General features: G+C 42.0%; 9 protein-coding genes, 4 long non-coding RNA genes and 1 other non-coding gene across 28 annotated transcripts; 7 read left to right on the plus strand and 7 right to left on the minus strand.

Moving 5' to 3' along the window:
• The first annotated feature begins 55,352 nt into the window (after window positions 1–55,352).
• Window positions 55,353–285,597, plus strand: roraa (RAR-related orphan receptor A, paralog a). Of its 4 annotated transcripts, XM_061822862.1 has the most exons (11): window positions 55,353–55,747; window positions 208,623–208,652; window positions 269,931–270,016; window positions 272,252–272,393; window positions 276,143–276,538; window positions 277,161–277,282; window positions 277,362–277,494; window positions 279,251–279,358; window positions 281,194–281,304; window positions 281,483–281,595; window positions 283,418–285,597. In XM_061822862.1, the coding sequence occupies exons 1-11, from the start codon at window positions 55,594–55,596 to the stop codon at window positions 283,580–283,582; spliced, it is 1,560 nt and encodes a 519-aa protein (XP_061678846.1). In that variant the 5' UTR covers window positions 55,353–55,593; the 3' UTR covers window positions 283,583–285,597. The 4 variants fall into 4 exon arrangements, with proteins under 4 accessions (XP_061678846.1, XP_061678848.1, XP_061678850.1 ...); XM_061822864.1 differs by lacking the exons at window positions 55,353–55,747; window positions 208,623–208,652 and adding an exon at window positions 230,959–231,061; XM_061822866.1 differs by lacking the exons at window positions 55,353–55,747; window positions 208,623–208,652 and adding an exon at window positions 233,132–233,193.
• On the minus strand, window positions 107,872–111,832 carry LOC133502326 (uncharacterized). Its single transcript, XR_009795440.1, has 3 exons — window positions 111,681–111,832; window positions 111,514–111,584; window positions 107,872–109,596 (listed from the first exon to the last, which is right to left on the minus strand). It is a non-coding gene; the product is annotated as an uncharacterized LOC133502326 (long non-coding RNA).
• On the plus strand, window positions 141,361–141,433 carry trnas-gga (transfer RNA serine (anticodon GGA)). The gene has a single exon. It is a non-coding gene; the product is annotated as a tRNA-Ser (tRNA).
• LOC133502261 (uncharacterized) lies at window positions 229,227–237,142 on the minus strand. The gene is made up of 3 exons (XR_009795417.1): window positions 236,736–237,142; window positions 231,715–231,834; window positions 229,227–230,410 (listed from the first exon to the last, which is right to left on the minus strand). It is a non-coding gene; the product is annotated as an uncharacterized LOC133502261 (long non-coding RNA).
• A 6,231-nt stretch (window positions 285,598–291,828) lies between the features above and the next one.
• Window positions 291,829–304,114, plus strand: ice2 (interactor of little elongator complex ELL subunit 2). 3 transcript variants are annotated; one of them, XM_061822879.1, is made up of 16 exons: window positions 291,829–291,974; window positions 293,135–293,236; window positions 294,083–294,398; window positions 294,484–294,603; window positions 294,671–294,805; window positions 294,968–295,084; window positions 295,274–295,433; window positions 296,786–296,967; window positions 297,054–297,789; window positions 299,174–299,343; window positions 299,416–299,545; window positions 301,767–301,851; window positions 302,081–302,131; window positions 303,073–303,316; window positions 303,698–303,840; window positions 303,923–304,114. In XM_061822879.1, the coding sequence occupies exons 1-15, from the start codon at window positions 291,961–291,963 to the stop codon at window positions 303,818–303,820; spliced, it is 2,685 nt and encodes an 894-aa protein (XP_061678863.1). In that variant the 5' UTR covers window positions 291,829–291,960; the 3' UTR covers window positions 303,821–303,840; window positions 303,923–304,114. The 3 variants fall into 3 exon arrangements, with proteins under 3 accessions (XP_061678863.1, XP_061678862.1, XP_061678865.1); XM_061822878.1 differs by having other exon boundaries at window positions 303,698–304,114; XM_061822881.1 differs by having other exon boundaries at window positions 303,701–304,114.
• A 27-nt stretch (window positions 304,115–304,141) lies between these two features.
• Window positions 304,142–311,449, plus strand: LOC133502269 (annexin A2-like). 2 transcript variants are annotated; one of them, XM_061822883.1, is made up of 13 exons: window positions 304,142–304,235; window positions 304,790–304,847; window positions 304,935–305,028; window positions 306,135–306,229; window positions 306,365–306,478; window positions 306,623–306,713; window positions 307,606–307,685; window positions 307,765–307,824; window positions 308,165–308,258; window positions 308,359–308,454; window positions 308,538–308,596; window positions 310,647–310,769; window positions 310,864–311,443. In XM_061822883.1, exons 2-13 carry the CDS (start codon window positions 304,800–304,802, stop codon window positions 310,921–310,923), a joined length of 1,014 nt encoding a protein of 337 aa, XP_061678867.1. In that variant the 5' UTR covers window positions 304,142–304,235; window positions 304,790–304,799; the 3' UTR covers window positions 310,924–311,443. The 2 variants fall into 2 exon arrangements, with proteins under 2 accessions (XP_061678867.1, XP_061678866.1); XM_061822882.1 differs by lacking the exon at window positions 304,142–304,235 and adding an exon at window positions 304,554–304,720 and having other exon boundaries at window positions 310,864–311,449.
• Window positions 311,450–362,002: 50,553 nt separating this feature from the next.
• On the minus strand, window positions 362,003–363,868 carry foxb1a (forkhead box B1a). Its single transcript, XM_061822230.1, has one exon. It carries the CDS (start codon window positions 363,729–363,731, stop codon window positions 362,787–362,789), a length of 945 nt encoding a protein of 314 aa, XP_061678214.1. The 5' UTR covers window positions 363,732–363,868; the 3' UTR covers window positions 362,003–362,786.
• Window positions 363,869–393,180: 29,312 nt separating this feature from the next.
• bnip2 (BCL2 interacting protein 2) lies at window positions 393,181–404,265 on the plus strand. 5 transcript variants are annotated; one of them, XR_009795329.1, is made up of 13 exons: window positions 393,181–393,886; window positions 396,218–396,313; window positions 396,431–396,501; window positions 396,899–397,078; window positions 398,476–398,658; window positions 399,450–399,552; window positions 399,621–399,752; window positions 399,825–399,911; window positions 400,002–400,100; window positions 400,931–400,966; window positions 401,296–401,324; window positions 401,613–401,735; window positions 403,986–404,265. XR_009795329.1 is itself a non-coding variant. In XM_061822229.1 (12 exons), the coding sequence occupies exons 1-11, from the start codon at window positions 393,543–393,545 to the stop codon at window positions 401,315–401,317; spliced, it is 1,353 nt and encodes a 450-aa protein (XP_061678213.1). In that variant the 5' UTR covers window positions 393,182–393,542; the 3' UTR covers window positions 401,318–401,324; window positions 403,986–404,265. The 5 variants fall into 5 exon arrangements, 3 of the variants coding, with proteins under 3 accessions (XP_061678211.1, XP_061678213.1, XP_061678212.1); XR_009795330.1 differs by lacking the exon at window positions 401,296–401,324; XM_061822229.1 differs by lacking the exon at window positions 401,613–401,735 and having other exon boundaries at window positions 393,182–393,886.
• A 941-nt stretch (window positions 404,266–405,206) lies between these two features.
• On the minus strand, window positions 405,207–407,446 carry gcnt3 (glucosaminyl (N-acetyl) transferase 3, mucin type). Its single transcript, XM_061822212.1, has 2 exons — window positions 407,443–407,446; window positions 405,207–407,322 (listed from the first exon to the last, which is right to left on the minus strand). Exons 1-2 carry the CDS (start codon window positions 407,444–407,446, stop codon window positions 406,037–406,039), a joined length of 1,290 nt encoding a protein of 429 aa, XP_061678196.1. The 3' UTR covers window positions 405,207–406,036.
• Window positions 407,447–408,861: 1,415 nt separating this feature from the next.
• Window positions 408,862–429,202, minus strand: LOC133501931 (proprotein convertase subtilisin/kexin type 5). Its single transcript, XM_061822134.1, has 16 exons — window positions 428,887–429,202; window positions 425,757–425,960; window positions 425,501–425,569; window positions 425,293–425,335; window positions 421,479–421,624; window positions 420,695–420,889; window positions 419,612–419,698; window positions 419,343–419,541; window positions 418,083–418,306; window positions 417,775–418,017; window positions 416,223–416,468; window positions 414,286–414,481; window positions 413,873–414,078; window positions 413,659–413,759; window positions 411,308–411,479; window positions 408,862–411,119 (listed from the first exon to the last, which is right to left on the minus strand). Exons 1-16 carry the CDS (start codon window positions 429,062–429,064, stop codon window positions 410,749–410,751), a joined length of 2,880 nt encoding a protein of 959 aa, XP_061678118.1. The 5' UTR covers window positions 429,065–429,202; the 3' UTR covers window positions 408,862–410,748.
• A 707-nt stretch (window positions 429,203–429,909) lies between these two features.
• Window positions 429,910–466,215, plus strand: otud7a (OTU deubiquitinase 7A). Of its 4 annotated transcripts, XR_009795318.1 has the most exons (14): window positions 429,910–430,066; window positions 438,284–438,412; window positions 442,151–442,304; window positions 445,343–445,528; window positions 446,912–447,130; window positions 448,231–448,332; window positions 449,685–449,812; window positions 450,125–450,237; window positions 451,771–451,898; window positions 451,974–452,123; window positions 460,486–460,600; window positions 461,823–461,907; window positions 463,001–464,701; window positions 465,820–466,210. XR_009795318.1 is itself a non-coding variant. In XM_061822135.1 (13 exons), the coding sequence occupies exons 3-13, from the start codon at window positions 442,220–442,222 to the stop codon at window positions 464,552–464,554; spliced, it is 2,865 nt and encodes a 954-aa protein (XP_061678119.1). In that variant the 5' UTR covers window positions 429,910–430,066; window positions 438,284–438,412; window positions 442,151–442,219; the 3' UTR covers window positions 464,555–466,214. The 4 variants fall into 4 exon arrangements, 3 of the variants coding, with proteins under 3 accessions (XP_061678119.1, XP_061678121.1, XP_061678120.1); XM_061822135.1 differs by having other exon boundaries at window positions 463,001–466,214; XM_061822137.1 differs by lacking the exons at window positions 429,910–430,066; window positions 438,284–438,412 and having other exon boundaries at window positions 442,165–442,304; window positions 463,001–466,215.
• Window positions 466,216–466,985: 770 nt separating this feature from the next.
• LOC133502138 (uncharacterized) lies at window positions 466,986–477,716 on the plus strand. The gene is made up of 2 exons (XR_009795370.1): window positions 466,986–468,444; window positions 475,801–477,716. It is a non-coding gene; the product is annotated as an uncharacterized LOC133502138 (long non-coding RNA).
• On the minus strand, window positions 471,907–473,280 carry LOC133502455 (uncharacterized). Its single transcript, XR_009795484.1, has 3 exons — window positions 472,919–473,280; window positions 472,411–472,523; window positions 471,907–472,287 (listed from the first exon to the last, which is right to left on the minus strand). It is a non-coding gene; the product is annotated as an uncharacterized LOC133502455 (long non-coding RNA).
• klf13 (Kruppel like factor 13) lies at window positions 477,350–499,971 on the minus strand. Of its 2 annotated transcripts, XM_061822571.1 has the most exons (3): window positions 499,737–499,971; window positions 499,105–499,582; window positions 477,350–482,700 (listed from the first exon to the last, which is right to left on the minus strand). In XM_061822571.1, exons 2-3 carry the CDS (start codon window positions 499,556–499,558, stop codon window positions 482,369–482,371), a joined length of 786 nt encoding a protein of 261 aa, XP_061678555.1. In that variant the 5' UTR covers window positions 499,559–499,582; window positions 499,737–499,971; the 3' UTR covers window positions 477,350–482,368. The 2 variants fall into 2 exon arrangements, with proteins under 2 accessions (XP_061678555.1, XP_061678554.1); XM_061822570.1 differs by having other exon boundaries at window positions 499,105–499,971.
• Between the last annotated feature and the right edge of the window lie 30,092 nt (window positions 499,972–530,063).

Consider the following 530,063-nt stretch of genomic DNA (forward strand, 5'->3'; position numbering starts at 1 on the left):
TAAGCCGGAAATGGGTCACCTAAAGCTACTTCTGTTTCCTGTTTAATTCACTTAATGACATTTATCTTCTGTTTGTTCAAGTTCAATTATTTGAAAATAATCCCCCCCAAAAAAATTCCTTGTTTTTCATGCTTACGTTGAGTGATTAGAAAGTTTCCTGTAAACAAACAATGGTCGTATACTCGATTTTTGTCCGTATTGGCTTACTTTTGAAATGATTTTAAATGGCAGACAGGAGGGGAATAAAACAAATGACACTTGGTGTGGTGCTGCCACCTGCTGGTGAATGTGTTTTTTCTAACTCCGTTTGAATTGATTGAATTAATCTGAGAAAACAAAGTGGAACAAATTTTTGAAGGATCATATTCTTGGTAACTCTAAAGACTTGAATTATTCAGAGCTAATGCACACAAAAGAGCCGTGTGATGACACACGCCTTCACCTTGGATCTATGAGCTATATTAAGGCGTGCGCCTCGCATACCTACTGTAGTTTGATAAGGGCCGGTGTAATTACACACGAGTGTTTCCTCATTGAAGATGAAGTACGTTCTCCTCATGGTGCACGCAACCATTCACGGAGACGAGGCTCACGCATGTTCGGAAACACACTGCGAGACCCTTTCTCTCGCTCTGCTATTTTTAGTCGACGCCAATGCCTTCAGGCAAATATCACATGAATATGGATAGCGTGCTTGGCTGTACGCGAAGCTTTGCGGCAAAACAGCAATGATTCAGACAGACAAGCAGCAAATATTCGATGTGTTCAATAACTACTCAACCGCCGCATGGATAGCTTAACAGCTTTCCTGTTGTTGTTTTAGCCTGCTGTAATGTTTCCATCCATCTCCCAAGCATTTTGGTTTTCTTATTGGAAGAGCTTGTAACAATATAGATCAGCAACGCACAATCATGCTGCAATAGGAATGTTGAGACCAGTTCCTAAATACTTGGATAAATGAGAAGCTATTTTCAATTCACAGTAAAAGCACATTGTATTCACATTATTTGCCATTATTTTTCTCCATTATTCTTCTTCTTCTTATTGTGTAGTGACTTAGTTCTAAATGATAAAGCGCACTCATGCATATATTTAATGTTACATCAATTTGCGCTGGCATTAGGCTAGTATGCGATTTAATAATCTGGTTGAGCCACATAGCAAGGTAGTTTGTCGTATTGAAGAATGTAACTACTGAAGACAGTTGTTTAAAGAACATGGGTTCACAATTGTGTCCAGGTTAGGTGCACGGCAGTGGCGATTTATAATCCTCTTAGTTTTATGTGCTTTGTCACCATTGGCATTTATACCTACTTACAAAACCCCTTTTTAAATTTTTTTTTTTTTTTTGCGTAATGGCATCAATTGTTCATTGATTGTCACTGTTTCTGACAAGGATCGGTTCCTGTTCCACACGGATAGCACCAGTTCACTGTAATGCCTCCATCCATCCATTTTCTTTGCCGCTTATCCTCACGAGGGTGCTGGAGCCCATCCCAGCTGTCAACAGGCAGGAGGCGGAATACACCCTGAACTGGTTGCTATCGAGACAAACAGCCGCACTCACAATCACACCTTGGGGCAATTTGGAGTGTCCAAATAACGTTGCATGTTTTTGGGATGTGGGGGGAAACCGGAGTGCCCGGAGAAAACCCACACAGGCACAGGGAGAACATGCAAACTCCACACAGGCGGGGCCGGGATCGAACCAGGGTCCTCAGAACTGTGAGGCCAACGTTTTACCAGCTCCTCCACTGTGCCGCCAATGTAATACTTAATATTACATAATTAATAATTCATAACTTAATCAAATAATAATTAATAATACAGTGATATCAGTCAAGTCCAGGAAAATTGTTCAATGATCCGTCTACATGTGTTACTGCGCCGTTTGTGTTCAAATATCTGATCTTTAAGGGTTTATCCTGGCTTTGTTAGGTTTAGAGCCACCACGTAGTGGTTCTAACTGAAATTATTGCTCACAACACAAGGCAAAAAAAAAAAAAAAGAGGCAAGAATAGTAAACTGCATATCTTAAAGGGGAAATCCAGCGGTCTGCATTAACAAAGTATCCAACAGATCATGTAATACTCTATCTTGACAACGTGATGTTAATTCCTCTCTTATTTAATAGTGTTTTGGGAAGATTTTTATCGACAATTACGAATTTTCAGGGGCGCTGCCATTTTCGCAAGTCACATGTCCTACGTGGGCGGATGTGACGTGTACCGTGCCACAACAAAGGCTCGATTACATGGGACACCATTTATGCCCAGTGCTGATTACTCCGATTTATCATCATCTGATGAAGAAATCGCAGTATCGGCTAATCGGGAAGACGGAGGAATACTTCCATACAGAGCAGCTCAACGGAGCTCAGCTCACGGCTCCGCTGCTTGGCGGCATTATTTACAGCCACAGGTTCAAATCTGTATGGAAGTATTCATCCGTCTTCCCGATCAACCGAGCGACCAAGCCGCTCACGGCTGTGTATGGAAGTATTCCTCCATTTTTCCGATCAATCGAGCGGTGGAGAGCGTTTGGAACGGCACGTAAACATGTCACATACGCCCACGTAGGTCATGTGACTCGGGAAAATGGCAGCCCCCCTGAAAATTTGTATTTGTCGATAAAAACCTTCTCAAAACACTATTAAACGAGAGAGGATTTAACATAGCATTGTCAAGATAGAGTACATATTACATGATCTAGTGGATACAGTCTTCATGGAAACCACTGGATTTCCACTTCAAAATATATATCGACAGTAATAATGTCAAATAATATAAAAACTGTACATAATCTGTATTTTATTTTTTGTAAATACTATTGTTAAACACAAATTGAGCATTTAAAGTTGGATACTGTTAGAGATGACCATATAATTAAGGAATAATGTTTTCTCCTTGACCCCCGTGACATTTTTCTTTTTCCAAACCCTGAATAAAATATTCTGAGACTTTACATGAACTTGCATTAGGCCAAAACGGTACCGTGGCTCCTCTCCATCACCCTCATGCCAGTTAGCTCTCTATGTAGCCCACTCTCCTTGACCTCAGCATACTTTTCAAGACAATACTTTTCAAAGGCTGTACATTGTTATTCCTTTAAATAGGCCAATTTAGGCTCGGCGCGCATGTATCTTGCGAGACAGGTTTATTTTGGTGATGCTCAATTTTTCTCAAGTCTCCTTGGCTGCCAGGAAACATCCTTGAGAAGGAGGCCACAAGACGCCTGTACTTTTCTATACAGGTGGGTGGGTGGGGGGTGGGGTGGAGAATTTCCTTGTTTTTTTTCGTCTTCTTCTTTTTATAGTCATTGCAAGTCTTGCAATGTCCAGCAGGGAGAGCCCCGACTCTATTCAACAAGCGTTACAATTAACACATCACATCCAATTGTTTGTGTAATTTACATTTCAAAAGAGAATGTAACAACGTGAAGTAACTAATCCTTGTGCAGTTCTGCTTTACCACGTACCCGACTGAAGTGTGTCTCAATCAGCCAAAACAATGCAATCGAAATAGCTACCGTGGTTCTGTAATACCAGCCTTTCAACTTCAGCCATCTGGGATAATCGTCTTCATCTTCCTCATTCTCACTCTGAAAAAGAGAAACAGGACAGAAAATGAATTAAAGATTCACACAGAATGTTAAAAAATCAACATCAAATACGAGAGAACATTCTGTACAAACAGAGAGAAGAGCTTCAGCCCTTAGGTACAGAAGCTCACAGAAGCTTCTTAAAATGAGTTTTAATGTTAAAATGTATACTTTGTGAATTTCTTGTTAGAGAAGGTGGGTGTGGAGGTTTGCACGTCTGCTCGCTAAATTTCTGAGGTTGTGACCTCGAATCTCAGGTCAGGCCTTTCTGTGTGGCATTTGCATGTTTTACCCATGATTGTGTGGGTTTTATCAGGAAAGGTTAACCAACATCCTCCCAAAAATCCCGTCACTATTTTTTAATACAGAAGCACAAATGAGTTTACAGTAGCTCTATTGTGACGTTGTGCACACCACAGGTAATATAGCCAAAAATGACGGCAGAATTAGGTCTACATTTTGCACAGTTTCTCAACATGAAATTAGCATGTACATTTGTAGCAGAAATCTGTTACACAAGCACAGGAATTCTAGTTTAGTTTTCACTTACTTTAAAACAGGTGACATTATTTTAATACCATCAAGTCCTACATTTATTAAATTTTTTTAATCTCCTTTGACTGATTTTTGTTTTCTTTGAACCAAGTTGCACTTTTGTTTTTTATTTCATGGATGATAGAGCGCACCGGTTAATAACCTGCGCCCACTCTGTGCAGCGGGTTTTCCATACGCTAGTTGCTCTGGACGACACACCGTGGATATACAGTATCCCGGACATACTTGTAAATTTTTAAATTAGATATTCTCAGAGAAAGACTTTGTACATGTTTATTTACATACCTTGTTTCCAAACAGTGACTGCAATATGGCAATAAAATGGCTCATACATAACAGGAAAGCCATTTATTTTTATTCCCTCACTCAAAACCACTAAAGTCATCGTCCTCAGCATCGGAGGTGAAGAGCCTATGAAAGTCTCTCACAGAACATTTCAGTCTCTTTATCACTCTCAATGTCATTTTCATCTTGAGTTAGCACTGAAGTAGTGCTTTTCTCCTCACGTACCAGTCCGCCTTTCGAAATCAGTTGTTTGTTTCTTTCACGCTTTTAAGATTCACTGGCAGATCTCAAAAAGGATAATCCACCAGTTTTTGTGAAAGATTTAAAATTGATTTAAAAAAAAAAAAAAAAAATATATATATATATATATATATATAATATATATATATATATATATGTGTGTTCTTACGCGTTGTGCTCTGCCTTGCTTTGAGTGCACCAAAAACTAGCGCCGTCTACTTCTATGCAAGCCCGAGGTGGCGTCATCTTCTGTGCTTTACAGTAGATTCTTCTTCTACATGCGCTAAAAGTAAAATCTTCTTCTTTTACACATTGTATGCATCTGTGCATGCCCAGACCCGAGTGCACTATAGAGCTTGTGCACGTGACGTCACCATTTTCACGCCGCCATTTTGCCGGTCAAACAGAGCTGCTCGACATTGTGGGAGCCATTGAACCGGAGGAGAATATTTACAAAACCTGAGATGTCCTCTTTTTTTTCCAATCATAGTTAATGAATGCGAGTTTGTGTAAAACCAGGGGTCATTTATTTAAATATTGCAATATGGCCAGTCACGTGACTTCGGTGACGTAGGTGCACAAGCTCTTTAGGGAACAGCCATGTTTAAACCACTTTGATTGAACAAGTTTTTGTTGTACATTTAAAGTCATAACTGCTACAAAAAAAACAAAAACAAAGAACTACATTTTACTTCCATCGTTAAAAATGCCGCAAGGTTCACAGGACCAAAAAAAATGTAGCGTCTTGTCGTTCGGAAAATACAGTAATCGGCAGCAGATAAGGTCCCTTTGAGCAAAGCACTAATCATCCACATTAGCATAGCTCAAGAGGTGCAGCAATACTGTATTTGTAAGCCACATGTCTCTGACATCTCTCCTTGCATTATTTGAGTGGTTCTCTGTGTAGTATGTGTAACAAAAAAATATAGAGAGCAGAGAGTAAATTGAATTTCACCTTGAGGGCTGAGCTGCTGGAATGTCTGCTAGTTTTGGTCCGCATTGTTCGAAAGCAGCGTGCAAGTCGTTGAAGAGTGGGTGGTGGGGGACCAACGACAACAGTGCTGACTGTCCGTTGCAGACAAAATTTTTCTTTTGTTTGTAACAGCACCAAACTAGACTGTGATGGATAAACATAGGACTGAGTCGATGACTTGTACGTAGAGCTGGCTCAACAGCTCCCGTGGCAGGCCATGCTTCCTGCCATTTCTTAAAAAAAATCACTTCTTTTAAGCTATTTGTTGCCATGCTTAGTTGACGTTTTCTATCAAATTAAACATGAAAATATTACAGTGTGTAAAAAAATAAAAAGATAGATGGAAATTTTCCTTATCAAAGACTGCTGGACACTAAAAGGCCATAGACAGGCTAATGTCTATATTATACTGCTCCTGGTCTCCAATGCACACAGACCAAAAGGAGCCTCACAGCTAATAAATCAAAATGTATATATAATCTTCTTCTTTTCCTTTCGGCTTGTCCGTTTTAGGGGTTGCCACAGCGTGTCATCTCAGATGAACGCATATTTGTTTGGCACAGTTGTACGCCGGATGCCCTTCCTGACGCAACCCCTCTGCATTCAGCCGCGGAGAGAAGCTTACAGCACCTATTCCCAAACGGTCTCCCATCTAAGTACTAACAAGGGCCAGACCCGGTTAGCTTCTGAAATGATATCTGAAATGATATTTATGTTACGTTTTTTTCTAAAGCACTGTAGTGTAGCGTGCTATTTTTTCATAAACACATGGTATTTTAGGGGTAGCTGCAAAGGGTGATTAGAATTTCCTTTCATTTCAATTCTAAACTGGCACGTCAAGGCACAAGTGGATCTGTAACCAAAAGAAAGCCAATAAAGTGCTTGTTAAAGGCCAAAGGTTAAAATTATTTTCTCTCCTCTCATCTCTGCAGAATTCCTCTCTCCTTCACGCTTTCCGTGTGGTTCTCTCCCCAAAGAGCGGTCTTGTTCTCCTCACTTGCAGCTGATGTGCTCGGGGCGTCCGGAGCTGATGCAAAGTGACAAGTCTCTCCATCATAAGAGAGGAGCTGAGGCCGGGCCCCTCTTCCCCCGCACTGGGCTGTTTTTGTTCGCCGCAGCTCATGCGGATAATTTGCCGGGATGCGGTGGAGGGCTGTCACAAGGACTTGGCTCAAGGGGTGTGGGAAAATAACAGAAGCGTCTTCCATGCTCCGGCCCTGCCTTAATGATGAGCATTAAATATGAACATCTTTGTGTAAGCGATGCATTAGGCTGCTCCGGCATGTCCTCCTTCCTGCATTGACTTTTTATCTCTTTTTTGGCCCATCTGCAGCCTCGTCTTGACTCGTGTTAGCAAATCAGTTGAATAATCTGACTGACAAGACGCCTTAAGGTCATTGCATCTTGGCTCAGAAAATATTCCCCATTCTTTATGAAAGTGCAGCGCAAACACTGTTGTGCGACTGTGCCTGTGCGCCCCCACGAATCCATGCGGTGGGCTTTGTTTAAGGCATTGCATCGCATCGGATTTCAATGTTAAAATGTGCTTCAAGGGACTTTCTGGCAAGTTGCACTATATAGTACTGTAAATGTGATCATTTTAAGCCAATCCATCTTCTTCGCACCTATCAAGGTAGCTGTTTCAATTAAAATGCTGAAATCTGCAGAGCCCTTTCCCTTCGTCAGGCATCCATTACATAGACACGTGCTGATACACACCAAGCCCCCTTCAAATAATCCTCCCTGGGTAACAGCCAATGACACAATGACTTTGTGAACGCTAACATCCGCGCAGAACCTTGAACTCCCTCCCTCCCCCGAAGTTAGGCGACATCCTCCGAGGAGTCGGATTTTTGGAAGGCACTCCCGGCACAGATGTTGCATATTTAAAATAAAATAAAATCAAGAGCGGAGGAAGTGCTTTGTCGAGGGGAGGGCTGCTCTTCGGCGGGGGTTACCTGTGCCTTCATCCGAAAACCAAATCCAGGAGAGGCCACTCTCTAACCGACCAAAAATAAAGTGATATTCATGATAAAGTCACCCTTCCGCCACTGTGACCCTGCGAGATGTTCAGGGTCGTGGACAAAACACATCATGAAAATGATCACTTGTACAGACGAGCTGCGTAAACGTGCACGAGTATGAATATGTGAGTACAGTATATGAGCTTACAAGTAAATGAGTATAAGGAAAAGTGGAAAGAAGTACATCTTGTGTCCCATTTTTTACTGCAACGTACCCTTTAATTTTGGCATGGCTCTTGCCTTTACTGATGCTTCCCATTTGCATAACAATTACGCACGAGTTACAGTGCCAGGCAAGCTGGGAATGTATTTGATTCCATAAATTCCGTAAAAATACTTTGCAATGTTTGACAAGATTAGTCTAAAAAAGATTTTTTTTAAATGAAAAAAGTACTCTTAAATAATTCTATTTATTTTTAGCCCACGAAATATGCCCAGTGTTACATTACCACAAAAAAAAAAAAAAAAAAGAATCTGAGCAATTGTTAATTCTTCTTTGCCAAACCAGCTAGTATTAGTGGATTAAAATGGATGACGATATTGGTAAGGTTTGAGAATGAATCACATTGATTGTTGACCAACATTGCTGTTGAAAAAAAAATAGGGAGTCCAAAGAACATGAGAAGAAAGAAGCTTGCAGTTTTTAGCCTCACTTCAGTCATCCTCCCTCGAGTCTGACCAAAACTGCAACCCTGCATTCAAATTCACAAGAACGATTTGCCAAAATGACCATTTAGAATTGCATGCAAGTTATGAAAGTGTGTAATCGTGATAGTCACAAAGAAAATGATCCTGCTCCGGTAAAATAGCATCGCTAACAATACTGTGCTACATTACATCAGCCCTGTTAGCAAGCCAAGGTTAGCCATGACTGCTCACACTGGGAGCATGACTTATTCGTAACGGAGTGTAAACAACAGAGTGGAAAATCTATTGGTTTTGTTTTATTTCTGGGAATGTCCAATCTATTTAAAACAAACTGAGATGCCCGCCTCATAGTTCTGAGGTCTGGGGTTCAAATCCCCGCCCCGCCTGTGTGGAGTTACCATGTTCTCCCTGTGCCTGTGTGTTAAAAGTTCTACCCTGACAGTCCAACGGACCAACATTATTCTGATATTCTAATGGGCTTCGTGGACCTCCCAATTTGTTGGTTTCTTCATAACACAGTGAAAATGTAAAGAAGATTTGACAAGAAGGCAACAAGTCAAGTTAGAAAGAAACTGGCTCAAAAACAACATTATAAAAATATTACTCACATGGATTTGGCACATATTCACCTGATGCAAAGTTTGTACAACATTGAAGTGCAGACGTGGGACCACGTCATTGTTTTCAAATCCCAAGTCTCAAGTCTTCACCCTCAAGTCCCGAGTCTAGTCCACATTGCATTTTACTGTTACCAAAGCCGTTTTCTACAGTAGACACACAATACTTGACTTGTCTTCTGATTTTAAAACTAGTTATCCCTCAATTTTTTGTGTAAGAGTAATAATATGAATTGGTGATAAACATTTACATGAGTACGCCCTGACCACGCCTTTATGAGGAAAATTACAAGGACAATGCAGCCTGAGACAAAAATGAGTTTGACACCCCTGCTCTAGATGACTGTGCCCAGCAAGACTGTTAAAAGAAATAAATTCTAATTAAACTAAAATATGGTGGGATACTTCGCCATGAGTGACCGCCAATTAAGATTTCAAGTTTATGGTTACATTATCCTCATCCCTGCAATGAAATAAATACTGCAATGTCGATCTATTGAGAGAGAGTGCTGCAGAGTATTTGTTACTCAACATTTTGGTGGGAGTGGCAAGACATTTGATGTCAATGGGCTTGGATCCTTTCGTGAAGTCTTGAGATACTTTGGTTTAAGTCGGCTTGCAAATCATTTTTGTGATTCTTGTGACTAAAGTAAAACAAAAGAAAAAATCATGACTCCGGTCGAAGCCATGTGAATGGACTTCACGGCTCCATTGTAACTAAATCTTTGTTGCTGACCCGTTGCTTAAAGAATCAAGGAATATACCTACCTCTTTACATCTCATTCAAAAAGATGTCCACAAGATGGAGATATGCACCAGTTTAAGGCACTTCCCACATGAGGAAGCCGAGATGAGAGTGAGAGATGCAGACAGAGTAATGCTCTACATGCCCGAGTGTGACAGATTGTGTTTGTATGAGACAGTATGTTATGCCCGGATAACGTCTGAGTGTGTCTTTTTGTTTATGTGTACAGTCCATGTGTCAGTGTGGAGGCGTGTTTGTGTGCTTCACTTGCCATCGGAGGCACTGAACGGGCAGACTGTGCTAACAGGGAAGTCCCACAGCTGATTGGAGCGAGTCCCAGGGGCCCAGAGGGGAGGAGAGGTCAAAAGATGTCAGCTTCCATGTTTGTGGTTGGGCCCTGAGGCTGGGCCTTTGTGCAGGCGAGGGTTCAGATGTGCGGCTCCCCTCTGCCCCACGGAAGTAAAGAGTTCAGGATCTGCTTCTATTGCTCAAGAGGGAAGATGACGCCGGTGCTCCGGCCGGGACCTCCGCCAATCAACTTGACTTCCCAGTATAGAGCCAAAGAATCACCAGGAAACAAACAATAGAGATAAATGTGACCATATTTCAGAAGGGGCTCCAAAAGGTCACCAGTGGGAGGTCATCCAATTTACAGTATTCACCTTGACATGTACAGTACCCGAATGAAACGCTCTACAATGTATGTATCACCTTGCTTTTAACAAAGACAATAAAAAGAGGATTTTATTTATTAAAATCTGGATGAAAAACACAAACATAGCAATGTATACATTTTGTGATGTGTATCTTAGTGAGAGCCATCATTCTGCTCCTCCCGTGTAACCGAGTAAGATGACCAAATGAGTAGATACACTTTGCCTTTCTACACCACTGAAAACTACAACAACAAACCATCCACCCATATTCTATACTGCTTTAATCCTTACGGCAACAACAAGCCATTCAGTCAAACTAAATTATCACCTTTGTAATGGCAGACTTTATTAGATTGCGCAAATGGACCTAATGAAGTGGTGAGTATATGGAAGACATTAAATGGAATAAAACATTAAATGGAATAAATAAAGGAATAAAAACAACATTAAAACATGGCTAGGATGCAACGGATATATTAGCAAACATCTGTTTACTTCACAACAATTCAAAACTTTGTCAAGATTTTCATTATTCACATTTATGCTCAGTTGACGGAATGAGTAACACATAACGGCCACATATTTATTTTTATTATTATTGTAAATGTATATATTTAAAAAAAAAAAGGGACAATGCACATTAATCGACACCAGTACAATACAAGGTACAATAAATGTGCTGAAGTTAGCATACAACCTATTTAGGGTTGGAGCCACTTGGTGAGTTATTTAAAACAGAAAGTACAACTCAACATGTACATAAACTCATTCGCTAAATCACACTTTTTACATTTATGCAGGGTCAAGAGTCTCGAACTTATGAAGTCCAAGTCGGAAAGTGCTTTCAGAATTTTACAGTTTCTAATAATTACTTATAAATAAGTAATATACAATTTAAATTTCCAGGAAAATGGTTGGATAGGATTAGAAATGAGCTCATTAGACGGACAGCCAAAGTTGGATGTTTTGGAGACAAGATTCGAGAGAGCAGACTTCGATGGTTTGGACATGTCCAGAGGTGAGAGAGTGAGTATATTGGTGGAAGGGTGCTGAGGATGGAGCTGCCAGGCAAAAGAGCGAGGGGAAGACCAAAGAAAAAGTGGATGGATGTTGTGATGGGGGACATGAGGACAGTGGGTGTTGGGATAGGCTTGGATGGAAAAAGATGACACGCTGTGGCGACCCCTAATAGGACAAGCCGAAAGGAAAAGAAGAAGAAGAAGTCATCCTACTTGAGTGATTCCTGTTGCGGATGAATAAAGTATGTATCTATTTGAGAAATTGTGCACCCTTTTGGAATGAAATAAAGATTTAATGTCAAATGCATCAAAGTAATTTTTTTTAGAAAAAGCTGAAAAACATCATTAGAGACGAAGAATAAAGCAGACATTTCGTGCATAGAGCATTGTAATGATTCTACAACTATCCATATTTTTGTCTTACTGGTCCTCACAAATTCATCTCTTTTCTATTGTGTTTTAATGTGACCCATTCAAGGATGCCACCTGGCTAATTCATGATAATAGATCATGGCTGAGCTAATCAACTTGCACGTTTAAAAACCCGAACAATTAAAGCGCTGCAACAACAACGGTACCACAATAGTGAATGTTGGCCAAATGGTATCATGCAATGGCACCTGGTGCTTAACGGATATGTTTGGCCACTGCGACTTATTGCCCTCAAGCCCGGACCATCTGACCAGAGTGGAGGGCTCTAAACACCAGACTAATAATAGGAGTGAGAGCCAGGCAAAGGATTTTAGTAATTATGCCCCACTGTGGGACATGATGGCTGAAGAGAGCCGAGGATGTGGCTGAGCGAAAGAAGACAAAAGGAAAACAGCACAATGGGGGCCATTAGATGAGTTTCCATACATGCCTCGACTAGAGATAGTTTATCTGATGCAAGTGGATGACATTCAGAAGAATTAAAGGCTCGACTTCGGATGACTCAAGTGTGAGCGAAAGTAGTGCGGCCGCGTGGTCAGCGAGGACTACCGTACGTCCATGTCGGGCCCAAAACCGGCTCGGCCGTTTTTGGGATCAAGAGTCTCTATCTGTAGACTAATGCAGACCTGCCCTTGAACTGAGTTCCCAGGGAATAGACTCATTCTCTCTCCAAAAGTGGAGAAAAGGAAGCTATTATCTGACACAGCCTGTGGAGGAGACGCCGGGGATGATAGAGGACTCAGCCAGGAAAATTAGGCCGAGGCGGACCACCACACCAAAGTTTGTTTGCGCAGTGACTTTCATATTGTTCGTGTATTTGTGTGTGCTTGCCACCGTGTGTGTGTGTGTGTGTGTGTGTTTAATTTGCTGCATCCCAGTCTACGTGAGCCCCTCACTCAGAGCAAAGGAAGGATGCAATTTACATTTTCCCTGCACATGCACATACAGGAGCGGCAACAAATAAAAACCTGTGCCTAAAAATAAAATGACTTGAGAATTAATTAAAGTCAGAGAGTGTGCAGCAACAAACAGTGTCGTCGTATTTAGGGCTAATATCAACTTCAGCTAACTAGCGTGGGGAACTTGTGATTGATGGCATCTGTCACTGCTCCTGCACCGGCAAACCTTAATCCTGCGCAGCAGTTGCACAGCAGCCAGAAACACAATGCCTGATCTTTTATTCCTTTATTCAAATTCCCATCGATTGAATGGAGTGATCAGAGGCGTTGCCCTCTTTGGAAGGGCTTAATCTCTCGCTGACACATGGAAGACTTGCTGGACTTTGATGATGCAGCTGCATATCCTTTCGGGCTTTCAAACAACTCGGCGTGCGCAGCTACCTCCGTCAGCTGTCTGGAGAACAATCATTCAGTACAAAGCATTGTCAAGGCTTCAGCAAGCACAAGCCTCGCCCTGCCAGCCTCTAAATCACCCCCCCACCCCAGCCCCCCGCCGCTCGCTCAACTGCAATGCACTCTGGGATTGGATAAGCAAATCCCATATGCAATTAGCGGTGCGTTCAGAGGCCATGGTTGAAGCGATGTGTAGGAATATGCTACCACAGTGCTCTTGCGCTTCGGCTTGCACGCAAGTGATCCTATCAGGAGTGCCTTGCTCAAGACATCTGCAACTACAGTAGAATGGCACGCATTAAGATGGATGCAAGAGAAAGCAAAGATGATTTTCTAAAATATCTTGCAAAGACACCACTTAAGACAATGTAAAGGAACGCTTCCCAAACTTTATGCAGTCAAGGCACCGTTTGACGTCCGAAAAATCTCACAGCACTCCAACAGAAACTTCACATTAAGTACGAGTATTGAAATAATCATCTCACCTCAATTTACTCACACATTTCCTTAGTGTGAAATCTGAAACCGTTTAACTGAACACACAGCAGATACACTCACGGGAAGCCATGTCTTATTCTGTTATCTGAATGGCAACACATATTTTGTACCTTTTGCCATCTAATGAAGTTGCATTTAAATTTCTGCCCGTCTGACATAGCATATTTTCCATGCTATAAGGCGCACCATAGAGCCTTTAATTTTCCCAAATGCTGACAGTGCGCCTTATAATCAGGTGTGCCTTGTATCTGGATCAATATTGAGCCTTTAGTGCAGCTCCATCTAATGGATGCACAACGTAAACTCAGCCTCTACTGTAGCGTCTATTCTATGAGTCTTATAATGCGGTGCGCCTTATGTATGAAAAAACCGTTTTGAAATAGGCCAGTGATTGAAGGTCCCCCTTATAATGCGGTGCGCCTTATAGTGCGGAAAATACGATGAATGGATTAGCAAAGATATATTTGTGATGAATAAATATGACAAACTAAGGCAAATTGGGTCATTTCCCGCAGCACCCTTTATGTTTTGTTATGACACACTCGGATGCTGTGGGCCTCATCATGTGATTTCACCATCCATCCTTTTTCTGTGGCGCTCATCCTCACTAGGGCGGTGGAGCCTCTCGCCACTATCTTTAGGGACAAGGGGAGGTACACCCTGAAATAGTCGCCAGCCAATTGCAGGGCACATAGAAACAGCATCATGCAAGTTCAGGCATATGGGCAATTTAGAGGGTTCAATCAGCATACCATGCAAGTTTTTGGAATGTGGGAAAACCATTCAGGCACTAGGAAAATAAGCAAAGCCCACAGAGGCGGGGCTGGGATTTGAACCCCGCTGCTCGGAAGGAAACAAAAGCTGTACATTTGACAGTACCAGCACATTTAAAATATATTGCGTCTGTAAAAGTAAACTGGAGTACTTGTTTTCTGGGAGCGCACACTTGTGGTCCTAAAGTGCAGTCCAGGGGGTTGTTTTATTGATGGCCCTTTTGCTTCTTTGCACTCGTTAAGGATAACATAATTAGCTTCTTCATTATCCCTGGGTGGTTATGTTAAAGAGGTTGAGCATATGCGTGCGGATGCTGCTAAACCACACCGCTGTTGTTTACTGAAAGCTTTTATGGCATACGGGGCCAATGCAGCCGTAGTTTGGCGGCATCTTAAGGCATTCTTCTTGAAAGAGTCAGCCCTTGAGACGCGGTCGAAACCCAACGAGTCAATGATATATTTATCCCTCAAATAATCCTCAGGTGTGACTACTTCTCCATTAGAATGATAGATTTGACTTGAATAACACCCACACGGCAACGGTTGTCACGGCGGGAAAAAAAAAAAATGAGGCTGCGTTGTCACAGCAGGGATAGAATGTCATCTGTGTATCAAATGTGATCATCTTCACGGGTGTGTGTACTGTGTGTTTGTGCACAGAGCCGTGCGCGGCGTCTCGTAATGTCTTGTGACAGCTGCGCGCAACTCATCCCTCGATGTGCGCCCCCCTCCACCTGGGAAATGACCATCCCCATCTCAGCAGGCCTGTCATCTACTTCTTGTCAGCGTAGGTGTCACTCCGTCCATCCGTCCGTCCATCCATCCATCCATCCATCCATCCATCCATCCATCCATCCACAGTGTCTAGCAATCTATCCATGTTTATTCTTGTGATTTAGATGAAGACCAGACGACATTTTATGATCAGTTTATGCAGACATTTATGAAATTCCAAAGAGCTCACGACCAACCGATCGACTGAATGTTGATTCTTGTTTGATGACTTATTTGCATGTCGATGAAAGGGCAACCACACGTGCTGCATGTTTGTTTTTTTTTGTTTTTTTTACATACGTCCATCCATCCATTTTCTTCGCCGTTTATCCTCACAGGGGTCCCGGGGAGTGCTGGAGCCTATCCCAGCTGTCAACGGGCAGGAGGCGCGGTACACCTTGTACTGGTTGCCAGCCAATCGCAGTGCACATAGAGACAAACAGCCCCACTCACAATCAAGGGGAAATTTAGAGTGTCCAATTAATGTTGCATGGTTTTGGAATGTGGGAGGAAACCGGAGTGCCCAGAGGAAATCCACTCAGGCACGGGGAGAACATGCAAACTCAACACAGGAGGGTCCGGGATTGAACCCGAGACCTCAGAACTGTGAGGCCAACACTTTACCAGCTGCTCCACTGTGCCATTTTACATACGTGTGTATGTAAAATAAAGCATTGGCAGACAGGAGCACCATCTGATAATCTGACAACATTTGGAAGAAAAAAGAAGACATATTGTGGGTTTGCAAATCACTCTCGGGTAAGACAGAGAGGATTAGAATAAATTATAATAAAACAACTACAAATCCAATTGTGTGTAATATGCCAGGACTCACACAACAGAGGGAAGACAATTATATTTTTCTGTGTACTTTCTATGCAGTTTTTTTATTTATATTTTTTTTTTGCAAGGGATGCATTTTCTCTTACTAAAAGTAGCACTTCACGTTTTCCCCACCTAACAGGTGACATAGTTGCATTCTGAAAGATATTCACATTCATCTTGTTGTTTGCATTTTGCAACGTTGATCATATTTAAACACCCCTTCAAACAACTGCACTTCTTCTGTCAAGAAACGTCGGCGCATTGTGTCAGATGCTGCAAAACTAATACCCCGTCCTTTGACTGTGTGCTCGGGTTTATAAAATAAACAAGTTTCCCTCGGCTGCATCGGTAGAAATTGTCTGTGCTGACTTTCACTCTTTTCAAGGGGATTGTGCTACAATTAAAATTGCCTCTTTTTTTGTGTTAAGCAGTTTGCCTCCTGGGCTCAAAGTGGGGACCTCAGCAAAGTTGTTGTTTTCCCAGTCTCCACCATTTACCTCAATTCTATCATCACTGACACACTGCTCGCAAAACTTCAAGGCCGAGCGTGCATAAAACAAATCATTCCACGCTGTCAGCAGATAATGTGGGCTTATGATGCAAATCTTTTTGCCACTTACTTTCCTAGTACATTAAAGTTGCTTTTGTGGCACATGCTTTGATGGCATGTCACCGAGCAAAGACGAAGTGTTTGTGTGCGTGTATATGTGTAATGATGAAAAATCGCGGAGAACGTGATTAAGTGGGTGTTTGTTTATGTGGGTTTGTTCTAAGTTTTGGTTTGGTACATTTTGAGTAAGCATCTGATTTTGTGAAGTTTCACAGCATATTCTCCCACTGCCGCACACAAAAAACAAGAAGTGATTTTTTTAAGAGGCCTGTGAATGTTTCCTTCGTTATAAGAACACACCGCTAAGCTTGGTTTCATCACATCTTATTGGCAGTGTTTATCGTTGAGCGACCTGATTGGCCCTCGTGTTCAGCCACCTGCTCTTTAATTCTGATTAGGCTTCTTTAGGCTGCTTCGCCCTCGTCATCGCTCAATTACTGCAGCGTATTGATTTGTTCCCGCAATAACCATCAAGGATGCACGACCAGGAAATCACTGATATCCGCTATAATATGATGAATGAGCTTTAATCCAGTGTTACATTAAAATGCCATCGTACACCGCTATTTGTCACTGAATTAATGTTCGGAATTAAGCATCTTGGCAGGGGGAACAAGAGTGGCTCTCCTTTTTGCTTTCAAACTTGGTATAACTATTGAGCTGCACATGAGGTGTTTTATTTCCTCTATGATGGAGAGGATGCAGCATATATAGTACTACATTTTAAAGCCCTCCCAAAGTACGTATGGTACTGTGCAAGCTCGGGATCATGTGGAACTGTCAGCAGCCGAGTGTGCATGGCCAGCTTTCCTGAGCTGAGGGCTTCGCTGTGCTCCATACGGAGGGCCTGTGCCGGGGAGCCCCGGGGCCACGCAGTCCCAGGTCAGCAGATGGGCTTGTGATTATTATTTCCAGGCTTGTCTTACCTGACCACTTCCTCACTCCATGAACAGCTGTTTCATTCGCTTCAGTGAGATGTTACACAAGCAGCCATTTTTCTTCTCTTCTTTCCCTTTGTACATGTGACCCCGCTGAGGGCTCTGTCCTCCCGTGTCCAAGAACTCGGGCTAAAAAACAAACCCAGGAGGGTTTCGTCCGGAGTTTTACGCCGTTCTTTCTTTTAATCATACAAAAAAGATATTCATATTTCCTAATTTCCTGGCAGTGGCAAATGAATAAACTGAAATTTCCAACTGCATACGTTCGTTGCTGCTCATTATATTGTTTCGAAAGCATTAAAAAAACAATCACGCACTGGACTGTTCAGATGGATGCCAAGTCCGAACAATAAAGCGACCCTGCGGTCCCTCACAAGCATGTGGCCAGCTTGATTCCAGAAGTCTGGACATTAGTAATTGTTATTACTGTCAGACTGCGGTTAGTGGTATTGTTGTGCATTTGTGTCTGTGAATGAATATTTAAGATGTGGCAAAACTAAATGTGATGTGGTTGAAGCATTTACATTTGAAATACTTTCCCAAATACTTGCCTATGATTAGACTTAACAGGTAACCGTACATTCATCAAAAACAAAAACTTTTGACACATTTTGTAATATTTGTTAAAAGAGTGATCATCGATACAGTGGGCAACTGGTTTGCACATCTGCCTCACAGTTCTAAGGTTCAAATCCCGCCTGTGTGGAGTTGGCATGTTCTCCCCATGCCTGCATGGGTTTTCTCCAGGTACTCCAGTTTCCTCACACATGCCAAAAACATGGATGATAAGTTAATTGAAGACTGTAAAATGCCTACAGGCGTGATAGTGAGTGTGAATAGTTGTTCGTTTACTGCAGGGGTGTCCAGACTTTTTTTTACCCCAAGATCTACTTTTCAAGCAGCCAGCCTCTTGTGAGCTACCGACGACGGCCGGGAGTGGGGGGATGATGATGATGATTCTCCCAAACAGTTTTAAGGTTACTGTTATGTTGCCTCCTATATCTAAAATACAGAATTAGGTTTTTGTGCACTGTATTATCTGTGCTTTCATCCTGGATCAGACTGTGCAAAGGTGGAATTTTAAAATTACACACCATCTGATCCTGCACTATCTACATTGGCTTCAGACCAGACCTTTCCCACTCGGAAAAGAGAAAATCTTGTACAGTTTAACCACATTTTCTTCAATTATTCACATACTCCGACAGTCATTGCATCTTAAAACAACAGCATTTCTTTTTTAACTTTCTCCATTAATATTGAAAGTAAACATAAGCAGCATGTCTTGCTCATCTTTGCTCTACGTTGCCCAGACTGTGTTGCAAATTAAAAAAGTGGTGGTGGACGCTGTCATTTGTAAGTACTGTGACATTTGTAATTATGAGTGTACGTCTTTAAGATAGGGGAGGTGTAAGGTATACTAGGAAAAAGAGAGTATGGCGAAGCAGCAGTCATTGTTTGAGAGAGTTCTGTGTGCTGGCTAAAAGAAACCGGTGGATTCTTTTCATTTTTTACAGTACGTATGTGAATTGTGCCATTGGATGTAACAACCAGCCATTGCTCACTCATTGAATCACATTGCAAAATGCCGCAAACTGAATAGCTGTATGTTATACTTTCAATTTGGATTGGATATTTTTTTGTGGGCAACGCAGAATATCTGCATCAGCGGTGCACAACTGCTCAAGTGCGCAGATTAGAGGGAACATTGTTTTTTTTGGGAGGGGGGCACGCTATCCCGCGATCAACCAGTCGACGTATTGAGAACCCTGGTTTACTGCCTATATGTCCTGCAATTGCGACCCTAAACTAGGGTTAGGTTACGAACCTTAACCCAGTTCAGGGTCTACAAGCCTCCACCATGTCCGTGACCCGAGTGAAGACAAGCGATAACTATGGGGGGGGGGGGGGATACTTTTTTCATAAAGATTGTAAACATAAACGTCCCTTTAAAATTCAATATCATGAAGTGTTGTGTAAATAAATCACATACAGACTCATCCAATGTCAAAAGTTACAAAAAATTGCACATACCTAGAAATATAACTTGGTGGATCCTTTGTCACAAAACAGATAAAAATGATCATTTTTACTTGACAAAATGCTCATCTTTCACTGTGATGTATCAGATGTAGGAAGAACATTATGTTTCCCACTCTTTGTTGGGTCGAGAAACGGTGGTGTGGGTGAAACCCGTCTTTAGCCAAGCAATTCATCACACCGCAGGGGATGTTGTTGTGGAGCACCTGGTGTTCACACTATTTCTGTGTTCTAAGCGTGCTTGGTACAAAGTATTTGTTCTCCATCCCAAAAAGCTGGCAGGGCCTCGTTTTTTGCCCCATTATTCTTTTCCGAAGCTTTGCTCCCATCTTGTACTGTATTACGTTTTCCGCTTTCCAATTCTAATTGTAAAGTAGTACATCGTTTAAATGCTTATGTGAAATTAAATTGTCCTTCTTGTATGGGAAAGTAGGCCACATACAAAAAGCATCAAACTGCCACTTGAAAACATCTAACCAGCGTGAGATTTTTTTTCATTACCTCATTTCTGAATCTTTTGTGAAGGCTGTATAATGGAACATATCAGGCAGGCTTTGGTTTAACCCACTGGCAGATACAAACACTCTTTGGTCTGAGGGAACTGCATCAAAAGTTATGTCTACAACAGCAGAGAAAATACAAAAACAAATGTTTCAAGTAAAACAATAAAATACATACATTTAGTAACATATTGACACGTGCATCCTACAATCCTTTCCCTACCACTCCTTTTCAGGGCGACAGATGCAGCATATCCCAAATTACTTTGGGCCAGGGGTGGGGTACACCGTAGATTGGTTGTCAGTCAATCACAGAGCTGTTATAACCTTTCACAACCACACTGACACCTGGCAGCAATTCGATAAACCTCACGAGCATTGCTAAGGAATTCGGGTTGAAGGAGTAGTCGTAGGAGAAAGCCCACTCAAGCACCGTTGAGAACATGCAAACTACAGAATGGTTCGAGATGTGGATCGAGACCAATTTGTTTTAACTGTAGTGAGGACACGCTAGTACCGCAAGTATCAAGGCACACAAAGAAAAACAGAAAATATCTGTTACACTTCAAATGTCGTATGAAAGTGTAACAATGTCTTATTTACTGATGTGAATCCAATTACGGAGAGGGGAAGATAATAAATGCTCCCAACTCTACAAATTCATTGAAGATGAGACACATTTTGACAATCCAAAGTCCCTGCGTCATGTATCGAAAAAAAAAAAGTCCTTGTAGAAAGGTAGAATACACCTATAAGGTCTCGTGGCTGCCTTTCAGCACGCAGCCCCAGCCACAGCGCTGTTGATCCAAGACTTCTTTTCAAGCAGCCGCTACATTTAGATTCCTGGTCCCTCCCTCAAATCCCACAGTGCGCTCTCAAGGAAATGTGTGGAAATGAATTATGGAAATTTTTGATGGGAAACTCGGTGCATTAGTGTTTCATTTAGCGTACTCGTATCCAGGAGCGCCGCTCTGACCTGCGAGGGACCGAGCTGGAAATATAACTCTCCGTGGCAGGGGAGCCCATAGGGGTGCATCTCCCAGTCAGGGCACGGGCTGCTCCATTTATCTGCCACTGGCCTGTGCCTGTCTGATACAAGCTCTCTCACAGGTGGATTTATCACCGCTGCCCGCAGCTGCAGGCCTACGAACTCAATTCAGGCCTCAATATTTTATACTGGCTAAGCACGGCAACCTCTGCTGACTCTCCTCAACCTCTCCACCTCTGGGTTTCCTCATCTGGACTTTCCCCCCCTCTCTGTTCTATTTTACTGCAAGCGTAGAAACTGTGAACAATGTTTTCTTTATCTTTTTCCCTTGTTTGATATTTTACCAGCTGGGCTCTGACTGAAATGGGACTCTTCACTGAGTACAATGTATTGTTAATACATCAATCTATTCATTTTCTTTGCCACTTATCCACACAAGGGTCGCGGTGAGTGACGGAGCCCATCCCAGCTGTCTGACTGAACTGGTTGCAGGCCAGTTGGAGGGCACAGAGACAAACAGCTGCACTCACAATTACACCGTGGGGCAATTTAGAGTATCCAATTAATGTTGCATATTTTTGGGATGTGGGAGAAAAACCAGAGTGCACGCAGGCACGCGGAGAACATGCAAACTCCACACAGGCGGGGCCGGGATCGTACCCGGGTCCTAAGAACTGTGAGGCCAACCAGCTGCTCCACCGTGCTGCCAATTTTCATTATGTATTTTTAAATGTGAAATCTGCCAAACGAATAAAGCTGGAAAGATGTAAATTTGACAATGTAGAAAAAAATGAATCGTGAATGTTTTGTTGACAATGAACTGATCTACTAGAAATGATCTAAAGTTGAAAAAATATATATTTGTGGAAAGGGGTTGTTGTCACATTTCAAGGAATTTAAACTTAGCCCTTCATCACAATCATTTTGGGGGAAATACAGGGCTGAACTCTTAATAGGCAAGAATGCCTTATGACTATTCTACTTATTAATGTCCTCATGTCAATAAGTGTAAGTGAAAAATGTATACAGGAAAGGGGGTTTCTCACATTCACGCAAACCTTTTCCCAATTCTAATCCCTCATGTGACTGCGGTGTCACCTTTATTGTGACAACACATTTTTCTTTTGAGGAATACACCGCTACAGCCAACTGGTCCTCGCATAGGAGGCAACGCCTTCGGCCAGTGGCAAGCTGGTCCGAGCCTGCTGGCGCAAGAATCAACGTGCCCTCTTCACGCTTGAGCCACACCCCCGCTTGCAGTCTTGCGGTGCCTACCTGGAAACGTAACAGCAGCGTGCCCAGGAAGATTTATATACGTGGTGTTTGACCTACTTGAGTTTGTGTCCGTATTAGCAAAGAAAAGTGCTTGATCGAGGGGAAAGCGAAAGGTCACAAATATCCCAGGTCTTCCTCTGATGCACGATGATGATGGAAGCAGCTAATTTAATGAGCAACAGTTGTCTCATTGGTTGCTACAGATGGCCCAGCATGGCTCAAATCAGCTCGAAACCTTCTGGAAACTTTGTTTCAGCATATACGCATCATTCCCAAACAGCCAGCTTCTAATAATCCACAGATGCAAAGTTAATTCACTCACTCTTAATCGTTCGGAGATGTCCAATAAAGAAAAAAAAAACATATTTTATAGATATTCGACATTTGCCATGCAGGGTGAGCGTCAGTTTACTCATGTGCTTAATTATTTAAAGGGCTGATCTAATCTTGTGAATATTGGCACTTTTTCCATAGTTCTGGACTTACAAATGGTATCTGCAAACAAAACAAATAAATACATAAATAATCATTTCCTGATTAAATATTTGGTTTTCAACCAGGTTTTGTCCTGCCCACAATTTGGACACCTGCCAATGCCCGACATATAACGAACAGGAGCCAATGGCGTTTCCTCATTGAACTTCTTTGGTGTAATATTTGCCTATAAGGTGTTCCCTCATTATCTGTGTGCGTGTGTGTGTGTGTGTGTGTGGGGGGGGGGTTGCATCTCTCACGCCAATACCAAAAAAATGCAAATAATTGAAGCAGTATTAAAACACCCATGTATGATATCTACCATATTTTTGCAACCACAACGGGCACTTAGGTCTTACATTTTCTCCAAAATGGACAGCGTCCCTTATGTGCACATCAACTTCTTTCTTTTTCTTCTATATTCTTTCTATATTCTATATTCTATTCTTCCAAAATCTGTAAATGTGGTCGTGTGACTAGTCCCATGAAGTACACCTGAACACACTGGTTACGTTGTTATCGTGCATACTTGCACGTGTTTTAGTATGTATGTAAGCTACCATATGATCGTGCTCATGAAGCAGTGAGCAACAATTGCAATTTACAATCAGAAGATGATACATATTTAAGTTGCTTTGCATTTTTGTTTAAATACAGGGTGTAGATGGTTTTACTTAAACGAGAATTTAGAAAGGAATTTACTTTCTGGAGGATGGGAACAGATTAAAATCATTTACATTATTTCTAATGGAAAACATGTTTTGGAGGTTGAACAAATCAGACTACGAACATTTCATAAGAATGAATTCCGTTCGACCCTTGAGGTTCCACTATATGTATATATGTTGCATGTATGCATACACACGTACATATATACATAGACATGTATACACCATATTGTTTTTAATGGCAGCATTAAATGACTACAGGTAAGTCACTTGGCACTGAAGCAAAAATAATTTGTCTGCACGCAGAATGAGACGCAGTGGAAATGTGTAACTGCACTGGGTAATTTGCATGATAGAATAACCTTCCTTGTGTTTGGAAGCAAAAGAAGCTAATGTATTCACTATATTTGTGGTCATGCTCCTCAGTTTTTATCACCCAGAGACTAGCGTTAAATCACCTCACTGGGGGAATGAGTTGCAGGAAAGGAGGAAGAAATGAAGCAGCTTCTGGATCTAATGAATTCCTGGGAGAATAAACATGCTTTTGAATAAAGCCCTAATCGCAAATTAAGTGGTTGTTGCTGTCATACCTTTGTAGAACATACACGCAGACACAGCCCTGCCAAAGTGTGTTTGCAAATTATTTCCTCAGCTCAAGCAACAATGAAGCCAAGATAAGAGGTAAGCTAGCCGGTCCGTGTTGAAAGATAGGTTGGGGCTCATTTCCAAACTAATCCTAGTTTCAAGCCCCAGTTCATTTGCTGTGTGCAGCCCCAAGCTTGAAGGGTCAAATCGAAAAAAGGGAAACTGCGGGAAGGTCACCCCGGAAAGGCCGTCATCCACTCTCATTTTCTAAATATGCATTAGAGTGTAGCATTATGATGAATCACAATGTTCAGCATGTATAGAGCGCTTTTTCACGTGAATGTTTTTTCTCTTCACCAATATTGGGCCCCAGACTTGTTACATTGAACAAGGTAGCGCAACCGTTGGAACAAAGACCAGGCTAAGTTACTCTTAGCGATCTAATCCCTCTGAGCCTTCTTTGAAGGAGTTCTTACACCAGGAAGGTGGAGAGGGCAGATTTTAATCAATACAGGAAAACAAGGAGCTCAGGGGACGTGAGGAGCCTACCAGTCAGGATGAAGATTAAACGCCTGTGTCAGAAAGCTGGGGTAACTTCAAATCCATCTATCAAAGGGGTATCAAACTGTGTTTTTCTAACAATGCAGTGTTATATGACATGTATTCTCCCTTACAGCTGTAGGTTACCGGGCAGATCATAAATCATAGGCAGACAAAGCTCAGTTTGACCTCTAAACGATTGTATATCGGGCTATTCTGATCCAGCGTGGATCTCTGTTGGCCTCAATAGATACACTTACTTTAGCTTGAACAATGGGGACCAAGTCTCATGGGGCGGATTCTACATAGTAAACAATCTCAGGTTCGCTCTTTTCTGTACTTTTCACGGCCTAACAAGCGAGGATGCGGTGCACCACTTTTCAACGTTCAGTTCATGTAACAAAGTTGAGGAAAAACTACAACTGCACATGGGAGTTTAGACCTTTATGCTTCAAGAGGGTCGTGGGAGTGCTGGAGCCAAGCCCAGCTGTCATCGGGCAGGGGGCGGGATACACCCTGAACTGGTTGCCAGCCAATCGCAGGGCAGGGTTTAGACTTTTAGCCATCTAACTGTATCGTATTGAAACCAACGAAATTAATCAAATCTAATCCAGCTACATAAATAGTGTGACATCATAGATGACTAATCTCTGAATTTAACAAAAAAAATAATAATAATTATTATTAATTAAAAAATTTCAAAATATTAATTTAATGATAATAATAATAATAGTAATTCACACATTTTTTCCCTTCACATGCCTGTAATTAAATTCCATTTCAACAAACACCCCTAAAATGTGAGCTATTAAAATGTCCTTTTTTCTTCATTACTGTAATATCCTTTTTAAACAAGGTAGAAAAATTCAAACCCATACAGTACGAGGTTGAAACAATATTTTAACAAAATTACAGTACTTCCCACCTTCCGTCAAGCCCACTTACTCACACATATTTCCCAACATATACAACTTGTTTTTTTCTGGTTATTCACTGACCGTTGTTTGACATTTTTTAATGATGAAACAAAAGCAAATATTAAGATGAACAATGGTCTAAATCAGGGGTGTCAAACTCATTTTTGACGCGGGCCACATTGTAGTTACGATTTCCCTCATCGTCCCTCATCCCTCATCAGCCATTATGACTGTGAATCCATGAAAATCTTTGGCCTCATGATATTTAGTTTTGAATCAGAAATCAAGTGTAATGCTTTTGCCAACTACTGTTCATGTTTGGTAACACAAAAATGCTAGCAATATCTCAACTTTATCATTTATGATATAACAATTGAAAATTTTTGCTTGTCACAAAAGTCATGGAGGTTGATCTATATGATTTGCCTTCATGGGCCACATAAAATCATGCGGCGGGCCAGATCTGGCCCCTGGGCCTCGGGTTTGACACCTGTGCTCTAAATGATTAACCGTTTGGAAAAATAGTTATTGATTCGTTTGATGATTGATTACGTTACGATTTCTCGATCGACACCAATATGTAATCATCTTCATAATCATCATTATCATCAGAGGTTCTATTGACCAATCTAGCAACCATGTATAAATCTATTAGACTAAACCATCTCTGAGAACATCGAGCTATTTAAAATGTAGTGATAGAGGCTGTTTAAGGACTTTGTGCAAGCACAGTGCCTTTCTTTTTGTGTGAATTAGAAGCTTGCAGCCACATTGGCTCCAAGGCTGGATTTGCCTTTGATTAAGCAGCACTCATGAGAAGAAGGCCTGTGTGATAAAGCTACACACGGGCTGTTGGGACCCCCCAGCTGCATAAGAGCAAATGTTCCCCCTTTACACTTCTCTCCACAGATTAGGGTTGAACCTAGACAGCCTCACCACCTTGATTCGCTTAACCACCTGACTGACAGGATGTGTAATACTTGAACCCGGGTGAACAGCACGAGATGATAGAACCGCACTGACAACAGAGCTCAACGCAATAGGTGAAGAAGATGTCACAGACCCGTCTTTGGATGAGAAGACCCGAGTCTTTGCAGAGAACCGAGGGTCACACTCACAGGGACTCTGCTGAATAATTGATCAATGAATGTGCAGTGAAAACAGAAACACAGCTTAGCACTATATTTCCCCTCTCCCCCTTGTAATGTGCATCGAATCCCACGGATCCATCAGCTACATGCAAAGCTCCGCTGAGCTGAGCTGAAAGGCCTTCAAGTTCACTTCAATTATTCAGCATCCCTCCAAGATTATGAATTATTGAGCTAAAAATATGTTCCATATACGAGCATGTGCTGGTGCTAGCTGTAGAGAGGGCCCCGCGTACACTGTAGATACGCGGGAAGTCTGTTTGTGTGAAACAGCAAGCAGACAGGAGCCATTAAAGCCAGGAAGAGCCTCGAATGCAGATGAAACCTGCATCCATCCTCGTGGCTTTTAATCTGAGCAATAATGAGGTAGCACACTGTAATCAAGAGGAATGTAACCTTTTCCCGAAACCTTGGCAAATTTGGCACACCTGCTTCAGTTTTCTTAAAGGGGCCAAGAAGTAAAACGGTGCTCAGTTTTAGCCACCATCTGTTGAGAGCTTGTATAGCCAGCTTCCATCCGATCAGCCTTTCCGGTGGTACAAAATTCACCCACGCTTCAACTTGCAAGTTTCTTTTTTTGTTCTTGTTGTTGGCTTGTGCGAAAGGGGAAACAGATGATATGATTAATTATCAATAGGTCCCTCAGCAAATCAAAGCCATTTTGGCAACCCAGGACACGCACACACACACACACACACAAAAAAAAAAAAAAGCGACCAAAAGCAGCGTCTGCAAATTGCCGCCATCTCTTCATTGCCCATTCTCAACAACTGCTCTCTGGCCATCCGCCTCCAGTACCATCCACAAGGTGTTTGAATAGATTGTTCAAATATTTTCTTTACTGATTCTTACTCACATTTTGAACTACAAAGGCAGTCAGTAGAGCTCAGACCTCCACTAGCATACATCCAATGTGGTCTGCATATCAACACAAAGAACTACCTAGACCACATTTTTATTCCTCCTATTACATGCATACATAAAACTCTAAGTGTATTCTTTAAGAATCTTGCAAGTTCTCAAGGACGGTGAGGTGGGAAGAAAGTAACAAAATAATCATAAAAATGTTGCACAATTAGCTGTTGTAAAGCCTCTACGGGACTACTATACCAGCTTTGGCGCAGGTACTAATCACAAAATGGTAAAAGAATAACATAATGATGTAATCACCTTATACTGATATGTAAATCCTGATCAACGCTCAATAAAAAAAAGAATACAATGTTATTCAAAGTCACAGTTGGTATCATGCGGTTGATCGTATCATGGAGGGAGAAGGGACTAACCAATTAACTGATTACTAATGTCACCACTGCCGTTCCATTAGTTTTGAGTTTGTAAGACTAGTGACTGATTGCATTCAGATTTCTGTCCATCGAACACTCTCACGATCTGGTTGAAGAACAGACACGCAGGCACGCAAATAGTCGCTCATTATCCTCCCCAGCGGCTTTGACCTCGCACTTGCACTGTTTGCAGTGAGACTCTTTTTCTTATTGTAGGGTAAACATTCACCGTGTGGAGACGAGCCCTTGACCATTAGGCACTGGAGAGCTGCGATACCGGAGAGACGGCCCCTGTTTGTCAACATACTTGCACGCTGTTGTGAACATTTATTCACACGCACAAAACAATGGTTACCGAAGCTTTAGAGGACGATATGACAAAACGCTGCCACGTTGACCTTCACCCGTTAGTGCTAGCATTAGCTTGCTAGGCTACGTAACGTTTTGTTGCTTGCTTCCGTATCGTATTAAAAGTATGTGAACACAAGCATGTCGCAGACATGTTATTGACGTTGTAAATGTAAATGCTGCAAACACTTGTTTTTGTTAAGCACTGTATATGTGTACAAATATCCACAATATAGAAAACGATTGCATTTTCATCATCTTCCCCACTGTTTGTTGGAAGAGCAACACATGAGATTGTTATTGGAGTAGTTGCGATCCCTCATCCGTCTATGACAGGCATGGGGGGCGGGGGGTGGGGTGGGGTGAGCTCTCTGGAGTGAAAGAGGCTCATTAGGCAGCCACTGCCTCCCAATAACCCAGCTGGGTCTGAGTGCCAGCAGACTGGGCAGCCATCCCTCTCTTCATCGAGCTCCTCGCCCACTATTTATCTCATTGCATTACACATATACAGAGCCGCCTCGTTTGTCTGATTGGCCAATCATGTCAGGCTGCAAAAGATTATTTACCGTGGTTCTACAAACAGATGGAGTACCCCTTACCATTTTCTGTATTTTTAACTATCATTTTTTTGTTTAATAATGTCGCATGAACGTATAGAATTCTCTCATGGGGGCTCTACTTTCACCTTAGGGGGGGTTCTCATTTCCGGGACGAATCATTCCTTAAAGAGGTTCTCAAGGAGCTACTGGTCACATGCTTGTTAGTGCTCTGATGACCCACTTTGCTTCCCCTCATGTTCTGGTAATTATGCACTCAATTAGCAGCCTCTTGGAGTCTGTTACCTCATAGCCGCTGTTTTATTATTGATATTCTTGCTATTACCACTTACAGTTACAATCTATTTGAATTAACGACAAAAATGTGATGGAGATTTTCTGATCCAAAAGATCTTTTTTTTTTATTTTTAAGAGTTCCTTCAGCGATCTCAACCCAAACACTGATCATGTACCTCTGTGGGTAGCAAACAGACAACACCACCAGCGTAACAAAATTGAATACGACAAGACAATTCAATGGAAGTAGTGCTTGTTGCGACAAATTCGATAAAGGAACCATGAAATAATACTTGATGCAGCAATCCCGAGGGAGTGTGGGGATGGGGTTCTACTCAAATTACTGCCTCCCTTTTTCCAAGGTTGGAGACTACCATGTCTTTAAATTAAGAATGCTAAGCGCTGGAATCAAATTGGAATTCACTTTCTATTAAGAAGTCATGCCCGGCAGCAAATAATGCCAAATGGGCCCTGTGCGAGAGGAAAGAAGACCATTATAGTGCAGAAATATGAACGTACTGATCTATTTGCTGAAGATAAACTTAGCATATGTCTCCCAGTGCTGTCTTTGCAGGATCTGTAACAATCAAAACGTCTTTTTGGGAACTTGATTAAAAAGACGTTTTGAGATCAAAGTGTGGCGTTCAGTGCAGATGTGATGAAATATTTTTACAGCAAGAAAAGAATAATACATTTCCTTGACAATGGAACATTAAACAATGCAGACAGTCTGTTTCAGCAGTTTTATAATTAGCAAGACGCTGTAGAAGAAGCATTTGGGTGCTTACTATTCCACATACTTTCATAAAGAGGAGTACATAGGAACCAATTCCTGCACAAATTTCAGTCTACCCTAGTAATTAATAGCACTGGACAACTTACTTACTCGACCAGATCTTTACAGAATACTCTGGGCATTTCTGTGTGTGTTGGGGTTATACTTAAAAGCTCCAGAGTCTACAATTGTGTTTTCATTTACTGATGTTATAAATTCCCCGTGACATGGCCACTTGTGGCGGTGTTCTGGTTGAATTTGTCAGTCGGTATTCAAAAACAAGAAACGGATTCACACATACTGGGCACATACTGCGTTTCATCTGAAACCATACTCATGCAGTGTTTCAGCTAGCACCACGTTGAGAGAGATACCTGAACACTGTCAAACTGTGAAACATGCTACCAGGACACAGACGGCTAATTTGGTTTAGACACAGAAGGCTGTCAACCGTCTTGTCATTGAGATATTCCACTCTACTGCTTACATTCGTTGCACCAGACCGGTTCCTTCATGTGAAGAACCAAAAAGATTTTCATTCAAGAGTGGTGACATGAGAAAAGTACAAAGAGTAGAAGTAAAGTTTACCATTGAAGTAGAACTACAATTTGGACTGGTCACCAATGACTCAATCGTGAATGGGGTATTAAGTGAGGAATACACACTGGTGGTGTGAAAGTCAGCTGCATGAATCACTACACTACAGCCAGGTCTGGAAATGTTTAAATTCCTTGCAATATGTAGATGAAAAAGTTAGCAGAGATAAAGAGCATCTCACTGTTATCTCAACAAAATACTCGATAACCTGGCAGGTAGCACGGTGAACGTGTGGTTGATATACACTGTTGTTCCTTCAGAGGTTCAGGCTTCAAACCACAATTCCAGTCTGGAGTCCATGTTCCCCCTTTACTTGCATACGGTTTAGCTGGATAATTCCCAAATACAAAAAACATCAACGTAAGGCTCATCAAAGACTCTTTATTGTCCGTTTGTGTGAATATGAGTAAGCCCACCTGCAATTCCTAAGAGGAGAAGCTGCACAGACAATGGATAGATGGGTAGAACCCTGGACAGACGTCAAGCTGATAAATTTAACGTCAACAAATGACCAGAAGAGGAAAGAACAAAATTGTGTACCATTAACATTTCACCCTTCCATGTTGAACATACTATACCTGAACGTTACTGGTGCTGGAGAACAGTCCAAAAATCAGCCCAATGACTTAGTGTAGTGATACCTTGAGTGAATATCTACTGTATGTTCGATCTTTTACAACCGGCTACTCTTCGTATTCACTGTACACGTGATGGCTTGTATTGAATGTGACAGATAGCCTGTTTGTCCAAATGTATGAATGTTTGATTTAGCTGTTTTTGAAAAGGTAAACCTAAGGGTTGGGGTTAATTCAAAACTGTTTATGTTCTGTTCGTTTACAGTTTACGTGTAAAACCAGTGAAGATAGCATTCCGCCTATATAAGGTTATCACTTACAGGAACTCAGATGCACTTTGCATGTGCTGAGGATTTTTTGCTATTACCAAAAGGATTATAATTTCTTTCCACTGTAATAGAATAAGTCTAGTTGAGCTGAGTCAAAGGGAAGCTGATGCTGGCGGCGGTGTCTTTTTTTTTTTTTCTGGCAGACCGCTCTATCTGGGGCACTGCAGGTGTAAAGGAATATTATTTTAACTGGCTTATTCATGGTAACAGGGCTGTACGTTCACAGGCTATCAAAGGTTTGCAGAAAAACAGAAATAGGCAAGTACGATTTTGAGCAGTGCATGGCCGATAGCCAGGTTACTCTGAGCGTGTAAACACAGTTTTGTATCTGTGAGCTGCGTGTGTGCACTGCTCAAGTGCGTATTCTCCAGACTGGTGTTGGAGAAAGTGATGATTTTATGAGAGTGAGGAGATGGGCAAAGATGAGGAAGATACATAAATTCTCTACTCATTATACGTGTGACCAAGTATTAAACTATGAAATAAACTCTCTCTGACATTTAGTTTTTACTTAATTGAGTCTTTTGCACAAATTTTCTTCATCTGGCACCAATTTTATATTGGATGTGATGTGCAAAATAATGGAGATTCTGTATTAGGGATTGGATGGGGGTCTACCAGATTCCATAGATGATAATGGTTGCATCAAACATATGTGATTACAGAAAAGTCATACAATTTAAAAAGTAACTAACCCTATAAGGGAGCTATTTATTTTTTTATTTTTACACTTTTCATGCTCGGGTGTTGGGTCAAGCAGGAAGGAATATATGTATCCATTTTATGCTGGAACAGTTTTATTTTTTTAAGATACCACTGTCCTTTCTTTGGAATCTGATGGATATTTATAGAGAATTACAGTTACAGTTACAGTCAGTCAAACGAAGTTTTTATTGGGGAGTGACAAGCTAACCAAATGATACGAAGACAACAAAATAAAGCATTTGCTGTAAACAGGATGAGTATAATAAAGCAATATAAACCTAGTACAATGACACACTGCATTCAGAGTGTTGTATGGGTCAGTAGCGATTCACTCTGTAAGGGAAGTACAGGACAATTTAGCACCTTGAATATCATTCACGTGTTCAGAAGGTGTCCCCCTTGATGATGCCCTTGCCCTCGGGAAAGAGGAAAAAATAAAACAACAACTAAATAAATCATACTGATGCCTGGAGGAGTAGGGAAGCTGCTCGGGCAAGGTGATCTTCTGCTGGGCAAGGAACTGTCGGATGCTCAGGGCATAACGACGAAAGTGAAGCAGCCTCAAATTGTTACGTTGCGTTCAAACCAGCGACATGAAATAGAAAAAGGGACTAGTCTTGAAAAACACTTCTTGTTCGGTTGCTTAGCAACCAGCACCAACTTTGGGCACACTTTGCCCTGTGAGTGCCGTTCAAACATACTGCAGGTTGAAGGTTCCTTTCTAAATAATGACATCTGTGTGAACCACTGCACTACCAAGGATGCTGCAAAATACCACAATCATGCTGATGCTGATTCTTTAACATTTTATATATTTAACCACAAATAACTAACTTTCTATGCAATTCATAACACTACCAATTGAAGAGAAATCAGAATCAAGGGGAAAAAAAACTCGCATAACCAAAATCAAACCGGTTGGTGTGTTGCACAAATATAATGTTGCATTTGATGAAGTTGACGTAATTGTCATCATTGTGCTTCAAAAGCCTTGTGTTGTGTTGCTCAGCCAAAAATAAAATACCGGACTTGGGTGTTTGAACCATCTTGATGCATGACGTGACCAAATTAATGAGACTACGGCTTAGTAAGCATCTAAAGGACCAACTCTGGTTTGTGTTCTGCTTTGGAAGTTTCACTGGACTACATTTTGAGTACAACGTGTGTGCAGTGTGTGAAGAAACGACATGATAATCTAATGGTGCTTCCCTTTCAAATCAGCTTTGCAGTCACACCCGCAACCTCATGAAAGCCACCTGGTGAAAAGTGAATTTGTGCAATAAACAGACACCCCTGAATAGAGTTTCAGTTTGAGAAGCCGTCCATTACTTGTAGACTGACTTTTTTTGTGTAGCTACCTGGGCTTCGGGTTTATTTTTACCCTCCCTATGTCCCTCCTCATTCTTTAGCTGCTTCAGGAGATGGCGTTAGTTTGGCTTCATCTCTGACAAAAGATAAATGAGCTCTGGGTCTTTGGTGATCCACTATGGCTGCCAGGGGGTTCCAAAATAGCAAACTATTTTTCATATGGAGGAGGGAAGGGACACAGAGTTGCGATGGTGCAGTCGCTTACGTTTACCACGTAACTGCATGCTGGAATATACGTTTCATTTGTCTGCTTTTTCTCACTTTCCCTCTAAACTTTCTATTTATTTTGGAAGGGTGCAGCAATTAAAATTGATGAAGCGACTGCCGAGTGCAAGTCTACAGTGCATGCTGCCGAATTTGCAGTAAAACGATGCAGCGCGGTTTCAAATGTACAATGTCATGTGATCTCTTGCTCCTCCTCTATGCAACAATCAGGATGTATTTGCTTTGATGTAATCACAAAATTGGTCATTAATCACCTCTCAGTGCGAGGCAGGAAAACAACCACAGTGATGTGTTTTTACAAGGGGGGGGGGGGAATGGCCCATGTCAACGGGAGATCCACCATTGCTTGCGAGCAGCCAAAAGAAACTTTCCTATTTAAATGAGGAGCTACAGAGCTTCTGAGACTCTTTGAAGAGAAGCGCTTGGCACAAACAAGAGCAGCAGCCTCTCCTGTGTTTTTAACAGGCGAAACATCGCTGACACCTGATGGGTGATCAAACAGCAGCCATCTCTCCCAGCATCCTCGTGGGAGCTCATCTTTGTACTGCGCAGATAAATCTGCAGACCACGCTGCTGGGACACCCCCTACACTCAATATTTACCAAAGGCGCCATCACCTAGCTGGCTGCACTATATTTGTAAAGGCAAACATAGTTGTTGGTTTTGTAGCTTTTGCACTTTTGACTACAAAGCTGTCAGCGCCTGGGATGCGAAGCCACCCACAAGAAGAAGAGCTGATGATTTTTGCTGGCTAAATCACCTCAGGGGGGTGGGAATGAGCCTCTATGGCACGTGTGCACCAAGGGATTTTTCAGGCTGAACTCTCTGCGATGCTCATACAAAGGTTAAAGTGTGGGCTTTGCTTGTGGGGCTGGAGTTTTCCTTCTTCTTCTGCTTCCCACTTCCTTAATAAAGCCTTGCTGGTGTGCGACATGCAAACTCATTAGACCTGCTTTACGGGACTCGGCGTTCAAAGAAGAGATGTACTCTGAGAGGACCTTTGCCTGTCAATGAACTGAGATGATTTATTTTCCAATAACTCCCAGCTCAGACGCTGCGCTGGGCCCACGTGTCAACTTCCCTCTTGAAGTTTTTCTGGGGCTACTTTTCTGGGAAAGGGTTCTAACACATCTTATATGTACATGTGCATGTCTGTAAATGCAAAAAGGGAAAAGGATGATTAAAAAGCAATGAATGACTGAGCTCCAGCGGTGCCGATTCCACGATGAGGCTGGCAGGCTCCGCACACCTGGGCGTCCAGGCAGATGGTGAGGGTTGAGGGTTACATAACACCAGACGAAGCCATATGTCTCCCGACCACATGGAACCTTTCGGAGGCCCACAGTTCGCTTCCAAATGCACTCCATGAGAGACCAGAGGGCAAACATGCACAGCTCCCTGAACTCAGACCAGGTGTTGGCCAACTTGCTTCTCTGCATTTGTTGGGAGAGAACCAGAAAATTGCTGGCTGCGAGTGTACTTTGTGGTTTATTGTCTTATGTTCTGCATTTAGAGGATGAATCCATGTTGCTTCTGATATATACTCACTGACACAAGAATGTGAATAGTAAAAAAAAGTTTGCAGTATTCTATTTATGTACAGTATGTATACACGGAGCATAATCTATATTTTAGATTTAGAACAACTGACATGACATGTATTAACGGCACATACTGTATGAGTGAATTTGGATATGAATGTTTTACCACCATTGATTTTTTTTTTTGTGTGTGTCAGTTTCAAGTTTCTACAGTAACGTTTTAAATTGTGCATATCCACAGCGATTATGCGGGAGTATTACTTGAACTTTTCCTCAGAATTTTCCGGCGGTTTTAAACCATAAAATAATCCGAAAGGCCAGTTGTTATGGCCAACTGTAAGGGAAACCTTCACTTGAATCGTCTTTTGTACATTCTGTGTGTTGTTTATAAAAGCCCCCCGAAAGGAAAAGCTTAAGAGGTCGGCTGGGGGGAAAAACTCAAAACACCTTGAGCAATCGACTTCCCCAATCCTCATTCTCAACTAATTATTCATGGTAGATTTTCTTATTGTGATACATTTCTTCCAACAATAAAAGGCTTAAAGATACAAATGCACAGCAAATGCTCTATCTTTTACACAAACACTTCCAGAGTGACATTTGAGACGCTTTCGGAACGTTATAATGAAGAGTTGGAACATCCAGCGGAGATTAGGGCGCTAAATGGGAAACAATAGACACTACAGAGCAGGACAGGAGGATATGATTCTTCATTGTGTTAATCACAGCGGAACAGCCCCGTCGTCTTGGCCAAACAATGCCACGGGAATGCTAATGGTTACTGCCAGACAAGACTAAGTGCGCTCGAAATGATTGATAGTCAGAATCGTATCAAGGTGACTTTCAGTCAGCTCCTTCAGATTGCTTGGTTTGATCGATAATAACTAGCACATCTTGAGGTTGACTTTTATGCAAAGAAAAACTCATTCATCACCTTTAATCCAATAGGCTAGCCACATTTTCATTTGTCACAATATATGTGTATATTCCTTAAAGGTCCACTGTCATGAAATGCAGGATTTTTAGTATGTTATTAATGAAAAAAACGCAGCCAGAATGGACCCAACCATTTTTTCACCACACAACATTATTTTGACGTATATGGCTTTTTGTCACTCCCGCCATGAAAATCCTCTCAAGGGATTTGTTTTCGAGAGAAAGCAGGAAGTGACTTTAGTAGCAGACGCCCACTCAGGCGGGCTCGTATGTTTCTACTAGTTTTTCCGTGCTGGAAGGTCGCTCTTTGTTCCTTCGTATTAGCCAAAATGCTGGCTCGTTGTCTTGCTGGATATTGTTCAAACACTCGGGAGGATGGATTCATTCTTCGTACTTTTCAAAAAGACCCGGTTCATCGTGAAAAATGGATTGCACGGGGACAAAGGAGGAGAGCTTCATGGGTTCCAAATGACAAGTAGGCGAAAAAAATAATAGTTTGGGGGAGGGACGTAATCCTCTCAGAATGTATTAAAAGGTCTGCATACATAAATCAGGGGTGCTAAATGTGTTGATGCACCTGCTGGTACAGAGCATGGCTTCGGCGGCACCTCGTCCGCCACGGATTAGGCACGGCTTCGGCAGGGCTGGCTCATACATACTGTCTGGGAGTCTGTTGTTAGTTAGAAGTTATCCGCATATCATCTAAATATGGCTCAAAACGATCGGTCACTTCACACGATTGTGAGATATTCTCTTTGAAAAGAGCATCTGTGTCCCATAGTAGGTGGCACGGGATGTTTTCAATGGTGAATGTCCCGGTGTGAAGTAATGGACAGATTTTGCAGGCAATATGGCTACCACTTGGATTTCGAATGAGACTTCCGCAACTTTGCTTATGGATGACGCACTCTCCGCTCATATTTATTTTTTCATATGGACATTGAAGTGAATAATGTTGTATGTATTTTTCATTCCAATATCTATTTTAGAATGTTTATAGGCATGACACTTGACCTTTAAAGTAATATTTAACATTGTAATTCAGTGTTCAAATTTGCACTTGTACCCCAATTAATTGTCTAGAAAACAACAGGGAGGTTTCATCACATCCACTCGTAAACGTACAAGTGGGCCAGGCCAGCTGCAGATACGAGCCCGACGCCTGCGTCCACTTGGCCTGCTGCCCCCGCTGGCGCACACGGCAAAGTGCGCCTTCGGGCGAAAACAACAACACACACGGAGTGCCCCATGTGCGACATCACAAATGAAAGATCAAACATTGATGCTCTCCATCGACTCTCAGAGCATACTGTTAGTCGTAGTCACTTGGAATATGTTCCATCACCCAGAGTTGCACAGATCTAATGTGCTCATGCTGATGACTTTGTGTTTGTTCTCTTGAATGTCTCATCATTACAGTGCACATGTGACTACACAGCTCAAGTAGATGAGATTGATGGGCATTGATGACCACGACAACAGGATAATCTGATACAATCCAGTACAGTAACTTTATGGTGCATAAAGGCTCTCTTTCCAAATATTAATAGGAAGCCATACTATGGACATAAGTGATTAAACGATTTAGTGCATGATATAATTAGCAAGGTTTGTTCATAGAGAGCGCAATTTGGATTCTAACTATTCCATTCATTCCATTTCCATGTTCCATTCCAAGCAATCACACTTTTACTCAATCCTTTATTTTAAGTGACACCTTGAGTTAGGAGTTTCATTTGTTCCTCGACCAAGCTTGTAACTCAGTTTAGTTATACATCGCCTCAATTTTTGCCCATTGAAATGCCATTAATCTGTTCCAGCCCCACACCCCGCACACCCCAAATGCTACATTTTATAGTGTCGTTAGATGATGTAAAAACAACACAAAAGAGAAAATAAAAACATTGTTTAACAAGGTTTCATAGGCCAAATTCTCTCTCTCTTTCTCTCTCTTATCCACACACACACACACACACCACACACACACACACACACACACGCATATTCATCTGAGATGTGTGTCGACAAGGGGTGTTTGTTCAATGTTAGCTTCTCCTGCTTCTTCCCGTCCTTGTGACTGTTTTCATTTTGAAGTTTTGTGTGTGACTGTCCCGTTCAATAAACAAATCTGAGTGCATCTGTGAGTGTTGCTCCCCGTTTTTGTCCACTTCACTCGAGTGTCGCTGCATGTAAAGCTCAAATATGACTAAGTTAACATTTTTGGCCTACACTGAGTTTAAGGAGTACTGTAACGAACATGAAAAAAAAATTAATGTGGTGTATATAAAAGTGTTCCTGTGTTCTGCAGTGATTAATGTGGTGGATGGGTGAAAATCAATCCAGCGTATGAGCGTTGTTACATTATTTTATAATGATATAGGACATTAGGTGACAGTAAATTGTCCTTATTTGTACGACAGAAAAAAAACTGGTAGAATGCAGCATTATGTAGGTTTTGAATGCTAATTTAAATGCCACTTGAATGTGAGCACTCACCGAGAGCACGCAACAGAGCGTTCGGATATCAAAATTGAACAGACGGCCCGAGTCCCCTGAACGTGGCAATAAATTGCACGGCGCAAGTGTGTCATCACGTTGAGAGGCTTATACAAACCAAGGGGGCAGGTGGTGGATTTTCTTTCACCTACAGTGAAAGGAGCAGATGCTCTAGAATGATTCTGGACTTCACCAGAAGTCAAATATGAGTGCATGTAAGGTGCTCTGCGTGTGTGTGTGTGTGAGAGAAAGAGCGATAGAAACAGTAGTTCACGCTAGGCAGAGTTAGAAACTCTTTTTGAAGGGGAAACAAAAGAAAATGTGAGCTCACTCTCAGACATCAAACTTACTGATTTTACTATGATGTTTTTTTCCATTATACCATAAGGATAATCCACTCTAATCTTCTACATGTAAGCATCCCTTTAAAATGTTTCTCCCCTAATCAAATAATGGTTCTACTAAAGCTTTGAATGCAAAAAGTTTAATTAGTTCCCGCTAATCACTTTTTTAAGGAGAGAGCGGCGAGAGCACGATCAATCCAAACATTAAAGGCATTATACGGAATGCTGACGAGCACGTGATTAACTCACTCTCTCTCGTGTGTGTTCTTCAACACGAAACATTTAACTTTTCTATTCATATCTAACCATTTTTCAGCAGCGGTAATGCCGACGTTGTTTATTTGGAAAAGGTCATTAGAGGCATGCGGTAGAAGTAGGCTGTGATTTGATGGAGGTGGAGGGGGGGAAACGCTGGCACTCTGACTTATGGACATCCAACTGAGAGGGACCCTCTTCATTAGTGCTGTGATTAAAATTGATGGGAAGCTATGCAGCCCCGGCTCCCTTGAACTCCCTGGAGCATAGCTCTCATTCTGCGCTCATTTATTTGGGATGCTGTGTTGATCAATAAAAAGGTGCCTGCTTCTCACTATGGGGTCTGGCTGGGGGAGAAAAACTCACCGAGGAAAACAAAGGAAAGACAAACACTACAGAGAACATTCGGGATTTCGGAAACCTCTGGGAGGAAAAACAAATCTTTGACTGTTGTCTGTGTAATTTTGTCACTACTGTACTTTTGTTCTATTTTACTTTTCAAACTTTCCAGAAGAATTATTTCATAAAGTTGGCTCACACTCATTGGGTTGAATTCACACTTGGTTCCTGGCGTCCACAGAGGGCCCATTTTAGGCTTCTGTGAACTATGGAGAATGTAAATATGGTGAATAGGACTTAACCTGGTTGTATCTAAACTTAGAGGCATTCTGTAGTGGTACAACAAGCATATTCATTCCCTCACACATTCTGCCGTGTTTGGTGCATGTTTTGTCCTGTTTTGCCATGTCTCTCAGTGAAAACTAGCGTGTGTGGTACCCGTTTTGTCCCAATGTGAGAGAGTTTGTGGGCCTCTTGCGAGACTACATATGATATTGCGATAGTCTGAAATAACACGAGTGACCTGGAAGGCTCAGGCGTAGATACAGGAAAGTGCACACACTCACTGCCTACAAGTCTTCTAAGGCTAAGCGGTAGGTTTGATTTACTTTACAATGCCTGCCATCGCGTACCTATTTATAATACTTCACATTGAACATGTGTGTGTGTGTGTGAGAGAGAGAGAGAGAGCGTGGACGTTCACATTTTTTTATTTTTTTTGCTATGTGAGGGAGGACAGTGCAGTCTGTATGTGAACAACTAATTCTTTTGGATAGTTTTGGAGCAAAATAGTTGTTGACAGAAAACTATTATTATCAAACATTTATTAAGCGGCGGCGTGTGTGCTGACGCTGACTCTGGCGCCGGGCCCAGCAGGTGAGTTTCATTTGAGTCTGGCAGGGCCACAAAATTGCTTCAACGCTGACAGGTATTCCATTTTCAATCCGTAGGAAGCCTTGATAAAACGTAAGAAAGGGCCGGTACCCAAAAAGGACGTGACGGCCTAGGAAGGTGTGCACCTGCCATCCAGCACCGACCCTGAGCAAATCCGTAGTCCACCTCTGACCCAGCTCTTGAATACAACTCGTTGTAACTCTAAAGTAAAAATGGGCCAAAATCGCATGCCGCACTAAAGGTCGGACGCTGCTAGTGGACGCATGGCTTTACTTGCAACTGCACTGGGTGCTCGGGTTTAGAACTAGCATTCACCCTGGTGATGTGTGCATTTCTCCTTCTCATCATTGTTTTTATGACAGTAGAATATCAAGGTTAAATCTGTTTGGGGATGCTGGTCAGTCAATTTGTTTGAATTTCAAAGTCATAGAAATGTTTTAGAGAAAACCTGTTCAGAGAAATATTTTCTAGAAACTTTATAATGTTGTTAACTGCCATAAATATATCATGAGTAAAATGTAACAACAATTAAAGTCCTATCGAATGGTATTGAATGTGCCTCTCACGTCTCACTTTTTTTATATATATTCTTAATGGTAATAAGAGGCTACATTTGTTAATTAACAACAAAACTCAACATGCGTATGGTCATCCTGGACAAAAGTGTTGGGTCACAGCTGGTGTATTACCAATTTGAATATCAGTGCGCTTAATTAGCTTTCACTATGAATATTCCTCTTCTATTATTATATTCTTCTTCTCCGAAAACCTTTGTTTTCCTTTTTAAAGAGCTGAAAAACATTCACAGGAAAAGAAGGCACTTTGCTAGCTTAGAGTTTGCGATGAGCCAAGTTTCTGATATGTTTTCAACACCAGATCCAAAAGGCTGGATATTAAAAAGAATGAAAAGACAAAAAAAAAACATCTTTTACTTGATGAAATTTCCTCTCTCTCTTTCCATATGACTCACAGCCACTATGGGGCATATTTTCATGGTATTTGGGGATTGCTATGATATGTCGGAATGTAATGACATGGAATATATTCATCAGTACTTTTATTCCTAGGGCATTTCTGCATCGTTTACTTCAAAATGTCCGTACAAATTATATTTTGTTGCTCATCTTGAGCATCATTGGGTTAAGGTTATACAGACGTTTCATTTTTAGCTGGAAAATACATGTGCTGATATTTGTGCTTTACTGGAAAGGGTTGTACTTCGCTAAGTCAATGTTCTGTCCAAAAGAAACAGGCCATGTTGGTTTAGGGCATGTTAATTAAAATTTGGTGCAGCCGTGGTGGATAGAGCAATGTACTAGCAAGAGCACGGAGCCATGGGAATTAATTTCTGTGCACTGGACCGGAGCCAGATAATGGGCAGACATGATGAACATAATTCGGACTGTCTTTGTCTGTCCACTTGCGCTCATTTGACGTGGCCCGTCGCTCCCTGCTGCTATGCCTAAACAAACACAGATGATCACGATCACAGGTCGGATGATCACAGGGAATAAGAGCGGCTGCATTTGCGGGAGCTTGCAATGCAACGTGCTGTATGTGCACAATGTGAATTGGGAAGTGCAGGTTGCTATTAAAATGCTAGAAAGGCTGTTCTAAAGTGGGTACTGTGTTGTTGGAAAACCAACAGATTAATATTTCTCTTGTTAGAAATTAATTCAGTACGCAATTCTTGTTAACGATGTAATTCCCGGATACACACTCATATCATCAATATTGATGTCATATACACCACAAATTGAATCTGCCTGAAAACGATCGAATTAGTGAGTTCATAGCCAAAAATCAGCAGCTCAGTGGATTTTGTGGTTGAAGCGTATGCATCGCCATTCTGAGATTGAGTTTGAATCTCAGATGCATCCTTCCTACATGAATTTGGATGTTCTCTCGGTGCTTGAGTGGATTTTCTCAGGGTAATCTGGGTAATCCTTCACTGCTTTATTCCACATTCCAAAAGGATGCCTGTTCGGTTATCTGAAAACTCAAGGCCCATGGGCCAGATGCTTGTCCTGATCTGCACACAACTAAAATTGATAATCCCAATGCAGGGACACTAATGGAATACAAAGGCTTGATTATTAGCGTTCCCACACAGGACATATTAGAAAAGAGACAAGATGTGTAATAAACACTCTGTAGCTCAGTTTCAGTCTTGTGTGTTTTTCCACTAATTATACATTTACAGTGGACAAAAACAAACAAAAAAAAGTCTACACACCCCTGTGCAAATGCCATTTTTTGTGACATATACAACACAAAGTATTTCAATATGACCTATAACCTATACAACAACAAGAAAATATTTTCAAGAGGTGAAGCAACACAACCGATATAATGTGGGAGCACAAGTGTGCACACCCAGTAAAAGCTGGGGATGTGGCACACCAAATCAAGTTGAAGTGGGCTTTTCGTGATTCTCTAAAACTACCGCAGACAGAATCCATGTGTGTGTTTGACATACTTGGCAAAATAAAGGTGATTCAGATTCACACTTTTATATAAATTATGTAGATGGGTTGCCTGGAGGCTACCATAACTATGATGTTGCTTATGGTGAAATCAAGTTTTACACCCCTGCTTTATGGTGTGAAGGTGAGTATGAAATGTTGTCTGTGATTGACCGATGACCAGTCCAGGGTGTACCCCAGTAGCTAGTTACACCCTTAACAGTACAAATGTTGTTACTTCCTTGACAGGGTCCCAGTTATAACTGATTTAATGTTACATTGTGCTGTTTGAGAGATGCCATCAAGAAGGCTTAACATTTTCAATGTTAGCTAAACGGCATTCATATCCCGATGAGGTATAAAATGATGAAAAAAAAAAAAAACATGGCGCTCCAAGGTTTATGACATCTAAGTTGTGAACAATGCTATTTAAGAGAATGAAAATGACTTCTTTTGACTCGGGCCTTGTGACTCGTGTGTGTGGACAATTCAAGCCTTGCAAAGCCAGCGGGTTCCAGAGAGGGAGACGGCGTGCGAGAGAGGGCTTTGAGGAAAGTCTTTTTGTGTTGGAGCCTTTGAATATCTATTCTTTATGATCTCTATTCCCTCTGCTGAAGTTCACTGTGTGTGTGAGCGGAGAAAGGGGAAGGGTGGAAATCATAACGCTGATGATGAGATGACACCCAACATACTTTGGAGAGCAATTTTGATTCTTAACACATTTTCCTAAAGTCAGACAAATATATCCAGAAGCCATGACTGTATTCTATAAGGCGGTCGGATGGTTGTTATGACAGGGAGCCGTGTCAATCAGACATGGTGGCTTGAAGAAGTAAAATAAACATGAAACGAGGCGAGTTATATAAAGCTCTCCTTGATGTTCAGCATCATACCTCTTTACCCCTGGTGTGTGTATTCTATAATGGCACAAAGTAAGGACGGCTTGGTGCTGCCTTTTTCATCTCTCTCTATGCCTTTTGTTAGTTGCATCGAGAGCGGCAACGAGCCAGGGAGAATGAGAAAGGAAGAAGACGAAGAGGAGGCTGCTTGGGATTGGACCCGGTCCCTGCACACCCAATTAAAAGAATCTTCAGCTCAAAAGACAGTCTGGCAACATGTGTTCTGACATTTGTCTTCCTGAGTGTTGTGATTTACTGTACCATAGAGCTAAAGGCTAAATTAGCAGTCGCCCAACATCAGAGACCGCACAGAGTCGTCGGATTGGCGAGTGTTATCAGAGAGGATCAGAGAGGCAGCCGGAGTGCCGCCGTCTTGTTTTCATCATCGTACGCAACAAGAGAGCGCTGACGACTCTTTTGTTGACTGATGAGTCCGAGTCGTGTTTGTTGCAATGATACAAATACAAATGATGCGCGATGAAATGATTACATTAGCAATCAAGAGCAGATCAGGGATGGATGAATGTTTCCTCTTTAAGATCAACTCCGATTGAGATGAAAAATACATTTAATTTTACAAACCCAATTTCAATGGAGTTGGGAAGTTCTGTTAAAAAAAAAAAAAAACAGAATACAGTGATTTGCAAATCATGTTCCACCTCTATTTAATTGTAGAAACTACAAAGAAGATATTTAATGATCAAAGTGATGAACTTTATTGTTTTTCACAAATAATCATTAATTTTGAATTTTATGGCTGCATTATGCTGGGAGAGCTAACAAAAAAAAAGAAAAAAAGACTGAGAAAGTTGAGGAATCCTTATCAAACACCTGTGTGGAATATCCCATAGTTGAATAGGCTGATTGGGAACAGGCGGGTTCCATGAGTGGGTATAAAAGCAGCTTCCATGAATTGCTCAGTCATTCACAAGTAAAGATGGGGCAAGGTTCACATCTTTGTGAACAACTGTGGTATAAAATAGTCCGACAGTTTAAAGACAATGTTTCTGAACCCATGATTGCAAGGAATTTAGGGATTTCATCATCTATAGTCAATAATATCACAAAAAGGTTAAGAGAATCTGGAGAAATCATAGTGTGTAAGAGGCAAGGCCGAAAAACAAAACATTGAATCCCTGCGACCTTCGATCCCTCACACGGCAATGCATAAAAAAATGACATCACCGTGAAAGGGATATCAGCACATGGATTCAGAAACAATTCAGAAAAACCAATGCCAGTGAATACTGTTTGGCGCTACATCCTCAAGTGCAAATTAAAACTCTACTACGCAAAACAAAAGCCATTTTCCAACAACACCCTGAAATGCCGCCGGCTTCTCTGGGCCTGAGCTCATCTAAGTTGGATTGATGCAAAGCGGAAAAGTATTCTTTGGTCCGGCAAGTCCACATGTCAAATTTGTTTTGGGAAATTGACAAAAAGACAAAAAGAACCATTAAAAAAAACACCATCTGTGATGGTATGGGGCTGTGTTAGCGCCAATTACATGGGTAAGTCACACATCTGTGAAGGCACCATTAATGCTGAAAGGTATATACAGGTTTTGCAGAAACATATGCTGCCATCCAAGCAACATCTTTTTCATGGATGCCCCTGCTTATTTCAGCAAGACAATGCCAAACCACATTCTGCCCATTCTTACAACAGCGTGGCTTCATAGTAAAAGAGTGCGGGTTCAAGACTGACCTGCCTGCAGCAAAAACAATGAGCGTTTAAATTAGGCATGAATGCATTGTGGCTAACGTGTTGCTTTAAGAATCAAGAATATCATGAAATGTTTCTCCCATGTGTATCCCAATTAAAAGTGTGACATACATGTATGGCCAAAGTAGCGTAATGAACAAAGGAGACAGAGTTGTGTTCCAGCTAAACTGATGTCTCTGTCTTGTAAAGTTTTGGCTGTGTCTGAAATATTGTCTTGTGAATGTGGGATTGTTTTCCCCCACTCCATACCTCTCAAGCGCTAATAGAGATCCTTCTTCCCCAGACACTGCTTTGATGTCTTCCTGTGGGACACGCTTGTGCCACACAGGATCCTCTGGTAAGTCTTAGAACCAGGCTGTAACAACACTACTAATTACACAACTACAAAAAACCTCGGCCTTGCACTCAATTTACCTGCCTCTTTGCTAACTCGTGTTAGAATTCAACTTTTGCCGCAGTTTTCACTCACATTTGTGAAAGTGGAATGCAAATACCAGAACAAGAGTTTTCGCATCAGAGAGAGAGAGAAGCCGGTGCCGAGCACTGTAAATGGGATGGCTGGCGGTAGCATGAGAGTGAGTTGGCAAGGTGAGAGGATGCTGCAGCAGCAAGAAGGCTGCCTTGCGGTCAGCGGGGGGAAGAAGACATCGGGCCTCAGGGAAAAGCTCTTAACTTCTGTCAGGCACCAATAACCACGCCATTTTTCACCTCCCCGTTTTTAACAGAGAAAATCATCCTGCTCTCAAGTCATATGAACTCTACTCGCACGCCATCAGGAGTCAATTCCAGCCCCGACATAAATGATTCCTCTCCTAGAAAGTCATTTCTACTTATTTAATATAATTTTATATGATACACACACACACACACACACACACACACACACACACACACACACACACAGGTCACCATTTATGAAAGTCAGAATTTTTAATGTTTGTTTTTATTTTCAGTACACTGTAATAGATGTATCAGTAATACCGTAGAATGTTTATTATTGTGGCACATAGTGGTTATTGTTGTGTTCTGATAAAAATATCTATTACTATATTAAAAACAACTCTGTATGATACCATCTAGGGATATATTGCTGCGAAATAGAACCACAATAATACACTTATACACACAAAGTAGACATAAATGAACTGTATTCAATGAATTGACAAAAAGAAAGATTTGTAGTCGTGCAGTTGTCCGCTCACTGAAACTAAAAATATTAGTAAACTAGAACGACGAGTTATAATCTTAAATGCCAAATTTGTGAGACAGATCTTGTATTGGATCTTGTGCAGATGTACCTAATTTTGTGACCAGCAAGTGCAGCTAGCAATTAACTTTGTTCAACATTACACTTTCATGATGAAAGCATGCATTTGGCCATGACAAAATATAGTTTTTTTACATTCTGTATATGCACATACAGTATTATATGTATATGTCATGGCAAGAAAAACATTACTGCGCTGTGATGACATACTTTATTTTCTAAATGTTAATTTCAAATGTGTTTTGCTTAAAAAGTGGTCATAGAGTTGGCCACTGCGGTGAGACTGCAGCTAGGTGGTGCTATTGAAAGCCATGCATCTGAGCTGTAACAGTAGTGAGTGCATTAGATCTCATAAAAATATTTTAAAAAACAACAAGCGCCCAAACTGTCATGAAAAAAATAGCCGCTGTACAGCATTCTTCGACATTGATGTGCGCAGTGTGTGAAGGTCTTCACTCGCCCCTCCTTAAGTATTCGCAATGACTATTCTGCTCTCCCACACTGCACGTCTTCACTCAAAAGGCTCTCACTATGTAACAAGTATGTTGCCATCCATCGCAATGGTTAACCCTTTCAACTGTCACCGACATTTCACCGGGCCTCCCCGGCAACACCATTTGTCAGACTGAAATCATAAATACAATCATTTCCCCAACATTGTCTCCTCACTCTGCCAACTTTTTCCAAATGTGACCGTGCCTCTTCATTTCCGAAGCATGAATAAGTAAGAGGACATTAATATGTCTCTTTCATTACATTGCGGCACTCGGTACTGCTTGCCAAGACATGCGTTTGCAGGGTTCGGGCCACTGATGTCCGATTTGCATGGCTATGTCACCACATCCATATTGAAATCATTTGCATACATCTAAAAAAAAAAATCCTTCACTTCTGATATAAATCTAGTAAGCATGACAGTCAATTTCATTTTACAGCGTGGCATCATTTTAATATGTTCTGAGGAAAAGCAATTAAAATTAACAGCCTGAATGTGATTTTGCATGATTGTCAGCGTAGATTTAAATAAAGATCACCTTATATAATCAGTGGGGGCTAAAGTTGACATTAGCTTGCTAGTTTTGCTAACAACAGCTTGATCAACATAATCATTAAAATTAGTTCAACATCAATATATTGACTTTTTATTGGAGTTCCCAATGACAAGGACCTTAGAAAATTAATAGATGGATGTTAACTTTGCTAACTTTGCAAAAAGAAGTTAAACTGTTAATATTAAGACAAAAACACAATAAAGCACTGAGTGTTACGCTAATAGATACTGTATGTGTGGTCCCAAGGAGGTTTTGTGTGTCTTGCATTGTAATGTCAGGTGCATGAAAGGGCTACTAAGTGAAAGGGCAGTAAAAGAGGTGTGTGTGTGTGTGTGTGTGTGTGTGTGTGTGTTGGGGGGGGGGCATTAGAAGGGCAACAGTGTTGTCCTACCTGCCCCTTTGTGCAAAGAAGAACAGGAGCCCAATAAATGGCAGCCATGCAAACGGTCAGAAACACTCAAATTTCACGACTCTAGCGGCAAGAGACTTTATTTGCTCCCCTGTGTGTTCTCTGCTTGTGCTCAAATTTGTCCAACTTATTTTGAGAGTCCTTTGACAAACACGTCGTTTGTTCCTTCTATTGAAGCTTGCCAGACAAGATTAAAAAGGAAGCTCATCAGTCTCCTTGGCTGTTGCCTGATAAAACTTTTTATTTGAAGGGTGTCCTATCTGCTGTGTCTCATGTGTCTTCCTCCAGTGCACACCCTGATTTGAAATATAGCCTTACATAATAAGAGAGAAATATAGAGTGGTGCTGCACCCGAGAGCCGGTGTCACCTTAATCAATCATTTTTAAATGCGGGCGGGCGAGCTTACTTCGCTCACTTCACATCCTTTCTCTTCTAAACAAAGTGACAGCAGCATAATTCATTTTTACTCCAAATTAAAACTCGTCCTTGCGTCATTTTGCTTCAGACACAAGGCAGTGTTGTGACTGTGTGTGCGTGTTCATTGGTTGGTTGCACTTTTGGACTGGTCGATTGATTTTAGTCTTCAAATGACAGAAAAAAGGAAAAGCTTAAAATTGAGCGAAAACTTCAACAAAGGTCAAGCTAACAACTCTACATCACAATGAATTGGGACAAAATTCACATAAACACTAACCCTGTGTCTCCTCAGTGGGTAGGGAAACGAATCCATACCAATCATTGTTTTTTTTCTTGACATCTCGGTTTAGTTTCATTTTCAAAATGCACCAGTGTTGGGTGAACGTCCTTTAATGGCAAAATGCTGAGTACGCTTCCAAATAAATGGTTACAAGCTTAAAACAGGAAGTCAAGTTAAACTTCCACATGTAAAACATTTGACATGATAAAACTGTCCAAGATAACTATTTTCACAAAATTATATTTAACTTTTCACTGAAACATTAATTAATGAATATTAAGTCAATTGGGTTATATCCGCATACATTGCCTATTATTTCACAGCTTTGATATTGATGCTGGTAATAAAGAACCTCTTTTTATTTTTTGTCCATGCTGGAGACTACTATGAAAATGGATGTTCATGATTCGGACACCCTTTATTTAAACCATTTAAACTTTTTCAGACCCAGCCCCATAAAAGAATGTGAATGTAGACTCATTAAGAAATTGAATCGGAATCAAATTTATGATCCGGAATCGGGACTGGAATTGTTCAAATTCAAAGGATGCGCAACCCTGTGTATGTGTGTGCCTAAAGTAGGGAACACACAGACAACTGGGTTGAATTTGAGCATTTTCCCTCCATTCCGATATCAGCAACGGTCCGATTTGTGTTAAAAGTGAATTTTCCGTTCCAAAGTGCTTGTGGCCGAAAATTGAAGATCTGAAATCTGATCTATATTTACGATCACAAATCCTTCGGCGTGAGTCAAAACTAAGTTGAGACGACCAACAGAGTCTGTGATTTTAAGATGGAATGGAAATATAGCCAATTAAAAAGCGAACCAAAATTCGCTACGTTGTTGGACACAAATTGAGGAGCAACTGCTTGTGTTGGTCAAAACTGTTATTATACCAATTAGAAACTTTTTTTCAAGTTGTTCCCTCACTAAATTAGAAGCACAATATTGCAGGTGCCCAAATATCTAGTAGGCTTTAGCATTGGTCAATCTTTTACACTCGTAATGTTTTTGTTATATTTAGATATTTTTATACTGGATTAATACGACAAAAGATTAATCTCATCCTTCAACGAACAACATGGAACTGGGATCCTTTGCCTAAATTCCTTTATACTCTTTGGTCAGCTCTCAACTCCTGTTGACGACGTCCAATTTTGCCACAAAGCCAGTGGGAACTAACACTGTCAAAATCTGGATTAAGATTTAAAAAAAAGCCTCGGTCTCAACATGGTCTCAGTCCTTGCTACTATTGTAAGAAAATCCTTTGTTTACCCTCATGCACTGATTTGACCTTCCAGATCTAGTTTTGAAAAAGACATAAGCAAACTTGGGACATCTTCGAGCAAGGATATTTTCTGTTTTTCTCTGAGCTCTCAAGGAAAATTGGATCTACCTAACTCTCTCACTCAAGATTTTTTTTTTCAGATGTGGCCCTTTATTCAGAGTCAAAATGCTAAATTCCCCAGTCATCTTCCGGAAACTTTGATTGACTCGTTACTAGGTCTGGATCCTGGAAATATGAACCCATGAATGAATAAATGAATGAATGAATGACCACTCATGAAAACTAATTGCCGAACCCCACACAGTGCGTGACAGTTCAGCGGTTCAGCCGCATCAATCGGTGGGCAGAGGGCCGAAGCTGTCTCACTGATGACTCACAAATGACTCACTGAAGTCGTTCACCATAATAAAAAAAAAGAAGAGGGTTTGTCACCACGGCGTAGTTACCCAACAAATTAGATAACGTTAACAGAGTTCCTCCTACAACAAATGTTTCTTCTTTTTTGCAATTTTCCTGCAGTCCAAATTCCCTGCGACACTGTGCTGCCTCTCACAGGTCAGTTGACGTATTACGACAAGCTGGTTTGAAGGAGGAGACTTGGGAGTGTCGGTTGAGATATTTTTATGTGGGTGGTTAGCTGTGATGGTCATTTTGGTACACCACACACAGACAGACAGACACACACACACAATCTCACAAATCTGGTAAAATGTTACAAACGGTATGTCGCTTAGTTCTAGAATACTGCTTTAGATATTCCCTCAAGTTCCACGTCTTCTCGCACGCAACAGGCAACGAGTGCAAGGGTCACACGGTCGAATAGCACCGGGGGAAAAGGTCAAGGCAATTTGGAGCCGCTTAAGTTAAGCAGAGGGAAAGCAACTTGGCGTGCTTGCTTGGCAGTCAGAGCTTCCCGCTGGCTCTCTGACAAAAAAAGTCAGCCCTCGCCGCAGCGCAGCTCCTAAAGTATACCATAAAATAGTCTTGTTGGTGTGCTATACAAGCTGCTGTGGAAACATAAAAAACAGCTGACAGGCCAATGATTTATAGACCCACTCTTTTGCTGGCCGTTTTCGTCCGCCGCACCCGTTCATCATGGGATATGCAATGAGTACAATAACAGTCGAAAGGAAACATGTACGGCTTTAAAAAAAAAATTGCAATTATAAAAAATGATAATGAAGATAGCTGAGATAGAATCCAGCACGCCTGCAACCCCAGTGGGGAGAAGCGATACAGAAAAAGGATGGACGGATAATGTTCATGTTTAATTGACACAGTCAGACAGGTATTTATAGAACTATGTTCCATATTGTGATTAATAACCTTGCATAGAACAGAGATCAAGGCTATCAAACATATGGCCCGTGGCCCAAAACAAGCCCAGGTGATCTGGCCCGCAGGATTAAACTGATCGTGAAAAAAATTCAAAAGGCATTGTGGGGATGTGGAAACAGCTAATTTTAAGAACTGATTGTGTTCCTATTTTGTTCCTCCGAAAAATGGAATGGTAATAATTCCTAAATGGATTTGATTTTAAAGTATAATATTGTATTTTTCAGTTCCACATACCTGTGAATTAAGACTTTTGTACTTACTGTGATTCATTTCTGCGCATATATGCAGTTATAGCTCGGAGCCCTCCACCTTCCGCTGACGGAGATAAAAATTACAGTATTTTACTGGCAGCATTGATCCTGTATAATACAGTAAATTAATATAAAGTAAAATTCTCTAAGATTACTGATTACAGCAACAAACTGGAGAAATTTAGCTCGCTCGCAAAATACATTTAATTTTTAATGATCCAGTAATCCATCCATTTTCTTCACCGCTTATCCTCACGAGGGTCGCGGGGAGTGCTGGAGCCTATCCCAGCTGTCAACGGGCAGGAGGCAGGGACACCCTGAACTGGTTGCCAGCCAATTGCATGGCACATCGAGACAAACAGCTGCACTCACAAAGACACTTTGGGGCAATTTCGAGTGTCCAATTAATGTTGCATGTTTTTGGAATGTGGGAGGAAACCGGAGTGCCCGGAGGAAACCCATGCAGGTACGGGGAGAACATGCAAACTCCACACAGGCGGGTCCGGGATTGAACCCGGCATCTCAGAACTGTGAGGCCAATGCTTTACCAGCTGACCCACCGTGCCGCCTGATCCAGTAATATAATGTAATGTTTTTCAGACTAGTAAATGAATATATATATAGTGTATGATGACTGTATTGTTAGCATTAATAATTATTTTACCACCATTGCTATTATTTATGATCATTATATTTTGTCTATTATTATTATTACCATGATCATTATCATGATCACCAATGATAATGGTAAGATGATAAGTTTTATTTAAAAATTTGTCTAAAAGCATTGGATGAACGTAACAATGGTAACTTAAATAACTGTGAACTGAAAAAAAAAAAAAACATGTTTGTGTGTGCATATGCGCATAAAATCAAGTTTCTCGAGTGTACGATGTGGATTAACCGATGCGACCTTCCTTTGCACTACCAAGAAACTGATTGAAAAGTTTGGCAATTCAATTACTTCTACAAGTACTTTGCGAAACTTTAAAATAGACATTTGCCAGCCAAAAGTGATTTCTAGGAAATTGAAATTTTGGACCTTCATGTTATAATTTTCCATGTAGACTTGAGTTTCCACAGTACTCACGGATACAGAACCTGAGTACTGATACAACTATTACTTTTGGTCGATAAAATTTCACTGAACAATGAGAGATGATTGCGTACTGAGGCCTCAGTGCCCCTCAGAGTAACAAACAACTACTGATGAGGAGGACTTAGTCAATGTCAGATTTTTTTTTGCCCTTAATATTAATGGCGGGTACCGGCAGCCTTTGCGAGTACCTAATACCTCAAAATAAGATCTGGTATCAACCACTTACACCGATAGCTGGTGTCGGGATTCATCTATGCCTAGTATCAACGCAGTGGGGAATCAGTGGAGATGCGCAACTAACTTTTGCTTTTGGCAAATTAGGTCAAAATCCTTCCATCTGGCACGGGTAAATGTAAGAACACTATTTAACAGAAAACCAATACAAAGGACCCGTCGGAACTTTAAATGCCTACAATGTATTTTGCTTTACACAAGCTTTCCCCACGGAGCATCAAAAGATGACAATAGTGGATGTTGAGGCATTATTTGCATTTACAGATATACCTGTTTTTAACTTTTGACAAGAGACACTGGACATATGGAAAACAAAGTTTCATTAAATTCATCATGTCAGCAACACGTATTTATGCTCATTATTGTAGCATACACAGGAGAGCCGCTAAGATGTTTTCCAGGTTTGGTCAAGTGATGTTCTTCATATAGCGAACTACAATCACGATGATGGTTTCATTGTGGGAGCTATGCTAAAACAAACAAACAGCATAATAAATATGGATACAAAAACTCTCCATCACCTCACAAAATGCTTACGATCTGCTGAATGGTTACTCATGTCCGTGAGTACTGGACTGGTCAACCCCACTGGAACACTTGCAAGTTATTAAGATTTGACTTTCTCTGTATTGCTTTTGTTGGCAACTGCCACCCCTAACTCTGTATTAATGTTGCTGCTCATATTTTACTCTCAATGAAAATTCCACAATATTCTTACCTTTTCAAACGTTGGGTATTGGGCAAGACGGTCAGTTGCACGTATGTACTGTTGCTGGTATGGGCCATGCGGCTGCAAGGGCAACCTTTACAAAAAGGACATAATTTCCAGGTTAATAACAGAAATGATTATAATGTGCTGCGACGCAGCTTCGCCACAGAAACGGAAAAGACATTTTCTCACTTGTTTGGTGACACATATATGTCACCCGACTTAAAATGTGGTTAATAATTGTAAAAGTGTTGCAACGCGGCGAGACGGTAGTTTGTTTATTAAAGGGCAACAATCACGATGCAAAAAAGTAACCAAAAATGACTTCAGTAGCACTTCGAGAGGGCCTCTCTTGCTCCGAGTTCATACAACAACATACGTCCATTATGCATCCATCCATTTTTTTAGCCACTTATCCTCACAAGAATCGTGGGAAGTGTTGGAGCCTATCCCAGCGAGTAATAAACGTCATAATATAAATACAGAAGATTAGTATTGGTGGGAGGGAGAAGGGGCATCCAAAATATGTAAGTGTCCTCCCTTTCCAGTTCTACAGTTTTTAAAGAATCTAATTAGATTTTTCATTTCTTTGATCACTATTTTCAAAATAATACAAGGACGCCAATAAAGGGTGTCCAAATTCTGAACATCCATTTGTTTAGCCAGTAAGTCACTGAAAACCACTGAAAACGTGGACATGAAAAGGTGAGTTCAGACGGAAATATCCAAAACTTGGAAGTGCAATATTAATCAAAGTAATTTATTTCTAGAAAAGCTGCACTATTCATGTTACTTTTTTTTTTTATATAAACATGCTGTGGAGGGTAAAGTCATAAAGACGGTGAAAGAGTTGTCAGAGGGCAGAAGCGTGTCACAGTCCACGTGTGCGTGTGGGCCTCGTGATCACATGAGGCAGGCAGCATTGCTGCTTGAAACTTAGCAACAAGCCGTGCAGGGCGTGCTGGTCGCCACGGCGACGCCTGACGGCAGCCCTTTTTTACGGCACCATATCTCAAAAAGCAGAAGTGTCACGTCAAACCTGCTGTCAAGCTCCACTTTTAATAGGAGCGCGTGCGCGTGCTTGGCACTTCACTTAAGTTACTATGATTTCACACGCATTTGAAATAATTCCTGCCCCCGTTGCGTGTTTTTTGAAGCATTTATATGCACTCTGTGGGCTTGTTAAAAGTGCAGCCGTACCCTGTAGGTGGCATAATCGCAACCACTTCACCCCCGAAATTTAAAGATGCATGAGCGACTAGAAGAGTTCAGTGACGTTTATTTACTAAGAAGGTGGCATTACCGTGTAAAAGTGCACTGGATCGAACGGCGTGGGTTACTTGTGAGGCCTTGAGTGTGTGTTCCTCGTCTCCCTTTTTTTTTTTTTTTTTTTTTTTCCTTAGTTTGCATGAGTGGAGCGCTCACTAGCGCTGCCAGCGGACAATCAAACCCGCACACCCACCTCCACACGCTCGCATTTCTCATATTGTTACTTCTACTCCAAATTACATCGCCGAGGCTTGGTGGAGCGGAGGGGGGGAAAGAAAACACAACGAAGAGAACATAGTTTGAAGTGCACGCCGCGTCTAGGCAGCGAAACCACCACATCCAACATGGAGTCCCCGCCTGATCCAGCGAGCGACCCGGGCAACAGCGCCTCGGAGCCGGCTACCCCGGTCAGGGAAACCCCGGTAAGCCTGGAGACGCTCCGGAAAGCAGACCATCCAGCCCCGGTTCGAAGGCAGACCTGCTCGAGCACCAATAGAGGTGAGTGTAGCTGTGGAGAAACGTGGCTAGCGAGAAACTTCCAAATGAATTAAATAGCTCCGGTTGAAATAACTGCACAGTGTATCAGCATGGGGCTGCGTTCATTTGGGTGGGCGCAGCGGTTTAATATTTCTTTGTAACGTCTCGTTGCGTCTTTTCTGGCGTTCACTCCACAATGACAGCTCAAATCGCATCACGTACGTCACGATCAGTAACATACGTTCAACTAATTCCATTTGTTTTTTTTTTTGTACTTATTATTTGCACGGGCAGCAAATGCGACCCAGGCAGGGTGTCAAAAGTTTGCAAACTGCGGACAGCTTTATCGATCGATCTTCGCGTGGACTTGGGTCGTGAAGCAGCACTCAAGCGTGTGATTGAAATGACAGCTCCAATATATGTTTTTATTCCATGGTGTTTTTTTTTTTTTTAAGGCGTCCGGCAGCTGGATTTGGTTGTCTTGAATGCACTGCGCCTTTCGCGTGGTAGGAAATCTCTTGTACTGGGCCTTCCATTGAATGTTTGCATCTCCTTTGGATTTATTCGCGTTGTACACTTCAGTCTACAGTTTAACCACACCCCCCTTCTGTATTCCTCGCCTTGTTCAAGTTAAAATGATTTTTTTTGTTTTTACCACCCCCCCCTTCCCCCCGATAAAGCTCAGTGGTTGTCAACATGACACAAAAAGGACAAAATAACGCGCTGCACACTGACAATGAATCCATTGCACTGTTTTGTGTCCATGTGCGCGCGCCCTGGTCTTCCTGCCGTGTATATTTAGAGTGTGATATGGGGAATGTGGAATGTGAGCTGGTTATGTAACAGGTTTAGCCATAAACACAGGCGCGCAAGATGAGGGTTAGAAATCATCGCAGAGTCGTCACTTGCAGATCTTTTCCTTTTCGCACCACTTTTACGGCCACTTTTGGAGCTGATGTTTGGTGAAATCAAATCGCCCCTCCAGTATTTACACAACACCGAAGCGGGGGAATAAGTGTGTGACTTGTGGCTTGGCAAAAGCTGACTGAGCTCTTACGTAATAGCGGGGCAAAGACAGGTAGTTAGGAAGCTTGGATTGATTTTTTTTTTTCCTCTTCTCCCCTCTCTTCACGAGTCTGGCTTTTTGAGAGTCTTCTAACCTGCTGACCCACATTCACCCCCTACAACCCTATTTTATGCACACGATTAAATTGTGTCTGGGAAAAAGAAGAAACGACAGGGAAAAAAGATCGCCTCTTGCCTCTTATGTAATGCTGAGTAGGGAGATAGAAAAAAAAAAAAAAGCAAACGCATGTTTAACCCCTCCTGCGTTGAATGAGTGGTCCAGCTGTTCAGTCTGAGGTAAGGTTGAACGACTACAAGAGAAAAGACAATTGTCCAGGAGAACTTTTTTTTTCCTATTTATTCTAAACTTGGCATCACAAGTCTAGTGTGAAATAGATTGCTTTATAGATCTCTTGAATTGATTGTTTTGCTCTCAGAGTAGTTCAATGAGCATTCCGGTCAATCACATAAATATATTTTTAATGCTACATAGCCTCAGGTTTGAAGAGTTAGTGGAAAGAGTAGACAATTGATTCCTAGCGCATCTGTCAGGATCTTTAAGTGGCTGTCTGCAAATTTGATCGCTGTAATGGCATTGTGTTGTTGTTGTGTCACTGCAACTTAATCAATAATCTCTTAAATGGTGGGTTGCAGACACAAAGCAGAACAGGCCTTGGTTTGATGAAGATCCCCAATTCAGATTGTGAGCCAGTCCAGCCGACGAAATGTTCATTGATAAGTCAAAGTTAGAACTATTGCGCAATCGAGATAATTCAAATTAGGGATGCACCAAATTCCACTTTTTTTTTTAAGACCAAGAAGGAGTGGAAATAAATTTGGGAAAAAAAGTGTCACCTCATTTTCGGTTGCACATAAAAGTAGTTAACGGAATACATTTCCGGTTTTTGTTTGGAAATAAACAAATAATACAGTATATGTTAGTTAAAAATATTCAACTAATAAAAGTGTTCAAATTTAGTAAAAAAACAAAAAAATCCCATGTACTTACAGTTGAGTATACATATTTGCTGTGTACTTTATAACGCAATTGTGATAAAAATGTCTATTTTAACAAAAACGTTTATTGCGCATGACATACATTTTGCTCAAATATAACTTCTTACACACCGAGTCAAACATTGTTAAAACATGAGATACATTTGACTCAGATATCACATTTATGTATTAAGAATATTTTTTTTACATTTGCACATTGCTATGTACAGCCCCCCCCCCCAAAAAAAAAAAAGTGCTGTAGAAATAAAGTTGAGTTGATGTGTTTTCCTTTGGACACAGAAACGTCTGCTTCCACTTGCCCTGGATTTGTAGCGTATGCGCTGCTTCAGTCGTGGGCACCTCGGGCTCCGGGGCCACAGTGTGGTGCAGCCATGCAGATAACGTACGTACTGTAGACCTCATGAAAATACACACAATCATGACAAACTGCAGGCAACACACTCAGGGAGGACAGAAGAGTAGATGACAGGCTGGTTAAGGGTACCCAGTGTTGTAGTACAAAAGCGGGGTGTTTTTACGAGTCATGTACAGCATTGGATACAAATATCGGTATTAATGCATCACTAATTCAAATGCTGATGGTTAATTTAGAATTAGACTAGCGATGAGGCGAGTGTGTAACTCGTAAGTTGGGCCTTTTTTCTAATTTGTTATTTTTAAAGGGATGGGAAAGTCTCTCCCTGAATGTTTGGAACTCCTCTTTTGATGCCGGTGTCATAATGAATGTAGTAATGCTGCCCAGAAAAGTTGTCGTACATGGATTCTCGGTTGTTGGAGCCGAACTTGTCATGTTCTTCTTCTTTCAACCCAGACTAATGGCTCAGCCTGAATCAATTGCACCTTTGCTGGGTGAAGCCGAGTAGCGTGCACCATTTTGCCTTAATTGCTTGAAGACATTCTTAATTAAGAGTCCAGCACAATTGATGCCCTTCTTAGAAGAATTCTGACCAATTGACACCCATTCATAATTTAAACAAAATAATGTTGTGGTAGTGGGGGGAGGGGGGGGGGGGTTGTATCTGCTGGAAAGCGTTGGCATCACAGTTCTGAGGTCCCAGATTCAATCCCGGACCCGCCTGTGTGGAGATTGCATGTCTCCCCGTGGCTCTGTGGGTTTCCTCCGGGCACTCCGGTTTCCTCCCACATCCCAAAAACATGCAACATTAATTCGACGCTTTAAATTGCCCTTAGGTGTGATTGCGAGTGCGTCTGTTTGACCATATGTGCTCTGCGATTGGCTGGCAATCAGTACAGGGTGTAACCCACCTCCTGCCCGTTGACGGCTGGGAAAGACTCCAGCACTCCCGCGACCCCTGTGAGGATAAGCGGCTAAGAAAATGGCTGGATGGATGGATAATATTCTAGGTCACTGGTCGACCCACTGGCTGGATTTCAGTCATTTTTCCCTTATATAGCAATGGAAAAGGAAATAGACTGATCCAGGGTCAAATGTTTGGTTGTAGTTTGCATTGGCATAACAATCAACCGATATGACAATAATATTGATGTAATCCCTCAGCATACTGTTAATTGAATCAAGTGTTTTGCGCTCAACACTACCTCGCAGTTCCAATTCACATTTCAGACGTGTGCGAGATTTTTAGAAGTAGTCTACAGTGAGTTGCTCGTAGAAATCAAATCAAACCTGACATTACAGCTTAGTGGCTGATTGAAAATAAAATCACCTCCTGTTAACGGACGCGTTGCCAGACTTTCATCCAGCGGTTTTATTTTTGGACTGTGAAATGAGAGATTTCAGCTCTTGTGGCAGCAGCATTTATTTTGTTGTGCACGCTTCTCAGTGGACGTGGTGCAGCGAAGCAAAAATAAAATTAAATACTTTTTTTCTTCTTTTCCGGAAAATCTGAAACAGCCCGGGGATGCCTTGGAGCTTTCACGCCACTTAACCGGACCACACTTCACTCATCGACTTCTCAAATTCAATGAGTTAGCGCTAAAAATGATACAGATGTAGGTGCTTGGCCTGGACTGAGCTCTGATGTGACTTTTTTTTTTTTTTTTTTTTTTTAAGTCTTTCTTCCTATAATGTCATATTGAATTTCATTCCTCCTGCGTTTTCATTCAAGAGGTGATAATATCACATTTTATTGGGACCTCTCGTGTCACTTAGATTTTTTGAAGCCAAAGCACAAGATTGATTTGTAATACATTCGCGGTATCTGTCCGCAGGCAAGCCAACGTCTGTTAGTTCACCTGACAAAATGTTTTGTTTTTTTCTCTGCTCGCTGTGTGGGCTATGACATCTGGTCCCAGTTTAGACTTTGGTAGTGCTCCTGTAGAGCAGTGTAAGGTATTCTCATTTTATGGATTTCAAAGTTCCATTTGCATTTGAGCAGCCGAGCGCTTGCTTAAGGAGGATGTGAGTTTCAATGTAACATCAAGATGAAATGTGCTCGATTCATCTTTTTTCCACTTGTGAGGCTTTCGCTGTCCTCATCCCGCGTCTGTTTGAAGACAAAATTTTAGAAGTCTTGTCTCTGTTTCTGCTGTTTTACATTCATGAAACCTTTCTGATAAACTGCAAGGATTTTTGTGTAAACTCTCAAAAGACATTATGTTCGATACAAATGCAGAATCCAAGGTAATAATTCTTTTTTTAAAGGTCAAAATTTAGTTCTTTTTGGTGTCGGTTACCCTCCCTCCCCTTTTTCTGCTGTCCTATAATCAAGTTATTGCATGTGAATGTTAACATGTTCAATCATTTCACAAAACAACACTAATCCCACGCATTTCCTGGTTGGATTATTTACCATCTCTACTATGAGTATCGTGATGGCATGTGGCATGTGGCCTGCATGTGGCACTCACGCAAAGGGATAGACTGATACCGATATTAACGTTAGCTATCGCAAAAAATCTCTGATAATCTGTACACCAGTACCAGATGAAGATTGACATATACCTTCCGGGTTTGTAGTGTGCAATTATATACTTTAAGAACATGGCTGACAACGCTGAAGTGCATGCAAATTAAGATCATCAAAATATTTGATGAACTCCTCGCATGATGAGGGAGGAGTAGCAATGGCTAGCATTCATATTCCATGTTTGTTTTGTATTTTACCGTGTAATGTGCTCTTAATATTTTCCAGGAACTGTTATGAGGCCGAACTCTTTTCTGTGCCGCCTTAAAAGTTACATTTTGCAGACGGAGATGCACTTTTTCCACATTCAACTAATTTGGAGTTGTACACGGATTATGCGTGTATAACTGTGTTCTAGGAAACTTCATGAATCGCTCTGTCAATTTAATTTTGTTTTTTTCTGCAATCATGTTTTTTGTTTCTTGTGTAATTGATTATTATTATTTGCGGTTTAGTGCAGCAGATTTTCATTTGTACGAGCAGTCATGTAATAGCTGCACGAGCTGCGTTCATGTATATTTTGTACATTTCTTTCTGTCAGTAGTATAAAACTGATTATAGGGGAAATTAAACTTTGCATGGGCATCATTTTCTTGGCATACTCTCTACAATGAGGAACACTGCGGTGTTGTAGGAGAGGACCCAAATTGGATTCTGAAGTTTTGTTGTTTTTATTATACCTGTAGAGCTGGCGGCCTGGTGGGCGACTGGTTACCACTTCCACCTCACAGTTCTGAGGACCTGGGGTGTAGAGTTTGTTCTCCCTGTACCTGCGTGGCTTTTGTCTGGGCATTCCGGTTTTCCTTCCACATCCCAAAAACATGCTAGGTTCGTTAATTGGAGACTCTAAATTAATTGCCTGTAGGTGTGAATGTGAGTTTGTTTTCTATGTGCCCCCTGATTGGCTGGCGACCAGGTATGGGGGTACCCTGTCTCTCTCTGCAAAATGTATGAGAGGGATTAAACCTGTTTTTTACTGTTTAGTACACAAGAGGATCCTGGACATGCTCGCTGTGCATTTGTCAATTTACTATCGATCCCTGCCAGCTACAAGAATGGAACACAGTCATCCTGTGTTTCAATCTTGTTTTATTCTTTTTTTGTGAATATCCATTGTGAGTTCACACGTAAATTCAAAATCCCAGCTCGTAGCCTCAAGGTTCATCCATCCGTCCATTTTCCATACTGCTTATCCTCACTGAGGGTCACAGATCAAAGTTCATTGCAATCGGAAATCCATAATATGACATTCTGGAGTCCATATGTTTTTAATCTGTATGGGTACTTGATTTAAGTGCTGCGGGTGTCACGGTTAATTCAAGCTGACTTGTTACTTGGCGTTTACACAGTGCAGGAAATGTGGAGCAGGAAATGACAAATTAATGACCCACACATACAACAGTGTTGTAGAGTGGCTACATTTATTGACTTATTTTGGGTGCACTGTAGGTAAAGCTCAGTGGTTAGAGCACTGGTTTGGTAAACCAGGGGTTGTGGGTTCGTATCCCACTGGGGCCTCCACTCCCTGAGAAGGGTTGCATCAGGAAGGGCAACCGGCGTGAAAATTGTGTCAAACATATATGTGCGTTCATCTGAGATGACACACTGTGGCGACGCCGAAAGAAACTTACTTTTACTGTAGGTAAAGCTCAGTAAAATGATACTGCATGTTCAATACGCTTTTCTTTCTTTTACGAATATGGGAACCTTTCTTCTTTTCCATTTATGTCATTGTAGAAAATCCAATTGGCTTCGAAACAAAATAGTTCAGCTACACATATCAAAACTGCTGTAGACCAGATGTAAATATTTTGCTCATCGGACTCAAATCTGAAATAATGTTAATGTTGCAAGTGTTGTTTGTTGAGACCTACAGATAAATGAATAGTTAGGGGTTAACTGGCCTTGTGGTAGCATTAAGTAGTTTAATAATCTGAATGAAAGAAACTAATAAATTTACTTAAAAAAGCAGGTCTCATAGTATAATCAATCCTTAAGTTTCTTTTTTAGTCAGAAAAAACAACATTGCAGTAAAATATTGGTGGCGGCACGGCAAATGGACAAACTGGTCTTATGTTGTGAGCTGAGATTTGATAGAATTAATTCAGCATACGTCGATTTATATCCTATTTCATTTAAATCAAGGTTCAGCAATCCTATATCATACTTACTTCATACCAAATGTGAAAGTTGTTGTAATGTGGGACAGTTTATTTTGGAGTTTGAATCACCAGTGGCTTCAAACTGGGGCTGGCGAGCAACTTTTGACTGCTGATAGACACCAGATTTGATGCAAAATCTCCAGTGGTGAATGACAGCTCAGATCTTTGGCCCATTTACAGACGTTGGTATGCAAGATGAAGCAGAAGAAGGGGAAAAAAAGCCTGAATAGTAATGACCAGAAATACTCCAGATGCATTATTGGAGGATGTTAAAGGCGTCTAAATTTAATGTGGTGCACTGTGACCTGGGCACTGACTGCGCTTGGCTCAAGAGCTGCTTTGAGTCCCTCTGACACTACGTGGGCCTCTCAGAAGGGGCCTGTGTGATGCTGAGAGGGATGTAAAGGCTTATTCAAAGCGAGACTATGTCACATCCAGGGCCGAGCCTTTCATATCCTCAACTCTGTGCAGAGGCTGCGACGCACCCTAGCAGGTAGGTACGCCTGTCAAGCTCCAAATCTCAGCGCTCACTTGGGACGCATGGCCAGCAATATCTTTCAAACCATCAATTCTTTGAAGCACATCACACTGTGCACACATGTTCTGCATCGTGTCATGTGTGTCAAGTCATATGGACTTCACAGTGTTGTTTGTCTACTCGGAGAGGAAGAAAAAAAAACACAGAAACTTGAGTATCTTCGTGGAAGGCTACAAACGACTTTCACACGGCATAAGGTTCACATGTGGACTGAATGGACATTGTGTGTGTTTGCTTTATTGTTTGGGTTTCAAAACAGGACACCCGATGTTGTAAAATCTAGAGTATGTTGTTTAAAGCCCTCACATCAAATCTCAGGAGCCTGTTTTGACACGCTTTGAGGATTGATCCTTGCCGAGTCCATCGAAGCTTATTTATTGATCGTGTGAAATCATCTCTTGGATATTGTCACACGTGCTAGTCCATCTGCTTTTTTTCATTAAGCCAAATACAGTGGCACCTTGAGATTTGAGTGACCCAACTTAAGTTTTTTGAGACACCAGCTGTCATCTGGCTGAGTTTTTATTTTATTTTTTTTGCCTTGACTTATGACCTGAAACGTGGAATGGTGTTGATGTATTCGATTTAGCTCACGTCACAATAGCCAGCACTTTGGAAAATAGTGAACAGTTCTTCAAAAAACAGACTTCAAGATATTATTCACCATATTTGAAGTTTACTGTCAGACTAAACATAAAATAGAATTGTACATTGTGTATTTAAAGGAGGAGTGAAGCTCAGGGAGAAGAGATAGTGAGGGTGGATGACTTCAAATACTTGGGGTCAATAATACAGCACAATGGAGAGTGTGGTAAAGAACTGAAGAAATGGGTCCAAGCACGGTGGAACTGTTGGCGGACGGTGTCTGGTGTTCTATGTGACAGAAGGGTCTAACGCTAGGATGGAGGGAAAAGTTTATAAAACATTGGTGAGGCTGGCCATGATGTACAGATTGGAGACGGTGGCACTGAAGAAACAACAGGAAGCAGAACTGGAGGTAGCAGAAATTAAGATGCTGAGGTTCTCGCTTGGAGTGAACAGGTTGTATAGGATTAGAAACGAGCTCATTAGAGGGACAGCCAAAGTTGGATGTTTTGGAGACAAGGTTAGAGAGAGCAGACTTCGATGGTTTGAACATGTTCAGAGGTGAAAGAGTGAGTATGTTGGTAGAAGGGTGCTGAAGATGGAGCTGCCAGGCAAAAAAGCAAGAGAAAGACTAAAGAAAAGGTTGCTGGATGTTGTGAGGGAGGACATGAAGACAGTGGGTGTTAGAGAGGAGGATGCACGAGATAGGCTTAGATGGAAAAAGATGGCACGCTGTTGCAACCCCTAAAGGGACAAGCCGAAAGGAAAAGAAGAAGAAGAGTATTTCAAACAACCTAAAACCATTGGCTTAAGATTGCACCCATTAGCTTAATGCTCGTAGTGCGTTCTATGTCTGAAACGCACAAAAATGAGCGGGGACACAAAAAGGAAGATCAATCTGCATCTGAGGACGCAATGCTGTGGATTAGTATTCCGGCGTTGTGCTGGAAATCCAGCGAAGCCTCATGAAATCATCATCGTTAGCCTTAAGCTAATGTTCACGTTTACAACATTAAGCAAGTAAGCTCACAGCCGTTGACGTTTAAGTGCCCAAATTGATTACTGAAACGACGGTGAAATTGAATCAGCCGCAACGTGCTTCCTTTATAGATGCTCGTGTGTCACTGTCTTGATGTCATGAAAGGGATGTTCTGTCTTGCAGGTTTTTGTTTGCATTCCACTTTAGTATTTGAAATGCTCAAATGGGCAGGCTTCGTTGCTAATGCCGACTTACTTTTTATGGGTATGTCACACGACTAACCCGAATGACAACTACTGCGGTGCGGGTATGTGTCACGGGCAGAACCCAGACGAGCTAGTGGGAGGATTCAGGCACTTTTGAGAGAAAAACAATCATTACACTTTAAACAACGACATCCATTAATGAATTAATTGTCGACAATTTTGATCGTCTGCGATTGAGGCTTCCTACTTTTTTTGTCTTCAGCAAAAAAAGAATGTTTGCTTTTCATTGGTCATCGTCAAATGGTTTGAACTTGCATGTTGCCTTAAAATGGAGATGATTTCCCATCATTTTTATATGTTATGGTAACATTATTTGTGATCCTGTTGTCATTGTCGTTTTTAACCAAAGTGATGCTATTAATGAACAAACTTTATTAATCACCTGCAATAAACAACAACAAAAAAACCTCGGAGATAAAGCAACTTGAAAATCAGTGTCATTTCTCTTGGCTTGATTACTTATATTGGAATAAGAGGCACGACTTAATCTCATAAATAAAAAAGGGAAGCGATACGGATCCGTCCCCTCCAGGTACTGGCGCCACTTAATCGAATTAGCTCCACTTGCAGGCTTGACGGGCTCTTCAAACACCCCTGGTGACTTTTGAGTGCCGATTACAATCAGCTACTATTTTCAGCTTTGATTAAAATCTGGTGAGGTTGGTCAATGTTTTTTTCCCGTGCCACAGTACTGACTAATATGGTTAGTTAAACAATGCCAATGTTTAAGCGTTAATCATGTGTGTATAAGTCCTATTCAAATAGAATTATGAAGCACACTTTAATTATTAACCTTGAGTTACTCTTTTGGCTTGAATATTTTGTGAAGAAGAGATTTTGTTTGTTTCATAATTTAATATTGAATTAATGAATAGTATAGCGCTTTCATCTAGTTTCCCTGTACTTTTCTTCATTTGGAATACGACAATAAAGCTCTAGCTGGTCGTTTTGCAATTGCCGTCGAAAACAATTCAGTCTCTTTGATTATGAATAAATCATATGGTTATTTGGATTGAGCGAATGTTTGCCCATTGATCGCTTTCGGAGGCCCACCCAGACGGCATGCGGCGGAGCCATTGTCGCCACGCTGCTTTCTGACAGTGATTGAAAGAAGGAGTCGCCATCCCCGCTCCCTCTCACTGCAAAAAAAAAAAAAAATCCTCATCTGATCAATCACTATTTGCAGCTTTATCTGACTAATGCAGTACTTAAGAGGCAATAATTAACCGCGCACGGGGGTTGTTAAAAGCCTCTTTTTACGTGACAGACAGAAATAGGCTGACTGAAAAGTGGCAGCGAAGGCCTTGGGGTGATGCCGATAGTGGCGTATCTTGCAGACGTCGCTCGTGTGGCGCACTGTGAACTTATCAAGAGTTTGACAATCGGTGTTGCAAATACGTGATTACTGCACTTGCTTTGAAGTTTTAATAAAATCTGACGCTCGCAATTTGCCTTGTGAAGAAAAGGTGATCCAAGAAGAAAAGCTTCACTTCATTCTGTGAGAAATTCTCGGGCCCGTAAAAATGGGAACGCATTGTCTGAAAGTGTTGCTTGGTTTTATGTTACAACATTTGCGGCTTGTGATGCTCGTTAATTTCTGCTTGCTCCACTTGCGGCGTTTGCGCACTCTTTGCTGGCACCGCGCCTCAGTGTCTTGTGAAGGAGGCACTACATCTCTGTCGGGGCCAGGTGGAATTTTGTTGCACACTTCTAATTGGACAAACTGCCTTTCACAGACTGAATTAGCCCCCCCACCCATCAGAAAAATCATACAAACCAGGTGTCAACAGAGGTTTCTCATCTCTCGCTTATTCTTTTCTCATTTTTTTTATTCAGTCTGATGTGACGTACTTCCTTATTGATTGTCTTGCCTCTTGTTGACAATTGTTACGAGGACTTGTTTTACCCATTATTTACCATCCATGAACCTTTTCATTTTTTTTTAACATGAGTTTTAATTGGTTGTGAGAATGTTGAGATTTCCCGAATTCTGGACGTACGCAGCTCAACTTCCCACTGCTGATGTCATATTGTTCTTTGGCAACCAAACCCCTTGAAAATACTGTAAATCAAGACCACATCTGGTCCGTGCATAAAAGTAGCGCACCATTTCATCTGCTTACTTAAAAAGCTATGAATCCACCGTCATTTCCACACAAGCATCAGAATTGAATTAAGTAAAGTGAAATGATGTCAAACAGTGTGGAAAATGCTTCATTTGACCTCAACAATCATGCTATATTGTAGCTTACCATTTCACACTGATTACTTTTAAAGGGCTAGAGATAAACATTGCTTAATTCATGAATTTTGAGCTAGACCACAAAGCCATAGATTTTATATGAACTTTATTCCCTTCATTGTTGGACTCATTAAGACTAAATACTGATAATTTTGCATTGTTTAAAAAATGTATGTATCTGGGAAGGACAGTTAGTGTAATTGAAAGTGCATATTTTAAATTCTGAACCCATACACTTTCACAAATGTATGTGACATCACTAAGTTGGCTGTTTGTTTTCTACGTCTTTCTCCAAGTGAGTCCAAGTTAAAAAGACGCGCGCGCACACACACATACACACAAGACAATACCTTATGTTGCTCTTCCAGTTATTATGTAACCACGAAAGTCAAGATTTTGACTCAGCTCAAACTAATGATCATCTTCAGTTTTGGTTTTGTATATTGTTTTATAAAGAGGATAAGCGAAGTTTATGGGACTGTACTGTTTTTGAGTCTGGGGTTGAGGCAATGGCTTAGAATAAAAACTGGATTGCGAACTCTGCATCCATGATTGGTTCCGCCATGATCAACAGTCTCTGACTTCCGGTAACGGGCAAAAAGCATGATAAACATACACACATTGTTATGGAATATGACGCGATAAATGTATAATAATTAATTATGAAGGTTAAGCTGAAACACACTGACCAGTGAAAAGTTACTTCTTTGCGACGACCTCCAATGTTTTCACAGCCTATAGTGCAACAAAAAAGCTAAACGTATTCCAATTAAATTCAATATTATTATGTTTCACAATGTACAATTGTAAGGATGTCAAAGGACGTCAACTTTCACGTGAAATAGTACCAAAGCAATGTTTTGCCCTGACCGGAAGTTGAAGCCCAATTACCATGTGAAAGTTGGCCTGTGCGCAGTCTAGTTTCTAGTTTTTATTGTACGTCATTGGGTTGAGGGCAACAGTTTCATCATGACTCAAAGAGTAAAAAAAAAACATATTTTTGACTAACATAGGTTTCAGAATCTTTCTTTGACTGAAGTTTGTATTTTAGGTGCTAGTAATGGTCGCATTACCACTCAAACAAGAGCAAAATGTTGCCCCTCAGAGTTTTTATGGCAGCCTCACCTTCAGACTTGAGATAAGAGCCAGATTCTGACGAAGCTTGATTGAGTTTCAAGCATTTAAGGGCAAACAATTTGGCCATCTTTTGTCTTCTGTGCGGCACTGAGAGGGAGAATGCGTGGTTGCAGGCGAGCTTGCAGGGGGCTTTAATGTTTGCAGTGTAGCTCCGAGCGAGACCTCCCTGCGATTTGTGAAAGTATCTTTGGATCAGTTCCTCGACTAACTGGTACTAAAAGCAGGGTAAATCAATTCAAAACCTACCTGCGGTATTTTGAATGACCCAATGAGACTAAAAGGATGGTCAAGATCAAGACTTTATCATCTCGTATTGTTTTTATTGGCAAGTGAAGATGATTTCATCCTTCCCAAGACAAATCTAAACGTAAGTATGAGAGAATTTTTTTTTTTTTTGTTCGCATCATTATCTCTGGCAAATGCAAAGTGCAATGCAATATGTTATTTGTAAAACCGCCTCATCAATTTCCAGAAAGTTTGAATAGCTATTTCAGAATTTTTTTTTAAGTTCATCAATTGTAGTCTTCTGCAAAGTATGACTCACATGACCAACATCTACACTATAGTATAGGACACAAGTGCCATGGTGGAGGTCTCCACTCTTTTGTTTTTAGTTATAGTCTCTGCCTAAATGTGAGGGTCTCTACGATACAATAAATACCGACATTTTCAATGAATGACTGACGAGAGTGTCCACAGAAAACTCAGCAGGTTAGTGAATTTGCAAATGCTGAGCTGGAAACATCCATTGTCATTTGTTCTATATTCAACTGTCAACACATCTGAACATTTTAACGGTTATTTTTAAAAGTTCTTGCCCGAAGACAGCTGAGATATGCTCCAGCATGCCCGCAACCCTGAACAGGATAAGCAGTATTGAGAATGGAAAGATGGATGGACAAAATGCAAATACAAAAAAAATAATCCATCCATCCATTTTCTTAGCTGCTTATCCTCACAAGAGTCGTGGGAGTGCTGGAGCCTATCCCAGCTGTCAATGGACAGGAGGTGGGGGACACCCTGAACTGGTTGCCAGCCAATCGCATGGCACATCGAGACAAAGAGCTGCACTCACAAAGACACCTTGGGGCAATTTCGAGTGTCCAATTAATGTTGCATGTTTTTGGGATGTGGGAGGACACCCGAGTGCCCGGAGAACAGCCACACATGCACGGGGAAAACATGCAAACTCCACACAGGCGGGTCTGGGATTGGACCGGGACCTCAGAACTGCGAGGCCAACGCTTTATCAGCTGACCCACCGTGCCGCCTATGTGTTACTTGTAAAGTGCATTTAAACACTTAATTTTTCAGTAAAAAAAACAATAAAACACTAAATTAGCTTTAATTTCACATGTGATGACATATATGCCTTCATCTCTTTATGTGCCAAGCCAAAGAAAAAGTGCGCTGAGGCCTGGACTGGTATCCAGTCATTTGCTGGCAACGTAAACTGCAAAGAGAAGCAACCAGTTCAACTCACATTACAGCTTTGGACCATGCATGTTTGCGGTATGAGGGAGGATGTTGGTGCACCTGGGGGACGGGGGGACTACAAAAGCACAGTGGAGAACATGTACACTAATTAAGGTAACGCTAATCTCGCCATCAATGTTTGGACCAACTTTCTGTGTCACTAAGCAGGAACTGAACCCTCACAGCTTGCAAATGAGTCGGAAGAGTGAACCATTCCAGCATTGGTGACAATTTGACAAAAAGCAGAGCACTCAGTCAGTCCTTTGATGCTCACTCAGGCAAAGTTTTTGCAATTTTGAACTGTACGGCCTCAGGGGCGTTTGACTTATTATTTGAATATGCATAATACTGCATGTGGTTGGGGGAAAAAAAAAAAAAAAACATTCAGCTTTGTAGAGCATCCATTGGTCATTGACAAGGAGCGTTTACAAAGATAAATATTTGACGCATCAGAAAACGCCAACATTTGGGCAGACGAGATTGTTTCTCTTGTCTGCATGTCATCAGCACAGACGTATTACCCTGAGCTGATTTGATTCTGGGCTAGAAGAAGGTGGACAGGAGAGATTGATGGTGTTGTCCACAGTCAGACTGATAACGCCCGATTCCTCCTGGAGGGGGTTGGAAGCTTGGCGCTCCCCTGCACCTCAGATGCGCGCACGGCTGTGCTGAGGAAGCGAACCGTTTCCTCACTCAATGCAAATTTTCTCGGGGCCACGTTCAGAGATGATCCCGATGATCCCCCCCCTGGCAGTCTGCATCACATGATCCCTGCATCAGCCTCACCTGGGAGAGAGCCCTGTAGGCACAGAGGGGGTGGGTTGGGGTTATTTGTTTAACACGGGTGCATCTTGTGCTGCGTGCACTCAAATGGAGACAAAATGAACACGCTTGAACTCATTCGTATGCCACACTGCGCACAGAATCACAAGTGTTGAAACATTGTCTCGCCAAGTATTGGAAAACTGTCTCAAAAGTCCTCTTGTTATTGTCGTGGCCGGATAAAATATTGCAGTATGTATGAGCAACTGTGTCCTCCATGTGTGTGCAAAATCATTTTACACACCTCTCGATTAAATAATTAACCAAACATGAGTAGGGTTTGTTCAATTAATTCACCTGGAAACTTGCCAAGACATTTGGGATGGTTTCAACTTTGCGGGGACAGTATAGTTTCAGCATGACGATGTGGCAAAATCCATTATTTCAGCCAAATCATGATATATATTACACTATGTTGAATATTCTGACTTTCGAAAGATTACACTTTCCGTGGTTACAGTGCAATGGTGTAGTACTGTAGAAATAATAGCTGTTGCTAATATTTTGAACTCTAATAACTCGGTCATCCATCAATTATCAATTCCACATGTCCTTTAAGTTTGTAGCTGAGTGGGGGCCAAACCCAGCAGACTGCGGGAGAGCGGTGGGGTACATACAGACTGAAATGATCACCAGTTAATCGCAAACAATCAATTAACTTCACCGTAGAAATCCCACACAATCATGGAGAGAACATGGAAATGAATTGAGGCAACTAAAATGTTTGACAATCCTATATATCGTTAAATGTGGCTGGCCGCAATGGTGGGGCAACACATTTTATTTCTTTCTTAAATTCTTAAAACAATGTTTATCTCCAGTGTAGTAATATATGAAGCCTTTATTTTGAAGTTGTCCCTCTCAGAGCGATGGTGGAGCGGTGGCATGTCACAGTATGACACTATTTACTATCGTTGTAGCGGTTGCCTTGAATTGAACCTTACGGCTGGCCTGACTGCAATGAAAACATGCTGGGAGTAAATCGAGAGAGAGAAATCAAAACTGTCACGTTCTTTGTGGTTTGTGACTGTGACCAATGGTGGAGGAGAACAACTTAGACGTACCAGTCCTTGACAATTCACTCTATTGACGGGAGTTTCCAATGAAAAGTTGATTAATACAGCCTAATGCGCTTTATGCATTAATTGTATTGCTTCCATTAAGTTGCAATTTGTGATTTCACCTTGTATTTAGCGTACTTAATCGGTTAGCCCTCGGTAAAGTATTTATTTTTGGATGCATTTATTTAGTATTATAATCTGTCATTTATTCTGATTTAAAGAGTGATTTTGCACTGAAAACTGTTGGTTGGACTGAACTTATATAGTGCTTTATCTATTCCCTGGAACGAAATTAGGGTTCAGCGTCTTGCCCACATTGCCGAAATTGTAATTAATCCACCCATTTTCTAAGCCTCTTATCCTCACAAGGGTTGCGGGTGTGCTGGAGCCTTTATTGTGATTAGACACAAACATTTTAGAGCACGAGTCAACACAAAATTAGCACATTTACATATAACAGCTCGTGCTAGAACTAGCTTGCGAGGCTACACAACATTCTGTTCCCTGCTTGCGAGCCATATTGTATTAAAAGTGCATGAACATACCACAAGCAGTCCTTGAATTAAGGTCTTCTTCTGATCTCCGGTGACCACCACCACACGTTTCTCCATTTTGTTCTGATAATACACTCTGCATGATCCATTGTTGTTGTCGTTGCCATGGTAACAAGTGGATCTGCTTCCATTTGAATTGATAAGTTAAAGAGCAGTTCTTGTAAAAGACTGAATGCAGTGGAAACGGAATACTGTAGTATTCTGCAGTCAGTAATCTGACAGTACAATTGTGAAAAAGCAAATTTGTCTTGTTGTCTGATCCAGGAATTCCGTGTTTTGTCTCAGATGTGTTGTCTGTCCCACACCACCGACATCATTTTTAAATAACTTTAATGGTAGTCATATATGTACCGTACCACGTCAAAAGACACACGAGAAGGCTAAAAATGAACTCAATTTTGGATTCAAATATACTGTACACGATGGAGACAGGGAGTAAATGCTGTTTTTCGTCATTGATTGGCTTGGTGAATTATGACATTAAAGTCGATCAGCATAAAATGCTAGTTATCAGCCAATGCCAATCAAATCGGTGTAAAGTTTACCATTAACCTGATGTACATGTTTTTGGGATGTGGGAGGAAACCCGGAGAAAACCCACACAGGGACGGGGAGAACTGTGGCCAGATGTGCTAACCAGTCCTCCGCTGTCCCTCAATGAAAAACAATCGTGACTTGTAATAGAGTTCCAGTAAATGTTTTCGTCTTCTTTTTACCCTGCAAGAAAGCCCAGGACATAATACGAAATCCTTAATCTTTAAGAGCTCGTTTGATGCAGTTACGTCATCTCTAACGTCGCTGTCTTATGATTTCACGATTCAAAAGGCACTGCTCGAGCCATAGATGGTTGTCTGGGGCAAGACAACAAATGGCATCTTTGTTTTTCAATAACAAGGTTCGCCATGCAGGTTCTCAGTGTGTGAGCAGATGGTGAAAGGCCGGTGCATAATAGATCTCCGTATTAACCGTAGCACATGCTGCGGGCGTCGCTGGATGTCGCGCAGCAGAGTAAAAGAGAAGCAGTGACCTTCTGTCCCATCATTTACCCCCTCACGCCCTCCATACTGCTCTCAAATTACTTTGTTTTAGCCAATTAAAGCGGCCAACTGAGCATCAAGCAGGCTGCTGTTTTTCGCTCACCTGGACTCTGGTGACATTATCGCTCTGTCATGGGAAGCGATGGCCGCAAGTGGGGGCCTTCAGCGTGGCACCATGCCACCTTGGACCCCACCGTTTGGCAAGATTAATGCAGTGACTGCTTGCAAGTCGCAACAATTTCATTTCCCCCATTGAGCTTGCATGCGCTCAGATTTACAAACTGGAAAGGAAATGTACTTTATATGGCGTGTACAATGTATACTCACATTTTGTACTTGTATTCATGAGAAGCAGTGGGTAGATAATGTGTGGCAGAGCTATAATGGATATAAGAGTTGATGAACTATCCGTGGATTGAATAATGTATTACCTTATTATTAACAAGCGTGCTAGTTTTGTGGACTGTGGTTATTAATTAGTCATGTTTTGACACAACTGTGACAAAAAGGAGTGCTTCTACTTTGCTGGAATGTGAAAATAAACTATCTCGTGGGTAACAATCAGTTGTCAGTCAGGTATTTAAATGTGTGCTTCATCCATGCACTATAACAGTACTGTTCAGTATTTGTCAATTCCTTTGGGCAGGATTGCTTTGGTTAACAAAACACTGGCATCAAAACATGAAGTCACAACATTCAAATAGATTTTGCAATCCCATTAACTAATATTTATACATTAATTAATTGATTTATTTTTCCCGTAGTTTTTTTTTTTTTTTAATATTAGATTAGTCATAGTGCATTTATACTGTGATACTGTGGACCATGATATCATGATTACTCGTTTGAAGCAGTGAGTGGGCATCAGAGGTCCGGCACTTGAATTGTTCGGTTCCTCCCTGTCTCAGCGTACCTTTTGTGTTAGCCTTGCTGACTCTGTGTCCTCCACTGCTCCCCTTTCATATGGAGTGCCAAAGGGTTCCGTGCTTGGCCCTCTCTTATTTTCCCTCTACTCACTCCCACTCAGCTGAAATCTCAGGAAGCATGGTATTTCTTTAATGCAGATGACTGATCTATGCCCCCTTAAAAAGTCAGATTCCTACTGTGCTAAGCAATTGCAAGAGCGGTTGTACATTTTAATGAAAAAAAAAAAAAGACAGGGGTGATGGTCTTGGACATTTCTTTGCCCCCTCCATCATTGCCAACCTGGGTTTAAACTGGACACTGATCTTAAGTGTAAGACCCATGTTAAACCCATGGTTAAATCCATCTTTTTGGGAATTTGAAATAGTAATCCGTGCCTTTTTGACCACTGGGCTGGATTACTGCAATGCAAAGACAAAAGATGGCCAATGTATTTGAGCGTTAGTGGATGCCTCCATTTCTCATGTGCAACTCGTTCAAAATGTTACAGGTTGTCTTTTAACTGGCACAAGAAAGTGTGAGCATGTGTCACCTATTTTAGCTTTACTCCACTGGCTTCCCATTCGTTTTAGGATTCATTTTAGAATTCTTTTATTTGCTTTTCAAGCCTTGAATGGCCTTGCCCCATTGTACCTCTCTGAGCTGCTGCACCCCGACATTCTCAGCCACTCTCTCGGGTCAGCTGACCATCTGCTTCTGAAAGAGCCCAGAGGCAGGCTTAAACTTAAAGGTGTACCAGTGTTTGCTGTTGCAGCCACAAAACTGTGGAATGTTTTGCCACTCCACAGCAGACAAGCCTCATCTTTGTATCATTTTAAATCTTTGCCGAAAGCCATCTTTTTACGCTGCCTTTAAACACCATTTAGCGACTCTAATGTGATGTACAGCCCCAATTCTAATGAAGTTTGGACGTGTTAAACATAGATAAAAACAGAATGCAATGATTCCAAATCATGTTCAACTTACATTTAATGACATATTTAGTGAATACACTACAAAGACAATAGTGTTCAGATAAACTTTATTATTGTTAGCAAATTATCATTAACTTGGAATTTTTCCCAAAAAAGCTGGGATAGGGTCATGTTTTTCTTTTAACAACACTCAATAAATGTTTGGGAGCTGAGGACACTAATTGTTGAAGCTTTGTAGGTGGAATTCTTTCCCATTCCTGGTTAATGTTCAGGGTCTACGCTATCATATTTTATACTTCGTACTGCGCCACGCATTTTCAGTGAGCGACAGGTCTGGACTGCAGACAGGTCAGTCTATTATCTAAACTCTTTTACTACTAAGCCACACTGTTGTAACATGTGCAAATTGTGGTTTGGTATTGTCTTGCTGAATAAGCAGGGGCATCCATGGAAAACACATTGCTTGGCTGGCCGCATATGTTTCTCCAAAACCTGTATGTAACTTTCAGCAGTATTGGTGCTTTCACAGATGTGTAAATTACTCATGGGATTAGCACTAACATACCCCCATACCCTCACAGATGCTGGTTTTTGAACTTTGCATCCATAACCGTCCGGGTGATTTTTTTTTTTCCTATTTGGTCCAGTGGACACTGACAGCCACAATTAATAAGTAGGACCTCAGAACACTTTTCCACTTTTCATCAGTCCATCTTAGATGAGCTCAGGCCTAGAGAGGCCATTAGCATTCCTGGGTTTTGTTGATAAATGAATTGCTTTGCATAGTAGAGTTTTAAATTGCCCTTACGGATGTAGCGCCAAACTGTATTTACTGACATTGGTTTTTTGAGATGTGCCTGAGCCCATGTGACTTCCAGTGTAACAAATACATTGTGTCTAAATGTGCAAAGAATTACTCATCTATCAAGAAACAGTGGTGTCACTGATCAAAATGCCATATGTTGACAAATTGTTCTCGTTGGAGATTCTTTTTTGGCTCTGTAATTGGAGAAACAATGGAAGACATAACAATAGCAGGCCAGAATGTGTGAGAGAACCAGAGAGTGTGTGGTACTCAACGGCCAATATGAGCACAGATTATGTGCTTCAAGGGTTTGAATTGAGTGCCAACATTGACAGTTGGGCTGGGAATTTCGAGTCGGGCCGTCTCCTTTCGGAAACACCTCTGGGTCCGGGGCTCATCTCGGTAGTCCTCCACCTCTCTTCTTCCGTGTGGCAGCATTGTAGCTCTGCTTCACCCAGGGAATGGGCGGGCCCCCAACAGCGCTTGATGAGCTCTCACTAATGGCTGCTTTTTTGAAAGCCGGCGGGCCTGTTTGAGGAAGAGGGTCTTTTACTTCCCTCCAGCTCAACTTGGCTGGGCATTCATCAGCAGGCTTTCCCGGCTTTGCTGTCCTGCCCACATGATGGTACGCCAAGGGGCTGAAACGTCTGTCATTTGTTTCACTTTCAAATAGATGTTGATGATTTACCAATAAAAACTACAAATAATTATGTCGGGAGGTATGTTAAAATGGTAGCAATACTAGTATATTCTGCAGTATTTTCATGCTAAAAATAATACCTCCGACCTTTATTCCCATTTGATTGTGTCCATCATTTAATGTTTGGACTCAAGGGTACATCACCCGTGCCGGAAAGTGCCATTACTCTAGCAACTACGCTGTCCCAATTCCCATAGACTTTTTTTTTTTTTTTTTAAAGTCTGTGGGGTCTTCTAGGCATTGTGAGTGCTCTGCTTCTTTGGTCTGTAGTGGCCAGTTCAGAGCCCCAAATCTTACTTGCCAAAGTCCTTAACATGCAGCGAAGTTTTAAATGACATTAAAAAAAAATGCAGAGGAAAAACTCATTTCTGATCATATGTCATTCCAAGTAACAGTACATCGCTTAAAATTTTGTTATTAGCCATTATCCTTTCTGAGCATATTTGAATACAAAACTAATAATGACTTGAAAATAATAAATAATAGGAATAATGATAGAAAACAAATCTGATCAGTCGTGTTACACCTGACGTAATGCTCATAAAAAACAGCATTCTGCTAATAACGCTGTAAAAAACTGACTCCACCCATTTGTACCTGGTTCACAACAGATAAGTAAGCAGAGCCCCCATTGTTGTTATGTTGTTAATATATAGATGCTAAACATGTAGTGATTGGATATTAAAGCCTCTGTTTCTAGATTGACCTTGGCGGTTTGGCTCGCTCATCTCAGAAGAATTTTTTTTTTCTTTAAATTCTTGCCGCATTCTTCATCCTCAGGTCTCCTCACAAGTTGGACCTGTCCTTGAAAATCTCCTTTGAAAAGTTTTCTCTTCCCCATCCACCCCCACCCCCACCCCCACGGCCCCCAACGTGAAACTAGGGCATAGGCCAAAATAGTGAATTTGATATGGAGCACCTTGTCAATTAAAAACAATGGCTTCGCAGGACCTGTTAGCAAAATGAAATGGGCGCTGAAATTTCCAGACAAATGTCCCCGCTAGACGTTCCCAAAAGAGAACACTTGTCTGCATACATTTCTACACTACTTGGCACCCAAATTAATTCACCACGTTTCTTTTTTTTTTATATTGAATCACTTTCTTCACTTGGGAGATCATCCATTTTAACATGTAACAGCACGGATGCTTGTGAGATTTGATTCCATCAAAACCATCGTATTCCGCTTAAGTGTTTTGTTAGGCTGCACATCATGTCGGTGGTGAAGTAACAGATGTTCATAGTTGCGTAATGGCGAGCGAGTTGGGGGGGGGGACCCAGCTGGCTGCGTTGTTGTGCAGCGGCGTGATCAAATAGTTTTAATTTGATCTGACCTCTTTGTCTAAGAGTTTCTAAGCTCCAGACTGTCATCAAACAGAGGATCAGTCTGGTCTAAATAAATTCGACACGCAAGTTGGTAAAACTCTGTACCAAATCTTCATAGTAATTGGAATTCGTACTTTTTGCAAACAAATCTTTGCTTGTAAAATAATACAATTAACGCAACAAAATGTACCGATGGAGCATGTTAAAATCTAAAGTGGCTGCGCTTATTGTATTTATCTGAATAAATTACTGGCCTGTTGTCACTGGCAAGTTTATCACTAATCAATTTTTTGGGGGAGTTGTGACATTTTAATTGGAACTCTATTCCCGTTAATTGGACACATTAGAGAAATGTCTGCTGGGGGAAAGTTAATCTCTCAAAGTGATGATTTGGAATTTGCCATTAGAAAAAAGGAATTAAAAACCAGCCATTCTTCTCTGTTTGTGTATGTAAGTTAGTAGCAGTGGTTATGCGGCGGCGTTTGCAGGCTCGCTGAATCGGCGACACTCAGGACTCACATTGTCTTCATTAAGTGATTAAAAGAATGGGTCAATTTAGTGTGCTTGCATGCTTGGACTATGTTATTTCCTGTCTTAAAATTTCTTCATCTGCCTGGCGCGTTGCAGGCTTGATGATATCCATTTTATTTTTATGCACATTGAGATTTCCGGTTGAACATTGTGTAATATTTTAATTTAGTGTGCTAACGCGTGTTTCACGAAATAGACTTTGGTTTCGGTGTACTGTACTGTATTTCTGCTGGAGCATGGTCGGTGTCTCTGAGCTTTTTAGTTTCTGTCTGATTAGCAGTGTAGAACGTACACTGGTACTGAATCAACAGCATATGTGCTTTTTCAGACAAGTAGCGTACTCAAGTTTGACTACATGAATCATTAAATGTCATTATTAATTAATGATTCATTCAATCATTATTTATCATTATTAAAACATAATCATATTCACACAATTGAAAGGGTTCTTATGTCCAGCCCTATAATGTACACTTCTTAATCATAACACAGCATGGCATTACATTGGCAAAAACAGAAAAATGGCTCAAGCTCTCACATTGAAAACGCTTTAGATTTTCCAGGTCTACCTAACATAGTGGCCAGCGAGTTGCCATTAAATCTCTGTTGGACTCCAACTCACCACTCATATGTTTTCTTTATTAACATTTAATTTTTAAATGCTAAAGCCATAATGTTGCACAGAAAGAGGCAGTTTGTGCCCACCAAAAGCAACATGGTCTGCTAGCATCTAATTTCAGGGTGGCCACCTGTCAGTTTAGGTCGACCGACTAGTCAGCCAAGTGGGGAAGCCCAAGGACTGGAGTGTAAATAAATGTTTCACAAACAGTATGTCAGCATCCTGACACAGGACATTTTCTAGGTTAGCTGTATGTTTAAGGGAAATAAAATGAAATTAAATCCAAATACTAATTAAATACCTGTGGAACAACTCCTATTCCTCTCATCACAACAGAATTAGAAACAATAAGAGAGATTCTCCCACCTCTTTAAAATCTAATTTTCATTGATCAAATGCAGTCAAATACACATCCATCCTTTTAAATCAGCTGTTTTTTTGGCTCCCGTTTGATGTCAACTGCCACAAGAGCACTTGAAACGCTGCAGCTGGAAGCCAAATGTTAATTGATTGTGACATTGGTTGTTACGTTCCATGTGGAAATCACAGAAAAAAAAATGATAAGAAAACATGGCTATCATGACTGAATTAGAAACACTAATATTACCGATACGAAGTAAGAATGGAAAGAAAGAAGTATAATTCTTGGCGTGTCCTGATCATGCACGGTAGAGGAAAAGTCTAATTGGAAGGAAAAGCAGCAGATAAAGTGCAAGGTGGAAAGAGAGCAAAGCAGACAGACGGGGCTCCTAGATTGTTGGGCCGGGGGGAAAAAGTTCCCCCTATGCTTGTCAGAGTTTGAGCAAGTTCAGAATTGATGGAGCCCACAGGCAGCACTGCTAATTTTAGTAGAAATCACCTAAGTGGTTTGGCTAATTTATCCAGTCTCCTCTGCCCCTGCTTTCTCTCTTTCCTCCCCACCCTTCTCTTCCCTGATATATGCACAAAGCGTGAAGGTTCCAGGAGGTGACAGAAGCAACAGAAGGATATTTTGTGCCCAGCTGATTTGGACAGGGCCAACTGGTTCCACCGTGTTGTACATTTGGATAGTGGGTGACCTTTAACAGCAGTCCAGGCAAATTGAGAATACAACGAATACAATCTGCACTTAATTGCAGAGGCACATTCTAAAGGAGGGGAAATAAATTAGATGACATTTGTAACTTGCTGACTTGTGCTGCTGCACTGTACAGTAAAGTATTGACAAAACACAAAAGGAGTCATTGTTTTAGATGACAACATGAGCTAAAATTAAGCCGGATCAGCACAAAAACCAATCCTTAGCATTTCTGCTTGACATTTGGAACGCCAATATTTTGAAGTGAAATCAAAACCATATTAATCCTTCAGCTACAAAAGTTGCAGAGCCATAAAAAGCTTTTGCTCTTCTTGGTGTTTTAATTTGCAATGAAATATTAATTGACGCTGCTTCTTGTGAGGAAGTTCAAACACATCCAGAGGCAACATTAAAAGTAAACACACGACACTTTCTTGGTATATATATATATATATATATATATATATATATATATATATATATATATATGTATGTGCATATGTGATGTTTTTTCTGTACATTTGTATGAACAAATAGTTTTATTTTTGCAAGTTTTACCAATGACAATGCATGCTACATATTTGACACACACACAATTTTGTATTTGATGAGGGACTGCAGCTTGTTGACAAGCACATTTTGCGAGCAGAGTGCACGAGGAGATGTATGCGGTATTTGTGTGCGAGCCAACACTTCTTGGCAGATGAATGCAGAGTTTGTATGTGCCAAGCACCTGGTCAAACTGCAAACAAGGAGAGACTTACTAATTCTCTTTAGCCAACAATGCCTGAGATGATAGTCCCTCGAATGTTAGGGCCCTCATGGGTACATCTGAACACCGTGGGATTGTTTCGGAGCCATTCTAACACAAAATAGAAGTGTTTTTGCTGTAGAGTATTTCATTTTTTCTTGTTGTTTTTGAGTAAGGTTGAAAAGCAAAATGAGGCAGTATAATCGTTCGAGGATATCTGGTGGTTCCTTTGTGCATGGTCTTGCGTGTGTCTTTAGCGGCGATCCAATAATGAGTTCCACAGATGGGCTTATTGGCGAAGTCCTCGGTGTATGTGGTGTAGAGTGTCAAAGTGTCTCTCGTGTAGGATCATCTCCAGGTTTGGGGGAATGGATGGCGTGTGCCAGACAAGCTGGCAGCCATTGCTCCTGCTCTCCTCCTCTACCTGGTCTGGAGTGCAGCCAGGGTTAATTATAGGGAAGCTGTAGAGTCTTGTGTCACTTAGGCTGGAAGACAGAATTTTGTCACCCTGCCATGTCTTATACTGACAAGACATGAGTAAAAAAGCCCACCTGCTCAGCTCCGGTTTCAGCAGTACTCCTCTCTATTAGTTATTCCACTGTGGAAGGGGAAACTTCTAAAATGCCAGATGTGTTCATGCTAGCAGCCGTTTTGATGACAAAAGCACTGCTTATCAGTTCTGCGTAGTATCGTTGAAAATACACATCTATCCATTTTTATTTCCTTTTGTCCAAATGTAAGCCTACAATTATTCATACACTGATGTGCCCTCTTTCATGTATTATTACCACCTAAAGTATAACCAGTGCCCCCCACCCCAAAAAAACCCTTCAACTCCAAATTTGGCAAGGCTGTACATATATACATTGTAGTTGTGTATGTTGTTTTCATTGAATATTTAGTTTTGTATTTTTTTATATACAGTATTAACTCTTCGGACAAACATTTCTGCATTAGTGCAAGAACGCTGTAACTTCTGGGAAGAACATTTCTCGACACTGCAACCATGTGACCTTTATTTTAGCTCCCCCTCAGGCCAACGTTTTTACTCGTTCAACACATTTCTCAAACATTAACAGGCATATAACTGTCGACATTATACCTTAGTTATATTTCCCAGAAGATTTTAGTCCATTTGGTCATTATCTGACCTTTCTTCTGGTCCCGCTCCTCCGGTAAATTAGGAAAACGTAGTACAGTAACTATAGTGTAGTAACTAACAGCTTGACTTCCTTCAGTTCTTGTACATTGATTTTTCAGAAGGTATACCCATTTTGGGATAATTCCATGCAACTGTGAAATATAACGATTACATGGTTTCAACTTCAGGCATACTAGCCTAGCATTGGAAAAAAATAATCTAAAGTAATTGAGTTCCCTTTTTATACACAGACAAGTGTCCAGTCATGACACGTTGGCTCAAGATGGCCTTGGGGAAAAAAAAAAATAATAACAGCATGCATCATTAAAGTTCGTTCTTCTCCCTAGTTATTTCCACAACGACCTACAGTATTTCTGTCGTTGGCGTGGCATTGTTTTGACCTTACACAGAGCAATTTTCCCAAAGTCAAATTAGGTTTCTCCATTCAAAGAAATGTGGTAATGTAATGGTTTTGCCTGCGAAATATAAAGAAATGGAAGTGCGTGCCACCGGGGTTAATAATATTCCTTCTCTTCAACAAGTACCTTGGGATGCCAAGTGTCCTTGAAAGCAAACTGCATCTCACTTACGCCGGGCGGCTAACAGCACTCATGGGCAAAAAGAAGTCTGCGCACTTTGTCAACAACCGCATTCTAAACTGTTCACCCTGCCTCTTTTTTTCCAGGCCAACAATAGTTGCAATCAATGGATATAATTGGTTGGGTTTGAGCTTGCCTATTACGTGCTCATCTTTGTGCATGAGAAAAATAATTTGCTACAATAGATCAATAGCAGTTCATCGGTGCTTCTTATGCACGGGCGTAAGAAACCAAAGGCAGCCCTCATGCAAGTCAATGAGCACCTGGAGTGTTTTTCCCAGCGGCCGTTTAGTGTGCACGGCGAGGGACTACCAAGGAACTGCGGTGAGGTCCCCCGACCTGCTTTGATAGGACAGAGTCGGTGAGGCTTCGCGTGGAGATGCGGGGCCCCGCCGGGGTTTGCGGCACCCGTTTGTCTCGCTTCTCCGCAGTGGCACTCTCTCTTACATGCCTTTCAGTGCCTGCCCTGCTGGGAATTGGGGCGTTAGGTACAACAAAAAAGGTGACTGAAGAAAGCGGAGTTTGGCTTATGATTTATTAATCTAGATTCTTTTCAATTCCGAGGTACCGGTGTGTAGCTGTGATGTACACCCGGGGGAGTAATCTTAAAACAATTCAAATTCACCAAAACCCATGGCTTTTTTTTTAACTTCTGGAGAACTGGCAATGTGCTGGGATTGGGCAGCCAAGGGACGTTCATAATCTCTAAAACCAAAAGAAAAATAAGAAACGGGAAGGATAAATCAAAAACTTTTCCTTTCTTGCTGGGCTATATTTTAAGTAGTACGTCAACACGCTGAGATGGACTGCTTAAAATGTGGAAGTTTTCTTGTAAAAGTGACATTTGGCTGCATAAAGTCAAGGCAATTAAACCATAGATTTATTTGGGTGCCAACCAGAAGCAGTTAGGGGGTTTAGTTTAATGTTCTCTTGGGATCCAGGGGTTAAACCACTAACCTCTGCTTGATGAGACGGCCTCTCTCCCTCCAGAGCTTCGCTGCCAAGAGCCAAAGTACAGTTCCACACTTTGCCAGGTGTACTTTTCTTCTATTGAGATACAACGGAGCTGGAGAGTAATACTTTTTACAGACATTTCCAGATTATTGCCTTGGGAATCATTCACTACTCTTGTGTGCTCTGGCTGAGCCAAGACGATGGTTAAGAAAAAGCCGCAATGATGAAATGTAAGAAAGTACTGTCTATACTGTATGTCTTTATCTTTGGAAGCCATATTCGACAAATGATATCTTGACCCTGAATGGAAGAAGTCAGTAGTAAGTTGCAGCGGTTTGAACATCTTTTGTACATTATCAAATGGTTCAATGTTTAAGTAATGAAAAGTCCGCCTTTCCTGCAATCCCAGCATCGATGAGCCGTGATGTACATTGATAGAAGAAAATAGACAATGGCAATTGCCTCGATAAAGTAGCTTGACTACTTATCATTCAAACAAACATTTATCAGGTAGGATGTGATGAGAAATATGTCCTGGTTGACCACAAATAGCCTGGCCACACAGTCTTGGTTCATATCCCAAATTACCCTTGGTTTATGACAGCCCTGACATTGAGGTTATGAACGTTGGATGATCGACCAGTCTGTGTGTACAGGAACAATAAGACATGCTCACTAACTGCATTCATTCTTTTTTTTTTTTTTTTTTTAATACGATTGTTGGCCTTGAATTGTATTTTCATAGACACACATTAACTGATTTTGCCCTTCAGAATCTAGTGATAGACTATGGTGTGGTCCAATGTAAGCAAAACCTCTTTTGTGGTGTTCCATGACATTTTTTGAAGGTAAAGTGGCCACCTCGGCTCAAAAAAAGGCTAGGAAATGGGAAACACTGTATTTTATACATTTAAGGGAAAATGTAACTAAGCAAGGCAAAAAAAAAAAAATGCCATCGTAATTCTGTGTTTGTTCATCTCACTTGACCTCGTTGTCACCTCTTTAGTCGATTGTGATGTTTACAAAGTGGTTTCATACTTTTGGGCGTTTTTGTTCGCTGTGAGATGTTTTTGAAAGTACTGCGTAAGTGAGGAGCAAACCTGCTCCTCTGGCCAGCAGAGCGTAACTTGACTATCCTTCTTCACCTGACAGTGAAGGATTGTCGAGTTTTGGAAAAGGACACGGATGTTTCCAGTTCACTTCATTGAGCTGGGCCTCACTTCGCCTCGGGATCCAAAGTTTGTGTTTTGAAGAGTGGACGTGAGGGCTAAATGGGACGTGGGCGGCGGGCCAGCGGGGGCCGGGGATTCGGATGAGAGGACACGAATCACAGCAATAGGAATCGACGGCCCAAAATAAGAAGTAGCCCCTTGGTCGGAGATGTGGCAGATGGAGGCTCATAGGAGGTATCGATGCCAGCATTCTTTGTGCAGTCGGGTGCCAGCGGAGCGCCGAGTGGGCCGCTTGAGACCAGCATCAACCCACTATGAAAAGACAGCTGCCTGAGCTTGAACCTCCACGAGGTCACTGAAGTAGATAGCACAATGATGGATGAGTTGAAAGTAAAGCCAGTCATGATTTTTTCAAAAACTGAAACTATTCGTTTCACAGACGGTTTATTAAGGTTTGCGCAATTTGTCGCGGTTGTAATGCCGGGGAAAGTTTGAAACATCAGCACTGTGAAGTCAGCTTTAAATGAGATACCAAGTATATCAAAGCAAAAATTAGCATGGAGGAAGTATGGAGGTGCTAATGACTTTGACTGTCCCTGTGGAAAGGCTTACTGTTCCCGAGAAGTTGTGTAGCGGCACACGCTGCATGTGTGTGTGTGTGTGTGTGTGCGGTGCAGGAGCAAAGAGTGATTCACTAGTTAATAAATCATGCCAGATGAGTTTATCATGGAGATACAGAAGCTCCTCTGGGTCCTGAGCTGAGTGTCTGTGAGCTGGTACAACACATGATGAAATGCCGTTGTCATGTATATCATTTTTATCGCCGCTAACTTTTTATTTTAAAGACATTTAGTATTACTTATTTATTTATTTTAAACCTGGGTTACTTTTAAAAGGGGCAGGATGAGAGCATCAAATATTCCAATGCATCGCTTTAAGCAGGATTTACCAAAGTTGGCGTACTCTCAGTGCCACAATACCTTTTTTATTTATTATTTTTTTGAGGAAGTCACTTTTATCAGCTTAATCCTATTGGATCATCTGCTGGCAACAAATTAACCCCTTTTTTTTGTTTACTGTAATTGAGTTCTTCGATGAGCACTTGGCATTTTTGATGAACTTTCTCATCATCTCTACTTTCAGCGGGGCATCGATAACATCTCCCCAGTGTGCTTGAAGATGCTTTTATCTTTCGTGCCGATGATGCAGCTTGTCATCCGATGGCTGTGTGCTCGGATAAGAATCGTTAAATTAACTTGATAAGCTTCGATCGTAACTTTTAACGACGTTCTTTCAGTGGTGAGGGGGGAAAAAAAGAAAAAGAGAGCCCTCGATTAGGTCATTAATATTTCCGCCACCTTATTTTGTGACTTTTTTTTTTTGTATGGCAAATCTTGTTTTAAGACGAAACACTTTGAAATGACTTTGGCGGCGATAGCGGGCAGCGCACCTCATTCCTCCTCTGTGGGCAGGAAAGTCCGTGTAACGGCGATCTCAGCTAATGACTTGGGAGGACAAACCTTGGTCTCTTAACATCTAAGACTTATTATTTTTAGCTCTGACCAGTGCTGAGCTTATCCCGCTTACAGGGAGCACGATTGGCGATATCAGATGTGGAAATTAAAGCTAAATGACTTAAGGGGAAGCCGGCCCACATTGCAAGTAGGCTGCGCTGACCTTCAATAAAAGCAAAAACTTGACATGACCATTCCCCCACACCCCTTTTGTCACTCTACAGACTTCTTAAATTGACGGCCTTGTACCGTGATTCACGGAAAATACATCTTTTTATTTTATTTTTTCCACATTTTTATATACAAACAAAGAAAGAAACAAAAGAGAAAAGAAAAAAAGAAAAAGTGAGAGAAAAAATACAATTAATTTACATTATTAACATTGGGATAATAACACCTTTGTAAATGTCAGAATAGGAGGGTTTCTCTCATCTCCAATTATCTGATCTAGTAGGTAATCCTCAACCAAGTTCATACTCGTAAGTGGAAAAAAAATACCTCATTTTTTGACATTGTTTTCTTAACATTGTAGAGTTGATATGTGGTCCACAAGTCATTATTCAGTTAGTTAAAATTTGACAACTTTTCTATTAACAGCTCTCAATTTTAACCACAATATATTTTATGAGAGAGTTCATGAGAATTTATAAATAGTGTTTATAAATACAGAAAAATAGATAAAATACATAATTGTATTTTATATATCAGAATATCCAGTATTTCCAACAACATTGGAGCCCCTTTCGATCTGCAGCGCAAATACGGCATGCATCATGACACGGAGCCTACATTTTCCCCATTAAAATATTAAGAGTATTATTACTATTTTATATCACAAATTGGTGTGTTGAGTTTCCTCCCTACAAATGCCTCAAAATTTTAATCCTTAGTCCCTGATGACCAGACTGTTTAAAAAAAAAAAAAAAAAAATATATATATATATATATATATATATATATATATAAAACCCAAACTATATGCAGGACAAATTCTGAATAATATGTTATACTAACCCGGGTACATTGCATTTTAAAAGTGCAAAATGGAACCATCACTCATTAAATTGAATGAACAGACAAAAATTTCTCCATTGAGTGGAAAAACTTGTTTCTGACACTTATTGAGGGCACCCATTTCAATAACGCATGCACTTCAAATGAACTCTCAGTAGCTGTAGTACCTCCACATAAAATGTTTTTAAGTTAGCAACAGTAACTTATTTCCCAGGTTTGTGTGTGGTATTATTGTCAATCAAATAAAAACAGACTCAATTCTGTGTGACCCTTACATACACTCAGTTATAATACTTTACTATCTAAAAGTTGCACTTGTGTATCTCATTTCGGCAATTTAAAAAAAATACCTTATTTGGGGTTTATTCTATACTTCTTTCAATACTCCCACTCTCGCCAGAGCTTTAAAGTCCCCGCTGATGCTTTGGACTCCTTCGAGTAATGAGATAAAGTTTAGTTCACGGAAACGAAGTGATAATTCTCAGGATGCCTTTCCATAGGGAGCTCGGAATACATTTGGCAAAATGTTTATGATGCCAAAGACCAGGGTCGGCTTCTCATTAGCCGGCCTTCCCAGTTCAAGTATTACAGCGGCATCAGTCTTTTGGGTTCGTCTTCAAACGATACCCATATTTATCCCCATCAAATGCCAGCGAGTGGCCCGCGACACCCCTGTGCGCGTTTGCAGGAACTTGCTTAGTTAAACGCCTCAGAATAAATGCAGGAATGTGAGCGAAACTTGACGAGATCAAACACACAGACGCTGGCCACTGTTCTAAGTGCGCTGCATTATTTATGTCCTCCAACATGGGCTTCCTAATGAGAGTCTGGTGACTTTTTTTTTTTTCTTCCAAAAGAGTTTTACTCATGGAAATCACTTTGACCCATACTTAGGTCTGTGGACAAATTGTTGCCTTTTATTGTGCAGCGAAAGCAACACTACATATTTTAGAGATTTCTTCAAGTTAGACTTCGAAAGTGTCTCTTTTTTTTTTTTTTTTCTTTCTTTCCGTCCTGTCTCTGTCATAGTTTGATGTTGTTTAAAGTGTGACTCTTGCAGATAGAATCTTGGGAACATTAATTTTCAACTGCATCCTTGGTTTCTCCAAGATGTCTTGTTTTCTTTTTTTTGGAATAATTTTTAGCCAATATCTGTTAGAGGCCACTGTGTGATATGCTGCCGAATCGACGCCGCCTCTGGAGGGTCTCTCTCTGCCACATCACAAGGCAAGGGCCCTGTGGTTAAAATGCAAAAAAATAAAATGACTGCTGGCATTGTAATAACCCAATGCAACAAAATAAGGATTATCACCCCGAGGCACGCCGGTTCAGTCGAAGGACGCTGAACCAAAAGGCTGAGCATCCATCCTATTAACACACATCACATATCCCTTGAAGAGTAAGCAGCAGGCTGCAGTCGAGCATGTTGTCTTCATCCTTGAATCAGAGCTGGCAATAACATATTCAGACTGAAGGGCCTCAATTAGACACTTTAAAACTCTGTGTAATTGGTGTCTTGCTGCAGATTGCCTGTGGATACGAGGCGCTCAAATTAATGCAGCCCAACTTTCTGTCTGTGGTGCTGTGATTGTTGTGCAGCGCATTTTTAGCAGGGTAACAGACTTGGATTCATGAATTGTGGGCTCAGCTTTGTGTACTGCGCTGATTGTGTGAGCTGTGTTTTAGTAGAATTTGTTCCAGTCTTTAGAAAATGCACAGCCTCTATGAGTTTTGCCTTTTTACACGCCGCCGTAATAGATTTGAGAGCAAACAATTTGAATGAGAAAGTTGGTGGCAAAAATGAACGTCACTGGCCTCACAAAGCCGATCCAGAAAGGAAACTCAGATTTATGCGGTGTCCGTGACCTGCAGAGTTCAAGAAGAAACATCATTTGGGTTTTTACAGCTGTCCAACTAAGTTTGTTGTAAGTCCTAAAAGGTCCAGGTTTTGGTGAAATTTCAAGAATCGTGATTTTTCAAGCCTACTTTTGAATGTTTTATTTGTGGTGATTTTGAAAGCTAAAAGTCACTGTCCACATATCTTTAGGCGTAGCTGTACACATCAATGCAACTTTTGTTTCTGCAATGTTTTAAAATGCTCGCACACTAGCTCATCAAATTTAATGGAATGTTTAAACAAGCATTGTTTCATTATGGACAAGAATTTTTACTTGAAAGTGAATGGGAGGTAAGCAATAAAATGTCCACTGATCAAAGCGATACAATTTTAAACATTTTTGTTTCATATTTGCGGTACATGCATCACATGGTTTTACTTACTGGTTTTAGCTTTGCTCTTTAAAAGGATGAATGTAATAATGGAGGGAAAAAAAGAGCACATCTATTATTCCATGACAGACACACATGACTCATGAATCCCAGAAAATGTTTTACAATCAATCACTAGGTCGGATCCTGACAGATGCATCTGGAGGGGGGAAAAAAAAAGAACAGTGACTGAATAAACTGGTGTTAGGAAAAAATGGTTTTGTTATAAATCCGGTAATGAACGGTGCTGCTTCCAAGTTACTGTCACTATTTCAACATTTGTGTTATTCTAACAGTATCCATGAGCTAGAGTAGGAAAACAACCTGGTCTTGGTTTCCGCTGTCAGACTCAGCCGAGGCCTCCGTTGCGACCGTGCAGACGCGAGTGACCGCTCTCCAATCCAAACACGTCAGCTTCACCGTGTCGAGCACAAGCGGCTTCGCCGTCCGACCCTCACAACCCTGACACATGTGCAGAAAAGTCTCAACTCTGACTCTGTAATACCACTTTCCTTTGTTGGATGTTCCAGAAGCTCCCGGGGATGGGGTGGGATAGGGTGGTTGGGGGGCATATGCTTAGTGGTCTGGACCTCGCTGTGTCACCTTAGTTAAGGAGCAGCTGGGATCCATCTCAGGAAGGGGTTGCCATGCATAGATCAGAGGATGACCCCTGTCTCTGGGCCTCCGTGCTGGCAACTTTATAAATGTTGCAGCGGAGTGCTGTGAGGCCTGCCTGAGCAGAGACGTTGCTTCACCTTGCCAATGAGCCGCTGCTTCTCATCAAAGCGGCCGAGATGTGGTCAAGCAGATGCTGATACCGAAACTCCCGGGGTCTACTTTCGTCTTATCCCTTGTGTACAGATACAGGAATGAAGATTAGAGCACTCGGGTATCCATGCACTCTCTATCTCTCTCTCTCTCTCTCTCTCTCTCTCTCTCTCTTTCGCTCTCTCTCTCTCTCTCTCTCTGTCTCTCTCTCTCTCTCTCTCTTTGTGTCTCTCCAACTCACACACACACACACTCACTGTTAACAATCCCTTTATCGAAATCCTGTCAGCACACTGCTTTGTGTTTTCCATTAGCATTTTGTTGTGGTGTGCATCTTGAATGGCTCTTAACGCTTCCAAAACCACAATCTGGCAGGCGTCTTTAGAAATAAGGTGATACGTCCAATACTAATGAGGGCTCTTTCTAAATAAACTTGCATTGGCACCTGTCACCGTCACAGCCTTGCTGCGTTTTCTCACCATTCCTTCTTTGCAGGACGACAAGTGGTTGGGCAAACGGGTGCAAACAAAACTTATGGACAAATTTACCAAGATTTCAAGTAGCGGTTGCTGAATTAGTGGTGACTCCCATTTACACGTTGTGCACGCTGTTGGCAACAGGTGTAAAAATGCTTGCACCCACTGTATTAAAAAGAGGCTTTTGCGCTGGTCATGTGCAAAATGAATTTACATGTGATGGTATTGGAAGTGTGAGTGGAAGAACCAAAGAAACATTACCAGTTACAGAAAATAAAGCTATTGCTCCACTAATTTTGAGGAAGCAAGCAATTGCAAACAAGCCTTGTTTAGTTTGATTTAATTTCTCTTGGGTAAACATGAACCGGGGGCCATCTGTCAATCCTGCATAACATTCCATTTAAAACTTGGAACAGGACTTATATTTGCACTTGCCTTGTCTACGCAGAATTTAAAGACGCAAAAACAGCCACTGCAATTCATCTCAGTTTGGCGGAATCACATTGCCTGTGGTGACTTCATCTATTTCCATAAACTCTTCCAAAAAAACATGTAAAAGGAACTTCAAGGAAATTTAGGGGGTTTGCCAGACAGAATCTTCTATGAGTAGACCATCTTTCATACACCATGTTTGTGTGAGCAATCAAGTTCAGTCCTGTTTGTGCATGATTAATACTTTAAAAAAAAAAAGCCCTGACGTATGGTTTTAATGTAGTAATGTCGTCTGTAATTGGAGTTTCAAATGTCAAATGTTGGCAAGATTCCTTGGCTAAAACTGCAAACTCGCACTTTTCCATTGATAGATTTGTTGTTCACAAATATTGCGATTTGGTTTTGTTCCATCTGGTCCACATTTTTTAATAAACTACCCAAGTCCTAACTTTTAAGCAATCCTTGGTAGGAGTACAAATAGTGCTGTACAGTTTGCTTGTGTAGGGTGGAATTTTACGGCATATTGTCCGTTGAGAATACTCACTTCTTTGTTAGAAATGGATATTAAAGTTCAATGGGAAGGAATAAAACTCAAAGTACTCCTGCTTTTTATGTTAGTTTGCGAATGACAATGTCCAAGGCTGCCCTTTTTTTCTTTGCTCATGTACAGGCCAATAGAACGTATACCATCATGTGCAGTATCATCATCACCATCCGACCCTGATTGGTATTTATTATTTCGAACAGTGTGGCAAACTGAAATAAAGCAAATAAAGACAAGCAATGTTCCATTTCCTTTATGGCACGGAAGTGTTGAACAATGATTGGCCTGCGGTGCTGCACTTTCTCAATCCTGCACACTTGCAGTTGGTGCCCAAATAGAGGGTGGCAACTTGGAGTACTTTCAGGATCCATGTTGTTTGTACCCCTCACAACATTTGATGGCGCAAACACATAAAAAGCTTCTCGCATTGTCAGCAAGGGATCTCCCTTTCTTTGTTGTTTTTAAGCATATCAATTTCTTGTTTCTGACAATAAAAGGTGACGCGTGTGTGTGTGTGTGTGTGTGTAACTGAAAACAAATGTAGTTGTAGACTACTTGACTCGAGTATCCCCCGCGAGTGCGGAGGTGGCCCTTGCCCCGTAGAAAGTGCTGGCTGTGTCTACTGCCCACTCGCTGACTAAGTAAAGGCTTCATTTACATAATTATCTGCTTAATTGCTGCGCCTCTGCCAGCATGCTACCCCCCCCATCCCTGAATTTTTCATTTTTTTAATTTTCTTTTTTTGGTCCGCATGAAATTTGTTACGTTGATATGGGGGCAGAGATTACACGCAAAGCAAGCAAACTGCCAACTCATGGCTTTCTTCCGCTTAACCTGATAATGCTTTGGGGCTGGAAATGCTTCTCTGCCCACGCGTGTTTTTAAAGATAATGTGTGAAAATTATTATTAAAACATCAACGTAGCGTAGAAAGATTACAGGGGCTTCAAATCGTTACTTTTGAGATGCAGTCGTTTGTCTACAGAAGTCTTAAAATTAGGGATTCAACCCAATATTTTGTGAAGAACTGTTACAATAATAAAAAAACAAATTAAAATGTTTTTTCTGAAATTACCTTTACAGTGAATAAAAGTTTTAGAAGGGAAGCAGTTTGACCCCAGAAAATAATGTTTCAATTGTCAATATTTCCTCTTGATTTCTTTTTTTTTTTTTAAATCCAAACAAAATCTGGCCCTTGTCCAAAATTAATTTTGTTCATCTTTCGTGATACCATCCATTCAGAAGAAAAGACAATGTTCAGAAACGTTTGCTTTTAAACAGGTAAATAATATTTCAATCCCATTGCTGGGGTGTGCAAAGCAAGGGATAATTGATGTAGGTTATTGTCATAAAAAGAAATAATTTGGACCACATGTGAGATGACTTGATCAAATCGTTTTGGATAAGGGGATTTTCTCTCGGCTCAGCGAGTGACACGACAGGGTCCCATCTGTGTTTTACAGTCCAGTGACAGTACTGAAGCATTAGTACCTCCTCCCCCGTATCCTGAACACCCCCAACACGCACACACACACGCGCACACCTCCATCCTGTTTTTATCTCCCAGGCTTCAGCTGCGGCCCTGTCCAAACTCTCTGCAGCAGAACAATTAACGAGATTCGTGTAATTAATATTTTGTAAAAAGAACCAGAAAAAAAAAAAAACAAATGGTCATTTTAATTGCCTCAATCCCTAGGAACCGTCTGGGAAGCAAGCTAAATGTACGCCTGCTATCCAGTTACTCTCAGCGTGTGCAGAAATAAAGGTGTTTGTGTAATTCGTTTTCATTAATAACACTGTACTACGATACTCCGCGTCGCAGTTCAAGTATGCACATATAATTTGTCCTCAAGACAACTGAGAATAGCAGCAAATGCGGGATTTAGGAGGAACAATGCAAGAGACTGGCGGATCACTGACTTTGTTCCACGCTGACACTGTCTCAGCGCTGAGTGTTTGGCGTTTGGGCTCCCTCGGCGGCGGCGCTCGCACCGGGTCTGTGTGTAGGCTATCAGTGTTGGGTAGAGGGCTGCTTTGAAAGAGACTATAGTGCAAGTGTTTGTGCCCACTGCTGCTGCCGCATTCGCCGTGCCGGGCAGCCTCTGATCAGCCTGAGCCTTGCCTGCAGAGAGCTGGCACAGTCTCCAATCCTATTCTATGTTCAAAGGTAAAGCGGACCTCTCACAGCCCCCCCGCCCCTTTCGTCTTTGATGTGCTTTTCAGCACCATAGTCGTATCTCTGCCACTGCACATCTCCTGGCAGACGACACGAGCCAGTCCGAAGCGAGCTGCGGGAAGTGGGGGGAGGGCGTTGGGCACCCTCTGTTTGCGAGTCACAATGCATTTCTACAGACATGCTTCACATTCAATTGCTGTTTTCTCGAGCCTATTTTATTTATGAGTGGAGCAAAAACAATGGGTGCCCAAAGTAGAGAATTAAACGGGTAGCTAGCTTCATTTAAGCCCGCGGCGCTGGTTGGTTGAGAAGGAGAGTTAGGATTAGCAGAAGAACAATGGCTCCATCACAATGAACATCCTCCTCCATCGTGCGAATCGCCGCTTCAGAGGCATGGCTCACCTAAAGCATCGAAATGAGCTCAGTACACCCTGTTTGCTTCGTAAATGACATTTAAGAGGCGTGCTATAAATCACCTGATCTCATTTATCACCCCCGGCTTCCGATCCCTCAACAACCATTTTGCAGATCGGGTGTGCAAATGAGCTGGGATACGAATGCAAATGATCTCAGCAAGGGGTTAAATTTGACATCAAGTGGCTTGTTATGCGCCGCAGAAATGACTGTGAGAAACATATGAAATCAAATGCATTTTGTCCCTAAAGGTGCACGACCGCCACAGCATCTCCAAGGAGTTTCTGTCTTAATGATTTATACTGCCCAAAAACCTCTGAGAATTCGCAGTTGAGGGTGATATTCACGCTGTTGCAAATGAGTGTCCCCCGGTCGCCTAATGAGGGGGCCCGCTTGTTCTGTAAAATAAATCCAGTTTTACTGTTACACACTCTCCTGGATCACGGAACACCTCTTCCAAACGCTCTCCTCGTCGTCATGAGGGTTGACGTATTCAAGCTTCAAGATGGAGAATGATGAATCAGAGTGCGAGGTTTGTTTATTATCGGTTGCCATGAACACAAAGCAGGGGCTATTGAAAAGGCATCATTTAAACGGCGGGACACACCCAGGCGAGGGTTCTGTGTAGAGTAAGGTCAGTGCGGTTACTCAGAGATGATGAATCCACTGACGATTGAAAGAGTCATTACATAAAGTTTGTTTCTCGTCTGACGCCATCAGGTAACCTTCGTCAGAGCCGCGCGCGCACAAAATAATCATGCCGGGTGTCAGTTTTCATCTGCCACGCTCTCAGCGTAAATGCTTACCTGGCTTGCCACTTGACAAGTTGTCATGTCAGACTGGAACCATCGCCAGTGGGATTTCGAAAGAGATTTGCCTCCTGCCACACCCATCCTCTTTGGTGGGCTGCCAAAAAAATAGAGTTGTGATGTGGAAAAACACCTTGAAAAGCAGTAGTTAATCCTCTGTGATAAGCTTTTTGTCAGCTGTTCCTGTGAGTGGAACAGTCGAGAGAATTCTTGCACACACATGCACAAGCGCGCACGCACACACACATCGGTATTGCAAAAGTGATGTCTGTGCGATGGACACATGAGAAAGTACAGTAGATCCTGAGAGAATTTGCCACATAGATGTCTTTACTGAGAATGTGCAGTTTAATCCAACGATCATGTGAACTGGTTTTTACTGCATGATGTGAACAGAAAGGATCTCTGACACGAGTTTCCATATTGTCAGAATTTCACGTTAGTCGTTAAGTCTTTAGTATGTTTTGTATGAATGGCATCGCCTATAATTGTAAATTTTAGAATGTCAATGAACGGTCTGGACAGAAGACAAGTGTCACTGGGTCTTCACTTCATGTCTTAGGTCGAACACAGAACTTTCCTGGAACAAGGTCAACCTCTGATTTGTGTGGATTTGGAAACTATTTCCTGCAGGAAGTCAGGGTCAAACCGGCATCACTGTGAAACCTTTTTTTTTTTTTTTTTTTACAGTTTTTTTATACAGTCATACGAGAGGGAAAAGAGCTTAACTACTTTGGTTAATGAAGCATATAAACAACAAACATTCAGTTTTAACGTGACGCAGGACAATGGCGAATGCATGGCATATGTCCTGCTTTAGTTCTCACTTTGTAACATTTATTTACTATTATTATTATTTATTTATTTACAGTTTTTTGGTTTTGTTTTGTTCGTACTTTAGAAAGTTTTTGTTTCCCCCTGAAGCTGGATTCTAGTTTGTTTAATTCTAGGTGTATTTGACCTCAGATGAATTGTTTCTCGACATGAATACATAGTTTCAATTGCCTCAAGTACTCCAAATAATGGTAATGGTAATAATGGTTGAAAAGTCCTCCGATCAAATTTGCACACATGCCTAGGTATGCATTTGCATACTATATGCTTCAAAAAAATGAAGTATCGCCCCTCGACTCTATCTCGCCCATCTATTTTATATTCCTATAATCTATCGGACAGTTGAGCTCCGCAGCGACCGGCCGCATTTGAAACCCTTCGGAGGCAATTGCGAGAGAGAGGCCGTCTTGGGATGGGCTCAGTGGAGAGAAAGCGAGGCTCATTAGTTAAATCCTCACCATGGGCTAATGCAGCCCTCCAGGAGGGAAGCAAAGAGTGGAGAGAAGAAGATGTTTCCTTGACTTCTTTCTTCTCAGGGCTTTCTTTCCCACATTTTCTTGCATGCATCAGCAGCGGAGCAGGGGACGTGCAGCCGCAGTTTTTTTTTTTTTTTCCAAGGTTGTCTTTAGCCTTCTCTTGAAGCGCTATAGTGGGGCTTTTCCAGTGATACCAATGGGTGCTGTGGAGGTGGTCACAAGTGCTGGACCGATTACAATCAGAGTGCAAATATTGCCACAATGCTTCCTGTATGGAAGCATGAAAACCCTCAATGAAATAGTTTCAACAAAAACAATTGTTCCTTGCCTGTTGAGCAGCCTACCTAAAACCCATTTTTTAAATAGTGTACAGTATCTGTTTTTGTAGCCAGATTTTAACTAAACTCTGGTTTTACTAGGTTATATCCTTTTTTTACATGTATTAATTGATTTTAACTTTTCTAGCATATTTATTGATTTCAACCTGGTAGTTTTATGTCCCCATTTAACTTTTTTTTTGTGCTTATTTTGTTAAACCATATTTTATCTTTAATTCTCTCAGTGTCTTAATTTTTGATTCTCTAATTTCCAATACTTTTTAACTGGTATTTACTCATTGCGAAATACATAAATGAAGTGATTTACTTTGTGTAAATGCACAATTGTGAATGTGTGTGTTTGCTCATAACATTTGTTGTGTTTTTCTTCCCATTTTACTATTTACAGCACTTTGTGCTACATTTCTCATGCATAAAAATTCCCATATGCTGGACATAAAGTTTTGATTGATGGATTGCGCTGCATCAGGGGTGATTTTATTTTCAGATCCATTTTCATTTAGGACCCTGTCAAGTAACTTATGTTGCTAAATAATTAATCTTTGAAGATAATAATTCAAAGCATGTGAAATGACTAAGAACTATGTAATACTGAATTGAGGTGCTTTGTTGTTTCACTATTTCTGTGTCCCTGATACATCGAATTTTTTGGGTGCCATTTTTGAGGTTGCAGTGGTAGGTTTTGATTGACAGTTTATTGTTGAGCAAGTCTGTTTCAGTACAGTCAGCGAACACTAGGATTGCAACCTATAATCCAACGCGACCGGATATCCATTCGTCAAGGCGAAAGATATGACTGTATGTGTAGCAGTCTAAGAGTGTTCGTACAAAATCTTCCAGGAATCCTTTGATGCATCGGATATCGCGAGGCTAGGAATCAGTTGCCTGAGGCTTTATGGTTTTCATCTCGTAAAACAAGCGTGAGAGGTCTCTCGCTGTACTCCGCATCTGATATAATGTTTACAGCCAAACACAGCAGCGGTGGATACTAACAACACTTCTAGTGAAACTGCATTTTTCTGTAGCGTCACTATTTCAACATTAAATAGCTGCTCTGCACCCCCACCTTGAAAACCCCTGCCCTAAACTGATGCTTCTTCTCATTTCGTTCGTGATTGTTATAACTCCGTGCTGGTACTTTGCGACCCTAAACAGAAACTTCCGAGAGGGCACAAATCTTGAAGCTGACACACCAATCACAAACGATGTATGACTGCACGTTTGCATTTAAGGTTCAACAAATGTCATTTTATAGAATTGGGTTAAGTAAAGTTTTTTGATTAGAACACATGGAAATGTTGACTATCACTTTTTTTGTTCCTGCATGAATCAAATCTAAAAACATAGCGCTCCCGTCCTGAATCAAATCTTTTTGAATCATTGCAACCGTAAAAATGTCGTTATTGAAAGAAAATCCCTACCTGTGTATCTTGACGTGTTGAATTAGCCTCATTCTCGAGATTCCCAACGCTAGGCACCACGCCCACTGTCGAGATAAGGGATTGCATTTTTCATCACTTGGAAGCCTCATTTTATACACTCAACAAGTTGTTTACTGATTTAAATTAGGCAGAATTTTCTGTGTGGTGTGTCAAATTTACCAGACAAGTATTTTTGCCTTACAGGGACTCTAACATGTACCCACATACATGAACTTTGTCTTCTGTATTTAATTTGTTGCACTGTATTAAACAAGCACACACTGTTGGTGACATACTAAATTATTTGGCAGCTTTTCAATTTGTTTCGGCCATCTGAATTTATTTAATGTTGAATATAATTTGATAAAAAAACTGTACATATTTTATTTAACAAAAATATGGACTGTTTTATTTAATATGAAAGAAATAATGCAATTTTATTTATTTTACTATTTTACCATGAGTCTGTAAAATGCTGGACAAGGTTAAATGTAAATAATTAAAAAACTGTACATATATTTTTAATATTAAAGAAATAATGTACTTTTATTTTATTATTTTACCATTAGACTATAAAATGCTGGACTACCTTAATTTAAATTAAAAATAAAAATGAATGACTTAATTTTTCACCTACTTAATTTTTCTGCAGGCGGCATGGGGACTCAGCTGGAAAGCTTTGGCCTCACAGTTCTGAGGTCCCGGGTTCCATCCCGGCCCCGCCTGTGTGGATTTTACATGTTCTCCCCGTCCCTGTGTGGGTTTTCTCCGGGCACTCCGGTTTCCTCCCACATTCCAAAAATATGCAACAGTCATTGGGCACTCTAAATTGCCCCTCGGTGTGATTGTGAGTGCGGCTGTTTGTCTGAATGTGCCCTGTGACTGGCTGGCAACCAGTTTAGGGTGTACCCCGTCTTCTGCCCGTTGACATCTGGGATAGGCTCCAGCACTCCCGTAACCCTTGTGAGGATAAGCGGCTAAGAAAATCGATGGATGGATACTTTTTCTGCTCCATAGAAAATTAACACATTGATACCTTAAAACTTGAACTGTTGTCATTAACCTTTTCGAGGTATCTTAAGATATTTCATTTTATGACGTAGACTGATACCAAGCAGTATCGTAAAGTTTCTTGCTACGAAAGACAAGCAGTCTGACCTTTTCCATTCGTGACAATGGCAATTATCAAACTTGTGTTTTGCTCCTAATAATTTGGGAGCTGGCGGCCAAAAGGCAGGCGGGTCCTCCACTTAAGCAGAATTTATCTTTTTGGCAGTAAGAGGAGGGGTTTGGAGTGCCGTTATCTATGGCCTCCCCCTTGAACGAATAAACATCCCATTTATTATTAACTCAGGTTTAAGGTAGTACATTAATCCTCTCTGACAGTTTCCCTACTTGTTAAGGCTTCGCCCTCCGCAGCAGATGGCTCTCAGCTGGTCGTTCTCTATTACGCAGACCCGCTAAGTAAGCGCTATGAACCCGTGTAAGCTTTGTACTGAAAAGTCTCAGGCTACCGCTTCTTTCACTGGAAAGCAATCGCACCGAGTTACGTAACAACGTTTACCTGATTTTATATTTGGCCGGAGTAACGACGCTCTTCTCCCACTGCCCTGGTAAAACTTGGGTCGAAGTCTAGAAAGTCCCAGTTCTCCAGCGGTTGATGATTCATAAGATGATAAACAAGGTGATTCAAAATGACGTGATGATGTGCTAGTTTGATGATTAAAAACGGCAAATTCAGCACTGGAAGCAAAACGCAAATCATGAAACCCAAAATGGTGCAAAATAGGAGTACACTCCAAGTTAAATGAATTTTTAGGTTCATAGAGAAGTTGGCTAGACTGTATATTGGCCACCTGAACGTAAGACTCTCTTGGTATGCTGAAACACTCAGAGTTCATTTCACGAGATCTCGGAGACTAATATTTTGGACATTTTCAAACTTGGTAGGAACAGTTTCCTCCTTCCTGTTCCAACATTCATTTATTCATTTCCCTGTCTGCCAACCTGAGCTGGGTCGCAGGCGTGCTGGAGCCTATCCCAGCTATCCTTGGGCGAGAAGTGGGGTACCCCCTGGACTCCTTCTCTGCAATTCGCAGGGTTTATAGTGACAACCATTTGCGCTCACATTCGCAACTGCATAACCCGGTTCCTAAGAACTGTGAGACAGATATGCTTTCCAGTCGTCCACTCTGTCGCCCTGTTCCAACATGACCGTGGAAATTGCTCTGAATTACTCTAAGACTCTGCATCATTTGCACAATTGGCATTCTATCTTTTTCTTTACTAAAATGTTCAACAGTTTTACACATGAATAATTATCTTCCTGCTTCAGATTCAGAGGCCCTTATTTCATTATTACGTAAAAGAACAACATATATAAAAGTAAGTTTCTTTCGGCTTGTCCCTTTCGGGGTCGCCACAGCGTGTCATCTCAGATGAACGCACATATGTTTGGCACAATTTTTACGCCGGATGCCCTTCCTGACGCAACCCTTCTCAGGGAGTGGAGGCCCCAGTGGGATACGAACCCACAACCCCTGGTTTATCAAACCAGTGCTCTAACCACTGAGCTACAGGGCCTCCCGTAAAAGAACAACATATATGTATAGTCTTAATTCTAACAGGCCACCCGAGGGCAACTTTAATGAGATGAAATGAGCTTGACGCTCTTGCGGTTGGTATAATAAATAATTTGAAGTGTTTTGGATTTATGGAGTTGGGCACAACTTTACATTTTTGATGGTAAAAAAATAGAAACAGACAACTGATCACTGCCTTTGTGCGGAAGTGGAGTGTGACGCAGTGGAGTGCTGACACTAGAGCAAATTCAGCACCTGCTACACTAGCAGACTTCCCATCCATGCTTGTATGTTTGTAATGAGCAGTTACAATTTTTTTTCACATAGATGATGGAAGTTTTCCCATCTTTGGAGCATTTATTTATTTTTGTTCAGCTATGCATCCATTTTCCGTACTGCTTGTCTTGACTAGGGTCAGGGGCATGCTGAAGTCTATCACATCTGACTCTGGGTGAGTCCGGGTGCACCCTGGAATGGTCGCCAGCCAATCGCAGTGAATTAGTCACATCGCTTTTTAGTGACTATGGTTATCTGTGCTGATCTCAGATGACATCAAGTTTGGGCTCAACCTCATTTTTCCAGCTGCTGCCATCTATAACCGTGCTAGCCAGCTGTTGCTGTAATGCGGCCAGACTCACTTAAAGATATTTCGTCCTTCTCCTTGGACCGGACGCGCACACTATCCTGTCCAGACAGTTGACGAGTGAGTCTCTCAACAATTGACTGTCTCAACAATTCAGTTCAGCAAAGTTTGCGCCAATGTTTACAGCACAAAAAGCAATGTTTTTTTTTTTTTTGTTATGTGACCCGATTCAGGGACGAGGTTGTTATAACAAAACAAGACTAAAAGGCAATTCAGAGACACAAGTTCACCGCAGAAATGTGTCGTCGTGGGGTGGGGGGCGGGTTATGCACCCCATCTCCAATGTATCACATGAATCAGTGGAAGCCTGTGAGAATCATGTGTGAAGCAAGGAGAAAAGAGGAGAGGGAGCAAGGGAGTTAGTGCTTTGTGGCGTCCCCTTTTAGAGATGTGGTAACACTCCCTGTGTGACAGTGCAAGTCCTCCGTGAGGAGGTAAAGACCCCCCACTCGCCTTTGTTCCCTTGCAATGATCACAGCACCGACAGCAGAACTAATACTGTAGTCTACGGCTCAAGTCTTCTTTTACACCAGGTTTTTTTTTCCCTTTTAGACGAGGTATGAAGCTAAATTATTGAAATTAAAAATGTGATGCCAGCTATCAAAATGGGTTATTATGAAATGAGGAATTGTGCAAAAATGATAATTTTTTTGGTGGGTTATTTTCACCTCCTATTTATGTGCACTTAGTTCTTCTATTCCCTGGGGAAAAAAAAAAGTTAGAATGGGGGTGTTACACAGGGCCATTGGGGGCTTCTCGCCTTGCTTGAGGCCACTTCAGCTGGGCCAGACCAACAAACTGTCCAGCAAGGAGTTCAATTCTTCATACTATTTGAAGCATTCTGTCTTCAATTCTAAAGTGTCAACAGATAGAGGACATGCCATATTTTTTTTTTGCCCACAGATAGAAATTGTAATTGAGAAATTGTAGGTCAATGAAAAAATACTCTTTTCCCCAAACTTTGCCAATGGTGATTTTCTAAAACCTGCTGCTACTGCTTGCTGGTAGAACACAAAAACTGCCTTTCTAAAAATGTTTTTTCCTATTTTATGCACTTGTTTTTGTCACGTACTAACTACTACTACTAATACTACTACTTTTGTTTTTGTTTTCATTATTACCACTGGCGAGGCCACAACCGAGAAGGTAGGGCTGGGCAATTAATCAATCTTATCAATTTGTTATTCTTTAATTCCTTTTTTATTTTAAACTTTTTTTATGGCTGCCCTAGTTCAAAGTGCACCCACACCCCACAAATTCAACATTAGACGTTCTAAATAGATTTACCTCTGTGAGTCTTGTAGGTAAGTCAAACACATGGCTTAGCTTTAAAAGAGTTGCAGCCAGCTGATGTGTTAAATGGGAAATAAATTTGCTTCCCCGCGCATGACAGGCTACCTCCGAGTTGCACTACTACGTACTGTCAAGTATTTTCGCGTGCACCATTTTACGACAGCCAACTCGGTTTCTTTCGTCCTGTCCAACCATGGCCTTCCACATTTCATGATTTCCGTTCCCCTGTCTTTTATCACAACCATACCATTTTGTCCATGGCAGCCTGAAACAGGACTGGGTGACCTTTTGTACTACTTGTGGAAAAAGTTTTAGATCTAAGAAGTCAAGCTCACCCAAAAAAAACAAAAAAAAACAAAAGTGTTGCAATTGTATGGTTTTTCATTGCATTTTTCCAAAAAGTGATGAATGAGTTTAATTTTTGCAAAGAAGAATAGTGTGATCATTTTCAGATTGTTTTGCATGCGGCAAGAAAGGAGCCTGGTGGAGGGCAATAAGAGTCAATCCCTTTGAACGTTGCCATTGACGTAAAGAAGTGCGTAATGTAATAACATCCCCTAGCGTAATAAATTTGCCCTTTTTAAAATGTACTAAGCTGGCCACTACTGTAATAAAATTCCTGGCTATATAACTTAATAACTTTTGCCCAATAACGTAACAACCTTTTATGTTATTGGCCGGTTATTACATTATTGGCCTACCTAAATATTGTGTGTGTGTGTGTGTGTGTGTGTGTGTGTGTCTATATATATATATAAGTAAGTTTCTTTCGGCTTGTCCCTTTCGGGGTCGCCACAGCGTGTCATCTGAGATGAACGCACATTTTGCCCTTCCTGACGCAACCCTTCTCATATATATATATATATATATATATATATATATAAAGAGAGAGAGAGAGAATTTTTTTTTTCAAATGTAATAACTGAGCCCAAAGTTCAATATTATACTAATATCATTTTATTTAGCTTATATTTAGCTTATTTTTGTATATCTGTGACAAATAATTAATAACTGCGAACAGTATTTCCACATAATGTTCTTTCTTCATATTTTGTGAAGCAACACAGCCCCACATCATGATCCTGCCTCACTTGTATTTCAAAGGTGGGATGGGGCTCTCAGGCTCGCAGACTTCCCGTTTTCCTCCAAACATAACGACGCTGATTGTGGTCAAATAGTTCGGGTTAAGTTTTGTCAGACCACAGGACATGTCTCCAAAAGTTAAGGTCTTCATTTGCTATCTGTTGTTTGTCTTTTTGAAGTTCATTTTGGAGTAAGAATCCTTCCTTCCTGGCAGAGTGGCCTATCCGCTCCTGTACAAGTGCGGTACTTGTTTCAATGTGGAGAATGACAACCACTAACCCGCTTCAACCAGAATATTAACATGGTCATTTGCTTTTGTTCCACCAATCATGTTGAAGCGAGGTCTTGCTGAGAAAAGATGTCAGATTTCTAAGAATGTCTGTGAAATGGGACATTCCTTTCCTTTTTGTCTTTTGTCATTTGTTTTGACTTTGGCCAAAGTCTTTCTGCTTTTGTTAATGTGTTTTCTGAAATGTAAAACTTGTGTTTATTGTTAATTTGTTTTGTGGAATGTAAGTGTTTTGCCTTTTAATTTCATTCATTTTTTGAGACGCTTATCCTCACAAGGGTTGTGGGATTACTTGACCCAATCCCATCTACCTATGGGCAGGAGGCGAGGTACAACCTGAACTGGTTGCCAGCCAATTTCAGGGCGCATAGAAACAAACAACCATCCAGACACAGAATCACAGTTTAGGAAATGTAGGTCTTCAATTCACATTTTTAGACAGCGGGAGTTTACCAGAGTGCCTGGAAAAAAAACATACAGGCACAGGAAGAACATGCAAACTCTACATTGACCAGGGTGAGATTTTGAAAGTTGAACCTTAATTTTTTTTTTCTGGAATGCAAAAATGTTTCACAATTTGTTGAATTTATTTGCACTTCCAGGTCACCGTACTTACCGTAATTCCCGGCCTACAGAGTGCACCTGGTCATAAGCCTCACCGAGTCCATTTGTAAAGTAAATACCATTTGGTACATACATATGCCACAACTGTGTAAAAGCTGCAAGTGCCCACATTGAAACACGAGATATTTACAAACAAAGTTAAAATAAAACTTACCGATAAATATCACTGACACACGCCAGTAACACAGCAGCAACACGCTAGCGCAGCACTAATGCTAGCGCAGCGCTAACAGGGCTGGTAAAAGTCACTTCCTCGGCACATATTCCACTGGTCTCATTCTTACCTTTTCCACTCGAGTACCCCCTTGCGGCCATTAGAAAAATGCACAAATTAGCTGCATCATCACATAAACCACAGGGTTGAAAGCGTATGAAAAATGTCGCGGCTTGTAAGCCGGAAATTACAGTATTGCTCAGTGCGGTGTCATTTTGATTGGCATGTTTGGTAGAAGAATTAAGCATTTGCTGAGCTAGTTTGACATTTTGGTAAAGATCCAAATAAAGGTGCGGATAAACAAATGACTTTTTGACCTCTCACTGTTCCAGCCCATTTACAGTCAGGTTGGTGTGTCAAAGCAAATAGAGGAAATTGAGCTCCCCCTGCAGGGCTGGTGTGGAACATCACGGTCTTGCACTTCATCATTTTCAATCTAGCAAATCCCTAATGGACACGTTTGATGATTATATTGGCACTGGATCAGACGTTTTCAAGTATGATGTTAAGTAGGGCCACCGCTCGTGCAGTGGTTCACATAGCCATCTGTTGTCGAGTTGCACAGTCAATGCTCCATTCACATTCACCAGGTGACTGATCGGCGTCCAGTCGAGGTTGTAGACTATAACCCACCCGCAACCCGAAACATTTGAATTTTTGTGGAGAATGGATGACTAGATTAACTGATACTTAAAAGGAAGTCTACAGATTCGACTCCCCATATCCTCAATCCACCATTTTTCTTAGTGTGCCCTTTTCTGCAAGGACTTTCTTCAGGGTTCTGATTGGCTAAAAGGGTTAGCGTTTATAACACCACTTGGTCCATTCTCATCAGCTTGTGACTACTAAAAGCAGTGTAGCCAAAGTGTAAGATCATGCCACTGGATTACCAAAATCATTTTTTGAAACTTGAAGGATTGCAGCAGTCAGACAAGAATAAATAAAATGTTTGATATTTAATGAACACAGCGCTCTAATTCCCTCCTCATCGCTGGTTAAAAGAGGAGTTGAATCCAGCCACCGCTGAGATAAATCAGCCGGCATAAAGAGCCGCATGAATTACAACACAGAGATGGTTCTGTCGGCCTTTCACACGTTCAATTCTGCTCCGTTGCTTTGAGAGAAAGGAATTTCACTGTTACACAATCGAGTATCTGGTTCCATTAAGCAACCTTTTCCATTTGAAATCTACTTTGTATAAGCCACTAAAACATTTCAATACTGCCATATCCAGTGTTTGCACCACGGCAAATATTGAGGATTCTCTCCTACAAACAATATCCACCCCCCCCCCCCCATTAAATTGGGTCTTTTACAAGGTTTGAAGTTACTCATTCACGAGCGCTTTGGGTTTGCGAGCACATTGTCGGAAACGCCGCCAATCCGGACGAAATGGAATTTTTCATTTTGTGGCCGTGCTTAATTTGGATTAACCATATGAGAGCAATTAAACAGAGGCTTTAATTTACAAGATGATGGGAAGAGAAAATGTCACTTTTTAAAAGTTACTACCGGAAAGTATGAAATGAGAGACTGGAAAATCAGAAAGCTCGCCTTTCCTTCCTTGCACACGCATGCATGGGTGTAACCTGCAAGGTTGCATAGAGGGCACCAAATTCTACCTTTTAGGTGCCAGACCGCCTTAGATTCTCTCTGGATTCACATTCTGTTTGTGTGTGTGTGTGTGGTGTGTGTGTGTGTGTGTGTGTGTGTGTGTGTGTGTGGGTGTGTGTGGGTGTGGGTGTGGGTGTGGGTGTGTATCTAATGCCGATAGTGCATGAGTGCGTGCACAACAACTGTGACAGTTGACAGCATAAGTGCAGGCGACACTGTTTACATGTCCACAAATGCGCACTCGTTATTTTCTTCACCTCAAACGGCATTGCATCATTGCCAGGGCATTCCTCATCGCTCTAAATATATATTTCAAATTAACTTTGATAATACCGTCCATTTCATAGACGACAGCGTGGGTGACACAGGGAGTTACCTCATCACGTCAAGTTTAAAGTCAGACCAGACAGGAAATAAAAAAACAATGGCCCCTTTTAACATTTCATTTGAGGCCTGGGAGGTGTTGCATAATTTTGCGTCAATAGAAGCACTTTGGAAGTAGGAACACGTGTGTGCCCGACGCCTGTTTGAATCTGGCCAACAGAATAAAACAGCAGCTATTGAATTGCCTCTGTTACGGAGAACACTGGAATTTGGGAGGACTTGGGAAAGCTAATATTTGTACACAAATCAAAACTTGACGATCATATTCAAGAAATAGTAGCATGTGAATCTACCACTTACCATGTTCCAAGACACTATTACTTTTGCGGTTTTGCTTGGGCTTTTTTTTTTTTTTCTTTTGTCGTGATTGACCTCCAGAGAAATATTTCATAGCACAGGAATAAACTTGTTAAATGAATGCCTTTCTGACACGGTAAAATATGTTGACATTTTATGTTTTTAACATTTGAGTTCATAGCATCAACCAAAAATGTTGGTTTCTTCACTTCATAAAAGACAGTAAATTGTTTCATTTGATCTGACCTTTGGAACCTGTTTTATGTATTTTATTATTTTTTTGACTTACTGGACTGTTTCCGCAACATTTATTGAGCCATTTCACATTAAGCAAAGCAAAGCAAAGCACATTTATTTGTATAGCACATTTAATAAACGAGGTAACTCAATGTGCTTTACGTGATTAAAGGCATTTGAAAACAATGAGATAAAACATTTAAACAGGATAAAAACATTAAAAATGACAAAATATAAAAAAAGACAATTAAAACCGCATACAATGCAAGTAATATGATCAAAAAGTGGACATATTCTAAAAAGCATGAGAAAAAAGAAAAGTTTTCAACCTGGACTTAAAAACATTCACATTTGGGGCTGAAATTGCTTCTTTTAGCAACTTCTTTCATTTGTGAAGCAGCATAATAGCTAAATGCTGCTTCACCATGTTTGCTTTGGACTCTGCGCTCCACTATTTGACCTGATTCAGTCCATCTCAGAGCTCTACTGGGTTTGTATTCCGTTAGCATTTCTTTCATGGATTCAGGACTTAAATCCTTATTTAGTGATTTATAGACCAGTAGCAGAACTTTAAAATCTATTCTAAAGATGACTGGAAGCCAGTGCAAGGACTTTAGGATTGGCGTTATATGCTCTGACGGCTTTGTTTTGGTCAGAACGCGAGCATTCAGAATGCTGGAATGAGCTCCAGTTGTTTAATACTCTTTTTGGGGAGTCCAGTCAGAAGACCATTACAGTAGTCAAGTCTACTTGAGATAAAACCATGGATGAGCTTTAGAGATTAGAAAATCCCATGGCACACCACCAGAAACCAAAATTCACAACAAAGTATGAATGGTGAAATAACAATAATCTTCTTTCAATGTACTTACAAATTGACTTGCGTGAAATACACAACATATATAATATAAATACATGGACCCTGCCTTAAGGGGTGTTCAATCCAGTGAAAACTTTAAGCTGGTACTGAGCCTAGGTAAATGCACAGGGTTGCGTCAAGAACAAACTTTTGCCAAAGAATAAGAGCATTCATCCAAAGAATTTCATAGTGGATTGGTCGTGGTCTGAGTTAACAACATCCGCCATTGCCTCCGTTAACCTACACGGCATCGGTGGAAATTCAGGTACTGTGGAGGGAAATGGAGGAGACCTTGAAAGTGGTTCTAAGGCAGAAAGAGAAGAGGAAATCACAGAGTCCAGAACTGAACTTGGGGACTTTGATTATTGGGACTATGACGGGAAAAGCTTGGGAATTGTTTGACATAATGATAAGGAGAAAGGTTGATAAATTGTTTCCAAGAGAGCAGGTGGAAAGGTAGTAAGGAAAGAAGTTTAGGGGCAGGGTTGAAATTATTTTACCATGGTGTGGATCAGAACAAATGTGGAGTAGGGTTTAACGCCAGAGCAGAAAACCATGTGGTGGAGGTTGGGAAAGGAAGGAAAGCGCACTTTGCGGCTTTTCGGGAAGAGGTGAGACAGGCTCTCAGTGGACAGGAGGAGGTTCCAGAATACTGGACCATGACCTCTAAGTTGTTGAGAGAGTACTTGATGTATCTTCTGGGAGGAAAAGGGAACAGAAGATTTGGTGGTGGAACTTCAAAGTACATAAATCATACAAGCAAAGAGAAGAAGTTGGACACTGAGAAGATTAGATAGGAGTAGGAGTATATTATTATATATATTATTTACTGTGCATGCATAGTATTGACAGAAAATATATTCCAGTATTTTCTGTCCCAGTCAAAACCAGAATGAATGCAGATTTTAGTCACACATTTCAGTCAGAGTGGAGTGCATCACCTTCAGTATCTGCAACCAGAAATGTGCACTGTTAATTTGTCATGAAGTTGATAGCAGTTAAACACTAAACGACATGAGCTCAACTATCTAAAGCTTAGCGATATCCTCTCACTGTGTCAAATCTCATCTGTGCTTCTTTATTACACTCACTACAACAGTCATGAAAACAGGAGTTCAGAACATCCACAAATAGATTTTCCCCATCTCATTAAAATTCTGTTTAAGCAAGCATAGCCCACACACTGTTATTACTTTTAGTTTCATTGCTTTCCAAATATTTCCCGTGAGCAAAATCAGTAGCAGTAGACGATTAGTAGTGCTATTAAGGCCATTATTCAACTGTGTGAACTGTAATGTTTGGCGAGAGTTCAGAGTAAAGATTTCCCACCCATTGCGACTGTAATTGACTTTATTGTCCGATTTAAGAGAGCATGCCTCGAGATCTTAGGAACGCATCCGATTCTTTTTCATCCAGCCATCCATTCATTTTCTGAGTCACTTATGATCACAAGGATCATGGGAGTGCCTGAGCTATCATCAGGTAGGAGGCAAGGTACACCCTGAACTGGTTTCCAGGCAATCACAGGGCGCAATCAAGATGGACAACCATTCGCAGTCACAATCACACCTCGCGGCAATTCAGAGTCTCCAATGAATGCATGTTTTTTGAGATGTGGGAGGAAACCGGAGTACCTGGAGCAAACCCACACAAGCATTGGTAGAACATGCGAACTCTCCACAGGCGGGGGTAGGATTTTAAACCCCGTTCCCCAGACTTGTGAGACCAATTCTCTAACCAGTTGCTCCACCGTGCCGCCAATTCTTATTGAATTTATTTATTTACATGAGACATTTGAAGAATGAAGGTTCATTTGAGTCAACATTGTTTCATGCATCTTTCACGTGTCAACTGTGTGTCAAGCGGGCATGTGTGCAAGTTAAAAGGTAGAGAGGGTGTTGACCTGTGCATGCTGTATGACTATATTTTTTTATGCGCATGAGCTTGTGTGTGCGTGTGCGCGGTGTGGGCCCTCTCCACACTGCGCTGGGGGCCAAAACACAAGAGATTGCTTTGATCTGGATTCCCTGTGTCTGGTCCAATCACAGTCATGTCACTGGCTCCCCACGGCAGGAGCGATTCATTCATGGTGCTGAGAGGGGACCTCCTGCATTTTATTACTTTACATACAGCACTTCATTTCACAAGAACCATGTTCACAAAATGGCTTCATCCATATAGACAGAAGAAATCATGGGGAGGGCCGTGGCGGGAAAATGGACTTATTTACAAGCCAGTGTATTCACTTAAGTACAATATCTTTGGTGTCAGAGGTTGGGGACAGGTGGAAGTTCTGAGAATCCTGTCTCTTTGAAGAGAAGCATATCTTCAAAATGGCTCTTAAGTCACTCCCAGAAAATGATTGGAAAATTTTTGCAACCTGCTGCACTGAAATATTCATGTCCAGTTGACACTTCAATCATCCTTTGAGGACGTTTTGTACTTTTTACAGGTGTGGCTTTGTTTGAACCTTTTGTTTTGTGTGAGGGATGAAAGCTTGACCTCTCTTTGCGTCTTCTTTTGACACATGAATGAATCTCAATTATGGTAATCTCACTCCAGAACTTCATTTGAATTGGGTTTAAAAGGAGGAGACTATCAAAACGTTCTGAATCCCTGTTTTGGAGCCAGAAGTGCATTGAGCAGAAGAATGCGAGCCAAGACAGTTTGGGTGTCTTTGTGGATTTAACCGAACTTCCCAACTTCTTTCCACAGCAAACTTGACAGAATCAACAGCAAAGCGGTGCCCTCATTTTGCACTTAATGTTATCAAGACACGATAAATCAAAAACAATCCCACACAACTGACTGAATTCTAAAGGATTGATTATTTTGCCCATCCCTATTGATGTTGGAAATGGTCATACCAGGGGCGTCAAAACAAATTTTTGTCACGGTCCACATCGCAGTCACGGTTTCCCTCAAAGGGCCATTTTGCCTGTGAAACCATAAAAATATTGAATCCGCTCATCATATTTACATCAATTTCTGAAACAAACATTGTTGCAGTATTTGATGCGTCAACATTTCTTACCCAAATATAGGTGTGAAACACTTAGCAGTTAAGCACTCCTCATTTTCCTTTGCACGATGCTGTAACATCGATGATGAAACAGCAAAACAAAATGATTTACTGTCCAAGTGCTACATTACACCTTTTTATTGGACTCATATTATATGATCACAGGAGAGCAATAGCCCGGAGCCAAATGATTAGTTCAAAGAGGCGGAGGGTAAAAGAGGATGTGGGTGGGGGGGTTGAGGGGGAAGTCCTAGTTCAGAGTCCTCCTTGTTCCTAGAGAAGGGGACCAGCAGATGAAGAAGAGCTAAGAGTTTCTGTCTACTGGATTAATGGCGGTTAAAACAAAGGGTAAAGAGTTTGGAAGCGGGGGAAAATTTGCTTTGTAAAGCAGAGGGTTGGCTTCAGTGTGCAAGGGTAGGATCTTTAACGAGAGCTAATGCTGTTTATGAAAGCCGAGTTTTTGCATCTAATCACAATGTCTATCCCCACGGGCCCACCGCCAGTTCTTCATGCTTCTATTCAGACTGGTAGAGCACCTCTCTTCCAGGACCACTGTATTTTTAGGATGTTGTGAAGCTTCCTCTGCCGCATACGCAATGAGATGCCTGCCTTTAGGGGGATGTCGAGTTTGAAGATGATGTCCTTTGGATTTGATTAATTCAGTAACGCAGAGAAGCTGTCCCTGACTTAAAATAGGCTCTGTTTTAAATGACTACATTGCTGTTGTTTTCTTACGCTCCCTCTTCGGTCTCTTTGGCAGTGCATTGCGACAGGAAGCAAAAATATATATAAATATATTACACACCTATCATTGAGTGCGACTGTAGTCAATTTGTTTGCTTGTGGGTTCAGGGGCAGGAGTTTTGGATCAGAATGGAATAAAATACACATCTTCTATCAGTGGTGTAGGACTTTTTTTCCTTTCATTCTACCTCTACCTCTTAATATTGTCAAAGAACTAGACATGTACAGTATGTTAAACTGAATACTTTAAGCACCTGATATCTGATACATACTCGATGTACTGTATGCGTAGTCTCTCTTTTTACAACAACAAAAAAAAAAAAAACCCGAAAGGTTCTCTCTTTGGTAATAGTAAATCTTTAGAAACCTAAATATATCTAATCCGGTTCAACTATCAAATGTCAATCATCCACTTAATATTCTGTCTCATTTACTTCAGAAGAGATCAATGACATGAGCAGTCTTTACAACAATCCCCCAAAGATGAAAGAAATCTCAAACAAAGTGTGCTGGCTCCAGACATTGATTTGCTTCTTTTAATAAGATGCTAATTAGATCACTTCCAGTGGAATCTGGTCCCGTCGTCTCAATGTAATGACAAGATAGTGTGCCATAATGGAACACCCAGTATATTATTCTGAATCAAAGCAGTCGAGTGGAAGAGCTGACTGATCGGGGAGGAAAACCTCATCGCAATACCCACCTTTATTGGTTATGGAGAAGAACTGACCACTGACCTTAAAAACCAATATAGTGTTTATGGTATATGATTTTCTTATTCAGTATTCCAACTGGGTTCTTATTCAGCCAAGTTTTTTATGTCCTGCATCTTTGGGTTGTTATGAAGAATTTGGTCGTATTGATAGCTGATTAAATGTCTAGGACAAGATGGGACAAAATAGATTTTTTTCTCACAAAGACAACCGTGACATAAGCTGTGCATGAAGGCAGGAACACAAAAAGTCAAATGTGGAATTGCAAACTGATATGAATGCACTTAAAAGATGCTCATCAATACATTGATATGGAATCAAAAATTGGGCCTAAAAGGATCAAATTCAGATTGTGCATCTGAGCATATAGCACAGGAAGCAAAAGATCATTAGTGAGAAGAGACAGAAATATGTCAATCAAAAAGAGGCAATGACAAACTGGTGAAACTCAAGAAAAACAAGTCATAAGCAGCAGAGGGAGACTTCCCACCAATGTGCGGCTGCCGGATGACTAATGTAGAATTCTCGGCTCTCAAACATGTCGTTCACCTCCTTCAGCGGTAATTAATGGCTCATTGGAGGAGGACTGAATTTCACCCCAGTCTTTCTCGCCTATTATCCACTACTTTAACACTGGCCTCCCTTGCATACTGAGTATGCATTAAAGCAGCCCGAGCAATGCAAGCCCCCACCAAAGGTCTTTCTGCAAAGTGTGTTTTTCTAATGAATTAAAGATGGCTCCCTTGCTCTCTGGTTGGTAAACATTTCTGTTTGCCGCATAATACGGCCTACACAAATGAGGCCCATGGTTAAATTCAAAATTCAGATAATGCTTTAAAGTGAAAAACTGTGTAAAAACAGTGGATGATGAATCGGATGCACTCCAACCGCCTCTTTAATCAGTGATGGATGCGGTGCTTCATCTCTTTCTTATCAGAAACGATCACGCATAGTTAAAAAAAATTGGGTGGGGGGGATGTTTTCAGGAGAGTTTTCTGAAATAATAATTCTGGCCTGGTGTCTGGGCCTCTGCAGCAATGGCAATGACCTTATGTAGTTTTGGTGCCTACAAGCTGCAAGTACAGTACGTTTTAATCAGATTTTTTTAAAAATAATAAAAATGTGAAAATTGTTTATTTGGGCCAACCATTAACCTGTTCGGATTGCTGTGATTTGATGGGAGGACCCCCCCACCCCACCCCAATCCCCCCAAGCAATACTGTCTTGCTTCAGCATATTAAAAATGTACATGATGGGCCTCAGGAGCACTGGTTGCACCAGCAAGTATTCTCCTGGTGGACACTCCAGCAGAAAGAATGAACCAAATTTGCCCTCTCAACTAAGACACAATTACAAGTGCTGTTTTATCCCACTGAGAGGAACAAAGCATGGTCTGGGACACGAGGCCTTTTCCCAAAAGGTTAATATAACATTTCATTCAGATGGCAAAGTGAAGTCTACTACAAAACTATTGATACCCGTCTATAAATCAAGGAGTTTTGCGACTGACCGGCTGTAACAATGAAGAGTCTACACTTTGTTTCACGTGAATTAGGCCTAGGGTACCTTTTCTCATGTAGTCAGGATGCACACACTTCCAATGTACACATCCTGGATCACAGTAGCGGAGGGACAGCCGGTATTGCTATCCAGCGGCTCTGCCCCCGTGTTTGTGTCTCTGACAATTATACTCCAGGCTGACAAGAGAGCATGGTTCAGGCACTGTGTAAAGAGACTTTGTCAAAAGCGCAGGCCATCAAAATGTGCAGGCAGGCCCAGCTGAAGTCAGTCGTCCCCCATTAACCACGGCCCTATTAGCTCTTCCCGTGACCTGTGAGCTGGGAAATGAAAGACGTTGAGGTGCAGTCATTTATATAACCAATGTCAGGGTGCGTTGGACATGGACGCCCCCTGTCTCCCAGTGCCTCATCAGCCCCTCTGATCAGTTGGGGATGCATAATACATCAGACGGTCAGTAAGTGGAAGAAAGACATTCATCACTGTCCACCTTTCAAATTAGATCCCACAGACGTGGCAATCAGTCAGCTGCATCAGTATTCAGCTGAGGCGGAAGGAAGAGACGTCCTCCATTACAGCTGCGCACACCGTACTTTAATGATACAACTGCCCTTCCTACATAATCTCTACTTCAAAGAATGGAATCGTTCTCGCCGTTGATTTTAACTCCAATTGATTAACTTGCCACTCTTGAGTATATGAGTGTCTTGTTATGGAAGCCTGGGCAAGTATTGCACAAACTTGTGTTCAGCTTTATGAAGATCTCACAAAGTGGTATGTTTCAGGCTTCCCGGGCAAAAAGCCCATCCTGTGTGACGTTCTCCAATGTATGCCACAAGACTTTTGAAGATTTGCTGTTGTGTTGAACTGAATTTGGCTTTTAAGCACATGGTGCACATTGCACCGATTTCTTTTTTTGTTTTTCTAACACATGTTGTTGCTATTTGGGGTGCGAGTAAAATGAAGCACATTCCAGTGAGATCGCGGGCAGATCAGGATTAATATCAAGTTAGAATGATCAGTAAAAATATAGACAATAAAAGTTAGAATAAATCATAACATTTTAATTTTATTCACATGTCCCTTAAATAAAATTCTCTGTCAACAGCAGCATTGCAAGCATAAGTGGATTTGAAGAGTAACTAGATTAGCTGTTCTAGGTATTAAAATCAAAGCTGCATCGGGCAAGTTTTTTTTTTTTTTTTTCACAATGGCTTCATTAAATTAGATGCATTTATTTGCTGGTTTCAGGTCATAATATAGATTTTATTTGGGCTACCCCAATGGGTCAATGTGTGGATTGAGGAGTGGATGTGGTGTTAAATACAGTATCATTGCTAGTCCTCATCAGAGCTGTACCTTGTATTGTAGTTAACAAACCTGAAGGCAGGGGGTACCTGAAGCCACCAAGTTGTACACTTCATATGAATTTGTCCCTGTATGGTATATCTAATCATTGTTGCGTCTACACCATAGGATCTGTAGACAGAAATTCTGGGTCGTGAGACATTAGCAGCTGTGGCACAAAATGCAACTCGTCATTGGATTTAAGAAAGAAAAGGGACACAGCTTGGTAGAGGATATTATCTGGACGTAATCTGAAACTATTGTGGAACACAAACAACTTCGGTTCCCCCCGTGCCATTTGTCTGGTTTTATGAGGAAAAAGTAATGTTACGTCATATATTTTGTCCCCATTTCACTCCTAAAAAATGAAATCTACACAAACATACTCAAGCGTACAAGACACTGTATACTCAAAAGTGTCCAGAAAAGTGGGACAGTTTGCATTAGATCGTTTGTGGTGCCAAAAATCAATCAAACCGAAGTGAACTAAACTCACTGGTGAAAATGCGAATCAGTACAAATAGTTTGACCAAGTCAGGTTGGGGTAACCATTTTCTCTTAAATCTAAATGCTTCATCACCTCTCTCTGCTTCAATTTTGTAGAGCATTCAAGTCAATTTGATTTACTTTATGCCCTTTAAAGCCCACCCAGTGGATGGTGGAATTATTAAATAATTCATTATCTGTTTGAGATGTCAAAGTTTTCTATTGTCATTGCAGCTCGACGCGAACTTAAAATGAAGCGAAAGCTATGGTGGATGCCGTACATCTGTGACTTCTTGTTTTTATTAATATTCTCAATAGTTTTTGGATCAAAGCATTTTTGCTGGGATAACATCTGAGATGTTATGAGAAGTAAAAAGAACAAAACAAAACATGGTTTCCCTAATCCGATGTGTTCTCTTTTCTCTCCCCATGTTTCTGTCCTTTGATGATGGCCACCTTGTTCTTCCTCAGGTAAGAAAGTTGTCTTGCAGTCATCCATTTAGTATCCTTAACTCTATGCAGCACTAATATTTATTTTGTCTGTCTTCGGGCTCCATTTGGTTGCCCAGTTACATACTGTACTTCTGAGGTACATTACGTACTGTAGCTTTTAAAGTTTGAAATGTGTCATCACAAGGAGTCCATCTTTTAACCACAGGGCTTGTTTCTTTCCAACAACAACAATAAAACATGTTAAATTGAAAGCTGCTTGCTCGGTTACTTTTTATAGTATGCCATTGTCTACAAGTCGTCCCCGAGCCCGTGATTAATTACATCGCCGCGACAATCTTGTCACTTTGTCTTTTGGTTCTCAGCAGAGATTTTCCAAGAGTCATTTTCCATTTATACCTCAAAGAGAATGCTTTATTTAGTCTAGCCTGTCCGTAATGCGTAACTTATGTTGGTCATGACTGGGATGGACCATAATGCCAAGTTTTTGCCAGACTTCAGTGTAGCAAATGTTCTGTGAGATCGGCCTGAGCCGCTGTCACAGCTTCTTTTTCCTGAATGTTTGGTTCCGCTGCATCCGACTGTCAAAGATTCCCAGAGGTATCTAATCCATTTCAAAATGGAAACAATTAGTTTACCGAGGTAGTCACTAGTGGTTGGCTTTGGCCTGAAACTCCAAGACTCTTATTGTGACATTGCAAGCTAGGAAAGATGAAGTCATACATCAGCAATTCCTTCTGTCTACTATAGATAAGCTATTGCGGATCATTCAGAAGAGTCTTTCTTTCTTGTACAACACCTTAAACAAACTAGGAAATGTTGACTTCCCAGTCCAAAAATTAAAGATGTCCAATTCCTCCAGCCTGTTTACAAAAAGCTCAACAAATATAACCTGTACATTGTGCAGTGACTTGAAAGTGTGGAGGCATTGCGGCTGCACTTGGAGCGGCTCGGAAGGTCTTTCTAGTCTCCTCTCATCAGATGTCTGGTCTTAATTTGCCTTTGTGCGCCTGAGGAAAGGTCATGATCCAGATGCTTTTTGCCGTCCTGTACTGGTCCCCAGCACGGAGAGAGAACTGAAGTGGGACCTGGTCTTTCTTCCTGGGTGATACTAGCTTTTTTGTTGTTGTTGTTGCTCACAAAAGTACATTCTTATTTATAACGAGCACGCCTGTCCAACAGATTCGTACTTTATTTGTGGATTGGAGGACATTGAGGTGGGACCACTTATGGATGGCAGAAAGGATCTACATACTGAGAGTAGCACAGAAGGTCATTGCGCAAGTCCCAGAGTGTACCTTGTCTTTGGGATCTCTTCGCTACATGGTGACAAGTAGAACCTTCTATTACAATGCAATGTGGGACCAAATTATATTTGCTCCCGATGTGGGCTCAAAGTACCTTAGCAGTTAAGAAAGTGAGTTGTTGCTCAACTGATTTCACATGAATAGAAGAGTTCTTCACCTAATTCTTAGTGACCTTACTGCTGAATATTGAACTTATTGAAATTATTGTTGAATTGAAAATGGTTTTACTTTTTTGAAAATGATAAAAGAAGCCTATATTGCAGTTTCACTAAGCAGTACAATAATGTTGCGCTGCATGGTAGTTGTTACATATATCATGCATATCAACGGTATGCATGTGTACACAACATTATTATTCTACAAATGTGACTTAAAATATATCCTAGAATCCATTTTTATGATGTGATATTACACTGGAACAATGTCTGTTATTTTCCTTGGGGAAAAAAATATTTTATATACAAGGCCTTAGGGGTTCCACTGTATACAAACAGAAACTACTGTCAGTTACTATCAGCTGCAATAACTCACTGTAGAAGTATTGGAACAAAGCAATAAGATACCAACAAAGATGGGAAGTTGCACTAGAAAACTGATTTATAGAGAGTGATAGTGACTAGTATTCCTCCTTGGAGACTGATTATGTTAGCATTGAAAGGAAAAAAAAAAACATTTAACATTAATTATGTCTTCGTCTGGAAAACATATGATGCTCAGTCATAGATATTTGCAGTAACAAGTTGTAATACATTGCCGAGGCTCAAAAGATAAGAAAGGTAAATGTAAATAAATGGGGATAATTGATAGCAAACAAGTTAAACTGATTTAAGTGGTTGACGTAAAGATTAAATCAAATGACTTTGCTGCTTTACAGAGCATCATTGCCACTAGAGGAATGGCATTCGCTATTTATGGTGGGAAATGGCAAAGAGAACAAATTTACTTAACATCATTCTTACTTACACTCCAGAAATAATGCCTGGACAGGAGTACAAGACAAATTTGGTCTTTCACAATGTCAGACTACTGCCTTAAAATCTTGCTGCATCAGAATCAGAATCAGTTTTATTGGCCAAGTATGTAAACAACACACAAGGAATTTGTCTCCTGTTGTTGGAGCCGCCCCAGCATGACATACCTGTGGAGTATCACAGCAAACAGACAGAATTTTTTTTATATTGGAATCTCATAATACAATAACACAAACTATTGGTCGACATCAAGGTGCATACTCTTGGTGATGCTGTTGATGTCACACTATGTGGAACATTTTCCAAACAATCAAACATACTACACATGTGACAATACAAGAAGTTTTTTTTTCCCCAACAAAATATGTTGGGCCCCATCTGGGAAATCGTCCTCGTTAGCCAATCGGGCCATTATTGGCGCCACAATCCTGCAGTCTGATCGTGGCATGAAGCTTAAAATGTGCCCAAACACGCAATGTGCTTGTTGATCTATAGTCATTATCATTGTAATCCTACTGTAAATACGAGGTCAGTTTATAAGGTATTATCCAGTCTGCTAATCACATACTGTAACTTGAGGTGTTTAGGAAAGCAGACATGGTCAAGATGAACATGAAATACAAACTCAGCATCAATATGGTGAAGAATGCATGTCAGAACATTTTGTTGGTGCCAGACGGCTCAGTCTAAATATTTTAGAAAGTGCTGATCTACTGGGATTTTCATGATCAACCATCCTTCAGCATCTCATCCCCTGCTGCAAAATAAAAGGCAAAATACTGTACGAGCAGTATTTCTACGGCCAAAAGTATTTTGTTGATAGCAAAAGTCTGAGATGACTGATGAGCCTGGTTTGATCTTACAGAGAGGCAACAGGAACTTGAATAACTGATCGTTACAATTTAGGCTTTGAGCTGAAGCTTTGCATGGCGTCGAAGTTTGACAAGTGAAGAATCTCTCTATGCCCCCAATGTGCTGTATAGTGACAGCCGTGTTCTTCCCCAATATGGTATTAGCATTCATACAACAAAATAATAGCCGTTTGTTCAACTAAACAGGCCCACATTTCACAGCGTTTGATTAAATCAGTGAATAATTTCAAGTGATGAAGTCAGTATAAATACTTTTTGTGAGATTTTTGTTTGGTGATGGGCCTTGAGATTTTGCTCGAGTGAAATATGTGGCTGGGCTCACTAGATTCAGAAACAGTGTTTTAGAGCATCTTGAGGATTTAGTTGGCGCCACTGGTATCATCGTGGTTGGCATAATGATTGTGCGGCTGGCATGGGATTGACGCCCCCCAAATGCAAAAGTTTTCTGTTGGTCAAGCCCTCCATTATATTTTAAAAAATGGGAACTGTCACCTGAGGTTTTGTAAGATTATACCCTAACTTCCTTAAATAATGGCCTCCACTCTAATTGTGGTTGTTGTCCACAGTGGACTGTACGTGTAACCTACAAATTTGAAACAGTTACTGTATGAGATTCTAACATGCCGATACGGACCAAAGAAATACAGCAAATCTGGAGTAAAATGTGTTGGGCCTTTTGCTAGCTTCTAGTATGTAATAAGCTTTATTTATTCCTGACTACTATTTATAGGATTATTAACTGGCAGTTGTATCAGGATTTTTCTTTAGTTCTACACGGTGAATGTGCTTCCTTGGCTGGTTCATTGGGGGCTGTCCCTTTTCTAATTTGGCGTCTCATTCATTTCTAAACTGGTAACGTCTAAGTGCCGCCTTCGGTTATGGCATTCATTTGCTGTGTCCTGAAAATAGAGTGAAAAACGGGCAGAATCAACCATGTCTGTGTTTGTTTCTCTTGCAAATGTAGCCAGCGCCGCATTGACAAAAAAAAAAAAAAAAATCACAGCCCCACAGGCCACAGTGGGCGTGCAGAAGAAAGTGGCCCGGCACTGACTGCTGGCACTGAAACATATACACTTGGGTGCAGTGGCACTGGCTGGCACACGCGGATGCACAAACAAATGTGCATTCAGAGAGCATCACAATCCAAACATCATAAAGTGTTTGACTCGCTTCAACCCTGAGGAGAAACTTTTAATGGAGTTGTCTTGCTCTCTCCACCTTTCAACCCACAGGTGTCAAACTCAAGGGACCAGACTCTTTTTTTGGGTGTGTGTCTGTGGGGTGGGGGGCTGCCAAAGCACTTGAAGTGTGTCTACTTTGTTTCTAGCTAAGTGTGTTTCTTGTTTTCATTTTCCCAAAAAATATGCATTTTTTTGTGCACCTTTGGCTTTTACAGGTATTTCAAACATTTGTATGCACCCGATTCCTGCTTAATGGTTGCATACTTGAATATTTGGTTGCCACTTTATCCCATGACTGCTGATTTTTAATCCAATTAGTCTTTAAATATATATGTATAATATTGAAACGCGGGGGGGTTGTTTACACTGCATTCCAGATTGTTGTGCCAACAATATTTTTTCTCAGATTTTCCTAAAAGCAAATGACAGTCGGCGTGGTTTCAAGTTATGAACTCTTAGAGCATAACTGGAATGTTTTTCAACAAATATGCCAATAATAAAAGTTTTTGTTTTTTATGGGGGGGAGTGCTATTTCATGATAACCCACATCATTATTTTAAGACGTTTTTGTTAAATAGCTCAAATTGATCATTAGTTGAATTTGAAACATTAAAGGCCATATTTGCTGAAAGCATAAGATAGTTCAAACAGAATCATCTTAACAGGTCATTTTAATTTTAACATAGTAACCCTCTGTGCAAAGTTTCTGACTGAGCACTTTCCTCCATTCTCCAAAAGGAAGAACCGTGCTGTCGGCAAGAAAATCAACTTCATGGGTGATAAAGCACCACCTTGTGTTTTAAGGAATATTGTACCTCTTCGTCATTGGCTGCAGTGCATAGAAGGACGGAAACTCAAGTTTTCCCTGCCCTTAACCCTGTTGAGAACCTTTGGAGCATCCTCAATCTAAAAAAATTAGGAGGATGACAGGCAGTTCACGTCCAGATAGCAGCTTTAGGAGGCTAGTCTAACATTCTGCAAAGATATTCAAACAATAACTCTTTAAAATAATAATAAAAAAAAGATTAAATGTAAGTATTGTGTAGCTGCTAAAAAAATAAGGGTTACTTTGTTAATGTAAATTAATCTCTGAGGTTTCTGATTGAAATTGATTCACCCAACAACCTAATGTTGCAAATGCAACCACTATTTATGTATATGGTACTGATGTAAAATATAAAATCTTGAAATTTGGTTGTGCGTAATAATTTGAAACTGTTGACGGCTTGAAAATGATCCTGACTGTCATTTTCATTGACCTATTTAGTCAAAATATCATTTGCATACTAGTTTGGAACATATTATACAAAATTATACATTATACACTACGCATTTACAGAATATTTTAGTTTCTATCATAGTGGCCCTCTGAGAGAAAGATTAAAATGTCAAAATCAAAATGACTCTGACAGCCCGTTTTCAACCTTTACTGAGCACAACGACCCCACTCTCACGTTTACTTTTGACAAAAAAAATAGCGGACAAAAGGAAGTCAGTAATAAAGCCCTGTGCTGTCTCTTTAAGTGGCGACGAGAAAAAAAATAAAATAAAGAAGAGGCCGAGGGAGACTTGGAAGGCGTGAGTGTAAAAATAAGAAGCCCAGCAGGAGCGGCGCCACAAGGTCACCTCTGCTGTAGCGCCGCGCCTGTCGGATCGAAGGCGCGGCCAAGGGGTTGCCGTGGTACGGGCCGGTCTCCCAGGAATGCTTGGAGAAGATCTCCTGCCATAGCCCAGGCAGATGCTCATTTATCTGGAATGGCGCGCTCCGACTGCTAACGACCAGCTCAAATTGGACTATTTTTTCCCATTTGTCAGTCGTGCCAGCTGCACTGGCTCAGCTGCGCATCTGCGCAGAAGAATGGAAAGCACAGCAAAGCAATAAAAGTTCACACCTCATTTTTGTCACTTTTATATGTCTCTCCTCCACAGTTGAGAGACTTTTCAGTATTGTTGCTGACTGTCAGTGGACACATTACTCTCTTGGCTCTGTTTTCATGGGGACGAGTGCCTTTGGCATGTGGTAAAGCTTTTCCTGTGACAATTCGGGGGCCACTGCACAGCGTGTGCTGCTCAGCGTGCCTTGTAATCTGCCTGTTGTGCACCTTTATTAACATTGTTGAGTTTGAGTTTTCGTCCTGTGCCACAGCTTGACGTTTAACTGAATAAACATGTCTTTTTTTCTGTTTAGCTTTACACATTCCAAACAAGTTGACTGAAAGAGTTAATTACAGTGTAGGTAATAATGAAACACTTTTTTTTCCAAAAGAACATATTCATTCTTCAATTAAGTAATACCACCATTTTTTTGAAAGGGATAAAAAATGGCTCACAGATCATTTGATTAAGAAAAAAAAATACAACAGAAGTGTGCATAGTAGTGAATATGCAGTTAAAACTATCCATAACTTCCACTAACAATACAGGCTAAACTTAGCTTCTCCTTAACATACATTTTGTTGCTCAGTTGAGAACTTTGGCACTATCTTGTACCAACTTTGGAAAGATGACTACTGATGCAAACGGGTGCCTTTTTCAGCGAATAGATGCACATTTTCCACAGGAAAAAAGTTGTGAGTAGTAAACCACAAATATAGGATAACAATAACATGAAGATAGTTTAGTTTAAAAAACAAAAAGAGAAGGCGAACTGTAATAAATCAAGAGATGGACTCGCATGCAATACAAGGTTTTAAAAGGACGATTACCTAGCCTCGTTCGAAAAATAAACAAACGAAAAAAACAATATAAATGTCCAGTAGCTGTAGTTTTTATCTTTCCTAGCATGAGAAAACATCGCCAAACCAGGAGAGAAAAACCGCAACGTAGTCTGAGAGTGGCAGAGGAGAGTGGGTCTGACAAGGTGTGAAAAGAGCCGTGATCTTCTTCAGCCCCTTAGATCTCACTTTGATGGACCGCTTTGTAGTGAAAGCAGTTGAGCGAGTGGCTGCTAAGCTACATTACAATATATTGGCCCGTTTGCCCAGCAGGTGCCATTTCCCTCTCTGCGTCGTAATGAAACATTTTGCATTGCATACCACACAGAATGCCAATGTCAACTTAGGCATGTAACACCTCCTGCTCCACCTGCCGCATGGATCAGAAATGATCCGCGTTAGAACCGGTTCACGGGTGCTATTTTGAGTTCTCTGTGTGGTTTAGTTTCAAATCGCAAAAGCCTGGAATTTGAGCACTATGGTACATGTACCCCCCCCCCCCCCAATCTTGCCTGTATTACGATCCTCTGTGAGTTTTACAAATATCCCACTTGTTGGCCTTTTGTGACACGTGCTTTTGAACTTTAGTAATACCATTTGATCACAACAATTTACTGAATATGGAACATAAACCACTATCCATCCATCTTTTGGATTTACTGCTTCTCCTTGATGTGGGTTGTAGTTAAGCTTGAGCCCATCCGGGCTGATTTTAAGGTGTAGAATAATAAAGTCTGGGCTCTTGAGATAAATAAGGTATACTTTCCAAGAACCACTGTTAACATCCACTAAAATGATGACATTTAACGTAACAATAAGTACGTTAAACCCCCCCCCCCCCCATACACACACACACATTATGGGAAAGCACTAGCGCCAAGCTTTGTGAGCAATTTCACCAAAAACGGTTACATGGCGGGAAACGTCAGAAATAAAGGGAGCAAAAGTAAATAATCGTTTAGCGTTTTCAAAAAAAAACTGAAAACATTCTATCAATCGGTTTTGAAGAGGCAATAAACTAAGCCCCCACCCCCATTGACGAGTGGCTTTAAAGGTTTGTACAATATATACATTATCATTCAATATTATGTATGTTAAAATATATTTTCAATTTGTTGATAAAATGACTCAAAACTCAAAGTGCAGGACTTGGGACTTGGGTCGGGACTTGCCTCTCCTGACTTGGTACTTGACCCTGTCAAGACTTGAGACTTACTTGTGACTTAAAAAAAATCATGACTTGGTCCCACATCAGATCTTAAGATAAAAAAAATCATAACAATTTGTTGAAATATGTCTGATGAAATTGTTTATATGAAGATTTAAAATATATGAATATATGCAGGGAGCAATATTTTTAAAACCCCATAAAACTATTTGGATCACAGATTAATTTGTAAAAAGGAGAACAACATCCTATTAACTTGGCGACAACACATCACCCTCTTTCCTGGCCCATAATATTGGTGGGTTAGCTTTTAGATCTGTTACGTGTCCAACATTAGTCAATATATTCTCCTAAAATTGAAATAGAGTTAAAACCTCTGAGGGGGAACCCAAGAGAAAACCTGAAACATTACCTCTTCGATACTGTTGCCTCTGCAGTAAAATATTATTCAGTTGAACTCCACTGGCGTTGTTTTATTTTTCTTCTGATTAGAAGAAGCAATATGTGCTTTTTATTCAGTGGCAGCAATTTGTCAAATTTGTCTTTTGTAGTGTTTTGTTTTGCTCGTTGTCAGACTTTGACAGGGTTCAGACTTTGTAAAACGAACAATGATTCGTGATGTTGCGACGAAGCCACTGAACGCCACTCCACGCAAGTGGCATGCTCGTTTCATGTTTTTTTTTGTGACGTTACTCTCCACACGCTCAATGACAACTCAAGTGAGCGGTGTGGGGTTGCTGTTGTTTGCTAGCTTTTGCTGCTGCTATCTGCATGATGTGATTGCAGAATAATGAGCCGGCGTCCAAGTGGAAGCTTAAAACTGAACATCAAGGTTAATGAAGTCAACGTGCAATTAACTCAAAGCAGGGCCTTGGTTTTTACAGCAACTCCTTTCTTTGCCGTTAATAAGAATGGCCACTCATGTTCATAGTGGCGGATTATGCACCTCTTTAATTCCTTTGAAATCCATCAAGTGGATGTTCTCCTCTCTCTTTCAACACGCTTCTAATAAGTCTGGTGTCAATATCTCACCCCAGGAGCCTCAAAAGATGAATAAAAATCCACACAAGGCTAAGTTTCCTCATGTGAGTACAGCACTTCGCAGGTTCAGGGAGAAGGCCAAGATTCTTTCCACATTCTGTGGATGTTTACCAAATAATCCCACACAACAAGTGAAGCAGAAACTTAATTGTAACTAATTAGCTCCCTGGAGGTTGAATTGGATCTGCGTTCTTTATTCCCCAGTTCACCTGCGGTATGTAAATCCCGCTTCCACGTTGCAGAGCGGAAGGGTGGGGTGTTTGGGGAGGGGGGTGGGGTGGGGGGGCAGTGAGAAAAATGAAGATGGATGGGAAGGCCGACTGAATTAAGAGCATTTCAAAATGAGCCTATAACGAGCTTTATTTTTGTCTTTTTCTGGCTCTCCTCGTCCAATCGGCACCCTGGAGCTGTTTCCATCAATGTGCGCAGCTGACGGAGAGTGCAGCTCAGCTCAGAGGTCTCAAATGAGTTGCTAGCAGAGGATTAAACAGGACTTTCAGAATTTCTATTGTTGTGATCACCTGGAGAAAATGAGCAACCTGTCTGTGTTTTCATTCCTTTCAATCATGTGACCAGAAATCACAGTGGAGCGCCTTCATTGTATCTGGGCTCAGCCCTCGTCTGTCTGCGTCCGCATTGTCGACTGACGCATGCTTCATTTTGCGTGTTACATAAAAGGCCAAAGGTGAAACAGGATAGAGCTTCTCACTCATGTTAAACTTGCTCAATCAAGTAACCATGTAGCTACAGCCAATAAAATACTGGCCATCCTGTTATGTTTCTATAGCAACAGTACCTCTGGACATAGTCTTAGTAAAGATAAACAAGTATGATCTTGCAAAAGTAGTAGGAACAGATGTGTGTGAATGGTGCCAGATCATATCCAAAGTAGGTTTTGTTTAAACGGCTTTGTTTTTCATCATAACACCTCATCAGCAGTTTCTTTCCAACATGCTCAAGTTTCAAAGTGGAATACTGTGGGTAAAATTAATGAAAAAAACGAGTTTGAAAATATTTTTGTTCCCCCCCCCAAAAAAAAAAAATAAATAAAAAAAGGAAATGATTTGGACAAAACTGGGTAATGTCTGTTTTTTGCTTTGTCAGTGTTTGCATGCGCAACCCAAAATCAGGCAGGAAAAGAAGTCTCATGGAAGTCTGCAGTGGCAGAGGAGACGGGAAGTGGGCGTGGTGCCTTCTGCCTGTTACATCACCAGGACTTTTCCACTTTTCCATCGGGCCACACGGACTTCACCGCAGTCGGCCTCACTCAGTAAAAGTTGATGAACAGACTCGTGCATTTGGGAAGACGTTGGGAGTTTTTTAGATGGCATTTTAAAGAAATGTGCTTTTTGTGTACAGATTTGGTTGTACTTTGGAGCCTGTAGTTTATTTTCAATTTTTAACCAAAATACTAGCCAATCACAGCCCTTCTTATTTTGCGCATTAAACATTAATTTTGAACATTTCATTTGTAAAGTAAAGTAGGTTTAAACCTTGATGTTCTGAAATAACATTTCAAAATGGGATAGACTTTGAGTGTAAGTGTTGCAAGTGTACTGATGGGAGTCTGGCACTGTCAGCGCTGGTGTCATGGCTGCCTGAGAAAGTACGTGAATCGTGCAGCTTTTCAGGCATGCAGGTGAAAGGCAGGCTGTGATTAATCTGTCCTGCAGAATTGTGATAAGAGGCCCCGGTTCATGCAGATCACTGAAGAAAGAGTGATTGCAATTCAGCCCTGTTAAAAAAAAAAAAAAAAAATAGTCACTCTTAATAATAACCACCTGTTAAAAAGTATCTGCTTGGTCTTTGTTAACAGCTGTATGTTAAACAAGCATCAAGGGAGTTTTTACACCTCCAAATACCTAAGTTACAAATGTCAATCTCCGGCGTGTGATGCATGTGTTGCTGACAGCGAACAGTACGCCTGTAGAAAATAATGATGGACCTCGTGCTTCATGCATAATGCAAGGAGTGTGAAAATAGTCTTTCCATAGAGCAAACTGTATCGCCTTTGGACTTAAATGAAATATAACCTGAATTTGACATTTTCTAATATCCTACACCCAAACTTTTTTGTTTCAAAGAGATAGGGTCGGTAATTGCTGTACCAGAAGAAAGACCGCCGATCCTTCTGGGTATTGCGGGTGACTGTGGGGACAAGTTGAGATTGGAACATGGTAATTGCAAAGACAAGGGCTGAAAGAAATGGGAGGGGGCGGGGGGAGATTTTCTTGACTGTCACGTAGAGGAAGGTCAGCTGCACAAGTGTATGACATCGGTGCACGTTACGGTGTCTCATGCAGCGTGTACACAAGGGACCGATAGCTTTTCTTAGATATCCCAATTGCCGGCTTTGCTTTGTGACAAAGAGAGCAGATGATCTGTGCTCAAGTCGCGGCGCCTGAGCTGAAGTAACGAGATCAGATTCAAGATGCTGGATGGGATGTCAACAACAGCCATGTGGGGTGTGCAAATATTTATTAGAGCAGCCGACACTCGGGCCTCTCTCATCTCTCCACCCCAAATCATTATTCCAACCATTTGATTAATGCTTCTACGCTCATGTCAGAATACTTATACACTTCCTCAAAGATGAAAGACAAACAGGGGCAATTTATTTCTCCAGATTAGATATTGATCTCTGTGACTGTGCTGGGCGTCTGATATCTTCCCTGAAAAATGCATCATACTTCTTTTTTAAAAGTGGAGAATCATAGATGCTCCAGCTACTGACACTATCTACGATCTATCTATTCGCTTGCACTTTTCTCCTGCTATAACGGAATCTTTTTGACACCACAAGACCACAGTCACTTTACTTATGTCCTCCTCCACTCCTCCTCAGTGCAGTCACTTAGTATTTTCTTCAAATTCTCTTGATGGTGCTGTCGTGTTTATAGACTTGAGAGTGGACAGCAAGCAGTCTGACTGGCTGACTGGAGGGCTTAGTAAATACATAATAATAAGCAGAAGGGAGTACATAGGAACAGTGATCCAAAGTCCTCAAGTAAGCTTCCCTACTTCCTTCCCTACAAACTGGGTTTAGGACAACTGCCATCTTTGTAAATGACTGTTACAGTTCATTATGACTCTAAAGAGGAATAACGGGCCATATGCTCTGAAAGTTCAATACAAAATCTCATCGAGTGTTTTCTTTTTCTTTTTTTTTTTTGGCTGCTTGTGTTTGCTTGAACTGATGAATGCATAAATTGTCAAGATGCAGGGACGATAAAGATATCTTTCTAAGCAAAACAAACACAGATGAGGTTTGGGATTCTCAACATTGAGATCGTGTAGAAGAAAGGCACCAGTAGCTCTGTAGAATAATACAGAAAACTAAAAAATACACCTGGCAAGTCCGAAGCGTTACCTCCTCTTTACCAGTCGCATTCAGTTGCACTTATATGTGCATATTCATCACATGGTGTACCTCAGAAACATCGCCGAGACAAAGTGAACAGCCATTATCTACGGAAAGTCTTAAGTAGGGCTGTCATGACCACATCGTTTTAGAATTATCGTAAAGATATTTTGTGGAGCACTCGGGTAATCGGGCCCCCTCCCATCTCCCCCCAAAATCTTTTTTTCTTCTACGAACATGCACATTAACGTCATTCATGAAGGTGAGACTTCTATGCTTAAACTCCATATGTTGGTACTGAGTGTATAGTATAAACTCAATATCAGAGACAATATCAGCCTTTGATAAATGTATATAAACATAAATAAATAAATAAAAACCATTCACCTCACTCCTATGTAATCTTATATGTTATTTGTATATTACACGTGGTTAAATATCAGTTTCAGACGTTCCTCTGTTGTTTCTTGAAAAGTTTATCAGTGGCCCAAAATCTCAACTGTGTGGAATAAAAGTCTGTGCAAAATATTGGTTCCGGTGGCGCAAACATGGTTCCAGATGGAGGGGTCGATTTAGCTGAGCTATTGATTTTTTTTTTTTTTTTTTTTTTTTTTTTTTTTAGGGTTTTTTTCCGCCCTAGCTTTAGTCTTATCAAAAGATGGGAGGAGGTCTGTTATTACGGGAAACGTTAGCTCTATTCCCAATAAAATGGAAAAGCTAAATGGCCAAGCTAATAACTGAGTTGGTCTTTTTTTTTTTTTTTTAAATATTCACATCCATTATTTTTGTTGAACCTCCGCATTGTGAGACAAATAAAGGTTATCAAACCGAAAATAAATCAAATCGATGAAAAAAGGAATGTCATTGTGCAGGCCTTTTTTTTTCATACTTCTGATTATTTTTTTTTGTCAGAGCAAGAAATAACGTTGGATATGTGCTTGAGGTAGCTGTGTTAAAAGGCAGATTGCAATGCTGCGATTGATTCACCAGGTTCACGAAGTAATAATAATGTAGCTACCCCTGAGGCCAATCAATAGGCAAGATGTTTTCAGACTTTATCTGCTGATTAGCACCAGTCAGACACCATGTGCACTCATGTAAATAACTTAAAGATGACCCTAAATATTGTATAATTAGGTATGAGTGAAGAATGTTTACCCTTTTTTTTTTCCATCATGCAAAGTGATATGGCAATCACAACTTTATTTCCTAAACCTCCTGTCGGCATCTACATGACCTCTTCGCTTGAGTCTGTGACATTATCATCATCAATAGAGGAGGTTTGTTACTGAATTTTTATGATCTGGAGATGATTCCCAATCTAGAGTACATATCGTTTAAGAGTGTAACCTCCCTTCCCTTGACTGTGTAACATTGCCATCATTCCAAAAATGTTATCTAATTGTAAAAAAGTAATATTGTAAAAATACTAATTTTTCACCTAAAATTGGTGATATTTTATTGTCTTTGAGATTTGTTGTATTTACGCTCCACTGTGAGCCCAACAAAGCTAATTATTAAGAGAAAATGTCAGATTATGTGTCACATTATCACTTAATTCTTCAGGCAGCAAGTGATGGCTCTCAAGTTTTTGATGTAATCAGAATGTCGGTATTTATATTTACTTTCAAAGTAGTTTTAAATTCTTCCTTATTGACAATTTTAGGGAAGACAATTGTTCAATTTTCCTCTCAGAAGATCAGAGCTGGCGCTGGACATTAACACATGTTGGGAATTATTGCGTCCTTTTGTGTAAGAAATGACTGCAGAGGTGAAGTCACTGCAGCCCATGTGGAACATAACATACATAGCCCAGATGCAAGAAGTAACGATGAATAAAATGTACTGTACGTTCATGTGAATAACTGGCTGCACAGGGTCATTACTGGAATTCATTACACTGGAATGCAGATTGATAATGTGGATAATGGACGTTCAAATCAAGGATGGAGAAACCCAGACAAGGAGAGGGCCTTGTCTGGGTTTTTATATATATATATATATATATATATGTTTTTTATATACATGTGTGTATATATGTATATATATATATATATATATATATATATATATATATATATATATACTTTTGATATCATGGCCACTGTAAAAGACACATTTGATTTTGATGCACGTTTTATTTAATGACGTCCTTTGCTTTATTGCACAGAGGTGATTGCCTTACGGTCAACGTCTGAGAATATTTCCTGTTTCCAATGAGCGCTTGCCACCTCATCACTTTGCAAATGGTTTTCCTTGGTATTTGCCTTTTATTCCGTGCAGTCAGGGAAAAATACTGTTGCCTCGTATGTGGCGTCAGCGTGACAACCGAGTGTGAATTATCTCACCCATTCTGTCGTGGTAAAAACAAACATGAGACAGGCAAGCGAGACATCAATTATTGTAAGGACTCCTGGGGAAAATAAAAGCATTGGAATCTAATGAGTTTAAATCGCTTACCTGGTGTTATATAATTTATACCCTGTTAACCCATCCATCACCTTCCTGTATACTACCAGCTGAGATCCCAGCGCTGCTCAGCAGTAGGGGGGTTGTAGCGGGGGGGAACGGGCCCCTAAATGGAATCCGTCAGAACCGGAGAGTGGAAATTCTCCACTCCATATCTCTTCTGCTTCAAATGTTGGTGTTTATTTACCCGGCCTCTCATTTCATGCAGATTTGAATCCTGCATTCCCCAAGTAATGCTTCTGATTTTTGAAAAGCTTCCATACATAGAGAGGAACACAGCTGATGATTTGCACCACAGGCTGTGCTGCAAGTCAATACGGCTTAGCGGGCTGGGCTGCGGTAACCGGGATGCATGCTTTCTGCCCCTGCTTTTATTTGATTATTTTTTCTTTTTAATTGTCTTGCTGCCGCAGTGCCTCTTCTTAAATCACACATAAATCGTCAACTGTAGGACTCTACGACATGAACCCAATTGGCTTGATTTTGCCCAAATTCTTTAGGACCAAAATGTTCCAGTGTTGACCTTGTGATTCCTTCATACTTCAAACTGAACTTTATAGTACTTTTAACTTTAAATAACTTCTCTCTCACCTAATCACTCCCTTGAGTGGGCTATGAATTCTGTCTTAGTGCTGCTGTTGATTAATGATGGGTATAATAACCAATTACTCGATTAATTGCTCTTTTGGAATTCTGTGGATTGTGGGAAGTTGCTTGTTGATTAATGGCGTCCGGAAGCAATTCAGGTAAAATATGGAGTGAACTGCAACCAGCTGAGGTGCTCTTGGAGCTACGTTCACATACTGTTCAAATATCTATTGTCATCCTAATTCAATAAACTTCAAGCAAGATGACTTTGGGAGAGAGGAGGGCTACACGGAGCCAATCACAGGACAGAAGAAATTCACATTAATTCGTATCTCACTGGGGCCTCTACTCCCCGAGAGGGGTTGCGTCACCACGGGCATCTGGCGTTAAAGCTGTGCCAAATAAATATGAGCGTTCATCTTAGATGTTACGCCGTGGCGACCGCTAACGGGACAAGCCAAAAGAAACGTACTTATATATTCATATTTATACATGTTAAATGACCTTGATGAATGCAGAGGAAACTATAAGGTCGTACACAATCTATTTGCAGAAGCTGGCTGTCTGCCGATATGTTTGAATTCACAATTTTTTTCCATAGGAGTTCCGATAGTAAATAATGGAATTAGCAGTTGTACACGAAATGAACATCAACATACTTTTCCTCTTGGCTATGGCACTGGTACCTTTCTGTGGCCATCGCAAAAAAGCAGTAAAAAAGAAAAAAACAACTTTACTTTTTTTTTTTTTTAGATGCAAGCACTTATGTGGGGGCAGCATGGCCCCCAGATAAGCCACATATGGCACGGCTCAGCTGAAAAGCATTGGCCTCACAGTTCTGAGGACCCGGGTTCAATCCTGGCCCTGCCTGTGTAGAGTTTGCATGTTCTCCCCGTGCCTGCGTGGGTTTTGTCCAGGCACTCCTGATTCCTCCCACATCCCCAAAACATGCAACATTAACTGTACACTCCAAATTGCCCCTAGGCGTGATTGTGAGTGCGGCACTTGTCTGTCTCTGCCCTGCGATTGGCTGGCAACCAGTTCAGGGTGTACCCCGCATCCTGCCCATTGACAGCTAGGATAGGCTCCAGCACTCCCGCGACCCTCGTGAGGATAAGCAGCTAAGAAAATGGATGGATGGATGAATGGCACTAATGTGGGGGTCCGCATTTTAATTTAAAAACAAACATCCATACTTTCTTTTCCATTATTTATATAGGATTTAATCATAGTTATGTACATCAATAATGTGATTTAATAATATTTTCCAATATTTATTTTGTTTTTTTTCTTCATTAGAAGGTAAAAGTAATGGGGAATACTTTTTGAGCACCCATTTAATTGACCAACTTTAAAATTAGAATTAAAGGGTTTTCCTTCATTGTTGCTTTAACATACCGTAGTTAAAGTCCAGTTTGCATTTTTTACAACTGAACCCTTCTGTATTTTCTTTGTAAAGTAAAAAGTGCGCAAGTGATAATGATAGAACTAACAGCAAGGCCATACATAACGCGGCAGGTCGCACGCCAAATGCCGTGACAGATCGTAATCAAAGAGCTCACTGAAATAATAATTCAAACTATGCTCAGTTTTTGCTCCAGAAGACCATTTCTTTCTGATCTTTTCCTCTTGACTTCAATCACATTTTCCCTTCTCACAAAAAACCCTCACACTGTCTTTTCTTTTTTTATAGTCATTCAACATGTCCACTTATAGACGTTCTATTATTTCTATATTTATGTATTCTACATTTGATTCGGAATCACATGTTAATGAAGAGCGTCATTATCGACCTTTAATATTTAATTTTCCGCTCTGTGTCTGCTGCTGAAGACACTCGGTACACCCAGTAAGGATGGAGGATGTGGGAGGCGGGGGGCGGTCTGTATATCAGTGTAGCATCCTTATTTGCTGCTTCAAAGTTGTCGACCAAAGAAGAACAAGCGTAGCAAGAAGGGTCTTCAACGTCGTCTCGTCGTGGTTTCCTCGCACCCCCAGATCTAAAACTTGGTATAACTACACATTCAGGACAGCGGCTTGGGTTCCCCCGACCCCATCTCCAAACTCCATCCCCAGCCTCAGCATTAGCTTCGGAGAGGCGAGAGAGTGCCCTTGTGATAAGGTATGAGGCCTGTCTGCCTCTGACTGACAAGCCTGCTCCCACCATGCCAGTGCCTGCTGCTTGATAAGAGAAAATGTCAGCGTGATTTTGGGAAATGTCATTTATCGCAGCTTTCTGGCCGTGTCTGTAACCCAGACTGATTATGGTTGCTGGACATTTATATCACTGGGGGTGGCTCGGAAAATTGTACAAATGCTATGTTTTTCTCTGATAACGGCCTCTGCCGTAATGGATTTGATTTTGCTCCCTCGGCTCACCTCGCTGTGCCCGAGTAGTAGGAACACCACTTACTGTAGTTTGTTTTTATGAAGAGTGTATCACGAGCCATCTGCAGGTATCTGCTGCGTGTACACACTGCGCTGGACAACTTAAACATCCGCTTCTCAGTAAAACGCGTGTGGTCGTTTTACCAGAGAAGCGGCAGAGTCTGAGTTCGTGTGTGTGTGTCGGCTTCATTGTGGATTGGGGACATATTGCTTGTCTTATTTGGAAAAACAGAGATCAGATCATTTTGTGGCACTTGCCAAAGTCTTTTCTTTATCATTGGTGTCTAAATTGAAACTCAATCTGTAATACATTAGTAAATATAAATACTGTCCAGTGTTTTGTTTTGGGTTTTTTTAGAATTTAATACCATTCCCATTTGAAGTTTATTGTCTAACTAAACATATAACAACAAGAATTTGACATTGCGTTTAAAACAATCACATAGCTTGCGTTGTGAGAGTCTGCTTACCTTAATGCTTGCAGACAATGCAAAATCCCATGGAAGGCGCAACAAATTGCATCATGTCACCGTCTTGTAACCCTTTATACAATGGCTATTTGAACATAAACCTTGGAGGAACTCATGTAAACACACAACGTAACAATACTCACAGGCACATTTTCTTGATCCTCTGCAAAAAACTGATGACTGCACCTTATTAAGCAGTTGTGACCAGGTCATGTAAAAACTCAACTGCAAATATTGAGTTAGAAGGATGGTCACAGAAAAAAGTAAATTTATCTCTCAAGGTACATCTTTGTGAAATATTTTGAATGGTATACATTTTCAAAAAGTAGTAAAACACATCACATTACAAATTACCCTGTTTACCTCTGATTTCAGACTGGTATTGAAAAGATGTGAACATCTGGATAATTGTAGCCAATATTGTCACATCTTTCTTGCCATATACGCCTGTTCCTTTAATATTGACAGCAATTTTAGACTGCGACAGCAATTCCTCAATTTCTGATTTTGAAACTAGTTCTTAATCATTTCGTCGGTTAAAAACGAGCATTAATCAATCTCAGGAGTTATTACACAAGGAAAATGGTCCATTATATGGTTTCATAGTTGTAACTGGTCCTCTGAGGGCAACAACAACTGACGTATTAATGAAATGAGTAAAAAAATGGCAAACTTTCAGAAGCATTAAAACGATCCTGGTTGTCTTTATTGCCATCTTCTCTGTGACGATGAACTGTTCCTTTTTGATTTGTGTTTAACTTCAGTCGAGTTTGTACTCTTATCACATTTCTGATGTTGAATCCTGAAATTGTATATTATTTAGCAATATTTTTCATCCTTTTAAAGAAACACTATCCATACCTCTGCTTGGTAAGAAGTGATTCAGTTCAAAGTCAGTGATTAAGATGTTTGTTCCCCCCCTTTCTCACCGTTGACATGGAGTGACGTTTGTGGATCACCTTGATAAAGCAATTCTTCCTCTTTTTTTAGACCAACTTGATGTTGCTTGCAGCTTCTCTCATTTATTTGTGCTCCCTTTTTTTTTTCCACAAGACCCAGGCTTCTTTTTGTGATCTAAGGCCAAAAGTAGACAGGGACAAAAAGAAGTGTCTTTAACATAGACTCCCTGCCACCCTCTGGGGAGCTCGGGGAGAGTGTTGTTCCCCCACTCTTAGCCAAATTTATTGCTAGCCCGACTGTGGGAGTCCTGGTATATTTGTCAAACGGCCGCACCTGTGAGAGTCCCAGCACAAGATGAATTCTAGGTTGGCAACGTTGGTCCAGGAATAAATCTCCCTCTTTTTTTTTTTTTTTTTTTTTTTTTTGCATTGTCTTTGTTTGCGGCTGGGAATGAGCCTCCTGTCACATGAAGTAGAGTCGGAGAAAGCCGTGATAAATGGTGCTCTTTGCTGACACCTTCATTGGGTTATTTATGGCTCATTAATTGAAGTGAAAAGGAAACTTGTTGGCACAGCAGGGGGAGGCGGCACCGGGCCTCAGAGCAGCCCAGAGGCTTCTTGGGAAGAAGGAGGGAGAAAGAGGCAGCCATCCTTTCCGTACGTAGAACTCTTTGCTGTGGAGCTAGAGGGCAGCGACCCATTCAGCATGAATGGGTTGGGAGTGTGTCAGTCAGTAAGGTCCGCTCTCCCTGATCTTCTCATTATTTCACTGTGATGAGGAAATTAAATGAAAACCTTAAACAAAAACAGTAAAGATCTTCAACTGGCCAACTACATTCAGTCATGTTACGTCGCTGTGGTTGTTGACTGAGCTGGTTTTGAATTGCACAACATCACACGGAGTAATATTTTTAATATTTGGCAACGCTTCCTTTGCACGATATAATCTTAATCAAAGGGTTGCAATGAGGTGACAGGTCATTTATTTTAACATTTACACTTCTGTTCGCCCCTGCCCTTCAGCACAGGCATGTCTTTGTGCGCGTTCTTTGTTGGTTTTCACCACTTTGTTCTTCGGTTTCGATGGTCTGTAGCCATTGAAACTGGGAACTGAATTTTTCAAATTTGAAAGATTCAGGGAGAACCAGAATGTTAGTCACGATTCCAATCAATTTCTCATCTCTTGATGCCCAATGCTAATCACAGTGCTATTTGTAACGTAAAATAAATGTTGTTTTTTGGAGGGGTATTGAAAATGATTAATTTGAATTGATTTCATTGGGTTACATTAATTTGTTAGGAGTAAAGTGAGTCACCACCTGTATCATGAAACATATACCCATAGGTACAGATCAGAAGAGTACAGTAACACATTCCACTTTTATTTTTGGGTGGGTAAAGCTCTTGTATTCCTAATGAATAGATATGCAGGGGTACCTATGAATGCAAGAAATATGGGTGAATACCAATTTCATCACCATACACCACATACAATATTAAGCCTCTTCTATGTTTGAATATTTTTTTTAAATTTACATCCTTGCTGAAAACAAAACAACTGGGTTAAGACGCATCATGTGTAAAATCATTCCTTATTTCAAAGTGTGTAGCTGTTGTTCCTGTTCAGTATAGTATTGGTAAAATTGTGATTGTGTGTGTTTTGGCATGACCGCCCTTGGATTTGTCTGAAATATCAATAATGCGAAATAATCATTTCCCCACTAGAGCACAATTTCTTTTGAACGCAGCGAGTCTTCCAAGGAGAGAGAGCCACTTCAGACGCATAAGCTCATGAGCGCACTTGATTAACAAGTGGATTAACTATGCTCGTTTCATGCGATGATGTACCTCAAAGCACTTCAAAGGGCGCGCCGAGTGCCCATGAGGTGCGGTAATGAGGGCTTCTGCGATGCCACGACAAATGTGCCGGCCTGGCGTCGTGTCAACCTGATCTTTTTCTCATGTGTGTCTTGTGCTCCCCCTTTTTTTTCTGCCGCACGCATGCTAGTGTCTCTTGATTTGCGGCATTGTTATTTTCTTTTCTCCATGTCGAATTTGAACTGTGTGTTCTCATGAGAATTTAGGGAAAAAAACATCTTACGAAAATGTACCGTAGTTCCCGGCCTACGGAGCGCACCTGGTTATAAGCCTCACCCAGTACATTTGTAAAGGAAATACCATTTTGTACATACACAGTACTGGCCTCAAATACATGCACACACCTGTCTACAAAGAGTGCCAAAAAGTGTTATGGTGTTGCTGGATGTTGTTTTACAACATTGATGATGAATAAAGTTGTTGTCCTCATCTCAGTATGGAGCAGAAGCTTTCTTTTGAGTCACTGCCGTTGTTCCACGTTGGCCTTCTGTGGTCTCGCTGCTGCTGGTTTGACTCTATTAAAGCGAGTGACGAATGGGGTTAGCCTCAAGTCGGTAGTTACGACTACCAACAAACCCTCATTTGTGGCCCCTTCTCTAGTAAAGTACATGCCAGTCGAGGTTTTTTGTCATCACAGCATCTCGGCTGGGTTGTCGAAAGTTTTTCGGTGACATAGCAATGTAATCTGGTCCGGACGGAACAACTTCTAGCAGTAGATGGAAGCACGATACAGCAGCATACAGGCCCCAGTTAATGTCGAACCCCGGTCTATATTTGCACAATTGAGTACTGCTGCACGTAAAGTAGTTCTCAGTCTTCACGTCTTCTTATTCTTCTTTTTCTTTTGGCTTGTCCCGTTAGGGGTCGCCACAGCGTGTCATCTTTTTCCATCCAAGCCTATCTCATGCATCTTCTTCTCTAACACCCACTGTCCTCATGTCCTCCCTCACAACACCCATCAATCTTTTCTTTGGTCTTCCTCTCGCTCTTTTGCCTGGCAGCTCCATCCTCAGCACCCTTCTACCAATATATTCACTCTCTCACCTCTGAACATGTCCAAACCATTTAAGTCTGCTCTCTCGTCTCCAAAACATGCAGCTTTGGCTGTCCCTCTAATGAGCTCATTTCTAATCCTACCCAACCTGTTCACTCCAAGCGAGAAGCTCAACATCTTCATTTCTGCTACCTGTTGTTTCTTCAGTGCCACCGTCTCTAATCTGTACATCATGGGCGGTCTCACTACTGTTTTATAAACTTTGCCATTCATCCTAGCGGAGACTCTTCTGACACATAGAACACCAGACACCCTCCGCCAACTGTTCCATCCTGGTTGGAACTGTTTTTTCACTTCTTTACCACATTCTCCATTGCTCTGTATTGTTGACCCCAGGTTCTCAGTCTTTACACACTCATCAATTATCTTAAACACGCATCCATCCACGTACTTGGGAACAAATGTACTATACCGGGTCTTTAATAAATATTTTGACTTGTATGAGAATATTTGAATGTGCCTTTAAAAAAATCTGCACAGTTAATACTTGTTGTTTTGATGGCTAGAGTTTCTCCTCTGGAAAAGACGTTACTATAGCTAGTAAATCCCATGGTAATAAATAAATGAATAAATATGAGCAAATCAAAGGTCAATCAGCATCGTGGAACAGATTGTGTCTGACCTCAGAGTTTCCCTTGATAATTTACATGTCCTTCATGCGTTACAGTTGTTTATTCCCCCCCAAAAAAATATTCACCCACATCATCAGCCATGTTGCCAAGCTTTTTGACGTCCTTGAACTGTTCAGTCCAGTTTTGACTCCTGTGCGGCCCACGTCTGACACCTTTGCGCTGTCACCACTGTCAATCAATCCCCCTGTCTGTGTCCTCCAACCCTCTCCCATCTCTCAGCACCCAGGCTTGCGTCTCAGAATGTATTTTAGGGATGGTGGCACGACGGGAGAGTGGGGATTCAATTTTGCGGCGTATTTTCCTCCGAGACCGATAGCGAGGTTTCATTCGGCACTGCGCAAGTCTGACACAGTGGAGTAGCCGGCTCAGGTTCCAGCAACTGCCAACCACTGCCACCTCGCTGCGTTTTTATAATTTTGATCTGACAAGCACATGAGAGATAGTAATCTACACTTCAATTACATCGCACAAGTCATCAGATGCTATCTTGCGCTTGTGATAGAATGTGCTCTGAGGCAGCCCAGCGCCACTCCGAAACAGCCTCCGGAGAGGCGCAATCTTGTGCACACAAGCACACACACACAAACACGGGTAGATACAAACCTATCGGGCGTCTCTGTGTGTTTGTGAAGGAGAGACGGTGAGAGCTCGAGGAGCCGAGAGACCAACAGGCCGACAGCGAGCTCCACTTTATCTGTATGACACACGTATTTGCCAGCAGGATTGACTGTATAACCTCAGTTTGTCATTGAGATGATTCTTAGGAGAACATTCCATTTACTTTCAGAAAAAGCAGACTTTTCTGTAATAGGGAGGTGCATGTTTCTGTATTAAAAACAGCACATCATTGACATTATATGACCTCCAGAAGGCCACACTTTTATTTGATTTATTGGAACTTATTTAGCTGCTGTAGTCTAAATTGTCTATTTTCTCTTCTTTTCGGTGCTGTCCTCTGCCTTTATCTGATCATCTCCACATTTAAAAAAAAAAAAAAAAAAAAGGTAAGTGATGCTGCTCCTTTGACTCTAAGAAAATGACGCTATGTTTATACCAGGATTTTCCAACCTTATATTGCCCACATCCCAAGAAAGCTTTTAATATGGCCGACGCCCCCCTCCAAAAGTAACATCCAATTGAAATTTGGTCACACAATTCCATACATTTATATTTAAACATCATTTTCCGGAATGTCCCCACCCCTTGTAATTTTACCCCCTATTCGGAACTTCTGGTTTATTCAGTTTCTTATGATTCTGGCATGTTTCATCTCTGAACTGAAAACACAGAAAAGGTAAGTGGTTTGAGACTCATTTGCAGAAATCTCTCAAAGCTTTTCTTTTTGTTATGATATCCCATGTTTCGCACTCACATCAAAAGCACTCATATACGCATGCTTGACTGAATATTTTCAGTTTCTATGCATGAGACAGTGGACGGAGGCCCCGTAGGTCAGTGGTTAGAGCACTGGTTTGGAAAACCAGGGGTTGTGGGTTCGTATCCCACTGGGGCCTCCACTTCCTGAGAAGGGTTGCGTCAGGAAGGGCATCTGGCGTAAAAAATGTACCAAACATATGTGCGTTCATCTGAGATGACACGCTGTGGTGACCCCGAAAGGGACAAGCCGAAAGAAACTTTTATGCATGAGACAGTGGGAAGTCAGTCCAGTGTGTGAAGGGATTGGTCGACCGACCTTTGCACTATTCTTCCGCTGTGCGGCAACTACTCTGTGTCTCCGTTAACCGCTCGCTTAACACTGATAGATCAAGACGGATGGCTGGTTTCCATAGTTTTTATCAGGCCTTAATGTACACTTACACAATGACTGAGGACTCTCCGAGAGGCTGATGGGCTCATAGTGGCGATAACATTATCTGAGCCCCAGACAGTTTCTACCACCAGAGTGTGTATGATATTCTCCTCCGCTTTACGTTTCCTCTCCTGGTGAAACGTAAGCATGAAACATTTACCTGTCTCCCCCCCACTGCTTACCATCAAGCTTCTCACAAGACAAAGAAACCCGGTTCACTCTGATGCATTTTTTCATTCATTGTCACCAAGTGCTCGAATATTTACATGCCGCACGTGCTATTTTACCGATTTAAGTTTTGTGTGGCTGTGAAGAAACATTAAATACAATTTATCGTTGACGAGTGGTATTTTTTAAATGCCACTTTGCTATGGAAAGTGCTGCTCAAAGAGACTCGATATTTGTGATTATGTGGTGGCCAGGTGTCCAACTAATTCTGCTCATTCAGTACAAGTGACTGCCAGCAACCTCGTTTAATCTTCACTTGTTTTTCATCAGAGGTTTGATGGGAACCGCTCTAGTCTGTTTCAGTGGATGAGATGGCAGTTACAATTTGTTCCCTGTCTTTGTTTGCGCATCACCAACTGATAAAAGCACCTTGATGTTGGAATATCTAACCAGATGAGAAAATGTAAATATTTTCAAGCAGACATTCTGAGCAGGGGCGGCATGCAGCAAGGGTCTCCGAAGCGCTCGGCTGTCTAAATGAGTGGTTATTGACAGACCCCTGGCGTCATGAGAATCGCATGTTCTTTGAATCTGTAGTAGACGAGCAAATGCGATCCTCTCTGATGCTTGCATTTGAACTTATTTTGATGTCCCTGAGCATTAAGGGAAGTGACAGCTTACAAATAAATCCATAATTATCACATCTGAAAGCCACCAACCCAAACCCAAACTTTATTTGCATACCCAACACATGGAGAAATGTGGGTAATAAACCCTGAGGGTCTCTGAGACTGGCAAAGTCGCGGCTGTCATCTCATCAGCCTGTGGGTAGCTCTCTGAAGCTGGCAAAAAGGGAAAGCCAGAACTGAGTGAGACAATACTGCTGCGTTGTAAAGAGACTACAGTAAATGGGCAGTACTGACTAAGGTTCAACAGAGTACAAAGGAAACTGTTGGACAAGATTGTTCAATTGTGTTTCCACTGCGTATTTCCCCACAGAGCTAGGCGTGTCAAGGCCCCACGGGCTTTATTTCACCCCTTCAAAACCCCAACATATTTCTTTGAGTGTCCTGAAGATAGGAACACAATGACTGCCTGTAGAATTTCATCTTAATTCCACCCGGGAACACAAAAGACTAATCACAGCCATCACAAAAGCGCTGTTCCTGCAGCTCATTGTGTGATAGGACAGGCTCGGGCAGCATAAAGGCCTGGCCCTCCAGAGAGCTGGGAGACAGGAAGAGGCAGTCAAATGGGTAGCGGAGGAGAACAGGTGACACCAGAGATTACCGTCTACTTCTCTAGGCGGGGATGTAGAACCAGACGTCTATCAGCGGAGGTCACAGCCACAATGGTTGCATCAGACCAGAGGAGTTAAATACTGAAACTGTGTTTATCAGATCCATTGGATGCCAATGCAATACTGTAATTAGCACTGGAACGATAGCGTAGGCTCTTGATTATGAGTTAATTGTTGAGGAATGTCACATTTACCAGCATCCTCCATATTGTCTAAATCTGATCACAATCATGTACAGTAAGTTATGTCCTTATTCTTCTCTATGTTACATGTATAGCTAAACATTTTGCCCAGTTTCTCATTGCGCGGTACCTAACCGGGCTGGCCCGTGTCTGCTTATGTTTGCCAATTTTTCACTGGCAAAAGCAGGTACAAATAAGGACTGTTTTAGTGCCTGGTTAGTCGCCGTTCCAAGTCCGTCTTGTTAACACCATATGGCGGCATTGCCAAACCGCCGGGGCTATTTGGTAGCAGGCCACAGAAGCAAACTGAGGAAAAAAATTTAGATTGATCATAAGATTGTGGAAAAAAATTAAATTAGGTGCATCCAACGGTGCCTTTGTATACAAGTCAAACTGCTCGTTTCATTCATGTGATAGCATACTTAAAAAGGGAGCCTAAAAGCTAGAAAAAATGGCCACATGATGAGACAGAAGACAAAGAGTCTATATCTTTCAAACAAGAAAGCTGTATTATAGTGAGACGACATCTCCAATCCTGATTAATACTGGTTTACTGCTACAGATGATTCTCTCACACCAAGCTACGTAATTTGAGGCGACATGTTTGAAAATGTGTCCCTGAAGCCTTCAAAACTATACAAAAAAAAAACTCACTGACAACCTTAATTATAGAGTAGACAAACAGTAACATACTTAGGGTGTCTTATCACCCATTGCCCCAAGATTAAAAGAAACAAATGCAGACAGTAAATGCAACTACATTCAGTATAATGGTGAATTGTATTTTTTATCTTGTGTTTGGGGACTGCTGTTCGCTCATAAACAAATAAGCGAATAAACTAGCGTTAGCTTCCACCTTGATTGCGCTTTTGCTCTGGACGTTGCAGTAGCACCGTTCTACTTCACTGTTCTTTGTTAGCGTGTCTCAATCTTGCTGATGTGTTCCACAACCTTGCACAGTACTGTTTTGTCGGGCAAAATTATGATCACTGTTTGATTGATAGTAATGAAAAAGGTATAACATTTATGCTACTATTGCTTTCTGACTAAATATGGTATTGTGAGTTAAGGTAATTGGATATATTGTACACACTTTTTTGCCAAATTATGAAACTACCTTTAAAAAAGTTTGCAAATACATTATTTCAATCGTCAAAAGTGATAAAAATTGAATCTGCACTAGGTTTAACATACTTTAAAAAGGCAAAACCAAATGTTTCTAAGCAATGGCGGGACTCAACTGGATCAGCTCACCTTCTTCCATAACAGCAGTTTCATCAGAATTCAACAACGTCTTCATGAAAAGGAAAGCAAATAATGGCAATGAATCATTATTTTTGGAATGTGATAGATAGGGGGGCTTTTTTTCCCCTAATTGGTTTCTATCAACTGAAATTAAAGGAAGACAGAGAAATGACTTTCAGATGCTTGAGTAGCTCCACCTTCCAAGCATACCACCCTGTGCTGCTTCCTCTTTGTGCAAAACCTCCCCGCAAAGTTGAGCTGAAGCTCATCTAATTGGTAGCCAGGCTTTAATTAGCATGACTTGTTTGCATGGCAGCAATTAGGAATTCAAACAGGGTGGAGTGACAGATGACACCCGCACATCCTCCTCCTTCACTTCCCTCCTGCCCAGAATCCTCCCCTCAGATTCATCTCATCTACATCCTCCCCCCAGATCCTGTTTTTAAAGTTTTATTTAGGGTGTCATTTATTTAACAAGGGATTATTTATTTAGCGCATCAAATCATTCCGGGATGAATATTTATATATTTGTGGGGGTTTTAAATATTTACACGCGCTCTCCATTTCTAGTTGTGGAGCCACTGTAATGAGTGCTGTTGTTGGTTGTCGAGGGGAATAACAAGACTGATTTCAAAGTGAAAAGTCCTTTGAATATATTTCTCACTTAATTGGTAAGAATTTATTAGCAGGCTTGATGCTCTGATCGTAGCGTAATTGGAGGTATGTCATTATAGGATGACTTTAATGATATATCATCGGGCTGCCGGTAGTCATTTGAATGCCGATGAATGATTCATGTCAAGGGTGGCATGAGAAAATGCCGGCAGTGCCGTGACCCTGTGTCAGCTGCTCTAATGCACTCACAGCCTCCTACTTGACTAAATTCCATTAATCCTCAAAGAAGCTTAGCCATTTTTGCCCTAATGCTCACTCTCTTTCTGCATCTTGTTTTACAGAGACACCATTGTGCAATGGTGGCTTATAAAAGAGGATGAACTTTAACAGGGCTGTGTCCCGGGGACTTTAACCACTCTGCTCCCCTTCTTTGTCTCCGGCGCGCTATCGCAGCCTTTTGATTGTCAGCGGTCCGACCGGTCTCGCGCTAACTTTTTCTCGGGCCCGAGATGGGTCTTATTAACAGCAGCTGCAGGCTGCAGTCGAACCAGGAAACGCCTCTCCACAGAACCCCTCCCCGACTGCTCGTCTTAATGACTAACCAGAATGAGAAGTGGAGGAGGGAAGAGCCTGGAAGAGCCTGATTTGTTCTGCATGCTAAATATGGCCTGTAATCTTTATTCCTCTGAGTCCCTTATTAAAAGTGAAAGGAAGATGAAATCCCACCATCCAGGCCCATCCTTTCTGCTGTTTATTAGAGGGGCTTTTCCTCTGTTAATATTGAGGTTATGGTAACCTTAGTGGTGATAGATGCATCTTGTGACTCGGGGTAATAATAGCCATGATTGATTCCCACCTGAACCCTGGAGGTGTAATCTAGCAGGATGGAGAAGATAAAGTGTCAGACAGCGTGGAGAGATACACAGAGAGCCACGTTCCGTCCAACGCTGCACTTTGTCATCAGGCAGCCGATGACACCTTGTCACAATTTATGATTTTTACCCTCTCCTCTAATTCATCATTCATTAGCCGCTCCACTCCCTCACTTGAAATCAATCTCTATTTGTTATCAGTAAGGTTAGGGTGAAAAATACCGCAGCGTTAGTTGTTGATTTGTGCAGGAGGATGAATGCCAGTTTCAAGCGTGTCACATCACTCAGATCAGATTTGTTAATCAAAGAAAATTCTTCCCACAGTCGCTGAGTTTGTTGCTGCCGCTGAGCGCGGTTGCACTTTTTGTTGGCAGAGAGGAAGTTATTTAGATGAATGCATGGAATGAATTCCTTATGCAATTAAATATTGTGCTACACTTTTAGTAGCACTCCGCACCCTTTTTGGGCCTTTTTGTGAAACAACCAATAAAAGCTCATTTTAGAATGACATTTTACAGGCAAACATCCGCATCCGCTGACAGAACTGTCCTTAAAAGACACGCTTCTGCTTCCGACCACGCTTGACCCATTAACGTTGTATTGCAAATGTGTAAAGAAAAAGTTTCTGATGAGATAAGGCAATAATGTTACAATGTCACTTTTTGTTTTCATGAAAAAAATTCTCAGTAACTTTGTCTTGTCAATATTATAAGCAGAGGACGGGTAATAAGATAAAGGGAATATTTTTGCACAACTATCTTATTGACATGTCCAAATTCACCTTTACAGTCAACTAATATAATGATTATTATCATATGAGCTTCTTTTTTTACTTGATGAACCTGCAGGAGTTGCGGGCGTCTGGGGGGGGGGGTGTCTGGGGGGATCAATTTCAGCTGAAATTGGTTGCCACATTTACAGAGCAGACATGGAGCGTGTGAATCACCTGGAGACTATTGATATATTTTCTTTATAAAAACTGCTGTCTTGTTGGAAGTCACAGAACGCATGTTGCCTGTTTTCAAAGAAGAGCCAGTGTTGTTGTTTTTTTAATTTTTTGGGGGGGTGTTTTAGCCGTTAGTTTGTGGGCACATTGGTGATAAGGGAAGTATGGCGACACTGCGTAGACCAAAGCTGTCACTTTAGAAAAATAAAAGCCAGTGGACACATGTAAATAAAATAGTCTTTTTACTTTTAGACCATCTTGCACGCACGTACTAAACAGGTGTTGGCACAATGGTTGGTGACGTCTGCTTCTGCAGAAGAGATGACGAAAATAACCACCCAAGTATTTGTTTTTAATCACGCCATATCATATCATATATTACTTTGTACATTGCCCATTCTGAAATGCTGTGACGTCGTTTTGTAAACAGATCAGCACAAGTGTAGAAGGAATACTATCGGCATGTTTTTGTGTCTGTACTAAATGATCGTGCCTGTGTTAGTGTGCTAATGAAGCTCATCCAAAGTGGAGTTCTAGATATTCCCTTAAAGCCTCACACCTTTGCTGTTTTTGCGGCACATCTATTATTCCATTAGCAGGTAATTAATGACACTCATTTGCCTAACTGTTATTAAGCCCTTTGAAAGATTGTTTGTGCTCAGATGAAATGAAACGCATCCCCGAAGCCATCCATTGTGGCGGAGAGATTAAAAGAGCAATAAAGCTCTTTGAAAAATGCTACTTTATCAATGGTGATTTTTCACCGTACCTCAGGGGCAGCGATGACAGGAAAACACTGCAGTCCTCCTTCATGTTGATATCCTTTTTTTTTTTCCCCCGTCAACTGCCGAGAGAGTACACTAAGTGTGATTTATTCATCCCTTGACCAGTAAAAGGTGTCAGCTAGGTGAAAATGGATGCTGCGAGAGTATTGACAGGCGAAATAGTGGTGTGCTTGTCCCGCTCTGTCAGAGCATGTTGAGGAAAAGCTACTTGCGTCCTGCAATGAATGTCAAACTCGCACTCTCTTCTCTATTATCAGCATATGGAAAAAAAGAATGGCAATTCATGTCCATTGTATACATATCTTATACATATCTCTATGTCAATTTACGTTTCCAAATTCCTTATTTGCATCCAGGAGTGATATCCATCCAGATAAATCTCAGGATCTAATTCACATTTAGAGCAGATCAAATTATCCGTTTTGTTCATGCTTCCTATCTTCTGATGGATGGGGAAAAAAAGGAGAAAGGATCCAGGCCGTTCTTTTTTCAATGAAAAAAGGGAGGATGGAAAGGAAATCAAAACGGAAAGCATCTTGTGAACAAACACGGAGCGCTTTCTGGAGAGGAAGCATTCCATGGCTCCAATTGGAAAGCCATCCAGAGCCTTTCCTTGGGATTTATATTTAGCATTAGCTATGCTACTTATGGAATATTTCATAAATAATGTGAATATATTAGACGGAGAGGAGTGGGAACAGTCGCCACTCATTCCATACACACTGCCATAGCAACAAGATGTTCCGCCTTTATCTGTTTAGGGCCCGTGATTCTTAAACTGTTCATTGCCCACGTTTCCTTTTTTTAATCAGAGTGTGTGTTTGGGATCCCCTGCAGCAGGGATCTCAATAAAAGGATTATCTCCGCCTCAACTAGTTAACCACGTTTAGACGTGTGCCAGGCGGGCCCTTGAAAATGAAAATAAATGCCTCCGTCAAAGGGCTTCCATTGTGTGCCACCGAAGTATAACGAGGCACTACCTATCGGACTAAAAGTATCCATAATGAAGGAGTAAATCAACATTTTTGATCATTTGGAGTGTATACTTTTGACTAAAGAGTAAATGGTATCCAGGTTTTGATTACCTTAAACCAGGGGTCGAGTCAATCGCGGGATGGCGTGCCAAAAAAAAAAAAAAAAGACGTCAGCCATGTTCTCTCTAAACTGCGCGTGTGCACAATTGTGCAACGCTGACGCAGTCTCTTTGCAGATATTTTGCGTTGTGCACAAAAAAAACATTCATCCAATGCAAATTGAAAGTATAACATACAGCTATTCAGTTTGTAGCATTTTGCAATATGATTCCATGAGTGAGGGATGACTGATTATTACATCCAATGGCACAATTCACATATGTACTGTAAAAATGAAAAGAAGAAGCCACTGATTTCTGTATGGCAGCAAACGGAACTTTCTCTAACAACGACCGCTGCTCCGCCACACTCTCTTTTTCCTAGTTTACGTTACATCTCTCCCAACACGCTCTTAAAGACGTACACTCATATATACAAATGTTACAGTACTTACGCAGCCCATCAATGTGTTTTATAATGACAGCGTCCACCACTGCTGCTTTAGTTCGCAACACAGTCTGGGCAACGTAGAGCATACACAAGCTAGACATGCTGCTTATGTTTACTTTCGGTATTAATGGACAAAGTTAAAAAAAGAAATACTGTTGTTTTAAGATGCAATGACTCTCAGAGTATGTGAATAATCGAAGAAAAAGTGGTTAAACTGGACGAGATTTTCTCTTTTCCGAGTGGGCAAGGTCTGGTCTGAAGCCAAAGTAGAAAGTGAAGGATCAGATGGTGTGTCATTTTAAAATTCCACCTTTGCACAGCCTAATCAAGGATAAATGCACAGACACTACAGTGCACAAAAAGCTAATTCTGTAATTTAACTATAGGAGGCAACATAACATTAACCTTAAAACGGTTTGGGAGGGTTATCATCAGCTTCCCCCTACCCGTCGTTGGTAGGTCGCGAGAGACTGGCTGCTTGAAAAGTAGATCTTGGGGTAAAAAAGTCTGGGCACCCCTGCCTTAAACTCTCCCTTTCCTTTCATTCAGTTTTAAAGTGTGTGTCTTGTTGAGTGAATTATTTGTAAATGATACACCACAAGGTCTCCTCATTTAGTTTCAAAGGAGAAAAAAAACACAAGATGGAAATGGTGTCTATGTCCGTAAACATTCAATAAACGACTGCTTTAAGTCTCCCTTTGTCAAAGCTTGACACGATACAATAAGATAGAGGAACCCTGTCCCGAACTGCTGGATGGTACAAGCCAGAACTTTCCTTCACATTCACGTACGCAGTATTTATTACTGGGAAGGATCCAACAGGCCTTGTCGGAATCTGGATGCTTTATGCCGGCCACGACACTGGCGGCTCAGTATAGTGAAGAGAAGAACTGGCTCCTTTGTCACTGCTGTTAGCATTAGTCGGAGATTTGCATATATTTCTCTTGGAAGCATCAAATGAAAAAAAAATTATATATACATAGATATATAACTAATTCACTATTGAAAGTCTCCGTGGCGAGATTAAAAGTGTCCCATTAGAAATGTATGATCGCTCATGTAGTTTTTATTTCCCTCCTTCTCCAAGCTGGAGCTTCTTTTATTTTTATTGTTGGAAGCTTTGATTATCTGGTTGGTTGGCAGGGAAAAAAAAAAAAAATCCGTCCCAAAAAAAAAAAAATCTGTCACTTTGCTTTAGATGCACTTTAGATGCACTGGCTCTTTTCAATAGTTTAGATGTGAAGAGAAAAATCGGGAAAGGAATTTTATTTGACAACATTTTTGCAATGCAGCTTTAGAGAATTGACAAAAAGTCCATTGTGGGTCATTACCTGCACCAGCAAGGTTATATCGTCGTTGATCTGTATCATTTACATAGCTTCTTTTGAGTCAAAACATTGCATTTGGGTGCATGGATTCTCTTTTTTTTGCATGTCAACATTCCAATATTAGGCTTTCTTTTAGGTTCGTAAGTGATTAGTTGTACAGTAATAATAAATAAAGCCGTTTTCAGTAAATGACGATCCATGTATTAAGTTGTACACTTTGTGTGGCCACACTGGTGTCGTTTAGCCTTGGCGTAGGTCTGACGCTTTGTACTGAGTGCAATTTCAGTTCATGATTTCTTTGTAACGGGCGCGGTGCCCAAGTGTACCTTGCAGTTGTCTGAATGAGAGCGTGTAAACAGCTCTCTCAGGGGGAGTGCCCCTCAGTGCTTATCACCTGACCTGAATTCTGTGACGACAGACAATTTTACAAACAGTCGGAGATCAATCAAAGCCCACTTGAAATATGCCACCTGCCACTTTTACATTAGGAAGCATGCTGTTCAAAATTGAACATTTTCACTTGTGTTTGTGATTATTTTGCAGGCAAAGTTGCTCGCCTCATGGGGCCCTCTGGTGCCAAATGATTTATTCCTCCCCCCCTCTTAGCGTCCCTCGCCCTCCGGAGCTGCAGCAGAGTGAAGGGGTGGTGGAAGAAGGGGCTAAGATTTACTTTAAGTTGTTTTAAGCCCGAGGATGCCGTCAACAAGGGAGGGATGCATATAGCAATTGTATTTAAGCTCAAATCCGACCACAAACCCCTTCCTCCGTCACACTGGAGCCTGTGTGTGAGGCTTTGAAATTGACGGTGACAGCGTTTTCACACTTTAAAAAGAAAGTGAATGATGCTCGTCATATAGCGTTAGTGGTTCTAAGGCTGTGAACTAGATTTGACTACCTGTGCAACGTAATCACGAGTCTCTCGTCTCCCGGCAGGTGTCAGTGTTACTTCCTCCGAAGAGACCACAGCTACAAACTCTCCTAAACCATTTTAAACCGCACACTGTATTAGTGCCTTGAGGGGAAATTCTTTCTCCTCTCTTAAATTCATTAACATGAACGCGCGCGCACACACACACATCGTGCTAATACATGGCTGCACATGGGGGGATCCTATGGACATGCACTAATGGAGGAAAGTAAGATTGAGGGGGCTGTAGATAGACGGAGCGCCCCGAGCAGTAGAGGGGGTTTGGCGCCTTTCTCAATCTTTACTCTTTGGCATATTTCCTGAATTCAGCAGAGATGTGCTTTCCATTTGCCTTCACAAGTAGTATTAAATAGGATTCATCCATCTATTTTTCTGAGCCGCTTATCCTCACAAGGGCCGCGGGAGTGCTGGAGCCTATCCCAGCTGTCATTGGGCAGGAGATCGGGTACACCCTGGACCGGTTGCCAACACAATCGATGTAGGGATGAAAACTGCTAATTTATTGTTCTTCTTTTCCTTTCGGCTTGTCCCGATTAGGGGTCGCCACAGTGTGTCATCTTTTTCTATCTAAGCATATCTCGTGCATCTTTCTCACTAACACCTGCAGTCTTCATGTCCTCCTTCACCACAGCCATCAAACATTTCTTTGGTCTTCCTCTCGATCTTTTGCCTGGCAGCTCTATCCCCAGCACCCTTCTACCAATATACTCACTCTCTCGCCTCTGGACATGTCCAAACCATCAAAGTCTGCTTTCTCGAACCTTGTCTCCAAAACATCCAACTTTGGCTGTCCCTCTAATGAGCCCATAAAGTGTTGATTTCCAAAAATATGCTGCCATAACAAATTATTTTAAATATTTTCAGTGGTCTAACTTCAAATCATAAAACCTGTCTTGGGCCCACCACACAACATGGGCTAACGCAACTGGACAAAAAAAATAAATGTAGCAATTCACACCCTCACACCAATGACTTGAGCACTCCTGATGCTGTTCAATGGAAAAACCCTCTATTGGCTTTTGAGGTTCCACATACAGTTTTCTCCCGTTATTCGCAGGACAATATTTTTCCGAGGAAGCATTTCGTAACCTGAATTTTTCATTACTAGAGACGTTTGTAAGTACAGGCACCACTGTTTATATTTTTCATATTACTTTTTTTTTTAATCTTTAAAGGTGTAGTCTTCTGTAATGCGTTTGTGGTCAAATTCTGAAGTATTCAGGGGGATTTGACTTTAAATGTCCCACTGCATGTTGTTTTTGGGGTCTCTGGTAGAACCTTAATCATGTGCGTTGACATTCATGATTTTAGAGAACGTCCAAGAATTAACTTAATGTAAGCCTGAATTCTTTTGTATAAGTTAAACACTCACAAGTCTCGCAAGACATTGCCATAACTTAAAATGGACCGATTTAATCCATTAAAGATATTATATTGTATGTCTGCGGTTAGAAACTTACCCGTCTTGCTTCACATTTAGCCCAAGCAAGCAAATATATTCTCTGGCTTGGCATGGTCTACGGTGTTGAAAATATCTGACAGACTACCCTGTGAACGGACTGGATAAATATGAGAGGAATTCAGGTATAACCACAGTGTTGGCTGCCGTACGAGAATGTTGAACAGTCAGGTTTTCGCCCATCTGCTGTGTGGCGTGTCGGTCCTCCAGAGAGATGTTTGACATGTGGTCAGCAGAACACCACAGACCTTTGATGTATAAACCCCACAAACTGTTGCTGCTGGTCAGGATAACATGCGTTATAATCCAGATGAAATCAGACAATTAGCTTTTTTTTTTTATTTTTGAGGTGAGACATTTATTCTGGCAGGTGAGCGAGGGCAGCGAGGGGAATAAATAATATGTCTGCATCTTATGGCGGGTTGATAAAAGTGGACATCTTTCCAACAGCTCATTTCCACTTTGAAATTGGCCTTGTTGCGGATGAAATATTTAATGGCCGGTTGGCTATTAACACCGACATTTATGGATTGGATGCTGTTGTACATCCTACGTGGGTTCACTTGTCGCTGTTTTTTTTTTCCTCACGACTGTCCTGTCCACCTGTGATGTATTACACAAGAAGTAAACTGCACAATAGATTGTGGCTGGCATTGGTCCAGACCGGGAGATAGAACAGTCTGAGCTCACTTCTATGTTGCCCAGTTTTGTCATCTAGTGATTAAGCCTTTGTATTCACAATGCGGTCAACAATTTGAAATGGAAAACAATCCATTCCAGGAGGTTGTTTGACTTTTCGATTTTGTTCAGATTTCAAATAATGTTTCCCTATAGATTATAGTGAAAATAAAATTAATGTGTTCTTGCATTTGAACTTGAAAAATCATAAAACTCTCGTCTTGTTTAGTCAAAACGAGTAGCCCAAATGAAAGTATTGGCTGGCTTGATTCTGTTTTTCTTCTTTTGAATTGTCTCATTATATTCAGTACAATTTGCAATTTACAAAAATGCTAAAGACAACAGAATAGTTTGAAAAAATATGCATGAAGATGCCCGGACATAAAGGAGCTCTCATTTTGTCATAGTGTCTTAGATCAAGTTCTAGATTAATAATAATATATTTTAAACGTAAAATTTCATGGATTACAAATGATAATCTCCTCATGGCTCCAATGGATTGTGAGGAATTTAATCTGTTCAATGAAAGACAAAAGCTGTAAATATTGCAAAAGCACACAGCATAAAATGCAAGGGTGTGTTTTTTTTCCTTTTTCCAGCAGTTTTTAAGTTCATATATTTTGATAAACACTTGAGGGGGAAGAATAGGGAAAAACACACACACACACAAAAAGGACATAAACTCACCAAGAGACCCTCACTTACAAAAACATATAAACAAACCAAACAAACAAAATATCTAATGAGTAAGCTTAATCTTAAAAATTCATTTACAGATTGTTTTCTTTTTTTTATTAAGTCGAGTGACCACAGACGATTTTACACAACAAAAACTTGCGGCGTCTGTGGGGAGAAGCTCTCCACTCACGGCGAGATGAAGCCGACTGAGAAGTGGCGCAGCACAGGGAGCGAGCCGCCAAAACTGTGCAGTACCACAGAACGTCTGTCATTGAATCATCCACAGTTTGGGAGGATGTGGCTGTTTGCTGTCTCAAAGGAAGACGTTGGCCAGGGACCAGAATGCCCGCAGCCGCTAGCAAAGCCCCTTAAAATATTCATCATTTCAACTTTTTTTTTTTTTTTTTTTCCTGTGTGAATATATGTTTTTAGCAGATGGTAACATTTCGGAAGGGAGAACAAAGTTGTAAAAGGAATATGATTTCACTTGTTGCCATGGGAACAGAGATGGATGATGTTTCACACTCCACTGGTTTCCTACTCTCCACCCATGTGCATGCGTGTGTTTGTCTTTGAGAATCACCTCAAATAATTTTGCCTGGGCACCTGTGAATGAAAAAAGTGCCCAACAATTCATATTATAAGTGTTCCTGGAGGATATTAACTTGAGTTCCAAATACACTTTTACAAATATGCAGTACAGTGGTGCCCTGGTTTCGGGGTGACCTGACTCACAAGTTTTTTGAGGTATGACTCGTTGCTCTGCCGATTTGCCCAGCCGGTGTAGGCAAAAACATTAGATGCAGGCAAGTGACGGCGGTAGTAAAGTTAATTCACTTCTCAACAAACAGTTGAGCATTTAATGAATCTTTTTGGGGAAAAAAATCACCCTCACCTGTTCTGGTGTGACTGTCTGAGCACTCCCCTCTAAAGTTAGGATGAATCCAGTCTTAACACACCTCTGACCGAAGGCCAATGTTATGGCATAATCTTAATAAGTATGTTCTTTCTTGAGCTGTTCCCAAGAAGATAAAAAAAAAAAAAGTCCAACACGGCATAGTAAATAATATTTAAGGAGAACCTATCTGTAAACATGCCCGCCTCACAGTTCTGAGGACCTGGGTCTGATTCGCTGCTCTTGGCTCTGTTGGAGTTTGAATGTTCTCCCTTTTCGCTGGCTTCTTCCCTCATTCCAAAAATATGCACGTTTGGTTAATTGAAGGCTCACAATTGTCCCTAGGTGTGAAATGAAAAGTGAAATATACTATATAAATAGAGTGACTAGTCACTGATTGTGTCGTAGTACATTTGCCAGACATTGGTGCAGCCACTGTGGGTTCAGTTCTCACTTAGTGACGATGTCGCCATGTGCCCTGTAACTGCTTGGCGACCAATTCGGGGCTTTTGCCTGAAGTTGGGTCGGATAGGCTCCAGCAGTCCCGCAACCCTTGTGAGGATAAACAGCTCGGAAAATTGATGGATTGCTTGGTGACCAGTACGGAGTGTACGGCGTCTCTCGCCCAAAGTCAGTTGGGTTAAACTCCAGCTCACCCGTGATCCTAATGAAGACAAACAGTATATAAAAATCGATATATGGGACTATGCTGGACTATTTTTTAAATTGCTTTCAAGGCGCGCTACAAGATCTTTTTTTTTTTCGCCACATGGTGTACAGCGCTGACGCATTATAGTGTTAATATACACTCTTTTCACCAGCTCTATTCTGCGCCTGATTTATTTAGCTCTGTGACGGCAAAGTACATAGCTCATTTCACAGCGTATTAGCTGACTGGCCAAATAGTGATGATTCAGTAGTATGGCTACTCGTTTTCACATGGCACATGAAAGAGAGGATCTGTTGATAAATGCGACACCAACAGATGCCAAAGTTATCTCGCGCCATTTTTCGGCCCCTTTATTTCATAAATGACTGGGCTTCTATTTGAGAGGAGCTAATTAGATTGTGCGAGTCACATGATACGGGTGCTATACAGAAAAAAAAAAAAAACTTCATTGCAGAGATGAGTTGCCAGTACCCCCAGACAGAGCTGATAGAACAGCCTCTTCGTTTAATTCCGCTCTTGAAAATCGGATCCTAATTGGATGTCTGATTTTAGTAACTTGTTCAGCAATTTAAGAAAATTGCTTTTTGAAACGTAACAATTTCAGTAAACTTAAGTATCTCATATTTCATTCTTTTCTCTCAACTGAGGGGACTCTGTTCTGGCCTCATTAGTTGTTCACCAATCGGAAATTTGTCCCTCTCCTGAAAAACTCTGACCAGGTATAGTAGACTAAAGCACTTTTGTCCTATTAAAAAAAAAAAAAAAAAAACTTGCCCACCAGGATTTATTAGTTGGATGCTAAGCTTTATGAACAATGTTTTACCTGGATCGTTTTTGTAAAATTTTTGTTTACCCTTTCTAGAATTCATAAGCGAATGGATGGAATTTTTAAAGCCTGCGTAGACTTTAATCTATTGCAGTAGAATGTCTGTGGTAGACTACCATTTTGTGGATTTTAATAGAAACTTTCCTATGGGGAATAATGTAGAAAGGAATGTTTTAAGTAGTGTAAATTAAGGGGATCATTTTTTTTCATTAGTTTGAGGTCAGTGGATGACAGGTTAGCATATCTGCCTCAAAGTTCTGAGGACCTGGGTTCAAATCCTGGCCTCGCCTGTATGGAGTTTGCATTTTCTCCCCGTGCTTTTGTGGCTTTTCTCCTGGTACTGCAGTTTCTTTGCACATCCCGAAAAGATAGTAGGCTAACCGGGGGCTCTAAATTGCCTGCAGGTGTGGCGATAAGTGCAGGTGGTTGTTTATATCTGCCCTGTGATTGGCTGGCGACCAGTTCAGGGTGTATGCTGCCTCTCACCCACTCAACTGAAATAGTCGCCAACACGCCTGCACATTATTTCTTGTGAATGAAACATTTCTTTGAGCAATTATGTGAAATGTAATATTTTCCCACAGCACACCTGAAGAGCGTTCGCCTCACACTAATGTGCCCCAGCTTCAAAATCCTGCCTACTGTTCATCAGTGGCTTTTAGCAGCTGCTCCCATAATACGATATATTTGCTTTACCAAAACATTCCTTAATATGCCTTTATCAGAATGACAATGATTTTCATTCCTTTCACAGGGAATTTTAACGGTTTCACATCCAAATGTGTGTGTGTTCACCGTCATGGGTAAAAAGCAAAGAACACATTTCAAGTTCACGCGTGCATTTTCATGACAAAAAAGATATTCTATTATTCTATTCTATCAGCAGCACAAGCTCCCCCACCAAAAGAAATTTTGCATGAAAATGAACTTGCTTAATAAGGGACAAAATCTTCCAGAAATCATTTAATTAGGTTCTTCTGGGAAGCTAACTGAAATCTGTCTGAGATTGATATCTGCGATCTAAACAGGTGAACCATCGTACAGAAACCTGGTGCGAAGAAAAATGATTACAATTGGAAATGTAATTAAAATTCCACATTTATAATACAGTAATAACACGTATTATACTGCGGTGTGTATTGCAGCAAGCCATCAGTTAAAGAAATCATCAGATGATTACAAAGCCTTTCATTTGGTGCTTGTGACCAAAATAAGGGCAGAACCTCTCCACCGGGGGGTACGTGTTGAAGTGCATCTTAATGGGATGGCTTTATTCATCAAGCGAGGTCTGAACACTCGTCCACTGCAAAGCTGCCTTCAGGGACAGTGAGTGATTCCCACCACTCAGCCTCATTATGAATCATATTAATATTTAAGGGCTCAGAATTGAGGAATAAAAGGGTAATTGATTGCATCAAAATGGAAGTGTTTGAACCAGGCAATATTATTTAAATATGTCCTGGCCAAAATGCATGCTGAAAATACATGAAATTGATTTGTATTGTTTTTTTTTTCCAATTTCCACCTATTGGGGTGTTCAAATGTAAGCCTTGAACTGAGTGGTAAACTGCAGACTCACAGGCGAAATGAAAGATAAATTCACGTCTGATGAGTCGTGCCAAGCTGAGGGGGTTTAGTCATAGCGGTCGCAGTGGTGTCTCCCCCCCCCTTTTTTTTTTTTTTTGCTGCAACATGGAAGCCGAGGGCCATCCTGTTTTGGAGAAGAAAAGCAGCACAGGCCAGTTTATTTTCATATCCTGTTTATTTTAATCTGGAGAACCCTGTGCCGGGTTATGTAGATTAAGCGGCGGGGATATGAATAGTAACCTTTAAAGAATTCTTTGTGTGCATGTATATATGTGCGCACAAGTGTATATGTGTTAATCAGCTGATTAAACCATACCGTCAAAAAGTGACAAGTAAGCATAAATGAGTCTGCAGGCAAGTAGACTGAATGATAATGATGCTCAGGAGTTCTACTTAGCATAACATCACGGACTGCTGATTGTGCTCATGGCATTTTTCAGAACGCACTCAGTGGACTTTGTTACAGAGTCGCACTAATTAGGCCTACCTCGTTTCGCCAACAGCTCTACAGAACCACCATTGTGGTCCGTTTCTGGATCTTTCGCCTGATTTAGCCTGAATGTTGCATCAGCCCGCTATGGGGATGAATGCTAACACGCCGGTGCCTCTTTTGAGAGCGCCATATGGAGTGTGCAGCCAGGCAGGTTTAATCACTCTGTTCTTGAATTGTTACCTGGAGGTTTATGATCCAATAACAAAAGCATCAGAAAGATATGAGGACTATTTCGTATAATGACCCATAAATGAACATTAAAAGAATACACCGATTTTGCTGCTTACAGTTGAATGTGCTATGCTTGCATAATTTATAATTGGCATCATAATGTACACAATCCTTTCAAGGTATCAAACATGTGCCGCTATCAATAATTATTCTTATACTTTCTTACATTGGCAAGTTCTTGTAGCGAAATACAAAGTACAACCACTACAATAACTATATGGCGGCATGGTGGGTCAGCTGGAAAGTGTTGGCCTCACAGTTCTGAGGTCCAGGGTTCGATCCTGGGTCCGCCTGTGTGGAGTTTGCATGTTCTCCCCGTGCCTGCGTGGGTTTTCTTCATTTTCAGTTTTTTTCATTCCTGTTTCCTCCCACATCCCAAAAACATAAAACATTAATTGGACGCGCTAAATTGCCCCGAGGTGTGATTGTGAGTGCAACTGTTTGTCTGTACGTGCCCTGCGATTGGCTGGCGACCAGTTCAGGGTGTACCCCGCCTGCTGCCCGTTGACAGCTGGGATAGGCTCCAGCACTCGTGCGACCCTCATGAGGATAAGCAGCTCAGAAAATTGATGGACGGATAATAACCATATTGTTCTGATTGAAACTGTTAATCTCTATCAATGTTGATGAATGTTAATCTCTATTTTGTCTTGTATTTCACAAATTGGTACAGGTGTCCATATGGGTGTGAATTGTTAACACTGATATAGAAGAGAATAGATAGTAACACACTTCCTCTACTCCATTAGTTTCTGATGTCTTGTACTTGTCAGAATAGTTTTATAAGCACAATATCAATTGTTTCTACTTATTACTTTTATACTTATACTACTTTTATTCCATTAAACTAACCTTCATTTCACTTTCTACTTTTATTTGTAGCCATCCAGTATCGTTCTTGGACTATTTGAGTTGGTTTAGAATAGACTCGTCATTAATCTAAAAATACCACGTGTGACTCCCCAATCAAACAGGGCTACGCAGTCACATGACCACACACAAACCTCCACTGTCACACAGAACCAAAGTTTTTAAAAATGACCAATTCATGTGAAACATAATAGAAGCTACCCGGTCAGAGCAAAAACATAGAAGAGTAATCTTAAATCTCAAAAAATAATCTATGAACGTGACATGGGATGATTTTGCGACTAACAGATTGCTGAAAAGTAGTATGCCCTCTACCTTTTTAATATCCACTTCCACCACAGTAATTCCGTCCCTCTGTGGCCCGGCGTCTTAACCCTACTTCAAACTACCACGCTGATAACTGTTGAAAGTGTGTGAAAGGTCTGTGTAATTACACAGCAGGTTACCGTAAGCTAAGATCTAGTGTTGCCTCCCAAAAAGGGGGAAAAAACAAAACAAAACGGAAATGCACTGACTGCAGCCAGTAACTTTTTCTTGCGAGTGCCCGTGTTGGTATAAATAGATAGCCAATTTGTAAAATCGTCCGCCTGAACACAAGCATCTTGGGCCACTCTAATTGGTCAATTTCCCGCCTGTATTGAGTGCCTAGATTGATTTATTGCCTTTTTTAAAAGGCCGCAGGGACCCACAGAACAGCTGTGCCAGCTGTCCGTGGTGGAGCTGTTATGAAAACAAGAGAGGCTGAGAGCCGAGGCGTCGGACGGCAGTCGTGGCAACAAACGACGAGTAGAATAGAATCGGAGCAGCACGGCAGACAGCTGGCACGACGCGGCGTCTGCTCTGTGCTACCACTGGAGATGGAGGATTTATCTCCTCAGACACTGTTGAGTGAAGAGACTTTGCCCTTTTTCCAGCTTTGCCTTTCTCATGCAGACACACAACTAGGAATTTGCCTGATTGCCACAATGCCTTAATCATAGCAGGGCCCGTGTAATTTGAAATACAGAAAAGAGATGTCTTTTTTTATTTTACTTTTTTAGACCATGATACCCTGTCTCTCCATATACTTGACATGGAGAGGGTTTAGAGAAGTCTTTTGAGGCTGGAGTGATACCTCCCCAACCTTAGCGCGAGAATTGCTGCTGAATGAAGCTGTTGGTGAACGATCCATGTGATTTACCCCACTTGATTCCAGCCGAAACAACTTTGTCACACGTGATTTGCAGTCCTAAATTCGACCATATGTGACCTGCCTGAGCGTCGCTGTCCCATTACGGCACATAAAAGAATGTAATGTCAAATGTAGCATCTAGACATTTTATTTACTGCTTGCATGCACAAAAACTGCAAAAAATTGAAGATGTTTTCCTGCTTCTTGATGATGTTTTTGGGAAAGACCTGATAGATCTTTTTTGGAAAAGTCTAGACACTTTCCAACCAAACCTAGGGACCTTACTGGATTAAAAAAAAAACTGCAGCGTTTGACCTCAATAAGGTCTCAGGTGAGCTGGAGCCTCACCCTTCTGACTTTGGATGACAGTCCAAAGTACACCTTGAACGGCTTGCTAGCCAGTCACAATGTAGAATTGGTGATCAGTCAAAGAGAAAATTGTACCTCCATCAGAGTGACTGTGTTAACCTTTGTGTCTGTTTAACTCACACGGTCTTAAACGAAATCATTTTTTGGATGACCAAATAGCACACGTTTGATGATTTGGCTGATTATCTTCTCATCTGCCTAATTACAAGTTAATAGAGCAGTCCGCCTTTCATATTGAATCAGCTATTTTAGAATCTAGCGCCATCTCTTACCCTGTACAAGTGTTACATAGCCTAAATGATGTATGGATGATATTCCAGATGGTTATATGGCAGATCTCTCTCTCTGCTATGGACTCAGACTACTGCGTCTAATATTTGGGGAGGTCTTTTGATTTGATGACATTCCTTTTAAAAAAAAAAAAAAAAAAAGTGTGTGTGTGTGTGTGTGTGTATATATATATATATATTGTGCTATCGTATTCAGACTTTCTGGCAGAGATCTGAATTTGTGATAAATCTATGACTTAGTTCTTGTATTTATTTATTCTTGTAACATTATCATTCCCTTTAAATGTGGCGCAATGAGTCACAGTCAATGAAACCAGTCAATGAAGGTGATGAAATACAGTATGAGCTGGCGATAACCAGGGGCAACTTCAATATGTATCCCCACCCACGATCATTCGTGTACCCCCCCTTGCCCAAAACACCCCAGCCCATAGCAACCAGTGGGATGATTTTTAAAAATCTAATAAAAAGGATGATAATGTGTTCTTTGGGCGGCATGGATGCACAGCTGGTTAGAGCTTTGGCCTCACAGTTCTGAGGACTGTGGTTTGAATCCCAGCCCCGCCTGTGTGACTCTTGTTCCGCCCACATCCCGAAAACATGCATTCATTGGAGACTCTAAATTGCCCTTAGATGTGATTGTGAGTGTGATTGTTGTCTGTCTCCATGTGCCCTGCAATTGGATGGCAACCAGTTCAGGGTATACACCAACTCCTGCCTGATGACATCCGGGATAAGCCACGGCACTCTCGTGACCCTTGTGAGGATAGGAGGCTCAGAAAATAAATGAATGGGTGTTCATCGAATTCTACAACGATTCAGAGGGTTCAATGGCTGATGTTTACAGATTTAGGAATGAAATACATCTGTCATCCACCGCATGTCTGCAGGCCTTCTGCATCGGCCTGCTTCTGCCTCGATCAAATTCATGTTAGATTAGGCACGCCAAAAGTTAGACGTGGCCAAGGTTTCGACAGATTTTCTGCCTCCAAATTATCAGTGAGCCTGCCGAATTATCAAAGGACACACCCTTGCTGCTGTTATGCCCCTCCTCGGTGAAGACTGATCTGCCAAATTGGCAAAGAGGTGCTTGTGGATGCATGATAATCAAGATAGGCTACACCAGTTGTGCAGTTCTTGACAATGGAGGCCAATGTCTTTGTTCAGGACACTGAATGTTTGAAAAAATGAATTCATCCTTTCGGCACATTCATGTTTCTCATACTGTGTCTTCACCCCGTACCCCTGTATCCATAATTTCCATTGAATTTTATTAATGCAAAGAGTGTCCCAACATCCCTTGTGATGCTCATGTCGTGAACTATTTGAGTTGTTCTACTCTTAAGCATTCCAGCCCATTGACTCAGTTTCTCTTGTGAAATGGGAGGAGAGTTAAGTGTTTCATTTTTGAACTGTGATTCTTAGAAATGCCTGCATTTAGCACTGGGGATTGGGAGTCTGAGTCTTCCACAGGCATTTGAACGCACATTTTGCCAGTCCTCCTCTAAAGGCAAGAGATAGAGTGTGAAGAAGAGAATGAAAGTGAGAGGGAGAGAGTAATCGCACAGTCTTCATCTAGCGCATAACTTTAGGAAATATGAGTCTGGTTGAAGATGAAAGGGACTTAATCTCAAATGCCTCTCGCCACTACTCTTTCTCTGTGACTCTTTCTCACTGCGAGCAATCCAAAGGGACCGGTCCATTCCAACATATCAGGAGTGGATTATGTAATCCCTCCCAAGTATGCATGCTTTGCATTAATGGTTAAATTGGACGAAGAACGGAGGCAGCCATCATGGCGGCTCACCTGCCTTCTCTTCTCATCACCTCCCCCTCTAAGAAGCCCGACATGTTCTGTGTCTTTTTAACATGTCGGCATTGTGTCTGTTCAAGCATACAAAGATGCAGCGCAAACAGAGCTTGTCTGTTCACTTTCCCATGTGCAGCCCGAGGCCCCAGCCTCCCTTCCTCCTTTTCCTGCTTCCTTTTTCCTCCAGCAGTCTGACGCTCCGCCCCACCCAGTCCCTGTAGCCATCCCACCAGCCAGCCAGTCAGCCAGTGCGGGCGTGCTCAGTCTGTCAACACTTGCCGAGCACTCTTAAGTGTTTGAATGGAAACAGGAGGAAGCATACACACTTAGCAGAACAGGCCTCCGACACCAGAGGGGTTAACGCCGTACTGGCTTTCGTGTGATGTCACTCGGTCAGCCCGTCAATGGCAGACTGTGTTTTCACAGCTATAAAGCCCCATTCCATTGGTGCGGATGGTAAACATTTGGAAATCGTTAAGACATAGTGTTTATAGTTATAACAGGGTACGGGTTTACTTTAGACGTTGAGGGATTTCTGTTATTGTATGAAGAGACACAAACTGGGATTTGCGTTTCTGTGGTCTGAACCCCAAAGCAGCTCATAGGGGATTTATGAGTTTATGTTTCACATAGTTTCACTCAATTGCGGTGTTAAATAATTTCTACTTAATTAATTTAACTGGAATGCCTTGTATAATGCCTCAAGTGTTTTGTTTGCAAGGTAAATTGACGAGTATGAACAATACGAAGTGGACAATTTATGGACATCAACACAAGAGCTGTTTGAGGAAAAAAAATGCCTTTCTAAAGAAAACAAAATTTAATTTACAATGAGAATCTCATGAATTATTAATTTAATAACCCCCTCCCCATGTTACAGTAAAAATCTGGGCACCATCCCCCTCAAAAAAAATTGTAAACCCTAAATTACCAACACATTCATATGAAGAATAGAGTTTTAGGTACAGTACATTTACAGTGAGTACTCGATGTAGACTACTTGAGTGGTTTTCAAACTGGTGTACTAGTACCTCCACGGGTACGTAGGCTCCCAAAGTGGCATGCAAATCACTGTATAACAACTTACAACAGTGACATTACTGAGTCTGGAAAAAAAGTCTTGTGTACCACGACAAGACTTGTACTTCAAGTTCTTTATGTTTTACTGAAGGAGTACAGCAATAAACTGTGTGGCTGTGGACGCATATTCACCATGTTTTACGCATGCCTGATCATTTTTGCACAGCTTGGACGCAGGCTGCACATCAAACGTGATCCCTGTGTAGGTACTACTTCATAGGCTGCACGTACATCTGTCCAAAGGCAGCCGTAAACCCCAAACGGTTTTATTTTGCGTCCTGATGGAAGAGTATCCGTGGTGTCCTGTTAAATACATCATTTGCTCAGTTTTCCATTTACCTGTGTGTCCATGTTTTCCCTTCATAGGCTGTGATGAGGTGGAAGGAGAGAGGCCATAAAATACTTGAGACTCACAAGACCATTTTAGATTTCACACAAACTCTCTCATGGATTTATACAATGAAGTTGCATTTCTCTATTTAACTCCATCTCCTGTAATATCCTTTCTATTTAAGATTTGTCCAGTGTTCCAAGCATTCAAGTTCTCCCCAGACGCAGCCTGGCTGCTTACTACTACACAATATGCAACATATTACCATTTCAATGGTCTTACTATTTTTAAATGCATAATTGCAAAGTTTTAATTGTGCCTTCGTGAGACTGGCTTATGCTTCTTATGTGAAATGCTTATCTGTGTGAGTGGAGGCCAGGCCTACTCCGGGGGTAGAAATCTGCCTCTCCCAGGAAGGGAAAGTATCCTTGGGTAAGGATTCACTCCTGGCACAAACTCGTAAGCACATAAACAAACCGGAATTTTGCACAGCGCTTCCTTCAGTGCTCCTGCGATGCTGAAGGGTGGTGAAAGCTGAATAGAATTAACAGAATTTGATAATGACTTATTAAAAAAGTGTGGCTGGGTAAATGAAGTGTGTTGTGTAGCCATTAGAGGATGGGAGGTATTATGTTAAACGTTTTGATTTGTGAAGTGGGGTGTGGACTTGCTAATCCACAGACAGTTGGGGATGCTGGAGGGAGGAATCAAGCCATGCATGTAATATGAGAACATTAGCTTGATGCTCACAGACGGCTGCTTCTGAGCAAGACAAGTAGGCATGATCGATGAACTCCAGAAGGAGAAAATGATGGCTGCGAAATGAGCTAATTCACCTCTGATAAACTTCAGCGTGTCAGAGATTTGGTTTTATTAAAACGATCAGCAACAGATCATTTTTAATTACAGGCGGATATACCTGGAAGAGTTCCCGTCGAAACAGGTCTCAGATGAAAGTACGCTATATCTTTTCATACAGATGCTGCAGTATAATGGCTTGACCGAGGCAGACGAATGAGGATGGAACATTTCCCCTCAGCATTTTCCAGGCCTGACTGCCAGACTGCGTCTGAGACTGATAAATCACCCTGCCTCAGCCTTTCTCCCGTGTTTTCTTTTCAAATGTAGAATCAATGGATTTTTCCTTCATTTCATTGACCTGTGCATAATGGTGCTCTCACTCCTCGACCGCTGGGACGGAGCGCGGCGCCGCGGACGTGCTCGCCCAGGCAAAGACGAGGCGGCCCGTGCTTTGTGTTGCTTATTGTTCAGCCCGGAGAAATTAATGTGCTGTGAAATTAGCATTTTATCTTACTGCAGATACAGTAATGGAGGCAATTAGAGCGCAGAGGAGAAGGAGTGCAGGGTAGTGGAGAGGTAAGCGACAATCCTCGGGCTGCAGGAGCCCAGCGGAGTCTCGCACAGCCGGCGTGGCAGATAACACAATCACCCCCGTCTGGCACCTACGACAATGTCTGCTGGTTAATAGAGAAACACATTCAATGTCATTGTATCTTGTAGAAGAGCTTGTTTGGACACTGGGCAACATGAGTTGATCATGTGTTTCTTTATTTCTTTTTTGGGCTGCGCTCTGCCGACTTTTATCCCCTTTGCACGCGGCATGATCAGGATGGGACGAGGCGATCGCAATCAATGCGCATTCTGAGCTCCGATCATTTCTCATCACTTACTTTCAGACATGACATTGTGTGTTTACAGCCGCAGGGGCGCCTTGTCAACTCTCTTTATCACATCTCCAGATTGAAATTGATCCCTCCGATCGCGAGCCAGAGGCGAGGAGGAGGACCCGCTGTTGTCACCTGAAGCCCCCTCGATTATTTATTCTTTCTTTAGTCTGTTTCAGTGATTAAGAGGAGGAGATGGTGACATTGTGGTTTGATCCTGTACGTAGTCAGTATCTCGGCTCTGCTCGCCCCTTTTGCCCATGCATTTGGCTTTTTTTCATGTTGTCAGGATAATTACAAAAAAGGAACTCAAATGCTAAGTATTTGTGGGGATCTTTTTTTAAATATTGGTAACAGTTTCATTATTTTTCATGTTCATATTTTGTCTTTTTGCAGCAGATCCCAACATGGGCTGAGTTTCTTCAATACTGATGAAGAGGATTTGTGTTGATTTTGTTTTTGGGTCTTCTAAATGTCGGAGTATGAAAAAGGCAGAACATTTCTGATGGGTTGAAAAAAATACTCGCCTGATGATTAACTGTGATCCTTTCCTGCGGATCCATTGCGATAACTTTGATCCACAGAGAACATTAAATCTTAATGTATTTGCAAATGTGTCAACTACTTGAAAATACGCATTACTCTCACCTAAGTGCAACTTATAAGCATTCAAATCAGGTTCTACACTTTTTTTTTTCCACTCATAGCAACAGCAAAACTGCTCCTAGTTTAATCTTTGGGTATATTTCGGATACACTGCTGTCTGTATCTTGCTCAGCTTCTTTTAAGTATTATACTATCCATTGTCTGGCATTATTCTTCAGTCCTGGTCTAGGTCGGCACTTTCATTTCTGCGTTAAAGCGTAGTTCACAAATGTTGCAGTGCATCCCTCTGGCTTCCCATGCACATCCTGCAAAGGTCTGAGCCAAATATTGACATAGCTTATGGTTCAAACTGAGAATCTTTCTTAGCAGTTTTCCGTGTGGAGAAACGATCAAATGTTTTCCCTTCAGTCCACACCGTCTGCTGAGTGGTTTGTTTGTCTAGGAGGAACAGTGTCGAATGGCTGGGCCTTTGAATCTACATTTCTCTACAAAATATGTCAGCTCAATCAAAATGTGAACTTTTTGTAACACTTTACTGCTCTTTTTCTTATATTTCCCTCATACGGCAGCCTGAACGCCGTTCTTAGTTGTGACTAAACTTCAAATTTTCTGCAAGTATGTTGGTTCAAAGTCAAACACACATAACAAGAACTTATATTTCTATTTCTTCTATTTAAAATCTGCCTGAGCAAAGTCAACCACCCGCCTCCAGTCCCCCCCCCCCCTCTGTTTTTCTGAGTAAAGACAGCATGACTTCTGCACTCAGAGGATCACGCCCAATAAGAACATTATCCCAAAAAGTGCATTGGGCTGGCAAGAGGCTGAGATAAAACCCTTTTCTTCTAAAACTCCACCGGCTTGGCTCTCAAAGTGGAAGCAGCGAAAGGGGGGACCTTACCAAATGACACCCCACAGCACCCATGAAACCAATTGTTCTCTTGCCGCCTTACGCTTCAGGGAGGAAAGCAAAGGGCTGCTGCAAGTCTGCATAATATCCTTATTCTCAAACATGAGAGTGTAGTCCACACGTCCATTAGTGTCAACACATCAGTGCTAAATGGGCCCAGGCTTTCTTTTTTTCTCTCAGCCGCAGAGGGTTTCTCTGTCCGTGGAGACTGCGGTAGTTGGTCCACGGGGGATTATCCATTCTGATTGGGAGGCTGAGTTGCCTCGGAAGAGAAGGAGATAGATGAGGACGTGCCAGAGCCCTGAGTTCTGGGTACAATTAGAGAGGCGGTCCAGATACCTGTCACCAGAAACACGTTCATGGGCTAAATGTTTTTGATCAGTGGCAGCATTTCAGCTCCCCAACGACACATCAAAAACCATCATTTGATATTATTTGAGGTTACATTTGCTACTTTAAACACTAAATGCTTCTTAGAAATGCACCAATTCGAATTCAATTGGCCAAAATAAGGTTGACCAAATGTCCACTTTTGGGGCTTTTTTGAAACCATCAACAGTTTTATCTGCTGAGCTGAAGTGCCTCAACCTTGCATTTGAACAGGTTGAACATATTTGGTGCGGAGTACATTTGCTAGCGTATCGCCACCAAATCTGTCAAAAAAAATGCAAATAAGGGTAGGAAATATTCTTCTACTGTTTGCTATTTCTGAGACAACTTTTTATTTTCTCAACAAACAATGAAAAGTTATGATTCATGTATTTAGCCAAAAATCCCCCTTTGGCGGTTGCCACATCTGAGACAAATAGGACAAAATCAATGAATTTTATTCATATTCTGGAAATAAAATTTGCCTTTAATTATGTGCAACGGTACAAATGTCCAATCGAAAGTAGGTATATTAAGATTGTTGGAAATTAATAATGCATGTTATGAATATTTAATGAGGTGAAATGTCATGTTTGCCCCAGTCCTTCGTGTTTTTTTTTTTCGCTTGATATTTAATTTACAGAGATTGTTTGACATGATTAATGTGATAATTCTTGGTAACAGCTTTAAGCAAAGAAATACATAATTCTCGTCAAATGAAGCTATTCTATAACTTGATTTTACGGATCGTGAGTCTGGTTTTTAGGTTTGTTTTGTGCTCACTGAAGCTTTTTATTGTTCTAGCTCATGAAGTTATTGATTTTACCTCCACAGCTCACTTTTTATTGCAAACTACTTGTTTGAAAACATCTATACTGACAGCGTGTGGAGACATTTGTGAACAATGCTGCAGTGTTAACATGAGTGTGATATGTAAATGACATCTTGAATGAAATCTAAGTGATTAGCAGTCTGGCATGATAAAGCTGAAAACTCATTGATTAGATGTACTGCATCCCTCAGGCTAACTTTATTCTCAAACACTGGTTACGGGATAAAAGAGGTTTTGCGGGTGAGCTGAACTTTGGGCGAGAGGCACATCTAAGAGTCTATTTATGTATCAACAACCATTCATACCTATGGATAATTGTGGTATTCATTGAACCTGCGAAGAAGTTTCCTGTAGGGAAAAAAAAAAAAAAAAAACTTATGCCAGCCTGGTAAAAACGTTGCAACCTATAACACAGCACCTCAGAATTGTGAAGCAGACGTGCGAACCACGAGGTCCACTGTCATGCCCGTACAATTCCCAACTCTACAAATTCCCCCTTTCACTTTCCCCTTCACAGCTCGTAAGTGGAAGTCAAACTAAGTTTTTTCCCTCATTAAGGTTGGCGTTGAAGGTTGGCTCTGTTACACATGAGCTCAGAGCTCAGTTGCTAAAGCTCGTGGCTGACAAACCCTTCTTCTCATCTGAGCTTCCTCACTGATCTCAGACTAGGTGCTGTGGCTTACCATCCACTGAGGTGGGTGGGGGTGGACCGTGGAGGGGGGGTGGAGGGATGCTGAGTCTGACCGGAGTCCAGCTTAATCACTGGGCCTCAGGTTGCGCGGAGACTTGGCCCGGGGCCTCACATCTTGTTTGAGTTAACAACACAAGCTGAACGCTCTGTTTACAATCTCCACAGCAGGAGCAGAAAACCTCACTAAATCTGTCTGAAAGGCTGTCAGATGTGCAACAGATGTGTTGAAATGGAGGAAATTATGTCAGTTCTTTTTCCCTTCCCTCATGTGACCATAATGACCAAAGCACTCTGATCAGGGTGATGTGATTACGCAGAGGGAGACTCGCACCGTGGTGACACTTCAGCCACGTCTGTTTTTCTTTATGAGGCGGCCTGTGCCTTGCGTGCATTTCGACGCCCTCTGCAGGCGGAAATGAAAAGTGATATTATTTTATTGAAGCGCTTGCAAGGTTTAGATCTGACAAATGTAATGATTTACAGTGGACGGAGTTTTTTGGGGTTTTTATTTTTTTGGTCTCATGAAGAAAAATATGAGTAAAAAAAAAGTACAAGGCTTGTAAACTTTCTTTCCTTCAGAAGGAGCAGTAAAGTGGTCGGCTACAGTCTGCCATCATTAATAATGAAAAAGGAATCGGGTGCTTACTTAACCTCAAATATTTATTCTCCCTCACAGGAATTGAAAGCTTCCATGTGGAGTGCCTGAGGGGGTAAATAAAATAAGAGGAGGGGGAGCAAAAATAAAAAAAATGTACCTGGTCACACCTTTCTGTCACTGCAGACTCGCCTGTGTGTGTGATGATGGTCCATCTCACCGAGGATGGAAAGTGCACTTAGCCCTCACCTCTCAGGGCACATTCATTGCAATGATGATGTGCATTTATTTTTTTTTCATTAATGTAAGGATAAAAATATCTCTTTTTTTGTGTCCATTTCTTGTTTGCCAGTTTCACAGCTTTCAGCAGCATTCCCTTCTTATTTATTGTAACATGCAGTAATGGTAGTGTATCTGCGCTGTGTTTGCCTGTGCGTGCATGCATGTGTGTTATGAGTAGGCTTGGGGAAGATCCAAAAAAAAAAATTACAGTCATACAGTAATGGAAATCAACATTACAGGTACAAATATTACATATGTGGATTATTTCAGAGGATTACAGTACATTTTCAATGCAAGAGTGGGGGAAGAGGCCTACCCCACTTTCAAATTAGTGAAATCTTTTCTGGAGTTTAGTAGCATAATAAGTGGCTAAATGGTTACAATATGACCACAAGAAATTGTTTTTTTATTTTGGCGGACAGGAAAATGACACATGCCACTGGATATACACTACTTATTGGCTTCCCAAACGTGGTTTGTGACTCAGAGAATGAATTGTCGGTGACTTTTTGGATAGTATTCTCGGGACGATTTATTCATTTCGGATAACATTTACTACGAAAACTCTCAAAGTAATCTGAACCACTGGTAAGGTTGTGGACAAGCTAGCGTAGCCCTACGCCCACACCTTGTCATGAATTTGTCACTTTCCCATTACATGTCACCCGGCGTTTTACAGTTTAAAAACCATAATACCAATAGAAGCTACTAAACTTGTCTCTGGGAATAAAAAAAAAAAAAAAAGTGCGCGGTTGATGTCGGGTATTGTAGTTATTTCAAAATTATCAGTGTATGTGTTGTGTGTACCTCCATACCACTTTTTATTTCAATAGTAGACTGTATGACTATCTATAGATAGAATATATTGTACTCTATATATCTGTCTGTTTAGCTATCCATCGATCAATCCCACCCACCCCCCTCGATCTGCAGCACGGTGACGAAGTTCTGAGGTTTTGCATTTGAATCCTGGGTGCTCCGCCTTCCTCCCACACTCCAAAACCATGCATATTAAACATTCATAAAACCGAAAGAGACAAGAGAAATACATCTTGAATTTATATCTCATTGATTGAGCATATTTGTCATTTGAATGATCAAAAAGTAATTCAAAGTAATGGGGTTGTTACTTTATTACTACGGCACCTGAATTATATTACTAACCGAATCGGAGTACATTTTTTAAGTAACCCTCCCAATCCGGGTTATTAGTTGAATCAGAATCAGCTTTAATGGAAAGTTGTCATTGGTGTATGTATTTTTGCCCATTTTTCCTCGTAACTTTTAGATGAACGAGATAGGAGAGGGAAAGTTGCAATCAGATAAATGAAAACTTGAAAAACCAACCAAACCAAAAAAAGGAGACCCCATTTACAAAATTTGCATGCGCATTGTTTTCAATTATCGTTGTAGTTCAACATTGGAGGCGCGGGTATGTAGATTATGAGTGCATGGAGAGCAAAGAATATACATGTCTCTCATGAGCTCGTGTTCATTAAGTGTCCCTGCGAGAAGACAGAAACAACAGATAAATATGTATTAGTAAAGATTTAATCAAAGTAACGGGATGGACCATAATGATGTTGTCAAGTATTGTCTCACTTACTAGCACAGTAAGATGTTTCATCCTAACCGAGCTTGTACTTTTGGATATTCTTAAATCTCTTATCTTATTAATCTTGAAAAAAAAAAAAAAAAAAAAAAAGTCTTCCTTGCCGCAGGCGGCAGAGAAGGAATTTGTGTTTAGTGGATTCCTGTTCCCAGATGAGAAGAGCTAAATGAGTTTGGAGGCTTCCTGAATGCTCTATAATTGTGATGAGGCTCTGCTCCTCTGAACAATTAAAGTTGCAGGAGCCCCCTCTCTTCCGAGATCCATCGCACGTCACTGGTGTCTCGGCTTTTATGTAAATCACACCCGGGGTGTGGTCCGTCCAGACGGTGACCAGAACCCTCCCTTTCCTAACTTTTAAAGAGAGAGCCTCAAGGTCGCCATCACGCCTGGCACCGTGATCCGTTTATTACATGCTGCCAAAGTGTGAGAGGGTCGAAGGAAAGGACTTGCCAGTCTCCCTCGCGCTTCAACCCTCCCCTTTCCCGCCTCTGCTCTCAGTCTCAGATTCTCGGGCTCTGTTTCTCCTCTCGGAACAAACCGGAGAACAAAGCTGCCGAGCGGTCCGGTCTAAGGCACTGTGTGGGTATGCTAATGTCTCCGGCCCGGTGCATGGTTTACTGAATGAAGAGGTAAATAAGCGTGTCAGTGCGAGAGGGGAGGGGGCCGCGGTGGGTGCACGAGATGAAGTAATAGTCTATTCAGAGGGGTCAGCCCATGCGAATGCAAATATTTATGTTTCAAATACCCTCCCCGTATCCCGCCCACTTCATTTAAATGAGGAGCTAAACTGTAAAACGTTTCATATCCTGCAGGCAAGTCTGAAAAGAGGAAGGAGGACGAGGCATTTGTGGGTGGAAAAAGGGAGCAAACAAATAGTGACGTAAATCTGACTCACTCGTCGTTTGCCTTCACAATGCAAAGATTAGTGCAGCGGGCTCTTTGAGGGACGCAGATTTTATCCCTTGCTTTTCTTAGACTTTCATCCTCGCCGCGACGAGTCGGTGGAATTTCACACTGTCACAGCCATTTCCTCAGAGGGTCGCAAACGGCAGCCATATTGCTGTTTACCTCTGGAGTATGAATGGGGATTTTTTTTTTTTTTTTTTTTTAGAAATTCTTTATTTCCTGATTCTCTGACAAATAAAACTTTTAGAGACACTCAGCTTTTAGATCACAGGGTGGCTCGCGCAGTATTTATCACACGAAATACTCAATAATCTCATCAGCGAGTCTGTATTAACAATCACTCTTTCAACTAAAGGCTTGAATGGATGAACTTCACGCTGACTGGGCCTTTCAGCCTCGCGTGCTTCAAGATGTGAGAGCGTTAGAAAATTAGCACCGTATTATCCTCGACAACTGTCTAATCAAAATACTATAATCCTCCCATCTTGTGATTTTCTTGCGCGATAAGTGCCACAAATGGATTCTTGAGTTCGATTTCAACCGTGACCTGTGCCAATTCGCGATGGTGACAATCATATTTGTCTCAGTCATCTTTCCTGTCGAGGAATGCTGGGAAATTTTGAGGTGAGGACACCCGGCGCACCAATAACACGCAAGTGATGAGCGCATGCAAAACAGATGGATTCACGTTGCCATGCCACACTCACAGCCCATAATATTATGTCTTTAAGTGGTCCAATACAAAAAAAACTCCTTTGCAATGATAACAATGCCATGCAATATTGTAATTGCAGTACGGAAAGGTAGAAGTGCACTCTCCTCGGCTGTTTGTCATATTTTTCCCCTCTCACGGAACTGAAACACGTCAGTCTGATCCAGTGCATGTTTCTTCCCCCATAATGTTTGTAGACTAATATTACATATACTGTGCATTTCTGTAATTGTGTTTTCCTCGTTAAATGTTTGTGTAACACCATGCTACTGTGTGGAGCAGCATGACATAAACATATTAGTACATACACTGGATAGAGTTTTTGATGTTGTTTTGTAACTAATTAATAATCATTCAATTCATTAATTATTAATTGATTTAATAAAATGAGGTGTAAGTGTCCATTGTCCGTCCATCCATTCTCAACACCGCTTATCCCGGTGAGGTTTGCGGGGTAATGGAGCCTATCCTAGCAGAGAGCACCCTGAACTGGTCGCCAGTCAGTTGTTCACACTTACATTCACGCCATCACTGAGTGGGAACTGAACCCACGCTGACCGCACGAAAGTCAGACGAGTGCGCCGCTACACCATCAGCGACCCTCTTTTCCTTCATTTAAAACTTTTATCTGCCTATGCATAGCTGTCCAAAAATAAAGGTTGTTGAATGGGTCAAACAATTCCAAAACCTCGTGAGGCAAATTTAAGTTTCATGGCCGTATAAACTCAAATGAACACGAATTACAACAGAAGAGTTCATGTGGTGTTGTTGTAACGCTACATGAACACAGCACCAATAAACACAAAATTGTCAGGTCAAACCAGGTAGCAACAACAAACCTATTTTCTTCATCAGTGTCTCGGAGCAAACTGCACAACACTGTGTTAGTTATACAGTTTTATTCTCACATGGTAGCTGGAGCCTGCACAGATCCAGAAATCAAATAGAATTTAAGCATTAGCTAATATTATATTTATATTAAAAGCAATGTTTCCCTTGCACTGGAGCCCCGCAGATACCTTCTTCTCCATTACTGAAGAAGGTTCCATTATGAGCTCAGCACCAGGGATGTCTCTGTACTCTGATGTCAAACCCGATGATTTCAACTCCTCCTCTTGGGCTATTGATGGTCATAGGGGAGCATTAAACATGGCGCTACAAATCCCTCTGACTTTGGTGAGGCTGCAGCTCTACTTGTCGGCTTGCACCTTTTAATCATCTCACTGGACTCTGTCAACCAATTCTGTCAGCTGTTGAAAAATTATCTTCACAATGTAAGAAAAGGACTATGAAAAAAGTCGTTTAAATGTCAGACGGCAGGACCGCCTTTAACACAAGCGTCAATGCTCATCCTTAACAAATGAAATGGAACTGGATTGTTTTCTCATAGAACTTTGGTAGGATTTTATACTATTAAAGTGATTTAGAGGTGTGACTTTTCTGTGGTTTGTGAAAAATGAAAATACAACACTATGGTTGGCATGGTTTTTTGTAGACGGCGAATTCACGGTGGAGGGCAAGACCGCCGCATTGTGATTTTTGTGCAGCCGCAAAACTCGCTGCATGTTTGCCAATTTGGTAGACCGGTCTGCAACATAGCAGCACAACAAGGGTGGCGATTAAAAAAATAAAGTTCTTTCAAATTTGGCAGAGTTGCTTACAATAGTCTTGTCTGAGATGTGTCAAATTTACAAAGCCTTTCTTTGTTACTCTACTAGGCCTTTCAATGATATCCAATTAAATTCTTCAGAGAATGTACTGAAATGTGTTTCCTTGAACACATCGCAAAAAAAAAAAACCACGGAAAGTGGAAGGAAAACAAGGAAGAAGAAAACTTTACTTTGTTAAATTAGTTAAATAAATCCTCTAGTTATCTTAACAGACACACTGGGGAGTCTGCTAAGTGGTTATGGTGATGAAACATCCATCTATCCATCCATCCAGCCATCCATTTTCTTTGCCGCTTATCCTCACAAGGGTCACGGGGAGTCTTGGAGCCAATCCCAGCTGTCATCGGGCAGGAGGCAGGGTACACCCTCAACTGGTTGTCAGCCAATTGCAGGGGACATGGAGAGAGATGACAGTGTCACTCACAATCACACCGAGGAGCAATTTAGAGTGTCCAATGAATGTTCCATGTTTTTGGGATGTGGGAGGAAACCGGAATGGCCGGTGTGACGGTCAAAATCATTCGATGCAGGCATGAGATGGCGGCAGTGAAGTTAATTCACTTCTCAACAAACAGTTGAGCATTTAAAGAATCATTTTGGGGGAAAAAAAATCACCCTGACCTGTTCCGGTGTGACGGTCTGAGTGCTCCCCCGTGCTGAAAAGTCTCCTTGTGATTAATGCGCATGCATTACCAACAGGGGAACTCTGTGTATGTAGCAGACACTTACTGGGAAATCACCCGGTCTCATAGTTCCCCTTCATCTACATAGAGGGAGCTAACATATGTTATAACCTAACCTTAAAACAAAAGTTGATAAAAAGACATACACACATATGTACGTTCGCTATGTTTGTCTTTCTGAGACGTCCATAGCGAACATGAATGCTCAGAGACAAGTTGTCGAATGGCACATGTTGAAGCACAGGTGGAGACGTTTCAGACTACGCGCATGCGCATTAATCACAAGGAGACTTTTTAGCACCGGGAGCGCTCTGACCATCACACTGAGATTTGTACCCCGGTCCTAAGAACTGTGAGGCCAATGCTCTTCAGCTGCCTCGCCGTACCGTCAATATCGAAACGCTCAGGTTTTACAATTAATTAAATGCAATGGATGAGCAAAAGAGTTGTAGAAAGGGGTCTTCTTTTTCTACACGCGCTGAAGGTAAAGTCTACTCAATCCCAAATCCAAGCGCATTATAAGCAACGGCCATGTTTTAACATTATGTTCAAATAGGGGTTTTTTTGTATGTTTAAACTTATGGCTGCTAGTGATAAAATAATAATAATAATAATAATAATTTAGCTGCATTGTTACATAGGTCCCAGGGTTCACAAATGGAGAAAAAGTAACGTGAAGTAGCTTGTCATCCGGAAAATAGAGTACTCATTTAAATGGAAACTGTCAAAATTAGCCAACATCTTGACTATAGTGTGGAAATTGACTGGGTCTTTGCTTCCCTACATAGTTCACTTTGTTAATAATCCAAACATTTTATTGGTTGTTGATCAGAAAGCAGACATTTAAAAAAGCAAGCGTGGTTCCAAGAATGGAACAAGAAAGTGTTGTTGTATCTGTTTTTTTTTTTTTTAATGTTTTAATTGGATTTGCGCTTTCATTTTATTAGGTTTCCTTAGATGAACCCATTATAAACAATATAATCCATTCCGCACTTTTTATTGGATACATGGTTTCTGATTAAAGAAATGGCATGGACAAGCCTCTCAGTGTAATCCACGACAGGACAGCACAAATCAAAACGTTCATCAGCTTCAGTCTCCTGGAATCACAAAAGGGGAGGAGCCTTTGGGATTAGACTTCCTTTTTTGGTTAAGCAAACGATTTACAATTTACAAGTGAGTTGGTAATCATGAAATCAATGATAAACAACTTATCTACAAATAAATTAATATTCAGTAGAGGCAACCATAAAGGAAAAGTACAGAGAAGATCAGAAGGAGCTACATTGTGTCTTTGTGGATCTAGAGAAAGCCTATGACAGAGTACCAAGAGAGAACTGTGGTACTGCATGCGTAAGTCTGGTGTGGCAGAGAAGTATGTTAAAATAGTACAGGACATGTATGATGGCAGCAGAACAATGGTGAGGTGTGCCTTAGGTGTGACAGAGGAATTTAAGGTGGATGTGGGACTGCATCAGGGATCAGCTCTGAGCCCCTTCCTGTTTGCAGTGGTAATGGATAGGCTGACAGATGAGGTTAGACTGGAATCCCCTTGGACCATGATGTTCGCAGATGATATTGTCATATGCAGTGAAAGCAGGGAGCATGCAGAGGAACAATTGGAAAGATGGAGACATGCACTGGAAAGGAGAGGAATGAAGATTAGCAGAAGTAAAACAGAATATATGTGCGTGAATGAGAAAAGTAGAGGGGGAAGAGTGAGGCTACAGGGAGAAGAGATAGCGAGGGTGGACGACTTCAAATACTTGGGGTCAACAATACAGAGCAATGGAGAGTGTGGTCAGGAAGTGAAGAAACGGGTCCAAGCAGGTTGGAACAGCTGGCGAAAGGTGTCTGGTGTGTTATGTGACAGAAGAGTCTCTGCTAGGATGAAGGGCAAAGTTTACAAAACAGTGGTGAGGCCGGCCATGATGTACGGATTAGAGACGGTGGCACTGAAGAAACAACAGGAAGCTGAACTGGAGGTGGCGGAAATGAAGATGTTGAGGTTCTCGCTCGGAGTGACCAGGTTGGATAGGATTAGAAATGAGCTCATTAGAGGGACAGCCAAAGCTGGATGTTTTGGAGACAAGATTCGAGAGAGCAGACTTCGATGGTTTGGACATGTTCAGAGGCGAGAGAGTGAGTATATTGGTAGAAGGGTGCTGAGGATGGAGCTCCCAGGCAAAAGAGCGAGAGGAAGACCAAAGAGAAGGTTTATGGATGTGGTGAGGGAAGACATGAGGGCAGTTGGGGTTAGAGAGGAAGATGCAGGAGATAGGCTAAGATGGCAAAAGATGACACGCTGTGGCGACCCCTAACGGGACAAGCCGAAAGGAAAAGAAGAAGAAGAAGAGGCAACCATAAAGGAAGATAGATAGAAGATATCTTATTATTATTATTGTGATGATAATTATTCATGAAATCACAAGTGATATAAACAGCTTTCCTACAGCATTTCAGTGTTCTGCCTGTCACGATATGTCGCAGTACCGGCTTTCGGCTCCAGGGGACTTCATGTCAGCCGTTAAGGGCTGATACATGACTTCTGTTGGGAGCCACTTGATTGGTCGTGCCAGAATAACATCATAAACCCGCCGTCACCCATTTGATCTGTGGCAAGGTCGAGTCAGTGACTTGTGATGTGGTGTGTTTCAATGTTCCCCCAGAAATGCTCCACTGACCCACTTCCTCTTAATCCCTCATTGCGACTTTAATTGATGAGAGGGAGGGGCAGATTTACGAAAGGGGTGTGGCCGCGTGTTCTGCCTTCTGCGAGGGAGCAGCGAGTCCAATAAGCGGAGGGGGTAGGCGGATTGGTTTGGCGTTGAAAGAGGAGCCAGCAAGAAAAAAAGGGCCGTAATAAGAGCTCGGGCGATTTGCTTGCTGCCATTGCTGTGTTCAGGCCACAAATTAATTCGATTCTGTTATGTAAGTGTAATCATCATCCTCACTAATCACATCAGCAGCTTTGTGAGGGACCCAAAATAGAAGGATTGGCTCGAACGGGAGGGCGGGGCAACCAGAACCGTTGGAGAGAATCACAGTAAAAACAGACAAACTCACCAAACGTTACATGTTATATCGCAACCATTTCCTTAGATGGATTCTATTGGAAGAAAACAAATCAATCAAAAGCCAAACTTGCATTGTACAGTTTATAAAAAATAAATAAATATACTCGAATGGTCCCGCTCATATTGTTACATCATAATTCATTTATGTCCACGCTCCATCAAAATTAATTTAGTATTCATGCTGTTTATTTGATGTGTACCCAAAATGGGAATTCAGTCCTGCATCAGTCTCAGCGTTTGGAGCAATATAAAAAATATTGAGAAAATATTCACTTGAAAAACTGGCATTATTTTGAGCCCGTAGAGCTCTACGTCATAGTAAACTACAACCATGATCATTCAATACTGCATCTTGAAAAATAGCTTGCTAGTGTCAGTGTAAATTGAAGGTTATTTTTTTTAAATGGAGAATTGTTGACACAACCTTTGTAGTGTGTCTTTTTTAAGGGTTTTTAAGACAGTAATGTGGCCACTGATGGCCATTAATGTAACTGTAATTTTGTAGTTTTGACTAAAAAGGTTGTTCCTTTTTATTTTTAACCAATACTTTCATGTAACATTTGACTTTTAATCTGTTAAATTCAAATACATCCTAGCAACTATTGTGTCGGTATTCACAAATGTAAAAATAACGTGCGAATGGGTGACAGAATGATGTTGTAGACAACGTTGAAAGTGAGTAGTATCAACGACGACCCAAAGTCCCTGAACCGTAATGTCGTATTATATCCAGGGCAGCATCTGATGGCTTTATAATAGAAAGCCGCTGCTTCATTTTCCATCGTGGACAAGGTCCAGCCAATCAGGCTCCTTCTGACAATCAAGCCCAACATAACGCAGACTGTCCGCCAGCTCACCGGGCCCCGGGTTGTTCCGGAGGGTTCAAAGGTTAACTGATTTGGTGAGACTTGTCTCCAGGGGTCTGATTGGAAGCATTGTGAGTGTCCTCTGTAAAGTTCGGTCTTGTGTCGCGTACGGACACTCACGTTTGCTTTGAGTACCGCTGGTTCCCGAGGAAAAGAAAAAAAAAAAAAAAAAGAAAAACAAATAAGTGCGCTGTCTGTGAAAATCTCTCAGCGTGTCATGTTCTTTGTTCTACCAGTCTGAGCCGGATATATTCAGTCAAGGTGAAAACACGGGTGGGGTGTAAGCGTCAGTGGAGGTGTCTTGCTTCCTGTGTTTTGTTTTGTTTTGCTTTGGATTTTAGATCACCATGTCACAGATGCATTCGTGACATGTCATCACTTTTCTAGTTCTGCCAACCGTAGATCTTGTTAGCGTGCACGTATGGGACAAACACGGTACAGTCCTGTATGTATTGTCCGCACTGGCTTTTTTTTTTTGCCTTTGCATCCCAACAGCCTGTTTGTGTGCCATGTGTTTGTTGTTGTACAGGAGCATTAGGCTCGTGGTGTGCCTTCTCCCCTCCAGCTGAAACCTGTCAGTCCCCTTCAGAACGCGGGCTCAGGTTCGCCGGACAGCCCTGACAGGCCGCCTCATCTCCTCTACAGCAAGGCCCGCTGCTCGCTGCCAAGACAGGATTTGTTCCCTTCCTGCCACTTTACATCCACAAGCTCTACATTTAATTAGAATCACTCGTCATGTCTCGTATATCACCTGAGCTTCTACCGTGTCAGCTGTCAGCCAAAGAAATGCGATAGTTATTCTGCGTTCTGTGGAAGTATAACGTCAAGGTCGCAGGATGGAATGCGGGAAGGACTGGACTAAAGTCATGCTGACACCAAGTGGTTCAAATAAGTTTGACTCGGCACAACACAGTTTGGAACTGTACAGCGAAGCCCCACTATATCATTTTGCAACATTTGTGCACCCGCTATTTTGCAGATTTTTAAGCGACTATTTTTGATGGGTTTTTACAGTTTACAGGCAATTGGCTGTGCAACACGTTCAGTGTAGTACCACGTTGTGCCACAACATGCCAGGGAGCACTGAGCTCTATTGGGAGAGATGCACAGGAGTTCCCGACCTGACGCTGTTGTTTTGTCCCAGACAGTACACAGAGCAGAGAGAATATATATATTATATATATATATATATATATATATATATATATATATATATATATATATATGTAGAATTGTATGTTGTATGTGTTGCCTTTCTGTGTGTTTTTGAAGTGTTATAACGAGCATTACATCCATACGAATATCCATTAGCTCATCTATGGCATTTCAAATTATGTTAGCACTGAACTCGCAGGCTTTTTTAAAATGAGGTGGTGAGGTGGTTTGGTGGAACTTTTTTTTTTTGTTAAATATACAGTGCAATGTTTTGTTCTCTTTTGTTAGTCAGTTTTAAAATGAACCACAACTGGGACAATGGACATTAATCCATTTGAAGCTTGCCTATATGGAGAGAGAAAACTTGCAAAGAAAATGTGCTGAGAAATATTTTAAAAAGTGTGTTTTATTAAGTTTGCCTGTTTTGATTCAGGTTAAATGCATTTAAACTACTGATAGACCAAGAAAGCTAGACCGGAATGATATTCTCGTGGCCAATACAGATACCGATTATTAGAAGTCAAAGGTTCCAATAACCGATATTTGGAGCTGATTCATTCATTCATTGTATAAGGGAAAATATTCTATACTATCTGTAGGTTGCCCCCTGAAATGTCATAAAGAATTTTGAGTAGAACTTTGGTTTTGCAGAAGTTGATTTGTTTTCCTCCTTCTCGCCAATGTTTTTTTTCCCACTGCTTTTTCTTCTCAAGCCCCACAATCCCCTGGTTGACTGATTTAGACTCCTACCAGCTCTTTCAAAGATCAAATTGTGATTTGGTTTAAATTAAGATCGCTAGTTTAATTCCATAATAACCAAGATGACATGTTTCCCCAACAATTAAGCCAATGAAGGAGCATTAATTGATATTCACTTTAAATACGTCCTAAATTGCCAAAAAAAGGATTACATGTAGAAAGATGAAAATAAACACTCATAACATTACCTCTGAGGTAACCAATGCAGTATGTGAATTCAGTATTGAGCGGGCCAAAATATATTCTCTTGCTTTTACTCTCTTACAAAGGAGAATTACTAATGAAATATGCGACCCATATGGAGTGGAGCTGAAGCATTTTTTTTAATCTAAGTCACTGGATAGCCACGGTGGGGGGTGGAGATTGATTAGTGGACTTGGCCAGTTTTGGCTTGCGGCGCCGCTTGTTGTACTTATCTGTAATTCCTTTCTGTGGAACTGGAGGAAGCCCAAAAAGCTTCACTGATCTTAGGTAACCAGGCAACTGTCTGTCTGGTTCTGGGTGCTTGCAGGCTTCACCCATTACACCAAACTCTTGGGTCAAGGTACTGTTTTGAATGACCTCTGACCCCAGGTCAAGGACGGCCACTCATTGCACAGTCACCTGCCTTAGCCAGGTCCCAATGAAAGCGCCATCATGTTCCAGGTTTGTTTTTGGTTTGATGGCGTTGTCCCTGTCACTTTAAATGGTGTGTTTTCATATCCCTCGCTCAGTGTTTCTGTCTGTCTCTCTCCCCTGTGCTTGAGCAGCCTGCTTATATAACTTCCCTTTTCTTGTCTCTGACATCCCAGAGCGTTCGCAGTCAGCTGACAGTATCCAAATGTCTGCTGGTTAGCAAACTGCTTCTCTTTTTTTTTTTTTTTTTTCATTTTCTCTCCCCTGCTTTTTGTTTCCTCCTTTTCCTCCCAGTGCCTCGGTCTTCTCTTCCATTGGTTGGGCTCCACACCCCAAGCTTTTTTTTCCACATATTAGCACCCGAGGCCAGTGGAGGCGGGCAGATACGCATTGCCCGCCATGGCCCATAGATCCTGTGAGCCAGTGAAAAATGAGCTTTAGAGAGGCAATAAATTGCATCCAATTTAAAGATGAAGGCAGAAATAAATTTCGTTTTTCTGAAGTCTGAAGAAAGGAGGAAAAAAAGCCCCTAGATAATTTCTGTTCCATCTTTTTCATGTGAACATTTCTTTGAAATGTCCTTTTTATGTTGTTCATTTAAATTCAAAAAATAATTATATCTCCACATTAGATTGCCTTTTAATGTTTCAGCAGGTTGCGAAAATAATCATACTTTGCTGACGTGTTTTTTTTTTTTTTTGCCACAAATGGGTTTGAGTCAGACGACTAACTACCTCAGCCATTTTCTCATCATTACACTGATGAAAATGGTGTGTCCAAGAGGTTCAAAAGGCCAGAGTGAGAGAATAAAAAGTCATACAAAGTGATGAAAGCATTGGCAATGCGCTATTACACTGTAAGTACAGAGTTGACTGTGCCCCATCATATCCAGAAGATTGTAGTTTAACGTAGTATCCTATTTTAGATTTATATTTGTATTGTGTGTGTATTAAATTGTAAAAATAGCGTGAATCACTAAAGGTGCTTCGTAATACTTTATAAGTTGTGATTCAGAATAATATTATCGTGGATGTGGCTAGTGAAATCCCAATTCTGTACATTTTCCAATTATCCAGTTTGTGACAAAGAAAATCATCTATGACAGTCACTGTGATTTGACGGGCACGTATGCGCCTGCGGGCCATCGCACTCACAAATCTGCACAAAATTTACCCACCTAAAATTTGTTACCAGTAGAACTACATAGATATTGAAAGATGTTGCTTATTTTGTGTAGTCTTGACCAATTTCTCCTCTAAGATGCGCCACTGCGCACTTGTCGCACACTCAGTACACATGAAAACCGATCCAGCGCAGTGAATGCACAGCCTGACGTCTTTTTTTTTCCCCCTAACACGGAAGCACACGGTCTCTAACAACAAGCTGCTGCTCAGCCTACTTCTACATCCTAGTTTACGTGACACCGCCCCCTTCCGCTCTTAAAAGGGTACACTCATAATTACAAAAAAAAAACAGAAACAGAACACACCCACAACTTTGTATCTGCGGGCATGGCTGACTACACCCGTACATTTTTCAAATGTGAAGGGAAACCTGTTGGAACAGCTCTTAGTCATTTCTCAGTCATAGTTTTTAATATTTTTTTTTTCAATTTAAATCAGCTTAATCTATGTGTTAAGTGCACATAGTTGGAGACATCCGAAAGGAAAAATATCGATCCCTGACTACCTCAATTATACTTCATCGTGAGAGATAGCAACGCCATACATTGCAATATAACAAGATATTGAATATCAAGTGGAAATGATTCTAGGCTGTCGGTTTGGTCTGCCTTGCTTCATCTGATAAAGAACATCCACTTCCATTGTGATGTTTCCAGAAAAGCAGAAATGATCCAATTGTCAAATAATAATGAGACCTCTGTCATTTGTAGGCTTGAGCTTTTTAATAGCAACTCAGCAGACCAAAAATATTCACATTTGAAAAAGACATTATAACTTCCACTACCAACCCAGGTGGAACTTAGCTCCTCCACAACATACAAAGATTTTTGCTTCTCAATGCAAACGTATCACTTCAACAAATTTTCTGACAACATTCAGTTTTTTCCTCTCATCCAAGGCTTTGGCTTCATCTTGCTGCATTTTATGGCATTATAGAGAGTGGACAGAAATATGTGGAGAACTGCAATCCTGTGTGTTTTAAAGCACATAGCTAATGATAGGTTCCATTGGGGGTGAAAAAAAAAAAACAACGTGAGTTGATGAATAGTGAACTACGAATAGGTGGGAGTTCACAAAACTACATTTTTTCTTTAAATGTCACTTGGATGGCGCTCTGCTTTCCTTACACATTAAAACGGCGTTGGCCTCTATGCTGTTTCCTATCAGCCCTCTTGGCTATAATGTCTACATGAGAAATAATGACAAATTATGAAACAAAAAACTAACGCAAACAGTAAAGCTTTCATCAAAAATATAAATTGAACGGAGAGCCAAACGCTCAGGTGCAAACCTCCAATTAGTGTGAGAAGCTCAAATTCCTGGCGCGGACTCTTCCATTCCCCTTGTACAGTTAGAGAGAGAACCGGTGCCAGTCCTTTCTTGTGCATTAGCTGGCTTGCCAAAACAACAGTGGAAAAAGACACCGGGGAAAGGGGGAGTGGTGGTAGCGGGTGCAGGAGAGGATGCGATGTGGGGGTACACTCTAGTGAATTGGATTCAATGCTGTTTTTCTCATCTTTTTTTTTCCACCAACATGTTTCTTCCCGGTAAAAGCCTACGCTTCACAACACTATCCCAATGTGCTGACACCCTAACTGTGAGGCGTTCAAACTGGCAAAAAAAAAAACAACTATCTGCGTCGACTGATGTTGTGCCAATGAACTCCAAAAGTAGAACATAAAAGGGGTGATTTTGTGTGTGTTTGCTGACAACCACGGCATGCGTTACGCATCACTGGCCTCACTGTAGGAGATGAATAATTTGCAAATAGGCACACATTATTGTTTGCCCTGGGTATTTATAATCAAGCACCGACATGTTATTTTGGAGCCAATGGTAGTTCATGTTGTAACATGAATTTGAAAAATAATTTGAATGTTTTGGCATTACAGTTTGGTGTCTTTTTATGCGATAAAACAGTGATTCTCTAAGTGTGGTTGAAGTACCAATAGCGGTAGGCGAGCTCTCGTATCAAATACACAATACAGATTTATTCTAATATGAATCTTTCATATTAATTAAACTTTTTCTTGAATGCAGTACTTTTTTTTTTTTGTTAAGCAGTAGGAGTATTTCAAACTCCCTTGTTGCACAGCAAAAACTGTTCCAGCCCAAAGACATATAGAGCCACCATTCTGAAACACCTTGCAGCTGAAAGTTAAAGGGAAAAAACATCTGTTCATAACTTTTATGAACAGAATTTATAGGCGCAGCCGAGTGGTAAAGGGGTTGCTGTTTGGTGCATATAGGCTATTTGTACCGCCAAGTCCGAGACCCTGATCCTCACTTGGAAAAGGATGACTTGCGCTCTCAAGGTCGGGGATGAGATCCTGCCCAACCTGGAAAAGTGTCTTGGAGTCTTCTTCACAAGAGAAGGAAGAAAGGAACAGGAGATTGAAAGGTTCATCGGTGCAGCGTCTGCATCCATCCATCCATTTTCTGAACTGCTTATCCTAACAAGGGTCGCGGGAATGCTGGAGCCTATCCCAGCTGTCATTGGCCAGGAGACGGGATACACCCTGAACTGGTTGGCAGCCAATCTCAAGGCACATGGAGACAGACAGTCACATTCACAATCACAGGGGCAATTTAAAGTGTTCAATTAGTGTTGCATGTTTTTGGGATGTGGGAGGAAACCGGAGTGCTCGGAGAAAACCCACGCAGCCACGGGGAGAATATTCAAACTCCACACAGGTGGGGCCGGGATTTAAACCACGGTCCTCAGGCCTGTACTCTACAACTGTGTCACTGTGCCGATGCGGCGTCTGGAGCGATGCAGATTTTCTATCGGTTCGTTGCAATAAAGACGGACCTAAGGCAAAAGACAAACCTCTCAATCGGTCTGCTGTATGTTTCTACCCTCACCTATAACCGAAAATACAAGATCCTGGATAGAAATGGCCAAAATGAGTTTCTATTGTCCTTTCCCTGAAAGATAGCGTCAGAAGCTCAGACATCCAGGAGGGGCTCAGCGTAGTCCTGGTCCTTGGTCCTGCACATTGAGAGGACCCAGATCAGGTAGCAGGGGCATCTGATTAAGATGCCTCAAGCACACCTCCCTCGTGAGGCGTTCCAGGCATGTCACACCGGCAGGACACCCCAGAGGCCATCCAGGAGATGTTGGAGAGACTACATCTCTCAGCTGGCCTGGGAACACCTTGAGATCCCCCTGGATGAGCTGGAGGAAGTGGCTTGGGAGCCGAAAGTCTGGGCCTCCCTGCCAAAGCCGCTGCCCCTACCTACTTGACCTCTGATAAGGGGAAGAAATTGGATGATCCATAAATATCGTCAAAGCACAAAAAAAGCACATTTATATATTGTTTAAAAGGTTCAAAAACATAATTTCTTGCTTCCTCTCTGCTTGAGTAATATTTTGCTGATTAAAAAAAAAAAACAAACCCAAATGTTTTTGTTGGGGTGCGAAAACGAGAAATGTCATTTCCATTCATTTTAATGGGAAATGGTTCAGTGTTTTGCAGTTCAGGTACATACGTGGTCAAGGAACCAATTAAACTCATATCTAACCCAACGTACCTACCTAACCTAACTTCCCTGTACCCACTACTATTACTAGTATTCAGTGGAAAAGTCAGATTATTTTATTTTATTATTTTTTTTTTTAAATGGATCTCAAAAACGGATTTCATTATTTTGTGGAGTAAGCCAGTGGTTCACACACCTGTGCAGACGGGGTGGATTCAATTCCCACTGAGTAGCACTCTGACTGTGTAATTGACTTGTGTCAACTCCAAAGTGTACTAAGTACAGCTCTCGCCTGAAGTCAGCTGACCCTGAACAGAACGAGCAATATAGAAAATACTTTGATAGATGGATGGATACATTATTTGTACCTAATGAAATGTGAACAAAAATCATGGAGCATGTTGGCATTTAATTAGTCTTTACAATTAGCTGACATGAACGTACGCACTAGTGCATCAGCAATGTTGCTGTCTTCATGTTGCTTTGTGGCACAGGCTTGTGCTGTTTATCTAAGCAGGCAGTTAGCTAAGCTCAGCTGATTAATAAATAACAGTGCCACCGTCTTGGATCAGTGCACCTCTAATGTGCTCAGACGCTCTGCCTCGTTCCTGTTGCGTCTGCATTCCACTTGACTACGTATGTGCGGCGGAAGGGGCGGGGTCTCGCTGTTGTGTGTTAGCATGTCGTAAGAGCGTCTCAGCATGTAGTCATCAAAGCTCACCGTGGAGTCAGCTTCCCTCATCCTTTTGCATTTGTCTCTTCGCGTGGCAATTGGTCACAAGTTCCCCCGTAGGCAACCCCCATCAGACTCTCCAGTACAAAGGCGCTCACCCCGCTCGCTACACTCCAGTCTTCATTTTTGTAAATTATGTAAGTGCAGTGAAAGCAGCAGTCCTGGTATTTCACCAATGATCCCACGAGTCCCCCCGGCACACCGAGGAGCGTCAAGCACACCCGATGCATTTTTTAACCGGGGTTCCCAGAGCAGCCTGGCTAGACGTGGTGGAGTCATCGGGGTTAGTGGGTTCGCCTCAGCGACTGTTCTCCGATTAGGGGCTGACATCTCTAAATGTGTTGTCTGTGTATTGTGCAGCCATGCAGCAGAATTCACCCTCCATTGCTCAGACTGTGGTTACGTGTGCAGCCTTTCTCATGAAATAACAATTGTGCTTTTAAGACCTCACACATGATAAGAACGCTGAAAGATGCACACTAGTTTTTGTCTGTGCGTTTTCATCAACTATTCCAGTAGAATAGAATTTTGCTTGGCAGAACAGTGACCAAGTGGCTCACATATCTGCTTCACAGTCCTGAGCCTGGGGGTTCGATTCCACGCTCTTGCCTTTTTATGTTCTCCCCTTGCTTGTGTAGGTTTTCTTCGGGTACGTCAACCTCCTCCCATATTCCAGAAACATCCAAATGAGGTTGTTTGAAGACACTAACGCTATGTTCACACTCCACGATGATGACCTGTTTGGATTTTTTTGTTTAATTCTGTTTTTATGTAGCTGTGTCACATTACAAAAAAAATTAAATATGAATTATAATATAAACGGAATGTGTGTATGACGTGACACAGTGTGTTTACTGGAAATAAATTTGGTGTCGCGTGAAGGTTTCAGTCCTGACGTATTTGTGGCAATTTCAAGGATTTTGCGTAAACCAAACCAACGTTTTCTGAACTGAATAATTTTAAATTTAAGAGGGAATAGAGCAAGAATTTTCCTTATTGCAGTTCATGGGTTTGTTCCTGTCTTTTTGGTCAAATAATCGGGCCGTTTTTCACCTTTTGATGGCGTGTAGGTCAGATGAGTGCAACCAGATGAGTGCCGTCCCATAAAATTAAAAAATAAAAAAAAAAGAAAAGAAATCATAGTACATATTTTAACTTAGGATCATTAGGAGGAAAGATAGTGTACATGTGTACAACAGGTGTGACGAACAAAATGTCGGTCATTGGTTGCGTACTCAAGATCATACTCATCGAGGGTTCACAAAAAAATACTTCAAACTGGTAACTTTTAGTGCCTTTTTTTGGGTGGGAGTGCCCCCTTTTTGGAGGGGCTGCCACCACTTCTGATTGGTTGTTTTTCTTCAGGCGTTAGTTTATTGGTGGTTAAATTAGAGGCACAAAATGGAACCAGAGATGGCTGATTGAAGATTGTATTTATCAGGTAATACTAACCAGTCATAATGGCTGTTTTAATAAATTTGAGAAACATGTTTTTTTTAATTGCTAACTCATTTTAATTAAAGAACCTTTACATCAGTTCTGAAGAGCCCCCAACCCCTTCTATTACAATCTCAGAGGAAGTATGGAATTTCACATTATCTGCTCTTTGCTGTTGCACAGACATGCTGTACTGGAACAGGTGTCAGTCAGTCGACCTCATGAAAGAGCAGCATCTCTTATCTCTTTCATCAACTTGCCCTAAAATGGACCACACCAGCCTTTTAGCCACCTGTAACAGTTCAGCTCTGTTGTTGTTTTGCACACTCAATGGGACTTGCCTGCGTCCTTCTGATGCTCCTCACAGTCTGTGGCTCGCTCGAAGTGAGTTTGTCCAAGCCGCTAGGCGGAAATCAATAAGCCCGCTTCACGCCTCGCTGCCTTTGTCTGGCTCCTGAGGAATAATTAAAGAGCTCACAGCCGTGCTGATGTTGATGCTGTTTAAGGAAGGCATTTCCTGCATACAAGTCCGGATGTTTTGCGCTTTGTGTGGATTTCTGTTTATTATCAAGGTCTTTCCATTTGCGTGCCTGTAGGTCAGTGTGTCACTGTGTCGTGCCTATGATGCTTGTGCATTTTGACAAGGTCGGAATGGGAGTAAAAAAAAAACAAACAAAACATTCAACTGTGTTTCATCTGAAAGCAAAACAGAGCTAGCAGTTATTAAACATGTGCTGCACGACATATTGCGTGTGCCATTCTGGCTGGCGACCCCTAACAGGACAAGCCGAAAGGAAAAGAAGAAGATTCTGAGTCAGGGGTCAAGTCACATCAATGCAGAGATACAAATATAATGTGTACAGTATGAGTGAATGAGTGAGCACCATGTACACCTTTTCCCCCATCCCTAATAGGCTGTCGTAATTGAATAAAACATGGATGTGCTCTGAAGGGCCCATTGGGGGTAAATGGCTGTCGCTAAAGCATAGAAGCCAACTCAATAAAGAATAGCACATGAATAAGTGATGAGAAGCAAACGAAGCGTGCTACGTTCATGGAGCAGGGAGAGTGACTTACTCTGAAACAATATCAGAAACAGCAGGCTGATGACGGGAGGGCGGTAATTATTGGGAAAGAGCGAGGAGCACGGATTGCTGTTGGCGCATTTTTTCTATTATTATTGTTATTCTAAGTGACTCAAATGATATCAAATACCCAGAAATCATCTCCATATCAACCCTTTTGCAGTGTACACACTCAAACACACACGCGCAGGCTCACTAACTGCACTAGCACTCACACCCACACAGAGAAAAAGGGGTGGGGGTATATGGGCTGGGAAGGGAGGCACACTGTAAAATATCCTGAAGGTCCTTGGCAGCTTTACAGAAAGGCCTGGGAGGTTAGGAAACATCAAATCAATGCATTGTAATGTGAATTGACTGCTGACTTTGATCATGCGCCTTGGGAGTGCTTTAGCATTGAGTGCTGTCACACTGGCTGGGTTAAGCAAATAGAGCACGGGCTGAAATGGAGAGAGATGGCGTGGCGGAGGCAGGTTCGGATGGGGGTGAATCACAGGGGAAAAGGAGAATGTGTGATGGCTGGCTATCATCGGCGAGTAATAGGCACATTAAAATTCAATGTCCACTTAGTGAATGGCATATTGGAGTTGTTATGCAGAGATATATTGAGTCCTGATTGCAGTACATGGAAAAGGGTTGGGTCCAGTTCCAGAATGTAATCATCATAGCACAACTGCTGGCTCTGACTGCAGTTTGTTTCTGGTAAAATTTGATTTCAGCCTTGTCTCAGCGGGTTCCCCTCCAAAATGTTGGGTCAGCGCCGCTAAAGTGTCACACTCTTCTGATATCCGAGCTCTAAAGGTGCAAATACTTTTAAAGCTTCCTGCTATAATAGTGAGCCCACTTTAATCTTACCCTCTCTGACTAGGGAAGATTTTTTTAGCTGTAACGCCATATTTATTTCCAGTATACACGGTGTGTCATGTCATACACACATTCTGTTCACATTAGAATTCACATTTTGTTTTTTGTAATGTGACAAAGCTACATGGTGCTTTGACGCCGTGCTATCCAAATTACTCTGCAGAGTGTGACATACAAACACTTTTTTTTGTTTTTGTTGTTTTTGTTTTGCTGTTGTCCCTCAGCTGCACCTTTGAGCATCTTTAGGAGGATGACCCTCCGACATAAGGCCGTTTTGTTTTTTGATGCCCCCGCAACACACTTCATCCTCAACTATAATTGAGAGAACATGAAAACATGTGGTTATGAATTGTGATTTAAAAAAATTGTTTCCTTAAATGTGCTCCTGAAAATGTAGGTGAAATGATGAAAGATTTGGGGGGGAAGCAATGTTGCTTAAGTGTTGCTACGCACACACAGTGTATATATATATATATATACCATATTTTGCAATTGAAGTCAATCATGTCTTTAAAACGAATGCCCACTACTCTTTAAGCCTATTGATCCATCCGTCCATCCATTTTCTGGAGCCTATCTCAGCTGTCCACGGGCAGGTTGCCAGCCAATCGCAGGGCACATAGAGACAAACAGCCCTACTCACAATCACACCAATTTAGAGTGTCCAATTAATGTTGTGTGATTTTGGGATGTGGGAGGAAATCGGAATGCCCGGAGAAAACCCGCGCAGGCACGGGGAGAACTTGCAAACTCCACACAGGTGGGCCCGGGATCGAACCCGGGTCCTCGCAACTGTGAGGCTAACACTTTACCAGCTGATCCACTGTGTCGCCGATAACAACATTTATTAATTGAAATAAATTGAATTGATTGAGACCATGTATTGAAAAACTATCCCAATGCACTGACAGCCTTGGATTTTTTCCAGAAAAAATACCATATTTTGATAGAATTTGACATCATTTCAGCAAGGTAAATAAAATATACATCCATCCATTTTCTTTGCCGCTTATCCTCTCAAGGGTCGCGGGGAATGCTGGAGGCTATCACAGCTGTCAACGGGCAGGAGGCAGGGTACACGCTAAGCTGGTTGACAGCCAGTTGCAGGGCAGCAAATAAAATATTTTCAATTCTTTTAATTTGATTTTCTTCGTCTGTCATTTTTCTGGAGTTGTTGTCCTTTTTTTGGGTCGCGGGTGAGTTGAACTTTTCCCAGCTGACTTTTGGCAAGCGGCAGGATAAACCTTGGTCACCAGCCAATTGTACGGATATTTGATTTTTTTTGTTTTTCCCAAATTAAGCAATATAAATATAATATAATACAACCTATGGGTTTAGGAACAAAACAAAATTTAGCATGAACTAAAAAAAAAAAAATCTTTTTTTTTTTTTTTTTTTTTACATGGGAAAATGTACAATTTACAATATTTTTGTACACATTTGGAATACTGTATATACACTTCCCAAATGTTTTGGAATCAGAGGAGTTTGCTGAACAACTATTACAGGCATCTATAATTACTTCTAGGTGTCACTTTTTAAGTGTTATTTAAGTGTTATTCACAGATTTTTTTCATTTTTTTTGAGAGCAGGGTCCCACTGTACAATATAAACACGTTTTAATAGCATTCCTTAATAAGATAGAAGTAACCTCCCGAGATCCACAATTTCTGTGTAAAATCCAACTCATTTCTCATGAGAACGGTTTCCCTCAGAACATGGGCATAATTGTGGTGTTAAATACACGAAATGAAGCATGGCGTTGTGAATATGACTATAAAAGGGCTTATCGAGACTCTTTCTAGAGGAGAGGCATTCCGGGAGTGAGGGCCAAAACGTCTTGTTGCTGTAGTGGAGAAGAATGGCGCAGAGAGCGGCTGGTATTGGACTGCTAGGTGCATCGCTGAACAACCTGACTGTTCAAAGGCTTTTTAGTGCTCTGGAGAACATGAAAGGCATGTTTAAAAATTTAAAAGCCCGATCTGTTCCAGCGCTATGGAGCGGCAGAGGGAAGCAGATTTTTACGTCGCCAGAATTCCCCAGCTGCTTGCTTTGTAAATTAATTAAGATGTTTATGACAGCTGCTTGCACCTAATGGAATGCTTATAGACTATGCTATTAATTATTACTGCCGGCCGCAGCTACAAGCTTTCATATTGCTGACAATGTATGGCCGTGGATGCAGTATAGGCTTGATCCGAGGCTCAGCCTCAGAAACCCCCCCCCCTCCCCCCAACTGACTCAATGGTTCCATTGAGCATCAGTGGGCTGCCAATGTTGCCGAAGTCTATCTTGTCATAAATCTCACATGTACAAAAAAAAAATCAACATAAATGTATATCACGGTGACACGTGACAGCCTCATAAAATAAAATGGACGGCCCTGGAAAGGGCATTTTTATTTATAGCTGGCGGGGCATTCTTGTATACTGTGCACATTCTTTCTCTTCCTGCTGTTTTCTTTTTTTTTTTTTTGCTATTATTGTATTATTGTTAATCTGTCTTGGCTGCAGGATGCATTATCTCCCTTTGCCTTCCAGATAAATACGCTGCTTTTAGCGTGAAACATTAGAAGTGCATATCAGGATTGGCATCTTTGTGCTGTGGGGGTGTGTGTGTTAGAGCAGCCCTTCCTCTTCCCCTGTCCACTTGCTATCACGGAGCAGTTTTTAACGTGAACTGTATGTGACCTCCTGAGCTCAGAGGAAGTTTAGAACTTTGCTTCAGATATTGTTAACTTGGCTCTGAAACCTTGCGCGTTTGTATTGTTTTCATTAAGAAGCCATAACAAGTCGAGCGCCTATGAGCGTATAAATGCTACTGTGGCTAATTATAGTTCCTCTTTCATGCAACTTCAGTGCAAGTTCGTCTTCTGATGCTGCTGTGAAACTGCCTCACGCAGCCACTCCAACAGGAGAAAGCTGGATACAGTCAGCAGGTTTTTTTTTTTCAAGAGTTTGATTGTCATTACAGCAGTATTGGGATTTTTTTTCGTTTTTTTGTGATTATTTCTGTAGGTTGTGATGTAGTAATTGTGGCAGTATTCAAATTGTTTTTTTCTTTTACACCATTGTCAATGCTTGTGAAAAAGAACCTACATAGAATTATCCAATGATTTCCCCATCCGTATCCAGCTGTAATAGAAAATGTTATTTCACTTTATGGCTATTCACTGACAAAAAGTCAACTGTGGATTTGTGCTAGTTTTCAGTGCAATTATTTATTTATTACTCCAATCATTTTGTATGCGGGCAGGGCGGAGACCTCGTGTCAGCACGGCTGGCCTTACAATTCCAAAGTTTAGGGTTCAAATTTCAGCTCCAGTGTGGAATTTGCATGTTCTTCCCATGTGAGTTTTCTCCAATTCCTCCAACGTTTTGTTTCTTTGTCAAACCAGTTGAGACTGACTCAATGGCACTTCTGCTGGTTGCCGCCTGGTAGGACACTATTCTGCCTCAGTTGCATTAAGACATGATTATCAGTGTTGGACAAATAATTCTCACTGAGCGGCTCAATAACTAATTCAAGATGTCATTCCCTATTTCTAATAATTTGTTGCTTTCATCAAGCAAATATTAGAAAAGTCTCTATGCAGTACACAATAATATATTTTCGATACAACCCTTTTCCTGTGACCCAAACCCAGTAGAGCTGTGAGATCGACTGACTCAGGTCAAATAGTGGAGCGCAGAGTCCAAAGCAAACATGGTAAAGCAGCATTTAGCTATCATGCTGCACACAAATGGAAGAAGTTGCCAACAGAGGTGAGGTCAGCCCCAAGTGTGAATGTTTTTTAATCCAGGTTGAAAACTCTTCTTTTTTTTTTCTCATGCTTTTTAGAATACATCCACTTTTTGATCATTTTACTTGCACTGTATGCGATTTTTCTTTTTTCTTTTTTTAATATTGTTTGTTTTTGTTTTTATTGTTTTTATCCCGTTTTAAATCTTTTATCTCTTTGTTTTCAAATGCATTTAATCATGTAAAGCACATTGAGTTACCACGTGTGGGAAATGCGCTATACAAATAAATTTGCTTTGCTTTGCTTTAGCACGTCATCAGCAAATATTTCATAAATTACATAGATGGCAGCTTCTCTGTTTTCTGCACAAGGGAAGAGACTGTTGAGACATAGAGTAGCATTGTTTGGTGATTATTAGAAAAATATTTAATTCTGGATCAAAGGCCAGATGAAGTTTATGATGATCGGTGCTGTGTTTCGGTGAAACGTAATGCCTCTCATGTGGCACCCTGTGGTGTCGAGTCACCGAAAAGTTAGTGGGGCAAATAAATAACCCAAACGAGGCTCACTGTGTTGTTGATGCGTACTTGTATATCCCTGCAGAAAGGAGGCATCACGTTTCCACTCTGCAGAGGTTTATCCCATGTTATCCTGCGATTACATTTACATAGAGAATGCAGCGTGGGGGGATGGGGGGGGCAACAAACTTAAGCGTACTCCACCTGCACCATAAGAGGCGACGTGTGAAATGTGTATTCCGTTTTTCATCAAGCCCTTTATCTTCCACGCACGGTTTACGTCTGCGTGTAGAGTCCTCTGTTGTGTTAGCGTTCCAAAAAGAAGAGAAGAGAAACTGTGATCTGGGTTCTATTAATCATAGTCCAGCGCTTTGGCTGTCGCCTTATCACATGTGTAATTGCAGTATATTTGCGCTTAAAGCGTGTGGCTCTGTTGCTTGAAAATGGATGAGTGGTGACACTGATGAACTCCCCACTAATAGGGCTACCTTTGATCTGCACGGAGCACGAAGGGCTCGGAGAACTCGCAGGTTTTAATTATGAAATACATGAAAAATAGATGTTGCGCTAAGTGCCGAGCATAACTGCAACGAGTCGCTGTGTGCTCACGAGCGCGCCTCGCCTTTTCCTTCCTTTATGTCTTCCTGTTCCGAAAATACCTTAATCCCAGCCTCTCTGGCTCGGTGTGTAGAAGCAGCAAAAGGCACGTCTGTGATATTAATTAGTGAATTGACAGACGTGTAATTCATCTCGGAGGAAGTTTTCATTACATGGGAGGCTTCATCGGGGTAGTTTGCCTTATTGGCAAGTGCTAAGACCGGACCTAATGGGGCTCCAGTTCCCTCCCATCCCAGCAATTAGAGCCAAGTCCTCATCAGCAGAGCCATGAGTCCACTGTTGTGGGAGTTGGACTCACTCGCTGTGATCCTTCCCCACAGATCCGTGTTCATTAGACGAGTGCCTGCTCGCTCTGCACTCTGCTGGATGAGAGCTGAGAAACGAATGAGTGATGGTAATGAAAGGCTTTCAATATAATTCAGAGTCAGCTTTTATACGTATACAGGTGATATTAGCTGACACCAGTTTGTCATGAAAGTGCTGGTCTCCTTCCCCCTTGAGGTGGTTATTAAACACGAGTGTGTACACAGTCTGTTCGACAAAGCGGCACGCCTCTGCTAACAGATTGTCACTAACTGTCAGAGCACACATCAACTCACCTCTTCCAATCCCACCTTCTGCTATTCTGGAGATGATATCGAATGCCTAAAAACGTGCATACTTCACCTTCTATGGTGACTTGGGTGTAAGCAGGCAACAGCTGGAGTGCATTGCTTATGAATCATCCTTTGCAAGCAAGCACGGGCAGAAAAGACAACAAGTGAGATTTTCCTCTGTATTTACCCGCAGCACAGTCTGAATATTTAAATTCCTTTTAATAGGTTAGCCCAAGGGGGAGGCTCTGTATTGGCCAATATTACAGCACATTATTATAAAACGAGCATAACTGGAGTTTAACCCTCAAGAGCTGTATAAATGCATTCCCTCTTTAGCTTTCGACCTGTGTAGAGATAAAATGATGGATTGTAATGTGCAAAGAAATGCTAAAGTGCTGTCTCGAGGGGAAATTTGAGAGCAACTGCAGTAGCACAGCAACCGCTAACTTGTACAGAATTGCAATTTTAGGATTTTTGATCATGTACAGAAAAGATGACACCATGTACATTGTTTAGATAAAAGCCAATCTTGTGCAATTGGGAAATCAAAACTCCCCCCTGAAATAAATTGTCAATTGTTTGGAAAGGCTAATCAATTAAAAGGGAATGTTGTCAATTAACGAAGATGTTTTCAATGTTAAAAATGACCTCCCAAATCCCGCATTTGTGTCTTTGACAAAATCTGTGTCCCTCATTCTCCTGTTAGCACATGGTCCTCAAACATGGCCCGTCATAATGGCGTGCGATTATGAAAGTGTTTAGCTGTGATAAATACTCAGCAAACTCAAGTCCAGCTTCAAAACATGAGCAGTGCTAGCAATACTAAGCCAGCATTAGTACGGTAAACACGCCGACGTTAGGCACGGCTGCTACGTCGGTAGAATGACTAATTTGTAATAGAGTGTGACTGGAACACAACATGTTATGGGTTTGAATGATTGTTTTTCCAGAACAGTTAGCTCACAATGTACAGTTAAAAACATTGCAGATAGACATGCCTGTTGAGCAGAACTCCTGCTATTTCTGCATTGCTTCTGAATCCTTTCAGCTGCCTGAGTTCCCATCACTCTCCTTCTGGTTTTACTATGCTTATGCACATGTGTTGGACAACCAGAAACGCCATTTTTTAATTTTTGGGAGGTGAATAGTCAACCGTAATGTCATCAAAGCTCTTAAAACCTTTGTTAACAGGTGCAGGGTTGAGCTCACTAAGTGAGCACCCACAAGTGTGCGGCAAATATTTGGGTTGTTTTTCATCGGATGCTGTGGTTTCATAAAAATCTAATTTTGAGAATTGCAGGAATGTTTTTTTTTTCATTTTAGTTACCGACTGATTACCATGTCTGCTTCACAGTTCTGAGGACCGGGGTTGAAATCCTGGCCCCGCATCTGTGGAGTTTACATGTTCCCCCCGTGTCTGTGTGGGTTTCCTCCAGGTGGTCTGGTTTCCTCCCACATCCCCAAAACATGCACTAATTGCACACTCTGAATTGCTCGTAGGTGTGAATGCTCGTGTGAATGGTTGTTTGTGCCCTGCGATTGGCTGGCAACCAGTTCAGTGTGTACCCCACCTCCTGGCTAAATTTAGCTGGGATAGCCTCCAGCACTCCCGCAAACCTCGTGAGGATTCAGAAAATTGATGGCGGGATGGATGGATGCATGGATGAATGGGTTTTGCTTGCGTTCATTTCATAAATATTAGTGTTTTTTTTTTAATCGCATAGTTTCCTTCAATGTTTGTATATTGATGCAACTAAGGCAAAATGAAGTGCACTACTTCACTAAAACCAGCTGAGGCGCTGTTGGTTTAATCTCACTTTGCAGGCTTTAGAAGTACAGCGTTTGTATTTATATTTTGTCGGTTTTGAGAAATCAAACACAGACTTTAACTATGGTTCAGCTCCTCTTGGCAGTGTTATTCTCTGCTGGCATGGAAACAGGAGCAATTCTCTCATCCCGTTAAAAATAATCTTTTGAAAAAAAAGTGATTGTGTTTTTGTCTGGTGAGAAAATATAGTAAAATGCCCTTTCTTGATGTGTTTAGGTGGACTATCAATATAGTGCAGCAGGATGCTGTAAAGTAAATTAAGATAGTCGGGGTGGTCTAGTCAATGTGGTTTGTCTTTGTTTACAGTGCAGGCTGTAAGGCTATTGGGTTTCATGCTTGGTTGAGACTGGATCCCAGAGAGGCTATCACTGGGCTGGGAACTACCCGTGAAGAGAGTACACAGAGGTCTGCCTGTGCCCCCAGTCTGCTTTGGACCAGCGCCCTGGGCCTTGCTACATCCGCCAGGTCCTCTAGGAACCAGCTCGCACACATAGGGGAATTACTGTTTTGTGTAGCTAGACACGGCATCCGAGTGAACAACATCAGAGAAGCATAAACCCTCGTTTTGTGGTTCGTCACCTTTACCACTTCTTTATAGCGCACACAAAACAACTCGGTGGTTTTTCGTTTTTGCACGCCAACTTGTCAGGCATCTCTTTATCCGTCTTTTAACTGGGTTGCGCAAATGCTGAAAGTCTGATTTATTTAAAGGATGCATCTGCAAGCAATTCACTAGCCTCGGTCATCATTCTATGTTCTAATAAGTAAAGCGTTCATAATTATTTATGTGGCAATTACAGTTTAGCACTTTAATAGATGATGCATATTCATCAATACAACACCAGCATGGATCTCTGTATGGTCCTGCTGTTGTGTGCATCAATATTATGTTGTTATTACTTCGGCAGTAGACCATACAGACAGAGTATTAGTGCCACACTGAAAAGAAAACATGTAAATAAAAATAAAGAGCATTTAATCAGTTTCTTACAGGCAAAAAAAAAAAATCATGTTTTGAGAATAAAGTTGTAATTTTCCAACAATAAATCCATAGTATCCTGAAGGAAAAAGGCAATATTGGTGTGAGGATAAAGTTTTTTTTTTTTCTTAACATCGGGATATCGACAATAATTTCACTTTGAAATAAAATAAAGCATGTTTGTCTTTACTATGAAGGATTCTATATTGTATAATTACATATTTTAGGGATGGGTGGCTCTCAACATCCACCATCCACTTTCTTAGCTGCTTATCCTTACAAGGATTGCGGGAGTGCTCGAGTCTATCCCAGTTATCAACGGGTAGGAGGTGGGGTACACACTGAACTGGTTGCCAGCCAATTGCAGGGAGCATAGAGACAAACAAGTATTCGCATTCACAATCACACTTGAGGGCAATTTAGAGGCTTCCATGAATGCCTGTTTTTGGGATGTGGGAGGAAACCTGAGTGCCTTGGAGAAATCCCGCGCAGGCACGGGGAGAACATGCAAACTCAACATGCAAAAACATGCAAAAAAATTTGAACCCTCATCCTCAGAACTGTGAGGCTATTGCTCTAACCAATTGCCCCACCCAGATCTCGACATTCAAGTTACAAATGAGTTCATAATTCTGACTCATGGCTCATAGTATTATGACTTCCTTTGCACAAAATTTACGTTATAAATTTTTAACTTTAATCTCCTGACATTTCTACTAAAAAAATCCTTATTTCTTTTCATTGTGGTTCTAATTGGGCTAAGGTTTTTTTTTTTTTTTTTTTACTTTCAATCTCTGACCAGTTGATACCAACAGTGAAATGGAAAACTCACGTCCTTCTCGCCTAACTTGTTCTCTTAAGAATTAGCCAAGGAATATGAACCAGTGATAAATATTTGTAAAACAGCTGTGATACAATTCACCTTGAGCAAAGGGCTGGTGATAAGATGTTGAAACATTGGACCTTGTACTTTTTTTTTTTTTTTGTTGCATGGTGCCAATTATTTAGGCACTCAGAAAAGGTAAATGTGTGCAGCAGAGTCTTACCAAAAACAATCGCACTTATCGCATGCACTCCCCGAGGTGCAATTAAAATTCCGTCGGAGTCTTCAGTCTGCCTCGCAGCCATGCCTGCTGTTTGCTGGCCCTTCTGGGCCCCGTCAATTCCTCTGCTGCGATGTATAATTCACGAGCCACCAAACAACACCCAGGTCTCACCTAGAGATTCGCGGGCCCGGCAATGCAGAACTTCACGTGAGCTTGAGGGACGTGTAGTATGTAGGGAGTGAGGAGCAGATGACATGATAACTCAACTCAGCAAGGACTTCCACTGTGTCAGGGTCACACTGAAAACGTCGGCCTCCCCTCGGGATGCCTCAGCTTCGGTGCGGAAGTCTTGTATGCTTAGATTTCCCAATAGTTTCTCCTTTCGACTCGTGAAAGACAATTGTGGTGTCCTCTAAAACTAATTTGGATGTATATCTTCTATTTGCAGACAATTCCATAGTGATGCGTTAAAGTAACCTGTGGAGTCTCCGAGTGGTTGCTTATAGTTAAAACCAATTAGAAATGACCAGAAATAACAGCGCCTGGAGACAGAGAAGTCATTTTTCCTTTGAGCTCCCCCAGAGAGTTGGCCTCTCCATGGATTAAAGTGTTTTAGTATATTAGGGGGCAGCTGATTAGAATCATTGTGCTTTTTTTAATCATTATATTTTCGCACATATAGTTTATACTGATATGATAGCTAATTAGTGTGTCACTACAAAAGGGAGGATGTCTTAAAGTGACGGAGTGACACTATGGAACGTGGCCTTCACTGAGAAAGTTAGAATGGTGTAGAGGTTCTCGCAGCCACTCATACATAGTTCAGTAAACAACATTGCATCTTATTTTACAGACTCATTGGAAAAGTTTTCTTCTAGCATAAGCTGGGAAGGCCCATAAATCATACCAGAATACGGCAACAATGTCAGAAACGGAATCTGCCTTCCTCCTTATATCCGCTCGTACACGTTCCCGTTAGTTTATCTTCGACTTGTTTGTGTACAAGTTCTTTTTGACAAATGATAACTATGATAACCAATGGTAAAATATTACACAGTAAATGACCTGTACACTGTTACACTTTTTTCAAGTTTTATGATTGTACACTCAGTTGTTTCTCAGTATTCTTTCTACCCATTTTCTAGAGCCCTTACCCTCAACGAGGTCATGGGTGAGTTGGAACGGACTTGAGGTTACTTTGGTCTAGAGACGGGCTATGACCCGAACCTGTCGCCAGTCGATCACAGCGCGCGTAACAACCATTCGCACTTATACTCACATCTACGTAGGAGGAACCCAGAGTGTATACAACATAGTTGCTTCTCTAATTAGCTTTTTTTCTATTACTATTAGCGTAATTCTTGTGAGAAGAGGCTTCATTTTGCTGTTCTTATTTAAATTCCTTCTAGTTTTGAGAGAGCACTCCCAAGGACTTTGGACTTGGTCTGAAGTTGTTGTCGGTCTGAACTCCTCCACTGGCACTCCGGGTCCATTTCGCTAGTTGTGTCCTTGTGTGCGTCGGCCGTGGAGCAGGCAGCAGAAAGTGAGCCTCCCTGTCTCCCCAGACTGAACAGTGAATGAGGATAAGTGAGGAGCGCCAGTCAATGAATCAAGCAGCAGGAAGGCAGCAGCCAGGAGGGGTGGGGTGGGGGCGGGGGGTGAGTGTGATGTCCCCACGGGACGGCCTCGCATTAGGAACTTCCTCGTCTGTGTGTTTCTGGCACAGGTTAAATGGATCGCTCCCATTAGCGCGCTGAGAGGACAGCTCCATTATATGAAGGAGACTGTAACTTTGAATGTCACGGCGCAACAAGCCCAGAGCACGCCTCGTCTCCCAGGGAGGCAGGGTGACAATAACCATCCATGATAATCATTCCCTGTCAGGCTTTAAGAAACCTGAAATTATGACGTACAGCCCGCCGTGCGCCTCAGAGTTCATTACAGGGCTGTCACTTTGAGTCGCCAGCCGTGGCACGCCGCTCCACAGCCGTCCGCGGCTTCGTGCCTGCCGGAGCCAAAGCTAACTCTTCTCTTGTCTAAGTGACGTGCTTACAGGATGTGTGCTTCCCCCCCACCCCTGTCCCTTATGCCTCCATAACCCCGCCCTCTGCAGATAGATGTGGTGGAGGTTAACCTCCAGTCACCTGCGCAGTACCTCGCTTCCTCCATCGCTTGAGCAAAGTCTCAGGAGACTTTTGCAGAGGAAATGCGACTGATCAAAGGCCACCGTTTGACAATTGTCCCTCCTTCCAGTGTGACACATGCTAATATACAAATATAATTTCAAGGTCGGGGGCATTGTTGTTCTTTTCTTTCTCATACATAATTGGTGTCAAGTCATATTTATTTTCTATTATTAAAAAACTGCAGCGGTACCCGATCTTTTGCGCAATTATTATTATTATTGGGTTTTTTTGTTTCTTTTTTTTTTTTGTCAAGTTCAGTTCCAAAACCATAAAAGGAACAGCACAGTCAGAGGTGCACTTTTAACGGTTTATTGAACAGAACAGAAAGTCACACACATGACTACAATGTTAGAACTTTTGCAAGCAGCTCCAGTCGACCAAAACTCACTCCAAAGCAACAGGCCAAGTCGCAGACTGTCTCGATAGCCCATGCCCCTTAAAGGCACAAATACTAAACTTCAATTGCCCCGGCTTTGTCCCAATGTACAGTATTTACACTTTATCGAACCTTACTTTACAATCTATTTAATTATCTGTTATTATTTAGTATACAATAATGTGCTCCTGTGGTGGGGAGAATGCGCTACGTCGCAGTACGAAAGCTTCCACTTCAGTCCTTGTTAGTTCTGGTTTTTTGTAGGAATTTGCATTTTTGGAATAAGGATTTGGGACTTTCTGTTATTCTGCCAGCACAACGTCCAGGTGCATATATTATCATCAGTGCTCTCGTTTGCCACTGCAAATAGCTTAAGGGGTGAGACCGGGTCATGGCAATGTTTTCGTTTGCCTATGAATTAGTTTAAAATCAGGCTCTATGACTTCTTCCAAGCAACAAGTGCTCAAACAACAAATTAGCACTACAAGGCTAATGAATCCAACCAATTACGTTAATTTACATTGCAGCACCGCTTACCATCACGGGAGTCACGTCTGAGCTAGGGCCAGGTGTACGGCCTGAATTGGTCACCGGCCAATCGAAGGACACATAGCGTATTTTCCCCACTATAAGACACACCTCATTATAAGGCGCACCTTCAATGAATGTCCTATTTTAAGCCTTTTCTCATATATAAGGTGCACCACATTATAAGGCGCATAGACTAGACGCTACACTAGAGGCTGGGGTTACGTTATGCATCCATTAGATGGAGTTTCACTAAAGACTCAATATTGATCCATATATAAGGCACACCAGTTTATAAGGCGCACCGTCGGCTTTTGAGAAAATTAAAGCCATTTTGGTGTGCCTTGTAGTGCAGAAAATCCGGTAAATAACGAGTCTCACTTGCATTCACACCTATGGTCAATTTAGAGTCTTCAATCTATTTAGCATGCATGTTTGGGGATGTGGGAGGAAACCAGAGTCCCTGGAGAAAACCCACAAAGGTACAGGGGAGAATATGTTAACTCCACACAAAAGAGGCTGGATTTGAACCTGGGTCCTCAGAACTGTAAGGCAGATGTACTAAACACCCTTGCCTGAAATCACCCAATAGATTTAACTAACCCAGGACCCAGTGAGGATAAGGGGTATAGGAACTGGATGCACTAGATTTTGAAGTGGTATAATTGCATTATTATTTTACAGTACTATACTTTTACTTGTTTGCAGCCATCCTAAACAGTTGGGAAGCCTCCAATTTTCCCACGTTAAAAACTCGGCTGCATTTAAATAGGATTGTTGAGCGTAACACATGCTTGTCTTGTAACCTCTTTTACTATACTGGCTAAAATGAATAATAAACACAGAGAAAAGTGTTCCTCTGGCTGTAGGCATGTTTTTTTTATCAGCCAAGGAGAGTTTCACCCCCAGACTGACCTCTGAACCTGCCATCCAGCAGAGAAGACATGAGCTGGCAGCCATTGCCAATGTCAGCGCCCACAGCTCGCTCCTCCTTTCTCACTGCTTGACTCATTATTTGGCTTTGTGGCCCTTTCTCCTTGCCACCTCCAATCTCATTGCTATGAATGACACTTGGAGGAAGAAGAGACGCCCCTCAACCACCTGGTCTACTTTCCCAAACCTGCAATGCAACAGGCTTCTTGTGAAGCAGGTTCTGGATTTCAGAACGCATGATATGTAACAACGCAGTAGTTAAACAGGTGTTTTTTTTTAATGGATTTTGTTTTTACATTTATGTGCAATTATAAGGTTATTCTCTTTTTCCTTTTCAGCATCATTACACATTACAAAATTATGGATTTCTCTTTTTTGTTGTTAAGCACAAGCATGTCCGCAGACACATACATAAAGGGTGGATGTGATGTAATAGATGACGACTCTAATAGGTGTGTGATAACAGTTAGTGCACTTGACTAAACAAGCAGATTTCAATAGACAATACGTGGGAATTTGTGTGATTATTTGTTTTGACACTACATGAATGCATAACGTTCAATAAAAAAAGCAGATCTTTATGATAATTTATATTAAGCAAATATTTCAGTTTTACATTGGAACTTTTAATGTAGGACTACTAAAAATCATTGTCTGTGTGTATTATTGTAATAGTTAGATAGGCATATTAGATATGTTACATATATCTTTAATCTTTATTCAATATGTAGTCAGATTACTCAATTCTCAATAAAGCAGTGGTGTCAAATTTAATCACACAGGTGCCCATCACTACCAAAAAAACTTTTGGTCACAGGCCGAACAAGATGAACATTTTTGAGCAGACTAAAACTACATGTTTTCAAACATAAAAACGCCTCCAAACTGATAGGATACAGGATTGTCATGTCATGTCATTGTCCAAGCCACTTATCCTCACAAGGGTTGCGGAAAGTTGGAGCCTATCTCAGCTAGCTTGGGGCGAAAGGCGGACTACACCCTGAACTAGTTGCCAGTCAGTCGCAGGGCAGATATCAACACCATCACCGAGGGGGAATCAATCCCACGCTACCCGCACCAAAGGCAGGCATGTGTACGACTACACCATCGGATCTGGATACAGTATTATTTTCAAAATAAAATCATCTGAATGCTCAACCAACAAAATGACCGCAGAACACAACAGAAAAGCAGATGAGACGCTTATCAAGACTACTGCTGTTGAGGGGGAGAATAAACAACTAACATTCACAATGGCTATTGACAAAATGCCCTTCGGCATGCTGGGAAATCCACTGTCGACTTCCTCTGTGACGACAGTAATCATTGCAGAGAACAGCTGCTACCAAAACTACGTTGCGTTCGAGCTGCATGTAGGTGGAGCTACGGAATGATTGCGGGGTCATTGATCGTTAGGTAAGGGAGATGTTGCTGTGCATTGTGGGTTTTGGAGTTCAATCACTGCTTCCCGTCACCCCATGAAAACAAAATTGTCGCATGTATAAATAGATTAAATATTGTGGACACTGTTTTCATGTACGTGCTTTTGTGATTGTGATCACTCTATCTAATTCGAACAGTTGGAAAGAACAGAAGGTTTTGACCCTGAGCAGTGCGAAAATACTAAAGGTCCACCACAGACTGTTGGGCCCTTAGGTGACTCCTTTCCCTTTTCCTGCTCAGTGGAGTTGCAATCAGTTATGTGTTGCTCCGTGTCTGTCTATAGGCAGCTCAGGGCCGTATTTGTTTTCCCCCTCGTTGCACTTCAACTTGTCCCCTCAAATGTGTCTGAAACATTGTTATCTCCGGCCAGACGCCTTTTTCAGCGAGTTATTGAATCATGTCAACTCGCTGTCCCCCGAGTTTGCGATGCAAGCTGCAGAAAAATTAGCCATTGCTTCCACATGACAAGTGGGATCTATTAGTGTGCTCTCGCCTTGCAAAGCACGAGCATCAAGTGGGCCGCCGGGGGACCACTGTGCGCTCGTCTACGTCCGGCTCCCGAGGCAGTAGAGCGATGTTGCCAACCGAGGAAACCGTCAGAGTCGGATGAAGAACCGAATTGGCTCATTGGAAAACTTGACAATGGAAGCGGCAACAAAGGGCTGTACTTTGGCCTTGTTCAGCCACAGCTGCCATCCTTGTCCGACTCACACTTGTCGAACCAGGCGCTCATTTTATGGGCTGACATCAGCGTTTGCAGCCCGTGCTGGGATTACTGATGTGGGGTTGCATGGCTGGAGCTTGGACTGGATGCTACGCGATGATGCAAAACGCTTGATCTATCAATCCATTTTAGAAAAATGCCAATCCTGGTTCAGAGGAGTGGATGCATCCTCGATTGATCACCTGTCAGTCAAAAGCTTGAATCTTCCTTCCACTCTCACATTCATGTTTTTATTTCTTTTTCCATATATGTTTAAAGACTTAGCAATTAGGAGAAATTGCACAAACTCAGACAGACAGCACTACATTTTGAGGGGATGTTGATAACTGTGACTCCTTTCAGCACTGAGATTGAAGGTGAGAAGATATGCAAACTTTACAAAAGCGTTACATGTAAAGTTTAGTCTGGGACTTTTCACTTTAGTGAGATGTATTTCTAGGATTAATCTGTCAATGTATTTTTCTTTTTCCAATTCCCTGTTTTGGCTAGTTTCCTTTTTATGCTTTGAGTTTCCATGAATCCCGAAATATTGCATTCATTTACATGGAAAGCTTTCCAACATTCAAATTTCCAAACTGTTCTCAAACAACAAAAGAATAAATATGCAGGGTTAAAATATGAGCAGTAATGTCAATTAAGTCATCCAACAGACAAAACCATTAAAGTAAGCTTGTCAACAAGAGAGCACTCCAGATTTGTGCAGTTTCTTTGCCATAATTTAGGTATTTTATGACATGTGTAACAAAGGTAAACATATATTTGAATGGAACACATTTAATCTGGAGTTTTTTTTCTTATGCATACTCAGTGGGGCTTCTGTGTGCATAATTATTTGTATTTCTTTAGTACTGTTTTTTCTCGTTGTTGCCCCCCCCCCCCCCCCCCCACCCCCCACCCCCACACACACACACACGCACACAAATGCTTTGGGTCAGTCACCTTGGTCACCTTGAAAAGTACCAGAATGTTGGACCGCAGGGTCTTTTACTGCCAGACCACCACTGCCACTGAAATGCTAATGTTGTATTCATTTGGCCTTGTTTAAAGTCACTTACAATCTGGAATCCCAAATGACGTATGGTACTCTATATAAAGACGGACAAATAATGCTAACATCGGAATGATAATTTAAGAGATGCATTATTTTAACTACATTTATTTTTGATGGAGTGCTCTGGATCATGCTCTTTTTGCCTTGGTGTGGTAGTGTTATATTCTTATTTGTCTTCTCTTTGCAGGTATATCTGTTACAAAGAAGACACACACGTGTAAGTACATTAACATTTTGTAAGCTGTTGTCCTGCGTTTCCAGGATTGTTTCACCCTTTATTTTGAAGCATATCTGCATTGTACAGAAATTCCAAATTCTCCCTGTGTTGCCCTCATCTTCATTTTATGAAGTATTCTCTGAATGTGATTTCACCAAATCAATATCCTCAACCGGTTTTCATCATGTTGACTTTCTTATTCCCCGCATGCAATACAACACGGAGGAAATGAAAAATGTTGTCTTATGACTGCTTGCTAATCATGCATCCGCCTTGCCGAGGCGCCTCTTTGTTCTCTTTGCAAGAGGCCTTGCAGTCGAGCCACACGGATGTGGTTTCTTGTTGTGGTCTCTAACCTTTGACTGCGATCACTAATGAGAGTTGGAACTCGTCAAATCAGTCATATAAGTAAAAAGAAATAATGCAAACATATGAGAACTAATTGGCCAGGATCAAAAACCCAGCCTTTATTAAGACAATACTCGCCGATTGTTGTTAATTGAAGAATGTACAGTATTTATTATTGCGTTTGTAATGCAATGAGGTAAAACTGTACTACATTTTACTGATACTCTCATGGAGCTAAATTGGGTATCCTAAAATATTACAAACGACTCACAATCCAGTTCTACACCTCTACAAACTGCAATTACAATATAATCATACAGTGGAATTAATGCTTTTTTGACCGTGTCAATCAAAGGTGAGAATTTTGGACAGCTCTTTTTTTTTTTCCTTGCATGGCACCTTTCAAACTCGAGCTTTTCCCTATCAAACCGAAGCTGCCTTTTCAATTTCAGACTGCTCATGAAGAATTGATGAACACTCACACGTGTAGAAATCAATGTTTTCCAAGAGATTGTGCGCTATTTTGACACGGGTGAAGTGCAATTGGAAAAGGCCTTTTAAATGTTTTTGTGTACGGCGCAGTGGAGCGTGTGCGCGTGTGCTCACATCCCCGAGTGGGAATGGCAAAAAAAAAGTGCGCGTGACAGCTATCGCTTTGCTCTGATCACGCTGATGAAAGCGGTGGCGAGGGGGAGCCAAAGGGCTTTTCCATAAGAGCGGTCCGAGTGTTTCCGATTGCGAGCGGCTGCTTCTTGCGCTTTAAAAGTCCAACGGCTCCTTCTTACATCAGACAGAACGGCAAAAAAAAAAAAAAAATAAAAATTGATCTTCCACACTTCTACCTTACTCAAACAGCTCCGTTAAAAAAGCAGTATCTGTTAAGCTATTTGCTTGTCTTGAGGCACTCCAGTGTTCTTTAAAAAAAAAAAAGAAAATGTTGATGTTGAAGGTGAAACAGAAATGCTTTGACCCACCATCGACTACCACACTTATCCACTCTTAATTAGCGTAGCGCTAGGCACCTCCACACCGGAAGGAGCCTCGAATCAAAGAGCATGATTTAGAAGTCTCGGGTTCAAAGCCCTGGGCAGAGACTGGACTATTCTGTCTCATTTCACTGAAAATATATTCAAATCTTGTCCGTGGGAGGAAATCAAAGTAAAGGCCCTTAACAAGTAGTTGATTGGTGTGCCTCATAGATAGGAAGCGGCTCGTCAGAAGTGTGTCCACCAGACCCAGTTGAAGAGCCACTTAATGGTCAATGTGTGGGGAAGGTGATAATATGTCAAGTGGAATGAAAAATGATAATGGTGCAAGACGAATAATTAAGTGCAAAAGCACATCCTCCCACCGCGTGTGCAATGTTTGTGCATATGTGTTTACAAGGTCTTCTAGGTCCAACGGGGACCACAGGGATGCAGTGGACTCTGCTTATTTCCCCTCTTTCCCCCTCCGAGTGATCAAACTGCTGGAAGCTTCCCGCCATGCCAGTCAGTCCCCTCATCAATATAAATTACAGGGGCAGCTGTTCGCTGGCAGACTCCTCTCTCGCTCTCCCCCTCTTCTTCCCTTTTTCCACCCACCCAAGTGGACTCATCATTGAGCTATCACAAGATTTAGTATTGGAGATGAAAACAGTCTACAGTGACTCTGGTGTTCTACCCTCTGTTGAGCCGTTTTATTGACTTTGCTTGTTTTTATTTTGGACACATTATACGTAATAATGACTGCTAGCAACAAGCAAACATTGGTAGGTTTATAGTTATGTTACAAAAGACTTCCACATTAAACTAAGTGAGCGGTAGGTTGGAATCTAGTTGCTTGGAATTGGTTAGTTTTTTGTTACTGTGCTATCGTACAGTTTCTTTTTACTTTTCCCAAAACTGAAGTTTGAGTGTGGCATATGCGCCAACCATCAATTGCAAACCTCTGGGCAATTGTGAGTGGATAGTAGTAAACCCCGACCCCCATGGGGTGCCACCCTGGATAGCTGTCCATTTGGCCCACATCAGAAGCCACCACTGCCAAACGCATGCAGGAAAATGTTTTATTGTCCACTGAAACCAACATTTTTCACACCAAAACAACACACCAAAAGAGCGCCATACTTCGAGTGAAGCATGGTGGGGGCAGGATCATCACTGTTTTTGTTCAGCTGGAACTGGCGCTTTAGTCAAGGTGGAGGGAATTATGAACAGTTCCAAGTGAGGACAAAATTTTCATCCCTCTGCTCAAAAATTGAAGATGAAGAGGAACATGACAATGACTCAAGGGACGCATCCAAAGCAACACAAAAATGGCTTTATTAGAAGATGATTAAGGTTTGAAGTCTTAATGGGGTGATCAGAGCATCTACTGGGGTGAGCAAAAGAGGTCTATGCATAGGAGAGACCTTTTGAATCTGACATCTTTAGAGGGTTTTTTTTTTGCAAAGAAAAGTTGGCAAATCACAAGATGTGTGACACGAAGAAAGAGTGCTATAAAAAAAAACTGCAACCAAGTATTAGTTTAACGGTTTTGATTGTCGGCCCTTTTTAATTTTGCCCTTGAGTTATACACAATATCTGTCACATTATAAGTGGGAAATATTTTTGAAAACCTGGTTTCCATTTTTTTACCCCTCCTAATTACCATCTGATGAGTGGTGTGTATACTTTTTATATCCCCTTTATACTGTCCCCTCCTCCCAAGCAAGACCGTTCTGCTGTGAGATGAGTTTGGCCCTTTTGAAAGAAATGTCATGTTGCATCAGATCAGATGCTACTACTGATCACGCTGATAATTGACGTCAAAACGTAATCTAGCATTAAATACGTGAACTAGAGCCACAAGGTGGCTCGTGTACATCCAGAGGTCACGTAGCCAGGATGCTCTTCCTCGACCCCAACAGATCTGATTACCGATGTGGATGCAACTTTCTGCCTCAATTGCTGTTTCTGTTTTATAGGTTGCTTCATATTAGATTTCAACTCAGCTGCTCCAATCCTTCAAGTGAATGAAATAACACAGTTAATAACCTCTAACGATGTTACCATTCAGGAGAGCAGCATTAAAAAACATCACAGCAGCATCTAAAATTACCACACAGCTGAATTTGCATCATTATAATACAAAGAGAGGGAAAGGCCTCACAAAGATAATCTTTCTCAGTTTTCTCTGACTCTCCGACTTGAGAAGTGACCTCCGTGGTGAAGGTTTTGAACTCGAAACATCCCGACAGCTCATGTCCCATATTTGAAAGAGCGTTTTTGCAGTTTAGTAGCTGTAATGGTTTTCAAAGAGCAACATTTAAGAGAGCAAGAGAAGTACAAACTGAAGTTTTGAAGTGATGGAATTAGGAGTGCTCGTGGAAGAGGAAGATGGAAAATATCAATTTGATTGCTCCGATAATGCCCTAATAATTGGAATGCGTAAAGGGCATTCTTTGTGTTTTATTTTTAGTTGATGGTTGTTTTATCATCGATGATATAACATGACTGGCTTGTCATCATCCCTTTGGAAGCTCACAAATTTCATTGATCAATAGAGTATAGTGACCATCATTTTTGTTTCTGGCATTTCACGAACTTTTACATAATCAGAAAAGTTCTCTCCTCCACATCTCATTTTGCCCTGGACTAGGTTTTCATCTCACTGAGTGCGGATTTACACAGACGGTATTGAAAAATGCAAAATCAGCAAGTGCAATTCGTCTTAAGTTCATCTTAAGTCACATTGCACTTCTCAGAACGCACAAAATGAACTATGCAGCAATTCAGCGTGTTTGGCAGACGCCATCCTGGATGCGCCCGAGTATTAGCTCAGCTTGCGCCTGTTTTTCCACGTGCAACAGTTACTCGGGCCCTATCTGATTACTAGAAGTGTCTATAATCAAGTGGCCTTTGAGTGTATACAGCATATGTCTCATTTTAAACTACTCAGACACATCAAGATGATCATTCCGCTCTTTCACATACGAAGTGGAGTGTCTGTATACTCCTTTGAATGAATCTCCATTGTGCTGACAGACTCTTTACACTGATTGAGAAGCATGGCTTCGCTGGTGCATCTTGATTTATTTGCCCGCCGCTCGTATTGACTTTCTCTTGCTAGAAACGTGCACCCTCACAGAAATCGGCCCACCAATTTGTAGGGATGGAACCCAGTGATTTACGTTCATGTTGCGCTGTCCGAGTTGAAGTGAGAGTTTCTGTCAGTCAGTTCCGCAAAAAGTTGCCGAGGACGATGTTTTTTTTGCATTTTCAGTTGGTTGACACTTGTGTCTTTAAATTTAAAATGATTTGCTCTCAAGAAAAAAAAAATGCAAAGGAAAATGATCTTTTCCAATGTGATAGTTTTTCTATTTGATTGTCCGGTGTGAGATGAAAAAAAAAAATAGAAACTCCCCCCAAACCCTGTCATGTATTTATTTGGTGGATGAGAAAATTGCACCAAATTTTAGTCAGAAATGTTCCAAAAATTGCTCTTTTATGTCATCCATCATCCATGTTATTAACTAAGTTCCTTCTCAACAAACTAATATGAACAATATTTTTATACTTAAATATTGGGTTGATGACTTCCAATTTTTTTGGGGTGGCCTCTTCGGCTTTTAGGTCAAGCAGAAAGGAAGATCTATGTCCCTTTTACGCTGGAACGGTTTTACTGTGTCACGGTGGACTTCCCTTTTCTAATTCAGTTTGTCATCAAAAGTATACAGTATAACCATGAAAAGCAAGGTCAGCTCTGTACAGTATATGTAATAATATGATTATACATAACTTTGGATTATTTTCACTGTGATAACCCAAATCGAGCAGAAACTTGAACTATGATGTGGCTCACGATGAAAATGAGTTTGACAGCTCTGCTTTGGACGGTTTGTGAGGACTTATTACTGGTTAGTACTGATGAAAATTTTTGGTTGATCTGGTTTGACTTCAAAGCTTCCAATGTATATTTTTTTTTTTCATAGGGTGAGGGGGACTTCTCAATCATACCTTTTGATGTTCACATGATGACAGAATCGTCTTGTACCCTACACGGTTTCCTGTTTTGATTTATTTTGTCAGCTTGATCGGACATGGAATTTATCTTCCTTAATAGCGCTGTACATTGCCAATTTAGGCGAAAAATATGTCCCGGTTGCTGGCTAATTTTGCTTGGCAACAGGCGGGCTTCTGTGGAATGGCCCAGGGCAGTATAAGCTGTCTGTGCATTGTTTCAGTGTTCCATGCCCGCATGTTGTTTGAAGGTATTTCATCACATTGTTGCCTTGATTCAGCTCTGTGGGGATTTGCTAGTTGCGCTCAAGTGGGAAGTGCATCCAGCGCATTGTTCAACTCGCGCTGATAATGAAGATCAGCCGGCGTCGGGTCCCCAGAGCTGCACTGAGATAGTCGAGAGAAAGATGCTTGTGCAGACGTAGCGGATCAGGCTGAACGCAAACAGGCGTGGAGGAAACATGTACAAAAGTGAAGCGCGGCAAAGTAAAAAAAAAAAATCTAAACCAAAAATATGTATAAATTGTAGTAGCACACTGTACACCAGACAGACCCTTTAAAAATTGCCTTGATTATGTTCAAATTTGTCTTCATTAATTTTAATGTCATTTTTATGATTATTTTTTGCTGTTGTTGACTTGACACAAAGCATTGAGGCGCTTTCCGTGGAAACTTATTTCCCTCCCAGCGTGGTACTTTTTTTTCCCCCTCTTGGAGACATAAATTGACAGTCTTTTTGTTCCTCTGTACCCCCACTGAAGGTTATGTTTCGCTGCCCTCTTTTTGTTTGCTCCACAAAAGGAGTATTTTCTTTTTGGATGTTTTGGTTTAATCTATTTTTTTTTCCGGAAATAGGTCAGTGTAATCACAACAGTGAGGAATGGACATTGGCTGTTAAAGGGAAATCAATAGAGCTATCTATTTGTCGTAAACCAGGCCAGCGTGATTTTTCTCCATTTTTTCCTCGCGGTCATCCTTTCTCCACTCCCAACACAATATGGCAGCGCCTCATTTTTCAGTAAAAGCATTATATCTGCCATTTTGTGAAATTGCAAATGGCCTTTGTACACGCACTTTCTTTACATAAGTTCCTCGGGGCTCCTTTTGATCACCTCCTGGAGCCCCAGAATATTTTCTAAAAAGGAGAGTGGTCAGCAAAGCCGAAGGGGTGCACAACTGCTTTTTATGCGGACAAGGGGTGCTCTGCCTTTGTTACCCCTTAATCTGGTTCTTCTCTCAGTCTTTCAGAGGAGCCTAGCGAGGCCTCGTCAGCCTTTTTCATCACCCCCCTGTCCTCTATTGTGTGTCACTCCCAAGCTGAAAGGTTCCGCTGCAAAGTGTTGTCAAACTGGAAAACAAGAGTAACTGACGTGTGACAAGGACACAATGCCTTGATGGGCCTGCCAAAAAAACGGAGCATTTCATTTCTCTTCTTCCGCCCCCTCAGGTGAGGTCGGGAGCCGCGTGGCCAGTAGGGCGCGAGCGGCCTCTGGCTCGCGGCCTCCCTGCGCAGAAGTTCGGGTTATCCATCATGCGTCATGTTGTCCGTGCACACAAAGTCACGTGCAGTCGTAGCGCGACAGTGTCAACGGGTATTGGAAGGTTTGATACATGGAGGGCGACGGAGGCGGAGGTCATGGAGCTCTCCAGTTATGATCCTGAGCGATGCTTTATAGGGATGTTCAACGACTGGGGGAGGGGCTTCATAAAACGTCCTTGTCCCATCGTCATCATAGTCATCTTGGGATCACAGCTATTCTCTGCGACCACATCAGATCGCGTCACACCGAGCGCGCACGTCCACACCAATTACACACTATGAAATGGAGAACAAAATCAATTTTCAGCAATATTCCTTGGTGGCTTTTTGGTGCAGCTGATGCAATATCGGGCACAAATTAAGCCTAGTAAAATTCACATGCATAATTTAGCAATTCCTGAATTATGCTGAATACGTACTACTGAACAAACCTTGCATGTTGTTTCTCTTTCATAGTATTATTTTAAAGAAGAGCACTCAAACAGCAGCCTTTCAACATTTTCTTCTGTAAAACAAGTGATTTTTTTTTTTCTCAATGTAGGCTTCAATCTTGGATTTTAGCTTTCAAATTCAGAATTTACTGTAGATTAAAGAGATCCAAATGAATCTGTTACGTAACAAAAAAAATACAACCAAATATGATACAATTGGGACACTGTATGAAGGTTGAATGAGATGTTCCATGTTACTTTGAGATTGCCAAATGTGCAATTTGGATTACATCCACATGAACCTTCCAAACAATATTAACCAAGTTGCCTTCCCAAACAATTCAAACAATCAAATGACTTAAACAAACGACCAAACCTATTATGATGAAATCCTCAGACATGTTTCTAATGGGTAACTGCAGGTACGAAGGGCAACAAAGATTTTACATTCAAAAACAAAGAAAGAGGGCTGGCACTGTGATGTGAAGATTGCCAGCCAAGAAGCTTTTTTTTTTTTTCTGTTTGGCAAAGTGAAGCACAAAAAAGTGACATGTTAGGAGAAGAAAGCAGAAATGCTCACAAAAGCTTTGGGTGATATTATACATTGACGTTTGTGCTGATCGCATTTTGTGCATTTTGTTGAATCTGCTTTATTAGAGGAAAACTTTTTTTTTTTTGCTCTCTCTCTCTCTCTCTCTCTCTCCCTCCATTCCTCCCTCCTGCTCTCTTTCTTCTCCCGGTTGCTATTAATTTGTGTTTCTGTGGGTGTGCAGTGTGAGAACAGGGAGACGTGTTGGTTAACCCATTGTGAAGTTAGCCCTCATCATTAAGATTCTCCAGATAACAGGCATGCGGATTTCTACTGCTCAGCATTATGGGATCCCAGACATCAAAGGCGGGCTTTCATTCAACTCCGTCTGAGGCAGTGTGAGGGGGAAATAAAGAAACCGGGAAGCAGATATGGAGTCAGGAAAATAAGCCGTATTGGCACAAGAGCGCAGAGTGTACACCTACATCATATTGGTTCCAATAGCATTTACAATACCAGCTTCATTTCGTCCACTTCCTAATCTTCAAGGCAAAGAAAAAAAAAAAAAAGTATTAATGATGATCAGCATCAATTTACTACAATATGGTGGTGGTGGAGTCATTGAAGCAGGTCGTGTTTGGCATTGTAATGTTTTATAATGAATTCCACAAATTAAGAGCAATTCATATTACACTGCTTTTTTTGGGGGGGGCCTACACCACACAGAGAAGCAGTGTTGTTCTACTCCAACTACTATAGTTCAAAGTTCAGCACAGTGTGAGGAAAAAAAACATTTTGCTTGAAAACCTAAAGCATTCTGATACAAATAATAATTTTCCTCGTAATCACATTTTACCATGATGTACCGGATTACAAAGCAACCAAAGAATGTACTAAGTTCATCCCCGACATATGAAAACTCATATTGTATATAGCGTGTCCACTCTGGTTCTGTCATGTAAGTCCCTTGCAAAACCTGGCACTCTTGAATCTAAATTAACTAAAGTTCGAACACCGTTCTCTAATTTCACAATGAGTGCGTTCTGAATAATGTTCATTAGGCAGAAATTAACTAAGTCCATTTCACGTTCGCCCAAAATATCAACTACTACTTGTACTTTTTCATTGAACTCGTCCAGGTACGACATGGCATACGAACATTCAAGGAGCCTTATTAGTGTAGTATATAGTGATAACGTTTTCAAAGATTTTTTAGAATTCAATATTATACCATCAGTTATTTCCAACAATCAGATTTAAAAAGAAATCATTCTGCGTTATGAAGTAATAATACTAACATCACAATAAAAAATGTGTGCAAGGTTTAGGTATCCTTTTTATGCCCTTGGGGGTCACCTTTGCTACTTCCTGTAGTATCTGTGATTCTGAGCATGTTTTTTTTTTTGTTTTTTTTATACCTCATCCCTGCTTGGCTGCTTACTCATGCAGAATGGTGATTCTGTATGCCTTTTTATCCCAGAATAGTTTATCTGTGCAACAGGAGGGTTTGATATACTCCCGTCTTGGTTATTTGTATTGTGATAGGTATTTATTACTAACCGATGAAAAACACTATTAAAATTATTAAATTATTATAAAATAAGTGATTCGCATTTTGGTTGTTGAATAGATATATTCTCTGCACACTTTTCCTCAAAATCCTGATTTGGGATCCAAAGAATTCCAGGCAGGATTTTATTAACTGTATATTCTACTGTCATGCTATACTGTAAGCAGTGAGATACTGTGACCAGTGAGAATCATCAAATATTAGTCTCAAGTAAGAGTTACTTTCGAATTATATGACTCAAGCAAATAGTCCTCAAACTAATTGCGTCAGTAAGAATAAGAACGTAGTCAGTGAAGAACTGCTCAAGTACAGAGTAACTAGTACCTTCTTGAAATAAAAATAACTCAATAAAATGTAAATGTGCAAGTTAATATATTGCAGTACTGCCCAATAGCACTTAATCTAAAACTTTTGTATAATCTCAATAATGGGATGAGAATCACCACCTCCAAATCTGAAACGTCAGTCAGAAATGGTTGGTGTGTCCTCTCTAGGTCAGGGATGAGTGAAGTAGTTCAAGTATCTTGGGGTTTTGTTCATGAGTGAGGGAAGAATGGAAGAAGAGATCGACAAACTGATGGGTGCAGCCTCTGCAGTGATACAGACTTTGTATCGGTTCGCTATAGTGAAAAAGGATCTTAACAAAAAAAGGAAAGGCAAATCTTTCAATTTAACGGTCGATTTATGTTCCTATCCTCTCTTTATGGTCACGAGCCGTGGGTCATGACCGAAAGAACAAGATCCCGGATACAAGCGGCCGAAATGAGTTTCCTCCGCAGCGTGTCCGGGCTCTCCCTAAGAGATAGGGTGAGATGCTCGGTCAACCGGGAGGGGCTCAGAGTAGAGCCGAAGTGACAGATGAGGTGGCTGGGGCACCTGATTCGGTTCCCTCCTGTTCTCCTCCCCGGTGAGGTGTTCTGGGCACGTCCCACTGGAAGGAGACCCCAGAGACGACCCAGGACACACTTGGCTGGCCTCGAAGGACCTCAGATTCCCTGCAGAAGAAGTAGATGAAGTGGGTAGGCAGACAAAAATTTGGGGGTCCCTGATAAAGCTACTGCCCCCATGACCTGATGCAGGATGCACCACTCCCTCTGACTCCCTCTTACAACTGGGCTGTGGATGTTTTTAGAAGTTACAGATCAAATTCACACACATTAAATCATTAATTCATTTTACATAAAATCGCGGGGATGCTGGAGCTTATCCTAACTATCTTGGGTCAAAAAGCGGGATACACCTTGAACTGGTCGCCAGCCAACTGCAGGGCACATAAAAACAAATAACCATTCGCTCTCACATTCACACCTGCCTACTACCACGCATGTTTTTGGAGTACCGAGAGAAAACCCATGCAGGCATGGAGAGATCATGCAAACGCCACACAGTAGAGGGAGGCTAGATTTACATCCAGTTAATCAGAACTGCCACCATTTCAGGTTTTAGTGCTCAAAACAAAAAACACATGAAGAGGTCCTTGTATAACCATTATTTGCTTGATCCACTAAAATGACTGAAAGAACAAACTGTTGTGCGCACTTATTGATAAAAAGTGTGTGTGTGTGTGTGTGTGTGTGTGTGTGAGAGAGAGAGAGAGAGAGAGAGAGAGAGAGAGAGAGAGAGAGAGAGAGAGAGAGAGGAGAGAGAGAGAGAGAGAGAGAGAGAGAGAGAGAGAGAGAGAGACAGAACAGAACAGAATGTACCCCAAAAGATTCATGTTTAACAGTTAATTGTGACAAGAATAGTGCTCATGTTGCAATGTGTACAGCAAAAACATTTGCAACTTACCGGAAGGTGTTTTTTCAAGTTAGAAGTGATCTGAAATGTGGGCAAAGACAAAACAACGCTGCATGTTAAAGCTGTTGTTTTTCGTAGTCTGCAATGCAAACACGGGCCGCATGTGGCTGTCGCGAGTCACTTGATTGACCCGTGAAGCCCAGTAGAAGATTTTGTTTGCAGACATGTGACTTTCTTGTGTTGTTCCATTGGCGAGCATCAGTCAAACGTCACTGCGGTGATCACCGTAGATTTGAGCAACGGCACCCGGCGCGGAAGTCGAAAACGGAAGGTTAAAAATAGATCCTACACGCAATAATTGAAAAACAAAAGTCGCGAGTGGCATATAGATCATTTTAACACAGTAAAAGTACTGTTTCTTCTTGACAAAAGTACTCAAGTAAAAGTGAAATTTCTGATGCATTAACTCATCCAAAATGTTACTTGAATAATTGTAATGGAGTAAATGGAACGTGTTCCAACCAACCTCCAGCTCTCAGTCAAATTCTGCTTCTTCTTCTGTTTCTTTAATCAAGTAGGATTTGAACATTTTCATTCTTTTGCCATTGAATGATCACATCCCTCCTTGGTGTGGTGCTATTGTGCGTTTACTATTACATCAGTGGAAGATGGAACTTGTGTGCGAGACGATTGAATGTACAAGCAACAGAAATGTGCTGCTTTCCATTATTGTGTTGGATTACAGAATCAAGGTCGACTCACAAGACACAGAGCAGCATTATCCCTTAATCCCGTGTTTTGGTTTCAAATAGCCTTTTTAGGCCTAATCTTCACAAGTAAAATGACAAACATGAAAACCGAGGCAGGTATTAAAATGTGTATTAACTGGAGTGGTAAGGTCAAAAGCTTACACTGACTGAGAGTCTCAGTATTACGGGAAAGAGCAGATGATCAGGTGTTTGCCACTAATGTTGTTATGTGCGCATTACAGAGGACTCGTGAGTCTTGTGATGGAATGCCTTCCGGCGGTTTGAAACGGATAAATCGGAGAACTTTTAATCCAGACTGTGACTCATTTTTATGTTTGTTTTTGCCTCTTTACACTGTAGTATTTAATTTTAAGAGGTCATTGAATTTCATCTGGCCTGTTGCACTGGTTGCACAACTTCATTTGATCACTAAATATAGCGAGTGACGACAGTCCTGCATTACAGAAACCATTGACTAAGCGGGTGGAGCTGTGTCGGTCAGGTTCGGTTTTAGCGCGGCACAAGGAAATTTAAAGGTTCTGTGAAAGACTAAAAGTGGGCCAGCTGCAACTGCCTCCTGTTGACCTACCTTATTCAGAGGGTCCGGTACAGACTGATGACAGGACTTCTCCTCTGCGGACCACATTACTAATGTGTGAAGGTGCGAGAGGAGCGCACCCTGTGATGAATCACTTCCCAGCACCTATGGCATCCTCATAAGTCTAAAGTAAAATAGTTGAACGAGTGCGTAGTATAAAAAAAAAAAAAATTAAATTAAATCCAAAATACCTTTTGTGGGATCCACTACGGAGAAACTGTCTAAAGAGAATAAGGGAGGAGGCTAAGTAATGCGTGTCGCACATCGCCCCGAGATCTTCCTCAATCTTCAAAGAAACGTATTGTATTCCCTGTGGTGGGTCAGTTGTTTTTATAAAGCACCGAATAGTTGCCTGCTTTATAATAAATGAGGGTAATCTGCATTGTTGGCCAGATTGTCTCGCTGGACCACTAAATTAAGTCATACAAAATGTTGTTGTTTTTTTAAGGTACAAGTCGTTCTTATAAGTATCCAAGTAGTTGCAGGAGAAATGACTGCCTCATTATTCTCAAAGAAGACAGAATAGTGGGTTTTTTTCTCCTCTGCTTTTGAACTTTTGTTACTTGGTGGAGAGGTGAAGCATGTTAGAACCAAATACATTTTGGTGCCAGTTTTGGAAAAAGTACAGATCATTTTTTTTTCTTTTGTACTTATATTATTGAAGACAAAAACATTTCCCAATGTCTCCGTTATTCATGCTTTCTCAGTTGGGTCAATATTAGTTATATGCATTTAGTATCATCATTTGAATCATCATTTATCATGAAAATGTAGGGTGATAATGAAACGCTGTTTTAACCACAGCGTATTACCAGTATAATGTGTCTTAAGATGTGTTTCCTTCACTTTATACCATTTTGGGTTTTTTTTTTTCCATTCAATATAATGAACGGAAATTTGGCTTGTCGCTTACTCTGCAGGGCACCATGACCCTAAACAGGAGAAGTGCTTTTGAAAATGGATGGATGGGTGTACATCCATCCATCCATCCATCCATTTTCTGAGCCGCTTATCCTCACAGGGGTCGTGAGGGCGCTGGAGCCTATCCCAGCCAACTTTGGCCAGGAGACAGCGTATACCCTGAATTGGTCGCCAGCCAATTGTAGGGCATATATAAACAATCAGTCACATTCACACATATGAGCAATTTCGAGTCTTGTATTAATCTACCATGCATGTTTTTGGGTTGTGGGAAGAAACTGGAGTGCCCGGAGAAAAGGCACGGGGAAAACATGCAGACTTCACACAGGTAGGCTCATGATTTAAACCCCAGTCCTCAGAATTGTGAGGCAGATGCTCGAACCAGTTGTGCACCATGCCGGATGAACATCTGTTTTGTAATTTTCAAAATGTTACTTGTGTAATTGGATGTTGCCAGACTTAACATTACCATGTAGCAATTGATGTAAAACCCTTCAGATATTCCAAATACTGAGTATGTATCCAACAGTTCACGGTCAGCTTGCTAACTGAATCATGTCGCTAAGGTCCGCCATGTGCTCATTAAATGCTAACATTAGACAACAATGACCAACGTGTCATTGTCTACCTGCAGTTAATATTCATAAAACAGTGACGGAGCTTGACCAATTATATGTGCCGCGTGTTTCTGACACCTAGATATCCACTACTTCCACATATAAATGCATACATACTTACAGAGAGACTTCGTCGTAACTACCTAGCAAATGAGGTGAGTGTTTGCTTGGTTCTGATTGAAATTAGCATTGTTAGGTCATGATGGAAGTCTGTGCCCTCCTTAGTGTATAACATCTCTGATGCCTTACAAACTACGATGAAAAAAAATATGGAACACAGACCTGCAAGTAGAGTGTTAATTGTGATTCAGTTCCAACAAAATCTGTCATACAGTCCCTGAGCTGAACTTATAATTGGAATGGGACAAACGGAACGTATGCACATGTCATATGTATGATCAATAATTGGAGTATTTCTTGTGAGACACGTTTTATACTCATCTACAACCATGTGTTTCTTTTTGCTTTAATTATAGGCAACTTAGTTTGGTAGCTGTGCACTTGGCTGTTCTGTTTTCTTGTTTATTTTTTGCCTCAAGCCAGAAGGTTAACTATTTTAGTTTACACGCCTACCTGCCCCCTTAGATCTGGCGTCAGGCTATATTGGAGTGTGTCTGTTGGAGACGAGGTAATACATCACATACACCGGGGGGTCTCCCTGGTATGCTCCTCAATAATGAAGTTCATTCGTTAACTTCTCCCTCAAAGGCCAAGTTCCCCTGGTGCCCTTTTCAGCCGCCTTTGCAACTCTTACCGGAGTCACCCGACCGGCGGGGGAAAACAGAAGGAAAAAAAAAAAAAAAACACATCATCATGCTTTTCCCCTTGACAGGCCCAGCGGTTGGCATTGCGAGGCATGAAGAATAAGCAGGTCCATTACCAATCCCTCATGCCTGGTTATGGGCATAATTATCACAGGGAGAATGACCTGCTCTGTTTGGTTTGTTGCAGAGGAGGCGCACCTTCCTAATCACCTCCTACTTCCCTCCTGTCGTCCTCACGCCACGGTGATGGAGCTGTTTTTTTCGGGATGGGTGGTGTGGGTCTTGCCAGTTCATTAGAATTCACAGGGTTCCACCTCCCCGCGTAGCCAAGCTAAGCCTCTCACACTGGCTGCCGTGCCTGCGATAATCTCCCCACCTTCTTCCCTTTTTCTCCCATCCTTTTCCCCTCCGTCCCCAAGGGCAGCCTTGCACAAAAGAGCTCGGCAGCAATTCATTGTTAAATCTCGTTCCTATTGATCTATTGAAATATTGTTCCACGGGATGTGCCGTGGCACTCCAGCAGTGCCAGTGATCTCGTTTCACCAAGCGAGTAAACGGATTCATTCCACTGAGTGACAACCTTTGTTGGATAACTCGACGTGCGTATTGTTAATCAATGCGAGAGGCATTGCGGTGGATTGTGTGCCGCGAAAGAGCCACAAGCCAAGTAACGGCAGTAACAACTGTGCAGCCACTAAAACAAAACTGCGTGTAAATAATAAATGTATGGACCAGGGTCTTGCCACGATTGCCCGCAAGGGTCATTTCATGCAAAGTAGGCGTTAAATCTCCTTCAACTTGGTGGGGCCTTCCTGCCGAGGAAATTTTAATGCTCAAGCCTTTAATTCAGTTGATTTGGAAATACCTGGGGCTCTCATGTTGCTGTTTACGCGGAAAAATACATTCAAACCAAGCACTATAAATATCTGTAAAACAAAAGGCTATGGCCTTGTCAAGCCTTTACTGGCTTGTTGAATTTGATTATATGACAGCTGACAGTTTTGTACTTCACCTATGTACGAGTGATATGCTTTCAAATGGCTCTCCTTTGACCCTTCTGTTCTATAAATACGGTGTGTTTATGTGTAAATGAGTGACAAATATGGAGTGGAGCTGCCTTGACCCGTGGAAACTGCGTGTAAAGGATGCGCGGCAGCAGGAGGTTGCGGTATCATCAGATTGGATCGGGTGAAAAATAAAACATATAGCTGCCACATTACTTCACTGAATACAGAAAATCGTATTGAAGTATGCGCGGTATGTATGTGCTCCTGTGGATTTAATCCAGCATGCTTCTCTCCTTTTACTGTGCTTCAGTGTGTATATATTTTTTTTCTTTTTGTGATTTATTGAAGTCTTCCCACTAACCCTAACCTAACCCACAATCCCGCAGGAAATTGTTTGAAGTGGCCCCAAATTGTTTTAGGATTGTGCATTGTGGGCTTGTGTTATTATGACTCTGATATTATACCCAGCACTCCTTGGCATCTATATTAAATTGATCTGTATTGTTTTCATGGAGTGCTTGTTGCAGTTTGTTAATTTTAACACTGCTTCAGGCACGCTGGTGAGTCTAGAAAGACCCAGGTGGCTCAGTTTGGGGAATATAAACCTCCTTTCTTTTTTTACTATCTCCTGACAAACTCTGGCACACAACCATGTAGTCAATCACCGTTAATCCAGAGAGGTCAGAGGTGGAGGGGGGGGGAGTGCCACGACATGCAAACGACAAAAGTCTCCTGTCTCTGACGGCAGACAAGAATAGTTAGCGTGGATCAGCGGCGCGGTGAGCGAACGCGTGCATGTGAGTGGAGAATGGCGACTGACAGACTGCTAATGAGGCTATTATCAGTTCTGGTCCGCTCCTCCTCTCCGGGGGCGCCGGGGCCGGTGCTGCTGCGCTTCATCTCAATTGAATTCAATTCCATGAAGCTTGTTTACAAGAGGTACATTTGCGTGAATGAATCTAAGAGGAGGGCAACTCGTGACTCGATGGATCGAAAATACACACACGGCTCATAATGCATGTGTCACGCTCAAGTGAAAGATCAATTTATTGCACGCTGTTAAAATAGTGTGGTTGTATCTTGCGTATCATTTAGATTTCGGCAATTCAACACCTTTTGTGCTGATTTATATGTACTGAACTGAAGACTCTTCTTACAAAGGTTAGAAAAAACATCAAAAGTATCAGTGTTAGTGCTAATCACACTAACACTGATACTTTTTATGTTTTTTCTCAAGACATAGAGAATTTAGTCAAATGTATTATTACACTTGAATGCAACCATAATAATCCCACCCCATCATCTATTCTGATTCTCAAAATGAGCAGGAAGTGGCCAAAAATGGAGGGGAAATGACACGGGGTGCTGCAAAATAAACAGGAAGTTCCCAAAAATGAACAGGAAATGGCGCTGAAGGCTCAATTTTTACAGGAAGTGCCCCAAAATGTACTGGAAGTTACCAGGAAGTGGCCTAACTTCAACAGAAGGTGTTCCAAAATAAAGAGGAAGTGACCTGCAAGTGACCCAACTTCTTATACTAAATTGATGTACAAGGCTATAATGTGTTCATTTTAACATTCTTAACTGTTGTACAATGTGGTAACTAGGCATAATATCCAGACCTAAAAACACAAAACCACTAACTAAAACCACTTAGACTCTTGCAGTCTAAATTGTGTAATCATGTGCAGTATATTAGAATCTAAAAGCTGGTTTATTTTTATTATCCCTAGACTAAATGGTTCATGTGAAGTAGCACTGAAATTACGTGATATCTAGCTTCATGCGACTTAAGAGGAAATGTAATTTTTCATGAAAATATTGGTTGATTTCCCAATTGCTCAATCTTGGGAGAGCTCCACTGTTGCAACAATTTGTAGCGTAACCTGTTGTCATTGCGTATATTTATGAAATTAATTCTCACCGCTCTCGGCCTAGCCTTGTCAAAAATCAAAAAGGAAACTAATGCACTTTAATTAGGATAAGATATTTTCTGTTGAGTCACTGATAGTGTAGTGGTACACACGCCTGCCTTTGGTGCGGGCACCGTGGGATCGATTCCTGCTCAGTGATGGTGTCGATATCTGCCCTGTGACTGCCTGGCGACCAGTTCAGGGTGTAGCCCGCCTTTCACCCGAAGTTAGCTGCGATAGTATACAAAAGGTGGCACGGTGGTTCAGCTGGTAAAGCGTTGGCCTCACAGTTCTGAGGTCCCGGGTTTAATCCCAGACCTGCCTGTGTGGAGTTTGCATGTTCTCCCTGTGCCTGCGTGGGTTTCCTCCAGGCACTCCAGTTTCCTCCCACAGCTCAAAAACGTGCAACATTAGTTGGACGCCCTAAATTGCACCTAGGTGTGATTGTGAGTGGGGCTTTTTGTCTCCATGTGCCCTGCGATTGGCTGGCGACCAGTTCAGGGTATAACCTGCCTGCTGCCCGTTGGCAGCTGGGATAGGCTCCAGCACTCCAAGGGACCCTCGTGAGGATAATGCAAAGATAGTGGATGGATGGATATTTTCTGTATTTTGGAAAAAAAAAACAAAACAAGATTTTACAATTGAATCTGATGAAAATATCTAATCAGTGTGAAATGTAAAAAAAGTGTTTTGTGTCCCCTAAATAACTCTAATAAATGGTGAATGTTTTTTTTTTGTTTTTTTTTTTTAGCCCTTTGTCATTGCTTTGACAGGTTTAGCATGCTGAGATTATTTAGCTAAATTTCTGCCCCCTCTTGAGATTAATTTCTGAATTGCTTTTGCATCAGAATATTTCTATGGAGTCTCTTTTTGCTGAGTTCGCACAGGTGTAGTGGGCCTAATGTTGCTGGGCAGACTTCTCATCACGAACGAATTTCTCACGAGAATATTTAGTCAGTGGCCAAAAGAGATTGTCCCCTTCGTGCCAAGCTAACATCAGCTCAGAGTGAAAGAATTCTAATGAGTAACATTCTCAAGTGGTTTTCTATTTCAACCCCCGTCATTTGAAGTGAGTGTGGTCACAAACAGGAAACGGGCTTATGTGCCTTGCCACATGTACATACACGAAATGGCTACAGCATAAGTACACTTGTACAGTCATAAACGAGCCAATGAAAGAATATTGCATTTTTTTCCCATTGATATTAAAGCGTAGCTTTACTTTGACATGAATGTGGTCAGATCAATCTGCAATGATTGAGAGATTGCCTTAATGTGTTAACAACGCCACATTACTGCCAGCAGACCATCAGGTCCTTGAGAGGTTAATCAATGGCGTAATGAACATGTATCAGCATCTTATTGGCATTCTGTCACAGGCAATGTGCAGCACTCAGGGAAGAATGTGGTCAATGGCAAATGTTAGCGGGGAAAAATATCTCCCCATGGAGCAAAAGGCATTGGAATATATTTTCCTGACGTGCCATATAACTCTTTATAGGCAACTTCATTAAATTCATTCATACCTGAAAATGTACAATTCTAGCCTGGGCTGATACAAGTATATTGTAGATTACAAATTGCTCAGAATGTTAACCCCTCAAAATGATTGTCACACAGTATAGGCTGTATGGCAATTGTCACATGGTTGAAATCGCCACGAGTTTGGACAACCACACTCCTGATTATTTTCCGGTAATTGTGAAATATGAGACGTTCTCAGGGGGAATAAATTGAAGTGGTCTACAGCTACATGTTTCTATTTTCCTCCTGGTTTGTATTACTACATGTTGTGTTCTTGTAACCAACAGGAATAAATTGTATTTTTAGTCATTTGTTGTAGTGAGAATAATCTGAATTCTTAGATGCATTATGATAAATATATGTATATATGAAATGGATTAGTATGCAAGTGAATATTAAATTATGTTGTTAGAAAGAAAAAATTGGAACACGGATTGTCAATGTGCTGCACATCAGGCTGTGCAATCTTTTTTACTGTCTCTGATACAGTATTTCTATACACAATAAATAAATTTAATGTTTCCATTTAGAGCATCGGAATATCACCATCGTTAAAATCTATGTGCATTTCGGTGATTGACGTGAACCGATTTGCGTGTGAATAATAAATTGATACTTGAGGTCTTGACACGGGACAAAGAAGTTCATGATTTGTTATTAGATATTTCCTCATATATTCACTAAGCCACTCGTGTCAAACATGATTTGATGTGTCCCGCAAAGACAAATCACGTGTTAACTTCTGTGATTCTTGTTCCAATCTGTGCCAGAATTTCAAATTGTCATATCATAAATGATAACGCTGAGATATCGCAACCTTTACCGTTACCAAACATGAACAATTGTCGAAAAACCCTTCACCCTTGGTTTGTGATTCCAAAACTAGTTCATAAATGTTTTTTTATGGTTTCACAGTCATAACGGCACTCCGAGGGAAACTGTACCTCTGACGTGCCCCATGACAAAAATAAGTTTGACACCCCTGCTTAAGCCAAGCCTGTTATTGCAATCTGCTTATTTGGAACTTTTATGGAACAATATCATAAATGATGGGAGGGTGCCGAGGATCCATTTTGTCTGATGGACTACACGTTTGTTTAAATTAAATTTATTGGAATTGGAATTTACCTTTGATTTATTTCCCCACAAGTGAGTGCAACACTCCATAATTGGATCCATGGAGAACATTAATTTTGTTTATTACCATTCTTTATTGTGATCGTATCCGTCAAGATATTACTCTTTACTCCAAATAATAAAAAAAATAACTAAAATAAAACCTCATCACTTGGTGCCGAGCTACTACTCCGTGTGAACCTGTGGTAGTTTCCGGGAAGACTGATAGAAGAACTGCTTTTGAAAAGCAACCACAAATCGAGGCAGGGCTCCTAGTTGAGCTTTTTTAAGTCATCATGGTGAGACTCTTGCGTCTGTGAAAATGAGACTTCAACATCTCTTGACATTGTTTTCAATAGTTCAGGATAGCGGCTGATTACTTTCTATCCCAGACACGCTTCAATTGATGCTATCAGCCTCTGCATGATATTTAGTTCATTAGAGGCGGCACAATAAGAGCCCGTTGTTGACGCAACGTGAGTTAATATGTTTAGTGTCCCTAATGGATCACAGGGGTCCTAATGAAACGTTGTCATGGAAAGATTTATGTCGCAACGGCTGTTGCGTTCTCATTTCCATTTTGTATATGGTCAGGCATACCTTTATTCATTTATTAGGACACAGTGGAAGGCATCACGTGGCAATAAATAAATATTCAAATTGTCTGTAACAATTGCATACTTAATGTGCAATTCTCTCCCGGTGGAAGCGTCATCACTCTCTGGCAAATATACAGCGATGCAGTCATGTTGTTAATGTCACACACATCTAAAGAGAATGTGAAATGAGTCTCCACAATCTCCAATTTTGAAATATTCATGGTGTAAACAAATATTTTTTTATCCCCCCCCCACTTTTTTTTTTTTTTATTTTCCGATTTGAAATATTGTAGCGTCTGAAAGTGAAGACTCGTGCTGTTTGTCTTGAGATGATACGAGAAGCAGCTTGTTCAGGGAAATGCCAAATGCAACGTGGTTATTGGCCAAGGCTGGATTGCACTAAAACCAGAATATTGTATCAGAGGGAGGCAGCTGGCTACGAGTCAGAACAGATTATCATATGAGGATGAGCGAAGAGGAGGGGGTTGGCAGTGGGGGGTATATGGAAGGAGAGAGCGAGAGAACGGTGGAGACGGGGATGGTAAGCAGGGGGCGAGAGCGAGGCGAAGAAATCATAGCGAGAAAACTCATCGCCCGGTCGCTGTGGGGCGGTGGGTGATCATCCCAACCTTTTCGCCACTATCGCCCCTTCTTCACCTGTCAGAATGAGTGTGTGAGATCTGTCAATGTGGACGCGGTGTTCGACGGGGCTGCATGCGAGTCCCTGGAGAGGTCAGGGGAAGAAGCTGTGGCTCAACTCATCTTCTTCCACACTGCTGGCAGACATCTGGCCCCCACACTGATCACTCATATCTTCAGAGAGGGAGGAGGAGAGAGAAATTACACATCCCCTCTTATCCATCTTCTCCTCTATTTTTGCTTCTGATGTTTCTCTCCCCTCAGCCCCCCCAACCCCACCCCCACCTTCCCTCATCCTTGTCTAGCAATTTGTCCCCTTTTTACTTCACTTTATACTTGACATTGCCCCACAGAGAACAAAAGTCTAAGCTGGTGTCTGCTAGTTTTGACAGCACAGATGAGAATGCACTTAGATTAGTGAGAGTCTATGAGTGTGTGTGTGTGTGTGTGGTGTGTGTGTGTGCGTGTGTGTGTACTGTGTCTAGCAGAGGCGGGCATGCTCAAATGCAATCAGCGGAAGGTGGCTAAGCTTCCCTGCCTGAGCTCTCAGCGCCCCTACTGGCTGCACGCTGTGCCAATCAAAGACTGAGGAGAGGATAGGAGTGGGGAGGACGGCGGAGACGGGGCGGGGGAGGAGTCAGAGCGGCGCGCTGATGTCACAGTCACATGGATTCTGGTGTGGTCATGCTCCAAGGCTGAGAGGCAGAGAGCTGTGCTGGCCAGCTGCTGCTGAAACAGCAGTGGAAGGGGCTTTGCACGGGGTGATAGTTGTTCTCTTATGGACCCGAAGCTTAATGATGTATTTTGTGATTTCAGCTATGAAAGGTAAGAAGGGGCAAAACAAACCAAAAAAAAAAAACAATGCATGCTTGTGCAAGGGGACCCTGAGTAACAAGTCGGCAAGTACAGCCGCGCTATTCATAGCCTGCCAACTCTTTGCATTTCATTTGCAAGGCATGAGAGTGACAGAGAGAGAGAGCGTGCGCGAGAGCGAGAGAGGGAATGAATTCATTACATTGCTTACAAATGAGTGGAAGGAAATATTGCTTTGTAAAATGATAGTATACATTATTATTGTTTTTTCTATTCCTAGCCAGAGACATATTTCAGTTTAGAAATGGATTTAACCGAAAGTCTGTATTTTTTCAAGCTGCTTCTTTGGTAAAAGTGCAGAAGTTTCACATGACCGTTTGTCATTTTGGAGTTTTGGATGATTTCGTGCACGATCCTGCGCATACAGCTCTAGCAGCGAGGTCGAAAGAGTGTCCCTGTCGCTATTTCTTTTTGCAGACTTCTTAATCCCGTTGTTCCAGTTAAGAGGACATGTCAGATGTGCATGAGGATGCGCGTGGATGTGTTGAACATGGGTTGCAGAGGCAACAAGGCGCTTGCGCGACTGCCAGATGATGGGATGGTAGAGGTGTGTGGGTGTATGTCCATGTGCAATAATGATGTGTGTGTGAGAGTGCTCCACTGACCTATTTTTTCAGGGCGGGGGGGCATGTCGGGTTTACATGTGTAGCCATGAGACCCTGACTGGGTCCTCCCCGTCTGTGTGATGATGATCTAGGATGCCAAATCCCAGCTCTTCCACCCCTCTATTATACAGACAAAAATGCATGCACGTACACACACACACACACGCACATGCACACGCACACACTCATTTGCAGAGGCAGACAGTGAAAGTGTAGTCATACATAGAGTGCAGCACGCACTTCTCTCATGCATGGTTTGATGCGCGCACACACACACACACACACACACACACACTGACTGTACGTGTGAGCATGCGCCTGACACATTTGAACGCACTGATAATTCAGTGCAGACAAACGTTAGGACTCATATGCAGACATGCTCATATGCACACGCGATGCAAATGACTTGAATAACAAGTCATGAGGGAGCAAGAGCTGTTGTTTTGCAGTAAGTGCAAAACAAAATGATTCAAATAATAATATGCTGTGGCGTTTACTGTTTTGTTTTGGGGTTTTACTTTATTTTCATTTTTTGCTTTCCACCTGTCAAAATTACATTTTTGCTTCAGAACACGACGTTATATATAGCTTCTAAAACCGTCTGTCTGTATGAATGATTGACGACGTGTCTTTTTATTGAGATTGCATGAGATTAATTCATTAGTTAAGCTTGTGGGCATTTGTGGTGTCTGTTTTTTGATCACTTGTGACGTGTGGCGTGTTTGAACTTAACTACTAAACCTTGTATCTTTTATATTCTATTCTGAATACATAAGTACATTGTGGGTCCCGCGCAAAAGTTTGTTGGTGTGTACTCACTAAATAAATGCATTTACTTTAATGTTATATCATACTTATACTTTTTGATTTAGTAAAGAGTCCAAATTCTCTAGAGAGTACATCTTTAGCTCTCTTACAGTTGGCGATGACGGGTGCTGTTAATAAAATGAGAGTCGATGCATCAGTTGGGTTTCAGTATTGCTTTTAAACTATTGCCAACTATTTCATTTCCAACTATTTTACCACGTTAATAGTCCAGTACAAGAGCGGCACCACATGATAAGATAATTTTGTGTGGCCCTGTACCCCCCGTCTCTGCTCTGCCTCCCTTTCCCCACCACTGTCTCTCAAGTACCTAATTACCTGTAATGGAAACATCCCTCTCATTACCCCATGCAAATTAGGCAGCCTACTCAGCACAATTAAAATGAAAAACCCAGTTACATTATTAAAGAAAGTTCTTTGATGTGCTTATTGACAGAAAAGTATTTTAAAAACCAAAACAAAAAAAAAAACAAAAAGGTCCGGAACCCATCTGCGCCATTAACCCTTCATTCGAGCAGAGAGGAGTGAGTGTCTTTGGCTGTCTTTTTTTTTTTTTCAAAGGGGTCTGAGCGCGTGCAGACAGTGCATAAATATATGATTTAGTGTGAGTGTGTACTAGACTGTGAAAAATGTTCAGGGTCTTCAGAGAAGGTAAGGCCAAATGTCTGGTGATGGGCGCTTTGAGGTCATATTATCATGGCTGTAAATATTTGCTGTTGATTTTTCTCCTCTTTGTCTCTGTAGATTAGCAGCCCGTTGCAAAGCTGCAGGCCCTCGCACATTAAAGCAGAGGTTAACAAGATTGGCTATTATCCACTTAGAGCCTCAGGAAATACAGAGCCAAAAGAAAAATGGCCACAGATTAAGGTGAAGGCAAATATAGCACAAGTTACCCAAAAGGATTTAAAATAAAGACACGATTAACAAAGAGAGCTAATTAGGGGAGCGTTCTTGCATACTCTGTTTAGGTTTTAATAAGGCGCTAGTTCAAATAAAAGCATATATAAAATCTAAATGCATAAAGACATATTTTGATTTTAATTCTTCCTTCTACCAGGGTTTAATTTCCACTTCCAACTCAAATTACCAAGATAACATCAGAGCAAAAGCCCCGCAAAAATCAGCCTGACAGACAGAGAGTGCATGCCTTCCTCCTTTCTTTCGGTTCTCGGCCGACGCAGGAAGTGCAACGGCGTCCCCACGGGTTATTAACGTGTGCGAGGAGGTGTGCCAGTTGGTGGCGCGCACGGCGAGATTTGCACGCCGGCTGCCGTTCTGGCTGCTTAATAAGATATCGACTGCCCGTTGTGGCCATGGATTTTTGATTTGTCTCTATGATAGAATACAGGAGAGGATGGCCGTCATTGCACAATGCGTGTGCGTGTATTATTATTTTCATCATTATTATGCAGTACAGCTGTGGATGTGTCAGTGTCTTTACTACTTGGGATTGGTTAGGTTAGGTAAGGGGGTACAATAGATTCCATTTTAATTCCTCACAATAATGCACTGTTCAATTTATTTGTACTTGCCGTATCGGTCCTCTGTTTTGTAAATAAATATATAAATACATTAAAATCAGCTGAATACTTTTTGGATCATACTGAGAACAATGCCTTCTCTGTAATTTTAACAAGGCATTGATCACAATGAATTGCCTCTGTGTATGAATGAATTGATCGTGTATGTATTGCATGTGCACACGCTTACTGTACGTGGCATGGGTGGCTCTCTGAAATATTCATCGACAGGCTCCTATACAACGAGGCATCGCGCAGGGCGCTTGCATCTCGCCTTGTCAGTCACACCTTGTCGTGCTGACCGAGCCACCCAATCAGAGGCCAGGTTAGGTAATACTCTTGCCTTTTTACCTAACAAACAGCGGTGAAGAAGAGAGCAGTGTCAGATAAGCATCGAGCAATGTGAGATGTTTTTCTCTTCTCATTATGACTCAGAAATGTGGTCATTATTACACTACCAAGCTATAGAGCCACCATATACACTATATATCTTTTTTTTTCCTTTATAGTTGTTTTCCTGTCATGTCGCATTTTTCTGCTGACACACTACTTCCTCTGTCAGCACTGCTTAGATCATCATTTACCACAGCTATGGTATTAAAGATAATGTTTACTCTTCTCCTCTTTTTAGGCTGCCCAGTAGCGTTGCAAAAAAAAAAAAAAAAAAAAAAACAGACAAATGCCAAAGAAAATGAAAAATGGACTTCAAGTTGAACTGAGGTTTATGTATATATTATACATCCAGCTTGTTTGACATCATGGTTATATTAGATTCTGTAGCTATTCCCAAAGCAAATTGTGGTATTGCCAAGCAGCAATAGCTAAGATAAAAGAAATCATAAGTAGTAAGTGCAAATCTGGGGTAATGGTAAAAACACATGACTATTAAAAAAACAGCAAAAATATAACAGTGCGACCTCTAGAGGTGGTTAACTCAACAGGTTCCAATACAGTTCTCGTAAATCCACATTAGAGGGAATTATTTGTGGGTTTTCTGTTTACTTGCATGCATTAGGGAAAGATTAGTAACAGCAGTAAACATTTTTCCCTTCCCTATTTTCCACCTGTTTGTCCTCATAAACCTTCTAACTTGAAGTTGTTTTGTAGTGAGGATGTTTTTCCCCCCCTTTATACTCAGCATTTTGTATTGTATTTCCCCTCTGTGGGGCCTCTTGAGGGTTGTCCATCCATAGATGTTTTTGAAGTTGCATCAAAGAGGAAATGGGGAGAAAAGGCTTTATTGATTTTGCGTTTTGTCTGACTCAAGCACAAGAGGATGTTCGAAACACATAAGGCGTTTAGGTGTCGAGTGAGTCGAGCCAGAGGGACATGGGGTTGGGGCAGAAACTGCAAAAGGTGGAAGTTGAGGTGGAACTCCAGACTACATTAATGCATGTGCCACGAGGGTCAGCGGCCCGCTCCTCTGACTCCTATCATTCAATGGCCTGTTCCTAATGGTGGAGGAAATCGAGTCTCCTATTGTGGAAGGCAAACCTCCAGTGCTCCGTGAGATGTGTGAGTCCTCAGATGGTTGGCCTTCTTCTCTTTGAAACACCAAGCAGCTTTCTTGTAATTGTAATCAGATATCATGCCGGCAGCACGTAAGAATAGGAGCATTGTTAATGTCTTACATCGCCTCCCGTGTTCTCATGTGTCCACCCAGCAGAGAAGTGAACTGAAAGGTGCTTTACTAGTAAGCTGGATGTTACAAAAGCACCTTTATTGTAATTATAGAAAGCAAGTTCCGTTCGGAATACAACATGTTTTTTTTTCCATTGTGCAGGATCCCAAATCCTCGCGGTGACACTTTTCAATATTCTTGTGTGGATGTGCTCATTGCTGTGTTACGCTTAGATACGCTTGGAAGGCAGCACAAGACACACTGTTGACCGTCGATTGGTCCACAAAGCTTTCTTTCATGTTAAAAATAGAATGTATCGAAGAGGAAAACAACTGTCATTAGAAATACGGTTGCAAGGTGAATTCAAAGCTGCATTTCCCGTGTACGCCTACTGTTAATACTGCATTGTACCGCATCGTATTTGTTTTCTCTCATGAAATAGAGAATTATACAACTGCCAATATGGTAATTGAGATGCACTATTTACGTAGCCTGATCAGGGATCTGAACTGCACCCTGATGATGTGAATAATGCCTCCTTCCAAGAAAAGAAGATAAAAATAAAATAAGTGAGCCATTCCATGTCGAGCTTTAGCCATGTTTCCACCAAGCAGTGCTGAACTCCGATGTAGTTTGCATTTTGACTCTGGGGTGTCTAAATATTATGACATTAGCAGTTCATCTTTCTCTCTGTTGTAAACCATTGTACTTTTTTACATCGTGTTTCGTTTTCTCCCCATTTTACTCTTGCCTTTCACGTCAACATGAAAGTGACACCACTCTGTCTGCTGGGTGGTTTGGTGTCAGAAAACCAAGTAAAAGTTGAGCCAGATGCCGTGTGAGCACAAATAAAGGTCTAACAATTCATCCAATCAACAGTGAAACCAAATTCACCTATTGACATTTTTTTGTTGGGGGCGCGGGGGGGTGGCAGCATCAATTACCAATGCCTCGGTTGCTATCTCACAAGAATAGCACAGGTTTATTTAAATAGAAGAAAAACAAAATGTTCACAAATTATCAGAGAGGAGTTTGAAGAAGTTTGTAGCTACCTTGACTTTTGGAAGGAACGTGGCTGTTCAGGAGGTCGAACTATTTTGGTTCACTCTGCAGCAAAATGGTCATAAAATGGCCAAGCTGTCCTTGAAGTGCTCTTTTAGTAAAGAAAAAAGACTGTACATGGTGCCGGCACTGTCAAGTGCAGCGAGCGCTACAATGCTGTAGAGTTGGGCGAGAACAAGGGTCAGAGGTCATGACATACAAAGTCACCCTCCCCTCTCCTCCATGGAGACAGACTGCTGCATCGAGGGACCCTGGCAGGGAGGAAAGAATGAAAAATGAGAGGTGCATGGAATTCTGATGAGCCGAGGGCACGGGCAGAGCTATAACAAAGGTCGTCGCTACATGCGCTCTGCCACTTTATTACAAAAGGGAGAGAAGCGCCAGCTCGTCTGATTACAAGTCCCGGAATAAGCCACTGGGGGTGCTTCTTGTTCAACAGTATCTGATTGAGCAAATGAACGCTGTCGTCATGAATAACAAAGAAAAATAGCCTTGGCGGAACAGTCTGCTCGAGATTGATTTTTATGCTCATGCGTAATTTGAAATAGAAGAAATGCTGCTTCAGTGCTAATTACCAAGATGAAAGGAGAAGAAATATGCAAGGCAATGAACTTTGTTTAAAGGCATTGCACATGGCTCTTTTAAGGGGACATGGCACGTTAATGAAATACAGCCCTGTTTACCAACTCCAGGAGTGTGAAAAAAGGATGCTTTGAAAGTTGTTTCTTGGAAACAACGTTGGGGAGGATAGCGTGCAAGCTAAGTTGACAACAGGCCTCATTCACCAGAGCTGGTGCTGGTCCCTTACACTCATGATAATACGATACGTTTCAGTCATTATTTCATATTTAGTGACTCTATTGTTTTAGTAGGTAAAACTCCATGTAAATAGTTTGTTTGGATGTTGGAGAAAAGCAAAAATCTGTTGATTTCATTGGATTGATTTACATTAGAGTCTGTGAGGTACCCCGTAGTACTGCCAGACTGGCCCCCGGCCCATCAGGCAACCATTAATGTCAGACCCTCTTCACAGTTGGTTGTAATAATCAAACTGAGTTTTCAAACAAATTGTCACAAATGTTCCAATTTGTGAACTTCAATGACTGATTCCATTCCAAGACGATTCACTCAACCGCATATTTGAAGCTTCCATCCATTTTCCTGACAGCTTGTCTTCATTAGGGTCCACTGACTCAGGGCTAGAGATGGGGGCACTCTGGGCTAGTTGCCCCACGTATAGAAAAACAACAGCTGACATCCACACCAGGACAACGTAGTCTTCAAAGAACCTAACATATCTTTGAATGTGGAATGAATTCAGAGTAACCGGGAAGAGAATTCCACGGAGGGTATGAGCCAAGGCTCGAACTCGGGATGTTTTTGGTTGTGAGGCAGCTATGCAAACCACATGATACTACATTCTAACAGCTATGTCTTTATTTTTTTATTCATTTGACTTACAGAACTGTGGGAAAATCAGGGGTTTCTAAATAGTACCAATAACAGTAATTGAAAGTCACATATTTGTGAATGAGTCCCAATGAGTTTGTGACAATGTTCGAGTTTCCCAGCTGGGGGTTAAAGGGCTTATCTCGTCTGTGGAGAGATGATTAACCTATGTGAGAGGAGACCCACGTCGAAATGTGCAATATCTGATTGCTGATTATGAGTTTATTCCCCATTGTGCCGGGCCTTTTGCACGTCAGGATCCATCCCTCCCCGGCTGAACTGATTAAGGAGCTGGAGAAGATGCTCCAGCTCTCACCGTTTGCTCAAAGACTCCAAAAAGGCTCGTAATCTGGAGTGCAGCTGGCAATCACCCACCACCGTCTCCTACAATGTGGGTGGGGGCGGGGGGGCTTTGTTGTTTTCAAGTGGATTTTTGGGGCTTTCTGTTGTCTTTGCTCCCCTGGGCTTTCTTGTTTCTAGAATAAGAGCTTTCTTATAGTGCTGAGCGCAGGTCCTCGTCAAGCAAGCCACTCAGCTCAGCCTGGTCCAGCCTAGACAACAAGCGAGTCAGCAAAGACAGTCTCGGGATGCGCTTATGATCGCTTTCTAAGAGGAGCCTAATTTGGGCGAGAAGGAGCTTGATGTTAAAAAAAGCTTAACTCATTTTCAAAGCTCCCTGAATCCAACGCACAGGACAAAAGCATCAGTTAAATTGAAGGAAATAGCTCTGCAGTTACTCGAAAAATGTATCCTTATGTAAACTTTTAAGGGCTTATGTGCTGTTAAATGGATTTGTGTCAACGGGAAACACATTTCCCAGCAAAAGACGGGCACGCCTGCTTTATTTGCTCGAAGGGATCTGTTGCTTGGTTACAAATCAGCAGCTGTCATCTCAAAGTTTTGTTTTGTCAATAGTTGGAGGGGAGAGGAAGACAGCCGTGTTCCAACTGTGCTGATGGCTGTTTTAATGCCTTTAATGTGTGTCTTGGGGCAGCAAAGGAGAGTGTGCCCAAACAGAGCATTCTCAATTACTATCAATCCTGCACAGGCCTCCGCCTAATGGCGTCCCACTGTCATCACACGCAAGTGCACTGCAAAGGATTGAATGTTTGCAGATACAAACTTACACAATGTGCTTTCTTGTGGAAATGCGAGCATCCCTACCACAGAACATTTATACAAGCTTTACAGCTTACTATAATGATCAAACGGTGTTTATTGTAAGATGGAAAGTCTTGACGGGGCTCCTGACCATCTCCTTAACAACTAATCTAGGTGTTTACTACTGATAATTTGGCGTAGGGGAAAACGAGGACGTGGAATGTACACATTTGAGTGTAAGAGATTTAGTTTTTGTTCTTCACGGGTCACAATTTTATCAAATTTTCTGCTGTATTAACACCTCAACATAAAATGTGTTCTACCGTTCAACTGTGATAAAGTTATGAAGGTTCAATAATAAATACATTTTCTGGTATCATGTCGCTTTAAATTGGGATTAAACATTTGAGCACCCATGTTGACAATAACCTTGTTTTTTTTTTTTTCCATAAATCTACAGTATTATTAGTGCTTTATATTCCCGACAGTGCCACATGCTGACGGCATCGAAGCGTTTAGTCCCAGAGAATAAAATGCAAGGGTGAAAATGTTTAAAGGCATCCTTTGCCTCCAAATAAAAATGATCAAATACTTAATGAATACCTTGCCCATTTCGTCAGAGGATTACATTCATATTTTTTGTTTTGATCTTTTGACACGTTTACATCGCCCGCTCTCCTTTGATCACATCCTTTTTTTTAATTCCTTTTCTCTTGATGTGGGATTATTCTAATTTATACATAAGGGATTTTTTCCCCCCTGCACAGGCTTCAACTTGAGTAAACATGATATACATAGTAGACAAACTATACTTATTTACACAACCTCATTAATGAGCCCGGTGGTAATTAACCAGATGCCGCTGAGTAGGTTGAGATGGACACTGCTTAAATAATGATTTTTTTCGTTGTTTTTTTTTTTACCTGGTGTGAGGGGAAAGTGTCTGATCAATTCCCCCTTCAGTTTTAGCACTTTGAAGCCCTTCTGTGTCTTCTGAGAGCACATCATTTATTCCCTCAAAGGCCACAGACCTCCCGTCTATGGTTGTAGTACATTGCTGCCTGGATCACTCTTAATTGCCAGGAAGCCCTCCTAAAAATAGAAATCCCCTAAACCTCAATTAAACCCAAACTATAGCAAGTCCTCAGTTGCCGAGAGTTTCTGGCTTATGTGGTAATGAACCGAAAAAAAAGTCAGTGGAAAAATTTGACAAAATCATGACCATATTGCTTGACATGATGTTTTAAGTTAGCAAAAAGTAATAATTAATCAAATTCAAAATACTTTTAATGACAGGGGATGACATGAAAAGCAGGTAGCAAGTTGCAAATAATGCTAGCAGCTTGGCATTCGAGCCCAATGCCTGGATTTTGTGTTTTAATAGCCTCTCAGTTGTTTTTGTGATGTAAAATATGTTTATAACTATCTATTTAATCTTGTGAAATTTGTGCAAATCTCCTAATGTAACGTATGCTTCTACTGTGCATGCGATTTATGATGCCAGGTTTTAATATTGCTGAAATGTGAAGTTTCTCACATCGTAAGAAAAAGAGGGAAATTGTGTACTTGAGTTTAACATTGCAAAAAATGTTCGCTTTATGAACTGAATGTTATCCATAGGCTACAGATATTTTATACGTATTACAGATGTATGTTTGAAATATAGATTTGATGTCACAATAGTACATCCCCTGAGCGAGCACAAAAGCCTCCAATCATGAAGGGTTTATTTTTAAAACTACAGGAACGGCTTTCTGTGGATTAATTCCAGTGTATGGTTCCCATTGTGGGAGAAACAAATTGGGCTTTACGGAATTAGTGTGTTTGCCGCGTAAATCTCAAATCTATTCCTGAAACATACAATTGTGTTTAATGTGATTGGATGCCTCCATGCTGGGGAAAAAAAAGAATAAAATGGAAGCTTCCCTGCTGGATTAGAGGTGCAAGTACAGGCAAGATGGCTGGCTGTTTCTTCACACTGCCAGGTGTGTTGTCTGGATTCAATATGGATGAGCAGGGATGTCTGTGTATTTCGCTGCTGGGACTATTTGCCGAAGGTCATTTGGGATCATAGTGTGCCATTAATAATTCCTGAAAGCATCCAACATCTCCATCTGTTCTGCTGCACCCCCCCCCCCAAAAAAAAAAAAAGACAAAGAGCGTATCTGCAGGTTGGCATCATGCATCCTGGCCGGGATGTTAAAGGTGAAGAACATATCGGGTTGTGAGGGCATGCTACTCATTTATTAGCCAATCCATGACTGTCTCTCAGGTGTACGCGTAGCACATAGTGGGGGTGTTGGGTTGTGAAGTTTCTTTGGCATTAATGGGCTGAGTTGAGTGGACATGTGTCACCTAGCAATTCCCCACCTTCCCTCGCAGGCTACAAGCCTCTCCACAGGGATGCAATTACCACCCTCCATCGTGTCTCGTCGGTTAGTTGGACCAGGCGGTGCCGGAGAAGTGATCAAACCCAATTTAAATCCAAGTATTGGATTCTGTTCGCACACAGCTGGAAAAAAAAAAAAAAGCTCACAGGTGCGCCTGGAATTCCAGTCTCAGTGACAGGCCTGTGCGAGATTCGCAGGAGTCCTGCAGGGAGTAAATGGATGTTTGGCAGGGGCGTACGTCGCCCGGGCCTCGTGGGCGCCCAGTGGGTGAGGAGACGTGTGTCTGGCTGAGTGAAAGATGGCGATGCGCATGGAGAGTGAGCGCGCACAAGCTGAGGCTGTGACAGAAAACAGCCAGAGTTTGGCTCCTGCTGCTTCCTCTTCCAATACTAACGATTAATTTCCTCTTGTTATTTATCTCCAACAATTTCGCAACCATCGCACTACACAGACTGAAACAACCTTCCAACCTATTTTTGTCTCGATGCATTGAAAGGTCATGCTAAAAATTATAATTCCCTGGGAATGTTGCGTGAAATCTGAAATGCTGGCACTCAGCTAAAAATAAAAATGACAGACTGACAAGAAAATAAATGAAAGTTAATGGCTGTTTGGATACTTTTTCGAGTGCACAGTACCGCCTTGGCTCTACTTGTCTCATTTTGGGGTGATCAGTTTTCCACTTGAAAGAATGTAGCACACTGAAAGCCACATGGAGCACACAGTTTCAGACGCTCACAAACACAAGCGATGGAGAATGTTGTTTTCTTACCACCATGTGGCCCCAGTACAGCTAACGCATTGCGTTCAAGCAAGAATGAACGCAATCCCAGGGTAAACCAAGCTTACGAAGCATGTTTATTTTGGTGTTTTTCTAGCTAGACATCCTCAAATGTTACAATTACACTGAGATGACAAAATCTGTGTTCAGTGAGCAATCTTGTTGGACCCTGTAAAACGGTGAGTTATCACATTTGATTGTTATCCATTAAAACCCTCCATGTGGTTTGCTGTTGACAAATTCACCTATACTTTATGCATTTTTTCCCGTGTGGAACCTATCCTTAGTTTGTAACTGAAAGAGAACAGTTTGTGGTTGTCAGCATATTTTTGTGTTAGCAGGAACGTGCTAAGTGGAGCCTGGGTTGTTAATGAGAGTTAGGAGCCACAAGTGCATGTTTTTGCTCTGCTGAGTACCTTTAAAAATCTCAACCCTGCTATATTGCAAGTTCGCCCACTTAGAAATCATGGAGTGGTCTGAAATTTTCATCGTAAGTCCATGTTTACTGTGAGAGAGAGAATCTAAAAAGGAAAATCCATAAATCGCAATGTATGATTTTTATTTATTTTTTATAAATTTATTTGTGTGATATAGCTACAAATGGGTATTTGAACACTGGTCTATCAGCTAGAATTCTGACCCTCAAAGACCTGTTAGTCTGCTTTTAAAAGTCCACTTCCATTCCATGTATGATCCTGAATCAGATGCACCTGTGTGAGGTCAATAGCTGGATAAAGACACTTGTCCAACCCATACAATCAGTAAGACTCAAACACAGCCAAGACCAAAGAGCTGTCCAAAGACAGCAGAGACAAAATTGTACAACTCCACACGGCTGTAAAGGGATATGGAGAAATTGCCAAGCAGCTTGGTGAAAAAAGGTCCACTGTTGGAGCAATCATTAGAAAATGGAAAAAGCTAAACATGATAGCCAATCTCAATCGGGGGTGGAGCCCCTTGCAAGATATCACCTCGTGGGGTCTCATTGATCCTTAGAAAGGTGAGGAATCAGCCCGGGACTACACGACAGGACTTGGTCAATGACCTGAAAAGAGCTGGGACCACTGTTTCCAAGGTGACTGTTGGTAATACACTAAGACGTCATGGTTTGAAATCATGCATGGTATGGAAGTTCGCCTGCTTAAACCAGCACACGTCAAGGGCTCTCTTAAGTTTGCCAATGACCATTTGGATGATACAGAAGAGTCATGGGAGAAGGTTTTGCGGTTAGATGAGACCAAAATGGAACTTTTTGGTCATAAATCCACTAACCGTGTTTGGAGGACGACGAATAATAAGTTCCATCCCAAGAACACCATCCCTCCTGTGAAGCATGCAAATGCAGCCATGTATTGTGAGATTTTGGGGAACAACCTCTTTCCCTCGGTCAGCGCATTGAAGATGGGTCGTGGCTGGGTCTTTCAACATGACAATGACCCAAAGCACACAGCCAGGAAAACCAAGGAGTGGCTACGTAAGAAGCATATCAAGGTTCTGGCGTGGCCTAGCCAGTCTCCAGAACTAAACCCAATCAACCCAAACCCAAATCTTTGCAGGGAGTTGAAACTCCATGTTTCTCAGCCACAGCCCTGGAACCTGTCTGATCTAGAGAATATCTGTGTGGAGGAGTGGGCCAAAATCCCTTCTGCAGTGTGTGTAAACCAAGTGAACAACTACAGGAAACATTTGACATCTTTAATTGCAAACAAAGGCTATTGTACCAAATATTAGCATTTGCCTTCTCGGGAGTTGAAATACTTATTTGCAGCTGTATCACACAAATAAATCGTTAAAAATCATACATTGTGATTTCTGGATTTTTTTTAGATTATCTCTCTCACAGTGGAGACGCACCTAGGATGAAATATGCCACGGTGTTCAAATACTAATTTTCTTCACTGTAGGTCTTGTTGCGTGATAATCTGTACTTTTAAAAGTTGCAAAGCAGAGACATATACACCAGCTTCTTGGCTCTTTTGATGCATTTTTTTCAAAATCAAATCATTCTTATGCCATTTATTTGTTTAGTTTATCATAATGTTAGTTTGAAATTGTATTAAAGTGTTTTGTGATTATAGTTTGTGGTTTAAACTCTTAATTGAAGCAATTGTGAACATTTTTAGGTGTATCGTCACTTGGTTATGTTTATTCCCTACTCACAGCCCGCCGTCTCAGTCGCTGTCCCCCTCAAATAGCGAGAGTTTCAGAATTTTGGCGGCGGGGTGAAAAAAGTACGTTGTGCTGTATGTACTGAATGTATGTACGTATGAGTAACAGGCAAGGTAGAGCCGCAGGTTCTTGTACTGTACTGCAGGGCTGACCAGTGAGTCTGCTCGAATCACCATCAGCTCCAAACTGCTTCGCGTGGCCGATTTGGATTTTACATTTCTGCTGACTCACAACCCTGTCAGAACCTTTCTTCTTTATCCGATCGCCGCCTCCAGTGGCGTCTTGGGCCCCGGTGATCGAAATTAACAATTCAGATTATAAACCCGGTCACAATTACTGTGGTATTGTCAGAGGCTTTGTTTAAACCAAATGTTCAAAGATAATTTGACCGTGCCGTTTCATTTGGGAGTTAATGGCTGTGTCGGAACAAGCGGGAGAGTGATGAGCAAGTGATTCAGGCTGGTTGTCAAAGTGTCAGTGGACGGAGGTTCAAGATGGTAGATAAAGGGGAATGATTGAGCATCGTACACCCGCAGGAAGTCCAACACCAGGGTTCAAGGTTATCTAGACAAATCACTCCTGTTACCATTCATCCCCTCCTCAACCACCAAAGCAGCAAATTAGCAATTCCGATGTCTGCGAGCAGGTCTGACCAGGGAATGCCTGTGAATCCTAATGCCGTCATTAAACTTTCATATCCATCCTCGGGGAAGTGCTGCATATACAAAATAAGCCATCTCTTTTTATTTTTCAGCACTTTAAGTAAGGCTGTCGAGTTGGGTAAACATAACACTCTTCAATAGGGTTAAATAGATAAGGCAGGTCTGGGGTTAATGCCGGGGTAGAGAGCACATCGTGAAGTCTCTTTCTTCACTGAAGGTGCTTTGTAGTGATACACTTCACATTTGAGAAGTATTCCTTTCAATAAGGAGCACTACTTCTTCCACAGAGGATCTGTTACATCCGTCGGCATTTGTCAACATCCACTGCCCCAATTTTTGGTGAAAGTTGAACTTTACTCAATTAATTCTGCAATTTTCAGTTGGGCTAGACTGGACTACTTCATTCTTTATTTTGTTAACATCTTTTGTGAAGATCTTTTTAGTATTAGAGTCTCGTTAACGTTGATGGTCGCGCAAACACAACGTGAGGGGCCTCCGCTAGTCCACCTGTATTACAAAGTACGGCATTACAATTATTTACTACTGCTTCTAACCTTCTCCTCAGCTTGGTACTTTGTAATTATAGAAGTACCTAATACTAAGAAACTACTACCTCCCTGCTATGAAGCTGTTAGTTCTTATCAAAGTTGTACCTTTTAAGTCTAACTACCAACTATACTACTACCTCACCATTACTACTGCCTACTACGGGTATTACAACTACTATCAAAACACAGTTACTACCAAGTACCAGTTCTAATGCCTCCTATTACTACTACCACTAACCATCCCTAAACCTACCAGCTCACCTTACTACTACTACTACTACTACCACTACTGCATAAACTACTACCAGTAAACCCCTACTAACTATACTCATGCAATGTCTAACTAGTACTACATACTAGTACCGCAACACTCCTCTAACAAGCTATTTAAGACGAACTAATGTAGTACAAACCCTCCTACAACTGAAAAGCTATTGTAACCTAGTACTACAATAGGGGTTCTACTGATAAGTTGCTAATCATGTGGCTATAGCTACTATTACCATCTAGTTCATACAAATACCAATACGGTATTAACAGCTATACTGCCACTAATGTACTACTAACAAAGTGTTATTACCTATTAGTGATATTACTACTAACTGTCCTACTACTTCTTCTCAACTACGACCACAACAAAAGGCTTCTTTATACTTGTGCGTGCGGCGACCGTGCTGACGTCGCTGCATCTTTCCCACGTGTAGTTTGCTTTTGTACTCGAGCACAACCCACACTCTCAGTTTTGAAAATGTGCCGCTGTTCTCCTCCAAGTCAGAGTTCTCGCTACGGCTGGTATTGGTAATGACGCCACAGGGTGGGGTTTTCTCAGCACATTTTGCTGATTTCCAGTAGCCTTTGCCACGACAACAACAACAATGGCGATCGGGGAAGCATGTCTGCTTGAATAAATTGATCTAAATTGGCAGATGATACGTGTAATTATGCTGCAGATCAATCGAGAAGACAGTGAAGTAGGTGATAAGTGGAGTTAAATGAACAAATTAACTATACTAAAGTCGGAGAGTGTACATTCATGTGGTAATGACTCATTGTATTTTAAAATGGAATTATCGCATAGTTCTACTTAAATTGATTAAATGTCAAGGCGAGTTGGTGTGAGGTACAGCAAGTGTCGGTCCTCACAGCGGTCCATACCTTGAACGTGGTCATTATGTAAGAAGGTCTTATCAACGTCTACCGCCTGCCGAGCTTCCCTCACCTCCCTCATTCCTGGTGCTGCCTAAACATGGACCTTCATTAGCGGGGCTAAATGTCCCAATTTTCTGCAATCGCTACCATTTCTTGCCTTGGGGCAAGCCGATAATTACCTGGTCTCATTTCCCCTCCTTCTGGCCAGTAGCGAAGTGTTCAGACTTGCATTAGTTTGGATGAAATATTATCAGAATATTGCACATTTCTCCATCTGACAGCCTCTGACACAGGAAATATGGAGTCACAGGAGCTGTGATTGACAGGTATCTGTTTTCTGCCCCCCCACCACCCCCACGAGAGTAATTCTTTTGTTCTGTGAGTTAGAGCAGGAATTTTAATGGAGGAATAAGCGTGTAGTGTGTATAAAAGCTCTGACGCTTTGTTTAACCTCTGTCTGCCATTATTTCTGAACGCTATTGTTATGCATTGCTCTTTGTTATCTACCGTATAGCTGTAAAATAATTTGCTGAATTTAAACTCCTGAGTAAGTTCACTCTGTATTAAAAAGAAAAAGATACTATTAGCAGGACTATAGAGTCCTGCTAATAGAGCAGGTCGGTTCGCAGGGTTTCAAGGGAGAAACAAGTAACCATAGTATATGGCAGATAAAAACTGGAATGGGGGGGCCTTGAGAGTTCAGGGTTGTGGTGTGGAGGCTAGGAATTCCATCCAGCTGCACACTCTATTATTAATTCCTATCAGTATTAAAGTCCACCAGCTGTGGATTAGCAGATGGCTAAGCTTCACCATGAAAGGTGAAGAGCTCCTCTGAGCCTAACCTCTGTGGTCAGTGGAAATCATGATGATAGCTAGTGAACATTTCAATGATGCCTCGCAGACATCGCTCGTTATTTGCCTAAACAACATACAGTTTCTCCTACATAGCACCATACAAATGGAAACTTAAAATCCAGGCGTGGAGCATGCAAGACCTCCGTTTCGCTATTGTCAAAATATTCTCTCTCTGGAGATTTTACTCAGCCTCAATGATGGGTCTTAAAAGAAGAAGAACGGTACTGTACTTTCAAAAGATTCAGTGCATGATTTACCAACATTCGAAATAGTGGGTGCGAAATTCAATGTTCATTCACTGTCACCAATTGTGAGCGATGTTGGCAACAGGTGTCAAAGTTGCGGGAGCTCCTGGATTTAAATGAGGGTTTATGCGTTAGATATTCTTCCATCCATCCATTTTCTGAATCGCTTATCCTCACAAGAGTCGTGGGAATGCTCCAGTCTAACCCAGTTATCTTCAGGCAGGAGGAGGAGTACACCCTGAACCCGTTGCCAGCCATTCGCAGGCTTTAGGTATCCTTTATGGTTATCATTATGGATGGTTTGGTAAAGCAGTGCAGGCACAAAATGAAATTTAAAGCAACAACAGAAGACAGAAACAAATCACTACTACGTGACAGCATAAAATTACATATCACTCCCAGAATTTGAAGAAAACTGAACCCGTTTTTTGTCTGATTTAACTCATCCCAAGTGTGTTGTAATTGGACGTACCTGGCAATCCATAACAATGCATTCTAAATTTGGAGGAGCACACCCATAAAATTTGAGAGCAACAATTGTCACTCTGCTCTTACATTGGGTCATTTACACAAATACAGAGTTGAAAGGAGTTTTGTAATGGGTGACATGGCATGACTCCTTCTTGTGACTGGCGAAGAAATCAACTCTTTGATCAAAAATGGGATTGGTGAAATGTGATTTTTTTTTTTTTGGGGGGACATTTTAAAAAAGGTTTACATAAGCGGAAAAGTTCTCCTCCCTCCTGTCATTTTGCCCACAATACGCCGTCATTGCGATTCTGCTCAGGTTTGATAAATCACGTGCTGTCATGAGACATCAAGCCAACCTTTAGTGAGCCCCTCAGTCTCCACCGTTAAGGTAAGATAGTAGCACATAAATAAACCTTTTTACGATCAATAGTGGTCGATATATACTGAAGATACAGGAGCTACATTTATGACGTGATGACTATAAATGTGTTTTTACATCCCATTCACCGTTAAAAGGTTTTATAATGATGAGTGTTTGTTTTCTGTTATGTTTACTTACAGCAGGGGGAAAAAAAAATCATGTGGAAACTAATACGTTAACCCAGCGTCCTAAATCAGATGATGTTCAACCTCAGAGGCTCCTCTTTAGCATGAGTGTGAATCATGCCCCCGTATGAACATCTCTTTGCAACATTGGTAATATGTGCAGGCGCTTGGTCCCCTCTATAGATGTTCATATTCTTAAGCCCACTGAGTGTCTCGCCTCGGCCGGCTGTGGGAGGCGGCGATCACTTTGGACTTTGCGACCGTCACTTTAATCTCTAATGAAGGCTCGGCTCGGGCCCTCTGATGACAGAGCAGTCATAAACAGGGCTGTCAGGGGGATTGCAGCTCTAACAGTACAAATGGCAAAGAAAACCCCGGGGAGCAAGCAATGCCAGCATTATGGTCTAATTCAGCTGAAGCTTTAACAAGATGGGCTTTCACATGAGAGCGTTTGTCTACTCTGCCTTGCTTAATGCAGCATACTATCGGACGCCCCTCCGCCACCTCCTCCCTGTACGTCCATTTGAAATTAAAAGTGTGTTAGTCATATTCCCGTGTTGTCAGTATGCCAAGCGCATCCTTCAAGGAGACTGAAATAACAGCAGTCTACTCCCTACAGCGGCTGACGCTCATCTTTTTCGATGGCATTGCAAATTGGCCATAAAATGTTTGTTTCTCCATTCTGTCATATGCTCCCTTTTCATTTTACATCACCATACAAATGAAGACAATTTCAAGTCGAAAGATGTAAATGTGTGCTCAAATGATTGCGTGAAACTGATTACTGGTTGCAGCGTGTTGTGACACTTGCAGCATGCACGACAGCTGGTTAGTAATTAGAATAATCTTCTCCCTGGTAGTGATTTAGCTTTCATGATGGCAACTTACCTCAAATTGAAATTAAATTTATAGATAAATGCCTGTGCTATTGGAGCAAATTACAGCGGTGTAACTGAAAGGAGCTGAGTTGTTTATTTTGGTGGTAAAAGAGCAATCAGAGAACTCCAAACAAAGCGCTTCATGGGGGCTGTCAGATTAATGGTGTTGCCACCCGGCAGTGATGAAACAAATTATTGTGTTTCTTTCTCAGCATATCCACCTCGACTTCATCACAGTCATTACAGATAGTATATCATTATCATATCAAGTAGTCACTACAGATTGTTAAGATAATTGAAGGTTGCACAATGAGCCCCTGTGCAGCCAATAAATGTGCAGGGGGAGAAAAAAAAATCTTCACGAAGCACGGTGGGGGGAGAGTCTGCAATATCCGTCTCACAGTTAAGAAGTTCTGGGTTCAAACCTCGGCTCAGGCGCTCCTGTGCTTGCGTCGTTTTTCGCCGGCTGCTCCGGCTCCTTTCCACTTTCCCAAGAAATTTACATTCATTGAAAGATCTGTGGGTGTAAATGTTAGTGTAAATATTTTTTTCTCAATATGGGCGCTACAATTGACTGGCGACCAATCCAGGGTGGACCCTGCCTTTCACCAAATTTTGCTTGGATAGGCTACAGCACCCCAAAGACCCTAATGAGGATGAGTGCTCTAGAAGATGGATGAAAAAAACGCATTTCTATTCAACAACAGCCCTCTGAACACATAGTGTGTTCAAGTTCACTTTGGAATTTACTTGGACACTATGACATTGAATGCAATGTCAGTAGCCAGGTTGAGACAGGGTATTGGGCTGCCCTGCCTATTAACTTCTGACATCAAAATTGAGACATTTTTCCAGTTGTGTTGTCATTTATAGGATAGCTCAAAGTATAAAGTGGCTTGGAAAATTATAAAATGTTATAAAAAGAGTGATGAGAGAGATCAGGGACGAGGAGCAGGGCGAGTTTAGTTCAAATTTTAAATAGTCTTGAACTTGTTCCTCACACAGTACTGTCCTGGTATTCACCGTTAACTACCATCTTGTGCTATGTTCCAAAAAGTACCCATCTTAGTAACAAATGGGCAGAAAACAAATGTGGTTTTCTGCTATTTTATTCAAGCCATATATGTCAGAGAATCATGTAAAAATACACCACAACATCCAAAATGGTCTGCTCCTTTGTCCTGGGCCATTCTCTGTGAACCAGGAAGTAACGATGTAATCCTAACATACAGACAAACGCATCTTAAAGTTTCCGTTTTTATAGAGCGCTGCACTCAGCTTGATTTCCTTCTTGGAAAATGTTTTTTATTCTTTTGAAATTCAAATCCTTTCATAATTTGGAGTCCATTGCTAGCCCACTGCACACGCAATCAAAACAAAGATACAAACATGCATGCACATCATTTGACGGTGTTTGAAATGCGGCTGCACATGTATCGCATTGTTTTCCTCTCCACTCCTGTTGTGATGTATGGAAGCAAATCCCACAGTGATGAGGCATAGAATCTGTCATTGGGGAAGTATAAGCCTTTCATATGCACAGCAGAGATAAAAAAGCGGCCATTTTATCAGGCGAGCTGTGGCTGCAACATGCTTGTGTCCCCGGGAGCGCCTCCAGAAACATGTCCGTTAAATGACATGGCCTGCGCTCGCCAAAAAGGGACGCCCCCGTTTTGTTCCGAGCTCCAGCCTGACAATTATACCAATTACGCGAGCCGCTATGTTGACAAACAAGCGGGAGAAATCGCCTGCCCGTCGATTGGTCGTTCTGCTCCGAGCTCCCGCTGCTGTGACCTCTTTTGTAATTTAACTCGTGTGGAGGAGAATTGCAATGGGTTTTGGAGAAAAATTCCCCAAGCTCGGTGCTCTTTAGTAAAGGGGACGTGACGTTTGTGCCAAGTCAACATGCAGAGAAATGGATGCAGTGTGTCAAAAGGACAGAAGAGCGGAATCATTCTTCCTACTACCGTGGTTTGTTTTAATGTTGGTGTTTTGTCCCTAGGCCAATACATCGACAGCACGCAGGGAAATGCCGTGGGAGATTGTACAACCTCGGAGGTCTTGACCCAAAATATTGACCTTTCATGCACCTCTAAAAGTCTCTCGATCTTATAACTCTCGGGATAATGTGGAAGTTTAACAGCAGCAGGAAACTTGAGACCAGGTCGCCCTCGTTATTAAGGGGATGGGTTCCTGCGTGGTGCTGTTTTTCATTTTTTTTAACTAAAATTTTACAGAAATCACCATAGAAAATTATCAGAATATATTCATGATGGTGAGGTGTCATGTGAGGTACACCGGGATTACATTATTATTATGATATAGCGTATGCTGGAAAACCACGTTTTAGCTTTTTCAGAGCTTATCACATTGTTTCCTCTGAGCATTCTTTGAACGAGGCCCTGTGTGACTGCGTTTTGACACCTAAAACCTACAACATCGACATGGTAGATATTCCAGATTTTCTTTTTATTCTGAGAGTGGTGTTTTATTCACAGCGGCAGCAACTTGCGGGGAGATAACAATAACAAGAGCAGATTATAGTTGAACAGCGAGGTCAGGCGCTCTTCTATAAGAGAAGCCGGGGTGCTGTGGAGAGCAGCTGCATGGGTCCGCGCCATGACTGCCGTTTGTTTCTTGAATTATTGTAACGCTGAAGTCACACTCGGTGCATGTGAAGTGTCATTTCGCCCGCTGAATACACAAAGGCAGCTGCCTCTGCTGGGGCCTGAGCAAAGTGAGCACAGCTCAGTCCCTGCATGTCTCCACACACACACACACACACACACACACACCACACACACACACACACACGCCCTTGTCTTATGTAACAGAGTGTAAAGCAGGAGTTAGCAAACATCAGAGGTCAGCTGGTTATTAGGACAGTGGAAATGTACTCGTTCACTGGAACACGGTTTACACTAATGAATTTGATCGGGGGACAGTTGGCTAACAGTGCCTTTTACTCTTGTCACTAATTAATTATGATGGTTATATTCCAGGCGGGACAGTGTACTAGTGGTAAGTTTGTCTGCCTCGCAGTATTTTCCAATCTGGGCTCCTGTGTGGAATTGGCATATTCTCCCCATGTTTATGTGGGTGTTCAACAGGAACTGCGGCTTCCTGATGTATCCCAAAAACATGAAGCCTCTCAATTTCCTATTGGTTTGAATGTGAATGGTCATTTATGGTGGCGACCAGTCTGATTCTCACCCAAACTCATATCTGTGTGCGCTACGGAAAATGGAGGGATGTGTGTTTTTATAATTTTCCATGTGATATTTTAATAGTCACATAGGTCTGTTCCAATCACCTTCCTGTGGACTTTTGATTTGATTTAGCTTATGTTCTTTCACAACAAAGGTGCTAAGATTTACACCTTCACAGGACAACGACGGGCTTGAGAATCAATTAGTGTCCATTTAAATAATGTCAGGCTGCAGTGTCTCCAATGGGAGTAATGGCCCAATTCGATAATTCGACTATGGTTTTCCTCCTTCCTGTGCTGGTGTTAAAAGTTAGCAGGGTGAAATATTTTTAGATTAGCTGTCACAAAGAACGAAATGTCTAAATTGAATAAGAGCTTCCAAGACAAAATGGGGGTTTTTTTTCAAGCCAGTGACTCACCATTTTAAATGTGTGATGAATAATGTAGAGAGGAGGCAGTATGGCAGATTTGTACATGCTAGCACCACAGTGCACTTAACAAGACCATTTGTACAAAAGATTGAGCACAATATTACTTATTTTTCATTCTCCTAAATGGTAGCTTGATAAGATTTTATTTTCTTCAAAATTACAAGACTTTTCAAAGCGTCAAAAGTATGAGTACAGCGCTTCTCAAACTTTTCCCACCAAGTACCACCTGAAAATATTTAGCACTCCCAAGTGCCATCATCATGGCATTAAAATTCAGTAGTAGTTAGCCCAAGTGATTCTTAGTGGACAACTCGAGGGAGCATGTGCTAGGTGTTTCCTGGTTGTTTATGGTTGTTTACTATACCCATCTAGGATAAACAGCAAAACCAATCCTCTCTCAGACATCATGGAGTTGGTGGTGACACGTGCACATCTTGACTCACTCCTCCGCTTTTGATAAAAGAAGAAGCGCCATAACAATCAGTCAGTGAGTGAATGTGCAGTTTACAATTCATTCAAAGAGAAACGTGAATTGAAGAGACTTGGCAACCTTTTAACATGCGCCGGCGCCGAGAGTCAAGCCCCATTGTTTGGCAGCTCGCGAGGTTAAAAATAACGGTGCTCGCAGCAAATTAGACGTATCATTTGGCGTCTAAGTGAGAGATGGATCTTTGTATGGATGCTCCCGCCATGCCGTGACGGCGGGGCGATACATCACCATGTCTTTCTCATAAACTCCAAATGGAATTGTAAACAGATGAAGCAATTTCACACCACGTGCATTCCCGCTACGAGCCTCCCCACTTTTCAAGTGTAAAGCCATATAGCTGCCATGCGCATATACTCTACTGAACATTACTGTCCCGTGCACTCTCTCCACCCAGAGCACATAAATCATAATTTGGGGAGCTTGCCGGGTTATTGCTGCCGCTTAAAGTCTGCTCTCAAAGTGTTTTATGTTTTTTTGATCTGATAATAAATCTGACATTATTGCGCTCGTGCGGCGAGGACCACAGCCGAACCTGTCGCCTTTTATTATGAGAGAAATGAAACTTTATCATATTCTGCCTTTTCAGAAACAATAATTCCGCATTTTACTGACACTGTCACTGAGCTATTAGTTTAACAAAATGATTAATATTATTATAGTTGTGGTTTGTAGTGGTGTACAAGTGCACATATATTCATGACTTTGTTTCACTTCATGGAAGCTGCAGCAACAGTAGTAGACATATTGTCAATGTAGTAGCCCTCTGGCGTCGTCCAATCAAAATTGAGCATTATTATCTGGGGGGGGGGGTGTTTGCAGCCTATCCAAGCTATCTTCGGGCGAGAGGTGGGGTACACCCTGAACTGGTCGCCAACCAATCGCAGGGCACACAGAAACAAAAGACCATTCGCACTCACATTTACAATTATGGGCATTTTTGAGTCTTCAATTGACCTACCATCCGTGTTTTATTTTTTGGATTTGGGAGGAAACTGAACTACCTGGAGAAAACTCACGCAGGTACAAGGCAAACGTGTAAACTCCACACAAGCAAGGCCAGGCTCAGAACTGTGGGACACATTTGATAATCAGTCGTTAACCATACCCATTATGTTTGTAATGGAAGTGTGTCAACACCTTTTGGTGGAATGTCAAATAATTAGTTTTCCTCAGAAGGCCGAGTTCATTAAGAAAGCGAAATGCCAGGTTCTAAGTAGGAAAACATTCTGGAGAATTACCAGGAATTTATTGGAATAAAAATGTGGTTTACAATTTAGTATAATGCTGACTTCTCGTACCTTACGGTTTTGAGTTATAAGACCTCATTTGGTCCATTTTTTGCCTTGTGTTGTGAGCCACAATTTGGGATACAAGATACAATGGACCAATTGATGTAGCGATCTCTCATGTGCTCACTTAATGGTGTAATGGTACATTTGCCTGACTATGTTCATGTCCCACTTAAACTTGAATATGATGCATCTTTTTTTTTTTGCCATCTAATTACCCTCAATTCCCATTTTAATTTCCCATAACCAAAATTCCCCATCTTAATTCATACAATAATTTCCCAGAACATTTCTGGAGATTTACCAAACATGTTTAATGTTTATGTCACCTCGATAGGTTATTACGAACACATTTTCTGCTGCAGTTGATCGTTACAGAATGTATTTTGTGAATTAAATTATCGCATGCAATAATTTAATATTTTCCAGGTTTTCTAGCAAAAAAATGAAACAATAAACCGTCAAGCATGAAACGCAAAGTTGAATCCTGTATTTTCTGTACATAAAGTGGAGGGCCTTGACTTTGACTACTTGTGAGTGTGCACAAAAACTATGTGCTCCCCTTTAATGTTTGCCTCTATCAAAGTAGAGCAGCATCTTTATTTTCGTATTCGCAGGTTTTCATGATTTGGTTTTTGATGCATTTTTTGAGATTATTTTGTCCCAGTTTTCACAGGATTTCTTGGTTTTCTTACAAGTAAACTCATGACTCAGCCATTAATTTCCCAGAATCAATGGGCCATGTGCTATGCTCATGAACTCAGTCTTTCTTTGTTTCTTGTGGAGTGAACATCATCTCGTGGTTTCATTGAATTGCATTTTTGTAAATTCTGTAGCGACTTTTGAACTGGGTCACTGATGGATGGTGTATTGGTACTCATGCCGACTTTTGTGCAGACAGCGTGGGATCATTCCTGCTCAGTGATGCCTGGTGACCAGTTCAGGGTGTCATCTGCCTTTCGCCCGAAATTAGTTGAGATAGGCTCCAGCACTCCCGTTACCCTTGTGAGGATAAGCAGCTCAGGAGTTGGATATAGATGGAGGTTTCAACTAATGGCAAGACATATTCCCGAATGCAAGCTTTCGCTCAGGCATGTCGGCATCAGATATGCTGTCAAAATAAAAAGGGCATAGAAAGTGTGGTGAAACTGTTATTATGCTACCATGCTTTTATTTTAACTTGCCCAGTGTTGCCGAGCAGACCGGGAGAGTTGTTCTTACCTTTGAGTTTTTAATACAAGCTTGCATTACGGCGAGAAACGTGACAGTATTCATGTAAGAACTTGTGGCAATAGCACATTCCATATGTATTCAAGAGTTTTCAATCGAGGTAAAAGTGGTATCAAAGTTTCATTTATCAACCTCGTTAGTCATTTGTATTTGTCACATACTTGTAGACAGGCCGGATTGTCAGAGTGAACATTCGATATCAAATAGTTCTCAGACTGGAGTGTCTGTTAAGACATTAAAAGTGTAACTGTGGGGTTCTTGTGACAGAATAGTAAGTAAAACTATTTCTGTGACCTCCTCAGATTAAACGTAGGTAAGGTGTAGTGTTCGTCTTTGAATTCATTGGCAGTTTACTTTGCCACTAGAGGACGGATGGTCTTTGTTTCATGTTGTCTCACAAGGTAATCTTTTGTGTTCTTCGGCTGCTCAAGACTCGCACTCTCAATTTGTCACAAAGTGCATGCAACTGCCATTCATCCTTGACTTGTGAGATGACTTATTAGTCTGCATATTCACCCAGCACAGTGCAGCCTTGACTCAGTGTGCTTGACATTAATCATCTCTCCCTGCTTATCTGACAGCTATTGATGTGATACATGGATAAATGCAGTAGATTGATGGATTTAGAGCCCACACCATTGTTCTCATGCTGTGCATCCCTGACACGTGAGACTCATGTCTCTCATTAAAGAAAATAAAAGCTTCAGGCGTCCTCCCTGCAAAGTTGTCAAGTTAGAGTGTGCGTGCGTTTGTGTGTGTGGAAAGCTACTGCACTTGTTTCCCCTTTCTGTAATCTCCCCTTCCTCGCACAATGGATTTAGCTTGGCCTTGAATGTGTGTGTGTGTGTGTGTGTGTGTGTGTGTGTGTGTTGCGGGGGCAGTGTTAGAGTGCAAATTGCAGCTGACTGCAAACAGCAGAAGATTTAGCCTGTTAACAGAACCCTGGGCATGTGATTGAATTATACAACGGCATGAAACTATTGATTATTTGATTACCGTTCGGTCTCTGGCAGCGAAAGAGACAAGATCACAACTGTAAACAGCGCCATGCTGAATTATTGAGGCATCTTTGTGTTTTCCCCTTGGCAGTCCCTCTCACTTCACATCTAAACCACTAAAAAAAAAAAAAAAAAATCAAACCTTCAAACTGAGAGCGGCTCTTTCCACTTTGGCATTTGGCTGTGCATCTACATTTTCGTCGCTAACTATATTTGGATTCCACTGGCGTGGATTAGGAATTCTTTAGCACAAACCCACGGGATTCTCGTGAACATAAAAGACGAGACTTTTTGCATCCATGCTATACAAATAATTGCAGATTTTCGATGGAATGGAATTTCAAGTGCCCATCTATGTGGGAGAATTTTTGGCTTTGATGTACAAATGCGCAATTCTTGCGGGATTAGCACTCCAAAGTTTAGCAGTTGCTAATAACATGAGATTGCATATACACTACATGTCTAACAAGGCTGCCTTAATAAACGCAAGGATTCATTTGCGTTTTAATAATCACACATGTATTTTCAAACTCTTTAATGCCCATCTCGTTACTGCGTCTCAGCAATTGTCCTTATCCAAACAGCCTACCTGGTGCAATATAATTTTGAAGATGCATCAGTGAATGAGATTTTTCGCAATCCTATAAATGAACCTCTCCGAGTCTTCCCAAGGCTCCAACTGCATCACTCTTCTCTTTTACTGTATTTGGCTTGCAGCACTCACTGCCGCATTACCATAATCCTTGGTTCCCTTCCACAAACCACCACTGGCTAAATGAATCTATTATTTTTGCCTACAGTCGTAAAGATGCAACAAAATGCAATGTATTGCACAAGGGGAAAATAAACTTGAGATCACATTGAGATGTACATTTTCTCCATAATAGCTTGTCTCGCGCATGTCTTTGCAATCGCAGTTTGAGGAGAAAAGAGTGCACTTGACCTTCACTAATCTCATTGCGTAAGCTTCAAAGGTGATGCTTAATGCGTAATGTTGGCTCAGCTCGGTGCTTTGTTGTTGACTCTCCTCATGACCTCTGAGAACAGGCCTGGTCAGTGTGGCCTCGTCTTTTCCTCCTGCTTCCCGAAATTAAACATGTCCGAACAGAGGCAGGCACTTGCACCGCCACAGGAAACACTTTTTCATCTTCTAATGAATGTGCCTGGGGGGGTCCCGCAGGGGGCTTCGCTTCACCCCTCATTAGGCAGGGTGCTGCCTCTTCCTTCATGCTGCGGAGCAACCTCCTGAAGAGGGGCATCCCACTTCATGTGTACATCCCACGCTCCCCTGCCCGGGTGGACAAGTGGCCAGCCCCGCCCCCCAGCTCCCTCCACCCCCCTCTCCCAACCCCCGCTTGTCTCGGCCTCTCCAATCTCCTCTCATCACAACACAGCTCATGTTATTGTTATAGAGCAGAGTCCACACTCGTAATGACATTTTAATAGCCTTGTTTTGTCCACTCTGGTGTGATTTATCACTTTACACACACGCCTTCATGTCTTTTTACTGTATTGTCAAAAGTACTATTGTGCACTGCTCACGATGAAGGATGTGTGAAGAGGTGCACTTCTGGTTGACAAATGGCTCTTCTCGCCGGCCTATAGCGCAGCACAATTACATTCATGTGGAAACTATTGACAGCTCCGTGTCAGTGATGTAAAATATAAAGCAGACAATTCATGTCTTTTGTGAGGTAGTACAAAGCCAAAGAGACAGACACTGATTGTCAGCTGACTCCCAGAGCTGCTGTCTGGAACCCCAACAGGCTGGAGATCTGATTATTCCGGGGCTTTGGGGATGACTTTATGCAATCATTAATCTTAGGACTTATTTGCCAGGGATTAGCGTAGCACGGTGCGTTTCAGGGCAGTCAGACAAGGCTATTGTTCACCGAAAGGTATCAGCGTGCACGTAGGTCCTCCACTGTGAACAATGCGTGCAAGGAAGGGGAACCTTAGCTTTGTGCATGGGTGCTTCATCCTGCCACGTTTGGCAAAAAAGCAGGCACATGTTTGCAGGAATGTGCAAGGAGTCTGTGAACCTGCCGTGGCAGGAGACACTCCTTGTGTGCCCTTGTCATCTAGGAATACCTTTTAAAACAGGGTACTAGCACAGCTGAGAACAGGCAGTAAGCAGCAGTTTGTTCCTTCTTGATGTCCATTTGAAGACTTGCAGACAGACATCGGCAAAGGCCATAACAGGCCAAATGTTTTATTCAGTGGAGGATGAGCCTCAGTGCACAGAATGGTGAAATGTTAAGACATTGGACTATCTCATAGTGATTAACGAATAAAGGAAGAAAATGTTACATTGACGATGATTACATGTCCACTTTTTGTAACCTACAATTTACAGTTACCATTGAGAAGATTTTACAATTTTTCGAGGTACGAGCCATCATTTGACCCATTGGTGATCCTCACAAGCAAAAATGTTAACATACGAATGCGAGACGGTGCCTGCGAACTTATCTCACTTCAAAACAAGCAGCAGTTTGGAAGGTAGTGAAGGATTGAATGCCAAATACAGTTTCGTTTACTGTCAAATTAAACATCAAGAATAGAATCATACGTTATCTATTTGAAGCAATCACACAACTTTGCCTTTTGTATGTCTGCTGACCTAATGCGAACACAATTCAAAAAGCCATATATGAGCGAATGAAGAGCATCACAAACATGAAAGCAACAAATGTAGCCAGACAATATAATGGTACTCGCTTGCATGTACTTTTTTTTTTTCCCTCTGAGAAAAAGGACTAAAACTGCAATTTCCCAAGTCATTTGTGAAACTCTTCTTCTCACGTGTTCCTATTATACTGCCCCCTTATGGCCAAGATGTGCACTCCATAAGATGCACAACGTCAGGGCTGGAACACATTTCCATCTGCTGCCTGCATTATAAAGTGAAGTCCAAAGTATCTGGAATGAAAGGTGATATGCTAACTTTATATTCTATGTAAATGTACTGTACTTGTCTACAGACCAGGTAGAAGACATGAGCGAGACGAGAGAAACTCTCTCCAAGACTTATGCTGTGTGGAAAGGTTGACCGCTTCTAGTTTCAGCTTTATCACAGCTGGGGATCTTTTAGCAGGAGGTTCAGTATCCCAGCTAATGTAACAAGGCTCATTTGTCTCAATCACATGTCCCTGAATGTATCAGATGGCCATTGATGCCATTCATCTTCTCTCCTGCTTGCTCACTCTCTTTCAACCAATGAAGATCCTTAAGATTATCATGTAGAATGGTAGTGATATCACCAACAAAAAAAAATATTTACTTTATTTTTTTTAAGTGCTCTGTGAAAAAAAGCAAATTTGAAGGGAATCTTGTTGTATTTAACCTTCTGAGAAATATATAAAAAGTAGAAAATCAGCAGTCCGTACAGCAATCTTTGACAATCCAATGTTTTGCAATAATAAACTCATGAGCTGATCCATTAACATGTGTGCGGAGCTGAAGTCAGGTCACATGGAAACAGTGAGTCGCATCGTGGCTGCGGGCACATGCCGAGCTTCCCCCTCGGTCGGAGCAAATGGCAGCCGTGATTACTATCCGGCCAGCGCAGCCCGTCTGTGTCGTCTGGAAACATGTTTTCCTAAGGAGACCACAGAGGGACAATTACTGTCAGCTGAGATATTCAGCCTGCTCGCCATGTGTGTTCTGGCCACGTGCCTAAGACCCACTGACCCTAAGCAGCAGCATGAGATGGGACCTCCTGCATCTCTTTCCCTCTCTGTCTGCATCCACCACAACTGACTGAGCCACTCAAGTACGCACTTTGCAATGGAAAAAAAACACACACGCGCACACTTAAAAGCACATATACGTGTCACCCTTGGGCAAAGAAGAGACCATGCAGGAAATTGTACAATGTAAGTTTTGATTTTCTTTGTGCAAACCAGTAGAAATATCCTTTTTCAAAACCCCACAGCAGAGTTTTGGTTGTCTTACAGAAATGCATACTAATACAGCAATTAGAGAGGGAAGCAAGTTTTATAGCGTGGCAGTGGAGAATTCCCTCGTGAAATAGTACAAGGCCCTTTGTTATTATGTAAAGGTTTCTGCATGTAATTGCAATGGATGTTTTGAAGCATTCGTTATTTATATATTCCTGTGCATTTCCAAAGGAGCCCACGCTGCTGTCCCAACGGGGGGAGAAGCGAGTCGGAGGGGGTCGAGTGTTCGGTACACAAGCGAGGTGTCTCACTTCAGCACCGGACCACGAAATCGAGGCTTTAGGGCGGCGACTGCCTTTATAGTGCGAGGGTCACATGACGTGGGCTGAAACTTAGAAATTCAAAGGGCGGCAGCACCAGTCAATCAGTTTGCTCCTGTGTGATTTCAGCCTCACTGAGCCGGAGTTTCGGTGCATCACAATGCCTCTGCAAGCGGCGCGGCAAACAATGCACATTCAACTCTGATTTTCTGTAAGACCTGCCTGTATATATGTTTTATTAAAAAGTCATAGGAATCTATTTGTCCCAAACATTTAGGGTTTGTGGGAGAGAATATAACAGCTGTACTTCAAAACCACTTGGAACACAATTTCACAATAAAATTCCCCATAGTTAACCTTTCACATGTAAAGATAGATGTGAGAGACTTTTTACTTGAATACCATTACTCTAAAGTAACTCTGACTTGAGTACAATATTAGGCGACTCTACCCCCTTCTGTGGAAGAATATAAATAGAACTTTGTGAATCCAGGAACGGACAGGTCTGCTCGACCTTGACTCCACGCAATATAGTTTTTGGTATTTTCTTTAAGGATCTTTGGTTCTTAACACCAATCCATAGTGTAAAAATCCTAAATTTTGGGCCGTTGACCTTCTGACACATTCTAAAGTCTCACTGGAAGTCTTCCCTCAAGACTACAACCTTTTTAGCTGCAAAAAACGCCAGGCAAATCCAAAATGTCTTGAATCTTTACTACTCGTGTGTGTAACCGACCCACATACAATTTATTTTGTAGTTGGACAAAACAGACAAACCGTGCTTTTAAATCCGTACATTTGTAGAACATGCAAACTCCACACAGGCAGACCAAAGCTGCCATTTCAACCCAGAACCTTAGAGCTGTGAAGCAGATGTACTAACCACTACTTCATGATTCTGCCCATGTAAATATTTGCTCCATATTTATTTTAGTCAGCTCTTGTGGCGCTCTCTGACTAACCAGGGGCTTTGTGAATGCTGTCGACACATGGCGTTCTGCTTTCAGCGCAAACAGCGTGAGTCTCTCTCCCTGCTGGCACGCACAAACACGCGGGGCGTGTCTCCGGGGACCCGGCACACTGGTGCACCCTACTTGTCAGCAGCGTCTTAGACAAGAAGCAAGCAGAAGCGCTGTAGCTGAGGAGTGATGAGTATTTCAGCTCAGGTGGGACGAGACGGCAAGGGAGGAGAGAGGCGTGTCGCACGCAAGCTACCCTTCATCGTCTGTAAACCCTTTTGTTGTCGACCTCCTCTAGAGTGCAGCCAGTAAGGAATCTCCTCAATCTTTGCCACGACGACACGTAAATTAGCAGTGACTTGGGCTTCCGTATTCCTCCCCCTTCCTCTTACTCCTGCTAGCCCCTCGTTGAGGGTGTCAGAGTGCTGTTCAATAAAACAGTCAAGTAAACACAGAGGGAGACGTGCAGAGGGAAGCGCTGCTTTGTTGTACAGGCATCTGGCACTGGGCAGTGTTGAAATATTAATAGGCCTCACACACAAACAAACAGACAGTCATGCACGCATGAGTTCATCCAAAACGCAGCCCAGGGCAACGGCCCAGACGTTGAGTTTCAGCAAAGTCACTGCTATGAAGGGAAGCATCAAATAAAACATGTCCACAGCATGGCGGGTAATCACAGCTACATGATTGGAGGGAATTAACACGACCGAGCATACATGGGGAATGTGTCAATTATATCTTTCCTTCCTCTAATCCTTTGTGGTCTGGATATTTTGGGTAACCGCACCGTGTTCGTAGCTTGGATGAAAGCATGTTGAAATGAAGATGATGATGATGATGATGCAGAGTTCTGGGCTTCAGGTAAATTTGTCTACTGCGTTGTTTGCTTGGAGCAGGTCTGTTGGAAAATATGCCTCCAATCCATAAACAAACAATGCGTACATTTTGCCTGCGTTGCGTGCCGTCAGTGTCCTTTGCTGCTGACATTCAAATAACCTTTATTCTGCTGCATAAATAGAAATAAAATATGAGTGCGTATCAAATGACTTCATGATGCAACAAAAAGAAACGGGATTGCACTTGTCTTGTTGGGCTGGATCTGGCTGTCGTGATTATTTGTGTTCGGCAAAGAGCGACAGCTGATCCCCGCTGCCAAATGCCAAGGTTCATGCCATAAGATAAATAAATTCATATAATGATGGCTGAACAGTGCCGACGTGCACTTGCCAGTTAGCCAGTTCCGTCTCTGTCTGTCGACTAAATGCTTTTTTGTTTGTGTAACAGTCATGGGAGCAGGCATGCCATTCTTCTCAGTTGTTTTTTTTTCCTATTTCTTATTTTTTTTGTCTTTGGTGTGGTTGCAAAACATGATAAAATGTATTAACACCGTTTTGTGTGATGAAAGAAGAATTGTTAATCTGCTCACAGTGCCGCGCCCCGTCCAATTCCTTACATAATCTCCGACATCAGCCCGATGGTTTGCGTCACGCCGTCATTGACAGATGTCGCGCGCGCCACATACATGCACACACACACACGCACACACACACACACACCACACACACACACACACACACACAGACTAAGTATGAGGCAAAGGGTCTCTCAAACATGCTTTCATTCAAAAAGGTGTTTTGACAGTGAGCCACTGAATGAAAAGGAAAGCGACAGTATACCGTAGAAACCCTTCGACTTTTCTTGTTTGATCATCAGGCGGGGAAAATGATTTAATGGTCCAGCCGGGGAATGGGTTAAGCTCTCTGCATTATGACATTGGCCTGAGCACAGGGGCTGGAACGTAAGGGATAAGCTTAATCCTTCACCATCACCCGTACCAGCGTTCAGACGGGAGATTTTTAGCTGTTATTTTCTTTTTTTTACAGGCACTCGCCAGCCACAAAATTAGGCGCACCCCATAATGAGGCGGTGTTGGAAATGTCTAAGGAGATTCTTTATTTCCCCATTTTGCAATTAAACCAAAACAATGGAAAATGAGAGGCAATGGAGTTCACCGCAACCACACCAAAATAATATAAGGGAGTAACTGCGACATTAGTCAACACTGACAATTGCGATCTTTGAAGGGAAGCACAGGCACAGCAACCCGAAAACAAAAGGCACCTTTTGTGTTTCGTATCAGTCGTGATAGACCTACTTCTTTATCAATCCATCCATTTTCTCCACCACATATACTGGTTGCAAGGGAGCTAGACCTGATTCTGGCTCACTTTAGGCGAGAGGCCGTCTATACCCTGAACTGGTTGCCAACTAATCGCAAGGCACATAGAGACAAACAACCATACACAGTCACATTCACACCTATGGACAATTTAGAGTATTCAAATTCATTTATGTCAACCGTAATGGAGCTCCTTTAGAAAATTTGTTTTGGAATGAGGACAAATTGGAAGTCAACCAGTCTCATGCAGTAAATTTTGTTGTGACTGGAAGATCTGTTATATTTTATATCAGGCTCTCTAATTGGCATAGAAATTACCTCATCATTTCATAAGCATTTCAACATATTTCTCATCTCTGCATTTTTCATGATGTGACTGTACATCTGTAAATGAAGCATTAATGTGCCTGCAGGGCACTGGAAGGGAATATTCCGTCCTACAGAATCTGTCTACGCAACGTCGCTACGAAAATGAACTTGACAGGCCCCCTCTAAGCTGTGAGTGTGCGTTTGGCAAATTGTTGTGGGTGTTAGCAATCAACTGTCACTCCCCCGCCCTTTGATAATGGCGCGTACTTTTAGCAGCGGCCAGATCTCTGGGCTCCGGAGAATACAGTGAAGGTCACTGGGTGAACATGCAGATGCCACGCTGGCCTTTTGTACATCCATGCGCCTTGAGTGTCGTGTCATCCTCCTCCGAGGAACCGCCGAGCGTGGTGAATCAGTGTCCTTGAACTGCTCGGCAAAACAAAAGACGTCTCCTCTACTGTCTAAAGATGCCTTCATTGCATGTAGGAAGTTGAACCGCTCGCCCTGCCCTCGTTGTCAATCACGTCACAGGGCGAATTACACATAATTTGGGCATCTCGGCAGGTATCTTTGAAGTAGTGTGCTCGCAGAGGCCTTCTCGTAGCGCTGTGAGGAGCGACGGGCGGACTGCTGTGATGGGCTTTAGTGTGGCTGCCTGTCAAACTGCGCCAAGCTTTGATGTCGTAAACATAGCGGGCAGGGGTTGGCGGGGAGGCGCGTTGAATGGGATCAGTGGCACTGCGATGGTCAAGCTCAAGCAAGCCAGCGGCAGCCCGCCACGCACCGCGAGGCACTTAGCACAGCAGTTCCTGTCAATAGATATTGACTGTCAGACTAGGAGTGCTTATGAGCGCTGGCCTTTTTGGTGTGCGTGTGATTGATTGATTGACCCTGTGTGAATTCTACTCAAGTTATTCTTAATGTCGCTGAACAGGACAGCGTGCACAGTCAGAGGCTTAATATAGGGAGGCACCCATACCACTTTTTCCAGACTGAGTACAAGTGCAAATACTAGATTTGAATACAAGCACCAATATTTGGTGATGGCATTTGGTTTTGAAATTGTAATGAAAATGTTTTATTGAATCGGACACTGTTTAAAAGCACAAAGTTTTGTTATATGCATGTATGTATCTTGGTATAGGTTGACACAAATAAGACTTTTTAAAGTGACAACTGGTCATTACTGACATTTCAACACCCAACTCACTTCAATGAAAGCTGGTGTCTGTCTGAAAACAATTTGCACAGGATGATTTACAGTCACCCGAAAATGTTGTCTTCCATATCCTGAGTGTTTTGGTGTGTAGTAGTAGTAGAGAATTTACACATGTACACTATCAGCACAGATACCAGTATTGGGACATCTCTAAATAACATAATATGATCACAAGCATAAGCATACTTAGCTGTTAGTTAAACCGACGGAACTGAAAAAAGGTATTCAGTGCAAACCAAGACCAAATAATCATGCAAATGATGCAGACAAGACATTTGTGAAATGATAGCACTCTTTAAATAATGTGTTGCGGTAAATACACTCACCTAAGCAAGCTTTGTTTTTGCAACAAAGCTAAGTTAGGACAGCACTAGCCTTAGTTTCTATTTATGCTCCAAGCTGAAGGCACGACCCAAATCTTAAATAATATTATTCTTTTGGAATGCAAAACGACAGTCGTTCAGGTGTCTCACAGAGAGCCCGATGGCCATTAACATTAGGTGGAAACTCCAGTTGCGATGGATTCAATGCCCTACGCACTGTTCCCTCAAATTTTGAAGCACTGAATTGACCAAAAGGAGGGATGCAAAATGACCAATTCAGATCCAGGGTTCACGTCCAATGTAGTCCAATGACTTTCTTCAGGTGGATGACATCACTTTTTTTTCTCCATGTGCTGGTTTGGAGCATGCCTTCATGGTGTGTTTGATTTCAAATTATATTCTCTTTTGACTCTCCCCTGGACTTCTTTTGGAAATCAGCTTATCCCAGTGTGGAAATAACTTCTGTATATGTTCAGACAAGGAAGCACAGAGCCTCCCTCAGCTGGTCCAGAGACAAACCTTTTTTACTCTTGAGTGCTCTCCACCTCCAGCAGCTTATGAAGCGCTGGAGTGAGAGGGTGTTAACTGGCGAGGATGTGTGCACTGATGAGGGCCTTCCCGCTGCAGATAGGGCTTTCGCTTGTGAGGTTCGCTTTTGCGTGTGCGCCCCCCGCCTGGCCTGGCACCGGCGTGCCCCGTCTATTACCACCGCTTTCACCTGATGTGGCACCGCGTCAGGCCTCAGCGAGCGCCCGGCCAGCTTCGCATCTTGTGGAGAAATGAAGGCATCTCGTTGCGTGGGGGTGGGGGAAGCTACCAGCAGCGGGAGCCTGGAGCTATCACAGGCTAGAGCTCAGAGCCAAAAAAAAAAAAAAAAAAAAAAAGCCAGGGGGCTGGATAGGGTGGGTGGAAGCCTGGTTTAGGCAGGCGGTGGAAAGCATAGCCGTGGCCCTGCACTACCACCCACTGGCACGGGCCTGCCACTGCATCCTTTAGCTGGCCACAACCACAGCTAGTCATAATTACAGCACGCTTCAGTTGTTGTGAGTGCATGTCAGAACAAATTATGTAAGTAATGAGGCTGAAAATGCTAAAGGAGTCGAAACACACTGCACTGCTAATGCTCATACGGGGAGAACGCAGAAACAAACAATAGAGTGCACTCACACGGCGACAGGCCCATTTGCCATAACGAGCAACTGCTCACTATGAGGAAAAGATTAATAATGAATTAACCCTCTCAGATAGGGTTTCAAAGCCCACCCCCCTGCCTGGATTTTACAATAATCTGTCGGCGAGGTGCATCGCCCTCCATTGTGCTCGGGAATAACAACTGGCAGGACGTGTTGTCTGGAGGAGGGTTAATTGTTCACCATCCACCACTTGCTTTTGTTCATTTTGCTAAAATGTAGGCTAATTCCATGTAAACATGGCCGGTCTTGTTGACTCCAGCAGTGCGAGGAGAACAGACACAGATTGGTGAATGAATAGAGCGCGGCTATTAGTTAGTGGATTAGAGGCTCCGTGATAGGGGTCTCTCCCGGGCCGGCCTCAGGGACAAGGACATTATCCACATGACACACTGCTGGCTCCTAGGCGGCTGATTAAAATGGGCAGGGATCTGGACTGAACCGCAGCAAAAGTACTGACGAAGTGATCAAAAACGGCATCAAGAGTTTTCTTGTTAAGGTGTTCAAGGGGTGTCGGAAGCTTGTTGTAAGACATGGGGTTTTATCATATGGAGCGTTAGGCATGGCTGGAGGGAAGAGGCTGATGTAACGCTCCGACATCGCCGACGGCGCCCCGCTTCTTAATTATCATTTTTTTATTCCTTCTTATTAAGACAAAATCATCATATTCCCTCTTAATTGGTGCACCACTTCCTAACGTTGTGATTGGCTCTTCGGAAAAGGCCATTGCATCGTGAGAAAATATCCTGAGATGAGGTTTCCTCGATTTAGATCAGAGAGTGGGTTTTGTCTGGGGCTGCTGTCGGGACGCGGGGCTAAGATGTGGGGAGATGTTGGGGGATTGAGATCTCTGGTGGGAGACGAAAAGGTGGTCGTTTGACGCTATAGGGCAGGATCGTCGCACCAGTTGCTACAGTGATAAATTTAAGAGCAATAGGAAGAGTTCAGTCACAGTGTCTTGTTCTCCTGAGATCCAAAGAGCAGGCAAAGGACAGATCAATCTTTTGTCCATTATGGTTAGGAGTGCCCGGCGATTGAACTGGCGATCACGCCATGATGGCCCTGGGGCAGCCACAGGGGTGTGTGTGTGTGGGGGGGGGGGGGGGGGGGGGCGCGTTGGTTTGTCTCGCATTAAAGTAGTGGAATGAAGATTGGTGACTGTTCAGGTCTTCTTGAGCAAGGTATTGGTAACTCGTCATACCGTGACTTAATTTACTCTTGAGTGACACTTTAAGAATGTTACAGTGTTACGTTCAAAATTGCCCAGACAAGAAATATGTAGTGTCATTTTTGATGGGGAAATCTGACTTTGGATCTTCAAAATACATCCAAAATATTGGAAGTAGCTCTCGGTATGGCTGAGTGCGCTTCTACGCCACTGAAAAATGCAAACAGAAAATCATAAACATACAGTTAAATACTTACCTAACTAGCATTCAGAACTGGGCATTATTTTCCATGCAAAGACAGAATTTTGGTTTATTAGATCTCGTTATACTGAGCTGGTGAGTTCATCATAAATTTGGGTTTAACTACACTTTATCCAATATATAATTGTTGTGTTTAGAATGTTGATTGACACCATATTTTCAATTTGTTAGGACCTTACAAAAGTTTCTCTCCTTCTCTCTCTCTTTCTCTCTTTCTCACACACACACACACACAAACTCAAGCACACAACTGTAAATATTCACCAAAGAAAGCCCTGTGCAAGCAAGCATTCAAAAGCCTACGGATGCGATGTTTTTTAACAGCACAGTGCTCTTTTATGTACCAACATGGAGCCATGGTGAAGGTGTTGTACAGTGACATGTGACAGAAAAATGGATGACTAGGTTTTATCTATTTTCTCACTCTTTCCCTCTCTCCTGTTGTTTTCTCTCCTGTGCAGCTCAAATCGAAATAATTCCCTGCAAGATCTGTGGAGACAAATCATCAGGCATCCATTACGGTGTGATAACATGTGAAGGCTGTAAGGTAAGCGTCAAGATACTGGTCATGTCAGCGTCAACATGTGTTTCAGTGTAACTAAAAACGGTTTGAAAAGCAGCAAGTAAAGAAAGTTGCTGAAGTTGTAAGACTGATGGCGTAAAAACGCACTGGTCAACCAGTAAGGCTGACTTCGCAAAAGCGCCCAATTCATCCAGGTCTCACTATTTTTTCCCATTTCAGGGTCACGTACACCTTTTTGAGCTTTAGTCGCCGTAGTTCTTCTTGAGTTAAAATGATCAAAAGGGAGAGGGGTTTGAATTAGAGCGGATTGTTGGCGTTTTGCAACATTGCGCTGCCTCCATTGAAGTCGTCTTTTGTACTGTTTCAAATGCACCAACCATACAAAGAGTGAGGGGAGTTTTGTGCTGAGAGTGTATTCTTGTCCATGCGCTTGTCACCCAGCACATCATTAGCATTCCTCAGCCAGTCTGCACCTTCGCTGTTTGCGCTCGATTGCGTGCGTGTGCACGTGTGTGTCCGCATGTAATTGTGTATGTGACGGCTTTCTGTCAGCTACTCCTTTCCCCCACACTGGCACTGGCAAGAGCAAAACACTAAAGAATAAACTGCTGAAATATCTCTTTAATGATTGCTAATTAGTCCAAGCAGAGAGACCTTTAATGATATGTATGAGTACAAAAGTTTGGACCATAAATCATAGCATTATTACAGTGCTGCGTGTCGCTGGCAGTAATAGCCTGTTCCTATAATGGCTTCCATTATAAAGCAACTTGGCAGCTGTCAGCTGTTTTCTTGTAATTAAACAGCCAATGAGCGGCTAATTAAGACATATGTGTATGGAGCAGTAGAGTGGGGCATGTTAATGATGTGCTGGAATCAATTCATTAAGTCAAAGGATGAGGAATCCAGTCGGCGTGCGATGCTTGCGCGCTGCACATGCCAGATAATAATCCCAATGAATGACGATACCATGTTATCACATCGGGCCAAACATGCCACCCTCGTGCTTGGACACGCACCCTTCTCCGGATGCCAGAAATGATAGTCTCACAGCCAGAAAAATACCAGCAGTGTCATTACTACATTCTCCAAGGAGGTTCGTTTCATTGGGGTGGGTTCATCCCTTTGTGCGCACCTCTTTAGTTGCTCTTTAGGTGGGAGCTAGGTATATTCCAAGTGCCATTTTTGGTGTAAATGACGAATTAGAAAATCTATGATAAAAACACAGCCATCCATCCATCCATCTTCCATTCTGTTTGTCTTCTTTGGGGTAGCAAGCGAGCTGACGGTTATCCCAGCTGACACCTTGTACAGGTCGCCAGCCAATCGCAGCGCAGGGACCAATGAGCAAACAAACATTCACACCTATAAATAATTTAGAGTCTTGAACGAACCTAACATGCATGTTTTGGGAATGCGGTAGGAAATCCGAATCCCTGGAGAGAATCTAAGCAAGCATGGCGGGGGGAAATGTATAAACCCACCATATAATCAAAGATTCAAACCCAGAACCTCAAAACAGTGAGGCAGACTTGTCAACCACTCATCCATCAGTCAAATATTACCAAAAAAAAAAAAATTAATGGTCAAACTGTTAAAGATAATGAGAGGTAAAAAGAAAAAAAGAAAAGCATTATATGCCAATGTCATTCATGGACAATTTGCAAATACATTAATCCATCTCAATAAGGATAAAATAGATCTTTGCACCAGATTTATCAGAAAGCTAGTTTCCATTTGTAGTCCGGAACATAAAATACAAACGATAACAAAAATGTAAAAAACACAAATAAAAACATACATACATCCATTTTCTTTGCCACTTATCCTCACGAGGGTCTTGGGGAGTGCTGGAGCCTATCCCAGCTGTCAACGGGCAGGAGGCAGGTACACCCTGAACTGGTTGCCAGTCAATCGCAGGGGTCCTCAGAAATGTGAGGCCAATGCTTTACCAGCTGGTCCACCGTGCTGCCCCAAATAAAAACATATTGATAATAAATAATAACAGTCGTGCAAAGTATCACCATATTTTTTATTCAGAATGTTACACTGTTAGATTGAATCAAGATGGAATTTTCCAGAGGTGTCAATTGCTAGTTAGCTAAATATGCCCTGACGATCAGCCTCGGTTCTCGGGAAAGTTAGCTGTGGTCGGCTCCAGTTTCCCCGGCCGACTTAAATAACAACATATTTTCGTGTCGTCCATGCTTTCAGTCCTCCAACATTTAGCACCTTCACTGTGGCTCCTCCCCCTCGCAGGGCTTCTTCAGGAGGAGTCAGCAGAGCAATGCAGCCTACTCGTGCCCCCGTCAGAAGAATTGCCTGATCGACCGCACCAGCCGCAACCGCTGCCAGCACTGCCGGCTGCAGAAGTGCCTGGCGGTGGGCATGTCACGAGATGGTGAGTACTTCATGGGGCAAACAGAAAGAGGATGTGGGCGCGCAATGCTAATGTTGTGACCTAGAGAAACGCACTTCTTTACTGTACTTAATCCCTGAAAAAAACCCACCGTGCCTATGTATTATTTCACATTATTGTATGATCATTTTTGAATGCCACAAATCATTCGTGGAACCGACAGCATCAAATGCAACTCTTAATAAGGCCGTAAATGGGGAATATCTTGCTTCTCTAAATCTGTTCCGTCATTTTCATTAATTCTCCTGAGTTCAGGATCCTCCTGTTGTTTTTCTGATTTATAAATCAATTTGATATCAATCAAGATCTCAATCGCAGTTGACTTTATGGCTCTCTCTTTCTTTACCGAGTACAAAATACAATATCTGTGTTCAAATGTGAAGAGTAAAACTAAAAAGTAATCAGAGAAAGGACAGCAGAAACACGCTAGCGCGACGCTAACACTTACCAGATCTACTTGACTCTGGAAGAACTTCAAGTACTATATTAAGTACTCCATTACTTCCCACCATTGGTGAAGGGTTTTGGATCCCGTTTCAAATGCACGGTAGGTATTTTGTCGCCTTACAACAGCTCGACATGCAATTTTCACTGGTTTCCATTGGTAACACCAGCTGCTATGAGCTATTTTTTTCAAGTGCCATGACAGGATGATTTCCAGTATTCAGAGCTGATATTATAGCAGCTACCCTTCGCTCTTCGGTTGGAAAGATTTGGTAACACCACATTGCAAAACACGACCCTCGTTGCTGTCTTGTTCCAGCTGATGCATTCAACGCCTTGTGGTTTTCTTCATTGCCATTTTATTCGGAGCGTCCCTTGCACTGGAAATTTGGTAAAATTGGTCAGCGGGAGGACGTTCCGAATGGCCTGAAGTAGGCTGGGTCATCAGACCGGGGTTGGGTTTGTCCTTGACTTGGTTGGACCAAGTTGGACAAGTCGAGACTGTGTTGGGTCAGACCCCTGTAATTAGATGAAGTCAGGCTAGCAGACAGATTCAGACGGGACTGAGTCTGACTTACCCAAAGCACAACTATAATGCAGTTTCTTCAAGATTTTACATTGTCATCCGATGTGTACACACTCTGGACTTGCGCATGAATACAAATTCACAAACAAAGTGCATTAACACTTATGAGTTCCCTTGCTGAAACACACACAGGCACACACACGTTCAGGACAGATGAAGGTGACTCTTGCCTTCATTCAACACATACAAGCCCATCTGCTTGCATTCCTCTCTGTCTTTACACACACAGACACACAAACACACACACACACACACACACAGACTGACCAGCTGACATAGTTCCAAAACCCCGGAGCATCAACCGAAAAAAAAAAAGGTCTTTTGCACCACTGTGCTCATCTGTCTTTAAAGTGATATTATCAGCAGCATAGACACAAAATTTATTTTTTCTTCAAAGGAGACAGAGTTCAGCCAAGAGTGTGACATAATGTGATTTGTTCTCTCAGGCATTTCTTGCACGTCAGTGTCATGAATATTAACTGGATAAGAGAGAAAGCCACGATAGAAGAAAAAAAAAAAAAATCAGACTTTATTGAACAAGATATAAAAATAAATCAATTCGTGTTTAGAAGTGTCTGTAGTACTACTTATTGCCTCAGGGGCTAGTTATACAAATCATACACTCACATGAAACTTCATTAGGTATACTTAGACAATCTCCTGACACAATAAAAGAGCGGTATCTAAAATTCCAAAGATAGTCATTCTCAGTAACAGTTAAATCCATATGAAGATATTAGTTTAATAATGTATCTTCCAGTGTACTTAATTGGGAGTGGTGTGTGTGCATGACATTACATTGAGTTTTTAATACTGTATTTTGGTTACAGTAATAAAATCCCTGTAATTTGAAAATCAATAATCTGACACACCATAAGTCTTGTAAACAAACCTCTCAAATTTGACTGATTAATAAAATCACCAACTATATAAAATGAGGCTTTAAAATCATAAAAATAACCAAGTCATGCTCTCCGCTCTCAAACGCCATGACTGTGTCTGCTGAAAGCGCTGAAATCACATCTTGCGTAACTGTCGTAAAAATTCCACTTGTACGACCTGGAAAAAAAGGATGCGACTTCATCGCACATCTTTCACATGGCAACACATAACTACTTGTTCGAACCATGAAATTGTATCCTCTCAAAGCCCTCGGTGGTTGGAATATATCCGAGCGAATCAATGTAGAGCTTTTCCACGACACGACGACAAGGCACTCTAAATCAGCCACACCAGCACAAAGTCCCTACATGGGTTGTAATAATGGACTTGAGAAAAATGAATAAATCCTCCCATCCTTCCACTTTGTTCTTGACATGCACCCATTCACGACCTAAAACGAGGCACTCAAAAGCAGCCAAGCACTATTCCACACACTAGTTGTTACGTTTGCCTTTTTCTCCCCACCTTGCTCTCTTATCTTTCTCTCTGTGATGGGCCCACATTCACAGCCAACAATGGGGTACTCCAAAGTGGCCACACCACAGACTGAAGTGAAGATGCATTTTCTGGGTGGAGGCGTACATAGCTAGCACATCGCAGTTGCACCAGATAACTACTGATGGGAACGAAGGTCCTACAGTTCTTATAGTGGAGGACGGGCCACTTGTGCCGAGACCTGACTGAATCACTACGCACCATTTTAACTATGCCTAAAAAAAATCTGGAAAACTGAAAATAGTGAATAACAGTTTGATAGTGTAGTTTGATAATTGAGAAATACATACTGTAATTTCCGGCCTACAGAGCGCACTGGATTATAAGCCTCACCCAGTACATTTGTAAAGGAAATGCCATTTGGTACATACATAAGCCGCACCTGTGTAAAAGCTGCAAGTGCACACATTGAAAGACAATATATTTACAAAGAAAGACGGGACACAGAAAGAGTTTTCAAAGTTTTAATACCTTAGCTTAGCTTAACATAGCAACAACACGATAGCACGAACAGGGCTTGTTAAAGAAAAGAAAAAAATACACATGCACATCACCAACAAAGCCGGTTGAAAAAAAACCATACCTAAATCACTGGCAGTAACACAGCAGTAACACAGCAGAAACACGCTAGAGCGGCGCTAACACTAGCATGGCGCTAACGCTAGCGCTGCCATGCTACCAGGGCCAGTTAAAAAAAAGCATACTGGTAAAAAAATCACTGAGACACGGCAGTGACACAGCAGAAACAGGCTAACGCAGCGCTAACAGGGCCGGTTAAAAAAAAAAAAAAAAAAAAAAACGTAGCGGTAAAAATCACTTCCTCGGCATATATATTCCGCTGGTGTCACTCTTACCTTTTCCCCTCGAGTGGCCCCTTGCGGCCGTTAGAAAAAAAAATGCACAAATTAGTCACATCACCACATAAGTTGCGGTTTATAGGCCAGGTAGTCTTTGCACGTTTTCAGCGATTATCTTCAAATATGTATGCTTTGCTTGCTATGCTTTGAAGTTGTAGACAACACATTATAGTCATTGTTATTATTTTACTCAACTTTGCATAATACTGGTACGTGTTTTGAGTATGTGCACATTCTCAGTCTCTCAATACTTGAACGTACAGAAACAGCTCTTTGTATCTCATCAGATTGTGTAGATGTCCCAAATGTTGAGGCCATAAGTGCATTTCTGCCCATGTCTTAATTACCCAACACGGATTTGGTCATCCGTGATGGTTTACCTAACAATGGCTCATGTTGTCTTACAGCGGTGAAGTTTGGCCGCATGTCCAAGAAGCAGCGAGACAGCCTCTACGCTGAGGTCCAGAAGCACCGGCTCCAGCAGCAGCAGCGGGACCACCAACAGCAGCCCGGGGAGGCGGAGCCTCTCACACCCAGCTACGGCCTCTCGGCCAACGGCCTCACGGAGCTCCACGACGACCTCAGCGGTTATATGGACGGCCACACCCCCGACGGCACCAAACCGGACTCGGCCGTCAGCAGCTTCTACCTGGATATCCAGCCCTCCCCGGACCAGTCCGGCCTGGACATCAACGGCATCAAGCCCGAGCCCATCTGCGACTTTGCCCCCGGCTCTGGCTTCTTCCCTTATTGCTCCTTCACCAACGGAGAAACCTCCCCGACCGTGTCCATGGCAGAACTCGGTGAGACGCGTCACAGAGACTGCGGTTGGGGGTTGACGTGAAGAGAGACAGAACAATGCAGGGTGGAGGGGCAGGGAGGGGTACAACTCAACCGTGGGGCAAACGATCCAAAGGTTGCTTAAAATAGCATTAGGTTGGAGACTCATCTCCAGCACTCATTAAAAGAGCCTCTTTTTGTAATTAGTTTCCATTAATTAGGGCCAATCAGGATCCAGCAGGGCAGGCGTCTGGGGAAATCATTTTTTTTAGGCTCCCCTGTGCCTCGGAACTCCTTTTAACAGATGTGTTTTCAAAATCATTTAAATTCTCATGCTCACTACTTCTCTCAGAGCAAATGTGACCTTTGTTTGAGTGAGTAACACGGTGCACCCTCCCCTCCTCCACGCATTTGTGTCATAACTAGATTGGCTTTGCCTCAATCTCAAGCTATGAGCTTTCCTGGAGGCAGTATAAGGAAATGTCAACTAGCTTTTTTTCCCCAGTAAGAAAAAGGAACGGGAGGAAAGCCTCCGCATATCTCTCCCCACTCCTTCCATATCCAAAACTCTGTAAATAAATCATCTTTTCCTGTGGCAGGTCTCATCACCAAGGTCTTCACTTATACATCTTGACTGTGTTTCAGAGCACTTGGCCCAAAATATCTCCAAATCACACATGGAGACATGTCAGTACCTGAGAGAAGAACTGCAGCAGATGACCTGGCAAGCCTTCCTGCAGGAGGAGGTGGAGAGCTACCAGAGCAAGGTAGCTCGATGGCACTACGCTAATTTAATGTTGTCTTAAAGCGATAAATCACTCCGTTTCCATGTTGGTCTCTTCACAGCCGCGGGAAGTCATGTGGCAGCTGTGTGCCATCAAAATAACCGAGGCCATTCAGTATGTGGTGGAGTTCGCCAAGCGCATCGATGGCTTCATGGAGCTGTGTCAGAACGATCAGATAGTGCTGCTCAAAGCAGGTATGACAGTCCATCAACACGTATACACACACATACGCATGCATAATACTGATATTGTCACAAGGGCGCAGCTGACCTGACTGCATAAAGACTTCTTCCTCATGTGTGCATGCAGTGTCTCTCGCGACTTCACACATCACAAGATAAATGTCTGCAATGTCATAAAACGCCGCTCCCCTTTTTACCTACCGCCACCTTTTCAAGATTTTGCGACTCTGACTCCAACATTCATGCACAGAAATTCTGAACCTCTGACATTCTCTCACACACGACACTTGTAGTCGCTGACAGGCCACAACGTTAAGTACAACAGAAATGTAATGCATTGTTGCTCTTTTGTTCATAGCTAGAAGAGGTTTTCCTCATCACTTGATAACCAACAAGCAAAATTTCATGAAAAACATTAGGTTAAACAATCCTAATCAGGATCAGTACTCAAGGCGTGATATACACTAGGTCCTACATTTTGTGAACAAGTCTTTAAAAAAAAAAGAGGTTCAAGCTATTAATTTCACTCACACTTGAGGTTTATTGTCAAAGGAGGAATAAAACAAACAGAACTACACTTTGTGTATTTAAAACAACCAGATAATTTTGCCTTAGGAGAGTCTGCTCCTTTAATATAAACACAAAATGCAGGCTAACAAATAGCATGTCAAGGCACCACCGTACAGTAAATCAACAACCTTTAAAAAAACATAATTCATTACTTGAGTTATGAGGTGATTTGGTCCCACATACAATTTATCCAGAAAGGTCCCTAACTACTTTCTGTAATCCATCTGTCAGCATCAAATTTTACACCTTCAATGATGCCCACTTTATGCATTCTACTTTCATTAAGATTCATCCATTATTCACAGATTTTTTTTTTTTTAAATGGAACTGTTGAAACATGCTTGCATTATTAACAGCCAATAAAATTGTACCTTTTTCATTTAAAATTAAAAGTGTTCACATTCGGTCAACCTTTATTAAGCAGTTTTTGCATTATGTTGCTAACTATATAGTTGTGTCACTTCATGACACATTGTCACATAAAAAATATTAATTAAGGGATATGTAAAAACATTCATCAGTTCCATCCAATTTCCATCCCGGTTACAGTTGTGTAATATAGTATGTATTACCATGTCATGGTAACTGCCCTTCATCATTCTGAGAGCTGTATCTAATATTATTAGTTATCATATTTTGTCACATGAGATCGAAAATGTCATTTTTATAAAGGCAGAATTTTGTTTAGTTCTTATTTGACAGGATTTAATTAAAAGGCTGTATGCGTCCCAAAATTTGTAGCTGGTAAATTTACACTGTCTAATGTCAGTATTAGTAATACCCAGTTGCAGTAATGGTTGTTGTTGAATTGCAATGATCCCATTATTACCCCCCCCCACCCCCCTTTGAGAGCGACAAATTACAGGGTGGATAAAATAATTTCCCGCTATCTTGTTCAATAAAGGTTGCATGAATAAGCGCTATTGCCACTAAATGAAGTAAAATTGTTATCTGGCTTGTCATTATGGATGACTAGCCTTATGTCTGATATTATCACACAATGTGGAGGTGCGCCACCCCCCCCACCCCCACTGACAGCTGGCTTTTCTTTATTTCAAAGTGTCTCATATTGTTAAAAGAACGGCACAAAGCGTAACCACGTGTTTTGCTTCCTGACTGATGTCTTACTGTTAAGAGTGGGGATGAGGGGGAGGAACAACACAGCGATTCAGCATGTTGTTGCCGTCTGTCTCCACAGGCTCTTTGGAAGTCGTGTTTGTCAGAATGTGTCGTGCCTTTGACTCGCAAAACAACACGGTCTATTTTGACGGAAAGTACGCCGGGCCAGATGTGTTCAAGTCATTAGGTAAGTGGACACTTTACGCCGGTGTACACATGTTTTTCAGTTACCTTTTGTGTGCGTTTGTGAGAGTGTCTGTGGCTCACTCTTTTTTTTTTTTTTTTTTTTTTCCCCTTGATGTACCAGCCAAAATTAGAATCTCTTAATCTGCTCCACACAATACTGAAGGCCTTGAAGCGAACACTGGGCGTTCATCCCTGCTTTACCTGGCATCGCCCGTCTCTGCGGCGCTTATTTATGCCAGGAGCGAGATGATAGCGAGGCATGGTTGCATCTGACTCCTGTAACTGTGGAATAAATACAGCCAGACACGGCGCCTTTTGGGAGAAAGCTATCAAAACCATCACTGATAGGCTGACATAAAGAATCTCAGATAGCTCAGATAGCATTTTTGTTTAGCTGTCATGACATCACTGAGCCCTCCACTAAGGATTTTCCTCCACTTCCATTTTTTTCCAAGGTGAAAAATATGCAAATGTGTCCCACAGTGGTTGTAGATATGTTAAATTTATACCCCTTGATGTAGTTAGTGTAAGTTACCTGACACTCTCTGCACGTACTGTCTATGTATTACCCATTATGCCATGCCTTGTTTATATATTTTTTTCTGTATTGAGCAGGAGTTTAGTAAGTAAGTTTCTTTCGGCTTGTCCTGTCAGGGGTCACCACGGCGAAACATCTCAGATGAACGCTCATATTTGTTCGGCACAGTTTTTACGCCGGATGCCCTTCCTGACGCAACCCCTCTTGGGGAGCAGAGACCCCAGTGAGATACGAACTCATGACCCCTGTTTTACCAAACCAATGCTCTAACCACTGAGCTATGGGGCCTCTATCGAGCAGGAGTCTATCCAGAATTTTTGGAAAAGACACAGGGTAGCATATCACCTCCCAAGCTCACTGCAACCACCATTCATGCTCGCATTCACACTTACAATCGAGAGTTTTCAATTAATTGGCTAAACTCATTCAGTGCCATGAACGTTGATATCCGTTAGCTGCAATCCAACCCTTCACTTCTGCTGACTGCCCAGTTTTACCTGCGTGATTCAGATTTCTAAACCACTGTAATGACTTACACATCCCTGTAGATGGCGGCAGCACATCGCTTTTGCCTTGAGATCAGCACAGCTTTTGACTGGAAGATAAAGATTAGCTAGTGTGTCTCAGCTTGCCATTTCGATTATGAAAGGAATGCCAAAGCATTGGAAGTCAGACAAGCTCACAACTCAGTATTCGTTGCCCTAGTTAGTAGAGAAGATGGTGCAGATCATGGAGTGAATATGAGCATCAAAGCCATTTTTCTGCTTAACGTTTCTTTTCATGGAAAGCATCTCGTGTTCTACTGCTGATTACTAAGAAGAAGCTAGACATCAACATTTTTTCTGGTGAATGAAAAGAGTCTACTCTTTGTTTTAGTGGGTTCCCTGCATGCTGTATTTTGCCACAGAACACGATATATTCTGTGGGTCGCACGCACTCACAATCTCCCATCGGTCCCTTTTTGGAGGAGACCAACTGGAGTGACAGGCCTTCCGAGTTGCATCCGCATTCGCCCTTTCCGCCTGTTAATCGATTTAACTAAACACCTCGATAGTGACCCAATTTTGCCTTGCATAATACCACGCTACCGCCAAAAACTCAGTAAAAGCAGCGCCTGTTCCGCTTAAGACGTTCCCATGTGCTGTCAGCGTGCAGCTCTGTTTTTCTTTATTTTTCTCCTCCTCTTCCCCTTCCTCTCCCCTCCCTCTGTGCCTCTCTCCCAATAAAGATCAAGAGTGAATGTTGTTCTTTGGTCTCCCTCATCCTAAGCTATCTCGCTGTGTCCTTTGCTGTGGCAGGCTGTGACGACTTGATCAGCTCCGTCTTCGAGTTTGGGAAAAACTTGTGTTCGATGCACCTGTCTGAGGATGAGATCGCCCTGTTCTCTGCCTTTGTGTTGATGTCTGCTGGTAGGTGTCAGTCACGGTGCAAAAAGAGAAAACACACCCAACCCTCGAGTTTGCGGTGACAAGGAACAAATGTACCCACCTGCCTGTTTCTTTATCAATCAAGACCTAAAATTAGTACCTTGTATGTGCTCACTGATTGGAGCGTGCTGACTAATGGTGCGAACGCTTTGCCTCACAGACCGATCCTGGCTCCAGGAGAAGGTGAAAGTGGAGAAACTTCAGCAGAAGATTCAGTTGGCTCTCCAGCACGTCCTGCAGAAGAACCACAGAGAGGACGGTATTCTTACAAAGGTACTAACTCAGACAATATGCCCATTATGTACAGCAAATATACAATTTTTCTACTGGAGTGCCTTGAGCAGGAGGGAAAATAACAGAGAATATGTTAAAAATGATACAGAAACCAACCAAAACATTAGGCAAACTTGTACGATATGATGACAGTCAATAAAAGAGTTGTTTCAAAAGTTATGTTGCAAAATAGTTAACTTACTTTAACATTCACGGAGAGGTATTTTAATATTTGTAGTAATGCAGTTGTAGGGCGGCACGGTGCTCAGCTGGTAAAGCGTTGGCCTCACAGTTGACCTGTGTGAAGTTTGCATGTTCTCCCCATGCCTGCGTGGGTTTCCTCCGGGCACTCCGGTTTCCTCCCACATCCCAAAAATGTGCAACATTAATTGGACACTCTAAATTGCCCCTGGTGTGATTGTGGGGGCGGCTGTTTGTCTCCATGTGCCCTGCGATTGGCTGGCAACCAGTTCAGGGTGTACCCTGCCTCCTGCCCGTTGACAGCTGGGGATAGGCTCCAGCACTCTCCGCGACCCTCGTGAGGATAGGCGGAAAAGAAAATGAATGGATGGATGGATTTAGCAGGAGATAGTTGTTGTTCTGCTCACCCATATGTTAAGAACACCCATCAGTATTTTCCAGGTGTTGATGAAAATTAATTGTGACCAAGAACGTTGTTTGCATAAAACTCATCGACTATAAAATATTGACTTCTCTATGAATTCCAGTGCATGAATTTTTGTCATCTATCCTGCTAACTGCTTATGAGAGCAGGTTTTGCTGTTGTTTAGGAACTGTAGCTACTTTATACTTAACACTTCAGACACGTATTATACCAGGAAATTCAAGATTTTAAACATCCATAATTGTTTGAATACTTTGCACTGCTTGTTTACTCTGGTGATGCATCCAAACTATCCATTTGTACAGCACATATAGTTTTATCTCTCCATCGCCACAAAACAGTCCAATTCTTTTGTGCGCCAGTTATATATCCCACTTTTATTTATCACAGTTGTTGAGATTATAATTGTCGTTTGAATTTTATCACAAAAGTTAATTGTTTCATTTTAGCTAATTTATTATTGGAAACTGATTGTTTTCTTGTCAAGCACATGCTGCATACAGTTGGGTGATGGCTACATTGCCTGGTGCTTCCCAACCTTTATTGGGCCAAGACAGATACTAACCCTACATTGAAAAATCTCAGAATGGACCACCCACTAAGAATACATCATACAAAGTATTTAGAGTATGGATACACAGATTAATTTTACCTTCTGCCATCTAGTTGAAGAGCGTTTAAAAGTTCTGTCTCATTATATGTCATTGGCATAGGTAGATATATACGTGAAAGAAGAATTGAAAATACATGATTTGTAGTCAAATAATTTGAATTTTGTGAAACTGGAGAATTGCTCAAGAGTTGGAAATCACTTGTGTATGACCACGCATTTCTCACTTTTCTCGGCTCTTCCACCTCACAACGGGGCCCGCGTTTTCTATTTGGAACATCACTCAAATTGCCAAATATGTTACCTCGCCCGATAAAGTGTTATTCCAACACACTTCCCAAGGGACTTCTTCGTGATGGCACACAAAATGCATTTTTATTGAAACAGAACTGGTGTCTTATCAATCGTAGTGTCAAGTTCCCTCACGCCTCAGCGCTTGTCTCAATATTTACACGTCAAGTTTGCCCCCATGCGGGAGTCCAAACACAGTAAGGGAGGGGAGAAGTGTGTTCCAGCGCCGATGCTCGATGTCCTCCTGGTCTCGCTGTGAATCTAAACAGCTTGTCTCTTCTTTCTTGTCTCCACAGTTGATATGCAAAGTGTCGACACTGCGGGCGCTGTGCAGTAGGCATACAGAAAAGCTTACGGCTTTCAAAGCAATATACCCAGACATTGTGCGCGCCCACTTCCCCCCCTTATATAAGGAGCTGTTCGGATCAGACTTTGAGCAGTCCATGCCCGTTGACGGGTAGCGTCCCTGCCAGGTGCCAGAGCGCCCACCGTAGGGGAATGTGGAGGAGGAATCTGAGACACTTTATATTGGTGCCCCGCACAAGTCGGAGTGGACAAGATAGCACGCTGCTCGACATCTTCTTTTTCATCGAAGAGTAGGGCTGATGGAGTTGATTCTCAAGGTTTACTTCAGTGGTTCTCATTGGAAGACTCAGGGGGAGCCGACACCCCGTCCAACACGAGGACAAACAATTTCCGCTCAGTCGAACATGACCATCTTTTGCGCATTTCTCAGACGATGGGTGTCAATCGTGCGTTCGTTCACCGGGACTTAGTGTAACTCTGTTTTGATGTATCGGGTTTTAAAATTGTGTAAATCGTTTAGTTTGCTGTTCAAACCTTTCATTAAGCACCTAAACGTTTGTTATTTTTGAGAAAACGGCAATAATTGTCTCTTTTCAGAGCAGTTGCACACATTCAAATACGAAATGCGCACATTTTGGTCACGTTCTGCTCTTTTTTTTTTTTCCTTTTCTTTCTCGTGTTCTGTCAATCTTCTGGATGGATTGCTTGGGACGTAAACTCACAGCAACTTGGAGGGAGGCTCCGTAGGCACGGTGATGCAATCGGCACCTCTCTATGGACAATCGTTTGAAGAGTTTTAAAAAAAACAAAAAAAACAACAACAACAACAGGAAAAAAGATACTCAGAATTCTGGTAATTCTACTGAAATGATTTTAGCTGTCAAAAACCTCCATCCACCATTGTTGCATAGTGAAATCATGTAAGGCCATCTGCTATTAATCCTTCTCTGGACGGGTGCCCCAGAGAAGCACGGGGCACCAACACAATGAAAAGGGTCCATTCCACCTGTTTTATAATGTACTACAGGGTATATGGTCATAAGTACTTACTATACAGAAAAAAGTAATGTTTATAGAATCTATTTTAAATAACATGTATGATATTCGTAGTTAGACGATTCTTAATTGTGCAATTGATAAGGCACTTTTCTTTACACCTTTGTTTAATTTAAGACTTGTATATTTACCTAGTGATGTGTTGCATGTGCACAAGAAGAAATACAAGTTGAACCACGGCCACGGAGGCTAGTCCTGGGAGTTGGAGATGGTCATGTCTTGGGAGGGGGTCGGCGGGTCAGTGTTGCTGCTTTGCTGGCGATGAGAAGGCAGATGAGAGACTTGGGGAAAAAAAAAAACACCTTTTCAGATCATTTATCTGTAAGACACATATTGACATAGTAAATGAGCACATAAAAAAAAGTAATGGCACGTAGCACAATGAGATGATAGTGCTCAGTTTTGATTAATATTCTCATGACAATGTTTATTATTCTGGTTGCAGTTTTGTGGAGAAACCATACTGTGAGCGTTTTTTTTTCAACATAATTTGCTGCTCACAATTCAATAAGGGAGGTAAAATAGTAGAAACGCCTGTTATGACAATGCCGTACTGTAAAAATTCTGGAACATCCCTCCATATTAATGAAGTTTCATCTATTATTCGTCACCACTGCAAATTGGAATCACAATACTTACTGTAGCATATTTTAAAATTGATTGCACTGCACCAGGGTCTATCAAAACTGAGCATTTGTATTAAGTCTATTTGGCTCACTTTCAACATGTGATTTAAACATCAGCACACAACCAAATACGATCATACCCACGGTTATTGGTTATTCATAGCCTGGCCAAGTTAGTGAGTTAAAATGACAACTTCCCATCACTGGTCTGCATTTTTTAATTTTTCTTGAGTACAAGCCTCGTGTGGTCCCTTGGGACTACCGGGTGGTCTCCGAGGGCACCATGTTTTTGACCCCTGTCCTAAATTTTCACACCCTATCCCATATCCATCGTTCTAAATGTTCAGACCGTATTATGCCGTTGAGTATAATGCGCACCCCCAAAATTGTCCTCAAATATTAGGAAAACACTTCTACTGGTGTATACTGCGTAATGTCGATTTGCTGCTATCAACATTCTAAAACAATAAAGTATTATCCATATTTTCTTTGGTTTGTTGAAGAAATGTTCTTCACCGTTGTTGTTTTTTTATCCTATGCCCTTAGCAGGCCACACAAACAATAAAAGCTTATCTTTGCCTAATATTACAGAAATGCAACCAAACTTTATTTGGACATCTCAAATTTTGGCCACCTCTTCATCTGAAAGTATCAGGATGAAATCCTACTTTTTTATTTCATGGATTTTCTAGGATTTCCTTTCATATTGCATTCCGTATAGAAACATTAGAGCGCATCTTAATGTCACCAAAATGTAAGAGGACATCTCATATTCTCAGCTTTCTTTTTTTGTGATGGGGATCGCACATTATACACGGCAAATTAGTTTAATTAGAATGTTTTTAGAAATCTTGCAAACAATTGATTTTTCTTCAAAATTACCCAATGAGATCAAAATCGAGCTTGTGTTTTGCAACTTTGGGTCATATCAAGACAAAAGATCCCTTTTGGACAATACACTGTCAGATTAATTTATAATTGGGCCACCATATGAGTCATTTAGGACTTGCCGATGGTATACATTACAGTCCTCTGGGATTTTGCATTTCTAGTCTCTTTTACAAAAGCAGGATTTTGTCAACTTCTCATTCAGCAGGCTCACATAAAGTTGAGTCCAGTGGGTATTTATTTGCGAAGCAACCCAAGTGATGCTTGACTGGAATCCAATTGTTCCATCTAGTGGAAGGTGGAGATACGGCAACCGCCATAGCTGCCTCATTACATGAAAAGAACCCTTGTGTAAATGTATTTATTGCCATTTCTGAAGTGGCTTTATCTGCTTTCTCAAGCCAGCAACGCAGACAAAACAATGAAAGTGAATATTCAAAGCCTTGTCTGGTCGTAAAGCTTCTATTTTTGTAACACCTTTTTTTTTTTTTTTTTTTTTTTTTGGTTAATGAACTCAAGAAAGAGGAAAGGAAAGAGAGAGGGGAAAAGATGTCAGATAGCACTTAACTATATCCCTGCAATAATTAGACTAGCCGTTGTTTGTACAATTAGGGAAGAGAAGCATAAAAATGGTAGGACAACTGCTATTTTCAGAATGCTTTGTTGTTGTGCTTCTGTTTTTGTTCAGTGTGTCTTTCTTGTTGGTGTGGTCGTAAAGTGATAGAACAAACAGAAAAAAAAAAAACCTGAATGTGCCAAACAGTAGTCTGCTTTCTGGTCTATTATGTAGAATGGACTCCTAAGACATTCCAGCAAATTCAGTAGCGACTTCTTGAAAGAACTTTATTTTTAAAGGCAACATGGGGAAGAAAAAAAAAAAAAAACAGCAAAAGTAAACGAAAACGTCAAAAAAAGATATCCCTTTAGAAGCATGCCAACACTTGTCACCAACCATGACATTGAATTCAGTTTTTATTTTGCTGCTTACACACCGTCATTCCTCTGCCGTGCAATGTGTGCAAGGTGTTATAATGCCTTGTGCTGTCACCCCTCAGGGAAGAGTTTGCTTATGCGCTTTTTGTTGTTGTTTAATTGTTGCATTATTATTATTATTGTTGTGTGTGTGTGTTCAGGGATGCTCCACCGCGAATGGTTGAAATTAAGGTATGAATATACATCACTGAGTTCTCACAGAGGGGGCGGGGGTGTGGGGTCAGGTCACACATTGACCACTGCACCCCCGAGGTTAAAATCATATAACTCACACAAAAATAAATATCACCGTTACAAATCCCATCTCCAAAAAGAAAAATCGCAGTTTTATCTGCACTCAGAAAAAAAAAAAAAACTAAATCTGTTTTAGATGAAGGTGTCATCAGGGTCCCTCTTTGTTAGCAAAACCAAATATTCTTATGCAATATTGAAATCTGTTTGGGTTGTAGTATTTATGCTGTACCTAAGTAATAATCTCTGCTCTGATGCACAAGCCCTGTACCACGAGTAAAACCTCAGTCTCCCAGCAGAACAAACTTTCCAGTCTGGAAAAAAGTGCTAGACAATCCAGGAAGGAGAGGCCCGGCCGAGAGGATGAGGTGTGTACGCTCAGGGAGGAGACAGCTCAAGACCCTCACACACACACACACACACAAGTGAAGAGGTGGAATTTTCCTGATATTATTTATTCTATTTCCTTAAACTGCAGGAATCTTGCTTGATGTTACGTAAAAAGAAAAACGCCCCCTAAAAGGAGAGTGTGTTTGCGTGTTTTGTAATATGTCCTACGGTATAAAAACGAGCAATATGGCCTTGTGGTGTAATTACGGGTTTGACTGACTTGACTCCAAAATGTTTCAAAGTGATAGATCCGCTGGACGCACGAGTGTCCCAACTTTTCAGCCTGTACAGCGACGTCTTTCTGTACATTCACACTTTCGTTAAACGAGGGATTGATGTGTGCTAAGTGTGCTCTTCAATCAGTGTATAGTAAAACGGTCCTCCTGTCTCTGCTCTGTTGTCTCTCTGTAAAAAGCAATAGTGTGTGTGTATGTGTGTGTTTGTTGTCAGTGTGATTTAATAAATGAAGAAAAAAAAAGGAAAAGAAACCCAGACAAGGCTTTAATAATTACAAAGGAACAGGGTCATGTGGACGAGAAGGTCTTGATATATATTTTTTTCTTTGTTTTTCTTGGGGGGGGGGGGGTAGAAATACTGAGCTCAACGCATCCTCAGAAGGTAGCAGTTAAAGTGTGACATAACGTCTTCAACAATGCGACTGGATTATGGATTTAGAACAATAAAGGTTTAGTCATTAAGCCTTTATTACACTCAGTGAAATGTTAATTATTGTAATGCTCCACAACACTTATTTGGTTCACACCCCCCCCCAAATTGTTGATAATAATAATAATAATTCTTTCATTGTATTTCATTCTAATTTTTCTATTTTTATCAAATGGTTGAAAGAAGTCAAAGAAGTGGTTTTAAATCCCTTTAAAAAGTACAAGTTATTAAATGTGGTTCCTTGTTTTTCATAAACTGACTGACAAAGCGAGGGCTCCTGCCACTAAATTGTGAAAATGTTATGTCACGCTTAAAGTTTGGCCGTCACGTTTGAACAAAAAAGTGTCATTATTCCAAAGCACAGCTGATAAGGATTCAAAGTAGGAATATAGTTTTAAAGAGAAAAAACAAATGAAAAGCAACTTTTAGCCATATTGAATGTCAAGCAATAATATATGTCTTTGTGTATAATTTTGGATTTTTCTTTTGTTTCTGTGCATATTGGTCTTTGAGCATCTGCATGTAAATACACCTGTTATTTATCATGTTTGGGTTGTATTTTTGATTTTTCTTTTTTTTGTTTGTTTTTGTTGGGATTTTTTTAAGTTGCATCTGGATATTCGACCAGGTGGAGAACCACGAACTTGACACGGCCTGTAAAGTTGATTCTGTCACTCTATTGCTCGCTCTCATCCTCTGCTGTTCACTCACTATTTTTAATAATATTGATCACCTGTATAAAGGTAGCTTCTTTCTGTATAGGTAAGAGGGGAGGAGGAGGGGGGGGGAATGCTACTAAGGCCTACCCAATGAGAATATTTATGTGTTAATCAGTTCCACTATATTGTATTGATAACTCTAGTTTGCTTCCCTCGTTTAGGATTAGTTAGTTTTAGGGTGTGCTGATTTATTTTGTGTGGTGCTAGGTACGTTTGTGAACAAATAATTGATTGCTAAGCCTGGCCACCCCATTAGTTTATTCATTTCAATGCATACAGTATTAATCTTGGTATTAGGACTCGATAAATACTAACGATAATGAAAGCGATAGTGGTTAAAGTTACCCAGACAGTGCCTGTATCAGTGTGCTGGTCTTGGGATAATAAGGCACTTATTTCCTCCTGACTTAGAGCAAAAGTTAGTATTTGCTAAGTATTTTTATTCAAACTGATGCAGCAGTGGTTTATTTCTATTTGTCTGATCTTGAGTTTTAAATTTAGCAGCAAGGAAACTCTGAGGCTGTAGTTTAAGTATTTACCTCTCTCGTTATCTGCGTAGATCTTCACGTAAATGCAAGGAAGCGGAGGCGGGAATCGGGCAGTTTGCGTTTGTTTTGTCACCCATTCGGGAAAGAGAAAGTGGACACGGAAGGCCGTTCGGGGACAAAGTTTCCTCTCCACTGTAGCAAATATGAATATGCTGGCAATAACACGCAGTGTGTCACACTGAGTGCCTCTCGGTGTAGCAGAAGCGCATACATGGTCTGTTTTTTTTTTGTTCTTGTTTGTATGTTTTTTTTTTTTTTTTGGGGGGGGGGGGGTTTACAAACTGTATACTGAAGTGATTATGTGTTTTGTTCAATTCTCATGTTCACAAACTTGTTTGTTCTTTTTTTTAATGTGTTAAACATTGTCATGCAGTGTTAAACGATTTCAGCGTACGGACTCATCCCTCTCACCTTTTTTAGTGAGAAATAAATGCTCAGACGCAAGTTATAGCGTTTAAAAAAAAGTCAGGCAGTCCACTTCTTTTTGTTTTCTGGGATTTTTAACACTTAATGCACTGTGCGTTAAGTATTTGGATACGTGTACATCTGGGTTCCTTTCATGTTTTGTGTTCCGTGTCGGTGGTGTAATGAGAAAAGGACGGTTGAAGCGCAGGTGGAGTCTTTTGTTTTTTTTTTTTTCGAGCAGGAGCAGTGAAAAATTGAGGGGAAGCGAAAATCAACGTGCTTGTCACCAATCTTGAAGTCACGTTTGCTACTGATGTTGAATTCGGGGGCCAGATGCTTATGTATCTTATGAATCCAGCTCTTTTGAACTCTCTTTAGCAGCTAGTCAATTCACAAATGTAGTTTTGCTCCTTCTTGTCTGATGATTCTTAAATATGAAAATAAGTATTTTGATTCATTTTGTAAATACGGCTGTAAAGAAAAATAAGAAATTTAATGTTGTCTTTTAAATACTTTTCATTCTAATATGAATGTTGTTATATTGTACTTAGAAACTGTACCTTTAATATTACCTTTATTAAAAGTGCATTGGACACATCGGTTTTAGATGTGCTTTATGTGCTGTTATCCCATAATAAAATTTACCGCTTGTAATGGGCTTTTCTTTCTTGGCTCTTTTCTTGTCTTTGTTGTTCCACCTGTTTTACAAATTCACTTAGGGGGAAAACTTACATTTGTGCTCCCAGAAATGGTTTCTTTATTTTTGTTGTTTTGACCAAATAGGCCAAAGAAATTACAGAAATTTGCAGTCATACAATTGATTTACATTCATCTTTTTGTTTTACATACTAAACACATTTAGGGGGAAGACAAGGAATAACTAAATTGTTAATTGTGAAGTGTTTTAATGATTTATATCATCATTCACCTGAACTTAAAACAGAATAGGGACAAGAACTCAGGAACGTGTGGATTATTTTAATTCATATTTCACATTTATTGAGGCACCATAGAGATATTACATCAAAAATACTGTATGAGAAGAAATACAGGACCTTTAAGGAGAGTGTAATTGTTCAAATGGGACACAATTAGATTGGCTTACAATCATATTATATATATATATATTTTAGGAATGAAATGTATTTTTATGAATGCTGGGGCATTCTACATTACTGTATCATAACATTTGTAATGATGATGGGATGATGGGAGCTAATTGTTGTCGCACGTAGGTGTTCTTTTGCACTTACCGGCCTCTCGGTGTGATGGTTCGGATTAGCTCCTTTAACTTTGTCTATTTAATTACTTTTGTTGTCAAAAAAATAAACGTTTATTTGTGAATCCATTGAATAGGTTTAAACAAAAACATATCATTTTGAAATATGCCCTCAAAAATTGCTACCAACATGCAGTGAAAAACTAAAGACTTCCTTTGTGCCATACTTGAATTAATTAGTGGGTTTCTTGTGGACATGAAAACCACCGAAACAGGGGGAAATGTATTTTTCTTGCTGCAGAGCCACTGCATAAGTGTATCTCTGTTCATTTATGGCAGATACATCTTTCTCCAATGAATAGCAGAAGGTACAATTAAGCTGTGCATCCACCTGTTAGCATTCATACAAGAGAATAATGGCTTAATGTTCGACTAAAAAAAAGGCCCAGATGTCTCAAAAAGGAAATTAGATGTGAAAATAAATTATGACAAGATCCTCATTATTTCAGACCATATACTTTTGGGGTGACATCTTTTGTTTGGTAATGTGCAGAGAGCTCAATAAAGTTTGGGCAGCACTACGTTCAATGTATTATTAAAGTACAGTAGCTACTTATCGATGAACCACCGAATAGCGGCCAATTTTGTCAGGAGCCGGAAGAGGGCAGCACTGTGTAACAGCGTGACAAACGTCGAAATCATTTCCAAAGACGAAGAAAACCAACCGGGGTCTTTGCTAATCGGCTAACTGGCGCTTCATGAGCTTGTCGGTGGTGCTCGCCGCTTACAGCGATGGACCTGCTGTGGTGAGTAAATGTTGAAGTCGTTTCGCAGACCGAAAGAAGACGAAGTTGTTGTTCTGGTTGTCAATAAATATGAATACTGTGCATGCCAGCGAAGAAGCTCGTAGCTTTACTGTATCTGTAGTAAAGGAATGAAGTACAGTAAATACTGTATTACAATTTAATTGGCTGTCATTGTCGTCGTGTATAGACAATTTACAGTCGTGTTTGTAGTAAATATGTAGATTTGAAATTCATAATGGAAGACGCTGTTAACGTTAGCAAAACTTACATCAAAGGTCCTACGACTCAAGTAAAAAATAGTCCTCCAAATATTTACTTGAGTACGTGAGTATTAAAAAAAAAATTAAGCACTCAATTATTGAGTGTTGATTTGTTTTTTTAAACGGGGCTTGAATATCGTTTACATATTTTCTTTTTTTTTTATAGAAAAACGGCAATTGCTCAACAATATCACTTTGAAGACAATATTTGAAAAACATAAAGTTCTACAAACAAAATTCGGCCCAAAAATTGACTTTGTTTTCACACGTGAAATAGGAAAACTTTATTAGTTATATATGTGAATATGAATTTGTCCCTCATTTTGGCAATACCTCCGAATGTAGGAAGACATGGATCCGAGTCCCGCTATTGACAAAAATGTAAACATGTAATTGCACCTGGTGGTTGGCGAGATGAGCTTGAGGCGTCGTTCATTCCCTGCAACCCAGCTCATCTGGTGCTGCAACACTCTTTGGTGCACTTCTTTCCCTCCCGAGCTCTCCTTGCATGTGTAGGATGAGGTGTGCAACACAATGTATAATATACATCGAAGTGGGAGTTTAATTTCACCATGAGGTACACCAATGAGTAAAATTCCTGTTTCCCCACCCCCCAAAAAAGGGATGTTACATTGAAACCACTGACAATAACGACGTAACATATCCTTCAAATAATTTTACTGTACCGTGGCACGAGTCGGATTATGGTAACCTCAATTTATAGTTCCTAATATTTACGTCATGTCAACCTGTTTGAAAATCAACTTACGGTGTAAAGTAGCTCACATCAGTACCTCATCTAATTGTAATTGTTAATGTACTGTACCATGAACTGAACAGAAATGCATAAAATGTCAACATATATACAATACACTAATCTGCAATGCAAATTCCTTCAAGGGAGGAGTCTCCTGTCCCTGATGGTCCTTTCTTCACTAAAGAGGTTTACGATCAATTTTCCCTCGCACCCACTACAAGAGAACTGTGGGCGTCTCTACAAAGGTATGCTCATGAATCGATTAATGACCTAAATACTCATGTATATATGTCCAAAAGTATATTGACAGTGACAGTTTTGCCATTATACCTAATTAATTTTAAGCAAGTCAATCTGGATGCAGTTTCAGTTTCTGCTCTGATTTAAGAGGTAAAGGATAGTCAAAAAATGACTGTGAGCATTGAGTAATTTGTGCTGTTTATGCAAAATAGCTTGAATTTCATTGATGACAGACACAAAAATAAAATATTATTTTACCAGACTCATTACAATCTTAACATTGAGCTAAAACATCAACAAAGATAAAACCACCAACTTTACTTCCCAATGAATTGGGACAAATTTTGCATAAACTTTGTTTCATACAAATTTTGTGCCTCATTGTTTGGTAGCTAAAGGAATCAACATTTTACAGAGTGTTTGGTTCCATCCATTACTCTTTTTCTAGCCATCTAGTTTAACTTTTTTCATTAAGTTCCATTGAGTTCCAATGTGCACCCTTCAAGATTAAAGGCTCCACACTTGGGAAGATAAGTTACCGCTTGCACATATAAAGCATTTAACATGATAAAACAGTCTCAAATAACTCTTTTAACACGACTCTTCAATTTTTAGGTAAAACATTAATGCATCTTAATTTTTGTGAAACGTATTCAATGAAATCGTAATGTCTCCACTTTAGTCACATCCTGATTGTTTTATTTGCAACCCATTGTGGTGCAAAACAAATGCTCAAAACAAACTCAATCATTTTCCATATAACTCTATGTACATGTGCTCTTTAAAAAGCTGATTGATATTCATTAGTGGGACATGTCAGTCACTCCAATAATTTTTGCTCTCTCCTCAAGCCCTGCACAGAATGGCAGCACAAAACCAGAGTCTGCTACCAAAGAGTTGAAAGATCGCAGCAGCGTCAGTAAAAATGAGTTCTGGCGGGACACAATGGACACGGACATTTCCTTTACAGACAATGCTATAGATGCGCCGCAGGGTAACAAGAATGCTCGAAAATCGTCTGTGCAGCTGAAACAGGTAAAGAATGAGGCGGAGGGTGTTTTTCCTCAACCCAGACTGCCCTTCCCGCGCATGTCCAACCTGTCCATCAAAGAGCAGAGGGCGTATCTTGACTGTTTGTGTAGCAAGAAACTCAGGGATCCTCCCCAGGTGATGATGAGATCTTTCAACAGTCATTTTCATCCGGCTAATTCTTGTCGCGTTCATTGTTCTGAGGATTATGCTCATACTTCAGGAACTCAAGGCCCGAGTAGACCACGAAGTGTTGCAGTTTCAGACGTACTTGCAAGATGTGGCCAATATATGTGCTGATGACTACAATTTCATATCACGGGGAGCCTTGCAATATGCAGAGGTATTTCAGTGACTTTTTTTTTTTCTCGTGTCTGTAAGTATCAAACCCAAAATGTTTTTATGTTTAGGATTATTTGAGGGGTCGTTTGGAGTGTATTCACACATTACCTCAGCTGTATCAGATATACGAGATGACCAGTTTCTACGGTGGAACATTCAACCCGGGACTGTCTCTCATCTTTGAAAAACAGCTCGTTGTCATGGTAATGTATTCTGGCGGGGGCTGTTCCAGACGTTTTTGGACCCGTTCTATATAATGTGGTTGCTGCGCTGTGGTTTTAAATTCAACTTGAATTGCAAAAGTGTTCTTTTTATGTCGGTTCATTTTCTTCATTTCCGTATTTGGACCCTTTGTATCTCCCCAGGGCAGTGTAGATATCACAGGCTCTGTGATTGTGCCTGCTGATGCACAGCTTGCAACGGATTATCAGAGTGTTTCATCAGAAAATCCTCCATCCAAAAAAGCTAAGGACATGCACGCTGTAAGCAATTGTTTCACTTTTTTTAATTACTCGGTTAAAGTAAGTCGCAAAGATTCTTTTTGTGACTGCTAGAGTACGGATTCATGACCGCGGGTCTTTTGTGACTTCATTTTGGCTGTTGCAGTTTCTTCAAAGGACAGCAGGGGGTGTCCAAGTTTTCCTCACTGCAGCTCTTGTCTTTCTTTGCAGGCAATTAGCAGTGACGATAATGTTGCGAAGCTGTGTGCACGCTACGAGCCGCACGTGTGTCTCAACCGAGAGGCCCTGGTCAGACTATTGGACAACCACGGCCCTGACTTTGCTGAGAAATGGGAGCTTCCTGTTTCTATTAAAGAGAACGATGGCAAAGGTGGCAACAGCAATTGTGATATTTGGGGTTGAAACTATGGGGTTTATGGCACAGTCAGTCCTTGGTTTATAATCCCATTCCATTTCGTAACTTGAAAATCAGAATATCCTGTAGTCTACAGTAAGAGTAAACTTGACTAATGTAGTAGTGAAGTCGTTTTACTAGTATAGTAGTCTTCTTCTTTTCCTTTCGGCTTGTCCCGTTACGGGTCGCCACAGCATGTCATCTTTTTCCATCTAAGCCTATCTCGTGCATCTTCCACTGTCCTCATGTCCTCCCTCACAACATCCATCAACCTTTTCTTGGGTCTTCCTCTTGCTCTTTTGCGTGGCAGCTCCATCCTCAGCACCCTTCTACCAATATACTCACTCTCTCGCCTCTGGATATGTCCAAACCATCTAAGTCTGCTCTCTCTCACCTTGTCTCCAAAACATCCAACTTTGTCTGTCCCTCTAATGAGCTCATTTCGAATCCTATCCAACCTGCTCACGCCGAGCAAGAACCTCAAAATCTTTTTACTAGTATAGTAGTAATTACAGTTCATATTTGTGTGTAAAAATAGTGGTTTGCTGTATAAAAAGGAAAAAAACTAACTACAGCATGTCTTCTTGTGGCGCAAGATGGCACATTTTTGTGCTGTGAGTAGCACTAACATTTTTGCTTCCAACTTACGAAGAACAATTACAGATTTTACTGTTTGTAACCGAGAATCCTGGTGTTCTATGCGACAGAAGAGTATCCGCTAGGACAAAGGGGAAAGTTTATAGAACAGTGGTGAAGCCGGCCATGATGTACGGATTAGAGATGGTGCCACTGAAGAAACAACAGGAAGCAGAACTGGAGGTAGCAGAAATGAAGATGTTGACGTTCTCACTCGGAGTGAGCAGGTTGGATAGGATTAGAAATGAGCTCATTAGACGGACAGCCAAAGTTGGATGTTTTGGAGACAAGGTGAGAGAGAGCAGACTTCCATGGTTTGGACATGTTCAGAGCCGAGAGAGTGAATATATTGGTAGAAGGGTGCTGAGGATGGAGCTGCCAGGCAAAAGAGTGAGAGGAAGACCAAAGAAAAGGTTGATGGATGTTGTGAGGGAGGACATGAGGGCAGTTGGTGTTAGAAAAGAAGATGCACGAGATTGGCTTAGATGGAAATAGATGACACGTTGTGGCGACGCCGAACGGGATGAGCCAAAAGGAAAAGAAGACTGTTTGTAACCTAGAAACGTCATATAACAGGACCAAAAAGAAGTAGAAAGAAAACACCTTGTAGTAAAACAAGAAAAATCTTATACTTTCTTTGTCATAAACAATAGCGTAATGACACCTTTGTTACTTGTAACAAATCTCTTCAGGTATTACTCAGAAGAAGACTGTTTTCATAGAATCACCCCTAATGGACAATGAAATAACCGTGAGGGAAAAGAATCTCATCTACCATGAGGAGAGTTTAAAGCATGCCATTAAAAAGAGTGGAAAAAGAAATGCGTTCCACTTAATAACGGAACTTTCTGTGGACGACCAGAAACCCTCACCGGTATTTGTCTCTAACACAATTCACATTTGTTATTATTTTTATTCTTGTTGTTATCAAGGACTCCTCCATATCTGTTTTCAAAACAGGAGAGCTACCAAAGAAGGGTGATGTCTTTCAACAGTGACAGCGTCGACTTTGGGGTGGACCTCACTGACCTGGAGACTTTTGGAGAGGCACCAACCACAACACCCTCCAACACGCAGAAGAGAGAGAACAAGCAACTTTCATGTCTTCAAAGTGCCAGCTCACCACTTTCAAAGAAGGCAAAACAGCTCAGCGCGCCTCTCGGCAATAGTTCACAAGAGGAGAAGCTCGGCTCATTGAAGCAGATGACGCCGATGCTTGTCAGGGAAACGAATGAGGCAAAGACTACAAAGCCAGGATACGAGTCTGATAAAGATCGTGATCAAGACCTGGCAGATGCGGAAGAATCTGAGAATGAGAGGCTGTATATTGATGATGCTGCATCACCATGTCAAGCCACGACCCCCACGATGCAATTTACGCCTGAACCCACAACATGCCTCGCCTCTGACAATCCACCACAGAGGCAAGTGTCGAAAAAAGCTAAGGCCCCATCTGATCAGCTGGGAGAAATCTTGCGCATGCAGACAGCCATGTTCAGCACAGCCAACGACACAGCCGCCAAACACCCCGCCTCGTCCCTGGAGATGGTCTCACCCACCCGATGTGTCGAACCCCCGCGCCAGCCGCTATCTCTTGTGAAACCCTGTGTGACCTCTTACTTGGAGAGTAACCGGCACCAGAGTGGAGAGGCCTCAGCTGCTCCTCCGCTGGTTCACACGAGCTCTCCACAGAAAAGTCAGTGTTACACTAACGCCATGCTCCACATGTTTTTGTCATCTTTTGCCCTTCTTCCATATGCATGCTATGTTTTAGCTCACGTGGGGCTACGGGAACAATTAAAAATCTGTTTTCCTGCATATATGTAGACCAGGGTCTGTGGGACATTCTGGTTTTCGATTTACGGTCTCAAAACTCCAAAAATAATCCTTTCTTGTTCTCCAGAGGGGAAATTCAACAGCTTTGCAATACGTGCTGCATTGCATTGGATGCAAAACTTTATTTATAATATCAATATTTTTTATAATTATTCAATAATGGTCAATAGATTTATTGTAAATAAAATGATAGAAAAATCAATATTATACATTGTACATCTAACATGAACATATCTTCTAAATGTTATGCCCCTGCCAAATTAAAAAAAAAATAAAAGATCTCACACACATACATATAAATTACTGCTGAAGACCCCATGAGAAGGAATTATTTAAAAATGTTTTCCATACAGGTGGCACGGTGGACCAGCTGGTAAAGCGTTGGCCTCACAGTTCTGAGGTCCTGGGTTCGATCCCGGGCCCGCCTGTGTGGGTTTCCTCTAGGCACTCCGGTTTCCTCCCACATTCCAAAAACATGCAACATTAATTGGACATTCTAAATTAAATAGGTGTTTGTGAGTCTGGCTGTTTGTCTCCATGTGCCCTGCGATTGGCTGGCAACCAGTTCAGGGTCTATCCTGCCGTTGGCAGCTGGGATAGGCTCTAGAACTCCCCGCGACCCTCGTGAGGATAAGCGGTGAAGAAAATGGATGGATGTTTTCCGTACACTTAACAGTTCCTGCTTTTTCCATGCAAGCACAAAAGAATGAGGGAAGAAGAAGTGATTTTTTGGGGGGGGCAAGTGATTTAGTGAGATAAGGCCTTACATAGCGGTTGTGTATAAAAACCCATTAAATGAAGCTCAATGAATTAAATGTTATTTTGCATGTATGAATTGCTTACATTGGGACAATAACCCACCAGATCTAAAACATGGAGGTGAAAAATTGGCATCCACTTCGTAACCTGCATTATTGCCACCTAGTGGACTGAAGGGAAACAGCATTACCTGGTCTGGTTTCTAATCCGATGAACCGTATAATTACAGCTATACAGTATTCTTGGTCTTGACAGATGTCTGTCATTTACTGAGTGTCATTCTAACTTTTAAAGATAAGTATAACTGATGTGAACTTAAAAATACTGTTGTGGTTACTGTAAAATTGTGCACAGTTTCAACATTTCATTTGGTGACGAGTAATGGTATTTGTATCACACTTTGTGAATGACTGGCCCAGTGTAATGGATATGGAATTTATGCTCATTATTGACACTTGACCTGTACTTTTCACCACCCTGTACAGAAATATTGTCTGAGGAGCTAAAGGCCGGCACTGAGAATGAACAAGACTACACGGCCCCAGACAGAGGCAACCTTCTCTACAAACTCTACAGTCTCCAAGATATGCTCATCCTCGTGCGCAGCTCAGTCCCCGTAGCTCAAACCAGGAAAGTAGCTGCAAATGCAAGCCAGGTATGCATGCCGCCAAGTATGAAAATAATTTTGATGTGTTTTGATCTTACATTTCTTTATTCTTTAAACCAGTTTGTGCCAGTGCATGTTTTCCCCAAGCTGGATTACCAGCTGTGTCACGGGGTGGAGTGTCTGAGTAGCAGTGAAGCTTGCAATCTGTGGACGGAGACAGCACTCCACTCCACTACAGTTTCCTTTATAGGTAAAAAGAAATCATATTTTTTATTTTTTTTTTCAACTTATTTTTAAATTGAAGACTAGTTTTGATGCAGTGGAATATTCATTTTCTTTAAAAGCTTACAAGTTGTAGTTATGTGGCTTTACTGACATTTTTTCCCCTCACATTGAACGCAGCACAAACTAAGAGAATAGTCTTTAGATGACTCACCACCACCTCCCACTGGAGACTGACTCAAGTTTACTCTGTTGCCATAACAGCCACAGCCTAAAAACAACCTCAGACCTCTAGATATTTTTCGTTTGTTAATAGGTGGTCATCATATGGTTTGGATTATGTTTTAAAACTTTTCAATATATAATCCAAAGTTTATTTTTGCTGGCTCTTTGAAGTCCCGGTTATTGCAGCTATGGAAAAACGTGTGCTACCCTGGACAACTTATCTGATAACATATTTTTAGAAAAATACTTCATATTCATGCACTTTGCCATAGGCGTGTCAGCACGTTCAGGCTGAATCAAAAAAAATGAATGCTTACGTAACTGGCCCGGCTGATACAAGACTACATGGCTCATGCGTCGTCATGTGGGCACCCACTGACAAAGACAAGAGTGGATTATAATTTTAATGGTAGTTTCATGTTAAATATGAGCGCAAGATAATCTACATAAAATAAAAATGCCTTTTCTAGAAAGGTATTTCCCTTTAAGAAAGTACACCTAGACTAAACACGTAACCTCGATGAAAGACATCTACAAGTATCTGAACTTGTTACCTGTATAAAAGCACCTTTCCAGAGAATCAATTAATCAGACACCACCAAGCTCTCCATCATGGGGAAGACCAAGGAACTCTCAAAGGGCTTCAAGAACAAGAGAGTAGACCTGCACAAGCCTGGAAGGGACTACAAGATAATTGGTAAGAACCTGCGTGAGAAGGAGACAACGTTTGGTGCAGTAATTAGAAAATGGAATGAACATAACATGGCTGTAAACATCCATCCTTCTGGGGCTCCTTGCAAGATTTCACCTCATCGTGTATCAATGATTATGAGAAAAGTTGGGTATCAATCCAGAAGTACATGGGAGGAGCTTGTGAGTGATCTCAGGGCACCTGGTGCCACAATAACCAAGTAAAACAGTGGTCACACACCACGCCATAATGGATTAAAATCCTGCAGCGCCTGTAAATTCCCCCTGCCCAAGAAGGCAAATGTACGAAGTTTGCCTGCATGAATGGTTCAGAAAATGATTGGGAGAAGGCAATGTGGTCAGACGAGACAAAAATCGAGCTGTTTGGAATCAGTTTGACACGCCGCGCGGGGAGGAAGAGGAATTCAGACTATGACCCCAAGAACACCATTTCCACCGTCAGTCATGGTGGTGGAAGCATTATGGTTTAGGGATGTTTTTCTGTCAAGGGGACAGGTCAAGTTCACCGCATCGAGATTAAAGAAGGACGGAGCCTTGTGCCGTGACAATCGCCTTCCCTCGGCAAGCAAACTTCAAATGAGTCGTGGTTGGGGCTCCTAGCACGACGGTGACCCAAAACACACAGCCAGGGAAATGATAGAGCAGCTACAAGAAGAAGCACTTTTAAGGTCGTGGTGGGGCCTAGCCAGTCTCCAGACCTAAATCCCATTGAAAATCTGGGGAGGGATCTGAAACTTCGAGTTGCTATTCTAAAGCATTGAAATCTGAAGGATTTAGAAAGGATCTTCAAAGAGGTGTGGTCCAGAATTCCTCCCGAGAAGTGTCCAAACCTGGTGATTAACTACAAGAAACCTCAGACAACTGCCCTGGCCGACAAATTGGTTCGCCACCAAGCACTAAGTAATTTTTTGATTATTATTATTATTGTTATGCTTGTGCTTATTTCCCTCATTGAATTGCAACAATGTTTGAATCTTTTGTTTCATAAGATTTTTTTCATGAGATTTTCTTTATGGTGTACTTTCTCTCCCTGTTAAAATAGACCTACTGCTAAAGTTATGGACCATTCGTGTCTTTGTCAGTGGGCAAACATGGAACATCAGTATCAATTTTATTTTTGTTTCTAATTCAGTTTTGTTGAAGTGGAAGGTGAGAAAGGAGAAGCCGAGTGTTTCTCCCCGCACTGTCAAGCAAATCATCACAGACGCTTCAATCCTTTCTCAGCACTGTCTATGTTGTTGATGGAGGAAAACTCTTGTTGTCTGCACTCATTAGCTTCCTCTCTATCCCTCTGTCCCTTTCTTTCTGTGTAGCTCACATCAATCCGCACACTTCTAAAGTAGCACTGCTTAGAAGGCTGCCTGACTCGTGGAGAGACAACATCTCCTGTGGGTTCAAGTGAGTTGTCGGATTTGCAAAATGATTCAGATGAAACTAATCAGCCTCCTGTGATGATTCCGCTCATGACTTAAAGATAAAACTTGTAATGCAAGCGGGGAATCAGGAGAAACACAACAGCCCAGTTTTCATCACTCACATCCTTTGGTTTTGTCAACCTAATGAGTGTTGATATTGACGAGTGTCTGTCCAACTCAACAATGTGACGCATGGTTATCTTTGTTCACAGGCCAGTGAAGTCACTAAATATTCTGCACCACCTTCTGAAAAAGCTGACTAAGTAAGTTGCTAACAACACGAGACATTGGAAAAAGAAACAAAGACTTTGGATTGTTGGTGCTAAGCCGCCACTGTATTGCTTTTCTAGGTCTTTTCGGGTCTTGTCACTAAATAGTCAATCTGGTATTGCTGTGGGAATGACAGAGATGCAGTTCACATCACAAGGTGTTATTCATTCTTAGCTATCATAAAAACTTGTCAAGAAAAATTAACTACTGCATTCTGAAATAAAGCACTTCTCACCATTTGAGGAGGGCGGACAGACTCACAACGGAGAGTGAAAATGAGCCGCTCGTTGCCAAGCTTCTCTGGTCTGCTTATTAACAGAGCTGTTATGCTCTCAGCACCGCTATTTACTGTTTGGTAAAATATATTTGTGAATGTAATTCATATTTAATGAATTGTGTGTAAGACTCATTGTCGACTGAATAGCCAGACATTTTCCCATGTAGCAGAGAGTCCCGTTTACAGAGATGAAGTAAAACCCACTTAAGTTGAGTTTATCTTTTAGGTTGAAAAGCACACATTACGCCTGCATGATAATACTTGTACTTCCAGTTCTTTTGTTTAGTTAGATTTTTTTTTTAGACATATTTCTGCAGAAGACTGGTTGCTCTCAAAATTGAACCCATTTTGGGCCATTTGACTTTCGAGGGTTCACTGTCTATGGCTAAGAAATCTTGACATCAGCATATTTGTTAAATGGGCTTGTGTTCTTGCAGTTCATTACGTGAGTTGTTCGTATGTTCTGCTTTAAACTTAATTTAAGTCAGGGTCAGGGTTGGAACTGTGACACTCCTCCGCTTATGATGTTTTTGCCATGATTGTAGACCTCCTGACTAACAGTAGATGTGCCACATTCTACTTTTCACATTCCAGTCACTGGAAGAAGTCTCACTGAATGCCATAACACGCCCTCAGTGATGCAATATGTGTTTCTAGGATGGAAGAAGGACAATATCTGATCACACACAAACCAGGAGAGCCTTTTGTGACCCTGTTAAAAGCGACCGATGGGAAAGCACCTCGAACGGTTTACGACTTGCACCAAGTCCACGTGGGTCTCCCCAAGCCCCCCGCCTCTGGCCGCGTGCCCTGGATACCTGTGGATCCCACGGTGGTTCTGCCCTTCCACAAGAAGCACGGCCGTGTGCCCTGCACCTTCCCCCCGCAGTCTGCGCTACAGGTGAAAAATACAGTTAAACACACTGTAAATACACTCAAGAACACGGGAATCCCTTAAAAGATATGACTTATCAAATATGTCTCTTGATGAGCTTTGAACAAGTTCTTCTTAGACTGGCTGAACCGGTGCCAATGCCACATGCCTGTAAGTGCAAAATTAGCAAGCAGGAGTTGCAGCCTAAGCTGCACGTCTCAACATAGTTTAGTCTAGTCACTTCAGTGGCATTCATTTCATCTGTGTCTAAAATTCTTCACATGGCAAATAGGGAAAATCGTAAATTTGCATGTGATATTGTGGTTGTTTTGGCTTGCACTAGATGTTGCAAGTGCCATTTGAATCATACAAGCAAAGCTCATATATTTTGGACTCTGTTTCTTGCAGCAGGCTACAGGACATGCAAGTGTGGCAGGGCTGCCCAAGACGGGAGGGAAGAAGAAAAAGAAAAACAACCGCACAGCGAAACGGAAAAAATATATTAAAAAACTCATTCGGCATTCTGTTTAAAATCAAACTGCACATTACCTGTGAGTTTTTGTATGATGATCGAAACATTTGTGTAAACTAGAGATGTTTTTCTAATGCATTTATTTTTGTATAATTTCTCAGCTGCAATTTTATCAAGAATTGGAAGAACAATAAAGCTAGAAGCATTCAAAAGGATGTGTGGTCACCTGATTGGATCACTACGTGAGCGTAAACGTTATTGAATAAAGATTAGGAGCTCCCCCCTGTCAGGATCAACTTTGCAGTGGCTGCTTGTTCAACTGGGTGGAGTCAGGAATGGGTGAGAAGTGGAAGAGGGGGAGGTGAAAGGGGAAGTCCTTGCAGTGTCGGGAGTCGCAGTGGCGTTAAATCCCCACGCCCTTAACTCCCAACACATCAACAGGAATTCTGGGTTGTGCCAACTTCTACAAGTTAGGTAAGTTTCATTTTTGTTCAACATACAACTGTGGAAAAGAAGTCTTTGTTGTAAAATAATGTTTTTAGGACCTTGGAAGCGAAAAAAAAAAATAGCTGATTCATCAACTAGCATGAAGTGTGTTTGGGGAAAATATGTTGTATATGTTGTTACTTGTGTGTAGTTGCCAGTGTTTCGGAACAATTCCCTGATCTCACATTGCCTCCACATGTGTGACTGCTGTGTGAATTCATACTGCAGTTCAGGGCGTGTCCACTCTGTGTGTGTGTGTGTGTGTGTGTGTGTGTGTGTGTGTGTGTGTGTGTGTGTGTGTGCGCGTCAATGATTAAGCAAGTTACCTCTACATTATAATAACTGCCTTGACTGAGAAGCAGTGAAAACCACATGGGAGCCTGAGGGCTACATAATGTGTCTTTAATCCGTCCATTATGGGATGGCAGAGTGTACGGGAGAAGAATGTGATTACATCAGTAGACTGAACAAAGGTGTCCCACTCTGCCTCAGTGATGGGATTATATTGATACGTGTTCACATGACATGTGACTTTTTTGCAGGACAGTGAAAATGGCAATGGTGGCTGAATTCCTGGGGCAGCTGTCCCTCAATGCTGCGGTAAAAGCAAAAAATTTTACAGATTTTAGACCTTTTACAGGCCATTCTTTTATCATATTGTTTGACTTGTCTTATTTCACCCCACAGTCCCCTGACCCAAAATACCCCACTGTTGTTCCCGCTGTAGACTTTGACCCTGAAAAGGATGCTGCGAGGATAGAGACTGCTATCAAAACTAAAGGCAAGATACACTCAGTACTATTGATTAAATGTCGCTGAAGTTTTCTGTACGGACTGATGTTATTTGTGAGTCAGCATCCTGGCTTGGAAAGAAAGGGGGGGGGGGGAGTTTGGGGAACTGCTCCAAGTCTGTCTGTGACATCAGTACCACCAGAGCGCTGTGCAAAACAACCATTGGAATCTCCTGGTTACAGTGAACAAGCACTCCATTTTGCGAGAATTATATTATACTTTGTCATTAGTTTCTGTAAAAGATTTGGTCATGGTGTATTTGCGTGAATTTTATTATACCGTACATTTACTAAACAACTGAGCCTTTGTTTCCACTAAGACACACCAGTGTTTAAAAGCCGTAAATACCGTCCGTCTGTTTCATGACCTGGAATAGTTGACAGATGAGTTTACTTCAGATAAACGTTTTTGACTTTGCCTAGCTTTAGCCTCAAGGCTAGATAGATAGTTAACACGGCGACAGCTGCCATTCAGATAATCCCAAAATTCCCACATTTCTGACGTATATGTTTGTTTAATATGATTACCGATTCCCAACATAATCTGAAATGAGATTATGTCCATCCCACTTGTACTGTTGCAGGCAAACACCACACAGTAATTCACACCTTCTTTACGTTGGCTATCAATAAGCACTTGAACAAAACATTGTTTACCGCCAACATGGCGGCCTCGGCGGTCTCAAAAGCTGTGTGACGTCGTTGGCAAACTCTCTGTTGCGCTGGTCCCCATTAAGGTGCCGACCCCATCTGACTTTTAAGAAAATGGCAGTGTCCACCCTGGACTGGTCGCAAGTCAATGGCAGGACACAAACAACCGACCATTCACATGAATCTTTATTGAACCTAAAATGCATGTTTTTGGCATGTGGGTTAGGGTTAGTGTACACACTAAACCTTCACAAGCACGGAAGAACATGCTTTTTCCACAAAGCATGACAGTGTTTATACTCCTACAACTACACTAACCAATTAATTAAGTACCTCACTGTCCGTGTTGATCCAAATGTAGCCTTCCTGACTTGATTTTATTGTTGTTTTTTTTTTTAATACAGCTCGTTTTGTGTCTTATTAAAGTCAAATTACTGTTCCTCAGGTGTGGACGAACAGACCATCATTGATGTCCTAACAAAGCGGACGTACTCTCAGAGGAGGGAAATTGCATTTGCTTATGAAAGGAGAGCAAAAAAGGTAAAGGCTGTTTATTGCTCATATTTGGACTTTAAATGAATTTTTAGCTTAAAATGAATGAAACCAGCGTGACAATAATGTGATATTGTGGAGGCTCACTTGAGGTGACCATAATATGATACCGCTGTCTTTTAGGACATGATCTCAGCTCTGAAGGGGGCACTGTCGGGGTCCGTGGAATCGGTGATCCTTGGCCTGATGAAGAGCACGTCCCAGTATGACGCCTCAGAGATTAGAGGATCCATCAAGGTACACGACATATTACCCATCCAGCAGGCAGGCTCATTACAAGAGCGCCACTACCCTCTTGTGGCCAAACGACAGTATGCGCCTTTTTGCATTTTCTGATGTAACCTCAAAAGTGTTCAAGCGAGACTCGGATCTTTCTTTCAGGGCCTCGGCACTGATGAAGAAACGCTCATTGAGATTCTGTGCTCACGCAGCAACTCTGAACTGCAGGAGATCAAGCAGGTCTACAAGGAGTGTGAGTAATACTCATCACCAATGGCCCTTCGCAGCCATTTTTTTTCATTGCAATTCCTCCAAACTTTCACACCACCCATATTAGATGGCATTTGCAAAACGTTCGCAATTTAGCATCGTGCATTTGTGTAGGATACCTGGTTGAGGATTTAGGGGGGTATTCCCCTTGTATAAGTTCACTGAAAACTAAAATACATTTTCTGCTTGAGAATGGTTAATACAATATTTGATTTCAGATGGAAAAAAAAAACTGAATTGGATATGTGCGAAACTTGCCAAAGTTTAGTTCAAAGCTTCAAGTCATCAACCCAGAGTTATGAGAGTTATCGCAACATACACGGGGAATCCGCTAAGATTGCTTTGGTCATATGACATTCCACATATTGCTGATACAATTTGAGGGGGGGGCTAGTTGTGACTTTAATTTGCGTCGACCACTGAGGGACATATTGCCCGACATGGCAACTTCCTGAGATGGGTGAAAACGGATTCTTTTTCTTTCGGCTTGCCCCACAGCGTGTCGTCATCTTTTTCCATTCAAGCGTATTTTGTGCATCTTCCTCCCGCTGTCCTCATGTCCTCCCTCAGGGAAAACTGATGAATTCACATTTTAATCTTGTTCCACAAATGCAATATTAATCAGAATATTGTGTTGGAGGAGCCCATACAATGTATTGGCATTAGTTCCCCTGTCAGGCTGAATTGCACAGCCCTTATTCTAAAGGTAAACACATTTAAATTGTGGAAAAATAACAACTAAAGCCTTCTCCTCAAATAAAGGCTGCCTGTTACTTTCTGAAGCTGAATTAGCGGCTACTGTACAGTATTTAGCAATTATATTGTGTGTATCCGCAACCTTGCGGTTGCTTCATCTAAAATGGAAAACTTTCCAGTGTTCAAGAAAGACCTGGATAAAGACGTAGCAGGGGACACTTCGGGAAACTTTGCAAAGCTGCTGCTCGCTCTGGTGCAGGTGCGCTCAGACACTCACGCCAACGCCGTTGTTTATGTTCATAATTTTGAGACTGAAGCCGTACTTTCCTTCCGCGCAGGCCAAGCGAGACGAGCCGTCCTCCGTGGTGGACTATGAAAAAATTGATGAAGACGCCAGAGTAAGTTCTGTCCACACTTCGTAACGCTAACAGATTCTTATTTACAACATCGTCACATTTAAAAGTTGTGATTTTTAAATTATAGTTGTAATAAAACATGCAGCGCTCCTTTTAGGCACTCCTAATAAAAAGCCCTTGATTGCTATTTGCTTGGTACTTAACGTCAGAAGGACTTAAGAGGACTATAATTAAATTAAATGGCACTTCCAAATGACTTTGCAAAGGGACGGGGGTGTCATTTGGGCTCCTGATCCTTTTTCTACCATCAATTACTTCAAATTCAGCAGACTTGGATGATAAAACTTTGCTAATTCACTGCCGTCTTGTTGATTCAACACAGAAACTCTACGACGCTGGTGTGAAGACCAGAGGGACAGACGTGGCGACGTGGATCGCAATCATGACAGAGAGGAGCGTCCCCCACCTGCAAAGAGGTTCAGTGCACGTTGTTGTTGTGTTTCGAATGCAGGTTGTTTGTTTGTTTTTTTAAACCGAAACAAAAAGTGGCTCATGAAGTGCTTGTGTCCTTGGTAGTGTTTCAGAGATATAAGAGTTACAGCCCCTACGACATGCAGGAGAGCATCATGAAGGAAGTGAAAGGAGACTTGCAGAAGTCTTTCCTGGTTCTAGGTACTTATGATTTAAACATAGGACGTGACTTGCAGTGTTATTTGTATGATGATTTATTTTGGGGTCTGTTTCTTTTTTCCCAGTGCAAAGCTTTGAAAACAAACAGCTGTACTTTGCCAACAGACTGCATGACGCTATGAAGGTAAAAGAATGCGCTCTTAGAATAGTTACCATAATTTCTGGCCTACAGAGTGCACTTGATTATAAGCCTCACCCAGTACATTTTTAAAGGAAATACCATTTGGTACATACATAGGCCGCAGCCGTGTAAAAGCCACGAGTGCCTACATTGAAACCGACATTGCAGCACGAAATATTTACAAAGTAAGATGGTACACAAAGAGTTTAACGCTAGCGCCACCACGCTAACAGGGCCAGTAAAAAAAAAACAACAAAAAAACATGCTGGTGAAAATCACTGAGACACGGCAGTAACACACTAGCGCAGCGCTAACAGGGCCGGACCGGTAAAAGTCACTTCCTCGGCACATATATTCCACCGGTCTCAGGCTTACCTTTTCTGCTCGAGTGCCACCTTGCGCTCATGAGAAAAAAATGCACAAATTAGCCGCATCACCACATAAACCGCAGGGTTGAACGCGTGTGGAAAAAAGTCGTGCCTTATAGGCCGGAAATTACGGTAAATAAAAAATGTTCACTACATTTGTGCACCGATGGGGAAATCAACAAGTCATCAGTTAGATTACGTGGATATCTTCACTTTGTAATGAGGACGATGAGTTCATATAGATCATTTTTATTCATTTGGGCGTCTAACGTGATTCTTATGAGACTATTAAGCCCCAATGTAAACCTGACCAATGTTATACACTGAACAAAAATCTAAATGCTACACATTACGCTTAATATTGTTCACAAGTCTGTGTTAGTGAGCATTTCTCACGGGTGTGGCATGCCTGTGCAATATTCATGTCATCAGCATCTTGATATGCCACATGGATTATCTTGAAAAAGGAGAAATGCTCACTCACACAAATGTAAATATATATATATATAAACATAATATTTGAGGGAAATGTCCTTTTGTGGAGGTAGAAAAAGTTTTAGATCTTGCAGTGGAACTCACAAAAAAATGGGAGAACAAAGAAAAGTGTTGCATTTAAATTTATGTTCAGTGAATTATGTAATAATAATATAATTTTATTGAAATACTTGTTTGTTTTGTGTTCAGTTATTTTTATTTTTTTTTTTTTGCTTATTTATTGGGCAGCTAGGTGAGTTAGTGGTTGTAGGTTCAGAATGTCAGCCCTGGCCTTCGTGTAGGAGTGTGCATTTTCCCCCCATGCTTTGGGAGAGCTTCCGCCTACATTCCCCCCCAAAAATGCAAGTTAGGTTTATTGAAGACTTTTAAATTGTCCATAGGTGTGAATGCAAGTGGGAATGATTCAGTTCAGAGGTGTCAAACTCAAGGCCCGGGGGCCAAATCTGGCCCGCCCCATAATTTTATGTGGCCCACAAAGGCAAATTATCAACTTCCATGATTTTTTTTAAAATCTGAACTAAAGTTTCAAATTGTCATATCATAAATTATAACATTGAGATATTGCAAGCAATATTCTGTGCACAAACAACAGCAATAGTTAAAAAAAAACCCATTACCCTTGATTTGTGAATATAAAACTCGCTCATAAATTTAGTTAACTCGCTCATAAATTTAGTTTGTAAATATGATGAGGTGAAAGATTTTCATGGTTTCACATTCATAACAGCCCTTTGAGGGAAACTGTAACTACATTGAGCCCCGCGACAAAAAAAAAAAAAAAAAAAAGAGTTCGACACCCCTGATTTGGTTCATCCCACAGATAATTCGATGGGGTTGAGGTCAGAGCACTCGAGTATTATACAGATTTTCGATTCAATATGTTCCGTCCTAATTTGGCCATGATTTCGTTTCATGTCATCACCACGGAGTCTGATGGATCGACACACGTGTAAGGACTTCTGCATGTAAATATTAAACCGCTTTAACGTCTATAATTTTCGAGCCTGACCTTTTTCTGAGCATATCAGTGAGGAAAAAATATTCTCAACACACCCCACGAATAATCTATTAGGGGCATAATGGGGAGGAAATGCTCCAATTCATTCTACTTTGTCAATATGCATAAAACCTGCTTTAGAGTAGAACAAGTGCAAATCCAGGAAGTGCTGACATGTTGCCGCTGTGTTTAGAGTAAAGGAGCCAAGGAGAAGGTGGTGAGCAGGATCATCGTGTCACGCTGTGAAGTGGACCTGAAGAAGATCTGCTCGGAATACAAAGCCCACCATGGCCAGTCTCTTCAGAAGACCATCATGGTGAGTCGACTAATGTTATTTATTTATGATGTTGTCTTGTGTTGCTATACAAGCAGCAGGATTTGACGGTGCTCTGTTTGTGCTCCCTGTGCAGGAACACACTAAGGGAGACTACCAAAAGGTTCTCCTGGGCCTCTGTGGACCAGAGGAGTAAATCAATTGATTAATTCGACAAATGAAGATAACTGGACCTAGAATGCTAAATCAGACTTTTTTTTTTTTTTTTTTTTTTTTTTGTTGCTACATGAAGAACATTGATATCGTTGAAGCAAAATCGCAATAAAGCAGCACACAGTATTATAAAAAGCCTTTCTTCTAATCTGTAGTTACCGTTTACATCCCATAGAGGGCGCTGGAGTAGCGTTAAAAACGGGCCGAGATTTTTAGTTAAGGCCTCACTCAGTTGATACAGCCGCTGATTTAAAAAAAAAAAAAAAAAATGCACGCTGTCGTTTATTTCTGTTATATTACAATGGAACCACACATTCTACATGACCTTTGCCTTAATGCCCATCACACATAAAAAAGGGTGAATGTAAGCTGTCAAAATGTAATTGAATATTGCTCAAGAACAGTTTGCAATTTTTGAAGAATTAAATTGATAAATGAATCGGGATGATAGCAAACACATTTTGTGACTAGCGTGGTACAAGAGTACGTACCAATATCTTCCTCTTTTTTCCCCCACTATGAGAATCTATGAATATGATTTAATCATTAGTGTGTTTTTCTGTGTTTGTTTGGTGCTAATATTTTAATTAAAAATGTTAATTTTACCTCCGGCAAAGATGATTTGCATAGCACTAAACAAGCGTATATACAGTGTTTCTGCTGTTTAGTTTGCGGTCTCTCAGGATGGAATAAGCAGCACAGTGTTGTCAAGGCATTTCTACTGAAGTATAAGGAAGGGGGAAAAAAAAAAAAAAAAAACATCCCCAAAAGGCAACATGACTTGGGCTGAACACAGCGATGAGGAAGCTAATGAAAATAAGTCCTGAAGATCAAACACGCTTTTTTATATTCTATTTGAAGAGATTAAATAATGTTTCCGTCAAACTGTTTTTCCCGAGTTGAGCCTCTGACAAAAGAATGGACTTTGATTTTAGCAAGACATCAGATTTATGGTCATTTTGGAATAATACTGATGACAACATTAGTCCTTTGTGACACTTTATGTTTATAGGTAATAGAAAAAATAAAATATAGCATAAAGTAGGCTAAAACAGTATTTTGCAAGGGGGGGGGGATTTTATGCGCCAATATGCTTGACAGATTAATCACTCCATCATAAAGAGGAAAGTACCGCCATATTTCCTTTTTTTTTTTATATATGGATGTACAACATGCTGTTCTGCTCAAGGCCAGCCCATGGGGACCGGCGGCGGACCCGAGGGGAAGTCGCTTCTCAATTGAAACCGTGCAATTTACTGTCCCAAACGCTGACACTTTATCATTCAGAGGACTTTAACCCCATGAATGTCAAGCAGCGAGCATGCTGGGAAGGCGCCGGCACGTATCTGCATTACCATAACCACAGCTTAGCAGCCCCCCCCCCCCAAAAAAAAGGGAGAGTCATAAACACAGACATTTCCAAGTAGAAGACAACCAACTACATCCTTTTTTTGTTTCTCAAAAAAAAATGTGGTGGCACACCCACCACGACTTCTTTTGATGCCAGCAGGAACAGGAAGTCAAAGGAACCCGGTGTTTCCTGACCTTTGTTGAGGCAAAGAGCATATTTTAAATTAGAACGCTGCTTAGTGTCACATTATATGTAAAAAAAGAAAAAGTAAATAATTTGGACATTGGTGCCTTGACATTTGGCTTAAATTCATGCAATTTAAATCATTCTCCATTGAAATGATTCTATTATTCCACTCCAGTCCCCCCCCAAAAAATTAAAATGTTTTAAATTCAGAACTTTTTGCTTCAATTCAAAGGGAATTGTGCTGCTCCTCCTGTTGTGTCTTTAGCTGTAATATTAATCATTCCTCGCAGAGGATAAAGAATAGATCCCTGTATTATCTATCTACCGTTTGCGTTCAAATATGTGTTGCTTAAAGGTTTATAGTCATGTCCTGGTTCTAAAGTGCCACTGTCATGAAGTGGATGATTTTTAGTGTGTTATTAATGAAAAAAAAAACAGCAGCCGGTATGGACCCACCCGTTTTTTCACCACAAAACATGGTTTTGACATATATGGCTTTTTGTAACACCCGCCATGAAAATCCTCTCGAGGGATTTGTTTTCAGGTGGAAGTGACGATGGAGGCAGTAGTGCGCTCAAGCGGACTCATTTCTTTGTATTAGTTTTCCCCGCGGGGAGATAGCTCGTTGTTCCTTCGTGTTAGCCAAAATGCTGACTCGTTACATTGCTGGATATTGCTCGAACACTCGGGAGGATGGATTTACCATTCATAAGTTTCCAAGAGACCCTGGATTGCACAGGTACAGAGGACGAGAGCTTAATGGGTTCCAAATGACAGGGATGTATGTATGCAGCTACTAAAAAAAAAAAAGAATAGTTTGGGCGGGACCACGTAATCCGTCTCTCATAACGTAACAAAAGATCTGCGTACGTATGACAGGGGTGCTAAATGTGTCGACGTGTGCGTCGGACGGCTTTGGCGTCGGGCTCACCGGTGAAGGCTTCCGCGTTATGCCTCGCGGACGAGCACGGTTTCGGCCGGGCTGGCTCATACATACTGCCTGGGAGTCTGTTGTTAGTTAGAAGTGATCCGCATATCATCTAAATATGGCTCGAAACAATAGGGTAACATTGCCGGACACTTTACTCGATTGTGAGATGTTCTCTTCTTCGAAAATAGCTTTCGTGTCTGAAGGGGCGCGTCCCATAGTGGGGGCCACACTGTGTTTTCAATGGCGAATGTGGAGGGGTGACGTCACAGGCAGTAGATGCAGCCAATATGGCGACCACTTGGATGTCGAATGACGCTTCCGTAACTTTGCGCATGGACGACGCGCTCTCCCCTCATATTTTTTTTGTGTAAACATTGTAGTGAATAATGTCATAAGTCTTGTTCATTTCAATATGTATTTTAGAATGTTTACAGCGATGAGACTTGGGCTTTAAATACGCGTCTAATTCTTTTTATTTTTAGTTTGATCGTAAACGTCAACTGTGGGTTGCATCGAAGTAGAATTGTTGGCTATCTGTTGCTTGTTGTTTAGTGAGTTGGATTCATCCTGAACCTGAGCAAATCGAAGGTCGTAGGATGAGTTTGGTTCCACCAAAGGTTCCACTGGACAAATTCATTTTGCTGTCCTTTAAATACAACGGCGCCATCTGGTGGGTTTTATGTAATCAAGAGGCCTTTTAGCGGTTCCAACAGCCGGCTGCGTCCTCCCATCTTCTTGTCCTAGTTACAGTGAACATGTGGGCGCCTCCCCTCCGTCACCTCGGAGACAGAACCCAGGCGGCGCTCGCGGCATCCAGCGGCATTAAAGTTTCACAGTACAGCTGGAAGAGCTGCTGCCGGCCCGCCAGACATAGCGAGCGCGTGCACGCCGGGAAGGTTCGAGTTTGTGCTTGTGATTAATTCATCCGACACAACTTAGAGAAGGGACGCTTTCCTTAAAGGATGTGGCTCCCTTCTCGCGCTGACACCGACAGAACCCTGTCTCAGGATTGGGGGGGACGCCAAGGGGTGTTTAATTATACAGTAGGAGACCACTGAGGTCTTCTTTTAATTGTGTGCATCTGTTTGTGTGCGTTAGCCTGCAGCTCTGTGTAGGTCGCAGGCCTAGTCTAAATGAGAAGTCCTACAGGCGAAGCTGGAAGACGCGCCTCCCCTCAACACAAAAGAGCACAAAGAGCCAGTTTGATTAATATTTTCTTAATTATCATTATTTAATTCGGCCCAAGCGCGGCACGTGGAAACGCGGCCTTTTGTCTCAGCGCCGAGGAAGAAGCCGGCTCATTAGCGCGCGGCGAGATGCTGCGTATGGTAAATAAGAGGCTCGCGGCCCGAGGGGAGAGTCAGAACCGCACTGAAGGACATCTCCTCTCCTGAAGGATGCTGCGGCGCTCATGTTAACCAGCACCAGACCTCGGAATAGCGGATGCTGCGCCTCTGGGGTCGTCAAGGCCCGCTTCCTTTTTTTTTTTTTTTTTTTTTTTTTGAGGCTCAAGCAGCAGACGAGACAGCTGCGAAGCGGCCGGGCCATCACATCAGTCAGCCTCCTTTGTAAAGCAGAGCGATGCTTGAAATAAGAACGCAGAAAAGGCAGAAAGAATGAGGCCCGTTTCCTGGCGATTTGGACCGCACCCCATCAAGTGCTTCGGCAGACAAAGCAGAAAGTTTGACGACAAGTAAGTACTTTGTAGAGTTCAGATCGGGGAGCTACAAACATTCTCCTCGAAAAAGAAACTGATTGGTTTTAAAAAGTACAATTACTTCCGTACTCGTAGTATTCCTCTGCTGGTGTGTGCCTTAAGGGCGCGGTCTATTAAGCAGCGAGAGGAGCTGGGGTGTCAAGGCCTTTTCACGGTGCACTTTTAGGAGGGTGCAGCATACCATGGACCTTTCCGACCTGTCAATCACTCGTACAATAATGGCCAATCAGATAGCCGCATTGTCTTAACCCCTGGCTTGACACGCCCCTCTTTCCGTATTGTCCCACAAGCAACGCTGGTTGTCAGTAGCGTACGCTAGGAAAAGTTAATGTTGCGAAGAAAATGCTCCTCATATATGCGCTTGGGGAACGTGCAATTCTGATTAAAGATATCTTGCTAGTTTACAAGGGACCCGGTTGGTTCATTTTCCAAAGCCCAAAACTCAGTTGACGAAGTGTCTACGATGGATTAAGGCTCGCGGAAGAGCGCACGTCCAACTAAATGTGAACAATATCAACAAACACAAGGCTGTATGTTCGACGGTAAGAGAGGGAGAAGTAACTTCTCTGAGTTTGCTTTTATTATTATCAGTGCTTTATATATTGCAGGAGAACAACTTTCACTTTGTTGGTATATCATTGACCTGCTGAATGAAGTGTGGAATGTTTTATGCCGAAGAGTCAGGTTAGTGATGCGTAAATGCGCAATCTCATGCAAGAGAAATGTCTATCTGCCTATTTGTATCACATCAGACTTTTAAGACAGAGCACTGAGTTCCATTACAAGCCAAGTCAAACTTTTTCATCTGGTGACTACTGTAATGACGGAGTTAATCACCATTGTTTGAATGCCCTTGCAGAAAATCGAACCTAACTCACTTATAAAGACTACAATGATATTACTCGTGATCTTTCCAAGTAAAAAGTACTCACCCTGCTTTACATGTGCAGTACGTTTCTAGTATTTTATACTGTTGGATTTCATTCTGAAGTTTGTGAGGCGTCAAATTCTTTTGCATTGATCGCCATCCTTTTGCTGTAACTCCGACATTGCGTCCTGGTCCGTCCAAAATCTTAATTCCGTGTACATATCCTTGCATGAAATTGTTGAGACCTCTCTGTATAAGTCTCTTGGACAAGTAAGACGCATTTGGCAAAAAATATACCCCAAATTTATCTGGAATACGCAAGAGAGAATCGAATTCAAACATGTTCTGTTCAATCACCATTTTGGAAGCTTGTGTGAGATAGCTAAGGGGGCAGAGCTTAAGATCGCCATCGGAAAGGTCCATTGATGAACCCATTCGGTGCGTATGTCACGTAAATTGGCCTTTAGCCTTCACGGGAACCAGGCTCAAGTTGAATATTTTGGAATTTAGGAGCAGTGACACTTTGATGTCACAGTGCGTGTCCAGAAGGATTGGAAAAGTGAGTTTCAGACTGCTAGATGTAATAGAACAACCAGAAGGAAAGGCGTCCATGCTACGTTCAGGCAGGACTTCACTTCCAAATGTGGTAAATAATAATAGAAACAAAAACGGTCATGGTCACAACTAGAAACTCCAGAAATAATTGGTTTTTCACAAACAATATTTTCCTGTGAGTATTGTTAATTCATTTGGGTAAAAATACCGTTGCTCGGTGGTTAGAACTCCACAGGATTGATGCTAGTTCTGTCAGCCCTTACATGGTGTTTTGTGTTGTGTGTTAGCATTAAGTTAAAACAAGCTAGCAGACAGACAAAGTTGCAGTTTTGTTCAATAGAAGAACATAATATGAACAGTAATTATGTTGTTTTAAAACTTAACTTTGCTGGCACCATCTGGCAATTATGAACACATATATACATATATTTGCACACAACTCGATACAACTAAATCAGCCTAGCAATGACTCGTATCTAAAAAAAAAAAAATCGTGTCAATCGTAAGCCAACGTACAAGGTGCGTTATGAATTCCTCTTACCATGAATCAGCATATAGCTCTGAAGCTATATATATATATATATATATATATATATATATATACACATATATAGTTAGGTGAATTTGTGAACTGCAAAACGAGATATGCGGGGGTTCACTCGACATATTTTTGAGCTAATGGTGCGAGTGACAATTTGTATTGAAAGCAAATGGCAGAGGAACGTGAAGCTTCTTGCTTATGTCATCACGTTATTCTAAAGTGCTGTGTGTTGCAAGTAAAGACTTCACAGAAGACCCGTAGCAAACTTAAGTTTTTAAACAACGCTTTATGAAGACAATAATGCGCTGTTTTTATGGTGAAAATTGACAGGGTTTGAATTAATTATATTTGGTGACTGGATGCATTTTCATTATGGAAAATTCGAGATGGCAAAGTTCACTGACCTGATTACGTGATGTTATTCAGGAATTTTTTTCATTTTATTTTTTTACACGGGGCTGCTTGTGCAAATACTGTTACTTATGAAATAGTTGGAATAAAAGAAACAAGTCCGGGCACGGTGTCTAACATGATACGGGTACATCTGCACGTGGTTGTGTCGAGGCTGGGTGGCCCTCAGCCAGGCGCACTGATGCTAATTCTCTGTGAAGTGCTTGTAATGACGTGGCCCTGGCTGCAGCCGCTCCGATGCTATTTGCACATTGGATCACCGTGTGTGCGCACGTGCGTCGCGGTCGCAATGCTAATATGAAAGAAAGATCTGCAAAGAGGAGGCGGGGATGCCCTCTTCATCAGCGTGGCATATTCACATTTATTTACATCCTGGCTAATAAGATATGCACTCTGCTGCTAGGTAAGACAGAAAGATGTTAGGTAATTAAACTGCTTTGCTTTCCGTTCATTCATTATCCAAACTCATGCCTGCATACATAATGTAATAATATCAAATATGACACAAATGGATGAGGTGGCCGTTCTGGCGTGTTTCAGCGCTGGCAGCAGGTCGTAAATCTACACAGAGCTGTCACGGGAGACAAAATGTACAGAAAGTGTCGTGATGAATTTAGGAAGCATCAAAATATGTATTCAGCAGTATATGTGGGAGTGTTTGTGGGGGGGCGGGGGGGTTGGTAAGAGAGTATATATGACTCTTTACATAATGCGGCCGTGCAAGAGCACAAACAAGCCAGTGAGTGTTCATCACCAGGTGCTCAACCTCTAACCCGTTGGAGGTTTTCGGCTCGACCGAGTGGGTCTCTAATCCGTGCTGTCATGTTACTTAATCCTTCCGACTGAAGGCGAGCTTTGGCGCCGGTGTCCTTCTCACATTAGGCGCTGGACCCCCCGCACACACTTTCAGGGCCTCCCCTTCACGCAAGAAAAAAAATTGAAATCAGCCGGGCAGACACTCAAGCATGAACCAAATGTCATCGGCGAGTCACAAGGAGGAGAGGAGGCTGTGTTAATTATCACGCAGGTTCACGTACGCGCCGGGCCTCAAGTCATTTCCGAGGTCCCGCCCCCTCCTGGGATACGCCAAGAGGAGACACAATTTCAACAAGTAGGCACTGATTAACTCCGTGATGGATGCGGCCTTGCATATCACGCTGTGGAATGGCGGTGTCGCCATCTTGTCCCGACTGAAGATGAATTCAGACTGTTGCCCTGCGTCCTGGCGAAGACTTTTACCGTTCATCAAAGCACCGCATCGTATGATGTTGTTTGAAATTTTTGAATTGCTCCAAAATTCCCACAGCTTTAATTCCATGGTCAACACACAGAAAATTATTAAAGTGCCAGTGACACCTAAAACATAAAATTTAGTATGTTGTTAACCAAAAAAAAAAAAAAAATCAGCAGGAATGGACTCATACGTTTGTTCACAACACGTCAAAATGTTGCCGTATATTGATTTTTTTCATCTCCTGCCGTGAAAAGTCTCTCGAGGCTTTTGTGTTGAACAAGAACCAGGAAGTGATATTTTTTTGCAGACGCCGACAGTGGCGGGGTCAAGTGTTTATACCTGTTGTACCGACGAGAAATTTGTGTTTTTTTTTTTTTTTTTTGCCGTGTTAGCCAAAATTCTCGGGAAGATGGACTCTTCACACGTTTCCAAAAGACCCAGTTCTTCTAGAGAAGATCTGTGTGTAGGAGTGGGCCAAAATCCCTCCTGCAGCGTGCGCAAACCTGGTGAACAACTACAAGAAACGTTTGACTTCTGTAATTGCAAACAAAGGCTACTGTACCAAATATTAACATTGGTTTTGTCAGGTGTTTAAATACTTATTTGCAACTGTATCACACAAATAAATCGTTTAAAAAAATCCTACATTGTGATTTCTGGATTTTTATTTTTAGAATATCTCTCTCACAGTGGACATCCACCTACGATGAAAATTTCAGACCCCTCCATGATTTCAACGTGGGAGAAACCGCAATATAGTAGGGTGTTCAAATACTGGTTTTCAGTACCAGAACCACCTGTCTAATGCTGTGGGCTTGAGAAACATACCGCCATTCTACTTCATTTCCAACGACACGTTTCCCGTGTGACACTTAACCTTCCGAGATTTCCCCTCCCGTCTGTTTGGTTCGTGTTAATTAACCCCGAGGACCCATCAAAGAGGGACGGGCGTCCAAGCGTCAATTAAGATGATGCCTTATAGTGATCAGTGGCCAGAAGCCATGTGACCATGTGAAGGAGATGGCATGCGGCTGGCGTTTGTGTCGCTGTTGCCGGGAAGAAGTTGGCTGGCGCAGGCTGACCTCCCTCAGGTGGCCATAGATGTGCAAATGAGTTCAAAAATAGAACCGCTTTCTCTTCATAAACAGCAAAAAAAAAAAAAAGAAAAAAAAGGATTTGGGGCTTCTCTTTTCATTCATTTTGGCTGCTGGCAGAAGTTGCTGAAATCCACAAAAGCACACTTCCTGGTGAAAAGAAGCACTGATGGCAGGATGAGCAGCAATGTTTGAGCCTCAAGGAAAACACTCCGTATTGAGTTCAGCACTCAATGGTTGGGAATCAACTATGTTGATAAAGAGCCCCGCAAAAATATGTTGTTTATCATCAGAGTCGGAAAGAACTGTATTTTGAAAATCAAGTGCTTCTGCGTGTGCCAAATTACTAATCTTGAGCACGCAATATTTAAGAAAAATAAGAGCACGAGCTGCTAAAGACAACTAAAAGACAAACGTCTTTAGAGAACTTATTTCAGAATGAGGGGTAACGCCAATCCCAAGAGCAAACAGCTTCCAAGAAAATTAATTTCAGATTCAGGAGACAATATCAGAAGTCCCACTTGAAATAGGGCTCACTGATATGTGCAATGTCCAATCGTGACGGTTTCCCATTACCCAAAGATGGGACCAGTTCGTTGAAGACAAACGAGCGCACTGATACCAGTGAATACAAGGGGGCGGATTCCATCCAGCATAATTGTGAGTTATATTATCAATCATTTGCTTTTACGTGTTTCTATTCTGGCCAGACAAAATATTGCTTTTACGTGACTCCGATACCTGGCGCAAACAACGCTGGTGACCGCTGGGTTATGGAATCGAATGTTTGACCTTCCATCATCTCCCTGAGCGAAATATACACCCTAATCAGGACACACATTCTGGAATTATTCATCACTCTGATCATCTTTTTTTTTAGGGGGGTGGGGGTAGGATAGGGTCTAAAAAGTATTGCTTTCATGGAGAGGCTATGGGGTTGAAACCCACCAGTCAAAAACAGCAGAAATATTCATGATGAAAGAATCGCTGCAGCACCACCAGAGGCTTTATTCTCCAAGTTCTCGGGGCAAATCTGCGCCCGCCGCCTCTATCTGACGTTTGTCTAAAGCATATAAAGACAAAGACAGGAAGTGTGATTAGCCGTAAAGGATGGCGGGGTATCTCGAGTTCCCTCCAGGACCCGTCTTGAGGTGAGGCTGATCAAAGCTGTGCCCAGAGACACGACGAGACTGAAGCAGCACTTTTTCAATGGCTAGTCCCGCCTTAAGGCATGAGTGTTGGGGGGGGGGGGGGGGGGGTGATGTTCCAGACATATTTTCCTCTCAGCGCCTCACGAGAAAGTTCATACGTAGCTTCGGAACAATATGACATGATACCTTCAGTATAACAATGCAGTAAATCATATGAAAGAAAGCACACATTTACGTTGACAACTACTTTCCAAATAAGCAACAAGGCTGTGCCTGCACAAAAACATGAATCAAAATAAAATAAGATGAAAATTTATTCTATGGCCGGCATAGTGGAGCAACTCGCGTAGGGCACATAGTTCTAAGGACCGGGGTTCAAATCCTGGCCCCGCCTGCGTGACGTTTGCATGATCTCCCCATGCCAGCTTGGGTTTTCTCCGGGCACTCCGGTTTCCTCCCACATCCCAAAAACATGCATTCATTGGGGACTCTAAATTGCCCGTAGGTGTGATTGTGAGTGCAATGGTTGTCTGCTTCCATGTGCCCTACGATTGGCTGGCAACTAGTTGAGGGTGTACCCCGCCTCCTGCCCCATTCCTCTGGACAGAAACGTTCCAAATTCTGCAGGCTTCTTGGCTGTCACTGGGAAACTCAAAGCTTCAGATCCCTCAACAGGTTTTCAATTGCGTTGAAGTCGAGTAAATGACTCGGCCTCTCCATAATCTTAATATATGTTTTCTGTAGCCACTGTAATCAATAAACAATCATAGCAATCGGAGATCTTCCGTCCATCCATTTTCTGTGCCGTTTATCCTAACAAGGGTCGCGGGGAGTGCTGGAGCCTATCCCAGCTGCCAACAAGCAAGGGGTGTGGTACACCCTGAACTGGTTGCCAGCCAATTGCAGGGCACAAAGAGAAACAAACAGTCGCACTCACAATCACACCTAGGGGCAATTTAGAGTGTCAAATTGATGTTGCATGTTTTCGGAATGTGGGAGGAAACCAGAGTGCCCGGAGAAAACCCACGCAGGCATGGGGAGAACATGCAACCTGGAACCTCAGAACTATGAGGCCAACACTTTACCAGCTGGTCCACCGTGCCGCCCTCAATCGGATATCTTTGTGGTCACATTTAAAAATTCCTCAGTGAATCAAAATGTATTTAATATTATCCCACTGTATATTTGGCTGAAAAATGGCATTACTTTCAACAAACTACAAAGCCGTTAAGGTTAATTAGGTCACATTATTACCATAAAATTCAGGATGCTGGGGGGAAGAAAAAAAACATTGATTTTTCAAGTAAGCCTCTCTGAACTGGTGCCATCAGGCAGACGTTCCAAAAGCCCTCAGCTCAGTACACATAACCAGACTGGAGAACAGCTTTTGACCCAGAGCTGTGGCTAGGCAGGCTTTAGCCAAAAAAATGCAAGATTTAATAAATATGATGCAATATCCTTGGGAACTGTGGACACACACACACACACACACACACACGTACGCACATATATGTTCTGCCATAACATCTGTAAATTGTTCATGTAGTACTGTACTGATGAAATCAAATGTGAATTGAAAAAAACGTACCATGTTCTCATAATTTCAAAATGTATTTCAGTCTGTGTCTCATTCAGGTTTTGCACAGCCATGATGATGTTGATGATCCTCCTCTTGATGTTGTGAATCACACAAAGAATTTTATCCAGATTATGTACACAGGGGGAGCAAAACATATGTGAACCCTTCCAGAATCTCTTAAATGCGTTGATTAAAATGTGGTCAAATCTCCAAATAAATCACAAGAACTGAACAGTCTGCTTAAAGTAACATGATATGAACAATTATAGTGAAACCTCAATGAAATATGGTCCCTCATATAATGGGCATTGGATTAAAAAAAAAAAAAACTTGAAAATTTGTCCAAAAATAGTTTCCATTTGTAACTATTCATCCATCCATTTCTTTGCTGCTTATCCTCACGAGGGTTGCGGGTTGTGCTGTAGCCTATCCCAGCTGTCAACGGGCAGGAGGCCTGGACAGCTTGCTTTCACCATTGGAAATATTAAATCACAAGCAGGACGCTGAACGGCAACTAAAGAAGGGTCCCAAACTCATCCTAATCCTTGCGCACGTCTGATCTCCAACTACCAGAAACGTTTGGTTGAAGAAGAATCAAGCAGTTATTTAATCCAAAAGTTTGCATATGTTTTCCTCTGTCTTGTGAAAGTTTGTGTTGTTTTGAATAATAACATTAAAACACAATTGTTTGTGTGATATTAGTTTCAGCAGATTCTGCATGTACGTGTGATTTAGATGAAGCTCAGACTTCATTTGATGATCAATGCACGAAAAAAAATATAAGAAATTCCAAAGGGTCCTGATGCTGTACTTTTTCCTCCCTGTGTATAATAGAGCTCGTGCACCTACGTCACCAAAGTCAAGTGACTGGCCATATTGACAGTCAAGCAAAGCATTGTTCAATGCTAAGTCGCTTTAAGACGACACCCAGAGTCTTGTCCAATACCGTTAGACATTTAGAAGGTGAAAATAAACAAAGGTACGTGGAAGAATTAGATAAACTCGACATAGAGGACCCGTATTTAATGCCGAAGTCGATGTTTTCGCCGATAAGAAATTGGACTGTTAATTCGCTTCCACTTCTTTAGGAAAACGGGATCTACACATGTATCTGGTGAGTAATTCTTCCAGATTTACACGGAAGAGTTTGAAAACGTAGAAAAGTTTAGACACATAAAAATACTTCGTCGCTGGATCTGTTCTCATCAGGAATAAATCCCACATTGTGACAGGTTGACAGGTCGTTGAACGCGGAAGCGTGTTTGGCGCCACGTTAACCTTTGCCGGAATCCATCGATCTTTTCAGCTAGTATTCAATACAAATACCAATATTTAAATAAATGACCCCTGGTTTTACTCAAAGTCACATTCATTAACTATGATTGAAAAAAAAGAAAGAAAAAAAAAAGAGGACGCCGTCATCTCTAAGGAACGTAAACGGAAACGATTGCGGCCACACTTAACCTTTGTAAACCTCTGCGACAGACAGGTTTTTTAAAATACACATTGTTTTCAAATGTGCCAACTTGCCATTATAAATACTTCTTAGTAATATGAGATTAAGAAGAATAATTCCTACCTGAAATGAAACGATCGCTACACAGGCGTGTGTGTATTTTGGTTGGGCACCAACCATCATATTTTATTGCCGAAATCCATCAATATTTTTTGGTCTTTTCAGCTGGTATTCCATAGAATGATCTCTCTGAATATCTGTGTTATCAGTTGTGACAACCAACAGCACAACAAGTCTCGGGTATTGTAGATATTCTCCTCCGGTTCAATGTCTCCCACAATGTTGAGCAGCTGTATTTGACCGGCAATATGGCGCGATGAAAATGGTGACGTCACATGCGCGAGCTCTATATTGGTGGTTTTATTCAACACAATTTACCTCTTTAATTTAATCTTAACTGAACTGGAAAGAATGTCAAAAGAGTATAGAAATGAAATATCCATCCATTTTCTGAGATAGTTCATTCACTAAAGTTTGAATGAAGTTTAAGTTTGAAAAATGACTTCATTGAGTAGATAATTAACAAAAATCTTAAAGATTAGAGCTTAACCAAAAGGTTCACGTCTCTTTGCATGTCAAAGAGAGTGTTTGTTCCTCCGGGTTTCTGATGGATTGACAAGTGTGACGTGTCCCACTTTGTGCTGCTTTCAAAAGCAGCCTCGGCGCTCTGGCGGAGGAGCAAAAGGAGGCGCGGGTACATCCTCTCGTGGCCTTAGGGGCCGCGATTGCTAGTACGAGGCTCGGCCCGGTAATTGAGGCAGATGGAGTGTGATGAGACGCTGGTCATTATAGAGCTGTGTGAGACTTGGTTCGACCGCGAGGACCAATTTGATTGTCGGGCACTTGCAGGTGACGGAATGACAGCTCATTTGGAGTTCATTGTTTTCTTTTCTCTTGCAAGTTTCTTCCCTGCTATCATCAATATTTGATTGAAAGCTGCGTGTCTAGGTAATGACATCCACTGCACACCTCATCTCCTCCTTTCTCTTGCATATGCAAATGATGCATCTTCCTCTGATAAGTGAATAATACTATCAATGTGGTCTATGATTATACCAAGCAAGGCAGAATTTATACATACTAAAAATGTTCACAACGTGTGGAATACAGCAAGTAAGTCATCGATGTGCTTTTTCATAACAGCACAAATTTCTGTGCTGGCCTCTAAACTAGGAGACTAAATATATACTTACATTTTATTTCAAAGACGGGAAGAAAAAAAAAAAACCCTCTCTGGCAAAAAAAAAAAAAAAAGCGACGGGGAAGAACTTTACTCAAGGATAGGAAGCACATCATTATAAGGGGGAAGAAATATTAAAAAGAGGGATATGAAAGAGTGAGGAGTTACTCGCCTTTGGCTACTCCAACTGGCTTCAAAAGCATCTGGAGATCTTTCCCTCCCTCAGACGCTCGCTCTCCCTTGTTGTTTGACTTTATTTGCCAGCTAGCGCTCTGATTCAGGCTGGGGAGTCTTCCATTAAATAATCAATCACACAGGGCAGCATAAAGGCGAGGGTCCCTGCGTGTGCGTGGAGAGGTTACGTCAGCATAAACACAAACGCGGGCACAATAGCCACCCACCCGTCTTCCACCTCCTATAGCCACCCGCGTCTGTTTGACTCCTTACACTTCAATCAGCCTCGGCCTCGTGTGACTGTGGCCTGGCTGGCCTAATTACACACAACTACGGAGGCTGGAGGGGGGAGCCTAAGTGTCGCTATGAAGGTAATTACCTGTCTTTGCCTCCTCGTGCTCCCCTTTTGTCTCTCATCATGTGTGACACGGGGCAGCGGGCTGTCAGATTAGAGGAGGACATTAACACATTACTCCCTTCTCCCTCATGGATAATGGAACAAGGTTTTCATTTCAATGATAAACAAAATGACTTGAAGACAGCGGGGAGAGGACTGGAAACCGCCGACTCCCCTCGCTGGCATCCACGCAAATCTGTATTATGCAAAACAAGGGACAAGGATTTTGGGACTCCCTTATCTCCAAGGCATGTTGGGACAATTATGAGCCGGTGCGAGTCACTCCACCTTGCTAATGTGATGCAGCGGGATGCGCGCTTGCTCTTTTATCAGGGCCGCTCTACTTTCATCTACAAACTTGAACACAAAACCCCGTGTTCGTCACGTCAGCGTGGACCTGCAAACGGAGGCCCTTAATCACACCCTGGAAAAACAACAAAGCCTCGTGCGGTATATGTCCAGGGGCTTCAAGAAGTCTTGACCTTGTCAGAACAAGCAAATCAAATAATACAACATAAAATATTCATGTGCAAAAGGTGAAAATGTAAATATAGTTGTAAGACCAAGACGATTCGCCGGCGTGTAGCTCCAGCGCTGTTTATTTTCATTTAGCAAGACTTTCAATTCAAAACAAACTGAAGTTATTTTAGTTGACTTTGCTGCCAATAAACAGCTGGGGGGCAGGGGGGGGGGGTGTTGTTCCACAGTGACGCTCCTACTAAAAACGGCACTTCAAGTTTCCCAAAAAACTACAGCGACGCGGCTCACGCAACGCCGCCAACCCTTGAAGAGTCACTCTTCAGAAGTGCCTCTAAAAACGGAGCATTGAACATATATTGGTTAACATCCTTTCACTGCAACTACAATTAGCGTGTGAAGCTGCGCTCGAATCACACTTTGTGCCATCCACCTGCCAATCACGGTGTTTGCAGAGCCGGATCACAGCGTTGTCTTCCCACTCTGTGTGTGCGTGCACACTCGCAGCGGTGGAAGACGGCCGCCATAACCGGTCGTTTGAACGTGACGAACAACCGCTCGTGCTGTGCATAAACTTGTAAATTGCAAGGAAAGAAAAACAAAATGCAGGAAGGAAGGGATGTTGGCAACTATGTGGGCTTGGCAGGCACGCCGGGCGAGTGCGGCGCTCACTTCATTGCGTCGTGATGAAAAGGGATTGCTCATCGCAACTTGGGATGGAAATCGGACTCGATATCCTTGATCATAATGAGGAAAATCAACATCATTTAGGGAGCTGCTTTACTATTTTGTCAATTTCAACTTTCGATAGATCCCAAACTAATTGAGAACAATTGCTTCAAGAGACACAATTACGCACTTGACACATATGTAGTATACGTTTTTGGGTTCCAGTTGACGAATATTAGCATCTGGGGTAGTAAATGAGTTCATGATCAAGATATCAATTATAATGTCCATCAGTGGTAAGAATGTCTACTCTGCAGAATGGGACAAGTGAATTAGTGCCCTACCAGAGCCAGTGGATGCCGCATAAGATAGAAAAGCTTCCGTTATTTTTTTGCCAGGATGGCATTAGAGTACTATATTTTCCGCACTATAAGGCGCACCTTCAATGACTGGCCTGTTTTAAAACTTTTTTCATATATAAGGCCCATTGAATCATAAGGCGCATAGAATAGGCGCTACAGATGAGGCAATGGTTACGTTATGCAGCCATTAGATGGGCGGCAGTAAAGGCTCAATATTGATCCATATATAAGGCGCACCTGATTATAAGGCACACTGTCAGCTTTTGAGAAAATTAAAGGCTCTTAGGTACGCCTTATAGTGCGGAAAATACGGTACCTTAATTGCTTCTTTTTTTTTTTTTATCAGCTCACTCAAGCGGAGGTGTTTCCACACAAAAATCAAACGAGCCGAAAGATGGTTTGTAAATCAAAAGCCTCAAGTCAATACATAACCACAGTATATAAATCTTACAGCATTACTGCATTTGGCGTATTGTCCCTAAATGACTGTGATCCTGCCACATCTCCCTGTCCTTTTTGGTGAAGCAGAGCGTTCTGCACCAAGTTGGAAAGGAAACAGCATCATAAAAATGAATAGCCATCTTTACAAGAAAAATGGATTCTGAGCGTTGGTGACCGAGCACCGAAAAAATTTTACCTGACAAAAAGTGACCAGACAAATGTGGTGTGTCTGCTAAATACTTCATTTTGGTTGTGACGCGTGCTTGTGCATTTTAATTCGGTGACATCCCAAGCTCAATTAAAAGCAAATATATCACATGGGACAGTTAGCGAGATGAGTTTTTCTGGAGTGTAGCTTTTAGATAATAATACTGCTGCCCTGTAGTCGAGTCCTACTTCCTCCTCATTTGACAAAATGAGGAGTTTTAAAAATGCGCATTCCTAAATAAATGTCTTGACATGACTAGGTTTTGAATCAAATTCCAACCCAGTTGCTCTGTTTAACTGACTTTATGTCTGCTTTCTCCTTAGCCAGCCTTTCAGTGTGCAAGTCTTGTTCTACCGGGATTGCAAACAGTTCACGTTTGTTGGGTTCTCCAGCGATTCAATCATCCAGAGAGCTGCCAATCCAGACATCTCAGCACCTCGTCGAAAGCGAGCCCGACGGGCGCACGAAGACACAAAGTCCCTCATCAGGACACGGCGCCATCTTTTTATCAATGTTGACCAGACAGACTCCTCGTCTCGTCGCATCGAGGGAGTTTTTTGCTGGTTTTCTTTGTCGTCTCAGGTCAGGAGATGTGCCGTGTCGCCGCCATGAGAATTGTGACAAAGGAAATACTCTGAAGGTATTGAACAAGGAATAACTCGGGATAAGTGTGGATGAGTTCAAACTTATCCGGAGTTACGGAGCGCGGATCCACGGGGAAACTCAAAAGAGGACAAATTATGGTCCGTGAAGAGTCTGTCAAAATTACTCTGAATCACTGGATCGCGATCGGTGTACACATCATTTCAATTATTTCCAGGCAGCATTAAGGAGGCGCGGATTAAAAAGATAAAACATGGGTTTTTATCTATAGGCCACTTTGCTAATGAGATGGATTAAAAGACGCTCTGCGAGGGGGAATTAATTTGCACGTGAATGGCAGTTAGGAGGCAAACGTGTCGAGCAGATGATTCAAACCCCCGAGGGCGCGCCACGGTTAGTTTGGCACAATTTAGAAATTACACAAGTCGTTTACTAAATAACAGACTGATCTTTCCCTGGACTGCATTCTTCGGCGCTGGCTGTCGCTTGACTTTCAAATGTGTTGAAAATAGGTTAGTCTCTCCCAGTGAATGCGACCTCCTGGTAGGAACCACTCACTGCAGTGCGGTCATTTATAATTCATGAGGTGGCTCGTCCCCTAAGTTAATTTTGCCCGGGGCACTGTTTATTTCTGCTTTGTACTTTGTTTAAAGTGAGTTGTTGACAACTCTTGCACATGTCAAACTATCACCGCTAATAATTGCTTAAGGAGATAGAACTTTTGCAAATGTTGGTTCCACTAGAGGTACATTCTGCTCGCCCTGCGCACAACTTCTTCAGATGAATTTTTGATTCATCTCCTTCTTGCTCTCGACAAAAAAGTCCTCTGTAATTCAAAGCCATCGCTGTAAGAGAAATGTTAAAAAAGAATAATGTAGCGCGCTCTCCATAACATCCGAGATTTTCATGTGAAATAGGAAACGTCTCCCTCCACCACCACCACGCCCCCCTCCCACCCCTCGCTGTTTCTTTTTTCTTTTCCCTCGACTTTCTTCTTCTTTTTCCTTGCATATTGACCGAAGTCGCTGCGCTGCCGGATGATGACAGTCACACTTTCTGGATTGACGGAATACATTTCAGCAGAGTCGAGGGGCCTTGGGCGCTACCTCGATGGGTCAACGGCGTTGCTTTCTCCGAGCCCAAAGTGACATTCTCTCAATACGAGCAGTCGCTTGATTAGTGCCAATTATCCAGGCTGTCACTTTCCCTGGTGAGCGCGGCCCAGGATGCGCCCGCCCCCCGTCCCGTCCCCCGCGCTTCCCGTCTACGGCGGACGCACGCTAAAAGTCTGCGCTCGTAGCTGTAGGCTGTGGGAATCATTTTGAATGCAGAGACGAGGAAGGAGGGATGGGGGAGGATGATGGGGAATGAAAGACGTGCGGGGAAGCAAGTTCGGAGTTTGACAGTGTGATAGCATTGACTTCCGAGACGGTTACAAGGGGAGTGTCAGTTCCCTCACGAAGACGTCTCCCCAGGGCCGCACCAGCTTCCATAAGTCAATCAGTCGGCAGCTTGATATTCAGCTGTGCGCCGTCAACGCGGCCCAACTGGGTTAACGCTCACTCCGACATTCACTTGGAAGTGCGTTGGTTTTAGGCGAAAACTGAGCGACAATAACAGCCATGTGGCGAGAACATAATTCATGTGCCGGAAAATAAATATAGGCCGCATTCGGAATCCGAAAGGACCGCTGTAAATCTTTGACGCCGGTGAATCAAATCCGACGCGAACGCATGTGAGCAGCTGGTGCGGAGCCCGAATAAACACGCCAAAACAAAAGCAAGGCCTCGCTAACGCATGTGGACTCGGGAAAGTCAGAAGACTACAATTATTATGATAGAGACACAATTAATAATTCAACCTGTTATTTTGCGTTCTAAAAAAGCCTTTTTTGTCCCCAAAGAATAATCATTGTGGAGCAATTTTCCCTTGAGTAGTCATTGGGATTTTTTTTTTTTACACTGGTTTGTAATAATGTGATGTTCCCACTAAACAAATTCAGATGAAAATATTGCATTTACAAACTGTCTTATTTCTGCCACTGTATTCTGAGTAAAAACACAAATCCCAATGACATATACAAATGTAAAATCCTGCACTAAAATCAGACTTAAAAAAAATTTCAAAATTACATAAACCCTTGAAGAAGTGAAAATTGACTCCTATAATTAGACTGCATTCCTTTTTGCCTAAAAGCCTCCTAAAATCTTACACCTATACTGATTCAAATTGAGCAAATCAAATAAAATCAAAATACATCCATTGTGCTAACACCACAGAGTTAATTTTTAAAAAGTCTGCAGCATGCGAAAATGTTCAGAATTTCAAAATATTGTTGAAAGTCGAACTTTGCACGGCCCCAAGGTCGTATATTTCCCAGTTCAATGGAAATATTCTGAGAAAGTGTGCCTCTAAAGTCACAGAAAACAGTTCAAAAAGGTGTCATGCATGCCCTTGAGCAAGACCAAAGTCCAGCGGGCATTAAAGCATAAACTCCCCGAATGTTGTAATTTTTCCGTTTTGCCGGAAGACAAAGACGTTCAAATTCAGCAGCCATAACTTGAATTCAACGGAATGTGGTGTCACTGTCGGATGTTCAGGATCTTGGGAATTTATTTTGGAACATGTAAAAAACTTTTGAGATGAGTTTAGTTTGACACTGGATTTAATTACTTCTATTTCCATTATTTCTGATAGGAACAATTGTTTCAAAATCCATATAAACTGAATGTGAAGAAGAGTCTCAAAATGTTTTTGTTTTCAGCTTTTAAGAGGCTCCATTGCATAGTTTTTTTGTGTTTGTGATTATCCCACACATGCATTGGCTTTGTTTTTTTCCGCTTTTTACCCTTGTTGCTTTAACAATGGCGCCACAAAGCCATCGATTGATATTTATCAACCGTTTTTAAAAGGAATTACAAATTTGAATTACCTGGCGGTGTTTGACTATCAAATGGTCTGAGAGCTTCAAGGCTATCACCTGTTTACAGTTGTAGGCACCGTTTTTCATCAGCTACAGCAATAATCCACCCCCCCTTCGCCCCCCAACTTCTCTCCAAAAACACAACCCCTGTGTTATTGAGGCACTCTTTAAACAGCGCTGCCGTGTATTTACTGATCTATTTCTTGCAGCTTTCATGTTGTTACTGTGCCTCTTGTAACTTTGCTGCATTGTGCGGCGGGCGCCGAGCTGCTTAGAACGGCAGAGGTTATCCTCAGTGTGGATGACTGCAGGGGAGTAAACACTATTGGAGCGCGAGTGAATATTTTGTGTGAGAGGACATTAATTATTCATGGACGCCTCATTGTGTATGATGATGTGTCAGGATGTTTGCCAATAAACAACAATATTCCTTGTAGGATTGATACGATATGAAAAGTTGTCGAGCTAGTTCGTGGCACTGTGGAGAAGCCTGACGGATGCAGTTTGTGGGAGAGTGGGTACTTATTTATGGAAATATCAATATTGTATTACAATGCTGTATGCTCTCCACTCAGTAAAAACAATAAACTCGCTGCTACTTGAAATCTGGAGTGGGAGACATTCAAGTGCATTTGTAAACTTACATTTGAGAAAGAAAGGTAAACTTGGTAAGCTCACTGCAGATAATATTTCCAATAAAACAAAACACAACAAATCATAAGCACTCTTCGAAGTGTTTAGTTCCCACATAAAGGTTCTGGTGACGTATGGTGCGCGCCATCGGCTCAAGCGCACTGGGATAAGCTCCGCATGTCCATGGGGGGGATTTTGCTTCCCTTTCATGGTGCCCCCGCCACCCGTCTCCCAACAACGCCCTGGGGAATACACCACCCGCACGGACAGGAGAGCAGCAGGCCGCGCGCTGGGCGTTATAATTGCCATCTCCTACTCATGCAACACTGTACTGCAGAGCGCGGTGATTAAATGGAGAGAAAAAAAACTCTGCATCACCGTTTTTACCTTGCAGGCAAAACAGCGGGGTCCTCTGGGATGGGGTCATCATGGCTCCCTCTGTGATCTATGGATGGGGGGGTGTGCATGATTGTTCACTATTATGTTTCAGTGCAGAGAATCCAAATCCAAATCAGTCAAATATTCACATGCAAGGGGCAAAATATTGAATACATATTTGAACTTGAATGGCACTCAGTAGAGTCTCAGCACAAAAGTGCAGTGTGACGGCCACCTTACTTACACGTGCGTATCTCTGAAATTTGCCACTACAGGAATGCATGCATTATGGATTGAGAAATAATGTGGAAAAAGCACCTTTAGCAGGCTCCACACCTAAATGTAATGGACTTATTTTTGATTTCTTATTATTATTGGTAAATGACCCTCTCCTCCACAGATTCAGTTTTGTGATAATCAAACTAGTAAAGCGGACCTATCTAATCGCTGGGGATAGGGACTGGGACTGACGTCCGATAGCAAAAACCTGGAAGTAACAGACGCCCAGGAATATAATTGCCATGAAACAAATAACTCCTGAGTGAATGTCCGAAAATACAGGGATTGGGCTTCTCCCCAAAAAACATTTCACAACAAGTAACTGTCAAAAACAATTCTGTGACAGATGAATCCAGGGGTCTGAAACCGCGAATATGCGGGGGCCCAAATACTTGCCAAGGACAAACCTCATTAGCTGAGGTAACGAATATGCTCTAGAGCTTGTGCACCTACGTCACGTGACAGGGCATACTGCCGGTCAAGCAAAGCATTGCTCAATGCTAAGACAGTTGGAGACGACACAAAAATACATCTTATAGCACAACGCCCAGAGTTTTGTCCAATACCGGCAAACATTTAGAAGGTGATAATAAACCAAGGTACGTGGAAAACCAGACACTTGGCATAGAGGACCCATATGTAATGCCGAAGACAATGTTTTTGCCGATAAGAAAGTGGACTGTTAACCCGCTTCCGCTTGTCTTGGGCAACTGGATAAACACACGTATCTGGTGAGTAAGTCGTCAAGATTTATACAGAAAAGTTTCAAAGCGTTTAAAAGTCTGAATGCATACAAATACTTTGATGCTGGATCTGTTCTCAATGGGAAGACGGTTTGTGAACGCGAAAGTGTGTTCGGCTACACGTTAACCTTTGCCCAAATCCATCGATCTTTTCAGCTAGTATTCAATACAAATACCAATATTTAGATAAATGACACCTGGTTTTAAACAAACTCGCATTCATGAACTATTATTAGGAAAAAAAAAGAAGACAAGCGAGTCGGCTCCTCCGTAGCGTTTCCCAAGAACTATTTGTAATGCCAAGTTGGCTCATTTGAGAACAATGCGTTAAAAAAAAAAGACGGAGTCGGGAGCTGACACAAAGTGTGTTGCGGTCACACGTTAAACTTCGGTAAACCTCTTCGTGACAGACTTTTTTTAAAAATATGCATTGTTCTCAAATGAGTCCAGTGCATATTTAAAAAAAGAAAATAAACTGCTGGGATAGGCTTCAACCCCCGTACACGGAAGCATGTTGCAGCCACAGGTTAACCTACGTAAACCTCTGTGTGACCGATAGTTTATTTTCATTTTTTTAAATACGTATGGGACTCTTTTGAAATCAATGCATATTAAAAAAAAAAAAAAAGTCTGTCGGGGAGAGATTTACCGAAGATTAACGTGTGGCCGCAACGCGCTTACATGTACGTTGGAGACGATGCCCTGTTGTTGTTATATTTTAAACGCATCGTTCACAAATGAGCCAACTTGGCGTTATAAATACTTCTTGGTAATTTGAGATTGAGAAGAATAATTCCTATCTGAAATGAAGCGATCGCTACACAATCGTGTGTACTTGGTTGGGGACCATCCATCACGCTTAATTGCCGAAATGCATCGACCTTTTCTCGTCTTTTCAGATGGTATTCCATAGAATGACCTCTTTGAATATCTGCCTCATCTGTTGTGACAACCAACAGCACAACAAGTCTCGGGCATTGTAAATATCCTCCTCCGGTTTAATGTCACTCACACTGTCGAGCAGGTCTTTTTGACCGGCACTATGGCGCTGTGAAAATTGTGACGTCACGTGCACGAGCTCTACACAAATGACTTCCCCTTGATTGATGTCAATAAATGTATGTAAATACATATACCAAAAACAATTACACTTCCGAATGACCAAACCATAGACACCATGAAAACATTGTGAAAATAGAACAAAAAAAAGCATGCTAACAGGCTACCTCAAGTGTCCCAACATGCTACATTAAATGATAGCAGGAATAATAATAACATACAAGGGTCTCCCGTTATCGGTAACTGGTCGTTGTCCACAATAGTGACGGCATTTAATTCAAGAAGACACTCGGCAGTGTCCACAGCTAAGTCACAACAAAAGCTAACTAAAGCTAGCATGTTTTTATTCTTGTCATTTGTAGCTGCATTTGCTCAAACATTAAAATGACTCGCCGATGACCGCTCGCACTTCGGCACGCTCGGATCTCCTCAAAGGTTCCGGAACTCCCCGTTGGCCAGCTTGTCAACAATAAGGTAAATTGCCTCTCAGAAAAAGCCAAATAACTAACAGAAAGTCATGAAAACATACTGTATACCCTTCGTGGCTGCGGCAATTAGTGGAGAAGAGCTGAGGAAGAACAATAAAGTGCTCCATTTCACGCTGGGACACAATTACTTTGAATTTAATCACATTCCTATTAGAGGATTCAGTCCTGATTAAGCGCAGCTAGTTTGAACGCTCAGTCAATCAGCGGCATCCTGATTTAAAGTTGCCCGCGACCATCAAGGTGCAGATAATTCACCTGAAGCCATAAAGAGAATTCAACCAAGGTTTTACACGCAGTTATTGTCCTTGGACAACCTGCACATACGCGCAGAGGCGGCCATCGTCACATTGGGTTAATGGCTTTGTTAATTTGAAGACATTAACAACTGTTCGTCTGTCCCCAATGAACATGTCATCCAAGGCGAGTCTCGCATTGTTAAAGGTGCCGCTAAGTAGATTGATTCCTCGGACGCAAAGCGCAGCGGCGACGTCGGCAAGCGGGTTAATTAAACATTTACACGCAAACACCCCAACAATCTATTGTGCTCGGCTAATTTATGACATCAATATGCACTTTCATCAGGATTTTTCAGAGGCATATGTCCGCCTGTTCCATGCTAATTGGCACCATGCCGCTTTAAGTGCGCTGCTGGTCCCCCCCCCCCCCCATTTTTTTTTTTTTTTGCGACTATTGAGCTTGCTGCATTCAACCATAATAGGGACATAGCGGTCCCACTAGAGTGCCCATGCAGACTTAAGCACCTGCACCCACACCTCCACCTCCGTTCGCTTTTATCTCAGGCACAGGAAGCTTTTCTACTTTTCCCTACACGGCTTTCTCTCTCCCTCCCTCTCGCACATCAATGCAACATTAATTTTGTACACAAGAGTCCACACTCGAGACTAACTCACAAGGCTCAATGTACAAGCAAGCGCCACACCTCTTCTAAATCTCTTTGGCAAAACTCCTGGGGTCACCAGACCGTGGAAAAAAATAAAAGTTCTCCTTTTTATCACTCACTTTCTGTGAATTTCTGCAATTCTCGAGGCCGGAGGCGCCGACGTTCTCCATCTTTCATGTATCCTCGGCTGACGGGACAGCAACGAGAGAGCAATCAATCACCTCTCTGCTTCCGACTTACATGCATGTGTCGCTTAATTTGTTAACACTGGGAAAACGCCACCTCGTCTCTTCGCCGGTCGTCACGGCGATGGAGCGTAAGGCTGATGGATCCCAATCATCGTTCCAGATGCCGGGCCTCATTAACTACGGATGTATTTGCTCACAGCTTCGCCTTAATACATTGAGCAGGCTACGCGGATGCATGTTGTTTTGCTCGCTTCCTTTCAAGTTTGCTCCCAATTCGCAAACACGCTCATGCCGGCAAAGTCTTTAATACACGTGCCAAGCGTGCACAGGCCCTGGGTAAGATTCCTCCAGGCTCGATGTGTATCCACAACAGCGACATATGTGGCGTGGGTAAACAACGTAGTTAAGCCTAAAACAATGCGGGTCCCCGGTGACTGCAATTATTTATGAAATCAAACACAATTCAGCTCGTAGCCAAGTGGGACGGCTCTCTGACATCGCTCAACAAATCATCACTCTTCACTGCAAACACGCCGAGTGCCGCACCACTTATCACAATAAATATCCGTGCCGTTCACCTAAAAAAATGCATTTATACATTGTAAAGTGGATCATGTGTAAAACGATGGCAAGCGTATTGGTCCTCAGGCACTGAGACTCATACCCGGCGACTTATGTAGGAGCCACGGCTAAATTATTCAAGCTGAGCTGTTACGGCTTGTGACCGCACTGAGACATTGTCAGGACGGTATGCATGCTCTCAGGGCATTGGCCTACAAGCGAGCAGCTGCTGCACATGGTATGCTCGCTTGTGAGGCAGACCAAAAAAAAATTGCTCGAGAGAGGGATTGTACCGACGCCGCAGCAAAGAGCAGAGAACGGACGTGCCGACGGCATTTTTCGTTAGGAAAAGACAAATTGAAAGAGGTGGACTGAAGGGTAGGTTCGTTCAAACAAACAACGAGGCCTCACCTTCCAAGCACTTTCTCGTACTACAAAGACTTGTGGGGACCTTCATCAAGCAGGCACACTTGAGACGAACGCACGCGAGACGATGCCGACGTGGTGGAAAGTCACTCGCAAACCTTCCTCGATGTCGGTATCACTGATCTCTGTAAGCGGCGCAATTGTAGACTGGGACAATTTCAAACAAGCTCACTTGCACGTTAGTTCAAGAGTGGAAACACAACGTTGAGGATAGCCTGCAACTGTCTTGCTATTTCTAGTATCTTTTTTTTTCTCCAACACTTTGGAAATCTGTATGAATAATTACTATCCAGATACAATTCAGGATAAAAATGGACAACACCTGTTTATGTCATTTAATCAAATATTCTAAAAATATGTAAAATTCTGAATGCATTATATTTAATACAGAGAAGTGATTAAATTGTAGAATGGATGCGTATGAATACACGGTCACTATAGTTTTGTGTCCGTTAATTGGGCAGGAACAACATACTGTGTGTTGTTATTTTAGGGCAGCACGGTGGACCAGCTGGTAAAAGCATTGGCCTTGCAGTTCTGAGGTACCAGGTTCAATTCCAGACCTGCCTGTGCGGAGTTTGCATGTTCTCCCTGTACCTGTGTGGGTTTTCTCCGGGCACTCCGGTTTCCTCCCACATCCCAAAAACATGCAATATTAATTGGGCGCTCTAAATTGCCCCTAGGTGGGATTGTGAGTGTGACTGTTGTCTGTCTCCATGTGCCCTGCAATTGGCTGGCAACCAGTTCAGGGTGTCCCTGCCCATTGACAGCTGGGATGGGCTCCAGCAATCCCCACGACCGTCGTGAAGATAAGTGGCAAAAGAAAATGAATGGATGGATAATCTTATTTTATTGGGGCACAAATGATCATACTCCACGAGCCAAGCATGAATGGCTGAAGAATTGTCACGTGTAGTCTACCAAAGTACTTGATTCATAACATTTAAAAAAAAGTACACAATACATTTAAAAAAATACATATTTTTTCATAGCTGTTGGCAGACATGTCTGTCACATGCTTTTGTGAAAATACCCCAGTACACTTTGTACACCTGATTTCTTGTCTTGTTGAATTCAATCTATTTTTTTTTCGGGGCTATCCCGTTGTTACACAAGGGAACCAATCCTCATCTCGCTCGACCGTTACCTAATACTGGGATTGAAGTCCGGAACAGTTTGTTCACAGACAATTTCAGAACTAGGCAGTGAACGAAAAGGAGACCTGACTATGTGCATACAAGCAATTAAAAAGTACATTTTCCATTATATACTATATATTCATGTCCCCCCTTTTTAACATTTCAACCTGAAACAATTACTAGCATATGCATTTTGAGACACCCTAAAATTTGTTTATCATTGTTATCCTTTCATGAATGGTAAATAAAATGTTATTATCAGTAATCGAGTTCCTTTCAGCAATTAGCCGTTGAACTGCTTTTAAGTGAACGATACGTTTTGGATATGTTTCAAATCATCCTTTCAAAATCATAAAGTACATCCACAAGTTAGCGGTGTAGCGTAATTTGAATATACTGTAAGTCAAAAATGATTTACTCCATCATGTGGACAATTGATGACCAATTAACGGAATTAATATCACTTCCAAACAATTGTCAGGATGCTTATCGATTGACTAATTGATCATTATGATTGTCTCTACTTTATTCTTGACGAATCTACACACACTATTTTTTTTTTTTTTAAATCTGCATTATTGTTCCTATTTGCACGACTGAGTCAAATGTAATCCTGAGGAAAGACTTGTCAGTTTATCGTCTGATATTGTGCCGAAGCGGCAAAGCAAAGAGACACACCCGCATTTCCGATGCAAGGATTCTAAGCTCATAAATCACCGACGGATGATAAATACGTGAGGGCGACGAAATTAAATGGTACTTAGCCTTGCGAGGTGCAATGTAATAGTTGTGGAGTAGGAGGTCTACAGAAACAAAAAAGGTGCACGTCCTTTCTTTTTAAGACCCCCCACCCCCCAATGATGAGCCTTGGCACAAAGGAAAGCAAAGATCATAACAAGACCTACTGGAAATGGATCTCATTAGCCGCCTCTTCCCATCGCTTCCTGCAGCCCTCGGTGGGAATTTAGGGAGGCAGCGCTGTCTGCCGCCTCCCTCAGCTGGTGTCAAAATCTTCTTAATTATGATTAATTACACAGCTGTAAAGCTTTCCTCTACAAATAAGAGCAGCCTCTCGCTAAACACTGCATTATTCATTCATTATAGGGCCGTTTGCTACAAACTGTAATTCCTGCTGAGAACGCACTGCTCGTGACAAGGAGCCATGTTTTCTCATCGCCGCTCGCAAAACATCGCTCAGACTCGTCTGCATAGCGGCTGCCTTTCCCCTCAGAGGCCTCGATTGTTATGGATGCTGTTTATGGCGCTGCTATGACAAGTGTGAAGGGCACGGCGCGCTGAAAAGATGCCCGGCTCGCTCGTCTGAATAGGATATAGGATTGTAAATGACCCCGCATCGCGGCGCGGGCTCACGCTGCGCTAAAGTGATTTTTCCTTTTTATCCCTGTGATGACTCTTTTGACGCAAAGTGACAAATAGCGCTCGAGAGCCTGAACGTCTGCGTGTGTTTGTGGCAGGCAAGAGAAGGGGGGTAGGGGGGTTGTTGTAAAACGCCTCTGATATCGGGAGATCAAATTACTCCGTCTCCCTCACATTGGAAGTTGTTCCCAAGTTTGCCGAAAGTCGTCAGAGGAAAAACAGCTAGCTGGGAGTAAAACGGCACGACTGAGTGACAAGAGGCAGACTAATGATAAGCTTTATAAGTTTTGATAGTTTTTTACGGCCTTCTCGCAGGCAATGTGAAGCGCTCCGGAGCCGCAAAGAGAACAATGTGCCTTTGAGACGCACTCGCTGCAGCGAGGCAGCCGCGTCCTTCCGCCTTCCTGCCGCACATGCTTTACTGCCGACAATAAACCATTTTAGTGCAAAATAAATTGGGATCGTATTGAAATGCTGGCACTATATATGTCACGGAAGACATACAGTTATTTTTTAGCAAAGCTGGGGGGGTAGTTTATCATCGTACTGCTGCCTAGATGGGTCTGTTCCACGTCATTGGCTCCTCTTGCTTAGTTAGACGGTGAAGGTCAGAGTTCTCAAGCCGTTTATGGCTGTTTAACTTTGGAGAATTATCACATGGGCACCACTCGGCTGATATACTGCCGCCGCTCCTTCCCACCTCAGCATTGTTCAGTCCAAAGCCATTATTTGGACCCAGAGGACGCGAGGGAATGGCCTCACCGTGTGATATTTGCACGGATTTCTATTGCTCAAGAAAATCCCTTGATTTTTTTTTTTTTTTACACCCGAAGAAGGGAAATTTACATTTTTCATATCTTTCGATCAATTATTTAAAGTGATAGAATTGGCCAGAGGTATATGCACATGCACAAAGAGAGATGTCAGTGCATATGAACAAATGCCCTGAGCAATATTGGAGGGGGAGGAGGGGAATGTTCTTTGCTCAAGGGCACTGCAGTAGTACTTGGGAAGCAAACTGGCGACTCTCCAGCATCCAGTCCTAATTTCCATATTTTGGTCGAAAGCACGCCCCCCTCCAAGCTAAAGTAGTGCTATCTTACCAGCAGTTAAACTGAAATTTTCAACATTGTATGCAAAACATAAAAAACAGTTAACATTGTGGCTGTTGTTTTTTTGAATATCGGACTCAGCTATTTCCAAGATTTACACTGTTATTATTTACATTTAATCCGCATTTTGGTGTCACCTACTTTATACTCGGGTGTGTTTTCATTAGTTTTCTTTGCTCATTGGCTGGTAGAAATCACATGGTTCTGTTGCATCAAGCCGAAGTGGAGTTTATTTAGATTTCAATGACCTGTTTCTACTAAACAGTACCTAATTTGATACTAACTAGGGTACTAACCAGGTACTAGAAGTACTTGCACCAAGCCATTATCAGATAGGTGATTTCTTTCGCCATCATTGTGTACTTGTAGCATTTAACGACATGGCTAAAACTGTCAAAAATATTTACCTTTGATAAAAATAGTTAGCCTGCCCTGTTGCTCGTGTGGCCTAGCTCTGTATGCAGCCGTATCACACTCCACAGGAGGTGGCTTTAAATATACAAATTGTAATTCTCTTTGAATGTTTATTTTGACAGTAACCTTCAGCTGAGAATCATTAAAAAAAAAAAACACTTTTTGAAGATTTACTAATTCTAGCTTCCAAACCGCTGCTTGCGGTGAAGTGAGTTGACACACCTTCCCACCATACAGCGATTGTATACAATGTTCCTTCTAAGCTGCACAGCTATGCACTTACGCACTATTTGCACATTCTCAGCGCGCAAAAAAAACCTATCCGGCACAGTGAACGCACTGCAAATGAATATGATGTATAAAATTTTTTCCTGTTTTATTTTGCTCTGTAATTCGGTGAGCGACAGCTGTCAAGCCAATCAAACATTAGGATGCAAATACGCTATGCAACCAATCTTGGCATTGACAGTACTTGTGCATGTGCTGTGCTCGTACACACTCCATAACAATAACAGTGCGGTGGAGTTCAGTAATGCTAATGCTAATCCCATATCATGGCGAAACGAGCGAGTAGTGAACGTGATGCGTCGGCTCACCACACAAAAGTAAAAAAAGAACTGTGGTTCTTTTAAGATGCAATGGCTGTCGGGGTATGTCCAAATAGAAGAGGAAGCGGTGAAACTGGGTGAGATCTTTTCTTTTTCGAGTGAGAAAAAGTGCTCTGCCAATCATGCAGTGACCCTAAAGTTGTCAATGGAAGCTGAACTACCTCCAGCAACACATTCAGCAGAAAAGTCATTTGAATGCCATTGGAATTATACAGTGAAGAAAATAAGTATTTGAACACCCTGCTATACTGCAAGTTCTCCCACTTAGAAGTCGGAAATTTTCATCGTAGGTGCATGTCCACTGTGAGAGAGATAATCTAAAAAGAAAAATGTATGATTTTTTTAACGATTTATTTGTGTGATACAGCTGTAAATAAGTATTTGAACACCTGAGAAAACCAATGCTAATATTTGGTACGTTTCCTGTAGATTTGCACACGCTGCAGGAGGGATTTTTGCCCACTACTCCACACAGATCTTCTCTAGATCAGACAGGTTTCTGGACTGTCGCTGAGAAACACGGAGTTTCAGCTCCTGCCAAAGATTTTCTACTGGGTTTAGGTCTGGAGACTGGCTAGGCCACGCCAGAACCTTGATATGCTTCTTACAAAGCCACTCCTTGGTTTTCCTGACTGTGTGCTTCAGGTCATTGTCATGTTGAAAGACCCACCCACGACCAATCTTCAGTGCTCTGACTGAGGGAAAGAGGTTGTTCCCCAAAATCTCCCAATACATGGCCGCAGTCATCCTCTCTTTAAATACAGTGCAGTCGTCCTGTCCCATGTGCAGAAAAACACCCCCAAAGCATGATGCTACCACCCCCATGTTTCACAGTAGGGATGATGTCCTTGGATGGAACTCATCATTCGGCTGGAATTATGACCAAAAAGTTCCATTTTGCTCTTATTTGACCACAAAACTTTATCCCATGACTCCTCCGTATCATCCAAATGGTCATTGGCAAATTTAAGACGGGCATTGACATGTGATGGTTTAATCAGGGGAACCTTGCGTGCCATGCATGATTTCAAACCATGACGTCTTAGTTTATTACCAAGAGTCACCTTGGAAACGGTGGTCCCAGCTCTTTTCAGGTCATTGACCAAGTCCTGTCGTGTAGTCCTGGGCTGATTCCTCACCTTTCTAATCTAAGATGACACGCTGTGTCGACCCCTAACGGGAAAAGCCGAAAGGAAAAGAAGAAGAAGGAGAATGCTGTCAGTTCAACAAATCCATGATCACGTGACAAAGTATGTGAGTATACCAGAAAGCTGGCAAAGCAAAAACTATCCCTTTGAATTTGTGAATTCAATCAATGAGATAGTGCAGAATGAGACTATGTGTAAGCGTAAAAATGCACCCTGGCATACCCTAATAGGAGATGGGAGCACAGACATAACAGGAAACAAAATGCTAGTCATATGTATCAAATTCAGGGAGGAAAATTCTGTCAGCTATAAAACTGTGTAAATTGGCCAGATGACTTATATTAAAGGTAAACTAATGGAAATTGCTGTTGTAATTTAATTTTTTTAATAATCCATGAAACTTTCTATGATGTGTGATACTGGTGTGTGGCCGAAGTGAGCACTTCTGATGTTGCTCACAGCGGTCCTCAGTGCGCTCAGGGATCTTGTCTGTATGTCCAGACAGATGAAAAATTAGAGGGAACATTGCTTGTGTGTCAACTTTAAGATCACAAGTCAAAGCAAAAATAATAATAATAACAATTGCCTGATGGACAGTTCGTATCGCAAAAAACGTGGAAGTCGGGTTACTAATTTCTTGGTCCTAGTGGCTACTACCTCTCTGGATGTATCCTTTAATAAATCCTGGTATGGTAGTTCACAGGCAAACGTTATGAGGAAAAGCATGTTTGAATGATGCAATTATGTTACAGGTATCAAAGTCAATGTCTGGGGGCCAGATCCGGCCCACCACATTATTTTATGAGGCCCTTAAAGGCAAATCTTGTTCACCCGCTTCTACGATTCTGATCTGTACCCAATTTCCAAATGGTCATATATCATAAATAATAACCTTGAAATATTACAAGCTTATTTCTTATGTAACAAACATGAACAATAGTTTAAAAATCCATTACCCTTGAATTCTGAGTCCAAAACGAGTTCATAAATTTTGCAAGTAAATATAATGTGGTGATGAAATATTTTTATGCTTTCACAGTCATAACAGCCGTCTGAGGGAAATTGTAACGACAATGTGGCCCGTGGCAAAAATGAGGTTGACACCCCTGCATTGTGAGGCACAACTATTTGGTGTTCATTGCGTTGCAGGGGTTCAAAACTTTACAAACACTTTCAATGAAAACGTGCATGGTAGCGCACAGAAGCATCAGGAAATTACCATAAGAAAGGACTTTGAAAGTTCTCAACTTGAAACCTCGAGGGGAGAAGGCTTCTCCCTGAAACGGCAAGGTGACATTTTATTTCTAACTGTTGGCTGTTAATTGATGCTCCACTGATTAAAGCAGATTTTATGGAGACGACCAGGGGGCTGCGTTTGCAGGCATGGATTGCAGCAGAGTTACGAGGCTGCAACCGAGACCCAGATCTTCATTTTTGGGTTGCATCAGTGAGCCACGTTGTTGCGGGAACACAAAGTGCGAAAAAAAAAAAAAAGTTGGCGAGGGCAAAAGCTGCAGCACACGCAGTGCCTGTTTGAAAGTCGGAACAACAATGTGGATGTCAATTAAAGAACTAATATTTGAACTGCGGTGTTAACTATACGAGCGTGTGCGGTGCGCTACGCGGGCGACGTGAAATAGGACATTAAATCCTTTGTGAACAAACCGTGTCATTAATCACGATGCAGTATTTGTTTGAGCAAAGCAGACTCATAATTCAAAGGCGTGTGGTGATTTATTTATGGGAGTGCGCGATTGATAAAATGCCAAGAAGGAGTAATCTTTTAAAGCACCTCGTACAAAAAACCTCTGTCAGAATAACCAACACAATCTGCATAATTTACATTAGTTACTTAGAAGTGTGCATCCCAGCCTTAAAGTAAAGAAGTTTGTTTTCTGGTGTTTGTGCCTATTAGCAACAAATTAATTAATCCGCCATCCAAATCCTCATTAAGCCACCAGCTATATATTAACACCGTGTTCTTTTTGCTTCCCAGAATGCAAGAGGAAGTACTCCGGAAGCTGTGTTGTTTCCACAACATAATTGTGTTGCCTACACCCAGACACATGCACCCCTTTTTCCTTCTCTCTCTCTCTCTTTCTCCATTTTAATGTATTCAGAAGCCATTCAAGTTTGATTTCAAGTTCAGGCTAATTTATGGATCTGCCACTAGGGGGCGAGGCGCTCCTCCCAGGGCTCACCATGGCAGCAATAATATGCAGCCATAAAGTACTGATGAGGTGGCTCAGTGAATATTTATGAAGGGTCCTGCATTGGCTTCGCTCTTGGCCATCTTCATTCCAAACGCTCTCAGTGGGCTTTATAGCCCATGTATAACGACACATCCCAGAGCACCAATCATATAATTACCAACGTCTCCAACTTGAGTGTTCAATTCAACTCCATTTCTCTCCGCCTTTCTGATCCTCCATCCATCAACGGTGTGAAAAAGCCCAGCTCCTCCATTTAATATTGTTTGTTTTGTTGTTTGTCAACACAACAGAAGGAGATGTGCTTTTCTAAAGCGCAGTGTTAAAGTGGCACCCCCCGAGAAGAATACACACAGTGTTGCCATGGAGCCAATTGATGTGCAAATGTTTTCATTTAAATATTTTTAAGAGGATCAACTCAGATTACGCCAAAGTTTGACAGAGATAATTCGACGCCTTGTGTAGCAGCTTTGTTTGGGGAGACCATCATTCAAGGCACGTCAGACCACCTTCACAAGCCGCATAGACTTTTTAATGAAGTTTGCTTTGAGAAATAGGCCAAAGCTCGCACTTCTCTGCTGTATGAAGGAAATCGTCTTATTGACGAGAGCCGGTTTAATATTTTAAGTCCCGCCAGACCTGCTCGACGTGCTCTGGCACTTTTCTTGTGAAAAGAAAAAGTTTGAGTTAACACACGAGCTAATTCCATTTAACAACTCTTCGGGAAAAAAAAAAGTGCCAACAAGCCATTACGGTGGCATCCAGCGGATATATTTGCTCTTTTTCCTGCATTATAGATAAATGCACCATGGAGACCCCCCAGTATTTGGGACAAGGGAAAGGAGCTTAAATATTTATGCCTAAGCCTCTGGAGCCCCACTATTAGTAGTAAAATGTTTTACTTTCTGGGCCTGTCACTCTGCTAGGGCCGCCATTAAGAATGGCGCTGACAGGGACCTCGGGGTCAAACACTTTGAAGCAACAAAAGACCCTGATGAAATCGCTCAGCGAGACCCAAATTACTTCTGTGTCATTGGTGGACAATATTTCGACCCCCCCACAGCATTCCTCCGTCTGTTAACGCCACGACCTCCTCCTCTGCATATGGAAAGATTGTTTGTCTACAATACTGGGCTATGGAGATGAGGAGAAGTTCACGGACAATGTTGCTGGCGGTGTTGGACGCCCGTTGGCTGCGACGCTCCCCTCCCTCCGTTTTGTTGGGCTTTGTGGAAAAAGTTGATAAAAACAGCTTGTAAATGGGGACGGCCACTTGAAAATGAACATGTTGGGGTGGAGCAGTGAAGCGGGAAATCCAAATATACAAGACCTCAAAGAAAAGTGGCAAAGGGAAAGGGAGAAAAGACCCTCCGCACAAAGACGACGTACACGAATATATTAAGGAATATATACAGTGAAGAAAATAAGTATTTGAACACCCTGTTATATTGCAAGTTCTCCCACTTAGAAATCATGGAGGGGTCTGAAATTTTCATCCTAGGTGCATGTCCAATGTGAGAGGGATAATCTATAAAGAAAAATCCAGAAATCACAACGTATGATTTTTTAACGATTTACTTGTGTTATACAGCTGAAAATAAGTATTTGAACACCTGAGAAAACCAATGTTAATATTTGGTACAGTAGGCTTTGTTTGCAATAACAGTGGGCAACCGTTTCCTGTAGTTGTTCACCAGGTTTGCACACACTGCAGGAGGGATTTTAGCCCACTCCTCCACACAGTTCGTCTGTTGATCAAACGGGTTCCTGGGCTATCACTGAGAAACACAGAGTTTTAGCTCCCTCCAAAGATTTTCTATTGAGTTTAGGTCTGGAGACTGGCTAGGCCACGCCAGAACCTTGATATGCTTCTTACGGAGCCACTCCTTGGTTTTCCTGGCTGTGTGCTTCGGGTCATTGTCATGTTGAAAGACCCAGCCACGACCCATCTTCAATGCTCTGACTGAGGGAAAGAGGTTGTTCCCCAAAATCTCACAATACATGGCCGGAGTCATCCTCTCCTTAATACAGTCTAGTCGTCCTGCCCCATGTGCAGAAAACATCCCCAAAACAAGATACTACCACCCCATGCTTCACAGTAGGGATGGTGTTCTTGGGATGGAACTCATCATTCGTCTTCCTCCAAACACGATTCATGGAATTATGACCAAAAAGTTCCATTTTGGTCTCATCTGACCACAAAACGTTCTTGTATGACTCCTCAGTATCTTCCAAATGGTCATTGGCAAACTTAAGACGAGCCTTGACATGTGGTGGTTTAAGCAGGGGAACCTTCTGTGCCATGCATGATTTCAAACCAGGACGTGTTAGTGTATTACCAAGAGTCACCTTGGAAACGGTGGTCAAGCTCCTTTCAGGTCATTGGCCAAGTCCTGTTGCGTAGTCTTGGGCTGATTCCTCACCTTTCTGCGGATAATCGAGACCCCACGAGGTGATATCTTGCATGGGGCTCCACTCCAATTGACCCCTCCGTGGATATTGCACAATCCGCGTCACTGACCAATCAGAGGCCAGAGATCTGCATAGACTAAAGCCCATTTTCTCAGACAACATTGCATGGTCCAGTATAGGGTTAGTTAGCGTTTTATCGCGTATTTGGGTTATTTAACAAAAAATATGGTTAAGAGGTGTAGTCACGGACTTTGTAATAGTGACGACAGGTATCCTGAAAGGCTAGTTGGTGGAGTTCGATTCGTAACCCTTCCAAAACTGAAGACCCAGTACGAAAAATGCCTTCGATGGATCAAACTTTGTGGAAGACCGCATCATCAACTAAATCCATCGAATATCAACCGGAACAGATATGTTTGCACGAAGGTATGCCCTATATTTGATTTTCAATACATGTCTCGTATACATGAATTCAAAGTTCTTCGCTAGCATAACACTGCTGCGTGTGAACGATTGACACACTTATTCTTTGTTGAGCGATATTTAGCAATGGTCGGACTGCACAAACGTGTCGCTTTCTTGCTGGCTCGCTGCCGAAGCTTAACCAGACTGTGTTTGCACGAAGATATGCCCTAAATTTGATTTTTAATACACGTCTCGTATAAATGAATGAGACGTTCTCCGCTAGCATAACATTGCTACGTGTGAATGATTGAATGAAATCAGAAGCATGGCGTCTCTCTCAGTTAAGAATGTATTGTATTTAGAATCTATAATATATCGATGATTTGAATGAAATCAGAAGCATGGAGTCTGTCTCAGTTCAGAATGTATTGTATTGTATTTGCCATTTTTACTGTTTGTCTTACGTGAGCGCACGTGGCGTGACGTCACTTCAGGAGGCGTGGTTAAGTGCCCTGTACGGAGGGGTCAATTGAGATTGACCATCATGTTTAGCTTCTTCCATTTTCTAATGATTGCTCCAACAGTGGACCTTTTTTCATCAAACTGCCTGGTAGTTTCTCCCTAGCCCTTTCCAGCCGTGTAGAGTTGTACAATTTTGTCTCTGGTGTCTTTGGACAGCTCTTTGGTCTTGGCCATGTTACAAGTTTGAGTCTTACTGATTGTGTGGGGTGGACAGGTGTCTTTATGCAGCTAACGACCTCACACAGGTGCATCTGATTCAGGATGAAACATGGAGTGGAGGTGGGCTTTTAAAGGAGAACTAACAGGTCTTTGAGGGTCAGAATTATAGCTGCCGGAGTGTTCAAATACTTATTTGCAACTGCATCACAGAAATAAATCGTTGAGAGGTTCTTTCTCATTACATTATCTCTCTCACAGAGGACATGCACCTACGGTAAAAATTTCAGACCCCTCCATGATTTCTAAGTGGGAGAACTTGCAATATAGCAGGGTGCTCAAAAACTTATTTTCTGCACTGTATATGAACGCCTTTATATTTAACCAGAGTCACACAAACTTTACGTTGCTATAAATTGGATATTTATCAGTTCAGTCTGTTATTATCTGTACCGCTTATCCTCACTAGGGTCACAGGAGTGCTGGGGCCTATGCTAGCTGTCTTCGGGTGAGAACCGGGATACACCCTGAACTGGTTGCCTGCCAATTGCAGTATCTTTTTATCCATTCAGTTATTCTTCCATTTTGTTTGTAGCAGAATAAAACACAAACAACCATACTGCAAAAACATGAACAATTCTTTGCATTTTACAAAAGTGCCAAAATGTCTGGTAGGAGCTGCAAAAAGAACCAAAAACTTGGCAATGTCACTATAAAGAGGCACTTCACATTAACTGCGCAATGTTTTCAAATTATATTCAAAGCATAATTTGAATACTCTGCATGAAAAAATATGTGAAAAAGAATCATATAAGTAAAGCATCTCTGACAGGTAAGTAGTGGTCATGGTTCAATAATGTTTTGTAGCAATAATTTAATGACTTTTTGAAAACCTTTCACTTAATTTCCCATACTAAAGATTTGCCTGACACTTTGTTTGCAAATAAAACATTTCAGAATCATAGACCAGAGGGTAGGGTTGGGGTGTGTTTGAATCTGAACGATTCTGGTTACGATTCCGGTTGCTTATCCCACCTCCGGTTCCTAACAATTCTCACTTCTATTTCTTCTTGTCGGCGAGGTCAAAAAGCTGGTGTCATTTAAATCAGGGGTGTCCAAACTATGGCAATCCATTTTTTTTTAGCAGACTGCAGTTTTGACTACATGTAACTTTTGAGACTGCCGGTGTTTAAGTGCCCACAATGTGCGGCAGAACCTACTTTCTACACTTAGTGACAAGGCAGGAGAAGAGAAGAATCACGGTGAAATCAAACATGTTTCGATTTCATTAGAGACTTTTTGACAACTCATCTGTCTCAGTGGTTCTCAACCAGTGAAGCTTCTGGTCCCAACATCGCTCCTTATAGAAAAGTTGCATCGTGAATGAAAACTTGAAAATGTTGCGGTTGGACCCTGACGCATGACCAAATATCACAGTGTGCCAAATCAAGTTTATGTCATGATACAATCGTATCAATGTTGACTGGACCCAGAAGCAGGGGGATTATAATCCAGTTGAGAGTAAGTATCTCCAAGGCGTGATGGTGGAACATGCAGGAGAGGGGGGTTGGGGGGGGGGGCTTGGCAGAGTGGCAGGAGCGGACAGTGAGGCAGGGGGCATAGAAGAAGAACTGGAGACGAAGACGAACATAAGGAGGTAAGTGCAATTACAGGAACAACAAGAGTTGAACAATTGAGTGAGAATACTCTGGCGGTGGAATCCTGGATCTGTCAGGTTTTCGTGCGGCCAACGATGAGTGCTGATTGAAGATGGGTGCGGGGCCAAGGTGATGCTGATTGTCGGGGAGAGTGAAGGAGAGCAAGAGAGAGGTAAGGCATAAAGCACCATGCAAGCTCTAGAGGAGAGTACAGATCGTGACAGTTTGAAGATTAAATACAAAGTGGTCATCAAAGAGAGGAAAATATTCCTTTTATCAGTCAAGTTTCTGAATTTTAACTGAAGAAAAGTGTATCTTGAGGACACAACTGAAACTTAATCCAACTATAGTAGCATTGCACAAACAGGAAATAAAGGTGCAGCAGTTTTTAATGACATTCAAATCCACAAGTATTTACTGCCTTAGCCTGAAACCGTTGGGCAACACCGAATAATACTGAACCTTGACCAGACTTTTGCAGAATTAAAGGGACATCTGGGGATGTTTTTTGCTCCCCTTGAGAATTTCAAAATTTGGCAGATTTGCCAAGGAAATGCTGAGGTCAGAGCCAATGTCCAGTCCGTTTCTGTTTTTGGTCTTCAGCTGAACCAGATATGAGAAGCCAAATTCACCTGAGTATGTAGCGCTGAAGGAAAGGGGTTTTTTCTGCTCAAAGGGGAAGGGAAAGACATTCAGTCATCACAGTGCTGCGCCAGAACAGGGATTTGCTTACCTCAGTGCATTTCGTCTGCAGTTTGCGGTCACATTAAAGCTCCACCAGATGAATCCTCGTTTGCTGGGCAATGTGACGCATTTTATTTAGACGCCAAAGGGAATGCAAATCCACTCGTCTGTTTCTCTGGAAAATAGTCGTTCAACCACTCCAGTAGTTTATTCATATGACATAATGATTGTTTTCTTGAGCTTCCGTTTTCCTGCCATGTCCAGCACCAGGTGTTTGGGAACATGTCGAACGTGCCTGCAAAGCAACTTCAGAGGTTTTCTTTAAGTTAGACGACACTGACAGAATGGACTGCCATTCTAGGGGCATTAGTAAAACAAATTTAGATTTCGTATCATTTAACTGCTTGATACACACAATGTAGTTAGCAAACCCGTGTGTGGGACATGCCATAATCGTACTTCCAATGAAAGAAAAATGGCAGAAAATCTAGGAACCACATTTTAGAACACTTATTGTAATGTGATCATTGGCCACTTATAAGACCTCAGAATGTCATTATTCTTCAACACGTTTCCGAAGATTAGCGTAATTTCCGGCCTATAAACCGCAACTTTTTTCACACACTTTCAACCCTGCGGCTTATGCAGTGATGCAGATAATTTGTGCATTTTTTTCTAAAGGCCGCAAGGGGGCACTTGTGCGGAAAAGGTAAGAGTGAGACCGGTGGAATATATGTGCCGAGGAAGTGACTTTTACTGTTTTTTTTTTTTACCGGCCCTGTTACCACTGCACTAGCGTTAGCGCTGTGCTAGTGTGTTGCTACTGTGTTACAGCCGTGTCTCAGTGATTTTTACTGGTATGTTTTCTTTAAACGGCCCTGTTAGCGTCGCACTAGCATTAGCGCCGCGTTCGCGTGTTGCTGCTATGTTACTGCCGCATCTCAGTGATTTAGGTAAAAAAAAAAAATTAACCGGCCCTGTTAGTGCTGTGCTACCGTGTTGCTGTTTATTTTTTTGTTTGTTTTTTTGTTTTTCTAGCCCTCTTCGTGCTACTGTGTTGTTGGTATGTTAAGCTAAGATAAGGTATTGAAAACTTTCTGTGTACCATCTTTCTTTGTAAATATCTCGTCTTTCAATGCGGGTTTCAATGTGGGCACTTTTACACAAGTCCGGCTTATGTATGTACCAAATGGTATTTCCTTTACAAATGTACTAGGTGAGTCTTATAATCAGGTGCGCTCTGCAGGCCGGAAATTACGGTGATTCTGATGAGGGCAGCAAAGGCACTTTATAGTGATATTGACCCAATATCTAATTCTCCCAGACAATGATACATAAAAGCAGACTGTGCTTAGTACCTCCGCTGGACACAAACATAAAAATAGTCAAGCCCAAATCCTACAACTGTATATTGCTCCAGTTCACAATTAATGGTTTGACAGTGACGTTCTTGTACAGACGTCCCTCAAATTCAACCGTTGAAGCCTGTCATCCAGATAGCTAAAGAGTTACATTGCGAACACCATCAGAAAGACGAGGAAAGAAATGGGCAGGCAGGGGGAGCTTCAAATCCCCTCTCAACCCTAAGTGGGTGGTCCTCCTTTTTTTTTTTTTTTTTAACTGCGGGTAACTGTGCAGTCGCCAAGCATTCGCAGGGAGGTTTTGGAGGAGGACTGGCCCTCCAGACGCAACATTCAAGCATCCCGGACCATACATCCACACAGAATGAGATTCATGCTACACTGACTTTATTTAAGCCAGCAGTCCTGGCAGCGGCAACGCTAAATGACAGCCAGGCCTCGGCTTCCTTTCTCTGGATTAAGGGATGATTCAGGGGAGCTCGACAGAAAAGGCCGAAGAAAGAATTCATTCAGGGAGAAAGGAGTTCATCTGAAAAAGTAACTGAGACTCGCCAAAGTGTTTCCAACACAGTGTGGACATGTGCATTGATAGAAAAAGACACCGTCGCCCACCCCCAAGTGCCCCTTCAGTCTGTAAAGCTTTTACGCAGCCTTGCCCAATTTCAGACCTCTCACATATTAAAGAAACTAGAATGTGTATTTATTGTTTTCATTTTTATTTAGTGGGGGGAGATATTTGGCTTTATAAACATCTGATCCTTCAGCAAAAGAAGACCAGACAGTCGCACAGGGTAATAAAATAAAATAAATAAATAAATAGATTGATTTAAATTAAATTAAATGTAAGTGTACTTGCTTCTGTTTGAGCAAGCACTCGGGCCCGGGAATGCAAATTCCGCCTCCGAGCCAAGCACGGGAACTGTTTAAGTTGGCCCCCACATGTCATACATTTCAATGATTTCAAAGACCCCCCAATTAAAAGCTACAAACATGCCTTTGGAATGCGAACCAACACAATTAAAAGTGCTTCGTGAGTGTATTAGAGGAATCAGTTGTGAATTAGCACTTTGAATACACAAGGCTACGTTCGGTGGCGAAGCCTTTCACTCGTTTAAGAAGTGGAGGCAAAAGAAGGCTTTTTGAAGTCAGCCAGTCCTCTTTCTTTCCCCCAGCAAAAGAAGATTGAGTCGGCCTAATCTGCTCCTTGTACATTTGATTGTCTTGGCCAAAGAGCTCATCCTGGTTGACTGATAAAGGCCCAGGTGCAAAGACAGTGGCCGTGCCTAACTTTGTCTCTGCGGGGGCTGTAAATCACGTGTGGGGTGGGGTCGGAGCCCGGCCTTTGAAGATGCAAGCCTGCTTTCCCTGCTGATTTGCGGCCACGGGGGCAAGCCCCTTCCAGCGAGGCTCCTCAGCCAGAGAGGGCGTCGCGGGAGGTGGCCTCATAACTCGCAGATATGCTGGAGGACCCTCCAAGCACGCTGAACAACACACACACTCCACGCAAAGAGGACGCGGGACTTGTGACTGTCGGGGGGTCAAGTGGGAGAAAAACTTGTTGACACGGCTTCCGTTTGGTCACAGTGGAAAAGTCAATCAAGTTGTTTCGCCGACTCTCGTGGGGGAAAACACATTCAGCCTGCAAACCTGTCTTTAGGATTCGAGTGGAAAAAAGTTCTCCTCGACTATTAAAAACAACCGTGATGTGCGGTAGAGATGCTGTACAGCATTAAGTGCCAGAAACATACAAAAAAAAGCTTCATCATAAATTCAGACTTGACAAAGCTAATGATGGGTTGGTGCTTGTTTAAAGTATTTATTCAACAATTTGTTATCTGTTTTTAATCTCTGAGTTAGTTGAATCAGTGTCAGGAAAAGGGCAAAATATATGCAGCCATCCATTTTCTTAGCCGCTTATTCTCACAAGGGTTGCGAGAGCTGGAAAGCATTGGTCTCACAGTTCTGAGGTCCAGGGTTCCATCCCGGGTCCACCTTTGTGGAGGTTGCATGTTCTCCCCGTGCCTGGATGGGTTTTCTCCGGGCACTCCAGTTTCCTCCCACATCCCAAAAACATGCAACATTAATTGGATACTCTAAACTGCCCCTAGGTGTGATTGTGAGTGCGGCTGTTGATCTCAATGTGCCCCACGATTGGCTGGCGACCTGTTCAGGGTGTACCCTTCCTCCTGCCCCTTGACAGATGGGATAGGCTCCAGCACTCCCGCAACCCTTGTGAGGATAAGCGGCAAAAGAAAATTACAATGGGCAAATCCACACAAAGTCAAACTAAATAAATGCAATCATTTTGTGAAAACAAAGTTAAAATCATCACAAAAGCAGAATTGACAAATGGAGCCGTTAGAGGTCAGCCAAGGCCGGTGGGCTAAAAGTGATGCCCTGTGAAGCTCAGAGCGCCACGCAAGCCCACATCGCCCTGTTTGTTATTTAGATCCTTTTTTACACTTGTTGTCAGCGACAGGCTGGAAGCACAGCAGTGGCTTCCTCCATGAGCCAGATAACAATGAGCTTTAGGGAGCAGCCGGGCGAGGCGTTTAGCTTTGGCCCTGCCCCGTCTCCAGGAAAGTGAGACGAAGAGGTTAACTGCGTGGAAATGGTGCTCCTCTCATACTTGAGTATCTACAACCGAATGCTATTTGAGTTCAGGACCAAAACTGCACACCATCAAGTTACTGTTGAATAGCTTGAAGGGCAAAAAAAGTTTGAAGTCTCGTGTTTTCCACTTTGCAGGTTTACAGACAGATGAGGTTAGATGCACCAAAATGAGATGATTCTTAAAGTTCTGCTTTTGGCTCTTACAATGCGTTTCATCATCCTGTACTCATGAATTTAATTTTAATTTTTTTGTAATGCTTCATCACAAAACGACTATACATTTTGAGCAAATTCCAATGTTTTTTTTTTTTTAATCAAGCATTTTCTTAAACCAGTAACTCTTTCACAGAGGTATTGATGGTTGTCATTGCAATTTTTTTTTTTTTTTTTTTTTTTTAGCACAAGAAGGAAAGATAGTACCTTGAAAACTGACAGTACATTTCATCATTCACAAAGAAGCCCAATTCCCAAGTGCGATGCCGATTCACATCCCAATCGCAACAGCAACAAGTGTAACGTACCATCAAGGTGCACAAAAATAACTGTTTAAATTCTGTGTTATCTGAATACTGTGCGGGTGCATGCACCTATTGTCGTATTTTTTTTTTTTTCTGGTGACTTCCTGAGAAGACAAGCAGCACGTACGGCGGTATCGGCAGCTGCATAGTACGCGCCTCTGATCCGGGCAGCTATTGACTTCCTGAGATTTGAATTAATTACTTGCTTCACAAGAGAAACTGGATTGCAGAGGGGAACCCCCTAAGAAGTCCGCTCATTCTTGGGAAACTGCCCCATGGACTTGCAGATGGTTTCGCTGAGATGTGCTTTCCCATAGAGAACAATTCCACTGGGGGATTGCGGCTCCGGCACAAACCCGAAGCACACAGTCTCCACTCTGAACATCTCAAAACAGCCATAGGGGAGGTTTGTGACTTAACATAAATTAGACCACCAGGGAACGGGCCCATCTGAACTGGCGGAAGGGCGATATTGCAGATAAATGCACTGTGCTCACACCTTGTGTACCGCGTCAAAAAAAATTGCACTTACATATCCATTTAAGATAAAGTGGTTATTATATATCCCCACTGTCCGATTTGAAAGTCCCGCATCTCCGCTTCATGGAAATTTGGACGTGTACTGCAAAAAGCGATTACGGAAACTCGTTTTATAAAACGAGCATCGTCATTTGTCACTAGATGTGTCCGTCAAACAAATCCTTTGACGTCAGAGCAAAAATGAAATGAAAATGAACAACAGAGGAGATGAGTAAAGACCCAAAACACATAAAAGATGAGAGCCAATCACCATGACTTTGTTTTCATAAATCAACATCTGACAACTTGGGATAATGAAAGTAGTTTTTGAGCAGATGATTGACAATAAGGGTGCATGCTTGACTGATTCATTCAGGAAAAAATCGTGAGGCTCAGTAAGCTTTGCTACTTTGTAATCGTTACAAGCTGAGGGAAACATAAATTACTCGTATCATTTTACTTGAGCAATGCATTATTATATTATATTTACACAGGGCACGTCTCTACTCAGACAAGGTCGGTCTTGGCAAGACTGCTTCAACGTTTCCAAACCTGAACCACACAACATACACTGATGAATGTGAAGTACACAGTTGTCATCGGGCAAATAAACAAACGATAGAGTGGAAAGCTTTTTTGGGATTAAATGTTGTTTTGGATGTACACTTTTTCAGAACTTAAAAACGTAAAAAATTACATTCAGATTGGATATTGGGTACAAGATAGCTTTTGTAAATGGCAAAAACCCAACTGAACGTTAAATCTAAAGCAAAGTGGACATGTATTGCACCGCTGCTTACCTATGCTAAATTCTAAAATTGGAAACAATGAAGGGTAACGATACGATCCAGAAGGACAGGGGTTTTTTTTGTGCACCGTGTTTCATTGCCAACCGAGGCCCACGCATACAAACAATTTGACAATGCTGTTCTCTCTACTTTTAAACTTGGCTACCATGAAAATGTAACCTGTTCTTAGTATGGCTTCTGAGAGAAAGAAAGCCACAGCGAGTGTTGAAACAATTACATTTGAGACTGCGGGGTTTGTGTCGCCCGAAAGGGATTACGTTGCCGCGGCGTTTGTATTGCGCTTGTTTTCAATTTGCCCGGGCCTTGTGTCCGTTCTTGTTAGCGGCAGCCGCCGTGGTTCCTCCAAGTGAAGAGCACACTTGAGCTGTGATGAAGGATCCAGGAACGCAGAGTTTACCGGTGGCTGCTAATTAACCCCTCATTGTGTTCGTTAACAAAGAGACAAAGGAACAAAGTGGAATTTCAATGCAAGAGATAATCACAATCACAATGAGCGCGGCGCTCGGATCATGCACTTAATAGGGATTTTCACACCAGTCGTGACAACATGAGATTGGATCAAAGACAGATAAAGTTGAATTAACAGAACAATGCGGCCTTGTTATGCAATAACAAACAGCCACCCGGGCCGCCTCCCGTTGACGGCTTCCAAGTGTATGGCGTGAAGAGGCACGAGAAAAAACTTGAACAAGATGTTATCAGACAGTAGGAAAGGAGGTGGAATCCCTTCTTCCACACCAAGACAAAAGAGGAAATGGACTCTGATCTGGGCCGATTATTGCTGCATCTTCTCCTGTCCCACCGGCTGAATGGCAATTACCACCCACTTCCTTTCCAGTATGCCGCCCGCCTGGCCCCTCTGAGGACACCCTGACCCGGCAAGTTGCCCAGAGGGGAGAAACGGGAACTGTCAAAACTCACACCTCGTTGCTCCAGCTGCTGCCCCGCAGGCAACTCTCGCTGCGGAACTCCCGCTAATCAGCTCCTATGAATCTCTGAAAGTTACTGGCCCCCGAGTGGATGAAGGCCCAGTCTCGCCTCGGCTACTCCGCGCACCTTTGAAGTCCCGTGCAAGTGTTAGTTTACGGCGGGAGAGGCTCAGATAAGATCGGAGGAGTGGTGATGAATTAGCTTTTTGTCGCATGTTTGAAAGGGGAAACAGCAGGCTGATAAAATCCACAGAATCTGTGAGAGTTGCGACACGTCAGAGCTAAAGCAAAAACACCGTTGTGGCAAATCTGTTAAGTACCTTCATTAACGCAGCTCGTTTGTCTTAGCTGGCTTCCCACACTTGGTCGGGTTTTGCATAAACAAGCATTTGGTCACGCCGCCGTGCTAACAGCAAGCGCGCCATAACCCTCACAGAGCTCGCACCGACCGCGAATCGCATCTATTAACACAAGTGAGGCACTCTCCGATGTCGTTCACGTAACAAATAATGAAAGTTGCGCCAGACGTGTCAGCTGTAATAGTTGCAGGTTGTCAAGGTTGGAGCTCCAAGTATGACGGATGGCCTTCTGTCGGTTCTGTCTCGCCTTGTCTCGACCCGTACGATGCAACGCAGGAGCCAGTAAGAAGAGGCAAAAATCTGCACATGAACTTAAAATGGTTTTATGGGCTAGGGGCTGGGGGTTGACCCACCCTAAAAGTTGACCCAGGGCTTTTTCAAAATGCTGACTTTTGGACTCTAAAAGCACTGGGAAATTCCAGGGAAAATATTAAGACTTTTAGGGTAGTTAAAGTCATTCTTGTATCCAACAGGCTAGAAGAATACAAAGTATAGAGTCTGTACTGCAAGATTACTTAATTCACTGCCATTTTGCCATCGATCAAATGAGATTTTAATAAGTAACTTACATGTTTCTTAACCTGTTCCGCTATGCAAGTTATTGAGGGACTTTAACACGATTTTTAATCCAAAAAGTGATGGATTGGAATTGGTACAAAACACACAATATACACACTTTCACACAGTACATGGTTTTTTTTTTTCATTTTTATATTTAACTCACTTGAAAAACCAAAATCTTACAATTAATCATGTTAAAATTGTATCTATGCAATTATTTATGATCCTGAAGATGTGAATCGATGCCTGGAGAGAAAGAAAATCTATAATTAAGTCAGCTCTCATTATGTTGTCAAAGGATTGAGGAAGAACACGAGAGAAAGCACATGTGATTTTTAGCACCTGTTGACTTCATAAGTACTGTTACAAACATACAAAACTGCAGTTGTGATATATTTTCTGCACACAAGAAAAACATAACTGGTTGCAGGCCTTGTGACACTTGGGTTGCTTTAAATTTGCCCTCTTTCAACACACCATAGCTCTCAACCTTTTGTGAAAAAAAAACAAAACATTCCAATTCAATTTTGAACGAAATTCCGAGTGAAGTAACGACGTACAAGTGAAGAGAACCCCACCGCCCCCAAGTCCAAATGGCTTCTGACGTCCGCCCGTCTGCTGCTGCAGTGCGGTTTCGCCACCCGCTGCCGTAATTTGTTTCACAGTCCCCAGCCGCCGGCAGCGTGAATCCAATGTTGACACTCTAATTTCATGCACACATGGGTGTTTGGCTGGGCCGGCCCACGAAAGCGCCCACCCTGCCCTGCCTTTCCTCCCAGCTATACCCACTACACCTGCCCTTTGCCCTCCCGCACTCAACTCGTAATGTATTTGGTCTGCGACAACTGATCATTAGATGATGAGAGCGCCTTCTTGAGTCATTTTTATGATGTCAAATTAAATAAAAAGCTGACGTGCAGCAGAAAAAATGTTGAGATGGGATTTAGTCGGTGTGCACATTCCGCAGGATGTACAGCCGTACGCAACCACAGAGGGAAAGTGCTGGTTCCGTTCTAGCGATTATAGGGAGCATAAACCACTAAATCTGTTTACAATATTGCACAGCTCCAAGGGAAAATATTTGGTTAACTTTGTTGTTTTTAGCTTAAAAAAAATAAAGGGAGGGGGGGCTTGCGAGAAATTAAAACAGCCAGCAGGCATGTTTGAAAATGTCAATGTCCTGCCTTAACTTGACAAGTTTGCAGACGATAAAAGATGAGAGGGTTTTTTTTTTTTTTTTTTTTTTTTTTTGGTCCATCCCTGATGACTTTTGGGTTTTTCCCTGAAAGCAGGCCAGTTTGTAGATGTCCTCATTCTGTCAGCATCAAGCGTGAACAGTTTTTCATCTCCGCTGACCGGCAGGTAAACATATACAGTACAGAATCTGGCAGTTTTCCTTTTGGTAAGTGCATAAATCCACAAGATAAACCCATAAACAAATAAGTTGTTTCCGAGAGCCAGACAACGAGCTGCTTTTACGAAACGCTCACATCCTCTTGACAAATAGCCAAACAATAAACACATAGTAAATAATAACAGCCCTGTCTGTGTCAGTTCCCCCCGTACTTGAGGTTAAATTGAGTTTATTGCAGAGGCCAGCGCCTGCGTGCATTAAGCAAAGCATAAATTATCCATGCTAATTACCTCGGGCCTCCACTTTAATGAATTATTTTAATTAAACTACAAGACTGGGCTTTTTGCACGCAGGCTATATTTCATCCCACGCCGGAGATGACCTTCGTCGTTGTCTAAGTGGAACATAGTGGAGCAACAAGGACAACGCCAACAACACTGCTGGGGAGTTACCAAGTTTAAAGGTATAGCATGCAGAGTTGATTTTTGCTTTTTCACAGAATTAATGAGAAGGTGAAAAGGCTTTTTTTGGTTTGAATTTTCTTTTTGATTTATTTTGATCTAATCAATTGTACAGAGCCTCAATGGAACTTTTTTCTCCTTCACAATTTTCATCACTGAAATATAACTTGGTGCTTATGCTCCGTATTTTTATTCCGATATTAGTTTTTGTTCCTGAAACGCCCAAAAAATTGGAAAACGTAGACAGTTTCTACCTGTTAAAAAAATACAGTAATTGCTAAGTTTTACAATCAAAACATCACTATACTGTATTTTGAGGTAGGGGGGGGGGGCTAAATATTTTAGGCAGAAATAACCTATTTTTCTGACCTTACTCTACAATATATACATAAACCCCACTTTCAAACAGACCAAAAATGCCCTTAGTACAAAGAAATCTATAGTACTGAAAAGATTTTTTAAAAATTACATTTAGATAATAATGTGACTTGATTTCAATTTTTTTTTATTTTGAGCAAATAAAAATGAGCCAAATATCCTACAAGCTTGTAATGTATTGTCCCACTTGCAACATCAGCAATCAATCAGGACTTAATGTTGCTCACACAACACAAAAGTGAGGGGAAGAAAAAAAACCCTGACACTGTTGTACAAACAGTCCATGGGGGAGGGGTGGATTTAAATTCCAAAAGGGTCTCGCGGCTCGTTTCCTAGTTCCCCAGTCAGCAATGTGTTTGTGAAAAAAATCGGGCTTTTTGTCTTGCTGAAAAAGGCTAAATCTACATTGGTGGCCCAGTTGAAGTTTGCCATTCTTTGCACTTTCAACCCGAGTGAATGAAGCAGAATGAAGTGGCCCGATCGCCTTTATTTTATCGAGCCCGCTGCAGAAAGTGACGGAATGTTTTGGTTTTAATACCCTCTACGACGGACCGACGCTTCCTCGCGTTGACGCCTATAACGCAAAAAAATAATAATAATAATAATTCATCGACCAAATAAATACACGGAAACCGAGAAGGTGTTTTGTTGAATTTATAAACTGTTGCAGTGCACACAATCGCAGGACAATTTTTGCGTGCATCCTTAATGCACAACGTCGCTTATTCCGTTCGCTGATGTTGAACGCGGTGCAAATCCGGGGTGCAGATTGATCGTGGAAATGTTTATTGTTGGACTTTTATTTCCCTGTATTCGGCCCGCATCTTGATGAATGAGCACACTTGTCTGCGCTGTGGCCATGCAGCGGCTGCAGCGTGCATTCTAATGGGGGGGGGGGGCACAAATCATGTCTGTCTGCTTCGAGGGGCAAAAAGGCTGGAATCGAACAGCTCGGGCGACACAAATAATCACGCTTGGAAATTTTTTCCTTTGAATGTTTGAATTTACTCCCAACGAAAATGATAAAAGCGGTTCAAATAATAACAAGAAACATTTTTGATTGTTTACTTGACTTTTAATGAGAAAATATTTGGATTATTTTTTTCTCCAATTAATGGCAGACTGCACAATTTTCGAAAGAACGCATGCTATCAAAACAAAGAAACGAAAAATAAAAGTAGTGACAGGAACATTAACACATTTTTCGTTTGTTTAAAATGCATGCTTCACCTTTTTAAAAAAAAAAACGTACAAATTTACAGCAACGAATCCACGTGGTCACCACGGACTTTTTTTTTTTTAAATTAAATGCTTCACAGAACACATTTTTCCCCTGGAAAATATATATCTAAAACGTATAACTAAAAAGTGCATTTTACAACATATCCGTTTCATTTACTTGCAATATTCACATCTTGCATTCTTGAGCACATTTAGACTTTTCAATATTGAAATGATTTTTTTTTCCCTCTCTGTGAAGTGGTTTTGTTTTTGTTTTTTTTTAACAGGAAAATCTAGCCGATTTTGGTACACCCTTGTCAATCGGAGGAAAGCGAGTGTCATCGACTTTCCAGCGGCCACACAGGAAAGTGTGCAAAAGTTTTGCGAGTATAAAACTGAAACCTCCGGACAGGGGGCTTGAACAAAAGTCGCCCCTTCCACCTTCAAATTCAAATAATTTATATTATCTTGAAGAGCAATACTGTGAGTTTCTGTGCTGGACTTTTCATGAGACAATTTAAAGCGACACATTCAACATACACAAGTGAATCAGTACGCCACTCGCCTTGAATAAAGTCCGGCGTACGACACAGAAATATATCAACTTTGGGTTCGAGATCCCAGCGGTCGGTTTCGTCTGGCGGGGGCTGGGGGGTAGGGGGTTGGGGGTGGGGAGGTGAAGGCTTCCATTTGGTCAGTGCACGGCCACTGACTGCAGAGCGCCCGGGCTCGTCAGCGTTTCGCTGGGGGTGGCGGGGCTGCTTTGGCTGGTGGCAGTCTGCGGGGAGGTCGGGCTCAGAGATTGGGGCGAGTTGGAAAGGAAGGCGGGCAGGTGGTGTGGGAGCGTCGAGAAGCCGCCCATGGAGGTCGGCGTGGGTTTGATGGGCACCGGGATCGCCGGCAGAGTCTGAGCCCCGTGACACAGGGACTTGATGGGCACGCCGTAAGCGCTGTAGTCGCTGGGCGCCATGGAGAGGGGCGCCCCCGTGTCCATTACGCCGCCGTTGTACATGTGCGGCCAGGCCGTGGTCAGCTGATTGTGCAGCGGGTAGCCGGCAGACATGGACTGCATGGTGGAGAAGGCCAAGCTCCCGGGGACCTTGTACTCTCTGGCGATGATGTTCTCGATGGCGAACGGGTGCTTAAAGGTGGAGGTCTGGGACACCCCCAGGTTGTAGGTGGACATTTGGGGCAAATGCGTACCGGTGGCCGCCTGCAGGGCACTGAGCCTCAGCTTGGCCTGCTGCTGGAGGTAGTGGGCGGCGTCAGACTGCTTGCTGGGGGCCAGGTGGTCAGACGCGCCCAGCACCTTGAAGCGCTTACGGCGTCTCAGGAAGCTGCCGTTCTCGAACATGTCCCCGCAACTGGGGTGCAGCGCCCAAAAGCTGCCTTTGCCCGGCTGGTCGGGGCGCCGCGGGATCTTGATGAAGCAGTCGTTGAAGGACAGGTTGTGCCTCAGCGAGTTCTGCCACCGCTGCGTGTTTTCTCTGTAGTAAGGGAAACGATCCATGATGAACTTGTAGATTTCGCTGAGGGGGAGCATCTTCTCCGGGCAGCTTTGGATGGCCATGGCCGTGAGAGAGATGTACGAGTACGGAGGCTTCTGGTCGCTGTACGTGTTTCTCCCCGGACGAGGCATCCTCAATACGGTTGTCACCCCACCCTCCCCAAAAAAAAAAAAAAAAAAAAAAAAAAAAACCAAAGAAAAAATAATAGGAGTCACCCTTAATTCCTCGGTGCCAGTTTTCGTGCAGGCGTTGTTTTCCCAGCCTGTGCGCCAACCCCATCAACCGAGGGAAGGCCGGCTTGCTCGGACGTCTTTTCTCAGCTGCTCCCGCAAGGCGAGCTCACAAGACTTCATTGGGGCGTCCCGGACTAAGTGGATGATGCCTCCATGGCCCTCCGCGAACCATCTGATAGTTTTATGTAGTGACATGAGCAGAAAAGACCCCCGCCGAGGCGCTTCCATTAATGTGCCACCTCTTTGCTATCACATGACAATTGCCATGGGAGGAGGAGGAGGAGGAGGAGGAGGAGGAGGGGGCGGGGGATGGGGGGCGAGGGAGGAAGGCATAATCTGGTTTCATTTACACCTATTTACATGGACACCTTGGGCCAATGGAAATCATTTCCATTTGAAGACAGAAAAAGGGGTGAAAAGGCTCGGCGGGCGGAATTGAACTGCGATGGCACTCAGTGTGTGGAGGTATGCGCTTACGCTTGACACTTGCATAGATACTGGAAATTAATACTGCAACAGGAGTTTCATTAGGGATTGCTTTTCAATGGGGGAAACGCCCGAGTATCGTCTACTAAAATCTAATTTTGGCTATTTGTATCTTATTTCATAGCAAACGATTAACACCTCTACAAAAATAAATGGCTGTAAATAGAACGCATACTAACATTCGAATAAATATTCAAAGACGTATGACCATTTCGGATTGAAATATGGGATGAATTTTTTTCCCGTTGTTTGCATAAATGCACGGTAAATATTTTTCGAGGGAGCGGAGGGGCTTGAAGACACCGCAACACAATGCAAACAATGCTGTTCAAACTCCAACTTCATGAGCCAATCAAGGCCATTGTGCTTATGTAAAGCAGAATGAAAAAGTACTTCAGGAATGCAAATAAACCCTTGAAGATGGTGTGCTGGAAAACTGTATAAAATATCCATAAGTCAATTATATGAATGTGAAAACCAAATGGGAAGCCTATTTTGAACGACTGCTATTCAAGCTTTTTTTTTTTGGGAGGGGAGGGGGGCATGCAGGGCCACCTTTCCGCTTGGAGGGTTAGCAATGGCGAGGACCACACACGAGCACACGCAGATTTGCTCATAATTTATGCAAATTCCAAAACCTTAACCCCTCGCCGCCGCCGCCGCCACCCCAATAAATCCACAATGCACCCCATCACCAGTCTGATGGATTACAGAAAAGAATCGCATTGCGGGGGACATTTTGGCCATGGGGGGAGAGCACAAGCTGCCCTTGGAAGAGCATCCGCTCAATCCAAAACACAAAGGAGATCATTTGAAAATAAAAATATCATACAATATAATTACATATAAACTGTTACAAAAACAAATTTCGCAAGACAAAAATATTTCATACAGAAAAGGTGGTTTTTTTTTTTTTTTTTTGGGGGGGGGGGGTCTTCCCCCGCAGAGTGGCTTTTAACACCTGTCAGTTCCTATTAATGTTCAGCCCAAAAGGGGTTTGTGCAAAAGGAAGTGCGAATAATGACAACACATCGCCATGGATAAACAACTTTTGACACCCATTCATGTATTTAAGAAAAAAACTATTAAAAAAAGATCTTTTATTGTGTTTACTTCGTACGCGCAAAAGTCAATCACATCACGTCCGCTCATTTTATTCTGCAAATGCTGAAAATCGCACGTGTGATTTTACGCACCACCCTTCTTTAAGCATTTCGGCCCAAAGGAAAAATAAATTATAGTTTATTTGTTTATGTGTAGTTTGAAAAAAAAAAAAAACGTGCTGTGCAGACGATTTTGCTTGTCTCCAAAGTGACGGGATCTCAGTGCAGGGCCTTTGTCCGTATCCAGTGAGCGCACTGAAAATACCACCACGACTCTGAGTGTGAATGGGCTCCGTTAGCTGCAGTACATCAAGACTGCACTATGTTTAGTCATTTGTAGAAAAAGCCGAACAAAGGTTGGGATAAGCCAAATTGCATTGCACTTGTGAACCGCGTCTCAGTCTGAAGTATCCTTTAGAAGCGGGACGGGGTGTTCGCCGGAGAACAATTTTGTGCGAGATTTAAAAAAAAAAAATGAAAAAAAGAGGGGAAAACAAAAGGGCACTCTCTGCAACATCTTAAAGTAGAGTAGTGAGGCGTGACATTCCCAGGGTGACGAGACACAAAAGCAGAGGTCACGGGGATGAAAAAGAGAATCAAACAGCCACTTTCACACGTCTGCCCTCCTCTGCTGCGCCACCGAACACAATAGGAAACAAATGTTGTTAAAAGAGGATCGATGCCATTCATCCTAAAGCGGCGAATGATAGCCAAACAATATTGTCGCGCACTGGAGCCGGTTGAGAGATGCTGCCACCCAGAGCCGCGCGGGGGGGTAACAACCGATTTTATGGAATCATTAAGGGCTCAGAGTGGTGCTTAAGAGGTCAGTAAACATTCATAAATGCAATCAATCCCGATTTGCAGGTGATGCCTTATTGACGACAATTGGTATTTTTACTCACGGAAACATATTTTTTCCCTCCAATTTATGCAAAATTGTTCTAAATGTGAATATATATATATATATATATATATATATATATATATATAATATATATATATATATATATACATACACACACAAATATGTGTGTGTGAATTTAAAACGTATATGTGTGTACGTGTGAATGAATATATATATTTGTGATATTTTTTCAAATCCTTCATTTTATCGGTTTTAGTAAATAATTGGATGCGTGTACATTTCTCTCTGTGCTAGCAATAAAATGTTATCTTAATGGATAAAGGAACTCGTGTTCAATACAAATATTTTTTTTTTGTCAATTACAAAACGTCAACTTTAATTGCTGCTGCAACGTACATAAAACTGTATTTTTCCCCCCAGCAGGTCTGCGGATTTAGAGAGATTTGTCATGGCTTGTGCATTAGCGTGAGAGCCGGCGAGCGAAAACAATTTCCAAGTCAACCAATAGGTCCACGCGTCTAATTAAGTCCGCGGTGATTTCAGCCCCCCCGGAGATGTTTTACGGTGCAATTAAGGACGCTGTGATGCTAAGGTATGAATATTCAGCAGAATGACAATTAATTAGCAGACGGAGGGCCCTCATAAGGAGCTCCTCAATGCCAAAATGAGCCCATGTGACGGGAACCTCGCACTTCTTAAAGGCCATCCTCGGGAGCTCAACATAGTCGCCGGGAGAGGAGCGGCTGCGTTGCTTTAAAAAAAAATCTCTTCTGGAGGAAAACTACATTTTTGCATGTTTTTCCCTCCTATGATCAAACAGAGGATATCAGAGTGTTCCTCGTCCCACTCCATTAGTTGTTTTGTGCGGGGTGACATCAGAGAGAATACCTGGAAAAAGACCCCGGGTCTTTCGGAGCATATGCTCGGATTATGCTGAATGGTCTAATTACATAAATTAGGCATTCATTATACGGTACATCATCTGGAACAGATATCTCAATTGTGCGGAGGCGGGAACGTCGAATTCAATTTGTAGCTGTACGTTTCCATCCAATTAAATATTTGTAAAGAATGAGAAGAAAAGGAGGATTTCGATTAACCATATCGTGTTTGTTGACGTTATTAATTATTATTATTGGTATCGCGGTAACTATTTCAAAATGATGTACTGGACTTTACCTAAAATACTAGAAAACGCATGCATATGTAATGATAGCAGTTTCACGATGTGACCATCAGATGGGGACAATGCAGTAAAATATTGGTAGACGACTTATTTCAATGTGTTTAGGTATCCAGCCACAATTTATTGTGAAATTTACTGCCGGGGCAGTTCCTTGTATTTTTATCATTGTGCTCATAATTTGGAGTGATGTCTAAACGTACTTCCTCAGAAAGGAGCCGTGGTGTTCAGTGGGTTAGAGTCAAAATATTTGAGCTCTTACTACAACCACAATAATTAACATATTGTTATTGACAGAGTCAATCAAAACCAAAACTCTAGCTTCTGCATCTAAGCATGTGTGTGTGTGTGTGTGTGTGTGTGTGTGTGTTCTGGTCTCTCCCAGATCATTGACTCCATATGGTGAGAAACAGCAGGACTGATGAGCGCACTACCTGAGGTCCGTGTACGTGCTGCCGACTGGAACCAAATCAGAGACCCCCCACGTGCCCCCCAGCCAACCGCACGATTCATTACAGAGAAGACAACGCCGCTCGCGCGCTCATTTCATCATTTAGCCCCCCCCCCCCAAATCTTATTCTGACGCGCGCCTGCCGAACAACAAATCATCCTATTAAACTACACATGATAGTTATCTGCTGACAGATAAGAGAAGAGAGGCAAAGAGGAGGATGAATGCCAGGAGATGTAAATGGGGGAAGAAGATGAAAGGGAGGAAAAGTGAATAACGGTACAGTATCACACAGTCCGTTTCAAAATGGCGAGGGAAACACAGGATGCCCTCATTGCTATACAGTTCTACGTTTCTTAAGGAACAGCTTTTACGTGAAAAATAATGACGGAGATTCCTGGCTTCAAAGCTGGAAATGAGCAAATAATGCAATATAGTGTCACATCATCATAATATACTGTATTAACAATCATTTCAACACAAGATCGAACTTTCATCGTGAAAATAAAGGGGCGATTATGCACAGGAGGGGGAAAAAAAAAAGATATGAATTAAGTTCAGTCGCAAAGCTTTAAATTTGGCAGAAGATAAAAATTAGATGGGGGGTCTTTGAGCTGCACAATGAGAAAGGGGATCACAGGGTGAAATAATATTAATGGAAGGATGAAGACCGAGGGATGGGGACTTTAAAAAACATAACTACTCTGTAGTGATTGTGTGGGGAAACATCAAATGTGAAGTGCACTAAATGGATTGATATAGTGGGTCACTTACAGTTTGACCTCTATGGGTCAAAGTTGTGGGTTTAACCTCCAACCTCGTCCTCTCTGTTGCCCATATTTTCTCTTCATCTCGGAGAAGTGTCATTAATGCTGGCAGAAAGCAGGTGACAAGGAACTTTTTTACCTGGAATTAATCAAAGGAATTGGAGGTTAAAAAGCTTTGTGATAATTTAGCCGACACAGCCGTTCATTAGACCGCTACAGTGACGGCACAAACAAGTCACTCCTTTGGGGATTTAAGACATCAGGCAAATCCCTTTTTTTTTTTTTTTTTTTTTTTTTATTGTGTGCTTGGGAGGCTCAGCGGTCTTTTGTGAGACTCGCGTTCATCCAGACCTTGGCAGTGATCGGAGTACACTTAACCAACTGGGACCAAATGAGGGGCATTTTCTTTTTGTCTTTCATCTAATACATGGGGGAAAAAACCCAGTCTCCAAGGATGGCTAACCATGCCAAAGACCATAACAACACAATACATAATAATAATAACAACAACAACAACAATATGGAAGCTGTTTATGACACATGATGATGGGGATACCCACGGGGAAGGTAATACTCTACTATATATTACATACAACATTCTTATGTAGGCCTATATTGTTTTTTTTAATTTCTCAAAACTGCCTAAAAGTCCTGATCGTCAGTAGTCCCAGTGAAAGAGAATTTAACTACACAATCTGAGATCAACAACATGTTATTGACCAACGCCAAATGCCCATCAATAGCGTTTTGTACACTGTACCTAACGAGCACCGTAAACAAGCCATGACTCATTTATAATGGAGTGTTACTGTAACACTGACTATTATCAATTTGAAGTTTTGCATTTGTAGAATGTATAATCAATAAATAAAAATAAAAAAGAGGCGATAAACTGTCGGGGAGAATTGTTGCTCATTCCGTGCTGCTTCTGAATCTTCTGCTGCTCCTGTTTGCTGGTCTTCATACCCAATTGTTAGCCTTTCGTCTTAATGCTAATGCTAAATAGCATTTTTAACATGTTGCAATGCTATAACCCTTTAAGCATAAAACCCTCGTTTGACATAAAATCAGTGCAGCACTACATGTAAGAGTACTCACACTAGGATATTCTTCATCCTCTGCGATAAAAGACAAATAGTACCGCTGTACTGTTGACCTGGAGGAGTTAAATGTTTCAATGAATGGTATATATGTCTGGTTGACACACCAAAAAAGTAGAAGAATCGCCATTCACAAGTACCATATCAAATTGTTATTCCTGTTTTTATAAAGTAGAATATTATGGAGTGCTACTTTTCCTCCTTAAGATACACATAAGATTTTGCTGGAATGGATTTATGGCAGATGGTTTGACTTATGAGCGTGGTAATGGAACAAATCAAACTCATATCAACCTTGTAAAAAAATTATGTTTTTTTTTATTGAAGATAGCAAACTTCCCATTTAAGTGATACTTTGACAGGAATGTACTATGGTAAACATCTTTTATAGGTAAGGTATTTACTGGAGGAAGCCTTCCCTATCAAATGCATTTTTTGTGATAATATTTATTATTGCTTACACTTTGCCATAGAGGAGAGGTGTCGAACTCATTTTTGTCACGGGCCACATTGTAGTTACAGTTTCTCTCAGAGGGCCGTTATGAATTTGAAACCATGAAAATCTTTCACCTCATCATATTTACAAACTGAATTTATGAGCTAGTTTTGTAATCACAAATGAAGGGTAATGAGTTTTTGAACTATTGCTGTTGTGCACAGAATATTGCTTGCAATATCTCAATGGTATCATTTATGATATGACAATTTGAAACTTTAGTACAGATTTTTTTTTTTAAATCATGGATAGTAATAATTTGCCTTTGTGGGCTACATAAAATCGTGCGGCGGGCCAGATTTGGCCCCTGACCCTTGAGTTTCAAACCTGTGCCATAGAGAAACAAGTATGTACTGTATATAACAGCAAAACAAGAAAGTGGAATTTATTCATTCATAGGGCCAACCTACAATGTCTGTTTCCACAAAGACTGCAGTCCTTAGAAACATTGTAATTTACCAAACAAAATGAAAAATTTTCCAATCAAAATAATCAAGACACATGAAATACATATTCGTAGACGACCACAAGACATTCTACTGGCCAGCGTCCAATTGTCACACACGCATCCAATTAATTAAGCTTCGGATAGCTCCCTGATAGTGTGTGTGTGTGTGTGTGTATATATATACACACACACACACACACACACACACGCACACACACACACAAGGTGTCCCCCAAAAAATGTATACGGACTTTAAATAATTGTAAACTTGATGTTTATTAACTTTTGAATAATTCTTATCATGTAAAAGAATATTCAAAATTCATAATTTAAAGTGTGTATAAATTTTTGGGGACACCCTGTGTGTGTGTGTGTGTGTGTGTGTGTGTGTGTATATATATATATATATATATATATATATATATATATAGAATTTTGTAATTCTACTAATTACACTGAGTAACTTTCTGTACACAATGTGACAAAATCCTCATCAGATTGTCACCTCCGCATTCTTTCTGTGTTACATTCCAAAGACGGCCTCACCTCACCAGCGAGCACTAACGCAGTGACTAAAAACCTGTGTCCTTTTTATTGATACGTCTTAATTGGCCTGTGAAATATTCCGCTGTAAGACTCTAATTTAGATCGCTGAGCACAACAAGCCTCAAAGTGTATCACAAAAGGACTTCATGAAGAAACACAAACACGCAATGCTGTATGAATATGCTGTATAAAGCGCCTCCGTGCTTGACCAGCTCACTGTGGCTCTGCTGAGCGGTAATATGCATGACACATTTCCAGGCACTAATTCATTTGTTTAGTAATAGGGAGAGCTAACCTGAGCCGTGGTGAGGAAAACATAAAGGTCCTGTTAATCCACAACTAATCAAAAAAGGGCGCAGGAAACAAGGATTTTGTACTATTAATTAAATTGAGGCTTGAATATTTGAACATCTCGGGAAAAGCGGCATACGCCGGCACATCCTTATTCCACGAGACTGCAATGTCAGAGCGGCGATGCAACTCTGCGCGACAGGCGGCCAAGGACCACAGAGAGCGTGGCGAATGCTGAGAGAAGAATATGTATTTACGTGTTTGAAATCTTGTTGATAAAGGGCACTCCAAACAGCATGTGGTATAGGGGATTTGTCATTGAAGTCTAGTGGCAACATAACAAATGAACTGTGATGTTGATTACTATTGGCTCTTAAGAGGCAACACTCAAAACTAATGCTGTTGACTCTGAACTGCTCAGGAGCAAGTGCTTCAACGGTAGCAAAGCATTTGAATTATGGTCAGGGAATAATACGCAGGGGCTGCGGCACGCGCACAAAAGAATATCATTACATTTCTGTCAAACAAATTTGATCTGGAGTTAAGGTTTGGGTTCTTATCATGGATTGATGGGAAGGAGCGGGAAGAATCCTATGAAATGTCAAGGACTGCCCCGTATCAAGAAGAATCACTATTGGTCACAGAGAATGTTAAAAGTCTCATCATCTTGGGAAAGGTTTTGTTCCCTTGCCTAAACCAGCGCTATTACAATCCCAAATAATTAACTTGCAGCAGAATCGGCTGTTGTCGTGACAACAAGGCGGATGGAGCACTTTGAAGAAGTGTCATGCTGAAGACAAAAAGAATTGGAGGAGTTCTAAAAGTGATAACTGTGCAGTGAAACTCACTCGGTCATGTTTTTCATCACTTCACTCTTGATCATACATGATAGTCAATACCTGGTTGAGGATAAAATGCTAGAATGGATGGTGCAGTAACTTTACACTGCGCGTGTGACAAACAACATCAAATCTTGAACAGAAATGAACTTCTTTCATGCAGAATGAAAGGCCAGTTACAATTTCGTCTGTAAGGGGGACAAATGCAACTGTGTTTTTCATGCAAAACGGGTCTTAGCGTGGGAATTTTGTAAGTGACACAGATAAAGACGTCATAAAAACCCTGAAAAGGATCAATTTTGAAAATGGAAGACATGCTCATATATATTAAGTGTGCAAGGAACAGGCATCATAATCGATTAATTGATTTAATTGATCGTTAGGAAGCCAGTCATTTGTCTGGGACTGATTAATCATGTCTTGAAGAAAGTGAGACAAAATGGAGTGCACGGGGACACTATTTTTTCAGTCCTAGCTAGTTTGCTATCTAAAAATCTAAAACAACAACATGGCATCAGCTACGGGACGTTAAGATGAATTAATCAAACGTTAACCATTGGATGCTTTGCATTTACATCAAGCAGATTCACATTCATTGCATTGTAAAAATTGTATTACATTACAAAATGTACAAAGTCAGAATTGTTATTGGTCCAATCATTGATCATTTTGACAAAGTCATCTTTAAATACAAAGAAGAAGACGATAAAAAAAAATACATCTATCTATTGTCTGTCTTCAGTATGAGATGATTATCTTAATGTACAAATGTTGTGTTCTACAGGGCACGTTTTGATGTCTTATTTTAGAACAATTGCAAAAATGTGCTTTTATCAGTGCTTGTCATTGTTGAACAGCTGTAACCCAATTTCTGTCCGTCAGGGATGAATGCACGGGTCTGCACGCCAGACTTGAATTACACGTCAAGACTCACCCTTTAAGACTTACGAGTCCAATTGGATTTTTAACATTCAGTATATCTCAACACTCCTAAGCAGGTCATGGATTATACCTCCATGTGACATATGATTGAGTAATTCATTGCGAACAAATTGAGTCATGGTTGTTTTTTTTTTCTGCCATGTATAAATAAATCCACAAGGTAGAAAGAACAACTATGACTTGACTGAAAAATGTTTTCTTGGCCTAAAATCTTGCTGTTGTCGTGAACTGTTCCCTTGTCGGCACTCCTTATTCAATCATCACCCTGTTTATGTCTTCATCCGAGTGACAGACAGACATCAACAGGCGCTAAACCAACTCAGGTAATATAGCCTAATAAATGTTCACCAATAAAAAGCATTTAATCGAGAGTGTCAACATGATTAATTGTGCACTAAAATCCATGTGAGAGCTCCCAGTCATTGGGGGCAGCGAAAAGGTATTTTGCATCTCAGCATAACCGGGACCAAGACAAGCCGTTATGCGAGTCTAAGCGTGGAATGAGAAGAATAGCAAATTAATAATTAGCCATGTAATTTCTCCTCAGGAATTACTGTGCCGCAAAGTGGCTGGCGAATTTAATTATTAGCACCCTTTTTGTTTCCATGTCCCTCTCATTACTGTCAGGATTGATGTAACGTAAACTTCATTAAAAATTAAAGCAGGAGTCTTAATTATGAGGCTACACTGACTGAAGTTAGAATTAGCTAACTCAGTGATGTGCAAATGAGAGCATTATTTAAGAAACATGCTGGAAGTAGTTATGCTAATTTCAAGAGTTCACAGTAGCAGACCTTTTCACTTGCACTTGCATATTCATTAAACACACTATGCAAATTTAATGTAGCAGTCTTCGTAATGCCTTGTTAATTTATTCGGATTTATCGAGTACGACTTGTAAAAAGTACAAATTTAATTACACTATCTCCTTGGAAGGTAAGGGATATGGCCAAGGTTTTAAATTGTGTAAATCAGGAATCGGGGGGAAAACTGGAATGAAAGGACACTGCTGTTAATAGCCAAGCTCACAAGATATGATGATTTATCTAAAATAAGATTGAAGGAAAAATACCTAATGCGTGATGAGAGAGTAAAAAAAAAAAAAGCGTTCAAGTTCAACATCAATAATCCTGCCATAATATAATGGAACAGGAACTTCCTGTTCATTGAACAAACAGTGTGCACAATTCATCCAGTAGGAACATAACCGCATGATTGTTTTAGTTCTGCTATAACACTACAGTGAATGCATCTGTGGTCAGATATTAGTTAGGACCTTAAGAATCAGAAAGGTGGTTGATGAAGACGAAACCATTCCATAAGTTTTTGAAATAACATTTGATCAGGTTTTACTTACAGAGAAGTCGAATGGAGGATACCGAAAATGCTGGAAGGCAAACTTCTTTATGTATTGACGGTTGGGCCGTCATTGCTGAATTAGACTAACAATGAAATGAAGAATAAGATTATATATAATTGTATATAGAATTTATAATTTACCAATATCAGTATCAGAAGATGATCATTGATAACTACAAGTAAAAAACAAACAAAAACGTTATTATCCCATTATACAATTGAAGAAACGGACTTCTTTGTTCAAAACTGTATGTAAGTCAGTTTTTTTCCCCAAATAGTAAACAGTAGCAATAAATTAGTAATAATCACAAATGTTTTTGTTGATACGTCCACTGGAGATCTGGATGGAAAGCAGGAGGTTGTGTAATATTTTTAGTGTTTATGTTGCAGGACTGACATAAGAGTATGTGTTCCATCAGATGGCAGCAATATCACTTATTGGAGGTTTAGCTGTGTATTTGAGGAAAAACAGCTGAGAATAAGTGAATTCATTCCCCGGGTGCTGCAATGTGAGTTTCTGGGGGTCCACTGTACATAAAACAGAAGCATGATGCTGTGTTGCATAATCAATATTTCCTCCCACCCCAAGGATTTTACATTAAGCGGTGAATAAAAAGCTAGGTCATGAGAATGGTGACAATTACAAAGAAAACAGCAACAAATATGTACGCACCATAAGGAATGATCAAAGAGAGATTTAAGGCTTATAGAGATTGGATGGATGTTTTCATTACATATCGACACCGAGAGCGGGGATACAAATGTTTGACAAAACTAATTTATATATATTTTGTAGTATTGTGAAGTACTTTCTAAGTGACATTCAAAACAATACAATATTTATCACATAAGGTAAAATTGAGAAATCTTGGAAACGCCTTTACCCTGTGTAGCCAAATAATTTTGTTGGGTTGAAGTAGTGTGGTCAGTTGTCAGTGACTGGATGTAAGCCCTCTAGGATTGTATTAAAAAAAAAAAAAAAAAAAAAAAAAAACAATAGGATGGAAAAACAGCATTGCGAGAAGAGCTCATTGTGGTGGCAAAAACAACCTGCAAACATGCACAGAGGGCTGCACAGCTTTGACCAAAGCGACACCCAAACACCACTCCAGGAGATAATTACATTGACTGGTTGTCTGTTAGTCTTGTCTTTTCATCGTCCCTTGGGACGTGTGATTGGCACCGTGTGTGTGTGACTGCACACCATAATGGTCTACAGGACGGGACTGAAATCACCCTTAACTGCTTCTCTTAATAAAAATTAAAAAGTCTAACACTCCAACCAAATAAATACAAAATGTGTTTTTTTTTTAACTACACTCCGCAGTCTGAAGCTGTTCGGGGTTATATTTATTTGGAAGAAACCCCCACATGTTGTTATTGCACACACTATATGAGGAAAAACACTCCAAAGCTGCAAATGTAAGTGCCTGGAAAGATTGTAGCATAAACACCTCTGAGTTGATTACATAAATATTGCATTACTCAATTATTTATGTGTGATTAATTAGAAAACATTTACTTAAAAAGGAAAATATTTGCAAGTTCCCTACCGGGCCCCCCTGCTTAATACATTGAAGCATACTTCATTTGCATAAACATATATTATGTTTACGGTTTAATTTACATACCTGGGAGTAGCAAATAGAATGTCCGCCCAGAGAGAAGTACAGAACATTTCAAACTAAATAGGGTTTAAATAATTATTGTATTCTGCTATTTTTTCAACATCCTTTTTAAAAAAATGATATTTGCTGACACTGAATCTCGTGAAAATGGCTGTAGACGGTGAATCAGAGTAAGGTATCGTTACAAATGAGGTTGTGGGTTTTCCAGGACAGTGATTGGACAATCAAGCTATTAGGACAATCCCTGCTGTTTTCCCACATGATTCTGACAAATGTCAAAATGAAAATGTGTCCCCCATTCAACCCTATTGAACCTCCGACTAACAGATGACTTAATACACATCTCTTTTCATCTTCAGAAGAATCATTTCCATTTTTCTTCACTAGGAGTGACAGATGTGAACCATCCCATTGACCATAATTAATCTGTGTTTAGAGTGAACCGGCCGCACAGTGGAGTAGGCATATAGCCCAGGGTCTGAGGGCCTGTAACAGTTCTAGCTGTCTGGCGCCGTGCTTCTCAGTGTAATTATCCCATTGCCATGAATAATGGGACAAGGGGGATCAGAAGGATGCTTTGATAGAGATGAGATTAGTTTAATCAAGTTCATTGCTTGGGCTAGGCCATCGAATCTCATCATCCCTCCTTTCAAATCACCAGACCCTCACCCCACCCACCGACTCTCCCTTTACACGTGCCACATTAGCTGGAAAAATTTATGACATCGTTAGTTTTAAGTGCCACCTCGGTTAGGACAATGCATACTTAAAAGAAGAGACCTCTGACGTAAGTGGATTCATACAACATGGGCCAAAGACAGTCCCAAGTTTCTGAGCAAGAAGCAATCAAGACTGGAGTGAACACATAAAGGGTCTTCCTAGGTTCCTGGTGGTGCTCCTGAGGCCAAGCCCCCGGGGCTGGATGACTGCTTAGCATTAGGTCTCCCCTCTCATGCCTTGCGGGTGCTCCTTAGGTTCCCTACCTCATCGTTTCCCTATCTACCCTTCTTTCTATCAAGCAAGGGACACCGTCCCACCTTTGGGCTCAGCGGAGACTGGCTGCATCAGGGTTGGGGGATGGGATTTTGCACACTGGGGATGGAAGGTGGGGGGATGCTGATGGGGGCAGATCAGGCAGTGTGGTGTTGGGTCACTGTCGCCTACTCTGGATGTCCAGTTGTCGTGGCGCTTCGGTAGGGCCGGCAGACCACCATGGGTGACTGTCCTGTCTGCCGAATCCTAACCCCGATTACGCCTCTCAGTTGATTGGGTGGGGTCCTCAGCCACCGGAGTGCAGGCACAGCAATTACAGAACACTTCTGTCAGTCATTGGGTATGCGATAACGTGTCAATTCACTTGCATGTGTCCGAAGGCACACACACCAGGGACCTTGTCGTTGGGTGTGGGGCCACTCTCTTATAACGACAAATAAGTCATGAATATGCGAATTGCTTGGGTTTCCCCTCACTCACACTCTCGTCCTCTAGATTTTTATCATTTACATAGTCACTCCCACCACACTTCAGTTATACACCAAGGGTCACAACCCTTGTCCTGTATGCTTCTTCTCCTGTCCTTGTCCTGTCCTGTCCTTCCCTCACAGGGCGTTGCACGACTCCCCCATACAACACTTACATCTAATGTTTCACTGTATAAGGATTTACTTTTCTCATCTTGTTTACAGTTAGTGGTTTGTCTTTTGTCTTCTATTCTCACACCCCTGTAGAAACTTGATTTTGTTTGACAGACTGTGATTGTCAATGAATATCCATTATAACACTAAGAAAGCACAGTGACATCTTAAAAACTCCACTGTGGCACAGTAAAACTGTCCTGGCATAAAAAGGGATACAGATTCTCCAGTTTGCCTGACCTTAGAGCTGAAAGAAACTGGACTGCATTTACAACTGAAGAAACATACAATGAATTAGAAGTGCTGCAGTAGCCCTTTTATTGGTGAACATAATGGATCTGTCTACATTTTTAACAAGAACATTAATCGAACTATACTTTAATGAACATTAATCAAACTATACTTTAATTACTTTTATTTTTTTAACAGTGTCGGCACCTAATTAGAAAGTCAAAGATATCATTCCAATACATTACCTTGTCGGAAAGATGGAGTCTATTCCAGCTGACTTTGGTGAAGTAGCGCGGTACAGACTGGAATGGTCACAATCAATCACTGGGCACATGTAGGCAAACAACCACTGTAACAGGCCTATGGATAATTTAGAATCTTCATTTAACCTGACATGCATCCATCCATCCATGCATCTACTCCACCATCACTCCGCCATATATACCAGTCCCCAAGAAACCTGAAACCTCGGGTGTGAATGACTACAAGCCTGTCCTCCTGACATCCAAGGCCATTAAGTCCTTTGAACGCCTCATAATGGACCACCTCAAGAGCATCAGAGGTGGCCTGCTGGATCTGTTACGGTTTCCCTACTGGGGAAACAGGTCTGTGGAGAGTGCAGTTAAAATGGAACTGGACATCATCCTGGAACACATTGGTAGCGTGGGGCCCTATGCAGGGATCCTGTTCGTGGACTTCATTCCTGCGTTTGACACCAACATCCAGAAACTCCTTTCCTGCCATCTTCTTGGAGATTTACATCTTCCGGAAAGCCAGGACAGAGCATGTGAGGCTGGGGGACACAACCTTATCCACATCCACCAACAGCACTGGGACATGTCCTCTCTCCACTGTTCTTCTCTCTCTACACGAACAACTGCACCTTAGCGCAATTAGCCACCAAACTCCTGAATTTTGCACACGACACAACAATCGTTGGCCTCATTAAAGAAGGTAACAAGACTTTACATTGACAGGAAGGGAAGCGGCAGGAGCTGAACACACTCAAGACTGATGACCGTGGACTTCAGGAGAAATCTTTTGCAACAGCTGCCTCTCGCGCTGTCCAAGTGCCCTGAGAGTTGTGTGATGTGGTTGCAAATGGTGTTATGTTTTTTCCCCCACTTTTTTTTATGTTCACGAAACATACAGTATTTGTGTGTGATTTAATGATGAATCAATTAATTTGTTCATTCAGAAGAACATGCAAACTACACAGAAAGGTCAGAGTACCATGCTCAACATGATCTGCCGCTGACACGAAATCAGAATTCAAAAAATGACACCAGTGTGCAGGAGAAAGGAAGTGGGCCATTGGCAGCATGGCAAATCCACAAAGACGTTGTCTACAGGGTGCCATTACTTTGCCAGCATTGACAGCGTTGCAATTTCCACACAAACATTTAACCGTCATTAAGTGTTTAGTCTATGAGAATATAAGAATATATAAGAATATTATACTCAAACACTAACACGCTCTTAGGGTTTTTGAAAGACAATTCTGTACTGACGTATTTCAGTTGCCGTGTATAATGTACGTGCATCGCATTCCTGAAATGGCATGAAATGACTGGCCTGGCATGCATGTGAATGCATTTTTGCAGGTCAGCATGGAAAGGTTCTTTTGAAACTTTGCTCTGTACATGAGCAATTTTATTATTTTGTTGCCCCAGTATTTTTTTTTTTTTATCATTTTGTTGTTGTGTAAATGTAGCACAAGTCAAAATGTTAACTGTATCCTTTCGTGGAAACACGCTGATCCACAGCTCTGTGGGCAGACGATATCGCTATTCCACACAATTTGCGAGTCATTGGTCAAAAAAGACAATGGATTAATTAAGACTGGGGACTAAATTAGCCTCCCTCCTTGCTCATCAAGGTGTACCCTTGGTTTTGGTTTGTAGGATGGGGTTGAAGGCTCCATGCTGATTACAAAGCAGTATGGATTCGCTGTTGTTGGCATATATGTATTTGGAGAAATGCGTTTTTCCAGTTGGAGCGCCTATGAGTCTGCTAACCATTACAGCAAAAGCTGTAGGAAATCTAGAGAGCTAGTTTCGACTGTCTAGTACTACAAACAAAATTGTCCTTCTGTTACTCATGTAATGGTAATTATGAGTCATTCATCATTTCAGGTTTTAGTTGAGTAGTTCAGAAAATGACATGGTAAACTACAATTGATCCTCTCATCAAAATCGGTGCAGTGAGGTTTTTCATGATAAATTTTCACAATAATCTGACACACACATACCGTGTGTTCTCACCATACTGGGTTCATTAGTCGGGAGACTCTTGTCCCTGACTGGATAGGGACCGTCTTTTGATGAATGGACTGAGTAGCTTATAGCTGCAGGCTACGTTTCAGCACCTCAAGAGGCAGAGACGACCAAACTCTGTTTAGTGTAAAGAACCACAAGAAAGACGAGGAAATGAGGGGGAGAGAAGGACAGAAGAAAACGAGGTATGAATTTGGATTACCCAGGAGTTCAGTTTCCCCCAGGTCCTGCATCCGAGAGACATTAGGAATCTAATGTGCTATTATTCTCCATCACCCCCCTAGGCCTAAAACATCTGTCCTTGGGGTGCCTCTGGTAATAGACATGGGCTTTCGGACCCATGGCTGAGACAAGATAGCAGCTTCTACAAGGGCCCTTGACGTCCCGCCGACTTAATCCGTGAGTACTTCTACAAAATTGACATTGCCTAGAGAGTAAAGCAATCAGCCGACACGGTGCATTCTTATTTCTGCTACAGAAGGAAAGAGCTGACCTTTCGGAGGTCTGGCAAAGAATTTAATTTGTTTCAACAACTTTCTAAAAGAATTTGCTTGCCATTTGAGTTTCTGAGAGGGTTGCATTGCAGATGTAACAGGTCAAACTCATAGTTGGGAAGAATTTAATTTCTGACATGATTAGAGTAAGTTCTCCGAACAAAATTAGATCCAATCTTTAGAAAACATTCAGTTAAATTTTGTTCATGATCTAGAAGGAAAAAAGGCCACTGTAGTTTCTCTCTAATGACAATAGTTTTTAGGCCGCAGGGTCATTGTTTGAGTCTCGCTGCCGACAAAGACATTGAACCCAGCTAGAGCCTAGCTCCGGTGGTGTGTTTGTGTGTATCCGGAACAGTGTTCAGCTGGTTTCAGTTTCTACCTCACAGTTCTGAGGACCCGGCTTCAATCCTGGCCCTGCCTGTGTGGAGTTTGGATGTTCTCCCTGTGCGCGCGTGGATTTTCCCCGGGCACTCCGGTTTCCTCCCACATCCCAAAAACATGCAACATTAATTGGACACTCTGAATTGTCCTGAGGAGTGATTGTGAGTGCAACTTCTGTCTGTCTCCATGTGCCCGGTGATTGGCTGGCAACCAATTCAGGGTGTATCGTGCCTCCTGCCCAATGACAGCTAGAATAGGCTCCAACCCTCCTGCGACCCTCGTAAGGATAAGCGGCTCAGAAAATTTATATATATATATATATATATATATATATATATATTCATCTATAATATATACATTATAGAGGATATGCCTTCTCACTTGAGGAAATCAGTACAAACAGTGTCTGGGGGAAAAAAAAAATACTGCTTGCTTCAGTTTCTCATTAAGAAAATTTAAATGCAAAGTACTGAACTTGTACTGTGTAATTTCATTTTAATCTATTGTGGCAAAAATAAATGTTGTGTACCTGTTTTTGTGCAATGCCCATTAGGTCAGCTTTCCAAAATACATCACACATGAGCCACGCTGCATGAATGATTCCTTCAAGCAAGAAATTAGTGATTCTAAAAGGAATCACACTGAAATAAGGTTACTTTTGTGAGACTCGTTTTTAAAAAATGTTCACTACAGACACAGCTCAATTGGTTTGGGGAAGAGAGCAGAATAATTGGGAAACGGACAGACAAATGTCTTTTCTTGGGATTTGTTGACAATAGCAAAGATGAAAAAACGTAGTTAACCTTTTGGCTTGAAAGACAGAATGCTGGAAAATTCCACAATGATGACAGTTTGATCCCGACATAAACGAAACATCTGTTTTCACTGATCCACAACTGATCCAATGTATTCCTCTGTAATTTTTTCCCCCCCACAGATCAAATGAGTTCTGTTAAGGTGACATTTTGCAAAAAGCTGCGACAACACAGGCATTGTAGCCTAAAAGTTTACTTGAAATTTCTTCCTGAAGCAAAACATTAAAACATTACATTGAGATTTTTTTCAATGTCTTCTCAGCATCCGAATAATTGTTTTCACATGACCATAGATTGAGTATTCATGTTATTCATTTATTTAACATGAAAGATCAGTTAATGGAGCACTAGTATTTGATGTTGTATTTCTGCTAAGTGAATTAAATCTAGTCAAAGAGCACTGATATTTGTCTTAAAGGCTTTTGCGCCCCCAAGGTCTCATTATTAATGCGTCCCTGTAAATGAAAAGAATATATCTTGATTCATTAATTATTGATGAGTGCATTTGGGGGAAGGGGGGGGATACTGTGGACACTGATTAATTTAAGTGAAATAATATTTCAGTGTTGCAAAAGACAGGATAACGACAACTCTGCGGTGCCAATGTCCCAATAGATCCATCATAGAGAGTGGATGAGACCACACAGCCTGTTAAGGCAGCAAGTTTCTCAGCAATGCTTATGTAAAGCATAAACGGAGCAGATGGCCAAACTTGCGTCTTCCACTCGCTCGTGTTTCTGTAGAGCAATTAAAAGTTTGAGGCTGCTTTTCCTCTCCCTTCCCCCTACAGTACAGATTGCAAACATGACAAGGGGTCAAATATCTGCAAGGGGAAAAGGAGGGAAACAACTGTTCCAGCGAGCCGCTTTGGCCTCAGCTGGTGTGCAAACAGACGAGTATTCACCTGCAAGAGGATTCATAATCACCCAACACCGGAGTGAATAATTAGTGCAATAATTACCCGGCTCCAAATGAATCTGCAAGCTGGCCTCCCTTGCATTGCCGTCAAGATTAACAGGTGTTGAAAGTGCCTCGAAGGGACAGAGATTAAAGATAGTTTCGTTATCCTGGTTCTCCTTCAGGCACAACTGTTCTGTATTTTATCCTGTCACCCAAAGCAAGGGTCGTGCGGGGGCCCGTTTTCCTCCGGCTTGGCAGTTTCGGGAGCGATAGGCATTTGACAGAGAATGAATGTTGTTTAATCTGAGAGTATGAGCCGTCCTTGAGCTTCCCAGACACACCGTGTCCACATAACCGCCAGCTATACAAGGAGTTAGGTTGCAGTGATGCTCATTACAAGCAGCCACATGCTGTTCTTTGTGCTGAAAAAATATGGACACAGTCAAAAGCAAACTTATGTTGGGTTCTGTCCTGTGCTGCCATACTGTTTACCAATTTGAATAAGCAATTCTGATATTTCCTGTGGTCACTATTTCCTCTTTCATCCTTACTTTCTAGGAGTTAAAAAAAAGCAACTAAGAAACAATGGACTTCTTTTTGTAGAAGTATTCCTTCATTGGGTTTCCTTGGAAGCCTACTGGCTGTATATGTATTCTGTTTTGACTAAAGCAATGAAGCAAATGAGCCTTGGGGTGTTTGTTCTTGTAAGAATTACTTAAGACTTGTCAAGATGCCACAATTCGTGCTTCGGTTCCCAGGCTCTTTCTCTGTTTGTTTTTCCAGACTTCCTGTGTGTTTTTGAAATGGCTACAGCAGGTGGAACGGATCTTCGACACAAAGAGGTAAAACATTTGTTCTCAAGCGTAAGTGGTGTGTATTTTGTATTTTGAGCGCTTATAAATGATCATTGCATTTGTGTGCAGCTGAGCGGTATGCTCAGACATTGGAGTAACACAAAAGGATTGCCCTACACACAAAGCTATTTATTCCCCTTTCCATTTTGCTATGACGAGGATATGTCTATGCAAAATCAAGATGAATGCGCAGTTGAAACAGACAGTGGTTGATTATAGTAGCCGGATGACATCCTGCACTTTATCTTTTACAGTGCCCCCTTGTCTTATAATGTTGCATCATTAGTTTCCCTGACAATGATTTAGCTTTAAGCCTGCTACCCAATTGACCTGTGCTGTGTTTAAATGTAACCTTCTTTTAGTCCAAGCCATCGTTTGTCAATTCTGAGCGGTCAAATACACACAAATTGGACACAACCTGCCATCCCCAATGACAGCAAGACATAGCGTGGCAAAGGAGGAGCAGGGAAATCAGTTGTATCCATTACATTTACATGGTCTTGGAAGGTTAGCAAGTCATTCCTGAAAGATAACCATCCCTAATTTCTTTGGGGATGATGGGACCTTGATCCGCCTGCCAAGCCTGTGTTCCAGGTCAGAGGCCCCTGAATGTTAACTAAGACCCGCAGGAGCAGGTCAGCAAGCAGGCCAAGGGACTGAAGGAAAATCTTTTCCCACCTCGTATGCTGGCAGTCGGCAATCCATGCAGAAAGTTGCCATCCATCTATGGCACAATGCTAATGAGCCATTGTGGAAGAGGTCTGTGGTTAGGAGAGCTATTCAGGTGGTGCCTCCCTGTGGCTAAGCACAGCACCATCCGGCTTCCCTATTTCCATCAAAGGTGACAGAAATGTTGAGACGACAGAGAAGTACTAGTTCTCCCGCTCTTATTCAAAATCTCAAATTACATTTTATGTATGTCAACATTTTCAGTTATATTTTGAATGTGCACATCATCTTTATCTGATTCGATTTAAATAACTCTACTAAGCATGTATCTTCTTAATAAATATGTTTAAAACATCACATCTACTCCAATACCGAGGCCACCTTGTTTAGGACTCATCAGTCTCACGAAACGTAATGTGATTTATTCCTGCCTGCTTTATTTACTAAGAAAATTAGACAAGAGGTGGTAAATATTCAGAAACGATAAGCTAAAAATCAAACAAATCCACTGATCCAGCCAGCGATTGATGGAATCTCGACAGACTCTCAACAGCTGTTCTCGCATCATTAAAGTTCGTATTATACCTTATATTACTATCACATACTGTTGTCACCAACATCAACAGACCACCATTCCAAAAAAAAAAATACTTAACAGTAAGTACGGGATCTAAAAAAACTACATTTTACTTCTGCTTTGATAACACGTTCAAACAATGTATGTACAATATTCCACATCATGTAATTTGCCAGGAACATACCCCATAAAGGATACAAATTTAAAAGATAATACACCATCATATTCTTGATCAATGTGTCTGATGTTATCTTCTCTAATTGGGTTTCCAATGAAATGGCCAATTAAAAAGGGCTCTGCTGCTTTGTTAATAAAGGAGTGACTCGGGGGAACATTTGGCTGGCAGTTAATTATGCAGCATTCTCAGACTCTCTTTTGGCCAAATGTACAGTGAAGCTATAAAGCTGTTATTGTGCTGTGCTTCCTTTTTGTATTTGCATAACAGAAAGAGCGAGCATGTGTTTTGCTGCTGCTGCCACATGCAAACTCTCAGAGTGTGGGAGTTGGTTGTTTAAGCAGAGATGCATTAGCAGTTAATACAAGCTCACAGGATTCAGCTCTGGTTGCATAAAAAGTAGAAATAAATTTATATTCATTTTCCACAAATGTGAGCATGAGTACATATATTTGTAGTCTTGATGCTTCATCAGTACGTTAGAACTTAGGTTCATGATAAGGGCATCTTGAATAGACAATGGCCACAAACAACATTTTCAAATTGCAGAACATTTCAATGGTCTACAGTCAAATCCACACCCTTATTTTAGCCTAACCATTGAACTGTGCGACATTCATTTTTGCCGTTCTGGGATAAATGGAGGGAGAAGGTTAGGGAGATTGTTCACCACTTTACTCACCACATAGTTTCGCGCAAAGGGTGAACATTATTGGTGGACATTAGTATACTGTATGTAAAAAAAAAAAAAAAAAAAAGGGATGCAAATAAAAGCTATTTGGAAGCTAATTTACATTATTATTGCATGATTGTTTTTGGTAGATTCACTTTTGTTTTTGGATTGTGTAATTGCATTATTATTATTATTATTTTGGATTAAACATTTACCGACGAGTCCACGTGAATACACGAAGTTTACAAAAATGTCGTGATTCTTCTACTTGTCGATGTGGCTCTTTACGTTGACACCAAATGAGATCAGTCTCCCCTCAGCCATAATAAAAAATATTGGCTTTTAACTGCGACATTAAAGCTTCAGGGAGCTCCAGGCCATGTCGACATTGTGTAAAAGCCAAAAGACATGGGGTGCGCAGTGTGTAGATTCCCACAGCAAAAACAACTATCGCTTCATGTGAGGATGAGCAAATACTTATCATTTGTGTGACATAAAAGGGACCATTGCAACGCTCACTGAAATAATAAAATATTGAAACGTCTGAGGAACATAAATGTGAATTCTTGCTATATCTGTCTCCTGCTAATTGAGTTGCTACCAAGAATGTTAGCACTCTGGAGAATAATTTGTCAGTGCAAAACATCGAATGGACCAATTTATTGGTTGCTGCAGGCTGTGGCGTTCCAACAGTCTTTGATCAACCTTTTTAGGTCAGTAACTCTCGAAATAGAGAGAAAAATTACACAGCAGAGAAAATATTTCATCTTTTTAAAAGGCGATGAAGTATTTTTGTACTTTCACTGAAGCTATAATGCCAGATTAATTCTTTTTGAAGGCTTGAAGCCAAAGTAAGAAAATAACAGCTTTGGTGCACAATATTTATTGTTTTGTGTGGATGGAAACTTAAACATTTAACATGAAAAAGTGACAGAGAAAGTAATTATAAGTTTTGCTTTGTCTCATCACTCACAAGATGGAAGCTGCCTGTGCTGACAGTTACCAGTAAGCTCAGTTATTCTGTCAATTAAGAAAAACCTTCAAATGCTTGTGTTGCCAGAGGTGTTGATCAATCTTGGGTTTTGAATGATTTCTGGCTTTTTATGACTTGACAACATGCTTTTCGAGAGCTAAGACAAATGTCAAAATGAAGTTTTGTTCTGAAAACTACACCAAGTCTTGACTACTAAATAGTGTGCTACTCTTGTCCTTAAGGTGAACTCGTTGTTAAAGCAAATTAAGTACTGAATACTGCATTTAAATCATGGTGCATATTGTCTTGTTCAAGAGTCACTGATACAATAATAAATAATTGCGACAATAGATCAGAATGTAGAGTTTGATGGGGGTGCTTATGGTCTGCGGTATAACAATGACAAAGTTATTAATTGTGCTCTCTTATGTCAATTAATAGCACACGTTTAGCAGTCCCACGATGTATTTACATTCACTCTTTGTGCAGAATCTGCTTTGTACATGCAACTCAATAATACTGTGTACTCACTTGGTGACGTTCCAGAGTCAACACATTGAGCTCATTGAGTGGCCATTACAAACGTGTTCCTCTTGCAAAGGTCCTTTCTTTGGATCAGGATAAAGAGTTTACTCTTTGTAAAGACCCTGCCATAGCGCTAGGGCACCCATGGTTACCAGAAACAGACAACAAAACTTGTTCAGCCACATTGTAGCTAGCCCCTCGTCAATCTCTTAAAGGAGCTACAAACATGGCGTCATGTTAAAACAGTTATAACCTGATTACAACAGCCCCGTATTTAATGATGTTGTAATATGGCCTTCCTCTTGTTAAGCAGATTTAAACAAGCCTATGCTTATGACTGCATCTCATTCATTTAACCTACAAATGGCTGCAAAAGGCAATTACGCAGGCAGTAAAGGGAAATACTGAGGGGTACAAATAAAAAATGCTGAATAGCTTCAATGAATGTCGGCAAGGTAGTTGAGTAAACTAGGGGAGAATTATCATTCTGTGTGGCTTCAGATATGCTGCCTCAACACAAGCAGGCTGCATTTGCTTTGCTTGACCGTGCCAACATATATCTAACTAAATGCTTGTTATATTATTATTTACATTGGTTCTTGTCAAATAACAATGTAGTCTCTTAAGACATCTGCTACTCCCAAAAACAAACCATGTTTAATTAAAAATCTAATCACAGAGCAATTTTTTTTTCCAAACCACATCGAGCAAAAACCCCTTGTGGCGTATCAAACCAAGAAACAGTGAGCGAACAGATCTAATAAACTAAAGTGTATTTGCTCGGAATATGTCAACACTACAGAACAGCGATGTGCTGTAATTTCATTTATGCTCAAAACATTTCATTGAGGCCCTCAAGATGAGATACGGGCTTGTGCGGCACGTCGTGTCGCTACGGCTCGCGCGTGTACACCGTCTCAGAGGACCTTTAATTTGAGAAGGAAAAAAATTCTGTTCATTCTCTATGAGGTTAAAGTGTGGGTGACAAGTGAGGAAAATCACATCTGAATGCATTAATTAGGTAGACCTAAAAGCATATTTATCAAAGGCTAAGCCACATGGGAATGATTCAGGGAAGGATCTCGTACAAACGGGATAGGTTAATAGAATAAAAGGCCTTGAATAGAATGTGTGATTATACATAAAATATCAACCTGATCTCGCGTGTAAATGAATCATTAGGACGTGGTGATTAAATGTGATGGCAAGCCGCTGACTGGATAGCGTTTGCAATGACCTTCATCTGCTCTGATGGTGCCAGTTGGCTTCTTCTTGTAACTCTGTTTGAAATGTCAAAGCCTCAGACTGGAAAAATTCCACGTGAAATGAAACAATATTTGCCCAAAGTGAAAAGACTGTTGGCGTACATTTCAAATTGCCTTTTTTAAGCACCAATATTGAACAATCTCTCTATCAACTGCTAAATGATACCGATGATACCTGAGATTAGAACAAAGTGCTCTGTAATTCTGACTGAATTGCCGAAACGGTGTCAATCACAAGTGAATATTGAAGAGGGTGAGGTGGTCCATTGTCCCACCGAGCGATGTCGAGATGGCCCTTCAGTTGGCGAGCAAAACGGATGGCACTGATTGAGAGACCTTATCTTTATGGTGGAGCCATGGAATTGTTAACAGGATGTGATAGCTTGCATCCGCTGCACTGAGCGGGGAAATAAAGCTGTTGGGATCCAGCTACTTTCCCATCATTCACAGGGGTAATGATGTCTATCTGGCTCAGAGTTAAGTAATGGGCCGCCCACAGGTTAGCGACCAGGACAAAGCGTCGCCCACAAAGTTGAACTTGGATCAGCGAGCAAGGGTCACTGCTATATTTTAATGCATTTAACGAAGAATATAATAGAATTCCTGGGGTTCATGAAGTTTATCTGAGGGGCAACTGGCTCCAAATTTCACGCTCTGGAGTTCTGAGGTTATTCATTATGCTCCAGTAATGACATAGCTGGGGACCAACATGCACGGCTGCAAAGATAAAACTCTTAAAATATCCCTTGTGTCCCTCCAAAAATAACTTTATTACTGCACACGGGTATGGCTACATATTATAATTTATATTCTTAGGATAGCATCAGAGGTAAGACCATGATGAGAGGACACAGTCAAATATCAAGCCCCACTCAATTATCTTCAGCAGGATAATTAATCAGATCCGTATGCACATGGAGTCTCAGAGGCATATTTGAGATAATTGTTCTCATTGACTAGATGAATTATTTGTTTGCTGATTTAATTATTCTCGCATTTAGAAAACAAATGATGGTGTGCTCATACAAAGCACATGTATTTGTTTATTCATTTCTTGTGACAGGAAGTGAAATTCACAAAGCGCACTGACGCTGAAATACATTCCAATACAGACAATCCACTTGAGATATGAACAGTAGCCATGTTTGCAATCAATGCCATTATATGTTATGTTTTTCACGCCGACCCTAAATCTCAGTCTGTAGGAGGTCAATGAAACACGACTGCAATGTGCCACATGACAAGGAATCAAAGGCTAATATTTCTCAGCTATGAGGTCAGCCCTCGGTTACAGATGCGCTGTCCTAGTTCGACTGGCATTCTGAAAACAATCATCCAGGTCCTCACGGCTACTGCACCCCAAATCACGGGGCCGTTTTAATCACACTCGCTTCTATTTATCATGCTGTTTTCAATCTTTTGCTCATTTGTTTCCTTTAAATATTTCATTTTCCCTTAAATATTCATTTAACTCTGACTTGAAAATTTTTACCACTCCCCCAACCCCGTGACTATCTTCTTGTCTCATTTTTAGGCATCTACAATCATAAAAAAATTATTCAGCTACCCAGAAACATCACATAAAACATGCACATGAATCCTTTTTGTCTTTTCTCATTAGCGATATACTTCGAGTTGCCTAAATACTTCCCGCCACCACATTTATGGAAATTGGTTGGAGAATCTTCCTAATGACTTCTTTGGTAACGGCGTCCACCTCAGATCCTGGCGTTCGTTCCTCTTTGCAACATGAAAGGAAGGGGGAGGTAGCTCTGCAGTATTTGCATAGTTATAGAGTTCTTGCGGTTTTTTTTTAAAAAAAAAGGGGGAACTAGTATTCATATCCTGCATCTGACTGTTTCATTTTAGTATTCAAACCGACTGGCACACTAAAGTGGAGCAATACGGGCAGGAAAAAAATGGACACTTCCAATTAATTTTAGCTTTAATACATTAGGACAGGAGCAATATCACAAGAAGAAGATTCTAGCTTGCAATCATTTATTATTATTAGTTTGCCAGACATAACACATTTCCTAAAATAGTGGCCACCCTCTAATAGTCACAGTGCCCTGATTAATAGTTGCATGCATCATTCACTTGAATAAATAAACACAGAACCTCAAACAGACATCTCCTTTTGTCAACCTAGGGAAAAAAAATAAAAGGTGGTGCACTAGATGGCTGTAATTAACTTTACTCTGACATGGAATCTGGAAAGCTGAAGTTTATGGTAGTGAAAGAAAAATTATGCCACTACGCAGTCCGTAGCGTTCTGGAGCAAAACTGTTCTGCAAATCTGACTTCTTATCCCAAAAGCATGGGTGGTACTCTCTGTAGTTGAGTAAAACAGAAATCTAATCAATTGTATTCTTCATGGTGTACAGAGAAACAAGGTCCTTTCCTATGTCAAAGCAAATTCAATTTCTTGTTGTTTGGGTATCATTACACTTTTCTGTTTTTCGAAATCAGTGGTTGCATCACAAAATAAAACACACAAAAAGGTTATCAATAAATAAATACAATAGTTGCAAGACTCTTTTCGAAGCTCACAGAGGAGATGTCTCACAGTATAGGTCTTAGTCTTGCGTAACGTGATGGATGGTAATGGACTGGGTTTTGCTTGAAAGAGACTTTTACATAAATATTGGTCTGCAGGATATTTTAATGTATTTATAATGTAAATATTAAAAATTTCATGAAATTCTAAATTAAACTCAAATGACAAATGTTTTAAAAATATATACTACTGTTTAATATTATTATAAAGATAAATTTGGACAAAAACAGGCCTGCTACTCATAGTTAAATAAACATGGACGGGAAGACGACAGCCATCATATTGACTAAGTATGTAAACACAAGATATTGGCATGCAAAAAATGTCCTCATCTTGAAATCTACAAGCAAACAATACACTGAGTGCTCTATGTGTCATAACTACAGCCGAGCGAACATATTTATCTTGGATTAAGTGGAAAGATTTGTCTTGATTTGTAAAGTAATTGTTTCACGACTCATTAGTAATCACCACCAAGGCGGATGAGAAGCATAAACTCTAAATTTGACTGGATTATTCTTTCGTGATGAGGCCTAATGGTCCAACGGTGTGAATAGCAATGTGGTAATTAAAAATTACACCGAATCATCCCATGCACACAAAGAATTAATCGTGAATCAGCATTACGCGAGCTATTCCTTTTTAACATAAAAACTGAAAATATTTCATTGACAAAATCTGAAAAAAAAAAAAACATAATTGTCTCCCAAAAATGGTGTTTCCATAATGTGAAATTATTCCAGTTCAATTAATTCCTAAAGGTAAGACTTCAGCATTTGTGTGTGAATTTGCCTCCACCTAGAGGAAAAGCTTAGCCAGTGACTCAAAAGAAATACAGCGTCTGATCCAAACGCACCTGTGGATATGCAACTGTAAAACTAATAACGGGTTATTTATATTAGATATTAAACTATCAAAACAACTGGCATTCGTGTGGCTCAATCACTGTGAGTTCAAGCCGAACACCTGAGAAAGTGATTAAATATTTTATTGCAAGACGCCTGGAGAAATGTTTCACTAATCAGAGTTTATTTACAGTACATTACATATTGAACAGCAAACAGCTGTATGAACAGCAAACAGCAAGTCACTCGAGGTAAAATCCATTACTATTGTCGATTAACACATGTATGGGCAGTTACAGCAAGCATTAGAAAAGTTTATTTTTTACATTTTTAATTTAAAGGAATAAGGGTCACTGAAGCATTTTATAATTTGGTAAACAGTACAATTGGGTAATACTAATTGGCCATGTAATAAGAGATAATCGACAGTTTTGATATTAAATGTTAAGCGTGAAAGGCAGGAGCCTTTCCATAGTTTGGAACGGAGCGCTACAAGCTAGCATTTAGCAGTGTTGGCACGCAGCTAGCATGCATGCAGTTAAGTGTTTGAAAAAGAAAAAAAGAACGAAAAATGAAGGAGGCTTACCAGCGACATTAACTGCCAGATAGTCTTGTTACTCATTGAATGGCGACTCCAGCAAAAAATAAAAATAAAATAATAATAATAATGAAGATACGTTATTCGAAATTAATAATAATTCGAAAGCTAGTGCCACGAATCGACCTTGTTAGTCAAAATATTGATGCTGGCGATTGTGCTTCAGTGATAAAATGATTTTGGTACCACTTTTGCCAAACGTTTTTCCGCTTGGTAAGCCACGGAGCGGTGATCGTCAACGTAACAAGTGGACTACTGACGTGGTGGTGAAAGAGCCAAGTCGACTTGGATGCCAGCCGCCGGCGACTACTGTTGCCTTTTAGTTACCGCGGCAGGGCAACGTCAGCGTCGACGTAGCGTCGCCGATTTACGTCCGTTACGTACGCTTGGTGGCTTGGAGGAAGGAAGGAAACCGACAAGTGGGCGCACTGTTGGCGGAGCACAGCCACGGCGCCTTTCCTGTACTTTTTCGGTGGCACTTTTGGTGGTCGGGGAGGGGGACTGTTTCTGCACCGGGGGCGACATTCGACACTGTTTATTAAAGAAGACATGTAGTGAGTCGGTAAGTACTTGTTGTCGCCGACAACGAGGCGAGCTGCTCCGCGTGCTAAAGCTAACACGCTAACTTCCAAACTCCTGAAGGAGTTGTCATCGTTTCGGGGTGTCTGCTTGACACAACAATTACACAACAAAGCGGTGTTTCTTAGTTCACTCACAACTTCCTTTTCACCTGTGGTGGTGGTCGGCGGACGTTATGGCTTCAGATATGATTGAAAGCGAGGCAAATCTGAAGGGTGTCAGTGAAACCAACTTGAACAATAGTCGCCCAGATTTTGGCACACCCAGGCGGACTCATGAGAACAGACGCACATCCAGTCCTTCGTCATCTGGGGTGTCGGGAGAAGTGGACGAGGACGAGCTGGACGAGCTCCAACACAGAACGGCGTCTACGGTGGTTAATGGCGAGGAGGCACTTGAAGAGAGTTTAACCAAAACAAATAGCAGTCGACTGGAAAGGACGACTCTGGAGAATGAACAGAACCCTGCTGCCCCGGTGAGCCTCCTTCAACCATTTTCGACTGCCGGACCCTGTGGAAGGTATGTTGAGGCATACAATAAAAAGTTCATCAGGTGCACATGCATCATCACGTGATAACCAATACCAGATATGTAAACATCGTTTATGTTTTTTGCAAGTGCGCTGGTGCATTTAGAAGAGTGCCTTTAGACAGGCCGTTTTACCTTTTAGCTCGGTCCATTCGTGGAATGTAATACTGGTAGAATTGAACTCCCAACCCTCAGGTCACTCTCTAGTCTAAATATCTGAAGAACATGTCAGTGGATAATCGTGTCTGTTACCATAACCCGTCATAAACTGTTAACTTCCTAATCTGCTGTCCTCACATTTTAAATAAAACAATATGATAAATCATTATTTCATCCACCAGTCCAGGGAGTAAACATGGGAATTACTAATAGGGTACAATCATTTTTATGCTTTATCATTTTGCTCTGTCCTTTTTGGACGACGCATCACATGAATTTGATTGAGACTAAGAGTTAATTTAACGGAACTGCAGCCACATCAGCATAGATAATATAGTCTAGTATGTTGGTGATAAATCCAAGAATTCAAAGTTTTGTAAAATCTCCTTTTCTTTTGCTAGTTCTCATTATATTGGCACACACATTGTTTTGAGTTTTGTGTGAGTAGGGAGGGTTTTTTTTTTATGTTGGTATGTTCTGGATTAAAATGTTGTTTGACAGGATTTGAATTGCACGTAGCTAGGCTACACTAATTGTCATTGCGCTCTGTGAGTACTTCACAGTTGTTTTTCCATTTACACCCCAAACAATTTAACTGGCAGCTGTATAGACAAAATTGGATTGAACTTTGATTTTAGGCAGCGCTCAAGACACATGCCGCCCGAGTCAAAGCTTAGTGTATTTAGCTCTATTATTTTTGGCAACACATTAAACTATAATCAGTAGTTCAAAACATGTACTGTTCGAGCTGCGTTGAGCCAATATCAATCATGTCTGCCTTACTTCAACCAGTCCACTATTGATTCATTTGTTAAATCTCATTTTCTTGGACGGATTCTTGTACAACTTGTACCTCTAGGTTGTATATTATGTGGGGGATTTAGGTGCACGCATAAGCTCTACAAGCTAAACTGAATACTCTTTGCAATGTCAAGTACAGCATGCCCGGCATGTTTATGTGTTTGGATTTACAAATTACAGTAATCTATGTGATCGGCATCCAAAGTAGCTCTGTACGGCAAACATACAGATGACCAGCATTCATCATTAGTGAGGGGAACCTTGTGGTTCAGAGAATTAAGCCTTAAACACCAGCATGTAAGCTTTTCAAGAAGGCAATGATCTGATTAGGTGGCAAGTAGTAACTTGTAACAGTTGGAGAGACTTTTAATGATCGTGCAAGATTGGACAGGTGGGATTTGGCCAGTAGTAGTACAAAGATTAGGGACCGAGTTATCATCTGCCATGCAATTGCTCAAATTGACTAGGTCTATGTTCTTAGGTCAAATCACAAAAGATTGCCTCACGAGTCAGTACAGTCTATTAAATTCATATAAAACCAGATTTCACAGCATTTCCAGTCTAAAAAAAAAAAATGTCATGGAAGAGGTAATGGGAAAAAAAATGAAAGGATCAAAGAGATGATGGGCAATTTGGAAAAAAATACAGTATGTTGTATTGTCGGCACAACTAAGGCAAGGTTCTTTTACACAGAGATCCTGCAAAGTCGCTGCATCACAACCATAACAGCGGATGCAGCATTTTTTTTTTTTTTTTTTTTTGCGCCTGTGCCTGTAACAGAAAGTGCAGCAAATTGGAATACTTTGGTTCCTGTCTCCATTGCCGCATCAGACAATCAGCCCGCTATGACATATAAAACATTCGTCACTTGTCTGGCAGTGAACATTGCTTTCAAAATAATTGGACGGGAATATATCATACTTAAGTTGGAAGTGTGTCAATATGTGTATTGCCTCAGTGGTGGATCCATATTACAAAAATATTTTTTCCTAGGTTTTTCTTAAGACGTTTTTTGAATTAAAGGCCACATATATTGCCTCTGGTTTTGTAAAGCATATCATTAATTCATTGGTCCCATCTGAATGCTAAAGGTGGGATGACTCACAATTTTAAGTTAATTTTAAATGCGCCGCTTTAGAATTTGCGATGTCATCTCACGTTATGTCGGGACACATGCGTCAAATGCCAAATCTCAGAAAAGAGAACGTATGAGGTGGTGTTTAACATATTGACCATAAAATGTTTTGCTTTACACTGGACCCAAAAAAAAAAAAAACTGTGGAGCCAACATCCATTCATCAGGTGCATTCTCACAAGCAAGAATTTATTTATTTATTTATTGCTGTTTGTTTTCTTGACCAGCCTGGAGCGCCAGAATTCAGTTGCTACGACAGAGGCCCGATTACGGATGGAGGGAGTCGAGCTTAAGGAAGAGTGGCAGGATGAAGACTTTCCACGGTAGTATTACAAGCATCCTCATTTTTGGAGGGGAAACGGGAATGACGCTCACAACTCTGCTGCACCTTACAAGCCAAATTACTTTACTTACTTTAGTGATTACTTTCTGCCTGTTAGGCCTCTACCTGAAGAGGAGGAGGAGCTTGAAGAGGAGTTGTTTGCTGGAGGCTCTGAAGAGGGAGATCCTGGTAATCATACATTTCTTAGTTTACACTACAGCATAGTTGATCAAGAGAAATCAAGGAAGCTACACTTAGTTTGCTTAATACCTTCTTGACTGTGAACTGGCATATGTTTTCTTTCTCAGTTTTTTTTTTTTTAATGGACAACTGTATTGGATTTCAGTAGATTTTGCAAAGGTACTCATTTTCGTGGCCATTGAGTCTATATTCTCAGTAATGGGTGTGTACAATAAAGTGCATACTAAGTAGGGGATATATGAACTTGTTAATTGAATGTTAATTGCGTTCATTAATCACAATGAACTGTGGATGACGCTTTAGAAATTCTTACCTAAAGTATGGCCATTTAGGGCATTCTTGTAAACGTTTACCCCATAATGCTTATTCATCTTCTGTTTCATAGGCTATGACGTAGTGAACCACCATAAGAAAGAGAAGAAGAAGCTCGCAGCTCCAGACATCAGCCTCACTCTGGACCGCAGTGATGGGTCCATTCTTTCCGATGAGTTGGATGAAAGTACAGAGCTGGACTTGGACGACATGGACACGCCCTCTGACAACAGCAATGAGTTTGAATGGGAAGGTAAGGGCCTTTGACAATGGCGGCTTTAGGATTTGAAGTGTGCTGAGTAATCATCTTTGCCATGTTTGTGTTTCTGATAACTCTCGAACAAATATGGACACGTTTAACTTGCAATGGTGCAATTTGTCAATGAAATGTTGTGGCTGTAATGCACTTCAGTGTATTGTTTTTCTGGTTCTTTGACCTGATAATATGCTATATGGCCAAATGTATTGGGACATGTTGTCATAACACTTAGTGGAAGTGAAATGGGGTGCTACGGGAACAAAAATATTTGGCAGAACCCTTGATTGTTAAGAGCTGTGTTCCATGTTTTAGTCGCTATCGTGTATGTTTCTTCAGTGGTTCCCCAGGTTTGGGTTGGCAGGGAACAGTTTCAAGTTTGAAGTTTATGCTGTGTTTTTGTCTTTCCACACTGCTGCCTTCCGCTTTTTCACGTGGAAGGATTGTTTCCATTGCCTGCCTGGAAACAGGCTGCAGGCCAGCAACAGGTTTCTCTCGCTTGCTCGTGGTAAGGTTCCTTGGACAGTGCCTGGACTCCCTCAATTTATGGTCAATCAAACCTTTTTTGTCCAGATTATGTTCTGTCATCACTTAAAAAAAAAAAATCACAAGATTTTTCATTCTTTTTTTTTTTTGCATGACTTTTTTTCTTTCCATAAATTTGAGCACATTTGAATAAACATGTAATGCATGTCATTCCTGCAAATATAAATTTCAACATACAAACAGGTGAAAAGCAAAACAAAGCTAATGTAAATCAGTCTATAAATGTGAGAAGTTTACAGCCGCACAATTTTTCATCACTTAAAATTAGGACCATTTCATCGGTTAAACGTAATTTAAAATCAAAGCTGCTGTAAAGACAAACACTTTTCTTTAAAAAAAATTTTGAAGTGATCCTTCACATTAGTGTGTAACACAACAACATTTTAATGAAAAACACACGACATTTTCATTAGGGTTGGGTAAATAACACATTTTATCTTAATGGCTTGTCATAGAAAGTTAAGGTATCGGAATGAAAATTGCATGCTTAAATTGGTAAGGTTTAGTGTTGTATTGATACAGGGTTAGTGGAGCAGAAAATATAAATGAGGCTTATAATAATCTTTATCCTTAATCCCTAAATAGTTGAAATCGTTATGGTTGCTCCACAACTGAGGGAGCCACGATTCTTCACGTAATGATTCTTTCTGTTACACTGTGACATGCTAAGATCATCTCCTCTATCATTTTTTTTCAGTATGCAGGTGAGATTTATTTTGTAATTCAGATGCAGCATGGGGCTCCCTAATGATTAGTCAATTGATCACAAATGTTTGAGGGATTCATTCATCCCAACCAGGGATGCAAAGCACACAACAATCACCTTGTGCCACCTACTTTTCTCTCAGATGATCTCCCCAAGCCCAAAACCACAGAGCTACTAGAGAAGGGCGTGGAGTCAGTCAAGCAGTACTCGACTTCGGACGAGAGGGAGGAGGGCCGGCGCTGGAGGGTGTTTCGCATCGGAGACCAGGAACACAAAGTGGACATGACAGCCATTGAACCCTACAAGCGGGTTATAAGCCATGGAGGTCCGTATGGAGGCCACACCCCAAAAACAGCTCATGACAAGCTCGGCTTCTTGGGCAATTCACTTATAGTAGAAATGAGTTCCATTTTTTTCCCCAAAACAGAGCGCACTGCTTAATAAGCCGCACCCACTCTGTGTAGCGTTTTTGTCCCTCCCCCATAGACTCGCTGTGCTTGACCATATGCCGCAGATATAGAGCCAACATATCGGTACATCAAGAAATTAGATATTCACACACAGACTTTGTAAATGTTTATGGATATAACTTGTTTCCAAACTGTGGCTGTAACACTGCAGTAAAATGGCTCACGCATAACTTTTTGTTGCCAGCTTTTGAGCCATATTGTATTAAAAGTACGTGAGCATCCAGGCATTACACGTCTGTCCCACAATGCCAAAATTATTTTTAAATTACTATTGGTTGTTAGATATTTACAATCCTTACATAAAAGATATGACAAGAATTAAAAATAATGTAGTGTTTTGTTTCTAATATACTGTACCCGATGGCAATGCAGCGTAAATATCTTGCAGAGCCAAATCAAAGATGTCATAAATTGACTCACCGAATTATGACACGAAAGACGATCAACATAAAATGCTAATTAGCCACCGATGCCAATCAAATCAATCATATTGGTGTAAAGTCTAGTAACTAAGTCTAGTAAGAAAGTACACATGCAAAGAAAAAAAAAAAATCTCTGGACTGCGAAGCATGTACTGTAATATGATCAAACGTACTACATATTGCATTATTATTGAAAGTCACATTTATGTCACATTTATTTTCAGGTTACTATGGCGATGGCTTGAATGCCATAATTGTGTTTGCGGTGTGCTTCATGCCTGAGAGCAGTCAACCAAATTACAGATACATCATGGACAATTTGTTCAAGTGAGTGTTGTGTTTGCCTCCTGACAGAACCTTTTCAAAATTTCATGAATGTCACGAAATCCTCACAGGTATGTTATCGGCACGCTGGAGCTTTTGGTGGCCGAGAACTATATGATTGTGTATCTTAACGGGGCCACATCACGAAAAAAGATGCCAACTGTCGGCTGGCTCCGAAAGTGTTATCAGCAGATTGACAGAAGGTAAATGTCACTGTAAAGTTAAAAAAAAAAAAACATTAGTCATATTTTGTCTTCTCAATTTCTGTGTTACAGGTTAAGGAAGAATTTAAAATCTTTGATAATCGTCCATCCCTCTTGGTTCATTCGCACCCTGCTGGCACTCACCAAACCTTTTATTAGGTAACATGAATGTTTGGAAAAAGTAGAGTTCCTCCTTGTGGTCATTTTTATTATATTTTAACGTGTGTCTTTTTTTTTTTTTTTCGACAGCTCCAAATTTAGTCAAAAAATCAAGTTTGTGTACAGCCTAACAGACCTTGCCGAATTAGTCCCGATGGAGTACGTATCCATTCCGGATTGTATCAAGCTGTGAGTACTTGGATCCTCAACTCTCACACACATTCTCCCTTTAATTTTATAAAAACAACGCACAATTTTCCCTTCATGTTTTGATGATGAACCATGATATTCTCTGATCCACCGCGAAAATTGAATACCATACTTGAACAGCGTTGAGCAGGACGAAATTGTCTCCGTTTATAGAACACAATTAGTGAGTAGAACTCCTTGTGGTCGAGAGTTCGTCTTCCAGGTGACTTGCGCTTTAAGGCAAAGTTAGTCAGGTGATTATTGTAGGCGTGTTGAAGTATTTTGCTTTTTAACGACTCTCTCTGGGCTGCCAAACATTTATATAATAAAGAATCCTCCAATATTTAGGATTTACCCCCTAAAGTTGGTTAGTTAAATTACAGTTTTTTAATATTGTTTTTATTTATTTATGATAATAAGATTCATTGATGTATCTGTTCTAAAATCATGGGCAGATGCTAATGCTGATCAACTTTTTCTGCTGGGAATCCTACGGGTGTGGAGACTTTTAAGTGTTTTAACAATATATGATTAAAATAAAACACCTTTTCAGCACATTTGTAAAATCTAATGACATTATCAAGTGCTGGTACTTTGTATTCATGCGTTTTCAAATGTTAGTACTGTTACTCATGCTCAAAAAGTAGTCTTGGTTCATCCCTAAAATTGCTTAATCTATTGCCCAGCCCTTATTCAGCCTAAAGCAAAACTTGTTCTTATGACGGTAGCGGTAATTACGCAACGTTGTTGATCATTTGGATGTGTGATTGCTGTGTTTATTGGCTGTCTTTTTGTTCTCCTAAAACATAATTTCCCTTCCTCCTCTTAAGGTTTGACGAGGAAAAAAATAGGAAAAGCCGTAAAAGGTATCATGTACTTTTCACCTCAGGCTTGGTTGCCTTTCACAAAACTAACAAAGAGAAGTCGTCCTGTATAGACATTCGAGCACACTTCCCTTCCTTATTGTTGTTGTTTTTTTTTTTTTTTAATTCTTTGCCTTTGTATCCAAGACCAATCACATTTAAATTTTCCCCACTGTTTGTCCAATTCAAATCACATTCCCAGAGAATCATATTAAATTTATTTGTAATGTAGCTTAATTCAAAAATTCAGCCTCAAAGCATCTCTATGCTGACGCTGTTACCATTGAAGTGTGTGTGTGTGTGTGTGTGTGTGTGTGTTTCCTTTGAAAAAGGTTTGCAATGGGACTTTTTTAAATAATTGGTAAGTTGAACCTTGTTGGCCTCATGGAAGTGGGTGGAGTCACCAGGAAGTAACTTGACATGGTCTCTGTGGTTGTGGAGCTACACAAAAACCGCACTCACACGGTCCACCCCCTCCTCCGCTAGTCACTCTCGGACTTGAACCCTCACGGCTTGTTTGCATGACTCACCGCGAACCTAACAGTCAGAAGCCCCTTTGCACTTTATTTGCACGTAGATTTAATCTGCACATTATTAATGGATGACTGCTTATTTGCTTTGGTTTTCAATTCAATTTTTTTTTTTGAAGGGATGTTTGAACACTGCAGTAAATCACGTCCACACACGTTTCAACTGGACTGATAATGTTGTGCACTGCTGCTGAGAAATATGCTCAAAGAAAAGATGAACCTAAAGTGCCTTGGACACCTCTGTAGGTGACAAGAATTACAAGTTGTACAATTAAATGTCATTACCTTGCAAAGACACTTGTTTATTAGGAAACAAGAAGTGGTATGAGAACATGTAAAAGCCTGCCCGCTTCTTTAATATACTAATATGACAAGTATTCCCATTGTGCGCATTTGCAAACTGTAACTGTTTCTTTTGGTGTATAGTTATTTCTCCTTGTGTTGTACACTCCTCGTTTCACTGTGGATAATGACGTACTTAGCAGCTTCAACCACCATCTTCACAATTTCTTTTGCTTTTGTTCTTGGGTTGATGAGTACATTTAGGACCAAAACACCTACATTTGTGGGACACAGACCTTTCTGAATGGGACGATGGATTGACAGTCCCATTAGTGTATACAGTAAAGAAAATAAGTATGTGAACACCTTGCTTTATTGCAAGTTCTACCACTTAGAAATCATGCAGGGGTCTGAAATTTTCATCGTAGGTGGATGTCCACTGTGAGAGAGATAATTTCAGGATCATTGAGAACCCACGAAGTGATGTCTTGCACGGGGCTTCAATCTGATTGAGATTGACCGTCATGTTTAGCGTCTTCATTTTCTAATGATTGCTGGAAAAGTGGACCAAGCTGCTTGGCAATTTCTCCATAGCCCTTTCCAGCCGTGTGGAGTTGTACAATTTTGTCTCTGGTGTCTTTGGAAAGCTCTTTGGCCTTGGCCATGTTACAAGTTTGAGTCTTCCTGATTGGATGGTGTGGGCGGGTGTCTTTATGCAGCTAACGACCTGACATAGGTGCATCTGATTCAGGATAATACATGGAAGTGGAGGTGGACTTTTAAAGACGAACTAATATGTCTTTGAGGGTCACAATTCTAGCTGATAGGTGTTCAAATACTTATTTGCAGCTGTATCACACAAATAAATCATAAAAAAAATCATACATTGTGATTTCTGGATTTTTCTCTACATTATCTCTGTCACAGTGGACATGCACCTACAATGAAAATTTCAGACCCCTCCATGACTTCTAAGTGGGAGAACTTGCAAGATTCAATGTTCAAATACTTATTTTCTTCACACTACATTTGGCTATAATTCCCCCAATAGCACTGTCAGGCATCTGTAAAAATTGCACCCAAGGATGAACCAGACTTGTGAAAGTCCACAGTTCTCTTCCTGATATCTTGGGAGATTGTGTTTGAATGACACATTTACACAAAGAAGCAGTGTGGGTCAGGTGTGCCTTCAAACTCATCCACGGGTGTATTTCTAACTCAAATGTTTTCAATGAGATGCTTCTGAAGAAATATCTAGGTTTTTATAAATCGTTTAAAGGCGTAGTGGTCTGACTGTATGTAAACTTCTGACTTCGAAGAAAGTAATGACAAATTGTCGAGGGGGAAAAAAAAAATCAAAATTTTTTTGTGGTATTTTGCAATTATTAAAAAAAAAAGTAATTCTAATGGCCCTAAAATGGGAAAAAGCTTCTCTTTTCACGTCATGGGGAGTATGTCATGTTATATAGTGTTTGTAAAACTAAAGGTTTCAACTGTATGCCAACAGTATTTGGTGACAGGAGGCAGAACAACTAAATGCTCATCCGCTAGATAGCAGAAGATGCAATTAACTTAATTAGTTTTTGTCAACATAAAAAATGAATGGGACGACACGGAGGCGCAGCTGGAAAGTGTTGACCTCATAGTTCTGAGGACCCAGGTTCAATCTGTGTGGCGTTTGCATGTTCTCCCCGTGCCTGCGTGGGTTTCCTCCCACATCCCAAAAACATGCAACATTAATTGGACACTCTAAATTGTCCCTAGGTGTGATTGTGAGTGGGGCTGTTTGTCTCTACGTGCCGTGCACCTGGGATAGGTGCCACCACTCCTACGACTCTTGTGAGGATAAGCGGTTAAGAAAATGGATGGCTGGATGGAATCCTCAATGAAGCTACCATGCATGTTTTGGGATGAAGGAGGAAACTGAGTCCCCAGAGAAAACTCAAGCAGGCACGGGGAGACCATGCAAACGACACAGGCGGGGGGGGAAAGATGATTGAACCCGGCTCCACAGACAATAAAAGTAGTTTGTGTTTTATGGGGTGGTTTGGCAAGATATTTTCAGGTCATTTAAAATATGTGCCTCGGCTGGGAAATTGTGCTCCGTATAACAGGAAGCCCCATGAAATACCATTGGACGTGTCAAAAGAAACGGATGCGTTGCCATGCCTACCCAATAACGCATGTGTTGTCCACCGCTGAATGCGCAGGATCGACCAGGACGTGCACGGCAAAGTGGAGACTGCCACTGCTGCAGTTCCCGAGTGATCTCGCCAAAGTAGAGACGACGATGACGATGATGAAGATTGTTGGACCCGCCGCCACTTTTTCCTTTTGTGCATGTTTGTATTTTGGGGTGATGTGACTGGAAGTTTGTGCGTCAGGAAAGTGCCTTGTTAAAACGATGCTGCCTCTTACATTGTGGAACATGTTACGAGTTGCGTTACTCCCAAGCAGCTCTATTCTTCCCCCCCCCCCCCCTCTCTACCGCACCCTGCACAAGAGTTGTTTTTTTTTTTTTTTTTAATCCCTTTTGACTTGTAATTTACTGTCACCGTATCTTGTCAAAATGACCTTCCCTTCATTCTGTTGTATTTACTCTTTATTTAAAGCACTGTTACAAACATTTGAATCGGTTGTTGCATGTACTGCTTTATTACCTTTAAATATATTTATATTCGAAAAGGTGAAAACAGGAGGGAAAGTAATATATTTTTATGTTTGCTCTGATTTTAAAAGTGGATTTTTAGGTCTCTGACCCACCCATCCCTGTCTTATTCAAGGTAATTTACACTTGTGTGGCTTTAAACGCCACTCAAATCTATATTTACATTTATCAAAATTGATTAATCACGCAATCATCTGGCTACGGGTTCATAGTACAGTTCCCTTCAGATATTACGAATTATACTATCTTTCCACTAGATGGCAATGTAATCTTTCAATTACTGTATAAATTTCATCCGTTTTCCGTACCGGTTATCCTCACTTTATGGACAAAAAAGTGTTTTGGACCCTCAAATACTGATTCAACAAGGTTTTTGCATAAACAGAATATAGGAATTTATGTTCTGCTAGCCTACAGCTTCCCGGAATCATGAAAAGTATGCCAGGATTCTTGTGTGACTGTCTTAATGTTTAATGAAAAAATCCATGTAAAGATTCCTGAAAAATCTGCGATCGAACATTCCTGCGTGATGATTTATTACATGGAGAGGAAAAAAAGACAGATTGTGTAATATAACTAACGAGATGCATTGTACACGTAATTCTAAACCCATTAAATTGAATGGTCAGAGACAAAAACGACAGCCTCCATGTTGTCATTACAGGTAGAGTACATTTACTAGGATTAAGTGAAAGATGCACTTATTCTACTGCTGTATGAGAAAATTAGATTACAATAGAATAAAATTACATCCCTTTAAAAAAAAAAAAGTTACATTTTGATTGGTATTCAGGTAAAGGGTTTTATTTTTCTGGCCAGGAGTGAACATTGAATCTGAATTGGTGTCATGTTAAGGCCTCTGAAGTTGTTTCATCGTCTTTTATCAGTACAGATATTATTCCAGACTTCCATCCATTTTCTTAGCCGCTTATCCTCGCAAGGGTTGCGGGAGTGCTCCACCCTATCCCAGCTGTCAATAGGCAGGAGGCGGGGTCCACCTTGAACTGGTTGCCAGCCAATCGCAGGGCACACAGAGACAACCAGCCCCACTCACCATCACACCTAGGGGCAATTTAGAGTGTCCAATTAATGTTGGATGTGCCCCCATACCACACTTTTTGCCTTGTGAGTCCAAATTTGAGGCGTGAGTCCTGTATGGTGGCAGTGAACTTAATTCACTTAAGTACAAACAATAGTTTGGCAGATAAGGAAAAGTTCTTTCAAAAAGAACTTTCAAGCCGTATTTTATTTTTTTTTTTACCACTCGGAGTTTACTGTCAAACTAAACATCAAACAAAGAGAACTGCATGTTGTCTAATTGAAACAACCACATGGACTTGGCTGTAGAAAAATAAAAAGTGTGCTGAGCTGAATACTAGTATTTGATGCTAAACACCACAGCACTTTGTGAGCAGATTTTTTAAAAGTGCTGTAAAAATAAAGTTATTAGACAGGATAGTGAATAGCATCTACCTCACACCAGGTCCATAAATCAAAAGAGCATTTTGGACATGAGGATGGCCATGGAAAAAAATCAGACTCGCATCTCAGGGGACAGCTGAGATGTTGAATTTTGGGGTAACACCCCCCGTATTAACCGCTATCTAGAGCTTTAAAATACAGAATCGACTCCAGGCATCTAATTGCAATGTCGTCCACCATTGGATCAAACTTATTAGCCAGGAGGTGATGTTGCCTCAGGAGCCAGGTCAGGTCTCCGGCTCCATACACGCAAACAGCCCGTCGATCCACCCCTGCGCACGGCTCGTACGGCGCCCCCTTCCTCACATCACCTGACAAATAGCTCCACTTGACCGCCCGGGCGATAGCTTGCATGTCTGACGTGTCGTACTTGGGGTTCGCGGGGGCCGATCCGGGCACAGACGGCATCCGCTGCAAAGTGGCCCACAAGTGTTCGTCTGGGCTGTAGGTGTCCTTTTCCCACTCCAGCAAGGCCCGAACCTCCCGGTCCTGGGTCACGTGTTCCACAAAGGCCCTGCTGGCCACAAAGTAGGCGTTCCCGGTGAACATGGGGCTTTTGATGGGAGGGGGGCTTTTCTTCACGTCGGTCCTGACGATGGAGTCTGTGACGTTGTAGTGATACTGCCAACGTTGCTTCTTGTAGTCATTGGTGGCTTCTGTTTCCATGCTGTTCCTGCCATTTAGAACCTTCAGAGCTCGCACCATCTCTCTGTTGGTCTTAATCGGAAAATCCGTCCCGCACGTGTTCAGCAGGTACCTCCACCGGACGCGGGACCCCAACAAACTCACCATGCAGTTCAAATCGGCCTGCACTCGAGACCACGAGGCGTAAACCACCCTCTCTAATTTCCCGGCTATGAATACATTCTCAAAGCAGGAAGCAATGGCGTCCACGGCCTTACGGAATTCCACTGTGGATTTTCGGTCCACGTGCACGCAGTAGATGTTCTGAGGGGCGTAAATGGCGCGCAGGAGACGCTCAAACATTTCAATCTGGTCGTGGATCACCATGGAGTACGCGATGGGGAAATCCTTCTCTTCTTCACTCAGAGGGAGTGTAAAGAAGCCTCTGTGTGTACGATAAGATCCGCAGTCCTGGGTTGCGTTAAGGTAGAAGTCCTCCGAGAGCACAACTTGTCTCGTCCTGGATGACAGAAGGACTTCCAAGTCACATTCACGGCCTGCCAGGTCTCCCGTGATAATTGCAGAGCAGGCGGGCAGGTCAGCTGCCATTTGCTCCGGTATCCCCGGGTCAGAGTCTCTTTTCCAAAGGTCAAGTGAAACTAAAACGCTCACAAGGACGAGGGCCGGGATTCTCAGAAGCTGCCGACCTTTCCAGAATTTGCACCAGATTCTTTTCTTGCTGGAGATCCGCATTGCGGAAGGGAACGACGCCGCTCATTTCTCAGATGAATGGGAAGGCCCACGGTGTATTTATTACATGACTACAAATCTTCGAGATCCGTGAGGGGGGCGTGTCTTGCTTGAGAAATTTGACGTCACCAGAGCCCGCTCACCCATATGTTGAATCGGGCACATGGTCAAGGTTATTACTGTTAATTATTTAAAGACAAAATATTTAAATGTAAAGCAATGTCCCAATAATATTGCCACAGGTGACTCTACCAAAAACGCAATACCATACCAAATAAGATAAAGTCATGAAATGAGCCATTAGCCACAACGTGTCTTGTCATCAATAAATAAACACTTGTATTTAGTATGAGGCTGACATTTAGGGATCACAATTGTTACAGATTTTTTTTTTTTTTTGGTAGTGTTTGAACATACTCAGTCTGTGTCTACCATCGACACTGCAACATTTGTAGTGTTAAAATTTGAAGGTTAAACATTGGAGTTGAACGTTTCATTTGGAACATTTTGTAAAATGAATGCTGTCCAGAGTTACAGTGGACTCCCCAAAAAGACCATTAAACAAATTATTTCCACCTTTAATGATATTTCTTGCACTGTACACTGTTTTTAATTGTACTTTTATTTTCAATTGTTTTTTTTCCCCCATCTTAAATGTTTTATCTCTTTGTATTTGAATCCCTTTAATCATGTAAAAGCACATTGAGTTACCTTGTTTATGAAATGCGCAATATAAATAAACTTGCTTTGGTTTTCTCACAGCTTTGTTAGTTTAACATTAACTCTGCAAAGTTATAGTTACAGTAAACAGTTTCCTTCTCCTAAATCTTCACACAGTGAGTGAACACAAGTACCAACCCAATTCCTACGAAGTTTGGATGTTGTGTGCCAGACGTGAATAAAAACAGAACATATTTTGCAAATTACAAATAAAATAAAATGTGTTGATGATTATCTGCAAAAAAACAAAGCTTATCAGTTTGAGCGTTCAATATATTTGTTGTGTTTTCAATTAAATATAAGTCAGACATGGTTTGCAAATTATTACATGCTGTTTTTATTTTTTTTAACAACGCCACAACTTCATTGGGATCGGATTTGTAAAATAATGATGAATGCATGCTGGGAACTGAAGTTTACTAAAATTTACCAAAATGTTTTTATTAAAATTATTTTAGACATATATACTTCCATATGTACCTGCCAGGTATATAGAGAACGACGCAGTTTTCATAGCTTTATCTGAATTAATAATAATAATTTATCTGACTTTATGAACTGGTTTTAGAATCAGAAATAAAGGTTAATGTGATTTTCAACTATACACGTTTGGTATCACAGAAATATTTATAATATCTCAACTGAGCATTTATGATGCATGACAATTTTAAATTTTGGTACATATTTTTACAAGAATCATAGAAATTGACACTAGTTTTGGCTTCGCGGGCCGCATAAAATCATGTGGTGGGCCGGATCTGGCCCCCAGGGCTCGAGTTTGACACCTGTTCTGTAGCACATTTCAATTGTTCCTTTAAAATAATTTCACTGATAAAATGTAATAGCACATCAAAGAAAATAAAAGTCAGACTTTAATTTATCCGTGTTTACTTTCATTACCTTTGGGTAACAATTTCCATCACAGTATCAAGATGCAGGCACTTTGTACAACAAAATCAAAATGGCCCATGAGAGGTGGGAGGGTTCAAAACCATCATCATGGGTACTTGCTTTGATTGTAAACTGTGTCAGGTCGAGTGCCAAAAAAGAAGAATGTAAAGTTTGCAAGCATTGATCGTCTCTGTTTTGCGATGGATGTAATTAAAAATAAATGCTCTTTATAGGGTAGGACTATGGTGCAACTGGACAGTTAGTTTAAATCCCGGCCCCGCCTCTGTGGAGTTTGCATGTTCTCCCCGTGCCTGTGTGGGTTTTCTCCACGGACTCCGGTTTACTCCCACATCCCAAAAACATGCACCATTAATTGGACACTCTAAATTGCCCCTCGGTGTGATTGTGAGTCCAGCTGTTTGTCTTGATGTGGTCTGCGATTGGCTGGCAACCAGCTCAAGGTGTACCCATTGACAGCTGGGATAGGCTCCAGCACTCCTGTGAACCCTTGTGAGGATAAGCAGCTAAGAAAATGGATGGATGGATGAAGATGAAGTCATTGCACCTAATATCATCCATTCATTATTTTCTACAGTGAGCGTCTTCATTAGTGTCACAGGTTTGCTGGAGCCCATCTCAGCTGACTTGGGCACCCTTGACTGTTTGCCTGCAAAGGCCAACGCGCATCCTGTGCCGACACACAACCTTTCTCACCTACTGACAACTTAACTAACATCTATTAACAACTTTCTTCCATCAAGCTAACATTTTGAAATATGACAGCAAGTGTGGGAGCACCCGGAGAAGCCACGCAGGCTTGGGGAGAATGTGCAAACTGAATGTCCAAACCTCAGAAATGTCAGACAGTTCATAGAAAATTATTCAATTTCACTAAATTGGTCCAAAGAGTCTTATTTATTCATCCATCCATTTCTTTGCTGCTTATCCTCACGAGGGTCGTGGGGAGCGCTGGAGCCTATCCCAGCTGTCAACAGGCAGGAGGTGGGGTACACCCTGAACTGGTTGCCACCCAATCGCATGGCACATCAAGACAAACAGCCGCACTCGCAATCACACCGAAGAGCAATTTAGAGTTTCCAATTAATGTTGCATGTTTTTGGGATATGGGAGGAAACCAGAGTGCCCGGGGAAAACCCACCCAGGCACAGGGAGAACATGCAAACTCCACACTTGCGGGTCCGGAATTGAACCCATGACCTCAGAAACCGTGAGGCCAACGCTTTCCGGCTGACCCAGCGTGCCGCCCCTTATTTATTCATTAGAAATAAAATATCCATGTCATCTATATACAGTATGCCAGCAACATATTGTGACACGCAGAACAATTAAAATGTACTTATCCAAGTTGGCAGAAAGTACAATTAACTTGTGCATCCACCCTGTGGCCATACATACAACAGAAGAAGAGTTTTGTGTTCTTCAAACCAGGAGGGGATTTGACGTGTAGAAAACGTGACCAATTTGATTTATCATCATCAGATTTAGTGCGGAGATCTTTCCCTTTGGCCCAAAGGGTGGGAAACATCACAAGACCACCTAACTTCATTAGAAACATAACTTAAAGAGCAATAAACAAAACAAAAACATTCCATTTTACACTGGATTCAATTATAAAGAAACTTCCTATTGCTATTGTGAGCATTACTGTCCCTTTAAATTTCCTCTACAAACTCATTAAGGGGCATTCAAACAACAGAAAGTGACCGCCAACTACTGGCCTGCAATCAACATTTCGGTGCTTTCAGTCGGTTTTTTTGCAGGTCAATGTGAACATTTTCTGGTTATGATTAAGTCGTTGACCCTCTGGCGGGTCAAACCTAGGACTGGTTGAGACAAGTACTCTCATCCACATGCCGATCCGAGTCGAGCTCATGGATAAAACTGTAGCGGCGGTACACGGAGCCGTCCCGACTCGTGTACACCACGTCCACCTCGTCGCCGCTGTCCGGTTCGGGTACACCGTGGGGCATGTTGGCGCCACCGCTCAGTCTCTCGTAACTCTGCTTCCAGCAAAGCCTCCTCCGCGCTCGGGCCGTCACCAAGGCGAAGGCCAGCAGAGCGATAGCCAGGGCGGCCAGTAGCGCGATCGGAGCGGCGCTCCAAGTGTGATGGAGGACGCTCGTAGACATGCTCTTGCCCGTTATCGGATCCTCTCCTGACTTGGCCTCGGGGGCCTCCATGCACAGAGCTACAAAAAAAATAAAAAGTAAATTTTACAGTATACAGTAAAAACTCATTTAAAAACGCTTCAGTCATGAAATTTGCGATATACTGTAGCACGGCCACAATAGGCGAACAGCGAAGTAGGAAATTGTAGAGTGGTAAAGAAGTTGGTCGTAACCAAGGTTGATGGTTCACGATCGCGACAGCGTCTACCTGAGCGGCTGTCGCAGACGCAGCAGTCCGTGAGGTTCCCCTCCGGCTCACAGCAGGGAGCGCAGCGGTTCTCCACGGCGTGAAGGCCGGAATCTCGGTGACAACTCAGGCAGTGGTCAGGTCTGGAGCCGCTGCAAAGCTTGCACGAACTGTCGCACGGCGCACAGGTGGCCTGCAGAGGCAGCCGTCAAAATGCAACTTTTGAATACTTTTGCAAAATTCCACTTAAAACATTTATAAAATATGCAGATTCATTTGACATTACAACATTTGAAGGGGGAAAACGGTGTAGATTTCCAATTAAGAGCAAGCGGGAATGGATAGATGATTGTTTCACCATTCTAGGAATAAACACGATCAATGGAATGCATAACAACAGCTCAGCAGAATATCGCCAAATTGAGCTCTGATTGAAAGTTTAGGTAGTCAATGCATTGATCCAGCCATTTCAGTTCAGTAAACATCAACTCCTGTACTTTTGGTGTGTAGTTAAATATTCATATATATATATTTTTTTTTTACACTGGACTGCACTGCGACAGGAACTCATCATCGTCGTTGACATGTACAACACGTACAGGTATTGTCATATATTGGGTACAGTATCTATGAGCTTTGCTGTAAGCTCTTGGTTGAATTTTTAAGGGTATGCAATGTTTGAAAATATTTGTAAGCATTTGAAATGCTATGAAAATTATATATATATACCCCATCACCTGCAAATAGCATGGTTCCACTATATTTTTACTTACACTTTTTTTTATGTTGTGCTTAGGAGTCATGCCATTGTTGGTCCTTATCAGAAGGCCACATGTAGACAACCATCCATTCACACCCCATGGACAATTGAGAGTCTTCAATTAACCTAATGTATGTTTTTGAAATGTGTGAGGAAATTGACCTTTCGGACCTGTCAATCACTCATACAATAATAGCCAATCAGATAGCCGCATTGTATTAACCCCTGGCTTGACCCCCCCCCTCTCGCCGTATTGTGCCAAAAGCAATGCTGGTTGTCAGTAGCGTGCGCTTGGAAAAGTTAATGCTCCGAAGAAAATGGTCCTCAGATGCGCTTGGGGAACATGCAATTCTGATGAAAGATATCCTCCTAGGTTACAAGGAGCCCGGTTGATTCATTTTCCAAAGCCTAAAACGCAGTTGACGAAGTGTCTATGATGGATTAAGTCTGGCGGAAGAGCGCACGTACACCTAAATGTGAACAATATCAACAAACACAAGGCTGTATGTTCGAAGATAAGGGAGGGAGAAGTATCTTCTCTGTGTTTGCTTTCATTATTATCAGTGCTTTATACATTGCAGGAGAACAACTTTCACTTTGTTAGTGTATCACTAACCTGCTGAATGAAGTGTGTCATGTTTTATGCCAAAGAGTCGGGTTCCTGATATGTAAATGAAAAATGTCATGCAAGAGAAATGTCCATTTGCCTATTTGGATCACATCGGACTTTTAAGAGAGAGCACTGGGTCCCATTGCGAGCCAAGTCAAATGAATACACTCACTTATAAAGACCACAATGATATTACTCGTGAGCTTTCCGAGTAAAAAGTACTCGCCCTGCTTTACATGCGAAGTACGATTCCACTATTTTATCCTCTTGGATTTCAATATGAAGTTTGTGAGCCGTCAAACGTTTTTGCATCGATCGCCAACGTTTCGCTGTAACTCTGGCATTGCGTCCTGCTCCGTCCAAAATCTTAATTCCGTGTACATACATTATCCTTGCATGAAATTGTTGAGACCTCTCTTGGACAAGTCTGATGCATTTGGCAAAAAAAACAACAAAAAACAAAACAATATTATCTGGAATATGAGATAGGGAATCAACTTCAAACATGTTCTGTTCAATCTTCATTTTGGAAGCTTGTGGGACATGGCAAAGGGGGCGGAGCTTAACACTGCCACCGGAAAGATCCATTAACCCCTAACCTCAGAACTATGAAGCAAACATGCTAACCATATTTCACTGTGAGGCTGAGAAGAAAACCTTTTTTTCAGCTGGAACAAATTCAAGGCATTTCAGAGGGAAAAAGTTGACTTTGGATACGAGGATGGCCACGGAACAAATTCAACTCAGTATCTCAGGGGACAGCTGAGACGTCAAATTTCAGGTAAGACCCTGCATGAACCCCTATCTAGAGCTTTAAAATACAGAAACGAATCCAGGCATCTAATTGCAATGTCGTCCACCATGAGATCAAACTTATTAGCCAGGAGGTGACATCGCCTCAGGACCGGCTCCGTGCCATGCCCCACGAATAAACACTAGATGAAGTGCGATAAAGATGGATATAAAAGTGGTGGTGACAATATAACAGCGTTTGCACCACACCTCTTCAGTAAAGTACATCCCCTCTTCGCAGCGTGGATAGCAGACTTTGTCCTTTAGCGTGCTGCCATTGTCGCAGGTCATACAACTCTGAGGGGAGGCGTCTGCCAAACACATACATCGCTTGCTGTGAAAAGAGTGCCCGATATCGACATATAGGCAAGCTAAAGGTGGCAAGAGGTCAACTCTTTTAGGTTGAAGGTTGCCCGATGGTCACCTGTGCAGGTGTGGCAGCTGATGTGGCATTGCAGACACACGTCATCGAGGCGGTAGAAGCGCTGTGGGCAGCGCTCCACGCACAGCTTAGTGCCTTGCAGCTCCAAGAGTGGGGGCAGGCAGGCCCGGCAGGACTCGGGCCCGGGACCTGTGCACATCTCACACGAGTGGTGGCATCTCTCACAGTTGGAGCCCGCTTGGTAGTACCTTTAGTAAAGCACAAAGTCGGTGACATCGAGGGGATTCTTTTGTCGATTGACCCGAACAAAGTCAACGGCATTCATGCCACATATGTTGACTCAAAATCATTTTCCCTGAAAGGTGGAGCGAAAAGCAAACAGACTGTGAAAAGAAGTAAGGTTTCAATACAAAGTCAACAGTATCGAAACAACGAGATGCTATTCAGTGTCGTACCCGGTCGGGCAATGGCGGACACAGAGATGAAGGAGGCGCAGGAATCTCGGGGAACACGTGAGGCAGTCTCTGGGCGATGACCCCGTGCAGGTGGCGCACACGTGGTCGCAGGGCAAACAGAACCCCAGCTGGGTTCCCTCTGCCTCCTGCCCGTCCGTGTACGTACCAGCCGGACATTCTCTCACGCAGGTCCTGTCTGTGAAAGAGTACACAGACACACCTTTGCTTTTACGATCCCCTCAACGACAATTGTGGAGATCCTATTCTCGAACACCCTCTTTTTTATTGTAGCCAAAAAAAAGATTCACATTCTATGGTGCTAGTACATTTTCATAAAATACAAGGTGTAGACGTCAAACCTTTTCACATTTCACAGCAGCGTAGTCCGGTGCGCCACTTTGGTGCCTTGACTTCCAAGTTCCATTTGTTCCTTGCTTGTAACTCAAAACACATTCAAATTCTTTTGCCCCATTGAAATTATGGAAAAGACAATCCAATGAAGCTCTTCACGAAACAAAAAGGTTGAATGTGTTTTTTTAAAATGAGAAATGTAGCACTCTACAGTACTTCTTGAAATAGCTGTAAAATAATTAAAGTGCATGTAAAACGAAAAAAAGTGAGTAATGAGTGAGAAAGGACTAATCTGACACCTTTAAAAATAAACCAAAAACCTTTGTCAAACATTTTAAGATGTTCTCAGGGCACTTTGTCTGAAGAATACCATTACTTTAAATGCTGCATGTTCACAGTAATTCTCCAGCTTTAACTCTCTTCAGTTCTAACAAACTCAGTAAATGATTTACCAACAACGCCGCAGAAAATACAGCTGCGTTCTTTATTATATTATCAAGGAAACTAAACCCTAGGAAAATGAAACCAAAATCTGAAACAAAGAAACGGTCTTCTATGTCATTATTTGGTGCTAAGTGATGATTATGCAGGGGATTTAGTTTTTGATGTCCAAGTGGTATCACTATCAAACCATCAATATGCCAGTGTTGAGGTTATATACCGTAATTTCCGGCCAATAAACCGCGACTTTTTTCACACACTTTGAACCCTGCGGTTTATTTGTGCATTTTTTTCTAACAGCCGCAAGGGGGCACTCGAGCGGAAAAGGTAAGAGTGAGACCGGTGGAATATATATGCCGAGGAGGTGACTTTTACCAGTCCAGCCTTGTTAGCTACTGCCGTGTCTCTGTGATTTTTATCCGGAATGTTATTTTTACCAGTATGTTTGTTTTAACCGGCCCTGTTAGCGCGGTGGCGCTAGCGTTAAACTCTGTGAACCGTCTTTCTTTGTAAATATCTCATGTTTCAATGTCAGTTTCAATGTGGGCACTTGTGGCTTTTACACGGCTGTGGCCTGTGTATGTACCAAATGGTATGTCCTTTACAAATGTACTGGCCAGATGAGGCTTATAACCAGGTGCGCTCTACGGTACACATTTTAAGCATTTTACGCAGTTTCACGACCATAATGTAAATAAACTGTAACAGAGCATTACAGTGTGACTAAAGTGTCCGTACACAGTAGCGTGCAGGTAATTGATTCAAATGAATATAGGAGTGGGATGGAAACAGGAGGTCAAAACATGTTTTTATAAAAATAAATAAATAAACAAATAAATAACTAAATAACTAAATAAAATAGTCCATCGATCCAATCATTGTAGAGCAAGGAAATAATTTCCAACATAACAGCAGAGATAGGAAATGTAAGGAAAGCTAATTTGCTTTGTTACATTAATTTGTGTATATATGCAAACAATCATTTTGGGGAAACATCATAGTTGCATTTTACAGCACTCTAAAGCTGAAGTACTTGTCTTGAAAATATTCAAACGCAAGCATATTTTTTGGGAACCCTGCATATTGGTTCGCTTGACATCCGCAAGCACTTCAGCCCAGGATGAAGAAAATCAGTGGAAACTCACTGTGAAGGTATCTGGGGATGGCGCACGTCAGGCACTCGTCGCTGCCGAGCCCCTCGCAGGAGTAGCAGTGGCGGTGGCAGCCCATGCAAGTGAACTGGTCGTCGTGCAGAAAGGTCCTCGGTGGGCAGTAGCTATCGCCGGTCACACCACATAGCAAGGTGTTCGGATCCAGCACCAGGCCTCGTTCGCATTGGGTGCACTGGTTTGGGTCCGGACCGGAGCAGCTCGCACATGTCTGGTGGCACTCTGTATCATTCAGGAGAACTATTATTCTAGTTACATTGATAAGAATGATATCTTTGCCTTTACAGTAATAATTAATTGTTTATTATTGTTATTTGCAATGGTGTAGAGCTGCACTATATCATACCAAGGGCTATTTGTAATATTTGCTCCAGCTCTGTAGCTAAAATGGAGGAACTAATATATGAGCTAACTTCTGAGGAGTTGTCTTATAATCATGCTTTCAATGCAATAACGTATTGGCCACTGAGCACAGACAGTAGCGGTACAGTGCAAGGGCAGCATGTTCAAGAAACAAGCCGTTTTCAGTAAATGTGTGGCTGAAACAACATCGAGAATGGAGTGGGCCACACCTGACCCACGGCCTGTACTTTGCCCACCACTGATGTTTACTATTGAGAAGTAATTTCCAAAATAAAGTTTGGGTACACCCTGGATTGGTCGCAAGTCAACCACAGAGAACATATCGATATAGACAAACAACTGTTCGCACTCATATTTACACCCGGAGACAATTTAGTCTTTGATGACCCTAGCATGCAGTGTTAGGGAATGTGGGCGGGCAGCCGGACGACCCGAGAAAAACACAAAAGCAAGCAAAGGCAGAACATGCAAAAGCCACACAGGCGAGCTTGAGCCGAACCGTTGTGATTGTGAGCTAGACATGACTGGGTCACCATGCTACTGATACCAAAACAATTCTCTTTGAAGGAGCCTAAATACAACTTTAATAACGTTTGGATAAAATATGATTTGTTTATTCTTATAAAAAGGAGCTATTCACATCATTTGCAGATTGAAATCCATCCATTTTCTGAAGCGCTTATCCTCACTGGGTTTGCAGGCTTGCTTGAGTCTATCCCAGCTGTTACAATAATTATTTTTTACAGAATGTAGTTTTAATTCATAGTATTTAAAATGTGTAGATAAAAGGGTAATTGACTGTCCAGCGGAGGCTTCTTTGATTACACACCTACACTATTCATATAAGCAGGGAAGAAAACAACGCCGGCAGCACATGGTTTGGTTCACAATTCTCAGGGTCTTTTTCTCTTTACTGCACCCTTGTCCCACAATCCAAAAACATACCACGATTAAAGCCTTGAAATTGTCCATTGGTGTGAATATGACCGGTAATAGTATTAAAAGTGACCAGCTGTGACTAGTCTACAATGCATCCTGCCTTTGACCCAAAGTCAGCTGGCAACCACGGCAGCTCAGCTGCCAAATGAGGACAAGTAAGGCAATATAAAAATGGATGGACAAACTTTAATTCCCCTCATAAATTTGTTCATATTACAAGGCTTACCTTGGCACTCTGTAGCTGCTGCTTCATAGTAGGTGCCAGTTGGGCACTCTTTTGAGCATGCACCCTTATAGAGTTTGTGAGTAAATGTGGAGCAGGTCTCGCAGTCATCTGCCAAAGGCCCAGAACAGCTGCTACATGTCGGGTGGCATAGAGCACAGCGGCCCCCCTCCATGTCTTCAAAGTAGCCCGTGGGACAATTAGCCTTACATGCACCGTTCAGCATCAGGTACAAGAAACTGCACTCTAGAGGGAAAAAGAAGAAGGGTGGCAGGACTTGTGGTTTGATGAAATAAATATTCATAACTCACTGAAGCAGGTCCTGTCGTCCGAGCAAACGTCACAGTGCGGGGGGCAGCGCCTGCAGGTCCCGTCGTCTGCAGGGTAAGCCCCCAGTGAACAGTTGAGTGTGCACACGCCACCCTCCAAAAAGCGACCGTCAGCACAGGACAGACACTTTGTACTGGACCCGTCACACGTGAGACAGGAACTATCACAGGCGTCGCATGACCCCTCTGCTGTCTCAAAGTACCCTCTGGAAGTAAAATCAAATCAGATTTGTCTCAGGCCCATAACATAATTGATCATTTTGCAAATATGAAGTCCTGTACATTCTTTTTATTCCATGATTTAAAAAAACCAAAACATTTATAACTCTTTATTTCTCAACCTACTTAAACAATTCAATTCCATGAAAATATTCCCATCAATCAGGAGATCATGGGTAGTATTTTCCATGTTAACCCATTTAATCCATAATCTAACATTTTCCATCAGTAACAAAACTATTGCAATCAATGGAGACATTCGCAGATCAAAGTGTTCAAATTCAGGATTTCTTATACAATTCAAATACTGTAATTGATGTGTTTCTGCCTCCACATTTCTTTACCAATTTAAACCAAAGTTTAAATATAAATCTAATATAAGGAAAATCCAATTTTACCCATAACCTCAAAATGTTCCTACTAAAGAATTTCACATTTTTCACAAAATTATCTTCAGTTTATAATTAAGCATGTCACAAATTTTACACTTTTAATTGCATCCATTTTCCATAGCGCTTATCCTCACAAGGGTTGCAGGCGTGCTGAAATCTGTCCTGGCTAACTATGGGTGAGAGGCGGGTTACACCTTGAACTGGTTGCCAGTCAATCGCAGGGCACATACTAACATTTGCACTCATTCACACCCATGGGCAATTTAGAGTCTTGATTTAACCTACAACGCATGTTTTTAGAAAGTGGGAGGAAACTGTATTACCCGGAGAAAACCCACGCAGGCACGGCGAGAAGATGCAAACTCCACACAGGTGAACCCGGATGTGAACCCGGGACCTCAAAACTGTGAGGCAGATGCGCTAAGCAGTCGTTCAACATGCCGCACAATTTCTATAAAAATTACAATTTCCAGTAGTGTATTTTACCAAGATATGATGTAACAAACAATGGTACAATCCTCATTTGATGTGTTTCTTTGGCTTTATGGCTCAGCAACTTTCATATTGTTTTCACTGAATTTCTAGGAGAAATGAAATTTCTCGAAAGGATACAAGCAGTTTAGCATCTTACTCTGGGCAATTTGACCAGCATCTCCCCTGGTGAAGAAAGAGCTTAAAGCTGCCTTTGGTACAGCCAATGCAGTTCTCACTGGAACCCACGCAGGCCTCGCAGTTCGGCGAGCAGTTCTCACACAGCTCAGTGGCCGAGTTGGCATAGGAGCCGGGGGGGCACTGAGCCACGCAAGAACTTTCCTGGTCTAGAAAAAACCCTGTGAGAGCACAACCTCCGTTGAGTGGGATCATGTGTGGATTTGGTTGCAAGACAGTGGGTTTTTGTACCTTTAGAACACGAGGAGCAATCCAGTGCTTGAGGCCCAAAGCAGGTCTTGCAGGACCCATCACAAGTGTGACACTTACCATACGATGCTAGAATGGAATAAAAACACACACAAGGGAAATTTCAACTCATATAAGATCTGACTTAGACATTATTATTTATTAAAGAAATAAATGTTTCCTTGTGTACTTTTTGTTTGTCAGAAAATGTAAAAAGCAAACATGATGGAGGCTGGAGGGGGGGGGGGGGGGAGGTGGTTCTTGCACTGAAATTTGTAAAACCGGTGGCGCTAATAGGGTTGAAAATTGGAACCAAGGGAGGACTGAAAAATTGTCAGGCAGGGGTCGGGGGATAAAACAATCCACAGTTTGCAAACCAGGGAATTTGGCTGTGGAAATATCCGACCAATCGCAGTTACACTTTCTTAGTCACGTGACGTCACATACTAAGAAAGCGTAACTGGTTTGGCTGGCTGTTTGGTTCTGACCTGAAGTAACCCTGCCTGATGGCACAGACGGGGAATTTTAGACAGCGAATTGTAGCAAGTTGAATTGTTAACATTGAAAAGGTACACTGAAATACAATTATTGAAAATGTGATTACTTTACATTTAAAATTCATATCCAGGTGGCACATATTTACTTCCAAGGCATAAAGAAAAATTGGCACAATGTTTTTAGAGTAGTAAAAATCATAATCATATGCAAATATGAACATCATCTATGAACTATAAATACATGGAAAACACACCTGACAGGACTGTTCATAATAATAGCACGGTTGACAACATTACTGGTGCTTAGAATGTGGTGGAGAGCTGTGTGCCGAAAGAGCAAAACTTTTGGACTAAAGCAGCTCTTGATTTAGACCTCGCTGGTCTGTCGAGAGGATTCAAACCGGTGTAGCTGTAAGCATCCACACTCTGCTCAAGTGTCCTCGAGCAAGACACCAACCATCAGCGAATGAAGACGTCAAACATCAGGTCAGCCTCATCTTGGGCATCTGGCACTTATCTCAAATATGAGCACTCTACTTAACTCCAAGGGGGGAAATTAGCCACGTTCATGTCTGTAAATATGCCGTACCATCAAAGTAGTGCCCCAACGGGCAGTTTGCCAGAGGACACTGCCCGTGAAGAGGGGGGTTGCCTCCCAGACAGAGGTCACAGTCTGTTGACCGAGGCCCGTGGCATGTATGGCAGGAGCTGTGGCAAGGCTCACAGCGCCACCCTGTGGTGTCACTATAGGTTCGTTGGGAGCACTGTTTCACACATTTGCCTCCTGTCGTGCACAGAGTGGGAAAAAGGCAAAACTTAAGTGGTCTGTCATGAATGTGGAATACCAGAATCAGAATCAGCTTTAATGGCCAAATATGTAACAACACACAAGGAATTTGTCTCCGGCCGTCGGTGCCAATGTGGTACGACATTTGTGTTGCGTACTAAGAAGAACAAGCATAGCAAAAGTCAAGAAAATTTAATTAGTCTACACACCCATGTTACAATGCATGTTGTGAAAACAACAAAACATTCAGGCTTCAAAGAAAAAAATAGATCTGGAAAACCCTGCTAGAATATCTGAAATAAAGCAGAGGCTCTTGAAATGGTAGCAGATGTGTGCTGACTCCTGTTTAACTTTACTTTGAATGCAATTGGTTAATTCTCTCTTCAATGTACCCGACATGCCAATATCAAACCATCAAATGACTTAATTTTGCACGTCATAGCTTGCACACTGCTGCACTTGCAAATCATTTACAATTCAAATGAAAGTGGCATGCCAATGGGTCAATTCCACATAAACAAGCGTAGCAGGAAAAACACTAGTACTCCACTTGGGAACAAAATTGATAAAAGATCAAGTGTGGTACCGTTTAAGAAATAATCTGGCTGGCAGGCAAGACACAGTGCATCACTCTCACAGTCTGTGCAGGGCGTTGGGCAGGGAAGACACACACCCCTGCCCCGGTCCTCGTATGTGCTCCGAGGACAGTGCTTGCGACACTGGTGTCTGAAACTATGAAGGAAAAAGTTAATAAACAACCCAAACCTAACGCCAGTCACAATATTTACCCTTGGTAAATAATAATTTGTCAAAAACGTAGCTCGTTATAGATGTGTGAAACTGGTCAATTTATTGTTGACAAAACTCAAGTTTATTTTAAGGCAATACATTGAGCTATTGTGACATTTAAATGGGCCTTTCAAAGCGTCACAATAGAAGATGTATGTTGTTACAGGCTGGCCCCACCAACAGACATAATGACGAAACATCAACCAGACACAAAACAGATTTTGCTTCGATTTCCTTGCCACTTAATAAAGCTTCTTAATTAATGTTTATTTGCAGCAAAGAGGCAAGAAATCATTGAGCTGCCCTCTGTGTCCTCAGGGACCAATCCAAGGTATTAAACGTGAGCCAACCGCCTTGAAATGTAGTGCAGCGAAAGATGTCACCCACACAAAAATTACAACAGGCAACAATCCACTAATCCTCTGGGTCTGTTGTGCCACATTCCCTAATGAGAGTCTGACCCACTGACAAGTCGGGCTCCAATCTCTGTGCCGTTGCCTTGGCGCTGAGACGCACAGGCCGCGCGAGGGGGAACAGCTGGAGGCGCTACATAGTATCAATCAAGTCACGCACAATAGCATCTGGCACAGACCAGCCGCTGTCTCTGGAAACGCACCACTTGAGAAACTGCAGGATGTTTGAGGATCCCTCCGTGCAAATATTGGACTCTCCATTCCAGAGAAAACACCAGCATTTCCCAAGCAACAACTCTTTTATTCTGCTTTTCCTTTATGCAGTGTGTAAATTAGGTAAAACGCACTGCAGATGCACCATAACGTTAACCTTTGAGGGATAAAACTGTCCTGCTGAGCGTCAGCAAATTAGTAAATTCTGATTTCCTTAGAGAGGAAGCAAAATGTCAATAAATACCAAACATCCATCACATTTTTTTCAAAGTGAGGCTAACTTACAGACTCATTACATTTTCATTAGTTAGTCACATCACTAAAGTAGAAATATATGCTCAGAGGCTCAACTCAACTTAAATTATAGTCCACTTTAAAAAAAACTGACAATCCTCAAGCTATGTAGAATATAGACTCATTATTTTTAAAACTGAAGTGCTTTTATAAAAATACATGGGCCTCTCGAGTGCCGACCAACCCATCAAGTGTGAAATTAAAAAACCAAAGAAAATCTTCTGTAAGAAGCACATTTCTGACATGCCTGTGAGCGAGCCGTTTTGCACTTCTGGCCCACTATTACAAATGGAACAGTTTCCTAAACTCTGGTACGAAACAAACTTATTTCATTCAGATTATTGCACTCGCAGGGCATTGAATAAATAACATCTGGACTTGACTGGTTGTGCAAAAAGAAATTCGGCATCTCATCGGAGCAGGCGTCGTCACTTCATTCACATGGGCTGGTTAGGACCGTTCTAGCCCGGGTTTTGGGATGGAAACCCAACTATAATCTCTAAACTAGAGGGACGTACAACCAAGAATGCTTTCACTCTTTTGGGGCGCAAACTGACAGTCGTTAAGAAACATTGGAAAGGACAATGAGAGTCACCCTCTTTGATATTCCATGCAGTTGGAAAACATCGCTGAGGGGATACCTGAAAGTCCAAAAGTGGGTGTATTTTTTTGGTGTGTTATTTGTTAGATGGTAAATGAATGAATCTCGACAGAAGGGATGAAATTACAGCATTGTCTGTGGGGGATAAGTTAGTGTATGTTGCACCCCCGCTCCTCTGTTTCTCAACCTGAACGTAGATAGCCTCTCTCGCTCCTCATTCAAACTGCTTTCTCTGTACAGCATTTATACATTTTTGTCCTCAAGAGCGCGCCGAAACAGGGGAGTCTTGACCTGAAACATTAGCCCTACTCTGTGGTGCATGTCACAGTGCTACTTGTGTTGTGATTGAGAAACCATCTGTAAAGAGAGGAAGGGGCTCCAGCTATCCCCCACATATAGAGCAGGGGTAAAGTATAGACCTGAAGAAAACCTAAACAACCATGGGGGGGAACATCCAAAGACCACACACACACACACACACATTTTGGAGCCCGGCTTTGAACTCCTAACCTCAAAGCTTTGTTAGAAATATGCTAACCAATCTCCCTCCACACGTATACATCCATCCACTAATCCATTTTCTTTTTGCCACTTATCCTCACGTGGGTCGCAGGGAGCGCTGGAGCCAATCCCAGCTCTGAACGGGCAGGAACTGGTTGCCAGCCAATCACAGGGCACATAAAAGACAAACAGGAAACCGGAGTGCCCGGAGAAAACCCACGCAGGCTCGGGGAGAACATGCAAACTCCACACAGTTGGGGGGCCAGGATCAAACCCTGGGTCCTTAGAACTGTGAGGCCAACGCTTTACCAGCTGAGCCACCGTGCCGCCCCACATGTATACAGGGTACCTATTATTATCATCTTAAAATGGGAAAACAAAGAAATAATGTCTGCGTGGATATGGATCCGCAAGCTACTGTAAGTTGCTGCTGGTGAACCTCCATAATTTTAGCAACATGCAGGAAACCATTTTGTCATACACATGCCAGTAACCCACTAACTTCTATCCAGACAATTAAGTCCAAAAGTATTAATATCTTATTAAAACCCTGTGTTATAGTTATAATTTTTTGAAGGGTATCTTTTAGCTGGAATTGACATAAGAAAGAATGAAAATCACATTCCAAATTAAAATACATTGTAATGTGGCTTTACCTTCTGTGATTCAGAAGTGGTGACGTCAAGGTGGACATAAACCCTTGGGCAGCCCTGCACTCTTTTTCATACATCTTTTATTGTTCCTCTGAAACAAACCCCCCTCTGAGCACCACTGCGGCTCAGGTAACTGTGTCTCTTTCTGAATGTGAGGTAACCTGATGCATATATATTGCCAGAAAAGGGGCTGGTGCCAACAATCAGAGGTCTGTTTCGACTCTCTTAACTGTGATCCACACACAGTGATGAGTTGGCTCTGGATGGCCAACAGCAGTTTTTGAACATAGAGTAAAACTTTACAACTACACAAAACAAACGGGAAATGCATGTGTACAACTCCAATTGCCCAAGGCATGATTTTTATCTGAGCTATTTTCTAAACCAAAATCCCAAGCTTTGTCCTTCAAACCCCTTCAATTTTACCTTAACACCTTCAAATCACAATTTAAATAGTCATGATGTATTCCACAGGTGTCAAACTCAAGGCTCGGGGCCAGATCCAGCCCGCCACATGATTTTATGTGGCCTGCGACGCCACATCTACAGTGTGAAATTTCAATTATTCTTCTAAAAATCTGTACAAAAATTTCAAATTGTCATTCATCATAAATGATAAAGTTGAGATATTACAAGCATTTTTTTGTGTTACCGAACGTGAATAGTTGAAAAACAGATTACCCTTGATTTCTGATTCCAAAAGTAGATCATAAATTGATGATGTAAATACAATGAGAGTATTAAATATTTCTATTGTTTCACAGTCATAACGGCTTCCCAAGGGAAACCGGAACCACAATGTGGCCTGCGAGAAAAACGAGTTTGACACCCCTGATGTGTTCATTCACTGTCAGGATGGATGAAAGAAGGAAATGTCAGTCACTGACAGATAAAATGAATGCAAGATTAAAAAAAATAATTTGAAAAAAAACTCACAGAAGGTAACCTTGAACACAACTGGTGCAAATCTCAGGATCTTCTGTAAAAAACAAAAACAAAAACATAAATAAATGAATAAAAATAAAAACCATTTTCAATTCTTATAGGACAGATTCAGAGAGTAATTTTGCAAACAGCGTTTTAATAGACACAACAAACCTTCAATAAATACATCAACAAATTTTGAAGTAAAAGAGCCTTTTACCTACGGCGCATGCTTTGCAGCCCATCTCACAGTCAATACATCCGCCTGTATCGGGATCCTGCACTTGTCCTGGAACACAGAGATATACAAATGTGACATTTTGTGACATTTTCTGCAAATACATTTTCGAAAAAGCTCTGGTCTCTATTTGTATCACATTTAAGCAACTGTGTAGCCAATGAAGGTCGAAAAATGCTCATGAGCAAGCTGTTGTTCTTGGATTTGTCAACAACATAATATTTGTTGCCCCGCTTACCTATATCACAGAGTGTCATTTGACAGAGCCCGTTATGGAGTTTGTAGTGTTCGCGGCATTTAGCACATATGTTGCCATCTGCGCAGAGTTCACAATTGGCTATGCAGGGCAGGCAGGCATAGCGACCCCTGTCAGGATACAGTCCGCGGGGGCAGTGCGTCCGACAGCGACCTTGGTGGAGGAAACGTTCCTGTCCCTCTTCATCTGAAGGGAAAAGGGCACAGAAGACCTGTTTTTAAAATTTCGCACATGTTTTCTTGTTCAATATACAGTTTGGCCCCAACAAACAATTTCATGCAGTTCATCCATCAACAAATTTCAACACCACTTATCCTTATAAGGGTCGCAGGTGAGGCAAAGCTTATTTTAAAGTCACCCTAGATTGGTCAGTTGCAGGAGCAAATATAGACATGGACAACCATTCGCACTCACATTCACACCGTCAATGAGAGGGAATTGAACCCAGTCTCCCTACACCAAACCAAGTCAAGCGAATGTACCACTACACCAGGGCTCAGCAACCTTTTTGGGGCTGAGGGCTACATCGTGACCACCGACCGTATGAAGGGCTACGTGACCTGTTTGAGGCAAATTTCAGACTCAGTTCATTACACGTACATAAAATATTCATGTTTTTATTTATTGTAGTAAATGACATTACAGGTATTTTAAAATTTTAATTCACGTAAGGCAGTCAGATTCTGAATTTAAACCACAAATAATAGTAAAAATTTGTGGCCCATGTTTTTTCAGAACATACCTTGCGGGCGCCTTTTCTGGTCCTCGCGGGCTACCATTCGCCCACGGGCACCGCGTTGGTTACCCCTCCACTACACCATCAGTGACTCTCATGGATTCCCCTTACTCACATTTTTAATGGTAAAGACAGCTTCTCAGTTACATGGTCATGTTGAATATCATATTGATGTGATTAACAGCAAAATATTATCAATAGTATATGAGTGGTTAAGCTTCTTGAGAAAAATTTGACATTTTTTGAAAACTTACTTAGCTAACTTCAGATTTTGATTAAAAGCAAAAGTGACATTTTATGTTCTCCAGGGAGGCTGTCTCTCTCTCTCTCTCTCTCTCTCTCTCTCTCTCTCCTCACACACACACACTGAAAACAGCCCTTGTGTATTCGATCCAAAAGAGGACGGCTTGTGGCATTATTAAACGTTTGAAATAAGGTGATCCATCTTACACCTTAAAGATATTCATGACTGGATTTTTAAACTTGAATCATATCTAATAGGAGCCGGCAGTCAGGCTGCCGTTAAACGTTAAACGTCGTCATTCCTGCACCTAGCATTCTGAGGTACGGCTCAAAACATCAGTTCTGTTCTGATGTCGTTAGTGATTGAGCTTAGTTTTGAAAATCTGGACTAATACATATCCCCCCCTCCCGTCCCCCCCCCCCCAAAAAAAAAGGGAAAACGTTGGCAGTGTCGATAAAAGTCCTGTCTTTACATCACACTGTACGCTCTACATGTGATTTTTTTTATTACTGTCTCAAAGATTTGCATCTGCATTTAAGAGGAACAAAGATATTGGACTTGACATTTGTAAAAAAAGAAAGAAATCTCCAGAGAAAGAGAGGCTCAATATGATTCATGAAACTGTGGATTTTGTTCGTTAGTTTTTAGTTGCTTGTAGGAAATATCTTACATCATTTTGCAAAGCTAATATTTTGTTTCTCTAAACTTATATTTGTCTGTTTTCATTTATTTGTGACTACATTTATTTCAAAACAATATGTACACATTTTGTTCCAACACAAATGAAAAGGAACGATAATGGTAACTTGTTTTGGAGTCACCAACTGAGAACCTCGAATTCTCATGTAAAAACTTTCAAATCTTCTCTATGAATAAAACCGAATGGTCACAGCGGCCGGCCGGTTAGAGCATCTGCCTCACAGTTCTGAGGGTCGGGCTATAAATCCCGGCCCCACTCGTGTGGAGTTTGCATGTTCTCCCCGTGCCTGTGTGGGTTTTCTCCATGGCACTCCGGTTTCCTCCAACATCCTGACAACATGCAGGGGAGGTTAAAAATCTAAATTGCCCACAGGCATGAACGTGACTTTGTACGGTCGTTTGTTTATATGTGTCCAAGGATTGGCTGTCAACCAGTTCAGGGTGTACCCCTCCTCCTCCCCGAGGATACAGTAGCTGGGGGCTCCAGCACTCCAGCGATCCTTGTGAGGATAAGCGTCTCAGAAAATGGATGGATGGTGACAATGTATACAATGTGTAATCTCGAGTCGCTCATATATTCAGGTGGCCTTGGTTTGGCCTGAGGCATTTCTAGAAAGAGCCAGGCACAGCATTAACTGCAAGAATCGAGTTGGGACAGCAGAGGAGCTGCAAACTTCACCTGCTTTTTGAAAGTCCACCACCCAGCGTGCACAAATACACACACCCAACGGCTCCAAGACAATACACAGCGGAGATTGACTTTTGATGCTCTTTGAAAAACATCACGACTGCCATCCGTAGGGCTGTTTAATATTACGCATAAAACTCTACTGCAATGTGTACTGACTTACAGATGGAGTTGGATGGAGTTCACACAAATGTGACCACGGCACAAGTGTTTGTGTGTGTGTGTGCGTGTGTGTGTGTGTGTGTGTGACAGAGAGGTTAAACCCGGTGAACCGGGCATATAATTCTTGCCAAAGAGGACATTTTCCCCTTTCCCTGGGATTAACAAAGAGCCCATTCTAACGCGATCAGATTACTCAAAAAAAAAAGCAAGAGAAAAATGAGCACACCTACATTTTTTTAACAATGTCAAGGGCCCCTCTGTTAGCAGAGATGTTAGAAAACTCGACCCACGACTGTTTCGACAAGGGTAAATGATAAACTACAAAGCACTTCGGTATGTCTTTAACGGTCATCCATTATAATGGTGGACACGAGCAATCCATTACAAATAATATACAAATAAAACTGATTATACGAGCTCCAAGGAGTGGATGAATTGTTTATAATATCATGACAAATTAGTCCACTGATGTTTTTTTTTTTTTTTTTTTTTAAAAAAAGATCCAACCTGTATGATTTTCTATGAATAAATCACTTTTTTTTTTTTTTTTGCTGTGTTCTAAGCCGTTCATCCTTTTACTCACCCACTCCACAGGTAGTGCACTCAAACAGCTCATGGCCCCTGCACTCGGAGCAGGTGGGATGGCAGAGGACGCACTGGCTCTTGAGCACAAACTGCCCTCTCGGGCAGGAAGACGGAGGTCTGCAGCCGACGAGAGCGAAGATGAGGACTTGGATCGCGGCGAGCAAGAGGGACCTCATGGCTGTGGCTATGGTGACTGCGAAAGTGAGGAAGAAGAGGAGGAAGCAGTGCTGCTGACTGACTCGCACCGACGCAGTGTCAGTGCAGCAAGTGAAGCAACCGGACTCTAACACCAACCCACTAATACTGTAACTTGCTAGACCAGTTCAGTGGGAAGTGGACACCAATGGTCAATGTGGAGAATTATATTATCATATTAGATAAGATATAGGTAGATGAATAATGTATGGGTGTTCACCGGAATCTACGAGCATGCATTCAAAATGTGCGTGTTGTAATCATCTGACCTAGATTTATTCAAAAGTAAAATGTAGGTCGCACCCGGTTTATTGAGGTTTAAGGGGAAATTAGAGGGATTCTGTGGCTGGGATTCCACGCCGCGGCTGTTTATTTATTCAACTGCCGAAAGCGGTGCCAACGTGGGTAGAACATTTGTTGAAGTAAGGTCTAATAAAAGTCAAAACAAGTATTTTGAGATGATTTGAAGCAGGAGAGGTGGCTCATGAGGACAAAAATTAGGGTTTATCAGAAGCGACGTAGCTTGGGGGAAGGATTACCTGCCTTTACCGTTTACGCACAGACTATTTAAAACGCTTCAGTAGTATATACGTAAATTATGGTAAACTCGTCGCTTTATTTGTTACCAGAACCACAAAGTATACCAACTGAAATGCTTCGGGAGTCCAAAATTTAAAATACAGATTTTTTTTTTTTTAACTCAGGCACTACAGCGGCCTCTCGCGGGTTTTTTTGGGTCCTCGCTCACTTCACGCTTCTGCGTGCGCGCTCCTGAGCTCCGGCCGGTAGTTGACGTCACGCGGCAGCCGGAGGGGGCGTGGCTTGTCTGTGCTGCAGCGGAGGAATACGACACCAGGATGAGCGAGCGCGAGAGAGAACGACACGGAGAGGAGGGAGGGAGACGGCCAGCCAGGAATTAACGGTTCGTCAAGAGGTCTGCACTGATAGCGTTACGATGGGGAGCAATGACTGACGGAAGAACGGTAAGAGACACTCGGGTTCTTTTTTTTTTTTTTGTATGGGAGGTTGGTCTCTCCCCCTTACAGTACGACAGGCCCCTGTTTCTATGACTGCTTTACAGCCATGCACAATAGGTTAGCACTGCGGACAGGTGCACCTGTCTTCTTTATGTGCGTGGACGTGCTTCGATGCGTTCCTCTTGGGCTACGCTTTAGATTTTATTTTTAGGTTTGAGGATCAAACGTCCGAGGCCAGCTATTACGACAAGTGGTCGTGATACAACGTTAACCGTTGGCGAAGAGTTAAACACTGTCAACATGAATGTGAGGCTACATGTGTGCTTAGTCACATGCATTTTTTTTTTTTTTTTGGTGATATACAGTAGCAATGTACATGTGACAGTCGGCTGTTTTGTGGGAAGCTGGCCCGTTTTCTAACCAGTGAACATTTAGCTCGCTGAACCTAGCACAGTGAATATCAATCACACTTTTTTTTCTCGGACAGATTGTTTAACAGAAAGACATGATCATAACAATCACACATGAAATATTAGAGGTGGGTAAAAGCAGTATAGTAGAGCAGTGGTTTTTAGTCTAGTTCCTGCGTAATATACATTTTCCTCATCAATGGCCTGGTTTATGGTGTCTCCCATCAATGAACGTGTCAAGGTATGACAAAGCCACTATTTTCCTTTTTTTATTTTTATTTTTCATGTTTACATTTATGTCTCTCAGTCACCACCTTAGGTGGCGAAACTGAAGGACACAAATTTGTCTTATTTGTCTTTTGTTTACATCACGCAGTATCTATTCAATTCTAACCTGCTTTTTGGACATGGCTAGAACAGAGCCACAAAGCCAAGAAGAGTCTTTGGGTGCCAGGCTAAGCTTGTGCCATGCTGTCTACTACAGAAGGCTTCAGTAAAGAGAGGGTCCTTGGCAGCCGATCAGTTACCGCTGTGAATTATGTTCCCGTCAATGACATTTCTCCATCCATCCATCCATCCATCCATCCATCCATCCATCCATCCATCCATCCATCCATCCATCCATCCATTTTCTTCGCCACTTATCCTCACGAGTGTCACGGGAAGTGCTGGAGCTTATCCCAGCTGTCAAGGGGCAGGAGGTGGGGTACACCCTGAACTGGTTGCCAGCCAATTGCAGGGCACATAGAGACAAACATTCGCACACACAATCACACCTAGGGGCAATTTAGAGTGTCCAATTAATGTTGCATGTTTTTGCGATGTGGGAGGAAACCAGAGTGCCCGGAGGAAACCCACACAGGCACGGGGAGAACATGCAAAATCCACACAGGCGGGTCCGGGATTGAACCCGGCATCTCAGAACTGTGAGGCCAATGCTTTACCAGCTGAGCCACTATGACAAAATCAGAACAGAGATGACGATTTGTGTGGAACTCAGCTGGGCTTTCATGTCACTCATGACAGCACTCTAACAATGCGGAGTGACATTCCTTTTCAAATATCTTTGCCAACTGCCCGCTACTGCTATTACCTTACCAAAGAATTCCCACATCATGATTTGTAATTGTGAAAAAATAACAAAAAAGCAATGGTCCCTATAGTAAAAAGCAGCCGACTGTCATGGGTTTCTGTCATGTCTACATTCGCCAAAGTTTTGTCCCTCAAAGGAGATGAGAAGAGTGAAGAGCCTCACTTAATCTGAGTACAATGACTGCCCTTCTTTAAAGTAGATCTCGCTCTTTTAGCATAGCTACAGGTGGGGAGGCCATGTCAAGTGTTTTCCTGCATGTACGTAGAGTGTGGTCATCTAGAGGCCATTAAGGTGCTCTTCTCACAATGGTAAACAATCTCTATTTACTGTAAAGCAGAATTGGCAACTATATATATATATATATATATATATATATATATATATATATATATTCTGTATTTATTTTTTTTTAGAGGGGGGGTTCCCTCACACTAAAAGCAAGAAGTTGAATTTGTTAAAGCAACAAAAATGGAACTTGAATAAGGCAAACGGGGTAATGTGCATGATAAACCTGCTGGACAAGCAAGCAATGCAGCTGAGTGAACTGTCAAGCAGTGGAGGGGGTTTTGGTCGCCAATGGTAGGCCACTGGTTTTGCCGGGATTTATGACCATCTGCTTCTTTCTTGACAATTCCGTAATGTTTTTGTGGTTCAGTAAAAAAAAATAAATAAAAAAAAAATACTATATTGTACATGGAACCTCAAAACCTGAAAGTGTGTTAGCTTTTCAGTTGCTTGTGCATTGAAGAGTCATTCACTGTAAAATCTTTGTGATGATTCACATCAGTTGAGCTTAGCTGTGTCGCTCAATGCGCACGAGCAGCATTTAGTACCTTTTATAGCTAGTTTGTTTCCCTTCCTGCTTTTTGTCTCGGCATTATAAACTCTGTAGCAGACCAAATTAATCTGAACTAGCTGGCAAGCTTTGGGTGCGAGTCCTGAATAGAAAGCCTGACCCAATTGTTTTTTTTCTTGTTGTTTTTGTTTACCTTGACGCCATGAAATATCTTGGTAGTCAGAATCCCATTTTCTATTCAATACCGAGTTGGTAAATCCAGGATTGTCTTTTTAAGACACTTTATCACTCATTCCCATTCAGCGCTGTTTGACTTATCAAAGTATGAAATTATATGAAAATCCACGTACCATTTCTGGAAAGTATATCATCTGATGATAATGGGGATTTACCAGTAAATGGTTATGACAGAGTTCTGACAAGATAAGGCTCTGTTTTACTGGAGCTTCATGACATCTACTGCCTGTGTGGCTTTGACATTTTTAATGACTTCATAATAGGCTTTAGTATGATATTTATCATGAAAATAGTGTCTTGCCAGACTACAGGGCCTAATTAAAGGTGCATTGCTGTACTGTGTAGGATTTGATCTTGCCCATTATTTCGTAAAGCCATTAATAGTTTATGGCATTTTAATGAACCCTTCTTTGTCACAAACAATGATCTATGAATGTCTGTCAGCCAAAGCAGTTTTTATTATTAAAGGATTTCAATAAAAGCATTTTAAGATGCCTAATTTTTCCAGCTATGCACAAGGTTCAAAGCTATAAAGAGGATGCTCCTAAGCAAAATCTCACAGAGGTCATACAAATTATATTCCAACCAAAATTAGGTGGAAAAATATGGCTTACAGCATGCAAAATGCCACATATGGTGCCAGACATCAGCTTACTTCTCCGGGACATTCATTACATGTGCATCAAAAACGGATGAAGCCAAAAGGATTGTGGTCAATGTGACAGGTTCCACTTGCATCACTCCCTGTTCCGGGTTGCAGTTGCTGGAGATGTCCGGCTTTGTCGCACTTTCCCCAGCAGGAGAAACAGGTGAAGCTATCCCCTGCCTTCCTGCAATCAGGCAGCAAGGGAACATTTTTCCAAATTAAAGACAGCACGGTTGCACCGTGGCGGCACAATTCAGATTCATGAAAACCCACAGTAGGTCATTTTCTTTTATTCTCAAAAGGAGGTCACGTGGCCTTTTCTGTGCTTCGGGAAACTCCATTTTGTCTGTTAGCTTCTTCCTGCAGAAGGAGGCACTTTTAAGGGAATGCAGGCTCAAATCAGTTGTTCAGCTGTTGCTCATTCAGTATCTTAAGAAGAGTAAACAAAGACCTGCTCTTTGTGGCTGTCTCGTTGAATGCTTATCAAACAATCAAATGAATGACATATTGATGAGTAAAGGCAGTAACTTTGCCCTTTCAAATTCAATAACACCGCACCCTTGTCTGTCAACAGGCAAAACAAAAGCAGAAATTGGAAATGACTTTGGGTCAACAGGGAACAGGCAACAGAGATTAGTTGAAAGTAGTGGTTTTCAAGTTTGGTCACCTTGGGACCCACATTGTTCTATTGTCACTATGTTGCTTTTATAAGAGTTAAGAACAATGAAGAAAATGTATGATTTAAAAAAGAACTGGATGACTTTTTAACACATCTGCCTCACAGTTCTGAGGTACCAGGTTCTAATCTGACCTTTCCTGTGTGGAGTTTACATGTTCTTTCTGTGCCTGTGTGGGTTTTCTGTGAGTGCTTTGGTTCCCAAAAACACGCATGGTAGGTTTAACTACCGATTGAACTATAAAGAAGTTTGCATGGTTTGGAACCTGCTTCCTTCAGCAGTGGGGCACTGGTTTTGACGCAATTCAAAATTATAATCTCCGTTGCACGGCGTCTTCACGTCGTCCCAGGTTATTTTCAAACTACAGAGAATGTTTCCCCCGTAGTAAAAAAAAAAATCTGGGGTTTGTGAGCCGTGTGGCCATGTTGCCTCGGCTCAAGCCGAGTTAGTTAATAGTATGTAAAGCATCAAATGTTGTTGAACATCAGTGCTAAACTTCATTCATAATGTATAATATGCCCGTCAATGAACAAGAATATCTTTTGACCAGAATGTATGCAAGATATAGCCCTCTCATGGTACTTATAAAAAATGAATGCCGCTGAAAGCTTCTTTTCAAATATTCACATTTTTCCTTTAATTCTCACCAACTTTCTCTCTCTCGAACAACCTGGTTCTTCCTTAATTCTTAATCTATCATTTTATGGTTTAAGAAATGTGATCAAGTCCAATATATTGTGTATGGAGCGTCAAACACCTATACAGGCTCAGTGTTCAGGGCGTCCATACATTCGTTATTTGGGATGCGCATCTGGCTACATCTGCATAGCCTACCCTTTGGGTGATGCATGAACCAATCATGTCGAAGTAGGGTGGGTCTCGTCGAGAAAGGGTGTGATATTTCTAAAGGCCTCTTTATACTCCCACGCTTGCACAGCCGTCAGCGCCCACATTGCATCATGTGGTCGACGGTACACAGCGCACACAGCAAAAATTGTTGTTGCGCATAGAATGCCATGGAGATTGTCTCTTGTGATTTGTCTGTTTTAGTCAAATGCTGTGATGACATACTCAGCATTCTCATGGTTCCACATACCACCTACGCCGTCTTTAGCAATTTTTGGAGCAAAATTCAATGTATCATGTGTTCATTTAGGTCCATTTGTTCTAGCAGGCAATTTTCCACAGCCGCCATTGTTGTTGCTTTGTTCCTTATTCTGTAAAGTAAAATAACAATATTAACAATCCTACATTTTTAGATAAAACTACTGAATATTAAATCGGTTGGATTAGTTCCACACAGGACTCCGAAAAGAAAAAAATGGATGTTTGGAATTTAGACACCCTTGATTTAAACCATACAATCTTTTTTTCACTCGGCCCCCTCAAAGAATTGAAATCGAGAATCATTTGGAATCAGAATCAGAATCGGGAACAGAATCGCTGAAATTCAAATGATGCCTAACCCTATGCATAAGGTATAATGGTTGATGACTTGAAAATTATACTGACTGACTGTAATTTACATCGACTTTTGAAGACAATTATCGAGATATCCTTTGCATATTAATTTGATTTCAATTTACCCTCCGTTTCATAATTGTGTGAGTTGATCTGATAAAAACTGAAATATTCTGACCTTAACGTTCCGTGAGGAAAACCCTTAGTATAAAATCCAGTGGCAAAGGCCAGATGTTCTGGTTATCTTTGATGTTTAATCAGAAAATAAAGTATATTTTACTCACTGAATATTTTTGTCTTCCTCTTTGGAACTTTTCCAAATTCCCAGAAGCATGATCTTCTGCAATGAAGGGGCTTCACGTGTAGCCCGAGTTACGTGGGCATGACACTGGGTCTTCCCCTGTGACCCTTAGCAACCGCAGCTTTCCTTTTGTTGATCACTGCACACAGTTTGTGTTTGTTGGGTCAGTAGTGTGCATCCTTTTTAGAACTGCATTGATTGAGACATATCGCAAATATAAATTTGTCAAAAACAAGTCCAAATTCTATGCACAATCTTGTTGCAGTGTCAGTGTGACAATGAGACATAAAGTGACATTATTGCTTCCTGCAGCATTTATCACCGAGCAAGTGAAGTACCAGTCTAGACTTTTATAGGCCCATGAGTTGTAAAGATGGGGTAGCACTGTTACACTTGTGTCATGATTTTTGACAATGTATCAAAATGGATGCAGCATCCTGGTTGCTGCATTTCCAGAGGATCCCACTGGCTGGGAGCCAATAAGGAGCTGTCCTCCTCCTGTCATTTTCCCAAACAGGAAGGGTAGGGGTTGTGGATTTTTAGCCGATCCACTTGTATACAGATGTTTAATGTTCCTCATGGGACGACTTAAAGTATCTATTAATCTATCTAATCATGTCAAACTCTTGGCCTGTGGGATCAATTTGAGCATTTTAGCATGACATTGGTCCTCACAATAGCATCAACCAAATGTGTGCATGCAATTCCATGAGCAGCGTCATCATATTTGTATAAACTCTCGCACTCAGTTTTAGGGGTGTGGTGGATATCACTGTCAGTCAGTCATATATCAAATTCAACAGAACCACATGGCTACTTATGCATTGCCTGTGCGTTTTAACTACTTAGTAACTTACTGCTAATTTTGAAAGCTTTATTTTTTGTTGATTGAATGAGGATATATTGCAGAAGAATTCATGGTTGTATCTGCGTAAATCTATTTGCAAAAAATGTTTCTTGGGATTGAAAAATGCATTTATATGATTCGGACATGATAGAAAACTATATTTATTTTAAGTTAAACAATGTCTCTAAATGCTTGATCAATTATCAAAAATGTGTTGATTATTTTGACAATTAATCGATTACAGTAAACGTATCACTTGAATGTACACATGAATGTACTTTATGCAAGTAGAATGACCCCCCACATCCTCGTAGTTCGCCACGTTCAGACTCATTTGGATCTGTGGATGCACCTATTCATGGAATTTTTTTTCTCCCCTAGTTTTTCTTTAATTTTTATTTTATTTGTTTTTTACGGGGCAGGGGGGAAGGAACCATCCCCCAATATGTTCCTTGGCGGTCAGTTATCTGTGGATTCTCACAAATTGCAGATAGTTGGGGTCCACTGTATACTGTAGGATGCAAGTCAGAATTTTGGTAGAGCCGCTGCTCCTCCCCATAGAGGAGCCAGATGAGGTTACTTGGGCATCTGATTCGGCCTCCTGGGCACCTCCCCGGTTAGGTGTTCCGGGCATGTCCTGCCGGAAAGAGACCCCAGCGACAACCCAGGGCATGACGTATGACTTCTGTTGGATGTCTCTCATTTATGATAGTCCTTCATGAAACTTAACATCCATCCAGTCAGCTTCTTTGCATTTAGCAGGTGTTGTGCAACGTCTAAGGAATTAGGACCCAAATAGCAGACACGTGGTTAGGTAGCGTACACTCGATTCAATAACAAAAGTAGACTATAACATATGAGAGAAGAGAGGGGAATTAAAAGTGCATGTACCACATGAGCAGAAGCAGTAAAAGTACAAACCATAGGAAACTTTTAAAAGGGTCACTGTGAAGCAAGCACAAATAATCCTGTTCTGAATCAAATAGCTCGAATGAGCCACAGCAGAAGGATGACACTAAGGGAAAAAGAAAAACAAAAGGGATTCTAACCCGCACCAAATTATGAGCGACTCAGGTCTTGGGTCATACACAAAAGGTTATACAACAGATTGTAGCGTACTCAAGACCGTGGTAAAACACACACGTAAACGGAACAATGAGGAACAATGGAAGAGAGCAATGCAATATAATAACCTGGCACCCTCCTTTTGCTATACCTACATGGCTACTGATCATTATTGCCATCCAGTGTACAACAGGAAGCCGCGCTTACTAGCAGTCAGTCAGGTAACAGGAGACTGAAAAAGAAAACAAAAACACACAGCACCATCAGCAAGTTGACACATTGTTATGTATAAGCAAAGATGGTTAGGCTAGTTTTGCATTTTCTGAACCAGGTTTCTACTCGTTTCACATGTGCCTACATTTTGAGAGACTAAGACCTGTGCACCAAAGTCACTACTAGAGTTGAGGCTTTGTGAGCAGTTTTCTTTTTTTTTTAATCTCGGAAAGTCATTTTGCAGCGGCTGACAGATAATAGGACAAACGAGGCAGCGCAACTCCGTACTCTCCAATATGACTCGAATGACAGTAAGTGATGTGTTGAGAAAAATACCAAAGATCAAAGTAATGCTTCTTATCAATTGAGACATTAGACGTGTGATTCCATTCGGTGTCTTAGCTTCAAACTAAATTCAGTCAGTCGGAATCTAACAGTATAGTTTCACTGACTTCTTGTATTATTGTTTATTTGAAGGTTTTCTGCACCCCCACTGTCTTCCTCTCCTTCTTGAATTGTGAAGCCATGGACTAGAGCTGTGTCTGGTCCAAACGGTCCCACGGTCATCTGATGGCTTCGCATCAAACCTCAGCAAAAACACGGAAAGTAAGTTTCCTAACAAAAACTTTTATTTGCTTTATAAACCACCACTGACAGCCGTACCCGTTTCCTGTATTGATCTCATCCATAAGATGCCTTAAAAAATGAAAATGAGAGCCTCTTTTGTAAGGTGAACTTCGGCAAACTTGATGCCACAGTCTGTAAGATGTAGAAATAGAGACATTGATAGTTAAAGATAAATACTTATTTTCTTGAGTGATAACATGATTAAATTTTCACGTTATTTATTTGTAAGTTTCCTGCACGGTGGCGCACCTGTAGAGTGTTGGCCTCAATATTTCTGAGGACTGCGGTTCAAATCCTGGCCGCGCCTGTGCAGAGTTTGCATGTTCCCCCCATGGCTGCGGGTTGTGGGTTTTCTCCGGGCACTCCTATTTCCTCCCAAAAACATGAGCTAATTGGAGACTCTAAATTGCCCATAGGTGTGATGGTGAGTGCGACTGTTGCCTGTCTTGCAATTGGCGAGCCAGCCTCCTGCCAGATTGACAGCTGGGATTGGTTCCGCCACTCCCGTGGCCCTTGTGAGGATAAGTGACTCAGAAAATGGATGGATGGATTTATTTCAATTTTTTGGCAGAGGAGGATGAACTGTGGTTGTGCCAGCCTACACTACCATTAATGAAGATGAACATAAGAGGCTGAGAGGGAAGGGGGATGCCATTTAAGCAAGCACTGCCCCAAACTTGCATTATGGGGGTCCGCGATCTGCTGATTTGTGCAGTTCTCTAAGGGCAGCAGTCCCAAGTCATTTTCGCTGCTTTTTGTCTGCTATACAGCAAGAAAGGGAAGCTCACTCCCCACTGAGCCTGTCACGATGCCGGCTTGTCGTCAGCCCCTGTGCAGACTCAGCCACTGTCGCCGCCTGCAAGTGACGCCATTTTTGAGGAACTGTCTTGTACGCCACAGTCTTGAAGCTTAGCTCAACTCAACTGAGAAAGGAATCAAAGGGTTCATGGAGGGATTCCATACATATGAAAGAATTGTTTGTGAAAGACAGGATTATCCGATCGAAAGAAAAAGAAAATGCAAAAGCGCACTAATGGAATTAAATCGGGTGCACATTTAATATTTTCACATAAACGTGTGTACCCCTGTTAATAATTATGTCCTTCATGTAGATTTAGCATTGAGGAGATAGTGTTGTCTCTTTCCTGAACAACATTTGTAGTTCACTTTTTTGTAATGCATTATGTGTAACATTAAAAAGTTTTAAAAGGATTTAACAGAACGACGGCACGAATAGTTAGAATGTCTGCCTCACAGTTCTGAGGACCAGGTTTCAAATTCTGGCCCCGCCTATGTGGAATTTGAAAGTTCGCCCCATGCCTGCCTGTGTTTTCTCCAGGCTCTCTGAGCATTCCAGTTTCCTCCCACATCCCACAAACATGCATGATAGGTTAATTGAAGACACTAAAGTCCCTGTAGGTGGGAATGAGAGTGTGACTGGTTGTTTGTCCAAAAATAGCTAGGATAGGCTGCAGCACTCCTGCGACCCTTGTGAGGATAAGCGGCTCAGAAAATGGCTGTATGGATGGAAAAATGTACTCCCTCCTACATGATTCCATGTCAGATAGAAACATGTAGTTGGCTGTTTCTGAGTCATAGTAACCTCCCACGTGGGGGGTGGCTGATGTGAACATGACAGCTCTTAAAGGAAAACATGAGGTTACATGGAATAGGTAGCTCTTTCTGTGTCTTGTTCCTCAACACTACACATAAAAGCAACAGTGGAAAGAAAAAGAAAATTCTTATTTTTCTGCATAAATTGGTTAAAAAATGTAGACAGATTGCAATCTGAATCAAGGAATACTGATATTAAATCTACGTATGACAATTAGAAAGACTCAAAAAGGTTATTGGTTAAAATTTGGATTTGTGATTATATTTTCATACTTATTTATTTAATATTTTAATGATTTTGTATTTTTAATGTCCATTTAATTTTATTTGTGTTGTGTTTTACTATTTTTTCCATAAATTAATTATTTTGGCTTTGACAGAAAATAGGAAAAATGTTATTTACTGTTTTCCAAAGGAAAACCAGATGTTTGTAAATATTAGTTTTATATTGATGAAACTCAAATATAATCAGTCTGATTTCATGAAGGACAGCAGGAATCAGAAAATATTTACTGTTGAGGAGTGTTGAAGTCAGAGGATTTGGACATCTCAAATTAAGCCATGACTTTAAACAATAAATTTATTGTCTAAATGGTTCTCAATGAATTTGATGATCGATTATTTGTTAATTGATTTCAATTAGTTGGCTATTTTAGGTTCTCATCTTATTTCTCATCATTCATTTTTTCTATATTAGTTTAGATTCTCGTATTTCTCATTATTTTTCTATTGTCCTAATTTTATTTGTAGTCTTTGTCTATTTTTTAAAAAAATATTTAATTGGCATTTGGGGGCTGGAGTGGTTGAATGGTATTTCAATTCATTTCAACAAGAATTATTTTTCCAACTTGGTCACAGAACAAATTATACTCCCAAGTCAAGGTCAACTGCATTTTGAAAATGAAGGGCTTTTACTTTTATTTTACTTTTTCTAAATAAAATGTATTTACGTACTTTAACTCTGATACATATCGTCTCCGCGTCTTTGTTAGTCATTGCTACAAAATAAAGAAATTGTTTATTGATGTGTCTGAACAGTCGAGGGCAAAGTGGAAGGATAGTCCTGCCCTCTGTGGTAGGGACACCTGGAGAGGAAGTTTATGAAAATGAGCCGCAGGTAAACCAGAAGATTTGATATGGATGAACTGAGTCTCTTGTACTTTCTCTCTTATCACTCACTCTCTTGTTCACTGTTGCTCGACTACTCACTTTCCCCCTGTAATACATCCCAAATGGCTGATAGTAACTAGATCGGCAAAACTATTGTCCACCCTCATTGCAGCTTTGATTTATTAAAAATACATTGTGATTAAAAAAATTCTGTATGTCTTTTACAACATTAGTTAGCAGCTCTTACGGGCCAAAGGTAGCCAAGATTACTTTTCAAACCTTGAGGCATCTGTTTTGGTTAGTTACAAAATATCATGTTGTGCTGTTTAATGCAAACACCCCCCAAGGGCTACTGAATGTCTTCATATGCGGGTGGGGCATCTCCACTGGGCTTGATCTCTTCTTGGGTCAAAGCCACAGGCCTGAGCAGGGTCTCTTCTGCACACAGAGGTCCGCTATTGGTGTTGTAAACCTGTGGGTGTTTGTTTCTTTGCCGCTGTTGCTCGGAGCTGCTCTCTGACCCCCACACTGCTTCTTTCTGAGGAATGAAAGTTATGCATGAAGTCATTCATTCCGTAGAATGAGGGAGTGAACGCATCTCATTAGTGTTGTTTGTGACATAGACTTGTGACCATGAGAAATTAGCGACTGTGTTTCTTGGACTTAAACCACTCTCTTCGTAAACAGGAGCATTGATGTGGTTTAAGATACGCAGGCGTCAGCCCACAGAGGCAGGAAAAGAGTTAGCATTGTTGCTATTACAGGCAGTGGGCCAAAGGCTTTGGAAACAAGCAGGTGTGTCCTGTGTACGACCTCTGGCTGCGACTCTGTTGATATTACATCTGTACGGCTGGGTGTTATGTTATGACTGTGAGTAAGATGAGGAGGAGCGCCGCTTGCACTTGCTTGACCCCTGCTTCAGTTAGAACGCAAAAAAGTTTTCTCTTCAGTGCTTGTTTTCATGCGACTTTTTTTTCATGATTTCTTTGTCAGATGAGAACGTGAAGGCTGGCGTCCACCAAGGCCTCCGCTGCGCCGTGGGCAGCGCACACACATGATCACATGACTCTGGACATGGATGCGGTCCTGTCAGACTTTGTTCGGTCCACGGGGGCAGAACCGGGTCTGGCAAGGGACCTGCTGGAAGGTAAGTGACTGTTGTTCCTAACGGCACTAAAAAGGGATGGATGGTGTGATCGATCATCTGCTTCTTGATGTGTGCTGGGTTCTACGATTAAGAGTGGGGAGAAGAAGGATGGAAATGAGTTGGGAAGGGAACACAAAAGAAAGAAAAGAAGGGAGGGTAGAACAAGAGCTCACGACCAGGAGCCAGCTCACTGATTTAGAAAAGGCTGTGACATTTTAACGAGAGTGTTCCCCACAGACAGCTTTGTGGCCATTCACTGTGTCTCAATGAGGAGTGCTGTGCTACTGGCATGTAGGCTTAACTCACATAGCCAACCAAACAAAACATTGGAGTGCAGAAGTTCACAAGCCAACAGAATTATGGTCCGTGGTTAGTGAGATCTCAGCCATTGCCCTGTATTAATGGAAATTAAAAAGAAGTTCAAGATCATGCATAATGTATTGTAAAAAAAACAAACAAAAAACTGAAAATATTTTTTGTTTATGTTTGTTGTGTAGCTGGTTTGTAATGCTTTTGTGTTTCCGCATTTGTACAACTTCCACATTAAAATGCAGAAGAGATGTGAATTATTTCTATTGATTTATTATCTGACGTCACTGATGTTGTATTGTTTTGCCTGGTTTCAGTCCAGGCAGTGTGCATTCGGTTCCCACTCAGTGATTGTGTGAACACGGGTGTGAATGGTTGTCTATCGCTATATGTACCCGGCGACCGACTGGCAACCAGTCAATGTAGTCCACCTCGTGAACCTGAACAGGATGAATTGAAATTAGATGTATAAATATCTTTTATATTGTTTTGAATTCACTAGATTCATCTCTAGTTCAAGTCTTGATTAAAGCTTATTTCACTTTTAGTTATTTATTTGTCCACCATATTTGCTCATATAAACCACGCAACCATCGATTTGCTGCTATCCATGGTCAAAACATGAAGTATTAGCCATATTTTGTTAGATTTTTCAATGAAATGTTCTGCTTTGTGCGCATGAGCTGTCCGTTTCTCTTCTTCACCATGTATTTCCACTCGAGTTCTGATATTAGCAAAGAACAAAAACAGTGATCGATTCAATCAATACTTGATGATATGGTAAATATAACCTTTTAAAATAGTGTACCATCTACAATGACCAAGGGAGATGCTAGTCCAATTGTCTTGGGTTTTATTGTAAAACAACAAAACACAGCTACTTGGGGCTATAGCTGCTGCCAGAAATAACAGAACTAAACGTACTGAACTCGACAGATAGCTTGCGTGCACCCCCAGTCTCTCTCACGTTCTCTCTCTTCTGCCTACACACCGAGCAGCTTGATTTCTTCAAAACCACTCCGAAATAAGAGCACTAAGCACAGCAGCTCAGCAAGCAACACAACCTGTTCCTCCGACCGGTCAAAGTAACACACAACAATAAAGAATCATTACCACTTGATTACAGTACTGCTGAAAATAGGGGAGTCATACTGGCTAGAAGCTTCTCCTTGGATTTCCAGAATGTTGAACTACAGAACTTTACTGTTCCCTTCTGACTCAGCAACAGTGATTACTTTCTTCTTAAAAGGATTGGAGTTAATTGCCCTTATTTTACTCAATTTTTTTTAACTTGGAAGATGTATTGACAGTACAAGAAATAAATCTCTTGAAATACTTTAAAATCCTATGCCGTCACACACAATCCAACACCATTTTAGAATAAAGTGGTCGATAAATATGCTCTTAATGCCGTATATTTGCTAAATCCTGCAATGGTGGAATTCCTGAATGAGTAAGTTAAAGCTAATACATTCTTTATGGTTGTGAGTAACCTATGTTCATAATGTGTCCACGCTTCATTCTGCTGATGAGGGCCGGTTCAAATGAAGGAGAGAACTGATTTTCCACTGAGAGTTTGCATGAAAGCACTTAGAGACCATGCTTCTGCCGCCATAATGCTGGGCCGTGGGTTGGCAACATGGGTTTTGATCACCTCTGAGAGACGTTCACTAAATCCACTTTGCATTGATTTGGCTTAAGAGATGGTTATGAGCGGTGCCAAATTTCATGTTCAGTTAGTGGAGAAGCATTATGTCTGGATGTCTAGAGGAAATGGCTCCCATAAAGGAGTCCATTAACTGGCCCGCGAACATGCTCCGGTTACAAGCCGGTTGACACTCGCTCCTCTGAATGTCTTCAGTCGCAAGTATTATACAAGTACATGTAGATTGTTCTCTCATTATCAGAAGGATCAGTACCCTCTATTCTGCTGTACTATTGCTCTCTTGTTAAGCTTTTTCAAAAACAAAATCTATTTAGATGAGCTGTGCTTCAAAAAATGTGTTAGAGCAGATTAAGCGTTCAAGAGCTTTCTCTCTGAAAGCAGTTGCCTGCTTCCTCTGAAAAAGGACGAGAGAGGCCAAACAGAGCCAAGGACTTGACAGTTAAACAATGAGTTTACAAATTCTTCTTTTATCTGAGGCCAAATGACATCCTACTCATAATTGCATTACATTGTTTTTTGAAGAAATAATTATTTTAACTTTAATGCAAGTTCAATAATCATTTTTGCACACATACACACTTCCTTTCAACGGAGTCTTACCGAGACTCTTTTCCTGCTCATGTTCTTCCTACGCGTCAGGATATTGCCGTCATTCTCTTAATGGATCTGTCTCACTTTGCCGTTATTACTCTTCTGCTCCTACTCAACCTTTCACTGTTGCTCACTTATTCACTGTTTTTGGTTCATGTGGACTACTTTTAACATGGGCCTTGTGTTTAATTATTAATTAATATAAAATGACACACTAGAAAAGAAAAAAAACAGAATATGATGAAAAAAATAGAGGGCAGTATGTTTTTTCTTTTTTTCTTTTTCTTTCAGCTTTCTGTCGCATGTCATGTATGAGAGATACTTGTTTACAGTAAAGTAGTTTGTGTCATCCAAGGAACAGTTCCGTGGGAGTCTGCCAACTCAAATCTTTTGGTTAAAAAGAAAAGAAAAATCAGCTTTGCTTAAAATGATTTCATTACATATATTTCTTTTTTGTATTTTTACCTCACAGGTAAAAACTGGGACCTCAGTGCTGCTCTGAATGATTATGAGGAGCTCCGGCAGGTCCACACTGCCAACCTGCCGCAGGTCTTCAACGAGGGCCGCTACTACAAACAGCCGGAGGCACGTGACACGCCAACCCATGTCAACAAGATCGACAGGTCGTGTGCGCAGAAGCAGGAAGACAATGGACAAGGTAGACTGTTACTGTGACCACTTTGCCAATTTGTATGCCTGGGAATTCTTTGGCTCTGGCTTCCTCCTATTTTCAAAAAACATCCTTGTTAGGTTCATTGAATCCTCTGAATAGTCCAGAGGTGGGAATGTGAGTGTGAATGGATCTTTTCTTAAATGTGCAATTGGCAGACAACCAGCTCAGGGTGTAGCCAGCGTCCTGCCCTAATATAAAATGGGATTGGCCCCAGCTCACGTTTGACCCTAATGAGGACAATTTTACTTTTGAAGATGAGTGGATAATTAAACTTAATGTGAAGATATGTGTAATTATGTGAATAGTGCTCATTTTTTGCATTATAGTACAGCATTCTCTCATACTGGCCACCACACGAACAAATACTAAACGCTCCATTTTCATGACTGAATTAAATCCAGCGGTGTATGTGGTGTAAGTCTGGGAGGAGGTAGAATAGACCCAGTGTTTAATTTCATCTGCCCTGGTGTGGGCATCATCACACCCAACTACAATCACGTGCAATTGAAGCTGTTCCTCTCACGGCTCACCAGTGCCCCACTAGGAGTCTTTAACATGATGGAAGAAAAAAATGATTTTCTCGATTCCGGGAGGTCAAAGTGTGCAAATGTATTTATAAGGAACTGCAAGCAGACCTCCAGGAGTGGGTGATGTAGAGTTGGCAAGCGAGGAGATCACAGATTTGCGCTGTGAAGTAGGCACTTGGAGACCACCCCGCATTCAATCATTCATGCTCGAGTCCCCCCACCCCCACCTCACCTCCATCCCTAAACAGAGTGTCAATATGTTGGCTGGCATGTATGTAAGGACACACCCCTTGCTGCAGCGATGCATGTATCATGGCACAGATAGGTCTTCCAAATAGGCAAGCACGTGGGCAGGAAGCCTCACACTTGCACGAAAGTCAAGATATGGCAGTTTTTGCGCTCAATCTTTCCTGTGCCAACTGCAAAAATAGATCCCTGCTGAGTTTCTCAACTAATATCTCCATAATGGATTCCTTCTTTTTCCCCCTCAGGTATACAAAATTTTTTCCAATACATTTAAATAAATTCAAATGGGCTAGCTACTTCAATTATAACAAAAAAATTATAAAAATTAATGTATAAAAATTGTAAGTCTACCGTGTTTGTGGAGTGTATTGATGTTGGAGTCTCTTTTATTTTGGACTGCATTACTGTGGGTGTTTACACAAGTGCTTGTGCAGGCATAGTGATGTTCTAAAGTTGAGTTTGATATCCAACATAACATTGCATTTGATTTCCTACTAATGTTGGAGCACAGGCACTGCTACTAATTTAGTCTGCCTCCTCTGAAGCCAGTTGTTTTTCCCTCATCCTTTCACATCTGTCTCATCTGCCCCTCTAGAGAAGCGTCTGTCCCGTGGAATCTCACATGCCAGCTCCGCCATTGTCTCCCTTGCGCGACTACAAGTGGCCAACGAGTGTACCAACGAGCAGTTCCCTCTTGAGATGCCCATCTACACATTCCAGCTGCCAGATCTCAGTGTGTACAGCGAAGACTTCAGGAGTTTCATAGAGAGAGATCTGATAGAGCAGTCCACAATGATGGCTCTGGAGCAAGCTGGTGAATATCATTTTTGTTCACGCTTATGTCTTTCTACAAAATAGCGGACAGTCAACAACATAATGCAGATGGAAAAGAGGATGAGTGTTAAATCTGAGAGTTAAAGGGAAACATCTGGGCAAAAGCCCGAGGTTTCCCAACATCTAGTATCCCCAAGGATTCATTTTGCGTCTGAAGGTTTGAACTTTTGGAGAAACTAACTCCTGAAGTTTCACATCTCCCTGCAGACTGCAAAGATCATGACACCAAGCCGCCTTTAATAAACCATACAAACAAGCAAGAAAAAAGATCTTAGCCGTTTTATTAATATGGATATTATAAACCTGCAAATTATTTTTTAATGAAAGAATCCTACGTAAAATGAATTTGTAGATATACATAGAAATAATATGGTTCTGCAAATTATGAAGTGCAAAAAAAGAAAAAAAACTGTCTGAAAGGTTAACAAGACTCATCTATGTACATTTGTTAAATAAATAATGAAGTCATTTCAGTTGTGAAGACTGTGCAAAGCTCAGGGCTGTTAAGATGTGCCCGATTCTCCCTGAGGGACGCCGGCTGTGGTGATGGGAGAACAAGTGGATTTACATCTTGGTTTGAGGTGGATTATTTAGCTTTTTTTTTTTTTTTGCTGTAACCCTGGAAGAAAATGTCAAAAAAATGTTTTACCACACCCAAGATTAGTATCCAACTGACTGTTTGGTTGGAGGATATAAAATATATCTACTGTATAAATGTTGTGTTCTGAGACTGATCATTATTTTATACCCTCTTTACTGTCATGAACTACCCATAATTTTTCTTACTGAAATTGACATCTACATTTAACCCAACTTGGCAAAAGCTTCAGACACACCAAGCACACAACATTAGTGGTGGGGGAAGGTGATACACTCAGTTGATTTTCAAAAAATGTGATAGCTTAAGACGTGATATTTATTGCTTTTTTTGTTATTCCTTTGAATGTAACTACATTTTTACTACTGTTTAATTTGTACCAATGACATTAATGTAAATAACACTTTACAAATGTAAAAAAAAAAATCACATTTAGTATGCTTTTGATGCACTTATTGAATATACTGTATGTTTATGCTCAGGTCGTCTGAACTGGTGGTCCACTATGTGCACCAGCTGTAAGAAGCTGCTTCCTCTGGCCACCACTGGGGATGGGAACTGCCTTCTCCATGCTGCTTCGTTAGGTCAGTGTCCCACATTTCATATGGATTCCACTTCAGGACTAAATCTTTAAACTGCAAACTGAGAGAGTGACGCATGCCATTTGTCTGCATTAGGGTTTTTCCACTTAAAATGTTTTAGTTCTACTTGTGTCAGCCCATATTATGGAAAACTTGACATGAAACAGAGTTAGGTAAAACATTAGAGTTCATGTCATTCAGATAGTAATTTAAATATTGCTGCATTTAAATCTGAATTGGGGAGGGGGGTATACTGTGGTTACCACTGTGGTACTACAATCCATCACATATTTGCGGTTCACTATTAGTGAATTCAGCTACTTGCTTCTCTTCCTGTGAAACCTGTTCCCAGCAATTTGCTGACAAACTCAATTCCTACATTTTTAAATGCTCTTTCTGTCCCAAGATGACAGAAGATGGCCCCAAATATCAGTCAAAAAGGAAAGTAGTACATTGGTGGTGTTGAACTATGTAGACGTGATATACAGTATTTGCAGTAATTGGGAGACAAGGTTTGAATTTCAAGTCATCTTTAGGGATTTTCACAGAAGTTGAAACAGGCTCTGATTTTATTTTCAATATGATTCTATATCCGGACCTCTATAGGATGAGGTATTTGATTTTGATTAATCAATCTTGTGGGGTTTTTTTCCTACTGCATTTCACTATGTAACTAAAAAGGTTTTCAACTGGAATATCTCATTCACTGAGATCAAGCAGGTTTTGTTTAAGTGTTGTCTTTATTTTTTGAGCAGTGTACAAGTGAAATGTATATGTGTACATCTGTATAATGTATATAATGTACAGTACTTGAAGTACCAGATGCACTGCACATGAAAAAGGTACTGTATGGTACTGGATTTTAAAGTGGGTAAATAAACTGTTGCATAGCTATAAACTTCCTTCTAATTTGTTCTGTTGAATTTAATTTTTGTTTTTATATCTAGTAAATATTAACTGTATTTAATTCAGTATGTTTCATACAACAAAAGAGGGCCAGCGTATCACTAATGGTACTCATATCACACTTCTGAGAATCAGATTTAGGCAAGTAAAAATTACCAGATTCATGTCAAGGAAAAAAAGTGCTCTGTGCGCATGTTAATGCATCGCTGCTAGCGCTACGCCAATTTTTGAGGTGGCCGGACTCGTCCACCAATGTTATACGCTCTTTAGTGAATCTCAGTTGCTCTGGTAATGATTCTAACACGTTAGTTAAGTCTGCATTGCGTTAAGAAATTGACAAAAATCATGAGTCAAATTACCATCTAATGTTGCTTTAGAAACACAGCTGGGCAGAGCTGTCGTGCCCCATCCTCTACAAGCAACAATAATGACATCTGTGTCCCCTCCAGGAATGTGGGGCTTCCATGATAGAGACCTGATGCTGAGGAAGTCCCTGTATACCATGATGAAGAACGGAACAGAGAGAGACGCCCTGAAAAGGAGGTGGCGGTGGCAGCAAACCCAACAGAACAAGGAGGTTGGCAGATTCTCCCCATTTTAGCACAGTGTACCTAAGACAATTTTAGAGTTTCATTTGAACAAATCATTTTTTTCTGAATAGCATGTTTTTCCTTGTTGAGTGTTAGTCGCAGTGCCTTTTCAGTGACTTACTCTCCTTGATGACATTGGAATTATTTGAGATTTGAGTAGAACAACTACTTTTTCTGTGAGGCTTTTGCATTGGTAGCAACAGGTTCAGCAAACTACCTTTTTGGAAACTGAGACACCGGATGATGAAAGGGATCATGTGGGCGAGCATGTGTTCATCAGAATTGTGTTGCTTGTGCAGTCTGGCCTGATGTACACAGAGGAGGAGTGGGAGCGGGAATGGAACGAGTTGCTCAAGTTGGCCTCCAGTGAACCTCGCTCTCACCTCAGCAAAAATGGCAACACGAGCGGAGGGTAAGCTGTCTCGAATGCAGGTCTCCCACACGTACTCTACCCACCGAATACAACTTGCATAACATACATTTAAACGTCCAGTATTTTTTTTTTGTCCTTTTGTTTTGTAAAATGCCACAATAGTGAGAGGAAAAAATATTAAGAATTTTATATTGTTTTCTTCGAGGTCAAAAGTTTATATACATTTCTCTTGTGTCGAGTAGCGTTTCCTTTGAGCTAAATGACTTGGGTCTAACGTTTTGGATAACCTTCCACAAGCTTCTGACAGTACTCTTTAAAATTCTCTACGAAATTCTCCCTCTTATTGTGGCATTTAACAAAAATCATTAATTTTTGTGATCCTGGCTGACCTGAAGCAGGAGAGATTTAGTCATGTTTAATTTCAGACAGTGAGACAAAAAATGAAATGTGTGTCTTTGGACATTGTATGTAAAACCTCTGTATTCACTATTTTTTAAGTTTAGTTCTATTTTTAGACCAAATGTTTCAAATAAAAAAAGGACTGAATTCTGGAAGATGTAGTCCTCTAGGTTTATTTATGCATAAATTACCATGACTTGAGAAATTCTTCTTCAATTTGACCAGTATAAATCTTTTGGGGTGTAACTGTGCATTAATGTGTATTTTTGTATCATTAAATTTAGCACTGCTAGAGCATGATTGCTAAAACTTGAACATTGACTGGGTAAAAAAGTGGGAGAAATGTGTCTGTCTTTCATAAATCCCTTGTCCTTCCTATAAGTCTATGTATGAATGCTCATGTCATACTCCGCCATCTCCTGGCTTCCCTTCTTAGCTGCTTCATTTTTCTCCTGCCCACTCAACTGTAGCTTCCCTGTTGCATAAAGACAAATGCAACCACGTTTATTGAAGCAGATCTGAAACAAACTAGTTTCTTCCTCCTACGTATCAAGAAACCTATTGCGCCTTTTCTCATTTCTTTACTCACAAAGCAGGTGTGATATGTTGCCCAAAGAGGAAACAAGACTTGAGCGTAGGGATGCTATTTAGCGCAACCTAATTTTAGCTGGTTTTCAGTCACAGACAACGTCCCCTTTTAAAATGCCTCATTTACTCCATTAGTGTGGTGCTTTTAACCTGTCATTGAGTTCGGCTGTAACGCAGTAATCAGGTTTGGAATGTTTGATGGTCCTAGTGTGAGATGAGCCCATAAATGAGTTGAGTGGGATTCACATATTAAGAGGCTCTTCATTAGAATTAATTTGGCCGCGTAGGCTGTTAGTGTGCCCGACAACTTAATTGTTGCACATTTTCTTGTTCCCTGGTGATCCCAAGCCTGAGCGCTTTGAATCTACGCTTCCTTTCACTTGCTTTCATTCCAACACAAGTAGAGAGTGAACAGATGGGCCTATTGTTGGGCTGTCTGTAAACAGGCGCCAGATGAAATAGCGCTAAGGGGTGAAATCACATGATTAGCTTATACATTTCCTTTTTTCGCCACTTGTGTGCTTGTATCAGTCAGTACCAACTCAGGAAATCCTCATGAAATCCCGCGGGTGTTTCCAACTGCAGGGTGGATAACTCTGAGGATCCGGTCTATGAGAGTCTGGAGGAGTTCCATGTGTTTGTGTTGGCCCATGTACTCCGCAGGCCGATTGTCGTGGTGGCCGACACGATGCTCAGAGACTCAGGAGGAGAAGGTAAGGCTGCTCCCCATCCTTATTATAGCAACAGTGAGTAAATGTTTGACACTTCACTCCTTTACTGATTTTCAGCATTTGCACCAATCCCATTTGGAGGTCTCTACTTACCTTTGGAGGTGCCTCCGAGCCGATGTCACTGCTCCCCGCTTGTATTAGCTTATGATCAGGCACACTTCTCTGCACTGGTGTCCATGGAGCAGAGGGACCAGCAGCGAGAACAAGGTAGGTATCATTTCATATTTTTAGGAAAAATATTTGAGGTCTTTCTTCAATCCAAGGCAGCACCTTCGGTGAAATTAACGCTGTCTTCTGACTTCATGGGGAAATTCCATTCGTTCTGCCTGTCCTGCTAGAGGTGAATAATGTATGAAATCACAGTGGAGCTATGTATGATCCATTATTAAAAGATGTCAGTTGGCAGTGGGGAACTGGGAGTGGCCACAAAGTGGACGGCAGGCTCCCAGGATTTATTAAGCACTAACGCTAAGGAAAGTTATGATAAGTCACTCTGTCAATACTGTATTTGACTACTAAAAATTTGTTGATCATGTACAGTACATCAGCAGATAAACATTTTGTATCATTTATAGGAATGTGTGGGTTACACTCTACTATGTGGAGGCAGCCAGCAGAAGACTCATTTACGTAAACATTCCCCAACCAATTGGCTGCCCAGAAGGGATGTAGAAAACATGTCAAACATGAGATGTGTAGTTGTATACAGCTTGGATCCTGTGTTGAGTTAAACAAAGCTGAATATGCCCCCACCCCCTCTCACACACACACACACACACACACAACACACACACACACACACACACACACAAAACGAGTAAATATTTGATCCAACCTTCACCTTATTTTTTTCTTTGATAATTTTAATAAGATGAGCTTAAACAGGGTGGCACGATGGCTATACCGCATTGGTCTCACAGTTCTGATTACTGGGGTCCAAATCCTGGCCCCGCCTGTTTGGAGTTTGCATGTTCTCCCCATGCCTGCGTGGCACTCCGGTTTCCTTTCACATCTCCAAAACATGCATTGAATGGAGAGACTCTAAATTCCCCTTAGGTGTGATTGTGAGTGCGACTCCTGTTTGTCTCCATGTGTCCTGCAGTTGGCTGGCAAACCGATTAAGAGGAACCAGCGGTGATTCCCGACCAGAGTGCCGTGGCACAGTAGTGTGATGTGAGAGACCATCTTGGATGGCATAGTAATTTTTCCAATTTCACTTAATTTCTTGAAAAATATGTTAAATTGTGATTAATTCATTAATTCTTCAATTACATTTTTAAAAACAAACACATCTTTGGTCATTAATGTCCCAATTCATATTATAGTGCCAGGCAGAACATTTATATGCTCCTCCACTAGGTGGCAGAAGGTACAATTAACCTGTTGCCATTTATGTAAAAGAATAATTTATGGCTCCCTGAATACATCAGCCTTCTATTCAAATAAATAAGACTAAATTTCACAATTCTCAAATTTGTGGATACATTGAGATGAGCTCATCACTATTTCAGTAATTTAGTTTTTTGTAGCGTGGCGATACGGTGGGCGAATGGTTATAATAGCTTGCCTCACGGTTCTGGGTTCAAATCCCAACTTGCCTGTGTGATGTTTGCATGTTCTCCTCTTGCCTGCGTGGGCTTTCTTCGGGTACTCTCCTATCCTCCCTCATCCCAAAAAGATGCGTGGTATGTTAATATGAAGACTCTAAATTCCCTATAGATGTGAATGTGAGTGTTTTTTTATATGTGGCCTGTGATTGCCTGGCGACTAGTTCAGGATGTACCCTGCCTCCCGCTTGGGATAGGCTCCAGCATGCCTGTGAACCTAGTGAGGATAAGGGGCACAGAAAATGGATGGATGCTTTTTATTGCGTTTGTGTTTTGTGGGTTGTTGTGAGTTTTTTTTCTGATGTAATGGGGGGCTTTAAAGAATAACATGAGATGAGCTGCAGTCTAAGAGGTACATTCACTTTATGGCTAAACTTGTTAGGACACCATTGTTCGGCTCAACAATACACTGGCATGGAAACAGGAGTTCAGAACAAGAAAATGAGTCATTCTCACACCATATTACACAATTTCAATTATCTGATTAATTTTAACCACAAATCATTGAAATTTAATCAAGTCTTGATCTCTAGTTAAAATTCCTGACACATTGGGAAATGTAGCTGAAGTCCCATCCCCAACCAATTTAGTTTCACTTGGATGCTGTATTGATTTTCCCCATTTGGTCATGGGACTCCATCTTGATTTATCCAATCAGATGGCGGTGTTCCCACTCAGGACGTGTTGTTTATTCTTAAGGTCACAATCATCCTTGCATTTGTTCCTTTAATCAACAAACCGAGTGGATCTCCTTGACAACCAGCCTTAGTAGTCACGACACTCTTCCGCATCTGACTCAGTGGGTGGAACTCACTTGTCATTTCAGTGGGCAGCCAGCCAAATGCGTCTCTGCCTCTTTTCTCGCATACAGACTCACATTAACAACTTTTCCTCCATCTCTCTGCTGAGTAAGATCCTATTCTCAGCATATAAACAGCAACCTAGTTATTAAGTCAGAATATGACTGTTACAGACTAGCCGGCAGACATGATCACAAAGCTGCTAACCTTGCCTTGCAGCATATCCTCTCACTGCCAGCAGCACGTCAAATATAGCCAGTTTTTCATTACCTACTCAGCACCCATGTTTTTATTTAAGTGTGGGTTCCATGATTTGTCCACAAGATGGTGCTTAGGTCCACAGAAGCTGCTGTAAGACCATCACTTTGCAGCACATCTGCACTTTTTCTCTCTAGTACACTGAGTTCTGTGCAGGGAACATTTCAGTTGCAGCGTCTCGGATGTTATGAAAACACTTTTACTCAATTCATGCGAGGAGTCACATTACAGAGCAAAGCCACTGTCTTTTTTTGTGCGACGGAAGAAATGTTTTCATACGCTTTTGCATGCCATTATTAGATATCGTCAAATGTTCCTTGGTTGGCTCATGTTTCTGACTGTGTGCCAGCCATACAAGAGGTCATCTGAGGAAAGGGGCAGAATGTTAAGCCTCCACTGCCAATTAAGGCAGAGCAGTTCTAAGCAAGCCGTTAACCACATCACCACATATGGGCAGGGTCCTCCGGCCTGCCACGGGGCCCCCAACAAGCCAAAACTCTCTCCTGACAGGCAGACCACTGTGTGGATGTCTCAGGTGGAGACTCAGTTTTCCCCTCTCACAGCAAAGCGCATCGGAGGGGCTTGTTGGTGGTCATGTGTGTGTTCAGGTGCCACAGGCTGCTAGGGAATACTAGCTCTTTCTTCAGCCCTCTGTATGAAGGATTAAGGCAGGGTCCCTCCCGGTATCATGATTCTAAATTGCACAGACAGATCCTGCTGTTAGTGCTTATGAAGTTGTTTGTGTGGCAGCTCATTGGTAAAGTGCAAAGAGGTAATCATAAAGGGGCCACCAGAAGTTAGCGATTGTTGCAAGGGGTGCAATTTTCTTGCTTTACTGCAGTCAGGTTTAGTTCTGCATATTGTTATCACACAGACTGTTTGTCAAAGACTGACCTCTGCAGTGACAGTTGCTGTGACTTTTCACGAGCCCGCATGTGCTCCTGTGGTCAGACTGGCCCACTGGAAAACTTTATTTCCATCCCTGCTCCTAAATCTATTACAGGTTTTCTTTGGCAGCCTTGCAGCAGCCCCTCCAGCTCCCATTTGAAAGAAGTAAAAGGCTCTCTTTTTAACATAAAGACCACCTACATAACAACTAGCTAACTCTGGCTAGCTTTCACTGCTCTATCTATTAAACGACCATAAACGTTCTCCTCACTAAGCTGTCTGTTTAATTGAATCAACATGGCAATCAGAATTAAAACGTTACTTGTTGTGGTTTTATGTGCTTCTACAAATGGGATATAGCTGGAATTTAACCGCGAGGGTTCTGCTGTTAAAAAATCCACAGCGAGAGGCTGAGGTCATCTTAAAAATGGACAACCGCTGTTTACTCTGCTAGTGAATTGGGCCCTTCAACTGTGCAGCTGTGCAGTGACCAAAGTCAGGAATTAAAGTTTTCCATACAGCACAAATTGTTCTTGAACAGAGGAAACATTGGCTCAGTGTTGCAAAGCTGTAATGGGTGACTTTGTCCTCTGCAGGGTCTAAAAGTGGCCAGACAATTCACAGCTTGCGATGCTTGAGCTACTGAGTTTTCATTAGCTGCAAATAAAACTACACAGTTCAGCCTCTCCTACAGCTGATAGCTTGCAGAAAACACCCACGTTTCCCCATCCTGGCTACTTGAAGCTAAGATGCAGAGTAAGCAAGGTGAATGAGGCTGTTATGTGCACCGAGCCGTATGATGTCATCTGAATATACGCTGTGGGTCACAGTCACAGTCTGCAAAACAAGGCTGCCGGCAGGAATAGTCAATACATTACAACACGCTTTAAACTCCCGGAGCGCCATTGGCAATCTCGGAATCTGGACATTGTCCATGTGGCAGCAATACCGCACGGAGCACATTACAGAGGTGAGAAACTAGGGCAGCTGTGCTTTTGCTGCTTGAGCCAGGATGCCACCTGATGGCCTGCCTCTGCCTGCTGCATGACCCCGACATAAGAGAGAGCTGATGCGAGCTGCCTTGTGCTCACATGCCTGTAGATTTGCGAGTGTACACTGTGTACTTCTGTGAACAGTGCCTCTCATCACACTGTTGGACAGGCATTAGTCACGCCTTTTCAGCTTGCTGGTGTGACTTCTGTTGTGCAAAGCCAAACTAGACATCTGCAGCCAGACTTCTAATAGGCATTGTGTTCCTTGTGATATTACAATAAACTCCCTTTATCATGGATTATATACATTACAGACCATCCGGTAATAGGCAAAAATACACTATATAGAGAGATATCTAAAATATTTTTTGAATTGTTTCACTTATTGCACACACTTGTTAATGCTTAATAAAACACTTAACATATAAACATTTGAACCAGGAAAAAGTAGCAAAAGCAAGGATAAGTGCATTTAAAATGGTGTGCATAATGAATGCGGTGTCAATGTTAAATATGTGGCTTTAAAAGGCGGGGCCTGGAGGGGTGGGGTGTGACTTGCCGAGTTGGAAGGAGGTTAGCCAGCCGTTTGACAACTGCGTGAGCTGTGGCTGACAGCAGTGGCAGGAAAGCGTATCTGCGACTGTGGCTCTCCTTTCCGAAAAGTCTGGGTATTACAGTAAAATAACTACTGTACAGTGGTACCTTAACTGACGAGTTGAAGTTGAAGTGAGTTGTTGCATGGATATAAATACTACATAATGCTTTGCTGCCATCTTGTGGCATCCATGGGCAGTTATAAACCTTTTTATCAATTTCTAAACAGTTGTTTTTTACTATTCCAGGCAGTGTTGGACCCCGTGAAGAGCAGGACAACACTGTAATTGGTTGTGTGTTTTGCTTTTTTAATTGTTATTCTCCATTTAATTTGATCAAAATGCCATTAATTCCATCCAGCCCCCCCACAAAGCGACCACAATTAAGTTTGTAAAATAGTATTATTTTGTATAAAAATAAACATTGAACAAAGAATTTCGAGAAATAAACTGATTTTATTAAGTGTAGAGAGTGAAGATACTGTAGTATTTGTGTTGGATGTTTGCCTTTAAGGGGTGTGGCCCTAGTGAGTGACATTAGGAGCTGCAGTGATCCTGCTCAACAAATGGCTAAGATTTCATCATCGACTGGTTCTTGCCCACAAGACAACAGCATTGTAGTACCTTAAATGCTATATCCCCCCTCCCACTTCTCTTGAATGGCGGCTTATCTGAAGTAAATTTTAGCTCACAACACAAAGCAAAACATATCAATTAAGTGACGGTTTGTCTCTCAAGAAACTCGCAAATTGGGGCACTCATAAGTGAAAGTACCACAGCATACTGTGAAAATGCATGAAAATCAACAATCATTATTAACTTCAAATTTCCACCATATAGAAGGAACTTCTTCATAAATTCTGTGAAAAACAAAATCTGAGATGTAGCGAGGTCGCAGTACGTGAAGCAGTATCTAGCGAGGAATACTGTACTCAGCTTGAAGGCCTGCGTTAGCATTGTGGTCATTGATGTCAGATTACATTTAGTGATCATGTTGAATGTGCTAAGCCTTTCTGCAGGGTCGAACTCTGCACCAGGCAAGTGAGGCGTCATCACAGAATGTGTCCCACCAGTGTTGTGACGCTTGTCACATAGTGTACATAAGCATACTTAAAAAGGATACCAGAGCGAGCAGTTTGACCTGCTGTTTTTTCAACGATAAAAGAGGGGCAGTTTCTCTGTTGCTATGAAGCCTGCAGCGAGGAACAGCCGTGTGTGAAAAGAGAATGTCCAAACGGGGAGAAGCCTGCATCTTTCATCTGCATGGAGTGTTGGCAACTTGAGCAGGCTGCTTCTCTGCTGTTTTGTGTTGCCTCGACCGCAACCCCCACACACTCTGTAGCCTAATGGAAATATATCACCTGGGGAAGTAAGAGTCTCTCAGTAGGGTACACACCCATGTCGGCTCAGGCAGACCCAGGAAGCAAGGGTGGGTGCCTGTTTTCGGTTCTGCTTCTCTGTATTATTGCTGAGGTCCTCTTCCTGTCTTTAAGGAACTGATGTTATCAATGAAACATGAATGAAATCATCTGATCTCTTATCATATGCCGCTGTGTTTAAATGCACTCAATTATAGAACCAAATCAACTAGTCCAACCCCTATCAGTCTTAGAATCACTCACTTCCTCAAAGTCTCTCCACCAGGCAATGCTTTTCCTCGCCCACTGGTCCAATTTCGTGACCTAAAACCTAAAATTTGAGGTGACAAGCTTTATTGTGTACGTGTGCACAGTTCATTAAAGAGCTGTCTGAAACTTTCTTCTTTCGCAAAGCAGACAATTCTTAATTTTTGTTCAGCGTTGAATCATGATGTATCATACTCCTCATGGATTTACAGTAACCCCCCACCTGCTTTTCAGAAATTCACCTTGGTATCTCCATCTATTTACTAAATAACTCACTCGTCTGTTTTTTGTGCTGTTTCTGAAATTGTTCTAAAATCCCGCTAATGCCTGTCTAATATACATTGCTGCCAAGAAACTACGTTGAAAATTATAAAGTACACCTCGACTGAGAGACACGCTTTGTGTGTCGAGGAGGAGTAAAGATTAGCCCGGCTTGTTAATGGAAGAAGCAAAGAGAGTTTTTGCTGGATGTGTATTTACTTGCTCACATCTTTACCACTACAAATTCCAACCACTATAACAAGTAAAACAATAATTAAATACAGGGTCACCCACATGGTGCCTCGTTCATCATAACCCACATGTACCAAATGAGTAACCCACAGACCTGTTCTAAGAATAGCTTATTTCAGTTATTAAATAATTTGTAAATAAATACTTAATACAGAGATTTATGGAAATATTCCGTACTTGTTTCCTGCCTGGTTAAAAAGTTGAGGATTTCCGTGAGAAATGTTTAGCATGGTCAGTGTCTTCACTTGGGTTGGGCATTGCGTTAATATTTTTTAAGTTCCTTATTTCGATTCCGGTTCCAAATGGTTCTTGATTCTGATCCTTTTAGGGGACCTGGGTTGAAAAAGATTCCATGGTTTAAACTAAAGATTAGCTTAGCAGCCTGCAGCATAGACTAAAATGAATATTTGACTTGAGGTTCTTTATAAACAGTATCAGTGTCAAATCTATGAACTAAAAGGGAATGCATGTGACTAACCCAATTGACTAAATATACATGAATCAGTGTTTCACAACTAAGAGTTAAATATAGCATTGTTAAAATTATTTGGGACTGTTTCATCTTGACCTCAGGGTTCTGCGGGCCATATTTCAGAATCCCTGAGAAAGTGAGATTGTAACATGCTTAGAATGTCCAACATTTGTAGTTCTGCCAATGTAGACGTCATGTTTGAACCACAGTATTATCTATCATAATTTCCAGCCTAGAGAGTGCACCGTATTATAAGCCTCACCCAGTACATTTGTAACGGAAATACCATTTGGTACATACATAAGCAGGACCTGTGTAAAAGCCGCAAGTGCCCAGATTGAAACCCTCATTGAAACACAAGATATATACAAAGAAAGACGGTACACAGAGTTTTCAAAGTTTTAATAATTTTGGCTTAGCTTAACATAGCAACTACATGGTAGCACAGCACTAACAAAGCAGTTTTCGATACTCGATGCCCAACCCCACTCTTCACATAGATAAATATCATCATTTATTAATAATATATAACTAAAGGTAATTTGTGCACATTTCTTATTTCAGAAATGTGTTTCAAACTGGTAGCCCTTTACATTAATCAGTCAATTAGAAAACGGTTAGTGACCTATGCATTAAATAATCAGAGCCACTCTATTTTGTTGCTTGGGTTCGTTGTTTCTTGTTGATTCTGTAGTATATAAGATCGGGTTCTGCTCAAATTTCAAAGTATATCATCTGTTGAATAAGTCAGTGTCTAAGGGACGACTAGTTTTTAGTGACGAATCAGAACCAGTTTTAATTGTAATTCTCATTTCTTTCAGCTGTAATCCCTTTGACGGACTCAGAGCACAAGTTGCTGGCGCTCCATTTTGCAGTGGACCCTGGCAGGGACTGGGAGTGGGGCAGGGATGACAACGATAACACCAAGCTAGCCAAGTAAGAATCATGTAGCATGTCACTGGGGTCTGATGTTTAACATCAGAAAACACACTGATTTCCAAATAAATTCGGAGCAACGAAATGTTTTTTAAGTTTTTGCTGTCATTCGGTGGAGGTTGAGTTTGATTATGGACTCTGGCTCAGGTCAAAGCGTCAGAGCTCATAGAGCAAATTGTGAGAGCTACTGCATCAGTTATCCAGAGGCTTTCCCAGGGCCGGGCCTCACTGAAGCAGCAACATCCGCTCTGATTTAGCAAGGAATTTATGTAAAGGTTTCTGTTTCACATTCCGACCAGTCGGGGTTAAGTTTATCCTCCGAAACGCTGCAGTATGGGAAAGCTTGCAGATAGAAAAGGATCCGTAAGACCTAAGACCTAAACAATTTCCTCATAAGACAATCATTACAACTGTATAGTTTAGTCATTGAAGTTAAGACAAATCCCAACTTGGTTTTAGCTTCAATTATAAAGCAAAAATGCATCATGTGAAGGTTATCTACAGGACAGATGCACGTCACACATTTAACGCTCACATTCTTAATTGTCACACGTGTCAAAAGAACTTAACTATTGTCTATAATAATGAACAATGCACTATAAGGCCATGATATTCCGACAACTTTGAATGAGTCTGATCACTTCAAGTAATGTCAGGATTATATTCATTTCTTTTTGTATCCTTTGTTGAAGATAATGTCAAAACCTTTTTTGTGTGATTTTTATGGTTTACCCACTCCAAAATTCAAGTTGTACAAACTCGATTAACATTCGACGACATTAGAGGTTCCAGTCTATGTATGCATTTGATTGTCTTTTAGGTCATATGCACCAATATCCTGCAACCAGGTCCAGCATTTCACCTTCGGAAATCAAACCCAGCAAGGTGGAAAATTACCACCGTGTGCTTTCACACACTCTATCCCTCAATCAGATCATTAGATGTTTGACACTGTCAACACATTATCTGCTGTGACAAATAAAATACTTATCAAACAGCAATTACTTTCAACACAACAGGCCATGAAAAGTCAGTGTGAAACTTCTGGATTCTTATGTCGCACCTTTCCAGCACTGTCGCAGTCTTGTCGCTGTTACAACTTTGATACTACCTCTAAATAGAAAATCATTGGCAGGACGGCAATGTTCCCCAATTTCATCTGTGGACACAGAAAAGCATAACTAGGATTGTAACCCTTACCCTTTTGCATCTTCTGCTGCAGCCTTATCTTGTCATTGGAGGCCAAACTGAACCTGTTGCACAACTACATGAATGTTACATGGATCCGAATTCCATCTGAAACAAGGGTATGTTCTTTCTTGACAGTTGTATATTTCTTTTATTTATTTTAAAATGGCTCGAGACGAGTGTTTCCGAACCTTTTTATTTTTTTTAAATGTCACGGCATGTCATCCAAAAAATATATACAGTAACTACTGTAATTTCCGGCCTATAACCTGCCACTTTTTTCACACGCTTTCAACCCTGTGGTTGAGGCGGTGATGCGGAGAATTTGTGCATTTTTTGTAACGGCCGCAACTCGAGCGGAAAAGGTAATTGTGAGACCTGTGGAATATATGTGCTGAGTAAGTTACTTTTACCGGTCTGGCCCTGTTAGCGCTGCACTACCGTGTTACTGCCATGTCTCAGTGATTTTTACCAGTATGTTTTTTTTAACCGGCCCTGTTACTGCGGCGCTAGCGTTAGCATTAGCGCGGCACTAACGTTAGCACGGTGGCGTTAGCGATTGCGAGGCGGCGCTAGCATTAAACTCTCTGTGTACCATCTTTCTTTGTAAATATCTCATGTTTCAATGTGGGTTTCAGTGTGGGCACTTGCGGCTTTTACACAGCTGCGGCGTATGTACCAAATGGTATTTCCTTTACAAATGTACTGAATGAGACTTATAACCAGGTGCGCTCTGTAGGCCGGGAGTTACGGTAATTGTTTACAGTGGTCCCTTGATATGTTTCATTGGCTGTGTAACCAAGCTTGTAATTCAAAACATTTATCTCAAATGATCTTTCCCCTTGAATGGAAATGCCATTAATCCATTCTACTCCCTCCCCCTCCCAGAAAAAACAAATGTTATATTTTTAAGGAAAAATTGCATTTTATATTATTGTACTTAATTAAAAACATAAGTGTAATAACCATACTATACGTCAGTGGCATAGATAAGGAAAGATGCATTATTTATTTTCATTTTCAATGTCAATTCGGATTGGCACACCTGATGATCTCTCATGGCAGAGTGGTTAAGAATCACTGCTTTTGAGAAACTACTCCATATGGTGTTGAGGTTGCAGCGTTCACTGATTTAGGAAATTATTAAGAAAATGTCACTGAGGCATTAGTGGTCCAACAATGTTCTTTGTTTTTGATCTTTGTGGAATGTAGGCTCCCCTGGCTCAGCCTGAGTCTCCGACCGCATCTGCAGGTGAGGACGTGCAGTCCCTGGCTGAGTCCATTGACTCTGACCGCGAGTCTGTTGGAAGCAACTCCAACATCAACACGGGCAAGAGTAACAAGGAAAGGGACAAAGAGAAGCAGCAGCATCGCAAAGACAAAGACAAGAGCCGGGCCGATTCTGTAGCTAACAAGCTAGGTAGCTTCAGCAAAACATTGGGAATCAAGCTAAAAAAGAACATGGGGGGCCTGGGTGGTCTGGTCCACGGCAAAATGAACAAATCCAACTCTGGCTTAGGTCGAAGCGGGGAGAATGGCGCAGAAAAGACAAAAAAGAAAGACTCAAAGTCACCCAAAGGGAATAAAGATGAGACTGGCCACTCAGCCAGCTCCACTTCCTCTGAAAAGGCCACAAGCCCCTCCCCTACAGATCGAGACAAACGCTCCAGCTCCTCCCCCACCGACAGAACGGACAGTGCAGGGAGAGTCTCGGGGGACAAGAGTCTTGAGAACTGGAAATACAGCACAGACGTCAAGCTCAGCCTCAACATCCTGCGGGCTGCCATGCAGGGTGAGCGCAAGTTCATCTTCGCGGGCCTCCTCCTTACCAGCCACCGACACCAGTTCCATGAGGAAATGATTAGCTACTACCTGACCAATGCCCAGGAACGCTTTAGCCAGGAGCAGGACCAGAAGAGGAAGGAGGCTGAGAAGAATCCTCTGGTCCCCAGTGAGGCTGACGCAAAAAAGCCAGAAAACGAGAGTGTCTTCCAAAGGGAGAGATCGGACAGCTCGCCTCCAGAGAGCTGCTCTCCTGTCTTGCCCCACCACACCTACGCCTCACAGCCCCCCATGACGGTCAATTTGCAAGGCAGAAACAGTCCCATCCCCGCGGCCCCTCAAGTCTCCTTCCCAGTTCCTCCACTCACCCCGCCCGCAACCTCCCACCACGTCCCCCACCCCGCCTCTGCGCCTTACTCCTCCCCCAGTTTTGGTGCTAAGAGACTTGGGCCCGTTCCCGTGTCGGCCCACTACAGCCATACTCCTCCTATCCAGAGGCACAGTGTGATTCACCTCCAAGATGTCAACATACAGTCCCCCGTTGTACAAGACACCTATAAGTCCATGGTGGGCACCCTCAAGACATGCGCCACCTACCCACAGCAGAACCGCACGCTGTCCTCGCAGAGCTACAGCCCCGCTCGCTTGTCAGGTGTGCGTACCGCCAACACCTTGGAAACCCTGGCGTACAACATGCCCAGAGAACACAAATCCCACACGTACACTAACGGATTCAATGCGGGAGACATTCAAGACTGCCTGGAGTTCGCCGACGAGGAGAAGTCGTCTTACACCTGGCTGAACCAAGACAAAACCAAAGGGCACAGCTCTGGAAGCCCTTTGTACTGCTTTCAGCAGCGCCGCTGCAAGAGGGACAACTGCTCCTTCTACGGCAGGCCCGAAACAGACAACTACTGCTCCTACTGCTACAGGGAGGAGCTCCAGCGCAGGGAGAGGGAGAACAAAATGCAGAGGCCCGCATAGCCATCGCCGCCAGGGGAGCGACACAACTTGCACTTTGCATCCACAACAACACGATGGAAAACCTCTTGTTATTTTGTTGGAAGAACGCTCTTGTAATCCTGCCCCCTTCCCTTGTTCATCTAGATGAGGGAAGCAGAACTTGAAACGGTGAGCAGCTTTGGCCAGATGTTATTGTTTTTTTTTTTTTTCACTTTTTCTTTTTTTTTTTTTTTTAATTAAGACGATGGTTATTATTATTTAATCTTTTACTTGTTTTAGAGTAAAAGTCATCTCTCTCTTTGCAATGTCGCAAAGAAGACCTTTTTTTATTTTTCATTGTAGAAATTATTTCAATATCATGTTGGCAGGAGCATTTTAGCAAATCAGTTTTGAATGCAATACCTCTACTGAGTTGTTCAAATAAACTCTGGAAGATTTCTAGTTGTTTTTGCAATCAAAAGAGAAGGGGAGATTGGTATTAGCTTCGGAAGCAATAAATTGGTTATCTCCTGCTACACTCTCCCCAATTTTGTCTATGCACCAATAATATATAGATACTGTAGGTTAACGCTGTCTTGTAAATTGTCAACGATTGTCACGGTGTGCTCCTAGGAGCAAATTTGAACTACAGGAATTCAAACATATATGCGATAAAGCTTCACGTTGGATCAACTTGGCTCTGCGAAGGGCATAACGGGTCAAAAGTGGCTTTGTTTTTGAATGGAATTTCCTGTGCCAAACACTGAACAATGGAGCGCTTCTCAGATATGCAGTGTTCACGGTGTGTCCCTCCTGAGTTGCCTGTCTTATACTCCTAATTGGTAAGTGTCTTAGATGAGAAGAATCGTGGGTAGTCAGAGCAAGAGCCGATGCGTATTTGTCTGAAGTGTGATTACGTGTCCGCCCCTGTAGGCCCGCCCGCCCGTCTGTCTCCCACGCAAACGCGGTGTGCAGTCATGCTTTTGATCACTCCATTGTGACCTGTCCGGTGAGACATTGTGCGTCCTTCGTCCACATGTAGAGGCCGTTTTAAAGAAGCACTTGCTGCTAATACTGTAAGAGCACCTCAAGCCTTTGTGATCATCAGTGCTTTAACCAATCAGTGGGTCTGGGGAAGGGGGTGGGGGGGGGGGGAAGCAAACAGGAAAAACCCGCGCCTCAAAGTGCTTTCTGCTCATTGAACATGACGACTGTAAAGAAGCCGTGTTTGTGTTGATGTTTGTTCTGGTGACGATATTTGTTGATAATGTACCATGCTGTCCTTAACAAAATGTGTCCTGGCCAAGGATGTCCACTGCGGTTCGCTTCTGTCGCTCCTGTCCACACTGTGGTGTCACTCCTCCTGCGCCTCCTCTTCGTTTCTACGTGACCCCCTTCATGGACTCCCACCATGTTAGGACTGTAAGATATGATTTTGTATTCCTTTAAGACTTTTACACTACTTTAAATTATTGATTTGCACATTAGGTACAGATGTATATATGAACAAAATAATAGTTTATTGTTACAAACATAATTTGTCTGTCTTTATTTTCCTGGAGACATAGAATTTTCTTCACAGTAACAGGGAGCGAGCTCTGCCAGAAATAGTGAAATACCGCGAGTAATTGATGCCCCATAAAACATTTATACATGCCTATATTAATAGTTTCTACAATAAATAGACCACAAAGTATACCCACCATGCGGTTTTGAATTGTTTAAAACTCACTTTACTACATTATCCTTGAAAATAAACAGCATGCATATTGTTTGATTAAAAAAAAAAAAAAAGTATTGCATTTGTAGCAAAGATTCACTAACTTCCACTAACAACCTGGGCTAAACTAAGCTCGTAACTAAACTTTTCTCTAAATTTGAGATGTATCTCTTCACGATGCTTCCTGGACGGCAAATTACTGTAGTTCTGTCCTATTTGGGTGGGGCCTTAGCGGCACATCTTGTGGCAATTAAAAATCATTTCAAAAATGCAAAGAGATAACTTTTTCAGAAAATACTTGGAACACAAACAGGTGACTTTGTAAATAAATTGGAAACATCCAGGCGATTACTGTCAGTGCTCTATGCTAGACAGCACGGTGTTTGAGAGTTTGGCATGTCTGACTCACAGTTGTGAAATATGGGGTTCAAATCTTTCCTCCAGCCTTCCTGTGTGGGCTTGGCAGTTTCTGTGCTTGTGTGAGATTTTCTTAAGTTTGGGTTCTCCGGGTTCATGCCACATTTAAAAAAAAAAAGTATTTTGAGGTTTAATGAAGACACTAAATTGTCCACGGAACAGTGATTTCCAACCTTTATTAAGTCAAGGCACATATTTTACAACTTAATTTAACACCAAATCTTACGGCACACCAACAAACAAAACTGTCACAAGAAGTGGATACAAATATACTGTATGAACTTCCTGCCATCTAATGGAAGAGCATTTCTTTGATTTATCTGTCACTATGCATCACTGGCATGAATAGATGAAACAAAAGAAACATTATTTCTTGTAAATGGATTATTTTTTTTGATCATCCATCAATTCATTTTCTTAGCCGCTTATCCTCACAAGGGTCGCGGGAGTGCTAGAGCCTATCCCAGCTGTCGACAGGCATTAAGCAGGGTACACCCTGAACTGGTTACCAGCCAATGGCAGGGCACATCAAGACAAACAACCGCACTCACAATCACACCTCGGGGCAATTTAGTCTCTAATTAATGTTGCACATTTTTGGGATGTGGGAGGAAACCAGAGTGCCTAGAAAAAACCCACGCAGGCACAGGGAGAACTTGCAAACTCCACAAAGGGTGGGGCCGGGATTGAACCCGAGTCCTCAGAACTGTGAGGCCAACGCTTTCCAGCTGATCCACCGTGTCGTCGATTTATTGATTCAACAATTCGGTAAAATGTTATCATTTCCCTCAGCACACCTAAAAAGTGCTCGCAGCACACTAATGTTCCACCGCGCACTGGTTGGGAATCACAGCCGTAGAAGTGAACATGTGAATTTTTGTTCTTCTGAATGTGGCCTGCAATTGACTGGCGACCATTCCCGGGTGTACCCTGACTCTCGCTCAGGGTCGGTTACGATAAGCTCGAGCTTACCTTCGACCTTGTCGAAGACAAGTAATGTCGATGACTAATGGACAGATGGTGCGGTATGTATGTGCTTTAACTTCACTTGCAATCCAGTATAATGTCCTCTGAGATTTTTTTTTCAGAGGTTCTAAAACCAGAGGATGTATTATAGCTTGAATTGATTCCGTTACACACCACCTTGAATGAATTGTGTAGTGATTACATTCATCATGATGCTGTCAGGACTTAGTTGAAAATGTAATGAACAATTAAACACTATATAAGCTTTAAATTCAGCTATTTTCCAGTAAATCCCCACTCCATGTTGAATACTGTTTCATCTAACTTCAGCAAATATGGCTGACATCCTGTGCTGAAAACACAATACTTGCAAAGTCATTGTTCATATTTGTGAGTGACTTGTTAATTTAAAACAATGGTAGATTTTTTTCAATAATGCGCTTGTGACCCGCAATGCACTCCACAAATGTATCCGACATGCAGGTTCCAATGAAAACACACAATTTTTTCCCACAAAATGCAATGGTTAAGGTACTGAGGTGAGCTACTTTTGCCATAAAACAATTATGAATTTAAAAGAATTGTACTTCTTCAAGAAGAAAAGCTCAGTTTCATCATTAAAAAGAACATTTTGAAGTAACACAAAAGGATATAGTTGGTAAACGTGCGCTAATCTCTTGCGCAACATTGGGCTAAAGCATTAAAGCGGAAGTACACACGGTGAAGAACACATTTTCAAGGACCTAAATCGGGACAGTGAAGAATATTGAAGAGCAAGACGTGAAGTGGACTGACCGTCAGCAACCCGCCCTCTACACTTCATCCACGGGTGAGTACCGTACTTTTATTTTAGCCTACCGTATTTGCTTTAGGCAGCACAGTGAACTAATGGCCTCTTAGGTCTAAGGTTCAAGGTCTGATTCTAGGTTCAAGGCTTCCTGTCTTGAGTTTCTCCTACATTACAAAGATATGCATGTTGGGTTCATTAAAGACTAAATAGTCCAGAGGCGGGAATGTGAGTGTGTGTTATTTCTAAGTGGTCTGTGATTAACTGGCGACCGGTCGAGGGTGTAAACCACCTTTTGCCCGAAGTGAGCTGGAATAGACTCCAGCACTCCCCTGACCCTTGTGAGCATAAGGAGCTTGTAAAATGGATGGATGGATAATATTTAATTCGGGCTATGGTGGACAGGGGGAAAAAAAGAGGTCAGTTAAGTCAACTACAAAAATTGGTGGATGCAAAAATTTGCCACACGATAATAGAAAATATGAACAAGAGCATATTTGTGCCTCCCAAACCGAATTGACGCTGCCTGGAACCATTTGGCCTCTGTCCATGTTTCCCACATGAAACATTTTTTTTGGGCCAGTTTGAAAAGCCTTGCCAAAACCAGCAGAGCTGCGTCTGTGAAGGATTTTTCAGACACTATTAGATGTGTAATGTACATACAGTATAAAATGATGCATGAGTGAGATGAATGGTCATTTGCAAGGTTTTTTTTCCCACCCTTAAATTGTACCAATTATCGCTTGCAAACTAATGCTAACTGCAAATGCTAACGGATTTGTCAAGGCTGATTTTGTTTCAAATTTTCCACAGTTTGTTCTATACACGGAGTGCCAACATATGCAGTTCAAAGATAGAAGTCAAACCCTCATAAATGAGTACACAATGCATGATAATAAGCAATAAAAAATTGGAGAGTGGGTTTTCTAATGGAAGAAATTGGGGAAGTGACAAGAAATCTTGCTTCCTTGTTCTCTAGACACAAATTTGCTTTGTAAATAAATATGTCTTGTCCATTTTGTAATATGTGGTGTAATATAGGGCGGTTCAGCTGGTAAAGCATTGGACTCACAGTTCTGAGGTCCAGCGTTCAAGTCCCGGCAAGGCCTGTGTGGAATTTGCATGTTGTCCCCGTGCCTGCGTGGGTTTTCTTCGGGTACTCTGGTTTCCACCAACATCCCCAAAACATGCAACATTAACTGTACACTCCAAATTGCCCCTAGGTGTGATTGTAAGTGCGAATGTTGTCTGTCTCCATGTGCCCTGCGATTGTTTGGCAACCATTTCAGGGTGTACCCCGCCTTCTGCCCGATGACAGCTGGTATAGGCTCCAGCACTCCCATGACCCTCATGAGGATAAGCGGATCAGAAAATGCTCTTAACTTTTCTGAAAGCAGGTCGCAACAATAGGAAAAAGCAGGCCCCAGGGTTACAACAGCTGAGTACCACCGATTTACACCCTATTTTTACTTTTACTACATACAAACTCCCATGGCACCCTCGTGAAACTCGTGAAAATCTATTTTAAGTGAAAAAAAAAACAAACGGGCACAGCATCAGTGGGTTGTTGAAGTGAGAATGAAGAGAAGGTTCCTTTGTGAACTCCAGCCTCGAGTGTATTTGTGTGTGGTTGTGCATGCGTGTGTGTGTGTGTGCACGTGCGTGTCATGTGATTGGACGGCCACATGAGTTCAACTCTTTGGGGTGGCTCTGATTACTATTATGGACTCCAGCTCGTAATAAATGTGAACTTTTAAGGGTGAAGAAATGAAACCTTAATGTGATATCGCACACACACAAGAACATGTTGTTGTTGCCTGTGTATCTCGCGTCAACAATAACAAAGCGTAAACAAGCTAGAGTACGCTGTTCCACGCCGCCCCCTCTCCCTCCTCCTCTCCACATATGCAGCACTGCGCATTCAAACAGGATGCGCAATCCGTGGCCCCTCCCCTTTTACCCTCTTGGATGGCAACGACTTCACGCAGTCAAACATGGCCGCCTCTCATCGGGGTTGCCCTCCGTGACCTTCTTGAGCGCTAAGCCTCCCGCTTAGCCGGTGCCAGCCACCAAAATCTAATGCCCGACCTACCATGCGCGGTGCGTGGAGTGGGTGGCCTCCGCTTTGGCATTGGGGGTAGGGGAGGACCTAAAACACACACACACTCCTGCACACTGACACTCTTGGATTGGGCAGGGTGTAGCTCCAGCAAATTACACACGAGCGTGTGGGACTGTGAGTGCGCGACTAACACACACTTGAAGCTTTTGACTCCCTACACAGTTAATGTTTATCTGCACACGCACACGATTTCATCTTGACTGTGCTGGCCTATGGAAGCTGACAATGCAAGCAGGAAAAGTGTTCGCAGAGAGATTCATCAGTCAAGGAACCTCCTCCACCTCCACATCCTGTCTGCACTCACACAGTGTACGAGCGCATCCACACGACGCAGGAGAAAGTGTGTCATCAGGGAGGGCCGACACGTGACTTGGAAGAGACCCTCAGAGAAAGGGCCTCACAAGCAGATCTCGCGCTTTCTCACTCTCTTTTTAATATGTAGGGTTTTTTTTTTTTTTTATGTGGTTAGTTTGCTGTAGTTCCAGGATGGAAAACACAGGACACAGTATTAAGTACACGTGCACAATTGAATCAGAACCAATAAAAGAGCTATTATATTTCAAATCTAATGATTTACTGGTTTGTCAGGGAAGTATTTTCATGTTATTAATTTGGCTGTTAGAACTACATTGCATTACACTGACATCTGTTTCAAATTAATGTATTTATTAATGGGAGGCGGAATTATAATTTCCATTCATCCATCCATTTTCTTTGTTGCTTATCCTCACGAGGGTCGCGGGAGTGTGTGTGTGTGTGTGTGTTTTTCTTTCAGCTTGTCCCTTTCAGGGTCGCCACAGGGTGTCATCTCAGATGAACGCATATATATATATATATGTATATATATATATATATATATATATATATATGTTTGGCACAATTTTTACGCCGGATGCCCTTCCTGACGCAACGGGCAGAAGGTGTGGTACACCCTGAACTGGTTGCCAGCCAATCGCAGGGCACATGGAGACAGACAACAGTCGCACTCAATCACGCCCAGGAGCAATTTAGAGTTTTCCATCAATGTTGCATGTTTTTGGGATGTGGGAGGAAACCGCAGCGACAGGGAGAACATGCAAACTCCACACAGCAGGGGCCAAGATTTAGGCCGAGGAACTGTGAGGCCAATGCTCTACAGCTGCGCCACTGGGCTAAATTGTAATTTCATTTGAGAAATAAAAAACATTAATATAATAAAGTAAAACAATCAGTAAATAGAAGAATGTTGTAGAAATATGATTTGTTAGAGGTTCATTAAAATTGTCTTTCTTATAAACTACATTAAATTATTTCTTTGTTACATTACATGTGAATGTGACCTTTTGTTTAAAATTCATGTACAGATGAACGGGTCAATCTATCCATTTTAAAGTCAAATGTTGACAAGCACAAGAACTTTATTGTCATGACTATAACGCTGACAACTTCACATTTATTGAACAGTCCAGACTAGGAACAAAACCAAAAACAGAACAGGGTAAATTGAGAATCCAAATCCGAACACATTTGACTTGACAAAGCAGCCGCACCAGTGTATCACTATGAAATTACAAAACCATCAATATTCCAATTGATAATTAGTAAGCATAAACATGAGCCTGTTGTGTTCTACATGTAATGGGAATTAAATTTGAATCCAAATTGTACACACATTATAAGCATGAATGGGTTCTTGGCAGTCTTGTGCAGTGGGACTGACTGGCAACCAGTCCAGTGCATACCCTGCCTATCTCTCAAAATCAGCAGATTGGCTCCTCCTCATCCTAACAAGGACAAGCAATAAAGACAAACTGGATTGTTGGATCAGTTATGCACGTGTCCATCACAAAGTTACCAGTCAATGTATACAAACGCTATACAAAGTGAGCAGAAACCGTTAATGTTACCTCAATAAAAAGAAAAAGCAGTCCTTAGGAGAACATGGCCGCTGCGTTGGCAAACCCAATAGTTCCGCTGTGCCAAGTGTGGCAGCTTGTGAGTTTGCTTGTATGCCTCCAACCTGCCTGGAGACAAGCAGGGTGAAGACACAATCATCAAGCAGAATTTGAAATCTTTGCACTTCCTTCCTGTCTGCATTGCTGAGACAGTTTTGGAGGGGTTCAGTGGTGGGAGGGAGGTCCCCCCCCAACAAAAAAAGCGATCTCTGCACTGACCTACATTTACATCATGCAATGTAATATTTCTACCGTGAAATACAAATTCCAAAATAGCATGCTGACCATATACATTTCTGTAGGCATGCTTGTTGGAAAGCTCACATAATGTAACAAATTTGGTCTGTAACAGAAAAAAAAAAAAAGCCCTTAGCCCATTGTTGATGCCCTGTAGTTCCTGTAAATATTTACACGGGCGAAATAAAGGAACAAGGTGTACTTCCTGTTGCAACAATAATACTTGCCTGTGTGAGAAAGGAGCTCGTCAAAGGCGGACGGGCAGGGTCTCCACCCTCCTCCGCTATCATTCTAAAAGGCTGCTTGAACAGATGAAATATAATCCTTGATGAGACGCAGGAGGCCACGTTTATTTCTACAGCACGTTTCGGAGCAGCGGCACCTCCAAAGTGGTCAGCGGAGTACACAGTGAAAAGAAACTGAAACCCGGGAAAACAAACGAGGCGAAAAATGCAGAATAAGAAATAAAACAAGTGAGGCATAAAATGAATTAAAAGGGGGATGAACATTGTTGGCGTGGCCCGTTCCCTTGATTTCTTTTCAGTTTAACACCCATGCTAAGAATCAGTTGGCAGGATTTATGATAAGTGCCTGACACCTGACCTGCAAATAATGTTTTGCAATCGTCCATCCTGCGTGAGGGAGTACACAATTGTGTCTTGGAACACTTTCTGTTGTGTAAGAGCTAAAACTGCAACGTTGATGCTCTTATGTTTCTTCTGTGTTGCAACTATGAAGTCGTGCACTATGCTGTAACTTACAGATGGTCATGATTGTATAATATGTCCCCAAAGTTTTGCTGGAAGTGAACACTACTTCCTTCCTGTTAATAACAAAACGAAGAAAAAAAAAACATTTTCTCCTGTTCGGCTGTTAGGTCAAGCAGAATGGAGGTATACCTTTTATGGCGGAACAGTATGACTGTATCACAGAGGAGGTTTTAAGCGTCCGCTGTGGTTTCTGAGTATTATAATCCACATTTATTGAGAATCAGTATCGATCAATTGAGCAGCACAAAATTTGTAGTAGGGAGCGTGAAATGAAAACAAAGGTCAAAGCACAAATTGTAAACAGGATGGGAAAAATATATCTTTATATGGCTGAAACTATGGCACATTACATCTGAGTGTTGTATATGGCACTAGGGCTACACCCTGTGAGGGAAGGACAGGACAAGATAGGACAGGAGAAGCATACAGGACAGGGGTCGTGACCCTGGCTGTACAACTCAAGTGAGGTGGAAAAAAACAGGGAACGTCGATAGGACAATAGTGTGAGTGAGGGGATACCCCGGCCATTCCCATATTCATGAGTTATTTGTTGAAATGTGAATATAGCGAAAAAGTCCAAAGGGGATGTGCCCGTGGACACCTTTTGGGGATAGTGATGAGCTTTAATAGCTTGTTTTTCCAGTTTAATAGGATTGTTTTCTCAGCAGTAGCCAATGTCACACATAATAATAGTACCGTAATTCCCGGCCTACAGGGCACACCGGATTATAAATGTCACCCAGTACGTCTGTAAAGGAAATACCATTTGGTACATACATAAGCCACACCTGTGTGAAAGCCCCAAGTGCCCTAATTGAAACCCACATTGAAACACGAGATATTTACAGAGAAAGACAGTACACACATAGCAACAACACGGTAACACAAACAGGGCTCGTTAAAAATAAATTAATAAATAAATACATAAATAAATACCATGCCGGTTAAAAAAAAACGGTAAAAGTCACTTCCTCGGCAGATAAATTCCACTGGTCTCACTCTTACCTTTTCCACTCGAGTGCCCCCATGCGGGTGTTAGAAAAAATGCACAAATTAGCGGCATCACCGCATAAGCCGCAAGGTTGAAAGCGTGTGAAAAAAGTCGCGGTTTATAGGCCGGAAATTACGGTAAATATTTATTCGGAAGGTCAATTGTGCTTAAGTCAACAAGTATGCACAATCTTGGGGAATGTGGAATCCTGCAGTTCAAAATACATTGACAGTTTCTGCGTAACCGAAGACCAAAAGTATTAAATTGCCGTTCATTCCCATGTAGTGTGAAAATGGGCATCCCGGTTATTTTTGGGTCATTCCACGCACATATTATATAGAGAGAAGCCCAATTTACGCATAGTTCATTGAATAAAGTGTGTTCTATGGAGCATTTTATATTTTACAAGCTATATAGTTGTCATTCTGAACATTCTGTTACGGAGCCGTTATTACAATCAGCGGAGATATTTCTATTTAGTGATCAGTAAATGCATTGATTTAGTGCATGAAATTAATTTCTAAACTTTTGAGAGATTTTTTTTTTTCCTTTACGGAAGAAGCTTCAGTACTTTTTTAACAAACTCCAGCAGTTCATAGGTACCCTGGAGTGTTGGTATTCTTTTTTTTTAATTGGTGCTTTTAATTTGAAGTTTTGAAGAAAGTTTCCATCTGTTATTTGGAATTCTTGGAAGAGTTCATCAAGTCTCCTGAAAACGTCATCGTTAAATACCGCTGGTAGGTGGTCAATTCCATGCTGTTCCCATGTGTGAAAATAAAGGTCGTGCTGGATTGGGGAGAACATACGGGGAGCTAATTGTAGCTAAATGTAGCTTCTAAACTTTCCCACCAAGCCGTTAAGCGGGATGTGATTCTTGGGTTCTTGAAGCATTTATGGCTTTTAAGATGTGTGGAAAAAAATGAGAGGTTTGAGATTTGGATGTTGTTTCAGTCTGTCTGTTCCAATTCTAGTCAAGATTAATACTCCTCGTTGTGGTGCAACCATTTGATGAGGTATTCTAGTTGATTAACTAAATAATGGTTTTTAAATTTGGGAGCGGTTAAGCATCCCTCCTGTTTGTGGCAAACTTCACAGAGTCAGAGTTCATTCTACATAAAAAAACATTTTTTTTTTTACACTATACGACATTATTTAAAAAATATCATTAATGTGAGCAAATCAGATTAAAAAATTAAAGCAGGAATAATAATTTTTGACCTGTGCTGTTATTAGAAAATGCCTTCATTACCTTTATTACATTTTATCCTTATTAGAAACAAAGCCCGGAATTTCTGTTCAAAGTACTTTATCCATCCATCCCTACATTTTCTACTGCTTCTCCAGGTCAGGTCGCGGGGAAAGTAGCTTCAGCAGGGATACCCAGACTTCAACTTTGCCCAGCCACGTCTTCCAGTTCTTCCGGAGGGATCCCAAGATGTTCCCAGGCCAACCGAGAGACAAAATCTCTCCAGCGAGGTTTCAGGGGGCTTCCGGTGGGACATGCCCGGAACAGCTCACCAGAGAGGCATCCAGGAGGCATCCAGATCAGATGCCCCAACCATCTCATCTGGCTCCTCTCAATGCGGAGGAGCAATAAGCCCCTCCCAGATGACCGAGCTTCTCACCCTGTCTCTAAGGGAGAACCCAGACACGCTGGGGAAGAAACTCATTTCGGCCACTTTTATCCGGCATCTTGTTCTTTCATGACCCACAGCTCGTGTCCATAGATGAGGGTAAGAACGTAGATCGACTGGTAAACGAATCAAGTCAAAATCCAGAAGAAAATGGCACCAGGCTAACTTCTGTTTGGTAGCTTGGCAATAAGTGCCAAATATGGGCGGGCTAGCACCACGCCATTGCTGTCCCTGGGGTGGGTGGTGTCTTCATGGGAGAGTGTCAGGGGTCAGGTCCTGTGAACTTAGTGTTACAGCTTTGATTAAGGTCAGAGTTAGTGATGGTTTTACAGTAAGGGTCCGGAGTTAGATGTTGGAGTTTTCGGGTATAAGTATAAATTGACGTACAATTCATGTAAAGGTTATGGTTGATGGATGGGGAAGGGTTAGGATTAAGGTTTGTATCATGGTTCAGGTTTGAGTTTTTGTTAACTTTCGGGCCTTGTCTGGATTATGGATCTTGTTAGGATTCAGGTCTTTTTGGGGTGTGTTAAGGTTCACGTTACACACTGGAGGCTTGTAAAAATGAGTTGGAACAAGTTGGAGCTGCATATTTTCAGAATTTATTTCCAAATGTAAACTTCACTATTCCATGCATACAAGTTATGACAACATACATTTTTCAACAATCTTGTTATTTTTCATGTTTGCATAGGACATGGTCACAATAGATCGTCTAACGTAAAAAATAATGCCATAGAAAGGTACAGCAGAGCAGCTAAGACCAGCACATTACGTAACATGTGGTTGGAATCCAAGGTACTGTACAGCTGTAATACTTGTCGAGTGTAGTGATTTTGGTTTGCTGAAAGGAAAAAAATCGCAAAAAGGAACAAAAATAAACGAGAAGACACCTGAAAGTTAGCAGTGAGGTCAGATGAGAATGTACTGGCCATAGCTGAGTCGAGAGTTATTTACACACTACGTAAGAGTGATGCCGGCCCGGAGAGGGATTGGGGGTGGGAGGGGCGCGGCACCTTGGAGTCACTACAACAGGCAACTGATGGTGATGGGACAGAGGAGAAACGCACACGAGGTATCGAGAGAGCGACATTGCACTGAGGACAAACAGGGGGGAGGCCAAAGCACACACCTTTGCTACCTCGCAACCTGCACTAAACTCCTCCTCATAAAGGGCTGCAACATCCAACCAAAGAAAACAAAACTACACCAGTTGCAGCATACACACCTCTTTTATGCTCATTTCAAGAAAGATCTGAGATCCAAGAATCAAGAAAGGTCCGTTACCAAGTCCGGCCTCTGCCGAACCGAATTACTGCAACATTCGTGTTTCCCTTCATAGGCTTTGGTAACAATTTCTCCACACCCAAGAATCACGCCATCCCACGAAGGATCCCCTCTCAAAAGTCATTAACTAATCTTAAATGTGTATTTGAAAAAAGGGCATACGCCACATATGTACATGAGTCTTGAACGTTGTTCATTTGAATGGGCCACACGCAGGCCTCGCTCTTAAGGGCAAATACGAGGAGAGATTACACCCGGGAAACAATGAGGAACGTACCTTGTGCACGACTCACAATGTGTAAAAACTCACAGTTGGGACACATTTGTAAGCCCCCCCCCCCCCCCAAAAAAAAAAAAAAAAAAAAAGCGACAACGATCGGGGTCCACGTAAGCAGCAACACGCAACTTTCAATCCTTTGGAATGGTCGGGCTTCGTCTTGTTAGCATTAAAATGATCCAAAAGCCGTTCAACGTCGCTCGCGTGACGAACGCCAACCAAAAGGTACAATTAAATAACGAGAATGGGAAAACAAAAAGGAAGCTACGCGACCAAATGGTCGAAAAGCAGAAAATAGTTCACCTAATCGTACAAATATGCACATTTGCTTCATTAAATCCTGTACATGACACAAAAGCACTTGGAGAGAAAAAAAAACTGTACATCGTCTGATAGTAGCTATTTACCCTCTAACATTTGTGTTTTGGCACACAGTTACATCCACCAACCCTGTACTTTTGACATCAGTTGAAAATATTCCACGTGTCGTCTTTTTTTTGTTAAATATGCTTAGTTCATCAGTCGATCCATCCATCCATCCATTTTCAGAGGCGCTTATCCTCACAAGGGTCGCGGGGGTACGAGAGCCAATCCCAGCTGTCGTCGGGCAGGAGGCGGGGTACGCCCTGAACTGGTTGCCAGCCAATCATTTTAATGAAACACATTTTTTTATATATATATATACACACAATATGCAGTTAACTATTAAGCAGTACAATGAAATTAAGAACCTTACTGGTTAAAGTTCTTTCTTACTGAAAAACGTAATCATTATTCAACGCTGACATCATCCTGTATGTTTCAAACCATCACAGTACGCGTGTGGCTCATTTTGCATTTTCTTTTCAAACTTTGAATCCAAAGCACGTGAAGGACCCTGACAACATTTTTTTTTACACATATAAAATAAAAACCCAATGATTTATTTACAGAATAGAAAGCCTTGTTTTCTCTCCTGTCGTTCAAGCGGAAACAAATAATCACCTAATTTGTGCTACTCGTGAAGCAGAAGCTACACCGTGTGTTTGGAAACGATGCTAACAGAAAGCGAAACATTTTCATCAAGGAGTTATGAGCCTGAAAAGTATAAACACAGAAAGCAATGATATAAATTAGGACTGTTGCTAACTCTCACGGTCTCTAATTTGAAGGGAATGCAGTTTCAAAGAAAATTAAACGAGTCACTCTGTGTGAAATGAATATACTTAGAGGTCAGGAAGTTTCATATCATAACTGGCGCCTGCCAGCTGAACATTCCCAGTTCCTGGAATGAGGAGGAATTTGTGAGGATGAGCCTACGTGCCCATCACCCCTTACATCAACAGTTCTCTGCTGAGAGGATGGCTGCTTTTGTCATGAAACAAACAATTCAACCAATGACCTGAAGATGAGGGGGAACCCTCACAAATAAGTATATTATTCTGTTATTTAAAAAAAAAACTGTAAAAATGTACAAAAATGGTGTTCAATGGCCTTCTGTATTGAATTATTCAAGTAGTTTGTTACAGTGAGAGCATGGATGGATAGGATGGAGTGGAAGGATGGAAAGATGGCTGGATGGATGGATCTGGACATTTCCTCTTTCACACAATGCCGTGTGTTCGGTCCACTGCGGGGTGGGTGGGGGGGGGGGTTATTTTATGTCAGCCTCAGAGAGCCCAAATTTTGAATCAGGCAGGATGTTGTGAAGACTTAAGAGGCAGGTGGGCCTTGAGGATGGGGGGGGGGGGTGAAACTGGACACTGACCAGCAGTGAAAACAAAATTTCCCATAAGACCCATACACAGCCCGTGGAACCTGAGGTAATTGTGCAGTTTATGGATTAAGAAAGCATGCAAAACTGCACAAAAAAGCTGCTCAACAGCAATTTGGAGAATTGAAAAGATTTTTGTCCCAGTGGTTTCTCTGACTAAAAAGTGTCATCCTGCTATTTGAAAAAAAAAATAGTTTTGTTTCAGCGAATCGCTGCGTCGGATCTAAGGGGTGTTTTGTCTTGGGGGGGTGGGGGTGACAAGAGTTGCTTCTTTGAAAAGAAAGATCGCTGCTGGGGTGGAGGGGGGGGGGGGTGAGACGGGGACAAGACCCGGCATTCATGGACGTACACCTGCCGGAGTTGTTAACATGCGTGTGGCGCTGAGGAGAGTACGCGCCGCTCGCCATGGCAACAGTCTGGATTGGATGCGATGGGATCAAAGCAACACGGATGGCTGTATTTCCAAGCACGAGGATGCAGAATGGACCCGTTTGGATAAGCGCTGCCCGTTTACATGGAAGTTTTTTTTTGTTTGTTTTGTTTTTTGCTTGTCTAGAAACACAAGTGGACTTTCTCACGGGAGCGTGGCTGCACCCTGATGACGTGTTCCTTTTGCTCAGAGCCGTTTGAAAGCAGTTGTTTAATAGTGCGACGTTTGTCTCTGTGCTCGCTTGTGGCAAAAACTGATTTTCAACCTCAATCATTTCCAACCGGTGCAGAGCCACAATTGTGCCACAGAAAAAGGACATTTTGCAGTTGCACCACGTTAGTTGGGAAATAAGGATTTATTGTTTGCAAATAATGTATCGTAGTTGATAAACAATTAATGAATTACATAGATCTCTAAAGTCATTTTGCCTCTCTGATCATGTCAATTTTGCCATTCTGGTGTAACAGAGTTTCTCATGATATCGACAGTTCAGCCGACACTAGTTGATTACAGATATCTATATTTGAATCATAGATATCGCTAACCTCTTTTTGAGATACTGCATCTACAGTTTGATTCCAACTAGTCTTTAAAACATGATGTAAAATATTCAAAAGGAACATATGGATATATTGAACTGGAGTGAATAGATTTAATTATGATCAGTCACAATCTAATTATAGATATCTCAAACTGGAGTTAGACGTGTAAAATTCAGTTTCAGACATCAGTAACTCAGATGCCAGATATCTCTAAATGAATTAGATATATATGGAATGTCAAAGTCCATATACATGAATGGCAAAGATGCCATCATTTGTCTTCAGTGAAATGCGATTGCAGTTATCTGAAATGGGAATTGGGCAAAAGAAGAATGTAGTTACAAATATCCCAAATGTTGCTTATGGACAAAAAAAAAAAAGATATTGTGCTTTCTGGGTGGGATTTTAGGATGACTGCGCATCACCTGCCAAGGTCGCATTTTAGGTTCAACAAATGCATGTGCCTCAACTCATTAATAGTCGGGAAACTCTACATCGAGGTGGTACTGTCGCTGCATCCTGGTTGGATCGTTTGCGTAAGAAGGAAACGAGGGTGTCTCCTCATCTGCTCATGTCGTGATAAACATTCCTCTCCTCTTTTTATCAGGACGCGCCTCCTCCCGCCTGAGCATTGCAGATAGCTCCGCCGGCACTTTTCACTGCGTTTAACCTCCGAGTTAACTTTCAAGCTGACGTCGAGACAAGACTTGACATCTTGACAGGACAGGTAGAGCCAGATGGGTCACATGCAAGCCTTCCTGACGCTTCTTGCGGGATATTTACAGGCTCCAAATCATCCCCGGGCCTCACTTCACCAATCCATGTCTTTGCTACTTTATTGTCCCGGTGGGATTGTGCGAGGGATGCACATGGCCGTCCCTTTGTCTCCATATTTATTTAAACAGCTGCTTTGAAACGTATCTTTATAACCCAATTCTGAGTGTTTGCGGCCATAAATGTCCACCGGCAGAATGGATGCCGCAGCTTTGAAAGCCGACATTTTTCTGCATCTCTGTTCTTTAGAAAAGACTCTGACACTCCAATTTCCCAAAAGTGGTATCAGAGCCGGAACAGTTGGCTTCAGCTATTGTCGCTGTCAGACAAATATTTTACAGCAGGCGCCGTCGCATTTAATTATCTGATTGTGGGATACAGAGGCGACGTGTCAAAACGCACACGTTCCGGGCAAACGCACCTTTGTCGGGTTTCGCGTAAGAAGAAGCCAATGACAAATAACTGCTGTGGCTCTCATTTCGTGGCTTTTCTGTGCGAAAGAGGTTTTAAATGTTTTTTTTTTTTTTTTATCAAGAAGGAAGTGAAGCTGACGTAACAGAGTGCAATAGTGTGTTGAGTGTAAGGCCCATACATGTGTATATACATGTCTACATATACTACAGTGTACATATGTAGACATACTGTGTATGTGTGTGGACTGACTGTTTCTCTCCATTCGTTCAAGCTAACAAGGCCATCCCTGAGCAGGGCCAAAAGTTCAACCGGCGGCTGAACTTTAAAGTGATGAATTTATTGTGCAGTTTGTGTAAAGTATTGTGGTATTAAGAGAAACTGTCTTCAATCCTGAGGTGTTTTTTTTTCCTGTGTGTGTGTGTGTGTACCCTTTCTCATCACCCGTTTTTTTTTTTTTTTTTGTCCTAAAAGAAAAACAAATATTTCGATAAGACTCATCAGGGCATCTGTCGTCGTCTGAGTTGTGTTTAGTTGCTGCAAACAGACGAGCCACGATTAGAAGAAACATCGAGACATATGGTCGACAATGTAAATATTGCCATCTGGGAAAAGGCGTTACCTTCTTATAGGATCACACATGTCATTGCACTACGATAAGCAGTTCTGTACAGTATGGTACACCACAGCGAGCGCAAGATTAGCAAAAGACGGGGGTCGCCGCCGCGCAACAACACGAGTGTTATCGTGACAAGAAGAACACACGCCTCGCCACATTGGAGGCGGGAAAGTGCGATGTTCAGTTTAAGGCGAGTTGGCGGGACTCAGGGCGGGGCTCAGGGTGGGGCTGGAGGCGTCCGAGCGGCTGTAGTCGCTGAGGGAGCCGGGACGGGCGGCGTGGCCGGCCCCGCCGCCGACGACCCCGCCGGCGTGGGGCCTCTTGAGCATGCTGGGCTGGAAATCCGAGTGGCGCCGGGCGTGCTTCATCAGGTGGTCGCTCCGCATGAAGCGTTTGTCGCAGAGTGGGCAGCCGAACTTCTTTTCTCCCGTGTGGGTGCGGTAGTGGCGAGCCAGCTCATCCGAGCGGGCGAACTTCTTACTGCAGTCGGGCCAGGTGCAAGGGAATGGACGCTCTCCTGGAAGAACCGGAAATAAGATGTTGGACTCAGTTTTAAAATGACGACAAAGTGAAAGGTAAGCTTGGAGTCACACTCACTAAATGGCAAAACTGTTTTCAGACCCCGCTATCCAGTCACATTTTTTATTTTTTTGCAGTTGCTATACAGATGAAATACCAATAATAATACCAATGGAGGTTCTGTTTTGACCAATGTTCATGTGTATATGTTTAGTGCAAGTGCCCCCCTCCCCTCAAAAATGAATATCAACAACAGGTGTGCACTTTCAAGATGATCCAAGAATTTGCTGATTATCAGTTGAGTCAGTACAGAAGACACATGAAACATAACAATGAATAAGTGAGATGGTGATTAAAATGTGCAAATGGAAATCTTATCTGCATTCATCAAAGTGGAGTTTGAATCAATTCTGCATCAGTTGTGGGACTGTGGGAGCAGATCAGAAGCGGTCATCCTAGTTTACGTCACAATTGTTCATATTTTTGTTTGTAACGAGTTTCTTTTCCTCATACCAAACCACAGTGACGTTGAGCTTGTGGGTGAACATCTTGTGAGCGTGACCAAAGCCTTATAATAGCTTAGTTCAGCAAGTATCAAAAGTTCGTGCACGTTTTTTTTCTTTTGTGGGAAGCTGTGGGGGGAGAGGGGGGGGAGGGATTTTTTTTTCAATGATAAAAAGTACCGGTAGTTGGGCCAGGGTCACCAAAGATCTGCTCTGTTAGCCTAGAACTGACCAACATTTACAGCCTAAATTCTATTGTTTGTTCCAGAATTTTTATTTATTTTTTTTTCTCAGCAGTCTATTCTCTAAATTTCATATCATTTGGTTTTGTCAGCACTGCTTCCAGCACCTGTATGTGGATACGTATTCCAATTTCAGCCAGTATGGAATTGCCACGTCAATCTAATCTGATCAGGACCTTCAGACTCTGTAATGCTGGCCGACCTCAATTTAAAGTCCCTGGAAAGTGAAAATAAACGTTCCCGTTCTGTTGTAACAGAAGATGCAGCGTCACTATACAGCAGTGTCGATGTCTAGTTCGACCCTACGTGAGTGGCAAGGGTAGCCAAGTATTTTACTCGCGTAAGAGTACTCTTATTTTCGAGTAATATGACTCAAGTAAATGTAAAAAGTAGTCATCTAAATATTTACTTGAGTAACAGTAAGAAAGAACTCAATGAAAAAAACTACTTGAGTAACTTGTGAGTACATGGGAGTCGACATACGCCTGCCAAATATTTCAAATTTTATTTACCCAAAAACCAACAACACATTAGTTGGGCCCTACAGAAACATTATTTGATTTCTTCCCTGAAATGACTTCATGAAGAAGCTGTTTGCCGACCAGACTTAGCGAGACCCCATAAGACCGAGCGAAGATTGCCATATCCAGTGCCAAAACAACAAATACAAACATCTGCAACTCACCGCAAGGTGCTTACTCAAGTTAGTGCTAGAAGACGGCGACCTAGCCAAGAGTCAGGCTTGTCGCTCTCGGTCTGCAGCGCAATCGTTTTTTTACCCTTTGCGTTTTTCAGTTTGCAATACTTATTAGTCAACCACAACCTTACGTTAGCCACTTAAAAAGCTGGATTATTAATAAACGGCAATGTTTGCTTATCCAGTGGCACTCGAGTTCTTATGCAGTGGGGGAGGGGGCTTCATGTCGTACGTTGATCGGTCAGACCAAGCCACGTTCGAAGCACACGTCGCGACACTAAAATACATTTTATAATTAGCATCTCTGATAAGTATGATGTCCATTATGTATATTTTATTTGAATATTTTATGTTTTTATCAGGGCGGCATGGTGGAACAGCTGGTAAAGCGTTGGCCTCACAGTTCTGAGGTCCCGGGTTCAATCCCAGACCCGCCTGTGTGGAGTTTGCATGTTCTCCCAATGCCTGTGTGGGTTTTCTTCGGGCATTCCAGTTTCCCCTCCACATTCCAAAAACATGCAACATTAATTGGACACTCCAAATTGCCCCTAGGTGTGATTTTGAGTGTGTCTGTTGTCTGTCTCCATGTGCCTTGCGATTGGGTGGCAACCAGTTCAGGGTGTACCTCGCCTCCTGCCTGTTGACAGCTGGGATAGGCTCTGGCACGCTCCATGACCCTTGTGAGGATAAGCGGCAAATAAAATGGATGGATGTTTTTATGATGTTATTAGGTAAATATTGATTCTGAATTGCTCTGAATGATGTACGTAGTACAGCTATGTGCCGTTATATTGTTATTTTGTATAGTATTGATGTTTTTTTTTTTTTTATAATAATTGCAACATGCTAGTGATGCAATCGTTAGGTGGATTTAGTCATGGAAAGCCCACGTACCAGATGGACGGTCCGCCAGTATCAACAGAGTTACCACAGTTTCCAAGGGTCCATTATTTAAATCGAAGGCACTTTCGAGGAATATCTGGAACCTAAAAAGATGTGGCGCATCTTGAAAACTTTCATTATCCTGACCCTGTTGAGGTCTCCAGATGCATTCACAAAGGCCGCCCCGCCCATTTTGCAGCGTGTATCTGCGGGTCGACGCATGGGAAAATTACACCCCCGCTTCATCGGGCAATAAAAAGTGGGCTTTGACACAAATCTACTCAGAGCCAGATGGTACCATATATCTTGTGGTTTCTTTCCATTCTTATGTGGAAACGTGCATGGAGCCTGAATGCAGCCTTGCCATATTTTTTGCCCGACAATAAACAGTCATGTTCCTCTCAGTACTACTGAGTGCAATATTTAGATTAGTTTTTTTTCCATCATGTCCTCTATTCGCCAGCTATGATGAGCGTGATGAAAAAGAAGTAAAGACGCTTGGATGTTTAAAGGTGGCGTGACAAACGAGGTCACGAGAGCGGGCCTGCCAAATACTTTCTTTGTTCTGCGCTTTCCCTTAAGGCCACAACGGAAACAGATTCTGCTCATTATCTAACACTCCTCGTTTGCTACATGATGTCTCAAGAAACTCGAAGTTGGTACCCGAGCAGCCTCGTACGCAATCGCGCCACCGCCCCCGCCCCCGCGATACTGCGCGGTAACAAAACGTGCAGACTGGCAGAGCAAGTCTAGACAGCCCCGATCTGTTTTCCTGCCTCCGATCCCTCACCTCAGCTGTAGGCTACCCCACTCAGTCCTTCCCGCTTCTCCCGTGGGCTCAAATGGGCCTACGTCCATTTAAGTTTAGATTTCTATCAAAATGTTCATCACAGCCAATGCAAAGTGTTGCAGCTTCTCTTTGGGTAGAATTTGAAGCTGTAAATAATCGCAGCCTGCAGAAACATACTGTGCACTCGTGAGTGTTACTTCTAATCTCATTGATGAGCATCACGATGGTCTGATTTCATACCTTATTAGCAAGAAGAACAGCCGGGGTGGCCACCTGGCCCTCCCCATACGAAAAAAAAAATGCGTTAGTAGCTAAAAAATGGAGCTAAGCTGCTTAAGGCTCTGTAACCAGTGTAACGGATCCAATAGCATTAATATTTAACCAGACACCAGAGAGCCAGGCTGAGATGCCCCCGAGTCCCTGCCACGCTGAACGCATCAGGTATCCAACGGCAACCCGCTGTGACGCTTCAAATTATTTAGAGCTCCGTCACACCCGGGGATTGATGGACACGTCGCCCCTTCTTCACCTCGCGACATGTAGCTTCTGGGTGAGTTTAACTCCAGGCTTGACCTCTAAAAAGAACGCGATGCCCCAGTTCGTCGGCGTCACGAGAGGAACTTCCAGGAATACTCGGTAGATTAAAGGAACCGCTACTTTGATCCTTAGTGGAAATAAGGAAATGGTCGGATGCAAACAGCCATTAGTCAGTATTTTGTCTGGAAGGAATGTGACGAGACTTCTTCACTCGTTCCTTCTCTCTCGGGCCATGTATGCACAAACACATTTTTAGATTTATAATCCGTTTTCCAGTAAAAAAAAAAAAAAAACACTTTTTGATGTTTATTAAAAGTTTTAGTATTAGTACTGACAGTCGTGAGTTCAGAACAAACTTTACTGTATGTACAGTAAACGTCAATTTGAGCGTAAGATTTGGCTTTGATCAGAAACGCGAGGGGATTGGTCAAGTGAGGCCATATTCCGAATCCAATCTTCCCTTTTAGCATTAGCACAAGTTTGACATTTTATTTACTTTTTGTTGTTGTCAAATTACTCTCATATTTGTGTTTGGCTTTGGAATCACTGATACTTTTGTAAGTCGACATCATGCAAAAACTGACATAAGCCAGTATTTGAGATGAGATAAATTTACAAAATTGGGATGCTTTTCATTGGACAACGACGTTATCTTGCATTTTTCCACAACGTCTTCTGATGTACTCACGGCTTGGTTGGTTGTTTGGGTTTGTGTCACCTGTTGCTTGACTGTGTTTTCATATGGACTATTGGTCTTTGATCTTTTCTGTCCTTTTTGGGTCAAAATGGGTCTTGAGTAACATCCATACACACGGATCAGCGGTACACAAAGAGGCCAACTTCCCTTACCGGCACACACACACCCATGGGTTGGTTGTCCCATCTCTGGCTGCTTGCCACATCGAGGGTGTGGTGGGGCTTTCTCAGAATGTGTCAGTTCGAGAGGGTGGGGAGCCCATTGAGGGGGTTGGGGGGGGGGGGTCAGCGTTGAGGAAAGATTTGCCCAACGAACACAGTGACCTATTTACCCGTTAAGAGTTACATCATGTGATCCCAACTGTACCTCTACCAAGAACTGCAGTGGGTAGGACACTAGCGCTGCAAGCAATGTGATTATGTCACAGGTACTCCCGTTATATAAGTGTTCCCTCTGAAGCCACTGGGTCAGTAAATAAACAGCTTATCTCTGACCCCACCACCCCTCCCCCCACGTCACGCCAAAGACGCGGTTTCTGCCGAAAGGGTTAAACCGGAGCCTTAAAGGGTGGCCTCGTCCCAGCGGAGGCGAGATCTAATCACTTCTTTGACGTGAGCAACAGTGCGACAACTCGACACGGTCACCTGCTCCAACAAAACGCTCCGGCATATCAAACAGGAGCAGATAACATTCCTGGTGTGTCGTCAAGCATGTGCACTGCTGGAAGCAACATGTGACGCCGCCATAGGAGAGCAAACGCATTTTGTAGGGTGGGAATGTATAAGATCATGTTGAAAATATCTCAGACAAAAACACAAGATGCAGACTAAACCTGTGTGGACTCCAGCATGAAAACATCTGAAGGATGGGGTAGCTGCACCAGTTAGTTTAATCCCCATTAGAGTGGCAGTCACCACCGCAACTCTTTAGTGGTCAGCCAGCATTGGCAACAAATGAGAGACTCGATCCAGTGGTCGGACTTGGCACACTTCTGAAATGTGCTCGCATGTTTACAGCAAGCTGCGACCTCTAAACAACCCAGAATCCGCTTCTCCACCAGCAGACAACCACCTATGGGACGCCCGTCTGGATAGTATTAAAATGACTCGTTCGAACTGGCAGAACCGCTGGCTTTTCCATCTTCATGGCTTCCTGAGATGATGATAGAATTTTGGGAGCTATTGATAAATATGGATTGTCCCAACCAATACCGGGGCACTCTTAAAAAGCCCATCGTGGTTTTAGCTGTCACTACGAGCACGGTACTGTTTACTCCTCTAGGCTGGAACTACACATACTGTATGCACTTTTGTACAGGGATGCTGTATCTCCTGTTACAACATAAAGAGTTAGAAGCAAAAGACTGCAAGCAGCATTTGCGCCGTGATGTCTTAATCTGCTTGATCTTAATTCGGTCTCATTGGCAGTATATCAAAAGTTTTTTTTTTTTTTTTTTTTTTACAAAAGTAGGACCCGTCGTCACCATTGCACCGACACATCCTGCGATGGAAACGGACGGCAGATGTACAAAGATTGCTAGGAAAGGATCCAGCACAGAAGGGACCCTAGTTCTGTTGTGTTTAACTTTTAAGTACATTTGTATTTAATATTTTAGAACATTTTGTTTTTAAACTATCATTTAGGTATATTTGAATTTAAATTTTAGCAATGGATGAAAATCTGTGATGCAGAGACTGGTGTAGTTTTACTCGTCCTACATGCTTTCAAAACATTGAACCTGATTAAAACCTACTTTTTGACCATTAGAAATGAATTTGACCACTGAATAAAATTGCAAGCACAAAATAATTGGGAAATATTACATTATTGTTGTGTGTGTGTGTGTGTGTGTGTGTGTGTGTCTGCACCGTATGTGGCTTTCAGAGGTGAGGCCTGGTGGGATGGCATGCATTGTGAGTGCCTAGGCGTGAGCTGTGGCTGACATCCGCTACCGCATAAGTGTGCTGATTGAGTTTATGAGTTTCTTAGTTTTCCTGGCGTTAAATAAATGGATGAAATGAGCGTCGGCAGCTTTTTTTTCTGTTCGTTACTTAAGTATCCTGCAAAACCCCACTATTAAGTCGCAATATAGCAGGGGAACGCTGGATATCAGTACCTTGAGATACAAAAATGTACTGTCCATTGCATGCCACAGGCCTTATCCTTTTCTGTCTTGTGTATGTAACAGCGTGCAAAACGGCAGCGACAAAAGCCCGAGTAAGATGCGTGCGATGGAAACTTGGCTCACGCTTCTCAGGAGAGGACTCTTAAAAACATGAAGATCTATATCTTTTGTCATTATTGAGCAGGACCATTGAATAGGCTGCCAGGCCTTGTGGGCCTTCTCGCTGTCAGCTTGTGAACAATAGCGACAGCCTGGCTCCCAGCAGGAGGAGCGCTCCTGTAATGCATTTCAATCAGACAGGCTGTGCGTACTAACCGTAACGCTCTTCCCTCGAGCTGCACTGCACGAGGATATTGACATTCAGTCCGGAGGCATGCGGCGGGCTCGAGTCGGACCGGCCGATCCTTGCATACACTTACGCGTGCATTACTTCATCCCCTTAAGGGAGCGGCAGGGATGGCTCGCCTGCATTGACCAGCTCATCAAGTTTGCCTCAATTAGTTTGAGTGGGCACTCGCTTTCAGCCCTGAGTGCACGCTCAAACAACCTGGAGTCTCCTTATCTTCTCGATCCTGGTTAACCAAGGACACGCAAACAGTCACATCCATCATTATGTGTTTACAGTGCGTCCGCGGAGACAGGTGCAGCCAGGGATGCCCCATTTGACCGTTTAACGGTGGGCCCGCAAGACAAAGCGCCGCTCGTTTCGCTGACGGATGGACGTCAGCGAAACGATGAGATGTGCAGCCTTGGAGGAGCCCAGAAGAAAACAACAGTCCCGCCGAACCCTGAGAGGCCTCAGCGCCGCTCGATAAGACGACACACAGACATGAGATAACGCTCGCGCTGGATAAAGTGGAAGAAGTTTGTCAAATGCCATTTTAACAGACAGCATTGGTGGAGTTATTGCACCTCGATGCAAACTTTTGAAAACAGATATCAGAGGGCAAGGGTTTTTTTTTTTAAAAGAGGACATGGCATGTCCAACAAAGTGTGGCTTTACTGCACCACAGGGTAAATAACAAATGATTGTGGGTAAAACCTGAGAAGTGGCCTAGCACTTAGACGCGGCACCAACTCCTGGCCCGAAACATTGTTTCTGAACTTCTACGTGAACAGCATGCGCCGCTTGCCGATTTCAAGGTCTACCGCATGTTTTGAAAAGTCAGTTACAAAACCGCTAAAACTTTCCATCAGCGTTGTGAGCTGTTTTTTTAGGGGAGGTGGATTTTGGGGGGAGTCGTCAGTGACAAACTGATGCGATCCTGCTCCTCACGTTGTGGATACCAGGAGTTGGTGACAGTACCGCGGCTTGCTCAAAAAAAGAGACCACATTTCCGATCCATCACTAACAAATTTGGGGTAACGTTACTCTTACGCTGTCTCTGACCGGCTAAGTTAGCTAACCGTTAGCTGCAATAGACTAAATGAATACTACACACCTGCCACTGAAGCCGATAACTAGTTAACTAGCATGGCTGACATCTGCTAGTTTCTGTTACAAGAAAACTGCTCATTTTCTTCCCCATTTTAGTAGGTCGATTTCCTATCTATTATACACATGGCCACTGAATTCTCCTCACCTCGTGTAGACTGCCACGCCCCGATGTACCCGACCAAACCCACTTGCCGTGGTTTACCACAACAAGAGGACGCGCCTTACATACCATAGTGAGCATACGCAGCCCTGTAAAACAATGACTATAGCTCTTTCAGCAGAATATGATGGCGTGGAACCAGTCAGAACCGAAAACTCACAGATGGGACCCCATGATTGACTAACAGGGGTGCCCTCTGCCTCAGAGGTCTCATCACTTCAAGCAGTAATCAGATTAGCTGCAGTTGCGACTGAATAAATGACCTACATCAATGGAGGGCATTGACAGCGAATACTATACTGTAGCAGAACCCCTACCCCCTAGCCCCCACCCTGCTGCACCATACACTCTCCGTCATTTGCAAACGGCACTGTTGTTCACGTGCAAGAAGCGGTTTGTTGCTTTTTCGACTGTGTGCAGTGTTCCACAGTTCTGAATCCCATTCTTCCCGCCGCTGGTAATGGAGACCGGCCCGCAGGTCCTCACGGCCAGAACACAACACACTCCGGCACCTATCTTTCTTTTGCAAGCCCAAAGGCTGTAGGGAGGGGCCGCTTTGTGGGAAGAACAGACTCGCCTTTATAGGAATAATCCAGCACTACACGGCCTAAAGAATACATGAGCCTGTGGGCAATTGAAAGCGGTATGGCCATTGACGCGAATTACAGGGGCCTTTCTGTGTTGGGAGTGGCCACGATGCGTGCCTGGCCGCTTAATCACAGTTAAATCGGGTTTATGCTCCAACATTGGCAGCGAAATATCCGGTTAGCTATAAAGTGTGCATACTGTATGTAGGTTAGAATACGAACGTCACGTGTGGCACGCGCCTTGTGTGTCCTTTACAGTGCAGTAATACAGCACCACATGATTGGAACGGGCAAAGCGGTGGCTTCCACTTTGGTGTTAATTACAACCGGGGGCGTGGGGGGGGTCAAGTTGATTGACAAATATCTTGTCCCCGCTGGACACCTAACATCCAGCTGCTTCCAGGAAACATCATATGAGGAGAGGGAATGAATGATCACAAGTCTACAAATGCCTTTTTTTTTTTCAGAGTGGTGGCTGGGAATGATGGATTCTGAGGACCTCAGAACAGTGAGGCAGACGTGCTAACCAATCGTCCTCGGTGGCATCAAACAGCGTTCACGAGTTCCGAAAACAATGCGAGATACAAACTGGTCAGACTGCCACACTTTTCGACTTTGTGTAAATCCATCTCGGAATGAAATCGGGCCCAGAGAAGCCGGCGTGGTTTTTGGGCATTGTTGATACTCTATGGGCAGCACAGTGGTTCAGCTGGAAAGCCTTGGCCTCACAGTTCTGACATCCCGGGTTCAATCCCAGCCCCGCCTGTGTGGAGTTTGCATGTTCTCCCTGTGCCTGCGTGGGTTTTCTCCGGGTACTCCAGCTTCCTCCCACATCCCAAAAACATGCAACATTAATTGGATACTCAAAATTGCCCCCAGGTGTGATTTTGAGTGCGACAGTTGTCTGTCACCATGTGCCCTGCGATTGGCTGGCGACCAGTTCAGGGTGTACCCCGCCTCCTGCCCGTTGACAGCTGGGATAGGCTCCAGCACTCCCCGCGACCCTCGTGAGGATAAGCAGCTAAGAGAATGGATGGATGGATGGATGGATGGATGATACACTATCTGGCTTTCATTTTGCAGGTAGAGTTTTATCTTGCATTTGTAGCTTTAGCGTTGAACTGTGGCTAAAACTGAACTGGCTTTCTGATGTGTTCCCGAGGCCACATGGCAATATCCTTTACACAAATCCCGGCCCTGCCTGTCTGGAGTTTGTTTTTTCTTCCCATACCTTTGTGGGGGTTTTTTTCAGGGTACTCCGGTTTCCTCCCACATAGCAATATCCTTTATACAATGATGCCCTATTTTTTTAATGCAGTCCCACCCAAGGGAATCAAAGGTCGTGGGAATTCAATGTTGATTTTCGGCCTTGCCACTTACGTGCCGAGATTTCTCCAGATTCTTTGTATGATACATATTATGTTGTGGTATTATGACATCCCCAAATTCATTGCAATTCTATGTTGAGAAATGTTCTGTTTGCACAATTTTCTCACGCGCTTGTTCACAACGAGGTGCACCACGCCTCATTCTTGCTTGTGAAGATCTGAGCCTTTCAGGGATACTTCTTCTATACCCAATCATGACAATTTCCAAATAATCTATTCACCTGTGGGATGTTCCAAACTGGTCTTTTTGTGAGCATTCCTCATCTTTTTGGACAGTGTTGCATGCATCCATCGCATTCAAATTAAGAGAATACTTGCAACAACAACAAAAAAAAAAAAAAACAAGTTTCATCCGGTTGAACATTAACTACTAACTATTATGTTGTTTTCAGTAGGCTGAAAAGGATTTCATTGTATTCTGTTTTCATTTACATTTTACATAATGTCCCAACTTCACTGGAATTGGGGTGTGCATAAAATGTAGTTTTTCAGTTCCCATATCACGCGTGTATCTTTCTCAAAACAAAAGCTTTGTTTCCCAGCAACCAGTAACCTTTGGCTCGGTTTGATATAGTACACGTTGTTCTGCATTTTAAAAGTTGTGCGTGAGCCAATATTGTTCTGCTTTTCAGTACCAAGTCTTTTTGGTGCAGTTGGTGCGGTTCAATTGTAGGAAGTGTACCTGAAAACTGTTGCCTGGGAATTGGTCACCGCTGTCACTTGTTTACAGATCATATGCGGGTGTGGCGTTTTCTCTTTTTGCCGTCCCGCTACTTACTATAAAGCAGCTCTGGCCACCCCGCCTCAATTCGCCATTGTGGAAAATCAGGCCTGATCAGGAATTACCAGTCAGAGTCAAACTGTGGTAAACCAAACTGAAACATACAGAAAGGTGGCTTGGACGTAAGCAACTGCGTGCTGGTCACGAAGTCATTAAAACTTGTTCCGTGATGACTACGAATGTGCACACTCGACGTCATTCGATCCCTGTGAGAATCTTCCTGTCCTTGCCAAAGCAAGGGACAAAGTGACAATGGGATATTTTTAGGGGCAGTGGGTTAAAATGTAGAAGACTGCCATAACCCTCCATTACATATGAGAATTTTGTTTTCCTCTAGTTGCTATGAAGGGTCCAATAGAGAGGTCAGATTTTACTAAATGTGAAAAAAAACCTCTCTTCCTCCTTAAACTATGCACCTAGAATTCCTTAAAGCCTCCTGTTAGCGGGAAACAGGAAACTGCTTCGTTTCTCGCAACAACATGGGGCAAAAATATCAGTCAGCTGGGAGGAGGTGGTGGAAATCCTGTCATGTGGCAGGTAGACACACTGACCTCTTGTGCCCGTGTAAAATTTTGACTTAAAGCGAGACTCAGACTCGGGCAAGTGCAGGAAAACCCCATCCCCACCCCCAGCCGCATCTGAACACTGTGCACTCTTTGTCGCAGCGCGAGCCAGATGCTAAACCGCTGGAAAAGCAACAGTACATATAATCTCTTTCTGCCGCTCCTTTTTCCTGTGTGGAAATTGTGATAATTGAAAAAAAGAAGAAAAAAAAAAAGCTCCAGCACTAATCACAGTTTCACACGTAGGCAGAAATAGAGGGCAAGCATGAATAAGTGCTTCTAAACGGCAGTGAATCTGTGCTGCCAGGTGCCGACACTTATTTTTTTTTAGGGCGGACCAAAAAAGAAAAGAAAAAAAAAGGCGATACAAGCTCCTCACTGTATCTGAGGTACCACCGGCAGACCACAAAAGAGGGCCAGACAAAACCTCAAACCGACTGTAAAATATGCCATTAGGCACTTTGTCTTCAAGAATTATTGACCGTGTTCCTCCTCAGTGATGCCAAGCATTTTTGAAGACCTCCTATATACTCACAAGATGGCCTTTTGTGAGGCCCACTTGGCAATGGGGGGGGGGGGGGGTGGCACATCAGGCCGAGCCTGTTGTTTCACAAAAACAGGACTTGTAAATGGGCCTGTCAGGGTTCATGTCTCAGACTGCATAGTAGAACCGGAGCACAGTAATGAGGCATGCAAACGGAGTACACAGTGTACTCACTCGCCACAAAATGACACCATAAGAGGCTTTCCCAAAAGCTCATCATCATTAAGAATAGTTTATGCCTTGGGGGTGGCCCGGGATGGCACGAGCACAACAAAGACTTAAAGGTGAGATTGCCTTAAAAGCTTCATAGAAACCTGAGATTATGTTTCAGTTGGGCTTTGTACAGTACAGGATGTGTTGGGGCGGGGGGCGGGGGGGCAACCCGGCCTCTGACAACAGGAGATCAGATCAATGCCGTCTGGTAACCTTGCACCCCTCCCACCCTGGATGAGTGATTGAAAAATGATTGTGTATATTCTGGAGCCTCTCGTGCACGCTATTGGAGGAACCATAAAATTTACAAGTACAGTCTCGGGTTTCCCGTCAAATTTAAATTTGACTTCTATCTTGGGGAAGGATATTAATATTTTTAAAAGCATTTTTCCTTTCACTTTATCTATCTTATCATGACACCTCAGAGTCATTCCCAGCTGAACGATATGCATTCGCAATATTTCAATTCCTTTAAGAATGATACGTACGAGTAACGGCATTTACTCTACCACCAAGGTCAAACGATCCAACTATGCGATCCTACTACATTATGTGCACGTTTACTGCAATTTACATGAACACAACCCTTTGTGGCAGTGAGTTAAGTAGTTTTTGTGTGATCCAGAAAATTTGCAATCAGCAAGAATGAACCCAGAATGTCGCTGGGAAGTTGCCAAATGCACTTGACTGCTTTACACTGAGCAGAAGTTTGACCTTTTTTAAAAAGTGTAAAATGAAAATATAATTCTCGATTTGTGCTTCTATTGTACTGCTACTTTGTTGATTTTGAAAGATTTTGAGCACACGTCAAAGTGTAGATGTGGTTTGAGCTCCTCTTCCAGTGCCAACTCCCATAAACAAAGACCACAATGACGGAATGACGCTTTACACAAGTAGGAACGTTTGGTACTTGGCTCTCTTTGTTGGGAGGCTATAAAAGTGTCCCCCCCTCCCACCCCATTCTACAATTACAGGCTGGAACTGATTCGACTGCCGATCTGTGCTCTCTCTGCTCGACTAGTACGGGCTGCAGTGAAGCACAGCCAGAGCACTGCAAGGTTGGCTGAGGAAGCTCTGCTGAACTCAGATGACCCATATTCTGGGCCCGTCCAATGGAATGAGCGCAAAGGCTCGTTATTCGCACTGATTCGGAGACACACGCTAACTGAGAGTTGCGGGAGTGTGTCTTTTGCTTTAAGGAGCGAATAGGCAAAAGGGTAGGGGGCTGCGTTATCCGTCTGAGAGGAAGGCAACGTTTTTGCAGCCTTCTGACAACAAAGATCCAGCAAAATTGCAGCATCAGAGCCGGAACGTTTTTCAAGCTTTTCCCCTCGTACAAAGAATCCAGCCATGCGTGTTGTTGCCGCAACAGCGTGCGCCTTCGCGCAGCGGCGCCGTCCCGCAATCAGATAATTGGATGCGCGGCAGACAACATCTGGTGTGATGTATGAAATGTTTGTCGGGCAGCCACGATTGTTTTCAACACAAGGCGGGAAATGGGAGTCTCGCCTTTTTCCACGTCACTGTTCTGTGTGAATGCCACCAACGCTAAATATGTGTGTGTGGGGGGGGGGCAGGAAATCAGGAACGGTGGGAGAGAGAAGGGTGCGGTTTGACACCTGAGACTGACTACAGGGAGGGCTCCAATTTTGATGACATACGATGTGTAATACAGTCCTACAGATACAAACAAAGAAGAGTCACCTCTACTCCCACTGACTCAAAAAGCTGCAATAATATTTTTTGCATAGGATGAAGAATTTGTTGTGAGACGACATGTGTTGCTTCACCGTTTGTGTTCAAATAGCTGTTCTCTAAAGTCAACTCCTCCACTATCAATGGTAACTGTTAGCATGTCTAAAGCGTTATCCATTTTATTTTCGCATTAAGTGTTCGGGGGACAATTTTTTTCTAAATACTTGTAGTTTCTATATTTATGAGATATGTACAGAAAAACACACAAACATACAAATGTGGTCATGTTTGAGGTGTTATTTTTTCAACTGCAACAAAATTGATTTCCACCAAAACAAAGGAGCATCAGTAGGTAAGTACCTCTATCAATCACGTACATTACACCATCCACCCATCCATTTTATTTGCCGCTTATCCTCACGAGGGTCGCGGGGAGTGCTGGAGCCCATCCTAGCTGTTAACGGGCAGGAGGTGGGGTACACCGTGAACTGGTTGCCACCCAATCGCAGGGCACATCGAGACAAACAGTCACACTCACAATCACACCTTGGGGTAATTTAGAGTGTCCAATTAATGTTGCATGTTTTTGGGATGTGGGAGGAAACCGGAGTGCCCGGAGAAAACCCACACAGGCACGGGGAGAACATGCAAACTCCACACAGGCGGGGCCGGGATTGAACCTGGGTCCTCAGAACTGTGAGGCCAACGCTTTACCAGCTGAACCAGCGTTCCGCCCTATATTACACCACATATTACAAAATGGACAAGACAAGACAATCATGCATCTGAAAGTATTTACAAGATGGAATAACTGTGTGGGAGGGATTGATATGGCAAAATTATTTTGTTGTTTGAAATACACAATTTGTAATTCTTTTTGTTTCCTGCTTAGTTAGACAATCAACTTCCTCTTTCTTTGAAGAACTGTTGAGTTTGCTGGCACCAGACAGCACTCGTATCTCAAGTTTGTGCTCACAAGCCAAAGCAGAGAATCGGTCAAACGACGCCTCGTGTCAACGCAAACCCGTAGGTCGAGTCACTCCTATCTCAAAGTAGTACGTACAACGTAGTGTTGTGTTCAGAGCAATTGTCAATGTCTGTCAAGTACTTTATATGTCACATCAGTCCATCACAGATTTGTTGGCTTCTGAATAAAACGCAAAATTGAATAAATACCCAATATTATGTCAAGGCTCGATTGGCACAATTTATCAGAATCTCTGTGAAAAATGAGCTTTTTACCAGTAAGCTATTGGGTCAGCTACATTACCAGCATGTTGCACCAGTAGATGGGATGTCTGCCTCGCAGTTCTAAGTTTGAATCCCTGTTCTGCCCTTCCCGTGTGGGGTTTGCATGTTTTCCCCAACCCCCATTCAAAAAACATGCGTGTTAGGTTCATTGAAGACTTAATTGTCCGTGGGGTGCATGATATGTGAGTGTGACTGGCGACCAGTCCAAGGTGTCAGCTGGGATAGGCTCCAGAAAATGGATGGATGGATGGATGGATGGATGGATGGACACTGACACTCATGTCAGTGTGGTACAAACAAGAAAAAGGTGCACAAAAGCGCAGACAATCGAGCCAATCAAGCAGTGACCAACATCTTTGGGCAATAACTGGGTCATTACATTGGTCAAGCAGCATAAGAGATTACCCTTTATGTCGTGCATGTGCCTGTCAACAGTGAGTAGGAGCACAATCTAATCACAAAGCAAGGCGGGGTTGTGAAGCTTTTCATCTTAGAGGGCTGTGATAAAATGAGGCTTTTCGGTTAGACAGGAATGTAAGTGGTGTTTACATCGCTCATGTGTGTGCGCGTGTGTCCTATAGGTGCTGCAGCAGGCTGTTTGTGTGTCTTTGCGTACGCGTGGAAAGGAAAAGGGTAGGGAAGGGCTTTGAGGAGCTGCAGAAGGGAGGAGAGCCTCCTCGGTCTGGTCTGGCCTCAGCTAGTAGAGTCTGTTGCTGGCCAGATCAGCTGGCAGCTTGTCTAGCGGGGGTGTGGCACATCACAACAAAGGGCTTTGGGCAGACAGCTCTTATCAACCCCCTCGATTTGACTCCCATCTGCATCCTTGACCACCCCTCCTCTGTGTGGCTTATCCAGAGGAATTCCAAGCAAACATATGGATCCCGTTTGAGAAGGTCACAGGGATGCATTGCACTTGCTGAACTTTTTTTTTTTTTGCATGCTCCTGCAATTTGTTTAGTCTCGCGCTGCAATTTTGTTTTTGTTTTGTTATTATTATTTTTTTGCAATCAATGAGCGCACAGCAGAACAAGAAGACCAAAACAAGGGCCGGAAGTCTGCATTGTGCGTGCACTGGCGCTGCAGCTCGGCTATGCGAGGGGAGGGAGGGCTGCGAGTGCAAGAGAGCAGCGAGACGCGAGTGGGAGTGGCACTATTTTCGGCTCCCACCCTCCTCCGCGCAAACGAAAAAGGAAAGTTCACCTAACAATTCACCTCGCAAGGGGAGCGATTTCAAGCAGCCATAATGCAAACCACTTTGAATGTGCAAGCACGTTTGGACACGGCCAATGTGAGCAGACGTGCAACTGACCTGTGTGCGTCCTTAAGTGCGCCTTGAGGTGCGACGATTTGCCGTAAACTTTTTCGCAACCCGAATAGTGGCATTTGTGCTTTTTCTGCGGGGACTCCGGCTCGCTGCGACCTCTCGATCTCTTGCCCCTTTGTTTGAGCGACGGATCCGAGATGGTGATGGTAGGTGTGGCACAGTTCGCATCCTCCGGCAGGCCGGCTTGGCTCTCCTCCCTGCTCTTCGCCTGCTCGCTGAGCACGCCGCCGGGGGTCTGCTGGTTAAAATCCGCCAGGATCCTGGCCACCACGTACAGAGAAGAGTTGTCCTTCACCACAGGTTCTTTGGCGTCCTCCGGGATCCTCGTGGGGGGAGGCGACTGGTTCTCCGCCTTCACCTCCCGGTTGTTGCCCCTCGGAGCGTGGACGACCGCGCGGCTGGACATAGAGACAAGGCACTCCGCTGCAAAGTGATCCATGATGTCTTTCAAAGAGCCCCCCCACTATGACATCAAAAAAAAAGAGAGAGAGAGAGAGAGAGAGAGAGAGAAATGGCGTGGGTGCGTGGGGGGGAGAAAAGAACTTGTTCCGTGGTTCCCTTTGTGTGGCGGATAGAAGGAGGTGGCTCTCATCAGAGAGACTTTACGCTCTTCTTACCCGGCTTTCCGAGTCTGGTCAGAAACAACATCCTGCTTGAGGACTGACACGAACAAAAGCGCCCATAAGTCCCCTGAGTGAAGGCGATTCCAAACAACAACAACAACAACAAATAAAAAGTCTATGTTCAGCGCGGCAACTCTTTCGAGTTGCAAGTGTGAACTACTCCCATGGTTGCTTCAGACGCTCTGGAGCGTAGTGCCTCGGTCTCAGAGCGCCCGTCCCTGCAGCCTGTATCCATGCTGGGGGCGTGTCCTGCACCGGCAGCGCGCCGCCGCATCGTCACCGCGCTGCGCTCTCATTGGGCGCAACGTGGCCCCAAAAGACTCCCACGCACACGCGCACGCGCGTTCACATCCACCGACTCGCCTCACTTGACGAGTCTCGCTACAGGTTGCCATCGTTGCCTTCAGGTGCACGCGGTCACACAAAAGTCAGGGTTTGCTGCCATCCGTGAGATTTTCTTGCTTGCCGAATTGAGATCATAAAACGCAAATCAGACGGGCCAGGATCAAATCAGGACAAACGCTTTTGAAAATGAATGGATGGAAAATGAAATTCCAGAAAATCCTGTAATTCAGGATGCCCGCCACGCCATATCTTGGTAATAACCATGTAATACACGGACATACCACCCTAGGAGGGTGCACAGGTACAAAATGAAACCACAAACACAAACACCGCTGCAAGGATGCGAACGGTGGAGCCAGTATACATCATGCGAACTATCCATCCATCCATTTTTTTAGCCGCTTAGCCTCACAAGGGTCGTGGGGAGTGCTGGATCCTATCCCAGCAGGGCACATTGAGACAAACTGCCACACTCACAATCACATCTAGGGGCAATTTAGAGTGTCCAATTAATGTTGCATGTTTTGATGATGTGGGAGGAAACCGGAGTGCCCGGAGGAAACCCGCGCAGGCACAGGGAGGGAGAACATGCAAACTCCACGCAGGCTGGATTGAACCTGGGACCTCAGAACTGTGAGGCCACCGCTTTCCAGCTGAGCCACCGTGCCGCCGTCATGTGAACTAGTCTGTATTCCTGTGACATGAGGTGGATCTTGGGTGAAAATGTGGTCTTGGGAGTGCAACAGCTTCAACACCCATCCTTCCTTTTTCTGTCCCCTTGTCAGGGTCTCGGGGAGCTGGTTCCCGTCCCAGCTGACTTTGGTTGCAGGTCAATCCCGTGGCGCAAATAAAGAAAAACAAGCATTTAACTGTCACTGTGGGATTTTAACACATGCTGACTGCACACAAGTCCACCCACAGTTTTGACATACTGTATTGTATGGTTGCCATTACACTTACAGCACCTCAAAATCTAGCGAGCCCCTCTAGTTAAATATGATGGTTTGCGATTCATAGCATATCATAACAATTCAGAGCACCGTTCAAATATGCCCAATGTATAAGCAATTAAGGTCGCATCAAAGCAGTCTGACTAGATATTTATTCACTTCTACATTCTAACTTCCTTCTCTCCCCTCTGGTGCTGATTCAAGGGGACTGAACAGTTTTTCCCCCTAACATCCCAAATACCCTTCTTCCGACCAAACCTGTGGTGGCCCTTTTGACATGTACGATCGCGATTGTCAAACACGGCCACACATGCAATTATGAAAGTGCGTCATTGTGATAAATAGTCACAGAGAACGTTGTCCAGCTTCAACAAAAGTGCAGCACTAGCAATATAGAGCTAACATTAAGATCATACACAAGCCAATATTAGCCACGGCTGCTACGTTGTAGCGTGATCTATTCAGAAAGTATGACAACATTTGTCAGTTTTGGGGGGGACTGTACATTCAATTAAAAGTAAAAAAGAAGTGATAAAGCAGAAATGTTTCTAATTCAGCATCGTTTCTGAATATTCACAAGTTGAATTGGTTCCTTAAGAGCGATACTTCTCCATACCAGCTGGTGGCAGTAGTTAAAAAAAGACAGAAGAAGTGTCCCACTCCAGCCTGGCTCTCAATCCAAATTGTTTTCATCATTCCATTCAGTTTCGTATCTGATCAAGTTGACCCTGAAGTACTTGGAGGAAAGTTTGTTTGAATTCTAAAGTTCATAACCAGATGATGTTTTTTCCACAAAGGTTAAGTGAGAAAAGCAGCATAAATGTTAGGAGATATGACTTTTACATCATCACAATAAAGCGATGACATTTGCAACATTTTCCTCGGTTTAGTTGCATTGCGAAATTTTGATGATTTCATTTGGTGAAGTAACGCAGCCTTTCCATTAATTCGACAGAGGCTCTTGTATGCATCCATGGCATGTGGAACAGCAAAAGGTGTCATCTAATTTCAAATAACTGTGTTTGATGAATAAATTAAACCATCCATCAGAATAATTTGCACGTTAAGTACACAACAGGTTCTTCAGGAGTTGACGTCAGCACAAGCCACAGTGAAATAATATCCCCGATGTCACATTAATAGTTTGTACCTTTTTTTTTTTTTTTTTTTGGAAGATGGTTTCTTCTTCTTCATTGGAGCGGCGCTCCACAAACCTTTCTCTGAGAAACTCTGGGGTCTCGGCCAGTTGAAACGAAGCCAGAAAGCACAGGCAAAGTCTTCTTCAGATCGTCCTCGGGGAGCACACAAGTGGCACACTGTGAGGGGAGAGAGTCAACAAACAGCGCTGTGAGGTCTTTGTCATTATGTGACCTTTTTAATCTTACAGTGTCCACTTTGTAGGCTTGAATCCGCGCAAAGGTAGTTTTTGGTTCGGGATTCTACTCCAGTATCACAACAACACCAGTCCACCAGGTGTGGAAATAAGGTGCCGCGAGACAGGAAAGCAAATCAGTTATGCTAAGGACACAAATGAATGACCGTCATGTAGCATGCGCTCACACATCCCAAAACTTATCTAACATCTTTCAAAGAAGGGAGCTGAGAAAAAGTACAAAATGTACTTTCGGTTTTATTTGGCCAGCGAGGATGAAAAAAAAAGTGTGAAAGAAAAGAGCATAAATACACCAGCAAGTCAGTGTTAGACCTGCTTCTCTGCTGCAGCGGATGCGCTCCTGTGAGAATGAATGCACACTTTCAGCACGGTGCACAAAAGCAGCGAACTAGAATGTTCCCAGTGTTCAGCCGGAGCAAGGCGACGTGCCATTCGGAAGGCCATCTGGCTATATTATTTTACATATTCTTCGGCTGCAAAAAAAAAAAAAAAAAAAAAAAACATGGCACGCTTGTGTTTCATGTGCCACTTCTTCTTGAGTAGAAGGTCTATTTCCTCTTTCTCAGGGTTGTTGTGTGAGCTGTGTCGAAATTTGCGAGTGTTAATCAACTCCCAAGTGCACAGCCACCAAAAGGGTAAAGAAATCCGCTACCGCCTATACAACTGCAGAGCAGAACTTTTTCTTATTTAATTATTTCAAATCCTGAAGTGGATGATTTTTTTTTTTTTTTAAATAAACTGTGACAATGTCATGGCTATGGGGACCTTTTGTACTCTCAGACAGCCCAGTGTCTGGCATTGACATCCAGTTCCTGGGCGGATTGGCCATTTTCCATTGTTTGTAATAGGAGAGACTTCGAAAAGCACAGGACAACCTGACCACTTTGACAGTCAGACCGGCTGTCACGCCAAGGTCACAGTGTCAAGTGAAGAAGAGAGAAAAGAACCATGAAAATCCACATGGACATTCAATGACGTTTAGTTTTGCCCTATTCTATGGCAGTGGCGGTTCTTGGGGGGCAGGGGCAGAGAGGGGTGCCTCAGCAGCACTGCATTTAACCCACCCTGTCCCCCACCCCCCATCCACCACTGAAAAAAAAAACTGTATATATAAAAAAATAAAGGTGCTAGAATCACCTAACTCAAAAATATATAGAAAGAACTGAAATTCCATAAATGAAGCCTACGGAATCTTCAAGACTGCTTGCGTGGACGAATGAGTCAAAATCACACCAGAGCGACGCATGCGGCAAGTTTTAAAGCTGTCGATGTAAACAAAGGCTTTTGTTCAAAGTATTAAATAAATACCAGTTGGGGGTCTTCAAACTTCATGAAACTCATTTGAGAAATGACTTCATTTCATGACTTCATTTCAATGTCCATGCATCGCTCATATCGAGAACATCAACCTCAATATAGCTCAATAGCTGCCACGTGGCCAGGTCGGTTAGCCGGGCTGATAAGAGTTCTAAAATACACTCAAAAATGTAATCTGGGACTATCAGAGTGGTGAGTGGGTTCACAATGGCAGACCGCACTCCGTCTTCTATAAATTTACCAACTACATTAAGTGTTGAACAGAATACGTCAGTGCATCCGCCATATTTAATGTGTCAGTTTTGGATCTAAACAGCTCGTCCTGGCTGAGCCTCGGCCCGCTCTGTCTCTTCAGTCTCCTTCAAACAACCTAACGGCACACCCCCAACAACGCTCCGTTTCCGTACATTACAGAGTGCAGAGCGTACTTGGTGTAAATTCACAAGCATACCCATCATCTTTGTATCTTTGATTTAAATGACCCGTATTTTGGCTATTTTGATGTGCGAACATGAACTTAGTATAAAAGTGTCAATTTTGTTTAAAAAAATGCTTAATTTTATTGCACAAGCATCGAGAAAAAGGCCCTCTGACGGCTACCTCTGTTTGATCCAGTTTTGTTTCCTGCTTTATCCATATTTCGCTGACACCACCCTGTTTCTTCTGATTGGTTGGCTCCATGCAGAAGACTCGCTCACGTGTTTGTTGAACGCGCTGGCTCAATTCCAGAAAGGGAAGGCCGAGCTCTTCGTCAGTAACGTAGATAAACTAAAGAGATTCAAATAACCTGATTTTAGGTCTGTTGGCAGGAAAACATCTGGTACTCAGGAGTTCTCGGCCGATTTTAATTTATATTTTACATTTCCTGGGGAATCAAAGAGACAAAATTACATCCCACCACCTAGAAAAAGCTGGTTTGGCAAAATATGGCACTTTTGACCAAAGCGCTCCTAGTTTCCTCCTGTTTGCTTTACATTCGATAAAAAAAAAAAAAAAAAAAAAAAAAAAAAAACATCAATTTTTTTTCTCCGGGCCCTCCGGTTTCCTCCCACATCCCAAAAATATTCAACATTAATTGGACACTCTAAATTGCTCCTAGGTGTGATTGTGAGTGCGGCTGTTTGTCTCTGTGTGCCCTGCGATTGGCTAGCGACCAGTTCAGGGTGTAGCCCGCCTCCTGCCCGTTTACAGCCAGGATAGGCTCCAGTACTCCCCACAACCCTTGTGAGGCAAAATATGGCACTTTTGACCAAAGCACTCCTAGTTTCCTACTGTTTGCTTTACATTCGATAAAAACATATCCATCCATTTTCTGAGCTGCTTATTTGTCCCATTGTCTCTCTTTTTGTTGTTGTTGAGCTAAGCTTACTCATCCAGAGTGGCACACCAACATCAGGCCCTGTGACTAACGATGACGCAGCAATCTACTATTTCACCTGTAGAAAAGAGGATGAGTCACACGGTGAGGTGAAACGGAACATACAGCGTGTAAGTTGAAGGACGGCACGTTTTAATATTTTACTTTACCCGGGCCGCAGGGTACATATTGATTGTGTGAGACAAGCGCCGCATCGAGGCGGGGAGGTTTTTGAGTGCAGCGATCATGTGAGGTTCAATGAGTCAGTCATGTGGAGCCGAGACAAGTTGAAAGTACATGTTATTGCCACAAAGTCTGGCCTGTGCGCCGTCTAGCAAGATCTACTGGTTACAAAAGCGTGGAAATTATTGAGCACTTATCAGCAACTCTGCTCGCGTAACCCAAGCGGCAAACAAAATATGATCGACTGAGACAACACTGAAAGTCATGATACAAGTACACACGAGGTGCGGTACAATGCGTGTTGTCGAGAAACAGCCTCTGCTTTTCAGTCACGATTGGAAATGATTGTTTTTGTTATGAAAGGAAAAGCTGTTTTCTGGAACAGAAAAACACTCACACGCAAACAATCACTTTGGGGTATTCAGAAAGGAAAAATAACTTAGCGTGAAGTGGGGGAGGGACAAGTCAGCGTTGTTCAAACGCAACAAAATACTAAAGTGTTCTAATTAATAATAATTATATTATCGTCTTGAGATGTCGTGAGAAAAATCATCGAGACACATATACAGTTAGTCTAATTTAGTTTCATTTATCTTACTGAGGCGGCACGGCGGATCAGCTGGTAAAGCGATGGACTCACAGTTTTGAGGACCCGGGTTTAATACCGGCCCTCCCTGTGTGGAGTTTGCATGTTTTCTCCCTGTGCCTGCGTGGGTTTTCTTCCGGGCACTCCGGTTTCCTCCCACATTCCAAAAACATGCAACATTAATTGGACACTGCACATTTCCCCTAAGTGTGATTGTGAGAGTGTCTATTTGTCTCCATGTGCCCTGCTATTGGCTGGCAACCAGTTCAGGGTGTACCCCGCCTCCTGCCCGTTGACAGCTGGGATAGGCCCCCAGCACTCCCCACGACCCTTGTGAGGATAAGCGGCATAGAAAATGGATGGATGGCTGGATGGATTATCTTACTGATGAATTCAATGTATTCATTTATCAATACAATAAAAGGGGGAAAAGTCCAAGTTTCAGTGACAACCCCCCCCCCCCCCCCCCCAAAAGTCAACCATAAAGAAAATATTGCAGGACACTTTGCATGAAGCACTGTAGTAGTTTATGAGTTTCCTTAGCAACATCTGGCAGCACGTTATAGTAAGAATCAAGCCCTGTTTGCACCAAGCTGAAAAGTTTCTTTGTTTGGTATGGTGTCCTTTTTTTTCCCACTTGTGAAAAGAAATGAAATAGTATCAAAATAGTCATCCATTCTATATTTGGCATCTTTTCCGTTGAGTTGCAAGAGTAGTGCGTGTTGTACCTAAAAGGTTGAACTAAAAGACTGCTCACCATTTATTGGTGAACAGAGAATCGTCACTTCAGTGCTATAAAGGGAATAGAATACAAAAACAGTGAGAGTGTATACTGTATAGAGCTAAAAAGAGTGAGGGGGCAGCATTAAAATGGTCTGCTGTAGGAAACTGGAGACTGTGGAGTATTATACCGTACTGCCACATCCTAAGTTTAGACAGTGGAGGGTTTTTTTTTTTTTTTTTTAGCTTCCTCTGTGATTTCTTTGTATTTTAATTGAAATTTTATTGAGGATCAGAGTCTGAGTCAAAGGGAACACAATTTCTAGAAGGGTGAGAGAGAGAAAAAAACGACAAAGCGCTAACTGTAAACAGAATGATGGCTGTTGCGTGAGACTGCAGTGCTACACCCTGTGGAAGGAAGAACAGGACAAGATAGGACAGGACAGGCCAGGACAAGGACGGGAGAAGAAGCATGCCAGACAGGGATCGTGAACTTGGCTATATAACTGGAATGTGGTGGGTCTGAATAAGTGAATTGTAAAAGTCTATAGAATGAGAATATAAGTGGGGTGGTACATAAGCGCTTCATGTATACGTACATGAGTTAGTTGTTACAATAAGTGAGTAGCCTCACACCCAGTGACAGAATCCCAGGATCAAAAATTACACTGATGAATCAGCTGAACTGGTAAAGTGCTAGCAGTGTTTAGCGTAATTCCCGGCCTACAGAGCGCACCTGGTTATAAGCCTCACCCAGTACATTTGTAAAGGATATACCATTTGGTACACACATAGGCCGCAGACGTGTAAAAGCCCCAAGTGCCCACATTGAAACTGACATTGAAACACGAGATATTTACAAAGAAAGACGGTACACACAGAGTTAAACGCTAGCGCGGCCGCGCTAACAGGGCCAGTTAAAAAAAAAAAAAAAACATACTGGTAAAAATCACTGAGACACGGCAGTAACACGCTAGCGCAGCGCTAACAGACCCAGACCGGTAAAAGTCACTTCTTCGGCACATTGATTCCACCGGTCTCACTCTTATGTTTTCCGCTCGAGTGCCCCTTTGCGGCCATTAGAAAAACTGCACAAATTTGCCGCATCACCGAATTATCTGCAGGGTTGAAAGCCTGTGAAGTCGCATCTTATAGGCCTGAAATTACAGCATGTCACTTTAGTCCTGTGCAATCAGCTCAAAATGCTGAGCACAGTCACAAACCAGGTGCAAGAAATAGTAGCTCGCCATATTTGGTTTTGCTGAAATAAAAAATCAATAGTGAGTTGAGCCTTAGTTGGTATCGTGGAGTTGTACAGGGAATACAGTTACTGCACATTTGCGGATTACTATTCAAGAATGTACAAAGTAGACATTTGCATTTTTTTGTGTGAAACGTACACACAGCTATCCACTGAAAAGTCACCTATTTGCATTTTATGTGCTCTTACTCAAGATACTGGCAAAGTCCTGTCAAAACACATCGTCCGTTCATATTTAAGCGTGTTGTAGTGATACATCTTCAGTGATAGACAAGCTCTGTATGTGCAGATGAGCTAAGTTTAGCCTAAGTCGTTGGCGGAAGTTACAGAAAGTCTTCGCCGCTTGAGCACGTACACTACATGCAAACCTCCAGTGTGTTTTGGAAATATAAAATTATCTATAAATCATTTCTTTTCAAGGGTCATGTTAATAGATCTATGAAATTATATGAAAGTGATGTAGGATCAGCATTTGTGGTATGTGGTTTGTGGTGCATTTACAATTTCAACTATTAATAGAGGCAATTCTCAACATTTAACATTAATTGTCCGTGTGTTTTCGCTATTGAGCCTATGGCTCAGTCCCGATTAGTATGATGTCATAGTAGGCCTACTTAATATAAACATGCCATCTACACACGCCACAGTAAAATGGAAATCCAGACCCGGCTTGACCACTCCAAACTGTATGGGCAGGATTGGCATTCATGTGGCATTAGGGCACAAAGTGCCCTCAGAGATGTGTGACATAGGCAAGGGGCGGAGGCTAAAAGAAGGTCACTGCATCGGTTCACACGATGGTAGGAGTCGTTGTTCCGAGAAGGAGTTCACTGTGGTCATCATCCTCCCTCTGTGCCGCGCCTCCGGGCTCTCCAACAGAGGCAGCGTTTTTCACCCCTGTGTTAACCCTGCTTGCCTCCCCCATCTTGATGCCGCCTCCCCACCACACCGCCACAAAGAACAAAGTGCTGGCTCGCACTCATTGAGAGAATGTTGCATAAACCATAGCAAAGCAGCCAGATGAGCGCTCTTTCACACTCTCTCTCTCTCTCGGTCTCTCTCTTTGGTTTGCATGAAGTTATGTTCAGGAAGCCGAGCTAAGATCCACGTCACTCCCCTGACCCGAGGCTGACGGCGAGCCACGACTGTGTGCAGCCGTCATTGTTCCCTCTCATCGCAGCATGTTGGCTTTGTTCGCGCAGCACAATACAGCTCAAAAGAGCAAAGTGAAGCGGACGCATTTCTGGTTTTGCACCCATTTGCTGGTCGCTGGTGACCCTGTTCAGGATGCATCGATCACTGCACTGGACGGGGAGGGATGGGCCTCCGGGGCACCGGTGAGGGGGCCGCCATTCAGCTGGTCCCCGGGACCGGAGGCGGTGCATTAACTCGGTGCGCAGGCGTTGGGTGCATTCTTTCTGGGACCATTCAACGGGGGCACTTACGTAGCTATCATCCAATTTTGTGAGACTTGACAGAGCCCAGTGCCGTTAAATTCAGTCGGTGGAACCGATGTGCATAACGCTAGCCGCTATTTTACAATTTAAGCACTATCTCAACATATCGTACATTGCTTGTGGTCACTACGCAATTCCTTTCCATCGTGGAACGAAAGAATGTTCACTCAATTAATGGAAGAGCCGTAGATCACTAGTGTTTGAATTAACTGTTGTAAAAACGCAGAGAAACCTCAGTTTACCATGATACTCAAACGCAACATTTCAAGGTTGTTAACAGTTTGCTCAGTTACTGCCGGATTTACTGTTTATTATTTGATTTTATGATCGTGGCCAAGAAATTGTTTTTCATCCAAATATTTAATGCAATTATGACTTTACTACTGTGTTCCGGCTCGTAACTGTGTCATAAACTCAGGACCCCCGTAATGATAATACATGACATAATACGTCACCACTTTCATCTGACAAACAATTTCTATTGTAAATAAATAATTGGACAACAAGGTTTGCTAGCTAGCTAATTAGCTAACTAGGCATCTAGCTAACAAGACAGTTTGCTAAGGAAAAAAATAGATTAATTTTAGAAAATGTTTCATTGCCACTAAATTACTAATTCTCTACTGGTGTGTCACGGACTCGTGGACCCATTTGAGTTGGTTTGTGGAGACATAATTAAAAAAGTCTCCTGAGATCATGTGCAATGAAGGAGAGTAGTTTGTGGAGCGGTAGTCGTGTAAGAATGCGTCATCGCATGGCCCAAGAAGGCACGGTCAGTTCCCGCACTATTTTGCATTGGATAGTTTTTAATTTATGGCCAACAAATCTTTTTACTACAACTATTTACTGTAGTTATGTGGCTGTATTTTCATACATTCAGAGGCATTAAAGTACCTCAAATGTTCCTTTTTTTTGTCTTACATAACAAAGCAAAAATGGCAACCAAATGAACCCAACACACAAATAAGGTCGTGTATTCAAAAAGTGAAGAAAATAGGTATTTGAACACCCGACTATATTGCAAGTTCTCCCACTTAGAAATCATGGAGGGGTCTGAAATTTTCATCGGAGGTGCATGTCCACTGTGAGAGAGATCATCTAAAAAGAAAAATCCAGAAATCACAATGTATGATTTTTAAATGATTTATTTGTGTGATACAGCTGCAAATAAGTATTTGAACACCTGTCCATCATCTAGAATTCTGACCGTCAAAGACCTGTTAGTCCGCCTTTAAATGTCCACCTCCACTCCATGTATTGTCCTGAATCAGATGCACCTGTGTGGGGTCGTTGGCTGCATAAAAACACCTGTCCCCCCCCATACAATCAGTAAGACTCAAACTTGTAACATGGTCAAGACCAAAGAGCTGTCCACAGACACCAGAGACAAAATTGTACAAGTCCACACGGCTGGAAAGGGCTATGGAGAAATTGCCAAGCAGGTTGGCGAAAAAAGGTCCACTGTTGGAGCAATCATTACAAAATGGAAGACACTAAACATGACGGTCAATCTCAATCAGAGTGGAGCCCCATGCAAGAAATCACCTCGTGGGGTCTCGATGATCCTTAGAAAGGTGAGCAATCAGCCCAGAACTACACGACAGGACTTGGTCAATGACCTGAGAAGAGCTGGGACCACTGTTTCCAAGGTGACTGTTGGTAATACACTAACACGTCCTGGTTTGAAATCATGCATGGTACAGAAGGTTCCCCTGCTTAAACCAGCACATGTCAAGGACCTTAAGTTTCCCAGTGATACAGAGGAGTCATTGGAGAAAGTTTTGTGGTCAGATGAGACCAAAATTGAACTTTTGGTCATAATTCCACTAACCGTGTTTGGAGGAAGACAAATGATGAGTTCCATCCCAAGAACACCATCCCTACTGTGAAGCATGGGAGTGGTAGGATCATACTTTGGGGTTTTTTTTCTGCACTTGGGACAGGACGACTGCACTGTATTAAGATGAGGAAGACCGCGGCCACGTATTGTGAGATTTTGGGGAACAACCTCTTTCCCTCAGTCAGAGCATTGAAGATGGGTCGTGGCTGGGTCTTTCAACATGACAATGACCCGAAGCACACAGCCAGGAAAACCAAGGAGTGGCTCCGTAAGAAGCATATCAAGGTTCTGGCGTGGCCTAGCCAGTCTCCAGACCTAAACCCAATAGAAAATCTTTGGAGGGAGCTAAAACTCCGTGTTTCTCAGCGATAGCCCAGAAACCCGTTTGATCAACAGACAAACTGTTTGGAGGAGTGGGCTAAAATCCCTCCTGCAATGTGTGCAAACCTAGTGAACAAATACAGGAAACGTTTGACGTCTGTAATTGCAAACAAAGGCTACTGTACCAAATATTAGCATTGATTTTCTCAGGTGTTCAAATACTTATTTGCAGCTGTTTCACACAAATAAATCGTTAAAAAAATCATTCTTGGTGATTTCTGGATTTTTCTTTTTAGCTTATCTCTCTCTCACAGTGGACATGCACCTACGATGAAAATTTCAGACCCCTCCATGATTTCTAAGTGGGAGAACTTGCAATATAGCAGGGTGTTCAAATACTTATTTTCTTCACTGTAAGTCAAGGGAGTTATCTTTGTTCAGCAGTCTATGCCAGTGTTGTATAGTGACAGGCAGAACAATGAAATATTAAAACTAAACACAACGTCCCATTGCACATACACACAAAACACGAGGTGGCGTGTGTCAACACAAGTAAATACGGCCTAATGCAGTTTTGGGCAATTTCAAGGCCTTTTGAGTTTGAACTGACGAGTCCCCCCATCCACAGTATTTATGAGTTCTAAAGCATCTTCTTTTTGTCGCTGACTGTTTTCTGTTCCCTTGTCCGCTATTGCTTTTGACGTGTGTCCGTTTTGTGAAACGATTGTGACTTTTGCTGCCTTTGGGTGGAATGTAAGTGGGATGAGTGTGACCTTGAGCGTCCAGAATTGACCTGCAGTCTACAGATAAAGCTTATTCAGTGGGTTGGGTGCATCAGGGTGAAAAAAAAAAAAGAGAACCAAAACAAATTGATGTGCGCCCCTGCACATATGCCTGCAGCTGAGAAAGTCTCACTTCGTAGCTGATGAGACCGCTTACTAAGCAGTTATAGCCTAATTACAAATCCGGGCCGAAAGTCATATTCCATTAGAAAAGGTTCCGTGTCCACTAAATGGAGCATCATGTGTGTTTACACAGCCTTTTGGGTCACGGGGTGCTCCCAAAGTCAACGGGTTCACGCAATGGGCGTGCCTTTGCGCAAACTAGGCCCTGAAGGCGGAAAGAGTTGCGGGACAAAGTAAACACTGGAAGCAGCGGTGTCTTCCTTTAAAAAAAAGCAAAAAAAAGGAAAGGAAAGAAAACGTCGCGACAGAGTCAGGGTGGGCGTTCACTGAGATTTTCTCCTCGAATGACCCCACAGTGCTGAGGCGAGAACATCCCGTTTGAGAGTTATTAATAGCTCGCCTTGCGTCACCCAACTGCCGCGCCGCTAGACACGCAACGTTGCCTCGAACTGTGCCAGCCACACATCCTCCTCGCACAAAAACACGCTTATAAAACAGCCAGTCGACGTCCTCCAGCTGTCAGAGTGTCTTTACGGCTCAGGTGATTACCACCTGTAAGTGCTACGCACGCACGCAACGCCGCTGTTATTAAAGGCGACTGAAACAAACAAAAAAAAAAAAGCAAAAAACAAATGACTCAAACACTTTGTGTCGCCTGGCAACAGCGCGACGTGTTTTGGGAATATGTATGCTCAGGAGGGGAATTCAGAAGCAGCGAAGGCACACGTTACAACCTCAGGTCCCTTTCCTCGATAAAAGCCACGAGCATTTGGGCCGGTGCAGTTCCAGACGAGGAAGGGAGGACAGACTCATGTGTGGTTATGACTCGACAATGTCGTATGGGGGTGGGCTGCTGTATATCAGATGTGGGGGGGGGGGGGGGGACTAAAACACTTCCGGGTAATAGATATGGTGTAAATATTTACTAACAGTCTTGCTGCTGCTGCTGCTGCTGCTGCTGCTGCTGCTGTGGCTGTGGCTGGCTGCCCCACCACGCCTGCCCAGGCACAAAAAGCAGGGTGGGGCCCGTGTTGCCTCACTGATTTAATAATCCCTTCCATATTGTGACTGCATGCGCAGCCCCACCACACCTGCAGACACAAGTCCAAAGGCCGAGGCTTCCTCCTTGGATGACGCATTGGGGCGTGCTCGGGAGCCAACGGAAACAGCCAGCGAGATCGATGACACGTGCAGTTGATGTACGAAGCGCTTCAATGGCAAACCGTTCCATGAAATTACAGAAAAGTTGAGTTTTCAGATTCCATCACATGGTCCTCATCAATGGAGAAAACAGGTCAAACGTTATGCTAAAATATGCCAGAGAGTTTGAAATATTTTAAATGTGCTGAGGTAGTGTTAAATGGATGGTTTTTATGCACAGACATCTTGTACATTAGTCCTTATGTGTCTATGAAATCAGATTTGTGCCAGATTTGCGATGACAGCCTTTGCGTTTCCACCGTCCGATTTATGGCTTCGTCTCATTCCTCTATTTGTAGCTTCCTAGCTCCTCTGTTTACATGCTAGCTCCTCCCAGCCGAAATCTATCAAGGAGCGAGGATATTGACGCAGGAGTCAAGTGGGAGGCGGGAGGAATGTTTGGGGGAAACGAGACAATCCCACCTCGATGATGTCATTTCATCAAAAGTTTCCATCCAGGACATCTGAGAACCATATATATGATATTTAACATATTGATGTTGGAACATAATGCTAGGAGCCTCTTAGAAACAGCCACAGTCTAGCAACAGTTGAGAAGCTAACAAATGTTAGCTTTGTCATAGTTTTACAATGTCATGTAGCTAATTTAAAAATAGATTTTGGTGCACTTGACTTGGTATTCAACTTTTGTTCCAACGCTGCTGTTTCAGTCAGTTTGTCCTTATTAGGTGAGGTTGAGCTGATCACAGCGGACTTTGGGTGGCAACCATGACAGGTCATCATCCTATCACAGATTTGTCACGAACCAACGGTGCACGGGCGGACCCAAATGCAGGACTCCACGACGAGGACATGATGTTCAGTGGTTTTTATTATAAACGAAAGTTGTGCACGACAACACAGTCCAAGAAGGCAGGATCCAGAACACAAGAAACAATGTCCGATCACTATGAGTCAACTAAAGAGTAAAACCAAAAGTGTGACTTGACTATAATGGTGCAGAGGCAGAGTAACCCCGGATGCGGGAAAGCATACTCATAGTTATCGGACATTGTTTCTTGTATAAAAAATAATATAATAAATATAATAAAACCCACTGAACATTGGCGTGGAGTCCTGCATTTGGGTCCGCCCGTGCACCGTTAATTTGTGACAGAAGCATACTCAACGAACTGTCAAAAACCAGTGACAAAACTCCAACTTAAATACATGGTCTAATCACAGCGCCTCATGTGACACAGCTGTGACCGGCGACAGGTGTCAGAGATGCGGTGGCCGGGCCGCGCCCCTCTTGGTCGTGGTCCAGCCTTGCTCATGACATTGTCTCGATAACATCACAGTCATTTTCACTTTAAAAGGAGAACCAAGTGTCGAAAATTTGCCTCATGAACGTAAATGGTTGACATCAGGCAGTTTCTGTATCGCCTCAGCGGTTTCCCAGCCAAACCCGACTTCCTGTATATGTGAGGCAACATTTTGACACTGTGGAATTTACGTAGATTCGGTGCAGAAGCAGAGGCGGACAAGTGGGCCTTAGCTCTGGTGGAGATTCATGTGTATGCAGCTCAAGAGTGCCTCAAGTAATCAATATAACATTTTCTGGGGTACATTAACGATAGTTTACAACAGCAACACTTGGCTTTCTGTCACTGTATTGACACGACATGGTTCAAGTCACAGGCCATTAGCAGTGTAGTGGTTCACACGGCTGACTTTCACGCAGACAGTGTAGTTGTTTTTTTATTGAGTGGCGAGCAGTCCTGTGTGTCATCTGACTTCCCTTCAGTGACCCTGAGCAGGATTAGAGGCACAATTTGGATTGATTAAGGCTTTAAGTCACTAAATTCAGAAAGTTGCCATGGCAGTGCTACATATGTCTTCACACCAGTTTTCAAATGCCAGATTTTTCTGGTGCAGAAAAAAAATGTCTAAAAAATTATTTTCCACCATTAGTGTAATTGATAACCTGTACAAATCAAATGGGGGGAAAAAAATCATCGAGAGGAAATAAAAATGAACAACTGACATGAGGTGGTTGCACAAGTGTGCGCACCCTGATAATTTGGAAAGCAGCTGTGTTCAGATTTAACCTTTTTTTTTTGTGTGTGCGTGTGTGTGCGTGTGTGTGCGAGAAAGCACATACCTGCCACAATTTAAAGTGGCCGTGACCACCCCTAAATAAATTCAGATGTTCTAATGGGCTTTTCCTGTCACTTTTCTCTGTCTGAAGTCTGAAGGTTTTGTACTAAAAGTGATTACTAGAGTAGCGCCTGAAGATACGACTGACCGAAGTTACAAGGCCGTCACACAAACGATTTTTTGGTTTGACTTTGGAGCCTAAACTAGAGATAGGCGCGCTGCATGATGCCCTTCAACTCTACTCACTTCACAAAAGCAGCACTTGTGTAAATAGTGAACAATTAATAAATAAAGAGGTGTCCAGCTCTTTATTGCCATTCCCAGTTGACCTGAACTGTCTTAGTAAAACTAAATATAAAATGAAGACAAGTACACTTTATTTAAAACAAACATTAGTTTAGCCTTTTGCTCTGCTAGCTTAATGCTAACGCTAATTAGCATCTATGTTGTGGTGCTTTAACCCTTGAAGCAACCGACTGAAAGCAAACAAGTAATATATTATGAATGATTTGTCTGAGTACATTTCTTTCATATCACAAACCGGCCATTTGAACGTTGATGGGTAGGCTTTTTATATACTGTACACTCCACGTGCAGTAGCAAATGCGCGAAAACAGTCATGTCAATAAACTTGTCTTAAAGAGTAGGATAAACTTCACAACTACATATGAAACCCAAAAATAAAAAGATCTTAGTATTCCGAGCTGCTACTTTAAATAGGTACGTTCCATTCACATCACCAAAATTGCTAAAACAAAACCGTTTTAGTGAGTTCACAGAGGGGCAAATAAGTAGTAGTACCATAGTAATAAATGTTTTAACTTGAGTCAGCCAAGCGTCTTCAAAGATTTGTCTCCTTCCACCGGGCCGACTGATTAGCTTTCTGCATTTACCCACAGTCTCCAAACGCCATCTGTGTTTGGGATCATCCTGGTCTTGTCGTAATTACCATTGCAAGCGAGCGCCCGTAGATAATGACAACGCTGCTATACTCAGCAGGATTAGACTGGTGCTTGTCGACTTGCCGTGACTTGGGCTTTATGTCCCGTATCACCGCTGACAATAAGGAAATGACGGCCTGCAGTCCGTATACACGACGGACCGTATTTCTGCTCTGTTAAGGACTTGGACGTGAACCATCATTCTTTCTCTACTAGATTATGGGGTAATCTGAAGATTACACAGTTTCCCACTTGCTTGATCTGTGGATATTTATCTCATCTGAATTACTAGTTTGTTTGTTTTTTTCAATCAAAGCCTTGTTGTTGTCTCAATTGAGAAAACGGAAAACTCAAGACTGTAAAACTTGGGCGCACATAGCAATACATCACATGAGAACCTCATGAGCTAATGAGTTTAATTCACCTTTTATTATATTCTGTGTGTAATCACAATGTGTTAATGTTGTCAAATCTCATCAATCACTTCATTGGCTTCAAAAAGTCATCTGTTGTCAGTTGCTCATTATAACACAATTGGCTCCCTTGATAAACAAACAGAAACTGGTAGAACTGGTTTCCTGAGGAACAAAAAAGTGCGATGACATAAATCGCGAGCTTTCCTTTTGTCTAATTAAAAAAACCCTGTGTACAATTAAGGTGTGGTGTGGTTGATTGACAAGATCTTTTGAGACAACTGAGCGTCATGCTATGATATTTGCGGTTGATGTTAAGTGTTCCCTGAGGGCGACAACCGGTGACTCACGTCAGGGCGTTATCGTAAAGGTCGTGTCGATAATTCCATCGAATTTGGAGACAGTCTACCTCGATTCAAAAACCGTTAAATGTTACTCCCGGAGGATCAACCATATTATCCGGGGTATTTATCAGGACATTTTAAAGGTGAACGAGCATCGGTGTTATCTACTCACATACTACTTAAAGGTCAAGTGTCGTGCCTATTAACGTTCTAAAATCAATGTAATGAAAAATACATATAACATTATTCACTTCAGTGTCTATAAGAAAAAATAAACGTGATCGGAGAGCGCGTCATCCATGCGCAAAGTTGCGGAAGTTTCATTCAACATCCAAGTGGGAGCCATATTGCCTGCATCATCTGTTCATTACGTCACACTGCGACATTCGCCATTGAAAGCACCCTCTGCCACCTACTATGGGACATGGAAGCTCTTTTAAAAGAAGAGAACATTTCACAATCGAGTGAAGTGACCGGGGTATTATTACCCTACCATTTCGAGCCATATTCAGATGATATGCGGATCACTTCTAACTAACAACAGACTCCCATGCAGTATGTGTGAGCCAGCCCAGCTGAAACCGTGCTCATCCGCGAGTCACGGCTTCGGCAGTGGCTTGTCCGTCCACCTACTATGGGACATGGAAGCTCTTTTCAAAGAAGAGAACATCTCACAATCGAGTGAAGTGACGGGGGCAATATTATCCTATCGTTTCGAGCCATATTTAGATGATATGCGGATCACTTCTAACTACCAACAGACTCGCAGACAGCATGTATGAGCCACCCTGGCTGAAGCCGTGCTCGTCTGCGAGGCACGGCTTCGGCGGTAGCTCATCCGCCCACCTACTATGGGACAAACTCTTTTCGAAGAAGAGAACATCTCAAAATCGAGTGAAGTGACCGGGACAATATTACTCTATCGTTTTGACCCATAATGAGAGGATATGCGGATCACTTCTAACTAACCACAGTATGTATGAGCCAGCCCGGCCGAAGCCGTGCCCCTCTTCTGAAGCTGTGCTCAGTGCCGACAGGTACATCGACACATTTAGCACGCCTAATTTACGTGCGCGGATCTTTTGTTACATTCTGGGAGGATTACATCCCCCCCCCAAACTATTATTTTTTTCAGTAGCTGTACACACACCTACCTGTCATTTGGAACCCACAAAGCTCTCGTCCGCAGCTCCCGTGCAATCCATTCTTCACGACGAACCAGGTCTTTTTGAAAAGTATGAAGAGTAAATTTAATTACTAATAAAAAAAAAATAATAAATAAATTAATTAATTTGAGTGAAGAAGGTACAAGACAAGAAATATGATTTAATTTAAGCTATACGGTACAATCAAAAGAAAGGCCTTTGTTGCATTTGCCAACCATTTGCATGTTACATTTAATTATTGAATTTTTGTTTTGTTTTTTTTTTCAAAGTAATTTAGAGTATCTAGCACAGAAAGCACAGGTCGTTTGAATGTTGTCAGTCAGAAGAGGTATTTGAGCCTGTGTGGCCTTTGCATGCCAGATAATACCGATGACCCTTTCTTAGAAGCATCACTCTGGATTATTTTGAGCCCCCGTGGCAGCTGTCCGTGGAAGCTGAAGTCTGGAAAATATTGAAAAAAAAATGTTTTGGGCTCATGAACAATAATCTGGCACAGAGCAGCTCTTAGGCGCAATCAAACGGGCCCTGCATTGGATTATCGATTCTGCTTGTTAACGTCACTGGCATTTTCATCATTTGAACCGTGTCATTGGCTTTTTGTTTCCATACGGCGCAAATTATTCTTGCTTCTGGACAGATTTCAGGGTCAATTGATTCATTTTGGAAATTAAAAGTCTTTGTTGGACGTGATTTGTCATGTAGGCACTGCAGAGTGATTGGCAGCTCTTAACCCATCACAGGAGGTTTGATTCCTTTTTGTGTTTTTCAGAAAGGTTGTGGCAGAGTCATGATTACACTCCCTAAAAAGACAAACAAACAGGGAGGGGGGGGGGGCAACATCATGACACAAAGGAAATTGACGTGCGTCCATGAACGCATCATGTAAAAGTCATCCATCCATTCTTTTATGGCACTTACCTCATTCGGGTCACAGCCCAATTGGGGCCAAGCCCAGCTGACTGGACAAGAACCGAGGTACATGCTGGACTGGATGCTACCCAAATGCAATCAAGCATGCAATTATACAGCGGATTAAATAAGTATTTAGCACATCATCATTTTTCTCTTGAAATATATTTCCAAAGGTGCTAAAAGGCATGAAAAAGTAACCAGATGTTGGGAACAACATGAGTAATCCATGGATACAACGAAAGTACAACAAATAAGATCAGAAATTAAGTTGTGTGTGATATGAAATGACTCAGGGAAAAAAGTATTGAACACGCCAAGGTTCTGTGGGCATGTTTTATGAGCCTTGAGTTTGAGTTCTTTCCATAGATTTTTGATTGAATTCATATGATTGGCTGAGCCATTCCAGCATCTTTTTTTTTTTCAATCTTTGTAACCAATTGAGAGTTTCTTTGGGAATATGTTTTGGATCATTCTTCTTCTTCTTTTCCTTTCGCTTGTCCCGTTAGGGGTCGCCACAGCGTGTCATCTTTTGCCATCTAGCCTATCTCCTGCATCTTCCTCTCGAACCCCAACTGCCCTCATGTCTTCCCTCCCCACCACATCCATAAACCTTCTCTTTGGTCTTCCTCTCGCCCTTTTGCCTGGGAGCTCCATCCTCAGCATCCTTCTACCAATATACCACTCTCTCGCCTTCGAACATGTCCAAACCATCGAAGTCTGCTCTCTCGAATCTTGTCTCCAAACATCCGCTTTAGCTGTCCCTCTAATTAGCTCATTTCTAATCCTATCCAACCTGGTCACTCCGAGCGAGAACCTCACATCTTCATTTCCGCCACCTCCAGTTCAGCTCCTGTTGTTTCTTCAGTGCCACCGTCTCTAATCCGTACATCATGGCCGGCCTCACCACTGTTTTGTAAACTTTGCCCTTCATCCTAGCAGACACTCTTCTGTCACATAACACACCAGACAACCTTTCGCCAGCTGTTCAACCTGCTTGGACCCGTTTCTTCACTTCCTGACCACACTCTCCATTGCTCTGTATTGTTGACCCCAAGTATTTGAAGTCGTCCACCCTCGCTATCTCTTCTCCCTGTAGCCTCACTCTTCCCCCTCTACTTTCTCATTCACGCACATATATTCTGTTTTACTTCGGCTAATCTTCATTCCTCTCCTTTCCAGTGCATGTCTCCATCTTTCCAATTGTTCCTCTGCGTGCTCCCTGCTTTCACTGCATATGACAATACCATCTGCGAACATCATGGTCCAAGGGGATTTCAGTCTAACCTCATCTGTCAGCCTATCCATTACCACTGCAAACAGGAAGGGGCTCAGAGCTGACCCTGATGCAGTCCCACCTCCACCTTAAATTCCTCTGTCACACCTAAGGCACACCTCACATTGTTCTGCTTGCCATCATACATGTCCTGTACTATTTTACATACTTCTCTGCCACACCAGACTTACGCATGCCAGTACCACAGTTCCTCTCTTGGTACTCTGTCATAGGCTTTCTCTAGATAAAAAAAGACACAAAGCTCCTTCTGACCTTCTCTGTACTTTTCCACGAGCATCCTCAAGGCAAATAATGCATCTGTGGTACTCTTTCTAGGCATGAAACCATACTGTTGCTCGCAGATACTTACTCTGTCCTGAGTCAGCCTCCACTACTCTTTCCCATAACTTCATTGTGTGGCTATCATCAACTTATTCCTCTATAGTTCCCACACCTCTGAACATCCCCTTTGTTCTTAAAAATGGGAACTAGAACACTTTTCCTCCATTCTTCAGGCATCTTTTCGCGCGCTAGTATTCTGTTGAATAAGTTGGTCAAAAATCCACAGCCATCTCTCCAAATGCTTCCATACCTCTACCGGTATGTCATCAGGACCAACTGCCTTTCCATTTTTCATCCTTTGTAGTGCCTTTCTGACTTCCCCCTTAGTAATATTTCCACTTCCTGGTCCTTCACTCTTGCCTCTTCAACTCTTCCTTCTCTCTCATTTTTCATTCATCAACTTCTCAAGTATTCTTTCATCTATTTAGTACACTACCGGCACCAGTCAACACATTTCCATCTCTATCCTTAATCACCCTTACCTGCTGCACATCCTTCCCATCTCTATCCCTCTGTCTGGCCAACCTGTAGAGATCCTTTTCTCCTTCTTTTCGTGTCCAACCTGGTGTACATGTCTTCATATGCCTCTTGTTTAGCCTTTGCCACCTCTACCTTTGCCCTACGTCGCATCTCGATGTACTCCTTTCGCCTCTCCTCAGTCCTTTCAGTATCCCACTTCTTCTTCGCTAATCTCTTCCTTGTATGACTCCCTGTATTTTGGGGTTCCACTACAAGTCTCCTTCTCCCCTTTCCCTACCAGATGACACACCAAGTACTCTCCTGCCTGTCTCTCTGATCACCCTTGGCTGTCGTCGTCCAGTCTTCCGGGAGCTTCGGTTGTCCATCGAGAGCCTGTCTCACCTCTTTCCGAAGGCCACACGACATTCTTCCTTTCTCAGCTTCCACCACATGGTTCTCTGCTCTACCTTTGTCTTCTTAATCTTCCTACCCACCACCAGAATCATCCTACATACTACCATCCTATGCTGTCGAGCTACACTCTCCCCTACCACTACTTTACAGTCAGTAACCTCCTTCAGATTACATCGTCTGCACAAAAATAATCTACCTGCGGGTTCTACCTCCGCTCTTGTAGGTCACTATATGTTCCTCCCTCTTCTGGAAATAAATGTTCACTACAGCATCTCCATCCTTTTGCAAAGTCCACCACCATCTGCCCTTCAAAGTTCCTTTCCTGGATGCCGTACTTACCCATCACTTTCATCGCCCCTGTTTCCTTTACCAAATGTCCATTAAAATCTGCACCAATCACAACTCTCTCGCTGTCTGGGATGCTCAGAACTACTTCATCTAGTTCCTTCCAGAATTTCTCTTTCAACTCTAGGTCACATCCTACCTGTGGTGCATAGCCGCTAACCACATACATAACACCCTCAATTCAAATTTTAGTCTCATCACTCGATCTGATACTCTTTTTACCTCCAAGACATTCTTAGCCAGCTCTTCCTTTAAAATAACCCCTACTCCATTTCTCTTCCCATCTACTCCGTGGTAGAATAATTTAAACCCTGCTCCCAAACTTCTAGCCTTACTACCTTTCCACCTGCTCTCTGGATGCACAGAATATCAACCTTTCTCCTAATCATCATGTCAACCAACTCCTGTGCTTTTCCTGTCATAGTCCCAACATTCAAAGTCCCCACACTCAGTTGTAGGCTCTGTCCATTCCTCTTTTTCTTCTGACGCTGGATCCGGTTTCCTCCTCTTCTTTGTCTTCGATGTCTTCTATGTTTTGGATCATTATCATGCTGAAATGGCCGCCCTAGTTTTATTTTCATTATCCTCATAGACGGCAGCAAATTTTTGTCAAGAATGTCTCAGTACATTTGGCCATTCATCCTTCTTTCAATAATGTGCTGAAAAGCAGCCCCACATCTTCATGTCCCCCCTCACTCTTGGGATGAAGCTTTTACTGTGACGTCCACGGGCATTTCTCCTCCAAACATTGGTGCACATTATGGCATCATTTTGCTTTCATCCTACTAGACTATATTCTCTGAATATTTCACTTCCAAATGTTGTTCAGCAAACATTAAACAAGCTTTGACATGTTTTTTTTTCAGCAGTGAAGTCTCCTGTTGAGCACGCATACAGGCCATGTCAGCAGAATGCATTACTCATTGTTTTCCTTGTGTGACAGTACCTGCTAATTCCAGGTCTGCTTGAAATGATCCACCGGTGGTCCTCAGCTCTGGGACAACTCTTCTGATTATTCTTTGCAATCCTCTGAAATCTTGCAAGGAGCACCCGATTGAGGCCAATTTATGGTGGTATGATTGGCTTTCCAACTTACAAATTCTGGCCCCCAACCGTACTCACTGGAACCTTCAGAAACTTACATATACGCCTGTAACCAATGCCATGGTTAGGTTTTGTAACAGTTTAACGATAGTCTCGAGACAATTCTCTGTTCTTACCCATCATGAGATGAGTCTTAACACACCTTGGCAATGAGACCTTTTTGTATGCCACCAATTAGCACTGACAAGGGTCTGGATTGGTGTTTAATCATTGTTATATTTTGGGTTTTGTATGAGCTTTCCATAATTCTTTGCATGCCCCTTTTAGCTGCTGTATTGTTGTTTCCTTCTTGCTAACTGGGGAGGAATACCAGTTTTCAGAGAATCATCTGTTTCACGAGTTTGATGCTTAAGGATCATTTTCAAATGTATTTTGCTGCCTGCAACAGGAATTGAGGGGATCAGCGCAGGCCTGAAGGTAAAAAATTGAGAAGTCGAATTTCAGGTCTCATGTGGTGCAATTTGCTCCAGCAGTGTTGTATTTTGAGTGGAGTCCTAAAGTTCGTCTTTGATCATGTCCCCATCCTAATAAATGTCCGTCTCTGGTGTGAGAGTCGCACATCTGTTTTTTGGTGATGTTGGACGACGAGCTGAAAGTGGAAGTATGTGCAGCTGAGAGCAGGACTCCACCAGCCCCCTTTTTCCCCAGTGAGACAATCTCCCTCACTTCTCCCTGGGAACGGCTTATGGGCTTTCCACTTTTGCAGAACGAGACACTGCGATCACAAACACGAGTTTTTACCAAACTCCAGCAGCCACTGAGTTTGATATATGTTCAATGGAACCAGCAGTGCCAACGGCTTCCCGCTGATGCGGTTTTACAGCCACATCTGCAGGGCATATGGATTCCCTATTAACCTTTGCGTGGGCCCCGGGTCAACGTTGGAAGAGGCCTACGTCAGCGTGTGCTCTCAGAATCTCAGGAGAGCAGAATAGAGATGTGCAATGGGAGAGGAGTTCTAAGAACCATTTGTTTGGGTGATGTTCAGTAAAAAGTCACCCACGGGCCACGCACCAGCCAGTTTCTGATCGTCACTGAGGAAGTCGTCAGCCGCCAGTCGCACTCTGGTCGGCCACGCCTCGTTTCTGTCTACTTCCCTAAAATGCATTTGTGCTGACAGCGCCGCAGCGAGGGACCACTCCTGCGAGCACACAGACCTCTCTTTCGACAGCACTTCACTCCCCCCACCCCCCTAACCCTTGACCCCGCGCTGGCCATCACTGAGTCTCAGACATCAAACTGTGGCTTCTTTCGACACGCATGCGAACAGCACTTGACCTAGATTCTTCCTAAACTTCCACTTTATTAGGGACAATGCAGCAATAGAACACCATCCTCGACATCACTCCTTTAACTAGATGCTTATGTTCAGCGCGAAAGCTTTATTCTAATTTGTTGGAACAGTAGTTTATGTCCTTTGTATTCAAGATGGGAGACCTCAGGAGGAATGGCGCCACGCCAAAAAGGAAAAAACGCGACTAGCACAGAACCGGACATTGAACTTAAGTGTGATGTAGCGTAAGCCGTCTGTCGTGGCTGCAATGTGATAAAAAAAAAAAAATGACAGCGAATCAATATCGACAGCACAAGAACAAAATGAACATTGCTGAGTCGGCCATTTTTGTCGTGAAGTGGGTCACTTCCTAGACATAAACATACACATACACACGTATCACCATCGGAGCTGATGGTAAATACACTATTTATCGTTAGGTAATGAAAAATGGTAACTTCCTTTTACCCCCGTGACCTTTAAAAGTGTTTAAAAGCGCAAAGCATCGAGTCGAGTGTCTTCAAAAGCTCTCACCATCGCCTTACAACATCAATGCCTCCTTCAAAAGATGATTCGTTTTGATCATTCAAAATATCTTTTCACACTTTTTTATGATCGTTGTGACGAAATGTTGCTTACAACATTGCCTGTTATAAGTAAAGTAAGTCAGTTATAAGTAAAGCTACATAATGGCAACAATTTGACCTACAGCACCTTCTGAAAGTATTCGACCGCCTTGAACTTTTCAACCTTTCGCCACATTTCAGGCTTCAAGCATAAAGATATAAAATAAAAAATGTTCGGCAAGAATCAACAAGTGGGACACAATCGTGAAGTGGAAGAAAATTTATTGGATATTTTATACATTTTTCAACAAATAACAAACTGAAAAGAAGGGCATGGAATATTATTCGGCTCCTTTACTTTCAGTGCAGCAAACTCACTCCAGAAGTTCAGTGAGGATCTCTGAATGATCCAATGATGACTGATGATGATAAATAAAATCCCCTTGTATGTAATCAAGTCTCCGTAAAAATGCACCTGCTCTGTGATCGTAAGTGCAGAGAGCATCATGAAGACCAAGGAACACACCAGGCAGGTCGAAGATACTGTTGTGGAGAAGCTTAAAGCCGGATTTGGAAACAAAAAGATTTCCCAAGCTTTGAACATCTCAAGGAACACTGTGCAAGCAATCATATTGAAAATGGAAGGAGTATCAGACCACTGCAAATCTACCAAGACCCGGCCAGCCCTCTAAACTTTCACCTCGAACGAGGAGAAGACTGAACATAGATGCAGCCAAGAGGCCCAAGATCACTCTGGATGAACTGCAGAGATCTACAGCTGAAGTGGGAGAGTCTGTCCATGGGACAACAATCAGTCGTACACTGCACAAATCTGGAAGAATGGCAAGAAGAAAGCCATTTCTCAAAGATATCCATAAAATGTCTCATTTAAAGTTTGCCACAAGCCACCAGGGAGACACACCAAATATGTGGAAGAAGCTGCTCTGGTCAAGTGAAACCAAAATCAGACTTTTTGATCAAGTGAAACCAAAATCAAACTTTTTGGCCACAATGCAAAATGATTTGTTTGGTGTAAAAGCAACACAGCGCATCACCCTGAACACACCATCCCCACTGTCAAACGTGGTGGTGGCAGCCTCGTGGTTTGGGCCTACTTTTCTTCAGCTGGGTCAGGGAAGATGGTTCAAATTGATGGGAAAATGAATGGAGCCAAGTTCTGGAAGAAAACCTGTCCCAGTTTGCAAAAGACCAGCGACTGGGATGGACATTTATCTTGCAAGAGGACAATGATCCAAAACATAAAGCCAAAGCTCCAATGGAATGGTGTCAGAATGGCCAAATCAAAGTCCAGACCTGAATCCAATGGAGAATGTGTGGACAGAGCTGAAGACTGCTGTGCTCTGCATCAACCTCACTGAGCTCGAGCTGTTTTGCAAGGAAGAATGGGCAATTTCAGTCTCACCATGTGCAAAACTGAGAAAAACTGAAATGTGACGAAAGGTTGAAAAGTTCAAGGGGGGATGACAATACTTTCACAAGGCACTGTAATTGCTTCCTATTGGGAAAATTGTATCAAAATTTGAACATTAACGATTAACTTTCAAATAAAGACACGGTTATAATAACTGCACAGCTCCCCGTGAAGAGAGTAGAGGGGGCATGTCCTAACATGACCTGCTCTTAACAAAGCGCCATTTCCTGGCCTCAGCGTCCAGCCATGTGTTTAGTCTGTCGTGAAAATTTTTTCATGTCAGCACTTTCACGCCATCACTTGTTTTTCTTTATCCCCTTTCAAACTCCGAATAGTAATAATAACAATAATACCATCTATTTAGCCGAGTGCTTTGTAGCTGCTGTTTGCAGTCACTTGCTGCACGAAAGGAACTGAACACACCTCGGTGTGTCTCAGCTGTGTGTGTGAGTGTGTAGTCTGGTTTCCCCAGCCACGGAAGTAAGCCATTATTGGGATGGGCAGCATCGCGCCTTCGTTTGGTGTCTTTTTGTTGTTCCATCTTTGATTAAAGTGCAGCAGGTGACAGACGAGCCCGCGTGTCCTTCTCAAGATTCACATCCAACTTTGGTGAGTGTCGGATTTCGTCTCGTGGTTTTGGCTGTACTAATGGCCAAAGCACAACATGGGCTAAATTATACACATCACAGAGTGGGGGGAAAAAAAGGATCATGAAACATCCCCTGTGACCTCTTAGTCAGATCGGGGGGCCTGAATGACTGATGAGGGCGCCATCGTGTGGTCAAAGTTGGTATTTTTTTCTTTAGCGGCGTTCCCCAAACTTTATTAATTCGAGGCACCTATTTTATGATGGAAAAAAAACTGACGGAACACCAACAAAAAGTGTATAGTAATCCAGTTTTCAGTATTCTCAGAAATGTATTCAGCGTGAAATTTACGCTTCTTTAATTGAACACAACGCTCATCCACTTGCCACACATTCTCATTTAACGCACACTTATTTTACTTTCTGTCGTCTGTTTCCAGAGCGTTTAATTTCCGTCACTGTCTTAGATGGATTAATCAAGTTAATTATAAATCATCCATCCATTTCAAAGCCACTTATCCTCACAAAGGTCACAGGAGGGCTGGAGCCTATCACAGCTAACTTGGGGTGAAAACCAGTCATAATACCTGGAATTCATTTTATTTTGGGTGTCTTTCATGTGATTCGTGGTCATACATCATTAGGGAGTTAAAAAAAATATAACAGTGAGGCTAAGCGGGATGTAAAATGGATGGACAGATGAAATCAGCAATAAAATATAGAAAACTGCCGGCACAGTGGATCAGCTGATAAAGCGCTGGCCTCATAGTTCTGAGGTCCCAGGTTCAATCCCAGACCTGCTTGTGTGGAGTTTGCATGTTCTCCCCGTGCCAGCGTGGGTTTACGGTTTACTCCGGTTTCCTCCCACAGCCCAAAAACATGCAACATGAATTGGATACTCTAAATTGCCCTAAGGTGTAATTGTGAGTCCATCTGTTTGTCTCCATGTCCCCTGTGATTGGCTGGCAACCAGTTCAGGGTGGAGCCTATCTCCTGTCCGTTGACAGCTGGGATAGGCTCCAGCACTCCCCGTGACCCTCGTGAGGATAAGCGACGAAGAAAATGGATGGATGGATGGATGGATGGAATATAGAAAACCAGTCTAAAACCCAACAATCGAGACAAGATAAAAACAGTTAAAACCAAACCAATTATCAAGAATATGCCTGTGTTTTGAAGTGTTGTGATGTTGGAGTCGTAGTTCCTCATGTGAGGTGTGAGAGTGCTCCAAAGGTGGGCGGGGCTGAGGGAGTTGACCCTTTGGCTCCACAGGAGGGAGTTGAAAGAAGTTGAGAGGAGGATGACCCAAAAGAATTGGTGGGCCTGTTGATGTGTCACTCCTAACTGATGATAATACACAGTTTGGAATCTACTTTTTTTTTTTAATAATAATAAGTATTACAGCAAGCTGATTTAGTTTGACAATAGTGCTTGCACAACACTGCACACACTTTTTGTTTGATGCATCCCATTGCTGATGCACACCCCGATCTACTTATCTTTCATCTCTTCTCTTTTTTTTTCATTTCCTTTTAAACCTATGACACGATAAAATAATAGCGGGAAGAGCTGTCTGTAACACTTTGCCTTTCCAAGGTATACTAAATACAATGATACTACGAAATGAGGCAGTGCCAACAACAACCACAATTATAACCGATAGCGCTTTTGCTCACGAAGGCGACGGGGGAGCTCAACCCGATGCCAGTTGACATTTGGCAACACCGGAATGGTCGCCAGCCAGTCACGGGAAACATGAAACATGAACATGAACATTAAAAAAAACTTTCACTCTGACTTTTATCGGCGTGATTTACGAGACGGACCTGAAAAGGCACTGAACAGAATGAAAAATGGAAAGACAGATGACCCGATGACATACCAGTGGAGGTTTGGAAGGAATTTGGAGAGGTGGCTGTGGAGTTTTTGACCAACTTATTCAACAGAATACTAGCAGGAGAGAAGATGCCAGAAGAATGGAAGAAAAGTGTGCTAGTCCCCATTTTTAAGAACAAAGGCGATGTTAAGAACTGTGGGAATTATAGAGGAATAAAGATGATGAGCCACACAATTAGGTTAGGTAGGACAGAAGTAAGTACTGGTATCTGCGAGCAACAGTATGGTTTCATGCCAAGAAAGAGTAAAACAGATGCACTATTTGCCTTGAGGATGCTCGTGGAAGAGTACAGAGAAGGCCAGAAGGAGCTACATTGTGTCTTTGTAGACCTAGAGAAAGCCTATGACAGAGTACCAACAGAGGAACTGTGGTTCTGCATGCGCAAGTCTGGTGTGGTGGAGAAATATGTTAGAATAGTACAGGACATACACGAGGGGAGGTGAACAGTGATGAGATGTGCCATAGGTGTGTCAGAAGAATTTAAGGTGGAGGTGGGACTGCATCAGGGATCCGCCCTGAGCCCCTTCCTGTTTGAGGTAGTAATGGGTAGGCTGACATACGTGGTTAGACTGGATTCCCCTTGGACCATGATGTTCGCAGATGATATTGTGATCTGCATTGAAAGCAGGGAGCATGCAGAGGAACAATTACAAAGATGGAGACATGCACTGGAAAGGAGAGGAATGAAGATTAGCCAAAGTAAAACAGAATATATGCGCGTGAATGAGAAAAGTGGAGGGGGAAGAGTGAGGCTCCAGGGAGAAGAGATATCAAGGGTGGACGACTTTAAATACATGGGGTCAACAATAGAGAGCAATGGACAATGAGGTAAAGAAGTGAAGAAACGGGTCCAAGCGGGGTGTTGGCGGAAGGTGAGTCTCCGCTAGGATGAAGGGCAAAGATCATAAAAAAGTGGTGA

This window comes from Syngnathoides biaculeatus, chromosome 6 (genome assembly GCF_019802595.1).
Source record: "Syngnathoides biaculeatus isolate LvHL_M chromosome 6, ASM1980259v1, whole genome shotgun sequence".
Classification (NCBI taxonomy): domain Eukaryota; kingdom Metazoa; phylum Chordata; class Actinopteri; order Syngnathiformes; family Syngnathidae; genus Syngnathoides; species Syngnathoides biaculeatus.

Bases quoted from the DNA above. Each gene is read 5' to 3' on its own strand.
- roraa (XM_061822862.1), top strand. From the start codon at position 55,594: ATGGAGTCCCCGCCTGATCCAGCGAGCGACCCGGGCAACAGCGCCTCG. The intron at 277,495-279,250 runs GTATGACAGTCC...CTGTCTCCACAG, and splicing joins GATAGTGCTGCTCAAAGCAG to GCTCTTTGGAAGTCGTGTTT. The intron at 281,596-283,417 runs GTACTAACTCAG...TTGTCTCCACAG, and splicing joins AGGACGGTATTCTTACAAAG to TTGATATGCAAAGTGTCGAC.
- ice2 (XM_061822878.1), top strand. The intron at 295,085-295,273 runs GTAAGCAATTGT...CTTTCTTTGCAG, and splicing joins AAGCTAAGGACATGCACGCT to GCAATTAGCAGTGACGATAA. The intron at 303,317-303,697 runs GTGAAAAATACA...TGTTTCTTGCAG, and splicing joins CCCCGCAGTCTGCGCTACAG to CAGGCTACAGGACATGCAAG.
- LOC133502269 (XM_061822883.1), top strand. From the start codon at position 304,800: ATGGCAATGGTGGCTGAATTCCTGGGGCAGCTGTCCCTCAATGCTGCG. The intron at 308,259-308,358 runs GTTCAGTGCACG...TGTCCTTGGTAG, and splicing joins CGTCCCCCACCTGCAAAGAG to TGTTTCAGAGATATAAGAGT. The intron at 308,455-308,537 runs GTACTTATGATT...CTTTTTTCCCAG, and splicing joins GAAGTCTTTCCTGGTTCTAG to TGCAAAGCTTTGAAAACAAA.
- foxb1a (XM_061822230.1), bottom strand. From the start codon at position 363,731: ATGCCTCGTCCGGGGAGAAACACGTACAGCGACCAGAAGCCTCCGTAC.
- bnip2 (XM_061822227.1), top strand. From the start codon at position 393,543: ATGGCTTCAGATATGATTGAAAGCGAGGCAAATCTGAAGGGTGTCAGT. The intron at 396,502-396,898 runs GTAATCATACAT...TCTGTTTCATAG, and splicing joins CTCTGAAGAGGGAGATCCTG to GCTATGACGTAGTGAACCAC. The intron at 398,659-399,449 runs GTCCGTATGGAG...ATTTATTTTCAG, and splicing joins GCGGGTTATAAGCCATGGAG to GTTACTATGGCGATGGCTTG.
- LOC133501931 (XM_061822134.1), bottom strand. From the start codon at position 429,064: ATGAGGTCCCTCTTGCTCGCCGCGATCCAAGTCCTCATCTTCGCTCTC. The intron at 418,018-418,082 runs GTGAGTTATGAA...TTTTCCCTCTAG, and splicing joins GGACGACAGGACCTGCTTCA to AGTGCAGTTTCTTGTACCTG. The intron at 416,469-417,774 runs GTAAGCCTTGTA...TGAATGATACAG, and splicing joins AGCAGCTACAGAGTGCCAAG to AGTGCCACCAGACATGTGCG.
- otud7a (XM_061822135.1), top strand. From the start codon at position 442,220: ATGACTCTGGACATGGATGCGGTCCTGTCAGACTTTGTTCGGTCCACG. The intron at 445,529-446,911 runs GTAGACTGTTAC...CTGCCCCTCTAG, and splicing joins GCAGGAAGACAATGGACAAG to AGAAGCGTCTGTCCCGTGGA. The intron at 451,899-451,973 runs GTAAGGCTGCTC...ACTGATTTTCAG, and splicing joins CAGAGACTCAGGAGGAGAAG to CATTTGCACCAATCCCATTT.
- klf13 (XM_061822571.1), bottom strand. From the start codon at position 499,558: ATGGATCACTTTGCAGCGGAGTGCCTTGTCTCTATGTCCAGCCGCGCG. The intron at 482,701-499,104 runs GTCAGTTGCACG...CGGTTCTTCCAG, and splicing joins GCACTTAAGGACGCACACAG to GAGAGCGTCCATTCCCTTGC.